This window comes from Leucopleurus acutus, assembly GCF_964270905.1.
Source record: "Leucopleurus acutus genome assembly, chromosome: 11".
NCBI classification, from domain to species: Eukaryota; Metazoa; Chordata; class Mammalia; order Artiodactyla; family Delphinidae; genus Leucopleurus; species Leucopleurus acutus.
Window position 1 is genome coordinate 29046849 of NC_139152.1, and position 499801 is coordinate 29546649.

Below are 499801 nucleotides of genomic sequence, written 5' to 3' on the forward strand. Positions count from 1 at the left end.
ATTGAGTTATTTGTAGTGAGGTGGCTGGACATAGAGTCTGTCACACAGAGTGAAATAGTCAGAAAGAGAAAAATAAATACCATATGCTAACACATATATATGGAATCTAAAAGGAAAAAGAAAGGTTCTGAAGAACCTAGGGGCAGGACAGGAATAAAGACACAGATGTAAAGAATGGACTTGAGGGCATGGGGAGGAGGAATGGTAAGCTGGGATGAAGTGATAGAGTGACATGGACTTTTATATACTACCAAGTGTAAAATAGATAGCTAGTGGAAAGCAACTGCATAGCACAGGGATATCAGCTTGGTGCTTTGTGACCACCTACAGGGGTGGAATAGGGAGGGTGGGAGGGAGAGGCAAGAACGAGGAGATATGGGAATATATGTATGGCTCCTTCACTTTGTTATAAAGCAGAAACTAAGACACCATTGTAAAGCAATTATACTCCAATATAGATGTTAAAAAAAAAAGGATAGGTGTTACCTCTTCTCTAAATGTTTGAAAGAATTTGCCTATGAAGACATGTGGTGCTGTGATTTTGTTTGTCAGAAGATTCTTAATCACAGTTTCAATTTCACTACTTGTGATTAGTTTGTTCATATTTTCTATTTCTTCCTGATTCAGTATTGAAAGGTTGTGCTTTTCTAAGAATTTGTCCATTTCTTCCAGGTTGCCCATTTTATTGGTTTGTAGTTGCTTGTAGTATTCTCTTATGATCCTTTGTGTTTGTTCATTGTCAGCTGTAACTTCACCTTTTTAATTTCTAACTTTATTGATTTGAGTCCCGTTCCTTTTTTTTCTTGATGAGTCTGGCTAAATGTTTATCAATTTTGTTTCTCTTCTCAAAGGACCAGCTTTTAGTTTCATTTATCTTTGCTATTGTTTTCTTCATTTCTATTTCATTTATTTCTGCTCTGATCTTTATGATTTCTTTCCTTCTACTAAATTTGGTTTTTTTTCCTTCTTTCTCTTGTTGTTTTAGGTGTAAGGTTAGGTTGTTTATTTGAGATTTTTCTTCTTTCATGATGTAGGCTTGTATTACTATAAACTTCTCTCTTAGAACTTCTTTTGCTGCATCCCATAGGTGTGGGGTCTTGTTTTTGTTGTCATTTGTCTCAGTATTTTTTGGTTTCTTCTTTGATGTCTTCCATGATCCACTGGTTATTTAGTAGCCTATTTTTTTATCCTCCATGTGTTTGTGTTTTTATATTTTTTTCTATATTTGATTTCTAATCTCATAGAGTTGTGGTCAGAAAAAATGCTTGATATGATTTCAATTTTCTTAAATTTACTGAGGCTTGATTTGTGACCCAAGATGTGATCTACCCTGGAGAATGTTCTGTGTGCAATTGAGAAGAAAGTGTATTCTGCTGCTTTTGGATGGAATGTCTGATAAATATCAATTAAGTCTATGTGATCCAATGTGTCATTTAAGGCCTGTGTTTCCTTATTGATCTTCTCTCTGGATGATATGTCTGTTACTGTAAGTGGGGTGTTAAATTTCCTCACTATTATTGTGTTAGTGTCAATTTCTCCCTTTATGGCTGTTAATATTTGCCTTCTATATTAAAGTGCTTCTATGTTAGGTGCATATATATTTACAATTGTTCTATCTTCTTCTTAGATTGATCCCTTGATCATTATGTAGTGTCCTCTCTTGTCTCTTGTAATAGTGTTTATTTTAAAACTACTTTGTCTGATACGAGTATTGCTACTCCAGCTTTCTTTTGATTTCCTTTTGCATGGGATATCTTTTTGCATCTCCTCACTTTCAGTCTGTTTGCCTCCATAGATCTGAAGTGGGTCCCTTGTAATCAGCATATATTAGATCTTGTTTTTGTATCCATTCAGCCAGTCTGTGTCTTTTGGTTGGAGCATTTAATCCATTTACATTTAAGTTAATTATCAATATGTATGTTTCTATTACTATTTTCTTAATTATTTTGGGTTTTTTTTTTTTTAGGTCTTTTTATTCTCTTGTGTTTCCCTCCTAGAGAAGTTCCTTTAGCATTTATTGTAAAGCTGGTTTGGTGTTGCTGAATTCTCCTAGCTTTTGCTTGTCTGTAAAGCTTTTGATTTTTCCATCAAACCTGAATGAAATCCTTGCTGGGTAGAGTAATCTTTGTTGTAGGTTTTTCCCTTTCATCACTTCAAATATATCCTGCCACTTCCTTCTGACCTGCAGAGTTTCTGCTGAAAAATCAGCTGACAACCTTATGGGGATTCCTTTGTATGCTATTTGTTGTTTTTCTGTTGCTTCTTTTAATATTTTTCTTTGTATTAATTTTTGTTAGTTTGATTAATATGTGTCTTGGCATGTTTCTCCTTTGGTTTATTCTGCATGGGACTCTCTGTGCTTCCTGGACTTGGTTGACTATTTCCTTTCCCATGTTAGGGAAGTTTTTTACTATAATCTCCTCAAATATTTTCTCAGACCCTTTCTCTTTCTCTTCTTCTTCTGGGACCCTTATAATTCGAATATTTGTGTTTTTAATGTTGTCCCAGAGGTCTCTGAGATTGTCCTCATTTCTTTTTATTCGTGTTTCTTTATTTTGCTCCTTGGCAGTTATTTCCTCTGTTATTTCTTCCAGCTCACTTACCTGTTCTTCTGCCTCCATTATTCTGCTATTGATTCCTTCTAGTGTGTTTTTCATTTCAGTTATTGTGTTGTTCATCACTGATTGTTTGTTCTTTAGTTCTTCTATGTCCTTGTGAAACATTTTTTGTATCTTCTTGATCCATGCCTCCATTCTCTTCCCAAGATCTTGGATCATCTTTACTACCATTACTCTGCATTATTTTTCAGTAGATTGCCTATTTTCTCTTCCTTTATTTGGTCTTATGGGCTTTTACCTTGCTCCTTCATCTGTAACATATTTCTCTGTTGTCTCATTTTGTCTAACCCTCTGTGTTTATGGTCTCATTTCCACAGACTGCAAATCATAGTTCCTCTTGATTCTGTTGTTGTCTCCTGGTGTGTGAGGTTGGTCCAGGGGTTTGTGTAGGCTTCCTGTAGTGAGGGACTGGTATCTGCACCCTGGTCAGTGAAGCCGAGTCTTATCCCCCTCTGACGGGCAGGGCCCCTTCAGGTGGTGTGTTTTGGGGTCTGTGAGCTGTATGACTTTAGGCATCCTGTCTGCTGATGGGTGGAGCTCTGTTTCTGTCTTGCTGATGGTTTTGCATGAGGTGTCCAGCACTGGAGTCTGCAGGGAGTTGGGTGAATCCAGGTTTTGGTGTCAAGATGAATACATCTGGGAGAGCACCTGCCAACTGATATTCCCTGGGCCTGAAAATTATCTGGCAGTCCAGCATCCTGGATTGGTGCTCCCACCCTGGAAGCTCAGGCCTGACCCCTGCCTGGGGCACCAAAAACCCACAAGCCATGCTGCACAGCCAGGGAAAAAAAGAGAAAAATAAAAGGAAAAAAAACAAAGAGACAAACAAAACACAAGACAAATAGCAAAAACAAACAAACAGCAACAACCATCACCACAAAACACATGCACAAAAAATAAAGAAAACACAGAGACAAACCAAACCCAAGTCAAATGATAAAAGCAAAACCAAACAGAAACAAAGAAGCAGAAAGTAAAGAAAAAAGAGAGAGAGAAAGAGAGAGAGAGAAAACAAACAAAAGAACTCAAAAGTGAAAACAATTAATAGGGACTAAACTAACAAAAATGAAAAACACAACAAAAACAGAAAGCAAAAAGCAAATAAATATAAAACAAACACATAAAAGTGATAAAAAAGAACAAAACCAAGAAAAAACACAAAACAACAATGAAGTAAAGTAAAATTAGAAAAATTTAAAATACATTAAAAAATTAGAAATTAAAAAAATAAAAACAACAACACCAACAACTGAACAAAATAAAACAAACAGAAAAGAATAATACTAATAAGAATATTTTCCTGGTGTCTCTTTTGTCAGTGTCCTTGCCCTCGCAGTGAGCCACAGCCAACCCCCACTTCCCCAGGAGGCCCTCCAATACATCTCAGTAGGTCTTGGACTCTGACCTGACCCAACTCCTGCATGTAATTGACCCCAAAGTCCACTGCTGCTAGAGCTACACCTTCTCAGTTGTGGGAACACTCATCTATTCAGATTCTCCAGACTCAGGATTTACCAAGCTGATCATGGGGATTTAATCCGCAGCTTGTGCACCTGCATAGAGAGATTTCTGTTCCTCTTCCTTAGTTGCACAGCCCCTGGGGCTCAGCTTTGGTTTTCGCCCCACCTCTGCGTGTGTGCCACCCCCAGGCATCTGTTCCCCATCCAGGCGAGAGGAAAGTGAAACAAGCAGCTGATTGGGGCACATTTACTCAGTCTGCAGAGGGGTGTGGCAGCCACAACTGGGGATATGTGTGAAGTGCCTGCAGTGGTGGAGAGCAGCAGGCAGTTACAACAAACTGGGGTGCGCTCACTCTGGTGGGGCTCCCTTACAGTGCCCACATAGGCAGGGGATGACATGTGGGTGTGAGGTGGCCCTGACCCTTGTGCACCACCCAATGGTGCCTCATTTTCTAGGCAGACCATGCTTCCTCTAGGGGCATTTCCTGCCATGGAGCCCCTCACTCTTGTCCCCTCTGTTGTATCCGCACAGCCAACAGCAGTCCTCTCCCCAGATCCTCTCTCTTAATCCCATACTTTAGCACTTAGCCCCTACCAGCACTGGCAGATTCCCATCTTAGACAGGGCTGCTCAGGGCTGACTCCAAAGGAGGCTTTTGGATGGGTGGTGTTCAGGACCCCAGAGCCTACACGGGAGGAGGAGGCCTTGGCTTGAGGGGTGGGAAGGCTGCTCCTATGGGTGTCTTTCCCAGTGCCTGCAGAGGCCGATGCTTGTGGGTGGGGAAGGGGGTTGCAATGGTAGCCCCACCCTTGTGCACCACTCAACAATGACACCTTCCTTCTATGGTGTTCCAGGCTTTTTCCTCAAACTTTCCCACTTGTGGAGTTCCTTACTCCTGTCCTTTCATGCTGTCATTTCACAGCCAACAGCTGTCCCCTTCCTGGGTCCATGCTCCAAACCCCACTTTCCAGCATCCAGCTCCTCTCCACAACAGGAGACACATGACTCAGGCTGGGGTATGTAGGGTTGTGACACAGACCATGTGCACATTTCTTACTTTGTCCTGCTTTCCACAGACCATGCACTGCATTCTCCTTAAATCCCCCAAAGGTCCCTTTCTGTCCCAGCTGATTTCCCCACCATGAAGGGGTTTTTCTGAGTGTGGGAACCTCTCCTCACCTTCAGCTTCCTGCCATGTTTGCTGGTCCCTTTTTAGATTTCTCTTTTCTTTCTTTTATCTTACCCAGTTGTGCAGGGATTTTTCTTGCCTTTTTAGGTGCCCCAAAATCTTCCACTAATGTTCAGCAGGTGCTCTGTGAGTATCGTTCCATTTGTAAATGTATTCTTGATGTACTTATGAGGAGAGATGCATTCTTTGTCCTCCTATTCTGCCATCTTGACTCCTCTTCTATAGTCCTTGTCAAAGATGATTTAGTTATTCATGAATTTTCATTTTTTCAATCAAATTTTTAATGTGGTTATTAAGTTTTTCAAAACTCCATCTGGAAATTTCATTGCATTAATTTATAGATTTATTTGAGGAAAAGTGTTATATTTATAATATTAAGTCATCCCATCCAAGTGCATGGAATGTCACATATTATCCAGATCATCTTCTGTGTCCTTGATTAGAGTTTTAAATTTTTCTGCCTAAGGGACTTTTGTATTTTTAGTTATGTTAATGTCTATATAGTGGTTTCATTGCTATTATACTTACAAAATTAAATTTTATGAATTATATTTAATGCTTTAAAAGAGAGGATTATAAACTTTTAAAAACATGACATTTATCTTCAAGTATGCATTGTTGTTACAGAAAATGTTTATTTCCAAATAACAAAAATCAAAATGTCTATAGACATTATACTTTCTCTTTTTAACATTGTTTTTTTGAATTTCAAGAGATTTTCCGAATTTTGAATAAAAATTTGATCTAATAAACAAAAGGCAAATAATCTGGGAAATATTATTTTTAGATGAATTTGAAGTATTTTTTTCATTCCACAGCCTTTATTTTTCATTTTTACAATCTGCATTATTTTTTCTTTATGAGTATAGGTTAAACAATATATAAGAGTAAAAATAATGTAAATCCTTATAATACTTAAAACTACTCTGAGTGGTAATGTAAAGGAGCACCCAAGTCCTGAGTATGTTCCCTTCATCTCCTCTGACCTTGACTTCCAATTCATCATATATGCTCACTCAGTACAGACTTTCACACTGTTTCAATTTTAAAAGAGTACAAAATCATCAGTGACTTTGTTAGTTTTTATTACTAGAAATTAAACAGATGCTACTGACACCTTTAATTCATGAACCCATGAGAACACCTTTTCACACACCTGGGAATTTATGAGTCACCAGGTGGAAACTCCAGGCTTCCTGAAATTTACAAACCATCACCTGACTGTGGGGTCCCTGAGCCTGCCAAAGACAATCCTTTGGCCTGGGTTACACGTAGGAAATAGTTGTCCTTAATACTTGAGTTTTCCAAACTTGGTATTTTCAATTCAATTCACCAGATTCCCACAATAAGTATAATTTAGAATTTGAGTACTATGAAAAAAATATGCATTCACATTAAAAGGATATTGCAAAATGAAAGATTTATATTATTTGGCTTGTGAGATTATGAATTTTGTATTATTATTAATTATTTTAACAACAGTAATTTTTCAAAAGTCCAGAATGCAATGTAATTAATTCAATACCTATGCTATTTAATCAGTCTTGAATATTTATGTAAGACATGATGAAAGGCTTTTATCTGATAAGTAGAAGTGAACATACAGTCAAGTTTATAGTTCTAATCCTACTTTGCAAAATAAGTACTATTAAAATTTGCCAAAAAAGAACCAAAAATCTAGACACTTGTTGCTTGCCCATATTCTTCAAACAATTTTTCACAGTTATTAAACTTGTGGGTATGTTTTCTCTTCTTGGAAATGTCTGCAAGTCTCCAGGGAAACTTCACAACTAAAAAATATTATAAAGGAAAAGGGAAAACTCTCCCATTCCTTCTTCTTCCCTCCCTTCTTCTCCCCTCCCTCTACTCCCCCCTTATTCCACCCCATCTCACGCCTCCTCTTCCCAGCCTTCCCCAACCCACACTTTCATATAAAGGAAAAAAATTAATTGATCCTTGACTTTACTCCTTACTTTTTCTGGAAATCCTAAAATGAGATTAGGAAAAGTCTTTAAAATGATAGTCTCTGACAATACCAAATGCTGACAAGAATGTGGAGCAACAGAAGCTCTCATTCACTGCTGGTGGAAATGCAAAATGGTACAGCCACTTTGGAAGACAGTTTGGCAGTGTCTTACAAAACTAAGCATACTCTTACTCTACAATCCAGCAATCATGATCATTGGTATTTACCCAAAGGAGTTGAAAATGTACATCCACAGAAAAACCTGCATATGAATGTTTATAGCAGCTTTATTCTTAAGTGACAAAACTTGGAAACAACCAAGGTCACCTTCAATTAGTTATTAGATAAATAAACTGTAGTACATCCATACAATGGAATGCCATTCAATTCTGAAAATAAATGAGCTATCAAGCCACAAAAAGACCTGGAGAAAGCTTAAATGCATATAACTAAGTGAAAAAAAATGAAATGGCTACATACTTTATTATTCCAACTACATGACATTTTGGAAAAGACAAAACTATGGAGACAGTAAAAAGATCAATGGTTGCCAGAGATTTGAGAGAAGAGAGAGATGAATAAACAGAGACAGAATTTTTATGGCAGTGAAACTATTCTGTAGGATATACTCTCTAATGATGGATATATATCATCATACATTTGTCAAAATCCATAAAATGTATGAGAGTGAACCCTAATGTAAACTATGGACTTTGACTGATAATAATGTGTCAGTATAGGTTTCATTGAATGTAACAAATGCACCACTCTGGTTTGGTATGTTGATCCCCAGGCAGGTTCTGTTTAATGGGGGAGGAGGAGGAGAAGAGGAGGAAAGGGGGAATGTGAGAACTTTCTGTATTTTCTGCTAATTTTGTTGTGAACCTAAAACTGCTCTTTAAAAATGTCTATTAATTTAAAAAGGAAAAGCAATTAACCAACTTACAAAACTTTAAAGCCTAAAAAAGATATACAGAACATGGTGTGCTTGAACACATTGGCTAATACATCCTACTGACTATGGGGTCTGAGAGCAATGTAAAATATGTTTACACCAGTGATTGAGAGCAAATTAACAGGCAGTAAACGCCAATTTTTAATATAATTAAAATATTATATATACACAAACCAAAACCACAAAAAAGTATTTAATGTGTTAACAAGCTATAAATAAAAAACAAAAATAAACTGAGGAAGTGAAAGAGCAAATCATGTTAAATTCAATTTGTAAAATCAATATCTATCATAGAAAAGAGGTTACAGTGATTTTGCATTTTAATGCTAATTTCCATTGGGGAGTCCTTCTGATTCTATTGATTGGGGAAAATATCAAAAAGAAATAGAAATTTTTGATGGCAAGATATGGATCCTGTTTACCTCAACTCGGGACATTTAAAAAATAAAGGTGATGAGATTTTTTCTTATAAGAAAGAGCAAAATTCATTTTCTTTATAAAACTGTTGACAGCCTTTATTTTTCATGTAGTTGCACTTGATTCAGCCACACCAAACAATGCTGCTGAACTCAACTTTTCCAACCTTCTAAAAAAAGAAGAGTGCATGCTGATTTTTGCATGCTTGAATCCATACTTGTATTCTTCATTTATATCCCCTTGGAGTATAGAGGAAACTGTTCTATTTCTTTGGGAAAAGAAAAATCCATTATGTATTTTGTAAGCCATTGTCATCAAATAGAATTGTGAGGCAGCAAACTGTACTAAATGTATACGGGGACAAAAGAGAGACAAATAAAAAGATAAAATTAATTAAAGAAATTCTAAAGAAAAATGTGGAACATAAAAGCAATCAATGTGACTTAAACAAGCATTTTATTCAAGGCTTAAAAAAAAAAAAGAAAACCCCTTGACTGGCAAAGTTAGACAAAAATGTGTCCTCTGGCACTAAATGATAAAAGAAACAATTGTCATTTGCTTTGGGAATTTATAGAACTTTTAAGATTTTGATCCAATACAAGTCAGTTCTTTGAAATTAACAAGGGCTTACTGAGGCCACAGAAGAGTCTTACTACATTTAAAGGAGAGGCATAAACAACTTTATTCACTCTGCAAGTGATTTCTTGAGCATCTTATATGTATCAGGCCCTTGGGATTTATCAGTGAACACCTTCCCCCCATAAAATTCCCTGTCATTGTAGAGGTTATGTTCTACTTGGAGGAAGGCAGAAAATGAACCCTAAGCATAACAAATAATTATATGTTAGAAATTGAAAATGCTATAGGAAAAACAGAGTAGACATAGGATGACCGAGATACAGGTATTGGGATGAGGGAAAAGTGGGTTGAAACTTACATAAATGTGTCCAGTGCAGACCCCCTTGGGAATGGGACATTTGTAACTTTTTTCTTTAATTTATTTAATTTATGGCTGCATTGGGACTTTGTTGTTGTGCGCGGGTTTTCTCTAGTTGCTGCAAGCGGCATCTACTCTTCATTGCAGTGCGTGGGCTTCTCATTGTGGTGGCTTCTCTTGTTGTGGAGCATGGGCTCTAGGCACACAGGCTTCGGCAGTTGTGGTGCTCAGGCTCAGTAGCTGTGGCTCGCAGCCTTTAGAGAGTAAGCTCAGTCGTTGTGGTGCATGGGCTTAGCTACTCCATGGCATATGAGATATTCCTGGACCAGGGTTCAAACCCGTGTCCCCTGCATTGGCAGGCAGATTCTTAACCACTGCACCAGAAAAGGGGACATTTGAACACAGATCTGAATCAGGGAGGAAAGAAGTTCCTTGTAAACAGCCAGTGCAAGGATCCGAGGTTAGAGCATGCCTGATGTGTACTGAGAGGGTCCCAGTTCAGAAAGACTACAGTTTTGGGGAAGGCTAGACATACACCCTGAATATAAGAGATCAACCAGTAACTAAATACTAAACAAAAATGATCAAGTTTCAAAACCAATGAAATAGAGTAAATCTCAGAGGATTTCTGAAAGCACTGAGGAAGAGGTGAGAGTTTAAATGGATCTTGAAATATTTCTGATGTTTTTCTTCCCGTGGGAGTGAAGTTGATGATCATAAACACTTATAAAATTTACAAAGATGAGAGAACCCATCCCACTAAATGCTTAAAAACAAAAATGTTAAGTTATTTTCAAATCTTTTGCATTCTAAAATGATTCAGCCCTCTTCCATGCAACTTCCTTTATGATTGGACCAGCCATCTCTTCTGGAAAGTGAATCTAGTTTATTGCTCCTTTCTCACTCTTCCTCTATGTGTTTTAATCCACTGAATCTGGCTTAGCTCCCACAGTTTGACAAAAACTGTTTTTGTCTTGCTTGCATATCCAGTGTACACATTTCATTACTTTATTTATCTTGCTTACTTATTGTAAATATTAGCTACTATTAAACATAGCCACCTTGCAATTTTATTGTCCTTTGGTCTGTCTCTTGCTTCTCTCTTCCTACCATTTTGTTCTATCTTCCTCCATCAGTTCCATAAATACTGAGCTGTGTTCTCAGCTCTCAGTGTTCTCTAGTACTCACTGTCTCCAATATCTCTTCTCTTCTTTCTTAAAACCACGAAAATCAGGGTTTCACTCTACTATTTCACCTAACTTACTAGGTAACTAGTAGTTCCCAGTTTCCCCCATAAGCTGAGTTTGCTCCAGTTGTCACAACAATAATAATAGTGTCCTTTTCATTTTCACATTTTTATCCCTATTTAGGCAATACAACATATGGTCTCCTGATCTATGTCTCCCACTGGAAAATCCCGTGGTCATTTCTCAGTATTTCAGTCCTCATACTGTGTTTCAAACTCCCTAAAGCACCACAGCAAACTCGCAAGACCCCAAAGGATATTTTAAAGTTTCAAGGGAATGGACTTGAGGACACGGGGAGGGGGAAGGGTAAGCTAGGACAAAGTGAGAGAGTGACTTTGACATATATACACTACTAATGTTAAATAGATCGCTAGTGGGAAGAAGTTGCATAGCACAGGGAGATCAGCTCGGTACTTTGTGGCCACCTAGAGGGGTGGGATAGGGAGGGTGGGAAGGAGATTCAAAGCAAGAGGGAGAGGGTATGGGGATATATGTATACATATAGCTGATTCACTTTGTTATACAGCAGAAACTAACACAACATTGTAAAGCAATTATACTCCAATAAAGATGTTTAAAAAATTTTTTTAAATAAAATTTCAAGGGAAACACATCGTCAAATAAAGCAAAAAGTGCATATTTAAGTTAGTTCACAGTTTCAGTGTGAGACTGCACTTCTTTCCTTCCAATGATGTCATATCTTTGCAAAGCTGGGTTTTTGGTGTCTGTTGAGATAAAAAGTAAAGACTTTGCTAAAATCAGAGTGAACCAGTTCATGAGTGCGGTAGTTCCCAAAGACATTCCAAGATTTACAAGCTGTGCAATGCCCAACTGGTACACATATCTGATTAGAAAGTAATTGTGGTTATTTGATAATGAAATTAAATGCTAGCTTTTTCTTTCATTTTAATTTGTGTGTGTTGGGTTTTCAATCACTTCTAAGCTAAAAGAACATAAATATTTATTAAGCAGTTTGGGCAAGACCACTTAATAAACAAAACTGTTAGGTATTTCTTTTGGCCTAGGATATCCATAAAAGTGCACTGAGACACTAAGGATGGCATGAACCAAGAAAGTCTGGGAGCCTCTGTTTCAGTTCTTGTCATAACTGACCTACAGCAGTACTTGCATGGTTGATCACATCCTCTTCCATTTTTTTTTAACATCTTTATTGGAGTATAATTGCTTTTTTATTGAAGTATAGTTGACATACAATATTATGTTAGTTTCAGGTATACAACATAGTGGTTCGACATTTAAATACATTACAAAAATATCACCATGATAAGTCTAGTAACCATACATCCTTATGCAAATTTATTACAGTATTGTCGACCATATCCTTATACTGTATACTACATCCCTGTGACATTTTTTTTTTCTGGAAGTTTGTACCTCTTAATCCCCTTTGCCTATTTTGCCCAACAACCCCCATGTCCTGCCAACCACTAGTTTGTTTTCTGTATCTATGAGTCTGTTTCTATTTTGTTATGTTTATTTATTTTGTTTTTTAAATTCCACTTGTAAATAAGATCAGATGGCACTTGTTTTTCTCTGGTTTGATTTATTTCACTTAGTATAATGTCTGTATGTCTATCCATGTTGTCACAAATGGCAAGATTTTATTCTCTTTTATGGCTAAGTAATATCCCAGTGTATACATATAGTACATCATTTTTTTAATTGAAGTATATTTGATTCAGAATTGTGTTAGTTTCAGGTGTACAGCAAAGTCATTCAGTTATATATTTTTCATATTATATTTCATGATAGACTATTACAAGATATTGAATATCATCCCCTGTTCTATACAGTAAACTCTTGTTGTTTATATCTTGTTTATCCATTCACCTATTGATTGGCACCTAGGTGACTTCGATACCTTGGCTATTATAAATAATGCTAGAATGAACACAGAGGTGCATTTGAAAAGAATGTTTTCTTATTGATTTTCTGTCTAGATATAACCATTGATTTAAGCGGGATGTGAAGTCTCCTAAAATTTTTGTACCACTGTCAATTTATGTATTAAGTGCCTATATGTTGGGTGCATATATATTTACAAGTGTTATATCTTCTTATTAGATTGATCCCTTTATCATTATGTAATGTCTTACTTTGGGTCTTGTTACAGTCTTCGTTTTAAAATCTATTTTGTCTGATAAAAGTATTGCTACTTCAGCTTTCTTTTCATTTCCTTTGGCATGAAATATCTATTCTATCCCTTAATTTCAGTCTGTGTATGTATTTAGATCTGAATCAAGTCTTGTAGACAGCATATAGTTTGGTCTTGTTATTTTACTCATGCATTCACCCTAGGTATTTTCTTAGTTGAAGTATAGTTGATGTACAATATTATATGTTATAGGTATATAATATAGTGATTCACAATTTTTAAAGGTTATACTCCACTTATAGTTATTTTAAACTATTGGCTATATTCCCTGTATTGTACAATATATCCTTGTAGCTTATTTTATACTTAATAGTTTCTACCTTTTAATGCCCTACCCCATATTGCCCCTTCCCCCTTCCCTCTCTCCACTAGTAACCACTAGTTTGTTCTCTATATCTGTGTATCTACTTCTTTTTTGTTTTATTCACTAGTTTGTTTTATTTCTTAGATTACACATATATGTTATATCATACAGTATTTGTCTTTCTCTGTCTGGATTATTTCACTCAGTATAATACTTTCCAAGTCCAATTTGTTTTTGCAAATGGCAAAATTGTGTTCTTTTTTATGGCTGAGTAGTATTCCATTATATATATTCCATTGTATGTATGTATACATATAGCACATTTCTTTACCCATTCATCTGTTGAGGACACTTAGGTTGCTTCCATATCTTGGCATTTGTACATAGTGCTGCTATGAATATTGGGGTGCATGTATCTTTTCAAATGAGGTGTTTTTTGTTTTTGATTTTTTTTTCTGATATATACCAAGGGTAGAAATTCTGGGTAATATGTTCCTATTTTTGCTTTTGGAGAAACTTCCATACTATTTTCCACAGTGGCTACACCACTTTGCATTCCCACCAACAGTGTATGAGGATTCCCTTTTACCACATTCTCGCCAATATTTGTTATTTGTTTTCTTTCTGATGACAGATATTCTGACAGATGTAAGGTGATATCTCATTGTAGTTTTTTTTTTAATTAATTTATTTTTGCTGTGTTGGATCTTCGTTTCTGTGCGAGAGCTTTCTCTAGTTGTGGCAAGGGGGGGCCACTCTTCATTGTGGTGCATGGGCCTCTCACTATCGTGGCCTCTCTTGTTGCAGACCACAGTCTCCAGATGCACAGGCTCAGTAGTTGTGGCTCACGGGCCTAGTTGCTCCACGGCATGTGGGATCCTCCCAGACCAGGGCTCAAACCCATGTCCCCTGCATTAGCAGGCAGATTCTCAACCAATGCGCCACCAGGGAAGCCCTCATTGTAGTTTTGACTTGCATTTCCGTCATGATTAACAATGTTGGGCATCTATTCATGTGTACATTGGCCACTTGCATTTCCTCTTTGGAAAAATGTATCTTCAGTTTTTCTGCCCATTTTTAAATTGGGTTGTTTGTTTTTCTGATGATGAGTTGTATGTGTTGTTATATGTATGTTGGATATAAACTCCTTATCAGTCATATCATTTAAAAATATTTTCTCCCAGTCCATAGGTTGTCTTTTTGTTTTGTCTACGGTTACCTTTGCTGTGCAAAGGCTTTTATGTTTAATTTGGTTCCATTTGTTTATTTTTGTTTTTATTTCCTTTGTTTTAGGAGATGGATCCAAAAAATATTGCTGTGATTTATGTCAAAGAGTGTACTGCCTGTATTTTCCTCTAGGAATTTTATTGTATCTGGTCTTATATTCAGATCTTTAATCCATTTTGAATTTATTTTTGTATACTGTGTTAGAAAATGTTCTGATTTCATTCTTTTCCACGTACCTGTCCAGTTTTTCCAGCACCACTTATTGAAGAGACAGTCTTTTCTCCATTGTATATTCTTGCTTCCTTTGTCATAGATCAATTGATCGTAAGCACATGGGTTTATTTCTGGGCTCTATTCTGTTCCATTCATCTATTTGTCTGTTTTTGATACTGTATTTCATACTGTTTTGATTACTGTAGCTTTGTAGTGTAGTCTGAAGGCAGGGAACCTGATTCCTCTAGCTTCATTTTTCTTTTGCAAGATTGCTTTGGCTATCTGTGGTCTTTTGTGCTTCCATAAAAATTTTTAAATTTTTTGTTCTAGCTCTGTGAAAAATGCCATTGGTAATTTGGTAAGCATTGCATTGAATCTGTATATTGCCTTGGGTAGTATGGTCATTTTAACAATATTAATTCATCTAATGCTAGAACACGGTACATCTTTCCATTTGTTTGTGTTGTCTTCAATTTTTTTTTCATCAGTGTCTTATAGTTTTCTGAGTACAGGTCTTTTACCTCCCTAGGTAGATTTATTTGCAGGTATTTTTTCTTCTGGATGCAATTTTAAATGGAATTGTTTCTTTAATTTCTCTTTCTGGTCTTTCATTGTTAGTGTATAGAAATGCAACAGACTCAAAAGAATATTAATTTTGTATCCTGCAACTTTACTGGATTCATTGATAAGTTCTAGTAGTTTTCTGGTTCTGTCTTTAGGATTTTCTATGTATAGTATCACACCATCTGCAAACAGTGACAGTTTTACTTCTCTTCCAATTTTGATTTCATTCATTTCTTTTTCTTGTCTGATTGCTGTGGCTAAAATTTCCAAAGTTATTTTGAGTAAAAGTGGTGAGAGTGAGCATCCTTGTCTTTTTCTTGATCTTAGAGGAACTAGTTTCAGCTTTTCATCATTCATTATGATGTTAGCTTTGGTTTTGCCCTTTGTATGGTCTTTTTTATGTTGAGGTATGTTTCCTCTATTCATACTTTCTGAAGAGGTTTTTATTTGATCATAAATGGATGTTGAATTTTATCATAAGCTTTTTCTACATCTATTGATATGACTGTTAGATTTTTATTCTTCAATTTGTTAGTGTGATATATCACACAGACTGATTTGTGGATATTGAAAAATCCTCAAATCCCTGGAATAATTCCCACTTCATCATGGTGTAACATCATTTTTATGTATTGTTGGATTTGGTTTGCTAATATTTTGTTGAGAATTTTTGCATCTATATTCATCTGTGATATTGACCTGTAATTTTCTTTTTTAATGATATCTTTATCTGGCTTTGGTGTCAGGATGATGCTGACCTCATAGAATGAGGTTGGAAGTGTTCCTTCCATGCAATTTTTTGCAATAATTTAAGAAATATAGCTCTTATCTCCTCTCTAAATATTTGGTAGAATTTGCCTGTGAAGCCATCTGGTCCTGGACTTTTGTTTGTTGGGAGTTTTAAATTAGTGATTCAATTTTATTACTGATAATTGGTCTGTTAACATGAACAGTCCAATTACCAGTAATGAATCAGATTCCTGGTTCAGTCTCAGGAGGTTGTACATTTCTAAGAATTTCTCCATTTCCTCTAGGTTGTCCATTTTATTGACAGAGTTTTTCATAGTAGTCTCTTATGATCCTTTGTGTTTCTTTGTTGTCAGTTAACTTCTTTTTCATTTCTGATTTTATTGATTTGGACCCTCTCCCTTTTTCTTCTTGATTAGTCAGCTAAAGGTTTATCAATTTGATTTATCTTTTCAAAGAATCTTCTTTTAGTTCCACTGATCTTTTCTATTATTTTTTAGTCTCTATTTCATTTATTTCTGCTCTGATCTTTATAATTTCTTTCCTCATCATAACTTTGGTTTTGTGTGTTCTTCTTTTTCTAGTTGCTTTAGATGTAATGTTAGGTTGTTTATTTGAGATTATTCTTGTTTCCTGAGGTCAGTTTGTATCACTATAAACTTTCCTCTTAGAACTGCTTTTGCTATGTCTCGTAAGTTTTGGGTGTAATGTTTTCATTTTCATGTCTCTAGGTATTATTTGATTTCCTCTTTGATTTTTTCAGTGAACCATTTGTTGTTTAGTTGCATATTGCTTAACTAGTTTTTATGTTTTTGCATTTTTTTCTTGTAGTTGTTTTATTTATTTATGTTTTTGTCTTATAGCGCTATGGTCAGAAAAGATGTTTGATATGATTTCAATTTTCTTAAATTCACTGAGGCTTGCATTATGGCCTAGCATGTGATCTACCCTGGAGAATTTCCCATGTGCACATGAAAAAGAATATGTATTCTGCTGCTTTCCAAAGGAATGTTCTCTATATATATCAATTAACTCTATCTATTCTAATGTGCCATTTAAGGTGTTTCCTTATTGATATTTTATCTGGATGATCAGTCCAGTGATGTAAGTGGGGTGTTAAAGTCTCCTACTGTTATTGTGCTACTGTTGATTTCTCTTTTTATGTCTGTTAATATGTGCCTTATATATTTAGGTACTCATATATTGGGTGCATATATATTTACAATATTATATCTTCTTCTTGGATTGATCCCTTGATCATTATGTAGTGGCCTTCTTTGTCTCTTGTAACAGTCTTTATTTTAAAGTATATTTTTTCTGATATAAGTATTGCTACTCCAATTTTCTTTTGCCTTCCATTTGTGTGGAATACATGTTTCCATCCACTCACTTTCAGAGTGTGTCTCTAGATCTGAAGTGAGTCTTTTGTTGGCAGAATATATACGGATCTTGTTTTTGTATCCATTCCACCACTCTACGTCTTTTGACTAGCACATTTACTCCACTTACATTTAAAGTAATTATTGATATGTATGTTCTTATTGCCATTTTGTTAATTGTTTTGTGTTGTTTTTATAGGTCTTTTCCCCCCTTTCTTCTTTTGTCCCCTTCTCTTGTGATTTGATTACTGTCTTCAGTGTTATGTTTGGAGTCCTTTGTTTGTGTGTGTGTGTGTGTGTGCATGCATGTGTGTCTATTATGGATGTTTGGTTTGTGGTTTCCATGAGGTTTTTATATAGCTATCTATATATATACATGATTGTTTTAAGTTGCTGATATCTTCATTTCAAATGCATTTTAAAACCCTGCATTTGTACTCTTCTTCCCTCATGATTATTGTTTTTTATATCATATTTTACATTTCATTGTTTGGGGTATCCCATAACTGTTTATTGTGGATCTAGATAATTTTACTATTTTTGTCTTTTAAGCTGTCGATTAGCTTTGTGCATGGATGACTTCCTACCTTTACTGTATGTTTGTCTTTACCAATGAGCTTTTTCATTTTGTAATTTTCTTGTTTCTTTTTCACCTAGAGAAGTTCCTTTTACATTTGCTGTAGACTGGCTTGGTGGTGCTGAACTCTTTTAGTTTTTGTTTCTCTGTAAACTTTTGATCTCCCCATTAAATCTGAACAAGAGCCTTGCTGGATAAAGTATTCTTGGTTGTAGGTTTTCCCTTTTCATCACTTTAAATATATCATGCTAATCCCTCCTGCCTGCAGAGTTTCTGTTGAAAATCAGCTGATAGCCTTATGGGATTTCCCTTGTATTTTGTTTTTGGTTTGTTTTTTGCTTTTAATATTCTCTTTTTATCTCTAATTTTTTTTTCATTTTAAATACAATGTGCCTTGGTGTGTTCCTCTTTGAGTTCATCCTGTATGGGACTCTCTGCACTTCTTGGATTTGGGTGACACTTTCCTTTCCAAGTTTAGGGAATTATTCAGCTATTATGTCTTCAAGTATTTTCTCAGCTTTTTCTTTGCTCCTTCTGGGACCCCTATAAATGTGAATATTAGTGTTCTTGATGTTGTCTTAAACTGTCCCCATTTTTTTTCATTCTTTTTTCTGTTTAGCATCAGTGATTTCCACTACTCTGTCTTCCAGCTCTCTGATCTGTCCCTCTGTATCTTTTACTCTACTGTTGATTCCTTCTAGTGTATTTTTCATTGCAGTTTTTATTCTTCATCTCTGATTGGTTGTTCTTTATATTTTCTAACCCTGTTAAAAACCTTTAACTTCTCATTCTGTGCATTCATTTTTCTCCTAAATTCTTTGATCATCTTTATGATAATTATGCTGAAATCTTTCTCAGGTAGATTGCCTCTCTCCACTTCACTTAGTTCTTCTTCTGATGTCTTATCTTATTCCTTCTTCTTGGATATGTTCTGCTTCCTCTTCTTGCCTAAGTTGCTGTTTATATTTTTATATATCTGGTAGGTTAGTTATGTTTCCCAAACATGAAGAATTGGTCTTCTGAAGGACACATCTTAATTGTCGCAGCAGCACACTTCCCTCACATCACCCAAACTATATGCTCTAGGGGTTCCCCCTATAAATGCTGCATGGGTCCTTCTGTTGTGTTGGACTATGTTGGTGGTCTGGTAGCCTTTTTTGGTCCCTGGTCTGACCCTGCCTTGTGTGGAGGCTGACAGCTGCTGGTTGATGGGGCCCAATCATGAGGCAACTGACTCCAGTACTACAAGGAGCTTCAGGGCTAGTGCTGGCTCACTGGAGGGCTGGGTCAGAAGATTCCATGGAAATTGCCCATCCACTTATGGGAAAAGCCATATCTTGGGGCTAGTGCTGGACTATTAGCAGGCAGAGCCAGTTCTGGAGGGATCTCAGAGTTACAGTCTGATCACTGGTGGGAGATGGCTGGTTCCTGATACAGTTGGATATAGGGTTCAGGGTGTCCCAAAGCTTGTTTCAGCCTGAAAGTGGGCAGGGCTGGGGCTCAACTAGTCCCAAGGCAGGGTCTGGCCTGTTGTGGGCAGTCTGGGTCCATGGACTGCAGAATTGTGGTTCTCTTGCATCTGAATTCTGTCTCCTGGTGGGTAATGTGGGTAAGGTTGGTCCAGAGGCTAGAGAAGACTTCCTGGAAGGCAGGGCCAGTGCCTGTCCACTGGTAGGTAGAGCTGGTCCTGGCCTTCTGGTATGTAGTGTTGTGTCTAGGGGCATGTGCAGAGGTGACTGTGGTCTCAGGAAGTATTTAGGCAACCTTTCTTCTAGTGGGTGGTCCTATGCGCCCCCACCCCCCACATTTAGTTTCTTGGCTTGAGGCATCCCAGCACTGTGGCCTACAGGCTTTTATGTGGGGCCAGGCCTTAGCCCTTGAGCTAGAGGGAGGGTTCCACCATGGCACCCACCAGCACCAGTGTCTGTGCAGTAGAAGGAGTTCTCAAGAATGGTTGCTACCACAGTCTATGTCCCCAGACTGAGATTCAGCCACACACTGCCTATCCAAGAGACTCCCTAAGACTAGCAGGTAAGTCTGGCTCAGGCTTCTATTAAATTATTACTTTTGCCCTGGGTCCTGGAGAGTGTAAGATTATGTGTGTGCCCTTTAAGAATGAAGTCTATTTCTCTCAGTCCTATGGACTCCTGAAATTAATCCCCACTAACTTTCAAAGCCAAATGCTCTCAGGGCTCATTTTCCAATTGCAGGACACCCCCCCACACACCCTCAGCTGGGGAGCTTGAAGGGATGCTCAGAACTCTCACTCCTATGGGAGAATGTCTGCAATATAATTATTCTCCATTATGTGGGTCACTCACCCAGTGGTATGGGACTTGATTATATCACAAAACCACTCCTCCTACCCATCTTGTTTTGGTTCCTTCTTTATGTCTGAAGTTGTAGAAGATATTTCCTGATAGGTTCTGGTCTTTTTCATTGATGGTCATTCTGCAAATAGTTGTGGTTTTGGTGTGCTTGTAAGAGGAATTGAGCTCAGGGTCTTTTTACTCCACTATTTTGACTGATCTTCATCTTTCTCAGTCACAAAATCACAAAACCAAGTGAGGGTCAGGATCTGAGCCTGAGGAATTTAGCTCCAGAGCCCATGACAGAACTGTATATGGAGGTTTCCAGTAAACTTTCTGCAATGGTGTCCCAGCTAAATAAGTGTAATAGGAAAACTCTCCACCTTACAGTTCTGTATGTCAGATGCCCAACACAGGTTTAATTAGCCTAAAATCAAGATGTTGACAAGGCTTCATTTCTTTCTAGAGGCTGTAGGGAAGAATTTGTTTCCTTGCCTTTTACAGCTTCTGGAGACTGCTGGCATTCTTTTGCTCAAAGACCCTCTCTTCCATTTTCAAATCCAACATCAGGTTGAGTCCCTTTCACATCCTATCACCCTCCACCCTATATCTTTTGATTTGAGCATTTAGTCCATTTACATTTAAGGTAATTATTGATAGACATGTACTTAGTCTTTTTATTAATTGTTTTGGGGTTGTTTTTGTAGTTCTTCTCTGTTCCTTTCTTCATCTCTTTTTCTCTTACCTTGTGACCTGAACGCTATCTCCAGTGTGATATTTAGATTTCTTTCTCTTTAATTTTTGTGTATCTATTATGGGTTTTTGGTTTGTGGTTACCATGAAGTTCATATAGAACAACTTATGTATGTAGGCATTTATTTTAGGTTGATAATCTCTTAATTTAGAATGCATTTTAAAAGCCTTACATTTTTACTCACCCTCACACATTTTATGTGTTCACCATCATGTATGGTCAGGCCACTCAAGATGGCTGTTTTCTTACTTTCTGTACATCCCCTGCTCAACCAGTGCCTGTTTCACCTATATCCTACTCACACGACTGACCTTCCTACATACTTGCCCCCACTCCTTATCAAAGGGGCAGTGAGTGGTGTGCCACTCTGCTAGTTTCCCTGGTAACCAAGGAGCCAACTTGATGTCAATTCTCCTTGGGAGTATAGACTGCCACCATGTCCTGCCTCACTGTCCACAGCACATGGTGGGGAGTCACTCCGGGACTTTGCTTTAAATGTGTAAGTTCCCCTCCATTAAGTCATTGATTTCTCTGTTGCTGACTCTGAGCTCTTTCTTCATCTTAAAGTTGGGTTTGTACAGGCCTTGTAGGCCTGCAGGGTGCAGCCCAGCACATCATATTTTACATCTTTTTATTTCATGTATCTTTTAACTACTTATTTTAGATATATGATGATTTTACTACTTTTGCCTTTTAACCTTCCTACTAACTTTATAAGTGGTTGATCCATTACCTTTACTATATGTTTGCCTTTATCCAAAATATTTTCTTTTGTAATTTTCTTATTTCTAGTTTTGGTCTTTTCTTTTCCACTTAGAGAATTCCCTTCAACATTTCTTGTAAGGTTGGTTTAGTGACGATGAATTCTTTAGACTTTTGTTTGTCTGTGAAACACTTCATCTCTCCTTCAATTCTGAATTATAGTTAACCTTTTTGGGAAGAAGATTTCTGGTTGTAGTTTTTTTCCTTTCAGCACTTTATTTTATTTTATTTTTTGCGGTACATGGACCTCTCACTGTTGTGGCCTCTCCCGTTGCGGAGCACAGGCTCCAGACGCACAGGCCCAGCGGCCATGGCTCACAGGCCCAGCTGCTCCGTGGCATGTGGGATCTTCCCGGACCAGGGCACGAACCCATGTCCCCTGCATCGGCAGGCAGACTCTCAACCACTGCGTCACCAGGGAAGCCCTCCTTTCAGCACTTTAAATATACGATGCCACTCCCTTCAGACCTGCAAAATTTCTGCTGAAAAGTCAGCTAATAGTCTGATGAAAGTTTCCTTATACAGAACTACTTGCTTTTGTCTTGCTGCTTTTAAGATTCTCTCTTTATGTCTAATTTTCGACATTTTAACTATAATGTGTCTTGGTGTGGACCTGTTTCAATTCATCTTTCTGGGCACTCTCTGTGCTTCCTAGACCTGCAGGTTTGTTTCCTTCTCCAGGTTAGGGAAATTTTCAGCTATTGTTTCTTCAAATTATTTATCTGCCACTTTCTCTCTCTGTTCTCTTTCTGGGACCCCTATAATGTGAATGTTAGTATGCTTGATGTTCTCCCAGAAGTCCCTTAAGCTATCCTCATTTTTAAAAATTCCTTTTTCTTTTATTCTGTTCAGCTTGTGTGATTTATACTATGCTGTCTTCCAGTTTACTATGTATCATTTCTATGTATCATCTAATCTACTTTTGATTTCTTCTTTTGTATTTTTTATTTCAGTTATTATATTCTTCAGCTTTGCTTGGTTATTCTTAATATTTTTTAACTCTTTGTTAAGCTCTTTATTAAGTATTCATCCATTCTTCAATCAAGTTAGTTGAGCATCTTTTTGATTATTACCTTGAACTTTTTATTGGGTAGTTAATTATTTTCCTGAGGTTTTTGTCTTTCTCCTTCATTTGGAACATATTTCTCTGTGTTCTCATTTTGCTTAATTCTGTTTGTTTATGTTAAGTAGGGCCTTAATCATCTCCTGATCTTGGAGAAGTGGCCTTATATAAGAAATGTCCTATGGGGTCCAGCAGCATACTCCCTCCTGACCACCAGAGCTATATGCTCCTGTTGTCTCCCCTGTATGGGCTGCATGCACATTTCTTTTGACATGACTGACTACTGAAGGTGTGTTAGTAGGCAGAGCTGGCCCCCAGTAGGGCTGGCTGTGAGTCCCTGCCTTGTGCATTTGCTGGGTGCACTCTTTGGCATCACAGAGCCCCACTGTAGCTAGCTCTTTGTCCCAGTGGCATGCTATTGCTGCAGGCATGTTGGTGGGCAGGTTAGGTAGTCCTCCAGCATGGCTGGTTTCAAGGCCTGCTGGTGTCTGACTACTTCAAGGGTGTTAGTGGGTGGGGCATGCCTCTGACTTGGGTTCATACTACCTTACCAGTACTGTGTGCCCTTATCTCTCAGTAAAAGTCCTGTTAGTCCTCACATGATCAACCCATAATCTATGGAGCATCCTTGTTTTTCCCAAGATGGATTAAATGTTTATTTTTTGTACAAGGCACTTTGTACTTGCTCTATTAGAGACATTATTGAATTGTAATTGCTTGTTTGCATATCTTCCTCCCACTGACTTCTTCCAGCGACTTGAGTCCTGGACTCACGTGTTATCGATCTTTGTATTGCCAGTGCCTATTACAGAGCTAGGCCTCAATAAATGTTTATTCAATGACTGAATTAATGAATTGGGTCAGTGAAGTTCACTCTCAAATTTTTCTCCTCTGACAATTATTCTTCCAACAAATCAATAAGTTCTTTATTCTTCTGCCTTATTAAGAATGGAAAGTAAGTAGTGTTAAGTATAGTTTCCAGTGTTTTTACTTTTTTAAAAATGTAATAAGAATTACCTAAAAAATCAAAACTTTATATTTTCTCAAGACAGCTCAGTGAGTTTTCAAATGGTCACTCATACCAATTAAAAGACTAACCTATGATAATGTGAAACACAGTCATAAAATTTATAAATGTTGACATTCTCAGGTTAAAAATAAATTGAATATATTTCTGAAAATGCATTGGCTTAATATTTTTAAATCAATTTTTGAATGTCCTAAGCATATAATGTTCACCATGCATCACTGATTTTCAACTTAATATACTACATTAAAGAAGTTATAAAAATTTGAGCTTCAGAGTGTTTACACATTCAAGCATAAATTGAATGAATTATGGAACATTTACTTAAAGTTTAAAAGTTGTAAGAAGGATAAAAGTGGTTAACCTGTAACTAAGAATTCTAAAAAATTAGAAAGATTAAAGAAACATTTTAGGAGAGATTAAATAGACTACCAGACTAAGAGACCCCCAGACTAAACCAATAAAGTACAAATAGAAAAAGCAAAATGATTGCAAATGACAAAAACAAAGCACTGTATGTAGTACATATAAAATAAACACATCAAATTAAAATCAAGAAATAAACTAACCTAATAATATATGTAAACATATAGGAAATGTGCAGAACTAGTGTGTGAGTACTGCAATGAATTGTCACACATTCCCATCACCATATAGTACACTGTCACACATTCTCATCACCATAATCATACAATTTCAAATGTGTTTTTCATATTAGAAGAAAACTAATTCTTATATATTATTATTTTTATATATTAAGTCACAAGGACAGACTCTGACCAATACTTTTGTACTGGTCAGGGTAAACTTATAAAAACAAGACAAAACAAAACAACCACAACCAAATCTCTGTAGCTTAAGAAATAAAAGTTTATTTCTCTCTCACACACCACAGTTCAATGCAGGTCATACATACACTGGAGTGTTTGACATATAATAGGCAATGACTATGTGTTAAAAGATAAAATAAATAAATAGAAGGAAAGGAAAAAGAAGTAGAGGAAGGAAAGAAGGAAGGAAGGAAGGAAAAAATGTTCTGTTTGACCTTGCTTAAACTATTTAATCTGTCCTAGCCTCAGTTCTCCCATCTGTTACATGGGACAATAGTGACTTATATCACCTGGTGGTTACAATGATTAAAGTGTAATAATATAGATATTATTATGTATAACATAATATAACAATGTATAACATAATAACCTACTATTTTATGTAAGAATTGATTCCTATCGTCAGGATAAGCTTGAGGCACAACTCAAATTTTCCTTAGCTATCTACCTTCCTATTTTCTCTCTTACTCCCATTTTTCTCTCATTTTCCTCAGATGCTAATGGTACACATGCAGAGTTCCATTAAATCTACTTTCAGTTTGCTTCCAATCAGGAAGACATTTGCATCAGCTGATACTTCATTCCTCAAAAAGTGAAGAAAAATTCACCCAAATAGAATGGAGACAGCAATTGAACTTGCCCTTGATAGAAAAATATCAACAGCTAGAAAATGGGGGTAGGGTGGATTTCCAAATTGAATCATCAACTGCTGAGAGAATGGACAATTGTAGATGTTTTAGTCCATTAGATCTGTCATACCAAAACACCATAGACTGGTTAGCTTAAACAATAAACATCTATTTCTCACAGTTCTGGAGGCTGGGAAGCCCCTGATCAAGGGGCCAGCAGATTCAGTGTCCAGTGAGGGACTGCTTCGTATTCATAGATGGCCATCTTCTCACTCTGTCCTCATGTGGTGGAAGAGGCATGGAGCTCCCTAGGGTCTCTTTTATAAGGGCACTCATGAGAGCTACACCCATATGACAATCACTTCCCAAAGGCCCCACATACAAATACCATAAAACTGAGGGTTAGGATTTAATGTGTGAATTTTGAGGAGACACAAACATTCAGTCTATGGCAATGGAAAAAGAGAGTATGTATAGTGAGTGAGGGAAATTAGGTGAGAGAAAGATGGAGGTCAAATTACTATTAACAAAAATAATAAGAAATTCATGTGTTTGATAACATTAACATTATTCTATAAATGTATCTTACTGATATTGTCTTATTGATGTTGCTGATTATAAGAGATACCTGGCAATAGGTACTGCCAGAGTGCCAAATTAGAATGAGTACTGGATTAAGCACTGGAATGAGTTCTGAATTCTAGCTGTTACTAACTTACTTGTGTAATTTTCAGTACTCACTTAGTCTTCATTTCTCACATATGTAAGGTTGTCCTGGATAAGTTTTTGTTACTTTTTCAACTATGTAATTTTATGAAAGAGAAACTTCATTATGATCATAGGACAGAACTAGTCTTTAGGAAACTTGCATTGAACAAGGACTAATTCAGAATAACATGGAGTGAGCACCTTTAGCAACTTTATCTGACATTCCAAAACTGAGTTTATCTGACATAATAGGAAAAGGCCTGTCTTAGTCAGCTTGGTCTGGTCAGTTATAATATATTACTGTAGACTGGGTAGCTTAACAAATATTTATTTCTTACAATTCTGGAGCCTGGGAAGCCCAAGATAAAGGTGCTGGTAGATTCAGTGTCTGCTGAGAGCCATTTGCAGATGGTAACCTTCTTGCTGTATTCTCACGTGACACAGTAAGAGAGATAGATGGCTTATCTCTTTATTTTATCAAGTCACTAATCTCATTGTGAGATCCCCAACCTCATGATGGTGTCTACACCTAATTACCTCCCCAAAGCCCCACCTCCAAATGCCATCACAGTGGGGGGATTAGAGCTTCAACATATGAATTTTGGAGGATATAAACATTCAGCCTATATCAAGGCTCCTTTGAGGTACTCACACAGTCTCCACCTCACAGCTCCTTCAGAGTCTTCCTCAACCATTCTGGTGCAGTTCACATACATGACTGACTGACAAGTGGATATAAAATTTATTCAGTTGAATCTAACATGGGACACTGATAAGCAATTCTTTTTCCAGAGCTCCTGAACAGATTCACCAAGGTTTTGCCAGGCCTGAATCACAGTTCAGAACTTCATATTCTGCCTAATTATACTTTGTCTCCTTATCTTTCACAAGTGTTAATCCCTAATAAATATTTTACACCTCAGATTCTATCTTAGTGTCTAATTCCTCTAAGCCAATTTGCCATAGTTGAATGAGAGACAAGTATAATTAGAGAAAAGAGACCTACAACTCCTCCATGGCATAAGACAAAGTGATTTATACATTTTAGCTCCTCAGAAGAAATGCCATATCCCTATTTCTTTTTCTGGTCTGAAATATAATCTCCATACAGTTTTGTGGAACACAAAGCTTTTGCCAATTTAAAAGTCTCACTGAAGCCTGTTGATGTCATCCTCCAGAATTAGCCATATTCAAGAGTTTTTGATACCCTCTTAATTCAATATAAAGTAAGGCAATTTTATTATTCTGTTTGTAACTTCGATTTAGATTATGTTCAAGATCTACATTTGTCATTATAATATTGTTGCACTGTCTTCTGTTGGGTTTTAGTACCAAATCCACCCTGCTGTAACCACTCTGTCACTGTTCCATCCAGCTAATGAATATTCACCATCACCAAATATATAGCAGAGGTAGTACTGCCATCTGGTGGAAATACAAAAGACTATACTGAGACCGTCTCCCAAAGAATGAAATTTTTACAGGTGGGCTCATAATGCAGCTTGAGAAGTAAAACAATGAATCCAGAAAACGGTACTAATTTCTGGGTCTTGACATTCAGTGTGTTGTGTATTTCCCTAATTCTTCTGCTTCTTATCTTTATCACAAACTAATTCAGCCATCCTCAAATCTTTAAAACTCTGATCCACTAAGACAGAGACCTCATCATGCAATGTATTTAACAACAAACCTTCCAATCTCCTTTTCAGATAGGGGTAAAAGAGAGAAAAACAATCCAGAAACAGCAAAACACTAAAAAAATATGTTGTATGGAAAGATATTCTTACTTCAGTTCTTCATATGAATTCTGTTTTCTGGGCATATGCCAATAGACAAATATTTGAATTCTGTTGCCTTTTCTCCTCTCTACTAGATAATTCCATTAAAACAGAGAATAAGAATAAGTCATTTATGTGTCTGTTTTATGTGCCTGCTTTTGGCTGAGAGCACATATTTTCTTCATATGTGGGTGAAATAGCATAGAAGGTCATACAGATAATTAAATTTTTAAGAACTTATGTCCATTTCTTTTGTCTACTCTGCCTTCTTACTGTAGAGAGATAAGTATTAGGCAACCATGTCTTTAATTAAAGAGAGATAGTATACACAAATAGTCAAATCAGACTACAGAGTAAGGAGCCAGACAAACTTGGGTTTCAACCTTGACTCTGGTCCTTAATTTCTCTGAGTCTCAATTTCCCCATTTGAAAAATAGGAACAATTGTACTTTAAGGAGTTGTGGTGAGCATTAAATGAGATAGTATACATAGAGCTTAAGCACAGTGCCTGGCACATTTTAAATGCTGAGAAATTTGCTATTATTGTTTCTAGTCACTAAAAGAGAAAGCATATATATATATATATTTTTTTTTCGGTACGTGGGCCTCTCACTGTTGTGGCCTCTCCCGTTGCGGAGCACAGGCTCAGAACGCGCAGGCTCAGCAGCCATGGCTCATGGGCCCAGCCGCTCCACGGCCTGTGGGATCTTCCCAGACCGGGGCAAGAACCCGTGTCCCCTGCATCGGCAGGCAGACTCTCAACCACTGTGCCACGAGGGAAGCCCAAAAGCATATATTTTTTATGTGCTCCAAAGCACAGTAAAAATTTTTAAATTGATGTAGAGTTGACTTAAAATATTAGGTTAGTTGCAGGTGTACAACATAGTAATTCAATATTTTTATAGGTTATACTCCATACAAAGTTATTACAAAATATTGATTATATTCCCTGTGCCATATATTAAATCCTTGTAACTTATTTATTTTATACTTAGTAGTTTGCACCTCTTAACTGCCTTCACCTGTTTTACCCCTGTCCCCACCATCTCCCCTCTAGTAACAACTGGTTTGTTCTTTTTCTGTATCTGTGAGTCTGTTTCCATTTTGTTATACTTGTTCATTTGTTTTATTTTCTAGATTCCACAGATAATTGAAAACATATGGTATTTGTCTTATTCTGTTTGACTCATTACACCAAGCATAGTACCCTTCAGGTCCATCCATGTTGTCACAAATGGCAAAATTTCATTGTGTGTATGTGTGTGTGTGTGTGTGTGCATATATATTATACACTCATATACATATATTTGTATGCACATATATATGTATATGTATCTCACATCTTCTTTATCTGTTCTTCTGTTGGTAGACACTTAGATTGCTTCCATATCTTGGCAATTGTAAATAATGCTGCTATGAACATAGCAGTGCATAGACCTTTCAAATTTGTGTTTTTGTTTTCTTCAATTAAATACCCAGGAGTGGAATTGCTGAATCATATGATAGTTCTACATTTAATTTTTTTTGAGAAACTCCCATGCTGTTTTCCGTAGTGGCTGTACTAATTTACACTCTCACCAAAAGTGCATGAGAGTTCCCTTTTCTCCACATCTTTACCAACACTTGTTATTTCTTGCCTTTTTGATGGTAGCCATTCTGAGAGGTGTGAAGTGATATCTCATAGTGGTTCTGATTTGTAATTTGCCTGATGATTAGAGTTGTTGTGCATATTTTCATGTGCCTGTTGGTCATTTGTATGTCTTCTTTGGAAAAGTGAGTATTCAGGTCCTCTGCGCATTTTTAATCAGGTTGATTTGTTTTTGATATTAAGTTGTATGAGTTTTTATATATTTTGAATATTAACCACTTAACAGACATATTGTTTACAAATATCTTCTCTCATTCAGTAGGTTTCCTTTTAGTTTTGTTGATGGTTTTCTTCTCTGTGAAAATGTTTTAAGTTTGATTAGGTCTTATTTGTTTATTTTTGCTTTTGTTTCCCTTGCCTGAAGAGGTAGAGCCAAACAAATACTGCTAAGACCACTGACAAAGACCATATTTTCTGTTTTCTTCTAGAAGTTATATGGCTTCAGGTATTACCTTTAGGTCTTCAATTCATTTAGAATTTAATTTTGTACACAGTATGAGAAAAATGTTCTAATTTCATTCTTTTACATGTAGCTGACTAGTTTTCCCAGCACCACTTTTTGAAGAGGCTGTCTTGTATATTCTCTTGTATATTCTTCCCTCCTTTGTCATAGATTAACTGATTATACGTTCATGGGTTTACTTCTGGGCTCTCTATTTTGTTCCATTGATCTATGTGTCTGTTTTTATGGCAGTACAATACTGTTTTGTTTGCTGTAGTTTTGTAGTACAGTCTGAAGTCAGAGAGTGTGATACCTCTAGCTTTGTTCTTTTCTCTCAAGATTGTTTTGGCAATTTGGTGTCTTTTGTGGTTCCATATAAATTTTAGGATTATTTGTTCTAGTTCTGTGAGAAATGTCATGGGTATGTTTTAGGATTGCATTAAATCTGTAGATTGCTTTGGGGAGTATGGCCATTTTAACAATATTAATTCTTCCAATCATTGAATAGAGGATATCCTTTTATTTCTTTGTATTATCTTCAATTTCCTTCATCAATGTTTTATAGTTTTCAGAGTATATATCTTTCACTTCCTTGGTTAAATGTACTCCCAAGTATTTTATTTTTATTTGATTATAAATGAGATTGTTTTCTTTTTTCTTTTTTGTGATGTTTTAGTCTGGTTTTAAGATCAGGTTAATGCTGAGCTCCTAGAATGAGTTAGGAAGTATTCCTACCTCTTAAAGTTTTTGGAATAGTTTGAGGAGACTGGGTATTAACTCTTCCTTAAATATTTGGTAAATTCCCTGCTAAAGCCATTTGGTCCTGAACTTTTGTGTGTTGGGAGCATTTTAAATTACTGATTCAATTTCAACACTAATAATCAGTCTGTTCAGATTTTCTATTTCTTCCTGATTCAGTCTTGGAAGGTTATATCTTTCTAAGAATTTGTCCATTTCTTCCAGGTTGTCCATTTTATTGGCATAGAGTTGCTTGTAGTAGTCTCTTAGGATGCTTTGTATTTCTGTGGTATCTGTTGTAACTTCTCCTTTTTCATTTCTAATTTTATTAAGTCCTCTCCCTCTTTTTCTTGATGAGTCTGGCTAATGGTTTATCAATTTTGTTTATCTTCTCAAAGAACAAGCTTTTAGTCTTATTGATCTTTGCTATTGCTTTCTTTGTTTCCATTTCATTTATTTCTGCTCTGAGCTTTATATTTCTTTCCTTCTGCTAACTTTGGGTTTTGTTTGTTCTTCTTTCGCTAGTTCCTTTAGGTGTAAGTTTACGTTGTTTACTTGAGATTTTTCTTGTTTCTTGAGGTAGGGTTGCATAGCTATAAAATTCCCTCTTAGAACTGCTTTTGCTGCATCCCATAGGTTTTGGATCATCGTGTTTTCATTGTCATTTGTCTCTAGGTATTTTTTGATTTTTTCTCTGATTTCTTCAGTGATCTCTTGGTTATTTAGTAACGTATTGTTTAGTCTCCATGTGTTCGTGTTTTTTACGTTTTTTTCCCTGTAATTCATTTCTAATCTCATAGTGTTGTGGTCAGAAAAGATGCTTGATATGATTTCAATTTTCATAAATTTACTGAGGCTTGATTTGTGACCCAAGACGTGATCTTTCCTAGAGAATGTTTCATGTGCACTTGAGAAGCAAGTGTAATCTGCTGGTTTTGGATGAAATGTCCTATAAATTTCAATTAAATCTCTCTGGTCCATTTTGTCATTTAAAGCTTCTTTTCCTTATTTATTTTCATTTTGGATGGTCTGTCCATTGTTTTAAGTGAGGTGTTAAAGTCCCCCACTATTATTGTGTTACTGTCAATTTCCTCTTTTATAGCTGTTAGCACTTGCCTTATTTATTGAGGTGCTCCCATGTTGGGTGCATATATATTTATAATTGTTATATCTTCTTCTTGGATTGATCCCTTGATCATTATGTAGTGTCCTTCCTTGCCTCTTGTAACATTCTTTATTTTAAAGTCTATTTTACCTGATATGAGTATTGCTACTCCAGCTTCCTTTTGATTTCCATTTGCATGGAATATCTTTTTCCATCCCCTCACTTTCTGTCTGCATGTGTCCCTAGATCTGAAGTGGGTCTCTTGTAGACAGCATATAGATGGGTCTTGGTTTTGTATCCATTCAGCAAGCCTGCGTCTTTTGGTTGGAGCATTTAATCCATTCATATTTAAGGTAATTATCGATATGTATGTTCCTATGACTCTTTTCTTAATTGTTTTGGGTTTGTTTTTGTAGGTCCTTTTCTTCTCTTGTGTTTCCCACTTAGAGAAGCTCCTTTAGCATTTGTTGTAGAGCTGGTTTGGTGGTGCTGAATTCTCTTAGCTTTTGCTTGTCTGTAAAGGTTTTGATTTCTCCATCGAATTTGAATCAAATCCTTGCCATGTGGAGTAATCTTGGTTGTAGGTTTTTCCCTTTCATCACTTTAAGTATATCATGCCACTCCCTTCTGGCTTGTAGAGTTTCTGCTGAGAAATCAGCTGTTAACCTTATGGGAGTTCCCTTGTATATTATTTGTCATTTTTCCCTTGCTGCTTTCAGTAATTTTTCTTTGTCTTTAATTTTTGCCAATTTGATTACTATGTGTCGGCATGTTTCTCCTTGGGTTTATCCTACCTGGGACTCACTGTACTTCCTGGACTTGGGTGGCTATTTCCTTTCCCATGTTAGGGAACTTTCCAACTATAATCTCTTCAATATTTTCTCTGGTCTTTTCTCTCTCTCTTCTCCTTCTTGGACCCCTATAATGTGAATGTTGCTCTGTTTAACGTTGTCCCAGAAGTCTGTTAGGCTGTCCTCATTTCTTTTCTCTGTTTTTCTTTATTCTGTTCCACAGCCGTGAATTACACCATTCTGTCTTCCAGGTCACTTTTTTTTTTTTTTTTGCAGTACATGGGTCTCTTACTGTTGTGGCCTCTCCCGCTGTGAAGCACAGCCTCCAGATGCACAGGCTCAGCAGCCATGGCTCACGGGCTCAGCCGCTCCACAGCATGTGGGATCTTCCCTGACTGGGACACGAATCCATGTCCCCTGCATTGGCAGGCAGACTCTCAACCACTAAGCCATCAGGGAAGCCCCAGGTCACTTATCTGTTCTTCTGCCTCAGTTATTCTACTATTGATTCCTTCTAGTGTAGTTTTCATTCAGTTATTGTATTGTCCATCCCTGTTTGTTTGTTCTTTAATTCTTCTAGGCCTTTGTTAAACATTTCTTGCATTGTCTCAATCTTTGCCTCCATTCTTTTTCCAAGGTCCTGGATCATCCTCACTATCATTATTCTGAATTCTTTTTCTGGAAGGTTGCCTCTCTCCACTTCACTTAGTTGTTTCTCTGTGGTTTTACCTTGTTCCTTCATCTGGTACATAGCCCTCTGCCTTTTCATTTTGTCTATCTTTTTGTGAATGTGGTTTTTGTTCCACAGGCTCCAGGATTGTAGTTCTTCTTGCTTCTGCTGTCTTCCCTCTGGTGGATAAGGCTATCTAAGAGGCTTTTGCAAGTTTCCTGATGGGCTGGCCTCTTATAAGAGCTCTAATCTCTTTATAGTGGCTCTACCCTCTTGACCTAGTTACATCACAAAGGCCCACCTTCAAATACCATTGCACTGAGAATTATGGTTTCAACATATGTATTTGTGGGGGGCAGGAGGGAGAGGGAGGAAGATGCAGAAACACACAACCCATAATAGCATGTGTTATGAGCTCTATAATTTAAAATACTTCAGCACAGGCAATGTGATATTCTTTACATATTAGTTTAAGTGACACTCTAGGAGTAGTGTGTTGCCTAATAGTAGGAAGTGACACTCTAGGCCTGATCAGCTAGCATTTAATCAGAAATATCTATACTTCAGAAGTTGTGACTTTCTGCTATCATTTTGTCTGATCAATACCAATTAACATAGTGAATGCTAGGAACATTATGGTGACAATTTTAGGGCTGTTAATCAGATAACAAATGTTCATTATAGAATTCTCTGTGATAAAACCAAAATATGTGAAGTGGCTAAAATAATTTACGTTTAAATCAACCCTCAAATCACTGTAAGAATCTAGTGATCCCTTCACTTTTTGGAAAGGTTACCAATGACTGACTCCATAACAGAACTGGTCTCAGTCAATTATTTAAAAGGGTAGGGTTGCCTGATGTGATTATAAATCTAATTGACTTCTACCTTTATAATGTTGTCACATTTGCCTTGAATAAATATTTCTTCCCCCCAAAATATCAGAACACACAAAGAACACAAAGCTAGGAACTCAGTAAGTGTACAGAATGGATTATATCAGTTGTTTCATATCTACTTGTTAATAGATGTTAACCTATGTCTGTATGCATGCCAGCATTTGGTCTGAGATTTGCTTTCTCTATAACTTGATAGGGAGGTTGAAAAGTGAAGGGTGTAGTTAACACTAACCATCTCTAACTATTGGTATCTATCATTATTTATCATAAGTCCTAGTATCCTATTATCCTAAAGTGGATCTCGTAGTTGTATTTGATCAAATCACTTAGATCAAGTCATAGCAATAGACTGGAGAGGAATTATGTACATTTCTGGGATACAAAGAGTGTCTAATCCAAACTACCAGCTTCTTTCTTTTCATAGAAGGTCTGATTATCTGTCCTTGGGCTGTAACAAAAGTTATTCTCTATCTTCTATTGGGCTTTCCCAATAGCTTAAAAAAGCAGGGAGGAAAAAACCCCATGAACCTTTAAAGTCAGTGTAGGTTCAATTTGCCTTATGGCAATACAGTATGAGATAATATAGTAAGAGTATGTGAAAGGTTTTCATGAAAGAATCATCAATTTCCCCATCTATAATCTTTTGTTCAATGTTCTAAATCATTTGTCTTCTTTCTTGTTTGCTCAGAGCTTGTAAACTCTTTATGTTAACATTCCTCCATATTTTATATTCATTTTTAAAAAGGACAGGAAAGGATAAGGAAGGCAAAAAATAAATAAAATCTCTCAGTTGTCCAAACTGATCAATAAAGCGTTACTTAGATGTACAGAGCAAGGTGATTATGAGAAAATCCTGCATTTTCCAGTATTCTTCCTTCAAACATTTCACCCTTTAGAGTACTCCCCATTCCTACAGATCCCCTTTAGAGGGTTAGATAAAGAGTTTAATTATATTTCTGCCTACTCCCTTTAACTCTGTCCTTAAATGGATAAAATCTGACAAAGCAAAAAAAAAAATCAAAACAAGTTTGGAAAGGAATGGAGGTCTCCACAGCTACACTACAGTCCAAGTCAGTGAGAGAAGAAGGAGTGCTCTTTGTCTTGCTAACAGAGGACAAGAGGCAGTGCCGAACTCCTCTAGTCCCACCCTTCTTTCTGTCTTTCTTCTTCCTATTTTCAGTGGAGGTTGGGCAAGTTGAGGAGAAGAGTGTATCATAGTACAACTATTTTATTAATTCCTGTCACCCTCTTCCCCCTATCCAGAGATGATAACTTACTTATCTGCTGATGACTACCGCATTAAATGTTGCTCCAAACTAGCTGAAGATTTACAGCCAACATACCCAGTTAATCCTTGGATGTGTCATTCCTAACTTAGAATCTTTCAATAATTTATCAAGGATCTGCACAGGCTTAAGAAAACCACTTAATTCCTTAAGTTAATACTCAAAGCCCTTCATGATCTGACCCCTGACTACCACTCTAGTGGCCCCTACTTCCCCATGTCTTACCTCCTCCCCCACCATAAGATAGTGCCCTTTGGTCCAGCCATGCTGAACAACATACAGGTACTTAAAAACCACAGTGATGCACACTTCTTTGCCTTCATGCATGGGTTTGCCTCCTCTGGTTGGAATGCCTTCTTTTTTTTACAGCCCTTTGTTCTATATTTACAATAGCTATGTGACTCCAGGTAATGGAATTTTGATTCTCAGATCTTATACTTGAATCCATATTTGTGAATAATATGTTAATAACTACATATTGACTCTAATTTTTTTAATCTTTCTTTTACGATGTGATAAAAATGGGGGAAAGACAAAGAAGATGTATGAGCCATCAAACACAGATTGTTTTCTTTCTGCCATCTTACCCACAAACATGAGAACAAGTAAATGCCTTGTCACCATCCCAGACACCTGCTTAATGTCACACTATCACCATTCTAGGTTTCACTGATTATGTAATAAAATCTCGAACCCACCTCTCCAGCAGCCTCACTTTAATCACAGAATATGAGACCAAGGGTGACCTTAGAGACTATCTACTCTAACTCCTTAAATTTAATTAACTGTGATTTATCTTCCTTAATACTCTTTTAGAGGAAAAGAATACAAATATAATAAAGATTGTGGTACTCAAAAGTTAGGTAATTTCTAATGAGATAAAACATTTGTGGAAGTCAGATTTTCTTTGGCAAAGGCAAACAATTCACTATTTTCTGAATGATCCAATTTAATAGCAAAAGTTTTAGCCTTAGATGATAAGGTGTCTTAGAGTTCAGTGCTCTTTACTGATACCGTTTAACAGGCATTAGGCAGAGAAGCCAAGACCAAGGTCAAGTTAGAAAAACTTTCCTTGTTACCCCGGAGAGTTTTGTCATAAAGCTTTTTTAATGAATCGGTTTATAAATAAATATGGGCACTTATACACACAGGTACACGGAGGGCCTCATAATTACTGGATTGTTGCTGAGATCTTCCAAATATTCTAAGTTCTCAGACATTCTCTCTATTCCAGCATCAGGAACATGTTTTCAGGCTGAGTTTTTACTCTAACTGGTCTTCCTCTCAGGTCCATGCAGCAGTTTATTTCCAAATAGTTGTGTGAGGATGGGTTGACAGAGGAGGAAGGGAGATAAAGAAAACTATCAGATGAAGAGCTAAGACAGGGAAGGAATTTACCTCAAGGCTTTGCAGGTTATGGTCAAAGTAGCTGAAAATTACATATCAAACTTTCTTAGCCACATTCAGTTTCTCCCTTTTGAAATGAGGTTTCTCCATTTTATACCTTGAATTATGTAATGTGTTTGGTAAATATTTTTCATGGAAGGTGTAAAGAAAGGATTTTGTATGTGTGTGTTTGCACTCGCACACATGCATGCACTTATAGGTAAGCACATATGTAAGTCACTACTTCTGAGCATAAATTATAAACTATGTATATTAAGAGATTTCCAGGACTAGCCTCTGAGAAAGGAGATGCTGACCTATATAAGACCCTTACTTGTGCCTGACCTCATTTATCTTCATTCAGGGTGTTACAGGAGCTGTTTATTCATGGATGTGCAAAGAACAGTGAATGCTTTGAGAGATGAGCTTTCCTATGACTCCACTCATTTCCACCTTCCCACCTTGCCCCGCCCCCCCCACACCATCACATCCATAATATAAAAATGCATGTTTACATGTGTCAGGTTTTATTAGGGTTCTGGAACTGGTATCAGGTACATGAATATTAGAGACTGTGTCTACTTTTTTCACTATTTTATCCCAGATGCCTCCCATAATATCCACTGCCCAATGAGGATTTATTGAATAAATGAATGAGTATTGAATACATTGCTGTATCAGGATTCTAATCCTTTGTATTTTATTTCTCCTTTTTTTAAGCTGTGATATTCAAGGATTTATGTCTTTGAGAATTTATTGTTATTTTAAGCTGCATTGTTTTTATAAAAGTAATACACAGTCACTGTAAAAAAATTAAACAAAACAAAAAATAGAGAAGAAAGTTTTAAATAACTTAAAATCCCACAAACCAGGTCTATTGGTAAATATTTTTCCAGACATCCCCTATAGAAATACATTTAAAAAGTAACATATTTTAAATACACATATATATGTATGTCTGTACATTATATTAAGACATTATATGCTAGTGTACATTTTCCTAGATATACCTTTATGAAAATATGTAAATATATAAAATATGAATTGTAAAATATATATAATTGTGCCTAGACATCTATTTATGGAAATATATAAATATGTAAATATTTAAAATAGTATTTTATATTAACAGCTTTACATATTTCTTACATATCTTTTTCTTAACAGTATGTACTTGGTATATTTCCATGCCAATAAACATGATTTGTGCAGCATAATCTTTTTTAGAATACTTCTGTGTCTTAGTCCAGGCTTCTATAACACAATACCATAGACTGGTGGCTTTTAAACAACAGGAATTTGTTCCTCATGGCTCTGGAAGGTGGAAGTCTGAATCAGGGTTCCAGTATGCTCCAGTTCTGGTGAGAGCCCTCTTCCATGTTTCTGACTTCTCATTTTATCCTCACATGGCCAAAGTGAGAGAGCTCTCTGAGATATCTTTCACAAGGGCCTAATCACACCCTAAAGACCCCACCTCTGAATACCATAACATTGGGGATTAGGATTTAAATGTATGAATTTGCAGGGCTCACAAATATTCAGTCTGCTTTCACAGACTTATTTGCAAAACAGCTGAAGTGCCTGGAGTTGGTTTTAACCTCTCTGAGACTGTGTCTTCACTAGGAAACAGGGCAATAGTAGCATCTACTTTGATTTTTGTGAAAATCATAAATAGTTTCTAACACAATGCTTCACATATAATTTTCACTAAGAAATTGTTAGCCTGTAATATTTTCAAGGAATTAATGGCATCACATACTCTTCCTGATTGGTTCTCACATTGAAATATTAATTTTTACTGATTTGAAATTCCAGCTATCAGTATACACAGGGGAGACTTCAAATCTCATGCCTCATGCTATAGCTAGAAAATTATATTAAAAATATGGAATATGATAGAATTTTGAAATTAGGATTTTTGCTTGAAAATGAGAGACACCCAGTTTGAACTAGAAGATGGGAAGATGAGGAAATTCCTGGTTCATATGACTGGTAACTTCTCCATTTCTATCTTAACTTTCCTCTTTGTTGTCTTCATTCTCAGGAAGAGAAAAGATGGCTACCAACAATTGTAGGTTTATATTATCCTTACAGCTAACCATCCCAGTTAAAAGAGGATTCAGTGTAATGGTAGTTCCAGAAATACTCAAAAGGAGGTGCCTAGTTAGCTTAATTTAACTCATGTGTCAATCTCCTGGAAGGGTGTATATGAGTGCTTGTTGACCTAAACCTAACCTAAACCATGGGAATGACCTAAGAATGGAGGAGAGGTTTTTCCCCAAAGAGATACTGGGCTGACAAAAACCAACCCACTTCATTGGGTCTACCCAGTGCTAATATATTGATACTTTAAAACATAGAAATGTGGCTGAGGCATTATGAGACAACTTAATGTATGTGTGTATTATTTTTAATAAAATAAAAATGAAGGGGACCTGATAAAAATAGGTAAAAGTTATATGGTACTTGTCATGCATCAGACACTACTCTAAGAGTTTACTTATAGTAACACATTTAAGCCTTCAAACAACAAGAGGCAAGTTTCTATGCCTTGCCTCTTGCCTTGTGGGGAAAATTGAGACACAGAGATCAAGTGAAGTGACAAAGGTGGGATTTGAATCTAGACAATCTGGCTGCAGATACATGCCCTTAACGATTGTACTCTTTATTACTCCTTTCCTGAGGTAGATAGGAAATTCTCAGAGGAAATAAAGTTTAGCTATATCTGAATTAATAGTTGTGTTGGTATCTTCCATTTGCCACTCCAAGTACTAGTCTCCATATACTAACTCTCTCTGGGTTCTTCCCACTAATCCCTCCCTCTGCTCCTTCAGGCTTAGAATTAACTTCTTGCTGGTGCTAGCCTTAAGGTATTTTGCTATCCCTTTTCTCTTGTGGATGTCCCGTAGCCTTGTAGAGTCCTTTTATAAAATTCCTCAATATTGATCTTGATGCTGTCATCTCCTTCTTTTTATTTCCTGACTGATACAACAGATACAATTATGTTATTACTTATTTTAATTTGAAAGAAATATATCCATTATAAAGCTCAAACATAGCTTTTCTCTTTGAATGGGAAGATAAATCATTTTTATGTAAAATGGGAAGAAGTTAATTTTAAGAATTTAAAGTATAAGTTTCTTACAAGAGTTATTCTACTATATTTGGATGGGATCCTTGGGATTAATAAACATCTTTTTCAAAATACAGTTCTTCCTTTGGTGGGATTGCCATATGTACAAATTAAACTATATTAGTCATATCATACCTAGACCTCTAACATTTTATGGCAATATGAAGAAATTAAATAGGATCTTGCTTCTAAATTTTGTGTTTTGATAGACCATAAGAATGAACAGTTCTAAGAACAAAACTGGGAACTGACTTAAAGTGGTTGGTCATGCACTATTCTCAGGTTCTGTGGTACAGAGAGATATCTGTCCACCAAAGATTTGTTCTCCCCTTCCACAGAGTTATTGGTTATTAAGGGAGGTTATTGAAGGCATCTTCCTGGCCATAGACTATATTATTTTAGACCACTTATATCTGGGTAGGACCATATAACTTAATTTTGGCCAATGGTATACAGACAGAGGTAATGTTTGGGACTAAAACCTCTCACATGATTTTTTTCTACTTACTGGATGTTGACACTCAGGGAAACTTTCAAAGCCATATGCTCTCACATCCTGGATGCCTGAAAGACTGTGTGGGGCAGGAGCCTCTCCCACCTCCAGCTATCATTTTTACCTTATGTGAGTAAGAAATAAAATTCTACTGTGTCAACTTACACTTCTACATTAACGTGTTAAGTCAGTTAATGTTACCCTTAACTCATACAAGTTTTGTTTGTTTTTTTTTTAGAAAATAATGGTAGTGGCCTAAAAATGGGCTGCTGCTCCACAACCAGGTTGTAAGCAAAACAATTTTCAGACCAAATTCTGCCACATTTGTTAAACCAACATTCCTTAGCAAGCAAGAACAAAAACAATTCATATAACCTGTTTTGTAATCTCAGTTGAGTCTGAGATGTTTGTCCCTTTACATATTCCAACCACCACATTTCATGAAAGCTTTACTGAAGGCAGTCACAACAATGTTCCAGAGCAGGATTCTTTTTCCCTCAGGGTCAGCATCAGGTAACGAGAAATCCTCTACATCAGTTGCTAGACACAGGACCATGTGGAGTTCAACCTTGCAAAGGTCTATGTTACAGGGCTTGCTAGCTTATTACCCTCTGTTTCATGCATATGCATATCTAAAATATTTTAGCCAATCCTCATATCTTGAATACCCTTAACTTCACCAATTAGAGCCTATTTATAACATTTATCTTGTTAATTATCATCAATTTCACCAATAAAAACCCAATTCTGACATTAGTATGCCAATTAGCAAAGCTTCAAATGTCAATCAACCTGCTTGATCAGCACCTTAAAATGAGGCTTTTCTGATATCAGGTTAGCTGTCAATCTTGTACTGAGCCTTCACATTTTGAATGGGTTGTAGCTTAGCGCATTCCACACATTATGTTCTTACATAAATTAAAGAATTTCTAAGTAAATGCAGATACACTAACAGTAATGGAGTGTAAGATTCAATATATCAGCACACAATCTGAGCACAATGTTTCTGAGACTATACCACAATTGTGTAATTACTATTTTCCATATTAGACTGGAAGGAAAGCAAACATTGTGTCTATGGTGTTAATCATTGTTCTTCCCCAGGACCTAACATAACACCTGGCACATACGAGTCACTCAATAAATATTGGGTGAATTTTTAAATGAAATTTCTGTGAACTGAAATAGTGCAGGAATGTCTTCCTGTTAGGGAAGTTAGGGGAGTGTGCACATATCTTTCTCTAAAATGTGTCTTCCCTGTATTTTTCCTTCTTAAAGGGTATATGGTAAAAAGGATACCAGCTCATTATCTAACTGTGGTAAGTGTTTGATAAACAGTTAATGGAAGAATGAAATGTGCAAATGTACCTACTTCTATTTTCTGACAGCACTCTCCTTTAAACTTTACTGAAGTGAAGCTGTATATTTTACTCACAGCACACTCAAGTGTGCAAAGAAAATAATGAGGTGGTGTGGCATTGGCCTTTGGTCTTGAAATTCTCACTTCCTCTGGTCTGGGGTCTACACTGCTCCCCTCATTCTCTCAGCAATTCTCCATCCTTTCCACTGGAGTAAAAGGCACTCCTCAGTCCACTGCTTTCCATTTACAGGCCATCAGAGTGGGAGTAGGGCCTCAGGCTCTTATACTTTGTCTCTTTCTTTCTTAAACATTCACTCTCACTCCATTAAAGTTAGATGCAGTGCTGAGCCAAATGAACAAATTCTGCTGAAGGGCTGCAACCCTCCTCAGGCTATGCCTGAGAAAATGTACCATCTTTTCAAGTGTTCCTGATTTCTCAATGCCTGTTTGAAGTTTCTACCACATCAACGTCTTTCAAAGTGGGACCTGTGAGAGCAAAAAAATGCTGACATGGGATCTGCCCTATTGCCCTCTTAGCTGACTGCTGGAAAAGAAGTTTTTCTCTCTCATAATAATGTACCGAGTTCTCTCTGTCTGGTATTCCTTTCTCTTGTACTCATTTTTGGCACCATCAGAGAAATTTTTAAAAAGCTGAAGTGGACAAAACATTACCTTGAAGCCCTAACCCCTAGTACTTAAGAAAGTGACTGTAGGGCTTCCCTGGTGGCGCAGTGGTTGAGAGTCTGCCTGCCGATGTAGGGGACACAGGTTCGTGCCCCGGTCTGGGAAGATCCCACATGCCGCGGAGCAGCTGGGCCCGTGAGCCATGGCCGCTGAGCCTGCTCATCCAGAGCCTGTGCTTCGCAATGGGAGAGGCCAAAACAGTGAGAGGCCCGCGTACCGGAAAAAAAAAAAAAAAAGAATGTGACTGTATTTGGAGATGAAGCCTTTAAAGAGGTGACTAAGTTAAAATGAGGCTGTTTGGGTGGGCCCTAAACCAATCTGACTGATGTTCTTACAAGAAGAGGATATTTGGACATACAAAGAGACATTCTTTGTGGACACGCTCTCACAGAGAAGAAACCACGTGAGGATACAGTGAGAAGGTGGACGTCCACAAACAAAGGAGAATGGCTCCAGAAGAAACCAAACCTGCCAACACCTTGATGTTGAACTGTGGTCTTCAGAACTATGAGGACAAGGACAAGCACCTACATGTCCCACATCAGAACTACTCCTTTAACCTGGGGTAACATTAGACAGACCGGGAAGCTAAGTGAAGCCACATCAGTTAACTTGTAGTTGCCAACATGTACCAAGAGAATAAATGCTTGCTGTTGCAAAACACATGCACACATAGAGTAGAGCTGTGTGGAATATACTTTTTGCCTGAGTGCCAAAGGGCAAAGAGTTAAAATCAATATTGCACCACAGCCTAACTAGAGCTGAATCACCATCACGGAAGGAACTTCTGGAATACAGAAATAAATCTGAAATTTGATATAAATTTTTCATTGTCATTATTACCATTTGATTATTACACATTGTAGTGGTGGCCAAGGTTATGGATTTGACATTACAATACAGGAAAAATGATTTCTCAGCCCTGTCAGCTGCCTGACTGCACCCACGGTTACTGAAGGCACTTTAGAAAAACAAAATGGAAGTGCAGTTACAATTGCCTTGGGGAGGGGAGCGATTTGGCTGGCTCTGAGGTACAGAGTGCTGCTAATGGTAAGTTGCCACAGAATGATTAAGCTTTTCTTCCTCTCCATAATAACCAAAATAAATCCTCCATGGACTCAAAACAATAAAAAATTTTCTAAAAGCATTCTTGTGAAGCCTGTTGTTTTGAAGTTTGAGTTGAGTGAACAAAACGTGTTTTCATATGTGTTTTGTTATAACCCTTTTCCTCTAACACTTGCAAGTTTTACTTTTACAATAATGAATCTACATTTATATATCAATGGACTGTTAGAATTTCAAGAAATAAAGGTTTTCTTCCTGCCTTTGAAATTTTTATTATTTTTGGATCAAAGATGTATATCCTAGATGTTTTACAAATGAGTTTGAGGTCTTTCCAACTCTTAAAAATTTTAGATAGCTAGGTTGATAGTCTATTTATTTTAAACATCTTTATTGGAGTATAATTGCTTTACAATGTTGTGTTAGTTTCTGCTATATAACAAAGTGAATCAGCTATACATATACATGTATCCCCATATCCCCTCCCTCTTGTGTCTCCCTCCCACCCTCTCTATGCCACCCCTCTAAGTGGTCACAAAGCACCAAGCTGACCTCCTGTGCTATGCAGCTGCTTCCCACTCATTATTTTACATTTGGTAGAGCATAAATGTCAATGCCACTCTCTCACTTCATCCTGCTTACCCTTACCCTTCCCCGTGTCATCAAGTCTATTCTCTACATCTCTGTCTTTATTTCTGTCCTGCCCCTATGTTCTTCAGAACCATTATTTTTTTTAGATTCGATATATATATGTTAGCATATGGTATTTGTTTTTCTCTTTCTGACTTCACTCTGCATGAAAGACTCCAGGTCCACACACCCCTCTACAAATAACTCAATTTCATTTCTTTTTATGGCTGAGTAATATTCAATTGAATATATGTGCCACATCTTCTTTACCCATTCATCTGTCAATGAACACTTAGGTTGCTTCCATGTCCTGGCTATCGTAAACAGAGCTGCATTGAACATTGTGGTACATGACTCTTTTTGAATTATGGTTTTCTCAGGGTATGTGCCCAGTAGTGGGATTGCTAAGTCATATGGTAGTTCTCTTTTTAGAATTTTAAGGAACCTCCATACTGTTCTCCATAGTGGCTGTATCAATTTACATTCCCACCAACAGTGCAAGAGGGTTCCCTTTTCTCCACACCCTATCCAGCATTTATTGTTTGTAGATTTTTTTTTTTCTGTCTGTGTTGGGTCTTCATTTCTGTGCGTGGGCTTTCTCTAGTTGTGACGAGCAGGGGCCACTCTTCATTGCGGTGCATGGGCCTCTCACTGTCACGGCCTCTCACATTGCGGAGCACAAACTCCAGACGCACAGGCTCAGTAGTTGTGGCTCAGGGGTCTAGCTGCTCCGTGGCATGTGGGATCTTCCCAGACCAGGGCTCGAACCCGTGTCCCCTACATTGGCAGGCAGACCTCAACCACTGCACCACCAGGGAAGCCCTGTTTGTAGATTTTTGTATGATGGCCATTCTGACTGGTGTGAGGTGATACCTCATTGTAGTTTTGATTTGCATTTCCCTAATGATTAGTGACGTTGAGGATCGTTTCATGTGTTTGTTGGCCATCTGTATATCTTCTTTGGAGAAATGTCTGTTTAGGTCTTCTGCCCATTTCTGGATTGGGTTGTTTCTTTTTTGATATTGACCTCCAAGAGGTGTCTGTATATTTTGGAGATTAATCCTTTGACAGTTGCTTTGTTTGCAAATATTTTCTCCCATTCTGAGGGTTCTCTTTTCATCTTGTTTATGGTTTCCTTCGCTGTGCAAAAGCCTTTAAGTTTCACTAGGTCCCATTTGTTTATTTTTGTTTTTATATCCATTACTGTAGGAAGTGGGTCAAAAAATATCTTGCTGTGATTTATGTCCAAGAGTGTTCTTGCTATGTTTTCCTCTAAGAGTTTTATACTGTCTGGACTTACATTTAGGTCGTTAATCCAATTTGAGTTTCTTTTTGTGTATGGTGTTAGGAAGTGTCCTAATTTCATTCTTTTACATGTAGCTATCCAGTTTTCCCAGCACCACTTATTGAAGAGGCTGTCTTTTCTCCATTGTATATTCTTGCTTCCTTTATCAAAGATAAGGTGACCATATGTGCGTGAGTTTATCTTCGGGATTTCTATCCTGCTCCATTGATCTATATTTCTGTTTTTGTGCCAGTACCATACTGTCTTGATTACTGTAGCTTTGTAATATTGTCTGACGTGAGGGGGCCTGATTCCTCCAGCTCCATTTTTCTTTCTCAAGATTGCTTTGGCTATTTGGGTTCTTTTGTGTTTCCATACAAATTGTGACATTTTTTGTTCTAGTCCTGTGAAAAATGCCATTGGTAGTTTGACAGGGATTGCACTGAATCTGTAGATTGCTTTGGGTAGTATAATCATTTTCACAATGTTGATTCTTCCAATCCAAGAACATGGTACATCTCTCCATCTGTTGGTATCATCTTTAATTTCTTTCATCAGTGTCTTATTGTTTTCTTCAAAGAGGCCTTTTGTCACCTTAGGTAGGTTTATCCCTAGGTATTTTATTCTTTTTGTTGCAGTGGTAAAAGGGAGTGTTTCCTTAATTTCCCTTTCAGATATTTCCTCATTAGTGTATAGGAATGCAAGAGATTTCTGTGCATTAATTTTGTATCCTGCTACTTTGCCAAATTCATTGATTAGCTTTAGGAGTTTTCTGGTAGCATCTTTAGGATTCTCTATGTTTAGTATTATGTCATCTGCAAACAGTGACAGTTTTACTTCTTCTTTTCCAATTTGGATTCTTTTCTTTCTTTTCCTTCTCTGATTGCCATGGCTAAAACTTCCAAAACTATGTTGAATAACAGTGGTGAGAGTGGGCAACCTTGTCTTCCTCCTGATCTTAGTGGAAATTGTTGCAGTTTTTCACCATTAAGAACGATGTTGGCCATGAGTTTGTCATATATGGCCTTTATTATGTTGAGGTAAGTTCCTTCTGTGTCTATTTTCTGGAGGGTTTTTATCATAAGTGGGTGTTGAATTTTGTCAAAAGCTTTTTCTGCATCTATTGAGATGATCATATGGTTTTTATCCTTCAATTTATTAATATGGTGTATCACAATGATTGATTTGCATATATTGAAGAATACTTGCATTCAAGTGGGGATAAACCCCACTTGATCATGGTTTATGTTTATGATATCTAGTGTCATAGCATTGTGGTCAGAAAAGATACTTGATATGATTTCAATTTTCTTAAATTTACCAAGGCTTGATTTGTGACCCAAGATATGATCTATCCTGGAGAATGTTCCATGAGCACTTGAGAAGAAAGTGTATTCTGTTGTTTTTGGATGGAATGTCCTATAAATATCAATTAAGTCCATCTTATTTAATGTGTCATTTAAAGCTTGTGTTTCCTTATTTATTTTCATTTTGGTTGATCTGTCCATTGGTGAAAGTGGGGTGTTAAACTCCCCTACTACTATGTGTTACTGTTGATTTCCCCTTTTATGACTGTTAGCTTTTGCCTTATGTACTAAGGTGCTCCTATGTTGGGTGCATAAATATTTACAATTGTTATATCTTCTTCTTGGACTGATCCCTTGATCATTATGTAGAGTCCTTCTTTGTCTCTTGTAATAGTCTTTGTTTTAAAGTCTATTTTGTCTGATATGAGAATTGCTACTACAGCTTTTTTTGATTTCTATTTGCATGGAATATGTTTTTCCATCCCCTCACTTTCAGTCTGTATGTGTCCCTAGGTCTGAAGGGGGTCACTTGTAGACAGCATATATACGGGTCTTGTTTTTGTATCCATTCATCCAGTCTATGTCTTTGGGTGGAAGCATTTAATCCATTTACATTTGAGGTAATTATTGATATGTATGTTCCTATTATCATTTTCTTAATTGTTTTGGGTTTGTTATTGTAGGTCTTTTCCTTCTCTTGTGTTTCCTGCCTAGAGAAGTTCCTTTAGCATTTGTTGTAAAGCTGGTTTGGTGGTGCTGAGCTCTCTTAGCTTTTGCTTGTCTGTAAACATTTTAATTTTTCCATCGAATCTGAATGAGATTCTTGCTGGGTAGACTAATCTTGATTGTAGGTTTATCCCTTTCATCACTTTAAATATGTCCTGACACTCACTTCTGGCTTGCAGAGTTTCTGCTAAAAGATCAGCTGTTAACCTTATGGGCATTCCCTTGTATGTTATTTGTTGCTTTTCCCTTGCTGCTTTCAATATTTTTCCTTTGTACTTAATTTTTGATAGTTTGATTAATATGTGTCTTGATGTGTTTCCCCTTGGATTTATCCTGTACGGGACCCTCTGTGCTTCCTGGACTTGATTGACCATTTCCTTCCCCATATTCGGGAAGTTTTCAACTATAATCTCTTCAAATATTTTCTCAGACCCTCTCTCTTTCTCTTCTTATGGGACCCCTATAAGTTGAATGTTGGTGCATTTAATGTTGTCCCAGAGGTCTCTGAGACTGTTCTCAATTCTTTTCATTCTTTTTCCTTTATTCTTCTCCATGGTAGTTATTTCCACTATTTTATTTTGCAGGTCACTTATCTGTTCTTCTGCCTCAGTTATTCCACTATTGATTCCTTCTAGAGAATTTTAAATTTCATTTATTGTGTTGTTCATCATTGTTTGTTTGCTCTTCAGTTCTTCTAAGTCCTTGTTAAACGTTTCTTGTATTTTCTCCATTCTATTTCCAAGATTTTGTATCATCTTTACTCTCATTACTCTGAATTCTTTTTCAGGTAGACTGTCTATTTCCTCTTCATTTGTTTGGTCTGGTGGTTTTTTTGTTGTTGTTGTTTTGTTTTGTTTTTTTGTTTTTGCAGTACACGGGCCTCTCCCTGATGTGGCCTCCACCACTGCGAAGTACAGGCTCCGGACGCGCAGGCCCAGTGGCTATGGCTCACGGGCCCAGCCGCTCCACGGCATGTGGGATCCTCCCTGACCGGGGCACGAACCCGCGTCCCCTGCATTGGCAGGCGGACTCCCAACCACTGCGCCACCAGAGAAGCCCTGGTCTGGTGGTTTTTACCTTGCTCCTTCATCTGCTGTGTGTTTCTCTGTCTTCTCATTTTGCTTAACTTACTGTGTTTGGGGTCTCCTTTTCACAGCCTGCAGGTTCATAGTTCCCGTTGTTTTTGGTGTCTGCCCCAGTGGCTAAGGTTGGTTCAGTGGGTTGTGTACGCTTCCTGGTGGAGGGGACTAGTGCCTGTGTTCTGGTGGATGAGGCTGGATCTTTTCTTTCTGGTGGGCAGGACCACCTCCAGTGGTGTGTTTTGGGGTGTCTGTAGCCTTATTATGATTTTAGGCAGCCTCTCTGCTAATAGGTGCGGTTGTGTTCCTGTCTTGTTAGTTGTTTGGCATGTGGTGTCCAGCACTGAAGCTTGCTGGTCATTGAGTGGAGCTGGGTCTTAGTGTTGAGATGGAGATCTCTGGGGGAGCTCTCATCAATTGATATTATGTGGGGCTGGGAGGTCTCTGGTGGTCCAGTGTCTTGAATTCAGATCTCCCACCTCAGAGGCTCAGGCCTGACACCCAGCCAGAGCACCAAGATCCTGTTAGCTACATGGTTGCTAGTGTTGGAGGGTCTCCCACAGAGGTGGAGGGCAGCTGTGGCTCACCACAGGGGCAAGGACACTTGATAGTCTATTTTTCTTTGTGAATTATTCCAAGATATTTTTTCATAAAATCCATACATGAAAGTAACTAAAAATTAAATGAAGTTCTCAGCAGTTCATTGTTTAACATTAAGGACACTAATACACTTGATAATTTCAGATAGTTTCAGAATATGATATCATATAATCTATTATTTGGTTTTGTATTATTTAAATATTACATACATTTTTGATTCAAAAATAGTATCCTTTCCAAGTTATCCAGCCAAAACACTCTCAATGTTCATATTAAATTCCAATATTTTACTTTTTAAGTCTTTTAAAGTTCTTAATCATTTTTCTTCATAAAATTAACACACTTCAAAATCATCACAATTTACTTGCAGCATTTTAGTTTTCCAATAATGAATATACATTTATATTTCACTGGACTTTTAAAATTTTAACAAGAAGAACACTTAAGGAGATTTTTCACTGCAAGTTATATCTAGCTTGACAATTTACTACTTGAAATAAAAATAATATATTTAGATATTAATATTTATAATATTCAGATATTGAAAATAAATTCAAACGTTACTGTTGGTACCCCACCCAAATGCCATAAGCATTCATACTTCAAAAAGGGGCAACTGGAATTTTTCTAAACAGAAATCCTGTAACTCTTCCCATGAAGGCCTTCTCTAATCAGAGGAGCCCATTCAGCCAGTGCACAAGGCAGAGCAGACCAGAAGTACTGAGGTGTTAAGACACTCTCCTCACCCCCTAAAAGCCCTCTATCAAAAATTGATGGGATTTAGTGGATAGATACCTCAGCTACTCATCTCTCTGTTGGGATAACTCTGAGGTAAGATCTATTCTATCCACCAGAGTTCTGCTACAGAATTGAGACCTAATTGTCTAGTAATAACAAGTTCAATAATATGCCTGCATTGGCTTCCTTCTTTTCCTTGTATCACTTCCCACTCACCCACTAGTGCTCCCAAATAAACAACTCACACCCACATCCTTTCCTCAAGGTCAGCGTCTGGGGGAACCCAGCCTAAGACATATACAATCATGAAATCACACACACATTAGAAATGCCAGAAATGACATTAAAGTAGGATCTTTTATAAGCCATTAGCTTGAGGTTTACAAAGGTGGAAAATTTTAATCTGAAAAAATTTAAACCTGTATCAGTTGTCTAATGTTACAATAAGAAATCATCCCCAACTCAGTGACGTGAAACGATGATTCATTGTTTATCACAATTCTGTTCATTGGTTATGCAGTTTTTCCTCTCCTTTTACCTGGATGACTCATGCAGTTGCCTTCAGGAAGAGTCAGCTGGGCTTGAAGGTCCAAGTTGTCCTCACTCATGTATGCAAATCGAGGAACTGATGCTCGTTGTTGGCTGGAGTGACTTGATTTTCCTGCCTGTGGTCTCTCGTTGTCCAGTAGACTACATCCTTACATGGAAGTCCCAAGACAACATTCCAAGAGAACAAAGACAGAAGTGACAAGGCCACTGGAAAGCTAGATTCTGGAACTAGCAAACACCACTTCAACTACATTCTACTGGTAAAAGTAAGACACCAAGGTTAGCCTGGGTTGAGAGAGTAGGGTTATAGCCATTATCTCCTAATAAAAAGAGCTGGAAAATGTTATGCCTATGCTTCCAATCTACCATAAATCCAACAGTCTTTGTAGCAGAAACCAGCTAGATATTCACTAATCCTACTTTCACTTTCCGGACATGAAACAGAACTATATCTCCCAGCCTCCCTGTAGGTAGATGGAATCTAAGGGCTTAGATTCACGGCACTTCCAAGTGCAGCATATTACGCTGTAGTTTGTCATCCCCTGCCCCAGCAACAGCATGTGCTGAAGATGTCAACATCACGAAACAGAAGGAGCATGGACCCCTCGGGGATTTTTGAAGGGAAACTATTTGAGTTTCATTGAACTTTGATTTGAGTGAAAAATAAACCTGTAATCCATTAAGTCACTGAGATTTAAACACACTATAATATAAAATATACTGACTAATAAAGACTTTTTTTTTCTTTTTCAGTACGTGGGCCTCTCACTGTTGTGGCCTCTCCTGTTGTGGAGCACAGGCTCTGGACGCACAGGCTCAGCGGCCATGGTTCACGGACCCAGCTGCTCCGCGGCATGTGGGATCTTCCCGGACCGGGGCACGGACCCGTGTCCCCTGCATCGGCAGGCGGACTCTCAACCACTGCGCCACCAGGGAAGCCCAAATATCCTGACTAATAAACACTTTTGAGGACCAAAAGAATGAATCTCAAATAATGAAATGTAGGACATGACAGAAGTCTGGTGATAGAGATTTTTTTGTTGCTGTTTTTGTTGGAGATCAAGGAGAAAATTCCCCCTCATTTTATACTATGTTAGCAGTCTTCTCCCTACTTAGGATATCTATTAGTCCCTTGGGCTCCGTTAGTCCCAAGGAAAATACAGATGACCAGACTCCCTATTGTGGCAGAGATTCAATTGCACAATATATATTTCTGACAGTTCAATTTCACAATTAAACTACTGCTATTCATAAAGAAGAGATGGCTGGTAGGAGCACATGCAAACATCTGGGGAGGTAAGCTTATGACTAGCTTAGAAAAACACTACCTTTGATGATAATGTCCAAAATTTATTTTCATGCACTCTCACACTTTCCTTATCTCTCATCTCACCTCTTAGATATATTCCTCTCTATTAGAACAACATGCATACAGTTTCACTCTGAAAGACCTTGTCAACTCCTTTAGATGTTAGTTTTCCCTTTGGTTCGTAGCTGAAGTGACTTGGTCATATGATAAAGGATATCAAGTGGGTCACTAAGACATTTTTATCCACTTTCTAGAGCAAAAACTCCTCCAAATGTTTTAAAGATGCAAACCTGTGCCTTTTCATGTCTGGCAATGATGCTGATGACGAGAAAAATCTTCCCAGACCAGGATGATCTATCCAAGATCTATTTATTTTTCCATAATTCCTCTGTTTATATGTTCTCAGATGACTAATGAGGCCAATCTGGAGCTGGCAGATTTTGCCACAATTTAGACAGATGGTTTCAGTATATGTGTGTAAAGAAAGTTGGAAATGTGAAAATAAAGATATGTTTTGTACCATTCTGAGTTTTTCTAAGAGAACAAAGATAAAAAGACAGCGGCATGGAAAGGTTTCAGTGTTACTAAACCATACAATGTGATCCTCTTACCTTAGGAGCCTCTGGAATAACTACTGAGAATTACTACACTAACATATATATGGTTTCTTTAGTCTAAACACTTGGGAAAATCTAAACATATGCTCTAGTCATTGCTTTAGAAAGCTTGTATAAGCAATATTAAGTGAACTGTTGTTGATAAAAATGTGACCTCACTCCAAACCTGAGCCCTTCCTAGAACTGAAGCAAAACTAAATATTTCTGGGCAATTTGAAATATAAATAGGGCTGCCCATTTTTCAGGTCTTTGCATGGATGACACATTTCTAAACCTTCTACTTTAATCTAGTTATCCAAATTTTAGTGTAATCTCTCTTAGATGCGAAACCCTAGAAGCCTTCATAAGTTTCCAATTTATTGCATAGAGCCAGCAATATGAAGACACATTCATTTATTCATGCATTCATTCATTCTTTCATGTATTATCAACTAGTACTCACTGAATTGTTTTTTTTGTTTGTTTGTTTGTTTTTTTTGCGGTACGTGGGTCTCTCACTGTTGCGGCCTCTCCCATTGCAGAGCACAGGCTCCGGACGTGCAGCAGCATTTTTTGCTGCTGATGGCTGTAATGGTAATAACAACAAGGAAGAAGTAGAATGGAGGAGAGAAAGAAGAAACCAAGTATAATAAGCAGCCCTGAGACATTACTCAAAAATGTGTGACACATGAGTACCATTAATGGTAATTTGCTAAGCATTTAAGCTACTTGTGGTGGTGGAAGAGACAAGGGTTGTGTATGGATCTTGGATGCAGGCATAAGGAATAGAACATCTACATGTGCTTACAAGGCCCTGTGATGCAAGATAGAAATAAGACTTGGAAGAGTGGGGAACATGTTGTGGTCCATAGGGTGGCTCTCCATGCACTGTTACAGTGAAGCTCCAAGTGAGTTTCAGGTTCTAATTTCTGACTTGGATATCCAGGTCATTATGAAGATATGTTTTTCAAGGTAGGGGAATAGAAAAAGTACTATTTAATATTTTTGTTAGCTAGATTTATAAATTTTAAATGGCATACATTATAAGAACTTCTATTTCTACACTAGCCCCAATCCCACCAACAGATTGTGTGTGTTTGGGAGCCTCTTCATCAAAGAATCAAAAGCTTTTTCAGACCAGGCTCTGGTTTCTTTGGTAGTAATATTCCTCATAATCTTTGTAGGCATTTGACCTATTTGTTTCCAGTTAGTTCCTGTATAAGTAACCACAGCCAGAAGTTTCCCTCCCATCTCTCTTTCTCTCAATATAATTGTTTCTACCTTGAGATGATTTGAAACAGTGGGTTTAGGTGGGTAGTCAATACTGTTTATCTGATCTTTGGCACTGGGTTATCTGCCAGTTTCTGAATAACATGTAATGATAGGGAAGTGTTAAAGGCTTGAGGCCCACCCCTGTAAAACTGGTTTCATCAGCACAACCCCTAATAACTAGCCCAACTTCAACTCTCTCTTATAGAACTTTGCTAAATGTAGCAAAAAGAAGCCAGCACACATCAACAGTGTAATTTTTCCGACAAATTTAGCTAGATAAAGACTCTGTTGGCATATGGTCTGCCTTCCAAGGTACTGCAGATGAGAATTTTATCAAATGTTTTACTAAAGCATAACACAGATCACCAGCTTTCTAGCTTACCGTGTGTGCCCCACTCCTTAAGACCAAATGCTAAGCTAAATGTCAGGACAGTGGCCCAATTTTAAGTATCGATTTCTATATTCATTGTAGAAAACAAGCTCAATTACATGAGACCCAAAATACAGTGCTTGAGCAACAGTCAAGTTCATTTCTCTCTTACATAGCAGTCCAGTCCTTCAATCAGGCAGCTTTGACATTTTCGACATGCAACTTTCAACTCTACGTCTAAAAGTGACCATTCCACTTCTCATCACCTCCCAAGTGACAGAAAGAAGGAAATGGGTAAAGGCAGCATAGACACATTCATATTAATGATAAGCACAGAAATATATACTTTCTATGTTCATTAGATTGGACTGGACTTACATGGCCACACGGGGTTGCAAGGATAGTGGGAATATGTAGATGCTACTTGTGTAGCCATGTGTCTAGCTAAAACTGCGGTGTTCTATTACTAAAGAAGAAGACAGGGGCTTCCCTGGTGGCGCAGTGGTTGAGAGTCCGCCTGCCGATGCAGGGGACATGGGTTCATGCCCCAGTCCGGGGAGGATCCCGCATACTGCGGAGCGGCTGGGCCCGTGGGCCATGGCCGCTGAGCCTGTGCGTCTGGAGCCTGTGCTCCTCAACAGGAGAGGCCACAGCAGTGAGAGGCCCGCATACCGCAAAAAAAAAAAGAAGAAGAAGAAGACAGATGTATAGTGATGGAGAATCAGCAGTCTCTATTACCATTACTCATTAGGTCAGAATAGGAGCCAAGAAAGGAAAAAGGAGTAAAAAACTCACAGAGAGAAGCAATGCAAATGACTAGGTAGGAACATTCTCCTGAGCTGATTTTTAGTTTGACACCCTGAAGCTGTCAGCTCGTTAGGAAGAGTTCCCTCTACACCGAGGCCTCCCTTTCGTCTTCCAAGAGGACACTTTCCCAAATTACAGAAAAGCCCATCTGCCACTTGGAAGTTTCAATGATTAGACTCATTCTCCATTGTTCTGTTAGACACATGTACCACAAATAAAGAGGCTCTTCTGCATCTGTGCAGTAGTAGCTCAGAAGAGCTCAGAGAAGGGTGAAAAACTCACGTAATCTGGAATAGTTTTACAAAAGAAGTAAGACTTGAGGTGAATGCAAAGGAATAAAGAAGGACAGAAGGCTTCTGTGAGGATTGATCAGAGGAGCTATCCCTGCTTTGCAGGTCTGCACAACCTTAGAGAGAATGACTCAGAGGCAGGTAAATCAGGACTGGTTTCTACAATAAAGTTCCCAGGTTGAACTTCACCAGGTTACTTAATCTCTCTGTTCCTCAGTTTTTTCATCTATAAAATGTGGACAACATTTACCTCATAGGGTTGTTTTGAAGATTTCAATGAAAGGATGCATTTAAAGTGCTAAGATAATGTGCCTTACACATGGTGTATGTTTAATAAATGTTACCTAAAAACATGTATCTTGGTGTTTTTATTTAAAGCATAACAGATGGACAGAAAATATATTTTTATTCATAGTAATATTTTTCACTGCCTCTAACATTGTGCCTGGAATGACACAGAAGTCATTCAATAAATAAGTGAATGAATGAGTAAATGAAAACATTTTGAAACCCATTAAAGTAAGCAACGTACACAAGGTTTCCCTGGCTTCTCAAGTTTCTTAGTGGTTCTTAAATAGTGGCTCAAAAATGAAGAATTTATGTTAAATATGTGAGCCAATATACATAATTCTATCTGAACAAAGAAAGTCAAAACTGCTTATTAATTTACAATGAAGCCATAATATCAGTCTGGGGAAACCAAACATGCAGCAGCACTGAAATTTTCTAGAACACACACACAAAGAATCCTGAAGTTTCTTGAAAATGGAGCCATCTACAGGCCATATCAATTTACCATCAAACAAAACTCATTCTTTGAATTAGTCATCACAGAACAGGAAGGCTTTTTTCTTTAATGTCTTACTATTCTTATTTTTATTTTTTTGTTATTCTCATTCTTCTTCTTCCAAATATATAGCTCCAGTTCCAAAGCATATCCAGAACACAACCAGTTTTTTCTACCTCCACCACCAGCTTGTGCTAACATCAATTCTCCTTGGATCTGTGCAGTAATCTAACTTGTCTCCTGCTTCTGCCCTTGACCCACACAAGTCCATGCACAACAGAGTCACAGCATCCTTTCAAAGTAAATTAAGTTTCCATTACATTTAAAACTTAATGAATGTCTACCATAAGTTATACACAATTTCAGGTATTGGTGTTAAAGTGATAACAAAGACATTGTACCTGTTTTGTGAAGAAAACAGAAAAATTTATGGAAAAATCATTATATCCACTATAATAAAAGTAAGACCAGAATGAATGATGAAGAATTATACAACTAACTTCCTTAAAAATGACAGAGCATTTAAGCTGGTTCTTGAAGGACAAGCAGACTACTACCTTCCTAGTCAAATAATAAGAATGGTAGGAATAAGGCAATAGCTGTCATTTAGCTGGGATTGATTACTACCAGACACACTGCAAAGTGCTTAGATGCATTACCTCACTTAATCCTTACAGCTACCCAAATAAGTAGACATGTTATCTCATTCTGCAAAGGCAAAAGCTGAGAGTTACAAGGGTTAGGTAAATTTGCCTAGGTATACACAGTAGTGGATCTGAGAGCTGAATCCTGCCTGTTATGGAAACCTGCATTCTTAAGAACTAGGCAATACTCCCTCTACAAAAGGCAGAGACAGAGATCCTGGTGACAAAGCTACTGCAACAAAAAGGAGATTCTCAGTATCTATTCTGCAGCCCTTTCACTGACCAGAGTCCTAGAGCTTTAAGATGACTGTGATTATTTAAATGAATGTCAATGCCAATGACATTGTCCTGTCAATTGACAATGTCCTGCCAATCCCTGCCAAAATTATAAATTTTGACATTGCAACACACATACACACAGAGAGATACACCTGCTGCATGAGACTCTGAAAGCAAGAGGCTATAACCAGAACATTAGCCCCATATGGGCAAGCACTATATGTTATCATTATGTGTCCCCAGTGTACCAACTTGGCATTTAGAGAATGTTAAACAAGTGAACAGATGAACTGAGACTCTGACTGCATTTTAAATATCCAGTTACAAACTGAAAGGTAAGAAGTGCCATCGCAGGACAACAGATTGCACAGCAGATTGTACATGGTGCCCAACAGTTGATGGCTTTTATTTTCAAGGATTTGAATATTAAATAGGCAATTGAGCAAGGATTTGAAATTGGCTAAATCAAGTTATAGATTGGGTAAGTCTTGTTCATTTTAAGTCTAATTTTATAAACATGCCTCTCACCAACTTCAGTCAGGGACATGCATAATAAATACATGTTTTGCTGATAATCATTCAGATAGAGTTTTTCCACCGATAGAGCCAGTAGTAACCGTAACTGGGGGCACAGCATAGTGACATCAGTGGACACTGAGTTCCTAAATGTTATGGTAAAAAAAACAAAGACCTTGAAATGAGAAGAAATGGGACATCTCAGTGTTCACGAAAACAAGCCCACCAGTTTTAACTCATTCAGTTTCAAGTAACAGAAAGCTTTCTCAAACTGGCTGAAACAATGATTGCCTCTTGTAAGTGATATATTTAAGAGATGTGCCCAACTTTAAGAATCACTGGACCCAACGCCTCAAAAAATATCATTAAGATATTGCTTGTCTCTCCAGCCTTGCTTCAGCATTCCTCTGTATTTGGTTGCATTCTCAGATAGGTTCCCATTTGGAGCTAGCAAAATGGGTTTCAAGCAGCTTCAAACTTATATTCTATTAACTTAGCGAGCCTGGTGAGTAAAGAAACCTCTTTTCCAATAATTCTAGCTCATTAGTCTGTGGATTTCCTCTTATTGTCCCCGCTTGTGTCATTTGCCCATCCCTGAACCAATCTCTGTGGCCAAGATCATGCAGCCATTGCTCTGACTGGTCAGGATTGAGCCATGTACTTATGTCTGGAGTCCTAGGATAGGGTCAACTCTGCCCACATGATATACAGACTGAGAGTTAAAGAGGACTAATTCTCTAAATACAACTTATCTAAATAAAACACAGAACAAGGGATGCTGGGTTTAAAAAAATACACAATAGAAAAAAGGATATGAATGGCAGAAGCTGAAAATATGGAAAAGCATGTTGAATGTGACCTGACTAGGACTGAATCCTGACTGAATCGGGGCGGGGGTGGGTGGGTGGGAAGAGGTGGGAATGGAAGAGAAAAGGTTACCCTAAACCTGTTAGACCACAAACAGTCATTAAGCATTACATTAAGGAGTTTGACCAAGTTGTAATTTGATAGCAATGCTGTGAAAGGACATCATTCATCCTTTGGTTGTGGGTGACTGAATGAATGCATATATGTGCATGAAAAAAGAAATGGAAGAATACACAAATGTGGAACAACTTTTTTGTTTGTTTTTACTGTACTTTATTAAGTAGCTTCTTCTTGAACATAGACAATTACCATCTTGATACATTTTTTTTTCTAATCAGTAGCTTTTTCTTTTACATCTTTACTGGAGTGTAATTGCTTTACAATGGTGTGTTCGTTTCTGCTGTATAACAAAGTGACTCAGCTATATGTATACATATATCCCCAAATCCACTCCCTCTTGCATCTCCCTCCCACCCTCCCTATCCCACCCCTCTAGGTGATCACAAAGCACGGGGCTGATCTCCCTGTGCTATGCGGCTACTACCCACTAGCTATCTATTTTACATTTGATAGCATATATAAGTCCATGCCACTCTCTCACTTCATCCCAGCTTACCATTCCCCCTCCCTGTGTCCTCAAGTCCATTCTCTACATCTGCATCTTAATTCCTGTCCTGCCCCTAGGTTCTTCAGAACCATTTTTTTTTTTTTAGATTCCATATATATGTGTTAGGATACAGTATTTATTTTTCTCTTTCTGGCTTACTTCACTCTGTATGACAGTCTCTAGGTCGATCCACCTCATTACAAATAACTCAATTTCGTTTCTTTTAATGGGTGAGTAATATTCCATTGTATATATGTGCCACATCTTCTTTATCCATTAATCAGTCGATGGACACTTAGGTTGCTTCCATATCCTGGCTCTTGGAAACAGAGCTGCAATGAACATTGTGGTACATGACTCTTTTTGAATTATGGTTTTCTCAGGGTATGTGCCCAGTAGTGGGATTGCTAAGTCGTATGGTAATTCTCTTTTTAGACTTTTAAGGAACCTCCATACTGTTCTCCATAGTGACTGTATCAATTTACATCCCCATCAACAGTGCAAGAGGGTTCCCTTTTCGCCACACCCTCTCCAGCATTTACTGTTTGTAGATTTTTTGATGATGGCCATTCTGACTGATATGAGGTGATACCTCATTGTAGTTTTGATTTGCATTTCTCTAATGATTAGTGACGTTGAGCATCCTTTCCTGTGTTTGCTGGCCATCTGTATATCTTCTTTGAAGAAATGTCTATTTAGGTCTGCCCATTTTGGGATTGGGTTTTTTTTTTTTTTTTTTGATATTGAGTTGCATGAGCTGCTTGAAAATTTTGGAGATAAATCCTTTATCAGCTGCTTCATTTGTAAATATTTTCTCCCATTCTGAGGGCTCTCTTTTCGTCTCCTTTATGGTTTCCTTTGCTTTGCAAAAGCTTTGAAGTTTCATTAGGTCCCATTTGTTTATTTTTGTTTTTATTTCCCTTTCTCCAGGAGGTGGGTCAAAAAGGATCTTTCTGTGATTTATGTCCAAGAGTGTTCTTGCTATGTTTTCCTCTAAAAGTTTTATACTGTCTGGACTTACATTTAGGTCTTTAATCCATTTTGAGTTTATTTTTGTGTATGGTGCTAGGTAGTGTTCTAACTTCCCTCTTTTATACATAGCTATCCAGTTTTCCCAGCACCACTTATTGAAGTGGCTGTCTTTTCTCCACTCTATATTCTTGCCTCCTTTATCAAAAATAAAGTGACCATATGTGTGTGAGTTTATCTTTGGGCTTTCTATCCTGCTCCATTGATCTATATTTCTGTTTTTGTGCCAGTACCATACTGTCTTGATTACTGTAGCTTTGTAGTACTGTCTGATGTTAGGGAGCCTGATTCCTCCAGCTTCATTTTTCATTATCAAGATAGCTTTGGCTATTTGGGGTCTTTTGTGTTTCCATACAAATCTGAAATTTTTGCTCTAGTTCTGTGAAAAATGCCACTGGTAGTTTGATAGAGATTGCACTGAATCTGTAGATTGCTTTGGGTAGTATAGTCATTTTCACAATGTTGATTCTTCCAATCTGAGAGTATGGTATATCTCTCCATCTGTTTGTATCATCTTTAATTTCTTTCATCAGTGTCTTATAGTTTTCTGCATACAGGTCTTTTGTCTCCTTAGGTAGGTTTATTCCTACGTATTTTATTCTTTTTGTTGCAATGGTAATAGGAGAGTTTCCTTAATTTCTCTTTCATATTTTTCATCATTAGTGTACAGGAATGCAAGAGATTTCTGTGCATTAATTTTGTATCCTGCTACTTTGCCAAATTCATTGATTAGCTCTAGGAGATTTCTGGTAGCATGTTTAGGATTCTCTTTGTATAGTATCATGTCATCTGCAAACAGTGACAGTTTTACTTCTTCTTTCCCGATTTGGATTCCTTTTATTTCTTTTTCTTCTCTGATTGCTGTGGCTAAAACTTCCAAAACTATGTTGAATAATAGTGGTAAGACTGGACAACCTTGTCTTGTTCCTGATCTTAGAGGAAATGGTTTCAGTTTTTCACCATTGAGAACGATGTTGGCTGTGGGTTCATCATATATGTCCTGTATTATGTTGAGATACGTTCCCTCTATGCCAACTTTCTGGAGGGTTTTTATCAAAAATGGGTGTTGAATTTTGTCAAAAGCTTTTTCTGCATCTATTGAGATGATCATACGGTTTTTATTCTTCAATTTGTTAATATGGTGTATCACATGGATTAATTTGCTTATTGAAGAATCCTTGCTTTCCTAGGATAAACCCCATTTGATCATGGTGTATGATCCTTTTAATGTGCTGTTGGATTCTGTTTGCTAGTATTTTGTTGAGGATTTTTGCATCTATGTTCATCAGTGAAACTTGCCGGTAGATTTCTTTCTTTGTGACATCTTTGTCTGGTTTTGGTATCAGGGTGACGGTGGCCTCATAGAATGAGTTTGGGAGTATTCCTCACTCTGCTATTTTTTGGAAGAGTTTGAGAAGGGTAGGTGTTAGCTCTTCTCTAAATGTTTGACAGAATTCACCTGTAAAGCCATCTGGTCCTGGGCTTTTGTTTGTTGGAAGATTTTTAATCACAGTCTCAATTTCACTGCTTGTGATTAGTCTGTTTATATTTTCTATTTCTTCCTGGTTCAGTCTTGGAAAGTTGTGCTTTTCTAAAAATTTGTCCATTTCTTCCAGGTTTTCCATTTTATTGGCATACAGTTGCTTGCAGTAATCTCTCATGATCCTTTGTATTTCAGCAGTGTCAGTTGTTACTTCTTCTTGTTCATTTCTAATTCTATTGATACGAGTCTTCTCCCTTTTTTTCTTGATGAGTCTGGCTAATGGTTTATCAATTTTGTTTATCTTCTCAAAGAACGAACTTTTAGTTTTATTGATCTTTGCTATTGTTTCCTTCATTTCTTTTTCATTTATTTCTGATCTGATCTTTATGATTTCTTTCCTTCTGCTAACTTTGGGGTTTTTTTTTTCGTTCTTCTATCTCTAATTGCTTTAGGTGCAAGGTTAGGTTGTTTATTTGAGAAGTTTCTTGTTTCTTGAGGTAGGATTGTACTGCTATAAACTTCCCTCTTAGAACTGCTTTTGCTGCATCTGATAGGTTTTGGGTCATCGTGTTTTCATTGTCATTTGTTTCTGGGTATTTTTTTTTTAATTTCCTCTTTGATTTCTTCATTGATCTCTTGGTTATTTAATAGTGTGTTGTTTAGCTTCCAACTGTTTGTATTTTTTACAGTTTTTTTCCTGTAATTGGTATCTAGTATCATAGCATTGTGCTCGGAAAAGATACTTGATATGTCAATTTTCTTAAATTTACCAAGGCTTGATTTGTGACCCAAGATATGATCTATCCTGGAGATTGTTCCATAAGCACTTGAAAAGAAAATGTATTCTGGTTTTTTTGGATGGGATGTCCTGTAAATATCAATTAAGTCCATCTTGTTTCATGTGTCATTTAAAGCTTGTGTTTCCTTATTTACTTTCATTTAGGTTGATTTGTCCATTGGTGAAAGTGGGATGTAAAAGTCCCTTAATATTATTGTGTTACTGTGATTTCCCCTTTTATGGCTGTTAGCATTTGCCTTATGTATTGAAGTACTCCTATTTTGGGTGCATAAATATTTAAAATTGTTATATCTTCTTGGATTGATCCCTTGATCATTATGTAGTGTCCTTCTTTGTCTTGTAATAGTCTTTGTTTTAAAGTCTATTTTGTCTGATATGAGAATTGCTACTACAGCTTTCTTTTGATTTCCATTTGCATGGAATATCTTTTTCCATCCCCTCATTTTCATTCTGTATGTGTCCCTAGGTCTGAAATGTGTCTCCAGTATACAGCATATATATGGGTCTTGTTTCTGTATCCATTCAGCCAGTCTATGTCGTTTGGTTGGAGCATTTAATCCATTTACATTTAAGGTAATTATTGATATGTATGTTCCTATGACCATTTTCTTAATTGTTTTGGGTTTGTTATTGTAGGTCTTTTCCTTCTCTTGTGTTTCCTGCCTAGAGAAGTTCCTTTAGCATTTGTTGTAAAGCTGGTTTGGTGGTGCTGAGCTCTCTTAGCTTTTGCTTGTCTGTAAACGTTTTAATTTCTCTGTCAAATCTGAATGAGATCCTTGCTGGGTAGAGTAATCTTCATTGTAGGTTTTTCCCTTTCATCACTTTAAATATGTCCTGCCACTCCCTTCTGGCTTGCAGAGTTTCTTGCATTTTTTTTCTTTGTACTAAATTTTTGATAGTTTGATTAATATGTGCCTTAGCATGTTTCTCCTTGGATTTATCCTGTATGAGACTCTCTGTGCTTCCTGGACTTGATTGACTATTTCCTTTCCCATATTAGGGAAGTTTTCAACTATAATCTCTTCAAATATTTTCTGAGTCCCTTTCTTTTTCTCTTCTTCTGGGACCCATGTAATTCAAATGTTAGTGCATTTAATGTTGTCCCAGAGGTCTCTGAGACTGTCCTCAATTGTTTTCATTCTTTTTTCTTTTTTCTGCTCTGCAGTAGTTATTCCCACTATTTTATCTTCTAGATCATTTGTTCGTTCTTCTGCCTCAGTTATTCCACTATTGATTCCTTCTAGAGAATTTTAAATTTCATTTATTGTGTTGTTCATCATTGTTTGTTTGCTCTTCAGTTCTTCTAGGTCCTTGTTAAACGTTTCTTGTATTTTCTCCATCCTATTTCCAAGATTTTGTATCATCTTTACTCTCATTACTCTGAATTCTTTTTCAGGTACACTGCTTATTTCTTCTTCATTTGTTTGGTCTGGTGGGTTTTTACCTTGCTCCTTCATCTGCTGTGTGTTTCTCTGTCTTCACATTTTGCTTAATTTACTGTGTTTGGGGTCTCCTTTTCACAACCTGCAGGTTCGTAGTTCCTGTTGTTTTTGGTGTCTGCCCCCAGTGGCTTAGGTTGGTTTAGTGGGTTGTGTAGGCTTCCTGGTGGAGGGGACTAGTGCCTGTGTTCTGGTGGATGAGGCTGGATCTTGTCTTTCTGGTGGGCAGGACCACGTCTGGTAGTGTTTTGGGGTGTCTGTGACCTTATTATGATTTTAGGTACCCTCTCTGCTGATGCGTGGGGTTGTTTTTCTGTCACTAGTTGGAGCTGGGAGGTCTCTTGTGGACCAATGTCCTGAACTCAGCTCTCCCACCTCAGACACACAGGCCTGACACCCAGCCAGAGCGCCAAAACCCATCAGCCACACGGCTCAGAAGGGAGAAAAAAAGAAAGAAAAAAATAAGTGAAAAAGTAAGTTATTAAAATAAAAATTATTAAAAATTAAAAAGAAATAAAAAAGAAAGAGTGCAACCAAACCAAAAAACAAATCCACCAATGATAACAAGTGCTAAAAACTATACAAAAAAAAAATGGACAGACAGAACACTAGGACAAATGGTAGAAGCAAACCTATATAGACAAAATCACACAAAGAAGCATACACATACACACTCACAAAAAGAGAAAAAGGAAAAAAAAAGAGATATCTTTTGGGAAGCCTGAGGTCTTCTGCCAGCGTTCAGTAGGTGTCCTGTAGGAGTTGTTCCACATGTAGATGTATTTTTGATGTGTTTGTGGGGAGGAAGGTGATCTCCACATCTTACTCATCTGCCATCTTGAAGGTCTCCCTGTAGAACTACTTTTTAAGGTAGGCATTGTTGAATCCTGTTTAACAATTAAGAAAAATGAGGTACAGAGGCTGAATAGCTTAGTTAAATCAGCATAAGTCTGCAACTGAGAATTTTAGCTGAGGACTCAACCTCTTAGTTGAGTGCTTTGAAATGTGGTGCATTAAAATAGAGGCTTGTTCAACATAGTGGAGATAGAGTTACTAAGGCAAAAACACAAGTAGAGATGCAAGGGCCCAGGGAAATCAGAAAACTATTGTGCTTGCCTACAGTGTCCTTGAAGTGGAAGCTCATGGGAAAATCGGAGATGCCTCCACATCTGGCCACCAAAGAGTAAAATGGTACTTGCAGAGAAGTCTGAAAATCTACCATTTCTGGTCATCCAAGCCGCAAAATAGGAGCTGAAAGAGCTGTCTGAGATGCCATCATGAGTGCGAAGTTTCAATAATCTCCTGAGAATAACAGCCTTTCTTTCTCTGTACCTTCCAAGTATTGTTCAACTACCTATCATTGGAAAATCCTAACTCATAACTATCTTGTAAAGAAATCTTGTTCAAATATGCTTCTTGAAAGCAGAGAAAACCTTAGAAAAGAGTGACAGCAGTGCAAAGTTGACGACCAAAATCCAGCCCAACTACTTTTTTTAGGGCAAAGTCAGCCCTGGGACCATTGGAACTATATGTGTCCCTGTAATTATAGAATGACACTTGACCTTAATCACACTAGCATATTACATTTCTCCCTATTGAGTTGATGTTCCAAGCAAGGTATAAGAACCCTTCCAGAATTTCCCCTATTATCATGATACGTCTTCCTAAAAAGTTACCTATCCATGGATATATGGTTACCATTGAGTTCAGCATATGTTTAAAAGTTATTCTTGCTATATTTTATACAGTGAAGCTCTCTTTCACATTCATGCTTATATTCTGGAGCCTATGAAATACAAAAATAATTTATTAATGGTACTAGAATATTCAAATAATTGAAAATATAAGTTGTTATTCATAAATAAAAATAAAATAGAGGCCTATTTTAGTGAATAATTCCTTTTTTTAACATCTTTATTGGAGTATAATTGCTGTACAATGTTGTGTTAGTTTCTGCTGTATAACAAAGTGAATCCGCTATATGTATACATATATCCCCATATCCTCTCCCTCTTGTCTCTCTCCCACCCTCCCTTAAAGTGAATAATTCTTAATCCTAAAATTCAAAACTGTGACAGAGACTTTCATTACAAAAATATAGCTTAAATCTGAATTCTTAAATATCTTACTAGTCAAGGGTTCTTGGGCAAATAATTTCATCTCTCTTAGCCTCTACTTCCCCATTTGTAAAATAGTGACAATAACACACCCTTTATTGTGGAGATTAAATGAGATAACCTATGTGAAAGCACCTAGGTGACACATGTAAAATTAGTAATACTAATTAGTAATACTAATTAAATAAATGTGAGATTCTCTTTTAAAATAAAAGGGAAACTATGGTCCATGCTTTAAATAAAACAAATAAGAAGAACACACACACACGCACAAAACCAAAAAACAAAAACCTTATTTTGGCTTTCGCCCAATCACAATACTAAATCACCCCCATGCTATTACTTAAGTTAATATAATTATGTACAAGGAAAGGAAGAGGTATTTATTAAGCATATAATCCATGAGAACATGACCTCTGCTAATTCATTGGATCCTGAAAGCAATTTAGGTTTGGTTTTACACCATATACAACCTCTCAGACTTCAGAAGCTTTGAATCAGCACTGTACCACCTTGCCATAGATTGGGCACAAGTATAAAAATAAAAAGAAAAATCAAACCATAACTCTGGACTCTATCCAGGGTCTTGTCTTGAAGTTAAAGTCTTAGAAAATGTCTCTCTTTGGCAAAATAAAGGAGTAATCATATCCTTGCCCATGTGGGAACCTCTACAGTCTCTTCAAGGTTGTCCTGCCCTACTGTATCTCCCTGACCCCAAATCGTGACCCCTCTGGTCTTTGTGATGTTCTTCCCCTCTGGCTTCAAAAGTATATCCTCACTCCCTTCAGTTTAATCAAACATTTTCATCTCTTCCCTTTTATTCCAATCACCCATCAGCAGCAGTAGCTGTTTCACAAGTGTCTAATATCCAGCATACAAAACAGGACAACTAAACACTATCACAAAGGGAATACTGAAAATTGAACTTTAGTAAAATTAAGAACTTCTGTTCATCAAAAGATATCACTAAGACAGTGAAAAAGCTACAAAAATATATTTGCATTATATAAATCTGACAAAGAACTTAAATTCAGATTTTTTTGAAATCTACTTTATATTAATAGGAAAGGACAACCCAAGTTTTTAAAATAGGTAAAAAACTTTGATAGTTCATAAACGAGGAAATCTAAATTCCAATAAGCACATGAAAAGATGCTCAACATTACAAGGCATTAGAGAACTGCTGATTCAAATCACAGTCAAAAAGTTCTACATACCCATTAAAATGGCTAAAATTTAACAGTAACAATGGAATGGATCAGTGTTAGAGAGTATAGGGAACTGGAACTCTCCTATCTCACTGGTGGGAGTGAAAATTGTCACTACTTTAGAAACTATTCGATGCTATCTACTAAACCTGAAGAGACACACATATTCATTACCCAGAAATTCCTCTCCAGGGTATATTCCTAATAGAAAGGAATGTGTCCACATAAGAGAAAAGGGTATATTTAAGAATATTCAAAGCAGTCATTGTAATAGCCAAAAATGATAAAACAATGCAAAAGCTCATAAACATTGGAAAATAAAATCATGGTGGTAGATTCATATGATAGAATATCAAACAACAATAAAAAGGAATAAACTACTGCTATACACAATGGCATGGATGAACTTCACAAGCATAACAGTGATCAAAAATACATGTTCCATGATTCCTTTTTTATAAAGTTCAAAGAGGGGAAAAACTAATCTAGCGCAATAGAAGCCAACAGAGTGGTTACCTTTGGTGGAGGAAGGGGCTGACCAGGAGATGCATGGGGATATTCTGTGGTATGGGCAACATTCTCTGTTTTTATCGGGAGTATCACTTGAGTATTACACAAATACGTTCACTTTAGGTAAAAGCTAATCAAGTTGTAACTTAAGATTTGTTCAGTTTATGAAATGTACTTTACACCTCCATAAAAAATACACACAAAAAAATCCACATCCTTCTTCACACCTCTAATTAAGACTCATGGATTCCATATAACCAACTCTGTGACTTTAGAATAAACATAAGTATGATTGGAATTCACCCGTCCACACAGAACATTTTCATACTCCATACCCACAAGACCACCTTTTTCCAAAAAAACACTTATAAATATAAGCTGAACTGTCTGCAATTCAGCTTTCTCTGGTCAATGCTTTGTGGAAATCATCATGTAAAGAAATGGAAAGCAAGAGGTCAAGAGTTTCTAAAACAGTCATCATAATAGTGGCAAATATGAAGATTATTTACTCTACATTAAGCAATGTGCTAAGGCCTCTAGGTGTATTATTTCATTTAATCCTCACAACAAACATTTGAAATAAATACCATTAGTACTCCCATTACAGAGGCCAAGGAAAGTGAGATACAGAGATGTTAAGTATCTTATCTAGGTCCACACAGCTGACAAGCAGCTAATCAGGATTTAAACCCAAATATGTCAACTTACCCTGTCAACTCTGTGGACACTGGCCTACCCTGCCCTCCTCCTTGGGAAACAATGAGACAGAGGAGGTGGGAGATAAATTCTCTCCTCCCTCTCTGCCCAGGGAAGAACTTCACAGTTAGGAAACACAAAGAAAATAGTGTAGATATTTCAGCTTCAGAGCTCCATTCTGGCCAGAAGCACATAGTCTGGGACTGGGGGTGTCCTCCTTGTGGGAGGCATTTCTGCACAATGGAATGGAAAGAGAATACCCAGCCTTTGGAGTATGAGAGATCTCAGAGCTCTACCTCTTGTATGCTCTTGAACAAGTCTGTTTCTTTATCCACAAAATGAAGATGATCTATCTTTTTCATAAAGTTATTAAGTGAAAGAAAACATTGGTTATCTTAAACCACTGCAATTTGGGGAGTTTTGTTTGTTTGTCTGTTTACCACAATGGAGCAAAGCCTATGTTGTCTAGGACACTTTCCTTTCTGATGTCTCTACTAATCCTCATCACAGTCCTGGAATGTATTGCAGAGAGGTGATTAACTTAAAGACCATGCTGTTTTTAAGCTTAGGTCCTTTCCTATGCTTAGCCACTGTACAAACTGCCCTAAATTCCTTTTCTCCTTCTTTTTATGTGACCTAACCCGGGAAATTTGGAAGAACACTCAAGTATCTTTATTTCTCTCCTTTTAAATTTAGAACCAAAACTAAAATGTTAATTACTGCTTCCTTCAATCCAGATCTTATTTTGATCCTTTTCAGCAAATGAGAATCAAATAATTATAACTACCACTTCAGCATCACCTTCTTTAGGACAGATCTAAACCTCCGATCATTTTTGCCCCAAACTTTGTTGCTCTTTCCACTCCTTTTTTTTCACAGTGTGCTGACATCATCCACACAGGTCCCCAAAATTCATATCCTCAGTTATCTTTCATCCTCTTCTCCCCTTCAACCCATAATACATTGTTTCAAGATAGATTGAGTTTAGCCCCCTGCTTCAAACCTTTCCTACCACTGGTAGTTTGGGAGAGCTGGAACTTTTTACCTTATAATTGTATGTACCATCTTCCCAACTGGTCCCTCTGTTTCTACCTCTCCTTTCTCCTTGTTTAGGGATCTCTCATCTACATTTCCTGTAGAATAAACTCCAAACTCCTTAAATGACAGGTCAGGCCTGACACTCTCTTGACCTTCTTTTCCAAGTGCATCTAGCTCACTTCTCTTATCACAGTCTATACTTCTGCCAACCTGACATCAGCACCATTCCTTTCATGATCCTTTGTACAAGCTGCTCTTCTGTCCTCTTCCCAATCCTACTCCATCTGTCAATCTCTTACACATTCTTCAAAATACTGTTAAATGTAACTTCCTCTACAAAAGCTCATTTTTCCCACTCCCAGCAGCCCAGTTGGTTGATTTCTACTCTGAGTTCCCACAGCACTTGATACATTGAATTGTGATATCTATTTTTCAATTCCTGCCATTCCTCAGGAGTAAAAGTTGTGTTATCTTTATCTTTGTAACCCCAGTGCTTGGCACTTTACCTGGCATGCATAACTTTTATGAAGATTAGAAAAGGTATCTGAAGGAAAGTATGCATAGCATGAATTAAACAAATGTAAAAGTTGCAAAGGAGAATAAGAATCTGATTTGGAGAAATAGCACTGCATTAATAATCCATACACCTGAGCGTTACTCCATCTATGCCATTCACTAGCCATGTGGTTATAAAGGTGTAAGTTTACTCCTCAGTACTCTTAAACCCAAGGATCTCTGACATCACTTCCTATTCTAACATACTATAGGGCTTGAAAGATATCAACAAGCTAACCAATGACCTAAGTCTCTGTGTGCTGCAAGAGTTAATTCACATGCTAATGAAGTTCTAGGGTACAAGAATCCCTTTCCTAACTGAGGCCAGGAGGAAAGAGCCACAGCATTTCTAAGCAACAGCTTTAAAGACATAAGAAAAAGAAATATTGGCTCAGAAACAATATAAAAGGATACTCTCTGGATGTGGGACAAACCACATGAAGTAAGAGGAAATACTTTTTTTATGAGGAGATTCGAGCCAACCCCTCAAAACAAAACAAAATTCAGACAAAGTGAAAGTCCATTCCAATGCAAAGCAGTTTCATTTAGGGGAAGGCAAATGGTGCAAGGTTCTTGCCAAGTTGGACCCAGAAGCTCCACTCTCAAAATAGACAGGAATTTTAACTTTACATGTGTGGTTTTGCTATTGTCAATTACGATATTTGTAATTAGCCTTTGTTGTCCTTTCTGGCCTGTGTTAGAACATTTTGTGGTTTCAAGAACAGGGACATTCTGGTTCATATTTTGGAAAGGGGAAGGGATGGCATTGAAAGGACGCATAGAAGGAAGACTGATGAGGATCTTATCTGTGCTACCAGCATTACGGAGAGCAAGGAAGAGGGGAAGTCAAGTTTCATGGGAACCCAGGAAGAACCACCATGACGGCCTCACCAAGATCAGGATATACATAGATTTCACTTAGCAACATCTCTAGTAGTCAAGTAAATTGCTTTGTATTTTCAGCAGCCCAAGTTTGCTAAACCATGCTCTATTAACCACTGTTAGCATGGCTCAATTATATCCTTTGCCCCTTTTTCTGTGTGACTTTCAACTTCTGCAAACTCATTACATTATCTCCTCATGTATCTAGGTCAGATATTTTCCAGGGAGGATCTGAACACTCCAGTGGTAACATCTTGTCTGATTAGCAAAGCATTTACACAATGCCACTAAGTAGGCTGCTGGCCAGCCTGCAGATTGCTCACACTTGAGTCTCTACCATGATTCTATCAGCTTTGGCCAGAGTAAACTGGTCAAATGAATCAACATCAATGTTTACAAAAGAAATCCCTGGGAATGATATTTTGGGTGATGCAGGTACTCTCAAATTTGGTCTGTCCAGGACATAATAACAAGGCCCATTTAGACAGTAGGGGATAGCTTTCCTTGTTTTAAATTGGAAGAAGCTGCCAGTAACTCCAGAAACCTCTGAACATATCTTTAGTGTTCAGCAGTCACTTGAATGACCCAGTTACTCAGGCCAACAGAAGGCCACTTTTCAATGAGTTTTCTGCATCAATCAGCTGTATTGATTAAACTTCTGTTACCAGTTGGCTGAGCTGTGCTGTAGTAACAATGGACCCCAAAATCCTAGTGACTTACAGAGGGTGATTTCTCTCTCATGTGTGTCCATTATGGGCTGGCTCTGGCCCTGCTCCCTGCCATCTTCTCTCCAGAAACCAAGCTGACAAAGCAGCCTCTAATCTGGACTCCACATTCCAGTTTATCCAACACAGTCCTAGCTTATGTCTATGTCCCAGAGTAATTATTAATAGCTTATCTTTTCACTCTCAAGAGTTCATCTTCTCACTTTCAAAAATGCCTGGTTTGGACAATAAATTATATGTCACTTTTCCTATCTGGGTTATTGATGATTTCCTGGCAAAGAAAAAAACAGATGTTGCAAAAACACAAGCTGGCTCTTAAAAGTTTCTGTTCAGAAATGATGCATGTCACTTCTGGTCTCATATCCACTCCTGAGTTCAGTAAGGTGAGAAAGTATAATTGCCCCCAAGGAGGGGCAGCAAGTATTTTGAATAAAATACAATCTTCCACAGTGAACAATGGCAAACATAAAGAAAAAATAAAATGATATAAATGGTGTGCCTAAGGCATGTGTGTGGAAGAGATAAAAGGGTACAGTTAAAGTTACTACGATTGGGGGCTTCTATAATTTTATCAATTCCCTAGTCATGCTCAATGCCCTCATTTTTTGAGAGGAAAAGAACTGAAGCCCAGGGAGGAGAAGTAACTTGCTCAAGGTCCTGAAAGTCTGTGGACCAGTACATAACCTGCTAATGTGTCAGTTAAGGAGTGTGGTGAAAAGAAAGGAAGGTCTGGTGATAATATAAATCATATATGTCTAAATATAAAGCAATCCCAAGCCACTGAATTTGCATAGCATTAAGACAGATGTAAAATCAACATCGCACAAAACACAGCAAATGAGAGAGTGCCCAATGACATGAGAAACTTTGTAAGGACTGGAACATACTCCTTCCTCTTTTAGGAGGGATGATTTTGGAGAAACTTCTCCCCTTCTATTCAGACATTTATGGCATATGAGTCTCACTTCCTTCTTGTCACTAGGTGACAAGTCACTGACTACCTCCTTCTACTCCAGGGCCCAGCTGCCCAGAGATCAGTGGTTCCCAACCTCGGCTGTAACCCTCAACCCTGGTCCCCAACCCTCTTCCAAGATTCTGATTCAGTTATTGGGAGAAGAGGTGTTGAGGATTAGTACTATATAAAAGCTCCCAGGTTATTCTAATTTACATCCAAGACTGAGAATCGCTAACATAGGATTTTTTATAATATTCCATGGACCAGGATAATAGACATAATTTTTGGTCTAGCAAACCACTCTGAAAATAAGGAGATTTACATACTATTTGTTATGGACTGAATGTTTTTGGCCCTCCCAAAACTCATATATTGAAGCCCTAACTCCCAACATAATGGTATTTGCAGATGGGGCCTTCGGGTGGTTAATTAGGGTTGCATGAGGTCATGAGGTGGGACCTGCAAGGTGGAATTAGTACCTAATTAGATGAGGTCATGAGGGTGAGGCATCCACGATGGGATTACTACCCTTATAAGAGACACCAGAAAGCTTGCTTCTCTCCCTCTCCACACTCCCACAAATAAAGAGGTCATAAGAGCACAGAGAAGGACAATGACCATCTACAAACCAAGAGAAGAGGCCTCAGAATGAAACTACCTGTTTGCACCTTGATCTTGGACATCCCAGCCTCCAGAACTGTTAGAAATAAATATTTGTTATTTAAGCTACACAATCTATGGTACTTTGTTATGGCAGCCCAAACTGATTAATATACACCAGTTCTCTTCAAAACTTCTCAAGTCCTATTTCTCACTGCTAGTACTTCCCAAATACACACACACACACACACATATGCACAAACACAAGCACTTAGTATGTTTTACTTGTTTGCCTATAATGCATTTTTTAACATATAAGTAACATATAATTTATCACCCAAATCAGACATTTTTGAAAGTGAGGAGGTATACTATTTCATTGGTGTTTTTAGCTTGAAGATCCAGTGTCTCTCTAATGAGTATAATAAGGCTACAGGTTAGGAGACCTTTGGTCTAGAGTTGGTTCTGCTCCTTAACTGGCTTGGACACTGGCTGAGTCACTTCACCTCTCTGGATGTCACTTTCCCATCATAAAGGAGAGAAACAACACAGACACTTTTGTAAGGTCCTCTCTTCCAGGGCAGGAGTCACACAGCCAACCATAAGGTAGAAGTTCTGATCCACTTTATAAAATTTATTGAGCTTTCCAAAAATGCCAATACCCAGGGCTCTCCTCTTCTCCCCAAACTGATCATTGGTCCAAGGCAAATGAAACCATTCATTGTATTGGTGGTTTTTAAAAAAACTTCTAACGAGCAGCCAGGATTGAAACTATGAGCTATTTTACAAATTTTTACCACTGAGAATACAGACTCAGGTGAAGTCATTTGCTCAAGAGCACGTATCTTTCAAGTGGCAAAAGCAGAACACAAACTCAAGTTGTCTGGCTGCAAAATTCCACCCACTGCCTGTGGTACAAGAACTCCTGACACATTATCAAGTGCCTGATGCTATTTCCAGAGCTTTGGCTGCTCATATTTGAAAAGTTGCTTAGCTGACTGATCAGCCACATTCACCTATCAGCTGCTGCAGGTGTCAAGCACAAAAACTGGTTTCATTGTGAAGCTGGGATAGGGATATTTTTCCATCTGTGCCCAGTTGGATATACTGGTCTTCCATATCTGCGGTTCAAAGGAGAACAAGATGCACAGAGATTAACTGTGAATTATAATTAGGAATGTTTATAGATATAGAAACGCTCTGGCTTGCATTTCCACATAGAAACTTTCTGGTACACTATATGGACGTTTTGATTAATGTTACATTCTTGGCTCGTTCTTCAGTTACTGCAACACACAGATTTCCTTCTACATGTACTATTAACTGTCATCTGAGCTTCCCACTCAATACAGCTGATAATTACACATTCTGGAAGCTGAGTGTCAGGCTTCACTGATTCGGGTAGAAATGGAGACCGTACAAATCTGTTTTGTAGTATCTCGGTAGATATAAAGAAGTGATTAAGTCCAAGGACTACAATAAAATAATACTGGCTTAAACCCAGGAACATGAGGAGTGAGTAGAACAATTTTGAGCTTTGGAGCCAAAGAGACCAAAGTTCAAATCCCAGTTCTGCGACTTCCTAGTTAAAACGCCTTCAAAAAGTTACAGTCAGCTTCCCGTATCCGCGGTTGCAGAACCAGCAGATAAAGAGCGCCTTCTGTACTGTGTCATTGCATATAAGGGACTTGAGCATCCTCGGATTTTGGTACCTGTTAAGGGTCCTGAAACCAATCCCCCGCCAGCCAAGGGATGAGTGTACTTAGCCCTACTTTATCTTAAACTATATATTTACCCAAAAATGCGTTTTTAAAGGTGTGTGCTTCTTCCCCGCCACCGGCGACAGGATGGGGCAGGTGGGCGGCCAGGCCTGCTGTCAGCGCTCCACTGTCCCCGTCGCCACCACCGCTATGGCGGCCGCTGCCGCCGCGCGCAACCTCCGCGGGAGAAGGGGTCGCCTCGTGGGACAAAATACAGCAGCGCTCAGCCCTTCGCCCGCTGTAGCCCGGGAGGTGGAAGGGGAGGAGGAAGAACCCTGCTTCTTAAAGGAAATAAATAAATTTCTGTTCAACCTACCAGCTTAAGAAATGGAACTGACCAGTACTCTTTCTTTTTTTTTGGCGGGGGTGGGGGGGGTGGGGGGCAGTCAGTAGTCGTGGCTCGCGGGCTGTAGAGCGCAAGCCCAGTAGTTGTGGCGCACGGACTTAGTTGCTCCGCGGCATGTGGGATCTTCGTGGACCAGGGCTCGAACCCCTATCTCCTGCCTCCGCAGGCGGATTGTTAACCACTGCGCCACCATGGAAGCCTGTATATGAGGGTTTAAATCACTGATTTAGGAGATAGATTGAGTGATGAAGGAATGATCACACTTCAGTCTCTGATTCTGAATTCAGACTTTATGTATTAACTATTCTGTACTATGCGACTGCACTTGAACTACCTGTGTGTAAAGGACAGTTTATCATCCTCTATCAGAAGAGTCTGAAACATGAGATTTGAAAAGGTTTGACTCTACCTAAGACTAGAAGAAAGTCCACCTTCTTTTTTAAATTTTTTATTTAATTTTATTTATTTTTTTTATACAGCAGGTACTTATTAGTCATCAATTTTATACACATCAGTGTATACATCTGACCAGTACTCTTGCAGATCCTAGAACTTGACCCATTCTCATATTCCCTTCCTCCGTGGTGGTAACTCCAAGCCTCTCTTAATCATTCCCTTCCCTTCCTCACCCCTGTATGTATCCCTAAATACACTTATAGTCGGCTTACCTGCTCTGAACTGTAGAATAATGTTATGTGTGCCTTATTGCACTTGTTCCACACTGTGTCTAGAATTAGTTCACATTGATGTATGTGGCTGGAGATCACTTCTTTTCACTGCTATCTAGCATTCCACTGATTGAATATAAAACAACATATGTAACCATTCTACTGGTGATGTGGCCATTTGAGATCCTTGTTCTTATGAACAGTATTAAAAGAAGCACTTCTGTACAGCTTCTCCCAGTGTATCATTGTCAGTTGTTCTAGAGCAGGAGTCAGCAAATTACATCCCAAGGGCCAAATCCAGGCTGCCATCAGTTTTTGTAAATAAAGCTTTATTAGAAAATAGTCACGTTCATTCATTTACATATTGTCTATGGTTGCTTCCCACCACTGTATCACAGGATCCCATTCGCTCTCCTGAATGGTGCCTCCTTCACCCAGACCGCAACACAAAATCTCTGTATCCCTCCAAATAGTCTAGTTTTTTCCCTTTTTTGAAAAAAATCACCATCTTTATAGTCTCTTAAAGAACCACCCGGAATTATTAGCAATTGCTTTTAAAAAATAATTCCCTTTTCTTGAAAGCAAGAACATTAAATTTCAAACACTCTGAAAGGTAAAGGGAAATCCTTGTGTTCAACTTGGGGATAGTAATTTAGACATGACTGAGAGGAATGTTTATGCTGTTTAGAAATAAAACGGTTGTTCTTTTTACAGATTTCTACCTCCTGCTTCCTATACTTCATACTCATTCTCACTCAGAGGCAATCCTTTCTAGGAATAATTCTATTCCATCTCCCTGAAGCAACTTGGTCTAGAAACAATCAAAAGATGATTCTTTAGGAAACCAAATGTGTGGGCTAGTTGCCAAGAATCTCTCACATCATGTGAGCTTTTGGAAGGAAATTCATTGCCTTCCATCTTTACAAGTGACTCCAATCCCATGCCTCAGAGCTTCACTGGGCAGTCCCAGAGGTAGCTTCATCTTGAAGCCTGTTATTTGCTTCTGGTAGAAATATGTTGCTCCCTAATAAGTAGTAAATGTGGTTTTTGGAAAATCCTTGGAACTTAATGCCATAGAGACTAGACCTTGGGATATCTTATTTCCCTTGATAGCCAGCCTTCTCGGATGGGTTCAAAGCCTATTTTCTGCTTTGACATGTTTTAATTAAGCAAGTTACTTGACTACTCATTTTCATGGTTTTTCCAACAAGCATTTTAAAATAGGCAGCAACTAGGAGAAAGGCATGGTGCTGGTACAGATAAAGATGAATCTGAAATAGCCCTTCTCCGTATGGACAGCACCACTTACAATATTTGCAGAACTCGGTGCAAAATGAAAATGCAAGACCACTTGTTGGAAAATTCTTAAGATTTTCAAGATGGTGATAACATAACATTCAACTAAGTGTGAGGTCCTTCTAAACACGGGGTACTGTGCAACTCATGTCCATGGAAGCCAGCCCTCATAATCTAGTGGATGACATAGACAAAAGTTAGCTACCTGATAAAGCAACAAAGAACTTATGTTAAACATCTGAACAAGTAACAACTTATCGTATAGACATGTAATTCTAAACGATAATCAGGGTAAGCAACTGACAATAGGAAGTAGTTAAACTGGACTTTAAATGAGTGAAGACATTTTTATAGGGAGAGAGGGTGACCAAATGCATACTTGGCTGGGAAACTACACAAGAAAAAATTTGTGATGTGAGAATGTTGGCTTTGATAGAGGAGAGGCAGGAAAGCTACAGTGGTTAGAATGCAGAGTGCTGTAGGTGACGTGGTGGTGATGAACCCAGAAAGGTCATTTAAGGTCAATTACTGGGGTGTCCTGGGAGCCTGAATTCCTTAAATTTGGACTTTATCTTGATTTGGATATACTAAACATTCCAAGGTTTTTAGGTAGGAGAATTATATAATCAGTTCTAGGATTCCAGAGAGAAAAATAACTCCAGTTGTAATGTGGCAAAAGGATCAGAGAAGAAAGGGACCAGAGACAGGGAAAACTATCAGGAAATAGTTAATAACGTCCAAGGATAAGAAGTTGGGGCTCCAGGCTACAGATAGAAAGGAGACAGATGGAAGACACTGTAGTGGCCTTCCTTCTTTGAAAATGAAAAAGAATTGCCAAGAGTGCACGTATTTCTTTTGTTGTTGTTGTTGTTGTTGTACGCGGGCCTCTCACTGTTGTGGCCTCTCCCGTTGCGGAGCACAGGCTCCGGACGCGCAGGCTCAGCGGCCATGGCTCACGGGCCCAGGCGCTCCGTGGCATGTGGGATCCTCCCAGACCAGGGCATGAACCCGTGTCCCCTGCATCAGCAGGCGGACTCTCAACCACTGCGCCACCAGGGAAGCCCACGTATTTCTTTTTTTTTAATTTTTAAAAACCACTTTATTGAGAAGTACGATTGACATGTAAAGATCTGTATGTATTTAATTTACACAACATGATGAGTTTGGGGATAAATATATACCCGTGAAAGCATTAAGGCCATAAACACGTCCATCACTTCCTAAAGTTCCCTCCTGCCCCTCTTTAGTAGCGCGTGTGTGTGGGGGGCGGGGGTGTGTGTGTGTGTGCACCCGTGCGCTAAGAAAACTTAACATGATATTTACCCTCTTAGGAAATTGGGTGGATGGCTTATAAATATTCATGCAGCTCTCCTGGAGAACTCAATGCCAAGATTAGAAAGATTGTTCTTGTGCCTTGCCAAGCAATGAACAAACACAGACCCCCACTAACAAGATCCACAGGGGAGCTGTCAGCGAGGTACAATCATAGCTGCCATGGTGGAGAACAGAAGGACTTACCCTGAGCTGCCCATGTTTGTTTCAGTCAAACTGCTGGGCTGCTGAGGTGTAGATGGGTCTGAAACACCTAATCCTTGCCAAGAGCTGGGCAAACTGGGTGAACTCACCCAGAAAATCTTTTTACATAATTTCCATAAAAGACTAAGGAAAGCATCAGTTTTTAAATTGATAGATGGGTAGGAAGTAGGAAAAAAATTTTTAATGCCCTTGCAGGATCTGTTTAAATACCCAAAGCATCATTTGTCTAGGAGGAATTTTTTTTTAAATTGTAAAATTTTTGATACAAAAATATATGACAATTATTAAAACACTGGTTTCTGGCCATAATTCAAATCAATATAACTGCAGCATTGGAACAAAGTTGTATAGAAAGATTTTGGTTCAAATCATGATTCTGCAACTTACTATTAATCTGATCTGAGACAAGTAATTTAGCTTCTCTGAGATTTTGTTTCCTTGAAAATGAACATAATTTTATTTGTTTTGCAAACTTCCCAAAATCATTATATGGGGCAGGAGATGAACAAGTACACAGCAAGCCTTGAGGGGCTCCAAAGTGCTCTAAAAATCAAAGATCTTATTAGCAGTGCTACATACCTTAGTGGTCTGTAATTTTTGATCCTACAGAATTAATTTACTTCCTTATAGCAAATATACTCCCAGAAAAATGTGGATTAGAAACCACTTGAATTGTCATCCTTGTGTGTATGTGTTTTGTTGTTGTCAGTTTTTGCACAAACATATAACAAATATTAGCAGACATCATAACACAGAGTAAATAGGAAAACCTGCCAGAGCCTTCAGTATGTAACCAAGAAAATATATTCCATGTATGCTGTCTTCTGAGCATATGGGAAATGTTAAAATAAGTGAACCCAACAAATACTTGTAAATCACATTTGTTTTTCTTGCTTCCCTGCCCCCAACAACAAAACACTCATAAATCATCCATTTTATGTATAAGCACAGTGGTTACCTCCTACTAGGCTGCTACTGATGGTGCAAACTGGCCATGTTAAGTCCACCTGTTCTGGCATAAGGAATTCGGCTGGCTCTGGCTTGGATATTCCTTAGGTTCACTAGGTGTATATGTGTCCCTCTCCCACTAGAAAGAAAAGACATTCAGGGCAGGGACTGACTTCTTCCTTGTTGTATCTTCAGCATCTACTTCAGCGCCTGACATACAGTAGGTGCTCATTCAATGATGAAGGAATGAATGAGAATTTAAGAGTTCTCATAACAGGATGCACAGCCAGTTTTCTTCTCCATGTGATTATCCAATTTTCATGGGTAGATTTTTTCCTCTGATGTGGGTATTTTTCCAAAGACCACACACACTAAGGCATCCTTTTGCATTTTTTAATAACCCAATCTCACCTAATGTACAATTCTTGCAATGAGTATGAAATGAGTTTACACCTGTAGGGAGTTTAGCGTTTACATGATATGTACTCAATAAGCTAAATATTACATTATTTATCTACAAGAGGCAGAAGAGTGACTCTGAAGCCAGATCACCTAGAATCATATCCTAATTCTTCCATCATTGCTATGTGACCCACATGTAACTTAACTGCTCAATGCCTTATTACTTTAGCTCTGTAATAGGAAAACAATACAGCTCACTTTACAGCATTGCTGTGAGGTTCACATGAGATGCTATGTTTGAAGATAATGCAAGAAAATGGAACACATGTATGGTGGTGGGAACACAGTAAATAATAAATACTAGAAAATAAAAAAAACCGAAGAAACATTTGCTAATCACCTGCTGTATACCAGAAACTCAGCTAGCTGCTGTGGAAGAGAGACAAGACCCAATCCCAACCCTCATAGAATTTAGATTCTAGGCAGAAAAGATCTCAATCTGGGTAACAATGATAACAGGGATAGTTACACTTTCCCTCCATTGTTCCTTCAGAGCTCTGGACCAGCACACAATTGAGAGAAAAAGAATTTTTACAGCAGCCATGTAAATGGACTGTTAAGTGGCTTCTAACTCTTCAGCTCTTGGATGTAATTTGGATACAGATAATAATAGTAATAATAATAACCTTACCATGCTGAAAATTCTATATTTGATCTCATTTAATCCTTACAACAAAATTGCAAAACAAGGATAGTTACCCTCTATTTACAGATTGAAGTTCAGAAAAGATAAATAATTGCCCGAGGTCACATATCAAGTGTATCCCATAACTGCACTAACCATGCCTGGATACTTTCCCTGGCCTTTTGCTGGAACTTGGCTGCTAAGCCAATAAGCTCAGCAGGAGTATATTCTCTCATCATGAACACTTCCTGAATTAGGGACTGCCCTGTTGGCTGGCATGGTTGTTGCTGTGCTTTTGCTTTCCTTTGTGTTAGAAATCAGATGGCATGGGGCCAGCACAGCATCTTCCTCTTTGTTCTCACTTTCCCAGGAATTCCACCTCCTGGCATCCCAATCAGGCTGTGTCACAAGGGCTCAGACCTTAATCCAAGCAGCTTTCGCCCTCCTAGCTTTGCAAAATGGCACACCAAGGTCTCTGACTTATCAGCCTGTTCCCCCACCTTGTCTGCCAGCCCAAAGCTAGCAGAGCACTGGACACTGCAGGTCCTTCTCCAACCTCAGCTTTTCTTCCAACCTTCTCACAAGATCTTCAGCCTCTAGTTGGGCATCAGTGGCCACAGAACTGCCCACAGTGGAGGTCAGCCCACCGCCCAGCCAGGCATTTCCCTTCTTTGCCTTCCTGCAAAGAACTTCTTGAAGTTCCTCAAACAAGCACATCAAACCAGCCAACATTTTTGGGACATCCCAATACCTGCTCAGCGGTCCACAAACATCTGACATACTGGCCACCCCTCCCCACATAGAGGTTGATGGCCAACTCGGGATTTCCCCTGTGGGTGCATCTATCCCAAAACCCATTTCTTGTCTCCTGGCTGAAGGAATTCAATTGCTGGTTCACAACCTTGGGAGCTTCTTGGGTAAAGTCTGAAAGTGACCCCATATATGGAGGACAAAGGGAGACCAAAGAAAGAGACAGAGCCCTCCAGATTGGTAGGTGGCAGGTGTAATAACCAAGGGAACCTACACACAAGGCTCATCTTGGGTGGCTACAAGATGCGTAGATCTCAGCACCCGCCTTCCAAAATCTTAAAAGTTTATATATATATATGCAGAGAGAGGCCTTAACCAGTTTCAGTCACATATACCAGGCAGATAGTCCCGATACCTAAATTCTCTCAAGGCTCAGTCCTTGAAATGGCTCCAGTTATGGGAACTATGGGTGGAATGTATATTTCAAGGACAGAGAAGTGAGTGAGGAGCCTCCGATTGCCCGGGTCCAGCTCTCTGGTCAACCAGCAGTCACATCCTCTTGATAACTTCCTCCAACTTTAAGTGTAACCAAGTTACATATCAAATGCAATTGCTCTAACAAATAAACTCGAAGTTGTGTAATGTCACAAACACAAGAGAAGTTTCACTCTTGCTTACATAATAATACTGAGTAGGTGAACAGGAAGGCAGAGATACAGGTTGCCAGAAGCTCTGTCAACATGTATATTTTAATAAAATAGGGAGGAGAAAGAGGATTTAGACAGGTACATGGGAGATTTAGTGGGCCAGACCTGAAAGTGGTGCACGTCCCTTCTGCTAATTTTCCATAGTCTAGAATTTAGACACGTGGTCACTCTTAACTCCAGGGAGAAATGGGGAATGTAGACCCTGGCTGGGCAGCCACCTCCTGCGCATAATTCTGTCCTATGGAATGGAAGCGCAAATATTTGTGTCTCCAGTCTTCTCTAGACAAAAATTAAGTACCAAAGGCATGATTCCAATCCAGGTCTGTCTGTCTCCAGAGTCCATGCTTCTAAACACCGGTAATCACAAAGCCAGCCAAGAGCTCAGTATTGCCCCTATGCTGTCCATGTTTCAAATCACTTCATCCTCAAAACAACTCTATGAAGTGAGTCCTATTATTTGATAGACAAAACATGACCCAGAAGGATCAAACAGCTTGTTCTGTGTGACCTTGGGCAAGTCACTGAACTTCTCCACTGCTCAACATTCTTATCTTTAAATGGGCTTTATAATAACACCCTTTAGAGTGTGTGTCTGATCAGAACCTGCCCCTCCACCCCCAGTTCCTGATCCTGACAACTTCCCAGGACCCTTCCAACTCTGCGTGCAACCCTAAAGCCAAGTTCTGAGATCAGCCTCAAAGGATATCTTCTACCAGTTATCCCAGTAGCAGAATTGAGCTGTCCTCCAGGATGCCAGCCTTTGCTGGCAAGACAACATATGGGCTGTTATTTTGGCTTGTATGATGCTGTCTCTAGATTATCTCACTTTCTAGATAATCCTTGCTGTGGGTTATCCAGGAATTCCACAATAAAACACCCTACTGAGAGAAAAAGGTTTTTGGCTTTTGACCCAAAGATTTAATGTCCTTGCAGCTTTTGGAACACAACATTTCTCCCTAAAAGTTTACCATCAAATGGTGACATCTGTCAAGAATAAAAAGCTATAATTCTATTCATATACTACTTTGAAGTTGAAAACTAAAATTACATTTACTGGACATAGATTTAGAAACCTCTATTTTCAAAGTAACCACAGACCAATTTTTTACAGTGAAGCCTCATATCAGAGTAAATTTCACAGTGGTTGCTCCTTCTGAAAGGATTTCATGGCATGGTGCTTACAAGCCCAGGCATTGGAGCCAAGTTGCATATGCTTAAATTCCAGTTCTGTCATTCCTGCTAGCTGTGCAACAAGGGCAAAGGGATTTACTTTCTCTAAGCCAGTATTTCCCAATCTGTAGAATGGGGACAAATCCAGTGCCTGTTTTAGAGTGTTGCTGTGGAGATTAAAGGACTGAGGGTAACCGATGTGATCACTCAGCATAATGCTTGGTAAGCACTCCCTGGATTGTGTAAGGTAAGAAGACATTTTATTTTCCCATTTGTTTTCTTAGATTTAGGGCCTGCATAATGGATCAGACAGAAATTTCCTCTTTCTAATATCTTGAGCCCATCAATCACTACAGTATGATGATCAATCTGTGGGTAGAATCTGCCTCTCATCCTGTATCACGAGGGTGGCCCATGGCTCCAGAAAGTATATCCCCCCAAATAGGTTTATCCTGTTCACCCAGCATGTGATTAGTGTGATGCTAATTTGTACCTCCAGAACTAAAAGAGGGGAAAAGGCTTTATAGTACAGTTGTTAAAAGCTTAGTTTTGGAGCCAGATAGACAAATATTAAGAATCCCACATTCTGTGTGGCCTTGGGCAAGTCGCTGAACTTCTCCACTGCTCAGCATTCTTATATTTAAATGAACTTTATAACAATACCACTTTTATAGGATTACTGTGAGGATTAAATCTGATGTGACAGACACTGTGCTAAACATTTTATAAACGTAATAAGTCTTCAGTGAGTACAGAAATCCTTTAAGCCTTGTAACGGATTCTCATTTTTTCTTCAAATAAAGACATGGTCAATGTAAACGTAAAATGATGCAATCACTATGGAAAACAGTTTGGCAGTTCCTCAAAAAGTTAACTATAGGATTGCTATGTGATCCAGCAACTCTACTGCTAGGTAAATACTCCCTCCAAAATGAAAATATATGTCCACACAAAAACATGTACACAAATGTTTGTAGGAGCTTGAGTCATAATATCCAAAATGTGAAAACAACCCAAATGTCCATCAACTGATGAATGAACACTATCAAATACTATTCAGCAATAAAAAGAAATGAAGTACTAATACATTCTATAACATGGATGGACCTCAAAAACTATATGCTAAGTGAAAGAAACCAGACACAAATATCATACATATTGTATGATTCCATTTTCTTTTAACTGAAGAATAGTTGATTTACAATGTCATGTTAGTTTCAGGTGTACAGCACAGTGATTCAGTTATATATATAAAGGTTTTATATATATCCTTTTTCATATTTTTCCCTTATAGCTCATTACAAAATATTGAGTATAGTTCCCTGTGCTATACAGTAGGTCCTTGTTGGTTATCTATTTTATATGTGGCAGTATGTACATGTGTGATTCCATTTGTATGGAATATCCAGAATAGGCAAGTCTACAGAGATTGGAAGTATCTATAGATTAGTGGTTGCCAAGAACTAGTGGCAGGGAGATGAGGTGTAAACTGGTGCGAGGTTTCTTTTGGGGGTAATGAAAATATTCCAAAATTCTATTGTGAGGATGGCTGCGTAACTCTGTAAGCACACTAAAAACCATTGAATTATACACTTAAAACGGGTGAATTGTATGGTATGTAAATTACATCTCAATAAAGCTGTCTACGAAGAATATATAGGCACACTACAGAGATATTTCAAGTTTGGTTCCAGACCACCACAATAAAGTGAATATTACAATAAAGTAAGTCACATGAATTTTTTGGTTTCCCAGTGCATATAAAAGTTACGTTTCCACTATAGTAGTCTGTTAAGTGTGCAATAGCATTGTGTCTAAAAAAAGAATGTACGTACCTTAATTAAAAACAATTTTATTGCTAAAGAATGTTAACCATCATCTGACAACTCAGGGTTGCCACAAACACTTAATTTGTAAAAAACCGCAATATCTGTGAAACACAATAAAACTAGGTATGTGTGTATTGAATGGTAACTACATCTACTGTAGGTTCCTGGCTGGGATGTCGAATATATTGGTTTGTGTGTTATGAACATTCAAAATGTAGCTATTGAATGAAGAACAAAATAGAGAAGCCTAACTTTTCCTCTGAAATGTCCTGCCATTGCCAAAGAGTTTTCCTTCCCCTCCTAGCCAGAAATCAAGTTGAATCAAGTGCCAAAGCCAACCTAAAGAAGTTGAAAGTGGGTACATTTTTCTTGCAGTAGGTATTGATGTAGGAACTAGACCCTTGCTGGCTGGCTCTTTGGTCTAAATAAGCAATAATCTCTCACCTACAAATACACACACTCTCTTCCATACACAACCAAACAGCCTGAAGATCAGAACATTGTTTTAACAAGGTGACCAGACTAAAAGATTTTAATGACTTATTCAGTCACACCATTGTTTGAATGAATTTTTCCTCTGCGTTTATGGGTTGTTGAAGAAAAGAAAAATAACATAACTTATTCATTCATTTAGTTAATATTTTTAGATCACCTACTCAGTGCCAAGCACTAGTCCAAGTGTTGCATATACTCAGATTATTGATCTACTTGGACAACATCAAACAGAAGCATTTTATCTCCTCAAGATGACTCTCATGTGCTCCTGGAGATCAAATAGGAATGCAAATTTAATTAAATTAAGGTCTGGTAAGCTATCCAGAAAAAGTAAAAAGCATACTCTAGTTGCTTAAGATTTTTAAGCAAAGAATGATGACACTTGACTGTCCATTGAGAAACCATTTCATATTACTCTGGTCCTATGTCTTCTGTACACACTAAAGTATTTATCCAAAGAGAATGTTGAAAGGAATTTATTCTCCAATGAATAACCTGATTCTCCAAACACGAGTTTCGCTACAGTTTCCAACACAAGAAAGAGGGAGAAATGGCACAGAAGGTGATAGCATGACACACTGAGGCACCAAACTTGAGTCCTCCAGCCTCCTCTGTACTCAAAGCTTTACCTTGGCTGTTCCCCTCAGCTTTCAACTGGCTTCAATTACCTCTAGATTTAGCTTCAACAAACAACCAAGTATTGAAAACTCAATTTTCCATTCTTCAAAGTGCATTACCAGAAAAAGTGAAATGCAAGGCAACAAAGAGCATTTAATCATTAGGATCTTGCCCCTTGCTGTGGTGAAACCACACGGCTTGGCCCACTTCCACGGCTAGAGTTAATGAATGAGCAGGATTCTCAGGGAAAGCCTTTAACTACAGTCTGCTTAGCCCACAGAGCCTGCCCCTTTATTGCTCTTGGCATGTCTGCCTCTGTTTCTAATGGATCACCTTCCCGGGGGAATACGTACAGGGGGAAAGGTGCGGCCTTATGAATTCCTGTTTCCATTTCTTTTCTTCTCTTTAGAAACAGACTTAAGGAGATTTAATTATGCTGAAGCAGAAAAATCTTGAGTCTTAAGACTAAGACAGCAATCAACTGTGGTTCCTCTCTGTCATTTCTCAGCTGTGGGGAATTTGACGCTTGCAGCCATGCTCCTAGGCTACAGTATCCCAATATCCAAACTTCCTTCAGCTCGGACCTCATGGGCCTCACAGCATCAGCATCACAGATCCCTCTACCTATACTCTACCTTCTTGAAGAGGCAGTGTGTTATTGAGTCAGGGTCAAGGGCAATGCTGGCTACATCCTAGGGCTGGAACTTCATTAGATAAGCTAGGTTAAGAGCTTTTTGGCTTCTATTCTTGGTCTCCTCTCCTGATTGCTTCTCTCTGTTGGGCCAGCCTAAAGCTAGAGCAGGAAAACAGGCCTGAGGATGCTTTGTGACATTTATTGTATGTAGGCTACCCAATAATCATATCCTTCTTCTTATACAAATGTCACCTCAATAGGCTTTTAAGGAGTTCCATCTACCCTCTCTAGACACAGACTGGCAACTGGCAACGAATCACCCTGCCCACCTCTAACCGATGGGTGAGCACATGACATAAGCTGGGGCCACATACCCTCCCTCCCCCAAATTTTACTCTTCAGCAGGATGATTAGAAAAACTGAACACGGATTTTTTTCTTGAGGAAGAGGACTGTTTAGGGGAAGACACATTATCAGTTCCTGCTCTAAAGAGTCCATTTATCCACCTTCTACTGCCCCCAGCACACACAGACGCATGCTGTTGTCCTGTTCATCAGCCTCCCTTCTGTTCCATGAGTAATTCCACATCCTTCCAATAAATTCATTCTTTGCATCAGTTAACCAGAGTCAGTTTCTGATACTTGAAACCAAGCAGCTGCATAATAGGTTCATTTTTTTCTCAGTTAAATAAAGCCAACTCAAGGATGTAACTGGTCTCTAAAGATGGTCTATGCTTCCAATCTTCAAGGAAATCTTTGTAAATGTACATTATATTTGTGTGGCACTTCCCAGGCTTTAAAGTACTCTCTCTCTCTCTCTCTCTCTCTCTCTACACACACACACACACACACACACACACACACACACACACAGCATGTGCATATATATAAGTACGCATTCATATATACACGTGCGTGTGTGTGTGTATGTGTGTGTGTGTGTGGAGAAGAATAGAGAAAGAGAGAATCATTCTCAACTGAGACTAAAATAAAACAAACAGCTCTCCAACTCTGTGACATAAATAGCTATTGAACACAGAAAAAAAGTGAAATGAGGTGCTTAGAAAAAGAATGGCATTGTAAATGTCCTCAGATTTTCTGGCTCCAACCGAGAATGCTTTTAAGTAAACAACACACAAAAGCATAAAACCAAATGCTTTAACACTTACTAATGAAGTATTATAGACCCCTTATCTCATTGAATCCTCTTCATAGCCATCTGGGATACTATTAGGCTTATTTAACACTATGAAGTAAATGAGAATTTCAAGTAAATTGTCTTGTGTCTCAGCTAACAAATTAGAAAAACAAGATGATGCAACACCAGATCGTTTGGAATGCCAAGTCTATGTTCTTTACCCCACATCATATCCATCCTCTGCAATGGGGGAAGAAACATATCCTTAATGGACTTAAATCAGAAAACACTTTTAATAAACATTACTTGATAATAAACGGTTTAACTATGGGAGGGGGGGGTAAATTTCTGCCACTGAACATACATCAACGCAAATTCAAGGTAGATTAAAGAGTTCAATGTTTAAAAATGAAGCAATAACCAAGTAGAATAAAATATAGGCAAGATTTTTCTGATCTCAGGGTGGGGAAAGCCTTTCTAAGCTAAACAAAGGAAGCACCTTAAAAGACATTATTGATATATTTGACTGCATACCTATTAAAAACATCTGTAGCACAAAAAGTACTACGAATTGAATCCAAAAACAAACAGGAAAAATATTTCCAAAATACATTATGCAAGATAGTTTTAGTATATACATATTTCTTCTGAAATAAAAATATTAATCAACACTTCAATATAAAAATATACTCAACAGTCGTACAGTCAAATCACAGAAGTAATAGATAGGGGAAGAATACATCTAATTTAAAAATACAGGTTCTCTAATAATGAAAGAAATACAAATTAAATAAACTATGAGTTTCTATTTTCACATACCACATTGACAAAAGTTTTTTAGTTGTATCAATACTATTACAACACTGAATGCACTGAGTAATTCTGTAGCAAACACTTTAATAATATGTAACAAACACCTTAAAAAATGTCATTATAACTTGTCTCAGTGGGGAAGTGTTTTAAAAATACATTACATTTATATGATAAAACGCAAGGCAGTTATTAGGTGATAGGATGATTTTCATCTTCTTTGTTTACATGTATACATGTAAACATGTTTACATGTCTGTATTTTCCAAATTTTTACAGTGAGTATCTACAGGACAATGTGTGTGTATGTACATACATATAAACACATATATTGCTATACATACACACATGTATATATATATACATACACATAAATGATTTTTTAAATTTTGCACATTTAAGTTTGTATGTATTCGTGTGTGCGTTTATTGAGAATTTTAAACTCAATGGGGCATAAATAAGAAATCATTTCATTCTTATTTTGTCAAATCTCCCTTTTCCCTCCCATGTTGATACCCTAGGCAGAGTCCATAATTTCTGGATTCTTTCAGTGATTTGGAAACTCAGTCTTTTCATTTTAAAACAGAGTTTGTTCTCTGCTTTGGGGCTCTCTCCGGCTCCAACCCCAGGCAATGCCCCAGCTTAGAGGCCCTCAGATGGAGAGGGGGCCGTGGTCTGCACTTGCTCTTTCTAGGTTGAGGTGGGGAAGGACGTGGTGGCTCCTGGGATACCCCCTGCTCTCCTTCTTATGGACGCAGATTTTCCTCTCTGAGGGGCAAGGAGCCCAGGAGGCTCCACTGGTGGAACCCGCAGAGCCCTCTTCACATGACTCCCTGGTTTGCAAGATCTGCCTGTACACCCACTTCTGCACCCTTTCTCCTCTCCGCCACTCTGATGTTGCCAGAGCCTTTTGTTTCTGAGGCTTCTATCCGAGCAACTAAGCCATTCAGGATAGAGGTCTCCGGGGCTTACCCGTCATGGGGAGTGGAGAAAGAATTAGAATACAGAGGAGGCAACTAAATGCCTCTGGACACCTCAATTTATCTTCATTCCTGTCCCCATGAGCTCTCGCCTTCCAGCTCCCTGCCTCCCACTCTCCTCCAACTCATTCTCCACCTGCAGCCCAAGGACTCCTTCTAAAACCCACATCCAATTGCTTAAAAACCTTTCAGTGATTTCCCGCACCCTGAGGGTAAGCTCTAAAGCTACTCACAGGGCTGTGAAATGGCATCTGGTTTCTTCTTAGTGTCTACCTTCATTTGGTCCTCCACTTCCTCTCCCATCTTAGCTGCACTGAATGTTTACCCATCTCCAACTAGCCGCACTCTCCACATTAGGTCTCCACACACGTGTTCCCATTTTCCAACATACGCTCCGCCATGCCCAGTCCTATCACATCTGCCTCCCCCTTCACCTAATCAGTGTCTGCCCATTCTTCAGATTGCAGTCTAATCTATTACAATCCCTCAGGGAGGTCCCCCTCCTGAGACAGGGCAAGGGCCGCATGGACCCTTCCATCACCTGTCATATACTCATTATACTATTTTGCAATCACTGATTTAATTTCTGTGCTCTCTCATAGGCCATGGTTCCGCTGAGAGTTAGAATTGCATCTGCCATATTTACATGGGTTTATATCCTCAAGACCTAGCACTTAGTCACTTAACCCAGAATAATAAATACATAATGAGGATTTAACTATAAACGAATTCCTAAACTTGGATTGAAGGCTGCTTAAGGGTATCTGGCATGGTCCTCTGCAGGACACAAGCTGAATAATCAAAAAGAACTGAATAAAAGGTGTATTTTTTCCAAACTGTGGGCACAGCCTAAGGAAAGCAGCAAGGGTGGAACAGCATCCTAAGACATGTACCTAAGGAAGCACTTACCACCCCAAGGCACAAAGGGGAACAGAAGGGAGCCTGGGTCAGGATCTACTCAGAGATAGGGCTGCACAGAGAAGGATACCTGAGCAGAAGAAAAGCTGATATGAACCTGAAATTCAGCAGGGAGTCAGGGAATGAATACCTGAACTTCTCCCTCCTCTCCACCCCCATCTCCTGTTGGTGTCTTCCATTGCCTGAAAAAATCCAAAGCCACAGGACAAGGAAGTACAGTGATGTGGTCCATCTAAACCAGGTTTCCAGGGTGCAGAGCAGGGTGGAGAAGAAGGGAGGGTAGATTTGGAGTGGTACCAGCACCAGCAGAGGTTTTCCTAGCTCTACATTTCTTTGCATCCCCCTCAGTGCCTGGCACAGAAACAGTGGGCCATAAACACCCATGAAAATGGATCCACTAAATTGAATTGAATGAAACAGAATGGAATTGAATTGCTTTGAACTGAATGGAGTGAACCAGACTGCTAAGTAGTTTCCAAGTCAAGAGTTGTCTTATCTTTATGGTATAATCATGGATCTTGCACCCCTGAATTCCAATACGGTCTCTCTAAGCCTCCTGGTTTAGCAGAGTTTGGAATGCACAACATCCCGTGTTCCGAGCAATTCCAGTGAATCCTGCAATTCACTGTTACATGACACTGTATGTAACTTCATATGTTATCTTTAATTCCTGGGTCTCCCTCCCCACTAAGTTTATAATGCATGGTAAATTGGGCAAAGAAATATTGTTTGTCTTTAGGGTTTCAAACCCTAAGAGGTAGTAGACTTTTAGAGGTTTATACACATGCATTAAAAAATGAAAAAAAGGAAAGTGCCACTTTTACGTGGGATTTCCAACATTTTGCAGCAGCATCTGTACAAGACTCCAGGTGCTGGTATTGGCTTGTAGAGAGCAGCACCTTGTGAACACAAAGCTGGTAATTTACCTGGTGCAGCGTCTGGGAGCACAGAGCCATTTGAACAGCAGCTGATGCTGGGGCAGGTGGTGTGCCCAAGGCATGACTGGCATCCCTTTAGGAGAGCAGTTAGAGTCCTGGAGTTAGAAGGGTCACACAGGCTGAGTCAGGCTGACCCTAAAATAACCTGTCGAAAATCAGTCATTTTAGTGGAAACAATTACCAAACTCTTAAAGTAACAATCAGATGATTAGATAGTCCCCCGTTTACCCAATCATGTTATTGATATTTTACCATAGGCCCAGTCTTTAAAAAAGACAATTTAAACCCAGTAATTAAACTTGAACACAATGCGGGACTTCCCTGGTGGCACAGTGGTTAAGAATCTGCCAGCCAATGCAGGGGACACGGGTTCGATCCCTTGTCTGGGAAGATCCCACATGCCGTGGAGCAACTCAGCCCGCAAGCCACAACTACTGAACCTGCATGCCACAACTACTGAAGCCCACACTCCTAGAGCCCATGCTCCACAACAAGAGAAGCCACTGTAACAAGAAGCCCGCGCACCCCAACGAAGAGTAGCCCCCGCTCACCACAACTAGAGAAAGCCTGCGCACAGCAATGAAGACACAACGCAGCCATAAATTTAAAAATAAATAAATTAAAAATAAAAGAAAACTTGAACACAATGCAAGTCCAAAGTGTCTAGTTGGACTAGAGGGTCTTTTATGACTCTGGTAGTGGAACAGAACCCAACCTAGCTGCTATAGGAAAATTACTCTTTGTCAGATTTTTGGTATAATAATGAAAATCATAATAATTTCACCCACAGTTAAAACAGTCTGTGTAATTAAATCATGGTATAATGGGATTATACGACTATACACAGGCTGAAAAATCACTGATCTTGATGTCAAGATCTGACAGAACACAAAACAGAAACCCACAAAAACCTCATAAAAGTAGTGTTTATAGAGTCAACTATAAAATAGCACAGTGATGTGATCAGTTGTGTAATATGGAAACAAAAAAAAAAGTTACATCATTCATTAAAACCTACCTAGTCTGTTCATTCCAAAAAAGAAGTCATTTTAAATTAGGTTAAAATAGCATAAAGGGAGGTGGAGATTTGAAGATGATAAGGACACACTTTAAGCCAAAAGATTTTACGTCACTTTGCTGTGCAGCAGTGATCGGCACAACGTTGTAAATCAACTCTACCTCAATAAAAAAAGATTTTTTAAATAGCTATCCACTAATGAAAAATCTGAAAGACAAATTAAGGAAACACTCCCATTTACCACTGCAACAAAATGAATAAAATACCTAGGTATAAACCTACCTGGGGAGACAAAAGACCTGTATGCAGAAAACTATAAGACACTGATGAAAGAAATTAAAGATGATACCAACAGATGGAGAGATATACCATGTTCTTGGATTGGAAGAATCAATATTGTGAAAATGACTATACTATCCAAATCAACGTACAGATTCAATGCAATCCCTATCAAATTACCAGTGGCATTTTATATGGAACTAGAACAAAAAATCTTAAAATTTGTATGGAGACACAAAAGACCCCGAATAGCTAAAGCAGTCTTGAGGGAAAAAAAATGGAGCGGGAGGAATCAGACTCCCTGACTTCAAACTATACTACAAAGCTACAGTAATCAGACAATTTGGTACTGCCACAAAAACAGAAACACAGATCAATGGAACAAGATAGAAAGCCCACAGATAAGCCCACGCACCTATGGTCAGCTAATCTATGACAAAGGAGGCAAGGATATACAATGGAAAAAGGACAGTCTCTTTAATAAGTGGTGCTGGGAAAACTGGACAGCTACATGTAAAAGAATGAAATTAGGATACTTCCTAACACCATACACAAAAATAAACTCAAAATGGATTCCAGACGTGAATTTAAGACTGGACACTATAAAACTCTTAGAGGAAAACATAGGAAGAACACTCTTTGACATAAATCACAGCAAGATCTTTTTTGATCCACCTCCCAGAGTAATGGTAATAAAAACAAAAATAAACAAATGGGACCTAATGAAACTTAAAAGCTTTTGCACAGCAAAGGAAACCATAAACAAGACGAAAAGACAACCCTCAGAATGGGAGAAAATATTTGCAAATGAATCATCAGACAAAGGATTAATCTCCAAAATATATAAACAGCTCATGTAGCTCAATATTAAAGAAACAAACAACCCAATCCAAAAATGGGCAGAAGACCTAAGTAGACATTTCTCCAAAGAAGACATACAGATGGCCAAGAAGCACATGAACAGCTGCTCAACATCACTAACTATTAGGGAAATGCAAATCAAAACTACAATGAGGTATCACCTCACAGCAGTTAGAATGGGCATCATCAGAAAATCTACAAACAACAAATGCTGGAGAGGGTGCAGAGAAAAGGGAACCCTCTTGCACTTTGGTGGGAATGTAGATTGATACAGCCACTATGGAGAACAGTATGGAGATTCCTTAAAAAACTAAAAATAGAATTACCATATGATCCAGCAATCCTACTACTGGGCATATGCCAAGAGAAAACCATAATTCAAAAAGACACATGCACCCCAATGTTCATTGCAGCACTATTTACAATAGCCAGGTCATGGAAGCAACCCAAATGCCCATTGACAGATGAATGGATAAAGAAGATGTGGTACATATATACAATGGAATATTACTCAACCATAAAAAGGAACGTAATTGGGTCATTTGTTGAGAGGTGGATGGATCTAGAGACTGTCATACAGAGTGAAGTAAGTCAGAAAGAGAAAAACAAAATCGTATATTAACACATGTATGTGGAACTTAGAAAAATGGTACAGATGAACCGGTTTGCAGGGCAGAATTTGAGACACAGATGTAGAAAACAAACGTATGGACATCAAGGGAGGAAAGCCGCGGGGGTGTTGGGATGGTGGTGGGATGAATTGGGTGATTGGGATTGACATGTATACACAGATGTGTATAAAACTGATGACTAATAAGAACCTGCTATATAAAAAAAACAAATAAAAGAAAAAAAATAGCTATCGAAAATCACTGACCACCCTGAAACATTTTGAAACCGAGAGAACAAGGGCAAGATGGGAGAAGCAATTATTAAGGTGCTGAAAAGTCCAGAGACAGGGACTGGACCCCAGAGAACAAAGAACAAGATGGATGAACCCACTTCAGAGACAATTGTATCATGCATTGCTCACGTCAAGGATCTGAAAACCCAGGGGGCGTCTCTGATAGAGCCATCTTGGGAAGGTCAGTGTGACACCAAGCGTGTGACACCCTCCTGCTCTTCCCCATCTGCTCGTCCTGGACGCAACAACTGGAGAAGAAAGAAGAGAATCTGATAGGCAACAGAATCAAGGGTGGGGTGCCTCTACCCGTCATATGACCGTGGACCACAGAGCAAGTCTGAGCTTGATGGAGGGGAAAGGGAAACAACTCTGATTAGGATATAAGATTGAAGTCTTGACTTGGACCAGACTATATTTTTCAATACCTGAAATCAGACTGTTTCTTTCTGTTAAAGTGACTTGGCAGCTATGGGATTTTTTCCAAGCTGTTATCAAGGGACAGGGAAGAAAGACACATCAAAGAAGGCAGCAGTAGGCAGAAAAGAATGTTATTTCCTCTTTGTATTCAATTAATTCAATCAAGAAAACAGTTACTTGTGGAACTAAGTGTTTACAAACCCCAATCACGCTAATATTAATGCTCCCCACCGACACACAAAGTATTTTAAGAGGCATAGAGCCCACACAGAAAAGTTTGTCTGATTAGTCAGTCTGAGTCACTTACACATTCTCTAATTGAAGGAGACCAAGCCCCAGGATTGAGGGTCCTGATGGTCCTACCATAATTATGTAAAAGTGGGAAAGAACATTTCCCCTAAGGAAGGGATGCTGGAAAAGAGAAACAAACAAAAAACAAACAGTGGATGGACATTACAGTACCAAAGTGGAGCATATCACAGCAGCTGACCTACTTGTTTTGGTTTTGTCTCAGTTGTCAGTAATCATCTCCTTCTGTCTTTTTCATTAATCTACTTTTTAAACATCTCCCTTGAATATTAGGATTGATTAAAGGAATCAAAGAGCAGGACATCTGTGAGGCAGAGGGAGTGTGGGGTAGACTTCAGGTCAGCGGGTTCTTCCTGGAAGCTGTATGAACTTGGGACAAATGACCTCATAACTTTTAAGCCTTAACACTCCTTTAAAAACTTACAAAATTGACCTAACAAAGGAAAAAAAAAACAGTCAACGGTCACATGAGTGACTTCAGAAGCAACTTAATTAGGTATTGGTTTTCATTAGAGGAATAAATATATAATCTATATTATGGTGCATCCAGTGGGTTTTAAAGATAAGATCAAGAAACATGAAAGTCACCTTTTATGTTAAACAGTAAAGAGATTTATATAATAGACTGCCCCGGTAATAAATAAAGGTCTAAATAGAAGGGAAAGAAAGAGGATAGAAGAGAAATAGAAACGGAGAACAAAAATTTCAAGGAAAAGGCAGAGGCAGAGACAAACACAAACAAATTACAAAGAAAGAAAAACCAGGCAGGGTGAGCGAAACAAGCTGGGGGTGGGGGGGGGGTGGGGAGCGGGAAATACAAGCTAGTGTCTGTATGATAGGAGCGCCATCTTGTGGCGTAAAAGGATAGTGCAGCTGATGGCTTCTGACGCCTTCTTCCTCTCTCTCAACTGCACAGTAACTGCAAACAGTAACTTCACTTTCTTGGTACATTTGTAACGAACCAAGTGAAATTAAATAGCGGGGAAAGCCCAATGTATGGAATGAGGTTTCCCAATTCTTCCGAGGGGAAACAATGGCTCATAGAACATTCCAAACATTACAAAGATGAGATACACCTGAAAACATTCAGAACAAATCTAAAAATGATGACATTTGTAAGTAAAGCTTTCTTCATATTAAGTTTCCTGTGACTTCTGTTTCATTTACCTCAATTAATTCATTTATTCATTCAACAAAGAATATTTATTGAACATACATGATGTGCCCCAAATAGCACTCTGTGGGTGGGAGATACAGCAGCTCCTGACCAATGAAGCTTCTGTTTCAGTGGAAGATAAACAATCCAGAAATAAACAAGTAAGTATAAAGTGCCAATTGGGATTGGGTGCTACAATGCTAACCAAAGCAGGATGTGGCAGATAGGAAACATGGGGGTGAGAGAGGGCATTACTGTTTTATCTGGGATGGATAGAATGAAAATGAGCAGAGACATGAAGTGAGGGAGTGAGTCATGTGGCTTTAGGGGGAAAACAAACCCAAAGGGGACTAAGAGACAGAGGTGCTCAGGCTCTGGAGTCAGACACACTTGAGCTAGAACCCCAGCTTATCATTTACCAACTCTGTTACTTGATCTCTCCAAGCTTGCATTTCTTCAACTACAAAATGAGAATTAAAATGCTTTCTTTGTTATACTCTTGGAAGATCAAATGGGGATAAAATGTTGCAAAGGTTATATGCATATAAAGTGCTTTGCACAGTGCCAGGCACGTGGCTTGTATACAAAAGTGGGGGCGGGAGGGATAAATTAGGAGTTTGGGATTAACATGTACACACTACTATATATAAAATAGAAAACCAATGAGGACCTACTGTGTAACACAGGGAACTCTACTCAATATTTTGTAATAACCCATAAGGGAAAAGAATCTGAAAAAGTATGTGTGTGTGTATATATATATATTTTTATATATATATATATATATATATTTTTATATATATATATATATTTATTTATGAATCACTTTGTTGTATACCTGAAGTTGACACATTGTAAATCAACTATCTTTCAATTAAAAAAAACAATAAACATTAGCTATTACCTATGTCAGTTTTTTTTTTTTTTGCGGTGTGTGGGCCTCTCACTGTTGTGGCCTCTCCCATTGCGGAGCACAGGCTCCGGACGCGCAGGCTCAGCCGCCATGGCTCACGCGCCCAGCCGCTCCGCGGCATGTGGGATCTTCCCGGACCGGGGCATGACCCCGTGTCCCCTACATCGGCAGGCGGCCTCTCAACCACTGCGCCACCAGGGAAGCCCCCTATGTCAGTTTTGATCCATGTGACATTATAGACACAGATTTGAAAACACCTTGATTCTTACGTTTTTATGGGATTGTTCAATAATAATAGCTACTCTCTTCACCTTATGTTAAATCATCACAGTATGTCAAAAAGGGGTAATATTATTTCCATTTTACAGATGAGGAAACTGAGGCCCGAAGAAGTTAAGTAGCTCGCCCATGTTCATTCATGCAGTCTGTGTGAGCCAGAATTCAGACCCAGGCAGTCTGACTGCAGAATCTGTGTTCTTAGTCACAACAGGAAACTAGCCCTCAGTTAGTTGTGCACAGAAGGCAAGTGTTGGAAGCCAGAATCCGAACCCAGACTTCTCATTTCTTCCCCTCCATGTACCTCTCATTCAGAATTACTTGATTTAATCTCTGTGATTCAAATTTGATCATTACACCCAAACTGCACCAATATGATGCCAAAACAATTGATCAGTGAAAAATAAGATTTCAAATCACCTACCTAGTTGTTTTTCATATTAGGGGAAATAGCAACCCATTAGGGAGTTGTGAAACCAATTTGGTCAATGGTAATCAGCTTCTTTTAAAAAGATGAAATAGGGCTTCCCTGGTGGCGCAGTGGTTGAGAGTCCGCCTGCCGATTCAGGGGACACGGGTTCGTGCCCCGGTCCGGGAAGATCCCACATGCCACGGAGCGGCTGGGCCCGTGAGCCATGGCCGCTGAGCCTGCGCGTCCGGAGCCTGTACTCCACAACGGGAGAGGCCACAACAGTGAGAGGCCCGCGTACCGCAAAAATAAATAAATAATAAATTAAAAAATGAAATAGATAAAATGTAAAACACCATATAGGTACACATAGTAAGGATATTTTCAAGTACACCTTTGTTTCACGCGCGCACGTGCGCGCACACGTCTATTTAAGTCCTCAGCACTCTCTGTATTGTGATGTAAAATGCATTTCTTACAGTGCGCCTCAATCTAAATATCTCAAAAAACACTGATTTAGGTGATACTCTTTAATCTTCTCAAAAAGATTAGTTGCTCAATTATACTTTTTGATTTCCAATCTAGCCTGTTGAAAATCAGGTATGTACATCATAAGATGAATTACCAGAATGGAATTTTCATGCCTTGTTCAGATATGTTGCTGTCATGGACAAACCAAGTCTTTACCTATATGTTATCAGCAAATCTGGAACAAGAGTACAATTTTTACTCTTTAGTGTTTATTATTCTTCCCAAAGACTTGTTGGATTTTTTTTCTTTCATTGAGGAGACAAGTCATTTTATCCTCCAACACATACTGCCTCATTTTGCTAATCATAAAATTTATGTCACACATTGAAAAAGAATAAACAAATTACAAGCCTTAAAGAGACAGGTTGTATTTTCAACCAGTAGGTGAGCTTATAGACCATATATTCAGCCATCCTCAGGCATTTTTCAAAGTTGGAAATGTCAGGCATTTATATGGTTTATTTGTATATTTGTAAAGCACTAACAATAATTGGAACATTATGGTCTTATTATTTGCCAAAGAAATTTATTTAAGCAATTCAAGTGGTTGAAGGTTAAGGGTGTAGAAAAATGTCATGTGACACCACATAAAATTTTATTACTGTTTTTGCACTTACATAACTTAGAAACACCTACTTAAAATAAATAAATAAATAAATAAATAGCTTCCTCCCTTATGACAAAAGTTTAATCTTAGCTCACACTTTTAGAGACATGACATTGGGTAAATGATGTTTTGATAGCTTTAGAATTTTCTGTACAAAATATGATTTGGAGCGAAAAATATCAATACTCAAAACTAATCAGTAATCAATCAGTTCTCATAGTATGGACTTCGAGGCAAAAAACAAACAAAAAACAGAAAACCTTCAACATGTCTGATATTTTAGTCCTATGGTTGGCTTTCCTTGGTGTCCTTCAGTCAGTATCAGAGAAATTTTTGAAATTGAAGAACAGAAATGATCAGAGCTCCTTCTCTACTCACCTTCCATATCACCACCATCTCTAATGCTACCACTTCCACCATTACCAGACCTACAAAGTCTAGAGCCCTCTATGGGGAAAGCAATGAGTTCCTAAGTCTTGTCATCAGCCCACCAGCCTTCACGTAATAATCATTTGCTTCCCTATCTCTCTGCATCTCCACAATTCTATTCACCAACCACAGAACAACTGATTTCCAAGAAAAGACTTAACACTTCTATGGCCCTGATTTTCCTGATCATTTCTGGGTTTGAATACTTTGTCCTCCAATCCTCAGAAACAGGGTTAAAATTGTGCCACACCTCCGTGGTTGCAGCCTCTGTGACAGGTATCACTTATCGCTCTTTCCTGCTGAGCCCAGACACAGCTTCAGAATCCTCCTCAACCCTGCAACTGGGGCAACCACTAGCAGCTAAACAGAGTTGACATGAGATTGAATGCATTTGACCTTCGTGTTACACACCATCATAATGTCTAAAACCAATACTTTAACATTCAAACACTATATCTCAGACCGTCCCTGGCATTTGAGAGGGGAACAAAAACCAATGTCAGACAACATGTTTGATTTTAAGGTTTGGAGGAAAGGGTTGCAGAATTTTGCATAATAAGGAAACGAATAGCTTCCAGGGAACAAAAATGGCCATGATTAATATGACCAAATAATGGGAAATCTAGTTCATCCCCATGTCTAGCATTTTGCCCCATTGATCAACCCAAAATCAAACCTTTTGTCAAATAAAGAGCTGTTAGTTTTTAGATTTAAACAAAATTGACACTACAGCTATGACAATGACAATGTCCCCTTTCTCGAGGACATTTGCAGTAGAAGTCACATCTCAAAGGGGAACCAAAGGACTTCGCTTTAAAAGGATTTGACTTTAAAGAATTTCAGCCAGGAGAAAACTGGAAATCTTTGGTTATGGCAAGATAATATATGTAATATATTAATTTATGTCTTATACTAGTCTAAACTAAGGTACTTATCCCACTCTGGACTCAAACAGAAGCCAAGTTTTCACTTTTTCCCCCATGGAAAGTGGGCAAGATCCCCACAAAAGACATAGAGTATCATCTGAAGAAAATATCTGATCTACCCAGACATCAGCATTAAGCTGAGAGGAAGTAGTATTTGAGTTTCTTTTAGAAGGGATAGGTTTAATTGAAAGAACATATGTTGGAGGCTCACTTCGGCAGCACATGTACTGAAATTGGAACAGTACAGAGAAGATTAGCATGGCCCCTGAGCAAAGATGACACGCACATTCATGAAGTGTTCCATATTTTTAGAATCTGAAAAATAATAGATATATATATATACATATGTGAAACTGAATCACTTTGCTATACACCTTAAGCTAACACAACATTGTAAATGAACTAGACTTCAATAAAAGAAAAAAATTGGGTAAGTTGGGTGGGGGGAGCAATTGGATCCCCTTCCCCCAATTAATAACATTAAATGCAGGAAACTGACAGGCTTCTTTAGTAAAATAAACATAACTAAGTTAAATAACAGCTATGCAACATAACACACTGTGTTTGTAGTCAATGCATTTAATCGGAGTTTTTGGAGTCTTCATACTAAAGTGGAATAAAAATTATTTTGAGGATTAGAGATGGTATACACAAAGTCCTTAGCACATAGTAGGTGCCCATGTAGTGCAGTCAGGGCAGCTTCAGGGGCTGATGTCTTCATGGTCATGACATCCTTTGTTTACTGATATAGCAGGTGACATTATTTGTCCAAAGTAGAGAGAGGAAAAATATATTGGTGACATGTGGGACTGTTGAGGTTGTTTCCTCAGGAATTGGTGGGTATTGATCCTACTCTAGCACCTGCCATGAAGGAAACTTACTGTCTTCAGCTGATATGAGCCCCTAGGGGATATGTTAGCATCCCATTGACACAGGGTTATTCTTCCCAAAGATAATGGGTTCAAAATGCAGAGCTAGAAAATCAAAGCCCAATGTTGATCTACCTGGCACCAATCAGTAGGTACAAATGGTGTTTAGGGAGTTTGCAGCTTTCCTATCACCCTTAAAATGACATCATATAATCAGTAAGTCTTAAGTCTACCCATATTCCAGGGAACAGAAAATCACCCCAGGTCTTTACTTCATCCTGCATTACTACATATCACCATTAGATGACAGCAGTTGGCAAATAACTGCGTAGTCCAGGCTGGGACTGATTTTTTTTTTTTTTTAAGGCAGAGCCGGGTCCACACTTGGGAAATTAAAGCGTGGAAGGTGAGTCACATGAAACAGTCTTTCAATAGGCTTCAATTTTCATTTTTCTCCATTGTTCCCCATCTGATAGCCCATTTGGAAAAAAATGCCCCTGGGTATTCAGTATGTGAGGATTCCAAAGAACAATAGAACAATATCTCCTGAAGAACAGAATGCTGTCAAAGTGTTCTTCCATTGCTGTATCACAGGCCTTTGACTATTCAAGTGATACTGGAGGTATAAAGAAAGTACTGTAGCAAATATGGCCTTGCAGTAGATCATGCATCTGATTTAAGATTAGGTAAGTAGGGGCTTCCCTCGTGGCGCAGTGGTTGAAAGTCCGCCTGCCGATGCAGGGGACACGGGTTCGTGCCCCGGTCCGGGAAGATTCCACATGCCGCGGAGCGGCTGCGCCCGTGAGCCATGGCCGCTGAGCCTGCGCGTCCGGAGCCTGTTGCTCCACAACGTCTCGGAGAGGCCACAACAGTGAGAGGCCCGCGTACCGCAAAAAAAAAAAAAAAAAAAAGATTAGGTAAGTAATGATTTTAGGTAACTCAAGGATACATTGGGTGAAATGTTACCTAAGTAACATTTTGACATGTATAGACTTAACAAGACTTAAGTTTGCTCCCTTTGAGTGGAACCAAGGACGATGTTACAAGAGGAGAAGGGAGACATTTTCAAAAGTAAAGCTGGAACGAAATAAAATAAGGCCCGTTTGAAGAAGAAAAACAGCCAGTGTAAAAAGAGAAAAAGTGATTTATCCAAAAGATCAAAATCGGTAACTGCTGTTTCACTGATTTGGGCTGAGTTCTCTTAGCCAGCGTTCTGCTCTAATTGACCAATCACAATCGTCCCTCTGAGAGAGAAACTAGTATGCAAATAAAGCCTATGTAAAAGCAAGGACACAACCCCTGGCTCCTATTCTCTCTGAATGAAGAGATCCACAAGTTGTCTCCGGCCTTGGGAAAGCTCTCCAGGCATTGGATGTGCTAAACACTTGAATTCCATCAACTCACCTGATACTCCCGAGGACAGCATGTTAGAAGCAGGGGTTATGGGTTGGATCCCCGGTCCGCGGAGCTAAGATCCCACACGCCTCCCAGCCAAAAAACCGAAACATAAAACAGAAGCAATATTGCAACAAATTCAATAAAGACTGTAAAAAACAAGGAAAAAGAAATGCAGGGTCCAAGACCAAGACTCTTTCCTCCTCCAGGGCAAGACGTGGCAAAGTGAGAGGAGATAACACCAGCCACTGAGGGCTCTGAATTCAGCGCAGGCACCTGCCCCTCTCCTCCGATAGGTGGTTCTCCATCCGGTTCCGCTGACGGAAAGAATCAGAAGAGTGGGAGGTGGAGAAACGTGGATCCTACCCGCTGCCAAACTGAGACCACAGCCTGCAACTGTTCCCTACCACCACCCACGATGATTGGGCAGCTCACGTCTGTGTTTACAGTAGAGACAGCCATTTCTGTGCTACAACCTTGTCTGTTGTAGTAGTAAAACTGCTTGCTATTTGTTTTGTTTTGAGCATCACATGGCCACTTCCATCGTAAAGTTTCTCATAGGTCTTCGCTTAATGGTTTTGGCAGACATTGATGACTGGGATGGAGTCATCAGAATGGAGGGCTTTTTTTATTTCCAGCTTTATAGAGATTTAATTGACATATAACATTCTGTAAGTTTAAGGTGGATGCCTGTTGAATTGATACATTTGTATGTTGCAGAATGATTTCCACCAAGAATGGAGATTTTTTAATCCTATCATTCCTCCTGCATTTATTAGCTAGAATTATCCAATAGAGAATGTTCTCTCAACAATTGTTGAATTACCTGAAACAAAAGAGGCGGTGTAGATGCTTCTTTGTTACTGTCTATTTGTCTATTTTCAGAATAGTGAACTGGTGCCCACACAACCTCCAAACTAACTTGTTGATTTTACATACTTGATGTGTTTCAAAGTGTTGTAATCATTATTTGTTTTTATATTCTTCCCAAATTTGACCAGTGGGAAATCCTTCAAGTTGTCTCATATAATCTTGCTCTGGGGCATAATAATATGCCCCTAATTCATCTCAAACACTTTCTTCCCCAGAAGTAAAATTAGGCATTTTTCTAAGGAGCCCTGTTCCCTTTAAGATGGAAGTGGTACTTAGATTTTACATTCTGGGTACCCAGAGTGATCATTTAAACTGAGTTGGTCATGCTTCTAGGCCTTTTCAGTGGACAGGACTAGGAAATTTGTAGTTTTTAGAAAGAGAAAAATAAATCATAAATACTGATATTTCTAATTCAAATCAAAGATTACAGAATTTTTACTTCAATTCTTTTATTTTGTTTGTCTTTTTTTACTCTGAAAACCTTATCTCCTAAGTGTATTAACTTAATTTCTTAGTTGCTTTATCTTGCTGTCTATATAATGGTATTTAAAATAATAATGTGAATATTACCACTAACAACTAGCTGAAAGAATTCAATCTAAAAGATCTTTTTTAAAATTTATTTTATTGAAGTATAGTTGCTTTACAATGTTGTGTTAATTTCTACTGTACAGCAAAGTGATCAGTTATATATACATATACATTCTTCCATATTCTTTTCCATTATGGTTATCACAAGGTATTGAATATAGTTCCCTGTGCTATACAGTAGGACCTTGTTGTTTATCCATTCTCTATATAATAGTTTTCATCTACTAACCCCAAACTCCCAATCCATCCCTCCCTCACCTCCCCTCCCCCTTGACAACCACAAGTCTGTTCTCTATGTCTGTGAGTCTGTATCTGTTTCGTAGAAAAGTTCATTTATGTAAGAGATCTTTATGGTTTTTTTTGTCCTTAGGATATATCTCCCTAGGAATGTAAAATCGAAATATGTCTTTTAAAATCAGTTGAAATAATTCTTGAGATGGTTATGCCACAGAATTGATACAAAGTTAAGTTCACTTCTTTCCAGTTTATTTTAAAGTTTTAGGGCTTGCTGTGTTTTGTTTGCTTTTCTCTTTGATTTAACTTTGTTTTTAATTATGTAAAATATTTACATGATTCTGAAGTCAAAAAAACAAAATAAATTTCATAGAGAAGTCTATGTCCCCTCCATATCCTCTAATTCCTTTTTCCCTCCATCCCATTTTTTAATTAATTTTTGGTTTATCCAGCTACTGAAATTATAAATAAGTATGTATTTACTATGTCTCCTCCTTTCTTATCTAAACTATAGCATTGTGCAAACACTGTGATGCATTTTGTTTTTGTTACTTAACAATATGTCTCAGCCATCACTCTATATTACAACGTAGAGGTCTTCCTGATTCCTTTTCACAGCTACATAATATGGCATTGTGTGGATGCTCCAAAGTTTATTTAACTAGCCTCCCTTCGATAGACATTTGGGTTGTTTCTAGCTTTTTGCTAATTGGTTCTCTACATTTGTCTTATTTTGCCCTCCGAAGAGTCCAGTTGGTTTGGCTTAGTCTTATTTTATAGAAAAAGAAACTACTGCATAAGTAGTTAAGGACTTGACCAAAAGTCTCAGAGTTAAGTGGGGAGGAGGGAACCAAGGATTCTCCTGCTTCCATAATTTCTGTTCTTTGCACAAATCTATATAATTCATACTTCGGTGTAAATAGCTGGTAACACCTTTGTTTTAGAGTGAGAAGGAAGGGGAGGAAGTGAGAAGCACATGCTTTAGGGTAGATTGTGGAGGAAAATTTAGCCTTAAGTTCAAGGCTGGAATTTCAGGTCTCAGCCAGACTGTGGGAGGAGGAGTATTTGAGGGAACAGCTGGCCTCTCTGGCATTGTCCCCAGTCAAAGGAATGCCACACATTCACAAGCAGGTGGGTCTATTTTTGGCAGAAGGACCTTCTCAGTGCCTGCTAAAATCACATCATGTCCCCTTCTATCGCAGGGCACTTTGCTGTCCTGGTAAATCCCCTCAAGACTCCCTTTAAAGGATATAAAACAGTCCCTTCTCGACTCTTCCCTCATCTGTGACTACCCCCCTTTGTCTTCTTTTGTACTCTACAGACCAGGGGGAAAATGTTACATATACCAAACCATACACAGCAAGCCCAGTTCTGATAAGTAAACATCATTTTACAGTCTTCTTATGGGAGAAATTAAGCTGATATTTACAGGAAGACTTAAAGACTTGGAACAGAATCTTTCATTAATTTTCCCTTTTCCCATCACTCTATTTTTTTAAGGGACAGTGTCAATTCTGAAGGAACATAAGCCCATATCATAATGTTATTTTAAAATGAGCATCTCAAGGTAGTGCCTCATCTAAGAATATGTTTAGCCCAATCTCCTCCCACCTTCTCCTCTCTGAAATAATCATATTTAGAATAAAGCATGGAGACCACTGTAAGACAGGAGGATCAGCAGCTTTTCAACTTCAAGACACAAATCATATTCACTGCACAGTCCTTCCCAAGGCGAAACAGTGGCCACTACATCTTATAGAGATTTTCCAAAAGGGTTTAAACAAAGGAGCTTTCATCTCTGCCTGAGTAGTCGGAATACGCCATTCTCTCAGTAGTCTTGTTAATAAAGGTTGTATTGTGCCATTGCTACACTTCTGAAACCAAACAGCATAAGTAAATTAGGCACATTATCATTGTACTACAGATGAGGCAGCAGGGGGGATCTGATCTGACCACGTGAGGATCTGACCTCATCATGGATCTGACCAGCTTTCAAAGCTAGTCTGGCTCAGGACTCTCCCCAGCTCAGCTGGGTGGACCCACTCAAGTAAAGCCAGTACCCCATAACTCTGACCTTTGTCTTGTCAAGACCCCATAACTCTGACCTCTGTCTTGTCAACTTTGACATGTGAGTCAATGCCTGAAAGTTCACTCACTCAGCATACATGAAGTTACTTTCTGCCATGTGTCAGAGATGAGGAAGAAAGTTGTGAACAAGACACACACACTCCCTGTTATCTGAGAGAAATGGGGAGAAATAGGGATATAGAAAGACAAATCTATACAAGTTAAGTGTTACAGCAGGACCTTGGGTACATTTTTAAGCTCTTTGTGCCTGTTTGTAAAGGAGGATGACAAAAGTAGCTAAATCACAAGGTTGTTAGGAAGAGTAAAACACCTAGTATCAGGCACAGGGTAGGTGCTCCATAAATGTTAGAGTTAGTTATTAAGGGAATTTAAAGTTAATGTAAAGCTAGGTCTTCTCCCTATCCTTTCTGAAGTATATCTTTCTCCTCCAGAGTTTCATTTAATGAACCCAACAAGCCTGTAACATAGATGCTACCCACATTTGGAGAAGTTGAGGCCACAGAGATGAATGGGCTTCTCCAAGTCTTACACCTCACATAAAGTAGTGGTGGAACCCAGATCAACTCATATCAATTCAGCCCCCAAAATTCCTTACGCTTTTAATCCATACTTTATGCTACATTCCCTGTGAGAATCAAAACTATGAATAAATACCCAGAAGAGAGAGAGATTAATTCTATCAGGAGGCATCTAGAGAGGCTTCTTGAAGAAAGAAAGTGGAGCATGCACTGCCCTGCTAATCCACCCATGGCTCCTTACTGCTTTACAATAAAGTACAAACCCTTTACCAAAGCCAGAAATCCTCTATTCCTTTCCTTTTCCTTGAGTCCCCAACAAGTCCTATAAGTTATAGCCACGAATTTTATCCCAATACATCATTTTTATCTATCTATCTACTGCTACCACCTTAACCCAAAGTGCCACCATCTCATGTTCAGTTTGGTTTCCCTACTGATCTCCCTGCACCCCTTTCTGCCAACCTAAAATCCATTCTCTGCACAACAGCAAGGGTAAGCTTAAAATGCAAATCCAACTGTGGCACTCCCCCACTTTAAAGTCCTCCAGTAAATATCATTTGTATTTAGAATTAAATCTAAATTCCTTTCGTGACACTACGTATACATGATCTGGTGTCTGCTTATTTTTCCCACTTCATCTAGTCAATGTCTTCTCTCCACTCGTTATCCTGCAGCCATAAATGCCTCCTTTATTTTATCCAACAGAAAACATTTTTTATCTCATCTCATGGCTTTGCACTTGCTGTTTTCTCTGCCCAGGATGCCATGGTCTTTTCTTCCAGACTTGTTCCTCCTTATTGTTCAGATCTCACATATCACCTCCTTAAAGAGATCTTCCCAAGACACTTCATTTAAAATAGGACCCCATTCCTCCTGCCCCTCCCACCCGCCCCGTTTTTTTCTATTACTGCACACTGTTTAATTCCTTTAAGGTGCTAATACACTGTATAGTTTTTAATGACATATTTATTTGTTGACTGGATCCCCACTGAAATGTAAAACTCCAGGAAGATGGGGATTTTGCCTATATTGCTCCATATGGTATCCTGGGCTTATAGTAGACATTCACGACATAGTTATTAAAAGGATGCAAGGAAGGGAGGAAAGGAAGTTTCAACAGCATTTTTTCAGAAGCATAAGACTTGAGCAGGTAAATGTATAAGGAAAGTAGGGAGGCAATTCATAGCAGAAGGAACAGCTTGAACACAAATCTTGAGTCAGATGAGTTCAAGATTTGTTTAAAGAAAGACACGTGTACTAATGTGCCCAGAAAGTAGCTGTATAAGGAAACTAGCATCTTCAATCAGTTTACAAATGCTTGTCAAATGCCTGTGGTGTCACAGATACTGTGCTGGATGTTCCCGTTACATACTGCTGCATAGCAGATTATCCTAAAACTTAGTGGCTTAAAACAATCACAATCATTTATCTTCCTCACAAAGCTGCAATTTGAGCAGAGCTCAGCAGGGGCAGCTCATCTCTGATCCACGTGGCATTGGCTTGGTAGACTCAACTAGGGGCTGGAAGATTGACTTCCAGGATGGTTCACTCACATGGCTAGTTAGCACTGGCTATCGCCTGGGAGATTGGCTCCCACTGTGAGCTGGGGCCCATGCTTCCTCTCCCTGTGGACATTTCTACAGATTGTTTGAGTTTCCCCACAGCACAGTGGTTGGATTCCAACAGCAAGGGTCTAAAGGAGAGAAGCAAATGTGCATGGCATTTCTATGACCTACCTTTGGAAATAACGTATCATCCCTTCAGCTCTACTGGTTGAGACAGTCACAAAGTTCCATCCAGTTTCAAAGGGAGGAGACAGGGAATCCACCTCTGAATGGGGAAGTGACAAGGTTCTAGAAGAATACTTGAAATAGGAGATATTGTTGCAGCCATCTTTGTGAAATAGCAATACAATCTACTACTCAGGGATACAGCAGTGAGCTCGGAATTACAGTACCTGCCCTCAGGAAGCTCGGACTATAATGAGGAAGACAAACCCATATGGTTTTGTAAAGTGTAAGTTCAGTGATGGAGGAAAAATAAAGTGTTAAGCTGAGACCAAATGACCTGTTGCTACGCTCAAAATTTAACAGCTTAAAATAATAATTACTTGCTTTCTCACAGTTCCAGTGGGTTAGGAATTCAGGAGTGACCTAGGTTGTTCTGGTTCAGAATCTCTCATGAGGCTGCAGTCATCACATCAGACTGGACTGCAATCGTTTAAACTCTTCCGCTTCCAAGATAGTTGCTGGCAGGAGGCCTCAGTTTTTTACTACATGGACCCCTCCACAGTGCTGCTTGAGTGTTCTCACAAAATGATAGCTGGCTTTCCCTAGAGTGGGTCATCCAAGAGAGAGGGCAAGGAAGAAACTGCAACTCTTTTTATGACCTAGTCATGGAAGCCACACAGCATCACTTCTGTTATATTCTATTCATTGAGCCCATACTCAAAGCCAGAGAATTAAGCTCCACCTCTTAAAGGGAGAAGAATTTGTGAACATGTTGAAAGCCATCACAGACCTTATCTATTATGCAATGGAAAGAAATTTAGGAAGAAGTAATAATTGGGTCAGACATACTTTAGATAGATCAACCTGCTGGTGATACGCTGGATAGATTTGAGAAAGGTAAGACTGAAGGTCTGCAGACAAATTAGAAGAATCCTGAAATATCCCAAAAAGAGATCAAACAAGTCTAAGTAATTTGTAGCAATAGAGGATGAGATGGGTTTAAAAAATGCTAAGGAGGCAAAATTGTGTTATGAAAGAAATAAAAGCATTCAAAAATTAGATGTCATATTTTAGACTTGAGTGTCTGATTGGAGTAATGGTTACCAATCAAGATGGAAAATCCATGAGACAAAGCAGATTGAGGAGAAAGAGAAAATTCAGCATTAGATATTTTGAGTTCGAGCTTCCAGTTTTAGTGAATGAATAGTAGTAGGTTTTTGTTTTTGTTTTTTTTTTTCTTGCCACTGCAGTATTTATTTTTGTCTTATTTTGTTAACAGCCTCATTTTTACAAGGTGATCCTATCCTCACCCACTTTGCTTGGACAGGGCCGTACCCAGTGATGTGCTGGTAAATGATCTCTCCAAAATAAGTAAACAAATAAAGCCCTAGTTTGTAGTGTGAAGACTCCCACCTTTTCAAATTTAATTCTCCCAACAGTTTAACAACCAACTCAGAAAATTACTGGAATGTTATAATCAACTGGCCCTGGTACAATGGGACTATATCTCTGGTTTAGCGATGAATCACATGACCCAGATCTAAGCCAGTCAGCACACTGAATTTCTTCTTAACATGGTGACTGGTTCAGAGATGGACATTTTAGCCAATCAGAGCCAATGAGATGCAAAGAGATTCTTGTTATGCATCTGGGAAGATACTTTTATTTTTCCTTGATACTTGTAATTAAGAGATAATGCAACAGCACTATTATACCATGTGAAGCTGCAGAATGGAGCGAGCCCACCCTGTGCAAAACAGAACAGAGAGATGGAAAGAAAGTAAATCTAGATGACATTATTTAAGCCATAAATCTAGCTGTAGCTAAAACTAACTTTATTCATAGACTTTCCAATTAAGTGAGCCAATAAGTTCTATTTTCCTTTTTCTTCTTTCTTTCTTTTCTTTCTTGTGTAAGTAAATTTTGTTTTTCCTTTCCTTTACATTCAGAGTTTCTCAGCTGATATTATATGTGACATCCAGATCCTTGGTTATATAAATCTGAAGCTCAGCAGACAAGTTCAGGATTGACAGAATTTAGTGAAAATTTAATCGATGAGAAGAAAAAAATTCACCAAGGGAGAGAACCATCTTGCTAATCATAATTTTCTTAAAATTCTATAGAATGAGAGATATGGGAGCAACGTTAGAGATCATCCAGTCAAACTCCTTCACTTAACAATTATGAAAACTGTGTCTCTAAAAGGTTCAATACTTTGTCCAAGATTACTTGGCTCTTTAGTCTTTAGAGCCAAGACAAAAACCCTGATTTCCTGACTCCTATGTATCCCTTTTCCCAATCATGGCAAATTCTGAGTTATAGGATCTAATTTAGCTGAGCAAGTACATATCGTATTTATATTATGAATAAGTAAATGTATCATATACTACTTTTCAGTTTAATGGATAGCACTTTACTATTTCAGAGCACCTTGTATAATTTAACTTTCTTGCCAACACTGTAAAGTAGGTGGGACAAGTATTTTAGAGATAAGAAAATCTAGGCTTGGACTATTTGAATGACTTTTCAAAGGTCAAATAGCCAGTGAATAATAAAGTCAGCAATAGAATCCAGGACACTTGATTCCTTCCTCCAATGCTCTTTCTTCCGCCTCTCTTTCAACTTAATGATGTTTCATTGCAAATGCTTAAGGTGTAATTTAGATAGCACAACTTCCCTGGATTTGAGATGGCTTCTCATAATCGTCAGAAATATATATTCTAAGATGTTCGCTCTCTGCACTATTTCTGTAATTCTCCAGGCTGCGAAGACTCAATCTGCTTAGTAATCAAGGTGTCAGCACAGATGGTTTCACAAGAAATGTATTTGTTTCCAGGGCTACTGTAACAAATACCACAAACTTGTTGGCTTGCAAAAATGGAAATTTATTCTGTCACAATGCTGGAGGCCAGAAGTCCACAACCAGGGGTCATACTCCCTCCAAAGGCTCTAAGGAAGGATCCATTCCATGTCTCTTCCAGCTTCCAGTGATTGCTGGCATTCTCAGCTTGTGGCCACATATCACACAAATCTCTTCCTCCTTCTTCACATAGACTTCTTATTGTGCCTGCCCTCTGCATATCTCCTATAAGGATACTCGGCATTGGATGTAGGGCCCACCCAGATAATCCAGAATGATCTTCTCATCTCAGTATCTTTTACCTTAATTACATCTACAAAGACCCTTTTGCCAAATAAGATAACCTGCCCAGGTTCTGGGGATTAAGACATGGATATATCTTTTGGGGGGGTCACCATTGAGCACACTATGAGAGGCAAAGGAGAAGGATTATTTATTTATTTATGTGTTGACAGGAGAAGAGTTATTTACCCGAAGGTCAGAAGGCTTACAAGTGGAGTGAATCAAAGATCTGCTGCACCACCAGTGATGACAAAGCACTCTTTTCCAAAGGTGACCTTCAACTCATTTACAAATTTTGAAAAGATCTAAGTGGTCCATAACACATTCTCTGAAAAGATGCCTTGCCATCAGTTTTGTCAGCTAACTGTGGGTCATGGGCTAGAGGGTGAAAATGTATCCAACAAGTAGTGACTGGCTTACATGCTTAGGCATGTGCCCTGTTTATACGATAACCTCTGCCAGAGTTAGCTTCATGCCAAGAGGCAAACTTGAAAAGCCACTATTGAAATAAGAGCTCCTGTTTTTGTCTGACCAGAATATCAGATTCTTTGCATCATTCACTCTCTTGGAGAATCAACAACTAGACCATCTGTGCTTCTCCCATTGTCCTTTAAATAAAGATTAATATGTGTTTGTTTCCAACTCCAGGGCTATGTCTGTGATGTGTCATAATCTATAGACCTCACATATAAGGCACAGTCTTTCAGAGGCTAGTGGCAGCTCTACTGTATGCTTCTTCTTCCAAGGGAAAGACACCTTCTTGTTTACAGTCTCCGAAAGAGAAAAATAAAGAAAATACGTTTACTGAGCATGCTGGGCATGTTCCATTTGCCCCCAGATCCACTCTCCATCTCTCTCTACTCTGCTCCCCAGATCACTTCCTGTGACCTTAATGGACTCTCTTACCAAATGGCTTCAAGTTGGGTTTGGCCACTAGAGAATTCTGAAGGAATTGGAGGGAGAGAAAGCAAGAGGGAGGGAGGGAAGCTACTCTGTTCATTTCCCAGGCCCCCAGTTGTTGCCAAGGGCTGGCAATATCTCTCACGGAGGTCTCAGCACCTCTCTGGCAGCTCCCTCGGCACAGCTTTCTCCGTCTCCAAGTCCCAGGAAACACTGCTTTTACCCAGACTTTCAGGCCTGGAGCTGGTATCCCTAGAGTATTGCACTATCTTATTTTTTTATTGAAGTATAGTTGATTTATAATGTTGTGTTTGTTTCAGGTGTACAGCAAAGTGATTCAGTTACACATATACATATATATATATTCTTTTTCAAATTATTTTCCATTATAGGTTATTACAAGATATTGAACATAGTTCCCCGTGCTCTACAGTATGTCCTTGTTGTTTGTCTATTTTATATACAGTAGTGTGTACCTGTTCATCCCAAACTCCTAATTTAGCCCGCCCATCCCACCCCATCCCACCTCCTGCTTTTCCTCTTTGGTAACAATAAGTTTGTTTTCTGTCTGTGTGTCTGTTTCGGTTTTGTAAATAAGCTGATTTGTATCATTTTTTAGATTCCACATATAAGTGATATCATATGATATTTGTTTTTCTTAGTACAATAATCTCTAGGTCCATCCATGTTGCTGCAAATGGCATTATTACATTCTTTTAAAGGCTGGAAATAGTCCATTGCATGTATGTGTGTGTGTGTGTGTGTGTGTGTGTGTGTGTGTGTGTGTGTGTATATATATATATATATACACACACACACTACATCTTTACCCATTCATCTGTAGTATATATATATATATACTACATCTTTATCCATTCATCTGTTGATGGAAACCTGGGTTGCTTCCATGTCTTGGCTGTTGTAAATGGAGTATTGCATTATCTTTTGTGGTTTTCCTACACTTTACATATACATTTTTTAAATAGTCCTGCTACTACACTTTCCTCAAATTTTCCTACTCTGAATGGACCACTGTTTCCTAAAGGGACTCAGGCTGATGAAGCCCAATCCTTTCAAGGTTTTCTTCCAGATGTCCCTTTATTTCAGTGTTTACAACAGCCCTACAGGGTAGGTACTCTTAACCCCATGTTACGATGAGGAAATTGAAGCTTACTGAGGCAACATAACTTGTCCTAGGAGACAAGCTAGCAAGTGAGGAGTTAGGATTCAAACCCAGATTTGTCTAACTTCAAAGACCTTGGATTTTTAGCTATTTCTCCTCAACACTGAAGAAATGTCTTTTTTATTATTGAGTTATAATTGACATATGATATTAGTTCCAGGTGTACAATATAGTGATTTCATATTTTTACACATTGCAAAATGATCCCCATGGTAAATCTAGTTACCATCTGTCACCATATAGGGATATTACGATATTATTGAGTATATGCTCTATGCTGTACAATACGTCTCGTTACTTATTTATTTTATAGCTGGAAGAAATGTCTTAAAGGATGCCTGGAGAAACAAAGCATTTTAAGGCACAAAAATGGCTTAAATGCTTTATCAAAGTTAAACTTTATAAAGCCATTCTGAGGACCCATCTCTCCTTAGTATTGCATAAGGAAAAAAAAGAAAAAAGACAGCCCTACCCATCAGCCACAATAATTGGAATGTAATTGACATCTTTACTGTATTCTCCTAAAAAGAGGCCAGGAGTAAATTACATTTTCAATGCAGAGCCAGACTTCTTAAAAGCCTCTTTCTTTCCTTCATCATTTTTTCTATGTATTCCATATATGGCAGCTACTCACAAAATCTTTTCCAACCCACCCTAAGCTTTCAAGATTTCTCCCAACAGGCTCCCTGTCTCCATCTTTTCTGGATTCCTTTATCCTTTCTGGATATTTTTCCTCCTACCAGTAACTCTGCCTTTCCAATGAAAATCCCTGTTGTCTCTTCCAGGCTTTTCCAGATTTCCCTTTGGCACCATGTCCAATTAACACAGCTAAAGAGCTGGATTGATTTATCAATCAGAGCAGCACAAGCATCTTTTGGGGAGAGTGGGAGTTACGTTAAGATTTCAAATAATTTTTTCTCTATATAATATAGATGTACTCAGTTTTCGAGGAGAAAAGATGTTGGTAGCACATATGAAATCTATACTAAGGATGAAGGATAAACTATAAGTACTGGAGCATGGGAAGGGTAATGAGAGGGGTAAAGGGAATATTCAGTTCACATCTTATTCATTCCCTCAACTTCCCAGTGGGCTGCCAATGTAGTACAAATATTTGTTTCAGTTCAATCGTGTGAAACACCAGACATATTTTATTTGAGAAACAGCATTATGGCTACATATTTTATCCATCATAAATTGTGTTTGCACTTAAAATTATAATTATTAATAATGATATTTATTTCCCTATCAATCGATTTACCATTAGTTCTTCTGTGTCCCAATTTCTAACCAGGTAACTACACAGTCATCCCAGCAATACCCCCAAAGCAACTTCTACCTCCTGGAGAGTGATTGTAAAATCCGCTACCTTTCACATCTTTCCTTAAACACCTTAACTGATGGAAATTCAGGAAAAGATAGAATGGGTCTACAGTCAAGACAAGCTATTTGCAGTAGGTGCTTTTAAAAAAAAAATCATTTATGGGTTGAAAGTAGTTCATCTGGAAGTATTCTCTTCGGCTAGCCAAAAAAAAAAGTTGATTAGCTCTAGGACTTAAAAGACAGACAGACCCTCACAGGAACATTAGACAATAACCTAATTCATCCTGAACCCACAGTTCATAAGATGACAAGGATCTTCATTTTTCTGGCCTCAAGAAAGGCATCAACCAAACTGAAAAGGAGACAGTTTGTTCTTTTTCTAGAGCCCGGTAGGGTAGGGAGTAGAGGAGGTGAGAAAGCTATCATTTGCTGAGCCCTGCTGTGTGTTAGACACTGTTGCACAAGTTAATAACTTACCCTAGGGCACAAAATAAGAAAAGAAAGCAAATACAGAGGCCAAGAGTTAAGGAGTATTTGTATGTTCATTATCTGGTCTCTCCACCTCCACTGTTCTAGAAGTTGTAACATCTAGGGGAGCAAGCAGCTTTTCAGTCTGTTGCTGAATCCCCAGAGCGTCACATAGCACTTGACACATTAAAAGGAGCTCAATGAACATATGCTAAGTAAATGAGCAAATGAATGAGTTCTTTCTTACTTCATAGTCCAGGGTTATCCTACTCCACCTTACTTGTGGCTAGAAAAACAAAACTCAAACGGCACTTGCTCTGAGATTTTAAGATGTCTCCCCTGCGGTGTATTGATATCAGGATAGAGTTTCTTCCTTTACAAACTAAACCTCCCCGTCCAGATAAATTATCATGGAAAATGGCACAGTACTATCAAATTGTAAATGAAAACCACAATTCATGTTTGCAAACAAACACAATACCCTTAATGATCATGAGAACACCTAACTTCGACTCCCACAGTTAACTTGAGAGCAAATTGGAAAGTTCAGCAGAAAAATTACATTATAATGAAAATTCCCATGAACTAATGTTGCTTTAGGTTTGCTTTGGCTGTATTTGCAGCCAAAACCCAGTCAATCAACCAATTGTTCACCCTACACTATACCAAAAGAGTGGTTTGTCTGATTTTTTTTTTTTTTTTTTTGTCATTGAATTGATGAATTGCTTTGGCATCATGTAGCCAGCTTTTATCTTGGGAAATAATAATTTTCTACTGGGAGAGCTATTCAACTGTGTGGTAGTACTTTATCACCAGCTGTGCATAAGTGGTGCTGTTTGCAATTTGATAAACGGGCACAGAGGCTCAGAGGTCCCCAAACACAAGTCTAATATGTAAACATAACCAAATCATACTATTAACCAGGGGATCGAGTTGTGATTGCTCATCCTTCTCTGTCTTTTTCAACTTCTTGGTAAAACATCCTCATACCTCATTCTGCACAGGCGAAGGGAGGGATATTTTTCAGTCTTAGATGGCACTAGAATGAGAGTTAAGTATTTTCCACCTGTTCTAAACTGAATTTGTTATTGGAGAAAACCACATCAAAACAATTTCATAAGAAAATGGAACACTTCCAAAGGCTTTTAAGCTCATTTCAAAATACTGAGCAGTACCTAAGGAATGCAGAATAGCTTATTCTTTCAACTTTTCTCTACAAAGACTTTGGAATCATAGAATTTCAGGTTAAGAGGAACTAGAAATGCCAAATACACACACACAAATAATACACACACACACACACACACACACACACACACACACACACACACACACCCCTCCTTTCTAGACAACTAAGAACTAAAGTTAATTATTTAATTTAAGCCTTGCCAACAATTATGCCTTTTCTTCATTTTAAGAATTATGAAACTGAAGCAGAAAAATGAAGCAACTTACTATGTGTCCTATACTTGGTAAGTGCCAAAACTGGAACTCAATTCCATCCCTAAGTCCCAACTAATACTCTGCACCACTTTGTTTCTATGATACTGCTGCCAACCTACACTTGACTTCCTTTTTTGGCCATGAACTCAGTCTATCCAATCCTCAGACATCTCTGTTTGAGTATTCTGCTCTGTGTTAAAAGTTGCCTTTCTATAACTCCTACCTATTGAACCTAGATGTAGCCTAGGGCCATACTGAATAAGTGTAATCTCTCTTCCAAGTGACAGGGTTTTGAATATTTGAAGCTGACAATTGTGTCACATGGAGCTCTCTTTCTTGTGGGTTAATATTCCCAGATCCTTCAGCCATCCTTCATATAACATGGTTCACTCTCTTAATTGCTTTCTACTTTATACATGTTCCTCTTCAACTGTCATCTGGCCTCACCAAGAAGACCGGAAATCTCACCATCCTCAATCTATCAATGCAGCAAAAATCGAATTAAGATTTCTCCATTCTGCACCAATCCTATGTTTTGAAACTTCCACTTTATGGGCACCCAAACTTGCCTCAGAGTCTCGCAACCCTCACATAGAGTGTGAAATCTCTAACAATGCTCGTCTGAAAACACTAAGCAAAACCTCTATGAAATTAATCAGAGATCCCAATGGGACTCTGTATTATGCATCCTAATCCACTTGAATGTCCTTTCTCTCTCCTCAAAGCCTCATGGTCCAAGGATACCCTATCTCTAAGGAGTTCATAAATTCTTAAGTGTCTGCCACAAACCCAGTCACTCTTCTAGGAAAGTGGTCCCAGGTGGCCTTCCTTGCCAGAGTTGTCATTAATGTTAATAAGGTATAGTCACCTGTCACCCTTGCCATTGCTGACAAGACTGTCCCAAGGGGCTGTACAAGGTCTGGTTACCTTTGGAGCAACTATCATGAACTACAGGGAAAATGATGAGATTCTTATCAAATGGTGCCGCAAAAACCTCATTACATACTCTCCTTAGAAAATATGTCAGAAAGATAGTCTCCAAGCTCAAATGTGTGAGAAATATGTTTGTTTTAATTTCTTGACTTTATTTCTATTGCAATTTCCCAGATTACTAGAGGTTTAATCTTAAGAAATTGAGGAGTCCCTCTCCTTTGAAAGGGGTTACCTCTAATTTGAGGGGATTTTAAGGAGTGCTACTGCATCCTGCATGGTTGGGATGAGGGCATCTGATTTGGCTTATTTAACCTCACAGGCATCAACTGAGCTGTCTCCCTTTTTAGGTCCCCTTTCCTGTCTTCAATCATTGATTCAATCATGTTTGGAATAGATGGTCTCCATTCTTTATTTTTTAAATTTATTTTGGCTGTGCCGGGTCTTAGTTGCGGCACGTCGGATCTCCATTGCAGCATGCGGGATCTTTTAGTTGCGGATTGTAGACTCTTAGTTGTGGCATGCAGACTTCTTAGTTGCAGCATGCACGTGGGATCTAGTTCCCCAGCCAGGGATGGAACCCGGGCTCCCTGCATTGGGAGCACAGAGTCTTACCCACTGGACCAAACAGGGAAGTCCCTATGGTCTCCACTCTTGACTCTAGGCTTTCTCCTGGCTAACTTCCTAAACACTCAGGGTCATTCTTTGTACTTATGCAGACAGAACTACAGGAAACTCACTAGGGCTGTTTATGACTCTTTCCTCCTTTGCATTTTCCCAAATCTCTGGAATAGTCTGTTCATATGTATCCTTTCAGATTCCCTCTGAATGCTTAGACTTTTGAAATACAAATATCAAGGAAAAACTCTTTCTTTCGCCTTCTGATGTGCCATCATATTCCTGAGACAATGAGCTCAGAACCTCTTTCCTGTTACATAATAGCAGAACGAAATTCTAGGAATAAAAACGTTTAAAATGACATTCCAAAAAGCATTAGTCTTTTGCAAGTAGAAGATGAGGGCACACAAAAAGATGGAAAATCACTCAAACTCAGTAGCTGCCCCAAATGAGAATACAGGAAGTTTTCTGGTTACCATTACTATCCTTATTTCATAGGCAACCAAACTAAGATTATGAGAGGTTAAGAAACATGTGCACAGTCACCTACCTAGTAAATAGTAGAACCAGGATTTGAGCCCAAAAATCTGACCCCAGAGTAATGCTCTTAACTACTTCTGTGACAAGGAAAAGAGGCAGGAAGGAAAACCATAATGAAGGGCAATAGTGAACTAATGTTATGAAGAAACAGAAAATGTATAGTACCACAGAAGTGTGTAATGAGGGTCAAAGGAAGAATGCGGGGATCTGATCTAACCTGAAGCTTAAGAATAGATCTCTCTGAAGAAGTGACCTTTGGGCTGAGATCTGAAAGGTTGCCTAGGAGCTAACTGGTCACCAGGAAGAAAGATAGCACGTGCAAAGGCCCTGAGGCAGGATGAGCACAGCTTTGTGTAGACCTGAAAGGAGGCCAGGACGCCTGGAGCAGAGGGAGTGTCAGGGAGACTGGCTAGGGATGAGGTTAGAAAAGGAAACAGAAGTCACTTCTGGCTGGGCCTTTTAAACTATGTTAATGAATTTTACTAGAAATGGCCATCCCATCAGAAGAACCTCAAGTCCTGCGTTTATATTGTCTCTTCAAGCATTCATCATGAATGAACTAACAAGACTTCGAAGTCACAAGGTGTAAAATCTGATTGGTTCAACTTGGCTGATGTAGTCCCCACTTATCCAATCAGCAGGAGGGGCAGGATCACATGGTCTTCAGAGCCAATCATCATGAGGAAGAGTGGGCGTTCTAACACAAACAAATATATGTATCTGGGCACAGGTTGCTGCATTGACCAGCATCTCTGAAATTACAAGATCCCCAGACATACTCAGGTTTACCCTGGGCAGTGGGTTTTATTGTAAAGATAAAACGGGACATTAAGTAAAACCTGATGTTCATTCAGAAAACATTAGCTCTAGCAATGCACTGCACACAGCAGAAGCACTAACCATTCCATCACGTGATCAGCCTCTCAGCAGCAGGCCTCCAGTCTGAATGCGTTGCCATTAAGGTTTCTTGGCATTAAGTCTCAGGGTCTGCTTCTTCTCCTCCTGTTATTATGACATAACTCTCTCTATCTTCTGGTGCAGTTCCACAAAAGCGAGGGTCTGACTGAGCCGAGCAGTCACCTTCTAGTATTAGGCTTCCATGTTGAAGAGCATGCTTCCCACGGGTCATTTCTGGGCAAAAGCTAAAGAGACCTGCCATCACCCCAATGACATTTCCTCCCCGGAGAGCAGAAGGCGGCACAGTGGTGCTGTGGGTGGAGCATGAAAACTTACACAGTGTTGTTTTTAAGTTAATTAGAAAGGTTAACTTAAAAACATTTTTAAATAGAAAGCTTTCATGTAAAATTCCAGATTTCCAGCTGCCCTTGAAAATTTGGAATATCAGACAACACTAGCCACAGTCAACAGATACTGAGTAGTGAGTGACCCCTTTAGAGACCCATAAGCTCTCAGTTCAACATAGTCTCCAATATCCCTACTGTCAACCAGCTTCACTGATTTACTTACATGCCTGACCCTTGTAGGCATCTGAGTTGGCAAGCACTAAAGTATGTAATTACGTGCACTTTTCTCAAAAGGGAGTTCATGGTGAGGCAGGCACTTAAAGAGTCACTGACTACAGGACTGTCACAATATGAAGTTCAGAAACTCTACCCTAGTATAATTTCACTGCTACTGGCAACCCCTGAAACAATTTTGAGATAGTCTCTGAACACAGTTAACTGGGGTCCCTGCCAACTGCTGCCTATAAGGCAAGTGAACCTTCACTCTACTATGATAGCCTAACCAGACTCGACCTGATGATTTTGAGAAAGGTTAAGGATAGAGGAATGGCTCCTAGACGTTGGACCAATTCCATTCCACATCTTAGGTCATCCCGCTCTGCCCTAATAATACCTGTTACAAAACACAGTAATAGGATCTCCTTGCCAAGCTATGTGATCCTCCTGGCTATCAGATGGCCCAGAGGAATGGATATTCATGCTGGTAAAATTGGGCACTTAGCCCCTAAACTAGCACGTTCAGGCTAGCATGTAGCATGTCTCAGTCTTGAGATGCTATGGCTTGTGGTAAAAACGCATCTTACGGGCCAAACTGGTGTCCACCTACCGGCCAACCACGTGACCTTGGCCAAGCCCCCTTCATCTTTTTCAGGTTCAATTTCTTCATACACAAAATGTAGATAATAATACGGACCTCTGAATATTTTGAGGATTAAAGGCAGTGATGGGTGTCTTCCTTCTTTACCCAGGTAGGGTATAAAATAACTTCAAACCCAGCTATTTGAATTAAATTAAACCTCTCTAACCACCCGCAGCCCCCTCACCTTATCATCTTAAGAAGTTTCTTCTGGCCTCTTTCAGGTTACCACTCCTCCCAGGGCTTTCCCCAGTTCAAATATTTAGCCCTTGTTTTACAGAGAGAAAAGCTGCTCAGTCCCACAGGTGACTGCATACTTTCAATGAGGCTGCAGCTGCCACTGTTTCAGAGTAAAAGCCGCCTGCCCCCCTTGGCTAATTCACTACCAAAGCATCCCACTGTGCTGCCACATGCCCCTGACCACCAAACCCACAAGGCCAAGATGGGGCCCGGCTCAGTGCAGCTGCTGTGGTCAGCAGGCGCACAGCATGGGTGCAGAAAGAACCTCTGTGGATGATACAGGAGGGACCTGTCTCCCCTGGAGGCATATGTTGCTATGGAAGCTTCATTTGCCTATCCCATCTCTTGGGTCAGTTTTCATATTACTAACGTTTAGGCTACCTGGCTGATGTTTAGGTTATAACTGATGTCTTCTCTCCCCTATCCCTGCCTTAACCAAGAATTGGTTCAGTCAGCACTGATTCTCCTTTGCTTTACTCTAGCATAGAGACAATAAAACTAAGTATTCAATTTTCCTAGCTGCAATCTAGCTAGCAGTGGTGATGTGACACAGTTCTGACCAATGATATGTAAGTTTAGTGACACACACTCTCAGCCACTTTCCCAAAACAGACCTCCCATCCAGCATGGCTGAGTTGGAAAGCATTTCTGACACAGCATCACCCTGTGACAGAACCATTCTTTCTCACGACTTCCTTAGTCTCCCAGGTCCCTGGAGGTAGAGAAAGACCTTCCATGTCACACTCTCCAGCCCGTCTCCTACAACGGGATGAGTTTGTTTCATCCATGAGAAAACATCACAAACGGATAAAAGTCCTGGTCCAGCACCAGGCACAGAGTGGATGCTCCTCTTGACCTTTTGATACTATTTGAAAATTCAACTATGAGCGTATACTATTTTCCTGACTAAAAATTTACTATCATTAGTGTCTAACTGAGGCTTTTTCATTATGTTATTAGAAAGAAGCAACAGAGCACTTAGAGGGAAATATATAACTGTCCCAAGCATTTTGTGTCTGAAACAAATACTTCAGGATTTGGATAAGTAGGAGGAAATCTAGATTCTATTTCCAATGAACACAATGCTTGACTAAGCCATAGAATCAAGGATGTAAGCTGTCTGGACTTAGACTACTTCACTCCCATTTTGGACACAATGCCCAGTATGTTTTTGGCCTTCAACCTGGGCAAAAGGCAATGTCTGTGACCCATTTTGAGTCACAACAGCTTATTGGCTCATACTGAACAACATCTCTTCTATTCTTAAAAAGTGGATTAATGTGGAATTTGCTGTCTCTGCTATGATCCCTTAAAAGGGCTACGATTACGGAGCCAAGCAAGGCCATCCGAGGTGGAGGCTTATTCTTGCTGTGTGTGCACTTGACAGTTTTCTCTGAGTGGTTCCCCAGTCCCATGCCTCTAAGGCCACAAGTGTGCTATCCTGCGGGGCCCAGCCAAAGAACTCCGGGTTGTGCCTTTCATCAGTACATTCAAGGCCAACGCCACACGAAATTTATTTCAGCTGTCTCCCAGCTCAGTTCTCACTTCTACAGAGAGAAGAATCCGCTCATGGAGACATTTGGTTTCAGTGTATGAGATTGTGCTGAAAGAAGAGCCTCTTTAATGTAAAAATAGAGAGAAATTATTTAATTCATCATCAATCAGCAGCTTTTCTTTAAGAGTTTACTGAGTACCTGGAGCGGGGCAACATGTGAGTGCAGTGATAAATAACATGGGCCCCGGAATCAGAAAGACTTGGGTCTGAGTCCTGCTTCTGTCAGATATTTAAGGTTGAGCCACACGATATTTCCAGCATTCAGTCATTCTGAAATGTAACTCTAGGCAATGAGGAGGCACATTCTCTCTTAGCATAGCAAAACCAGATGATTTGTTTATATGAAATGGGTTCTGTGTTATGGTAATAGGAAGAAAACTAATCTCTCATGAAGGATAATAAAAGTTTTTTCCTGAATGAACCTTTCTGCCTGTCCGGTATCATTTAATATCCATTCTACGGTATTGTTGGGGACTAGGCTTTTTCTATCCTCTGGTTCCACCATCCTGATGACATGACTCTCATCCTCATGACGGCAGGAGATGTGTTGCACCTTCAGCCATCATGCCTGCTTCCCAATCAAGAAGAAGATAGGAGGACCACAGGTCTTCTACCTAATGGAAGCCCTTCCCATCAGACTAAATTTACATACCATTGGTCAGAACTGTGTCATATCTCCACCGCTAGCTGGATTGCAGCTCGGAAAATTGAATACTTAGCTTTCTTGTCTCTGTGTTAGAGCAAATCAAAGGAGAATCAGTGTTGAGTGAACCAATTCTTGATTAAAGCAAGGATGGGAGAGAGAAGACATCAGTTATTTAATGAGCTATTCATTTATGTTATGTTTATTTCCACAGTCAGATGAGGGACTAGGGTTCAGGGAAACTGCAACAATTACCCAAAACGTAAAGGTAGGAGTCCAGCCCAAGTCATTCCAACTCCAACATTTTCGCTCTTGAAAAGAACTTTCCTTGCTTTGGACAAGAATGTAGAGTTTCCCTTTAAGCACCTCAAGCCAGAGTAATGGTCTCCCCGGGTCCCCACTTCGGGCCGGTGGGGGTGGCCGAAGGCAGCCGAAGACGTGCGTACATGCGTACGTGCGTGCGTGCGTGAGAGCGTGCGAGGCCGCGGGGTGGGCCGCGCGCGCCGCGAGTGTTCCAGCCAGGACCCCGGATCGTTGTGCTCGCCTCACGCCGGCCCGAGTTCGCAGCAGCGCTGGGGGCCCCGGGCCTGTGACCACAAAGAGGGAGCCGAGGGCCGGGCGGGAGCACGGTGGCGGCAGCTGAGGCCCAGGCCAGGCCCCCTCCCCTCAGCCTCCCGCCTGCCCGTCTGCCACGCCCCCGCCGGCGGCACCGCGCCCCTCCCCCAATCGCCAGACTAGCGCGGTGCGGGGGCCGCGCGCGAAGACATGCGGGAGAAGCTGGAGCTGAGGCTGGAGTCACTCTTGGGGACCGAGCCCGCCGTCTACCCGTGGCCGCTGCCGGTCTACGTAAGTGCCGCCCGTCCCCTCCTCCCGGACCCCCTCCCCTCTTCCCCCACGGCGCGCGCTGAGCCCACCGAGAAACGGAGCGACTCGAGTCTCCAGACCCTCTTTGGATCCCCCCTTCCCGCCCCGCCGTGGTTCTCCGCGGCAGTTTCCAGCCCCCGCGCGCAGGGTGGGCAGAGGGGAGCCGGCGCCGGCCGGGGGCGCCGACTCGGCCGCGGGGACCCCGCGCTTCCGAGGGGCGCCCGAGCCGGTCTGCGGTTGGCTCTGCAGGGCTGGGGACCCCGGTCCCCCCGGGCCTGGACTGCCGGCGGGCTTGCCCTTCTGTACTTTAGGATCTGACATGTAGGGTTTCTTTTTCCTGGTAGTGTATTCTTAGCGCTGTCAACGTGCTTAGTTGTTTTTTTTTTTTTTTTTATTTTTCAGGGCACCCTTTCCTCCCTCACTCCAGTTTTTTTTTTTGTTTCTGTTTTGTTTTGTTTTAGTTAGGCATTTTGTCCCTCTGATCTTGAGTGGGTGGGCTGGCAGGACACTTGGAGAGGAGGCGTTCTGTCCCCTGATCTTGAGTGGCCTTTGGAAAATGACAGGCCAGTCGGAAATTTACACAGGCGTCCGGTGATTGTAGAAATGCAGGGTGTCCGGCTAGGTGGGCGCTCGGCCTCTCGTCCCCCGTGGCGGCGTGGTGCGCGTGTTCCTTGTCTCAGGGTTTACGCTTGGGCCCCGCAGCCCACCTTCCGGAGGGAAAGCGCAGCGGGCGTCTTGGGCCGGCGCCTTTGGGGCGCCCTTTCGTGCGCTCGGCTTGCGGGGGACCGTCCTCCAGGCGACCCGGCCCTCGCGCGGGCTCCGTGTGTGTCAGTTTGTGGAAAGTGTGTCGCGGCCGGGGTCGGGGTCGGGACGCTGGGACCGCCTGGGAGCCGATGTTGACTCCCGGGCCCCGGTTCCCCGCAGTTATCTGAGGTCCGAGGGTTTCCAGCCCGCCACCGCGCACTGGCGCTTTCTATTTTTTGCCCTTCCTGTGCCTGGAGGCGCGGCTGAGCCTGAGCTCAGGCTTTTCTGGTTGGGTAACTCCGGGTGGCCCTGGTGGGCGGCCTGAGCAGTGGGCAGGGCGGGGAGACATCCCAGGGGAGGGACACTGAAAGTGGGGAGAACCTTCAGAAGTCCAGCTGATCCACTTGCCTCGCCTCCCCGCCCCTCTTACTGCACTTGTCATGCACGGGTTGGCTGGCCGGCACATTTTTCAAAATGTAATCATTTGTTTATCCTTAGTAGCCGTGAAGCATAGTTCACTTGTAGTGCACAGTTGTAGGAGTTTTGACAGATGATCGCCGTCAGGAGGCAGAGCAATCCTGTCATGCCATTTGCTGCCCTTTGGCGCCAGCGCGCCTCTAGCTTCTTGGCCGCTAATCTCCTGTCTGTCCCTAAGGTTTTGGCTTTTCCAGAAAGCCAGATAAACGGAACAACAGCATGTAGCTTTTTGATTCTGGCTGCTTTAGCTCAGCAAAACCTATGCGAGATTCATCCCGCGTTTTTTGTTGTTGTTGTTGTTGTTTTAAACATTGATTTAGTTAGTTATTTACTTGGCTATGCCGGGTCTTAGTTGCGGCACATGGGATCTTCATTGGCGCGTGCAGTATGTTTTCGTTGCAGCGTGCGGGATCTAGTTCCCTGAGCAGGGATGGACCCCGGGCCCCCTGCATTGGGAGCGCCGAGTCTTAGCCACTGGACCACCAGGGAAGTCCGTCATCCCTGTTGTTGCGGGTATGAGAAGCCACTCCTTTTTCTGGCTGTGTTGTATTCCATGTTCCGTTTGTCCATTCACCTGCGGGTGGCAGGACTTGTGGGATGTTTCCAGTTTTGAAGGGATCAGGAATAAAGCTGCTGTAAACATCCCAGGGCAGGTTTCCATGTGAACTTGGGTTTTTACCTCACTTGAGAAAATACTCAGGAGTGGGACTGGGATCTGTGCGAAGCGTATGTTTAACAACCCTTCTGCATCTTAGAAATTGGTATTTTTGAGTATTGGAAAAGTTTAGAAATGCACTGTGACCCAGCACCCAGGGACTTGAAACGAAGTTGAAAGTTCATCTGGAGATGGTCACGTTGTCCCCGTCTCTGTCTTTTATTCGAGGCAGAGCAAGGCCACAGATTTGTAACCCTTGTAAGGAAGGCTTCGTTTGTCCAGGCCCTGGCAGGACCTGGCTTTCTAGTGGTGGGCGGTGCTGAAGTGGAGAGAGCGTCTTTCCCTTGCTGGCCGGACCTCGCTTGGCAGGGTGCGGGGTGTGCTGCCTGCCTGGCCGGGCGCTCTTTCTGCCGGTCAGCAGCCGTTCCTGGTGTGTCTGTCCTACTACCAGGCAGGCGGTCAGGGGCCCTAGTGAAGTGCTCAGTGAGCCGCAGCCTTCCCAAAGCTTTGCGGGTAATGTCTGCTACCCTCCCATTTCCCTGCTGAGGAATTTTGCTTTCTCATGGGAAGTGAGAGGGCATTCCTTTTAAGAGTTCATATTTTGTGATGACTCGATGCTGAATACGTTAAGAAAATGGGCTCCTTCCAGAAGCTTAACTTCTTAGAAGGTCAGATTACTCATGTGACGGCACATTTGAAATGAGTGAGCTTGTTTGTTCATTGATTCATTCATTCTGCAAGCACCTCCTGGATATTTAGAGAGAGTGTTCCAGGGGGCGCGGAGGACAGTAGACAGTATTCTTTTTTTTTTGATTTTTGAATTTAATTTATTTTTTTATACAGCACATTCTTATTAGTCATCAGTTTTATACACATCAGTGTATATATGTCAATCCGACTCGCCCAGTTCAGCACACCACCGTCCCCACCCCACCCCACCCCCGTGGCTTTCCCCACTTGGTGTCCATATGTTTATTCTCTACATCTGTGTCTCAACTTCTGCCCTGCAAACCGGTTCATCCGTACCATTTTTCTAAGTTCCACATACATGCGTTAACGTACGATATTTGTTTTTCTCTTTCTGACTTACTTCACTCTGTATGACAGTCTCTAGATGCATCCACGTCTCAACAAATGACTCAATTTCGTTCCTTTTATGGCCGAGTAATATTCCATTGTGTATATGTACCACCACTTCTTTTTCTATTCGTCTGTCGATGGGCATTTAGGTTGCTTCCATGACCTGGCTATTGTAAATAGTGCTGCAGTGAACATTGGGGTGCGTGTGTCTTTTTGAATTATGGTTTTCTCTGGGTATACGCCCAGTAGTGGGATTGCTGGATCATATGGTAATTCTATTTTTGGTTTTTTAAGGAACCTCCATACTGTTCTCCATAGTGGCTGTATCAATTTACATTCCCACCAGCAGTGCAAGAGGGTGCAAGAAGCTAACCTTTTAGCTTCTTTTTGTTCCTTGATTGTAGTTAAGCTCCACCTTGCCTCAGGGCCTTTGTATTTGTTTTTCCCATGTTTTGGAAATATTATTTCCAGAAAAATTGTCCATAAATGATTCCTTTCTATTCTTTGGCACTCATCTCTTAAAGATATTTTTTCCTTGATTGTCCTACCGGCCTAACTTAGTCCCAGTTTATCAGATTACCTTACTTCTTTCACAGAATAATCATAAAAACAAATATTATCTTTGGTGTCTCTTTGTATTTAGATGAACTTCTTCCCAAAGAACTCAAGCCCCACAGTGACAGAGGTTGTTACCTTTCTTATCCCTTATTCTGTGTCTTAGAACTGTGTCTGGCATGTAGTAATCACTCGAGGTCTGTTGACTGTGTAAAGAATATGTGAGTAGATGAACAGATTTGGAGTTATTTAAGGTCGCTCTTAATGATGGCTGGTGTTGGTGATTAGATTAAAATTGTAGGTTTTAGAGTTGGAAGTGATCTTGCTGAGTCTCAGAGCTACGGCAAAACTCTCCCTACTGTAGCATCCCTGACAGATGATCAAGTCTGAGCTTGAATGACTGTATATGAAAGACCCTAACCAGGGCAACCTCGTAGCTTTCTTCAAGCAGATCACAGCCTTCCATGGGAGTTTGCTCCCTATTAGTCAGCTGTAATTAGGAGAAAACGGTTTGATTTACCCAGAATCATCTTCTCTCAGTCTCCTCGTTCTAGTTCCTAGAGAATAGACAGGACAGAGTTTCCTCTAAATTACATCCTTCGGGTTTGCACTCCGGCTTGTAACAAAATAAGCACCACGCTGTGGCAAAATTCCCCTTGATTGTCTGCCACTTGTTGCTACATTCCTTGTTAGTGTTTAGAAATAATTTGTCTTAATGTTCCACATTATAATTGATGGAGTACAGAAGTAAAAGAGATCTCGGGGTTATGTCAGAAGCAATCAGACAGATATTTTAACTTACCCTTTTAATGTATTTAATGCTGACACTGTGAGGAATTGAGCAGTATAGTCACCGCGTTATTGCCATTGCTGAAAAAATGTCTTTATGGTGAAATTTATGGTCACTTTGAAAGCATTAGCTGATGGGGGAATTGTCAGCTACATCTTAGAGCACTGAGCATTTCTCAAAAAGTTGTGATACAAAACACCCCTGTCTTTTCTTGTATTTCTGTTACATTCACCTACTTCACGAAAAGCATTCGTCATATTCCTGAAATAATGATGGGCTTAGTTGAGATTCTTTTGGGTCCTAAGGGACCAACATGTGTGCATAATAGTGTCGAGTTACACAGAGCCTGGATGTTTGGCTCCAGACTGAAAGCCCCATGGAGTCGTTTTTTCACATCTGTTCACCAATGTGTATGAATGGGAGAAAACCAAAGTTCTGGTTTGTTTGATCAAGGGGAGCCACACTCCTTTAACTTCTGCTGTGACAAACAAGTAAAGAGGTGTAAAATATCTGAAAAGAGCCTCTGAAGGTTTGGTAGAACGCTTAAGTGGGATGTAGAGAATATAAAACAAAAAGGAAAGCAAGTGAGTACTGCTGGCAAACTTTTTCAAGGACAGCTAACAAATTAATAATAGTAGTAACAACAATAGTAAGATTGATTTTCAAAGACTTAAGAGTGGCGTGGATTCCTAACCACTCTACATGTATTAATTCCACGCCACAGCCCTGTAAAATGGGTGAGGTTATTAAGCCCTTGATTTTCAAAGAGGAAGTGGAACACAAAGAAGTACCACTCCTGAACTCCCACCACTAATAAGTGGTGGAGCTGGGGAAAAAAGATCCAGGCAAATTAATTTTAGAGTTAGTGCTCTTCACCCGTAGGTTATATCCCACAGGTAATATTTGCACATTTTTAAATCACTTTACAAATACTATTTTTACCCCTAAAGTACACAGGGAATACCCAGGGAAATTGGCATTTAATTATTTTTATATCTTTGCCAATAATCTGTTAACTAAAATGTTTCCTTTTTTTCTGATACTTTTACAAGTCATGAATTGAATGTTGCTCACTTTTAAGGCCAATCTGTGAGACATTATTTAACTTGTCTACTCTAAAGTTCCAGCATTAACTCAGGTGGGGCTTCACCAAGTACTGATCATGGGACCTTGGCCTCTCATTGCCTCAGTTTTCTCATTTGTAACATGGGTATAATAATAGGCTTATTTCATATGCCTATGAGGAGGAAAACTATATATATATGTGTGTGTGTCTATATATATGTATTTAAACAGTGTCTTAGAATAGTGTCTGGCACGTGATAAGCATTATAGAAGTATTGACTGCTGCTACTAGTACTGTTATTATGAGAACTAACTGTTGAGAATAATCCTTCATATAGTGGTTTATTCCACTGAAGATAAAGGAAACTCATAGAATATTAGAAATCAGATTAAACACAGAAAGCCAGTAAAATATACCAGGACAGAAGATGATGAGAGTGTGAAAGCATAGAGGAAAAAAAATGGTTTTTGTTTTTCTTTTTCTTTTTTAAAGAAGGAAAGAGCCTAGAAATAGGACAAAAACTATTCATTGGCTATACTGACATGGAGATCGCTGGTGACCTTCATAAGTAAAATTTCAGGACAATGGGCAGAGAGATTATGGTGAGAGAAGTCAGATGGATGTAAATTATAGAGTAAATGGGACGTGAGGAAATGGAAACAATATATGATGATAACAATTTTGAAAAGTTCAGACATGAATTGGCTAAAGAAGATATGCAGGGATTAGAGGAGGAGGGAGGCTTTCATGTTACACGTATAGTTTTTAACATTTTAAATTGGAGTTACTAGTCTAGAATGAGGTTGAATTTTGGCAAGAATCATTCATAAGGAGTAGATGGGTTGTAGAAAATGCAGTGCTGTGAAGTACTTGAGAAGATGAGAGAAAATGAAATGCTATCTGTAGTGCACGTGGCCTTTGAACTTGAACTCCTGTAGTGAAAGGGAATACAAAGATCAATGCAAATGCTAATGAATTAACGGATTTGGCAGTGGACTATTTACTGACTTCTGTGTTCCTAATGAGTTATGAAGCGCCTCACCAGCTCAGAGTGAAGGAAGTAGAGAGGATGGAGGAAAATTTGAGGAGGGTAGGGAAAGCTTCTAAGAAAATAGTCCTTAAGGAGAATTAGAAAGAACTTACTGTAAGTCAGAGCAATATTTCCAGTCTTGAAAATCCATTTGAAGTTGGTGATTATTAATTTATTGGAATACCAATTTGCCCTGCCACATGATTTTTCTCCAGCTACCTGGATATAAGTTACACAGAGGCAGAAAAGAATGAGAGATAACAATCGAGGGAAAATACAATTAGTATTTTTTTTACCTTTTTCCACTTCCCTGCTCCAACTCTGGGGAGCCTTCATGGACATGGCTGCCCTCCCAGCCTCCAGCAGCACTCTGTTATCAAAGAATTCAAAGAAATGGAACATAGGATTCCAACTTATTAATTTAGCAAAATCAAAAATTGTATATAATGTTTTCTGTTGGCAAAGATTTTTGCAATATAATTTGGTTCCATCTTTTGACAAGTAATTTGGCAATGTCTAGCAAGATAAAAATGTTAATAGCTTTTTACACATTAATTCTAATTCTGGAAGCTTATGCCGATAAATAATTTATAATCCAGAAAATTATTATATAAAGATGCTCATTGTCATGTCATTTGTAATAACAAAAAATTGGAAACACCTTTAATTGTTAACAATAGGAAAACAGTTTAGGAAATTATATCCACTTAGTAGAAAATGACACAGTTACTATATTATACTTACAAGATGATGGAGCAAAATAAAATAATGCTTAATAAAGAAAGAATGAAGAAAGCTGACCTAAAATTGTGTCTTCCTTATGACAGTAATTATGTAAACATATCAATATTTATTAAAACTTACAACCAAAATAAAGTTTTAAAAGCTCTGTACCAGTAATGGGGATTTTATGTTTGTTTCAAAATATTTTTTAACATAACTCTTATAATTTTGTTTTGTCTGCTCCTTTTCTTAAGAATTTCTGATTATTACCTCATTTTTCATTTCATAGTTTCAAATAAAGTCAGCAATTTTATCATCAGAGAAGATTAGACTTATTTGACAGTTCATAATTCCAAGTTATTTGGTATAAAAAGACCATATACACTTGTAGGCGCTTTCAAAATAAAATTTCGAGAATTTTTTTTTTTTGCTTAGTCTTTCCTAGTATGGAGATTAAGCAAACTACCTAAAATTGCTAGCCATTCTTTTTTCATTTTTCTCATTTTATTGATTTATCTTGCCCTTCACAGAAATGATAACAAATGAGTGTGCAGTTGCATCTGCCAATTTCTTAAATCCTCTATTATCCACATTATGAAATCATACTAGTATGAATGCTTCCAGTATTTTCAGAGCTCTTTAGTTAGTATACTTTAGCATTCTGTATGAAGTATCTTATGTAAGTGTAAAATTTAGACTCAACTTCTGGAAGCTTTTGATTTCTTAGTTCAAAAGTGAGAGATCCTTAGTTCAGCCATAAGGTTAACAATTACTTGTATAGTAAGAAGCTCCTCATTTATTGTTTTATGGGTACCTGGCAGTTTTCTTGCCATTTCTCAGAAGTTCTCTATTAAACACATCCTCCCTCCCTCCCTCCCTCCCTCCCTCCCTCCCTCCCTCCCTCCCTCTCTCCCTCTCTCCCTCTCTCCCTCCCTCCCTCCCTCTCTCTCTCTCTCTCTCTCTCTCTCTCTCTCTCTCTCTCTGTCTCTCTCTCTCACACACACACACACACACACACACACACACATTGTGATTAAAAGCACAGATTTTGGCATTATGAAATCTAAGGTTCAATTTCCAGTTCTGTAGTTTCTGGGCCACTTCACTTTAGGCAAGTAACCTAATGTCTCTGAACCTTGTTATTTTCATCTGTAAAATAGAAATTACAATTATATCAGACAATCCTCAAAACATCCGTAATGATTTTAGAGTTTCAGAGTCAGGTAAAAGCAGGCACTCAGTAAATGGCTAGTACTTTTATTACTTTATTATTATTTAGGTCTTGGTTTTCCTTGAGTCTGTGAGTCCCCATAATGAAATGTAATTTCCAATAGATTGAGTAACACCTGTTTTCACCAAAAATTTTAACTGAGTTCATTACTTTCTGTGCAACCCAGATTAGTTTTCTGCCTCTTTTTCTGTGCCGTATGTAGGTGTTCAATAGATTTATTTCATAAATGTATGAATGCATGAACGCATAGATGAATTTTTAAATGCTTCTTTTTGAGAAGGTAGAACAAATGTGACACAGTACAACAGATAAGAAAATAATCCATGGAAAAAATGGCAAAGTCATGTATGTGCCCAGGGCCAGCCTAAGAAGAATTGCCTTTTTTTTTTTTTAAAGGAAAAATGTGTTGAATAGCTTATTTTAATTATTTTGAAAAGTTAAGTACAGGGACTTCCCTGGTGGTCCAGTGGTTAAGACTTCGCCTTCCAGTGCAGGGGGTGTGGGTTCAATCCCTAGTCGGGGAGCTATGGTCCCACATGCCTCACAGCCAAAAAACCAAAACATAAAACAGAAGCAGTATTATAACAAATTCAATAAAGACTTTAAAATGTGGTCCATATCAAAAAAAGAAAAGTTAAGTACAAAAATTTGTTGATGATTTACATATTTAGGACCAATAAAATACTGTGAGATTAGCTGTACTAAAACAGAATGTTGAGCTACATTCACATTAAGTGACATTATATAGTCTAAATTTATGGAAAACTTTTGAGATGGTGAGTGACCTTTGAGCAGAAAAAGACAGAAGGAGAAATGGCCTTTTCTACATTCTATCGTGCCTCTAAGTAAAATGCATGGTAATCTAGCTACAAAGCTATATGTAATTTGGCTTTAGGCACCTACTGTGATTTACTTGGTGAAGATCAGATTTTGCCATGGAGAGGATTTGTAAAAGTATCGCACATTCCAGTACCGTTGGCAACCACAGCTACCAAAAACTCCAATTTAAATTGATGAACCTAATATCAGATGATAGTATCATTTCCTTGTGGGTGTTCTGGGAAAAGGTGGGTAGGAAATGTATAAAAGTGAATACTTTATTGAGTGAAATAACAATTCATCATTTTGAAAACATAAAATACATTAAAGTTGTTATAGCATCATACATTAATGTTTCACTGTATTTTAGACATGGCCTACAATCAATGTTTTCTGCCCTTTGAAACAGAACCATGCTTGTGGTATGCATTAATCATATAAAAGATTAAACACTGGAAAGCAATTCAGCATTTAAAGACAATTTGCTTTGATTTATTCAGTGGGTTCTCCTAAAAAGTTAATACCAAGAATTATTGCTTGTTAAATTGGAGTTACAAATTCTTTCAGAGTTACTTAGTATTTTCTTTAATATCAGTATCAAGGAAGGCAAAGCAAATTTACATATTTATTAGGAAATACAGGCACATAATCATAAAACAAGAAAACACAACGTTTTTATAGACTTTATTTTTTAGAAGTGTTTTAATTTTACAGAAAAATTGAGGAGATAGTATAAAGTGTTTCCATATACACTATACCCATTTCCCTCTATGATGATCAACTTATATTAGTATGTTACATTGTTACAATCAATGAACAAATATTGATACATTATTGTTTACTGTAGTCCATACATTAGTCCAGTTCCTTAGTTTTTACCTAATGTCCTTTTTCTATTCCAGGATTTCATCCCAAGCATCACATTACATTTAGTTGCCATGTTTCCTTAGGCTCCTCTTGGGTTTGATAGCTTCTCAGATTTTCCTTGCATGACCTTGGCAATTTTGAGTAGTTAGGTTTGTGTAGGATGCCCACTACTAGAATTTGTTTGATGCATTTTTCATGAATATTGGGATTATGTGTTTTGGGGAGGAAGACCACAAGAGTAGAAGGGTTATTTTGTCAGATCACATCAAGTGTACAAAGTATCAATGTGCATTATGAATGCTGAGGTCGACCTTGATCACCAGGCTGAGGTAGTGTTTTTCAGGTTTCTCCATTGTAAAATTACTGTTTTCCCTTCTCCATATTGTACTTTTTGGAAGGAAGTCAATATGCTCAGCCCACAACTAAGGAATAGAGAGTTATGCTTAAGATGGAGTACTACATAAACTATTTGGAATTCTTTTGCACTGGGGATTTATCTATTCTCCCGCATTTATTTATGTATCCAATTATTTATTTATATCAGAAGAACTCATGGATTTTTATTTTATACTTTGGGTTATAATCTAATTCTACGTTAGTTACTTTGTTCCTCAAATTGCTCTAGTCCTGACCCTTGTGAACTCTTTTCAGTTCAGTGGCTCATGTGCCACTCTGAGGTATCCCCATCCTATATATTTTTTTGGAACTTCCTTACTTTCTGACACTATAAGATGATCTTGTATATAAATCTTGTATATTTACTGCCCCAGTCCTAGAATCAGCTATTTCTTCAAGGATAACTAGGTCTTTTTAGTGGAGAACAGTATTAGACAGCAGGATCTGGGTGTGGGGTGTGCTAATTGCTGCCCGGATGTCATTGCTTCTAGGTCTTCTCAGCTGACAGAGCAAAGAGATAATATGTGTGTACATTACCCATGTATATGCACATATCTATAAGTATCTCTCTACATAACCATGTGTATTAAGGTAATATGAAGCAATATTAAGCTAAACATGAATGTATATTGATGTTTCCAACTTTAATCTGTTACCACATAGATCATCTTAGCCTCATCTCTTGCTTATCTTTAAATTTCAACTCCAGCCAAACACTTGACTTTTAGAAGTATGAAAATCAAATTGTAACTACTTTGGGAAGCCACATCATCTAGCAGAATAATTCTTAAAGGGCAAGGTGTATATCATCAAATTTTAATTTACAGTCAGCAGTACTTTGTAACATCCATAGGCCTCCAGACCATAGGCCTCCAGGCCTCCAGACCATCTTCCGAGAAGATGAAGTAGCCCGTTTCTCCCAGGTTCTTCCACTTAAAACTAAAGCCCTGAACATAACAACAAACAAACATAGGAAGACACTGAAAGGTGGAAATGAGAAGGCAGGCTTAACTAGGGACTTTGGGACTTGAGGAATAACATGGTGGTGAGTCCCCTGTGTTTCCTGTTGCTTCCCATACATCCTGGAGAGGGTATTACAGGAACCCCCAATCAATAACCACCAACAGAACAACAGACAAAAAAGCTTCAAAAAAGAAAACACAAAACCCCCGTTCCCCCTAGCCAAGGTATGAGGAAAGGGGTTGCCAAAGACAGAAAACCATTTGGACAATAATATGCACACTACTCGAGCCAAGTGCCAGTGGAATATTGCACCCATCCCCTATGTCCTGTGGTTTCAGTTGGGCCAAGCTAGGATTTGATCTTCCACACCACCCCACTCCTGCCCTCCAGAAGAGGCAGCGCTCTGATTCGCCACCAGGGCTGTTTCAGTGTGGTGCAGTGGTGAGCTGAGCCTCCACCCCTTTGCATTAGCAAAGAGACTTTCAAAGGTGGTGCCTGACAGGCTAGTTAACACTGGGCTGCCCTCACACAGTCGTGGGGTCCAGTGGTGGGACCTAGCCTCCGTCTCTCCCTGACATCGATAAGAATAGGATGTTACAGGTTGGAGGGAGTAGGCACCCCACTAACCCCCAACACATGGTGCCAGTGAGACCCAATGGGGTGCTGAATCCCCATAACCATCCTGAGGCAGTAAGACAGAACGAGATGGCACCAGCAGGGCTAGTTGGCAGTTCTCTTCCTCTTACCCTGGTGTCAGTGGGGCCAGCAGGTAGCTGACCCTCTACCCACACCCGGCATCAACAAGAAGGAATGAAGTGGGAGGAAGGACAGCAAACACTTCACTTCTCCCCTGCCCTGGTGTCAAGAAATCTACTGGGGAGATGAACTTGCACTCCTACTAAAAGGCAACACAATGATATTAATGTTCCCACTTTTGGGGGGAAGGTGTCAGAAGGGCGAAAAGGATAGCTGAACTTCTACTTGATCTGTCTGCAGTGAGACAATGTAAGTGCCCACTTTTGCTGGGGTATTGACAGTAGGGCCCAATGGAAATCTGTACATAACCCCCCAGTCCTCATACTACACCTCCAATGGGATGACTTCCTCCTAAAAAGTAATAATAAAATTAAATGGGATACAGAGTCATGTAATAACTCACAATGTTTAGAATACAATTGAAAAATACTCATGGCACCAAGAACCAGGAAATCACAGAATAAATGAGAAAAGACAATAAACCTACACCAGCACTGAGAGAAAACATCTATTGAAATTATCAGACAAGGATTTTAAATAAGCTGTCACATAAATGCTTCAATTAGCAATTATGTGTTCCTTGACAGAAATGGGAAACAGAAAATGTAAACAAAGAACTAGAAGTTATAAGAATAAAAACAAATGAGAACAGTAGAACTGAAAAATACAACAATCAAAAAACTTTGCTCAAGAGTAGAGTGGAGATTACAAAGCATAGAATCATGAACTTAGAAGAGATCAATACAGTGTACCAAATGTACAGAGAAAAATAGACTGAGGGGTAGAGATGGGAGAAAGAACAGGATCTCAAGAACCTGTAAACAGTAACAAAAGCACTAACATTCATATCATCAAAGTTCCAGAATAAAAAAAGAGAGCAAGTGGGACTGACAAAGTATTCAAAGAAATAATGACTAAAAAGTTCCCAATTTTTTAGAAGACATAAGCACAAATTCAAGAATCTGAGCAAACCCAAAGAGGAAAAACACAAAGGTATCCTTGTCAAGACGCGTCATAATTAAACTTCTGAAAAGTAGAGACAAAAAAAATCTTGAAAGTGGACAGGCAGAAACAATGCATCACTTATTGAGAAACCAATTCCAATGACAGCATATTTCTTGTCTAAAACTATGGAGTCAGAAGCATTGACATAACATTTTTCAAGTACTAAAAGAAAAGAACTCTCAGCCACAAATTCACACTTTTTATATCCACTTTCTTGTTTGACTTATATTAATGGACTACTAACTCATCTTTCTATATCCGGGCCTGCCATCACACTTCTCCAAAAATCTAGTCACAGTATTTCCAGAGTGATCTTTCTGAAAAAGAAACAAATTTTTCTTATAAAAATACCTGATTGTGTTATGAAACTTTTCTCTCTTCTAAGTTACCAGGTAAAATCCTTCAATGGATTCCCATCTTTCTTGGAGTAAAATCTCACATCCAAACTCTCTTTGTCCTTTTGGGCTGCTGTAAGTTTATACGGCAGGTTGGGTGGCTCATAAACACCAGGAATTTTTTTCTCACGGTTCCGGAGGCTGCAAGTCCAAGAATAGGGTGCCAGTATGGTCAGATGAGGGCCCTCTTCTGAATCACAGACTTCTCATTGTATCCTCACATGGCAGAAGAGCTTAGGGAGCTCTGTGGGGTCTCTTTTATAAGAGCACTAATACCATAATGATTTCCCAAAGGCCCCACCTACTAATACTATCAGCTACGGAAATTAAGATTTCAACGTATGAATTTGGAGGGGAACACAAAGACTAGACCATAGCACTTACTATACATACATGGACCATGCATGATCTGGCTTCTACCACCCTCTCCATTGTCTTCTTTTCTTACACTCCAGCGAGCATTTCTCTTTTTTTTTTTTTTTTTGCGGTACGCGGGCCTCTCACTGTTGTGGCCTCTCCCATTGCAGAGCGCAGGCTCAGTGTCCATGGCTCACGGGGCCTAGCCGCTCCGCGGCATGTGGGATCTTCCCGGACCAGGACACGAACCCATGTCCCCTGCATCGGCAGGCGGACTCTCAAACACTGTGCCACCAGGGAAGCCCCAGTGAGCATTTCTTATACTGATTATGAATGGAACTCCTTTCTGGACTGATCCTTAACCATTCATTTTCTGGCAACCATGAATTTATCTTCTCTTTTCCTCAAAACTTCACCCTTCCTTCATGTTACATATCCATTTCAATTGCCTTCTACAGGAAGCCCTACTGATATCGCCCATATACTACTGTCCACAGCATGAATTAAGGTCTTACCGTGTCTTCCTATAGCACTCTGTAATATCTTTTACGGTAACTATGGATCTTCTTATTTGAGTGTCACAGTACATTGAATTCTAGGTGGCACTATAATGATTTTAGTAACAGTAACACTGGTGCCTAGTTTAACCCATGACATACTTTAGGTGTTCAATAAATGTTTGTTGAATGAGTGAATGAATGAATGGTCAATTTGAAATCTTAATCATGTTACTTTTCCAAAATCTGTTAAAAGATACCACAGTTTTCCAGAAGATTAGGGAGTTAGGACCTTAAACTTGATTTAACAGAGGAAATTTTTACTCATACATCATGCTTAAATACCTCAAAGTAAAACCATAAACCCAGGAATTTAAGGTTATCCATTTGGACTTTCAAGCCAATAATTAATATCTCCTGTCCCGACTGTATTAGATGGTTTCGATGCTCCACTCATATCTCCCCAGCACTCATCATTCCAGTATATGCTGATAGAATCATGCTACCACCTGCAATTATCCACCTTAGGGCAGGCCAGAAGTGTACAGGAGTATCTGGGTGTAGCTTTCAACCAAGGACAGAGGGGACTGGAAGATAAGTACTTCAAGTTTCTCACCGATTCTTGGGATAACTCTGAGACATGTTCTGTAGAGTTTCACAGAACTCCCCTGAAGTACTGGCAGCAGTTCCCTGCAGGAGTAATTTATTCGGTAATGCACCTCTGTTGGCTTCCTTCCATGCCTCCATTCTCAATTCCCACTCCACTTCTGAGTTTTCTGGAAGCACCTCCCAGATGAGCAGTTTGCATTCAAATTATTGCCTCAAGTTCTGCTTCTAGGGGAATTCAATTGATAGCCTCCTAACAACCCAGTGCTCCTTACAGAGCCGTCACTGGTACAAGTACCAAGGCACGGCACATTACGTATCACTCCTCCTAAATCCTAATATTTTTAAACAGATAGGAAAGAGCATGACCTTGAAGAGAAAAAGAGTTTATATGAGGATGGCCAATGGATAAAGGGAAGGAGAGACAGTGCCATTTGTTTTCCATTAATGATAGTGTGAAATTTATGGGCAGATGGTCTTACAGGTGTGACTATAATTTGAGGAGCCTGCTCCCTTGGTTACAGAAGACTGCTATTGTTATTATTATGGAACCACAACCTCATGACTTTATTGTTTCACTTGATGTAACCTTCCCCTTTACCCTTAAATCTTTCTACATCACTGAATTGCAGCCAATAGATTTATTTTCTCCCTATGGCTCCATCACAAAAAAAGACACACATGTGCGCGCGCACACGCACACGCACACACACACACACACACAGAGTTTTGTGTATGCCAGTGCTAGAAAAGACAAGCTCATGGTTCATGTATGCAATGGATATTGTACATTACAGGTCTCTGTGAAATAGTCTTCTGCAGGTTCCTATGTTTATTTTATGAATAATTAACTTTAGTAAAGTTAATTTCCTGATGATCTTGTTGAAGACTGAAGAAAGGAAGTAAATTGTAAAGAAAAAGACCTCGAAACTTGCCCTTCTTGCCCTCTCTTTGTGTCTTGATGAACAAAGGATAACTGGGCCTTTTTTGAAGTCTTTGCTTGAGTTGAAGACACAAAATGCAACCTGTACTCTTATCATAATATGTTCAGTTTATGAGTACACAAACTTATAAACCGTGAATTTCCCTAAAGTTATTATACCATTTAGAAGATGTTTGCTTGGACGTTTACTTAAAACCAAACAATTGAGGTCTATATGTCCAAATAATTTCCTTCTCTCTTGCTGTCTCCATTTCAGTCTCCTGAGTTTCTGGGAAGGCCTGGTTTCCCCAAAGGAACGATTTCTGGTAGAAGTCTGAAGGTCTGACCCAAGAAAAACAAATCCAGTACAGCCAATGAATTGAGGACAAGAAGGTTTCCAATCAGGTAGGAACATTTAATCTCATACATTACGATCACCTTAAGTAAGGTGTGCTGATAGCTGGATATGATTTAACTGCTTGGAAAAAGATGCATATATATTATATAACCAACCCCACAAGGAAGCTGTTCTCAATTCCCTTAGAGGTTGTGGTGTTTATCAGAGAGTGCCTTGGGGGGAAATGAATACAATAACAGTATGATGCTTTTTTTTTTTATTTTTAGCTCATTGTTGCCAAGTACACTTGGTGATCTTGGTGCCTGTGGTTTAATCCCAGGAGGTTAGACATGTGGAACAGCACATTAACCCTCTTTAGTATTTTCTCCCAAGACAAATCATTTTTATAGGTTGTCTCCATGGTCTTCTAGTTGCTTATCAAAATTAAGCATCAAGTCTTCTAAGTGAGCAATAGCCCCAGTCAGTGTGAGGAAATCAGCTTGGTTCTTATTGGGGCACAGCTTCTTGGTCTTGGCACAAAGTGAGTTCACATAGGGAGTTAGAAGGAGGAGAATGGGGCATGCGAAAGGGGAGTTCTGTGTTCTCATTTACCTATGCATGTTGAAACTCCACTGACAGCTTTATTTTCATTAGCAATTTGTGATAAAAACTTAGGGTAAAGGGAATAATGAAGCTGACCCATTATATGGCAGGACAAAAGATAGTACTGACATCCAAATCAGGGCCTATCCATCTCGTTTGCAGTTATATACTGAGTGTTTAGCATGGCATTTGACCCCTCATCAGTATTCAATAAGAAGATGCGTGTTGAATGACTTAGGGATGAATTAATGAATGAAAAAAGTTAATATGGTAGAAAATGTGTTTTATCCTTGTATTTTCGTGTGTTGACTTCTGTATTTCAAGACCCAGCACTGTAACTGACACACAGAGTATAAGCAATAAAATTTGTTGAAAGAATGAATGAGTCCCCATAATTCTAAGAATAATTTTAAGACCAACACAGACCCCATATCTGCCAAGGTCTATGACAGAAGTATCCAGAGGTGAAAGCCTGGATCTCAGCTAGTGGTAGAGCTGACAGAATTTATCTAGTTTTAATAATTTACAGCTCATCCCATTACATTTAGGCATAGTACCTACATGAGCCATACAATTAAATGTTGACTGAATAACAATGCACAACCTAGAAGTTGAGAATTATGTTTTATGTGGAGGACATACTGAGGACTTAAGTCAGGAGACAGCCTCTCAGATAGCTCTGAGGGACTGTTCTGAAGAGGTAAGGGAGGGCACAGGGTATTTAGGGGTTCTTGCAAAAAAAAAAAAAAACAGGTAGTTGGAACATCAAAAGATTACTGTTAATTAAAGAAACTAGACATCTTAAGTTAATAAATTTAGCACTTTTGTATATATGGTGAGATGCAAGAATCTGGTCTCATGGAAATCAGTCCCTTGATTTGCACTTTAATTATCTAGGGCCAGTATCCTGTTTTCTCCATCCTGAATCCCCTCAGGGTGCGGCTTTGGGTGTGGCTTCAGTGGCTGACGGCTTGATGGCTATAACATCCTGTGTTACCGATAAGGCTGGCTACATTCTTTCTCCACATAAATGACTTGAATATGGATAGTAAATCTGTGGATTTGCAAAACGTAATTCTTGGAGCATTTTTATAAGGACAAAGTTAAGGGCAATTTCAGAATCACTAGCGGCTAAAATTGCTATTTATACTTTTCCACTGGTAGGTAGTAATCTGCTGTTGCTGTCTTCAGTATTCCCAAGGGATAACAAAAGCCATTTAATTCAAGAAAGAAATGTAAAATTTAGCACAATGCAGCTTCCACAAAACCAAATGTGGGACTCGAGGGACATTGTTCCAGCTAATGATTAAGAACTCTCCAGACAATAGGGGCTTCTTAGACAATGGGTGAATTTCCAGGATGTCCGGCCCCCTTCCGAGAAGGAGGGAGATAACAAAATGTAAAAAAGGTGTCTGTCAAAGACCAATCAGGCAGCTGGGGACAAGTTCCCTCTCTGGTCCGAGCCTAAGCCGGGACCAATCAGCAGGAGAACACAACCAAATCTATAATTTACATACGGGGAAGTGGGAACCTATAAAACTGACATATTCGCGCCCAAAAGGGTTCCTTCTTCGACCTCCTGCGTGAGGACCAAGGAACCCTGGTGCACCGGCCCTCAATAAACCTCTTGCGTTTTGCATCGACTTCCGACTCTTCTTGTTTCCTGGGCAAGTCGAAACTCCTAGGAGACCGCGAAGGTCTAACATTTGGGGGCTCGTCCGGGATTCCACTCGCCCCGGACCACAAGAACATCGGGAGTTGGAGGTACCAGGTAAGCTCGAGCTTGATTGTCTGTTTGTCCTTTGTTCTTTGTGGGCCATTATCGGAGGAAAGCCGTAAGAATCGGCTTATTATGGAATCTGTATCGGACCTCTGGCTAGGCAGACGTGCTAATAGCCGGCGTCCATGAGCCCTAGGGGACGCCCTGGTGGCTCATCTGGAAGGAGAGGCAAACTCTGTCTCCCCTTCACTCGGTTTCGGCAGTTCCCTTGGTGATAACTGCCATCTGAAGAGGTTTCGGTTTTGAAGCGAGCTCGCAGTGGCCCATGCGTATATGTGTTTCGTGGAGTTTTTAACTGTTTCTGTATTGTGGTCTATTCTTCTTCTCTGACGGACGACAATGGGACAAACTATGACGACTCCTCTTTCCCTTACCCTAAGCCATTGGACCGAAGTTCGGGCCAGAGCCCATAATTTTTCGCTAGAGGTAAAGAAAGGAAAGTGGCAGACTTTGTGTGCCTCTGAATGGCCAACATTTCAGATAGGATGGCCCCCCGAAGGATCCTTTTTATTAGACAAGATTAAGCTGCTGAAGTCTAAGATATTTAATATAGATCCCCACGGACATCCAGACCAAGTACCATATGTCTTGGTCTGGGAAGATTTAATTCTCTCCCCGCCTCTGTGGGTCCGGCCCTTTGTTTCCTCAACAGGTACGTCCGCGCACACATCAGCAGCGTCGGAGATATTAGCCTTAAAGAAAAACCCCAACACGGAGAAGCTACCCGACGCCCCGGATCCACCGAAGGCGATTTATCCTGACCCGCAGTCAGATTTGCTTCTTTTGGATTCCCCACCCCCTTATCCTCCGGCCCCAAATCCCCTACCACCTAGAGGACCCCCAGCTCCACTGCCCTTGGCACCAAGGGAACCATCCATGATGGAAGAAGAAAGGGGTCCCTCAGCGGGCACTAGGAGCCGGAGGGCTATCTCCCCGGACTCCACTGCCCTACCTCTTAGAGAATATGGCCCCCCCGACGGCCAAGGGAATAGACCTCTCCAATATTGGCCCTTTTCCTCTGCAGATCTTTATAATTGGAAAATGCATAACCCAACTTTTTCCGAAAATCCACAGGCCCTTACCGCTTTAATAGAATCTCTTGTTTTCTCCCACCAGCCCACATGGGATGATTGTCAGCAGCTGCTTCAGACTCTCCTAACGACTGAGGAGAGGCAACAGGTTCTTTTAGAAGCCAGAAAAAAAATGTATTAGGCGCCAATGGGCAACCTACCCAGCTGCCTAACGAGATTGATGCTGGTTTCCCACTCGTCAGGCCAAACTGGGATTTCAATGCCCCGGAAGGTAGGGAGCGCCTGAAAATGTATCGCCAGGCTCTGGTGGCGGGTCTCCATGGAGCGGCCAGACGGCCCACTAATTTGGCTAAGGTAAGGGAAGTCACTCAGGGGCCCCAGGAATCTCCAACTGTGTTCCTGGAACGTTTAATGGAAGCCTTTAGACGCTTTACCCCTTATGATCCAACTTCGGAGGAACATAGGGCTACTATAGCAATGGCTTTCATAGATCAAGCGGCCCCTGATATTAAGAAGAAATTACAGAGGCTAGATGGCTTGCAGGGATTTTCGCTTCAGGAGTTAGTAAAAGAGGCAGATAAAGTATATAACAAAAGAGAAACAGAGGAAGAGAAGGAAGAAAGAAAGCAGAAAGAGCAGGAAGCCCGTGAAATAAGACGGGATAAGAGACAGGAGAGGAATTTAAGTAAGATACTGGCCACTGTGGTTGGAGGAAGAAATATAGGGGATAGAAATAGGCAGGAAGGGCGAACGGCAGACAGAAGGCGGCCATTAGACAAGGACCAATGTGCCTACTGTAAACAAAAAGGACATTGGGCGAGAGAATGCCCTAAGAAAAAGAGTGGAGGAAGGCCAACCAAAAACAAAATCTTAACATTGGAAGAAGAAGACTAGAAAAGTCAGGGCTCGAACCCTCTCCCCGAGCCCCGGGTAACTCTTAAAGTGGAGGGGGAACCTGTTCAATTTTTGGTGGATACCGGAGCCCAGCACTCCGTCCTTCTCCACTCAAAAGGTCCTATCTCAGCTAAAAGGTCATGGGTACAAGGAGCCACTGGGAATAAACAATATTCATGGACCACACGAAGGACAGTAGATCTTGGGATTGGACGAGTAACCCATTCATTTTTTATTATTCCGGAATGCCCCTATCCTTTGCTGGGAAGAGATTTACTCTCCAAAGTAGGGGCTCAAATCCACTTTCAGCCAGAAGGTCCCACCATAACTGATAATAAAGGAAGGTTACTTCAAATATTGACTATGAAATTAGAAGATGAATATAAATTATACGAGCAGCCTTCATCCTCACGAGTTAATGTTACAGATTGGGTAACTCGGTTCCCTCAAGCCTGGGCAGAAACTGCCGGTATGGGGATGGCAAAAAAATCGGCCCCCGGTGCTAGTGGAACTCAAGGCAACTGCCACCCCAATAACCGTCCGTCAATACCCCATGAGTAGAGAAGCCAAAGACGGTATCCGTCCCCATATACAGAGGCTACTAGACTTGGGCATCTTAATAAGATGTCAGTCAGCATGGAACACCCCTCTCCTGCCGGTAAAAAAACCAGGAACAAATGATTATCGGCCGGTGCAGGATCTACGAGAGGTAAACAAACGGGTGGCAGACCTCCACCCCACAGTTCCAAACCCTTACAACCTCCTGAGCACTCTTCCACCTCAATATATGTGGTATACTGTTTTGGACCTTAAAGATGCTTTTTTCTGTTTAAGACTCTCTCCCCTGAGCCAACCCTACTTTGCCTTCGAATGGAAAGATCCAACATCGGGAATGTCTGGTCAGCTGACATGGACACGGCTACCTCAGGGATTTAAGAGCTCCCCGACCATCTTTGATGAAGCCCTCCATCAGGATTTGGCATCATATAGAGAATCAAATCCCCAGGTAACATTACTCCAATACGTTGATGATATTTTATTAGCTGCTGAGACCCAAGAAGATTGTATCAAGGGTACTGAAAAACTGTTAACGGAACTTGGAACCCTGGGATATAGAGCCTCAGCCAAGAAAGCACAAATATGCCAACAACAGGTCAGTTACCTGGGGTACCTGTTAAAAGGGGGACAAAGATGGCTCACGGAGAGCAGAAAGGATACGGTGGCCCAAATTCCGGCTCCCAAAAACGCCAGGCAGGTTAGAAAATTTTGGGGGATGGCCGGATTCTGTAGACTATGGATTCCAGGGTTTGCTGAGCTGGCGGCCCCATTGTACCCCCTAACCAAAAACAGCACTCCTTTCGTTTGGGGCGAAAAGGAACAACGGGCTTTTGACCAAATCAAACGAGCTTTACTTTCAGCTCCAGCCCTAGGACTGCCAGATGTAACCAAACCCTTTCATTTATATGTGGCTGAAAATAAGGACATTGCAAAAGGAGTATTGACTCAGAAATTGGGTCCCTGGAATCGCCCAGTTGCTTATTTGTCAAAAAATTGGACCCTGTGGCATCAGGATGACCCACCTGTTTAAAGATAATCGCTGCAGTGGCCGTTCTAGTCAAAGATGCTGACAAACTAACTTTAGGACAAAATCTAACGATAACAGCTCCTCATGCCCTGGAAAATGTAGTCCGTCAACCACTGGATAGGTGGCTAACTAATGCCAGGATGACCCATTACTAAACCCTGTTGCTAAACTCAGATCGCATCAAGTTTGCTCCAGCCACAGGACTCAATCCAGCCACCTTGCTACCTGATCCTGACTTGGAAGGCTCCACCATCATACATGATTGTCAGGAAGTACTGGCCGCAGCACACGGCAGTAGGCCAGATCTGATGGACCTGCCCCTCCCTGATGCTGATTTCACCTGGTTCACGGATGGGAGCAGTTTCCTGGAGGAAGGTAAGCGTCGAACTGGGGCAGCCGTGGTAGACGGAAAACAAGTCATATGGGCAGCGGCGCTACCACAAGGGACCTCAGCCCAACGAGCTGAATTAATTGCCCTGACGAGGGCATTAGAGATGGCAGAGAATAAAAAAGTAAACATCTACACAGACAGTAGATATGCGTTTGCTACCGCTCATATCCACGGTGCCATTTACCAACAGAGAGGGCTACTAACTTCAGGTGGCAAAGAAATTAAAAACAAAGACGAAATCATGGCTTTGTTGACTGCACTCATGCTTCCTACTAAAGTCAGTATCATCCACTGCCCTGGACATCAAAAAGGAAATACCCCAATAATTAGGGGAAATAATATGGCTGACCAAGTGGCCCGAGAAATAGCATCAGGAGAAGTCATTCTAGGACTGTCAGATAAAGTTCCTGAAAAACGAGGCCGTGACGAAGAAATCATCCCGGCCACAACAAAAGGAACTTTGTCCCCTCAGCAAGCAGAATCCATGTTACAACAGATGCACAGATGGACACATTTGGGGACTAAAAAGATGGTAGCCTTGTTACAAAAAGCCGGGTACGAAACCCCTGGAATGACAAAATTAGCTGAACAAATTGTGCAGGAATGCGTCCCATGTCAACAGGTAAATGCTCACAAAGGGAAACTTGAAACTGGAAAGAGACTCAGGGGGGACCGCCCAGGAACTTACTGGGAAATGGACTTTACCGAAGTGCGTCCTGGAAGGTACGGTAATAAATACCTTTTAGTTTTTGTAGACACTTTTTCAGGATGGATAGAGGCTTTCCCAACAAAGAAAGAAACAGCTGCTGTAGTAGCCAAGAAGATTTTAGAAGAAATTTTTCCTCGATTTGGAGCACCAAAGGTAATAGGGTCTGATAATGGTCCAGCCTTCGTCGCCCAGGTAAGTCAGGATGTGGCCAGATATTTGGGGACTGATTGGAAATTACATTGTGCCTATAGACCCCAAAGTTCAGGTCAGGTAGAAAGAATGAATAGGACTCTAAAAGAGACCCTAACTAAATTGTCCTTGGAGACTGGCGGTACCGATTGGACGGTGCTCCTTCCTTTGGCCCTATTCCAGGTTAGAAATACACCTTCCCGATACCATCTTACTCCTTTTGAAATATTATATGGTGCCCCGCCTCCCCTCCTCACTTTAGGAAAAGAAATAAAACCTGATTGTCAAAATAACACTGACTTATATGCTAGGCTACTGGGACTCCAATTGGTCCAGAAAGAAATATGGTCCCAACTCGCCGAGGCCTACCAACCGGGAACACCGGGAGAAACTCATCCTTTCCAAGTCGGAGACTCCGTATACGTCCGTCGGCATCGAACCCAGACGTTGGAACCTCGATGGAAAGGACCATACACCGTCCTCCTCACCACCCCAACGGCCATAAAAGTGGACGGCATCGCTGCCTGGATCCATGCTTCACATGTGAAGGCTGCACCAGCGACGGCATCATCAGGATGGCGGGCCCAAAGAACCGACAACCCGCTCAAACTCAAGCTTCTACGAACCTAAGACTTATAATTTTGGTTTTACTGCCTTTACTGACTGTAAGTGATTTTAGCCCTCACCTCCCCCAACGTTTAACTTGGCAGGTAATTTCTCAGACTGGAGATGTAACCTGGTCCATTAGTCATACTACACCCCCCTGCACCTGGTGGCCAGATCTTTTTCCTGATGTTTGTAAATTGGCTATAGGAGCACCTTATTGGGATACAGAAGATTCTTATGATATAAACACGGCCCCTTCCAAAGTTTCGGAAACTGATTGGTTTGGGCCGGGTTGCAAAAATGCAGGCAAAAGAATGATGCTTGGTATCCTCACTTTCTACGTATGCCCCGGGTTCCACCGCCCTTGATCTCTGAATTATAAATGTGGTGGAACTAAAAACTTTTATTGCAAAAGCTGGGGATGTAAAACTACCGGGGATACTAATTGGAAACCCACCTCAACTTGGGATTTTATTACTGTAACGGCTAATTCTCATAATGAGGATACCGGACACCGGAGTAAATGTTCAGGATGGTGTCATCCCCTTAAAATTTCCTTTAGTAATCCCGGAAAAAGAGATAAAAAATGGATAAATGGTCATTCTTGGGGTGTTAGATTTTACATGAGGGGATATGATTTAGGAATATTAATGACCCTTAAGCTAAAGATTGAGACTCCTGCTCCTATATCAATAGGCCCAAATCCCGTACTTGGCCCCCCTTTGCTTCCCCCGGCCCCTTCAACTACGTCAACAAAGAATGAGACTAATGAAACCTCTGGATCCAAAGAACCCACAGTTAAGCCTGGGACTCCTCAGGATAGGATGCTTTCTTTGGTGCAGGCAGCCTTTACGGTTCTCAATGCTACAAACCCAGAGGCTACAAAATCATGTTGGCTTTGCTATGCTGCCCCTCCCCCTTATTATGATGCTATAGGATATAGCTCCAACTATACTAATTCTACCTCCTCAGACCAATGTCGATGGAAGCAAGAAGGGAACAGTAAATTAACCCTGTCCTCGGTTTCTGGAAATGGTACTTGTATAGGAACACCTCCCCAGTCCCATAGACACCTTTGTCATGATTTTAGCCTCCCTTCAGGCTCAGGATATCTTGTACCTCCTCAAGATGGATGGTGGACATGTAACACGGGGCTCACCCCTTGTGTCTCTTTAGAGGTTCTTAATACTTCAGCTGACTTTTGTGTGTTAGTGCAATTAGTCCCTAGACTTATCTACCATTCAGACTCATCCTTTTTAGATGAATATGTAGGAAAAACAAAAAACAAAAGAGAACCTGTAACCCTCACATTGGCTGTCCTTCTAGGACTAGGAATATCTGCCGGGATAGGAACAGGAACCACAGCCCTCATACAACAACCCCAGTATTATGCAAGTTTAAGACAGGCTGTAGACATCGACCTTCGAGCATTAGAAAGTTCCATAACTCAACTAAAGGAATCACTCACCTCACTTTCAGAAATGGTGTTGCAGAATAGAAGAGGCCTAGATTTGCTGTTTCTTAAAGAAGGGGGATTATGCGCCGCTCTAAAAGAAGAATGTTGCTTTTATATTGATCATTCAGGAACCATTACCAAAACCATGGATAAACTAAGGGAACGCTTAGATAAAAGGCAAAGGGAGAGAGAAAACGAAAAAGGATGGTTTCAATCATGGTTTGATAAGTCCCCCTGGTTTACCACCTTAATCTCTACTCTGTTGGGACCTCTTATTGTTTTATTGTTGATTTTAACTTTTGGACCATGTGTTCTAAATCGCTTGATAGCATTTATTAGAGAACGTATCAGTACTGTACAAGTTCTAATGTTAAGACAACAGTACCAAAGTTTACGAACAGAAGGTTGAGATTCCATGATTGGAATCAATAGTCACAAGAAAAAGGGGGGAATGTGGGACTCGAGGGACATTGTTCCAGCTAATGATTAAGAACTCTCCAGACAATAGGGGCTTCTTAGACAATGGGTGAATTTCCAGGATGTCCGGCCCCCTTCCGAGAAGGAGGGAGATAACAAAATGTAAAAAAGGTGTCTGTCAAAGACCAATCAGGCAGCTGGGGACAAGTTCCCTCTCTGGTCCGAGCCTAAGCCGGGACCAATCAGCAGGAGAACACAACCAAATCTATAATTTACATACGGGGAAGTGGGAACCTATAAAACTGACATATTCGCGCCCAAAAGGGTTCCTTCTTCGACCTCCTGCGTGAGGACCAAGGAACCCTGGTGCACCGGCCCTCAATAAACCTCTTGCGTTTTGCATCGACTTCCGACTCTTCTTGTTTCCTGGGCAAGTCGAAACTCCTAGGAGACCGCGAAGGTCTAACACAAACACACACCCAACTCTCGCAGATATGAAGTAGTAATCTAAAATAGAATCCTGGAACTAATTGCAAAACAAGAGCAAATGTACTCATATTGGATAATTTTATTCTTTTATTAATGTTTGATTGATATATATATATATATATTATTAAAGTTCAGAGTTGCTATATGGAGAAATAGCTTTGTACCAATATTGTCTTTGTATGTGTTTATCAATAATGTATGAGATTGCCTCCTATGCTCCTTTTCCTTTATTCTCCTGCAGGCAGTAGATGTAGTTATCAGTTGTTTTTAAAATTTCTAGGCAGCCAAAGGACTAGTATCACTTAAATAAAGACGGCAAATTGTCCCAAAGTAGGAACAATTTTCCTTCATTATGGAACATAAAGTCCTCATGTGAAAGGGGAAGAATTCCATAGCTAAAAGCTTTAAACTACAGAAGATTTATGAGTAACTATGTATGTTGTTTCAAAGTGGACTCTCTATAATTAATGTCTAGGGGTTATCTTTGGCATATAATGGATTTTGATTTTTCAAATATTATTAGATAATATAAAAAGAATATATTTAATTGTATGTAAGTTATGAGAAATAATAAAAACTCCTGCAAACACACCACCAAAACTAAGAACTAGAATCAAAACTGCTGAGTCTTCTCTGTTCTCTACCCTGATCCCACCTTCCTGCTTTCACCAAAGAAATCACTCTGATCTTGGCTTTATGTTCAACATCCACATAATTTTTATCTGATTTTGCTTATTATTGAGATTTATAAAATTGATATCATACTTTAGTCTTCTGTGCTTGCTTTTTTTACTCAACATTATGCTTCTAAGATTCATCCACTTTGCTTTAACTAGTGTTCATTCATTTGCACTACTGTATAATATTTTATTGTATAAATACAAGAAAATGTGTTTATTATTCTATTAATGATATTTGGGTTGTTTTGGGCCTATTATGGACAGTACTTCCATGAACATTTATTTTAATGTGTCCTGGTACACATGTGCAAGATTTAACATAAGTAATAGTGTAGACATACTAAGAGTAGAATTGCTGGGTTGTAGGGAATTCAAATAGTCAGCTTTAAAAAATAATGTTTTCCAAAGTTATGGAATCAATTTTCAGTCCTTTTGCTCTATAGCTTCACCAGTTAGAATGGCCAGTCTAGTCTTTTGTTCCCTGTTATTAGTCTGCTCAGGTTGTCCTAGCAAAATACGTCAGATTCAGTGGCTTAAAAAACAAGAGATTTGGGGCTTCCCTGGTGGCGCAGTGGTTGAGAGTCCGCCTGCTGATGCAGGGGACGCGGGTTCGTGCCCCGGTCCGGGAGGATCCCACGTGCCGCGGGGCGGCTGGGCCCGTGGGCCATGGCCGCTGAGCCTGCGCGTCCGGAGCCTGTGCTCTGCAACGGGAGAGGCCACAGCAGTGAGAGCCTCGCGTACCGGAAAAAAAAAAAAAAAAACAAGAGATTTATCTTCTCACAGTTCTGGAGGCTGGAAGTCCGGGATCAAGATGTTGGCAGTTTGGGGTCCTCCTGAGGCCTCTTTCCTTGACTTGCAGGTGACCACTGCTTTCTTGCTATGTCCTCACATGGCCTTTTCTCTGTGTGTGTACTTCCCTCGTATCTCTTCCTCTTCTTACAAGGACACCAGTAATATCAGTTAGGGCCCCACCATTATGACCTCATTTAACCATATTTATGTTTTCAAAGTCCCTGTCTCCAAACAGCCACATTGGGAGATGGGGCATCAACCTACGAATTTTAGGGAACACAATTCAGTCCATAACAATTTTAATTTGTATTTCCCTAATTACCGATAGGTTGAGAATCCTTTCATTTGTTTAATAGTTGCCTATGTTTCCTATTCTGTGAAAGTTCAGAGAATATCTTTTGTCCATTTTTCTACTGTTTATCTTTTTCTTACTTATTTCTATTGTTCTTTAAATACAAGCAAATAATCCTTGGTCAGCTATATATGACACAAATAAGTTATTTCATGCCTTCTCACTTTTTTTATGTTGTCTTGTGATAAATAGCAGCTCTCAATTTTAATGAAATCAAATTTATCTTTTAGCTTAGTGTCTTTTTGTTCTACTTAAAATGTCCTTCCCTAGTTTAATGCTACCCAGATATAGTATATTTTCTACTGAAAGTTCTAGTGTATCTTTGTTTTATATTCGAGCCATTAATGCACTTACAATCGACTTGTCTGTATTACCCAATTTCTTTGTTTTCTTATGAATAATTAAGTTTTCCGGCACCATTTTGGAATGAATGGATTTTTTAGGTGTGTCTGAGCTGTTCTTGACCACTCAAATAAATTGCAGAATTGGCAACCCTGCAAAACCTCTATTAAGTATTTTTATTGTAATTGTATTGACTATATAAATTAAGTTGGGGAAAATTTACATCATTATGATGAGTCTTTTCTATCCATAAACAAGATGTATCTCTCCATTTATATAAGACTTCTTTAATATCTTTCAATAAGGTTTTATTTTCTCCATAAATGTCTTGCACATTTTTATTTAGATTTATTCCTAGGTATTTTTTTTTCCATTTTAAATAATTTTTAAGCTCTCCCTTTGTTCCTGGATTATAGAAATCCAATAGATTTTTGCATCTTGAGCTTATATCTAGCCATCTTGCTAATATTGTTTTTTAGTAAGAGAGAGGATTTGCTTAGCAAAGAGGAATAAATGTAAAATTAAATAAAAATGTTATGGGTCAGCTCTGGTCAATAGAACTTTCCACGATAATGGAAATGTTCTTAGTGCTGTCAAAAACTATAGGTACCTCGTGTAAGTGGAATCTGCAGTATTTGTCGTTCTGTGTCTGGCTTATTGCACTAAACATCGTGTTTTCAAGGTTCATCCATGTTGTAGCACGTAACGAAATGCCATTTCTTTTTTGGCTTAGAAAATCCCATTGTGTGTATATAGACCATAGTTTGTTATTCAACGGTTGATTGACACTTGGTTTTTTTCCACCTTGTAGGTATTGTGAATCATGCTGCTATGATCATTGGTGTACGAATATTTGTTCAAATCCCTGCTTTCAGTTCTGTTAGATGTGCAGTGTAGGTAGTAGCAGAGTTGTTGGATCATACGGTAGCTCTACGTTTAACCTTTGAGAAAGTGCCAAACTGTTTTCTACAGTGTCGTCTTGTTTTTAAACAATTATCACAAATTTTAAGCATATACAAAAGTATAAAAATACTGTGAGTGTTCCTTGTATACCCATGAACTCCTCCAGCTTTCTTATTTACCAACTGATGGCTGTCATGTTTTATCTATACCCCCACCTGTTTCACCCCATTCCATATTATCTTGAAGCAGCTCCGAGACAACATGTAATTACACCTGTACGTTTTTGGTACGTGCATTTAAAATATAGGACTTTTATTCCTTAATATCATTTTTTAATATTAAATACCCAGTGAGTGCTCAAATTTGCAGTTCTCTCCTAAACGTCATAAAAAATTGTTTATAAGAATTTTGAATTAGATCCAAATAAGGTCCACACTTTGCCATGGATTGTTAGGTCTCTGAAGTCTTGTTTAATCTATAGGTTCTCCCTCCATGTCTCTCTCACTTTTTTTTTTCCTCCTTGAATTTTGTTTTTAAAGAAACCAGGTAATTTGTCCCATCTAGATGTCGATGATTACATTCCATGTGTTGGCAACATATTCTTCAATCCTTTTATTTCCTGTAAATTGGTAGTTGATCAGAATGAAGCTTGCATGGTTTGTTTTGGCAAGACAGTTTCATAGGTGATGATGTGTTCTTCCATGGAGACATATATAATTGTCTCTTTCTGTGGTATTAGCAGTCGCTGATGATTCATACCTACATCCATTAATTCAGTTGAGGCTCCAAAGAATGGTGAATTCTGTTGTTCTTTTTTTCACTTATTAGCTGGGTATATTTGTACGAGGAGAAGATTCCCCTCATCAACTGTTTGGTTGCCCAGTTGTAGAGGCATGATTCTCTTCTTTTATTTAACAGTTTTCAAAATAATGAGTTGATTCACAGATATCCTCCAGTGGTGACCAGTTTTGTAAAATTTTATTTATTCCTATCACCGTGGACTCCGTTACAGTTATTATTCTAACTGAGGCCCTATCTTTGGCCAGTTGGAGCTTCTCAGTGACTCCTGAGTCCTTTTGACATGACATCAGTTGTTTCTAGACTTTTTCAGTGGTCAGAGCTAGGAACTATGTATGTTTGTTTTTCATATTTTTAAAATATGTCATAGGTTCCTACTGCTACTTTCCATTTAAATTCAGAACTAGAGAATTTTCACTTATCCTTTTCTGTCTTCTATTGATAGTCTACTTTCTCCCACCCCAAGAATACCAGTTCTCAACAATGCCTGAAATTGCCTCTATTTCCTAATTCGAATCCAAGTTCTTCTGACTCTATTCTACTCCTCTCCTTAAATCACAGCCGCTTTATGGCCCTTGAAATGTAAGATAGAACATAAATGTAGGTAGAACTGTTTATATCATTTTGAGTTACATGTGCATTCATTCACATAGATTTGCTTTTCCTTTTGCATGCCTGGTAACTGTCCGTTCTGCAGTTTTAATGAAAATCAAGTGATAATTACTGGTTAAAGCAGCTTTGGAAAAAATGGCTCTCATCAGAATAACTGACATACAAAGTTTAATGTACTCTCCTGGTTTATAGTCTGCCTTCTCTAATTAATTTTTTATTCTTTCCCTACAAAGGAAATAATACATATTTTCATGGTTTTGCCTTATAGGACTTACCAGAAACTATTCCTTATTTAAAAATTTGTACAATTGGGCATCAGGCCAGATGACGACACTAGTTTTAAATTCCAGTGTGCTGTTAATGGGTTTCTGAAAGAAAATAAAGATAACGGTGAGTTGCTTTTGTTTTTGTTTTTGTTTTTCCTTTACCTGAACTTTGGTATGCATTTTGAGTGGGGTTGGGGATTTTTAACATTTTTAATAGTTCTGACATTAGTGTCAAGTTGTGTTTGGTAACATTAAGGTGGAAATGTCAGATGGTGCTAATAGAGTACGGTGTTTTTCCTGTTTATGGTCACAAACAATTTAGTTTCATTTGGAAAGTAATTTTTGTGAGAAATATGAACTGAGCTAGCTTACTTATCTCTTTTTGAAAAATTTGAATGGAAAATACATAAAAACATAAAAATGTTCTTTTGTCCTATTTATTGGTTGAGAGGTGGAAGAAAAGGTTAAGACTCTCAGGTTCTTAGCATACATAAAAGAGAAAACAAAAAGCAAAGGTTCGGAGTGAGACAGATCCCTAGAAGCAAAACAAAACAGAGTGGACCAGAAGAGCGGCTTCCTCATCATATATGTGTTTAAGGTATTTTTGCTGCTTTTACACTTCGGGTGCAAGTGAGGAAGAACACTACCACCTCTTATTCTGATCTTCAGACAGGAAGAACTTAAAAGGCTGGTGTTTTCTTGTTTCCACTTTAAGATCTACTCTGTTGATAGTAGGTCTTAATAGCGTGTGAATTTTAAGGATCCACTTGCCTTTTTCTAGCATCTAACTATCAGAAGGAACATGGTGTTTGCCATGTTTTAAGACTGAGGAATCTTTTATCTTTGGAACACCACTGACGCCCATGTGAAAGTGTTCATTTTGTCCTCTTTCTAAATTTAGCCTGAGGAGTGTGCACTTTATTAAATAAACGTAACAGACAGTAAATATTCCGTGTATATATAAAATGATGCACGTATATACATAAAACAGGGAGTAGGGGAGAAGGAATAGATAGAGATGGAGGTGGGAAGATAGGGGATAGGAGGCGAGAGAGAGAGGGAGAGACGGGAATTTCAAGATAAATTTTCATTCTATAACCTGGTTGCTTAATGCAGGTACTAGCTCTTAAATATCTTAAGCCCTATCCACAGATCTTCTGTGTACTTTAGCTTTAAAACTTGAGAGGCTTGGCCTGTCCTGTGATAACCAGGGTGTCTAGAAAGGAGGCAAATTATCTGATTTGTTTAAACTGTAGTCACAGAAATGTTACCTCTTAAGATGTTAGGGCACAGCTGCCGGCCTACTCACTTCCTCCAGGCTCCTTTGTGTGTGTTCTGTCTGTTCCGCGTGGGCTAGAAGATCCTTACAAGTGCATGAGAACACGTTTGTAAACCTTGATTGTTCACATGTTATACCAAGTGTAGTCCATTGCATATGCTGACTCCTCTGTGGGTCTTCTGCATGCAGTGGGCTAACTTCACCATGCTGTCTGCCATTGCAGTCTCAGGACCTTAGTTATGATCCATTGGTGACTTTCCTCTGCTGTAAGGGCCTCCCACAGGTGCCAGGCTCACTGATAATGAGGAGGAGACTGTACTATGCACTCCCTAGAATTGGTAGAGACTCAGAAAATAAATTGTTTCAGTAAACACCGAGAGCCTTATAGGTTTGTTGTTAGGGCACGGGGATACAGAGGTGAGTAGAAGTCTTTGTTGAGTAGCAACTTACAGTTATCTAGGAAGAGAAACATGTAGTGAGTATAAGTGGGTTAATTATGATAAAAGAATCAAGTGCAGCAGGAATATAGAGGAGAAACTGAGGAAGGCCTGACTGAGGAGACAGCGTTTGAGCTGGGCTTGGGGGAAGAGGATTTTGCCGGAATGAGGAAAGGACAGCCCAGGTATTGGGGACAGGTACAGAAGGCACAGGGCTTGAACTTGTGCTCTGGAGGGGCAGCCTCTGGTGTGACTAGAGGGTAGTGTGAAAGGGCAAAGAAGTCATACATTGATTTTCAGCAAATATTTGTATAACACCTTCTAAGTTGAAGGCACTGTTCTAGGAAGTAGGAAGAGAACAAAGTTCTTGCCCTTACGTACTTTCCATTCTAGTGGGGGAGAGAGACGAATAAATAAGTCAATATATGGAGTGTCAAGCGGTGGTAAGTGCTTTGGAGAATAACAAAAGAAGATGAAGAGGTGAGGGAATGTGGTAGGTGATCAGGGAAGTCCCCTCTATTAAGATGTCGATTGAGCAGAGCCTTGAAGTGAGAAACAAGCCATTGGCTATCTGGGAGAGTGGAGATGGGGTGGGAGGGTGTGTTCTGGGAGAGTGGAGATGGGGTGGGAGGGTGTGTTCTGGGAGAGTGGAGATGGGGTGGGAGGGTGTGTTCTGAAGCAGAAGGAATAGTAGGTGCAAAGTCCCTGAGTCACGACTGTGCTTGGCATGTTTGAGGACTAGTAAGGAAGCCAGTGTGGCTGGACAGGGGAAAGTGAGTGAGGGCAGGGCAGTAGAGAATGAGATCAGGGGAGGCTGGCAGAGCAAAGGAGGGAGGTGGATGATGTAGGTCCTTGTAAGTCATAGTTTGAACATATAATTCAGTTGGAGAGACAGACTGATATTTGTTTATAAAGAGTTCTCAATGCTATGCTAACAACCTGGGCTGTATTCTGTGCTAAGTGAAGATGTTCAAGCAACAGAGCAATCCAGCCAAGTTTATATTTAGAAAGATAACAGCGTCACTATCCAAGACACATTGTAGACTATGTATATAGTATGTGTATAGTGTGCTGCTCTTCTATAAACTACAGGATACCTGTTACGTACAAATACTTACATACAAGATACAAGTGTGAATGTAAGCACTTGGGAAATATCTGGAAGAACCACACAAGGAACTGGGAGAGTCGGACAACTTTCCATGTCCCGTATGATTGGAATTCTGCAGGGTACACACACGAACTAATGGACGTGTGCTACCAGCCTCCGGCTGAGGGAAATTGCAGGCATCAGAATCCTCTTTACTAATCAAGCGCGTTAATCCGCCTGCGTGGTGACAGTCATTTCGACACGCGGTGGCGCATGCGCAGTAGAAGGAGATCCGCGAGCTGCGTGGGCTTGTGCCTAGGCGCCTGTGGTTCGTGGCCTTGTGCTGGCACCGGGGACGCCGGGTTGGCGACTTTGGCACTCCTGGCGTTGGGTGGGCGGTGGGTGGGCGTTGGGTGACATGAGCCAGTTCGTTGGCCACGAGGAAGGGCGGGTGGAAAGCACATCCCGGAAAGGTAATACGCCTTGGCCCCTGGGCGTTGCCGGTGGAGCGTGGAGCTCAGAGCCCCTGGGCCTGGGCTTCGTCTCTTGTGCTGTCGCCTGTCACAGTGGCCCCTGCGCGCTGGCCCGTCCGCGCTGTGCTAGGGGGTACTGGTCGTCTCGCGGCTCGGTTCACAGTAGCTGAAAGGGACAGTGTGTGATGTTCTGATTTCTCCCCATCGTTTTAAAAGGGAGGCTCTGGCCATTGCTCCTCGGGTAAAATGCAGGGGGACTGCTTTTTAAGATGGGACTGTCAGTGTTGGGGACCCTCCTTAATTACCAGGATGGAATCCCCTTCAGTTCCTCAAGCTGTGTTGTTTAGGCACAGAAAATGTGAGTAATAGTCACTGGAACTAAGTTTGAGTGAAAAAACGCACCGGTACCGCCGAATTTTCCATCGAAACAGTTGATCTGTGTTGTCTCTTGGAATTATAAAGGGCGTACTGTTGCTTCCTAACCGGTGTCCTTTGAGAGCTCTACCTCTGTACGTTCAAAGGATTAATTTTGAGGCTTTGCTCATACGTGTAGTAAACCCTTTAATTCCCTAAGACCTTCCTTTCCTCCATCTCATACCCCATTAAGCCCGCTTCAGTTTATCTCCTGAATTTCTTCTGAATCTGTCAACTCTTCCTCAACATCCTAGTACTGAACTTGCCTGTCTGTTGCAATGAGGTCCTAACCAGTGTCCATATATCTTGTTTCCTTCCAATCCATTCTTCACCCAAGAAACCTTAAAAGCAAGTTGGGACATTGCTCATAAACATGGCTCAAAAACATTGTTTTGAGAATAGAAAACAAACTGTTGGCCTTTAACACTCTGCGTGGTCTAGAATCCTGTCTGCTTCTCTGCTACGTGGACTCCAGCTTGGTGCCTCTCCAACTTTAATATAGGTATGCCTCTCTTGTGGATCTTGTTAAATGCAGGCTGTAATTCAGTAGTTCTGGGTGGGGCCTGGATTCTGTGCTTCTAACGAGCTCCTAGGTGACGGTGACCCTGAGAGCAAGGGTCCAGCTCCTGCCTTTCTCCCTTCTTTCTGGAAGAGCAGGACGTCTGCCCCCCCAGGAGGAGAAAACATCCGCAACGTGACTACTAGTAACCAGCTTCCCTCACAGGCAAGGGACCTTTACCACTGCTCCCTACCATTTTGTCTGAGGCGCAGCAAGCCAAAACACTGACATGCTGAGGTTTGCAGCAAAGAGGAGGTTTATTCACAAGGCAGCCAAGCGAGGAAGTGACGTGACAATAGGTCTCAAATCCGCCTCCCCAAAGGCAAGGGGCTTGGGGTATCTATGGGATAAAGAATGAAGAAGCAGGGCAGTATGAGGCATGGGGAGCATGAGGAAAGGTGATTGGAAAAAGGTGTGCTCATCATTGTTCTGAGCTGGTGTAACTAGGCTACGGGGCTCAGCACATTCTCAGGCTGTAGTTTTCGGCCCTCTGATGGCAGGAGGTCAAAAGGCACTGGCCCAGGTGGAAGATCGGTGGTCCTCTCCAGTCTTAACCAGCTCAGCCTAACTAGACACAGCTGATTCCAAGTTCCTGGACAATACCCGGGGCAAACATCTTATTGCTTATGCTACATGCTATTTGGAGGACGTGCAAGTGTTCAAGCTACCTTGAGGAGTGAAGACAGGATTTGACTAATCCTTACACATGGTTTCACCTCCAGATGAGCAGAAGAGGCCTGTAGGCTGAATCTGGCTCCTGGCACCTGGAATTGGAGGCTCTCCCACCCTCTGTGTTATCTTAGGTAGATAGACTATTGAACCTTCCTGTGCCTGTTTCTCCACCAGCAGCATGGGGACACTCAGAGTCCCTCTCTTGGGGGCTGTTATGGGGGTTCAGTGAGATATAGATGCATGCACAGGCGCACGGGAGACACCCAGTGTGTGTTAGCTTCATGCTTACTTTTATTAGGAGACCAGTATTGTTAGAAGATTTCTGGTTTGGACCACAAATTAGAAAGGTGGTCATTACTATAGTTTATGCAACAGCAATTCACATTACCATTTGCAAAAAAGCAGTTGGTTGTCCAGTGGGGATTATAAACATCCATTTACCATGAGCAACTGAACAGATACTTTACACAGTAACTACTTCAAGTACTATTTAAGATCAATTCTCTATGTTGTCTTAAGCAGTTGTTAACCCCCAATTTCATGAATAGTACCAAGTAAGTCACTTGAACGTCAGCTAGAGCAATCTATTTCACTTAGCAAGCCTAAAGCTATAGTTCAACAATTTTATTTACTGTTCTATGACAAAAATTACTCTCAACAGCTATGCCTTGGATAAGTAATCAGCTAAAGCTAGTTTGACTGACCAAATCTGATTTACTGAGTTGATAAGCCAGTTGATTTAGAAAGGTCTAATGTATATTTCTCATCCATTCAGCATTAAACTGTTTCCCATGCCTAAAATGTCTTTTTTCCCATTCGTACATATCCAAATTCCTACTTCTGTGCCGTAGGGCTTGGCTGAACTACAACTGCCTTTAGTGACACTTTTCTCACCTGCACAATTGGAGATAATTTTAGTCTCCTCAAGACTCCCACGGGGTTACCTCTGTTGTGACACTTGACGATTTGGTGGCATACTTTATTTTATTTTATTTTATTTTATTTTATTTTATTTTATTTTATTTTAAATAGCCTTCCATTACTCCGTGCACATCAAACAGTAAATGCTTTCTCCTAGTAAAGGTGCATAACAATTTTCTGAACTCTTCTGCTCTGGGCAAGATTCATAAATACACCAGGCAAACATAGTGAAAGAGGAGACAGTACTTGTGTTATATTCAGTTGGGTCTTGATACCTAAGTGTGACTCTTAACCAAGGATTATGCAGTAATTAAGGACACAGGTTAAAGTTGTTTAGAGTGTGTCCTAAAGTCTCACTGGCAGAATTTAAATCTCTACTCTGGAAATTGTAGACCTGAGACAAATTACTTCCCTAAACTTCATTTCCTACATCTGAGAAAGATAATAGTATCTACCTTGTAGTAGACTGAATAGTACCATTGCCCCCAAATGTCCACCTTCTAATCCCCAGAACCTGTGAATGTCACCTTAAATGGCAGAAGGGACTTTGCCAATGGGATGAAAGTAAGGGTTTTGAGATGGGGAGATTCTTCTGGACTACCTGGATGGACCCAGATGTAACCACTGGTGTTCTCGTAAGAGAGAGGCAGAGGGAGTTTTTACTCCAAAGAGAATGTGATGATGAAGTTGGGGTTGGATTAATGTGGCCAGAAGTCAAGGAATGCTGTCAAGGAAACAGATTCTCCCTTAGAGCCTCTAGAAGGTGGATGGACGGCCTTGTCAACTCCTGGTTCCAGCCCAGGGAAACTGGTTTTGGACCTCTGTCTTCCAGAACCGTAAGAGAATGAGTGTGTTTTGTTTTACGCAAGCTCATTGGTAGTAATTTGTTACAGCAGCCATAGGGAACTAATGCGTACCTCATAGGAACTATTTCTCCAATTAAAATGTGTGACTGGAAACACACTTGGTGGCATGTCTGACACACGGTAGGTATGCTACTGTGGGTAGTTCTTGGAAACTAAAGCCTTGGTTTTTGAGGAATCATCAAAACCAGTACAATGGTTGCCATGTTTCTCCTTGTTCATCCTGGTGACAAACCTGTAGAGAGAGCTCCATCCTTTCCCACAGGACACCCACCCCTAGTACTTACAGGGAAGAGGTTATGTCTCACTTCAGGCACCTTCCTCTTTTCCTTTCTACTTTTTTTTTTCATTAATCTTCATCCAACTGGCCTTTCTAAGTTAAAAAAAAAACAAAAACAAGACAAAACCATTTCTCAATGGATTCAGATACTACCCCAAGTTAATATTCCAACCATGTTCTTGTTCTTCTGGGTCTCATCACCAGAAATTTCTGAGCTGAAATCCTCTCTAGTTTCTAGGATCAGTCACTTTCTAATTTCTCCCTTCTCAAGTTCAGAGTCTTGTCAGTTTAGTCCCTTCCCTAACCACAACATCTATTACGGTGACACAGCAAAGTGATGAAAGTCTCGACGGTCTGGTTTTCATCCTGGGTTTCTGCCCGCTACTTACTGTGTGGCATTAGACAAGCTATTCAACCCCTCTGGGCCTCAGTTTCCCCCAAAAAAGGTGAATATTATGAACATTACCTACCTATAGGGTTGCCATTATGAGGATTAAGTGAGTTAATATTTGCTAAGCACTTAGAATATTACTTGTTATAGTCTAAGCACTACAGTTGTGCTTGTTAATAATAATAAATGCAATTCCAAGTGTATAACTTACTCAACTTTCTGTCATAACTTTGAAGTGTTGGTCTATCTGTTGGCCAGCGTTGCAGGTAAATGAGTCGAGGCATGGGCTGAGGCATTGCTACCAGTGAGTGGTGTGTTCCCAGAACTAGGAACAGCCGTGTGAAATAGGTAGTGGTTCTACTTGGAGACGGGGCAGACTGGAAAATGACAGCCCTGGGGAGGAGGTGTGGTGTCCATAGGTTTGGTGTCAGAGCTGCTGCCTGCTGAAGCACCGATGCCGGCCTAAGCGTAAATGGGGGGGGGGGGGGCTGGGGAAAACAGGGGCAGAATAGAAAGGGAAAACAGGGGAAGAACGGAGAAAGATAGCCTAGGGAGGAGGTGTGGTGTCCATAGCTTCGGGGTCAGAGGTGCTGCCTGCTGCAGCACCGATGACACCCGAAGCCGTGAATGGGGTGCTGGGGAAAAGGGGGGCAGAATGGAAAGGGACAACAGGGGCAGAACGGAAAACGAAAGCCTGGGAAGGAGGTGTGGTGTCCATAGCTTCAGGGTCAGAGGTGCTGCCTCCTGCAGCACCGATGACACCCGAAGCCGTAAATGGGGTGCTGGGGAAAAGAGGGGCAGAATGGAAAGGGATAACAGGGGCAGAATGGAAAACAATAGCCTGGGAAGGAGGTGTGGTGTCCATAGCTTCGGGGTCAGAGGTGCTGCCTGCTGCAGCACCGATGACACCCAAAGCCGTAAATGGGATGCTGGGGAAAAGAGGGGCAGAATGGAAAGGGAAAACAGGGGCAGAACGGAAAACGAAAGCCTGGGAAGGAGGTGTGGTGTCCATAGCTTCGGGGTCAGAGGTGCTGCCTGCTGCAGCACCGATGACACCCGAAGCCGTGAATGGGGTGCTGGGGAAAAGGGGGGCAGAATGGAAAGGGACAACAGGGGCAGAACGGAAAACGATAGCCTGGGAAAGAGGTGTGGTGTCCATAGCTTCGGGGTAAGAGGTACTGCCTGCTGCAGCACCGATGACACCCGAAGCCGTAAATGGGGTGCTGGGGAAAAGAGGGGCAGAATGGAAAGGGAAAACAGGGGCAGAACGGAAAACGATAGCCTGGGAAGGAGGTGTGGTGTCCATAGCTTTGGGGTGAGATGGGCTGCCTGCGTGATCTGAGAAAAGCGAGTGAAAGTGGGAGAGCTTCTCCCTAGCTGCTAACTCTTCTCAAGGTCTAGCACGCACTGAACACTGGCCGGCTCAGCCTGGGTGTTGACATTGCATTGTACGTGTCACAGAGCAAGGGCGGGCGGGTCAGGGGGTGGGCTGGGGGCCCCACACAAGCCCAGCCCCTGGAGAAACCTGGCCCGAGGGCAAAGAGCCCGACCCCTTCTGGACTTTCTAGCGGCTGGGACTTGTCGCTGTGGGTGGCAGGTGTTTGGCACCAGATGGGCCACCATGCGGAGACTGTTGGGGACTGTGGAAGCCGCCTCCTCCAGAGCTCACCCTGCCTGGGCACCGGCTCTGCAGACCCCTCAGCCCTGGGTATGTATCGGCCAGCCCTTCCCCGCAACGGGGCCCAGAGGCCAGAGCCTGCCCAGAGCTGAGTAGAGGAGGCACCCAGAGCTTGCCAGGCTGTGGCCCGCCTCCTCCGTGGACCTCCCCAGCTTGTCCGTGAGCCCTGGAGACAGGAGCGCCTTCTCCAGGGCTGCTGAGCTGCCAGCATCACCATGAGCCAGGCGGTGAAGGTTTCTGAGCAGGGGCTGCAGAGCCCTGATGCGACTGGATGCTGCACCCCACGATGTCCCTTCCTGGCAGGTAGGTTCTTTCTTCACTTGTTTTTCGAAATTTGGTAAAAGAACATTTAAACCTTCGACTGTTCTTCAGGGTATACAGATGGTAGTGGCTTAGCCGGGATTCGAAGCAAGCCTGTGTGATTCCAGAGCTCGTGCTCTGGACTCTGGTGCCTCCTTGTCATATATGCTTCATGTGTTACTTTTTCTTTTTTTTCTTGAAGTCCTTATGATACTTAGCCCTAAGTGCCATACCTGTAACGAACACATACACTGCCCTGTAGGAGGTGTTCTTTTGTTCAACGCGTGAATTGGTCATCCACCACACTGGGTTCTAATCTCAGAAGATAGGTCAGGGACCACCAGTTGTCAGCATAGCACCATCCCACATTTCTAATTGAGGCTTGCAGCCTAGATTTTTCCCTTTGGTCTAGTTTGAAGGATCCAGGTATGTAAAGCTTATATTCTAGATAAATCAGGGGCTATCCTGAAAGGAATTCATCAATGAATTATTCTGTATGGATTAGAAGCCAGTTTCTCTGGCCTTCCTGGAGTATATCCAGTAAGGCATCTCATTCATGTCTAGAAAGCAAATATATCATTTATTGCAACTTCAGCATGGAGCGATGTATTGGTTTAAAATAAAGTACGATCAACACAATTTGGTCATTGTGAGTATGCCGGCTGGGTCCACTCTTTACTACACATATGTAACTCTAGAGCTTCTTACGCCCCATAGAGGAGACATACTCTTGTTTGTCTAGGACAAGGGAAACATGTGTTGTTATTCAGGAGCTGGAAGCTACAGCATGACAGGAAAGAACTGAAAAATCCTGGTCTTGGTCTACACATCACTTTACCTTGTTCGAATCTTGTTTCTTTGGCTTGCTTCATCGGAGTGTTTTCTCTCTCCTGGGACTGACATTGTGTGTTATATATCAGGCATGTAACATGTAGAAGTTTCAGAACCCAGAATCATATAGATCAGTAAAAATTGATATATTTTTGTTTATTTAAAATCACACTGGGCATAATTCATATATTCCAAAAGTAGTTTGACCTTCTGCTCATGAGATTCTTTTTATGGTATGTCAAAGCAAATTTGGACTTCCATCCCCAGTAAACTTTGAGGTTGGAGGACACAAAAGCTTTTGCTCAGACCTAAATTCTGTCTGAAAAAAAAGGGTAACTATTATAAGCCCTTTCTAACCTCTCCAGGAGCAGAAATGATTTACAGCTATGGCATTGAACCCTAATTTCTTGATCTCATTTGAGAAGAGTTCAGTAAGAAACAGTGTCTTGATTTTTGTTTGTTGGTTCCCTGTTTTCTTGTCTTGCTTACCAACAATCCACTGTAATACATGAGTGAGTATGGCAGCAGGCTGAGTGTTCCCTGGAGCTCATTAAGTGAACGTTTTTTCCTAAAATGACTTTTGTCTCCTTGTTTTCAGCCCCTCTTCTTTCCTCTGTCCTTTACTATAACCAGGGCTCAGCAAAAGCTGACTGGCTTTGTGCAGACCCTACTTAGGGTAGTCTTTTCTTCATTATTTTATTCATGGCCCCTCCATTTCATTGTTTGCCTTCTCGAAATGTGTTGAAATCTTTCTGTGGTTGATGACTTCCACAATGTCTTGGCTTTTATTGGTTGATTAATTTTGGTATTTCTACAGTTTTATTTAAACATGGTTTCAGGAGGACCAGAAAGTAAATATATTTCCTAGTCTGCCATCTTGAGCTGAAAATCCCTGTGGATTTTAGCATCCAATGTTCCCATGGGTAAAAAAACCCAACCTTGGCATTAATAGATGTACACTCAAGATTTCAGCTTTTCTTGAGCAATCACTAAGGATTTAATATGCGGTCACTTCTAATGGGAAAATAATAACTATCTCATGGCGTTGATTTGAGGATTAACTTAGATAATGGACAAGAAAATGCTTTGTAAGGTTTTAAAATCTATAAAAAACGTTTTTTGTTATTATTTGATTTGTTGCTATTTCAACTTTAGCTGACAGTTGTTTGTGACCTTGCTTATGTGAGAAAATACCTTCTGGTTTATTGTTTTGAAAGCCAGATTATATTTTTCAATAGCTCAATGGAAATGGCATCATTTGTGAAGTTGAAGGGTGAAGGCATAAATGTTTCTTGACATTTGAATCAACTACTGGTCTTCTGGGGCTTGTCCTTATTCTCCTGCAGTCTCTAATCAACATGGCATCCAGAGAGATCCTGTTAAAACGTAAGTCAGATCATGTCACTCAAGTCTCTTCAATGGCTTCTTCACAGGAAAAGCAAAGTCCTCAAAGTGCCTCCACAGCCCTAGAAATCTGGGCCTCTGTTTCCTCTCTGACTGTTTCCTTCTCCTCTCCACTTTGCTCCCTCTGTTTTCCACACACTGACATCCTTTCTGCTCCTTGGATACTCCGAGCCCACTCTTGCCTCATTGCCTTTCCATCTGACTGTTCCCTCTGCTTGTACTATTCACTTCCCAGATATGCACCTTGCTCCCTCTCACAACCTTAGGTTCCCTCGTAAATTTTATCCTCCCCAGAAAGCCCTCAGTGATCACTTAGTTTCAGATCGCAGCCTCCTCCTACCAGCTAACAATCTCCATCCCCCTTCCCTGCTTGCTGTTTTTCTCCAGCACTTACCTGATATACTAGTTATTCTACCCATTTATTCAATTTTTATTTACATATTTACACTTATGATTTTATATTTGCTTCTTTACTTTTGTCTCTCCCCTCAGCTCGAGAGAGGCTGTATTCATCTGTGTTAATCACTGCTGTGTTTCCTGAACATGCCTAGAAAACATACTGAAGAAGGGTGCCTGAAATTTGGTAAGGGATCCATCAATTTTCTTGGCTGAATGAAGAAATGTGTTCATAAATTAATGAACAAATCTCTGGGGTTTCTGAATTAAGGACTAATGGGAAGAGGAAGGCAAATGGTTGGAACAGGGTACTGCAAGAAGTAGTATTTGGAGTACTCTGATAGCTATCCTAATAGATAACATTTTGTTCATTTAAATAGTTTTAACGAGAGAGCTGGGAACTAGGGACACACAGCATCGAGGTTTTATAATGCATTCTGTAGAGTTCTTTTCAAGTGTGTTCAAATATCATTGAAAATATATGCATGCATATAAACCTCTGTTACTTTATTTAGTGCTTTACAAGAGCCCCTCAAGGAAGGGGTAGTAGCAACTATCAGTATCCTTCCTTTATGATGAGCTTAATTTATTCAAAATTACATCATAATTTATTTGTAACTGTGAAACTAGACTTAGTTATTTAGTAGACCCTCCCTAGAAACCTATGACGTTAATAAAACCAACAAAAATGTGTTCAGTTTCCAGTGATACACACACTACAGACTCAATTATGTGTCATCCATTTTAATGAAGGGAAGAAGTGATTTAACAAACACAGAGCAAACAGAATATGAAGTTTTGTCCTCCATTAATATTAGTAATGGATAAAGTGGGCTCCAACGCCTTCAAGGTAGCTTGAGACCATCATCTCTGTGTCATGGGCAGGGGCATGCTCGGCCAGGATGTCTTTCTCTGTCACTGAGAAAAATTTCCATGATATATAATGATACTTACTGAAACAGATATGGGGCATTTGGGTAATTAGGAATCCGTTAGCATATTTTTCCGGAAGCCTTGACTACAAAACGAAGATAGTAGATTTGGACACTTTCGGCTATGCAGAAGTTGTTTGGGTATTCATCTTTATGCCGAATGAAGTAAGCTTATTTCATCTCTGCAGCTTCCCATATACCATTTTCCCACCTCTGTTTTGTGTCTGGAAAGACTTTTAGAAATTAAAACTCAAGTTAAAAAGTGAGTGACGGGCTTCCCTGGTGGCTCAGTGGTTGAGAGTCCGCCTGCCGATGCAGGGGACACGGGTTCGTGCCCCGGTCCAGGAAGATCCCACATGCCGCGGAGCGGTTAGGCCCGTGAGCCATGGCCGCTGAGCCTGCGCATCTGGAGCCTGTGCTCCGCAACGGGAGAGGCCACAGCAGTGAGAGGCCCGTGTACTGCAAAAAAAAGAAAAGAAAAGAAAGTGAGTGACAACTTAAATGATATATGGAATATTTTGCTGACTTACAAGAGCATGCAGAATTAAATATGACCCAGTTGAAATGTTAATTTTATTTTAATGTGTATATTGGGGTGGAGTCTTAAAGGTGCCAGAAAACAAGCATTCACCCATCCTGTTTGGAACTGCAGCACACAGGCACCTTCAGTTACCAGTTCTGTTCATTCCACAGAATCATCTTGGGAAAACATAACTGTTTTTTATGTACCTGGTATATATCTTAATTAGTTTGAAGAATTTCCCAAATACCTGTTAATATGTAGTTCTCCAATTCCAATCTTGCCACGTCCTGTACCAGTGACACAGCACATAGGAGTTTTATTTCTCTTTCTTTCTCTGGGTTGTTGAGAACCCAACGAAAGAACAATGGAATGGCATCAAAGAGATCAGGGTTCTTGACTCAGATTTGCCATAAAATAATAGTGTCCTCTTGGGAAAATTATAGTTATTCTAAGCCCCTTTCCTTTTCTTTACTTTGACAGAGCTGCACTAGATGACCCCAAGTAACACTGCACTCTTTGCAGTAGTAGCTTAGACGTTATTGGTTTTCTGAAACAAATGAAGACAGTGACACAGGAAACTGTGCAACATCTCTGTAACTATGTTTTCTTAGAGTTGCCTCCATTTTACAGATGATAAGATGGCTGAGCACAGAAGTAGGTGTTTTGACCAGAGGTTCCAGAGTAGATGGAACTGAACCACAAGTTTCCTTCATTCCTGAAGCTCACTTAGCCAAAACATAGGCTTCTGAATATTAAGCTGTAAAGCATATTATCAGTATGCTTTAAAAGAAGCGGTTCTTCTAGGATTTCTAATTAATAGCTGGCGGTTTTGAAATTCTTAGAAGATCATCTAATTTTGTGAGATTTGCAGCTCTATTTTCCTGTCAAGCAAGTTGTATTAGTGCCAGACAATCACCTGAGCTTCTGGATGCTTCTCTGAACCTCTTGAATTTTTCTTCTTGCTATCTGAAATTCATGCCAGATAAGCCTTTTTGTAGAGAGCATGTACAGACTTGTCTATTTTCATATAAGAAAGCGATGCAGTGAGCCAGGTCGGGGGTTAAGCCCTCATTCTCAGAGTGGTGTTGAGCTCCTGGTGAAATATTATCATCATTTCCTCAGAATAGAAAAGCAGTTACCTCAAGTTTTTAATGCCATTAACTATTTATACATTTATGTATAATACATATATTTATTGTACCTACGAGGTGTGCTCTCTTTGGGAAGTACAAAGCTATTTGAGACGTAAGTTGTTCGTTTTTTTGTTTTCCCACAAATACTGTGACCCTTTGAGCAGGAAAGTCTATGTTTTACTAACATCTAGAACAAGCAGCTAACACGGTGTCTAAGATGTAGTCAATAAATATGAAATAGGTAAATGAACACATTTTTAAGGAAGGGCCAGGACATGAACAAATAGAAAATTTTAATTTTCAGTCACAAAGCCACAACAGACATAAAAATGATACAGACAACAAGTGCTACGGTCATTCAAAGAAGGCATAGAATTGATACAACAAGGATCTCCTCTATGGCACAGGGAACTGTACTCAATATTTTGTAATAACTTATAAGGGAAAAGAATCTGAAAACGGAATCACTGTGCTGTACACCTGAAACAGACACAACATTGTAAATCAACTATATTTCAATTAAAAACCAAACAGACAGACAACAACAAAAAACCAAAGAGGTCATAGAAGTTCTTATGAGATTCCAGAAGAGAAGAGAAGCCAAATGAGGACGGGAGAGGAGGCTTTTGAATCAGTTCAGAGGAGAAGTCACAGAGGAACTAGTCTTTGATCTGAACTTGAGATTAAGATTAAGATGAATTAATCTGAATTAATTAAGATTGCAACACAGGGATATTACAGATGAAGGTAATCACATAAACTTACTATACTGAAACTTGCAGAGGTTATGAGTGTTGTTCAAGATCCCAAAACAAGTGCATTGTGGAATCAGAATTTTAAGTGAGGCCTAATGAACTAAAAACAAAGAAACACAGAAACAAGCCCTTCCTGTGACACCACGTTGCCTTTGAAGTCGGTTTTTTTTTTTGGTGGGTTGGCAGAAACTGGTTCCAGTGTTTCTTGCAGGAATGACTGACCATAGGACTGGGCGTCGTAGCTTCCTGCCAAGCGGCCGAAGGTCGCAGGCAGGTGGGTCACTGGGACACACGCGGAGGGGCTCCTGCCCGGCTCCCTGGCCGCTCAGTGCCCCTGCCCCAGAGCGGGGGTGGGGGCCCCAAAGCAGCCTTGTCTGAGTCCCCTGCCACTAGAGAGAGTATTGGCCCAACACTTGTAGAAAACGGGGACCTCGCTGGCAGTTCAGTGGAGGGACACAAATAAATCTTTGCCGACTTTCTGCTGAAGCTCACGAGGGTTCACTCCTAAGCCTCTTACAAGGTCAGCTGCTGAGGCTGCGAGAGATGAGTCAGGGCTCGCCCTCCACCACGGGGAGATCGCTGGTTAAAGCGCTCACGAGGGAGTGAACGGCGTGTCCGCACCGCCACGCATGGGCAGACCTCGTCGATGCCTTCTGTTCGGGGTATGAAGCCCTCTCCTGCCTCTTCCAGGCTCTCTAGAAAGCATGTGCAGAGCCTCCCACCCCACCCTTGGACTCCACGGGCCACAGCTGGAGGGACCAGCCAAGGAACCGTGGCAGGAAGAGGCCAGAGGTCAGCGGGCCTCGGCCGGAGCCCGTCAGTCGGTCCCCATTCACACAGCACCAGACGATCCTCTTGACCTGGGCAGTAGCCGCCAACCGACCGCTGAGGTGAGCCCGGTGTGTGCTTGGCTACCTGGCATGGCTGGGAACCCCAGGATCTCCTGGCAGAGGTGGGCATTCTCCTGGGCTGGGTCCGCGGGTGTCTGCGTGTGCAGGGCCTGAACCACCTTGGCCAGGACGATCTGGCACAGGTTGAAGAGGCCTGGGGGGCGGGAGGAAGGAGACGGGGGGCTGGCACCGTGTCCAGGCCGCGCTTTCCAGCCGGGCAGACCAGCAGCCCCCTTCCCTTCCCTCGGTCCGGCCGCATCTGGGTTGGCCTCCCGGGACTTGATGAGCTTGTCCAGCAGCTCCTGAGGGACGGTGCTGCCCGTGCCCCACCAAGTCTGGCAGCAGCGCCAGGGCCTCACAGGGCACGGCGCCCCCGGCCCCAGAGCCTTCCCTCTGGTTCTCATCACCGGCTGTCACCAGACTTGCATGCAACATTCTTTTCTTTTCTCTTGTCTTCTTTATGTCCCTCAGCCACGCAATGCGGTGAAGCCCTGACGCTCGCTGCCACGTCGATACACCCTGAGAACACGATGCTCAGCGAGAGAAGTCATACACAGAAGGACACACAGGGCGTGACCCCACTGAGGAGAAACGTCCAGAGCAGGTAGATCCACAGAGTCAGCGAGTGGGTTCCTGGTTGTCAGGGGCTGGCGAGGGGACGGAGTGATAGCTAAGGGCGTGAGGGACATTTTCGGGATGACGGAAATGGTCCAAAGCAGTAGTGACGTCTGTACAGCTCAGTAAACTGTCCCCACACACCCCGGTGCAGCCTGTGAGAGCATCACTCTCAGGATGAAGGGCTGACCACAGGAAGACTGAACGAGCAGTGGGTTCTGGGCCCAGACGCTCAGCTGGCGCCCCCCACGTGGGGAAGTCACTGGGACTTGCTGAGCCTCCACGGAGACTGGCAGCAGCCCCCGAGCTCACAGGGCACTGCGCCCCCGGCCCCAGAGCCTTCCCTCTGGTTCTCATCACCGTCTGTCAACAGACTTGCAGGCAACGTTCCTTTCTTTTCTTTTGTCTTTTTTCAAGGCAACTCTTGAGTACATGTATTTAACATGCAGGGAACCAGCCCTGACTCCTTGATCTGGGTCTTCCAGCCTCTAGAGCCTCGAGGACATCCATTTCCATTATTTACGCGCCTGGGGTTTGATGATGGAAGCTGACACCGAGGGCGTCACCATGTGCGGGGTGATGTCAGTGAAAGAATCCCATGGCGAGGGCCTGCCTGAGGACCACGCACGCCCGGGCCCTCCCCGCCCCCTGCCTGCAGCCCTGTGCCTGGGAGTGGAGCTGGTGCATCGCGTGCCCGACGTCGTGGAAGTTGGTCTCCCACTCATCATGCTGCAGCAGAGAGGGCAGGTTGGGCGTAGGCTTGGTGAAGTTGGCCACCATGGCCGTGATGGCGATCTGGCAGCTCCCATCGTGCTGTAGGCAGCCCGGCTGCAGGCCGAAGCAGACCTCGTGCCCGGACTTCCCCACCCTGCGGAGGGACGTGGATGGGGCCCCGCTTCCACAGAGGAGCCCCGGCCCACGGCCGACAGGTTCCGCCACGCATGCACCGAGGATAGAGGTCAGGTAGAACTTGCCGATGGATGACCTTGCCCGAGGCCGCGTCCCAGACCGTTTAGAGCCTCACGTCTTGGTGCCCTCCTCCAGGTCGAAGGTCAGCCCCAGCAGCTCCTGGGAGATGCCCAGCAACCCGCGTGTGAGCGCCTGCATGGGGAAAGACTCATTGAGCAGGTACTGGTTCACGTGGTAGCGCGTCTCCTCCCCCTGGTTCATGTAGTAGCGCAGGTCCCAGGCGTTGATGGGGCTGTCAAAGTGCAGGCCCCGCCTCTGGCACTCGGCCTTCTTTAGCTCCAGGATCACGGCCGCTCCTGCTCCCCGAGGGGCTTCAGCTTCTGGGCCAGCTCACCTGCGGGCGGAGGGGAGAGGCTCGGCTACGTCCCTGGGGCGGCCCCCCAGCCACCCCCGACCCCGCGCCCCTCGAGGCAGAATGAAGGGTCTGGGAAGGTGACCCCCAAGGGCTGACACAGTGGGGTCTCAGGCAGCACCACGTCCGGTCAAGCTCCGCCTGACCCCGTCCCCACTGGGACTCAGGGGGAGGTGGTGTTACCTAGGACAGTGGCCACCACCTGGCTGGTCTTGTCCATGTTCATCTCCAGCACGGAGTCGGCATGCGTGCGGAACCCCAGCAGGCGGGACTTCAGGGCCTGCAGCCTCACCAGCTCCCTGAGGATCACGCAGTTCTCCTGGAACCCAGAGACAGAAGGCGCTGGGGACCGAGGGCCACGCCCTCCCCGCGGGCCCCAGGCCAGGTCTCTGCAGGCGGGCAGGGATCCCAGGCCACTGGCGGGCACAGCCAATCCCCCTCCCTCCTCCTCCTGGCCCAGATTTCTAGACACTTTGGTGCTGTCCTAACACGTGGTCTTTATTAACACAGGTCCTTTTGGAACCAGAAACGGCATGAACGTGATGGGCTCTAAGGCCAAGGGCAGGAAGAAATGCGGCCAGTCTTTCCAGGAGCCACCAAGGGGCCTCCCCGGGCTCAACAAGACAAACACGGCTGCCGTGCAGACAGTAGCTCAACCCCACGGCGCCCGAACACCCAGCCCCTGGACGGTGAGACACCTGTTGCTGCAGGTGGCCCGTGGCTCACTGATGAGGCCCGGCCCCAGGCATACGCCACCTTCTCTGGGGCCACCTCTCCAGTCTACAATGGGGTTCTCCTGGGAGCCCCCAGTCACCACAGGACCAGCGTGGCCTGTCTGTAGCCCAAGAAGGTGGGGACACAAGACTGTCCCCCGTGCCCCCCGCATCACCCGCGAGGCCGAGCGAGCACCAGTGGTGTCTGCGGGGAAGATGAAGGGCTCACGCACAGCCCCCATCTACAGAAGCAGAGACTGCAGCCACATGCGCTGTGGAACAAACACAAGTGTCCATGCAGGACCCGATGTCTGAATGTCAAGGCCATGCCCGGGCCACAGTGAGAAGGTGCATCCCCCATGCAAGCCACAGAGAGGGGATGGGGGGGCCATCTGCGATTCTGAGCTCATCGGGTATCACCCCAGAGGGAGAGGGAGAGGGAGAGAGGTAGACAGAAGTACAGAGGGAGAGAAAGAGAGAGGGAGGGAGAGACGGCTCTCCCTTCCCTGGGGGTTCTCTAGTGCAGCCAAGGCTGAAAACCACTGCATTTTGGGAGATGGGTCCTCGTGGAAGAGTTAAATAGTAGCTCATGGCATTATCGACACATACTAAAAAGGCCCCAAATCTTGGGGAGTCAGGGAGGGGAGTGTCGGCTGCCTCGTAAACGAGGAGAGATTGGGCATCAGGGGAGGTGCCTGTGCAGCCTGCGCCCAGGGCCCCGCAGACTTCATCTCCCAGCGGTGGTCCTGGGCTGGGACTTCTCTCCCAGCGGGGAGGTCAGGCTGTCCAAGCATCAACGTTGACTTCAGGGCTGATCTAAAAGGCGCCTGGTGTTTGTTGAAGCAGAAAAAAGAGAAAGCAGTAGGGAGAGGATGGGAGTGGGAGGGGGAGGGAGCCCCCCTCCTCAGCACTTCTACCGCTCTCCCTCTCTCTCTCCCTTTCTCCCTCTCTCCCTCTACCTCACTGCCTCTCCCTCTCCCTCCATCTCTCCCCCTGCCTCTCTCCCTCCCTCTCTCCCTGTCTCTCTTTCCCTGTCCCTCTCTCTCTCTCCCTCTTTCCTTCCCCCTCTCCCTCTCCCCCTTTCCCTCTCCCTCTCCCCCTCTCCCCCTCTCCCTTCCTCTCTCCCTGTCCCTGTTTCCCTGTTCCGCACGCTCTGGCTCTACCTCTTTCCCTCTCCCTCTCCCTCCACCTCCTTCGCTCTCTGGAGAGGGAAGGAGGTGGAGGGAGAGGGAGAGAGAGATGGAGAGGGAGAGGGAGGGGGGAGAGGGAGAGGGAGGGGGGAGAGGGAGAGGGAGGGGGGAGAGGGAGAGAGTGATAGAGGGAGGGAGCGAAAGATGTCTCTACCTCCCTCCCTCTCTCCCTCTCCCTCCCTCCTTCTCCTCCCTCTCCCTCTCGCTCCAACTCTCCTTCTCCCTCCGTCTCCTCATCTCCCTCACTCCCTCCCAGAGAGGCAGAGATAAGGCAGAGGGAGAGAGGGAGAGGGAGAGATGGAGGGAGAGGGAGAGGGAGGGAGAGGAAGAGGGAGGGAGAGGGAGAGGGAGGGAGAGAGGGGGAGAGGGAGAGGGGGAGAGGGAGAGGGGGAGAGGGAGAGGGAGAGAGGGAGAGAGAAAGAGGTCTCTTCCTCTCTCCCTCTCTCCTCCTTCTCTCCCTCTCTCCCTCTCCCTCTCTCTCTCTCCCTGTCCCTGTTTCCCTTTTCCGGTCTCCCTCTCCCTCTCTCCCTCTCCCTTGTCTCTGCCTCTGCCTCCATCTCTCCCTCTCTGAGAGGGAGTGAGGGCGAGGGAGAGATGGAGGGAGAGGGAGTGACGGAGGAAGAGGGAGAGAGGAAGGGAAAGGGCGAGGGAAGGAGAGGGGGAGACGGAGGGTGAGAGAGGGAGAGTCGGAGGAGAGAGGGAGAGGGAGGGAAGAAGAGACCATTTTCCCTCTCCCGCTCTCCCTCTCTATCTCTCTCTCCCTCTGTCCCTCTCTTTTTTCCTCTCTCCCTCTCCCTCCATCTCTCCCTCTCCCTCTCTCCCTCTCCCTTATCTCTGCCTCTCCCTCCATCTCTCCCTATGTGGGAAGGAGTGAGGGAGATGGAGACATGGAGGGAGAGGAAGAGTTGGTGGAAGAGGGAGAGGGAGGAGAAGGAGAGAGGGAGGGAGAGAGGGAGAGACGTCTTCGCTCCCTCTATCCCTCTCTCCCTTTCCCCCCCTCTCTCCCTCTCCCCCCTCCCTCTCCTGCTCTCCCTCTCCCTCTTTCCCTCTCTCCCTCCACCTCCTTCCGTCTCTGGAGAGGGAAGGAGGTGGAGGGAGAGGGAGAGGGAAAGAGGGAGAGGGAGGGCGTGCAGAACAGGGGAACAGGGACAGGGAGAGAGGAAGGGAGAGAGGGACAGGGAAGAGGGACGGGGGGGAGGCGGGAAGAGGGAGGGGGAGGCGGGAGAGACGGGGGAGAGGGAGGAGGTAGAGGGAGGGGGAGGGGAGAGGGAGAGGGATGTGGGAGAGCGAGGGGGAGACGGAGGTGGAGAGGGAGTTGGGAGAGGGACGGGGAGAGGGATGGGGAGGGGGAGAGGAAGGGGGAGGGAGAGGGAAGAGAGAGAGAGAGAGGGACAGAGGGAGAGAGGGAGGGGGAGAGGGACGAGAGGAAGCAGGGAGAAAAGAGAGAACACACCATCTACATTTCTGTCAAATGACACCGGGGATCCTTACACAACCAGGAGAAAATAACACAGCGAGACTCTTTCTCAGCTGGAACTGGAACTGCAGATGGGGCCAAACACCAGGGTGGCCACACGTGTCCAGCTGCCGCCCCAGCCCCCTGAGTCTGGTCACCAGGGCTCTGAGTGTTTGCTCCAGGGACCTGGGGTTCACCCTGTCACCCTGGAGGTCGGGCCTAGACAGCAGGACCCTGGGCTGGACACATAGAGGGAAAAGCATCCCCACAGGACAGCTTGTGCGAGCCGATTCAGCTGCGAGATTCTAGAGGCCTGGGAAACCCAGGAGCCAAGAGGGTCTTGCATCGGGATTCCTGTCCGTTGGACTGTAACGTTTATGTAAGGAATCTTGGAAACAGTGGTAACAAGACTGAATTCGAACGAGCTTTAGGATATTATGGACCACTCCGAAGTGTGTGGGTTGCTAAAAACCCTCCCGGCTCCGCCCTTGTTGAAAATGAAGATCCCCGAGATGCAGCGGATGCTGTCTGAGAACTAGACGGGAGAACGCTCTGTGGCTGCTGAGTAAGAGTGGACCTGTCGAATGGGGAAAGGAGAAGTTGAAATCGTGGCCGCCTCCTTCTTGGGGTCGTCGCCCTCGAGATGATTATCAGAGGAGGAGTCCTCCCCCTCACCACAGATCTCCAAGACGGAGAAGCTTCTCCCGCAGCCGGAGCAGGTCCCTTTAGTAGATATAGGAGAAGAGAGAGATCACCGTCCCAGGAGAGAAATCGCAAGCCGTCCCGATCTTTCTCTAGGTCTCCTAGCCGATCCAGGTCAAATGAAAGGAAATAGCAGACCACTTTGCAAGAGGAGTGGTGCACAGGAAATAACTTCATTTGACAGGAGTATGTACAGAAAATGCAAGTTTCATTTGAGACTTCCGAAGCTTGATGCACTTTTTAAATGTTTTAGCTGGTCACATTTGTTTGTCTCTTGGGACAGTGACACATAAAGGTGTCATTCTCTATGGTTTGAAATGGGTCATATGAGGCATGTAATATGAAGAATTGTTTCTTTACAATGTTCTCTTAAGCAAAATTGAATTTGCTTTGAATTATTGGTCTTGCCTAGACTGATAATAAAACTCTAACCCCTGCCCACCCAAAGTGTGATGTTTATTATTATGGAAACAACACTGGCAAACATTGAAAAGACTTTCTGTAGCTGGGATATGGTATGCAGCTGTAGTTAAGCAAGCAGTCTTTAAAAGGTGCTGTGAACACAAGCCAGCAGGTAGAAATGAAAGCCGCACCCTTACCCTAGATTAGAGGTTTAAGAATTCCACTAGTCTTCACACTGGACAAGAGGTTGTCCAGTGAGTTTAGAATCTAAGAAGTTTCAAGGAAGTTAGTTTCCCTTTGAGTTAGGTCATAAGTCCCCTCTGTGATTGCTGTACATGAATACATAGCTCTTTGTAATGTTTTCTGGAAGTTGAGATTATCAAGATACCAATGTCCTGCCAGATGAAGAGTATATTGTAGAGCTGAACTTTGAGTTACTGTGCAATTTTTTTTTTCATGCTGTCATTTGTAATATGTTTTGTGAGACTCCTTGGGATTAAAGTTTTGGTTCCAAAAGGAACAAAGAAAAAAAAAAAGGATCCACCTGCCAATGCAGGGGACACGGGTTCGAGCCCTGGTCCGGGAAGATCCCATGTGCCGCAGATCAACTAAGCCCGTGGGCCACAACTATTGAGCCTGCGCTCTAGATCCTGGGAGCCACAACTACTGAGCCCCCATGCCACAACTACAGAAGCCCGCACAGCTAGAGCCCATGCTCCGAAAGAAGCCACTGTAATGAGAAGCACGTGCCCGCAACAAAGAGGAGCCCCTGCTCGCCACAACTAGAGAAAGCCCGTGTGCAGCAATGAAGACCCAACACAGCAAAAAAAAAGACGATACTGGCCAGGTGATCAAGGGTAAAATTGTTTGTCACAAGTCCCGTTGATGGTGTGTATCCTTGATGTGTGTATCCTTGATGGTGTGTATCCTTGATGATGTGAGCTGAGGAGAATGACATTTTTATCTGTGTCTGGATCTTCCGCCCCAAACCCCATAACTCCAGCCCAACCATAAGAAAAACATCAGAAAACCAACAGACAAACAAATTGAGGGACAAAATACCTGACCAGTCCTCCTCAAAACTTTCAAGGTATCAAAACCCAGGGACGTCTAAGAAATGTCAGCCCAGAGGAGACTGGGACAGAAAAAGGCTGTTAGGGGAAAGCTAGGGAAATTCTAATAAAGTGTGGACTTTAGTTAATAATAACGTATCCATCTCGGTTCCTTAGTTGGATAAGCATGTCGTACTAACGTACTAAAGTACTAACGTGTTGGAAATAGGGTTACTGGGTCGGGGGTCCACAGCACTCTGTACACTCTGTACAGATCTTTGCAACTTCTTTGTAACTCTAAGCTATTCTAAAATTAAGCAACTACTAAACAGAGATAAGAATGTTATTTCCCTGATTTGAACATGCCTGAGTTTGTTTTCATGGTCACATTTGTGCTATCTGGATGTGTCTTGGAATCAGTAGCAAAGGAGAGTTGCCAGCCCCTGGGAAGATGCGGCTGGTTTGCAGGTGGCTTGCTCTGGAGCTGAAGACCACGGTGGGAAGTCTGCAGCCTCGGGCTGCACTTAGAACCATGGGAGGGGATGGGCCAGCTCAGTTAGGGATGGAACCTATAAATAAAACTCTTTTTCTTTTCCATTATGGCTTACCACAGGGTATTGAATAGAGTTCCCTGTGCTAGACAGTAGGACCTTGTAGCTTATCCATCCTATATTTAATAGTTTGCATCTGCTAACCCCAAACTCCCAATCCAACCCTCCATCCCTCTTTCTCCCCCTTGGCAACCACAAGTCTGTTCTCTGTGTCTGTGAGTCTGTTTTTGTTCCGTAGACAAGTTCATTTGTGTCGTATTTTAGATTTCACATATAAGAGAGATCATATATGTGTCTTTCTCTTCTGACTTACTTCACTTAGTATGATAATCTCTAGGTCCATCCACGACGTTGCTGCAAATAGCATTATTTCATTCTTTTTATGGCTGAATATATTCCATTGTATATATGTACCACATCTTCTTTATCCATTCATCCATCAGTGGACATTTAGGTAGCTTCCACATCTTGCCTATTATAAATAGTGATGCAATGAACATTGGGGTGCATGTATCTTTTCTTTCTTTCTTTCTTTCCTTTTCTTTCTTTCTTTTATTTTTTTTGTCACACAGCATGTGGGATCTTAGTTCCCCGGCCAGAGATGGAACCCAGGCTCCCTGCACCGGAAGCACAGAGTCTTAACCACTAGACCACCAGGGAAATCCCAGGGGTGTATGTATGTTTTTGAATTAGAGTTTTCTCCAGATCTATACCCAGGAGTGGAATTGCGGGACCCTATGGCAGCTGTGTCTGTTCTCTGCACGTCTCACATCAACCACCTGCACTCCAATCCTTGCTCTCAACGTCATCTTCGGGGAACACAACCTGCGACAGGGACCTTGACAAGAAGAAATGGCTCAGGGAAAAGCTACCTGCACAGGGAGGAGATAGAGGCCATCGACCCTGGGGTGCGGCGGGGAGAGTGGGCACAGAGATTTGTCATTTCATCCCTGATACTCAGCCCTCCTGGCTGCCCCACTCTAGGTCACCTCGGGATACAGAGGTGACCCGGTTAGAGTCCCAGCCTGTGCAGGAATCTAGGGGCACCAGCGGGTCTGAATAATATTAGTGCAGGGTCTCCCCCATGGCACTGGGGTTATTTGGGGCAGGTCATTCTCTGCTGGGGGCCCCTCCTGGGCACTGTGTGGGGTTCAGCAGCATCCCTGTCCCCACCCATTTGATTCCAGGGGCCCCTCCCCCCCCCAGTTGTGACAACCACAGATTTTCCCCAGACATCACCGAAGAACTGGGTGAGGCGGAAGCAGGATGGCCCTGGGTGAGGACAGCTGTGTTGAAGCAACCAGCCTGGCTTAGGGCAAGGTCTGCCCCAATCCCGTCAGAGCCTGCGTTTAGAACTGCTCCTTCCCTCTCCCACCTCCCATGCCCTGCAGTGGTCTCCGAGACATCATCCCCATGTAACAAATCACACCTTCTCAGTTTACTGTCCCCAGCACCTAGAAGAGTGTCTGCTATGCAGTAGATGCTTCATAAATACTTGCTGAATAAAGGAGTTGAATAAAGGGATGAGTGGATGAATGAATGAAGGTTACCATGGAAGGAGGGGGGAGATTCCCTTTCTGGCTCTCGGGGGTTGGGATATCAAGTGAAAGATCCATCCTAAATAGGCTGACCAGCCTTCTGGGGTTCCCCGGAAATGAGGGTTTCCCCACAGTTCCAGCGCTCAAACCTGAGCAGTCTTGGGCAAACTGGGGGCGGGTGTTGGTCACCCTGTGTAAACACAGTAACAATTCCAACTGCAATAGCAATGGCCAAGGACCTCTACGGTCTTATTGACCAGGCCCAGTTCTTTAACTGGCGAGGAAGGGTGGGCCGGGATTGGAATTCCGGTGATCCAGGGTGGGCGGGTGAGGGCACACCCCGGGCTTGTATAGGGGAGTCCAGGAAGGTTCTGGAGGAAGTGACTGTGACACAGGAGGGAGGGAGGAGTCTAAGGAAGAACATCCCACACGACAACGTGTGCCAATGGCCCTGGGCCCAAGGTCACACCTGTTCAGGGCTTGCTTTCTTTTTTTCTAATTTACTTTTTCCCACATGGATATGCAATTGTCCTAATGCCATTTATTGAAAACTCCTTAATTTCCCCACTTTCTGTCATATCAAGTTCTCATCTGTTTCTGGACCTTTATTCTCTACCATAGAGCTATACATCCCATCCTTGCACCACTAGAGCTGTTTCATCACTATAACTTTATTTTTTATTCATTTATTTCTTTGGCAGTGCCGGGCGGCATGTGGGATCTTATTTCCCTGACAAGGGATCGAACCCACACTGCTTGCAGTGGAAGCTCAGGGTCTTAATCGCTGGACCTCCAGGGAAGTCCCCAGGGCTTGCTTTGACATCCATCGAATGGTGGCGGGTGGGCACGGGGAGCAGCTGTCTGTGAGCCATCCTGTGTAGAAATGCAGGGTGGAGGGCAGGACAGCTGGAGCGGGAGGGGAAGAGGCGGAGGAGGGAGGGAGGGATGGCGGGCGGGCGAGAGACAGACAGAGAGTTTCCGGAGACACTAGCTCTGGCCGTGTCCTAGGGCATGAAAGCTGAAAATAGCTCCTAGTGCCGGGAGCCTTGGAGCCGGAGCCTGGGAGCCAGGATGACTGGCTCTCCTCCCTGGTGTCTGTGTGTGTGTGGGGGGTGGGCTCTGGACTTCTCAGGCTGGGAATGGGGTGCACGGAGCAGGGACGGAGAAGGGATCCTTCTCTCTGGGACCTCGCGGGCCATCCTTAGCTCACAAAGCTGAGCCACTCCTGGCCCTACGAGTGGGGGGCTTATCCTCCCTGTCCCCTGGATCACACCCCCTCACACACAACTTCCCCGTGTGTGCTCCCAGCAACCAAGAGAATCTGTTTTTAAAAGATTTGGGGGAGGGGGGTAAACATACAAACAAGAGCAGAATGGATACTTTTTCAGAATGGGAATGGCTCTGTGTAACCCCATCCCCAGGGTAACCAGAGTCCTGACCTCTAACACCCTTGACGAGTCAGCCTTGGTCTGGGCTTGCAGACCCACGGAAGCTTCCTCATCCCCTCCTTCAGACCCCGTCTCTCCCTTGGCGTCTTTGTGAGAGGCACCCGAGGAAGTGGGACTGCTAGGCTGTACTGCTGCTAGAACTCCACCTGGGCTCCACCAGGCTCCAGCCCCCTGCCCTGTGCACCTCTGTGACCCTGAGGCACCTCAACTGGTAGGAGCGGCATCACCTTCCCTCCCGGGACTTGTGACACTTAAGGGAGACACAGAAAGGACAAGCGTTTGGCTCCCTGGCTGGCAAAGAGCAGGTGCTCAATTGTCATAAGTGTCCGTATCAGTGAGGGTTCTCCAGACAAACAGAATCCATAGGGTGTGTGTGTATATACACACACATGTACATATGTACACGCATACAAAAATATACAGCTGTGTATATATGCAGTACGCATACAGACATATACACATATAGTATATGCAATACACAAATACATATATACACACATATATATAATGCATAGTTTGTATATATACAGTATGTCTACACACATATACACATAATATTTACAATAGACACATACATATACACTATACATACACACATATGAAATGCATAGTTTGTATATATATAAAGTATGTTCACATACATATAACATATGCAATATACACACCTAGGTACGTCTATATTATACATATATACACACATACAAAGATATTTAGGTGTGTATATATACAGTATACATACATACACATATAATATATGCAATACATACATGTACATACATATAGACACACATATACACCTACATATAAAAGCATGTAGAATAAAAACATATATGTACTGCATCTATAAATTCATCGTATATATACATACACATATAGGATACATACACATACATATATACAATGTATACACACACATACACACCTATATGTAAATATGTGCATGTACATACACATATAAATACATAGGCAAGTGTGTATCATTTCCTCTAAGATCAGGAACAAGGCAAGGATGTCCACTCCTGCCACTTTTATGCAACATAGTTTTGGAAGTCCTAGCCACAGCAATCAGAAAAGAAAAAGCAAATAAATGGACCCAAATTATAAAAGAAGAAGTAAAACTATCACTGTTTGCAGATGACATTATACTATACATAGAAAATTGTAAAGATGCTACCAGAAAACTACTAGAGCTTATCAATGACTCAGTAAAGTTGCAGGATACCCAGAAGTCTGTTGCATTTCTACATACTAACAATGAAAGATTGAAAAGAGAAATTAAAGAAACAATCCCATTTACCATCATCTCAAAAAGAATAAAATACCTAGGAATAAACCTACCTAAGAAGACAAAAGACCTGTAGTCCAAAAACTATAAGACACTGATGAAAGAAATCAAAGGTGACACAAACGGATGGAAAGATATTCCATGTTCTTGGATTGGAAGAATATTATCAAAATGACTATATTACCCAAGGCAATCTGCAGATTCAATGTAATCCCTATCAAATTACCAATGGCACTTTTCACAGAGCTAGAACAAAAAAGTCTTAAAATCTGTATGGAGACACAAAAGATCCTGAATAACCCAAGCAATCTTGAGAAAGAGAAACAGAGATGGAGCAATCAGGCTCTCTGATTTCTAACTATACTACAAAGCCACAGTCATCAAAACAGTATGGTAGTGGCACAAAAACAGAAATATAGATCAATGGAACAGGATAGAAAGTCCAGAGATAAAGCCACACACCTATCGTCACCTAATCTATGACAAAGAAGGCAAGACTATACAATGGAGAAAAGACAGTCTCTTCAAAAAATGGTGCTGGGAAAACTGGACAGCTTCATGTAAATTAAAAAAAAAAACTCAACATGGATAAAAGACCTAAATGTAGGACCAGATACTATATAACTCTTAGGGGAAAACATAGGCAGAATGCTTTGCGACATAAATTTCAGTAATATTTTTCCTTATCTCCTAGAGTAATGGAAATAAAAACAAAAATAAACAAATGGGGCCTAATTAGACTCAAAAGCTTTTGCACATCAATGGAAACCATAAACAAAATGAACAGACAACCCATAGAATGGGAGAAAATGTTTGTAAACAATGTGACCAACAAGGGATTAATCTCCAGAATTTACAAGCAGCTCGTGTGGCTCAATATCAAAAAGCAAACAACCCAATCAAAAAATGGGCAGAAGACCTAAACTGACATTTCTGCAAAGAAGACATGCAGATGGCCAAGAGTCACATGAAATTTGCTCAACATTGCTAAGTATTAGAAAAAGGCAAAGCAAACTACAGTGAGATATCACCTCACACCAGTCAGAAAGGCCATCATCAAAAAATCTGCAAACAATAAATGCTGGAGAGGGTGTGAAGAAAAGGGAACTTTCTACACTGTTGGTGGGAATGTAAATTGGTACAGCCACTATGGAGAACAGTATGGAGGTTCCTTAAGAAACTAAAAATGGAGCTACCATATGATCCAGCAATCCCACACCTGGGCATATGTCTGGAGAAAAACATGGTTCGAAATTATACATGCACCCAATGTTCATGGCAGCACTGTCCACAATATCCAAGACATGGAAGCAACCTAAATGTCCACCAAAAGAGGAATGGATAAAGATGAAGTGGTACATATATACAATGGTATATTACCCAGCCATAAAAAATGAATGAAATAATGCCATTTGCAGCAATATAGATGGACCTGTAGATTATCATACTAAATGAAGTAAGTCAAAGTCAAATATAATATGATATCGCTAATATGTGGAATCTTAAAATAATGATACAAATGAACTTATTTACAAAACAAACAGACTGACAGACTTAGAGCATGAACTTTTGGTTACTGGGGAGGGCGGGGTGGGGGGAGGGATAGATAGGGAGTTTGAGATTGACACGTACACACTGCTGTATTTAAAATACATAACTAACAAGGACCTACTGTATAGCACAGGGAACTCTGCTCAATATTCCGTAATAACCTAAATGGGAAAGGAATTTGAATAAGTACTTATACATGTATATGTATAACTGAGTCACTTTGCTGTACACCTGAAACTAACACCACATTGTTAATCAATGATACTCCAATATAAATAAAAATTAAAAAAATAAAGATAATGAGATTCCTTTAAAAAAAATAAAACATACACATCTTGACATTAAAATACCGAAAAAAACCCCATGTTCCAGAAGGATATCAACAATATATTATTCATATAAAGTTTATAAATTAATAGAAGCCTACTATGTATTTTAATTAACATTATTTATATATGAGTTCATTAAGTTACTCTTTATTAATATTTATATACATTTATATATGTTTATAGTAATAACAATATATAAATGGTCTGGGTGAATTCCCAAGAAGATGAAAAACATGGAAATTTATAGAAATGAGGGGAATGGTAGAGGAGTAGTTATCTAAAATCTATGAGGTGAAAGGAACTGTAATTGCTAACTCTAATTTTTCTTCCTTTTCTTTTTATAGGCATATAAATGCCAATAATTTTTAAAATCTCATAGTTGGTATGTGCCTGAAAGTTACCAGCCATACCTTTTATTTATTTGAATATTATTTTATAAGATTGGAATTAACATTAAAATGGAAACAAAAAAATGTGTAGACATAGATTTTTATAGAGCGAGTTCCACGGAGGCCAATGCAAGGAGGGGAGACATTTTGAGAAAGAATTACTTTGAACTTGACTTGCAAGTTGATAACTGTTGGGGAAGGGAGTTTAATGCAACATAAACTAAGAAATATTATTTTATTTCCTTCTAGCCTTTGAAATGTTTCAACTGAATTTAGTAGTCTAAAACTTGGCACTGAAGAGCTAGTAAATAAAGGTATTCATTAAATTCAGCAAATAAGTGGAACCCCTTTTCCACTTGATGACAAGGTAGATAATCTTCATGCTTCCTGAATTCTCCCTTAGGATTGATATTACTGGAGGTGTGTGTATGTTGGTGTTATGGCCCCACTGGGTCATTACTTTTCTAGTTTCATTACTTCATTTGTTAGATCTTCTCTCAAAGGGTCAGTTTACTGGTTGAGTTTTGTCTCAATGCAATGCCAGCTTTAGTATGTCAGAGCTGTTACAATCCCTGAGATTGGTTTTAACCCCAACTCTGACTTTGTCTGTCTCTGTGCCATTTTTTTCTATCTGCAAAATGGGGACAACTACTGTAGAAGGTTAATGCATGCAAAGGTGTTAATACAAGTAATATCCTTATAAGAGTGAGTGGCATGCTCAATAAAAGTAAAAAGAAAACAATAATATTTGTGGGGGTTCTCTCAGTCATTCTGTATTTCTGTCTGCAACTTCTTTTTCTTTTTTTTTAACATCTTTATTGGAGTATAATTGCTTTACAATGGTATGTTAGTTTCAGCTTCACAACAAAATGAATCAGTTATATATATACATATATTCCCATATCTCTTCCCGCTTGCGTCTCCCTCCCTCCCACCCTCCCTATCCCACCCCTCCAGGCGGTCACAAAGCACCGAGCTGATCTCCCTGTGCTATGCGGCTGCTTCCCACTAGCTATCTACCTTACGTTTGGTAGTGTATATATGTCCATGCCTCTTTATCGCTTTGTCACCGTTTACCCTTCCCCCTCCCCATAGCCTCAAGTCCATTCTCTAGTAAGTCTGTGTCTTTATTCCTGTTTCACCCCTAGGTTTTTCATGACATTTTTTTTTTTTTAATTCCATATATATGTGTTAGCATACGGTATTTGTCTCTCTCTTTCTGACTTACTTCACTCTGTATGACAGACTCTAGGTCTATCCACCTCATTACAAATAGCTCAATTTCGTCTCTTTTTATGGCTGAGTAATATTCCATTGTATATATGTGCCACATCTTCTTTATCCATTCATCCGATGATGAACACTTAGGTTGTTTCCATCTCTGGGCTATTGTAAATAGAGCTGCAATGAACATTTTGGAACATGACTCTTTTTGAATTATGGTTTTCTCAGGGTATATGCCCAGTAGTGGGATTGCTGGGTCATATGGTAGTTCTATTTGTAGCTTTTTAAGGAACCTCCATACTGTTCTCCACAGTGGCTGTATCAATTTACATTCCCACCAACAGTGTAAGAGGGTTCCCTTTTCTCCACACCCTCTCCAGCATTTATTGTTTGTAGATTTTTTGATGATGGCCATTCTGACTGGTGTGAGATGATATCTCATTGTAGTTTTGATTTGCATTTCTCTCATGATTAGTGATGTTGAGCATTCTTTCATGTGTTTGTTGGCACTCTGTATATCTTCTTTGGAGAAATGTCTATTTAGGTCTTCTGCCCATTTTTGGATTGGGTTGTTTGTTTTTTTGTTATTAAGCTGCATGAGCTGCTTATAAATTTTGGAGATCAATCCTTTGTCAGTTGCTTCATTTGCAAATATTTTCTCCCATTCTGAGGGTTGTCTTTTGGTCTTCTTTATGGTTTCCTTTGCTGCGCAAAAGCTTTTAAGTTTCATTAGGTCCCATTTGTTTACTCTTGTTTTTATTTCCATTTCTCTAGGAGGTGGGTCAAAAAGGACCTTGCTGTGATTTATGTCATAGAGTGTTCTGCCTATGTTTTCCTCTAAGAGTTTGATAGTTTCTGGCCTTACATTTAGGTCTTTAATCCATTTTGAGCTTATTTTTGTGTACGGTGTTAGGGAGTGATCTAATTTCATACTTTTACATGTAGCTGTCCAGTTTTCCCAGCACCACTTATTGAATAGGCTGTCCTTTCTCCACTGTACATTTCTGCCTCCTTTGTCAAAGATAAGGTGACCATATGTGCGTGGGTTTATCTCTGGGCTTTCTATCCTGTTCCATTGATCTATCTTTCTGTTTTTGTGCCAGTACCATACCGTCTTGATAACTGTAGCTTTGTAGTATAGTCTGAAGTCTGGGAGCCTGATTCCTCCAGTTCCTTCTTTCGTTCTCAAGATTGCTTCGGCTATTCGGGGTCTTTTGTGTTTCCATACAAATTGCAAAATTTTTTGTTCTAGTTCTGTGAAAAATGCCAGTGGTAGTTTGATAGGGATTGCATTGAATCTGTAGATTGCTTTCGGTAGTAGAGTCATTTTCACAATGTTGATTCTTCCAATCCAAGAACATGGTATATCTCTCCATCTATTTGTATCATCTTTAATTTCTTTCATCAGTGTCTTATAATTTTCTGCATACAGATCTTTTGTCTCCTTAGGTAGGTTTATTCCTAGATATTTTATTCTTTTTGTTGCAATGGTAAATGGGAGTGTTTTCTTGATTTCACTTTCAGATTTTTCATCATTAGTATATAGGAATGCCAGAGATTTCTGTGCATTAATTTTGTATCCTGCCACTTTACCAAATTCATTGATTAGCTCTAGTAGTTTTCTGGTAGCATCTTTAGGGTTCTCTATGTATAGGATCATGTCATCTGCAAACAGTGACAGCTTTACTTCTTCTTTTCCGATTTGGATTCCTTTTATTTCCTTTTCTTCTCTGATTGCTGTGGCTAAAACTTCCAAAACTATGTTGAATAAGAGTGGTGAGAGTGGGCAACCTTGTCTTGTTCCTGATCTTAGTGGAAATGCTTTCAGTTTTTCACCATTGAGGATGATGTTTGCTGTGGGCTTGTCATATATGGCCTTTATTATGTTGAGGAAAGTTCCCTCTATGCCTACTTTCTGCAGGGTTTTTATCATAAATGGGTGTTGAATTTTGTCAGAAGCTTTCTCTGCATCTATTGAGATGATCATATGGTTTTTCTCCTTCCGTTTGTTAATATGGTTTATCACATTGATAGATTTGCGTATATTAAAGAATTCTTGCATTCCTGGAATAAACCCCACTTGATCATGGTGTATGATCTTTTTAATGTGCTGTTGGATTCTGTTTGCTAGTATTTTGTTGAGGATTTTTGCATCTATGTTCATCAGTGATATTGGCCTGTAGTTTTCTTTCTTTGTGACATCCTTGTCTGGTTTTGGTATCAAGGTGATGGTGGCCTCGTAGAAGGAGTTTGGGAGTGGTCCTCCCTCTGCTATATTTTGGAAGAGTTTGAGAAGGATAGGTGTTAGCTCTTCTCTAAATGTTTGATAGAATTCGCCTGTGAAGCCATCTGGTCCTGGGCTTTTCTTTGTTGGAAGATTTTTAATCACAGTTTCAATTTCAGTGCTTGTGATTGGTCTGTTCATATTTTCTATTTCTTCCTGATTCAGTCTTGGCAGGTTGTGCCTTTCTAAGAATTTGTCCATTTCTTCCAGATTGTCCATTTTATTGGCATAGAGTTGCTTGTAGTAATCTCTCATGATCTCTTTTATTTCTGCAGTGTCAGTTGTTACCTCTCCTTTTTCATTTCTAATTCTATCGATTTGAGTCTTCTCCCTTTTTTTCTTGATGAGTCTGGCTAGTGGTTTATCTATTTTGTTTATCTTCTCAAAGAACCAGCTTTTAGTTTTATTGATCTTTGCTATTGTTTCCTTCATTTCTTTTTCATTTATTTCTGATCTGATTTTTATGATTTCTTTCCTTCTGCTAGCTTTGGGGTTTTTTTGTTCTTCTTTCTCTAATTGCTTGAGGTGCAAGGTTAGGTTGTTTATTCGAGATGCTTCCTGCTTCTTAAGGTGGGCTTGTATTGCTATAAACTTCCCCCTTAGAACTGCTTTTGCTGCATCCCACAGGTTTTGGGTCGTTGTGTCTCCATTGTCATTTGTTTCAAGGTATTTTTTGATTTCCTCTTTGATTTCTTCAGTGATATCTTCATTATTAAGTAGTGTATTGTTTAGCCTCCATGTGTTTGTATTTTTTACAGATCTTTTCCTGTAATTGATATCTAGTCTCATGGCGTTGTGGTCAGAAAAGATACTTGATACAATTTCAATTTTCTTAAATTTACCAAGGCTTGATTTGTGACCCAAGATATGATCTATCCTGGAGAATGTTCCATGAGCACTTGAGAAAAATGTGTATTCTGTTGTTTTTGGATGGAATGTCCTATAAATATCAATTAACTCCATCTCGTTTAATGTATCATTTAAAGCTTGTGTTTCCTTATTTATTTTCATTTTGGATGATCTGTCCATTGGTGAAAGTGGGGTGTTAAAGTCCCCTACTATGAATGTGTTACTGTCGATTTCCCCTTTTATGGTTGTCAGTATTTGCCTTATGTATTGAGGTGCACCTATGTTGGGTGCATAAATATTTACAATTGTTATATCTTCCTCTTGGATTGATCCCTTGATCATTATGTAGTGTCCTTCTTTGTCTCTTCTAATAGTCTTTGTTTTAAAGTCTATTTTGTCTGATATGAGAATTGCTACTCCAGCTTTCTTTTGGTTTCCACTTGCATGAAATACCTTTTTCCATCCCCTTACTTTCAGTCTGTATGTGTCTCTAGGTCTGAAGTGGGTCTCTTGTAGACAGCAAATATATGGGTCTTGTTTTTGTATCCATTCAGCCAATCTGTGTCTTTTGGTGGGAGCATTTAGTCCATTTACATTTAAGGTAATTATCGATATGTGTGTTCCTATTCCCATTTTCTTCATTGTTTTGGGTTTGTTATTGTAGGTCCTTTCCTTCTTTTGTGTTTCTTGCCTAGAGAAGTTCCTTTAGCAGTTGTTGTAGAGGTGGTTTGGTGGTGCTGAACTCTCTCAGCTTTTGCTTGTCTGTAAAGGTTTTAATTTCTCCATCAAATCTGAATGAGATCCTTGCTGGGTAGAGTAATCTTGGTTGCAGGTTTTTCTCCTTCAACACTTTCAATATGTCCTGCCACTCCCTTCTGGCTTGCAGAGTTTCTGCTGAAAGATCAGCTGTTAACCTTATGGGGATTTCCTTGTGTGTTATTTGTTGTTTTTCCCTTGCTGCTTTTAATATGTTTTCTTTGTATTTAATTTTTGACAGTTTGATTAATATGTGTCTTGGCGTATTTCTCCTTGGATTTATCCTGTATGGGACTCTCTGTGCTTCCTGGACTTGATTAACTATTTCCTTTCCCATATTAGGGAAGTTTTCAACTATAATCTCTTCAAATATTTTCTCAGTCCCTTTCTTTTTCTCTTCTTCTTCTGGAACCCCTATAATTCGAATGTTGGTGCGTTTAATGTTGTCCCAGAGGTCTCTGAGACTGTCCTCAGTTCTTTTCATTCTTTTTTCTTTATTCTGCTCTGCAGTAGTTATTTCCACTATTTTATCTTCCAGGTCACTTATCCGTTCTTCTGCCTCAGTTATTCTGCTATTGATCCCATCTAGAGTACTTTTAATTTCATTTATTGTGTTGTTCATCGTTGCTTGTTTCATCTTTAGTTCTTCTAGGTCCTTGTTAACTGATTCTTGCAATTTGTCCATTCTATTGTCCATTCTATCTCCAAGATTTCGGATCAACCTTACTATCATTATTCTGAATTCTTTTTCAGGTAGACTGCCTATTTCCTCTTCATTTGTTAGGTCTGGTGGGTTTTTATCTTGCTCCTTCATCTGCTGTGTGTTTTTCTGTCTTTTCATTTTGCTTATCTTACTGTGTTTGGGGTCTCCTTTTTTTTTTTTTTTTTTTTGCAGGCTGAAGGTTCGTAGTTCCTGTTGTTTTTTGAGTCTGTCCCCAGTGGCTAAGGTTGGTTCAGTGGGTTGTGTAGGCTTCCTGGTGGAGGGTACTAGTGCCTGTGTTCTGGTGTATGAGGCTGGATCTTGTCTTTCTGGTGGGCAGGTCCACGTCTGGTGGTGTGTTTTGGGGTGTCTGTAGACTTATTATGATTTTGGGCAGCCTCTCTGCTAATGGGTGGGGTTGTGTTCCTGTCTTGCTAGTTGTTTGGCATAGGATGTCCAGCACTGTAGCTTGCTGGTCGTTGAGTGAAGCTGGGTGCTGGCGTTGAGATGGAGATCTCTTGGAGATTTTTGCTGTTTGATATTATGTGCAGCTGGGAGGCCTCTTGTGGACCAGTGTCCTGAAGTTGGCTCTCCCACCTCAGAGGCACAGCACTGAGTCCTGGCTGCAGCACCAAGAGCCTTTCATCCACAGGGCTCCTTAATTTGGGATGATTCGTTGTCTATTCAGGTATTCCACAGATGCAGGGTATATCAAGTTGATTGTGGAGCTTTAATCCGCTGCTTCTGAGGCTGCTGGAAGAGATTTCCCTTTCTCTTCTTTGTTCTCACAGCTCCCAGGGCCTCAGCTTTGGATTTGGCCCCGCCTGTGCGTGTAGGTCGCCGGAGGGCGTCTGTTCTTTGCTCAGACAGGACGGGGTTAAAGGAGCCGCTGATTCGGAGGCTCTGGCTCACCCAGGCCGGGGGGTAGGGAGGGTCACAGAGTGCAGGGCGGGCCTGCAGCGGCAGAGGCCGGCGTGATGCTGCAGCCTGAGGCGCGCCGTGCGCTCTCCCGGGGGAGCCGTCCCCGGATCCCGGGACCCCCGGCAGCGGCGGGCTGCACAGGCTCCCCGGAAGGGCGTGTGGCTAGTGACCTGCGCTCGCACACTGGCCTCCTGGCGGCGGCAGCAGCGGCCTTAGCGTCCCATGTCCGTCTCTGGGCTCCGCACTCTTAGCCGCGGCTCGCGCCCGTCTCCGGAGCTCTCCCAAGCAGCGTTCCCAATCCCCCCTCCTCGTGCACCAGGAAACAAAGAGGGACGTAAAAGTCTCTTGCCTCTTCGGCAGGTCCAGACCCCTCCCCAGACTCTCTCCCGGCCAGCCGCGGCGCACCAACGCCCTGCAGGCTGTGTTCACGCCGCCAACCTCAGTCCTCTCCCGGCGCTCCGACAAAAGCCGGAGCCTCAGCTCCCAGTCCCGCCCGCCCCGGCGGGCGAGCAGACAAGCCTCTCGGCTGGTGAGTGCCGGTCGGCCCGATCCTCTGTGCTGGAATCTCTCCGCTTTGCCCTCCGCACCCCTGTTGCTGTGCTCTCCTCCGCAGCTCCCAAGCTCCCCCACTCCGCCTCCCGAAGTCTCCACCCGCGAAGGGGCTCCTAGTGTGTGGACACTTTTCCTCCTTCACAGCTCTCTCCCGCTGGTGCAGGACCCGTCCCTATTCTTTTGTCTCTGTTTAGTTTTTTCTTTTGCCCTAACCAGGTACGTGGGGGGTTCCTTGCCTTTTGGGAGGTCTGAGGTCTTCTGCCAGCGTTCAGTAGGTGCTCCGTAGGAGTTGTTCCACGCGTAGATGTATTTCTGGTGTATCTGTGGAGAGGAAGGTGATCTCCGCGTCTTACTCTTCCGCCATCTTCCCGGAACTCTGCAACTTCTTTTTCTAATGACTGGAGCAAAGCCAGGTTTTCAATACAATATCCTCTTTAACTTTATCATATTACTATTATAAATAGAGAGCTTATCCTTTTTGGTTCAAATCCTTCAGTGTTTCTTAGAAATATTTATGACAATGATAAAACTCACAACATTTCACTGGGCAAGCTGCCTCTGACATATTGTGTTTTCTAGACTTAAACCTACTGCAAGTTTGAATCCTCTTTGGTATGAGCTGTGCTTTTCTTTCTCAAAGGGCAAGAATACATCACTGTATTATTTCTAAGAATGTCTTTTATATTAAATCTGACACCAGCCTTTCCTTTACTCATACTGAATGATGTCACTTCAGAAAGCATTTGAAGACTTGCATAAGAAACATTTCAGGGAGGAAGATACATAGCAAAATTGTGGAGGTAAGAATGGATTTAGGTATTTTCTGCTTTTTACAATATTGGAATAGCTTGTAACAGATTAATTCAACTGCTGGAAAAAAAAATAGGTAAGTTCGTTAAATTAAAAGAATATTATTTGTGGGCATCAGAGAGATACAAAGCTAGAGTAGATTTGATGGACTAAGTCCTAAAAGAAGGAAATGCATCATTGTGAGTCTGATACTCTGCACCACTTTTTCACTTAGGTAACTGCCAATTCATAAGCCAAATTATCAAAACACGGTAATATAGATCTATCTCACCACCATAGCCAATTAAATGTTGACCAAAGAAGCTAGAGAAAAAAGAACACATAAGGCATGAGTACACTTATATAAATTTAAAGGATTTTTTGTTGGTAGGAGTAATTATTTTAAAGAGAATGAGGTTTAGTTCACAGGAGGGTTCATATGAGAAGAATCTGGTATGCTAGTTATGACCAATTTCTCCATCTATTGATAGCTAGATGGGTGTCCTTCCTTGTGAAAATATACAATTTGTGAACTCTGTATGTCTGACTTTAGTAAATATGCCACTAATAGTTAAAATTTTCCATTTGTCAATGTTAGGAAACAAAATCTTGTGTCCTAACTAGTGCTTGGTTCAATGCAATGACAATATGCACATTCAGTCAGAGTAATTAATAGAAAAAGAGACTTACTTTTACTTAAAAGGAAATAAACTTTATCTTCTGATGGGAAAATTAGGAAATTAGCTTCATTAATTCTTCCTCTCCTTCACCTGTCTGCCTGCCTGCCTGCCTTATTTTTTCTTTTACTCTTTCAACAAATATTTCTCATCTATACTCTGCCAGATGCTGTACATAATATCTGGGCATTCTGTGAACATTGAACTATTTTTGGTGAGATGAGAATCTCAATTTACAAAATAAGATCATGGAGAAGAAATCTATCAGATAGAAAGTTCAGACAAAACATTTGTAGGAGAAGTGAGAGACTCTAGTGCTATATAAGTTAAGGGAAGAAAGGATTGAAAGAGGGAGCAATTATTTGAAGGAAGGGATGTAGATATTTTAATTGGAGAGACGGGGAAAAATGGAGAGGAGGGTGGAACTACTAAATGGGAGGTTAGGCAGTCGGCAGTCAGAACCCTAAATGGAAACAATGCTTTCAGCAAGTTAGATTTGAGCTAAAGAGGTATACGTGGTTCTGCGGTTTAGAGTTTGTGATTGCTTGTCTTTAGATCAAAGAGAATGGAACATGTACAGGCATACCTCGGAGGTATTGTGGTTTGGTTTCAGACCACTGCAATAAAGAAAATACCACAATAAAGTGAGTCCCAAATTTTAAAAAAATTCCCAGTTCATATAAAAGTTATTTTTACACTATAATCTGTTAAATTGCAGTAGCATTATGTCTAAAAAGACAATGTACATACCTTAATTGAAAAATACTTTATTGCTAAGAAATGCTAAACATAATCTGAGCCTTCAACAAGTTGTAATCTTTTTGCTAGTGGAGGGTCTTGCCTTGATGTTGTTGGCTACCAACTGACCAGGGTGGTGGTTGTTGAAGGTTGGGATGGCTGTGGCATTCCTTAAAATAAGACACCAATGAAGTTTCCCATATCAACTGACTCTTCCTTTCATGAACAATTTCTCAATAACATGCAATGCTGTTTGACAGCATTTTACCGACAGTAGACTTCTTTCAAAACTGGAGTCAATCCTCTCAAACCCTGCCACTGCTTTATCAACTAAATTTATCTAATATTCTAAATCCTTTGTTGTCATTTGAACAATCTTCAGAGCATCTTTACCAGGAGGAGATTCCACCTCAAGAAAACACTATCATTGCTCATCCATAAGAAGCAACTCCTTATCTGTTAAAGATTTATCCTGAGATTACAGCAATTCAGTCACATCTTCAGGCTCCACTTCTAATTCCAGTTCTCCTGCTACTTTCAAAGTCACCCATTAGGGTTGGGATCAACTTCTTTCAAACCCATGTTGATATTTTGACCTTTTCTCATAAATCACAAATGTTCTTAATGGCATCTAGAATGTGGTGAATTTTTTCCAGAAGGTTTTCAATTTATTTTGCCCAGGTCCATAAAAGGAATCACTATCTATGTCAGCTATAGCTTTATGAAGCGTATTTCTTAAATAAGACTTGAAAGTCAAAACTTCTCTTTAATCCATTGGCTACAGAATAGATGTTGTGTTAGCAGGCATGAAAACAACACAAATCTCATTGTATATCTCCATCAGAGCTCTTCGGTGACCAGATGCTTTGTCAATGAACAGTAGTATTTTGAAAAGAATCTTTTTCTGAGCAATAGGCTTCAAAGGTGGGCTTAAAATATTCAGCAAACCATGCTATAAACAGATGTGCTGTCATCCAAGCTTTGGTATTCTATTTATAAAGCACAGGCAGAGTAGATTGAGCATAATTCTTAAGGACCCTAGGATTTTCAGAATGGTAAATTATTGGCTTTAACTTCAAGTCACCAGCTGCCTTAGACCCTAGCTAGATAGTCAGCCTGTTCTTTGAAACCAGGCATTGACTTCTCTTCTTTAGCTATGAAAGCCCTAGATGGCATCTTCTTCCAGTATAAGGTTGTTTTGTCTACATTGAAAATCTGTTGTTTAGGGTAGCCACCTTCATTAAGGACCTCAGCTAGATCTTCTTGATAACTTGCTGCAGTTTCTAAATCAGCACTTTGCTGTTTCATCTTGCATGCACTTAACATTAATGGAGACAACTTATTTCCTTAAGCCTCATGAACCAGTCTCTGCTAGCTTCAGACTTTCCTTCTGCAGCTTCCTCACCTCTCTCAACCTTCATGGAATTGAAGAGATTTAGGGCCTTCCTCTGAAGAGATTTAGGGCCTTCCTCTGGATTAGTCTTTAGCTTAAGAGAATGTTGTGACTGGTTTGATTTTTTGATGCAGACCACTAAAACTTTTTCCATATCAACAATAAGGCTGCTTTGCTTTCTTGTGTTCACTGGAGTAGCATTGGTAGTTTCTTCCAAGAACTTTCCCTTTGCATTCACAAGTTGATTAACTGGCAGCGCAAGAGGCCTAGTTTTCAGTCTATCTGCTTTTAACGTGCCTTCCTCACCCAGCTGCATCATTTCTAGAGTTTGATTTAAAGTAAGAGACATGTGAAGGCGGAAGATGGCGGAAGAGTAAGACGCGGAGATCACCTTCCTCCCCACAGATACACCAGAAATACATATACACGTGGAACAACTCCTACAGAACACCTACTGAAGGCTGGCAGAAGACCTCAGACCTCCCAAAAGGCAAGAAACTCCCCACGTACATGGGTAGGGCAAAAGAAAAAACAGAGACAAAAGAATAGGGACGGCACCTGCACCAGTGGGAGGGAGCTGTGAAGGAGGAAAAGTTTCCACACACTAGGAAGCCCCTTCGCGGGCGGAGACTGCGGGAGGCGGAGGGGGGAGCTTCGAAGCTGCGGAGGACTGCACAGCAACGGGTGCGGAGGGCAAAGCAGGGAGATTCCCGCACAGAGGATCGGTGCCGACCGGCACTCACCAGCCCGAGAGGCTTGTCTGCTCACCCGCCGGGGCGGGCGGGGCTGCGAGCTGAGGCCGGAGCGCAGGGAGAGGACTGGGGTTGGCGGCTTGAACATAGCCTGAAGGGGTTAGTGCACCACAGCTAGCCGGGAGGGAGTCTGGGGAAAAGCCTGCACCTGCCGAAGAGGCAGGAGACTTTTCCTTCCCTCTTTGTTTCCTGGGGCGTGAGGAGAGGGGTTTAAGAACGCTGCTTAAAGGAACTCCAGAGACGGGCGCGAGCCGCGGCTGAAAGCGCGGAATCCAGAGACGGGCGCGAGCCGCGGCTGAAAGCGCGGAATCCAGAGACGGGCGCAAGCCGCGGCTAAAAGCGCGGACCCCAGAGGCGGGCGGGAGACGTTAAGGCTGCTGCTGCCGCCACCGAGGGGCCTGTGTGCGAGCACAGGTCACTCTCCACACCCCTCTTCCGCGGAGCCTGTGCAGCCCGCCACTGCCAGGTTCCCGGGATCCAGGGACAACTTCCCCGGGACAGCGCACAGCGCGCCTCAGGCTGGTGCAAAGTCACGCCGGCCTTTGCCACCGCAGGCCTGCCCCGCACTCTGTGCCCCTCCGTCCCCGCTGGCCTGAGTGCGCCAGAGCCCCCAATCAGCGGCTCTCTTAACCCCATCCTGTCTGAGCAAAAAACAAACGCCCTCCAGCGATCTACACGCAGTGGCAGGGCCAAATCCAAAGCTTAGCCCTGGGAGCTGTGAGAACAAAGAACAGAAAGGGAAATCTCTCCCAGCAGCCTCAGAAGCAACGGATTAAAGCTCCACAATCAACTTGATATACCCTGCATCTATGGAATACCTGAATAGACAACCAATCATCCCAAATTAAGGAAGTGGACTTTAGGAGCAAGATCTATGATTTTTTCCCCTTTCCTCTTTTTGTGAATGTGTATGTGTATGCTTCTGTGTGAGATCTTGTCTGTATAGTCTTGCTTCCACCATTTGTCCTAGGGTTCTATCCGTCCATGTTTTTTTTTAATTTTTTTTCTTAATAATTAATTTTAATAACAATATTATACTTTACCTTCATTCTTTCTTTCTTTCTTTCCGTCCTTCCTTCCCTCCTTTAGACAACGAATCATCCCAAATTGAGGAGGTGGTCTCTGACAGCAAGATTTAGGATTTTTCCCCATTTACCTCTTTTAGTGAGGGTGTATGTGTATGCTTCTGTGTAAGATTTTGTCTGTATAGCTTTGCTGCCAACATTTGTCCTAAGGTTCTTTCCGTCCCTTTTTTTTTTTTCCTAAATAAGAATTTTTTAATTCAATAACTTTATTATACTTTATTTTATTTTTACTGTATCTTCTTTCTTTCTGTCTTTTTTCCTTCTTTCCCTCCTTCCTTCCTTCCTCCCTCCCTCCCTCCCTCCTTTCTTTCCTTCTTGCCTTCTTTCCTTCTTTGCTTCTTTCTTTCTTTCTTCCTTCCTTCCTACCCTCCTTTCCTTCTTTCTTTCCTCATACTTCTACTAATTCCCTCTACTTTTTCTCCCTTTTATCCTGAGCCGTGTGGATGAAAAGCTTTTGCTGCTCCAGCCAGGAGGCAGGGCTCTGCCTCTGAGGTAGGAGAGCCAACTTCAGGACACTGATCAACAAGAGACCTCCCAGCTCCACATAATATCAAACGGCGAAAATCTCCCAGAGACCTCCATCTTAACACCAGCACCCAGCTTCACTCAACGACCAGCAAGCCACAGTGCTGGAAAACCTATGCCAAACAACTAGCAAAACAGGAACACAACCTCACCCATTAGCAGAGAGGCTGCCTAAAATCATAATAAGGCCACAGACACCCCCAAACACACCACCAGACGTGAACCTGCCCACTAGAGAGACAAGATCCAGCCTCATCCACCACAACACAGGCACTAGTTCCCTCCACCAGGAAGCCTACACAACCCACTGAACCAACCTTAGCCACTGGAGACAGACATCAAAAACAGGAGGAACTACGAACCTGCAGCCGGCAAAAAGGAGACCCCAAACACAGTAAGATAAGCAAAATGAGAAGACAGAAAAACACACAGCAGATAAAGGAGCAAGATAAAAATGCACCAGACCTAACAAATGAAGAGAAAATAGGCAGTCTACCTGAAAAAGAATTCAGAATAATGATAGTAAGGTTGATCCGAAATCTTGGAGATAGAATGGACAATAGATTGGACAAAATGCAAGAATCAGTTAACAAGGACCTAGAAGAACTAAAGATGAAACAAGCAACGATGAACAACACAATAAATGAAATTAAAAGTACTCTAGATGGGATCAATAGCAGAATAACTGAGGCAGAAGAACGGATAAGTGACCTGGAAGATAAAATAGTGGAAATAACTACTGCAGAGCAGAATAAAGAAAAAAGAATGAAAAGAACTGAGGATAGTCTCAGAGACCTCTGGGACAACATTAAACGCACCAACATTCGAATTATAGGGGTTCCAGAAGAAGAAGAGAAAAAGAAAGGGACTGAGAAAATATTTGAAGAGATTATAGTTGAAAGCTTCCCTAACATGGGAAAGGAAATAGTTAATCAAGTCCAGGAAGCACAGAGAATCCCATACAAGATAAATACAAGGAGAAATACGCCAAGACACATATTAATCAAACTGTCAAAAATTAAATACAAAGAAAGCATATTAAAAGCAGCGAGGGAAAAACAACAAATAACACATAAGGGAATCCCCATAAGGTTAACAGCTGATCTCTCAGCAGAAACCCTACAAGCCAGAAGGGAGTGGCAGGACATACTGAAAGTGATGAAGGAGAAAAACATGCAGCCAAGACTACTCTACCCAGCAAGGATCTCATTCAGATTTGATGGAGAAATTAAATCCTTTACAGACAAGCAAAAGCTGAGAGAGTTCAGCACCACCAAACCAGCTTTACAACAAATGCTAAAGGATCTTTTTTAGGCAAGAAACACAAGAGAAGGAAAAGACCTATAATAACGAACCCAAAACAATTTAGAAAATGGGAATAGGAACATACATATCGATAATTACCTTAAATGTAAATGGACTAAATGCTCCCACCAAAAGACACAGATTAGCTGAATGGATACAAAAACAAGACCCTTATATATGCTGTCTACAAGAGACCCACTTCAGACCTAGAGACACATACAGACTGAAAGTAAGGGGATGGAAAAAGATATTCCATGCAAATGGAAACCAAAAGAAAGCTGGAGTAGCAATTCTCATATCAGACAAAATAGACTTTAAAATAAGGACTATTAAAAGAGACAAAGAAGGACACTACATAATGATCAAGGGATCGATCCAAGAAGAAGATATAACAATTGTAAATATTTATGCACCCAACATAGGAGCACCTCAATACATAAGGCAAATACTAACAGCCATAAAAGGGGAAATCGACAGTAACACATTCATAGTAGGGGACTTTAACACCCCACTTTCACCAATGGACAGATCATCCAAAATGAAAATAAATAAGGAAACACAAGCTTTAAATGATACATTAAACGAGATGGAGTTAATTGATATTTATAGGACATTCCATCCAAAAACAACAGAATACACATTTTTCTCAAGTGCTCATGGAACATTCTCCAGGATAGATCATATCTTAGGTCACAAATCAAGTCTTGGTAAATTTAAGAAAATTGAAATTGTATCAAGTATCTTTTCTGACCACAAAGCCATGAGACTAGATATCAATTACAGGAAAAGATCTGTAAAAAATACAAACACATGGAGGCTAAACAATACACTACTTAATAATGAAGATATCACTGAAGAAATCAAAGAGGAAATCAAAAAATACCTAGAAACAAATGACAATGGAGACACAACGACCCAAAACCTGTGGGATGCAGCAAAAGCAGTTCTAAGGGGGAAGTTTATAGCAATACAAGCCCACCTTAAGAAGCAGGAAGCATCTCGAATAAACAACCTAACCTTGCACCTCAAGCAATTAGAGAAAGAAGAACAAAAAAACCCCAAAGCTAGCAGAAGGAAAGAAATCATAAAAATCAGATCAGAAATAAATGAAAAAGAAATGAAGGAAACAATAGCAAAGATCAATAAAACTAAAAGCTGGTTCTTTGAGAAGATAAACAAAATAGATAAACCACTAGCCAGACTCATCAAGAAAAAAAGGGAGAAGACTCAAATCGATAGAATTAGAAATGAAAAAGGAGAGGTAACAACTGACACTGCAGAGATAAAAGAGATCATGAGAGATTACTACAAGCAACTCTATGCCAATAAAATGGACAATCTGGAAGAAATGGACAAATTCTTAGAAATGCACAACCTGCCAAGACTGAATCAGGAAGAAATAGAAAATATGAACAGACCAATCACAAGCACTGAAATTGAAACTGTGATTAAAAACCTTCCAACAAAGAAAAGCCCAGGACCAGATGGCTTTACAGGCGAATTCTATCAAACATTTAGAGAAGAGCTAACACCTATCCTTCTCAAACTCTTCCAAAATATAGCAGAGGGAGGACCACTCCCAAACTCCTTCTACGAGGCCACCATCACCTTGATACCAAAACCAGACAAGGATGTCACAAAGAAAGAAAACTACAGGCCAATATCACTGATGAACATAGATGCAAAAATCCTCAACAAAATACTAGCAAACAGAATCCAACAGCACATTAAAAGGATCATACACCATGATCAAGTGGGGTTTATTCCAGGAATGCAAGGATTCTTCAATATACGCAAATCTATCAATGTGATAAACCATATTAACAAACTGAAGGAGAAAAACCATATGATCATCTCAATAGATGCAGAGAAAGCTTCTGACAAAATTCAACACCCATTTATGATAAAAACCCTGCAGAAAGTAGGCATAGAGGGAACATTCCTCAACATAATAAAGGCCATATATGACAAGCCCACAGCAAACATCATCCTCAATGGTGAAAAACTGAAAGCATTTCCACTAAGATCAGGAACAAGACAAGGTTGCCCACTCTCACCACTATTATTCAACATTGTTTTGGAAGTTTTAGCCACAGCAATCAGAGAAGAAAAGGAAATAAAAGGAATCCAAATCGGAAAAGAAGAAGTAAAGCTGTCACTGTTTGCAATGACATGATCCTATACATAGAGAACCCTAAAGATGCTACCAGAAAACTACTAGAGCTAATCAATGAATTTGGTAAAGTGGCAGGATACAAAATTAATGCACAGAAATCTCTGGCATTCCTATATACTAATGATGAAAAATCTGAAAGTGAAATCAAGAAAACACTCCCATTTACCATTGCAACAAAAAGAATAAAATATCTAGGAATAAACCTACCTAAGGAGACAAAAGACCTGTATGCAGAAAATTATAAGACACTGATGAAAGAAATTAAAGATGATACAAATAGATGGAGAGATATACCATGTTCTTGGATTGGAAGAATCAACATTGTGAAAATGACTCTACTACCGAAAGCAATCTGTAGATTCAATGCAATCCCTATCAAACTACCACTGGCATTTTTCACAGAACTAGAACAAAAAATTTTGCAATTTGTATGGAAACACACAAGACCCCGAATAGCCAAAGCAATCTTGAGAACGAAAGAAGGAACTGGAGGAATCAGGCTCCCAGACTTCAGACTATACTATAAAGCTACAGTTATCAAGACGGTATGGTACTGGCACAAAAACAGAAAGATAGATCAATGGAACAGGATAGAAAGCCCAGAGATAAACCCACGCACATATGGTCACCTTATCTTTGACAAAGGAGGCAGAAATGTACAGTGGAGAAAGGACAGCCTATTCAATAAGTGGTGCTGGGAAAACTGGACAGCTACATGTAAAAGTATGAAATTAGATCACTCCCTAACACCGTACACAAAAATAAGCTCAAAATGGATTAAAGACCTAAATGTAAGGCCAGAAACTATCAAACTCTTAGAGGAAAACATAGGCAGAACACTCTATGACATAAATCACAGCAAGGTCCTTTTTGACCCACCTCCTAGAGAAATGGAAATAAAAACAAGAGTAAACAAATGGGACCTAATGAAACTTAAAAGCTTTTGCGCAGCAAAGGAAACCATAAAGAAGACCAAAAGACAACCCTCAGAATGGGAGAAAATATTTGCAAATGAAGCAACTGACAAAGGATTGATCTCCAAAATTTATAAGCAGCTCATGCAGCTTAATAACAAAAAAACAAACAACCCAATCCAAAAATGGGCAGAAGACCTAAATAGACATTTCTCCAAAGAAGATATACAGAGTGCCAACAAACACATGAAAGAATGCTCAACATCACTAATCATGAGAGAAATGCAAATCAAAACTACAATGAGATATCATCTCACACCAGTCAGAATGGCCATCATCAAAAAATCTACAAACAATAAATGCTGGAGAGGGTGTGGAGAAAAGGGAACCCTCTTACACTGTTGGTGGGAATGTAAATTGATACAGCCACTGTGGAGAACAGTATGGAGGTTCCTTAAAAAGCTACAAATAGAACTACCATATGACCCAGCAATCCCACTACTGGGCATATACCCTGAGAAAACCATAATTCAAAAAGAGTCATGTTCCAAAATGTTCATTGCAGCTCTATTTACAATAGCCCAGAGATGGAAACAACCTAAGTGTCCATCATCGGATGAATGGATAAAGAAGATGTGGCACATATATACAATGGAATATTACTCAGCCATAAAAAGAGACAAAATTGAGCTATTTGTAATGAGGTGGATAGACCTAGAGTCTGTCATACAGAGTGAAGTAAGTCAGAAAGAGAGAGACAAATACCGTATGCTAACACATATATATGGAATTTAAAAAAAAAAAATGTCATGAAAAACCTAGGGGTGAAACAGGAATAAAGACACAGACTTACTAGAGAATGGACTTGAGGCTATGGGGAGGGGGAAGGGTAAACGGTGACAAAGCGATAAAGAGGCATGGACATATATACACTACCAAACGTAAGGTAGATAGCTAGTGGGAAGCAGCCGCATAGCACAGGGAGATCAGCTCGGTGCTTTGTGACCGCCTGGAGGGGTGGGATAGGGAGGGTGGGAGGGAAGGAGACGCAAGCGGGAAGATATATGGGAATATATGTATATATATAACTGATTCATTTTGTTGTGAAGCTGAAACTAACATACCATTGTAAAGCAATTATACTCCAATAAAGATGTTAAAAAAAAAAAAAAGTAAAGATAGCTCAAAGGACATATTGTGCCACTTAACACAGACTACCATTCACATCATAGGGCTCCCAGAAGGAGAAGAGAGAGGGAAAGGGGTAGAAATATTATTTGGAGAAATAATGACTGAAAACTACCCTAACCTGGGAAAGAAGACAAACATTCATATCCAGGAACCGGAAAGTTCCAAATAAGATAAACCCAAAGAGACACAAGCCAAGACATATTATAATTAAAGTGTCAAAAGATAAAGACAAGAGAGAATATTAAAAACAACAGGAGAAAAACTTCTTGTTATGTACAAGGAAACTCCCATAAGCCTATGAGCAGATTTTTTCAGCAGAACTTTGTATATCAGAGGAAGTGGCACAATATATTCAAAATGCTGAAAGAAAAACCTTCCAACCAAGAATATTCTACTCAGCAAACTTCTTATTCAGAATTGGAGAGCAAAGAGTTTTCCATAAAGGAAAAGCTAAAGGAGTTCATCACCACTAAACAAGACTTTAATAAGAAATGTTAAAGTGACTTCTTTAAGCTGGAAAAAAAGAGCACTAATTAGTAACAACAACAAGAAAAGTAAAAATCTCACTGGTAAAGGTAAATTTATAGTAAAGATAGTGGATTAACTATAAAGCTAGTAGGAAGGTTCAAAGACAAAAGTAAAATAAAAACTGTAACTAAATAGTTAAGGGATACACAAAACAAAAAGATATAAAAATGACATCAAAAACATAAAACACAGGGATAGGGAGTAAAAATGTAAAGTTTTAGAATGTGTTCATACTTAACTTGCTATCAATTTAAAATAGATTGTTAAATGAAAGCTGTTATGTGAACCTCAGGGTATCCACAAAGCAAAAACCTATAGTAGAAACAAAAAAGATAATGAGAAAGAAATCTAAGCACAACACTAAAAAAAAGGCATCAAACAAAAAGGAAGAGAGCAAGAGAAGAAAGAAACAAGAATTATGAAACAGCCAGAAAATAATTAACAAAATGGCAATAAGTACATAACTAACAAAAAACTACTTTAAATAAAAATGGAATAATTCTTGAATCAAAAGATACAGTGGCTAAATGAATTTTTAAAAGAGCCATCTGTAGCTGCCTACAAGGGACTTACTTCAGATATAAGGACACACAGACTTAAAGATGGAAAAAGATGTTTCATGCAAATTGAAACTAAAAGAAATCTGGGATAGCTGTATTTATATCAGAGACAAAATTCACTTTAAAACAAAGATTGTAATTAAAAACAAAGATTTGCATTACATAATAATAAAGGGGTCAATCCAACAAGAAATATAACATTTGTAAATTTTCATGCACCCAGTATTGATGTACATATATATAAAGCTAATATTAACAGACAAAGGGAGAAATTGACAGCAAATCTTTAAAACCCAACTTGGGTTTATCAATGGATAGGACACCCAGACTGAAAAGTCAACAAGGAAACACAGGCCTTAAATGACAAATTAGACTAGAGAGACTTAATAGATATATACAGAATATTCCATCTTAAAGCAGAATACACATTCTTTTCATGTACACATGGAACATTCTTTAGGATAGATCACATGTGAGACCACAAAAAAAGTCTCAGCAAATTTAAGATGACTGAAATCATATCAAGCATTTTTCCATCCATAAAGGTAATAAACTAGAAATCAATAACAAGAAAAAACTTGAAAAAAAAAATAAATATGTGGTTAAACATGCTACTGCAAAAGCAATGAGTCAAAGAAATCAAAGAGAAGTCAAGCTATAACTTGAGAGAAATAAAAATGAAAATACAGTATACCGAAATCTATGTGATGCAGCAAAAGCAATTCTAAGAGGGACAGGCATAGTGATACAGACTACCTCAAATGACCAGAAAAGTCTCAAAAAAACAATTGAACATTACAACCCAAGAAACTAGAAAAGGAAGAAAAAGTGAAGCCAGAGTTAGTAGAAGAAAGGAAATAATAAAGGTAAGAAGATAATGAAAAGAGAAAATAAATGAAATAGAGTCTTAAAGAGTAGAAAAAAATTTAAAAATTAAGAGCTGATTCTCTGAAAGATAAAATTGACAAGGCTTTAACTAGACTCATTAAAACAAACAAAAAAAGAGGATAAAATTAGAAATGAAAAAGGAAAAATTATAACTGATAACCAAAATATTCAAAGACTCATAGGAGACTAATATGAATAATTACACACCAACAGATTGGACAATGCAGAAGAAATAGATAAATTCCCAAAACATACAATCTTCCAAGACTGAATTCTGAAGAAACAGAAAATCTAAATAGACCAGTTACTAGTAAGGAGATTGAATCAGTAAGAAAAAGACCCCCATCAAACAAAGTTCAGGATTAAACGGTTTCACAGGTGAATTCTACCAAACATTCAAAGAAGAGTTAATACGTATCCCTCACAAACAATCCCCAAAAATTGTAGTGGGAATGCTCCCAAACTCATTTTATGGGTCCAGAATTACCATGATACCAAAACTTGACAAGGACACCACACACAAAAAAGATTATAGGAAAATACTGCTGATGAATATAGATGTAAAAATCCTCAATAAAAATATTAGCAACCAAAACAATACATTAAAAAGATCATACACCAAAATCAAGTGGGATTTATTCCAGGGTTACAAGGATGGTTCAACACCCACAAATCAAGATGATAGTCCACATTAACAAAATGAAAGGTAAAAATCATATGATCATCTCAATAGATGAAGAAAAAGGCTTTGACATTCATTTATGATAAAAAAAACTTCTAAACAAAGTGGGTATAGAAGAAACATAACTCAACAATAATAAAGGCTATATATGCCAAGTAAACAGCTAACATCATACTCAACAAAGAAACGCTGAAAGCTTTTCCTCTAAGATCAGAAACCAACAAAAATGTCCACTCTTGCCACTTTTATTCAACTTAGTATCAGAAGTCCTAAGACAGAGCAATTAGACAAGAAAAAGAAATAAAAGTCATCCAAATCAGAAAGAAGGGAGTAATACTGTCACTATCTGCAGACAATATAATTCTATATACAGCAAAATAATAAAGACTTCACCAAAATACTATTAGAATAAACAAATTCACTAATGCCACAGGGAACAAAATCAATATCCAAAAATCTGTTGTATTTTTATACACTAAAAACAAACTATCAAAGAGAAATGAAGAAAATGATCCCATTTACAACTGCATCAAAAAGAACAAAATACCTAGGAATAAATTTAACCAAGGAGATCATAGACTTGCATATTGAAAACAAGTCCTTAATGAAATAAATTGAAAAAGATACAAATAAATGGAAAGATATTCTGTGCTCTTGGATTGAAAGAATCAATATTGATAAAATATGTGTACTCCAAAGCAATCTACAGATTCAGTGCAGTTTCTATCAAAACTCAAATGGCATTTTTCAGAGAAACAGAACATATATTCCTAAAACTTGTAAGAAACCACAAAAGACCTCAAAGAGATAAAGAAATCTTGAGAAAGAGGCACAAAGATGAAGGCATCTTGCTCCCTGATTTCAAACTATATTACAAAGCTATAGTAATTAAAACAGTATGGTATTGGCATAAAAACAGACACATAGATAGATGGAACAGAATGGACAGCCCAGAAATAAACCCATGCATATGTGATCAATTAATTTATGACAAAGGAGCCAAGATTATACAATGTGCAAAGGACAATCTCTTCAATAAATGGTGTTGAGAAAATTGATAAACAACATGAAAAAGAATGAAACTTGACCACTACTTTACACTATACATGGAAATTAACTCAAAATGAATTAAAGATTTGAATGTAAGACCTGAAACCATAGAACTTGTAGAAGAAAACACAGATGGTAAGCTACTTGACATAAGCCTTGGTAAAGATTTTTCAATCTGACAACCAAAAGGAAAAACAAACAAATGGACTATATCATACTAAAAATCTTTTGCAAGGCAAAGGGAACCATGAACAAAATGAAAAGCCAACCTACTAAAAGGAAGAAAATATTTGCTAATCCTGTATCTGGTAAGGGGCTAATATCTACAATATATAAACAACTCATACAACTCAATAGAAAAAATCCCAAACAATTTGTTTAAAAACTGGGCAGATCTAAACAGACTTTTCAAAGATGACACACAGATGTGCCAATATATACAAGAAAAGATGCTCAAAATATTAATCTTCATGGAAACGCAAATCAAAACTATGAGATGTCACCTCACACTTGTTAGAATAGCTATTATCAAAATGACAAGAAATAAGTGTTGGCCAGGATGTGGAAAAAGGGAGCCCTCATACACTGTTGGTGGGAACATAAATTGGTACAGCCAATATGGAAAACAGTTCCTTGAAAAACTGAAAATAGAGTCAGCAATTCTACTTCTGGGTATCTATCCAGTGAAAATGAAAACATTAACTCAGAAAGATATACAAGCCCAGTATTCATTGCAGCATTATTTACAATAGCCAAGGTATGGAAACAACCTAGATGTCCATCAATGGATGAATGGTTAAAGAAGAAGTGGTATACATACATACACACACACACACACACACACACACACACACACACACGAGATACTACTCAGCTATTAAAAAGAATTAAATCTTGCCATCTGCAACAACACACATGGTCTTTGAGGGTATTATGCTAAATGACAGAGAAAGACCAATGCCAAGTGACCTCAGTTATATCTGGAATTTAAAACGAATGAATGAATAAACAACAACTAAAACAAGCTCATAGATACAGAGAACAGATTGGTGGTTGCCAGAGACAGTGGGTGGGAGATATGTGAAATGAGTGAAGGGGATCAAAGGTACAAACTTCCAGTTATAAAATAAATAAGTCATGGGGATGTACAGCATGGTGACTATAGTTAATAATACTGTATTGCATATTGGAAAGTTGCTAAGAGCATACACTAAGTCCCCTACATACGAACAAGTTCCATTCTGAGAGCACATTCATAAGTCCATTTTGTTCATAAGTCCACCAAGTTAGCCTAGGTACACAACTAACACAATCAGCTATACAGTACTGTACCGTAATAGGTTTATAATACTTTTCACACAAATAATACATAAAAAACAAACACAAAATATAAATACTTTTAATCTTACAGTACAGTACCTTGGAAAGTACAGTAGTACAGTACAACAGCTGGCATACAGGGGCTGGCATTGAGTGAACAGGCAAGAAGAGTTACTGACTGGAGGGAGGAGAGGACGTGGGAGATGGTAGAGCTGAAGGATCGTCAGCAATAGGAGACGGAGGGCAGGCTGCAATTTCACTCACGCCTGACGTTGATGGCACAGGTTCTGGTTCCTTGCTGGATTCAATTCTATCTACCCTCTTGAAAAAACAATCCAGTGATGTCTGAATACTAGGCTCTTTTTTTCCCATCATAGATGACACGGTAGCACTGTATTACATTCCAAACAGTGGCTTCAGCCTTCGTGTACCATTCTACATTTAGGTCCTGTGCCTCAAAAACTAACAGTGCCTCCACAAATAGAACTCACATGATTGGACATGTGAACACATGTCTGCATCTTTGAAGGTTCGCAACTTGAAGGTTCATATGTAGGGGACTTACTGTAAATCTTAAATGTCCTCATCTCAAGAAAAAGACTTTTGTAATTATGTATGGTGATGGATATAAACTAGACTTATTGTGATAATCCTTCACACAATATATCAAATATTGAATCATTATGTTGTACACCAGGAACATGTATATGTCAATTATATATATATTATTACATACATGTAATATTATTACATACATTATATTATTATAAATATATATATATTATTACATTCTACAACATTCATGGCTACTTCAACTTCCAACATACCAAATAATAACAGTCAACTAAAAATGTACCTCTGCATGCAATCCAGATTTATTTTTTAGAACCATTTTCCCTAATCAAATTTTAGGTCAATAAATAATAACACAATATAAAATATACCCCATTAGTTAAATGATTCCTTATTATTATTTACAAACTAACATTTGCTTAAGTTAAACTTTCAAATAATAATTCCACATTATATATAAATATTTGGATAAGTAATAAAAAATTTCCTGTCTATTCTCTCATATTTTATGGTACATAATTACATTTACTCTCTGCCACTCTCTTTCAGGATGCCCATTTATAACTTTAGTACATCTGACATAAAATGATGTCCACAGAAATTCCCTGGAAGGGCCATTCATGATGGGAGGGAAGTTTAGTTCCTTACTGCCAAAATGATGTCAAATCCTATAGATCAAATGAGAGCTATAAATAACCTGAAACTGTGATTTATATTTTGAAATAATATGAGAGGTGTTACATTGAATTTTCCTTTTTATTCACTGAACTTATAATTCTCCATGTGATCATATAGTGTTAACATAGGAAAGTCAAGTGTTTAGGAAAATAGCAATGTAGAGGAGGTGATAGCCTTTACCTCCGTTAGGCTTAGAATTCTTTAAAATATCTAATTAGTACTGATGTGTCTATTTTTTTTAAAGTCAACAAAATTAGTCCATATAATTAGTGTAACTCCAAAGAGCTAATGAAGATAACATAATTATTCTTCAATATATGCTATTCTTTTCTCCAATATATTATCTGCATTTGCTACTCCTATAAAAAAACTTTTTTTTTAAGCCTGCTCTTTTGTTAACAATGTAATTAATGAGCTTTTAGATTACATTTTCTAAACAAATGCTGAAAGCGCAACATCAATGCCAAATAATGTTACCTTTATATCTTTGTCATCTTGTTACAGACTGCAATGTTGATGCTATGTTTTAACATGGCTTGTGACTTATCACTTACCATAAATTAGGAAGTGTCAAGCAATAAAAATGAGTACACAGTGTTTTATTTTATAAATTATCAGCTTTGAGTAAAGAAAGCCTTTTAGCAATACATGCCTAGAAAATTTAAAATACCATGAACTATTACCTTATATTTACATTTTTAAGGCTAAGTTGACTAACAATATTTTCTATTTAATGTCATTTTATCAATTTACTGTATTTGAAAACAGAAAAGAAATACAAAACTAAAATTATGAGTGATTAATTTCAACTATAGAAAAATTTTATGATATTAGAGAAAGGCTATTTGAACTCTTTTTATTGGTTATATTTTTATAACAATATGATTTTCCAACCCATAAATTAATACTGACTAGTTATCACTTTATAGATTGTTATAGTCTCAATTTTTAAATCTATCTTTTTAACCAATTTAAATTCACTATAATTATGTAACACAAAGTTATGATTATATAAGTCATATACATATATGTGTGTGTGTACAAATTAAATATATTTTAAAATTAAAATGTGATAGTGAAAATAATGGCCTCCTGAAATGGCCTATATATTAAATCTTGTAATTGTGAATACTTTAGGCTACATTACAAAATAATTCAGGCTTCAAATGAAATTAAGGTTGATAATCAATTGACCTTGAAATAGGGAGATTTTTGCAGATTATTCAGATAAACATAATATAATTACAAGGTTGTTTAAAAGTGGAAGAGGGAAACAGAAGAATGACTATGGAAGAAAGGCAGAGAATGATGCAATATTTCTGGTTTCAAAAATGGAAGAAGGGGGTTCTAGGAGCTAGAAAAGACAGGGAAACAGATTTTTCCCCAGAAACTCTAGGAAGGAATGCAGCCCTGCAGACACCTTGTTTATAGCCCAGTGAGACTCATATCAGACTTATTACCTATGGAACAGTAAGATAATAAATTTGTGTTTTTTAAGACACTAAGTTTGTGAAAATTTATTAAGACAGCAGATAAACTAATACACCAAATAGGCTTATTTTTTAAAACACATTCTGGAAAAACAGATTAAATGTGCAGTCAAGACACCCTTTTTCTGCCAATTACCTTTATGGATGTAATACCATAAATAAGGGGACAGTGGCAGAAAATTGAGTGGGCTTTCTAAGGCACCAAGAATCAACATATCAAGGAACTCAAGGGTAAGTAAGCTGATACAGGACCAAAATTTTGGTAACATGATAGGTAATAGAATGCATGGTGGTTTAAGAAACCTTTTTCTAATCAAGTGTACAGGGTTTGTTGGGGGTGGGGAAAGGGAAAGCACTCAATCTGCCTAGCATGGATAAACCAAAACTTGCATTGGTAATGTAAATTCTTCACAAACGTTTAAGTTTTGAATAAACTGTCTTTTGCATCTGGATGAACCTGAGAAAAGAGAACATGCTGGAGGAATACAATACACTGGTTAATTTTTTCCCAGCCTATAAGAGCAGAAGCTTCTATTCCTCTTACTCCTGCTGCTTGGCTGTTGCTCCATAATGTCAACAAATTGAGTTCTACAGGTATTAAGAAACCATGTCATCCTGAGTAAGTAGAGAAAAATCTTATCTATTGTAACCTAATGGAGAAAGGCCAAAATGAAATAATTAAAGAGACAGAAAAATGAAATAAAGAATTATCAAGAAAATACAATTAGAGCAAAAACAAAAGCAAACACCCAGAACTAAAAAAAAAAAAAAAAAATGTATTTCCAAATTTCAAATAAAAACATAACTGAGGGCTTCACTGGTGGCGCAGTGGTTGAGAGTCCACCTGCCGATGCAGGGGACACAGGTTCGTGCCCCAGTCCAGGGAGATCCCACATGCCGCGGAATGGCTAGGCCCGTGAGCCATGGCCGCTGAGCCTGAGCGTCCGGAGCCTGTGCTCCGAAACGGAAGGGGCCACAACAGTGAGAGGCCCGCGTACTGCAAAAAAAAAAAAAAAAACCATAACTGAGAAAAAGGAATGGCTATTTCTGAAAAACAAATTTATTTTCAAGTATATAAACTGAAAAAAAAATTTAGAATTATGTCACAAAGAATGACAAATCATTTGTTAAAAATCAAAGAAACATGGGATGTGGCAAAATCAGTACTTAATTGAGAATTTAAAGCATTGAATACACATACTGGAGAAGAAGAAAGAAATGAAATTAATAATCTAAGCTTCTACCTAAGGCAACTGAAAAATGAAGAGCAATTAACTCCAAAGTAAGCAGAAGAATTAATAAAATTAGAGCAGAAATGAATAAAATTAAAAACAGGAAACCAGTTGAGAAAGATCAATGAAACCAAAAGCTGGTTCTCTGAAAAGATGAATAAAATCAATAAGCCTCCAGCCAAGTAACTAAGACAAAAAGGGAGAGGACACAACTTATTAATATCAGAAATGAAAGGGGACATCACTACAGATTCCATGGACATTAAAGGATAATAAATATTATGAACAATTCAGTGACAAAAAATTTAATAACCTTGATAAAGTGGATTAATTTCTTGAAAGACAATCTGACAAACTCACATAAAATTAGACAATATGAATAGGCCTATAACGTTAAAGAAATTGAGTCAATAATTAATAAACTTCCAAAACAGAAAGCACCAGGTCCAGATGGATTCACTGATGAATTCCACCAAACACTTAAGGAAGAAATTATACCAGTTCTCTTACCTCTTTAAAAAGATAGAAGCAGAAAAAATACTGACTCATTTGATGAGGTCAGCGTTACACTAATACCTAAACTAGACAAAGATATTACAATGAAATTAACATAGATGCAAAAAATCCTCAACAAAATTTTAGCAAATTAAATCCAACAATATGTAAAAAGAATTATACACTACAAACAAGTGGGGTTTATTCCAGGTATGCAAGACTGGTTTAATGTTTGAAAATGAGTTAATGTAATCCATCATATCAACACACTAAAGAAGAAAAATCACATGATCATATCAACAGATGGAGAAACAGAAGTTGACAAAATCCAACACTCATTCATAAAAACTCTTAGTAAACATCCTCAACTTGACAAATCATCTGCCAAAACTGACAGCTAAAATCCTACTTAGTGATGAAAAATTTCAAGCTTTCCCACTAATATCAGGAACAAGACAAGGATATCCCCTCTCATTACTGTCCTTCAACATCATACTGGAATAACTAGCTAATGCAGAAAGAAAAGAAAATGAAATAAAAGTTATACATATTGGGACGAAATGAAGTTGTCTTTGTTCACAAATGACTTGATTATCTATGTAGAAAATTTGAAAGAATCAACAAACAACTTCTGGAACTAATAAGCAATTATAGCAAGGTTGCAAGACACAAGGTTAATTTACAAAACTCAATGACCTACCTATATATGAGACGTAAACAAGTGGAGTTTGAAGTTAAAAACATGATACCAGTTGTATTAGCAGCCCTCTCAAATGAAATACTTATATAAAAATCTAACAATATAGATACAAGATCTATTTGAGGAAAACTGCACAACTACTGAAATAAATGAAAAGAACTAAATAAATGGAGAGATACTCTATGTTTATGAATACGATGACTCAATACTGCCAAGATGTCAGTTCTTCTGAAATTGACCTATAACTTCAATATATCTCAATCAAAATGCCATCAAGTTATTTTGTTAATATTCATAAATTGATACTAAAGTTTATATGGAAAAGCAAGAGACCCAGAATAGACTAAGAAAAACAACAAAGTTAGAAGGCCGATAGTACCCATCTTCAAGACTCCAAGACAAGTGTGGTGTTGGCAAAAGAATATACAAACAGATCAACTGAACAAAATAGAGAGCCCAGAAATAAACCCCTATTAATATAGTTAACTTATCTTTGACAAAGGAAAAAAAGGCAACACAATGGTTCAAAGATAATTTTTCAACAATGGTGCTGAAACAACATGACATCGACATCCAAAAAATGGATCTAGATACAGAACTTAAGACTGTCCCCAAAATTAACTCAAAATGGATCATGGACCTCAAAGTAAAATGCACAACTATAAAACTCCTAGAAGGTAACTTAGAAAATCTAGAGAACCTTGGGTATGGAGATGACTTTTTAGATATGACACCAGAAGTACAATCTATGAAAGAAAGGATAAACTAAACTTCATTATGATTAAAAGCTTCTGTTCTATAAAATACAATGTAAAGAAAATGTCAAGACAAGCCACAGACTGGGCAAAAATATGTGCAGCACGTCTTATGGACTCTTATTCCAAATATACAAAGAACTCTTAAAACCAACAATAGGAAAACAAACTACCGCATTTAAAAATGGGCCCAATACTTTAACAGGTACCTCACCAAAGAAGATATACAGATGGAAAATAAGCACATTGAAAGATACTCCACATCATACATCATTACAGAAATGCAAATTAAAACAATGAGATACCACTACACACCTATTAGATGGCCCAAATCCAGAACACTGACATCAAATGCTGGCAAGGATTTGGAGCAACAGGAATTCTCTCATTCACTGCTAGTGGAAATGCAAAATGGCACAGCCAATTTTGAAGATAGTTGGGTAGTTTCTACAAAAATAAATATTTGCAAACTGTCTTAGTCAGCTTGGATTCCTAATCATCATCTTCCTGGACTTCAACTATATGTTAGATTATTTGATATTGTCCCACAGCTCTTGGATGCTCTTTATTTTTTTGTCTTTTCCCTCTCGTTTGCTTTGTGTTTGTTTTTGTAATTTCTGTTGTCCTGTTTTCAAGTATACAGATTTTCTCTGAGGTATCCAAAGTAGTCCATGTTAGGAATTCACCTCTGAAATAGTGCTTTTAAAAAATTGTGTTTTCATTTTATTCTTTATCTACAATTTCCATTTGTCTTAAAATTCCTCATCTCTTTTTTCTCCTATCATTCCCACTTGGCACTTTAACATAGTTCAGAGTTATTTTAATTTTCTTGTCTGTTGCTTCCAAAATCTTTTTCTTCTATGGCTCTAGAGCTATTAATGGCTTTATGTCTTAATAAGTCAGTTTTGATGCTGTTTTCTTTTTCAGTGTTTCAATTTTTGAATAAATGCCAAAAATGTGTATAAAATTAGAGAGGCTGAGAAAAATATTATACTTGGTAATGTGCACACCCATCTCTCCTTTGATGGAACTTTTTCGTGAAGTGCAAGGTCAATATAGTCAATTAAGCTTCTTATTTGGGAGGAGATGGCATGAGCTACAATTGCTTTGAGATTACTGCTATTTAAAAATTCCACTTTATATTGCGTTTTGTGGAGTTTTAGAGATCCAGAGGATTTTTCTCTCTTTTCCTTTCCTACCCTCAGCTTTCAGCAGGTCTAACACACATGCACCAGAGAGTGATTCTCTTGCATTCTTCTACCTGAGCCAACAGTAGATAATGGTTTCTTCTTATTAACTGAAGGCTCATGGTGAGACAGGAGTAGTTTCTTGGTTTTCTTTCTCCGGTCTTAGGCAGGCTCATTATCTACCAAAGTGAAAAAGCTTATGTGCCTTATCTTTGAGGAGACTCAACACCCTCTGGAATTTATTTTACTTGTTTGCCTTGAAATATCAGTTCTCTACAGGTTCAAGGAAACATGATTCTGTAGATTAACTGACTTTTTCTCACTGTTAGAATGTGAACAATTTTTCTTCTGGGTTCTTTCACCTTCAAAAGGATGAGATTCTCATTGTTCTCATAAGTCTGCTTAATAACTAGTAAGTTCAAAGCATACATCACTAAATCATGGCTGAATGTTGGCAAATTTAAATAATTTTGTGGCAAAATAGTAAATGTATACTGATTTCCATTTTATAGTGATATTTACTCTGCCTTGCTGAACTCTAAAACTGAGATTATGAAGAAGGTATTAGCCAGGCTACAAAGAGTAGATTACCAGTTCCTCTTGGTTTGTTGCATTTCCTGAAAAAGCTTTTTACATAAAAGGTAAAACTGAAGCAATCAAATAGTCTATATTAACTTTTCAGATCATCTTGCTTATGTACTGGCCGTAGTGTTCTTGAAATGTCAGTTATTGGAAATCAAAACTTCTTTTTTCAATATTTAGAGAAATAATGTGTGTTGCCCCTGGGATTCTTTATCATTCAGTGTGTTTGTTTTTTTTTTTTTTTGTGGTACGCGGGCCTCTCACTGCTGTGGCCTCTCCCGTTGCGGAGCACAGGCTCCGGATGCGCAGGCTCAGCGGCCATGGCTCACGGGTCCAGCCGCTCCACGGCCTGTGGGATCTTCCCGTACTGGGGCACGAACCCGTATCCCCTGCATTGGCAGGCGGACTCTCAACCACTGCACCACCAGGGAAGCCCTCATTCAGTGTTTTTAAAGGAGTAGTGCATGGTTGTAGTGTAAGCCTTGGCAGGTTGTTTTTGGGGGTTTTGGGGGGTAATGCAAGTGCCTGACTTATGCTTTGATTGCTAAGGCATCCAATTCAAAGAGGCATCCACTTCAAGGATGGCTATCTCAAATAAACCCATGACTAGATAAAGGTTAGGATGCAATACCTTAAAGGCTGTATAGTAGGAAAAGACATATTTATAAAGCATTTAAAGAGTATACGAGAAGGGAGATGAATTCAAATGGGTCACAGATTAAATGTAAAGATTGACAATCCATTCTAGCTTGCAGAAGGTGTGCTGGAGGATGTGATACCTGAGCTATGTCTTGAAAGATAAGTAATATTTCATAAAGTATAAGGTGGGGTCAGCTTGGAAAAAACAGGAGTTTGTAAAGGGCTTTGCATGTTCTGGTAGTAAAATTTAAACAGTAGACCTGCCAATTTATATGGATTCAAAGAATTTGAACACCTTTAAACAGAATTACAGAATGCATAAATCCATATTCACTTAAGTGTTTCTTTAAGTAAATATTTTCTCTCCAGTGATGCTGTAACAGAAATACCCTAATATAAACTTTCCTGTACACTATGGTCCAATAGCTCTGACACTCAAACTAGTGGATTAAGCATCCATTATTCTTTTTGAAGTGGTTTTTGCTTGTTTGTTTTTTTCGGTATGTGGGCCTCTCACTGTTGTGGCCTCTCCTGTTGCGGAGCACAGGCTCTGGAGCGCAGGCTCAACGGCCATGGCTCACGGGCCTAGCTGCTCCGCGGCATGTGGTATCTTCCCGGACCGGGCACAAACCCGTGTCCCCTGCATCAGCAGGCGGATTCTCAACCACTGCGCCACCAGGGAAGCCCTGAAGTGTGTTTTTATACGGTGATTTCTAAGACAGTCTTTTAGTAAAATTAGGTATTTTTTACTGACTTGACCTACTCATTCACTGAATTGAAATGAATGGCCAACCTGGGAAACTGGAACAAAACAAGTTCATGTTGCTTTCATTTTGTTTACATGATTCATTAGCAGAGAAAGGTACAAAGTGGAAAATAAAAGACAGGGAAGCGAAGAAATAATAGCAGTTGTGGGATATACAATCACTGCCTAAATCTTCCAACAGAGGAATTTGAATTGACATTGAAAAATTAGCTTCTGGAAAGCTTTTACTTACTGGTTTCCTATACTATATTACCTACCTAACTTTAAGAATGGTCAACACCTAGGAAAAGTAGGAAAAAACAATCAGGTGAATCAAGTCAATTTGACAAATACCTGGCTTTACTTTCTTCCTCACCAGGGCTGGGAATACACATGTTGCAAACAAAAGATAAATCACTAGGTGTGTGGTCTCCTAAAATTTAGTCCTATCCAATCCGTGAATACCCTAAAAGAGAGAAAGAAAAGCTCTGAAGTTGTTGAAGAAATGAAATGGAGCAGGACCGTATGGGGCCCTCCTGGGTACAAATCCTTTCCAGGTCCCCCATTTTCTTGTCTGTAGAGAAAAGGCTTCACCCTCCTTGACCTTCCTTGAGTTCCAAAGGGAATATTCAAATAGTTGCTTATCAGGGAAGGGAAGGAATGCAGAAACAAAGTAGCAGCAGTAAAGAAACAATAGTTCAGTCATGGGGCAGGGTCCTGGTTCCTCTTCAAGGAATATACATAACAATATTTTTAAGTTCTTCTGTGGGAACAAAGGTCCCAGCCCAGGTGGAGGATGATAACTTCTGACTGAGCACAAGATTCCTGGAGCACTGCCCTCTTACCTCACCACAAACCAATCAAAAGAAAGTCTGCAAACAGTGGAAGATAAGGAAGACTCTGATCCCCTCCGCAAATGATTCTCCCTGTAAAAACATTCATGGTTCAGCAGAATCTTTGGAGTTGATTTTTGTTTTTTAGTTTGTTTGTTTTTAACCTTTTATTTTATGTTGGAGTACAGCCTATTAATAAAGTTGTGATAGTTTCAGGTGCACAGCAAAGCGACTCAGCCATACATATACATGTATCCATTCTCCTCCAAACTCGGCTCCCATCCAGGCTGCCACATAACATCGAGCAGAATTCCCTGTGCTATACAGTGGGTCCTTGTTGGCTATCCACTTTAAATACAGCAGTCGATCCCAAACTCCCTAACTATCCTTTCCCCCACTCCATCCCCCCAGTAACCATAAGTTTGTTCTCTAAGTCTGTGAGTCTGTTTCTGTTTGTAAATAAATTCCTTAGTATCATTTCTTTTTAGATTCCACATATAAGGGATATCATACAATATTTCTCTTTCTCTGACTTACTTCAGTCAGTATAACAGTCTCTAGGTCCATCCATGTAGCTGCAAATGGCATTTCATTCTTTTTAATGGCTGAGTAATAGTCCATTATATGTATGTACCACATCTTCATCTTCTTTATCCATTCCTCTGTTGATGGACATTTAGGTTGCTTCCATGTCTTGGCTATTTGTAAAAAGTGCTGCAATGAACACTGGGGTGCATATATCCTTTCAGACCATGTTTTTCTCCAGGTATATGCCCAGGAGTGGGATTGCAGTGTCATATGGTAGCTCTATTTTTAGTTTCTTAAGGAACCCCCATACTGTTCTCCATAGTGGCTGTACCAATTTACATTCCCACCAACAGTGTAGGAGGGTTCCCTTCTGTCTACACACTCTCCAGCATTTATTGTTTGTGAATTTTTTGATGATAGCCATTTTGACTGGTTAAGGTGATACCTCATTGTAGTTTTGATTTGCACGTCTCTAATAATTAGTGACGTTGAACATCTTTTCATGTGTCTCTTGGCCATCTGTATGTCTTCTTTGGAGAAATGTCTATTTAGGTGTTCTGCCCAGTTGTTGATTGGGTTGTTTGTTTTGATGATATTAAGCCTCTTACCAATGGCATTTTTCATAGAACTAGAACAAAAATATCTTAAAATTTGTATGGAGACACAAAAGACTCCAAAGAGCTAAAGCAATCTTAAGAAAAATGGAGCTGGAGGAATCAGGCTCCCTGACTTCAGAGTATACTACAAAGCTATAGTCATAAAAACAGTATGGTGCTGGCACAAAAATAGAAATATAGATCAATGGAACAGGATAGAAAGCCCAGAAATAAACCCATGCACCTATGGTCAATTAATCTACAATAAAGGAGACAAGACTACACAGTGGTAGAAAGGCAGTCTCTTCAACAAATTATTTTGGGAAAACTGGACAGCTACATCTAAAAAAATGAAATTAGATCATTCTTTAACACCATACACAAAAATAAGCTCAAAATGGTTTAAAGACCTAAATGTGAGATTGGACACTATAAAACTCCTAGAGGAAAACATAGGCAGAACACTCTCTGACATGAATCGCAACAATATCTTTTTTGATCCATTTCCCAGAATAATAGAAATAAAAGCAAAAATAAACAAATGGGACCTAATTAAACTCAAAAGCTTTTGCATGGCCAAAAGGAGACCATGAACAAAATGAAAAGACAACCCACAGATTGGGAGAAAATATTTGCAAATGATCTGACAAGGGATTAGTCTCCAAAATTTACAAACAGCTCATGGAGTTGATTTTTGGACATGAGTCTGTCTTCTCTCCAGGTTGCCAGCCTCCTGAATAAAGCAAACTTTTGTTTCCAACCAACACTTGTCTTTCCGAGTATTGGCTTTCAAGCAGTGAGCAGCTGAACCTGAGTTCGGTAACAGAAACACAGACAGGGAACTCCGATTACTTTCAGCTTGACCTGCCATTAGTCTTGCCCTTCAAAATCCTTCAAAATTTCTAGAAAGGTAATGTTGGGGAGAAAGAAATTTTCTTTTACCCTTCTGGATTCTTCTGGCAGGTCTAAGACTTAAATTGATGTGACAGAGTTTAACAGGAGAAAGTCAAACAAAAGCTTAATAACATACATACTTTGGAGAGACCCAGAAAAATTCCAGAGTAACTCACCAAAATGACTGAAATACTCACCTTAAATACCATCTTGAGCTAAAGACAAAAGATGTTGGGGGTAGTGGTTTGGGAAGGAAGGGAATTCACAGGGAGATGGAAAAGCAAATATTTCATAAGCAAGTGTTCCGTAAATAAGCGTTTGGTGGGCCATACAAAGACAATGGGACATAGGAATTTTAAATAAATTTTGATAGACTCTTCCCTGTCTAAACACCTAGCTCATCCTATACTTATGTACGGTGTTAGCTCCCTTCCTGGAACAAGTCCTCTATCTACATTCTTTAGGCAGATAGGGGAAAGGTCAAAGTCTCTTCCTGAGTCTGTTTGGCCTTGGTTTCAGCTCAAAATAATTCACATGCCAAACAGACATTTTGGGGTGCCAAATTTTCTCCGCTATAGTAATTACCTAGGTTATTCTGAAAATAACAAATTGATCTAGTAAAAGTTTTCAAACAAAAGAGATAACTATTCTCTGAAATTTAACCAGTAGGTTAATGAATATTTTAGGGTTGAGTCTTCCCTTGATTTTCAAGTGTCAGTGATACCTTTCACAAGCAATTTTCTCAAGAAGTTGGCATAATTGGAGCTAAAATTAAGTGTATATATATAAATAATTGGCAGATGTTAGACTTAAACTATATGCAAAAGGCAGTGTTTCTTCTTACAGTGATTTAAAAACAAACATTAATTAATTGGGATTACATATGAACCAGTAAAAAACTTTAAAAATATTAGTTAAAATGACAAAATAAAAAGAAGTTCCACCTGAAGACATACATGTGCATATATAATTATTTTAGATGATTCAAATATCATTAGCTTCTTGGAGTTATATCTATAAATTATGTTAAATCTGTTCTTATATTACTATATAAATATTACATTAACATGTGAATTGTATTGCAATACTATTTGCTGATTCTGAGACGCCGATGTATTAATTTATTAAAATGAAATTTGCAAACATTGTAATAAAACAACAGGTTATTGAGCTGGCTAGCTGTAATTAAACTTCAGGTGGTGTAACAAAAATTAAATTTTTTAACAGGTAGTCTCCCAATGCCCCTGAAAAATAGGTAATTGATGAAAATAACCATAATTCAATATAATTAGCACAAGAAATTCTCATACCCATATTAAAATATAACTGTTTAAAATACAACATAAAATGTTATCCATTTCAAACTTCACAACTTTTAACTTTAGTTAAAAACTGGAAACATTTTAGTGCAGGATAATAGTTTTCTGACTTCTCTTGCAGACAGGGATTGTTGCCTGCCATTCCAGTAAAGAAAGAATGTTGCCTATCTTCTACAAAGATCAAGCCATCAGCCACTACAGCTGCTCCCTTCCACCCATGGTATGCCCTGAAAGGAATTCAGGATGGAGACAAACAGGAAGTGTTCTGGACTTTGGATACTGGCCCTAGATAGTTAAGTTTCATATCTAAGGAATAGTTCCAATGAGTCCAGAATCTTGCATCTTCCTCTACATAGAAAAGCACTAAAATTATTAACTTGAGATGTCTGTTCTTTGTGATTAGCAGTAATCTTTTGATCTTCAACTACATGTTTTTCCCCCCAGCAAAAAACTCCTGGCTCCTCCCTTAACGCTAAGGAACTGCTCCAAAGAGATACCTGAGAGGCCGTCTCCCAGGCTATAGTATTCAGTAAGACATCCAAATAAAACTTAATATGCAACTTTTAGGTTGTGTTTTTTCTTCAGTTGACACTCTTCTTCTTGCTTTTTGACTACTACATTTGTACTTATGAGTTTAAAACACACTTTTGTCCTGAGTGAAAAATTCTAGGTTGTTAGACATGTTTTATCAAATCTTAGATACCATCATTTTAAAATACACAATTATTTTATGTAGGGCTAAGATTATTGAAAAAAGGGACAAAAATGACAATTATCTATAACATGGTGTTTTCTTATGACTTATTTACAAAAGAACTCATTTATATTTAGACATAGATTTCTATAATATAATCAACTCATATATTTTTTCACTTATAGAATCCAACTCTTCCAAATAATTTTTCTCCTAAAGTTTTTAACGTCTGTTTTCCATTCCATATCCTCCTCTGTGCTGTCAGTACTGTTAGTGGTATGGCATTAAAAAAAATGTTTTCTAATAGCTGAGATTTTTTCTCCCCAATACATTTATATCTGTCCCCCAATTTTTGAGATCCTGATTTTTACCTCCTCTAAATGTGACAATGAAATGTTTGCAGGACAGTAGGCAAGACTCATGTTTTCTCTTCAGATAATCCTTAAATTATTGTTGATTGAAATTTCAAATGGCTGAGGGTGTCTAGTCACACTAAATAAGTGTAAAAATAGTAAGATTTCCCCCATATGCAGGCTGTGACACTGGTGTCATTGTGACTATCACCTGCCAATGACAATTTTAATATGCCATTGAACTTAAGATGTGTCCTACCTACAGATACATAAAGATATGGGAAAATGTGCATCTTACAATTGAGGAAATATGTAATTAATATTGCAGAAGGATACAATATTTAATAATATTTTATTATGAATTAGTGAATAGCTCTTTCCATTTGCCTTGTCCTTAAGATCCCTCATTATGTTTATAAAATTAATATATTTATGACATTTTCAATTTATACTATGTATATATATTTTCATATTTGTGTATGTACACAGGTATGTATGTAAAATAATTCTTTATTCTCCATAGGAAATAATGTGTATTTGCCCCATGTTTTCCAGTTTCATTATGAGGATTTGGGTAAGAGTATAGAAATATATCTTTAGGTGTACAAATTTATTTCTTGCAACCTTTTTTCAATTTTTATCACCATCAGTAAACTGTTATTTTAGTTCCAGTCTACGTCTCTGCTCTCATGAAACAATTTGTTTCAAAAGGCTATAGCTCTGTTCAACAGGAAATTCCAACATGGTATAGCACTTAAGAACATGACATTGAAAAACCAATAAGTGCACCATTAAGGAAATGTGATTACCTAGATCTGTGTTTAGTGTTACCAGAAGGTAGATGGTAAGGTGTTATTCACATTCAGTGGTGAATTTATTCTATTATGAAGGACAACTGAAAACAGACACCAACGATAATGACATTTTTCAAGTCCTATCACTTCACTTTCAACCTGGTATTCCACCCATGAACCATATATTTTTGGTTTTTCTGTTTTTTTAATGCTTACCTGCCTAGGTTTATGATTGACCCCTCTTCTATTTCTTCTGAAAACTATTTCCCTCATTTCTTTATTTTTTTTATTTCTATTCTATCTTCCAGTAAATACACATATTCTTTACTAGAACTGTATTCCACCATTTCTTTCTTCTATCTATGGATTCTATCTAATAAATAAAACAGTGTCTCCAAGAGTCCAAATAGTACAACACTTTATGTGAATGACAGCCAACTCTACTTTCAGTTTTCTGACCTCTACTTTCATAGGTCAAACTGATTGCAGACATATGCATATGGATAGTGTTGTTTTTTTGTTTTTGTTATTTTTTATGAATAATTTACTTGTGTTTTATATCATCAAGTCTGAATAATATTGCAAATAATATTTCAACTAAGTTCCTGAAAATAGTAGACATTTTTCAGTGACTAAAGTGACCACACTCATAGCTACATAAAAGATCACTCAAGATGAACTGACTTAGGAAACTGGAAGATTAGACAATGTAGTCTTTCCATAATTGTGGTAATGTGGCTACACACAAAGCCATATTGCCTAATGCTATCACCAAGACCTCGGATCATATCACTGATGGGGAGTTATAAAATCAAGTATAATATTCATGAAATTAAGGATTGACCTCCAAAGGGAGGATTTTAATGCTGCAAAATAGCTTTGACATGTAATTCTCCTTTCCCATAATCTGGCCAATGATACCTACATTCATTGGCAAAATTAAAAATATTTTGTTACTCAATTCCTAATTACAAAATATTTTATAATGAGTAAATGGGTTACAATTATAGATATTCTGCCTTCTGTTAAAAAAGCATTTTATACACAGAAAAAATTTTTACTCCTGTCATCTCATGATGAAGACATTTCCACCGCCTGCACCACTGTCCCTACCGTGCTCAATTCAGACTCAGCAATTGGAGAATCTACCCTGAAGAAGGTTTTGTCGGCTAGGGAGATGGAAGATACATTGGTGTGGGCCTGTGTGTATGTGTGTGGTGGCCATGGCTGTGGCAAAGGAAGACACAACTGGAAAGCGCCCCCTCTGTGCAGCCTGCAACTCATTTTATAGGCAATGAGTTTGGCAAGGGGATGCAAACCAAGTAGCAAATTGTTGGCATTTAGTTTTAAAATCAAATATGAGTAATTCTGGTGGAAAAGAATCCATTGTTGAAAAGTACCATTTCTGTTAAAGCACAACATGTAGACATATGTAATCATATATGTACACACATATTTACTTTTTCTGTTCTGATACGACATTCATTCTACCAAGGGGGTCAGAGCTTTTAGGTAAGATGCTTTACTGCTATCACCAGTGGTTTCTCAAACCTCACACCTCTGCTTCCATATCAACCCTGTGCAAAATGTCATCAGTATTATCTGGGGGTGTTTAAGAACTTATTCTCTTTATTCATAGATTTGCTAGAACACCTTTTCATTCTCAATACAATATTATATTTATAAAGTTCTTAGAAAGTCACACGAGGTCAGATTTAATGGTTTGCTCGATTATACAGGAGAGAACTAGGTGAGGACATTTGGACACGATTGGCTTCTAAGTTTAATTTTCTCTCTTAAAATTCCATGAAATCTGTGCTCATTACTCAACACTTTCATTGCTCAAAAGAAGACGTCACTTGAAGGGGAAACCTGTTATACAAAGATGTCCTAACATTTCCACATAATTCATCTCTGTACCCGAAGCGATATATCACTTTTCTTGATTAATGCCCACAGAACAAAATAACCTGGGATGGTTTCTTGTAGTTTGCATTAATATTATCTGGCCTACATACCTAGAGGTTACTGGTCTATTGAGTAGTAGTTAATAGCTAGCTGTAGAATGCTTATTTAATTTTTCAATTTAAATGCCTAGATAATGCTGGGGGCAGTGCAGATATATAAACAACTTGTTCTTGGTCTTAAGAGGTGTGATTATTGCTTAGGATGAGCAATTATTCAAGATATCCTCAGGGGATGTGAGATGTGACAGATGACACACTGACACTATTTAGAAGGAGCCTGCCAGATGGTCAGAACCTGCAGTTGTGGAATGAGGACAGTATGAAGGGACCTGGGGCAAAAAAACAGTTTCTGTAGCAGTCTGGTAGCAGCAACATTTGGAAGCCTGAGAGACCCGGTCCAAGGGTGTGGGAGAAAAACTTCACAAAGTACATGAGTTAAATAAGAACTGAAAGTAGACTCATTTCACAGTTCAGTCTTTTCCTGATTAAATCATCTTCTATGGCCTGAGAGGTTGGCTGTTTCTACTTCATCTTGATATAACATACAAGTTACAGTAAAATTTAAAATTTTACTTTAAAAAGTGAATTTTTTTTCCCCCTCGGGCTACAGAGAAAAGAGTTGGTTATTGCTCTGGCCACAGTTTCAGCACGTTCTTTAAGTCACCCTGTTATCAAAATATTTTGCTCTCTTCACAGTCTCCATATGCTGTTTACAGCTTGTAGTGCTGAGGATCATTAATTCTTTGTCCAACCGGTATATCATTGGTGGATGAGTACACAAGGAAGTATGAACTACAAATGAATGTTTGGAGGACAGGAAGGCAAGAGTCTCTGTCAGCCTCATTTTTAGTGTTATATTAGAGAAGCACAATACAATGGTGGGAAAATAGTTATTAAAGGGAAACATCAAAATTTACCCATCCCAGCAAGAATATGCCCTTCAGATGAAACATAATATTTCTGACATGTTTTAAATGTAAGGAATGATAATTTGCTAGATTATAGGAGAGAGAAGCTGTCACTGTAATTACACATCACTATTCTTTAGATTTTTTTTTTTTTTGAGGTACGCGGGCCTCTCACTGTTGTGGCCTCTCCCGTTGTGGAGCACAGGCTCCGGATGCACAGGCTCAGCGGCCATGGCTCACGGGCCCAGCTGCTTCGCGGCATGTGGGATCTTCCCGGACCGGGGCACGAACCCGTGTCCCCTGCATCGGCAGGCGGACTCTCAACCACTGCACCACCAGGGAAGCCCATATTCTTTAGATTTTTAATTAAATATTTTAATATAAGTCAAATACAATAAAATGCTCTCATGCCAATGCCATGATTACTACAGTTTTATAGTAAGTCTTGAAAGTGAAAAGGTAAGTGTCTGACCACCTTTAAATTATTTTTCAAAATACATCTGGCTATTCTAGGTAAATGGCATTTCCAATAAATTGTAAAGTTTGTCAAGTTTACAAAATTTCTTGCTGAGATTATGACTGGGATTGAAACGAAGCTATAAAGTCTTCCAAGCTATGTATGTAGTTCAATAATCTGTTTATTTAAATTTTAATTTTTCAAGGTTACTGGTCTATTGAGTAGTAAGTAGTTAATAGCTGGCTGTAATTTATAGTTTAGTTATTTTGTCAAATTCATTCCTAAGTATTTTGATTTTGATACTACTGTAAATGATGTCATTAATTTTATATTGAAATATTTTGTCCATGGTGTCTAAAACTGCAATTTAAAAATATCTATTGCTCTTTTATTTTGAATCTTGCCATGATCACTTTAGTTTATTGTATATATTTAGATTTCTTTCAGTTTGATTTTGGTTTTTTTTTTTTTACAAAGATTATCATATGGTTTGAAGACAGTTTTAGAGTGGGGCATCTTTGCCCTGTTGCAAAACTCAGAATGAAATTGTTCAGCCCTTCAACATTAAATATATACTAGTTCTAGGTTTTTCATAAATGACTTATCAAATTGAAAGGTAGTGCTCCACTCAAGACAGTGGAGTCGTAGGACATGGAACTCACCTCCTCCCACACATACATCAAAAATACACCTACAAATGGAACAATTCTCACAGAACACCTACTGAACACCAGCAGAAGACCTCAAACACCTGAAAGGACAAGAAAGAGCTCTACATAACCAGGTAGGATGACAGGGAAAAAAAGAGGAAGCAGGACGGGACCTGCACACTTGGGAGGGAGCTGAAAAAGAGGGAAGGTTACCTCATTCTGGGAAGCCCCCTCACTGGCAGGGAGATCAGCCAGGACAGAAAAGGAGCTTCAGAGGCTCCTTTTGCTCCTTCTGCAGAATGCAGCCCCCTATCTATGGGAGGCAGAAAAGAGAGAGACCTACATGGATGCACGTGTCACTGCCCTGTGCACCCCAGCTACCTCCTAGGAGGGTTCCTGTTCCAACCACCACCTCAGCGGGCCCTGGGAGCAGGCATCAGTGGGTTGCCCACTCACAGAGGTGGGGTTGAAACCACAGCTGAGCCCCAGGGGCTGTGTGACTCAGGAAGCAGGGCTGAAATCTCTCAACATGGCTGCATGCACCATGGATTTACACCTCTGCCTCTGGCTTTGTAAATTCATCACCTGTGGGACAACCAAATAGACAATGGGTGCTCCTGCAGCTGGGACAGATCTGGCCTTAGCAGCTGTGGGCTTTGTGGGTGCAGCACACGGGGGGCTGGCCTGGGCCTGGGTCTGAGTTGCCTCCATAGCTCCCAGAGTGTGTCCAGGTTCGTAACTACTGCAGTCCATGGACCTGACTTCAGCGCACTGCACTGGTGGCCTTGTGGAAACAGTGCCTGAGAGACATGAGGCATTGTGTGATCCAATCCTGCCTACCTCACACTGCAGCTCACAAACACAGCTCAGAAACAGATCTGGGGTTTCTACTCCAACACCTCGGGAGCAGATCCTGCCCCTGACAAGGCAGTGACAACCACAGAGCTAAGGGGAGGACCTGCTCAACCTCCAGTGCAGGACCTGGTCACCACAACACCAGTCACACCTCCTATCAAGGGGATAATGGCCAGCATATACTGAGGAAAGAGGTGGCAGGCATCTATACTAAAAACGGCCCTCACACCAAATATATTAAACCCATGCAGGTGACACAGGGATGTTCCCACATAAAAATAGTCTCCCAAGATCACAGTAGATAACTGTTTCTCCTCAACCCATAGAGCAAGAGAAAAAAAGTAAAATGAAGAATCAGAGGAACAATTCTCAATTAAAACATCAAGAGAATTCTCTTGAAAAAATAAACAATGAAACAGACCTCTTCAGTCTAATAGACAGATTTCAAAAAGGAGATAATAAAAATACTGAAGGAATTTAGAAAGGCTATTAACAGAAATGCAAATTACTGTAAAAAGGAACTATAAACTATAAGGACGAGTCAAGAAAAGTTAGAAAATTTATTTCCAGAGATGAAAGCTGAACTAAAGGCAATGAATGCAGAATGAATAATGCAGAAGAAGGAATAAGTGATCTGGAAGATAGAATAATGGAAACCACCCAATCAGAACAGCAGACAGAAAGCAATATACATGAAAGCAATATAAGAGACTTTTGGGTTAATATAAAGCAGGACAATCTACTGATAATAGGGATCCCAGAAGGAGAAGAAAGAGAAAAAGGGATTGAAAATGTATTTGAAGAAATTATGGCTGAAAACTCCCCAAACCTAAAGAAGGAAACAGCTCTCCAAGTACAGGAAACACAGACGGTCCCATACAAGGGAAACCCAAACAGACCTACCCAAGACATATTATAATAAAAATGGCAAAATTTAAAGAGGATTCTAAGGCAGCAAGAGAAAAAGAGTTAATTACAAGAGAACCATAAAGCTATCAGCTGATTTCTCTACAGAAATGTTGCAGGCCAGAAAGGAGTGGCAAGATATATTCAAAGTACTGAAAGGGAAAAATCTGCAACCTAGGATGTTCTACCCAGCAAGATTATCATTTAGAATAGAAGGAGAGATAAAGAATTTTTCAGACAAGCAAAAAGTAAAAGAATACAGCAATATTAAACCTATCCTAAAGGAAATATTGAAAGGTCTTCTCTAAATAGAAAAGAAATAGGAATCTATAAGAAAGAGAAAATCACAATGGAAAAGTAAGTAACTTAAATAAGTCAGTACACAGATTAAAAAATACCAAAAAATTCTGTGAAAGCAATGATAACCACAATGAATAGCAAAAGGATATACAAGAAGATGTAAAAGAAGACATCAAAATTATAAAATGTGGGGGAGAAGAGTAACAAAATATAGATTTTTTTTCTAGAATATGTTTGAGTCTATATGACTACCGGTCTAAGGCACGTAGATGTAGGAAGGGAATACTATACTTGAAAAATAGGATAAGCACAAATCAAAAACATACAATAGATTTACAGAAACCAAAAAGAAGAGAACATAATTATAATACAAATTGAAGCACAAAAGGAAAAACAAGAAGGGACAAAGAAGAAATATAAAATCAATGGAAAAACAAGATTAAAGGGGAAATAAATATATATCTATCAATAATTACCTTAAATGCCAATAGAATCAATGCTCCAATCAAAAGACACAGAGTGGCAGAGTGGATAAAAAAACAAGAGCCTACAATATACTCCCTACAAGAGACCCACTTTAGGGCAAAGGACACACATAGACTGAAAGTGAGGGAATGGAGAAAGATATTTCATGCAAACAGAAATGAAAAGAAAGTGGGAGTCATAATACTCATATCAAACAAAACAGGCTTTAAAACAAAGGCTATAAAGAAAGATAAAGGACACTATAATGCCCAAAGCATCAATACAAGGAGAGGATATTACACTCATCAACATATATACACCCAATATAGGAGCACCAAAATACATAAAACAAATACTAACAGACATAAAGGGAGAAACTGACAGGAATACAATAATAGTAGGATACTTTAACACCTCACTCACATCAATGGACAGATCTTTGAGACAGAAAATCAGTAAGGCAACAGAGAACCTAAATGATACAATAGAACAGTAATGTAATTGAAATTTCAGGACATTACATCCAAAAAAAGAATATACATTCTTTCCAAGTGCACATGGAACATTGTCTAGGATTGACCACATACTAGGGCACAGAAACAAGCCTCAACACATTTAAGAGTATAGAAATCATCTCAACCATCTTTTCTGACCAAAATGGCATGAAACTAGAAGTCAACCACAGAAAAAGAAATGAGAAAAAAAACAATTATATGGAAATTAAACCACTAAACAACATGCTACTAAAAAAACACAGTGGGTCAACAATGAAATCAAAGAAAAAAGTAAAAATAAAGCACCTTGAGGCAAATGACAATGAAAACACAATCATGCAAAATCTGTAGGATGCAGCAAAAGCACTGTATAGAGGGAAGTTCATAGCAATACAGACCTTCTTTAAGAAACAAGAAAAATCTCAAACAATCTAACCTACCACTAAAAAGAAGTAGAAAAAGTAGAACAAACAAAACCTAAAGTCAACAGAAGGAAGGAGATAATAAGAGAGGAAAAAATAAAATAGAGATTAAAAAAATAGAAAAAAATCAATGAAAGAAAGAGCTGGTTCTTTGAAAGGGTAAACAAAATTGACAAACCTCTGGCCAGTCTCACCAAGAAGAGAGAAGTCCCAAATAAACAAAATAAGAAATGAAAGAGGAGAAATCACAACTGATATCACAGAAATACCAAAAGCCATAAGAGAACACTATGAACAATTGTATGCCAACATATTTGACAACCTAGAAGAAATGGACAACTTTTGAGAAATATAGAGCCCACCAAAACAGAATCAAGAAGAAATAGATAATTTGAACAGACAGATCACTAGAAGTGAAATAGAATCTGTGATTTAAAAAAAAAATCCCTACAAATAAAAGTCCAGGGCCAGATGGAGTCATAGGTAAATTCTACAAAACATACAAAGAAGAACTTATGCTGATCCTTCTGAAACTCTTCCAAAATATTAAAGAGGAAGGAACACTCCCAAAGACATTCTTTGAAGCCATCATCACCCTGATACCAAAACCAAAGACACTACCAAAAAACAAAATTACAGGCCAATAACTTTGATGAATATAGATGCAAATATTTTCAACTGAATATTAGCAAACCAAATCCAACAACACATACAAATGATCATATACTACAACCAAGCTGGATTTATCCCAGGGTCACAAGGATGGTTCAACATATGCAAATCAAACAATGTGATACACCACATCATGAAAAGATAAAAACCATATGATCATCTCAATAGATGCAGAAAAATCATTTGATAAAATTCAACATCAGTTCATGATAAAAACCCTTATGAAAGTAGATATAGAGGGAACATATCTCAATGTAATAAAAGCTATTTATGATAAACCCACAGCCAATATAATACTCAATGCTGAAAAGCTGAAAGCCTTCTTGCTAACATCTGGAACAAGACAAGGATGCCCACTCTCACCACTTCTCTTCAACATAGTATTGGAAGTCCTAAGCACAGCAATCAGACAAGAAAAAGAAATAAACTGTATTCAAATTGGCAGGGAAGAAGTAAACTTGTCATTATATGCAGATGACCTGATGCTCTATATAGAAAACCCCAAAAACTCAACACAAACTACTAGAATTGATAAATGAATTCAGCAAGGTAGCAGGATACAAGATTAACATACAGAAATAAGTTGCATTACTTTACATGAACAATGAAATATCAGAAAGGGAACATAAAATCACATAAAAAAAGATTATTTAGGAGTAAATCTCACCAAGGAGGTAAAAGACTTATATGCTGAGAACTACAAAACATTAATAAAGGAAATTGAAGATGCCACAAAGAAATGGAAAGATATCCCATGCTCTTGAATTGGAAGAATTAATATTGTTAAAATGGCCATACTACCCAAAGAAATCTACAAATTTAATGCAATACCTATCAAAATACTCATGACATTTTTCACAGAACTAGAGTAATCTTAATATCTATATGGAACCATAAAAGACCCAGAATTGTCAAAGCAATCCTGAGGAAAAAGAAAGCAGAAGGCATAACCCTCCCAGACTTCAGACAATACTACAAAACTATAGTAATCAAAACAGCATGGTCCTGGCACAAAAACAAATGCATCAATGCAATAGAATAGAGTCCAGAGATAAACCCATACACCTATGGACAAATAATCTTCAACAAAGAAAGCAAGAATATACAAAGGAGAAAAGACAGTCTCTTCAGCAAGTGGTGTGGAGAATGTCAGACAGCTGCATGTACATCAATGAAGCTGGAACACACCCTCACACCATACACAAAGATAAACTCAACATGGCTTAAAGACTTAAATATAAGACACGACACCATAAATCTCCTAGAAGACATCACAGGCAAAACATTCTCTGAGATAAATCATACCAATGTTTTCTTAGGTCAGTCTTCCAAGGCAATAGAAATAAAATCATACATAAAGAAAGGGGACCTAATCAAACTTACAAGCTTTTGCACAGTGAAGAAAACCATAAACAAAATGAAAATACAACCTATGGACTGGGAGAAAATATTTGCAAATGATGTGACCAACAAGGGTTTAATTTCCAAAATGTTCAAACAGCTCCTACAATTCAGTAACAAAAAAACCCAAACAGCCCAGTCAAAAAATGGGCAGAAGACCTAAATAGACATTTCTCCAAAGAAGGCATACAGATGGCTTATAGGCACATGAAAAGATGTTCATCATTGCTAATTATTAGAGAAATGTAAATCAAAACTACAATGAGGCACCACTTCACACCAATCAGAATGGCCATTACTAAAAAGTCTACAAATAATAAATGCTGGAGAGGGTGTGGAGAAAAGGTAAACCTCCTAGAGTGTTGGTAGGAATGTAAATTGGTGCATCCTCTATGGAGAACGGTATGGAGGTTCCTCAAAAAATTAAAAATAGAGTTGCCACATGATCCAGAAATTCCACTCCTGGGCATATACCCAGACAAAAGTATAGTTTGAAAAGATACATGCACCCCTATGTTCATTGCAGCACTATTTACGATAGCCAAGACATGGAAACAAGCTAAATATCCATCAACAGATGAATGGATAAAGATGATGTGTTATATACTTACAAAGGAATATTACTCAGCTATTATAAAGAATGAAATAATGCCATTTGCAGCAACATGGATGGACCTAGAGTTTATCATACTAAGCAAAGTCAGTCAGAAAAAGAAAGACAAATACCATATCATATCCCTTATATGTGGAATCTAAAATATGACACAAATGAACATATCTACGAAACAAAAACAGACTCATAGATATAGACAACAGATTTGTGGTTGCCAAGGTGGGGGTAGGGGAGGGAAGAATTGGGAGTTTGGAATTAGCAGATGCAAATTATTATATATAGGATGGAGAAACAACAAGGTCCTATTGTATAGCACAGGAAACTATATTCAATATCCTGTGATAAAACATAATGGAAAAGAATATAAAAAAGAATATACATATGTATAACTGAGTCACTTTGCTATACAGCAGAAATTAAACACAACATTGTAAGTCAACTATACTTCAATAAAATTTTTTTAAAAAGTAGTTGTTCTATTCATAGTTGACTGATTTTTAAAACTCATGAATATGTTTTCAGAAACTCATGAATATGTTTTTAGTATTGCAAATGCTTTCTTTGCACCTATTGAGATGGCTTTGTGAGTTACTTTTCCTTTATTCTGTTACTGTGGTGAATCATGCTGCTTCTCAAATACTGAAGAAATATTGCATTCCTGAGTATACATTTAACTGAACAATGATACATTGTCATATATGATGCTGTTTTGTGGAGGATCTTTGTATTTGTCTTCAAATGCGATATTGGTCTGTAATTTTCTTGCAACATCTATGTCAGACTTGGGTGTCAGAGATATGCTGTCCTCAAAAATGAGTTAAGTATTCTCTCATTTAGAATTAAATCTGTAAAGTCATTTTAATATACTCTTTGTAGGAAGGTTTATGGATAAAAATTAAATGTCTAATAGGTATAAGTTTAATCAGAAATTCTAGTTTTTTGAATCAGTCTTGGGACATTGTTTTTCTAAAGTTTTTGAAATTATTTCTCAAATTTTATAAATTCATCCATTAAATATGTTATCTATTTTATTGATTTAATGTTGTTCAGAAATCCCCATTATTCTCCTTTTAATGTCTGAACATCTGTCTAATGATGTTCTCTCATTTATTCCTGCTATTGATAACTTGTGTGTGTTATCACTTGTTTACCTAGTAGTCTTGTAAAGAATTTACCAACTTTATTTCCCTCTCCAAATAACAACCATTTGCCTCTGTTTTCACTTAAAAAAATTCTTCCTTCTGTTCTCTTTATGACTGCTTTCATCATTATTATTTCTTTCCTTGCATTTACTATGGGGTAAATTGCTCTTTTAAAAACTTTCTTAAGTAGAAACATCTATCATTGCTTTTAAACATTTTCTTTTTCCAATATGGGGATTTTGTAGTAAAAATTTTCATCTAAGCAATGCTTAATCTGGTCTCACAAATTGAGATAGGCTGTATTTTCATTATTCAACTTGAAATGTTTTAAAATTTCTCTGGTGTTTTATTTTTTGATTCACTGTTCGTATATGTGTGTTGATTAATTGAAAAATTCAATGATATACTAATATATTATCATTATTGATATGCAATTTAACTAGATAGTAATCAGAGCACGGACTGTTATATTTCAATCATTTAAAGTTTAATGGAGTTACTGATTTGTTATTTGATTATTGTTTGGCCCAGCAGCTAGTCTACCTTGGTGAATATCAGTCTGTAGAAACAAAAAATATACTCTTTAACAGTTGCTTATACTGTTCCATGAATGTCAATTTGGCCAGTTTGGTTGACAGTTCTGCTCACATTGTCTATATTGTTACTGATGCTCATTTATCAGTTTTATCAGTTACTGTAAGAAGTACTTTTAAAACTTTAAACCATCGTCTTGATCTGTTTTACCTCTTAATTCTGCCAATTTTGCTTTCAAAAATGTTGAAACACTTTTGTCACATAGATATTTAGGGATTTTCATGTTAAAATTGAGAAAAGATGCATACATTGTTCTATAAAATGTTGCTTTATAATGTGTGTAAAACACTTCAGATTTGTTGAATCTATTTGGCCTATGTCAGATTTCTAAACTAATAAAATGTAGAGATGTACATATTTTGAAAATTCTATAGTAAAAACATGTTCATATTCAACTTTTTTCTTGCTTAATTAAGATTTTCTTGATAGTAGTAAACTGTTACAATATTTTAATCAAGAAAAATGGTCTAGCCTTTATGGGTACTCTAAATTGATAGCAACAATCCTGCCTTGGAAAGTAATTTGCTGGGAGTAATCAGTTCCAACTCTTACCACTTTCTATGTGTATGACCTCATTTATTTGTACTTAGATCCCTGGTCTATAAATTTGGCTTGTTGAGGTAATTGAATGAGTTCGTCCATGTAAATATATATCTTTTTAAATGGCAGCTACACATTAAGATCCCAAGTGTTGCCTAATGGAATGATCAGTAGCTTTATAAATGTAATGATTAATATTGCATAAGTTTAATTCAAGTCATACAGATAAAGTTAGATAGAGGCAAGTATTTTTTAAAGATGGTATTAAGAAAAAACTTTCTATACCGAATATGAAAATATAGCTGATACATATTTTAAGAAAGTGGATATTCTTTGATAATATGAAGGCTAATATTTTCCATGACAAACAGTGGTATTCAATTAGATCTACATGCTATCAATAGAAAACACATCTAGTAATACTACCCACTTAAAGCAGCAGCAGGTGGAAGCTTTGAAAATACACCTTTATATTTTAGCAACAAGTTTCTCTTCTGGACACTATGGATATGTAAGTATTTATAGGCTCTTAATTATTGATAATAGGTTTACAAATAGTATCTATATAATTTTATCTCCCTATTTACCCACCAATGTCAGTACCTATCTATATCCACCTACATATATAAAGACAGAGATCAATATATCCATACATAAATGTATATATAGAGAGATCAAGGCATAGAGATTATCTATGTAGATGTATAGAGAGATACCTGTATATCTGTATCTCTGGAGAGAGATAGCTATCTATCAATTTGGGGTGGTAGAGATAGAGAGAAAATGTATTATCAGTTACTGAACTTTATTTTCTCAATATCTTGATTAGATGGGGAAAATAAAATTATTGTATCTACTCTGTAGAATAAACACTATTCATCTGGTTGCGGTGACCCAACTTACAATCCAAAGGTCATGACAAATATAGTCTCTCTTGAACTTTGTGGAAAATCTCATCCTTGTAAGAGCAAGGAAAAGAAAATATAGCCTTTACTATATTCTTTGAAAGCATTATTTAATTCTGTTACTGGCCAATCTTTATTTCCAGGAATAATTATAAATAAGTCAAAATAAATAAAATTAGCTATCTTAAAGTTTTGAGAGTCATTTCCCTCTTTACCCAATTTTTTTGTGATCATGCTAATAACCAAGAATAGAAAAAAGGAAAATGTAAACTAGAAAAAAGTTGAATTTGGAAGAGATTACAAAAACCTTTAAATCAAAAGAAGAAAATTCTTGTTACCTTTATTTAAGCATGCCCCAATAAAGAAACTATGGAAAGAGCTTTAAGAAAGCAATTTTGACACCTTAACTGTGTAGAAGATCATGTAGACTGAATTCAAGCTTCATGTAAGTAATATGACCATAATAAGGAAAATATGTCCTATTGCAATTTGGTCTATAAATATTCTGCCCATGTCATTGTAAGATTATTGACAAAATTCTTCTGGGAAACATATGGTTTACTGAGTTATAACAATGTTAATACCACCTGTGTCCCTAATTAGAACGTTTCAATTTAGTCAATCCTTGAAGATCAAAGTCATGCTCATTACTTGTTACCAGGGCTAAGTTAATCACATAATAATGAGTAATATCAAGATGTCAAAATCACTAGAACTTCTGAGGCTAACTGCATATAAAAAGGATCAAATAAATATACTTATCATGGTCCGCTAAAGCACAATTAAGTACATATTTCTATTTTTCCCCATAGGATATTGCCAGTTCCAGGCCCAATGCCTAGAACCCTCTGGGCACATAGCAGGCATTTAAAACTTAATGTATAAATAAATGACTGAATGTAGTATGAGGTTCCACCTATACAAGAAGCAATAAAGTCAGAGGATCAGTGAAGTGGACAGATGAAATTACAGAATATACTGATGAGATGATTCATATTTCAAAAACAAGAAGTGATTTTTTTTTTACCCCTGCTCCTAGGTTTTCTGTAATTTGGTGGGAAAAAGCAAATCCAGTGAATCTAGTATACAGACTGAAAGCAATGAGTGACCCCCATGGAGCTGAGTAAAGCCTAGATCTATTTCAGTTTAGTTATACTAGTATTTTCCAACCCTGCACATATGAGAATCACCTAGAGAGAAGTAGAAATGAAAACCCCAATACCAGTGCTTCATCTCTAAACAATTTGGTTATTTATTTTGGGGTGTGTCACATGCATGAGTATTTTTAGAAGCACCTCATCTCAGATCATTTGGAAGTATAGCTTGGGTGAGAAATAAAATTTAGCCAGTTGAAGGAAATAAGAATTTCTAACCAGATGTGGGGAATAGTGTGAAGAAAAAAATAAAAACATGAAACTTTACAATATAAGTATTGCAGCATCATGGTTGTGGAGGAAAGTGGAGAGTTCCCAGAGATGAAGCTGAGAAAGAAGGGCACAGAGGAATTTGTTTTAAATATTTAGAGGCCAGGCTTTTACTGTAGACACCAGAAAGGAATATAAGGATTTCCGTTAAAAGAATGGCAGAGTTATTAGGCTGCACTTTCTCGTAGATGTTGTGGCTGCATTTGGTAAGTTAGTACCTTACTTGGGAGTTTTATAATACTATAAATAAGAGACAATATTACCTGAATTCAGAATAAGGATAAAGACAGTGAGCAATGAATAAAACTACATATGTATGTGTACATATTTTTATTAAGTTAAATTGGTAAATTCAACTTAATTTATCTGGAGAGACTAGTTTCTAATTTGAATGAGTGAGCATATAATATTATAATTAACTGAGTATTCCTACTAATATTAATGGTAATTTACTGATGTCAAGTTTCAGAGGCTATAAATGTTCGAGCTTCAGTCTTTATAAATCTGAAATGCAGGTTGTTAACCATTACCTTATTTACTTTTAAAAATTATCTCCTTTTGTCAGAGAAAGAGGGGATAATATATTGATAGAAGGACGTGGAAATGCCAAGTGTATTAGTTTTCTATTGCTGTATAGCAAATTAACTTAAACAGTGGCTTAAACAAATCTATTACCTCACAGCTAACCCATGAACAACAGGGGTTTGAACGGAGCTGGTCCACTTATATGCTGATGTTTTTCAATAGTAAATACTGCAGTACTACACAATCCCTGGTTGATTAAATCTGCTAATACAGAACTGTAGCTAGGGAGGAATCACATATATGGAGGGTCCACACTAAGTTAAACATGGATTTAATTTAGAGTGGACCCTCTTTGTACCTCACTAACTCCTGCATTGTTCAAGTGCATTGTTAAGTGGTTTAGAAGTCTAGGCCCAAGTGGCTGGATTGGGTCTTATATGTCCCCAAATTAAGGTGTACCCAGCTGAGCTCTTACCTGAAGGATCTGAGGAAGAATCAGATTACAAACTCATTCCTCCTGCTGATTTAATTCTGTTTCTTGTGACTGTAGTTCTTAGGTACCTGTCTCATTGCTATTGGGTGAGAGTTTCTCTATGCTCAGATGCTGCCTGTACTCCTTTTCATGTGTCATCCCCATATTCAAAGGCAGCAATATGTACCAAGTCCATCTTGTGTTTCAAATCTCTTTAAGTTCTGCGGTTGCTACTGCATCTGACTTCCTTTTCTGCTACAAGACAGAGAAAAGTCTCTGCTTTTATGGACTCATGTTATTAGACCAGACCAAACCAGTTAATCTGTATTTTAAGATTGACTTTGGAATTTAATTATACCTGTAAAATCCCTTCACAGCAGTACCTAGATTAGTGTTTAGCTGAATAACCAAGGGATAGGAATCTTGGAAGTGGTGGGGGCCATTTATTAAATTATGCCTATAAGATACAATTATACACACAAGTATACACAGAGTTAAGATTCATCAGCTTTTAGTCAGTGATATAAATTTTTGGAGTAAATAAATTTGTACAAGATGACTATTCAGATGGTCAAAAGAGATAGAATTGTGCCAGCCCAAGGAACACTAATTGCAGGTATAGCAACAGAGTTAACAAAGAGTCTAAATAAAGATAGTTGATCAAGGAAGGCATGTTTATTTTCATCCTGGAAGCTAAGGTGGAGAGCATTTTTTAAAGGTTAGATCAATTTCCTATGTCAAATGCTGAAAAAACATTAAATAAGAATTCACAAGCAAATGCTGGATTTGGTCATTAATTATTCCAGTGATAGCTGAGTAACAGACATAATGAAATTCAGAAGCTGAACATTAGGAGGTCAAGAATATAGATTTGATAGGATTTGAAGTGGACTAATTTTTGAGAACCTTAAATAAGATGGGGAAGTCTTAAAGCAGTATTTAGATTCAATCCTGAATCTAATTCCAAGTGAGGGCCCGATAATATACCTGACATGTCTCCCTTTTGAAATAAAAGGTTTCTTAAGAAGTCAAAAGAATCTGCCCATCTACCCACTCACCTATCCACTCATCCACTCCCTATCTACCCTTTAGCCATGCATGCATCAAGCTCTAAGAAATAGAGAACGATTCTTTTATTTCATTAAATATTTTAAAAATACAGTGACTGGTACTGAATTATGAGAATTCTTCATAATTTATAATGGTAAATGATGGATCTAATCTAAATAAGATTTTAAACAATTTTTTATGCAGATAGACTTTGTAAAATTAAAATGATACTTTCTAGAAGCACTAGGTGGGGAGCTGAAGGCGGCTATTTCTCACCAATGGTGTAAAGGGTACAGGAGAAAAGTTATCTTTCATACTGTGCTTCCATGTCACTCTTTTATAAAAATGTTTACGTGCATTATTTCTATAAGTTGGAAAATAATCCACAAAGGGTAAAGTTGGGGAGAAAAGCATTAAATTACATACATTCCATTGAGTTGACTTAATTTTGTTTGAAAGAGTATTTTACTATTTTCTTACATTATAATTAACAATATAATCATTATCTCTGTGGTAAATTTGAGTTATCTTGTTCTTGTCAGATCATGGTTGCAACTGTCCTTTTATGTTATTACTGGGCATGAAGCACCATGAGACACTCTGGTAAAATCTTTGAATTTTCATATAATTCTCCCTTTCTAGTGCAAATTAGTAGCAGCAAATATATTTTTTCATGATAATAAGAGTGTATTTTCTCATAAGGATAACAGCTCATCTACTGGTATGAGTACTTAAAATATGACCAGAAAGTAGGGGGTAACTAGAAGGTTAGAAGTAACTATTTCCTACTAGAAACATCTACTCTTGGGAATCAGAATCTCTAGTCCACCAGCACAGTAACAAGGATGGAAGTACAAATTTCCCATGTTACTCAATGGTGTGATGGTGGGATGAGCTACTCCTACTGTAGCCTTTAGTTCCTAAACTTTTTTTTTTTTTAAAGGTACTGTGGTCACAGGACCATGTGATGGCCAACAGTTAAAAGTTTATTCCTCATCTTGAGAACAGCAGTCAAAACTTTCAGGGTGTCTTCATAATACCTTGGTGTGTCTTAGGGTAATTCCAGTGTTCTATTAATCTGTCAGCTTCTAGGCAATAAAGTATACAGTAGGACCAGAGTATCCCATGGACATATGTCATTGTCATATCTCATGTACCCTTAGTTTGAGGTAATATTATGCAGGATGTCATGATGTTAGTTGGATGCTTTCTGAGTCCTAAGTTGGAAGTACTAAGGCTCTCTCTGATGCTATCAGGTCCAATATGCTGCAGTAGTGATATAGACAGTCTATATGCTTGTTTTCTTCAATAGCCCATCTGACTCTAGTTAATGCTCTTTGGAACAACTTACTGATATCCCCTGGACCTTTTTCATGCCTATCCCAAATGTACCATTTCCATTTTATAATGGATTGGTGCTATTTTTAATCAATCTCATGACTTGGGTCTGATTATACAGTTCATAATGGAACCTCTGGTCGTATAATAATTTTCAGTCATATTATCAAGCCTTTAGTTTTTACTTGGGCCTTGTGGCAGGCTTAAAGCTGCTTTACAGGTAGTAATTATCAATTGCAGATGGCAGGATCTCACTCCAGAACCCTAGGTAGCTTTATGAAGGCTATGAGAGACTCTACACTACATTTTTATCTGTCTTAGATACTTCCAGCACCACGGACTATAGTGACTTAAGTAATCAAACGGTGAGGGTCATGTATACTGAGGCATTAATGTGCTGCATACCCCTTTTGTTCTGGTTCCATTGAAAACTGAGAGGTAACCAAATCACTTGCTGAATGGGTCCAATCTATATTCCAAAATTTACTATGAGCTCTCTCCAAAACTTAGTAGGCTTAAGTGTTGTTCTTTGTTTGTAGAAGGTACAAAGCACAATATCTTTACCTTGGATGTTTCAGCATGCCCCAAATAAACCCTCTCCCCCAAATTACCCAAAATGATAGCCCTCTGAATCTTTGTAAGATTTATTTCCCCTCTTCTCATGTACAGGTATTGTATGAGGACATCCAGACAATTTGTCACTTCTTGCTTACCAGGTCCAATTCATATCATATCATCAATAGAGTGGATTAATGTGTTCATCTGTGGGATGTCTACAATGTAGGTCCATTTGTACTATAGAGTAAATATGTCCATGGGGGCACTATCATAAACCTAAACTACTGATGTCAGATGAATGCAAAATACTCCTGCTTCTCCTTCTCAATAGAGATTGGAAGGAATGTATTTGCAAATCAATAGCAACATGCCATGTGCTAGAAGTTGCACTGAATATTTCTAGTTAATCACACTACCTGCAGCAGAAAGCAAATCTTGTGACTAAGGTTTGATTACTCTTATGGTAGCCAGACAACTCCATGATCCATCTAAGAGCATTCCTTACATCTCTTAAGTGCTTACATTATTTATGAAGCTAGTTGATACTTTTCCACCAATATCATAAATCACACTGTTTATAAAGTCTTAGAAAGTGGAGTACTTCAGTAAGCCAGGGGTTTTCAATACCTCATTTTACTATCAATAATGCAGTGTTTACTTTCATCTGGCCAGCAAGTGATATGATTTCCCCCAACCCTATCCTCAGAGTTTGCTTCCTAATACCTCTTCTGTTTCCAACTCACTTGATTTGGGTTCTCCTGCAAGCAGACCCGAGACAACAAGGATCTGAGCATTGTTTCTTTAGAAAGTGATACAATAAAATATTGGTAGGGTAGCAGGAAATAACAATGGGAAGGGAAAAAAATGGAGAAATAAAGTATGCATTATCGAACCAGTTACCACTGTGTGCACTGAAAGGTCAGTTTCTCTGTGGTAGTCTAGGGACAATCAAATATATGCCTCAGTTCTCCCAACTAAGGAACAAGAATTATGTGGTATTTATCCACCAAATTACTAATGTCATTGGATGAGGGTCTCTTCTGGGGGACTTATGCTCTATCACTCTGGTTTGCCTTGAATTTGGACCAGTGTACTTCTCAGCCCAGGAAAAAAAAAAAACACCCTTAGAAAAGGATTACAGGTATTTTTCAATAGGCTGCCTTCCTCCTGTAAAGCATGGACCTGATACCGACAGTTTGTACTACTACCAGAGAATCTAGAAATTTGTACCAGGATAGCACACAGACTGATCAGGTTTAGGGTGTGCTAGCAATAAAATAATTGACTAATTCGTATCATGAAAGGAAATGAAGGCCAGAAAGAATTAGAAAATCAGGGTAAGAAGAGATCATGTGACTAGATGCTATGATGTGAATAAAGGGACAGGAGTAATGGGAGGAATACTACAAAGAGAAGGTTATTATCACCCTCCAAATCACACAGAAAAATAGATACTTTGGGGTTTCGAGTATATGTGACATCAGTATTATATAGCTTTACAAATAACATTAGAGAATTGATAGAAATACAGGCTTTGCCTCCACAGCCCCAGTTACTTTTAATGTAACAATGTCAGCTATGAAACTTTATAAGACTGCTGGGGAAGCAGTATCCATCAGAGAGCACCAGGTTTATGCTTAGCAATCAGAGGCAGCTTTGTCAGGCAGAATTAATGAAGAGCAGATTTTGGAGAAAGAACATTTTTATGTGATTACTTGTCTAGATTTATTTTTTTACATATTTTTTATTGCTTTATTTAGTCAACATTCCAGAAAGCACGATTAAATCCCGGAGGGAAGTGGTCAGATACTGGATTAATAGCTGGTAACTCTGTCAGAGAATATGTGAAATCACCTAAGAGAGGGCTGAATGAATCAAAAGACACATGGTTATTCTTTTAATCTAAATCCCTAGGCAAGAGGCAATGTTATAATTCCTCCTACAGCTGTTCCATCAAATATCTGTTCTATTCCTACATATTTCCAGTGAAAGGGAACAAATGACCTACCCATCACTGTAAGCATTTGATGTGTAGGTCCATAACAAAAACGATATAAAAATAGACTGTATGAAATTGAAGAAATTGAATGTTAGGGTGACTTTAAAAAGTTCACAGACAAGCCATTGCATATGATATGGATGTAGCATAGTAAATAGCATTTACTTTTACAGATTTAGTGAAGGCACTGCATGTCATTAGGAAGGAAAATAGAAATAGAACCATAGACCCAGAAAAGCATACATGGGCTACAAGAATAGCTATTTGTTCAGTGCTATTGAGGAAGAGAGCTCCTAATAGGGAATCAACTATATAAGCAGCCTGGGGTCAGAATGCAAATGGTTTTGAAAATCTAAGTGGTTTAGAATTCACTCTGTAAGAAATGAGGAGTCACTGGTGGCTTTGAAATAGAGGGGTGGCATGGTTAGAAGTAAGAGTGATGTTTAGGCTTAAGAGAAAAGAGAGAGAAGATGCAATGAGAGCATGTAATCACAAAATTATTTAGCGGTAGAATAAAGAGAGGAGGGCAGTCTGAATGAGACAAGGCAGAATCTTTTGGAATAATTGTTTTGAACTTGTTATTTTCATTATGATTTTTTAAATTATGAAATAAAGTCCACAAGGGACATTATGAATGTTATCCTATCATAGTCTGCATACCATCTCTGACCTATGAAGATGGAATGATGGATGGTGGGGGGTTGGTACAGTGTAACTGAAAATTTCTTTCCCTGAAATCCATCACTGTATTCTACCTCTGAAACATCCCAACCGTGATCATCATCCCTGCACTGTTAGTTGTAATATTAAAAGGCATATTTTTAAATATTCATAAAGGGAATATATTAAATATATTTTATTTCCCATGAATATGTTCTTCAGTCCAAAACCTATTTCAATGCAGTTACCTCAAAAAGAGGGATAAGAAGACAATAACAAAAAGAGTAAGTGACTATCTGGAGTTAAACTACTAAAGGCAAAAATTTTTTGATTTAGAAAATGCTGTGTATAAGACTCTTTAATAAATGCTTTTCAAGGGTGACATCAGCATCAAGACAATGTGAGATGTTCCCTTTGTCTTTTCCGTTCCATCTACAAATGGTAAAACAGGCATAACTCAAATGTGTCTTTGTCCAACATGCATGGGCAGCAGAGAATTCCATATATCTGTACACCTAAAATGTGGGTGGACTAGAAGTTAGGAGGCAAAACCAGGGAAACAACAGATGCAGTGCCTGTAATCTTGGACCCCCATTTGCAGCAGCTGAACCTACAGCTCCAGAGAACCAGGAAGCATCAGGGGAGGGAGCATACACAACACTGGTCTCCTGGCTGCAGGGGTATTTGTGGTCACAGGGAACCAGATGGCAGTGGGATCTGCAGTCTCATCCCTTGAGGCACCTGCAAATCCAACCTCCCCAACTGCAGTGGTGGTGCCCACAAACCTGACAACCTTGGTCAAAGCAGAGACACCCCTACCCTGGCTTTCCCTCCACATTCTCCCTTTTCTTGCAGTGGTGGAGCCTGTTACCCAGGAGACCCCAGATGGAGTGAAGGTGTCCACCATCCCGGTGCCCCAGGTGGCAACACCAGTAACACTAGCAGCAGCAAGACAATATGATTTCAGAGGTATAAGCAGTGACAAGGGTTCCAGAAAACACCTCTGACAAAGACGGTAGGTGGTGGAAAGTACCCATTCTGAAATATGGCCAGAGGCAACTCAGGTAAGACAAACTTAATTTGTGCTATACCGCTGCCTACTGAAAAACAAAAGAAAGACCTCTAATTACTAGCATGATAAATTCTTAGAATTAAAAAAAAAAAGGGCTTCCCTGGTGGCACAGTGGTTGAGAGTCCGCCTGCTGATGCAGGGGACACGGGTTCGTGCTGTGGTCCAGGAAGATCCCACATGCTGTGGAGCGGCTAGGCCCATGAGCCATGGTCACTGAGCCTGCGTGTCCGGAGCCTGTGCTCCGCAACGGGAGAGGCCACAACAGTGAGAGACCCGTGTACCGCACCAAAAAAAAAAAAAAAAAAAGGTTTACCCTAAGAAGAAATGTGATTGCTACTTCATATGTGCCAGCAGAGTAACAACTCATCAAGCATGAAGAGCCACAATAACATGGTATTACAAAAGGAAAATGACAATTCTCCAGAAACCAAACAAAGTCATGGAATATGATGATCTAACTAACCAAGAATTCAAAATAGCTGTCATATGGAAACTCAAAGAGCTACAAGAAAACTCAGAAAGGCAGTTCAATGAGTTCAGGAATAAAATTAATGAACAGAAGAAATACTTTACTAAAGATATTGAAACTCTAAAAGTAACCAAATAAATTCTGGAGCTGGAGAACTCAATGAGATGGAAGAATGCATTAAAAAGCACTGGAAATAAAGCAGACCATATAGAAGAGAAAATTCGTGAGCTCTATGAAAACTATTCCACTCTGTTAGGAAGAGCAATATTAGAATAATGGATAGCCAGAAGGAAAAGAGAGGGAGAAAGTAACAGTATATTTAAAGAAATAGTTTGATAGTTTGATATTTTGATAATTTGATAAAACTATAAAGGAAGAGGAAAAACATGGGAATTGTTATGGCAAATGAAGATAAAATAGTTATTTTCTGCTGATACCATCTTGTCTAGGAGAGGTTTTATACAAATCTCATGGTAACCACAAAACATAAATCTAGAGAAGAGACATGAAACATAAGAGGAAACAGAAAAATCAGTTGAAAAAAACTGAGAAAAATCATAGAAAACCATCAAACTAAATGGCAGACAAACACAAGGAAAAATGGACAATGAAGATATAGAGCACCAGAAGATAAAATGAAGTACTACGACCTCATCTATCAATAATCACCTGAAATGTAAAGGGAGTGAATTAGCCAATCAAAAGACACAGAGTGACTGAATGGATTAAAAAAAGACCCAATTATATGTTGCTTCCAGGAGACTCACACCAGCTCTAAAGAAAAACATAGGCTCACATTTAATGGATGAAAGATAGCACTCCAAGCAAATGGCAGTCAAAATAAAGTGAGTGTAGCCATACTCATTAGACAAAATAGACTTCAAGCCAAACAAGGTAACAAGAGACAAAGATGAACATTATATAATAAGAAAGGAGACAATTCATCAAGAAGATATAACAGTTAATATATATGTGCCAAACATAAAAGCACTAAAATATATAAAGCAATTATTAACAGAAATAAAGGGAGAAATTGACAGTGACACACTAATTGTAGGGGACTTTTTGCAACCCACTTACATCAATGGATGGATCATCCAAATGGAAGGTCCACAGAAAACAGTGGCCTTAAATGAAAGATTAGATCAGATAGTTTTAAGAGATTTATACAGAAAATTTCATCCAAATGCAATAGAATACACATTCTTCTCAAGTGCACATGGAACATTATCAAGGATAGATCATATGCTGGAACACAAAACAAAGAAGACAAATTATATAAAGCATGTTTTCAGATCATAATGAAATGAAACTAAAAATCATCTACAGGAAGAAAACTGGAAAAGTCACAAATAGGTGGAGACTGAACAACTATTGGGTTAAGAAAAAAATCAAAGGAGAAATAAAAAAATGCCTGACGACAAATGAAAATATGACATCAAAATCTATAGGATGCATCAACAGCAGTACTAAGATGGAAGTTTATTGTAATACAGACCAACCTCAAGAAATAAGAAAAATCTCAAACAATCTTACCTTACACCTAAAGGAACTAGAAAGAGAAGAACAAATGAAGCCCAAAGTCAGTAGAAGGAAGGAAACAATAAAGATCAGAGTGCAATTGAACACACACACACACACACACACAAGCACATGCACACACACACATTGCAGGCCAATATCTTGTATGACATAGGTATAAACATCCTCAATAAAGTATAGGAAAACAGAATTCAGCAATACATTAAAGGGATCATACACCATGATCAAATGGGATTTATCCCAGGGATGCAAGGATAGTTCAACATCTGCAAAGTCAATCATCATGATACACCACATTAACAAAATTAAGGATAAAAACAATATCACTTCAACCGATGCAGAAAAAGCATTTGACCAGATTCAAATGCCCATTTATGATACTCAATAAAATGGGTATAAAAGGAACTTAACATAATAAAGGTCATATATGAAAAACACACAGCCAACATCACACTTAGTGCAAAACTGAAAGCTATCCATCCAAGATCAGGAACGAGACAAGAATGCCCACTCTTGCCACTTTCATTAAACATAGTATTGGAAGTCCTAACTAGAGCAATTAGGCAAGAAAAATAAAGGGCATTTCAGTCAGAAAGTTGAACTGTCACTATTTGCAAGTGACATGATTTTATATATAGAAGACTTTAAAGACTCAACCAAAAATACTATCAGAAATAATAAACAAATACAGTAAAGTTTCAGGGTAAAGAAACCAATATACTAATACCTGTTTCATTTCTATACACTAATAAACCAGCAGAAGGAAGTTAACAATCCCATTTACAATTGCAACAAAAAGAATACCTTGGAGTAAATATAACCAAGGAGTTAAAAGACCCGTACACAGAAAACTATAAGACATTGCTGAAAGAAACTGAAGATGACACAAAGAAATGTAAAGATATATCGTGCTCATGGATTAGAAGAATATTGTTAAAATGTTCATATTACCTAAAGCAATATATAGATTCAATGCAATCCCTATCAAATTTCAAAGACAACTTTCACAGAACCAGAACAAAAAAACTTAAAATTTATATGGAACCACAAGAGAACCCAAATAGTCAAAGCAATCCTGAGGGGAAAAAGCCAGAGGTATAACACCCCCTGATTTCAAATTATATTACAGAGTTATACTAATCAAAAGAGCATGGTATTGGCAGACACATAGATCAGTGAAACAGAATTGAGGGCCCAGAAATAAACCTAGATATATATATGAACAACTTATAACAAAGGAGCAAAATATACACAAGGAGAAACGATAGTCTCTTTAATAAATGATTGGGAAAGCTGGACAGCCATGTTCAAAAGAATGGAACTTGACCACTATCCCATACTACACAAAAAATTTAACTCAAAGTGAATTAAAGACTTGAATGTAAGACCTGTAACCATAAAGCTCCTAGAAGAAAACATAGGCAGTACACTATGACATTGATCTAGCAATATCATTCTGGGTATGTCTTCTCTGGCAAGGAAAACAAAAGCAAAAATAAATAAATGGGACTACAAACTGAAAAGCTTGTGCACAGCAAAGAAAACCATCAACAAAATGAATCGACAACCTAATTAAAAGATATTTGGGAAAAGATATTTGCAAATCATATCTGAAAGGGACTTGATAGCCTAAATATATAAATAACACATACCAAAAACATTTTTTTAATGGGTAGAGAAACAGAATAGATATTTTTCCAAAGAAGACATACAGGTGGCCAACCCTACAGATGCTGGACGTCACAAATTTTTAGGGAAACTCAAATCAAAACCACAATGAAATATCCCCTTACCCCCTTTAGAATGACTATTATCAAAAAGGCCAGAAATAACAGTGTTGGAGAAGATGTGGAGAAAAATTAATCCTCATACACTGCTGGTGGGAATGTAAATTGGTGCAGCCACTATAAAAAACACTGTGGAGTTTCCTCACAAAATTAAGAATAGAGCCACCATATTACCCAGCTCTTTCACTTCTGGATATTTATCCAAATAATACAAGAACACAAATTCAAAAAAAATATGCACTCTTACGTTCATTGCAGCACTATTTACAATAGCCAAGATGTGAAAACAACCTAAGTGGGTGACAGATGAATGGATAAAATAGATGTGGTATATGTACACAATGTAACACTACTCAGCCATAAGAAAGATGAAATCTTGCCATTTGTGACAACGTGGATAGGCCTCAGGCTAAATGAAGTAAGTCAGATGAAGAAAGATAAATACCACATGATTTCACTCATAGGTGAAATTTGTTCTTAAAAAAAAGATGAACAAACCAAAACAAAAACAGATACTGAGAACAAAGTAGTGGTTACCAGAGGAAAAGGTGGTAGGGGGAAGGTGAAATGGGTAAAGGGGGTCAACTGTATGGGAAGGGATGGAGACTAAATCGTTGGTGGTGAGCACATTGTAATTTATACAGAGGTCAAAATATAATATCGTACACATGAAACTTATATAATGTTATAAACCAAAAAAATCTGAAAACAAAAATAAACTAATGCTTTTGACCATGTTAGATTGTGGTCATTGTGATTTTGCGTGTTTAGGCACATGGTTATTTAAGTCAATTAGTCAACTCATGGACTATGCCATGAGTATGCAGTAAGCTATTTTATCTGAGAATGATTTTTCATGTATTTATCATAACAGTAATTGCACATGCTATTTCAATATCTTAATGATTCTAATTTATGTATCCTGTAATATACTATATTACATATATATACTATATAATATATTATATAGTATACTATTATACCACTATATATACTATACTAATTGCTTTGATTTGTGATTTGATACTATGATAATCCTGTGTTTTGAAAATTGGGTCTGTTGGCATAGTATAATGTAAAAAATTTTTTTATTCATGTTTTTCCCCAGACACTAAAGAGTTTATGACCAAGACCAAAAACAAACTGCAAATGAAATATAATACATATTTTCAATAAATATAACTTGTACTTTGTAATATAACCATAGAAGTTATACCAATTCAGCAGCCTATGTGTCTAATAAAGTAACTGTTTAGCATTATCACTGTCTTTTGAAACATTGTATGTATGCCAGTAAACATTGTCAACTCTTTCATCAATGCAAAAGGTTATATAACTGTAGCTTTAAACAGAATTTATGCAAGGAAACTATGAAAATCCTCTGATCCGACTCCTGGTTGATTTGTCCTCGGTACAAGATGCAGTCCCAATATCCCGGTTTTATTCCCACATTTTCTTTTAGTTCCTCTCCCTCTCTTCCCATCCATAATCTCTCTCAAGATAAAGATATTGCAAACATGGAAGAGTGAACACTAGTTATTAAATTTTTATCTACTAAGCAGGATAAGGTTATACAGAAGGGTATATTTTTAGGTGAGGTGATAAAGGGAAGATCTCTCTGAAGAGGTGAGGTTAAGAGACATGTAACTAAGGAGGAATACTATGGGAGTGTCCTAGAGTAGACTATTTTCAGCAGTCTGAAGAACAAATGCAAAGACTGTAATGACAGGGCATGCCTTGTCTGTTTATGGAGCTGCAAGATGGCTGGTTAGTCTGGAAAAAAGTAACCCAGTGGGAGAGTTAAAGGATGAGAAGCTAGATTATGTAGGGTGCAGTAGTCAATAGGAAGGACTTTTTATTCCCAGTGTCCTGGAAGTTTGGGAGGCAGGACTAAGGAGGAGAATAACATGATCTAATTGACATTTGAAAAGATGCATTCTGGTTGTGTGAAAAACTGATTGATTGTAAAGAACTGAAGTGGGAGCATGGAGCTCAATTAAAAGGTTATTGCTCAAGCCTGCATGAGATGCTTTGGGTGGCTATGTTGGTAGGATATGACATGTGGAGAAAGAATTAGATTTAAGATTTATTGTAAAATTTAATGAAACAAGATTTGCTAATAGGCTATGCTAAGACATGAGAAAAAGATGACAATAACTCCAAGTTTTGAGGTGTGAGCAGCTTGAAAAATGACAGTGCCATTTACTGAGTTAGGAAACACTGGGAAAGTACATACAGGTTAAGTTCATGATGTCTCTTCAACATCCAAGACAATTAGATATATGATTCTGGAGTGCAGGGAGGAGACTTCCACAATAGATGTTTGAGGGATAGCAACATATCTGGGGTAGACTGAGGAGATATTGCAACAAGGGCCTTAAATGGAGAAAGGAGAGAAGAGAAAGGAGGTGAGGACTGAATTCTGGGAGATGCTGAACTTAATAGGTGTGGGGGGGGGTGTCTTAAAGATGAGAAGGGCTTATCAGGGAAGGATGAGAATAAAATCTCAGTGAGATATGAGAAAAATCAAGAGCATTTTGTATCCCAGTGTTTCAATATTCATTTCACCCTTACAGCCACTCTGGATGAGAGAATAGATAGCTATTTTATTTTTACCTATTGGGTAAACACTTGAGATTCAGAAAGGTTAGACATATCCATTATTATAAAGTTATTAAGCAGTAAAAACATGCCAAGAACAACATGTCTTCTGAGGCCTAGACCAAAAACCTCAACTGAAAAGAAAAATGTCTTAAAATAAAATTTAAAATCTTATGAGTAGTTTTTTTTTAAACAGAGAAAATTATTTTATCAGCAGACCTCAGTAAAAGCTTAAATTTATAGCCTTTGAAGAAAGTACTTAAATTTTATTGATGACAGGTGCCTTTCCCAGAAGGGAAAAGGAAGCCTATAGCTCATCTTTTTATTCCAGGGCCAATGTGTCTGAAACATTCCAGTATAAAAAGTGGCTTTCCTATAGTATAAACTAGCATAATTAATAGAGTAGACAAAAGCAGGATTACTTCTTTCATAGAGGAAATTCCACAGGGGCCTAGAAGACAGAATAGTAATGTTAAATATTTCTTTTTTTTTTTTTTTTTTGGTGTTTCAATGAATTTTAATGGATTTTTATGCTAGCCTATAAATGGAACAATAGAAAGGAAAATATGATTTATACAAACCCCAGAAAAAATATTTATGTAATACTAATTATGCTATGTCAGGTTGTAAATAAATTTTAAATAAAGACAACAAAGAATTTATCTCCTTTAAAGGAAAATAATTCTTTTTTTTTTCTTTCATTCTGTGAGCTGTTTTTGTTTTTTTTTTTTAACATCTTTATTGGGGTATAATTGCTTTACAATGGTGTGTTAGTTTCTGCTTTATAACAAAGTGAATCAGTTATACATATACATATGTTCCCCTATCTCTTCCCTCTTGCGTCTCCCTCCCTCCCACCCTCCCTATCCCACTGCTCCAGGCTGTCACAAAGCACCGAGCCAATATCCCTGTGCCATGCGGCTGCTTCCCACTAGCTATCTACCTTACTACGTTTGTTAGTGTGTATATGTCCATGACTCTCTCTCGCCCTGTCACAGCTCACCCTTCCCCCTCCCCATAACCTCAAGTCCGTTCTCTAGGAGGTCTGCGTCTTTATTCCTGCCTTACCCCTAGGTTCTTCATGACATTTTTTTTTTCTTAAATTCCATATATATGTGTTAGCATACGGTATTTGTCTTTTTCTTTCTGACTTACTTCACTCTGTATGACAGACTCTAGGTCTATCCACCTCATTACAAATAGCTCAATTTCGTTTCCTATTATTAAATATTTCTTAAAGTATGTGTAGGTCAATAGATTTCCCAACATATATATCCAGATTTGATAAAGATCAAAAGGAGAATTTAACTACCAAACAAAATCAACTAAAAAAGGAGTAAAATTAAGTAACATTTTTTTCTTGGCATCATTAGTCTCTTCTATAATATCAAAATATGAAAAATAGAGTTCTCTTTTATTATGGTTTTGAATTATATTTAAAATTTAATCAGATACTTAATTCAATATGAAAAATGGGAAAATTAGAAATATAATAATTCACTACCACTTATCTCATCTGCAAATCTGTTAGTGTTGTTTCATATTTTGTATTATTATGCCTATAATGTTTATATTTTTAAAATATAACTTTGATTTTTCTATAATTAAATGAATATGGTATTTACACCACTGTTTCAAAGTTTATGCATTCCTGACTTTATCTTAGATTGTCTGCATTTTGCTAAGGAGAACAAAAAATGCTGCTGTACTTAGTTTCTGCAGTTTTAGAATTTCTAAACGTTGTGTCAGTATTTGAGCAAAAATGATTTGTTTTTCGTAGGCAACACATTTATTCTTTCAACAGCTGTAAAACTGGGTTCGTTTTCTCTGTGCTTTGAATGGTATATATGAGAAGCCCAAATCTAGTGTTTTGAGGTTTTTTTTTCTCCAGCTGGGATGTCTCTACAATTTTTCTTTAAAGGTCAAAAAATTAGCTCTATATGTCAGAGTTTTTAGACCTCAATTAATTTTTTTTGTTATAGAAAGTGCTATTTCCCACTGTAAATGAAAATGTTTCCTCATTAGAGGCAAATACTTCTAGCAGCTTAGGGTTTAATCCTTCCTGATTCCTAATATATTATTTCTACAATTTGTCAGTACCCCAACTCCTTACATTGTATTGGTATTTTCTGTCTTTGCTAGCTATCTTATTTAAATTGTTATTTTATTCTGAATTCTTTGTAATTTTTATTAAGATGTCCTGGGTACCACTTCTGGAAATGTGTTGCAAGGACATAGTTAAGAGTGAATTAGGTTACAGCATACCCTTCTAAAATTAGATATTAAAAAGTCAGTAGGGTCATCATTGGACAAAGTGTACACCAGTGGTCAATCAATAAATATCATGTTAAGTTTCAAAGTTAGTGAGCAAAGAAAAAAACAGGGTTTTCGTTCCTGGTTATTGTTGCACTATTTCCAAGAATAACTAATTTACATATCTAAACATGCACATGGAAAACGATTGTGAATTTCTACAATATTCCCAATTTTGGAAAGGAAAGTAAATAATTATAATTCTCTTTTGCTGTCTTACAACAGTATGAGTTTAAGTTATGTATGTGTGTTAGCATGTGTGTATGAACACTTATCTATGCATACTCAGTGAAAATGGGATATGGACAGTGGAACCTTGGGGAAAAAACTAAATTAAATTACTTCCAGAACCATCGGCTCCAGATCCCTAAATTGAGTAAGCAGAGCAAGTTCATAACACAGGTGAAATTCTCACAGATACAGCTTCTACTAAAGTGTAAAAAAACTAGAATATATAATCATAGTTTTTTATTACCTTTTCTCTATAAATTAATTGGTTCCTTTAGGATCATTTTGTGTGTGTATGTTTGTATTGTCTTCATTCTTCCTTTGTTCTGGTAACCCTAAATATTTCTACATCAGATTAGTCAATTATAATCGATAGCATCTTTTTTTTTGTTTGTTTACTATAATTGAACTCTACCCTGGATGAATGGGAAGGAGTATAAGCTTGAAGGCTTCCTCATAACGTTCAGACAGGCTGCCCACACATCAGATTCCAGATGAAGAAAAATCCTATAACCCTCGCTCACAGAGCCTCAAGCTCCTAATGTTTAGGTTGATCATGTTCATGAGAAGGTATTTTTACAGATTCAACCATTATTGCTAGTATAGGTACCAGACACTATTGCTTTATGTAAAAGAGTTATGGAATTGATGAGACTGAACCTTACAACATATCTACAGGAAGTTCATTTATTCTCTCAATGCTATGGTGAATGAAACTGTTTTAATTTTCTTTTCAGGTTGTTTATTGCTAGCATGTAGAAACAATTTTGTATTGATTTTCACCATGAAACATTCCTCAAATTGTTTCAGTTCTTAGTTTTGTTGTGAATTCCTTTGGATTTCCTATATCAAGAATCACGCAGTTTGACAATAAAGACAGGATTACTTATTTTCTCAAGCAGGTAACATTAATTTCTTTCTTAATTTCTCTCTTTTTGATTTCCTTCCTTATTTCATTTGATCAAATTTCTAGGACACTGTAGAGTAGAAGTAGTGAAAAGTCTTCAAGAAAACGCTTTCAAGTTTTTACCATTAAGTTTCATGTAAACTGTATGTTTATGGTAGGTTTTTTTCTTTATTGGGTTTAGGGAGTTGATTTCTAGTCTTCATTTGGTGAGAATGTTTATCATTAATGGATGTGGATTTTGTCAATTTCTTTTGTTGCATCTATTGAAATGATTGTGTGGTTTTTATGTTTATCCTATTAATGTAAAGAATTGCATTAATTTTCAGATGTTAATTTGCATTCCTGGACTAAACTGTTTGATCATGCTGTTTAACCTTTTATATATTGCTGAATTATTTGTTCTTACTTTGAGAATACTTGTGTCCATGCTCATGAGATACTGATCAATAATTTGTGTAATATCTTTGTCTATTTTTTGGTATCAGATTAATACTGGCTTTGAGGAATGAATTGGAAAACATTTTCCTCCTCTATTTCCTAAAGAATATGTGAAGGATTCTGTTTGTGTTTTTGGTAGAACTCAACAGAAAGACCATCTGCTTTCAGCCTTTTGTAAAAAAAAACAAAAAATAAACAAAAACAAAAAATTGATTCTTTTTACTTTTAATAGGTCTATTTAAGTTCTTTCATCAGTTTTGTAATTTGCATTGTTCTATATTTCTTTCATCTAATTTCTTTCATCTAATTTTTGGCAAAATGTTATTGACAAAAATCCTCCAATTTATGTAACATTAGTACTGATACCCCCCACCCCTCAATTCCTGATTTTGGCATTTGTTTCATTTGCCTTATTTACTTGGTAAGCAGAGAATTTGTTGAATCTCTCACTACTTCATTATATAAATCAGCTTAACTATGTAACATTTTAAAAGTTTTATGATAGTGATATAAGATTCAGTGAAGGAATGTAGGGCAGATGACTATCTCAATGCTGGTAGTACATAGAGTAGGGGTAAATCTTAACCAGATGGATATATAGTATGAGGAGAAGTAAAGACCAGAGGTCTCTAAAGTAGATTGAGAAAATACATATAACCTTGGGTAACGTATTTATTTAAAACTAAGCAATTTTTCCCCAAAGTTCATTCCCACTGCTCGTGGGGGAAAATAGACTTAAAGTTAATTCGCTATCATCCAACTAAAATAACACAGTATATTTATAAATAAATACCACTTTAATCAATTTAAAATCTAATCTGTCTCTATAAAAAGTCTGTTCATCTCTTTCCTATGGTGTTCAGGCCATTTCTTATGCCAAGGATACAAGGATAAAATTACATATGCTCATTGCACTGGTCCTGGGTTCCTCTTGTATATATTGCCTCTTTATGCTATCTTTTAATTGAAAAATCTTTTGAGATATTAACTTTAAACATCAGCCCCTGTATCCAATACACCGATTTCTGAAGTATCCAGAGTTGGTGCACCTCATGAAAAGGTATCTTAGTCATTAAAAAAGAAACCACTAGGATCTGAACTTTATCTGAACTTAGATCCCATTAGTACTACTAATAAGTTGAGTCTCTATTCTGGCCCTTGGCTTAGGCTTTCACTTGCCATTTATACTAGTAGAGTATGTTACTCTTTCTCACATTTGTGCAACCAGGTTAGCTGACCTCCAATCCAGATACCTGCTACAACATACACTGGGTTTATGCAAGTTTTCTGAATTCTTTCTAAACCATATAACAAAGAGTGAGTTTCATCACTTCTATTCAACATAGTATTAAGAAGTGTTAGGCAGTGCACCTAGGCAAGTAAAAGCCATCCAAATTGGAAAGGAAGAAGTAAAACTCACTATTTGCAGATGATATTATATATAGAAAACTCTAAAGACTCCATCAAAAGACTCATAACTAATAAAATAATTCAGTAAAGACAGGTGGTAGCCAAAATGGTGGAGAAAGACCCTGAACTCATCTCCTCCCACAGACACATCAAAATTACAACTACTTACAAAGCAATTATCTATGATAATAACCTGAAGACTAACAGAAAAGACCTTCCACAATCATACATGAAGGAGGAACCACAGTGATATGGGTAAGGGGCAGAGACACAATATAGTCAGGTCCTACAACCCCAGGTTAAGCAACCCACAGAGAGGAGGAATATCACAATTGTAGAGGTCCTCCTCAAAGAGTGAGGTGTCTGAGTTCCACATCAGGCTCGCCCTGTTCTGGGAAGATGTGCTCTCAGAAAGTCTGGCTTTGAAAACCAGTAGAGCTTATGTTTGGGAGAGCAGGCAGGCAACAGGAAACAGAGAGACTGCTTTTAAAGGATATGCACAAAATCTCATACACTCTGTGTCCTGGCAGAGATGGAGTAGTTTAAAATGAGCCTAGGTTAGATTCATTTCATCTTGGAGGGCCTCCTGGAGAGGCAGGAGGCAACTGGGAATCCCTCTGGGAACAGAGATACTAGTGGCAGCCATTTTGAGAAACTCATTCTGCTGCTATAACAGTGGTTCTGGTAAGTGCCATTCTGGAATCCTCCCTCTACTTTCTTAGCTCTGGAGGCTCATTCATCACTAGTGTTGGTATCAGCCCTAAAACTCCTGAGCCATGCAGACAGCCACACAAGAACCTGACATCAGCAGGCTGGCACCAGCCTTGAGCCACCTGGGCTGTGTAGTCAGCTAAACAGGGATCTGGCTCTGCCCTTCAGTGGGCCAGCAGCCACCCCGGGACTCCCTGTAATGTACAGCCAGCCATGTGAGAAGCTTACCCTGCACTCCCAGAGGGCTCTCTGCCACCACACAAGGCACAGACTTACAGCCATCTGGGCTTGGAACCAGTTCTGCCTACCAATTTACCCACAGTAGTCAGTCCACCACAACTGAGGGGTGCACAAGCCCACATACGGGGCATCCCTAGAGCAAACGGCTCTGGTGACCAGAGGGGAGTGTGCTGCTGGGCCCTTTGGACATCTCCTACATAAGGCCAATTCTCCAAGATTGGGAAATATAACCAATCTACTTAACATATACAAATAAATACAGAGAATTAGGCAAAATGAGCAAACAATGTTCCAAATTAAGGAAAAGATAAAACCTCAGGTAACGAATTAAGTGGAGGAAAGCAATCTATCTGATAAAGAGTTCAAGGTAATCATCACAAAGATGCTCACTGAACTCAGGAGAAGAATGGGTGAAAACAGTGAGAATTTTTAACAGAGTTAGAAAATATAAAGAACTGCCAAACAGAGCTGAAGAACTGAAATAAAAAATACACTAAGAGGAAACAGTGGTAGATTAGATGATACAGAGAAACTGGTTAGTGATCTGGAAGACACAACCTGTTCATTCAGCTTGTTCACTCAAGCAGAACAGAAAAGAATTTTAAAAAATGAAGATAGTTTAAGAGACATCTGGGACAACATCAAGCCTAATAGCATTTGTATTATAGGAGGAAAGAGAAGAGAGAGAGAAAGGGGCAGAGAACTTATCTGAAGAAATAATAGCTGAAAAATTCCCAAACCTGAAGAAAAAGATATCCAAGTCCAAGAAGCAGAGAGTCCCAAACAACATGAATCCAAATTAGGCCACACCAAGACACATTGTAATTAAAATGCCAAAAATTAGAATCTTAAAAGAGTAAAATAATGAGTTAAATATAAGGGAACTCCCATAAGGCTACTAGCTGACTTTTCAGCAGAAACTTTGCAGGTCAGAAAGGGGTGGCACAATATATTCAAAGTGATGAAAGGGAAAATCCTACAACCAAGAATATTCTACCCACCAAGGTTATTATTCAGATTTGAAGTAGAGATAAACAGTTTTATGGATAAGCAAAAACTAAAAGAGTTTAGCACTACTAAAATGGTCTTACAAAAAATGATAAAAGGATTTCTCTAAGTGGAAAAAATTTACATCTAGAAATATGAAAGTTATAAAAAGCAATCTCACTGGTAAAGATAAACATGCAGTAAAGGTGGAAGACCAACTAATTATAAAACTAATAGGAAGGTTAAAGGACAAAAGTATTACAATTATCTATATTTCCACTGAGTACATAAGGAATGTACATACACAAAAAGATGTAAAATACGACATCAAAAAACAGACTTGGGGGGAGTAAAACTGTAAGGTGGTTAGAATGTGTTCAAACTTGAAATCATTAACTTAAAATAATCATATCTATTTTTTTGTACCCATACCTCATGGTAACCACCATCCAAAGCCTATAATAGATACGTACACACAACAAGAGAAAGGAATCCAAATGTAACACTAAAGGTAGCCATTAAATCACAAGAACAAAAGAAGAAACAAAATAACCTACAAAAACCCCTCAGAAAATAATGAACAAAATGGCAATAAGTATATACTCTCAATAAATAAACATAAATGGATTAAGTCTAATCAAAAGATAGTGACTGAATAAAAAAGACCCATATATATGCTGCCTTAAGAGAATCACTTCAGATCTAAAGACGCACAGACTGAAAGAGAGTGGATAAAAAGAAGTATTGCATGCCAAAGGAAATGAAAACTGGGTAGCAAAACGTCTATAAAAATATTCTTTAAAACAAAGGCTCATAAAGGACAAAGGATATTACATAATGATAAAGGATCAATACAACAAGGAGATATGACAATTATAAATATGTAATGCACCCACATAGGAACATCTACATACATAAAGCAAATATGAACATAAAGGGAGAAATTGACAATACAGTGATAGTAAGGGGCTTTAACATCTTACTTACATCAATGGACAGATCATGCAGACAAAAAGGAAATCAGTGAGGAAACATTGGCCTTAAATGAGGTAGTAGGTCAGATATAAATATACAATTAATAGGCAAAATTAATACGTATATTTCACCAAAGACAGGAGAATACACATTATGTTCAAGTGCACATGGAACATTATTCAGGATAGATCATATGTTAGGCTACAAGATATGTCTCAATAAATTTAAGAAGATTGAAATGTCAAGCATATCCTCTAACCACAACAGTATTAGACTACATATTAACTACATGGATAAAAACTGCAAAAAACACAAACATATGGTATCTAAACAACATGCTACTAAAGAACCAATGGGTCACTGAAGAAACAAAAGTTAATAAATACCTGGAGACAAATGAAGAAAAAACCACAACAATCCAAAACCTATGGGACACAGCAAAAGCAGTTCTAAGAGGGAAGTTTATAGTGATACAAGCATACCTCAGGAAACAAAAATCTGAAACTATTTTACCTCTAAAGAAACTAGAAAAAGGACAAATAAAACCCAATGTTAGAAGAAGGAAAGAAATAAAGATCAGAGTGGAAATTAGAGACTTAATAAAATAGAGAAAAAATTAAAACTAAGAACTGTTGGGCTTCCCTGGTGGCACAGTGGTTGAGAGTCCGCCTGCCGATGCAGGGGACACGGGTTCGTGCCCCGGTCAGGAAGATCCCACATGCTGTGGAGCGGCTGGGCCCGTGAGCCATGGCTGCTGAGCCTGCGCGTCCGGAACCTGTGCTCCGCAATGGGAGAGGCCACAACAGTGAGAGGCCCGCGTACCACAGAAAAAAACAAGACAAAACAAAACAAAAAACTAAGAACTGTTACTTTGGAAAAACTAATAAAGCTTTATCAAAACCCATTAAGAAAAAAGAGGTTTAACTAAAATCAGAAATGTTACAACACTACAGAAAAACAAATGATAAGAGATTACTAGGAACAATTATATGCTAATTAAATGAACAACCTAGAAGAAATAGATACATTCCTAGAAACATAAAATCTCCCAAAAGTGAATCAGGAAGAAATAGTAAATATAAACAAATTTACCAGTAATGAAATTGAACCAGTTAAAACAAACAAACAAAAAAACTCCCAAACCAAAGTCCAGGACCAGATGACTTCACAGGTGAATTCTACAAAACATTTAAAGAAAAGTTAATACCTGTCTCTCTCAAACTATTCCAAAATAATCTAAGAAGGAATCCTTCCAAATTCATTCTACTAGGACAGCATAATGCTCATCCCAAAACCAGATACCACCCACCCACACAAATTATACGCCAATATCCCTGATGAACAGAGATGCAAAAATCTTCAACAAAATATTAGTAAACTGAATTCAACAATACATTAAAAGGATCATCCACACCGTGTTCAAGTAGAATTTATCCCAGAGAGACAAGGAAGGTTCAATATGTGCAAATCAACCTGATATACCACATTCACAAACTGAATAAAATTTATATGATCATCTCAATAGATGCAGAAAAAGTTTGAAAAAATACTTCATTTATGGTAAGAACTCTCAACAAGGTGGGTGTAGAGGAAACACACCTCAGCATAACAAAAGCCACATATGTCATTCTCACAGCTCACATCACATTCGACAGTGAGAACCTGAAAGCATTTTCTCTAAGGTCAGGAACAAGACAAGGATGGCCATTCTTGCCACTTTTATTCAACATAGTATTGGAAGTCTTAGCCAGAGCAACTCGGCAAGGAAAAGACATAAAATGCATCCTAGGAAAAAGAAATAAAAATTGGAAAAGGGAAGTAAAACTGTAATCTGTGAACAACATGATTTTATATATATAGAAAACCCTAAAGTCTCCATCCCAAAACTGCTAGAACTCAAATTCAGTAAAGTTGCAGAGTACAAAGTTAATAATGCAAAAATCTGTTGCATTTTATATACTAACAACAAACTATCAGAGAAATTGAGAAAACAATCCCATTTACAATTGCATCAAGAAGAATAAAATACCTAGGAATAAATCTAACCAAAGAGGTAAAATACTTGTACTTGGAAAACTGATACTGGTGAAAGAAATTAGAGATGACACAAACAAATGTAAAGATATACTGTACTCATGGATTAAAAGAATATGGGTAAGATGACCATACTCCTCAAGGCAATCTACAAATTCAGTGCAATCCCTATCAAAATACCAAAGGCATTTCTCACAGAACTAGAATTCTAAGATTTATATACAAACACAGGAGACCCCAAAAAGGCAAAGCAATCTTAAGAACAAATCTGCTCCCCAATTTCAAACTATATTAAAAATCTCCAGTAATCAAAACAGTAGGGTAGTGACAAAAAAGGAACAGAATAGAGGGTTTAGAAATAAGCCCATACTTTTATGGTCAATTAATTTACAACAAAGGAGGCAGGATTATACAATGGGGAAAAGATGGACATTTCAATTAATGGTGCTGGGAAAATGAACAGCTACATGCAAAATAATCAAGCTAGACTAGTTTCTCACAGCGTTTACAAAAATAAACTCAAAATAGATTAAAAAGATAAATGTAAGACCTGAAACCATAAAACTCCTGTAGAAAACCTAGGCAGTATGCTCTTTGACACTGATCTTAGCAATAATTTTTTTTGGATTTGTCTCCTCTGCCAAGGGACAAAAGCAAAAATAAAGACATGGGCCATGTCAAACTAGGAAGCTTTTGTACAGTAAAGGAAACTGAACAAAATTAAAAGCCCCCCTACTGAATAGGAGAAGATATTTGTGAACAATATATTCTATAAGGGGTTAATACTCGAAATATACAAAGAACTTATACAAATAAAAGGATTAAAAAAAACGGCAGGAGACCTGAATAGACAGTTTTCTAAAGATGACAAACAGATGTCCAACAGCAACATGAAAAACATGCTCAACATCACTAATCATCAAGGAAATGTAAATCAAAACCACAATGAGAGGGCTTCCCTGGTGGCACAGTGGTTGAGAGTCTGCCTGCCGATGCAGGGGACACTGGTTCGTGCCCCGGTCCGGGAAGATCCCACATGCCGCAGAGAAGCTGGGCCCGTGAGCAATGGCCGCTGAGCCTGCACGTCCAACAAGTGTTGGCAAGGAGGTATAGAAAAAGGAACCATCACATACTGTTTGTGGTATTGTAAATTGGTGCAGCCACTATAAAAAACAGTAAGGTGTTTCCTCAAAAAAACTAAAAATAGACCTAACATATAATCTAGCAATTTCACTTATGGGTATTTACCCCAAGAAAACAAAAACATTAATTCAAAAAGATGTGCACATGCAAATGTTTATTGTGGCTTTATTTACAACAGTCAAGTTATGGAAGCAACCTGTGTTCATCTACAGATGAATGGATATATATACGCAATGGAATACATTCAGTCATAAAAAAAGAATGAAATCTTGCCATTTGTGACAACATGGATGGACCGCAAAGGTATTATGCTATGTAAAATAAGTCAGAAAGACAAATACCAAATGATCTCAGTTATATGTAGAATATAAAACAAAAACAAAACAACCAAGCTCATAGATACTGAGAACAGCTTGGTGATTGGAAAGGGATGGGGGTAGAAGAAATGGATGAAGGGGGTCAAAAGGTACAAACTTCCAGTCATAAAATGTCATGGGAATATAATGTACAATATGGTGACTACAGTTAATAATACCATAGTGCATATTTGAAAGTTGCTAAGAAAGTTGATCTTAACGTTCTCATCACAAGAAAAAAAGTGTAACTATGTAAGGTGATGTTAACTGGACTTAGTGATCATATCAAAGTGTATACAAATATTGAATCATTATGTTGTACACATAAAATGTAATGTTATTTCATTTATAACTCAATTTGAAATTTAAAAAATTAAAATATAAAAAAAATAGGGTGAGTTTGGGGAGGGTAGAAGGTTCTTATTTCTGATTGCTTATCTTCCTAAACATACTAGGTCACTTTCTAAACATGACATACAGCTAGTTCAAGTGATTTACTTCTACACATGCTTTGCCATCATTTTTAGTTTTTATTATCAACATAACATACATATATTGGTTCATCATTTCCCTGAAGAGTTTTAAAGGTCTAGTAGGGGAAGCATTCACTCTTTTGAAATTTTACCTTAGTTTACATCATGTACTATGATCCCTCGATATCCAGGAGGGATTTGTTCTAGGACCCCCCCCCAACCAGATATCAAAATCCACAGATGCTCTAGTCCCTTGTATAAAATGGTTTCTCTAGGTTATTTATAATACCTAATACAATGTAAATGCTAGGTAAATGGTCCAGTGTGCAGCAAATTCAAATTTTGCTTTTTGGAACTTTCTAGAATTTTAAAAAATATTTTCAGTCAGTGGTTGCTTGAATTCATGGATGCAGAGCCCACAGATATGAAGGGTTGACTGTATCTGTATTTGACCACTTCCTTCTCCCTGGGACTTATCCTTAGTAGGTGGGCATTAGTTTCCTCAAGGGATATAAGATTTACCTTCTCCTCAGTTCTCAATTTCATTCCCTACTTTTAAAAAAAAAGGTTAATTTTCTTCCTTTTATTTGAGGTGCAACTGGCATAATTTTCCCTGGAACACTAAGATAAAAGTTCTAAATGAGGGCAAAGCTCTCAGAGAAATAAAAACAAAATATTCCCAGAGAAAAACATCAGTTTAGAGGTATTTCAAAATATTCTTATTTAAAAAAACCTAACCATTGTATGAAATAAAAATCACCATTTTTTGAGAGCTTATTCTTAGCCACACTCTAATAGAGGGATTTACATAAACTTTAATTTCCATTCTCAGGTAAAACATTAACTCTTAAACATTCTTAGTAAATTTGTAGCTATGCTATTATGGGATATACAATCAAAGTTTATGCACCTATTCACTATTAAAGATGAAAGCTACCGTGGTACACAACACACACGCACCCACCCCAAGGGCAAGAACCATTTTCCAGAAGTTAATGGTCAGATGTTTTGGGGGTTTTTTTTTTGCAGTACGAGGGCCTCTCACTGCTGTGGCCTCTCCCGTTGCGGAGCACAGGCTTGCGACGCGCAGGCTCAGCGGCCGTGGCCCGCGGCCCAGCCCCTCCGCGGCATGTGGGATCTTCCCGGACCGGGGCACGAACCCGTGTCCCCTGCATCGGCAGGCGGACTCTCAACCACTGCGCCACCAGGGAAGCCCTGGTCAGATGTTTTAACAATAAAGTAGAATTCAAAAGGGAGATTATATTATTTCACAAAGTGTTCTGAATATTTGGCAAAGGGTAATACATTTTTTCCCTTAAGTCATTGCTTTTCTACTGTACTTTTGCAAGTAACTTCATCTTCATATATAATCTAGAGCTGATTGGAGCTGTTATGACCTTCTCTCATGTACTTTGAATCTACTGAGATTTGAGTTATAAACAAAAAGATTGAATTGTATTTAATACATGGGAATTTATATGTAACCTAAATCCTAAAGATCAGTGCTCACTGACTGAGAAAATCATAGGGCATGGTTGCTTTAGTAAGAGTGACTTCCAGGGAGGGCTGGAGAAAAAAAGAGGTCCAATGAATTAGGCATTGAAGGTGTTCAGAGAATCAGCAAGTCTGATGGTGGTTTGAAGGGAAGCAGGGAGATCGGGAAGTAACTAAAGAGTCATTTCTTTTCCTTTGAGGTAAATGAACGGTTTCCTTATGACATATTTGTATAGTGAAGAAATGGAACCATATATACAATGAAGATCAAATAAAGAAATGTGAAAAGTAAACTGGTAGAAAATATCCTGTGTGTTTCTATGGCAATTTTCACAAATGTAGTCAAAAGATTGTATTTTAATGTTGGTTTCCCCTACTAGAATATAGACTGCATTATATCTATCTTGTAAACTTTTATATACTTGTTGTCTAACATGGTAGTGGCAATAAATACTTGAAGAAATTTATGTAAGCTTTGTAAAGAAATATAAACAAAGGGCTAAGGACCATAAAATAAATGGATATTAATACACTTCTTTCACTAAAAGTCAAGACCAGGATGGGGAGAGTTCAGATAATTAGGGATTGTGATTGGTCTTCTTATATGTTAGGCATTTCAAAGCTGATGCACTGTTTTCACTGTAACTTAGAATACATAAACCTGTTGAGGAAGGTTGAGAAGTTGCAAAGGTAATGTAATTTAATTTTTAAAGCAGATATAAGCAATGTAAGGCCAAGTCCAACAAGAATACATGCCTTTGAAATCAGATTAACTAATACTGTGCCAATATTAAGGGATTAGAGCATTGTTCTCTGCTTTTATAATTCACATTCATTTACTAAATCTGTTACACTGAATAATAACAATCTACTCATGTAACTGTCTTCCAGAATGGATTGGATTTCCCTGCAAAGCAGAGACCATTTTCTAGTCTTCTTTATAGACTAGTCTTCTTTATAGATCAAAAACCATAGTAATAAACACTCTTAGGAAATGCTCACATAATAAACATTTTATGTTACTAAACCAATTTGATAAGTACTAGGTAGTATTCAAATTACCTTAAATTTTTTTTTTTTTTTGAGAAATGCAAAGACTGTATTCAGAGCTTGCTATAGCCAGGGAGTCAGCCATGATCACTTGTGTTTTGGCAGAGACTCAAGGGCAGGTAGAGGAGTGGGAAAAGGGGGAAGGTGTCAGGTATGCCATGATTATTAGAGGCTCGTTGACAAATATTTAAGGTAAGATACGAGTATGCCATTTTCAGTTTTCTAATTAGTTATTCCCTTCAGCTTGAAGAGTGGAATGCATTAAGTTCTTTAGGTAGTTAATATTTCCTAGTGACATCGTTGAGGCATAGGCAAGAATCTTAATATTAAATTTGTGAGGTATGCTGACTTCCCCCCACCCCCCAAGTAAAAAAATCACAGGTTATCCTTGTAGAAACTTAGATTCAAGTGTGACTTTGCAGTTGGCTTTTATCACAAACAAATGGAGAAAATTAAGTAAAAACATTTATAGAAGTGCATGTTCGAATCAGGTGGTAATAATTACAACTAGCACTTACTGAGTCTTTAAAGTCACTGTGCTAATCCCATACAGTCTTACTGCATATACCTCTCTTAAGACCCTGTGAATTGGGTCCAGGTATGCTCCCTGTGTCTCCTCATTCCCCTGGGAGCAGCATCTACCCAAGACATTGTCTTAGCGTCCATAGATAACAGAAGCACAAGAGAATAAGTAAACACACTAGAATATTTAAAAGCTCTGGTTTCATCACAGGTGCTGATCCTTCTTTTGCTCTATCTTGCTATGTGATTAAACCCAGATAGTGGGCTATACACTATGCATGGAGGTATACATTGTCCAAAGAGGTATTATTGCTGTGGGGAAGGAGAGTGACTATTTACTGAGTAATAATCCATTACACACTGGAATGCATGAAAGTATATAGTGATGGATAATACTGGACTAGAATATGGAATAGCTTTAAATGTTTTTCTGAAGGAAGGTCAAAGTGATTCCATAATTAAGTTATTTTCAATTACAGTGTGGGTATCAGGTAGGGTTCCTACAGGAAACAGATGGCATGGGGAAATTTTGTAATTTAGAAAAGTTTAATAAAGGAAAAACTTACAAGATAAAGCCAGGGTGTAGAAAACCCACAGAAATAGTGCAGTAGTTTGGAGCTGGCAAAAGCAGGGCTCTGTTAACACCCCTGGTTCTCAAGAGACAAGTAGGGGAGCCATGACTGGAACACAGTCACGAACTGTATCAAAACAACTGACTGACAGAAGCTGTGCTCTTGGATCCAGGCAGTAATCAGCCTGTGGTAACCCCATAGGTAGTAAGTCAAGTAGATAAATAACCAGACTTACCATTCTTGATCCCTCCTATAGGCATCTGCTGCTTCCAATTGGTCAAACCTAGAAAAACTGCCATAAGATAACAGAGCCAGTCTCACTGATGAATTCCATATAGGATGGGGAATTGTTTTTAGGGGCACTAAATATATCCTGTACAGTATGGCAAATAATTTATATTTCAATATAACTTTCAGGTGATGTATAGTTATCTCTATAATACTGCCTCCCTCATGTACTTCTAGTATACTACTATTATACTTTATATATACTACTTTATATATACTACTTCTTATTGAAGGAAAGACAGAGTTGCAACTAGTAAACTCATAATTACATTAGGGCAGCTTTAGAGGCTGTTTTGTCACAGCCAGTAATGAGCTGATATAGTATTAAGAATGGTCAAGATTAAAAAATTTTGTACTACTGATCTACCTGCCTGAAATTTTGGGTGTTTTTCAAAATAAGTATATACATGTATATAATATATATGTGTGTTATACTTGTGAACATTAAAACATCATGAGTTTAAGGATCTCTGACATAACAAAACATAGATCACCTGGCTGTGAATCTTATGACATTTAACTACATATTTGACCTTAAGAAAGACATTCAGATTCTCCATGTCATTTTCTTCATTTGTGAGGATCTATATAAAATGGTAAGAATTAAACAATACAGGGAAAATCTTTAGAGTGATGCTTTTACACAATAAACATTCAATAAAATTTGCTGTTATTATTGAGAATAAGTAAGACCACAACATTTGATGAAATTTCTAACATAATTTTTAGAATAAAAATGAGGGAAAGACATGACAAAGGCATTATAAATATTATTAGATGTTTAAGAGTTCAGTATGTTAAGCAAAAATTTAAGTGTGGAGGTAATGAAAATGAGGCTTATGTATTTACTTTAAATATTACATGATTTCATTAGGCTTTCACTGATATTACAGTAATTTTCCCTCAATATCCTTTGTATTTTTTATCGTTTCATGGATTTCACTAGGTAATGCTCAATTTATGGTAACATGCCTTAATTATAGAAAATGGTATGCTTATAACTTGGATTGTGTCTGCAATGCTATTTTATGCTTTGAAAGTCCAGGAAAAAATATGAGTAACTTCCTGAGGCCTTAACAGTGGTACAATTTTGCAAGCTTCTTGTTTTGCTTATTTCCTAGTTTTCAATACATCTCTATATGTCTATCTCCATCTTTTTACCTCCACAGTGGAACTAGCCCCCAAGAAATAAAACCACCCATTTCAAGAGATTATCTCATATTGTTTCCAAGTTAGGGACCACCAACTCAAGTTCATTTTCTGAGCTGAGAGATATGGACCACCCCTTGGGTTTGACCCATGGAATGATCAACTTCAGAGGATTTTTTTTTATCTTCTACATATGCTCCAAAATAAGTCCACAAATATATGTCCCACAATTATAACAGCGATTAAACTAGAATTATGCACAGACATATGACATAAGTTATTACTCATACCTTCTGCTTCTATATATGGAAAAACTGCCAGTTTCTAAATTATCTACCAAGCAATGCAGAAGACCATTTATAGGAAGAGGTGACAGTATTTCGGCTTTAGTGTTTAACATATTTTAAGTACTTAATATTATACATGTGGTGGATGGAAATGATTATTCAGAAGTTACACTATTCAGTCCCAAAGACCGTCATTCTTTAGAAAATCTCCTAATTTCCTATTGCATGAAATAGACATTTTTCAAATTTCCCAGCTAGCTTTAGCAATATTTGACATGAACAAGTTCATGATGTGTTTTGCATAAATAAACTTCTCCCAAAGTTGATCCATTTTCTTACCATTTAAAAATAGAATATTCCGTTTTCATTTGTTTTTTTTTAAAGGACTATAGATTTTCTTTTCTTCAAAATTCCCTAATAATAATCTCATGGGATATGATTACATACAAATTACATATCTTCTACACATAACTTCTGAATTGGAATTTCTAAGGGGCAAAACCTGACCTTTTTAAAAATAATTTAGTTGATTTTTTTTACAATTATACAAATATATGAAATACAATTTATGTTTGTTTTGCTTATATTTGTTCATCTTGAAAAGTTTGGCTAAGTTTATTGTAGAAGGATATTTTTATATTACTTTAATAAAACCCAACATTTTATGTTTCTCATAAATTGTTTTTATACAGTTTTTTGTCATCTAAGTTATAATGGGTAAACACTTTACTCACTTGCCCTTACCTTACAGTTATTACTCCTTTCATAAAATTCCACTTATATACATTATAAGGCATCAAAAATAGCTTTCGGTTTTACAATGGAATTTATACTCTTCTATTATAAAACTTCTTCAGTTTGACCTATTAATCATATTTCAAGAATCAAAAATATTTTAGAAATATTTGTCTTCCTTTTCGGTTATTAGTGAGTTACACATCCATGTGTTTTGAGCTGAACTGTGTTCCCCCCAAATATGTTGAAGTTCTAACTTTAGTAACTCAGAATGTGAGGGTATTTGGAAAGAGGATCTTTATGTGGGGACTAAATTTAAAATGTTGTCTCTAGGGTGGGCTTTCACTTAAGAGGGACATAACAGTTCTGCTTAGCTTGCCTAAACTTCAGACAGGTTTCTTCCTGACACTAGGCCCCTGACCTCTCTCTTTTTAGACATTAAAAAAGCTTGCAATTATAAGTTCTTTCTCTGCCTCATTAAGATGTAAATCCTCTCTCAGCCACTTGCCAGGCTTTTTAACCTTGATATAACCTTGCTTTATAACCAAGAATGTCTTTCTCGAAGACCTGGGAGCCATCCCCTTGAAATGTCATCATTAAGAAAGACAGAGGCCCTATCTCCTAGTCTCTCTTGGGAGGGTAGGAACCTGACTTCAATAAGCCTCAATTAGCAAACACAGGTAGCCAGTCTACTCCACTAACATCCCCTTCAGTACTTTTCCACTAGCTCACCCTAGAGCTTAAAAATTCTCTTGTCATTTGTCTCAGCTGAGTTGAGTTCAATCTCTTTATTATAATAGTCTAGACATCTCTTGCAATATCCTTGAATAAAATTTTCTTTGGCTGTTCATCTTGTCTGGTGCAGTTTTAATTTAACAGCTCTAATCCAATTTAATTAGAATCTTTAAAAAGGGGGAAAGTTGGGCACGGAGGCAGACATGCTCACCAAGAGAATGTCACATGAAGATGAAGGTAGAGATCTGAATGATTCAGAAGCCAAGGAATGTGAAGAATTTCCAGCATACTACTCATACCAAGTTATGAGAGAGGAATGGAATAGATTTCCCCTCACAGCCTTCAGAAGGAACCAACCCTGTTTATAGCTTGATCTTGGACTTCTAGCCTCCAGAACTGTGAAAGAAAACATTTCTTTTGCTTAAGCCACACAGTTGGTAGTATATTGTTTCGGCAGCCCTAGGAAACTAATACATCATATCATGCAGTGACAAGATTACCGATTTGTAGCCGAGAAAGCTAGTCTTGGAGACCAACTCTGCTGCTTCCTAGGTTAGGGGGCTGGGGTAAATCAATAAAGTTTCTAAGTTTCCACATCTTCACAGGCAACTGAATGACCTAACATTTTGAGAGGGGTTGGCTCATATTAGGGATAAATAAAATAAAATAAAAAACGTTATTTCTCAATCAAAAGAATTTCTAAAGTTAAGATAGCAATAGCAAAAAGTTTCTTAAAAACAAACAAAAACATGCAACCAGAACTAAGCACTCAGCAGCAGTTTATCTTACGAGGAGAGAAAAATCTGGAATTTCAAACCCTTCACTTCTGAATTTACTACTTATTAGCATTTTCCATGGAAACCATATTGTGTTAAGTTTTACCCAAAGTACAGAACCTTAAAAGTGCCTATATATTTTCACTCCAAAATCGCTTATTTCACTGATATGTAACACCATCCCAACCTCAGTATAGATGTAGATGTCTTCTGTCATCTTCACAACCACCTCACAGAGGATGGAATCTCCAAATTCCCTAAGTAGAAACACTTTTTTTCTCTTTCCCTTTTTTTTAAAGGGAGCATACGCAGAGTGGCTTAGAAAACTTACATTTCCATTATAAACCTCAGCTTTTTTATCATCAGCATGTGCCTTTTTAATACTACTTTATATTAATGTTGGTGCTTAGTAAAGTAATATGAAAGATAGTATAATACTTCTTGGGACAGTATAATTTATAAAAGGAGAGGTTTTATAACAACAAGGCAACAATTTTATAACACCATTGTGCTTTTCTAGCCCTCACAAAGAGCTGAGGGAAAATAAACAAGGATCCATTTAATGTCTGGGTGAGTGCCAGTTTGACCAGGTTCCATGCAAATGAAAACAAAATAAAATTAAACTTAGACAAGAAAAAATAATGGTCTGTTGGAATAATCAGGTGTGGAACAATGTTTAAGGACAGAAACAAATGGTGAACTGCTTTGTTGTACTTTTCCTACTTTTTTACCCCAGGGAATACTCTTTTAAAGGTGAGTTAACGTCAGCTTAAGAATTTGGATAACGTTCTGATTAGTAGATCATATCAATATCTGCATTCATAGATTGGGTGAACCTATTGCTTTCAATAAAAATACTAAAAATTATCTATTGGACTAAAGATATAGGGAAGTTGTTGGACAGTGGGTGTATTTTTTATGTACTAATTTCAATCTCCTTTGTCCTAGGTTAATTAACAACAGCCTCTTAAAATAATTATCAGTCTTTTAATACATAGATCAAATTTAAGTTTGTCAAAATGGCTTGGATGTAGTAACCAAGCAGGTGATGGTGATTAAAGCAATTTCAGCTGCAGGAGGAAAAGATTCCTTTTCCTCCTCTGTCAGTGGACTACCAGCAAAGATGATATAATCTCTCTGATCCATTACTATTGCATGGGCTGGCTTCAACTATTTTGACCTTTATTTATTTACACATACTATTTGACACATGAAGTGTTCCAAGCTCTTTATTAGACATTACAGTAAGAACATGACTAGAACATGAGTAGATCACGACTATGTGACTTGTAGAGGAGGGGTGGCTGTGGCTTAGGGTCAATAGGGAGCAGAAATAAAGTGATGACTGCCAACAAATTAATATCAAAAGCAGGATTTTGTAAGGGAAGCTTCACAAGAGCATGAAGATGTCTGGATGGGAAATAGAATGGTAACAGAGAGAGCAACTATAATGTTATTGCAATAGTCCAGGTGAGAAATGATGAGAATAAGATTGTGGCAAAGGTAAAGGAAAGAATAAAGCCAGATTCAAGAGACTTGTACACCAGATGGACATGGAAGAAGAAAGTTTTTAGTAAAGGATAACCTCAAGGTTTTAAATTCAATGGCTGTATAAATAACAAAGACATTATTAACAAGGATTGGTGCCAAAACAGGTTGGAAGGGAATGCAATTTGCTCAGTATCAGAGATAATTAGTTTCAGAAACCAGTTGGATATCCAAGATCAGTAAGAAATTGCTTTTCAGATTTAAAATTAAAAAAAAAAAAGCCTGGAGGTAAAAGATAACAGGAGTAGAACTTATAAAGTGGGTAGATTTTGAAGGGAACAAATGAAATATATCATTTTTTTAAAGTTAAAAGAAAAACTCAAATTACATTAGGCACTTGACAAGATTTATCAGGAAACATAAATTTAGTCATCTCTCCATCTTTGAGAACTGTTTGGCAGAGCTGCAAGTACACTCACACATTTCTTTCTAGTACTCTATAATTGAGTTGATTTTTTTTCCCCATAAACACCCCCTCACTGAATACAGAGAAAAAGAAGCAAAGAAATAAAAGCATAAAGCAAAAATTTGGTTTAATCTCACTGTTCTAGTTTTCTAGGGCTGCTGTAACAAATTACCACATATTTAGTGGATTAAAAGAACACAAACTTTCTTACCTTTCTATAGCTTGGACTTTTCCTGGGCTAAATCCAAGGTACTAGCGGGGCTGTGTTCCTTTCTGGAGATTCTAGGGGAGAGACCTTTTAGGGTTGGTGGAGTTCTCACCTCACATCACTCTGATCTTTCTTCTGCTGCCCATGTCCACTTTTAAAACACTTGTAATTACATTAGGCACATCTGGCTCATTCAAGCCATTCTCCCTAATTCCAGCTACAAATTAAATTCCTCCTTACCATGTAATGTAACATTTCCACCTGTACTGGGAATTGGGACATGGATATCTTTGGGGGAGGCTATTAGTTTGCTTTTGACACTGATAAATCTAGCTCAATGAAATTATTTTGTCTTTCTGATTAGATAAATATCATCTCTAACAATGTTCCAATATAAGTGGGATTGCGGCTCTGTGGCTTATGTAAATTTACATTTTGTGGGTGGAGGGCAGGACGCCTGAGATCCCAGCTGTACCCGCTAAATTCTCTCTGCTTTCTGATGCAAATCTGTGCTTTGTCTTCCCTTGATTGGAGAGCTTTCTGGTATAATTAATCCCATCTGTTTTAAACTGTGCGGTGCTATCACCAAAACCGCTTTAATCTAGCTCACTGTGTTAGATTAAAGACTTCATTGCTAGTGACAGTTTTGTCCTGATATTTTAGCCTTTGCCTTTCAATGGTGCACTGGTACTTTGTCCACAAACAGGAATTAAAGAAAATGCTAGATCCACTAAATAATGTACAGATCACATGGATGTAATAGTGCTGTTTCAAGGTCAACTGGCTATTCTTTCCCTTTGCCAAACCTAACATCTCTCTGCACCGAATCTATCCTCCTGGACACTCTGTGTTTCAGGCTCTTGATTGTGTAGCTTCAGGTTTCTCCATTTGTTTGAGGCCTCTCATAGAACTCCAAACCCCACCTTATGGTTTCATTGTGAGGAAGCAGAAATGTGAGTAATGGGCTCTCATACTTTACTCTCTTTCTCCTTCAATTTCTCACTTTTCTCCTTGCTATATCCTCCATCTTAAGGTGGCAAACATATTAAAGAGTTATTGGAAACATTATGTAAGGGGTATTGAAAAATTCTGCCTTATGTACAAAACTCTGTAATCTCAGTTTCTCCATGGTATAATTTTTACTGGGGGTCAATGTACATTTTTTAAATAAGGATTGCAGATGATAAAATATTTATTTAATACACTAAAATATTCACCCTATTGCATATGAATGTCAAGTAAATAGCTCTCTCTACCATTTCAAAGCAATTCAACCTTTACTCTCTCATCACTATTCTACTAATATTTTTAAAAATTTCAAGACATTCATACTTTCCTGAAGAAGCAAATGATTTCCTGAATTCATTAATACACCATAGCATATTACTTATTATCATTCAGTAACTACTTCCTGCAAGTATACTTATAAAATCCTAATTCAGAGAAATGGAAATGATATGCCTCTTCCTTCTTCAAAAGGGATTGAAAATTTTACTGCAAGGGGCATAATATAAAAACATTGTTAAAAAAAGGTTATATGTACTGGTATAATATTTATTACTCTTAAATTTGAGAGGAAATGACTTGCTTTATAATAAGCATAACATTTTCCATTAGTAAACATTACACTTTCCACCACCATGATGAGTTTCTACTGCTTAAAAGAATGCTGATTGATAAATATTTCCCTTTTATCATAATATCTTAGAAAAATAAGGGTAGGTCTTGAGATGGAGGTACCACTCTAAAACAAAACCGTGTAAAAATATTTTCACCTTCCATAGCAAAAGAGTGTTCACTGTTTTAAACTAAATCTTTAATTTTTACTATCTATTTATATCTCAATTTTTAGAAGGATGAACTTTTTGTTTATGAAATTACATCATAACAGGAGACATAGTCTATAATTACTTAATATTTTTGGTTTATTTTGTTTAAATGTGAAACTGTGATCATTTAAATATTTATTTTCCAGCCTTTTTTCTTTTTATATCTACTGGTTTGAGTAATTTTAATACCTGTGTCTTTTTCATTATTTTAAAATGATATATTGACTTAGGAGTGCTTGGGTTATGTTTGAGACAAATAGACAAACTTTGGCAAGATAAATAAAGATAAAGAGAATATACAAATGAACTGTAATAGGAATAAAGATGTAAATAAAAGTACAAAAGTAGTATATTAAAACTTAAATATTAGGTGCCAAAATTGAATATTTGTATGCTAGTAGTTTTGAAAACTTATTAAGTGGATAAATTCCCTGAATAATTTAATTTGACGAAGATGTAAAGAAATAGAAAATTTAAATGGAAATTTAACAGATTCAGAGAATCTGAATCAGTAATAAATTCTGAATTTTCCACACAATAGTCAAATAGCTTTAGAATAGATTCTTTTTTTTTTTTTTTTTTGCGGTACGCGGGCCTCTCACTGTTGTGGCCTCTCCCGTTGCGGAGCACAGGCTCCAGACGCGCAGGCTCAGCGGCCATGGCTCACGGGCCCAGCCGCTCCGCGGCATGTGGGATCTTCCCAGACCGGGCCACGAACCCGTGTCCCCTGCATCAGCAGGTGGACTCTCAACCACTGCGCCACCAGGGAAGCCCCTAGAATAGATTTTTTCCCCTAAACATTCATCTAGAGATAAGTCGTGTCTCACACATATACTTGCAGAGAGTTGAAGAAACAAAAAAAATGTTAAGCTCCTAAAAATGAAAAGTAGTAAAAGCAAAAATATAAAGACAATAAAATAATATATGTTAAAAGATAATACATAATGAACCATTTGTTTGTTTCCCAGAAATTCTAGATTAATTTTTTTTTAATTTATTTTTGTTTATTTATTTATTTTTGCCTGTGTTGAGTCTTCGTTGCTGCGCACGGGCGTTCTCTAGTTACAGTGAGCAGGGGCTACTCTCCGTTGCAGTGCCCGGGCTTCTAACTGGGTGGCCTCTTGTTTCAGAGCATGGGCTCTAGGCATATGGGCTTCAGTAGTTGTGGCCAGTGGGCTTCAGCAGTTGTGGCTCCCGGGCTCCAGAGCACAGACTCAGCAGTTGTGGTGCACGGGCTTAGCTGCTCTGTGGCATGTAGGATCTTCCCTGAGCAGGGCCCAAACCGGTATCCCCTGCATTGGCAGGTGGGTTCTCAACCTCTGCGCCACCAGGGTAGCCCCTAGATTAAGTTACCAACAGAAAACTGATCAATATGTTTTTAAACATTAACAAATTAAAGAAAGGAAGCTATATGGCTGTGACAATACCTGCAGAAAAAGGGGCAATACAATTATATATCATCTTATGATTAGAAAGTCTTAGTAAATTAGGAAAGTAAACTTTTAGCTTAATATTGAGACTGTGCAAAAAAATTTAATGACATATACCAGAAGTAATATATAAAGTACATTTTATCAAATATAACAAAATGATCTTTACTGGAAAAATAAAACCTTAGAGAAGACCTATAAAATTGATAGAAATATTATTTTTATAGACTGGCTAAAGGTTGCAAATTTCTGGGGAAAAAACAAATGGTTCATTATATATTATCTTTTAATATATATTCTTGCATTGTCTTTGTATATATATATATATTTTTTTTTTTTTTGCGGTAAGCGGGCCTCTCACTGCCGCGGCCTCTCCCGTTGCGGAGCACAGGCTCTGGACGCGCAGGCCCAGCAGCTGTGGCCCATGGGCCCAGCCGCTCTGCAGCACGTGGGATCCTCCCGGACCGGGACACGAACCCGCGTCCCCCGCATCGACAGGCGGACACCCAACCACTGCGCCACCAGGGAAGCCCTGTCTTTGTATTTTTGCTTTACTACTTTTCATTTTTAGGAGCTTAACATTTTTTGTGTGTTTCTTCAATTATACTTTCCAAACTGATCTATGTATTTATATAATTGAAATCTCAACCCAAATAGAAATATAGTCATTTATATGTGGTAATCAAATTTATCACAGAGCTTATACATTCTTGGGGGGTAAGGTGGACTAATAAATAAATGGGTATACAAAAATAATTATCATTATGTAAAAAGGAGATGAATGCTTATCTTACAACACAAACAACAGTTGATTCCAGATATGTCATTGGCTTAAATGCATAAGTGAAATTTATATATAGTTTTTGAAGATGATATAAGAGAATAACTTTATGGCTTTGGGTAGGGAATAATTTCTTAATATTCACAAGTTATAAAAAAGAAGAACATTATAAATTTAAGAACTTCTGTTGGTCTAGAGAAAAGAAATGATAAGCCAAAGTGGAAAATACTTTCCACAAATATAACTCACAAAGAATTAGTGTTCTAAGAGAATATTTATGATATATAAGTGAGTGAGTAAATTGTGTGTGTGTGTGTGTGTAAGAGAAAGACCACTAACAAAATTTTAAAATGGTAAAAATATATGAACAAAGATTTCACAGATAAAACATGAATAATAAAGGGACATTAGAGAGCAGAGAAATGTGAATCAAAACCACAGTGACCAATTTGGAAAACATTCCAAAGTTGGACAAAACCAATTATTGCCAAAGATATGAGAAAGGGGCACATTTATTAACTACCTAGCAACTGCTCGTCTTACAGCAAATTGCTGCAGCCACTTTGGAAAATAATTTGACGTTATTTAATACAGTTGACAAGTGCATGTTTTATGACCCAGCAATCCCATTACTCGGTATACATCCTAGAGACAATCCTACACGTATGCTTCTGCAGACATGAAACCAGAATTTTCCTTGCAGCCCTGTTCATAAGAGTAAAACACTGAAAACTACCCAGATGTCCATCAACCATGGAATAGACTGCAGCTGCATGAATCAAATTGGGTGAATCTCAAAAGCATAACATTAACTGAGAATAGCAAGCTGCAAAAGAATATATACTAATTTCATTTATATAAATTGACAAATGCACTAGAAATGAATGAACGAACGAACTAAATGTATATACATATGTATTATATATCTTACATGGATAGTAAAACTCTAAAGAAAAAGAGAGATTTAATAACACATAACTTGGAATAAGTGGTTATTACTCCCGAGGGAATGAAGTTGACAGGGAACAAACAGGGGCTTTTAAGGTATTACCCTGACTTCTGAATATATTGTTTGGTTTATCATGATGATTTAATTGTACATCTAAGTTATATGCAGCAGTTGTATGTATATTTAATGACTTAAAAACATTTTTTAAATGCAATGCTAATAATACATTATGTGCACAAACACTAGAGACGCAGCCCATTCAAAGGGCAGAGAGTTTGGAATCAGAGGAAATCAAGGTTGAATAGTTATTGCACCACTTACTATGTTTGTGACCTGGACATTTTTTAAAAGGGAGGCAATAATATCCATTCCATAGGGCTGCCATGAGAACTAAATGAAATAATGAATGCAAACTGCAGGCAGAATGCCTGGCACATAGATGCTCAAATTGAGAATCAGCAAGAAGGAAATTAACTCTCCTTTACTGACAGCAGTTACAACAGAAAAGATGTGTTCGCTGCAGCAACTACATTGTAGGAGGAAGTGTCAAATTGTGAGTGAAAAATGCAACGGAGTAACAGCTTCCAATAAATAACACTATAAGAAAACAGAGTTTCGTCCTGCTCAGGCATGCATATACATAGGCAGAGGGGAGGTGTGATAGAAATGGCTCTCTTCTCACTGAGACTCTTTCACCCTCAGATGATCTGTCATTGTATGCAGAACACAGTGGCAGATTTATCCCCACATTTCAGGTTGCTCAGTAATGGTTCAGGTGAAAGCATTCAGGAGTGACATAAAGTGGGAACTCATAAATGACAGAGTCTATTACTGGGTGACAAGCTCCAGCCTAGTGACTTTGTATAGACTCTGCAGAAATGCTTTCATTGTCATGAGATTTAGGAGGAAAGGAAAATTCAATGATAACACTGGTCAGCACATTTAATGGCCTGATACTATTAGAAAAACAAAACCCTCCTATGGACAGAAGGCTAAACAGTTTAAAGTAATTGCTGTAATACAGAGCAATTACATTTACTGATGCAACTTGTAATTGTGGTGAAACCTAGGTGTGCTTTATATTTTCCTTAATATTTCAAGGAATATTGCTGTTTCCATATTCTGAATAAAGATATTAGATTTTCACTCTGCTTTTATTTTGTATTATAATCAGAATGATGATTAATGGTGTCCTTCTCTACAATTAAATGATCGGTCAAAAGAAAAATATGTATCAATAGCTTATACGTGTAACTAGTATTCCCTGCAAAAATTGCTTTGAGGGAAGTAGTGGGAATAAGCTGGCACTTGGGCTCGTGTAATTGTGCCTCATGCAATCTACCCTTCAGTGGTCAGTCATAATGGGACCTGGTTACTTCATAAGTTACTGTATTTAAATTTTGAATCATTTAAAAAATTTTAATGTTGGGGAAGTAATAATGCTGATGTCTATCCAATTATTAGTTTTACAGGGAACATTAGAATCTTTAAAAATTACCTATACATACTTTAATTCTGTTCCTGTTAATATTTCATAGGATTCCTCTTTGATGTTAACCTAAAATGTACAGATGACATCCTTCGTCTCATGTTTTCTGTGATATGCAAGCAAACAGCTGCATTATCACTTCAACTAATTGAAAAATTAATTTTAAATATTATTTCTTATTTTTGCAATAAATATATCATTATTTTACTTTTTTTCTGTCAAAGTGTTAATCAGTTTAGGTAAAAGCAGGAGTCAAAACCATAGGTCCAACACCTGTAAATTACTAGCAATTTGCCTTGATAACCTAGAAATAATGATCATCATTTATACAGGCATTTTTACACACATTAAATCATACTTAAATACCAATGAAAGCATCAGGTAAAATTAGTTACCAATCTTAATAAACTAGTAATAGAGAAGAATTTCCATAACCTGATAAAGTATATTTACGAACTCCAGCAAAAAAATTACAATAAAATTGAAAAAAGTTTTTAAAGTTTTCTCTCTGAACAAAGGAAGAAGGCAAGGAAGCCTGTTGTTATCTCTAGTAGACTTATTTTTTAGAACTCTTGGAATAAGGCAAACATTAGAAGAAAACATAAAGCTATTATTATTGAGAAATATAATATTGATGAATAATTCAGTAAGTTGCTGATATACCATTATATTTATAAAATAAACGTATCAAGTTTTCTGAATATAAGACAAATGTGCAACAATTGATTGAATATCTATATACCAGATATAAGCCATATGGAAAGAAAATGGTATCATCAACAGCGAAATCAAAAAGCATGAAATATATCCATATTAAATGTACAAGTCCTTTGCATTAAAGACTTTAAAAATTATTTATATACATTTTAAAAGAACTAAATAAATGCAGGATGATATCCTATTCCTGCCGTCAATGATTCAGTATTGTTAAATGTTAATCTGCTCAGATCATTCTAAACATGAAACACAATCACAAACAAAATTACAATCAGGTTTTTTTGTGGATATTGTAAAATACATATTAAAATATGAAGTATAAGTAATGCAAAAGCAATTTAGTTAAAAAGAATTAAAGAGTTGGTGATTATTCTAATGACGATCACATTTATTGGAAAATAAATTAGGAAGCTATGTTTTGGATTAAGGATAAGCAAAAAAATCAATGGTACAGATTTGGGAGTCCAGAAACACACTCATGCATATATGGACACTTGATATATGACAATAGGGAAAGGATGGTCTGTTCAATAAATAGTGTTTTGTCAATTTGTTAAACATACACACACACACATATATAATAATGTACTAGTTAATATAATACTATATATATTAGAGTAAATATTCACGTCACAAGCTGAGAAACAATATTTGCACAACATATAACTGACAAAAACTCATTTCTAGAAAAATATATAAAGTCCCACAAATCAATAAGAAAATACAGAGAATCTCATAAACAATTGACAGGATGGTTGATGAGGCACTTAAATAAAAATGACATCCGAATGGCCAATTACTGTATGAAAATGTTCCCATCAATCACAAGGGCAATACAAGACATAGTTACCATGAGGAAAAATAAATGAACAAGATAACACTACACACCCACCAGGTCGCTACAACTAATAGGATTGACAATAAAATATATCACTGACGGAGCTACAATGTGGCAGGTAAAAATGGAAAACTGGTACTATCTATTGTTGACACCCATGCACCAACAATTTTATCCAATTATATGTACCAAATAGAAATGCAGAATATCAATATGTTCATCAAGAGACAAAACAAAAATACACATGGGAGCTTTATCTGTACTTGTTCTAAACTGGAAGCAAATCAAATATCTATCAACAATGTAATGAATAAATCAATTGTAATATATTCCTATAACATGAAATTATAAATCAAAGTAAATTAATGACCTATTGCTATAAGCAACATCCCTGATGAATCTCATCAACCCATAAGTGGGCTAAAGGAGACCCTCATATACTTGCACGCACACACATACATACACAACAACCCCCACCATGCACAATGCATACACACACACACAACCAGACAAGACTATCTAAGCTATTAGAAATAAAGGTAATGGTTATTTGGAAGGAGAGGCGGGAGAACATTTTTGAAGTACTGTTCTATGACCTGTGTAGGTGTTACTTAAGTGTTCTCACTATGTGCAAATTAATTGAACTATATACTTATAATTTTTGTATATACATTATATTTCGATTAACACATTTTAAGATAGTGCTATATGGAAGACGTATACATTGTACATGGGTACATTTTTTTCTAATTTAGAATGATATTACACATCCCCTAGAGACAAAGATAAAGCTAGCCAAGAATCTCTGCACACATAAAAGGAAAGGCTTGGTGCAGATGTATCTAGGAATATCTATTGTTTATCTAATGGAGTTGGCATAAAATCATTTTCACACTGAAAAATCGTTACTAGATTCTTTAAAATTCAATTTGAGCAGGAAATTTTCAAAGAAAACTTTGAAATACAAAATTGTCATTTTTAAAAGAATTTAATCATATAATATTTCAAACATGCATAAAAGTACATAAAATATAGAGCACCATTTATCTAGATTTATCAGGTATAAATACTTCACAATAGTTGCTGCAAGTGTCATTTTTGTTTAGAAATAAATGTGGAAGGTGTAACAGGCTCATACGACAAGTCCTTCCTTTCTTTATATAACCAGTGAAAAACTATTGTTCTAATTTTGATATTTATCTTTTCTTTGTTAACTCAACATTCATTTTTACTTTTGTTCATTTTCATTTAAGTAACTCTCATTGTTTTTAGTGTATGACTGCATCAAAATGTAATAGTGCATTCCCTTACTGATGGACAGTAAACTTATTTTTAGTGCTACATATCACATATATACAACTTTAAAAGTCACCTAGTACCTAACCAATTAAAATGATAGGTAACATAAATGCTGTGAAATTAAGGCAAACAATTTGTTCTTTTTAAAAATATCAAAGACAATGAATGATTGATATGAAATTATCACCTGATTTCTATTTATCTGAAATCAGAATGCTGTGATAAGCAATTTATTCATATATGTTTTTAATCATCGTAGAGTCTATGTCCATCTACCTTATGGTAATGGATTTTTAAGATATAAACTATCAAGGAATAAACATATCTACCTTTCTGTTTTATTTCTTGCTTATTTCACATATATCTGAGAGAATATTGGATCTATTTACTCTTTATCATCATTCGCAATCTTATACTATAAGATAACTTCCCAGTAAAATGAAATGTTTTTATTTCTCACAGAAAGTAGCAGGGCTTTGAAAGTGACTAATGTCAACCTCAAAAAGTAACATAGCCAGTTACTTTACCAGCAAAATGGGTGTAATCTGGAAAGCAGGGAATTGCAGCTCTGGGGCAGGCAAGATATAGTGAATCATTGGCAAGTGTGAAGAGACAAAAGGAAGGTCAATTTCTACTAGGTTTTAGGAGGAAATTGGGGAAGGTTGTTTTGAATAAAATTTCACTGGAGAAGAACAGGAGTTCGAGGTTGTAGCAGTTTCTTACTGGTGGTTAGCGCATTGTTGCTGGGGCAGGGAGGGATCTTCCTTTTCTGCTTCTTTTTTTAATAGATCTTTATTAGAATATAATTGATTCACAATAGTGTGTTAGCTTCTGTTGGACAACAAAGTGAATCAGCCATATGCATACATATATCCCCATATCTCCTCCCTCTTGAGCCTCCATCCCACCCTCCCTATCCCACCCCTCTATGTCGCAAAGCACAATCTCCCTGTGTTATGCAGCTGCTTCCGAGCTGATCTCCCTGTGCTATGCAGCTGCTTCCCACTAGATATTTTACATTTGGTAGTGTATATATATCAATGCTACTCTCACTTTGCCCCAGCTTCCCCAATCACCCTGTGTCCTCAAGTCCATTCTTTATGTCTACATCTTTATTCCTGCCCTGCCACTAGATTCATCAGTACCATTTTTTTTTTAGATTCCATATATATGCGTTAGCATACGGTGTTTGTTTTTCTCTTTCTGACTTACTTCACTCTGTATGACAGACTCCAGGTCCATCCACCTCACTATAAATAACTCAATTTCGTTTCTTTTTATGGCTGAGTAACATTCTTCATATATATGTGCCACATCTTCTTTATCCATTCATCTGTTGGTGGACATTTAGGTTGCTTCCATGTCCTGGCTATTGTAAATAGAGCTGCAATGAACATTGTGGTACATGTCTCTTTTTGAATTATGGTTTTCTCAGGGTATATGCCCAGTAGTGGGATTGCTGGTCATATGGTAGTTCTATTTTTAGTTTTTTAAGGAACCTCCATACTGTTCTCCATAGTGGCTGTATCAATTTCCATTCCCACCAACAATGCAGGAGTGTACCCTTTTCACCACACCCTTTCCAGCATTTATCGTTTCTAGAGTTTTTGATAATAGCCATTCTGACTGGTGTGAAGTAATACCTCATTGTAGTTTTGACTTGCATTTCTGTAATAATTAGTGATTTTTAGCATCTTTTCATGTGTCTCTTGGCCATTTGTATGTCTTCTTTTGTGAAATATCTATTTAGGTCTTCCGCTTGCAGGATACAAAATTAATGCACAGAAATCTCTGGCATTCCTATACACTAACAACAAAAAATCAGAAAGAGAAATTAAGGAAACAATCCCATTTACCATCGCAACAAAAAGAATAAAATACCTAGGAATAAACCTACCTAAGGAGGCAAAAGACTTGTACTCAAACTATAAAACATTGATGAAAGAAATCAAAGATGACATAAACAGATGGAGAAATATACCATGTTCTTGGATTGGAAGAATCAATATTATGAAAATGACTATATTACCCAAAGCAAGCTACAGATTCAATGCAATCCCTATCAAACTACCAATGGCATTCTTCACAGAATTAGAACAAAAAATTTTACAATTCGTATGGAAACACAAAAGACACTGAATAGTCAAAGTAATCTTGAGAAAGAAAAGCAGGCCAGAGGAATAAGGATTCCCAACTTCAAACTATACTACAAAGCTACAGTAATCAAGACAGTATGGTACTGGCACAAAAACAGAAATATAGATCAATGGTACAGGATAGAAAGCCCAGAGATAAACCCATGCATATATGGTCACATAATTTATGACAAAGGAGGCAAGAACATACAGTGGAGAAAAGACAGCCTCTTCAATAAGTGGTGCTGGGGAAACTGGACAGCTACATGTAAAAGAATGAAATGAGAACACTCCCTAACACCATACACAAAAATAAACTCCAAATGGATTAAAGACCGAAATGTAAGACCAGACACTATAAAACTCTTAGAGGAAAACACAGGAAAAACACTCTTTGACATAAACTACAGAAAGATCTTTTTTGACCCACCTCCTAGAGTAATGAAAATAAAAACAAAAATAAACAAATGGGACCTAATGAAACTTAAAAGCTTTTGCACAGCAAAGGAAACCATAAACAAGATGAAAAGACAACCTTCAGGGTGGGAGAAAATATTTGCAAATGAAACAATGGACAAAGGATTAATCTCCAATATATACAAACAGCTCATGGAGCTCAATATCATAAAAACAATCAATCCAGTTAAAAAATGGCCAGAAGACCTAAATAGACATTCCTTCCTTTTCTTAAAAGCAGGAGATGAAATTCCCATGTAAAAAATGTCCTCCCTCATACCAGAAGAAAAACAACGTTCTTAACATCATGGATAAAAAGTTGAAACCCAGAGAATGTTACACAAAGAATTCTATACAAAAAGACCCTTTAAAAATCGCTTCTCTTCCTTCTTCCTTCTGATTATTCAGGCTGGTATGTGCATGAGAGCTCTCCCTTCTAAACTTCCTGATAATGTTTTAAATGAAGTTGTCTTTTATTTATTTTCACACCTTATAAAATTTAGTATAGTATAGTATAGAGTAGATTAAAATATTAGAATAAAGGAATGTAAAATAAATAATTATTTTCCCTGTTTTTTTCACAATGTCTATTTTAGACTGTTCCTAGTCTAGTCTTGCTTTTATTCAAGACAGAGTCAGCTTTAGATAATTCCACCGACATACCACATATTTGTTTTCTTCTTGAACGTAAGCTCTCCCATGTTTCTGCTTTTTTGGGGTATTCACTTTTCTTCTGTAATGCCGTCGTGCATGTGATATTAAAAATTAATAAACTTATGTATCTTTTCTCCTGTTAGTCTGCCTCTTATCAGTTTATTTCATAGAGACAGCTGTTGAACCTAGGAGGGTAGAAAGAAAGTCTTTCTTCCCCTACATCAGCTAGGGCTGCCATAACAAAATACCGCAGAATGGTAGCTTAAACAACAGGAATTTATTTTCTCAGAGTTCAGAAAGCTGAAAGACCACAGTCAAGGTGCTGGCAGCATTGGTGTCTCTCCTTGGCGAGTAGACAGCCACCTCCTTGCTGTGTCCTCACATAGCTTTTTCTTTGTGTGCCTGTACCCCTGGAGTCTCTTTCTCTTCTAATAAGGACATAGTCCTATTAGATTAGGGCCCCACCCTTATGATCTCTTTTAACCTTAATTACCTCTTTAAAGACACTATTCCAAATAGTCTCACATTCTATGGTACTGGGGATTAGGGTTTCAACATATGAATTTTGGGGGGGGGGACATAATTCAGATCATAACAATACATTATAAAGAAATGGACAAAGAAGGATAGTAATGAACTTGGAAAGTTAGGGAGTGATAATCCATATAAAATGGGAAAGATGTATAGGAATATAAGAATGATATTATTTTACACAGTTTGGTTATAATGTTTTCTGTTTTGCCAAGGTGTGCATGTGCGTGTATACATGTCCATGTCCTTTGCTTTTTGTGTGTGTGTGTGTGTTATGCGGGCCTCTCACTGTTGTGGCCTCTCCCGTTGCGGAGCACAGGCTCTGGACGCACAGGCTCAGCGGCCATGGCTCACGGGCCCAGCTGCTCCGCGGCATGTGGGATCTTCCTGGATCGGGGCACGAACCCATGTCCCCTGCCTCGGCAGGCAGACTCTCAACCACTGTGCCACCAGGGAAGCCCCCTTTGCATTATTTTTAAAATCAGAAACAAGAGCTGAATTTTTATCGAATGACTTTTCATTCAGGTAATATGAGGTTTTATTCTAGATTGCCTATTTTCTTAGTAGTTATACATATAAATTTAACTATTCGCTGAATTTCATTTAATATTTCACTCAACATGTCATCATCTGTATATACAGGTGTTTTCATTTTTATAATTTTTGGTTTTATTTTTATGATAAATACTACTCCACAAAATAAATCATTTTCCATCTGCTATTATCAAAAATAGTTTACACAAAATGGCAATTGCTTCCTTTACCTATTACTGCATCACAAATCACCACAGCCTGAAGTGACTTAGAACAACAATTTACTATTTCTCATAATGCTGTGGGTTGTCAGTATGGATAGGTCTTCTGTGGGTCATGCCTGATGTTGCTCATATGGCCATAGTCGTACGATGACTTCATTAGGATTGGAGTGTCTCAGATGGCCTGATTCACAGGTCTGGCAGTTGAGACTGATTGTTGGCTGTGGTACCTCTGTTCATCTCCATCTTCCAGGAGGCTCTTCAGTTCATCTCCAGATGAATTCTGTTTTCTGCCAGGCACTTAGTGACAAATACAATTCTTTGCCTTCTCTCAAAAAACTTACAGTCCAGTTTGGGATAATTATATGTATTTAGATAAATTGTTTTATATGTTATGATAGAAGAATGCATGGTAATATTTTAGCAAAGATAGGAATTTATTTAACTGTTTCACAAAGAAGACACATTTAAAGTGAATTATGAATAATGAGTAGGTTTCCAACAAAGAAACAATGGGCATAAAATTAGTTTTTTTACTTCTTTCCTCTTAAATTTTAGCTTTTCTTGTCATTCTATCATTGGCCTACTTATTTCTACTTCTGAATTCCTTATAATAGGAGCAATTATTGGAATTCAAAACTATAAACCACTGCTAAATGCTAATTATATGTATATACAGACATATAAACAGGTGAACTTATAGACAGAGAGATTTTTTTCCAGCCAGGACCTGCCTATTAAATATAGGTACAATGATATCTATACCAGATCAAACTCCGGAATGTAATAACCTCCACTAGATTTCTGTAAACTTTAGAGGACTTACACAGTGAATAACCTTACTTGCACTAACTTATTCTTTTCTGTTACTTTCTTACTGTCTGATATGTGTTTTTTGTTTTTTTTTAAATTATCGATGTCTGGGGGTCAACCCATCTTGAGCCTTTTATTTAAAAGAATCATTGTTCAATTAATTTCCATAAGTTTGTATTTAGCTTAATATTATATCAAATTATTAATACCTAATCATGGTTTTGAATACTAAACAAAGTATTTCAGGTAGTAAGTAAACTTTAAAAGTTGCCAGATGCACAGTCAATATGATTAAATTAAGTATATTTCTGAATAGTAGCATCAAACAATTTAAAAGTAAAATTTTAAATACCATTAATAACATCAAAAATATAAAATCAGCAGAATACATTTCAGAAGATTTCTAAAACCTACAATAAAGAGTACAAAACATTGCTGTAAAAACATTAAAGAAGTTCTAAATAATTGAACAGATACCAAATTTGTGAAAACATTGTAAAAGTATCAATTTTCCTCATATTCTTATATAGTCACTAAAATCTCAATGAAAATGTCTAAGATTTTTTTAACTTTTGTAGAAAGTGAGAAGGTGATTCTAAGATTTAGTTTGAAATGCAAAGAACCTACTGTAGTCAATATATTCTTGAGGAAGAATAAAATTGGAGGACATACATCCCAGATTTGACAAATTACTGAAAAAGCTAGTTATTAGCATCATAGTGTACTGGCATAAGAATAGACAAACAATATCAATAGTACTAAAATAGATCCATATATTTGGGCACTTGACTTATATCGAAGATTAAAGAGGTGAAATTATGTTGAAGCAATAAATTAATGAAAGATAACTGAATCAAGTAATTTTATCTCTATAATGGTAAAAAATAAATAAAACTTGACAACTATCTTATACCATTCTATGAAATGGACAAAACTTAGTTCATAGGCATAACTGTGAAAAGAAATCTAAAGTCTCTATAAGAAAACGCAGAGGGATATCTATATGACCCTGCAATAGGTAAAGATCTCTAATATAGGAATCAAAAACACTGAAGAACTAGTCATAAAACAAAAAATTAAAAATTGGCTTTATAATAAAGTTTTTTCCTTTGTCAATAAACCTCATGAAGAAAGTGAAAACACCAAAGAAATAGTAGAAGAAAATATATATTTGTTATATGTAGGTGCTGTAGGACTCATATTCAGAATATAGAAAAGACTTCTCCAAATCAATAAGGAAAAAAATAAAAATAATGGGAAATGTCCCTTGAAAAGAATTTTCATATAAATTATATTTAAATAGCTAATAAGCATAATAAATATAGTCAACATCACTATTCATCAGGAAAACACAAATTAAAAATACAAAGAAATACTGTTACATAAATACAAATTAAAAGTACAAATAAATACAGCTACTAGGACAACTATAATTAACTAAGAAAGAAATTACCAAATGTGTGGAATAGGTGGAAAAATTGAATACATGGCTGGTAGGGATGTAAAATTGTAAAACTGCTTCAGGATAGCTGGCCGTTTCCATTATTTCCACTCCTAAATGTATACACAAGAGAAGTGAGTCCACACAAAGACAAAAATATTTATAACATATTTATTCATAATAATAAGCATCTGGGAAAAACCCATATGCTTAACAACAGAGAATGGGTAAATTGTGGTAAATCTTATGAAGGAATATTACAGAGAAGTACAAAAGAATACACTTCGAATATATACAACATGAATAAACCTAACAGACATAATACTGAGTGAAATCAACTCAAGACAAAAGTAGTAACTGCTATATGATTCCATTTATGGCAAGTTCTAGGATAGTCAAATCTAATTGATGAGGAGAGAATTCAGAATAGTAGTTAAATCTAGGGGCTAGTTTAGACTGAGAAAGGGCAAGGAAGTGCCTTCATGGGTGCTGAGACAGTTCTGTATCTTGTTCTGGGTGGTGATTACATGGGAGAATACACATGTAAACATCATCATGCTGTATTTGTAGATTTAGTTCACTTCATTCATTTTACCATATGTATTTTGCCCCTTGATTTTCATAAGACAAGTAAATACTTACATATGTGGAAAATGTATCTCAGGCAACTACTGTTATAAACAAACTCATTTTTTCCCCTAAGAAATGTAATTTTCAAAAAGAAGAAACAGTCTGATTTCTTCATTATCAAAACAATAAATCCTTATTCTTGCCCCTAACAATTGATATAAAATTGGTTCATCTTGTTGCTAATAATCAATTTGGAGATAATATTATATAATAGAAATGGTATCGTGTATAGTCTCCTAGAGAATTTGCTATATGAATGCTGGCAGAAGGGTGGACTTAAGTATGTTAAAAATACGAAGAAAATAAGAGTATTTCCACAACGATATTTGAACACTAAAGAGTAGCAAGATGATCTAGAACTTTAAGTAATTATGCCAATTCAAAATTATGTTCAAAGAGAAATACACAGTTAAGCAAGTCAGGTTCATTATCAGAAAACGGCCTGTCTGTTCAGACACAGCATGTAGTTTCACACATTTTTGTTTCACCTTTTAAAAATTTCAGTCATTAATAGAGTCTTCTCAAAAAGCTTTAATCCATTGTGAGATTCTTTTCCTGATAAAAAGAGTATTATAATTACAAACTTTGATGTGGAAATTAAAAAAGCACATGGCAGACATAGTTCCAAAGTGTGTCTTCTAATTAGTCATTAGGGATGTTTTGGCTAATACTTCCTCACTAATGGTCTGTCTTTCTACAAAGTTTCAGACTTTATGGAAGGAACTCTTCCCCATAATGAGAACCTGCCAGCACATTAGTAGTATTTACCCTATCCTTTTAGAAATTCATAATTAACACATATATTGTCCTCTACATTTAATTGTTTCATTCTTTATGTAATATTAAAGAAACCCAAAGGATAATTATTTTACTTATAATTTTTTAAAATGGGGAAACTGAGGGTCACAGAGGTCAAAAGTTCAGGATTACAGTTAATAGGAAGTGGCAGTAAGGCTTGAAATCATTTAGATTATGTTTCCAGAAGCTAAGTTTTATGGGAATGAGAAGATATTGTTGCTAAATTTTCTCAAATCATTATGGAATGTTAAAAGACAGTCTTATATATCAATTTTCCACCATAAGCCCGTGAATCAGTTCTCACCATGCTGAAAAGAATTGATTTAGGGTCAAAAGTCACAGATTGGATGTGACCTATATTTTTCATTTGAGTTCTTTAGTTACTGTCTCATTTATTGTGATCATCTACCATGAAAGATATTAAATTTGTTCTTGAAGTACTAACGATAACCCCTGAAAGGTGCTGTTATAATTTAAGCAATGTTTTAATATTCATAGAAGGAATAAGTGATATGTAGCAAGAGAAGAAAGGCACCTTCACTGTGAAGGATCTTACTTATTGTCTCAAACTACATTATTTAAGAGACAAGACTATAAATCACACAGAGGGAGGCTAATGAAATTTACCAATCCACATTTTTTTTGGAGCACTTGACTTAACTATATTGAGGTTAATTCTGAAATAAAAAGAATTTACTACCTAGTATACCGATTAATAAAAAAAATCACAGTCTAATGATGACAATTAAATACTGAATGTAAAAAGAAGAAATACAATGTTATTTTGAGTAAGGTGGTAGAGATGTTAAGAAAAAATCAAATGGAAAGAATTAATGATTTTTTACTGTTCCATAACAGTGAAATTGTGCTAAGTACTTAAATACCAACATTAACAAAGTTTTCTTTCACCAAATTAAAGATTTTCAAAGATATTGATAGTGACAAAATACTAAAATAATAATAGTAATAATAATGATCTTAATATTATTTCAATGTCAAATAAAACACAATATTATTCATTTAAAATCATGCTCAACTACTAATGTATTTTCTATTCTCCATGTTTCTATATCTTATTACCTGAACACGAAATAAACATTTAATATTTAATGCAAGACAAAAATTGGTATTTTGGACTTAAGGAACAAAAGCTAAGACATGGAAATTTAAAACCACGTATACTATTAGAACTTAGTATTAAGACATTAATTTATTTGACTTTATTTATATGATTTTTTAATTTCCAAAAAGCCAAAAATTAAATTAAGAAAATATTTTAATTGAATGTAATCATAAATATATATGAATATATTGAATTATTTATAACTTGAAAGTTAGGAACATCATAAATTACTTAAATATATATTCATGTCTGTCTGAATGAGCTTTTGCAAAAAATTATACTTCATGGATTTAGCTGTATTATTTTCTTAAAGGGGTTTATTTTTAAAAACGTATTTTCACAGTGTTTGAATTTTCTCTCCAATTGTTTTACATCTATCTCATTTATCTTGAAGAATATTGGGAACAAGTCAAAACTGGAAATGCTTTATACTTTTTCATTACACATTTATATTTACCTTATACATTATTCACTAATTCTACGCAATAAAGTCTATTAAAGTGACATGAACAGGGTACAAACATCTGTCAACTTACTTGGGTGATAGATATCATTCCTGCACTACTGCTGGGAGCTTTTATATCCCAGCCCTTCTAAATCAATCTCTCTCTCAACTCTCTCTCTCTTTCATTCTCTTTTGCACATATAACACATAAAATTCTTAATCTTCCCTTCCATTCACACATAAACTAAATTTGATCAACAAACCTAGTTATACCTTTTGTATATTAAAAAAAACTTAATAAGATCATTTTATTGGCATGTGCTTTCATAAGCTTAACCTTAATTTTCATGAAGCAAATTTTAAAATGTAAAACAAATTTTAAAAACTCAAAAATGGGAAAATATAAGAACTTTCTATAAAGGGATCTGCTTATTTTGTTAATAACTGGATCTTTGTAATAGCTGTTTAATCTTCTGCTAAGCACTTATTATGATTTGTATTTACTTACCTTTAATATTGTTTTTCCTATTTTCTCTCAGAATTGTGAGCTCAGTGAGAGCAGGAATTTTTTTTTTTTTTTGCTTTTTAATCACCATAATTCCATTATCTAGAACAGTGATTGACAAATAGTAGGCACTTTGGAAATCATTGACCAGATAACAGGAGATAGCTAATAATTATTTGTTGGATAATAAATAAGTAAACACACAAATAAACCTAAAATTAGAACTGGAATTCCTACTAAAATATAATCTATAGAAACTAAGGAACTCTCTTTTGAAAATTGTCTTGAGTAACATTGAAAATTTAGAATTTGAAAGACCTATCTTTTTTTTCTGTCATTACAAATCTGAATTGATATTCTGAAATAAATATGGATCTATCATTTACATATTCTTAAACTTGCTGAAGTTTTTAAAGAGCTTTCTGTGTTTTGCTCTAATTTGAAATGAATCATACTACTGGAAATAACCAATAATCTTTATTAAAATAAAATTATTTAAATTAAATTTCTATTGTTTCATTACTTATGTTTGTAAATAATAATTGTGAATAAAATCACATGCAAATTTATTATGTCAATAAAAATTCCATTCTTCTTAGACAAAGAATAGAAAAGTATCTAGATTGAAAATTCACTGAATTGAGACTTATAACAAGGATTAATGTTTTACTTCTGCATTCCCAATGTTTTATGCTCCTTCTAATACTAAATTAGAGTGACTGGAGTATTAAACTACCAACTGGGACACCTTAATTCCAGCTATAAATTCCCACAATTTATTCACAAATCTGTAACAGAAATAAACAAAAAAAGTTCTCCTCCCTAAAAATAAAAAATGGAAAGATACTATAGTAGCTATGAATATATGTATTCTTAAGTTACATTTTATTTTATCAATACTATAGTATATATCATTTGACATTAATATGCTATATTTATAATGACATTGTTTTACAACATTCTTAAAATATAGGGTTTCATTTTTTCATTTCCTTATTCTTAATCATCAATAAGGTATTAAATTAGATGCTGGAGTAAAATGTCAAAAAATCCTAAACACTTTAGAAGGAGATAATTTTGTTATAGTTGCAAAACTAGTCTCTTTAATGCATCATATTAGGTTCTGACATTTCAATCTATTACAAGAATCCTTTGTTGACTGGATTTATCTCTTTAAATCCAATTTATCTCCACCTAAGTGCTACTTTTCTTGACACATAACATGATTTACCTGGATATTAGAGATAAAGTCTAATAATATTTCATCACTTGCTTAAATATTTGCTATATGATATTAAATTTTCCTTTATTACTTTGGAAAAAAAACATTATATATAAATTTTATACTGAGTAAGGAAAAGATACATAGTAAGTACCTAATATATTTTCCTTTCCCTTCATATTTTAAAAATTTAATTACCCTCCTCACTAAGTTTCTCAAAAATCACATGGTTCAATTTAGTACTATCAAGTTTTCACTTTTCAAAATACAGAACATTATTTAAGTAATCACCAAAAGAAGGAAGAAGTAAAAATAGAAACTATTAAAAGTATTTGTCTCTAAGAAATTGGGCTACTTTCAGGGAATGGTGAAGTAGGGGATCATTGCTTTCATTATAAATTGATTTTGGCCTTATAACTTAAAATACCTGGTACAAATTCTATTTACAATAACAATTATAAAAATACTAATTCTCAAATATCTGGAATTCAAAAGCATTTTTAAATTTTGTATTATGTGGCTCATGGAAACAGACTATGAAAAACATGTGCAAAAAATAAAATGAACAGAATTATTTTAGAAAGGCATAAATGCTAAGAAAGCAACAAAATAGCACATATTCCTGAGAGTGATAAAGGATCAGGAGTTCGATGGTCAAGAAAAACTGAACAACAATTCTCTATTTTCTCCTTCCCCTGGCCTTTGGTAACCACAATTCTACTCTCTACTTCTATGAGCTTGACTATTTAGGTACCTCATATAAGTAGAATCATGCAGTATTTGTCCTTCTGTGACCAGCTTACCTCACTTACCATAATGTCCTCCAGGTTCATTCATGCTGTCACATATGGCAGAATTTCCTTCTTTTTTTAAGCCTGAATAGTTTGATTCATGCAAGATGAATAAGTTCTAGAGATCTGTTGTACAACAAGTTGCCTATAGTTCGCAATACTCTCTTGTGCACTTAAAAATTTAAGTGGGTTGATCTCACGTTAAGTGTCTTTACCACACTTAAAAAAAAAAAAAAGGGCTTCCCTGGTGGCGCAGTGGTTGAGAGTCCGCCTGCCGATGCAGAGGACACGGGTCCGTGCCCCAGTCCGGGAAGATCCCACATGCCGCGGAGCGGCTGGGTCCGTGAGCCATGGCTGCTGAGCCTGCGCGTCTGGAGCCTGTGCTCCGCAACGGGAGAGGCCACAACAGTGAGAGGCCTGCGTACCACAAAAAAAAAAGAAAAGAAAAGAAAAAGGAAAGACGTGTTGGAAAGGTGAAAAGGAGCAAATACATAAATGAGGGAGTCAGCCTTCAGAAGATCTGGTGGCAGAATATTCCATAAGAAGGAAAGGGAAAATATATCTTTAAAGTGGAATAATAAAAAGACAAGTGAGGGCTTCCCTGGTGGCGCAGTGGTTGAGAGTCCGCCTGCCGATGCAGGGGACACGGGTTTGTGCCCTGGTCTGGGAAGATCCCACATGCCGCGGAGTGGCTGGGCCCGTGCGCCATGGCCGCTGAGCCTGCGCGTCCGGAGACTGTGCTCCGCAATGGGAGAAGCCACAGCAGTGTGAGGACCACGTACCACAATGCGAGTCCCGCGTACCGCAAAAAAAAAAAAAAAAAAAAAAAAAGACAAGTGATTATGGGAAAAGGGGAAATGAAAGGGAGAACAGGGAAGTAAACCAGGTCGGACTGGGCCTTGGAAGACGTGTTTAAAATTTAATCTCTTCGAGAATTCTAATAGGGTTCTAATTCCAATGGGAGTTCACTGTAGTGTTTGAAAATGAGAATGATGTTACCTAATACATATATTAAAACTACAAAAATATTCTCAAAAAAAAATGAAGAAAAATTCTAGAGGAAAAAAAGTTGTACATGGACATGTGATTGATTACTTCATGGGTCTTTATAGATTTCACCAGCCAGAAATTTTCAAGGATTCTCTATAAATGGGGTTCAATTAATTATGTCTTTTCTGTCTTGGATGGTGTCCTTGGTTGATCATCTTATTCCTGGATGGTGACATTGAATTCCTAAATAAAATCTGTCACTCTATTAAGGGCATTTAGTTATTGTCAAAATAATTGTGAATAATTCCTCACATCTAACCCAAGCTCCAATAAAGTTTCTAGATAAAACAAAAAATATCTGAGTTCAGAGCTGCTTTCCAGACCATTAAAAAAAACCCATGAATCATTAATATAATTTTTTTCTAAGATTCCCTCAGAGGTAAATGACACATAGTCAATTGTTCCAAATGACATAAACCTAACTAATAAAATAGAAGAAAGAATTTGAGAAACGACTTGAGTTGAGAGTCAGGGGCTAAATAGCAGAATAACACTTTGGAAGCCAACTCTAGAGCTGTAGATGCAAATGATGGAGAATAATCTCAAGGCTGAACTAAGAGATTTGAAAATCCACTCCCAAGATAGAAGGGTACATTCCGTCTGTCATGTTTTGTGCTTCCTGTTCATAGTAAATTGTGAAGAGAGAGAGAGAAGAGGGGAGAGAGGAAGAAAGAAAGAAAGAAAGAAAGGAAGGGGAAGGGTAAGAATGGGAAGGGATGGGAAGGAGGAAGGAGGGAAGGAAGGAAGGAAGGGAAGGCGGAAGTTAAAAAAAGAAAATTAAAGAGAAAATGGGCACAAGTATTTTTCTTCAAGAATTAGTCTTCCTGATTAAAGGAAAATTTTAAAGTATTTATTTAAGATTTATCCTAAGATAAGAACAGTGCAATTACCTGGAAGTATAAGGTTTTGCACTAAATATTTGAATTTTTTACTTTTCTGTAAGTTCTTGAAAGGTTTCACCTCACTTCTATTCATATACTAATACTAACGCCAATTCATGCTAATTAAAAAGAACAACAGTAAATAGAGTAAGAGTGAGTTTCACCAGAACTTTAACTAAGATTAGGATGTAAGCTCATAAGTTAAAATGTAGATATTTGTCTATGATATCACTATCTGAAGTTTTACTGCTGAATATGTGTGCTTTAAACTGACTATAACTCTACTAAAAAAAAATAATTGGAGGCTTGGGTTTGTGAAATCTCCCACAAAGAGAATACTCTGATGCTTTCATAAATTTTCATTATCTGCTCCTTCACGCTGCTCTGTTCTACCTGGCTGTCTCCAACCATGATACGATTTTTGAGGCCCAGTTTAAAATGCATCTCCCATGTAGTAATCATTTCGTTCCATTGCTTTCATAGTAGACAACTATAAATTAATATACCCTCTTTCCTTAAATATATTTATACCATTTTACCTCATACTGTAATCATCTTTGGCATGTTTTTCTAAACCCCACCTTCCTTCCTAGTGCACACTGATCTGAACCAGGTCAAATAACAAGATTCTTTGTGGTAGATGATACCACTGATATAGTTGGATGAAAGCTGTAGGTTTCCTCCCTCCCCTAAACATTACCAGGTGGATGCTAAAATTAAAGCAAGTACCAGAAAAAAATCCACCACCACACACACCTATATTTATGAGTAAAAAGATACAAAAACTCGTACAATCTTTTCTTAAAGATCCAGTAAATTCCTAGCTTTCTAGCCTTTATCCACCTTCATACAACTTATGTAGGGTTTGTTTCTGACAGAAGTAAAATTATTTGAGTGTAAGATGAAATTAATTTCAAGTGGAACAATCCTCTGAATCTAAGCCCTAGGACAATAACACCACTCAAAAGTGTGTATTATATTAGGTTTTTCTGTAAATTCAAAGTCAGAGATGTTATAATATTTCTAAGAAATCAATATATCTTGAACGTCATTTATTAAAACAAATAGAAAAAGTATTTCTTGTAAAATTTTATTCTGATTAATAAATCTCTAATATTCATCTAGGAAATCTAGAATTTCTAGAGCATAGATACAACTGACACTTTTCCTCTCTTCCTCTCTGCCCCTCACCCCACACTCACATCCAGCTTTCATTCTTGAATAGGACACTTAAAAGTAATACATTTTGCATGTTGATTAAAATTCACTAAGAGATTTATCTATAATTTTAATTGCATTTCTGCTAGAATACTTGAAAATAAATTTTAGATAGCATATTTCACAAACATCATATTTAAAATTTCTTCAAGTCAGTATTGTACAAATTTATGATTGTAAAATCCTACAATTTTAGGATTGTATTAGTTTACAAAATATTTGTTTTCTCTTCACTATGAGAGGACTTACATTCCTATCTCATTAACTCCAGGCTTGACTATTGTACTTACACTGAATTTGACCAATAAAATATGAACTGAAGAGGGATGAGGCACTTCCAAGGAAAATCTTTAAGAACCTTTGATGGTTCCATCATTTTATCTTTTCCATTTCCTATGAAAACAGAAATATATTTAACTGGGACTGGTCATCTAGCTCAGTTCCTTTAATAAAAATGAGAAGCACATCCACAGACAAACCATCATGAACATGTCACAATAATAGGAAATGCATCATTTTTATTTCCTTTTTTGTATGTGTCCCTGAAACTTTGTGGTTTATAACTTAAGCATAACTTAGCTAAGGCTGACCAATATGAGTACACAATTTTTTGTTTATTTGTTTGTTTTGCATATATATTGCTCCAAAAAAGAGCAATGTTATTTTATAAATTTTAGGTGCTTAATAATTATTTTTCCTATGACTGAATTTTGCTGTCATGTATTAAGTATAAACTTGCCATAGAATACTTAAATATATTGTTTTTCTCTATTTTGGTATTTGGGTTAAAACACAGTTACTCTCATCTCTCAAACCTTATTATATCCCTAAGGAGCATGTGGATGCATAGATAGATAGAGCAGCTCTATTTTGAAAATTGAATCAAAATCTCTGAAAGAGGGACCAGATATTTGCATATTCATCAACCTTACTCAGATAAGTATAATGCACACCAAAGTTGTAGAACTGTTGTTAAATGCGATGATACCTAAATCTTTTAACCATTCATAAACATAAAAATACAATATGTCAGAAATAATTTTAGTTACTTGCCATGAAAAGCAAAGAAAATTAAAATGTATATGCAATGTATAGGTGTTTTTTATTCAGGACTATTTATCAAATATATATAATTTCATGTAATTTTATAAATAAATTTCAAAATTTATGCATTCTATATATAAAATTTTAGAATCTATAAGTAAATTCTGGTATTCTCCACATTAATGCATTTATCACTTGAATCTTTCAGAATTGTTTGTCAGAGTTTCTCTTCCATATCCTGGTTTTTCACTTGGAGTCATCTTCATTTCTTTCAACTAACAATTACAGATTATTTAAGAACAAGATTTGTCTTCTCATTAGGGAGAAAAAATAAAGATTTATTAATTACAAATTCCTCCTAATAAAAATGTGGGGAAATTTACATTTTACAAGGAGATATCAATGTTTTTCCTTCTCTTTTTTAACTGTCCACTACTACTGTCCAAATAAGAATGACATATTAATTAAGCAAAATCAAGATGTTACCTATGAATCTCACATTTTGATAAAGATTGCTGTTCTTTTGATTACATTCCTCCTCAGCTTACCATTAACTTATCATTCACCTTCTCTCTTAACCAGATATGACATATTATGGAGATACTACTATAAAGAAATGATACAATTTAGAAGAAAATGCTGGATAGGTTTTAGGATAGGTTCTGCTGCTAACAAGAACAAAAATGTTATATACGTTTGAAAAATTGTCAAAATAGCAAAAATTGTCAGGTCAAGATTTGAGTAAAATAAGAAAGCCACAGAGGTAACATACAAAAAGATAACATACAAAATATGCAGTAGAGTTTTAAAATTATATTGAGACATATCACAAAACACTTTAGACCAAGGTTCCTCAACCTTGGCACTATTAACATTTTGGATCAAATAAGGTTTGGTTGATGGGAAGGTTGTCCTCTATATTGCAGGATAGTTCACAGCATCCTAGTTTCTACCTACTAAATGTCAATAGAAAAAATTCTGTTGTGACCAAAAAAAGATTTAAAAAATGTCCCATTGAGGGCAAATTAGCCCTCATTTAAGAACCAATGCTCTAGGTCAGTAAATAAAATTGAGGTTAAAAAAATGTTTTTTAATTTCTGGAAATACATAACCTACAAAAATTGACACAAGAAGAAAATGAAAACTTAAACAATCCTTTACTCATAGTAACAAATTAAATAGTACTGAAGCCACTATCCTCATCCACAAAAATTCTCCCCCCCAAAATAATATTTCTAGATGGACCACTGCATAGAGGATTTCTACTGTGCCAACACAGCTAGACTGATGCTGTCTTTTTACAGAATTCTCTTTCCTACATAATTACAGGTTAGCATGACCAAATGAAGCACTTTGCAAGAAATTTGGAAGGGAGAACTATGTAGCAGGCACATTAATTTTACATTAGGAAGGTTTTTTGTTTGTTTCTGTTTCTTTGCTTTTATGGCTTCCAAATGGGCTGTGAAATTTGGAGCAAAAAAAATGATGAGTTCACAACACTAATTTTCCTGCCCAAATCTCTTATAAGGGAGCTGACTACCATAAAATAAAACCTCATCTTCTATAGACATAGTGCTCATATTTATAGAAATCATACCTGTGTCAAAGAGTGTTTTTCCTATGTTTTCCTCTATGAGTTTTATAGTGTCTGGTCTTACATTTAGGTCTTTAATCCATTTGGAGTGTATTTTTGTGTATGGTGTTAGGTAGTGTTCTCATTTTATTCTTTTACATGTAGCTGTCCAGTTTTCCCAGCACCACTTATTGAAGAGGCTGTCTTTTCTCCACTGTATGTTCTTGCCTCCTTTGTCATAAATTAGGCAACCATATGTGTGTGGGTCTATCTCTGGTCTTTCTATCTGTTCCATTGATCTATATTTCTGTTTTTGTGCCAGTACCATATTGTCTTGATTACTGTAGCTTTGTAGTATAGTTTGAAGTTGGGGAGCCTGATTCCTCCAGCTCCACTTTTCTTTGCAGTATTATTTTGGCTATTCAGGGTCTTTTGTATTTCCATATGAATGTGGTACTGATGAACATAGTGGCAGGGCAGGAATAAAGATATAGATATAGGGAATGGAGTTGAAGACACGGGGTGGAGAGGCAAGCTGGGGTGAAGTAAGAGTAGCATTGACATATATACACTACCAAATGGTAAATATTCAGCTAGTGGGAAGCAGCAGCATAGCACAGGGAGATCAGCTCGGTACTTTGTGACGACCTAGAGGGGTGGGATAGAGAGGGTGGAGGGAGGCTCAAGAGGGAGGAGATATGGGGATATATGTATGTATATGGCTGATTCACTTTGTTGTACAACAGAAACTAACACAGTATTGTGAAGCAATTATACTCCAATAAAGATCTATAAAAAAATCATACCTAAATTATAAGATTACAGAATTGAATTCTCAAGCATGCAAGGCTTTTTATGATAAATTTAGGGTATTGATTGGGAAGGATTGGGGTCCTAAATATTAGGATAGAGGCATATGGAAAAATTCCAAATAAGATTGGAAAGTTGAACTTTTAAACTCTGCTAAACTGCCTTTCTTTTAGAATTATCTCTTCAACCTCTTGTTTTAAAGACGTTAGTTTCCTCTTGTTTGAAGAAACTATAATTTCCTCCCCACTGAGACAGTTCTCTTGCAAGAAGAGACTGCTAATGCTCTCCATATCCTATGTCCAACAATTCTTAATGCTCCTACATCTATAACCAGAGTCAAGTTCCAACAGGGCCCAGAAGGTAATGTACAAAGTGTGACATGGAAAGTATTACACATACCAAAAATTTTTCACATATGATTTTAACATTCTACATTTACCAAAACCTAGGTAAACAAGTGAGAATTAATCCTAAGGTTTTTAGATTAAGGTAGAAGAAATACAAATTTGGCTCAGGCTGAGGAGAGCAATATGGTCTCACTTAGCCAAGATTCTGGATTCAATATGTTAAATCAAGAAGATAGGAGTACCTTTAACATTTTCCTTTGCAAATGACTAAAATCTGGGACCAAAAAGTGCTTACATTTAATTAAATTAAATGCTAGAAATTCCCTGTCATATTACTGAGGGATACAACCAAAGTCTTAGTGAGATCGGAACGGTAGAATGTATTTATGATGTCCTATTTGTTTATTTGTCTCCTAATGCACCCCTCAGGTGGATCAGAATACACTCTCTTCATTAAGTCTGGAAGAAATATATTCATGGGGAGTCCACAGTGTCCTTAATGAGCTCCTTTGTGATTACATATGTTTTTCTTTTTAAATATTTATTTATTTATTTAGCTACATCGGGTCTTGGTTGGGGCAGGTGGGACCTTCGCTGCGCCCTGAGGGATCTTTCATTGTGGTGCATGAGCTCTTCATTACGAAGAGCAGGGTTCTCTCTAGTTGTGGTGCACAGGCTCCAGAGCACACAGGCTCAGTAGATGCGATGTGCAGGCTTCTCTCTAGTTGTGGTTCATGGGCTCCACAGTGCACAGGCTCTGTAGTTTGCAGCACGTGGGCTATCTAGTTGTGGTGCACGGGCTCCGGAGTGCGCGGGCTCAGTAGTTGCGACACACTGGCTCAGTTGCCCTGTGGCATGTGGGATCTTAGTTCTCCAACCAGGGATGGAACTCACGTCCCCTGCATTCTTAACCACTGGACCACCAGGGAAGTCCCTGTGATTACTTTCTATTGTTCAGAAATATAAGCAGAAACTACTGTCATGGATCTGGGCTCCCAGAAATCAATGGGGATAATGGAATTCCAGGGTGGCAGATGGCAAATAGAGGCACTTAATCTCCAGAGATAAAATAGTAATGGTAACTCCACTGCAGAGCAGAGCTGAAGCAGGAATCAGAATGTCTATGCTGCAAAGATTTTGGTGTTGAATAGTTCATCGTTATGTACCTAGAACTAAAATAAATGAGTAGTCTGTTAAATTTGTAAAAGTAAAAATTCCCAAATGTGTTAACCGTGATCTGTTTTAGAACACAATACAGTCACAGACATCCCTCAACCAGTTTACAGTAACCAGAGTCATTTTAATGAAAAGAAGACTGAGTCCTCTTGAGGAAAGACCTAGCTATATAGCCCAAAATGGATATTGTTAATATTTCTCCTAGCTTTTCCCTAAAGACCTGCAAATATTTACCATGGTTACTATGAACTGGTGAAGGTGAAATCATCAGACTTTTCAAGGACATTTGACATTGACTCTGACCTCCCACTGATGCCTGGAGATAAAAATAGAACTGTAATGTACTAGTCAGAAGAGAGGCTTATGAAGGTCACATAATCAATGGAGTGTGTCCATTTCATAGTAGACCCAATGGACACCTAAACCCACACCGTGACTATCTTCTGAGTTCCAAAATACATCATCAGATAGCACATGCTCATCAGCGGACTTGGTTCTTTAACCCGTGGAAAGGGCTTTGTTATGGTAGGGAAAGCCTAGTGAAAACCCCTAGATCTTCCTTTACACATAAAATATTAAACCGGAAACAACACCACATCCCAAGAGGGATTTCAGAGATTAATGTCACTATCAAGCCCCTAAAAGTGCTGGAGTTTATTCCTACCACAGCTAATTCAACTTACCTATTTTGCTTGTGCAGAGGACAGATGTAAATAACCATTATGAAATGAGATTATTGAAAATATAATCATGCAGTGATTCCAATTGCATCTGCTAATCTAGATGTAGTTTCATTGCTGGAGCAAATCATTACATCTCCTGTCAACTGATAGGCAATGATACATGTGGACAATGCTTTTCTTCTCTAAACTTTTGAGCAAAGAGGTAGTTTGCTTTCAGCAGGTAGAGCCAGAAACACAATTGTACTATTCTAGCTCAGGGGTATATCAACTGTTAAGCTTTCTGTCATAGTCTAGTCTGTAATGACCTGAAACACCTCTCAATTCAAAAGGATGTCATGTTTATACATTACATTTATGATGCGGTGATTTTGCACCTGATGAACAGGAAGTATCAGCAACTCTAGAGACTTTGACATGCATGTTAGAATTTGGGAATGCATCCCACAAAATTCAGGGACTTGCCACCTTGGTGACATTTCTAGGGGCTCCATCTCATAGGAATGTTGAAATATCCCTTCCAAGATGAGAGATAAATTGCTGCATCTTGTCCCTCTACTATTGAGAAAAGTTTTAACAGTCTATGGGTCTCTTTAGATTTGGGGTGCCACATATATCTCACTTTGCTGTATTATTCTTACTCAGTTATTTAGTATCCTGAAAAGCTGCCAGTTTTGAGTGAGACTAAGTTTCTGCAAAATGTCCATCTGCCAAGAAAGCTGTTCTGCTTGGACCATATGACTCAACGGATCCAATTTTGTTTTAAGTGTTTATGGCAGAAAACAAATGTATTGAACCTTTTGCAGGCTGGTATAAATGATTCACAGAATGGAGTTTTGGAGAAAGCTATAACAGTTCCTACATATAACTTTCCTTCTGAGACATCACTTCTTTTTGATACCTTGCCTTAGCAGAGATGAAGTGCTTTATTTAACACAGGGCAGCCAGTTATCATAAAGCCTGAGACGCCCATCATGACCTGGGTTTATCTCAAGGAAATCAATTGCTGCTAAGAAAGTACATGGATACAAAACTTCAAATTTACAAAGTTCTATACAGGATGGAGGCTGACTTTTGCAAATAATACTTTAATTTTTTTTTTGGTTAAAGGAAAATAATTTTTATATTCAAATGCATATAAGTCTTAAGCAACTTACAGAATTTACTGTTGGAGTACAAATGATTTTGGGAGCAAGACAAGCACCTCAAAGAGGAGAAGCAAAGATTAAAGAATTGGGGGCTTCCCTGGTGGTGCAGTGGTTGAGAGTCCACCTGCCAATGCAGGGGACGCGGGTTCGTGCCCTGCTCCGGGAAGATCCCACATTTCGCGGAGCGCCTGGGCCCGTGAGCCATGGCCGCTGAGCCTGCGCGTCCGGAGCCTGTGCTCCGCAACGGGAGAGGCTACAACAGTGAGAGGCCCACGTACAGAAAAAAAAAAAAAAAAAGAATTGGGAGCCGCTGTAATCAAGGAAGGCTCTGCGTCCCAGATACCCTGCTCCTGAGCTGTGTTCTTTCCCAACAAAGTCTGCTGCCTGACAGCACCAGACTGTGCTGTGCTGTGCATAAAAAAAAAAAAAATTGGTTTATTTGTTTTGTTTAAGTAAATCAATAAACGACAAATGGTCTTGAATAAGGAGGGAAGGGGGCAGGGCACAACCTTTAAAAGAATGTTATAGCCATAGGACATGACAAAAACTGTTTAGAACCAACCTGGTCCAAGATGGCAGAAGATTTGACTCCCAGTGGACCTTGGGCTTCATTATATGCTCATTGTAATACATTAGCATGCTAAATGACACACCCACCAGCACCATGACAGTTACGAGGCTAACTATAAAAGACCAAAAAGTGGACGGTGGCCCAATTCCTGGAAATCCCCATCCCTTCCCCCAAATAGTTGGAATAATCCTCCCACTCATTAGTCTATGAAATTACTCACCCCTATAAAAACTGACAACCCTGTACCCTGGGGCCTCTTACCTTCAGAGATGGCCCACACTCTGTCTGTGGAGTATGTATCTCCCTGAATAAACCTTCTTTCACTTTACTATAGCTCTCTCTTGAACTCTTTCCTGTGCGAAGCCAAGAATCCACACTTGGCAGCCGTCCCAGGGACTCGCCTGAGACCTGGGACGTGATCATCTTCTCGCACTCCACTTTATCTCCTGCAAGTCTGAATTGAAATAATATTAAATTAGCTTTCTTCTAAAGGGATTTTTACATTTTCTTTAGTTTATGATAAGCCTAGAATGTGTGGTAACTTGGAATAAGAAAAAAAAAAGATTTGAACGCAAAAGGCTGTGATGTGTGGGACTCGAGGGACATTGTTCCAGCTAATGATTAAGAACTCTCCAGACAATAGGGGCTTCTTAGACAATGGGTGAATTTCCAGGATGTCCGGCCCCCTTCCGAGAAGGAGGGAGATAAACAAAATGTAAAAAAGGTATCTGTCAAAGACCAATCAGGAAGCTGGGGACAAGTTCCCTTTCTGGTCCGAGCCTAAGCCGGGACCAATCAGCAGGAAAACACAACCAAATCTATAATTTACATACGGGGAAGTGGGAACCTATAAAACTGACATATTCGCGCCCAGAAGGGTTCCTTCTTCGACCTCCTGCGTGAGGACCAAGGAACCCCGGTGCACCAGCCTTCAATAAACCTCTTGCGTTTTGCATCGGCTTCCGACTCTTGTTGTTTCCTGGGCGAGTCGAAACTCCTAGGGGACCGCGAAGGTCTAACAGATGAACTACAAGGGGATGATTGGGTTCTACGGATAAACTGAGGAAGATAAGGATGCCAAAGATTCCACAGTTAAGTCATTCGCTGTTTTGTGTTTGGTTATGAGTTCTCTCCTGTGTGGTCAGGTCACTGGAAGTTGCTGTTCTCTTGCTCTCTGTACATCCCCAGCTAGACCAGTGCCTGGGGTCTAGCTACACCCTACTCACATGACTGACCTTCCTACATACTGTCCCCAGGCCCCAGCTAGAGATTGTTCTTATCAAAGAGGAGGTGAGGGGCATGCCCGCTGCTAGTTTCCCTGGTAACCAATGAGCTAACCTGACTTCAATTCCCCCTATAACTGGCAATCTCCTCTTCCCCCCAGGAGCAAAGACTGGCACCGTGTGCTGCCCACCATCTGCTGCACATGGTGGGGTGTTGCTTCAGAAGTATAAGATCCCGCTATCCATTAAACCATTGATGTCTCTGTCACTGACTCCGGGCTCTTTCTTTGTCTTGAAGCTGGGCAACTACAGGCCTTGAAGGCCAGTGGGGTGCAACCCAACACCTCCTTAATGCCCATATTTTGTTTACTGCGTACAATCAAAGTTGTTATTGACAATTTGGAGAGTAATGCAAAGGACACATTAGTGGTAGGATGTCAGCAGTTGCAAAAAATAAGCCTCAATTTTGGTGATTTCAGATTGAGCTGGAATAGAACTCCCTTGGAAAAATTTAAAGTATATTTATAATAATAAAACCAACAACAATAGTGGTAGTTGTAATAATATAAACAATGATAATGACTGCCAACATTAATGCACACTATCTGCCTCAGGTATTGTTGAAGTGCTTTACCTGGATTATCACTTAATTATCACTATAATATATGAGGGAAAACTGTTGTTCCCTCTGTTTTCAGTGAAGAATTTGAGTCACCAAAAATTTAAGAAACTTGCCAAAGATCAAACTTCTTACAAATGAAAGTTGCAGAGAGTCAGAGTTGGTAGACTTAGCTAATCACCCCTACACTAGTATACTCTCCATTTACAGAAATGAGGGGAGAGGGAATTTAGCCTTTGATTTATATTAATTGATAGAGTAATTCTAGAACACTGAGCTTCTTTGGGTTATGAATGCTATATTTGTGTTTATTTTGTATGTATTTCCTACCTTTTAAGATTATTTTTCATTTTATTTATGTGCGACACAATTGTGTCATGAAATAAATATCACTAGAAATACATTTCTCATACTGTCAACTGGTTGCCAAGTCACGTACTTATAACTGTTTAAAACTGAGCAAGTACTATTATGTAAACAGATGTTTCATCCTCCATAAGACTGGTGATTTATGAAATACATTTTGTAATAAGTTAAGAAGACTGTAGAAATATCACTTCCCCATAAATGAAACAAAAGAATCAATTTATTACACAGAAAATGGGTAATGTGGAAATTGGATTCTGTGACAACTCATTGAACAATCATGAGCAACCACAATAAAATGTAATTTCCTTTACCTTAAATTCTTTAAAGTTAGCAGTTAAAGCTGGATTCTCATATATGCCATTCCATATCTTCCAAGAAAATGATTTTGTGTGTCAAATATCTGTAGCAAGGATAATTCATGAGCTGAGATTTTAAGGGTGAAGAAACCAATGAAAAGTTGCACTGGTGTTCCTTTGCTTCAGACTTATAACTGCACAATGTTAATTTTTTTTCAGTTTTGTGTGAGCTCATGTAGTGACAGGAAAGCATAATATAATCAAGACAGCAGGGAGCTTCTCTCTACAACTCGAATGAATTTACATTTGTCCATTATGTAAATGATTCTTCACCATTTGCCTCTTTGAAGTAGCGTCAGAGTGAATTTCCATGTGCACTTATGAAAGTGTTTTCAAAGTCTTTCTACAATGATACAAAAATACTCATTTTTTCATTAATATTAAGATAAGTTACTGGTGTATTTCTATCAGAAATAAGAAATTGGTCAAATGCGTTCTTATTTTCTTTATTTATCTTGTATATGATTTATCCTGCAAAGCTAAGTCTTTTAATAGATTTATTTCATAACCTGAATTAGCCATGATTATAGTTTTAATAGTTGGAGGTCATTAAATACTTTTTATAATGTTTTTATAATAATTAGTAAATCCTCTAAAGTTTTCACTTAAAAGGGTGTGAAAACTATGTGTTAAATAAGAACAAAAATAAAATAAAAATATTATCACATCTATGACAGATATCTTTAATCAATAAATTCTAGAAATTTATCAAATAGAAAGTTTCCAGCCTCTGCAAGTTTTGAATTATATCCCTCTGGTTTTATTCTCTTGTAAGATAAATATAGTTGAATGAATTTTGATGTAAATATGAAAAATACTTTCATCCCCAGAAGTTAAAGTGCATTTTAAAATGAATGCTTTTCAACATATTTCATTTAATAGTCAACTTTACTTTTGACTCAGTGAATGCCATATATTTTTTATTCCTGAAATTTAGTTCACTTTATAGCAGTTGCACAAGTAGTCACTCACTCAGTCAGTGCAATTAATAACATACGGCAGGCAAGTAGTAAAAGTGTTTAAACCATTTATTTTCTTTAGTGCAGACTTGGGGAGGTTTGCTATGGCACAGATTTTTCACTAGTAAGCAAGTTTCTGTTCAGTAGTGTATATGACATTTTTTTCTGAGTTTATTGTCCAAAGAATAGTCTAAGCTCACAGCTCCATCCTCCTCAATGAATACTTCTCCCAAATTGCTCATCTACTTTTATGCTTTAACTATCACGTTTGTGGCCACAAACCTCATATTAACAACCAGTGCTCTAATTTTTTGTTTCTCTAATTATCTATTCAAAGCTACCTTCAAGGTATCTCCACTTTTATTTTCTCCCAACCACACAAATTTAATAGTCATAAACAAAAAGCTGTCTTTCTATTGCTCTTGTGCCTCTTCTTACCCTAGACTTTTCTTTTGCATCTGTAGATCATGCCCAGTCTGCCCTCTGCCCAGACTTGAAGGCTTCAGTTTCTACTTCAGTGTCCACTCACATCCAGTACCTTCCATTGCTCTACTCTGGGCTTGTGTTCCTGCTTTAATTTGTTTCACAAAATGCCTTTATTTTGTAGTACCTCTGTCATCAAACTAAATCCCTTAGGCATCTAAGACTTTTCTGTAACTAGCAGAATGAGTTCTTTTCAGAGTCATACTTATTTCTTATAACCATGCAAACCAACACCTTTAGTTAAGTCATCTTTATCAATACTACTTCTCCCCTTGTATCTCCTTCTACACACACACACACACACACACACACACACACACACACACACTTTATTCATATCGGCAACTGTTCCTTTCCTCATTTTATGCCTCACATGGGCAACCGTTTCTAATATGCTCAACTAATTCAAACCATATATTTTACTCTAAAGGTTGCCTAAGAATTTTCTTGCAAATTCTGAATTGCTTATGCTTAAATATTTCAATTCTTGATACTCTCTTTTTACTACCTCATCCACTGTGTGATGCATGGTGACCTGGAATTTAAGGAAAAATTCTAGAAGGATTTTCTAGAGGGTGGATGTTTTCTTTCATTTAAATTTTAATTAAATACATTGACATTATTTTAACACAATAGCACTTGTTTAAAAATGTTTCCTTATTTATAAATCAGTTAGATATAATAGTAAAGGTCATAAAAACCAATTGTAATAAAACTATAAATTTCAGGATTTCTATGGGAACCTAATGCAAAATGTAATTCAGAAGAGGATATATGAAAGCAGATTCTGTAGAAATTCTCTGAGTTCAAATATGTCATCGTAGATTTTCACTCTGCTTCCAAATGACACAAGCGTGATATAAAGTAAACCTCTGTAAGTTTTTCATCATTTAAATTTGTGAATTTATTATCCATTCCAGCTTTTTAGTGTTTTTTAAAGATGTGGGTGGGATGCAGGCATTACTTCTTGCACCATTTTGGCTTCATACCACTAGATTTAAGCATTTAACAGTTGGAAGCCTCTTACGTGTTCATTTGTAGAAAATGAACTAGGGAGGATGGTTTCACAGTGACTCTCCTGCCTTCTCTCTGCTCCAAGTGGAACATCTGCTGGAGGTATGTGCATTCTTTCTGCAAAGACATGATGTCCTTGTACCCATTTTCAATTTCGTAATGATTGTCAGTGAGAACTGGTGAAGCGTGAAGTAGAGAGTGCAAGTTTGGTTGTCAGGAACAACAATGATCTGTGCTAGATAGGAAGGTTAGACAGGAAGATAGAGGTTAGATAGGAAGAAAGGAGTTGATGTATTAAAAACTATGCTGGATTGAGGTCCTCTGGAAACCAAATTGGAGACATTTATTTGCATGAGATGTATCAGACGGTGCTCTTAGTCACAATTGCCATAAAGGAAAGGAAACAATGAGAGTTTGAACCTTGATGTAGTTAAAATAGAGGTTTCATTCACTCCTATGAGAAGCTCTAGAGTTTGTATGGCCAAATAGACTACAAGATCAAAATGAAAAATTGCAATAATGACATAGTCAGAAAATTAAAAAGAGGAAAGAAAGAAAGAATGAATGAAAGGGAGAAAGATTGAGAAGAGACTAGTGAATAGCTGTAAAACTAATCAAATTGAAAAGGAAAAATGTTTTAAATGAATAAAAAATCATAAATATCATGAAAAATAAATTAAAAATCATAAACTGTATATATTGGCAGAGCATAACAGGAAATATCTCATAAAACTTTGTGCACTGCACTAAATTTGGGTATCTTCACATAGTAGAAATCTATTTTAGTATTAACATAAAATTTCATGTTGTAAAGCCTCCTAAATAACCATTAACAAGATACAAGGACACATTTTTAACATAATTAACTTGTAATTTTTAATGCCTGGATTTAGGAATAGTAAAATAAATACTGCGTTTTGATAAGCCCAGTGGAACACCAGGATATTTGAGAAGATAAAAAATTATTAATTTTAGTCATGAATTAAATTAATCAATACATAAAATATCTACTATGACATTAATAACACTCAAATACAACTGATTTTTTTCAGGCAGTATAGACCTTTCTTCTTTCTTATTTTCCCTATTTTGCAACTTTTTGCTCTTTTTCATTTTTTAAATTTATTCTCTTGTTTTTTCCATCTCCCTCTTTCTAATGTTTATTATTGAAGCTAGATTTATGGATGTCAAAGGAACATATTAAACCCCACAAAATTTAGTAGTAATGACTCCTCTGAAAATATGAAGTAAAGGCCAAATGCTGTTGAGTGGCATGTAGATGGAAACTCAAGAAAAAATAATATTTATTATAAAATTAAGTTTATCATCAAATTTGTAAACATGTAAATGGTGTTAGAGACTAGATTTTTCTGTCAGTTTCTCTATATCAGTAGAAAAGGCAACAAGTGCAGAAAAATAAACAAGCAACAACGATGACCTTCCACATGCTATCTGCACTCTCAATATTTTTGTACTTATTTGACATAGCAAACTCTTAATGAAATGCATGCTGGGGTAAGGAATGGCGCTGGGGCAGATCGTTGTAACACTCTGCTGGTAAATAACATTGCTCCCCTCCTAATTCTAAGAATCATTCAGTTTCTCTAAGGAAATACATATATTTTGTTGTTGTTGTTATTGTTTGTGGGAGGAGGATGAGATGTCAATTTTGAAGCAATGGAAAAGAAGGAAAGATGTAAAGATAAAAACTGGAAAGACTAATTCCAGAACTGATTTTCAAAATTGCCTGAGAGAAATAATCTATATTGTCAGAAATCAGGATAGTGATTTCCTTTGGGAGTTGCTACTAGAAGCAAAGATGAAGGAGGCTTCTAGACTAAAATGTTTAACAAAATTAGTGTACCCCCTAAAACAGTAGCTCTTTTTTTTTTTTTCAGTACACGGACCTCTCACTGCTGGGGCCTCTCCCGTTGCAGAGCACAGGCTTCGGACGCGCAGGCTCAGCGGCCATGGCTCACGGGCCCAGCCGCTCCGTGACATGTGGGATCTTCCCGGACTGGGGCACAAACCCGCGTCCCCTGCATCAGCAGGCGGACTCTCAACCACTGCACCACCAGAGAAGCCCAGTAGCTCATTTTTAATGCTTCAAGAATACTTAAAAATAATTTTTTTAATGATTAATGTAAACTATGGAAATAGCACACAAAATAAGTACACAACTAATCATGGTAATTCATACCTGTTTTTTTGTTGTTGTTGTTTTTGTTTTTTTTTGGCTGTGCCATGCGGCTGGCAGGATTTTAGTTCCCTGACCAGGGATTGAACCCAGGCCCCCTGCAGTGGAAGCCCAGAGTCCTAACCACTGGACCACCAGGGAATTCCCTCATGTCTGTATACTCTAATCATGTGATAGAGAAGATTCTAAGATATTCCCCTAAGATCCCTGCACTGTAGTGTAAATGACTTATATAATCTCCTTCTCTTGAGTGTGGGTGTAGTCTGGAATATAATGGGATATCACTTCTGTGATTAGTTTACTAATAAGCTAACTGTGTATTATGCAGAAGGGAGATTATTCTTGTGTGGCTGACCTAATTACGTAAGCTTTTAAAAGAAGGTGAAACATCAGAGATGGAAGAACACAAATGAAGATGAGAATTCCATCAATAGTCTATCATAGAAATCAATTAATGAAATTTATTTTGAGTTCATAGATTTTTATTTTATTGCATTTTCTCTTTAAAATTTTAATCTAATTATTATTGTTAATTATTATAGGTACAATTATCTTATTTTATTAATTTCAACTCTCACCTTTCTAATTTTCTCTCTTCTACTTTTTTTGGGTTTAATTTGATTTTCTTTTTCCAGCATCTTAAGGGAATAATTTAAGTCATTGTATTCATAATTCTTTTTTTTCCTAATATAAATACTTAAAGACACATATCTCAAGACTGTTTTAGCTATATTGAACAAATTTTGATCTACTGTGTTTCCATATTTACTCATTAAAATATTTTCTATTTTCCTGAGTATTTTTTTGTCCCAAGTGTTATTTGTAAGTGAATTGTTTAGTTTCTGTACACTTGAATATTTTAATATGCCCCTTTTTGTGAATTACTAATTTAATTATGCTGTATAAATGGACTCATACAATATGTCATATCTGTGGATGTCTTTTTATATCTGGAATAAAATTTACAAGGTTTTTCTATACTGTAGCATGTATCATTACTTAATTCTTACAATGAATAATATTTCATTGTATGGATATAACACATTTTATTTGCTCATTTATCAGTTGATGGACATTTAGATTATTTCTACTTTTTGTCTATTAATAAACCATGCTGCTGTGAAAAAGTGAAGAGAAGTTATGGTAGACATATGTTTTTATTATTCATAGGTATATACATATGAAAATACCGAGGAGGGGAATTTCTGGATTATATGGTAACTCTATTTTTAACATTTTGAGAAACAGCTGAACTATTTCCCATGGAGTCTATATCATTTTACATTCCTACCACCAATTTCTCAACATCCTGGCCAGCTAGTTTTATGATCTGTCCTTTTGACTTTAGTCATCCTAGTAGGCATTAAATAGTGAATGTACTGTGAATATCCTACTATATCAGTATCAGAGATGATCATGTGCTGTGTGTCATTTAATCTATTAATAGAGTATATTATATCGACAGTTTTTACGTATAAAACTGCCAATGCATTCTCTGGATGAAGCCCATTTAGCCGTATATACTTATTTTTATATATTGTTGGATTCATTTTTTCCGAGTATTTTTTGAACATTCTTTGTCTATATTCATTAAGAATATTGGTCTATAGATTGCTCTTATAATGTCCTTATACTAGATGGAAAATAGCCACCTGTCTTATTTCTATAACAAGGAAACATTTTTTCACACTAATTCATGAACTCATTCTGTTCTATCATGATACATGCAGAAATAATGCAAATTTATATTAACATAGGAAAATTAATCATCATTATCATGAGGTGTTTCTTTTCAATGAAAGAGAAGCATGTAATTTCCATGTGCAGATGCACATTTAATGGGATCAGCTGTATGGTGATGGACAGAAACTACATTTTTGGTGGTGAACATGTTGAAAAGTATGCAGAAGTAGATAATATCATGTTGTACACATGGAACTTACATAATGTCATAAACTGACATTACCTCAATAAAAAACAAATCTAAAAAAAGCACACTTAAGAAGAAAATTACTGTCTTGCTTTATGGTGCTTTTAAAAATGATTTTCCTCCTTCAGTGTTGTTACTTCAAATCTAATAAATTTAAGATGTATATGTAGGGTAGTGTTTATATCTCATATGTGGTTGGCCCATAAATATTATTTAAAATATGCACAGTTTTACATTAGGGTATTATTTCCTGACCTCTCAAATAAAGTTTATAAATAACTGATTCTGACATTCTGTACATTGTAATATAAATGAGCATGGGGTACAATATCAACCTCTTACCATGACTGATCACTAACACTCAAGAATGTTTTATGTTGGAGTGGAAAAGACTTGACTATCATTGAATGGAAAACAGAAACATGATTATACTTAGAAAATAAAGGCAGTAAATGGTTCATTTGCTCTCTTTCCATTTGCAGAATTGTAATAAAAATGCCAACTAGATTGATATTTAGGCAAAAGTACATTGCAATGAAGTTCAGATTATAAGAGGAGCTGCATTAATATACAACATTCTTGTTTGAGCCTGCTTTTCTATTTCAATTTCAAGAGTACTTGGGTATTTTAATTTCAGTTATAGATACCCATTTAGCAACTCTCTTTTCTATAAAATAAATGTTAACACTTCTAAGTTATTCCATTTTACCATGTTTTCTTAGATTTTAATCTTAATATTAAAAAAAATCACAACATTTGAAAGAAGTTACAGTCCTGTATATCACACAGAGTACTGAATGCCTTCTAGCCACATTATTAGGCTGCTGTAGCAGCAGCTGCATAGGATTTAGCACAACATATGGTGTTGATTCTTTCTCTTTTTTAATGAAAATCTGATTTATAAATCTCTTGCAACAAACTGGTGGTGAAATGTTTAGCAAAGCTATAACACATATTACTTGATATTTAAAAATGCCACCTTTTTTTCTCGTGAGCAAAATGATGACAGACGTATGAAGGTATGCTAAAAGAGGAGTGGAAAAAAAAAAAAAGAAAAAAAAAAGAGGAGTGGAAATAAAATGGAAGGGAAGAATGAGAAAAAATGTAGAATTACAAGATAATAACTAATACTCCCTAAAATGAGTCTCATAAAATAATGTTATTTTTATTGGTTAAATAATTATTTGAGCGTAATTTTAGAGTTTTTAAAAAAATTTTAAAGTATTAAGGTTGTAGTATGGTGTTTTGTGTGTTTTATTGAGGGAGGGTAGAGAGGTAGTACAGCAGCTAAAGAAAAACTACACTGTTTCAGGATGTGTTAGAATGCTATGTAAGACATTTCAAATAAATGTTCTTAATATGAACAATATCAATTTTTAAAATATAGAAAAATTGTATTAGCAATTAAAATAAAACGAAAAGTGTCATACAGGCTCTAGCTATACATATTCCAAGAAACAAACCTTGATGAAGATTGCCTTTCTTATTCATCAGTTCCTATTTTTCTATGCCCATGGCATTTATTCTTTCTAGAAATTAACTAGTGACTTGATATCATCTCATGTAAGAACTGATTCTGACTAAAATATTTTCCTTATATTCTTGAAGATTCCCTGTTATGGTACCTGTAATCTTTCCACTTAGATGAGGAACTACTTAAAACATCTTCCAATGAAAATATATTTATCAAGAGGAGATTTAAGAAGGGAGAAAACCATCCTTTACCTCTAAAGTGATACAATGCAGGTGTTTTAAGGAAAAATAGATTTTCCTTATACATACATATATGCAGAGAAGCTTGATTCTCAATCTAAGTTTTAATCCTCATTACAACTCAAAACTAATATTTTGTTTATTAAGATGCTGTCATAAGCTGTACTAGCAGCCCTTCTCGAAAACAACACTTACATCATCACCAGTGGTGGTATCTTATTTTTTAATGTCACTGGTAGATTACAGACTGGGAATTAGATGTGTTTTTTTATAACCATTTACTTAGTGCCAAGTATTCATATGTTCATGCAGTCTGAGCTTGAGAATGTTGGGAATGACAGTTTCTATTTTCAGGCTAATCTTTTCTCTCTGTTGACCAAGTAACCTTTCCAGTCTTCACTTCCTCTTTATTCAGAATAAGTCCCCATCCCCCATTCCTGACAAAAGAGAGCCTCGATATTCTGGAATAATCTTCCTCACCCTAATTTAGATGTGTCAAACCATGTCTGAATACTAGAGTGAGCGTGATTCAGCCACAAGCTGGTTAACTCCACTAAGACTAGTGAAGTCAATATTAGACCCCTAAGAAATAAAGCACTTAGGGCTAGCAAAGAAGAGATTTTTAAAAAAGAAAAATACTAATATCTATTGCTGACTAGTGAATTTTTATTCATTTTATTTATAATAAACAACTTAGATCTTATTATGCCAATTGATCTTATTAAGCCAATTAATAACGCTGGTACAATATTTATAGGTGTTTCTAACAGAATTCATTTTATGTATAAATGGCCAGTCACTATTCTTGTTCTCATTATTACTACCGTTATGCCCATCCTCACTGGACACAAATAATTTACAGTAATCTGTGATCTCTCTAGAAAAGGAAATGGCATTAAGGGAAATGGCATTAAGGAAATGGCATTAAGGGAAATCACAGATCGGCAGAGAGGAAATTAATTAAATATTAAATTAAATCTTGACAGCAAGCTTTCAGAGGCAGCAAAAAATCTCCATTGATGATACAAAGCAAATACACTTAACATCTTTCCTCATCTGTAGTATCTCAATAGATACTCTACAGATCTAATACAGACCTAGATAACAGATCTAATGATCTGTCACATGAAACACCTGCTCCAAAGTTTCTTTTCTCCCAACTCCTAAAAACATGAGTTCTACAACCCAAGCTAGGAGGTAGATTTTTGCCCCTTTTTTCTTCTCTCACATTGCTTAAGAGGCTTTCTACTTCAGTTGTCTGTAACTCCAGAGTAGTTTAAGTTATTCAACTTTTTCTGAATTTCATTTTAGTGCATCTCAAGAGGCTGACATTGATCAGACTCAGAGAATCTATCTTTTAATTCAAAGACTGGGTAAAAATCTGTAAATGCCTGTGCGTGAATGCATAGTTAGGGTCAATATTACTTTTTCAGTACCCATACCTTTACACTGCACCTGACGTGTTGCACTGATAAACACTATCAGGTATTCTAGTTTGCAAAAACTGTAAGGACCACTTCAAGTGCATCTCTGGGAAACTAGCTATTGGAACTGTCCTCAAATTTATCCTGCTGAGGCTAAAGTTTTCTTATCTATAAAATACTCTTCAGGGACTTACTTGGGGGTCCAGTGGTGAAGACTCCATGCTTCTACTTCAGGGAGCACAGGTTCAATCCCTGGTCAGGGAGAAAAGATCATGTATGCCATGCCATGCAGCCAAAAGAAAAAATAATAATAAAATACTATTCATTACTTAATTAAAAAAATAATGGGGGAAGCAGTAAAAGCCCTCAATTCCAGAGGGTGAGAAAGCTTGGGGATAGAGAGCTGTGAAGTTCTTTTAATTAGTCCAGCACAGAAAGACTGATTTACCTAGAAATACCATTTGCTTAGTTTTCATGAAGTGCTTACTTCTGTGTCTGTGACCCTTTCTTCCAACCCCAGGCCCTCTTTGCCCCCCTTTGACAGCTGAGTCCTCTTCACTTGGTTCTGGATTCCAAGGCCAGGCCAGTCTAGATGGGATCTCTCTCACCTGAATATGAAAGTGATGATGATTCATATTGGACCTAACTCAGTATACATGAAGACACCGCTGGTAGAATCTATGCTTGGCCATAGTGTGGCACTTCCGGTAGAACAATACTCAGTAGCCATCCAGATTGCACTGGCCATTGTGCAGGATTTTTGTTCCAGAAAGTTGGAAAACTTACAGCAACAGTAGGCTGCTGGCCATCTTCTTCAGATTTACCAGTCAAAGTAACTATGTGCAAATCAACTGGGACAGAGTTGAAAAAAGATATAAAGAAAGCAGGAAGACCTGATTCAGAAATGAGCAAATAAAGCAGCACCTGAAATCAGCAATATAATTGAAGCAGCGACAGAATTTATCAGACAGGACATTGTGATGTTCAGTGGATTTGTGAGAGGCTATTTGCTAGGCCTTGCCTCTTAAGGACATGAGTGTTCTGTCACAGTGGATTCAACCTGAGAGGAGAAGGGGTGGTAACATGATGATGTCTCTACAGTTCCAGACACCAGATTCTCCAGGGTGTGAAGAAAAAAGTAGTTGGGCAAAATGGAACTCACAACTTACTGTTTGTCTTCTGACAAATCCTGCAGCGCAGCCAAAAAATAAATAAAGCGAATCCACTTTAAAAAATATATATGTTTGCAATAAACTAAAAGGATTGTAATGTCCTTTTGTGGAAGGTCTTAGAAATAATAGAATTATTGAATATATTAAATAGATTCTACTGATATAAAATAATAATAATGGGGGGGAAAATCACTGCTGTTCTAGTCTCTGTGACATAATTAATGCAGCTTGTATCTCCCAAATCTTACCATTCTGTTTCTCTTGCAGGACCAGAATATGGTGCTGCCTTTTGCATTCTCTGCTTCCCAGCACAGAAAACACTGGCAAAGAACAGGCAAGGAAGCTGGACATTTAAGCCACTCTAAACTACAGATTATTCTTGAAGGAGAATCTTTTAAGGAACTGAGTTTTTGGTTTTACATGTATAGTAATGAATATATACAACTGAATTTTACAGTTATTTTTAAACAGTTGTATAAATGCTTTCTTAACTGAGAGATGACTGATTTTACTTTTCCTGTTTTCACTTGTATTCATTATGACGTTTTTAAAATTATAAGCCTTGAATCAATATACTTATGTGAGTGTTGATAAGAGTAATAATTTCTAAGCTTGTTTGTCTCATGCCATAATATATACACATATTTCAAGATATTGAATTTATAGAAAATATATAGAAAAATCTATGGAAGTGAATATTTAGAGAAAAAATCACTACTGATCACACCTCGTAAAATTATAAGATATGACAATTTCCCCTAACTATTGTCAATACAAATGCTATTAATGCATTTGTATATGCAATGAAACTTTTGAAAATTCATGTAGGAAAATTATATCAGACAGCTCACAGATTAGATTGTACAAATATTGAGTACATTAATGATTATTCATTAAAAACAATCCTAGGTAAAAACAGTAATAAGATGTCGGTATTAAGCCAATCCTTTGAAGTAAAAAGTAATGGCATATAGGGTGTTAATAGATATTAGAGACATAAATTAAAGTGATTGGGCTAACTAAGGCTATAATGCCACACTAGCAATTCAGATTATTATGAGTGTTTTGTAGTGTCAGCCTGGGAATGCTCAAGGAAGTATATTCCAAACTTCCTTAATGATAAATGTCACCAGACGAGATAGCTAAACGTAATGATTATCAGACCTCTGCCCCAAGAGATTCTCATTCAGTAGATTGTATTGTGACATTGTTATCTATAGTGTACCTGTAGTCCTCCTGGGGACTCTTCAGGCGAGCTTGAAAATCACCAAGACTAAGAGGTCTGTGACCTTGGCACACTCTGAGCCTTTTAATCTTCCTCATTTGTACTTAAAGTTTGTGAAATAGGTTATAATTGTCAGATTATATAAACTATTTGTTTTATTTTACAGCATTTGCTCACCTGGTCTTATTTGTGACTAACAACTCTGTGAACTACTTGATATATATTTCATATATTCTTTACTTGGATTTAAGGATGCACATGCGTTCTCAAACTTAATGTGCATGAGGATCACTTGGACAAATCATTAAAATGCAAATGCATGCTCTGCCACCTAGATTTTGATTCATTTTGTCTCTGATGGGACCTAGGAATTCACATTTGAAATAAGCACTCCTGCTGATTCTGATGAAAGTGCTGTACAGATTATATATTCAGAAATCCCACTGTAGAGGACTGATGAATTAAAATCACAGTAACTGTTGGAAATCCACCTAAATCTAAACAAACCCTGTGGAAATACCTCTGTGTTTGGAGCTTCCTACCAGCTGCCAACGTATTACCTGAATTTTACTATAAATGGTGCACTTGAATGTCATAAGACATTATCTTTACTCATTGGAATTATTTTGAGATTCATTCTATTTAAAAGACACTACAAGGAGGGCTTCCCTGGTGGCGCAGTGGTTGAGAGTCCGCTTGCCAATGCAGGGGACACGAGCTCGTGCCCCGGTCCGGGAAGATCCCACATGCCGCGGGACGGCTAGGCCCGTGAGCCATGGCCGCTGAACCTGCGCGTCCGGAGCCTATGACCCGCAACGGGAGAGGCCACAACAGTGAGAGGCCTGCCTACCACAAAAAAAAAAAAAAAAAAAAGACACTACAAGGACAGAACTTCTAGGTGATTTAATTAAGACAAAACTCCTATTATTTGCTATTTAGGTAAACTATTTTATTTTTAATGTCCAAGCAAAATAATTGTTTGCAATTATACTCTTTACCAATGTATCAAAAACTCCACAAAGAAACTGGTATTATATTTTCCTACAGGAAATCTTGCAATTTTGCAGTTCACATTTTTAGTTAGGTAAAACACAACTTTCATTACTATGCACCGTGAGACTTTAAATGTTTCTGATCCTTTCTGCAATAAAATGTTATGTACATGCTTTAAGACAGTTGAATTACTATGCTTCTCACTAATGATGGAGTAAAATTTTACGTGAATGTGTTATAATATTTCTGAATCTCATTAAATATTACATTCACAGAATTTTATTTTAGAACAATAGCTATCATCTCTTAATTGTTATGATCCTGAAACACACCAAATGCATTTCACTTGGTCAAATTTGCATTGTAACTTATTTTAAATGTTTAATCTTAGACATCTGAGTTATTAGAAGGGTTGATTCAAAAATCGAATGTGTCTGGCTTGCAGAAGAATGAAACTGTCAATCCTATAATGATTAAAATAATGGATTAACAAATGTGCTAGCCATATAAACAGTGGCTTTTTATATTGGTGTATCAGTGTTTTAAATTAGGTAAAATTTGTCAATGTGATCAGCTTTGTCTTTTTTACTTTCAGATGATATAGTCCAATTTAATGAGGAATAATAACACTGGCTTTCTCACAGAGTTATTACCACAATGCAATCAGCAAAGTATGTTAACAATTTGGATAAACAGTCCTTGTGTGTGTGTGTGTGTGTGTGTGTGTGTGTATGAAAGTGCACATATGCCTGTGTGCACACAGAGTACATGTTTAATTATAATATTGATATTTTAAAATACAGTTATATTTATCTGTGTGAACACATTTTATTTCTATTTTGAACAGAGTGTTATTAATTCAACCATGCTATTGACCATCTATTTCTGATTTCCTAAATAATTATTTTAAACAGAAGTCATGTTCCTTTATCCAGGTTGGTTTTCCTCATCGAAATTGTGTGTAGAAGAATAATATCTTGATGAGAAAAAGAAGAAAGACTGCAGAGTCTAACCCTAATTTTAGAGGGATAGCTTTTTATCTTCATCCCTGACATCAAAAGAGGAGGTATCATAATATTTTAAAGCTTGAGCTTTTTATTTGACCGAGATTAGAAAATAAGGAACTCTGGATTTTGTACTTGTTTACCTGAAAACATCAAATTTAATACAACTCAAAAGATATATTATATTCTAGTTTACTTTTCATATGTCATTGTTATAGTCAAATGTTCTCTTTTTTCCAAGAAGATAAAGTTTTCCTGTGTGAATATATTTTTTTAACTTTTCATTTTATATTGGAGTATAGTTGTTTTGTTTTGTTTTGTTTTGTTGCCACACTGTGCAGCTTGTGGGATTTTAGTTCCCTGACAAGGGATCGAACCCAGGCCCTAGTCAGTGAAAGTGCAGAGCCCTAACCACTGGACCATGAGGGAATTCCCTGGAGTGTAGTTGATTAACAATGTTGTGTTAGTTTCAGGTGTACAGCAAAGTGGTTCAGTTATACATATACATGTATCTATTCTTTTTCAAATTCTTTTCCCTTTTAGGTTGTTACATAATATTGAGCAGATTTTCCTGTGCTATACAGTAGGTCCTTGTTGGTTATCCATTTTAAATACAGCAGTGTGTACATGTCAATCCCACACTCCCTAACCATTCCTTCCCCCCACCCTTCCCCCCTGGTCACCATAAGTTTGCTCTCTAAGTCTGTGAGTCTGTTTCTATTTTGTAAATAAGTTCATTTGTCTCGTTTGTTTTTAGATTTCACATATAAGACATATAATACAATATTTCTCTTTCTCTGTCTGACTTACTTCACTCAGTATGACAATCTCTAGGTCCATCCATGTTGTTGCAAATGGCATGATTTCATTCTTTTTAATGGCTGAGTAATATTCCATTGTATATACGTACAACATCTTCTTTATCCATTCCTCTGTCGATGGACATTTAGGTTGTTTCCATGTCTTGGCTATTGCAACAGTGCTGCAATGAACATTAGGGTGCATATATCCTTTCAGACCATGTTCTTCTCTGGATATATGCCCAGGAGTGAGATTGCAGGATCATATGGTAGCTCTATTTTTAGTTTTTTAAGGAAACTTCATACTGTTTTCCATAGTGGCTGTACCAATTCACATTCCCACCAAAAGTGTAGGAGGGTTCCCTTCTCTCCACACCCTCTCCAGCATTTATTGTTTGTGGATTTTAAAATTTGTATGGAGACACAAAAGACCCTGAATAACCAAAGCAATCTAGAGAAAGAAAAACGGTGCTGGAGGAATCAGGCTCCCTGACTTCAGATTATACTACAAATCTATAGTCATCAAAACAGTATGGTACTGGCACAAAAATAGACATATAGGACAATGGAATAGGATAGAAAGCCCAGAAATAAACCCACACACCTATGGTCAATTAATCTACGACAAAGGAGGCAAGACTATACAATGGGGGAAAGACAGTGTCTTCAATAAATGGTGCTAGGAAAACTGGACAGCTACATGTAAAAAAATGAAATTAGAACATTCTTTAATGCCATACACAAAAATAAGGTCAAAATAGATTAAAGACCTAAATGTGAGACCATAAACTATAAAACTCTTAAAGGAAAACATAGGCAGAACACTCTCTGACATAAATTGCAGCAATATCTTTTTCGATCCATCTCCCAGAGTAATGGAAATAAAAACAAAAATAAAGAAATGGGACCTAATTAAATTCAAAAGTTTTTGCACAGCAAAGGAAACCATAAACAAAATGAAAAGACAACCCACAGAATGGGAGAAAATATTTGCAAATGATGTGACCAACAAGGGATTAGTCTGCAAAATTTACAAAGAGCTCATGTGGTTTAATATCATCAAAACAAACAACCCAAACAAGAAATGTGCAGAAGACCTAAATAGATATTTCTCCAAAGAAGATATACAGATGGCCAAGAGGCACATGAAAAGATATTCAACATTGCTAATTAGTAGAGAAATGCAGATCAAAACTATCGATACAATGAGATATTACCTCACACCAGTCAAAATAGCTATCATCAAAAAAATCCACAAACAATAAATACTGGTAAATATTATTTTTATTTTGTATTATAAGTAATTGTTTTTAATAGCTAAGAATTATTAGCTAAATGTATTATTAATACATTTATAACAATGTCTTAAAAACAGAGAAAATCACAATTTGTGAGAATTCAAAGCCAAAATAGATCTATTTATTTCTAAAACATAAAATTGAAAAATGATTATTATTACACGTATTCAAGTGCGGCATGAGCAGTGTTTAAAAAGATTTATAGACTTGTATTTCATCTAATATAGGAAATCATTCTAGATACTTATTTGTCCAGGGGATTAGTTAAACAAATGTCCCTAACCTATTTAAATTTGTCATCTCAATTGAAGACAGGTCTCAAGAAGTGAATTGCTGGACTCTGAAACACATGGACACACTTTGTGACCATCCTATTATTAGAAGCTAAAAGGTAATTACAAATCACAGAGGTGGCAGTGGCTCAAAGGGGTCAGGTTAGAAAGACGAGGAGAAAAATTATGGTCTAATTTTTTTAAAAAAGGATGTGTGCTTAAACCCAATTGAGTTATTTAATGAGTAGATTTAGAGAAAGGATGGTACCCTGTCACACCAATTTAGCATACTGAATAGCTCAAGGGGAAAACGTTGCTAGGAAGCTTTAATTAATTTCCTTCATCTAATCCTCTGTTAACACTAAACAAGCCACTGTCACATGCATCATATGAATTCCAAGGACAAAGTAAAAGCCATTTAAAAGTAGTCATATCCCAATAAGGTTATTAAGAGACCATTTCTAAGTTCCTCATTGAAGTTAATGCATTTAACACTAATACTGTTCAAAATCCATATTACAGTCCAGCAATTTCATAAAATATTGATTGCTTTGGTGTGTCCTTATATACTAATGTATTATATTTTTAAGTAACTTAGTGAGGCAAAAGTCCAGGTTATTTAGTTTCAGTTTGTTGTGAGAGATTGCAGCTCCTGTAACAGCTTTAAATTGCAATAGCTCAAGCCTTTGGGTATATCAGTTTCTGTCTCTAAAATTGAGTGCCAGCATCACAGCCTCTGTATTTTGCCTAGAGCTTTTCTCTCTCAGGGTTATACAAAACAATAGGAGATTAATGGGGTAACATAGTAAAAAGTTTTATGAATGATAAATATTATCCCTATTTTTCTGTAGGAGAAATGGAGTCATATGTAGGTTAAGTAACCATTAAAAGTGTTATAGAAAAGGATCCATTTATGCTGCATTTAACTGCATTCCAAGCACTTATTCTTTGCTAATCTCCTTAACTGTCACTTTGAGTGCCAAAGGTGAGGTACGTATCCTGTATAAACATATGCAAATTTTGAATCATTTAAGCTGTTTTTTCAAACATTGATCAATATATCAAGTTTGATGATCAAAAACCAGAATTTTCCTTACTCTTTGCCAAAAAGCCCCTTTTAGTGAGATTTTCTTTAATGTAATGAGGCGGGGCTGGGGGGAGGCATAGGTTTGCATATAAATGTATTTCCCATCAGTAAACTTACTTCCCCAAACATCTAGTACTATCTAGTACTGAAAAGCTGGTGTAGAAAGAATGTCAAAGTCCATGCTGGAGAATAAAATCCTTCCCCACTGAAAACTGTAGAGCAGGTCTGAAGGGAATGACATCTCTCACTATCTTAAGGAAATTCTTTTTCTTTTATTTTTTCCTGTCAAAATGCATCTTAATTCAGTATGAAGACTATGTATAGTGGCTTGTTGCTTAAGGTCCTACAATGTTTTTTGCATAACGGTAATAAAGTGTTTTATGATACATTTTTCCATTAAGACTTTGGAAGAATATATTGTTGGCATAATGGGTAGAATGAGAGAGTATCTTACAGTGTATGGCAAGACGAGGTGGGAAAGTTAAAGTAAAAGAAATAAAAATATCATTGTATATTATTTTACATGAAATAAAATTTAATTAATAACAATAATTTGTAAAGTGATGAGCATAGCCAAACATAAACGTGAGTGAAATGAAACTAATATCAGAGATTAAAGAGAACTCTTCATAGATTCACTCTTCTGTAGAAATTGAAGACAGATAAAGGGAAAAGGGCATGGAGAGAATCAAGTTTTTAATTTTCATACAAAACATTAAAAATCCATTGATATCAGATAATTCTTTGTATTTAGACCTCCAATGTGTGTGGTGGGAGCTATTTCAATGTCCCTAAATTCTTTCTCAATTAATTTCAGATTTCCTCTACATATATTGAAGAGAAATGTCATGAATTTTTTAAAGAAATTAGTTCAAATGGAAAATAAGAAGAAATGGAGAAGAAAGAGAAGACAGAGGAGGTGAAGGATGAAGAGAAGAAGAACAAGGGAAAGCACATCATTAACATCTATGAAAACATATGGTCAAGAAAAAAATACACTCCCCCTACAAAGAACTGGGGATATCAGTGTTCGGCCCTTTTTCTGCCAGTTTACTTTGTAATTGTTTTGTCCAATTTACCTTAGGCTAGCCATGTATTTCCTCCCTACTTTACATACGCATGGAAATTGCACATTTTCTAGGATTGGGCTGAAACAAGTTGTGTCTTGAACACGTGGCAAATTTCCTACTCTCTTCTAAGCAAAGTCAAAATATGCCAAGAAAATATACCACATGGAGGTACAACACAACACAGGGTAAGGTGCATTTGGAAGCAAGCAAAGACTTTCCTAACAGATGAAAAACTTTCTAGAGCCCAGGCCTCCTGAAAAAGAAAGTTCAACATGAATATAAAGAGAGGAAGAGGCTGCTATGGAATGAGCTTAAAAGAGTAGGAAGGGATCATATCAAGAAAAAAAAAAACCTGAAATTATTCTTAGTTTGCAGTTTTATTAAGTAGAAAAGAGAAACTGTGGAAATACCTTACATGTGATAACAGTAGGATGAGTTCGTGTTTCTGTAAACTGTTTCCTTTGCAGTCTGAATACTGGATTGGAAAGCAAGAAAAAAAAAGGAATTCAGATCAACAAGTTAAGGGTCATTTCAACAGTTAACAGAAAGATAGTGGCAGCTGGAAAGAGGTGACAGTAGAAATGGAGAAAATAAATAATGTAGGAGGGAGAATAAAGAATTTTTGGTGCTTTGTGACAGGTGGGCAAAGGTGTCTTGCATGATAACTGTATTAATGGAATGTCAATCCATTTACTAAGAAAGAGATTCAGGAATAGGAGAGATTTTGATGGAATAATATCACAAGTTAAGTTTGGGACAAGTAAAATTTGAGTGGAGCTGTCCAATTGTCTGCAAGATATTACCAAGTAGAAAAAATAAGATTTCTGGGCTATAAAGAAAGTATGTGAGTACAATGGGCTTATAGACAAGCAGAGGTACTGGATAAATTGGGTTTAAAAGCTTGACCATTTACAAACAATTTTCCTAATCAAAGGATTATACCTCAGTTTCTTCACCTGCAAAAGTGGGATTGCAGTGGCACCTCTTGACATTGATCTTAGAGGATTATTGTGGAAATTCAATGAGATATTATATGCAAGACACTTGTCATACGTCTAGAGTTTTATACATATTCACGAATGTTAGCTATTATTGCCGTCACTATCATCACCATTTAAACATCTGGGGATGTATGACTTTCTTAAGAAGAAGAGATGTCTCGAGATTAAATGAGCAACCTCAGCATTGGAATACAGTTAGGGGAGGAGAATCCAGAACACAAAACTGAGTAATATGGGCAGCATTGGAAGTACATGTATAACTATGAAAATGTTATGCAATAGATATGAAAAATTTTCAGAGTCCAAAGAAAATGAGGGTTGAAAAATGTCCACTTTATTTAACAATAAGGACATATTGAATACACTTGCAAAGCAAATTAAAAAAATATATAAATGTATCATTGGCATGGCTTAGGCATGAAATTTTTGGAGAGTAGCTATGCATAAGTAGCCACCAGTAGTAGATAGCTAATATTAGCAAAATTTTTTGTGCATAGCAGATGGCACAGTTTTGGGAATTGAAGAGAACAAAAGGAGAAGAAAAAGAGAGAAGCTGACAAATTTATCAATTAATTAATTGGAGAAATAATCTTGCCATTTTTTGGAAGAGAGCAAGCTTAGGGTTATAAGAGAGGCATATGGTCACATAATCCTTTAGATATGAAAATATTGGCAATGGCTTTCTTCAGTGGAGTAGGGATGAGTAATATGATCTCTATGAACTGGTAGGACTAAGAAAAATTTCTGTTTAAAGTTGGAACAACTTATTTGGTCAATGATCCATACTGTTCCATACATGGAAATGTTGTAAAATATCAGTCAGATATCAATCATATAGATCCAACATCATTCCTTAAAGAGAGACATTTTACAATGACTCAATCTTGGAATATTTATTCCTTCATATTTCAGAAATTCCTCCATATTTCTCCTTCAAAAAGAATCCCCCTCATCAGCAGTTGTTCATGTTTGTCTCCTCAAATTAACCAAAATCCTGCTTATTAGCAAACCTCACATGAATTATCATACTATTTCTCTCCTTTTCTTCATTAACAAACATCTTGAGAAAACTTCCTACTTTAAATTTCTTCTACTCTTTCTTTTTCACCTTTGTTAATTTTTCTCCATTTGCCTCTTAAATGTGAACATTCCAGTAGATTTTTTTGTCTAGCTTATAGTCTCTCCTCATTCTACATATTCTCATGCAGCAATTTGATCTTCAGCCATGTTTTCAGTCTGGATGATATGCAGACATGTTCAGCTCAGACTCAAATCCAACTGCTAACATTTTTAGTTCCAAACCAGGAGGTAGGAGGCTGACAGTGAAAATAAGTGGAAAGTCAGACAAGTAAACTGCCCCTGAAACCAAGGCTTCCCTGAAGGCCTATGATGGTAGATTTATCCCAGATCCCAAGGTTGAATAGCCTTAGAGGGAATAGGAGACAATATTTTGTACTGACACAAGATGGTCAACTGGAATCGATATTTTGGATGAAACTGGGACTTTGAAAGTGTTATACCTTTATGGAAAAATCAGCAGGAAATAAAAAGTACACGTGTTTACATGACAGAAATCTTCCAAAATGGCCTGAATGCTAGATGGAGAATGCAAAGCAAGCTCTCGTGAAAAATCATATACGGTAATTCTGCTCTTTTGTAGGATTTGGGTTTTAAATTTACGTTACTCATAGAGTCAAGGAAATACAAACTCAAAAAGTTAAAGATATGACTAATTGGTATCACTCCAGAAACTTAATAGAAACAAAAGAAAATATTTTCCAGATTAGCCATTCTGATTGGTATAAAGTGTTATTTTGCCTTTTCCCCAACATCTAGGGAAGTTAAGCACCTTTTCATATATGTATTGGTTATTTGGATATCTTTGTTTGTAAAAGCCCTGTTCAAGTGTTTTGTTCATTTTTTCTATGATTTATTCATAGAAATTTATTTGAATAAATTCAAATTTATTCAATTTCTTAGTAAATATTTATGTGTATCTTACAAATATATGAATTGCAAATATAGTTTCCCATGCTGAAGCTTGCCTTTTTAGACTCTTAAAGGTGTCTCTTGATAAGTAGAACATCTTTATTTTATGTAGGTAAACTTGTATTTTTTTTTCCTCTATGCTTAGTGGTTTCTGAATTTAAGAAATCTTTCACACTCAACAGAATAGGTAAAATGAAAAGAAAAACAGTATCAAGTGTTGGCAATTTTATGGAACAACTGAACATCTAGTGTTCATTGACCCAACTATTTTGGAAAACTGTCAGTATTGTACTAAAACTGAACAATATTATTCCATATTACCCAACAATTCCACTGTTAGTTAAGTCACCTATTTATAGAAATTGCTATACATATTTACCTAAAACTTTGAACAAAACTATTGGTATCAACACTACATATAATGTAGCCAAAAAATGGAAACAACCCTAATGTCCATCAGTAATAGAATGAATACACAGATTTTGCTACAGTCACACAATGGAATGATAAGGAATAAACTGGGTACACACACATAGTAGTTCAATAAATTATTATTATTTTGTCTTGAGTATGCTAAGACTCTTTCTTTATTCAAAAGGTCTAATAATTTCACTTTGGATATAGCTTGGCATTGATTATGACTACATTTACTAGGCAGCTTTAGATATTTCTTTATTTCAATAAATAGTTACAGGAGTACACAGGTTTGAGAATATTTTTGTTGTTGTTGTTGATTTATTTTTTAACCACTATGGGAAATACTTAAGTATTTTTATACATACAGAGAAAAGAGCAACTGATAAGAGAATTAAAAATGTAGAAGAGAGAAAGTCCTAAATATAGGGCAATATTTCAGTACTGAAACAGATGGAAGAAGATAGAATCCAATGCAGAGACAGTTGATATAACCTTGCAAAAGAAATGAGCACCCAGCCTTTGGAACTGAGGAAAAGGAAGCATGTAGTTGAGTTTCTGAATAAAAAATACTATGTGGTTCACAAAGAAAATACCTATCTTATGTCTTCTGACCCTAATAATTCTAGTGAAGTACAAGGCAAGGTCAAGAGCTGAGAAAGAGGATAGAAGTGACATAGAGGTTACTCTATATTAATGACATCTTTCAATAGCTAATTCATGGGAAGCTTTAAGGTATGAGCAATTTGAACAGAAGGGTAGTTCAAATGATTGGTGAGGGTTTAATAGAGAGCTGTGATCAAAAAACAAGTATCAAAAAAAAAAAAAAAAAACAAGTATCGAATCAGAATGAATGGGTTTGAAACCCACTTCTACCACTTCCGTATTTTGTGACTTTGAGTGTCAGCTTATTCATCTGTAAAATGAGAGTAAAAAAAATGATATTCCTATAGGATTACTATGAAGATACAAAGAAATAATAAGAGGTAAAATGATAGACACACTATCTTAATTAGTTACTTGCATTTTTTTTTTTTTTTTTTTTTTGGTTAGTCAGTGGGTCTATAGTGACAGGATAAGAAAGTAGAGAGATTAATAGAGTAAGAAAATGGCAATGGGTCAAGCCTCATGATATATTCACTTTTTTTTTTTAGATCAAAAGTCAGTGAAGTAAGGAGTGAAGGAGATAAAAGGGTAAATGGTCTTAGTAAAACAAAAAAGAAGTAGATTAGCAGTCATCATTTAAGATATGGCAAAATTATGCTTGATGGCAATGTAAAAAAAATTGCTAGAAAATGGAAAATTGTTTGTAAAGATTCTTAGTGGATTCAGGATGCCTTCACCTACATACCTACTCACTTTTTAACCAACCTCTATGTGTGCTTTGCACCTAACACTCAAATGACTTCGCTTTGCTAAGATCTGATATCTAATTTTATTTGATCTAGCAACAACATTCAATAGAGTTGAACTCTTTTTCCTTTTTAAAATACTCACATTTCTTGACTGGCCTCCAAGTTTGTACATTTTTTTCACAGTCCTCCTACATCCTTGTCTGCTCCATCACTATCTTCTATGAAAATACGGCCGCCTTTCCAATAATCCCAAATACTGAATTTGGGGGTCTTCAATGTATAGGTGGTATAGTTTACTTAGTTCTTGGAAAAAAGTGTGAAATGAGAACAGGAGAGCCCAAATCTATATCCAGAGCAAATTTAATATTCAGAATTGCTTAGAATGGAAGATTCTATCTTTCTCTACTATAATGTTGGCTGCTTGAATCAGTAAGAATAGCCATCCATCTCCAAGGCTTCCTCTTTCCCATGGTAGGGAGAATAATCATGATTTACTCTTTCTGTAGTCTCCAACCCAGCCCTTACTAAAGTGTTCTAAATAATCCATATGTATTTTCCCTAGAACTCCTTAGCCCTAAGCTTCTTGCATTATTCTTTTCAGGCCATTGACCTCATGGCAGAGTTCTCTACCACAGCACAGAATTTAGAGTATTTCCACACATCAGACATACATATTGGATATCTAAGTGTATTGCTTGTATCTTTGCCTATTAGGAGTATTTCCCATCACCAAAACCCTGGTCATCCCAGGGAGAGAGGGGGCACTGCAATGAGATAGTAGTTAATTTTCCATAGTGGCGCTAGACCATGCCGAACTTTCAACCAGGCCTTTGTCTTTTCCACCTCTATCTATACAACTTCTGGTTGTAGAGAATCCCTTAAAACTCTGCCTAGCATCCTTACCTACCTCAGATATATTTATTACCATCAGATCTGCTGGATTGTATACCTAAGTGGTAGGCTGCAATATCATGTAGCACCCTCTCTATGCTTCACTCAAATCAAGTTATCTTCTAAAATACCACATAAAAACACCAGAACAGTAACCACAAGCCCTTTAAAATTCAAGTGGTCCACTAAAAACCACACCTCATTTTTTATAGGCTGGAAGTTCAAAGTATAACAAGTATCATAAATTAGGAGAATTTCCTCTAATGTCACAGAGCACTAGACTCACAAAAACGTCACAAATAACTGCAGATGGATGAATCTTTGAAATTTTATCTCTCACCCTCTGGTTTGCCTGTGTCTTAGTAGATAAGACTACATGCTATATACTGCTTCCCTGGTCTAATGAGTATATCACTAATATAGTGAATCAGCATGTTGTTTTCTGGAACATCAAAATGGTCTAGGTCCTAGTGAACTACAGAGCAAGAGACTTAAAAGGGTCTGGTGAAAGTTAAAGGTTTGAAAACTGAGTGGAAGAAGTAGGAAAATTCTTATCAACAGTCTTATGCCTCAAGAGATGAAATTCTCATCACTCCATCAGACAAATGAGTGAGAATAAAAATGTTGTCCAAAGGTGACTGAAATCTAGAATGAATGGTAAAGGAAGTATAAGATAAATATCAACTTTGATTCTAGGATCACCTGTAACATCAAGGAATATATTGAAGGATATTGACATTGACCTCTACTCCGAGGGATTGTAGTTGCTCCTTCTTTCTTGAAATAGAATTCAGGGCTTCTTTTAATAATAACAGATTTGTATATCATAAGAGTGTATGCTATTTAATTGGCATGAAGGGTAAACTGTTACAGACCGAGTCAATACACCACTCATAGTTACTTGGGTCTCATTCATTTCCCTCACTTCCAGAGTGAAGGCAATGATTTTAAAATCCTGGCTCCAGTGACTGCCTCTCATCTCTGAACACCGTAAGTTGTGCCAGGGTGCCAAAGGACCAGGGATGGATATTAGACATGACCACCTGTGTGCCCTCCAAGGCATGAGCTACAGCAGCTCTAGCATCCAGTCCACCTGAGCTGGACTCATGTCCAACTGAAAATTCCTGCCTTCCTAGTGGCCCGGTTTAGGTGAATTAATGCCTCACAAAGATTTTTGATTACAAGAGACAGGAGGTGGAAAGCAACTAACAGAAATGTCTTTCCTTTCTTCCTTCAAGGAACTGCTCTGTGTGGTGCTGTGTAATCTCATGGAGATGTTCCATAACTGAGCAATCGTACTTGTTTTTTTGAAACTATGTTCAGTTTGATAAAACATGACATTTTATTTCCTATGCCTCTTTTTCTACACTTTTGCTTTCAGTTGATTACCACTCCTCCAACAATAATTGAATATGTAAGATTTTCCTCATGTTCTGATTTCTAGGAAACCAAGGCTAAGACATGATGCTTATCAGACAGGTAGGTAAGATAAAATTGAGGGCAAAGTAGAAACTATTTAAGCATTTTATAATCCTATGATTATCTGAGGCACAGAATTTGTGCAAGTTACACTTGCATTCCAAGCCCCACAATATTATTGAGACTATAGGCCATACCTAAAACAGCAGAACTATGAGTCTTTACTACAGGAAAGACTTTTACAATTATGTTTTCCAAAAACAGTTTTTCTAGTGTGAACAGATGCAACAAATTAATTTTTCTTCTTGTAAATCTATAAAAATATTGCAAATAACCTGTCAGTTATGACCTTTAGAATGATATTGACCTTTTAATCTCATAATGGTGAAAAAGTGATAAAGTATAGCTGCACATAAATTGTATTTCAACCCTACCCACCCGTGAGAATTGATAAAACAATAAGCAGAAAAATACAGAGTTGTTCAGTACAATCACATACCAGGAGTAATGGACACTGAGAGTGTTTAATGGACAATTAATTATTTTTCACATCCAGAAAAGAAACATGTGTGTGAGAATCTTGCTGCTCTCGTCTGTATATAAACTAGGTTTTTACACAATGTTCGGCAACATGCAGACCTAAGTTCAAGAGGCCTGTACTACTGTTAGAATGAATGTGAAGAAGACAGTGTTATAATGAAAAATATATGAAACAGTGAAAAGTTCATGCCTACTTAAAGGCAACCTTATATTACATTGAAGTTTATGTACCAGTACTAATGAAAAGGGGCAATAAAAGAGGTTCTTTTATGCTAAATTAAAGAATAGATGTATATCAGAGACTCTTTCTTGTTAAAGCTTTAGCAGAGGATCACCAAAATGATCTCTCTTTCAAGAGAATACCTGCATTACACATAGTCAGCAACTGGATACCTGTATATCTATGCTAAAACTCCAGACATGTTTCCCTCAAGTTCTCTGACAAGGATAGAGGCTCAAAGCCACCTGTTTGAGCTACTAAACCTCCTTTATGTCGCACCAGGTTTAAGGCTCTTGATCAAGTAGCCAGTTACTTCTGGAAGGTAAAGGAATTGTGCAACGATGTAAAGGGTGCTTATACCTTTCTGCTCCCAGCCTCTTAAACTTCAGAATTTTTTTTTTTTTTGCCACACCGCGTAGCATATGGGATCTTCCGCAACCAGGAATCAAACTTGTGCCCCCTGTAGTAGAAGTGTGGAGTCTCAACCACTAGACAACCAGGGAAGTCCCCAATGTCAGAATTAAAGCCTTCTTCCAACCCACAGTCCTGTCTCTAGCATAGTTGACTCAATTCATAGATATTTTAACCAGTGAGTCAGGGAATTTTTAAGAAATAGCCTTATAGACTTTGGGGTAAAAGACCTGGAATCAATGAGATATGTGGTGTTAAGTCTTTTCTGGATGGAAAGGTAGATAGGGGCAACTCAGTTTGAACTCTTGGCCATGTTAGAGTGTGATACGGAAATAGATGAGCCAGACAACATTCAGGGGTTACCAACTAGTAAGGAGCCCTGTAATATAAATAAAATAATCTAATGTGATATCAGTGAACTGATATCATTTACTCTTATAAAAATGACAAACTGTAACTTAGGCCCACTCTAACCTAAACAGAGCACATCATTAAAGACAATTAATGTTCTTTGCTAACTCCTATTTCTTCTGTTGGCCTTTCACATTTCCCAGTCTCAATCTGCATAGTCATGCAGAGCCTGATTCCTACACCAGCCACTAACAGAAAACAGGAGCCAATGGGCACAGTCATTTTTAATTCCCAAACATGTTTAACAAGAATGAATGGTATATTTAATTATTTACATTTAAACCATTACTATATTTTTTGAGAAAAATGTATCAAATAAAATGCAAAGAAAAATTAAGAGAATATGGAAACTGCAGTCAAGTTTAAAACATTTTCCTACTGAGGTAAGTCCAATTACAATTACAAAAGAAAAGAAAAATGGCAAAAGCAAAGTTTCAAACTTACCAGTAGAATAAAATTTGGAACCTTGCCTATGTACGTTACTTCTAACTTTAATGAGTATGGGTGTTTTCTGACTCATGCGTTCCATGTATTAATAATGGATAAATGCAAAATTATAAGCAGTACCAAATAAGCAAAAATGCTAGGATACACTTAAATCTCTTAAGTATTTATAAAGGAATTGTTATAGTAATTTCATTAATTGAAAGTCAATTTATCCATACTCCCACCAAATGAATTTTCAACACTATCAAAAGACTATGAGTTTGAATTAGGATTTTTAAACTATTGTGCTATGACAAAGTTAACTCATAGTATGTAATCCAGGAAGCTCATTGTTTCTATGAAATATTTCTTGCCTACAGCTCCCACATTATAATGAGAACTACAATTGCAATATTCCTCTTACTTATCCCTTTTCATCTATACATGCTTATTTTTTCCCTACGAAAGTGATGACTTCTTCTGCTGACCTAATCTTTTAGTTTGTTTAATTTGATATGAATGTATCTTTCCTTATTAGATTGCTCTAAAAGACGATATTTTATGTTACATTTCCAAATTGTGTGTGTGTGTGTGTGTGTGTGTGTGTGTGTGTGTGTGTGTCTGTGTATGTCCTCAATTATCCACATAATTTCTAAGGCCAGCAAACAAACCCTTGAGTCATCATCTGATCCAAATTCTAGAAACACCTCATTGTCATTTGATGGATCATAATATTTTATACCAATGACTATAGGTTGTTTTGTTGTATATGTTTTATTTGTTATATACATCATGTGAAGTATGATAATGATTATAAGAAGGCATGATAATTTTTTTATTAAATGGACTTTTCCAAATGTCATCATTAATAAATCAATCTATAAATTTAACACAATCTAAATTAATACTGCAGAAAAATATTTATTATTTTTGTAGCAATTGACAAGTGATTTTAAATATTTTATGAAAATGCAGAGGACCCGGAAAAGCCCAAATGACTTTCAAAGAGAAAAAAAAAGTTGGAACACATGTACTACCTGATTCTGAGATTTACTCTAAACATACTTTATCACATTGGTATGGTATTGGTGTAAGTATAGAAATATAGATTAATGTAACAGAATTTCAAGAAATAGATACACTCATACATGGTTAATTAATTTTCAACAAAAATGCCAGTGGAGAAAGGGATGCTTTTAGAACAAATCCTTTTGGAACAAGTAGATATCCGTATGAAACAATAGGTAAATAACCTCAACTTTTACCTTAATCAAACAGAAAATTAGTTCAGAATGGATCATAGACCTAAACAGTAAACACTAGGAATAACAAGTAACTTTCTAAACTGGATAAGCTACTGCTAATATTTTATGTAATGGTGAAATTATAAAATTTACTCTTATGTTTGGGCACAAGAAGGTTTTTCCACTCTCACTAATTCTATTCAAAAATAAACTAGAAATACTAGTTGGTGGAATTAGGCAAGGGAAAGAAATAAAGACTGTGTAGATTGGATAGAAAGAAATACAACTCTCTTCATTCACAGCTGACCTGTTTGTGTACATTGACTATCTTAAGGAATCTATTTAAAAAGCTACTAGAGCTTGCAAATTTGTTTAGCAAGGAAACAGAGTACAATATTAATATACAAAAGTCAATTGTTTTTCTATATACTAGCAAGGAAAAATGGGAAATTGAACATTTTAAAAATACCATTTAGAGTAGCATCAACAAACATGAATACTTTGTGATACATTTGATAAAATATATGTAAGTGCTAAGGACTAGAAATTATAAAACATTGCTGAGATACACTAGAGAAAACTAAAATAAATGGAGAAACAATATTATGAAGTTATCTCCAAGTTGCTCTATAGACTTAATGTAGTCTTTTTACAAAGAAATAATCAAACTGATTCTAAAATGTATATATAAATACAAAAGATCTAAGTTAGCTAAAACCATTTTGGAAGAGAACATACCCTACATAATTTCAAGATTTATTATAAAGCTACTATAATTAAAATAGTGTAGTATTAGCATAAGGATAAACAAACAGAATAGGGAGTCTAGATATAAACTCATACATATATGGTCAAAAAGGCTGAGATTGTTCAGGGAGCAAAAGATGATGCTCTAGCACATGTGATGATGGAAGATAGGAAAATGCAAAACACACATAAAATAGGAACTACTTTGAAGCTGGTAAGATATTAACATACATTTTCGGGAGTGAGCTTTCCAGATCTTTATGTAGGTGTCAATGCGGCAGGCTGGAGGGATTCGTAGGAGGAGAAGCACATGAAGGACATGGAGTAACAGAAGAGTTAGAATAAGCTGCCTTTCAAAAAGGAACAATACTCTGTGTCAGACCAAAGGCACTAAAGGCATGGTTTGATTATTTCACAACTTTGTGTAGGATTGATACTCTGTAAAGGTTAAAATCTTTAGGAAGAAATCAGATAAGCAGCGTTGCAAATACCACACCAATCTACAATTTACTGACTACAAGCTCTGTGTTTGTGGAAGCGTGTGTGTGTGTGTGTGTGTGTGTGTGTGTGTGTGTGTGTGTGTGTGTGTGTGTGTGATTGAGAGAGAGAGGCTATCTCTGATATTCCCTTCTAGCTACTTAGAAGACATCTTAGAAACTTTGGGTCATCTCTTAGGAGTATATATACCGTGGCATTGGCAGCTAGAGGGTAATGTGAAAAAGAGGTCTGAAAGATGAAGCTTTCTCCTGAGAGCTAACATTTTCAGAACAAATTGGGCAGCTGAGAAATATTCACTCTCCAGACCTCAGAAGATAGTTAAAATCAGTGATCTCAGGGTGGTCAAAGAAAACAAATACCAAAGGCTGACTCAGAACCCAAACATTTGTTGTGACTCTCTTCCAAGAACTCTTGGGTGATATTTTTATTTAAATCAATGTTTACAGATTTTGTCAAGTTTTCTGAATTTGTCTGCCAAGTACACTCATGTACTTTTTCAATAAATAATTGGAAAATTATTTATTTTCAATGTAAATGAACAAAAATAGTCCAAGATAAAAATAGAAAGAATAAAGCATGATTTGAATCAAATCCATATATTCTTTAGTACCTGGCATGTATAGTATATATAGTTCAGATTGTTTATTCTTATTCATATATTTTGTTTTATTTTATTTCACTGAATTCTTGCAACAACCACTCTGCTCTTTATCAATAATTATTTTCCATTTAATAGGAGAAGGAATGATGAATTTCTAAATATAATCTTATTTATCTGCATGTTCCCTACTCTTCAAAGAAAGGAGTTTGTCATTTTTCCACTCATGTTATGTATTCAGGTTTAAGAACACAACAGAGAGGGTACTGAGAATAAATATTTAAGAATATTTATAAGATTTCTAGTAAGTATGATACTCTTGGAAAAATAAATTTTTATACCAAATGGCATAGCTTGAATTCATAAGTGGAAGAACAATGAGAATTTGAAGTGTTGTTATATTTGTTCAAGGACATTGCTCTTAAAAATTTGAGAAACAGTATTTAGTGTAATTGTTAAGAGCACAGATTTGAGGTCAGACTATTTGGGTAAAATAAATACATCTGCCTTTTATTGGCTGTGTTTACTTGAGCAAGCTATTTAATGTCTCTGGGTCTTTGTTCCTCATCTGTAAAATGGAGATAATATATTCATATCTGTTGTCAAGAATAAATAAATACACGAGAAACACTTCGAATGCAGCCTTATCTACATTAAAGTACTGTGTGTTAGTGATTACATTTAGTCTATTTTCCTATCCAGTGATAAAAATTTTCATTTCACATTTAATTTCCTAGGGGCATTTTATAACAACTAGAAACCACAATAAAAACAAAAAAGTTCTCAACACAATTATTTTCACTTCTGCAACATGCTTTCCGTATGTATGTGTTTCCCCCTTGATTGATCTACATTCTATAGTTGTTTAACCTACTTTACCGAAATTTCTCCCTGATGATATTGTCCTCTCAAATTTCATTTCAGACATTCCCTCCTTCATCCTAAAGCCCAACTAAATCCCCTGATATAAATGATCATCTCTCCATCTTAAGTCCCATAATAATTATCACCTCGGTTGTAGCAAAGATTGCATTCTGCCTTGACTTTTTTTTCATCCTCATCCAGATCTTAAATAACTTATCTATGAGCTTTGAATTGAATCATTCTCCATCACATGTATAACTTGAGCTTTTTCTTTGTTATTTCATAGGTAATTTTTAAGTTATAAAACTAATGACTTTAGAATATTCAATGTAACTCAATACTTTATATGTATATGTAATACCTTATGTAATGTATAGTTAGAATTAAGATTCAATTATTTTCCAAATAGTTTTATTTGTGGGTATCTATATAAACATTTGCCTTTGCTCTGATTTCTAATTTTAACTTTAAGAAAAGGTAGTACTTTTCCTCTGTATTTACTAGTGGTTTTACAATATTTTAAAATGTATTTTTCTCACATAGTGCTCATCCATAATATTACAAACATTGTGTATTGCATTAATACGACTAAGTTGCTGTAACTTAGTTTGTTAACAAGAATATATTTCAAGAAGTATACTGTCCAATTAGTTTTCTATTTGAATAATTTACAAACCTTCTGAAAATGGATAATAGTGAATAATAAAAATGTCATACAAATTAGTAAGACCTCTCTAATTATATAACTATATGATATATTCTAAATCTTTGGGCCTTAAACACAAGATAAATCTAAAAAACCTTATAATTTAGATAAAATACGTAATAACAAAAACAATAGCAAAGACAAACATTCCTATAGTTCCTACTATTTAATCACACAATTTAAGAACTTTACTAATGCATCTATTTGACGGCAAACAAAAGCTTAACACTGACTATTTCTAGTGCTATTACATGTGATTATTTCTCCTTATACTTTTTTGTTTTGTGCAATAATTTTGTTAACAAATATGTTACTTTGGGGCTGAAAATTTTTGCCTTTTATGCCTTTTTTCTTTATTTTATTTTTAAGAAGTTACTTTCTGTTTTTCCAAATAATTGTACCAGAGTGGGTTTTTCATACATTCTGATATTCAGTGGAGGAGATTCTCATACACAAATGTTTTTTAATGATTTTATCTTAACAAATCTTATAGGATTTTTTAAAATTTGAAATATAGTTATTTATTTCTAAGTTAATCTCAAGAGAAAGTCAAAATAACTGCAACTATAAGATGTAAGAAATAGGTATACATGAAATGAAAGAGAAAAAGAAATTCTTAAAATCAGCAACTATCAAAAAATCTTATATATTTACTTATACCATTTTCAACATACATATAATCATATGCCTCATTTTATGGAAAAAGTTGGCAATATTATATATAGTAAAAATGTAAAAGCAGCAGCGAGTTCAATGTGAGTCTTCTTTATTTATAGAAAAATTTCAATGAAATGATTTCAATCTCATGATCTATCCCTTTAAAGAGGTTCTCTGGTACCACCTTATCCCCACCCCCATCTGTATATGTGTGTGTATTTGAAAAAGTTTTAGATTTTTATTTGGAAAAATTAAAATGGTGTGATATGTCTCTCTAATATGGGTCTCACTTTTCAGACTTTTTTATACTTCAGTCTGAATGCAAGAATTAAGGTCACTGGTGTTATACTTTAAGGGTTTGGGGGCTTATTTTTGGATAACTGTGAGACTGGGCCCATTTTCACATTAGCAGTGTCTTGAAAATTATTCCACTGGGTAACAGACATATTAAAAAACCACAATCAATAAAATTAATATTTTAGATACGATCATAATAAAATCTTATTAATAAGTGATTAGGTGTGGGGGGAAATATTTTATGTGCATTTTGTTAATAAACAAAATATAACATGCATTCACTTTTAAGTGAATAGCCGATAGCTCAAAGTACTGCCAGTATTGCAGTTTTGAAAGAAGAATTTCCCTTCACCAAATAAATGTTAGTCCTGATATATTTCCTGAAACAATCTAACTTTTTATTCTCCAAGTTAGGTTTTAAGCCTATGAACTTCAGCATATTTTTGAATGTTTCTTTCTTTTTTTTAAAAATTTTATTTATTTAATTTATTTATTTTTGGCTGCATTGGGTCTTCGTTACTGTGCGCAGACTTTCTCCAGTTGTGAGGAGCGGGGTCTACTCTTCCTTGTGGTGCGAGGGCTTCTCATTGTGGTGGCTTCTCTTGTTGCGCAGCACGGGCTCTAGGCACGCGAGCTTCAGTAGTTGTGGCTCGCGGTCTCTAGAGCGCAGGCTCAGTAGTTGTGGCCACGGGCTTAGTTCCTCCACGGCATGTGGGATCTTCCCGGACCAGGGCATGAACCCGTGTCCCCTGCATTGGCAGGAAGATTCTTAACCACTGCGCCACCAGGGAAGCCCAAATGTTTCTAATAATGGTGTACCGTGAACTAATTCAACACCAATCATTTTCACATACTGGATTTTGTTGTTTCAAGCAATGAAAGCCACTTAAGCACAAGGACATCCTTTATTGAGAAATAGGATACCACTTAGAAATGCATCACAATAGTTGCAGAATATATATTATCTAATATTCACTGGGCTCACTGTGAAACAGACTTGAGCTAGCAATAAAACAACGTATTTTATTAATTTTCATTTACTTAAGGGTCATTTAGTCCAAACTAAATATAAATTATCATTAGTTCATTCAACAATATTTATGGAGCACTGATTTAGGGGCAGGTCCTTCTCCAAGCTATGGAATTTCTGTAAGTTTCCAAAAGACATGAGTCCTCAACTCATGGAGCTTAGTCCTATAAATCTTAATTATATTAAAAAGTCTTTTGTAGGGCTTCCCTGGTGGTGCAGTGGTTGAGAGTCCGCCTGCCGATGCAGGGGACACGGGTTCGTGCCCCGGTCCGGGAAGATCCCACATGTTGCGGAGCGGCTGGGCCCGTGAGCCACGGCCGCTGAGCGTGCGCGTCCGGAGCCTGTGCTCCGCAACGGGAGAGGCCACAACAGTGAGAGGCCCGCGTACCGCAAAAAAAAAAAAAAAAAAAAAGTCTTTTGTAAAGAACTTTTGTTGTTGTTTCTAAAACAGACTCAATTCAAAGAATTAAAGATAAATTATATACTCATATAAAATTTCAGGTTGATTTAAGTTAAGGAAAAAAACGAGAGAGAAAGTATATCTTTCAAATTTCAAAAACAAAATTATCCACTTCTCATTAAAGCATTTACCTTGTGTAAAATAAGGATGCTTCAGCTTTTTCTCTCACTTCCATAGGAAGGGATATTTCTTCTTTTAAGAGAGAATTTCCTGGCATTTTCCTTTTTTTACTAAAAAGAAACTATTCTTATATGTTTTACCGGATTTTCACAGCATCAGGACCCGGGGTAATCAAAGTCATTCACCAGAATGACCGTGCATTGTAACAAGGCCTTCTACTGCTGCCATCTGTCAAGAATGGAATCATTTTTTTAATGTAGAGAAGCCAGGAAGAAATAAAATGAAATGTCTGCCCTTTAACATTTCAGAACTGAGAAACTGATTCACTCTGCCCTATTCCAGTTAACTGTAATAGATGTATTTTTGTACTTGTTCAAACCACAGAGCTTCTGATGGGCATTCTTTTAAAATACTCCTATAGATAGAATATATTCTTCCTCTCTGTTTATTTTCTTTGGAATGGCAGCTGCCTCAACTTAATGAGATTGAGACCATTTCTCTGAGGAACAGGTGCTAGTTCAGTGAGATTAATGAACAGTATGAAAGCTTAGTTTGATATTTGAAAAACTTATTTGTTTACTTATTTATGACCACTACTCATGGAATTCTGCTCCATAACCAGTGAATTCTAGTTCCTCAGGCCTGATTCAGGGTAACGTGTAGACTTTAAAATATGACCGATACTATCCTGATGATATTTTGACATCCTTGACTCTCTAGTAGAATCAGTAGATTTTTAGCAACATTTATTATTTGTTCAGAGATTTAGAGTTCATTCATTTGCATTACCTGTCTTATCACAGTGCCTGAGTGAAGAATGATGGTGATGGTTTCTATAAATACACACTCTCAGTTGAAGGAAACATTTTTTCTAATCCTTTCCTATGGTCATTAAAAATATTTTGAAAGTAAATATTAAATATTTTCAATACCAGTTAAAATTAAAGTATTATATCTCTGTGTATCTATTAATATTGTAATTGCATCGTAGTAAGCTGAAAAATGTCTTCCCCCAAAATATTCACAACCTAATCCCTGGAACCTGTGAATGTTACCTTATATTGCAAAAAAAACCAGGGGTATTTGCAGATGTGATTAAATTGAGATCTTAAGATAGAAAATTATGTTGGATTATCCTAAATGCCATCACATGTATCCCTATAAAAGGGACTCAGATTTTACACAGGTGGGGGAGAAGGCAACGTGAAGATGGAGCAGAGAGATACTTAAAGACACTGGAATGATGGGGCCACATTTGACGGGATGCCTGCAGCCACCAGAAACTGGAAAAGTCAAGGAAAAAATTCTCCTATAGAGCCTCTGGGGGGGCCATGGCCCTGCCGCCACTATGACTCAGATTAAGTAATACTGACAGAGCAGTGAGAGAATAAATGGGACACATTTTGTTTGTTCTAAGCCAAGTATCTGCTGAATTGTTACAGAAACTTTTTATGACTTGGAAAAATTATTCTTATGTTATCTTCTTGATTGAGGGCTTAGCTAATTTATTTCTTGGTTTTTAGTTAATTCTTGAAACATCAATGTCTTTCTGAGAACTATTTTTATCATATTATATATTCATCAGCCCATAATCCATATGGTTGCCATTTAAGCAAATTTAGTGAGATTTTTCTTAGTGCCCATATTCTATGTCTGTAAAACATTATAGATGTTTGAATAGATTGAATGTTATTCATATCGTAGACACATATATTATAGGTTAATATATAGAGGGGTATGGATAGATACTTTTTAATATCAAGTAAAACCAAGTTTTATTATGATATAATTCCTTCTTTGTTTTCTCCTCTTAGTTTTTTGCTTGCTTTGCTATATTTGAACAAAACTGTTTTCTATTGACTTATTACTTACACATGTCATACAGTTTGTAATGATTTCCTGTGACTTTAAAATATACATTGTTATATCTTTAATTAATAGACCTTTAGTTAACCAGTTTCTACCTATAGGTGATATGTTGTTTCACCTGTCATATAAGGTCTTTAAAACTGGCCTTAAAATGCCCTAAGGCCAACATTGTCACAGTTTTTTTAGCTAAAGACTTTTGTCTTGTGGTGGAAATAAAGGGGAAGCATCAGGATGCATATACTTGTCCCACCCACATGGCTGTGTTCCCCTCTCCAGTCTGCATCACTAATAAGAATTTCTAGTTGATCTTTCAGACCTTTACTGTGAGAGACCAATGGATTTAATAAAGAAAGAGTCCTCCAGGGCATGCAGACTCCCCCAGTTTCTTCAGTGCAGGGTTGTTTCACATGGCATTCCCAGCCTGCAATTAACCTTCCTCAAATGTCTGTCCTTCTAACTAAATTCTTCTTACCAGCTTCCTGCTGTGTCTACCAATTTTGTTTACTTTTGTGTTGTTTTAAGAACTTGTTTTATCTGTATGTAACAGTACTATTTTAACAGTGAAGAGCTAAATTGGACTCCAGGTTAGATCTGTTTCTTTGAATTTAACCTTTGCTTTTCGTTGCTTTTCTTATTATATCATACATAATGGCCTGCCTCAAGGAACACTGCCCCTCTGCCTGAATGTTAAACTAAACTGCCTTTGTTCAGCTCACAGGGAGCCGATCTGACCCTGCCCGCTTGTGAATGGCTGCAGTTAAGAAGAAATTAACACATCTCCTCCTATTTTGCAAGATAAATGGCCTGTTTTACTTTACTTCTTCACCTTCTCTCCCTCTCTGTTCTGTAAAAGAAACTGGCATCCAGACCCCGATAAGATGGTTTTTTGGGAACATCTCGGTCTGCCGGCTTTCTGAATGAAATCGCTCTTCCTTGCCTCACCACTTCCTGTCCCGATTTATTGGCCTGCCGTGCGGCGGCGAGCAGAGCGAGCTTGGACTCGGTAACACTACTGCATTATTTGGAACATTAGTTACCTCTTAGATGTCATTTTCTAAGAAAGACAGCGTCACATCTGACTCTAACAAATTGTAAATTCTTAAGTATGTCTTAACTGCTAGAATTTTCTATTTCTTATTCCACTTTTTAGAGTATTTCCCTCATTCACATGTGTGTTATATTGTGCAAGTTTTACACACTTGTGATGTTTCTCTGTTCTTGTTTATCATAATTTTTACTGATATAAAGCAAACCCCTTGATTTTTAAAGCATTTTTACCGTAAATTCTATTTTGACTGAGATTTACATTGAAAATCTTGTTTTAATCTTGCTTAAAATTTCCAGGTCTATAAATGGAGATACTTTTAAATGTCTTAAATTTTGGTTTTGATTTGTCTACTATAAATAATATAGTGATAGAATTTTAAGTAGTCAGTCTAGGAAAATTTGTCTTTTAATGCAAGCTTTATATCAATTCACAACTATTGTGATCCATAATATACTTCATCTTATATCTGGTTTTCAATGAAATTCTTTTGCTTTTTCCCTTGTTTCTGCAGTTTCTTGTATTCCAATTTAAAAACTTTTCTAGAAATAGTTTGTATTTTATATTTATGGTTCTTATTTTTCTCTAATACTTAAAAATGTCTATCCTCTCTTTATAAATGGTACATGTGAAACCGAGCAGGGCCCTTTTGAGGCTCCCGGGCACGGAGGTCTCTTTTTTGTCCCCTATTTCTTGTCAGCGAGACTCCAGCCTCCTTGACCTTCCCTGAGTTCCAAAGGGCAGATTCAAACAGTTGCTAATCAAGGGAGGAGGAGCCAAAAAACCACTTGAGGCAAGATTAAAGGGAGCAGAGAAGCTCATCTAGATTAGGAGACCTGCCACTGAGACCCTGCACACACCCTAATCTTGTCAGCAACCCCACCCTTGGGAAGCATTGTTATAAAACTCCTTATCAGATCCTCCTGGGTGGGGACACACAGTTTTTTGAGGCAGAAGCCCCCTGTGTCCCCCTTTGCCTGGCAAAGTTATAAAGCTATCCTCTTCTATCTCATCCAAAGCTCTGTCTCCGAGGTTCGATTCAGCACTGGTGTACAGAGAAGCTGAGCTTTCGACATCACAGGTAACTGAAATGACCGGATCTAAATGTAAAACAACTTTAACTGCAGCATAAACATCTATGTATATATCCCTGGTAAAACAAACAAATAACAAAAATATCACTATGCATAACTTCTCCTATAACATAGCAATACATTTTGCATGGAATTTCTTGATCTTTCTCCCCTCCCTACCTCTAAACCCAAGGGTTGGTCCTGCCATCTAAAATATCTCTTCTTGTTTATAAGTTTTTATATATACAAACAAAAACAGCAAACAGCATGAACGTTCTTAAATGGTAAAAATGCTGAATAAATGATAGTACATATAAATACAGAAATATTACCGTTTTTATATGTGACTTGTATGTCTGTCCTCACATGATATCTTGATTGATGTTTAAGTGGGAAATGCGGGTTTCAGAGTACTGTGCATAGTTTGCTTCCATTCTTTATAGAAGTAAACAGCAAACACATCTACATATGTGTTTGTGTGTATGTATGTTTTTGTATGGGTGCGTGGTATTGAAGCCGAATCTAGCCTCTGTACCCTGACACCGAATTGAATCTCAGAGACAGAGTTTTGGGTGAAGTAGAAAAGAATAGCTTTATTACTTTGCCAGGCAAAGGGGGACACAGCGGTATAATGTCCTCAAAACTGTGTGTCCAAAAAGGGAGGGGGGGTTGTGAAGAGTCTTATAGTCAAGGGGGTAGGGTTGCTGATAAGGATCGGGCTGTGCATTCCTTCAATCCAAATATCATCTGGCATCAGGTGGTGATGGGCAAACTGTTACCTCCTCTGGAATGAAGAGTGTTTCATCAAGTAGTTAACATCTTCCATTTGGTGAGGGTTTTAGTTCTGCAGAAGAGCTCAAAGATATTGTTATGAATATCCTTTGCAGGGGGGTGGGGGTGGGGGTGGGGTGGGACCAGGACCCTGCCCTCAAGGCTGTACTATTGTTTCTAGACTGCTCCTCCCTTGTCTCTGCATCCCCCCCCTCTCCTGATTAGCAACGGTTTGAACCTGGCCTTTGGAACTCAGAGAAGGGGATACAGAAAGGCTTTTGTGCCCAGGAGCCCCATAGGGTCCTGCTGGGTTTCAGTATCTTTTTAAATTCATGACGAAAGATGTAATAAGTTATACATAAAAAAAAAAAACTCATTGCTTGATGGAGCTAGAAAATGTTTTATTTCTGTGATTGCATTGAACTTGTATTATTTTGCAATACAAATATTTAGTACTTAAATTGCATTACATTCCAAAGTAGTGTTGTCAAAAAGTATTTATGTTTTAGTCAGTTTTCTCCAGAAAAACAGAGCCTGCAGCAGATATAAAGATATGCAGAGAGAATTTTTTTATGAAGGTGACGTGATTATGGAGGCTGAGAAGTTCTGTGATCTGCAGTTGGCTTGCTGGAGGTCCAGAACACTGGTGACGTAGTTCCTCTTCAAACCCAAAGGCTAAGTGGAGGGGAGCCAATGGCGTAGGTCCCAGTCTGAGTCTGAAGGTCTGAGAACCGAAATCATTGATATCTAAGGGCAGAAGAGGGACCTCCTGGCTCCAACAGAGAGTAAATTCACCCTTCCTCTGCCTTCTTGTTCTATTCAGGCCCTCAGTGGATTGCGTGATGCCCCCCTCCATTGGTGGGGTCCATCTTCTTGACTCAGTCTACTGATTCAGATGCTAATCTCTTCCAGAAACACCCTCACAGACATACCCAGAAATAATGTTTCACAAGGTATCTGGGCATCCCTCAGCCCAGTCAAGCAAGTTGACACATAAAATTATCTATCACAATTTAGCATAAGCTGTGTTTTGCTATTTACATATATGTACATACATATATATTTTTTTATATATAAATTTATTATCAGTTTTACTGACCTTTTCTATGTGATTAATTTTCTTTTTCTGAAAAAAATATGTATGTACTTTATTTTTTAATTTTTATATTTCTTCAATATATTTGTTTTTTTATACTTGCATAATTAGTTACAGAGTTGTTTTTGCAATATCTTTTTTTTGACCACACTTGCACACGTCGCTATATTGTTTTGGAGAATGGGGTCATCTCTCAATACATGTTTTATTACCTCATCAGATAATAAAGAAAATGTGACTTTTAAAGTGTAAATATTCCTTTTCTCTAGGAGTTTGTAGCAATTTATTATTATTTTGTTTGTTCATTAATTTTGTCTGAATGTTTCAGATGAAAGCATCATCAATCTTAACAGGGTTTTGGGGGATTGTTTTTAATTCAGTGATATGTTGTACTATTTATTTATCTAAATACCTTTTTCTCTTATATTCTCTCTATCCCTTAGTAGGATATATGTTACTGAGGTTGCATATGCATTTATTTTAAATTCCTAAGCTCCCTTAAAGAAAAGTTTCATATTCATATTTTGCAGGAATGCTATCGTCTCAAACATTACTAAGCATATTTATTATTTGTGTTTATTTTTCCATTAATTTCTTTCCTTAATAGATAGTTCTTTCATTAGCTCCAGCCAGTGTTCCTCTTCTATGTTCCCCTCAGATATTTGGTCATTATGGATTTTTCTGTGTAAATTTATAACAGTAGTTAGCATTGATCAATAGTAGTTGTTTAAGTGGCTTCTTTTTATTCACTCAGCACAACACTAAATATTTTTCTTTTCCAAACAGCAGATGCACTTTTACTTTATGTGATTTCTAGCTGTGATTGTAATTATGAACTTGAGTCTGGTCTGGTTTTTCTGTTGAACAGGAAGAAATAGCCTTTTCTATGGTGATGACCAGAAGTTTTCCTCAGCACACCTCTCAGCTTCTCCTTCCAGCTTCAACACTCTGGGAACCTGCCATACTTGATCTCTTTGGAGAGGTATTCTGGGACAAATCCTCTAGATACAGAAAATGTTAAGAGGTAACTGGCACAGAATTAACAGCTTTCATACCTGGCTACAAGACAGTCTTCTCTAGTTTCCCATATATTTCTTGACCTGATGCATTTAAGGACGTTTGAAATCACATTATTTTGAAGTGTCTTAATTTTGCTTATATTGGGTTGTGGAAGTTTCAGATTAGGTTTATCCTCTCAAGGCAATCTAATCTTATTGGCTCTGTATCCTTCAGAAATAACTGAATAATTGATTTACTAGGGACTTCTCTTGGTTTTTTAGGACCTCCAAGTCTTTAACTGTTTATTTACTATATTTTGTGATTTCTATAATCTCAATGGGATTTTTGAAGGAAGAAGAGATTAAAACATGCCCTTAGTCAGCCATTTTGAAACCCCAAGTCTCTCTTTTTTTTAAGGTAATATTATCACAGTGAGGGAACAGAAAAAACAGTTAATACCAATCAGAGTTTAATACAGAGTACGGTTCTATGAGTTATACATGGACATATAAACAGCAGTTGAAATCTAATCCCTATTAGAAGGAAATGCACATTCTTAAATGTGATTATTTTAACTTCATTATGATTAATTTTAATAAAATTACATACAGTTTTCTGGAATCCAGTTTATCATTAATTAAAATGAAAGGTATGATTAATACATCCACATTAAAAGTGTTTTTAAAAATTAAGCAAGAAAAAAATACACTAATAAAGTAAATGTGAATTTTATTACTAAATAAGGAAAGTTAATTGGTTTGAAATAATTAGAAATAGACATATCCTAGATTTAAATTGGGTGTAGAATAGAAATCCCACAGAGACTGTAGCTTTAATTCAAAAGGTAATACAGTGAATTTTACAAATCATAACTTGAGTGTGGGTGGAAAATCACTTCAGTTTCTTTTTTTGTGTTTGTTCTTTTTTTGCGGTACACGGGCCTCTCACTGTTGTGGCCTCTCCCGTTGCGGAGCACAGGCTCTGGACGCGCAGGCTCGGTGGCCATGGCTCACGGACCCGGCCGCTCCGCGGCATGTGGAATCTTCCTGGACCGGGGCACGAACCTGTGTCCCCTGCATTGGCAGGCGGACTCTCAACCACTGCGCCACCAGGGAAGCCCTCGGTTTCTTTTTAAAGTGTGCATTCCTGGTCCTCATTTCCAAATATCCTAAAAAGATTCACAAGAAACTAAATTCCTAACAAGAATCCCCAGGTAATTCTAATGAGAGACACTGTTCCAAGAGAGTATGTACTCATTTTACCACTCAATAAAAGAGCTCAACAGAGATAGTTAATCAGATTTGATAATGCTGCAGCAATGCTAACTATGAGAGTAATAGTAATAATTACAATTACAAGAGCAAACAAATTAATAACTTTATAGTTGTCAGTCTGCTATGAACTTTCTTTTAATGGTTTCTACCAATCCTTATAAAAATCTGAGTTCCTACAAATTAAGTTTATACTTCTGGTAAAGAATTTAGTCTAAGAAAAGAGAAGCTATTTGTCTATGTCCTGTAAGTAGCAAGCATCAGCACTCTCACAGCAGAGACTTCTCCTATAATCCTCCCTGCTAGGCACTTCTATTTAAAATCATAATTTTAATAGTGCAAGTTGAAAACAACATATATTTATATAATTACTATGTACCATGTTAATGTATCACATGACTAATAGAAAGACACCTTTCTGATGTTGATTCTTCCCATACAAGAGCAAGGTATTTACTTCCATTAGTCATATCTTTTTTGAAGACTCTCCATAATGCTTCACTATTTTATCTATTGAATTTCTAAAATGTATTGAATGAGTTATTTCTAAATATGTAAATTTTTGTTCTATTGCAACAGAGTTTTTTTTTCTACGATGTTTCTTATCAATTTTTATTAGGAGAAGTAATTTTGGTATATGATTAGATCACCAATTTAACACATTGCTTATTTTAATTTTTTGTTACATTACTAAAATTTTCTAGGTAATGTATCTGTAAATTGTTAAAATTTTATAACACTTATGCCTCTCATATAATCATATGATAATTGAAAAAATGCATATTAATCAAGAACTGTGTCAAGCACTGCATTGAGTGTTGGAGTGAAAAAAACAAAAAGCAAAACCTTGCCTCATTAACTTACAATTTACTGGTAATCTCAGGCATTTGCCAAATAATCATACAGAAATATAATTCCAAATTAGATAGGTTCCATTAAGAAAATACAGAAAGTTTTTTTTCAATAAATTTATTATTTTATTTATTTAGTTTTGGCTGCATTGGGTATTCGTTGCTGCACACAGGCTTTCGCTAGTTGCATGCAGGCTTTCTGTAGTTGTGGTGAGCGGGGACTACTCTTTGTTGCGGTGCAAGGGCTTCTCATTGCAGCGGCTTCTCTTGTTGTGGAGCACTGGCTCTAGGAACGCGGGCTTCAGTAGTTGTGGCTTGCGGGCTCTGGAACGCAGGCTCAGTAGTTGTGGTCCACAGGTTTATTTGCTCCGCATGTGGGATCTTCCCGAACCAGGGCTCAAACCCGTGTCCCCTGTATTGGCAGGCAGACTCTTAACCACTGCGCCACCAGGGAAGCCCAAGAAAATACAGAAAGCTTTTAATGTATGCCACGGGGCATGTGATTAGCAGTTCAGATTTTAGAGAAATGCTGCAGTTAACTAGAAGTGTTACGGAATATTATTTTACATGGGTGGCACTATTTGAAAGCTCCAGGCATGAGGGAAAACAGGGCACAATGGAGAGCCTAGGGCCTGGTGACTGAGGCAGAGACCACAAAGGGGAATGAGATAGGAGAGTGTATTATCTACTGCTGTGTAAGAAATTACCTAATTTTAATGGTTTCTAACAATAAAAATGTATTTTCTAACAGTTTTTGGGAGTCAGGGATCAGAGTGTGACTTAGTTAAGTGCCTTTGTCTAACATCAATACTGAAATTATAGTCTGTAGGCCACCTGGGGCTCTGGTCACACCTATAGACTCCAAGTGAGGAGGGATAAATCCAGTTACAAGTCCATTCATGTGGTTGTTGGCAAGTCTCTGTCCCTCGACACATGAGCCTCCTACAGGGCTGCTCGACAAGGTGGCCTAACATGGTGATCAAATCCAAGAAAGCATGAGAGAAAGCAGCCAAGATGGAAGCCAGTCTTTTTACAGCCTAATCTTGGAAATGACAAGTCACCCCTTCTGCTATTCTATGTTACAAAGGGCTCCATAAGTCCAGCCTCCACCACCCACAGCCCCTCCTTCCGCGACCCACACCACCACACACACACATGCACACTCCATCCTTCCAATCTTCTCCATCTCACTGTCTATTGTTTCTGTTCCCAGGGTGACCATAAGCTGTGGCTGAACCATAAAAATCTTCACGTACGCACAAGCTGACAGTGCTTTGCAAAACGCCCATACTGTGCCCCTCTTACTCCCTGTCTGACGACTTCTTTGTTTGAGCCGTTACAGGACCTCTTTTGGCACGTTCCTTTGCACAACCTGAAAGTATGTGGGAGTTAATCTCCCAAGGGATAAACTTTGAACAGTAGGATTCAGTAATTTGTTGGTAAATTCAGTCCTATTTATCCCTTGCAATAGAAGGACCCCAAATGAAGCTAGTATGGATTTTTGAGAGTGATCATGGTATTCTGTAATTTGTCTTACTTAGTGGTAGGCAGTTCAATAATCTATACTTGTGTCATCTCTCCCTTCCTCCTTGCCACTTTGTCTTTCACTTCTCCCTAGAAATGAACATAACTCCTCTGCCTCAGGCTCAGCTTTCTGGAAAGACTAAGCTACCAGTTTGTACTTAGAATGCTAATCTTCAGGGTGGAATTTCGGAACTGAATTTTACCCTCAACTGAAAGCAATAAGAACACCATGTAACAGCACAATCACTAAAGATTTTATGTGTCATTTGGATGAGGTATAGGTGGAAGGTGAAGAGTTCAGATTTATAATGGCTAAGGTACTTGAGCAGTATGACAGCAAAAAATAATTATAAGAACTGTGAAGTGGGTTGGCTTTTTATAAACTGCTAACCATAAGAATGTACTGTAAACCGTTGTTATTTTTAACCCAAATTTTAGTATAAAAATATGTGACCTTCAAAAATTAGAAGTTTACATTCCTATATCCCTTACCTAGAGTTTCCAGGTTTCATTATTTGCTATATATCTTTTATCTCTCACCCTCGGTCTACCTAAACATACACTCACAACAATACACATTTTGATTACATATTTATCAACTATTTAAAACTAAGTTTCTGATACTTCACACAAATATTTTAGCTTGTATTTCATTTTTTTTAAAAGATATTTTATCTAATTGTAATTATCACATCCAGAAAATTTAAGCCTGATACACAAAATGTTCTTTACTATTTATGTCATGTGTTCAATATAACAATTTTCCCCAAATATGCCACTGAATATTTTTCTAGTTGTTTTTATTTCTTAGTTCTGATCCAAGATCTAATAAAAGATCACATATTGAATTTTCTGGTCATCTAGAACAACCCATATTCCTTTTATTTTTATAACGACGTTTTCACAGTTGTGACTGAGAATTTTCTTCACTTACTTCCAAATACCAGGAATGAACTTGACTAAGGGCTCCAAATCCACCACTCTGAAATCCAACTCTGTGATAACACTGAGGTCACAGGCTATCTACGGGACTCCTCTTAGAGCCGATGTTGCCAGTAACAATGTCCCTTTATTTTCCATTCTTGATATTGAAATTTTTCATTCTTATAGGAAGCTCTTCTCCCTTTTTTCTTGGTCACTGTAACTAGAAGTTTGTCAATTTTATTGAACTTTTCAAAGAATATGCTTTTATTTGCATTGATTTTTTAAATTTTTCTATTTTCAATTTCATTAATTTCTTCTCCATTCTTTATTACTTCTTTCTACTTGCTTTGGGTTTAGTTTGCTCTATTTTTCTTTAAAAATTTCTTAAGATGGGGCTTCCCTGGTGGCGCAGTGGTTGAGAGTCTGCCTGCCGATGCAGGGGACACGGGTTCGTGCCCTGGTCCGGGAAGATCCCACATGCTGCGGAGCGGCTGGTCCCGTGACCCATGGCCACTGAGCCTGCGCGTCCAGAGCCTGTGCTCCGCAACGGGAGAGGCCACAACAGTGAGAGGGCCGCGTACCACACACAAAAAAAAATTTCTTAAGATGAAGAATTAAATTATTGATCTGAGTCATTTCTTCTTTCCTAATATAAGTATTCAATACTATAAATGACCCTGAAAGCACTGCTATAACTGTATCCCTCATATTTTGATGTGTTGTATTTTTATCTGTATTTCATACAGACTATTTTTTCATTGGTTTTAGACTTCCCCTTTAACCCTGGGTTATTTAGAAAGGGGATGTTTAATATCTAAAGATTTGAGAATTTTTTAGATTTATTCCTGTTTGACTTATAGCTAAATTCTATTATGCTATTAAAATGTAGTTATGATTTCTACTCTTTTAAATTGTTTGAGATATTTTTATTGGTTTATTATATGGTCTATCTTGTTGAATATTCATATGTCTTTGAAAATAATGTGTATTCTACTGTTGGGTGAATTGTTCTATAAATATCAATTAGGACTATTTGGTTGATAGTGTTCAAATCTTCTATACTCTTACTGTCTTTCTGCCTATTTGTTCTATCAATTACTGGGAAAGGATTTTTGATGTCTCAATTATAATTTTAGAACTGCCAACTTGTTTTACTAACTTCCATTTTTGTCTCATTTACTTTGATGCTCTGTTATCAGTAACATATATATATATTTGTATTTATGGTCATTATGTCTTATTGGAGAATTGACCCTTAATGATGATATACTGTCCCATTTTATTCTGGATAGTATTCCTTGTTCCGAAGCTGGCTTTTTCTGATATTAACATAGCTATTCAAGGTTTTGGGGGATATTTTCATGGCATATCTTTCTCCATCTTTTTACTTTTAACTTATCTTTATCAGTATATATTAACTGCATTTCTAATAGACACAGTAGAATTGGATCTTGCTGTCTGATCCAATCTGACAATTGCATTCTTAAGAAAGTTATATTTAAGCCATTCATAAGTAACGTGATTATGGATGTCGTTGGATAAAAACTTTACTAAATTGCTAGCTGTTTTATATTTATTTAATTTATTATATACTCTTGCTCTGCCTTCTTTTGCATTAAATAAACATTATATAGTATATCATTTTACCTCCACTATTGACTTATTACTTATACATCTCTTATAAAGTTTGTAGTAATTTTCTGCTAATTTAAAATATACATTGTTATATTTTTAATGAATATACCTTTAATTAATCAGGTTCTACCCTCAAATGATTGTTTCACCTATCATATAAGCTCGTTAAAATTGGCCTTAATATACCCTAAGGCCAGTAGTGTCACTGTTCTTTCTGATTAAAGCTTTTGTCTTGTGGTGGAAATAAAGAGGAAGCATCAGGATGCATATACTTGTCCCACCCACATGACTGTGTTCCCCTCTCCAGTCTGTATCACCATAGGCACTTCTTAGTTGATTTTTCAGACCCTTTGCTGTGAGAGGCCAATGGGGTTCATGAAGAAAGAGTCCTTCAGGGCATGCAGACTCCTCCAGTTTCTTCAGTGCAGTGTTGTTTCACATGGCATTGCCAGCCTGCAATCATCCTTCTTCAAGTATCTGCTCTTCTAGCATCCTACCAATTTTGTTTTGTTGTGTGTTGTTTTAAGAACGTGTTTTTTTCTGTATATAGCAGTACTATTGTATTATTTGGAACATTAGTCTTCTCTTAGATGTCACTTTCTAAGAAAGACAACTTCACATCTGACTCTGACAAACTGTAAATTCTTAAGTATGTATTACTTGCTTGAATTGTCATATAATAGTAAATGTTACACTGAAAATATTTTATGATGAAAGACCTTTGGAATAAAATACCCTTGGAATATTGTAAACAAAGTTTTAACATATTAAACAGGGAACTTTTTAAACAGAAGTACTTAGTAAGTTTCTCACAACTTGACATAACCTTAAATACATACCTTACTTAGAATGATTGCTTCTATCATAGAACAGTCCTATGCTGAGATCTATACCATTATTGAAATAGCTGAAAATCAATGTGTTATTGGGAGATATATAGCCAGGTGTATATTCACATTGTCAGTATGCTTTATAATAAATGCTCAAGGACTTAAAATTATTATAGCTAAGTGATTTGCCCTTGAAATTCAGGGATTACTGTTATGTATTTTGATTCTTGCATTTTATATAATACTAAGTTCATTTGGTTCAGAGCCCTAAATGTTTCCAAATGACTACAATTTTTTCAATGCCAGCAGTTTGGAAAATAATTGCTTTGAATCTCATTTTTTTTTTATTACCCATCATCTACACTATGCCACCCAGTCAAGAGAACAGTGAAGTAAAAAAACATTGTTGATTTTTTTGTTACATTACAAAGTCTTCCCATTAACGTATATTGATATGGAGTTTTTTTAAGTGCAAGGACTAAGATCACTGAAAGTACAAAATAACATGCCTTAACTTTTGTTGTTTCTGGTAGATAGGCTCTGCTATAGAAACGCTGATTTGAAGGATAGTCACAAAAATTCACAAAACCAGATATGTAAATTTTACATGGATTAGAATATATTAGCTCAAATTTAACTTAATCCTAATTTTAGAAAAGCTACAGAACTTAACAGATAGTCAAGTTAAAAGCTTATTTATTATAATTTGTGATAAGACAAAAGATCATATATTCATACCATTCCACACTTCACAATATATAGGGCATGGAATTTCTAACACTCTTGATATCTTTGGCTTAATCCCATAAAGTTAACATTAAAAACTTCAATATTTTTTGAGAAAGATTAACAATTTAAACAAATATTACATATGGTTTAGGATTTACTAAATGAAAATTGAAATTCCATTCTGAAATTTAGTGATTATTGATTTCTTCAATCCACATAAAATTAATTTCAGGACACCAAGGCACAGTTCAGTCAAATGAGCACAAAATTCCTTAATTTCTCTGTTCAATGTTAGACAAGAAATATTCAAATATAAACCATGCTATCTTCTGTCTGATGATAGTGTGTCAGATACAATGGTGTTCATCAACCCAATCTATTCAGCCCCACTGTTTTCCTAGTCTTCTTTCATCTAAGGAAAGCAATGTAGCATGGTTCCAACAATTAGATGGAAACAAGTCACTGAGTTGAGCTTTTGGGAATGTTTTGAAGAATGGTGAGGCTCCATAGGCAGGCAGTTATGCTTTTGCCCTTAGGCACTTTATGTTTTTTCCACCCTTTCTTCTTATTTATGCCTGGAATAATGGCAGGTTGTTAGAAGGTTATCAACCATACTATGAATGGGAGAATGGAATCCACATGCTAAAAATGGCGAAGCAGGAAGATAGAATGTACCTGGGCCTTCAATGGCATTGGTCAGAAGCTGCATGTTTAAGAAAAACTTATAACAGCAACAAAACAACTAAGAGAGAAGAGGAGGTTGAGAGAGAATGAGAGAGAGAGACTTAGAATGAAGAATGTTCTTTTATGTTTTTCTCCCTTGTTTGTACTCTTTCTTTGAAAAAGAAAACCATCATAGGATAAAGTGCTAAAAAAATGCTCAATATTTACTTAGTTAACTTATTCAATATGCTTTCCAGAAGAAAAAAAAAATCATTACATGAAGTGGTTGACAGAATTGTAAAAATATCTCCCCAAGATTTTTTGTTTCCTAGCTGTTCAGTAAAGCACTGATACGGGTACTGCTGAGAAGAGTCTTTCACATGGAATTAAGGTTACTAATCAATTGCTTTATATTAGGAAGTTTATCCTGGATTACCTGAGTGGACCTAATGTAATCACATGAGCCCTTAAAAGCTAAAGAGGAAGACAGAATCATCAGTCCAAGAGATGAAGCTTAAGGGACTTGACCCACTCTTGTTGGTTTGAAGATGGAGGAATGGGGCCAGGAGCCAAGGAAGGCTAGCAGCCTCTAGAAGCTGAGAAAGATCCCTGATGTCTAGCCAACTGGTAATACCAGCAAGAAAACAGGGACCTTAGCCCTACAACCACAAGGAAGTGAATCCTACCAATCACTCACACAAACCAGGATGTGGATTCTGCCTTAAAGCATCAAGGAAGGAACACAGCCATGTAGACACGTTGATTTTAGCCTTCTGAGACCCAAGGAAGCTAGACTTCAGACTGTGAAGGCACTGTGAGATAATGCCTGTGTTAAGTCTCTGAATTTGTGGCAATTTGTTATGGCAACATTATGAAACTAATAATCATAGTAATACAAGAGAACCTGTTTAGGACATTTGCAAAAAATGTCCTGACATATTAACCTTTCAAAAATTACTTTCATCAAATTATAAGGCACAGATCAGAGATCAAAACCCTGAAAAATTACTACTAAGAACTCAGTGTTTGAGTGAGGCAGGGAAGTAAGGATCATGAGATGCAATCAGGGTAGATAGTGTGTGGCTCTGTGGATGGGCCTTTGTGATTGAGTTTCCAATTGGAAGTTTGAAAAATAAATGCCAAAAAACTACACTACTTCAGAGTTTTCACTAGTGTCAGTTTCTAAAAAATCTTACATGAATTACTATAATTTCAACAAAACATTGATTTTACTAACATTTTATATTGTTGTAACTCTAAGGTTTGAACAATAATGTTTACTGTGAAATACAGGAAATTTATAATTATGTGTTTTTAAATTTTTTGCATGTAAAAAGTAGGTTGATTGAGACTATGCAATCCCATCTATTCACTCTTTGTGATTATACTGAAGTGCCATTCTCTTCAAAAGAGAAGAAAATATAGAGAGCTCAACTGAAATGAAAGGATTATAGTAGTATGAATTACTCATTCATATTAGTGATATATTCAATCAATCCAAAATATTAATTGAATAACCATTATATCCAATGATTTTTATACATAAATTTACCTATATTGCCACAACACAATGCATATTTTGAATGCATTTAAATTATTTTACACACATATACAAAATAAGACTGCTGATGATTAAATTTCACCTCGAAGTATCTTATTAGGTGATTAAATAGTAGGTGGCACAGAGTACAGTGAATAGTACCAACTATTATTTCATCACTCACTTATAATAAGAAAACATTGAATAAAGAGTCAGTGTTGTATTTATCTGAGTTTCCCAAGCAAACAACAAAATACCTAATATGTAGGAACATAAAAATGCTGTTGGAGTGAACTGTATGTTAATAGTTACACGATTTAAGCAAGAACATGACCAAGGATAAATGTATAACTGAATAGTTATGTTCTGTCATTTTGATAAAAAATTTCAAAATAACACTGAAAAGTCAAGTTTTGTTCTCAATTATTTGCTATCTTTCATTCTCTAAACAAATATTACATGAGTACTTGCCATGTAGCAAGTATCCAAGACATTTAGGGAATGGAAACGAACAAAGAGAGTCTCTGGCTTTAAGAATTTCCTGGACGTGTTAGAATGTTTGCCACATGCAATACCTGAAGATGTTTATTAGAGCTTTATTCGGCATGCAGCAAAGGGCAGAGGAGGAAGTGTTTAACTCAAGGTAAGTTGTTTATCTGCTGGGGGAAAATCAGTGAAATCAGCTGAGAAAAACTGTCATGTGATATTATGGTTTAGTTATTCTGAAATGGGAAATAAAAGAATATTTTATACAGAAATATTAAATTATTTTATGGTGTGCAAATTAAATTTTTTGCATTGAGGTTTTTTAAAATGGCAATGTTAATCATGAACTTAAGAAAAAATATAGGTGAAAAAAGAGAAATGAGTTATATTTTTCAGGATTGGGCTGAGGGGAATATACTCCAGGCAGTGGCAACGGAAGATGCAACTTGCAGGGCTGTGAAAACTCATGGAACTTTTGAATGATGACAGGGAGTTCAGAGCCAGAGCAGAGAGGTTTTGTAGGCAGACAGGGATGAGTCTGAGAAGCAAGCAGGAGTAAGATCAAAAAAGTTCTCAAATATATTGCCAACAAGTATTTGACTTCAAGCTAGGCTCTGGGAACTCAATGACAGATGTGAATTGCAGAGGAATGACCATATTTCCATTTCAGAACAATCACACTGGCAACAATGTGGAGAGTCAGAAGGGAGGCCAGAATGTGAGCACTCAAATGAAGAAAAAATGAGCATGAGCCCAATGCCAGCAGAAACAGGGTGGAGGAGAGGGCTTCAAGAAAGGTTTAGGACGTAGAGTCTGTAAGACTTTCTGATTGATTTGAAATGAAGGGGAGGAACTGCCAAAGGAAGATTCAAGGACCACCCCAATTTACTGGTTAGCAAAACTTAACTTATCACACATACTTGTGATAACTATAAACTGAGATTTAAAAAAATCTTATTTATACTTGAATTTCAGAGTTAACCTAAACATTTCCTAATAAAACTTGCCTATAATTATGATTCCTTCTATTTTTTTCCTAATACTCAAAAGCAGTGATTTTACATTTCATGTAATCATGGTATAAGTGGCATGAGAAATACTAATTGCAGAATATTTACTTCAATAAGCCTTTTTCTCATGTGTTTGAATATTTCAAAACATAGTTCGTGACATTAAAGAAAAAATAAAAAAGATATAGTTAATTCTAAAAGGCACCATGAAATGCAAAAGTGCAACCTATACTTAAAAAAACATTAAAACATTGAGTATTTGTCCACATACATTGCCCACTGATTTGCAGCAGCAGTAATTCATGTAAAAGCTATCATGTAATATACATGAGATTGCTTTTCTACAATCTTGCAGAAAGGATACTTGGAAGTATCCTTTTGTACCAAAACTGGAATCATTTTTCTGATGATAGGGTAAAGTAAGGTGAAGCTTTGCATTTCATGAGTAGTCAGTAAATGTAGGTGGGTGAAATCATTTATTCCTTTCAAACAGATCACAAAATGTGTTATTCTTGATGATTTCCAACAATATTATAAGTCCTTGAAGTAGCACATGTATTTGCAGAAAAAAAAATATACACATAAGCAAAGCAGGGTGAAAGAAACAAATATTTACCCATGATCCCAATAGCGATTATATATATATTTGAAAGAGAGAGAGAGAGGATGCTAGTTAACTGTCTAGGTAATCAGACTCCCTAAGCAAAGTCTACCATTACAGGGATTCTAGGAATCTAGGGGTGGGCAGGAATATAGTGATTCTAGTACGTCATAGTGCTTAGTCGCTGGGGAAGCAGTCTGGCAAGAACACATTGGCCAATCTTGGGGCAGCTGGAGGCTGTCAACCAGCTATCCTTCCTGCAGAAGTCTTCCTTGAATAGAGATGTAAGCAAGACACCTCCCATCCATCCCTTGCTTCATACAGATTCTCTTCTCTGTGCATGAGGTTTGGAAAACAGCTCCTTCATCATTTTTATTTTTAAACTTTGTATATGCATTTTTCTTTTGAACCAGAATCATTTTTTTATTTAATTTTTTAAAAAATTTTTGGCCGTGTCCAGTCTTTGTTGCTGTGTGCAGGCTTTCTCTAGATGCGGCGAGTGGGGGCTGCTCTTCATTGTGATGAGCGGGCTTCTCATTGCAGTGGCTTCTCTTGTTGTGGAGCACAGATTCTAGGCACGCGGGCCTCAGTGGTTGAGGCATGAGGGCTCAGTAGCTGTCACTCACGGGCTCTAGAGTGCAGGCTCAGTAGTTGTGGCACACAGGCTTAGTTGCTCCGCGGCATGTGGGATCTTTCCGGACCAGGGCTCAAACCCGTGTACCCTGCATTGGCTGGCGGATTCTTAACCACTGTGCCACCAGGGAAGTCCCTCCTCCGTAGTTCTTGTCCGTGTTTCTGAGGAGAAACTTATGAGAGGTTAGTGGGAAGAGGTACAGACACCATTGCTGCAGGTAGGTTCAGGGTACCATTAATACTCATCCTCTCCCTCCTCAAACACCTATACTAATTTCCTCCTACCCTTAATTATTACCACAGGATTTGGTAGCTTACCTGGCTTTATGACCCAGGATTAGCTATATAATTTTCTGTGTTCATTGCAAAATGAAATGTAGGATTCCTTGTTCAAATATTACTAAGAATTTCAAAACAGTGACAGCAGAGCAATAGACCAAGCATGAGGTTCTTTTAAGTATGGGGCTCTTCATTTGACCTGTGGGACTGCCCAGGTCAAATGCCCATGAATCTGGCCCTTTTGTGGCCCAAACTTAAATTTCTAAAGGGATTGAGACCGTGGTAATCACCCCTCTGTCTTGCTGGGGTTGCTGCATCCATCCACTCACAGGTACAACTGGGTAAGTTCCAAATTTCATAATGAGAATGCATAATCATTACTGAACTGAGCATGAGGAATTGGATTAATATCATGATTTTAGGTGTGGAAATGGTAAATAGGAGCTTAGAATTCACTAAATTATAAAACTAAAGAATGTTTCAATGTTTATGCCAGTTGAATGGTATTCTTTTAACAATGTTACTTTATTTTCATATGTGATGGGAACCTCCTAATTCCCGAAAAAACCTGTGACTTCTGAAAAAATAAACAATATCTTGAAGTTTTGTGACTTCACACCTACTTTATAAACTAATTGAGCTGAAGATTGGTGTTTAAAATTCTTGTGTTCTCGAGTGGACAGCTTGTGAAAAAAATTGAGGAAAAAATAATACTTACTGGAAAATAAGAAATTTATTTGGTAAAGTATAAAAATATTCTATTGGAGAAGTGAATATGGCCTGTGCATTGCTTATTAATAATAATAAATATTTACAAAGCACCTTCTAGGCACTAGGAAAAGTTCTAATTGCTTTACATTTTTTTTATTATATGATAAATGCCCCCATTTTATGGATAAGGAAACAGAATAAGTAAATATAGGTAAAAATTTAAGAGTTACAGTCTTAATCAGTTTTTAAAATTAATTACAAATTAATAAAATTCATGTTCTGGTATAAATTAAATTGTGTTTTGAATTATTTACTTTTAAAAATTTTGTTTTAATTTTACTCAAAGAGAAAAAATATACTCCTGAGTTTGATTAGAGAGAAAAGTGGTCACATTTCAGGAACTAGGTAATATATGATCTTTATATACAATGCCAGCACCCAGGAAGAGACTGACTATCATAAGCTGTTTTTTCTCAAAATAACAGCTTTATGGAAATATAGTTTACTTACCATACATTTTACCACTTTAAAGTGTGCAATGTTTAGCATTAGTGGTTAAGTGTTCATTGTTTGGTGTATTCACAGAGTTCTGCAAGCATCACCACTATCTCATTTTGGAATATTTGCATCACCCCAGGAAGAAATCCTTTAGCAATATCTCCCCTGTCCTTCCTCTTCTTAACTCCTATTAAACTCATAAGTTTTTCAAAATTGAAAAAAGTCACATTGAATCCTAACCTGAGGCCCCATTTTTTTTTGTTTGTTTTTAAGCTGTGAGAGACTTATTTGCTTGAAGTTTATGATAATTTTGTGTTTAAGAGATTTACAATGCCAAATTACTGAGTGTTTGATAGTAATGTTAATTTAAATGTGTTACACTAGATACAACAAAATTCAGATTTTTCCTTATGTAGTATGTTTAAGATGGGTCGCTTGTATATTTTAACCCCTTAACATGACTGCATTGAATTTCTATGGTAACAGCATTTCTGCAAAAACATAAAAACATTCAGAGGCTGTGCCCTCTCTCCTTTTCCTGTTGCCTTTCAAATCAGGAGAACATGTCTCTCCAGAAGTCACTGGAATGCCCTACATACATTTATTATTATTGCTATTTCCATCCCCCAAATTAATATCAAAACTACCATGATAGATTTGTAAAGAAACCATTTAGGACTACTCATGAGAAAGAAAATTATCTTGGATAATGACAGAAAAGAAAAAAAAATACAGTTAGAAGATAGGAAGTCAAATTCAAACTGTTTGGCCTAATCCTGAATGTATCATTTTCATTATATAGTCAACTTCTGCTGTGCCCACTTGACTTTATGGCTTAATGATATGATTATGCCCAGTTGATGATGAGTAGCTCTGGTCATAGGATCGCTCGAAATCCTAGTCATGTTTAAATAGAACATAGTGGTATGTGAGAAGCTCTTACTCAAACTAAGAGTAATTTACTGTCACAGCAACCAAGACTTTGTCCCTCAACTTCAATTAGGCTATGATGTTTTATCATAATATTTCATTCCTCTCAGATTTCCTATCTTTGGTTATAGGACCAGATGGTTTCACTGGTGAATTCTACCAAATATTATAAGAAGTCATACCATTCCCTCTCAAACTTCTCCAAAACATAGATGAGGAAAGAACACTTTGAAATTCATCTTACAAGGCCATCATTACCTGATACAAAAGCCAGACAAGGATATACAAAAAAATTAAATTACAGGTCAATATATGTGATGAACATAAATGCAAAATTACCCAATAAAATATTAGTAAATCAAATTCAACAGTACATTAAAAGGATCATACACCATGATCAAGTGGGCTTTGCTTCTGGGATGCAAGGATGGGTCAACACTTGCAAATTAATCAATGTGATTCACCACATTACAAAATAAAGGATAAAATCCTGTGATTATCTTAATAGATGCAGAAGAAGCATTTGACAAATTCAACATCTTTTCCTAATAAAAAACTCTTAACAAAGTGGATATAGAAGAAATTTATCTCAACATAATAAAGGCCCTATAACAAGCCCACAGCTAACATCATAATCAGTGATGAAAAGCTGAAAGCTATTGCTCTAAGATCAGGAACATAACAAGAATGCCTGTTCTCACTATTATTTAACACAGTACTGGCAGTCCTAGTCAGAGCAATTAGTCAAGAAAAAGAAATAAAAAGCATTCAAATCAGAAAATAATAATTTAAATTGTCTCTGCTTGCAGATGATATGATATAATATTTATAATAGACTTCACCAAAAGACTGTTATAACTAATAAACAGTTTCAGTAAAGTTGCAAGATACAAAATCAATATACAAAGGTCAGTTGTGTTTCTATACACTAATAATACCTATCAGAAAGAGAAATTAAGAAAATGATCTCATTTACAATTGCATTAAAAAGAATAAAATACTTGGTAATAAGTTTGACCAAGGAGGTGAAGGATTTGTACACTCAAGAATTGTTCCAGATTGAATGTTGAGCATTTTTTCATGTACCTGTTGGCCACTTGAGTGTCTTCTTAGGAAAATGTCTACTTAGTTCTTCTACCCATTTTTTAGATGGATTATTTTGTATTGAGTTGTATGAGTTCCTTATATATTTTGGACATTAACCCTTTACTCTGTATATGGTTTGCAAAAATTTTCTCCCATTCTGTAGGTAGCCTTTTCATTTTGTTGATTGTTTCTTTAGCTGTGAAGAAGTTTTTTAGTTTGATATAGTCCCACTTGTTGATTTCTGCTTTTGTTGCTTGTGTTTTTGGTGTCAAATCCAAAAAATCATTGCCAAGATCAATGTTAAGGAGCTTTCCCTACATGTTTTCTTCCAGACGTTTTATAGTATCAGGTCATATGTTGAAGTGTTTAATCCATTTTGAGTTAATTTTTATGAGGAGTATAAGATAGAGGTACAATTTCATTTTTCTCCATGTGGTTATCCAGTTTTCCAGACACCATTTGTCAAAGAGAGTATTCTTTTCCCAGCAAAATAAGGTATCAAAGAGGTATCAGCACTTCTGTCATTATTGCAACTTTACTCAGAATAACCAAGATATGAAAAAACTGAAGTGTCCATCAATGGATGAATAAATAAGATGTAAAATATATATGTATGTGTATATATATATATTTATATTATAATTAATATTATATATATATATATATAATTCAGCCATGAAAAAAAATGAAATTCTGCCATTTACAACAACATGGATTTATTATGCTAAATGAGCTAAGTCAGACAGAGGAAGATTAAATGCTGTATGATATTACTTATTTGTGGATTCTAACAAAGATAAACTTGTAAAAACAGAGAGTAGAATAGTGATTACCAGGGGCTGAAGGTTGGGGGATTGGGGAGATGTTATTTAAGGATACAAACTTAAAACTAGTAGATAAATAACCCTGAAGTTCTAATGTATAGCATATAGTAATTATAGTCACCAATACTGTATTATGAACTTCAAATTTACCAAGAGACTAGATCTTCATTGTTCTCATCACAAAGAAAGAAGTGATAATTATATGACACATTAAAGGTATTAGGTAACACTATGGTGATAATCATATTGCAATATATAAATGCATCAAATCAACACATTGTACACCTTAAAATTACACAGTGTTATATGTCAATAGTATCTCAATTTAAAAAAGAAAAAAAGTAATTGGTTGAATAATTTAGTTATCAGAATTGATGTATGTGTAACTTTACCACCTCAACGTGAAGCCCTGATTTCTGTCTAGTCTAAGCTTCAGAATTCAGTTTTACAGTTGTAAATTAGAAATGAGGATTTTGAAAAGTCCTACACATAAATCCATGTAGATACATATAGCACGTGCACACACACACACACATCATACTTTGTATATCTATTTTGAATAAAAAATGGAATAAGCAGGTGAGTAGTTTCAAAGTTGAAGATTTATTCATTTTTGGAAATTTTTAGGTAATTTTAGTCAGTTTGATATAAATATCAATATACTATATGTTGGCTGCCATTGGTCTAAAAATCTACCAGATCTTCCAGCTCCATGCTACTAATAATATCTACTACTGTTGTGAGCTGAATTGTGTCCCCCCAAAAGATATATTGAAGTCCTGAACCCAGGCACCTGTGAATGTGACCTTATTTGGAAATGGGGTCTCTGTGATTTAACCAACTTAAGGTAAAGTCATATTGGATTGAGGTGGGCCCTAAGTCCAATGACTAGTGTCCTTATAAGGAGAAAGAGACACAGAGAGGTAGACACGCAGGGTAAAGGGCCATATGATGGTGGAGACAGAGGTTGGAGGGATGAAACTTCGAGTCAAGGCACGCCAAGTATTTGCCAATGATCATCAGAAGTTAGGGAGAGCCAATGAAGGATTCTTCCCAAGAGTCTCCAGAGGGAGCCTGGCACTGCTGACACATCAATTCCAGACTTCTAGCCACCAGAACTGTGAGAAAATAAATTTCTGTTGCTTTAAGTCATATACTTGTAGTATTTTGCTATAGCAGCACTAGGATATTAATATACATACTATATACAGTAGTAGATGGTAGATTGGCCAGTGATATTCCAACTGGGTAAACATTTCTTTGACATGTTCTTACACAGATGGGCATTCACCACACCTTAATGACTTGCAATTTATAATTTTGCTTCTGTGACAGACCCATGATATGAACTTTGGAACAACAACAACAAACAAAAAGTACTGGGTGAAAGAACAGTATTGTTTCTCCTGAGAGACAATTAGAAACTGGTTTCAGACAGGCTGGAAGTAGAGAATGCAAATTTTCTGTTAAAAATCAGTGGAATAAAAGCATTTTATTTCAATCTCATCTTTTCGACCCCTGGCAAATGCCTAAAAGAACAAAAGAATAGTAGAGCTTTTCTGCCTCCGCTGCGGCGATGGCGCCAGTGAAAAAGCTTGTGGTGAAGGGGGGCAAAAAAAAGACGCAGGTCCTGAAGTTTACTCTTGACTGTACCCATCCTGTAGAAGATGGAATCATGGATGCAGCCAATTTTGAGCAGTTTCTTCAGGAAAGAATCAAAGTGAATGGAAAAGCTGGGAATCTCGGAGGAGGTGTTGTAACAATCGAAAGAAGCAAAAGCAAGATCACTGTAACTTCCGAGGTGCCTTTTTCCAAAAGGTATTTGAAATATCTCACCAAAAAATATTTGAAGAAGAATAATCTCCGTGATTGGTTACGCGTAGTTGCTAACAGCAAAGAAAGTTATGAATTACGTTACTTCCAGATTAATCAAGATGAAGAAGAGGAGGAAGATGAGGATTGAAACTCAGTTATCTGGAGTATTTTGTATGAATTCTTAAATAAAATTTAGGAAACAAAATTGTGGCTTTCCTTGTATCTCTGCAGTGTGGATTGAACAGAAAATTGGAAATCATAGTAAAAGGGCTTCACTTGGGCTGCCACTCACTTACTTGTAATTAAACTTTTTTTCTGCTTGAAAATTTCAATTTTTTTGGTAGAAATACCAAAATGTGTAAGTCTCCTTCAAGGGAACTGACTACTGTTTGTCATTGAACCGGTGGATGAGGGCGTGGAGATGTGAGTTCAGTTAGTTACTATTTTACACAAAAAGGGGTGGGTCAGTTTCATCTGGTACTTTTCTCAAAGATTGAGGAATACAAATGTGGGAACTCCTGATTCACTGAAAGCAGATCCAGTGACTTGTTTCTGAGGTTCTTTTTTTGGGAAAGTGGCAGTGTTGATAAAATGCAGGCTTCTGGGGCATTTGTCTTCATTTTCTGATTACAAATTACTCTTGATGGACACAGTTATTACTATGTATGTTAATCCTTTTTCTTCCTGTAGAAATAAAATGTCCTTTTGCTTCGCATATTCTACTACACCTTTGGAAAGGGTCTGGAGAGCGACTGTAAAAGTCACAGGTGTTCAATTAAGGAAAGGTCTACAAAATACGAATTTGTAAATAAGCATTGTTTCTACAAGTCCTTTCACCAAACTGTCACTATGAACCCCACCAGGGGAAGCTGGAGATGAGGAATAGTGGAGCTTCCAAAGGTGGGTGTCGGTGAGGTTGCCTGGGGTCAGGCTCAGAATCCCAGAGTTCTGGAGTCTTACCCTGGGGGCAGGTGTGGAAGAGAGGGTCCTGGGAGACAGCTCAGGCTGAAGAGAAGTCTTGAGATGCCCAGGGAGTAGTCCCTTTCACACCATTTAGGCCACGGCTGGGCTTAAAAGTCATTCTACAAACACGTTAAGCAGGGCCAAACTGAAAGGGCTTCCCACGATATTGGGGGTTCTGCTGTACGTGTACAGGCTAGAGATCTGTGAAAGGTCATTAATGAGATCATAAAGATGTATTTGTTGCTGACAATATCAAGAGTGACTTTGAGAAGAGATCCTGATGCCTTATGGTGCCCTCTAAAATTTAAATTTTACAGGAATGTCTGCATTGATTTAAGGTTACATTGTGTCAAATTCATGTCTTTCAAGAGCTTGCCTAGGGTGCCTTTCCACACCTGAAATTCTTGTGATCTTGCTAGTTGCATAGCTGGAAATTAAATGTTTTGAGTCATACCTTGGCTCCAATTTAACATTTGGTGCTCCTTGGGTTGAATTTAACATGTTGAGGCTTTGTAATTTCATTTGTGGTAAAGGCTCTAGCATTTTCTATTTCTATGCAAATTTCTTGAAGCAGAATTGTTTGCATGTTTCTCTGCCCTAGAGAAGGCATTGTTTCTTTCAAATTTAACTGAGGCATCAGTTGCTCTTTGGTGCTGTCCATTACCATGATTATTAACTTTGTTAGCAAGTTTGTGACTTGGGTTTGCAAATTTTACTTGTTTGTTGCATTGATGTTCCCTTGTAGTAATTCTTAGTTTGGTTGTAAAAAAATTAGCCCTGGGCTGAAATTAGCATATAAGTGTTTTTTTTTTAACTATTTCCAGAATCTAAAACTTGTAATAAAATTGAAACTTTTTGGTTTTTCTATGCCTTTTGAACTCTTGTATTTTGACTTTTGATCACATTTTATATTAAAGTGGCTAACGCATGGCTACTATTATTGTACAAGGCTTTTTTTTTTTTTAAAGCATTGGCATGTTTATCTGTTTAGCAACAATAAATTGGTTGTTTGTCCTCACTGATGAATTGCTGTACCAACAATGACCTTGGACTTCATTAAAAAAAAAAGAATAGGAGAAAATTCAAGATTTAATATAATAGAAAAAAAAACCTTCAATATACAAATAGAATTATACTAGCCAAAAAATGTGAAATATTAACCTAAACAAGAGTGCGTGATATTTATTTTCACAAACTTCCTCAGTCTCCAAGATATTTGTACATTTCCAAAAAAATATTAAGTATCTTATTCTGCACAACCTCTACAAAATGACAATTAAGACATCAAGAGTTATAGGAAGGCTCTGGGTACTGTGGAATATATCCTGTTGGGACCCAGATATTTGCGACAGAAAAGCACATACCTGGCAAATAACAAACAAATAAATAATAAAAATAAATAAAACCATCTGTACACTTTCTTTCCTAGCCTGAAAGTTACTTCACTGAGAGCTGAATAGAGGAGAGAAGGAAAAGCATTGCCATAGACTAAATGTTAGTGCCCCCATTCATATGTTAAAACTTAATTTACAGTGGGATGTCATTTGGAGGTGGGGCCTTTGGTTGGTGATCAGGTCATAAGGGCAGATCCCTCATGAATGAATGACACCAAACCTGCTGGCACCTGATCTTGAATTTCCCAGCCTCCAGAAGGGTGAGAAATAAGTTTCTGTTGTTTATAAGTCACCCAGTCTACGGTAATTTGTTATAGCTGCCTGAATGGGCTAAGACAGGAATAAAGGAGGCAATCCATGATTTTATAAGTTGAGGGGTGCTCTGGATACTCTAGCTTTCAATATGATGGGCTCTCAATATTACACTTTCCTTTCTGCACTTTCTTCTGTACTTTTGAGGGATAAACATGCAAGCCACATATTTCAGACAACCTAGCTTTCTGAATTTCTCTTGGTTTCTGCCAATTGGAGGCACTAGATGGAATTTAGAAGGAAGAAAGAAGAAACAGAATATTACTTTGTTATTTCAGTTTCTTTCAGCACCTAGGGGCTGTGACAGTAGTAGGACCATAATGACAAAAGAAGGCATCTTGCTCATGGTCTTCTTGGCATGGAACCTCCATTCTAGGAGAAGAGCATGCAAGGGTGGAGGCAAAGAAAGACAGACCAGCTCTACAATATACAAAAATTTATTGAATTAAATGCTCGCGAAATGGGTGAATTTTATAATATTTAACCTATATTTTATAAAGCCATTTTTTTAAAGGTGATTTTAGGCAGCAGTGAATGTCAGCAACTTTGAGAGTAATTTAGCAGCAATGGTAGAGTGGGCTCCTGGTTTTTGCTTAATAGCAAAATACATTTCTAACAGTAGCAGACACAGACAGAGAGCTTACCCCTCATACTATCAGCAGCTCTGGGGCGAAAATGGTCACATGAGCTGTAATCTAAGGCAGTGACAGTTTCTTGATCTATGAAGAACAACCCTCCTCTTCCCTTAACGCCTTTAGCCATTCCATCACTCTAGTCACCCGTGATCAGCTATAAATTTCCCCATCCTTAAATACTGAATGGTTTTCACATCTGCCAAATGTACACTGAATACCAAAGAAGATTTTTCTGTCACCCAAGCAATTTGTTGAGGAAGAGTTTGGAGTCAACACCTCTGAATCCACGCCCCAGATAGTCCCAGTTACGATAGTTGTCAACATCTCTGGCAAGCAGCAAAAATAATTCAAAGATGGATCATACTTAGAAAGGAAATGATATGTGCTCTATGCGCAAAACATTTTTCTTTAAATCAGTAAATGGTCATTTCTGATAAAAAGGTGGTTACAGTAAAACAAAGGAATGAAAGAAATGCTTCTCATTATTCTCACAGAATTTATAGATAATATCATCTTTATAAGTAATAAGTGAAATTTGAACAATGAGAAAAAAGTATTCCAAAGAGACTTTATAGGATGTCCAAAGAATATAGAATTGAGTTGCAAAATGTCACAATATGACAAAAAATGAAAAGCCAGTGTAGAGAATAATGCCCGTTATAGGTAGAAAAAGTTAGATGTTTATAAGTAGTTATGAGGGTGACTCAGAGAGAAAGAAAGAGAGGGAGGGAGGGAGGCGGAGCAGGGAGAGAGAAAGGGGAATGTAAACATGATCACAGAAGGAACGCTAGACATTAAAAAGGTATATCTAACATGCATTATTGATATTTTTAAGAAGAACTAAGCAAATGAAAATATAGAAAGAGTCTAAAGTATAATTTTTTCAACATTTTTTCTGAAATAAAAACAAGTTGAATGTGTAGACTGAAGGGGCTCATAGATTTCCAAGAAATAATGAAACCTAACATTCATACCTACCATTCCAAATCAAAGCATATTCTGGTAAGGATGTTAAAATTCAGGTACAAAGAAAGAATCCTAGGAGTAGGAGGGGAAAAAATCATGCCCCCTACTAGTGTGAAATATCAAGATGGATTCGACATCTTCACAGCAATATTCATGCAAGGAGACAGTTTGATCAGTATCTGAAATATACTGAGAGGAAGAATATGTGATGCAAGAATTTTATAATCAGCCAAGTAATCCTTTGATTTTACAGAAAACTTTTGAGTAAAAAGGAAAAGGGTGCACGAAGTTATGCCATTTATGAATAACAAGGTCTGAAACTCCTAGGGGACAAGTTTAGGCAGTGATAAAGAAAGAAAAGGGAGAAAATGGAGCTGAAATCAACTGATTAGGTGATGAGGACTAAAGAATATTTTTTATCCTTGACAGAGTAGACACCCATGCCAACCCACCCCCACTCCTGCCCGAATATGTTAAGATTAATTTTTATTTAATGAAAGTGACAGAAGCGTGAGATGGTCACATGATCAGAGCAAAGGTAGCGGGAATATTCAGCCAGCCTCCTTTGGGTTGCAGAGTCTGTTAATTTTGACTCTGTTCCCACGTGAGGACTCTTGTCAATACGCAAAGCTCATTTTTTCTAAGCTCAAAGCTTTTTCGGAATCAAGTCACCTAACACCATTCGGAAAGAACTTTAAACAGCATCTATGTCCTTCCTGTGAAATATTTATGAGCAACTTGGATTCTGACTTTCCTGTCAAACCCACCAAAGCCTAGTCTACATTCTCTTTTAAGGACATGATGGATGTTGGAAGTGGAAATCCTGTTTATCCCCAGCCCACATCTATCTTTCTATTTTTTTCTATTTCTATAGATGATAGATAGAGAATAGAGATACAGTTAATTTCTCACCGAGCTTATTAAAAAATCTATGTTCTTACAAGCTGTTACTTATATTATTTCATTTGATTTCCCCAATACTGTTAATAGTTGGCATCATAATTTCCATTTTACAGCATAGAAATTTCAATTCCATTAGGTTAAATCAATTTGTTCTAAATTACACAGAAATTCAGTTTTGTGTCTGGTATTAGAAGAATCTCTTTGTACTTCCCCACCACCCCTTACTGTAGTTGTAAAATTCACCTATTGGCAATCACATATAATAAATGATCATATGATTCCAGAGAATAAATTACAAGTGTTAAACTTAAAAATAATGGCTTGTTAGTTCCCTAACCCCACATCTTTAATGACAGAAATCACAGATCTTGTTCATGAGGATCACAGTTTTTGAAGTAAAATACTGGATTTTTATTTCTATTGCTATGACAGTACTATTATAGTAATACCAAAACAAGAAAAAGACAATACACAAAAAGAAAACTACACACCAATTTCCATCATAAAATAAATGTAGAAATCCTTAGCAAAATATTAATAAATAGAATTAGCAATATATAAAAATAATTATACACCATTACCAATTGATATTCATTCTCAGCATGTAAAGCCAGTTCAATATTCAAGAATTATCAATTCAATTGACCCAATCCTAAAGAAAAAAAAATTGCATGGTCATATAATTCAATGCAGAAAAAGGGTTTGACAAATTTCACAACCATTCATGTTGTAAAAACAACAAACGAACAAAAAGCTCTCAGAAAAATAGGAATAGAGAATAACTTCTTCCACCTGATAAACAGCATCTATGGAAATCAAAAACAAAAAGAAAACCAAAACCCGAAATCCCAAAGTTAACATTATACTTAATGATGAAAGACTGAATTATTTCCCTCCTCAAGATCAGGAACAAGGCAAGGATATTCACTCTCACTGCACTCATTTAACATAGTATGAGATGTTCTAGCAAGTTCAGTAAGGCAAGAAAAATAATTAAAAGACAGATATGTAGGTAAGAAAGAAATAAACTTGTCTCTATTCGCAGATGATATGATTGTATACAAACTGAAGTCTAGGAATACACATATACTCAAAAAAATACCCTTTTAGAATTAATAAGTTAAGCAAGGATACAGGATATAAAACAAACATAAAATATTAATTGTAAACCTATTTGCTAGGAATTAACTATGGGCAGTGAGATTTTTATAATCACTCAAAAATGAAATATAGAAATATATCCAAATAATCAAATATTCACAAGACTTGTCATCAAAAGACTATAAAATGCTCATGAAAAAAATCAAAGAGGTTCTAAATAAATGGAAGACATTCAGTGTTTATAGATTGGAAGCTTCAGCTTGGTAACCGTTAGTTTTGCAAGGGCCATCATAACAAAATATCAAAGGCTTGGTAGCATAAATGAAATAAATATATTTTCTCACAATCCTGGAGGCTTATTAAAGTCCATGATCAAGATGTCAGCAGGGTTTTATTTTGCCTAAGGCTTCTCTTCTTTGCTCCTAAATGGCCATCTCTTCTCTGTACCTTCATAGTCTTCCTCTATGTGTGTCTGTCCTAATTGCAAATCAGGTTAGATTAGAGCCCATCTTAATTACCTCATTTTAATTTAAATACCTCTTTAAAGACCATATCCCAAATATAGTCACATTATCATATTGTTAAGTCTGGGGTGTTAAGACTTCTACACATAAATTTTGGGGAGAGTCAATTTAGCTCATAACAGTAAGGATTTCAATTATGCCAAAATTGATATATAATTTTAAAACTATTCTCATCAAGACATCAGCAAGAATTTTTGTATAGACCAGATTATTTAAAAATATATATGGAAAAGAACAAAGGAACTAGAAGAACAAAAAGAATTTGGAAAATGAAGAATATAGTAGAAGAAGCCAGTCTACCCAATTTTAAGCCTTATTTTTTTTCTTTATCTTTTTTTATTACTGCTTTATTTATTTATTTTGGAGTATAGTCACTTTACAATATTTTGTTAGTTTCTACTGTACAGCAAAGTGAATCAGCTATACGTATATATATATCCTCTCTTTTTTGGATTTCCTTCCCATTTAGGTCACCACAGAGCACTGAGTAGAGTTCCCTGTGCTATACAGTAGGTTCTCATTAGTTATCCATTTTATACATAGTATCAATAGTGTATATATGTCAATTCCAATCTCCCAATTCATCCTTATACTATCTTTAGTAATCAAGACTGTGTGGTGTGAGTGGAGGAATAGACACATAGGCCAATAGAAGAGAACAGAAAATTCAGAAATAAACTCACAAATATGCCCAAATGATTTTTGACAAAAGTGAAAGGAACAATTCAATGGAGAAAAGATAGCCTTTTAAACCAATGGTACTAGAGCAATGTGATAGGTTAAAAAAAACTGGGCCTTGACTTGTCACACATCTTACATAAAAATTAATATTGTGGTTGTGATATTGTACTATAATCTAAGATGTCGCCATTGAGAGAAACTGGGAAATGAGTACATGAGACCCCTCTGCATTATTTCTTATTACTGCTATTGAACCTACAATTACTTCAAAATGAAACTTTTTAAAACATTTAAATAAAACATTTAAATCCTAAATAAGATCAATAGTCTGAATGTTGATTCATAGTAAAGCCTTTGTCAGTTTGGTGCTTGTGCTATCAACAGCAAGGCAGACTGCTATGATCAGGTGAAAAAAAGAGATTACTGTCTGTAGCCTCTCATCCTATAATACCCCACTTGAGTACAGACCTAAACAGAAGACAGTCCTATTTACCAATCAGCTGGGGGAACACATACTGTCTATATATATGTATATATTTCATTTTTAGGAGATTAAAGAAATTCCTAAGCTTAAAATCAACACTATAGTGCTTAGGACTCAGAAATGTTATCTGCTAACTTCATAGTTTATGAAGATCTTTCATTATGAGCTTAAGGGAAGAAAAGAAACTAATATGTAAATTAAGCAAAAGAAAGTTATAATAAAAGAAAAACAAAGAGAAAACCCAACAGAGAAGGTAATAAAATTCCAGTGGAGATCATTACAGGTACTTTTAAGAAGTAAAGGTAGTAGAACATAATGATAAGCATGATTTAGAACTGAAAAATGTTGAGAATAAAAGCAGTACATGCAATTTTTAAATGGCCAATATAACCTCCAAAAATGACAGAAACTGAGGATGGAAATTATTTTCCAAATATAATTTTAAATGATTTTTTACCAACTGAGGAAATTCTTTCAGCCTAACATTCTCCCTCAAGGGGCATTTGGATTTGAACTCCTAAAGATGGGAAGATAATTGGTATTTTATTGCTCAATATGTTTGCAACCATAATGATGAAAATATTGTTTATTTACTTTCAATTTTGAGTCGATCTTCAGGCCATGGAAAGAAGATGCTATGTTTAAGGATGGAATGAAAATCCAAGAGCTATGATAAAAATGTAACTTACACAAAGCAGATTATGAAGAAAATTGGGTAGAGAAACAAGGGTATTAAAATTGTCATATAAAGTATGAAAACTGAATTAAAGGACTATAGAAAAATGATTGAGTTTAATTACATTGTTTATACTAAAGATAATTGACAGAAAAACCAAAACAATAACATAATTGACTAAAACAGTTGGAGAAGAGGACCTGAGTGAGTTAAATATTTATATTTGATATTGGGGGAATAATAAATGTTATCTGATATTAATAAATTCAGAAAATATATATTGTTTGAGAAGGGAAATAACCAAAATATAAGCAATTGTGAAGAACTTGTCTGAAGAGTAGACTTAGAAGTGAAGAAGTGATCTGACTCTGTTGATATTTAATATAAAACATTCTTTAACATGTGATTTTTTTAATGAGCATATATTACTTGATAAAACCAAATACTTTAAAACTACAACCCTACTTACTTATAGGTGATAGTGATTTATATGATAGGAAGGTGCTTATTGTTGAATTGATATGAAAAATTTAGAATAGAAGCAATTACCAAACTAGAATCATGCATGTAAACATTTTTTCTAGCATTTTTTATGTGTTAAAATGTGTTATTTTTCTTTGCTTTATACTGTTGAATTTGAAATATCACCCACCCAAGGCTCTTTGTTTCTCTCTAGTTACTTGGCTAGCGGCTGCTTCTATTTGCAAGGACATATCATGTGAATTACAAGGAAGTAAAATAATTGGCCTTCAACTAGACTAAATTTTCACCAAGTGGATTATTGTGCCCTGATAATGCCCACAGTCTAAATGACAACACTCAAAACTCAAATGTGTTCTTAATTTAATTAATTATAATTTCCAAGTTAGGAAAATTGTGTTTTGTATAAAATATTATTTCATTAAATTAGCCACAATAAAAAATAAGAATCACCTTTCATTGGGAATATACAAGAGTAAGTTTCAAATAATTTTATCATGGAAAGTATTATAATAATCATTTCTAATATTTACAGTTAAGAATCTTGAAATCCTTCTGGCTTTACTTTCAAGAAAAGTCATCAGCAACATTTAAAAATGTATGCTTATGAAATAAATCATCCAATTACTCTATTTCTATGTTTAAATTCCCCAGTTCTTCTGGCAATAGAATATAAGTCACTGAAGCTTTGTTTCCAGTGGAAAGTGGCTGGTACCTCCAATCCTACCCCAGAAACCCACATTTATATAATCTGCAATAATTATCCAGGTATTTTTAGATCACTTCCATGGCTTTAATATTTACTTGTCATGTTACTTATTTTCACAGCTAGGCATCACATCACCCATCTTTACAAATAAATTTATTACAAATTAAAGGATATAATCCTTCTTCTCTGACTACTTTTCTACAATTTCTTTTTCCCAGCAACAAATATAATTAAAAATAATAATTGATCATTTGTTTTAACTTGTCAGTAGAACTTACCATTTCCTGGTAAGGACATCTTTGTTAAAATTGGATGATTTTTAAATGTGTCAAAATGATCAAGATAATAAAGGTCTTGAAATATTTGCCTTTTTGAATTTAGAAATGTAAGCTATGACAGAATACAATTTCTTTCTGTAAAACACATACAAACATGAATAGCACATTTCAAATAGTTAACTGTTATTTCACAAGGATCATAAAAATTAAATAATTAGATGAGGAACTCTGTTCCATTATTCAACAGGACAATTAGTTCTATCAACATTTACAAGTTTTAAATATAGATTTATAATGCAAATATATTTATAATGTATTTTTATTTTTTATAGTGTATTTTTAAAATCTTCAATTAAACTCAGTAATCAAAAGAATTTAACATTAATGATAATAAAGCATTTATTATAATGTTTCTTTTATTCTTCAGTTATACTATTTCAATACTTTAAATACATGTTCAATTTTATTACCATATTTATGAATTAAAAATCTTAGTTTTGCTTAATGTCCTCCACTAGCAAGAAAACAAAAATTGAATGATACATTTCCATTTACTTATAACTTGAATTCTTTATAAATAATTTTATTTATCAAATATAAATAACTATGATTATAAATATAAGGTTTCAAAAAATGAGAAAAACAAAGATACAGTTCATGAGTTTGTGCTAATGACAGTTAATTATGCTTAAAATTTATTGTCAATTTGAACAAAAAACTATCACAAAAACAAAGTAGGACATTATATAATGATAAAAGGTCAAATCACTAGGAAGATATAACAATTACAAATATATATTCATGCAACATCAGAGCACCTAAATATATAAAACAAACACTGACAGAATTGACTAGAAAAATAGACAGAAGTGCAATAATAGTAGATGATTTCAACGTCTCACTTTTCAGAATGGAGAGACAGTTACCTTATAGGGAACAATTTTTATGAGTTTTTCTTCTCTCCTTCCCTTATTTATTTTTGCAAATATAAAAAAAAAAGCACAAACTGTGAAATAATAAAGAAAAGAAACAGAGATGAAAGAGAGAGAAAGGGGTGGAAGGAAGGATGGAAAGAAGGAAGGAAGGAAAGGAGGGTTTCTTACACAAAAGGTGACATACTATACACAGTTTTCTGCAACTTCCTTTTATCACTTAACAATTTATACTCCAAAATATACAATATATAATCCATTTAATCCATTTTGTAGAGGTCTTCCCAACTGCTTTGCACAAGTACATAGTAATACACTGTGTAGATATATTGCAGTTTATATAACTGTTGGATTTTGGTGTTAGAATTTTGGATTTTGGGGGTGATTTCAATTTTGTTACTAGTACCAATAATGTTACATTGAAGAACATTTGATACATGTCATTTCAAACTAATGTCAGTGTACTTTTGGATCTTTGGAACAGATTCCTGGAAGAAGGATTGATAGATCAAAGGCCAAATACAGCTATGATTTTGTTAGATATTGATAAAATCTTCTCCGTGGATGTTGTCCCATTTTACATTTTGAAAAACAAAATATTAGACTGCTTTTTCCTCCTTAGCCTCACCAACAGAGCGTTATCAAACTTTTCATATATTTCAAATCTTACAGGTGACTAATGGTTTTGGTTTTAATTAGCATTTTTCTCATTAAAAAGATTATAATATGAAATATATTTTCTAACAAACATTGTTCCATTGAAAATATGAAATCTACATTTGGATCTGAGTAGCCCAGGGACGTATCCTGGGTTAATGACATAAGTGGCTATTTAGTTGTAATTAATTAGGTTAATCTGAAACCATCCATTTTACTCAGGACTGCAGTTTAAAGAGATAGGAGAAAGAAAGGCAGAACAGAAGAAAGAGAAGGAAAGATGGAAGGAAGGAAGAGAGAGAGGGAGGAAAGGAGGGAGGGAGGGAGGTAGGGAGGGGTGAATTAAGCTAGGTCTGAATTAAGACCAAAAAAATATGAATAAATGAGAAAGAACTGCTTAAATCAATGTAATTACCCTTGTTTGCTTGAAATCTGTGTTATAGTTTGAAGTCTGTGCCATACTTACCTTGTTAAAAAAACACTAAATTTACCTATTTTGCTCATATTCATGTTTCTCATAAACTCTGACCAGAAATTACAAATTTTAAAGTTTTACCGCATTTCAGCAGTAAACTACGTGCATAACCTCAGAAATGGATTGATGTCTCTTGTTAATACATATTTTGTTCATCATATGTTGGGTAGGAGCTACATATTAGTATATATGCTCAAATTTTTATTGCATTTAACACACCAGAAGGGACATTATACAACTAATAAGAAGTGAAGTCCATGTTAAGTTATTTGATCAAATATGTTTCATGAAAACTGCCTAAGAACATCAAAACAATTAGTCAAACCCAAAATTCAATCTGAGTTAGCATTCATATTCAAAGATTTGAATTCAAAAGTAAGTTCAGAGACCAAATATTATATTTTGATTTGTTCTGAAGTGGCCATCTGCCCATATGAAAAAGCTACTGCAACAGTTTGGCAGGCAGTTTAAAGAACCAAAATAACTACTCTGTGCAGGTCAGGTTCACAGGCATCTGGGTGTTGACTTGGAAAGCACAAAAAGTAATAATCACAGCATGTGGTACTTTACCGAGTAGCCAGCCAAAAGTGTCTGTCTAAATAGGCAAAAATTTTAGCTGTCATAAGAATCCTTTGAGGAAACTTTATAAATACCTATAAATAAATATCAAATTTCAAATATCAGTGGCCAACATTTTAAAAAACACCATAAAGATCTAATAAAATGTTATAGAAAGTTATAATAATCCTGAGGTACCCATAATTTATATCCTGGCACATTTAAAAATGTTCCTTTTGTTTAAAAATGGGCTTCAAAGATATCAATAGTTTTATTTGTATATTTTATAAATATTTGTGTGCTAGTCAATAGTCTGATTTTTAATTGTTTAAAGCAAATCCAATGCCACAAAGAGCTACTTTAGTCATGCCTTGCAGGAGTTCAAGGGAAATATCCTCTATCTTCACCCCTCTGCCCCTCCCCTACCTTCAGGTCTTCTCCTCACAGGTCTCTGCCTGGGAACTGTGGACCTTTGCTGCTCCTTTTCTTGGAAGAGTGGCTGTTGAAAGGAGTTAAATATGGCTCTTGGGTAAGTAAGTCTGGGTTGGAGGGCCATGAAGAAGGGTCAGCAAGAGGACAATCTCCCTTGGTGTCCGGAACTTGTAGAATAGCCTGCAATAGAGTGGACCACCAGCTGAGCTCCTTGAAGTGAGAGCTACAGGCTGGCAGGGAGAAGGGTGACCCCAGTGTCAACCAAGAAAAGTTAGATATGGCTGCACTTCAGAGAGCTCACCAACCAGGTGATGGTCACCAATAACAGCAGGAGGATGTTACCAGTGCTGAAACTGAGTATGTCTGGCCTGGACCCGAACACCATGTGTTGTTTTGTCTTGGATTTTGTGATGGAGAGCAACCACTTCTGGAAGTGTGTGAACAGAGAGTGGGTGCCTGGGGGGTCAGTCCAATTCATATGTGCATATTGAACTCCTTACATAAATAAAAACTCTAAATTCATATAGTATGAGTTGAGGGTCTACAGGGGATGACTACCAGCCATGGCATTCTCAAGACTCGATGCATATCTGTCAAGGCTTACCAGAAAGAGATTACAGCTCTTAAAACTAAATAAAACTGATTTGCAAGAGCTTGCTGTGATGCAAAAAGAAGCAGGGATCACAAAGATAAGATGGAAGAACCCAGAGACAAACAGCAACCTGGGTATTACTAATGGAAGTAGCTTATCCCTGGACTCAGTTCCTTCTACCTGCCGTCAACCCCCATCCTCAGTTTGGAGGTCCTGTCTCACTTTTCTCCACCCATGGCTGTGAAAAATGCTCTATGCTGAGGAACCACAGTTCACACATCCCTGTCCCTGTCCTCAAAGCTGTGCCTAGGACTCCTCCCCACTTGGACAAGCTCATACTTAGCCCATACACTCATTGGAAAAATTCTCCAACCTATTCTGACAATTCATTTGCAAGTTGTCCATGATCTGATCCCATGAACTTAGCCCAGCCTCAGCATGTGTGTACATACTATCATGTTACTCCTGAGCACAACAGGACTGCATCAGTACCCCAACCTGTGGTCAGCTAGCAGAGCACCTTCACACCAGGTTCTCAGACAGCATAGCTACCTAATGGGCTGGGAGTCCAGACCTTCCCAGTGAACACTATCTTACCCAAATAATCTCAGGTCCCTTCTCCTCAGGATTCTCACTCTATAAGAACCATATCGTGGCCACAGATATTCCTGACAGCCAATATCACACCTTGGCCTCATAACCTCATGGATATCCCTGTCACCACCTTCCATGTAAACCAAAGCCTTTTCTTAAAATATACACTATTTTTTTTTATGTCTACCAGTTTTACTCAGGATTTGATCTAGGTACAAAATGACAGTCTCATAGGTCAAGAAAGAAAAAAAAATCTTATTAACTTCACTTTAAAATATGAAAAGGAATATATGTCCTGTTGTTCATCAAAAAAATAACCCCACCCATCATCTGCAACACAAGTGTAGTCCTATGTTGTGTTTATATGCTACAGATGAATTTAAGTATGGAAACAAAACTCAGTTGGACTGTTAAATCACCATTACTTGATCATAATAAAATTTTGTTTGCTAAGATCCAGAAACTTATTTTTTTGTGTCTCTTACAGAATATAGATTTGACACACTAGAATTAATAAACTCAACTCGTCTTATTTAGTGAAATAAAAAGCATACTTTCAATTGCATTCCTTGTTTCTTCAGAGTAGTTTTCAGGTCCCTTTTGTGACAGCTATCATACTTATAGTTAAGATGTTAGGGACAAAATAATAAATTCATAGTTGAGGACAACAGACTTTAACTGCAATGGAAATTTCACTGTTTTGCCCAATAGAATGTGTTTATTTTTAGCATATGTAATTGCCTCTTGTATTGTTAAACATACAAGGGCAATATTTTTCTTCTGAAAAAAATAGCCAAAGACAATGAGCAAAACATTTTCTGCAAAATAAAGGCAATATGCAAAAAAAAAAAAAAAAAAGAAACAACAACAGCAAAAAACTAAATACAGTTCTAAAAAGATCTAGTGAGAGGATTCAGTACTAGAAATTAGTGACAAACATAATCCACTAAAATTTTCAAAATTTACGTAGCTCAAATTCTCGTCTTTTGCTAACTTACTGTGCATCTAGAAATATTTATTTTGGAAAATATTGAGCAAACTTCTTTTGCCCAGAATGAAAAACTTTAAAGTTTAAGATGGATTACACAAAAGAACACATGCTTTCCTTTTCAAAGGAGAGTAATTTTTTTTTTTTTTTTTGGCGGTACGCAGGCCTCTTACTGTTGCAGCTTCTCCCATTGTGGAGCACAGGCTCTGGACACGCAGGCTCAGCGGCCATGGCTCACGGGCCTAGCCACTCCACGGCATGTGGGATCTTCCCGGACCATGGCACGAACCCGTGTTCCCTGCATCGGCAGGCGGACTCTCAACCACTGTGCCACCAGGGAAGCCCTAAAGGAAAGTGATCTTAAGAGCTTATAATTACTTAGTAAAGGTTTTCTGAATATCAAATGCTTTTTAAATGCCCCTTTTTTGGTAATCTCTAAATTAATTGGAAGCATGTAAAATTGTTCTAAACTAATGATAAAAAATCAACTTCATATTTTTTAACTGGCTCTTTAAGTTTTATATTAACAAATTGTAGTTCATGATATACCTTAAAATATTGTGATAAAGTATCCAGATTAAGTTCATCCAAAGAAGAGATAATGCATTTCTACATTTGTTTGTGATAATTGGAGCAAAGACTGTATTAAACTAAATAATGATACTTTGACAGTGTAAAGATACAAATGTACATGAAAGTAATATTTTTCCAACGGTGAGAAGATGTATTTTATACTAGACCTGACTTAAGTCTTTTGCACAGGATATTTCTTTGTCTGGAAATGGCTTTCCCCCATAATCGCCTGGCTTACTCCTTCAATTTCATTCCTCACAGAGGCCGCACCTGACCACTCCACATCAACTGCCCCAATGTACTATGAAAACTCTTGGTCTGTTAGATTTTTTTCATAACACGAATTTTTATCTACTATGTTTTTTCTTTTATTTTCCAAATATTTTATTGATTGCCCCCCTTGCCCCTGTCAGAATTCAAGTTCCTCAAGTGTAAGAACTCAAGTTTTTCTTGCTAGTTGATCAGTCCCCAAGACCTAGAATCATTTTTGGAAAATAGGAGCCCAGTACATATGTGTCAAAAAAACACTCAATGACCTAGGAGGAATTTCAGGAAAACTTTTGTTGTCATAATCACATAAAAATACATAATGTCTATAAAACAGCAATAACTAATTAGATGGGAAGAACAGGCTGGAATGAGAAAGGAATAATGAGGCAAAAATGGGTTTAGGTGAGATTAAAAAATACTGCTAAGAAAGTAAAAAACAAAGTCTAAAAATTACAGCCACACTAGAGGCCCTAAGACAACAAGAAACATTAATAGGATTATAAATGTCACAGCAATAATCTTTTTTTTGGTTAAATTCCTGAATCAAAAGCAAAAGTATAAAGTCTGAGTTTTAAAGATGCAATAACTACATGTACACAGAGAGAAACAAATTACCCACATGTTTGATAAAAATGTTAAAAAAAATAATTATATACACAAACTATTTAAAAAGTGATGAAGAATGAAAGAAATGTCAATTGATATTTACAAATATACCAGTCTAAATTAGGGATATGATTAGTCTGAAACCATTGAGTGTTAGAAAAAAATGATAAGAAGGTAAAAAAGAAGTTAATAAGAAATCAATGATAGTATGAAAAAGGAAAAAATTTCAACATAACAAGAAGATAATAGAAAAAGGAAATTGAGGTCATTTAACTACTAAACTGTAGACTGTTCTTTCTATGTAACTATGTTCTCACTCTATCCACTTTCTCCTATTTTTCCAACATACTTTGGACATTTTAAAATAAATTGCAACACACTTGAAAACAGATAAATTATAAGGGTTTACATCACATTTTCTTACCACAATGTTATAAAACTAGTAATTATAACAAAATGTGATAAAATATTTTGAAGTTAAAACACACATTTCTGAAAGTTTGTGTAAATATGAAAGTAAAAGCTGAGTTTTTAGATTTCTTATAAATATCAAAGTAAATTATGTACCTCAAAACTCAAGCACAGGGGAGGAGTCAAGATGGCAGTGTGGGAACACACAGAGTTTGCTTCTCCCCACAACTAGGGTGCCTGTCAGCCACTGGTAGGGGACTCTGACCCCCAAGGAGACAGGAGGAACCTCAGAGTGAATGAGTAGGATGTAGGCAGATCAATGGGGGAGAAATGGAGCCCAGACAGCATTGGCGCCCCTTGGGCTGGGGAGCTTGCTGAGTTCCCAAGCCAATTCCCCCTCCCCTCAAAGCCCCATCCAGGCCACATGGGTCCTGGGGACATAGGAGGGAGGCTGGGGAGATCAGGAGTGGCAGATAGGAGGGGCCATCCAGGAGGATCAGGAGAGGAGCAGAGGGTGATTACCCTACTCACTTGGGCACAGGGAGCCTGCTGAGCTCCCAGGCTGGTCCCCTGCCCTCCAAGGCCCCCTTTTCCCCCTACCGTATTGGTCCTGGGGACATAGGAGAGAGGCCTGGGAGATCAGAGAGGCAGGCAGGAGGGACCCTCCCAGACCCCAGACCAGAGGAGCAGGAGAGGAGAGGAGGGCATTTGCTCTGCCCCTGCTGGGCTCCCAGGTGTGGTCCCCTACCCTCTGAGACCAGGGGTGGGTGGCATGCCTGGGTTCCTACTGTTCCTTGAGTATAAGTCCCATCCCCCACAACCCTCAGGACATTTTCCAGCCTTGTGGGTCCTGAGCATTGGCCCCATACACCAGCCAAACTTCACCCTTGCTTAGGCCTTGCTCTCCACAGCCAAGTCCTTCCCTCCCTCACCTTTTTTTTTTCCTTTTCCCTCCTCCTCTTTTTTACTATAGGGTACTGATGTACACTCCAGTTGTGATTCATATATATTTTTATTTTTACATTCTTTCTAATAAATCTGTTAGTTTCCTAGTCTAATTTTATTTTTACTTTGTTACTCTTCTTTTTTTTGCTGCCCCACCTGGCTTGTGGGATCTTGATTCTTGACCTCGGGGTCGGGCGGAAGCTCTTGCAATGGGAGCTCCGAGTCTGAACCACTGGACTAACAGAGAACCTCAGACTCCAGGGAATATTCTTCAGAGTGAGGTCTCCCAGAGGTCCTCATCTCAGCACAAAGACCATCTCTACTCAATAGCCTACAAACTCTAGTGTTGGAAGCCTCGGGCCAAACAACCAGTAAAACAGGAACACAACCTACTCATTAAAAAAAAAAAAATGAGATGGCAAAAAAATATGTCACAGTTGAAGGAGTAAGGTAAAAACCTACAAGACCAAGTAAATGAAAAGGAAATAGGCAATCTACCTGAAAAAGAATTCAGAGTAATGATAGCAAAGATGATTCAGAATCTCAGAAATAGAATGGAAGCACGGATTGAGAAAATACAAGAAGTGTTTAACAAAGACCTAGAAGAACTAAAGAACAAACAGAGATGAACAACACAATAACTGAAATGAAAAATACACTAGAAGGAATCAGTAAAAGAATAGCGGAAGCAGAAGAACGAATAAGTGAGCTGGAAGGCAAAATGGTGGAAATAACTGCTGAGGAGAAAAATAAAGAAAAAAAGAATGAAAAGTATTGAAGACAATCTCAGAGACCACTGGGACAATACTAAATGCACCAACATTCAAATTATAGGCGTCCCAGAACAAGAAGAGAAAAACAAGTGGTCTGAGAAAATATTTGAAGAGATTATAGTGGAAAACTTCCTTAACATGGTAAAGAGTCACCCAAATCCGGGAAGCACAGAGAGTCCCAATACAGGATAAAACCTAGGAAAAATACACCAGTACACATATTCATCAAATTAACAAAAATTAAATGCAAAGAAAAATATTAAAAACAGCAAGAGAAAAACAAAAAATTAATATACAAAGAAATTCCCATAAGGTTATCAGCTGATTTTTCAGTGGAAACCCTGCAAGCTAGAAGGGAGTGGCAGGATATACTTAAAGTGATGAAAGAAAAAAACCTACAACCAAGATTACTGTACCCAGCAAGGATTTAATTCAGGTTTGATGGAGAAGTCAAAAACTTTTCAGACAAACCAAAGCTAAGAGAATTCAGCACCATGAAAACAGTTTACAACAAATGCTAAAGAAACTTCCCTAAGCAGGAAACACAAAGAGAAGAAAAAGACCCACAAAAACAAACCGAAAACAATTAAGAAAATGGTAATAGGAACATACATATCGATAATAACCTTGAAAGTAAATAAACTAAATGCCACAACCAAAGGACACAGACTGGCTGAATGGATACAAAAAAAGACCCATATATCTGCTGTCTACAAGAGACCTGATTCAGTCCTAGGGACACATACAGACTGAAAGTGAAGGGATGGAAATAGATATTCCATGCAAATAGAAATCAAAAGAAAGCTGGAGTAGTGATACTTGTATCAGATAAAATAGACTTTAAAATAAAGACTGTTCCAAGAGATAAGGAGGGACATTACATAATAATCAAAGGATCAGTCCAAAAAGAAGATATAACAATTATAAATGTTTATGCACCCAACATAGGAGCACTTCAATACATAAGGCAAATGCTAACAACCATGAAAGGAAAAATTGACAGTAACAAAAGAATAGTAGGGGACTTTAACACCTCACTTACACCAATGGACAGATTATCCAGACAGAAAATTAATAAGGAAACACAAACTTTAAATGACATAATAGACCACATAGATCTAATTGATATTTATAGAACATTCCACCCAAGAGTGATGGAATACACTTTATTCTCAAGTACTCATGGAACATTCTCCAGGATAGCTCACATCTTGGGTCACAAATCAAGCCTCGGCAAATTTAAGAAAATTGAAACCTATTAAGCATTTTTTTTGACCACAACACTATGAGATTGGAAATCAATTACAGGAAAAAACTGTAAAAAACACAAAAAAACATGGAAGTTAAACAGTGCACTCCTAAATAACCAAGAGATCACTGAAGAAATCAAAGAAGAAATAAAAAATACATAGAAACAATGAAAACACAATGACCCAAAACCTATGCATCACAGCAAAAGCAGTTCTAAGAGGGAAGTTTACAGCAATTCAATCTCACCTCAAGAAACAAGAAAAATCTCACATAAACAATCTAATGTTACTTTTAAGACAACTAAAGAAAGAAGAGCAAAGAAAACCCAAAGTCAGAGGAAGGAAAGAAATCATAAAGATCAGAGCAGAAATAAATGAAATAGAAATGAAGAAAACAATAGCAAAGATCAATAAAACTAAAAGCTGGTTCTTTGAGAAGATAAACAAAATTGATAAACCCTTAGACAGAATCATCAAGAAAAAGAGAGAGAGGACACAAATCAATAAAATTAGAAATGAAAAAGGAGAAATCACAACAGACACTGCAGAAATACGAAGGATTATAAGAGACTACTACAAACAACCATATGCCAATAAAATGGACAACCATGAAGAAATGGACAAATTCTTTGAAAGGTACAATTTTCCAAGACTGAACCAAGAAGAATTAGAAAATATGAACAGACCTATCACAAGTAATGAAATTGAAACCATAATTAAAAATCTTCCAACAAAAAAATGTCCAGGACAAGATGGTTTCTCAGGCGAATTCTATCAAACATTTAGAGAAGGGCACATTTAGAGAAGAGCAAACACCAATCTTTCTCAAACTCTTCTAAAAAATTGCCGAGGAAGAAACACTCCCAAATTCATTATACAAAGCCACCAGCACCCTGATACCAAAACCAGAAAAAGGTATCACAAAAAATGAAAACTACAGGCCAATATCACTGATGAACAGAGATGTAAAAATCCTGAACAAAACACTAGCAAACAGAATCCAACAGCACATTAAAAGGATCACACACCATGATCAAGTGGAATTTATCCCAGGGATGCAGGGATTCTTCAATACATGCAAATCAATCAATGTGATACACCACATTAACAATTTAAGGAATAAAAACAATATGATCATCTCAGTAGATGCAGAAAAAACTTCTGACAAAATTCAACACCAATTTATTATAAAAACCCTCCAGAAAGTGGGTATAGAGGGAACCTACCTCAACATAATAAAGTCCATATATGACAAACCCACAGCAAGCATCATACTCAATGGTGAAAAACTGAAAGCATTTCCGCTAGGATCAAGAACAAGAGAAGGATGTCCACTCTCGCCACTCTTATTCAACATAGTTTTGGAAGTCCTAGCCATGGCAATCAGAGAAAAAAAAGAAATAAAAGGAATACAAATTGGAAAAATAAGGATTAAAACCATCACTATTTGCTGATGACATGATGCTATACATAGAAAATCCTAAAGATACCACCAGGAAACTACTAGAACTAATCAATGAGTTTGATAAAGTTGCAGGATACAAAATTAATGCACAGAAATCTCTGGCATTCCTACACACCACCAACAAAAAATCAGAAAGAGAAATTAAGGAAACACTCCCATTTACCATTGCAGCAAAAAGAATAAAATACCTAGGAATAAACCTGCCGAAGGAGGCAAAAGACTTGTACTCAGAAAACTATAAAACACTGATGAAAGAAACCAAAGATGACAAAAAACAGATGGAGAAATATACCATGTTCTTGGATTGGAAGAATCAATATTGTGAAAATGACTATATAGCCTAAAGCAATCTACAGATTCAGTGTAATCCCTATCAAACTACCAATGGCATTCTTCACAGAATTGGAACAAAAAATCTTACAATTCATATGGAAACACAAAAGACCCTGAATAGCCAAAGCAATCTTGAGAAAAAAAAAATGGAGTTGGAGGAATTAGCCTCCCCAACTTCAAACTATACCACAAAGCTACAGTAATCAAGACAGCAAGGTACTGGAACAAAAACAAATATAGATCAATGGTACAGGACAGAATGACCAGAGATAAATCCATGCACATATGGACACCTGTTTTATGACAAAGGAGGCAAGAACATACAATGGAGAAAAGACAGCCTCTTCAATACGTGGTGCTGGGAAAACTGGAGAACTACATGTAAAAGAATGAAATTAGAACACTACCTAACACCATACACAAAAATAAACTCCAAATGGATTAATGACTTAAATGTAAGACCAGACACTATAAAATGTTTGGAGGAAAACATAGGAAAAACACTCTGACATAAACCACAGGAAGAACTTTTTTGACCCACCTCCTAGAGTAACAGAAATAAAAACAAAAATAAACAAATGGGACTTAATTAAACTTAAAAGCTTTTGCACAACAAAGGAAACCATAAACAAGACAAAAAGACAACCCTCCGAATGGGAGAAAATATTTGCAAATAAAACAACAGACAAAGGATTAATCTCCAAAATATACAAATAGCTCATGCAGCTCAATATCAAACAAACAAACAATTCAGTTAAAAAGTGGGCAGAAGACCTAAATAGACATTTCACCAAGGAAGACATACAGTTGGCCAAAAGGCACATGAAAAGATGCTCAACATCACTAATTATTAGAGAAATGCAAATCAAAACTACAATGAGGTATCACCTCACGCCAGTCAGAATGGCCATTATCAAAAAATCTAGAAACAATAAATGCTGGAAAGGGTGTGGTGAAAAGGGAGCCCTCCTGCACTGTTGGTGGGAATGTAAATTGATCCAACCACTATGGAAAACAGTATGGAGGGTCCTTAAAGAACTAAAAAAAGAACTACCATATGACCTAGCAATCCCACTACTGGGCATATACTCTGAGAGAACCATAATTCAAAAAGAGACATGCACCCCAATGTTCATTGCAGCACTATTTACAATAACCAGGACATGGAACCAACCTAAGTGTCCATCGACAGAGGAATGGATAAAGAAGATGTGGCACATATATACAATGGAATATTACTCAGCCATAAAAAGGAACTAAATTGAGTTATTTGTAGTGAGGTGGGTGGACCTAGAGTCTGTCATACAGAGTGAAGTATGTCACCATATGTTAATGTATATATACGGAATCTAAAAAAAAAGTGGTACTGATGAACCTAGTTGCAGGGCAGGAATAAAGAGGTAGACATAGAAAATGGACTTGATGACATGGGGTGGGAGGGGGAAGCTGGGGCAAAGTGAGAGTAGCATTGACGTATATACACTCCCGAATGTAAAATAGTTGGCTGGTGGGAAGAAGCAGCATAGCACAGGGAGATCAGCTCGGTGCTTTGAGGTGACCTAGAAGGGTGGGATAGGGAGGATGGGAGGGAGGCTTAAGAGGGAGGGGATATGGGGACATGTGTATGCATACGGCTGATTTGCTTTGTTGTGCAACAGAAACTAACATGGTATTGTGAAGCAATTATACTCCAATAAAGATGTACTAAAAAAAAAATGGTATCAATAGAAAAAAAAAAACCTCAAGCATAAGGACAGTTTGAAAAACTGCAGTATTTACAAAAGCTGAAGATACACAGTTCCAAAGATAATCAGCTCCACTCCTATATATATACCTAAACCCAACAGGAGTGCATTCATAAGTTCACTGAAAAGCATGCACTAGAATATTCATTATAGCATTATTTGTAAGCCCAAACTGGGTGCTACCCACATAAATATCCACTCATAGGAGAAGCCGTAAAAATTGTGGAATACTCACACAATGGGAATTGATCGTCTATAATGTGCATAATGCATAATTTATCAATACTAAGTACAAAAAAAGACAGGACGAATCTCTGGTTTTAGAAGTCATGAGAGCAGTTAAGTGGAACAATTTTTACTGAGATGAGAATGTGTTAGGTTATTGGTATTCTGTTTTTGATCTGAGTCTGACTAAGCAGGTATCTTCTGACATGTGAAATCAATCCATTGAGCTGAACTCTTTTGATGTGGTTACTAGTCTTTACCGATACTATGTTCAATAAACACTTAAAAGTACATAGAAATTAAAAATATCATTCCCATTATATTTTTATTTATTAATTCATTAAAATAAGTAGAAACACATTTTAATCATGACATGCTTTGCAAAACAAAAGAAAAAAAAGACCCCTAACTTTCAAAGACTTTTATGATCACTCAAGAAAGCAAAATTACAGAGACAAAGAAGCATCAGGAAATCAGTAAGGAAAAATAAATGACAAATTTAAAAAAATGATTTAAACATCAGGAAGTGTTATTTATACTGGTTCTGTGGGCTCCATGACTATGAATTCTTCTGTGAAGTGGATGAAGACTCCATCCAGGGCAAATTTAATCTCAGTCAACTCAATGAGCAGGTGCCTCACTGTAGACAAGCTCTAGACATGATCTTGGACCTGGAGCCTGATGAAGAGCTGGAAGACAACCCCAACCAGAGAACCCTGATTAAGCAGTCAGCCAAGATGCTGTATGGGTTCACCCAGACCACCTATATCCTCACAAACCATGGCACCACCCAGATGTTGGAAAAGTACCAGCAGGGAGAGTTCGGCTACTGCCCCACGTGCACTGTGAGAACAAGCCAATGCTTTCCAATAGCCTTTCTGACACCCCAGGTGAGGCCCTGGTGAAGCTCTACTGCTCCAAGTGCATGGACAATTCCACACCTAAGACACCATCGAGGCAGCACCACACAGAAGGCCCCTACTTGGGTACCAGTTTCCCTCACATTGCTCTTCATGGTGCATGCTGAATGCCGGCCCAAGCAGCCCACTAACCAGTTTATGTCCAAAGTGTACAGTTGCAAGATCCATCCACTGTCCTACCAGGTGCAGTTCCAAGCTGCCAGCAACTTTGAGTCTGTCAAGACCGTTCACTTATTCCCAACCCCACCTGTCACTCTGTCTTTGACAGTTCCAGTCCTCCCCTGCCACCTTTAAGGAAATCTCTATGGTTTATATTTTAAATTAGAAGAGTCATTATTGTGGTGTGAATATGAAATAAAGTAGAAAAAAGGCAAAAATTAGCATTTACTCAAAATTTATATAAAATCTTGCCAGATCTCTTCAGGAAAAATATTTTAGAGCTTGATGACTCCTAATATGAATGTTGTAAAATCATAAGGTATTTTTAAAATAATTCTATGGTAATTTATTTAACTACTAAATAAAATTCATTATTTATATTAAGATACATTAGCATCATTGATTAATGTATGAGAAGAATACTGAATAGTACCATAATAATGAAGAAATTTTTAAAAAGATCTACAAGAACTACCATGTTGAAAGGTACAAAAATCACAGGTCTTTAGAAAGGAAATTTTCATATACCTAAAATCAACTAACTCTCATATTATTTAAATAGTTCTGGGCTATAAGTTGAAATGGACTTTGCTGTGTCAAACCACAGACTGACTCGCATTATTTTAAAAAAAGCAAATCTCAAATATCACTAGTAAATAGCAATTAAATCTTGAGAGAATATATTTTTATACTTGATAAAATCAATTCAATGTTTAATAAAATTCAAAGAAAGCATAAGTACCAACAGACGTATCTAAACATGACAAGAATGTGTATCTCAATCCACCTATATTTCAAAATGTTCTGGAAATTAATTTAATAGATTTATGATTATAAATGTGAAAAGAAGCTAAAATTTAGGTATATGATCTAGCAACTACTATAATGTACTATAAAACCTTTTATTTTTCCCTTGGAATAGAGAGTCAAGTCAAAAATAATGAATAATCCAATGAAATCAGAGTGTATACAAAATTTATGAACATCAGTGGGGAGAGATTGGATGACACATTAAATTGAGAATTGGCTAATTATGTCAAGTTGGGTTGATATAAAACATCTCTTAGTGGGAGAACTGAAATTCCAATCCCATCTCAGTGGAAAAAATCAAGATGCCTATTTGGAGAGTGTTCTTAGCCATCAAAATCTAGTTAGGCTAATTCAATGACTAATGATAACACCATACTTCTATGTGAGTGACAACAAATATAGACATTGTAATATTCATATTCTTCTCAGTATATTATTTTGTTAAGCACTGCATGTTGTTCTAGTTTTTTTTTTTTTTCATATTGTAAGTGTTAGTTTTTGTTAACTTGATCTTTCTACACTTATCTATCCTTGAGGTGCTTGGATTTATCCTGTAGATACTGTGTTGGAATCATGTTAGCCACCTCAGGGTCAGATATTATGAAACATTTTTGTAATCCACAATGGAGACTTTGTAACAAGCTACAGCAGTGGGGAGAAGCAATTTATTTAAGTATAAGGTATAAATGGGGCAGCAAAATAATAACATTAAAATTCAAACAAGACTCTTTCAAATAGGCATATTTGTTGAAAATATTTAATCTAAGAGGCAAGTAGACAGATGAGTAAGGACAAGGAGCAGAAAACTATGGTGTCTTGGAAAACCATATCCATGTGAGAACTGAATACTGTCAGCACCAAGTTCTTTCATGTAGTCTTGAATTCAACTGTAATTGAAGCACAGATCATAAATGAGAAAGGTTTTTCAATCTGACACCCTTAGAGGAAAAAAGCGACAAATGTAATTTTCAGATTGCAAAGCATTAGTTTATCATTGCACTTTGTTGTGAAGATATAGAGCAAAGTTGGAGAATATTTATATACCACATCCTAATGACACATGGAATAAGAAAGTTGAGCTCATCATTTTGAAACTTAATATCTCTTTTGTATACTAAAAAAAGCAAAAAGCAAAACTGTGATAATCGATATTTTTCACTTATATCGAGGGATAGTTATATTAAGCATGGTGTTTGTAATAAGAAGCTGCGGTTGCTCAAATGGATATTGCAACATATTTTTCTTGTCTACTCAAATTTATAATCTATGTTAGACAGAATATTTAGCTTACCAACTTACTCTAATTATCCATACGTATACCCCAGTTACCATGTTTTAATTAATGTGAACATTATATAAATTATATAAATCATCTTGAATTATGAAAAACTTTTAAAACTATCTTTCTAGCATATTGTTAAGATAAAATTAAAATTTTATTTACAGTCAATTCACTTAAAAACATTTTATCTGAAGCTTTTGGGTGGAAAGAAAAAGCGTTTACCATTACCTGTACCCACAGAAGGATTGACTGAGTCTCTTAGTATCAAATAACATATACATAAAGTATGAGATAACTTGTTTCTTAATCATATGCATTAGGAAGTATATACTGCCTTGCTAAATAAGGGTTTGAAAACTCTTATTCTAATGCTTTCTAGTTTCATAATCTTGAGAAAAGATACCTAATCTGTATTAAACTCAATTTATTAATCTGTGACGTTGACAAACATTGAGTGACTCCTCATAGATTAATTGAAGAGATTAAATAACATAAGCCACATAAAGTATACTACTATACATAGAAAATGATCAAAGTGTATTGACTATTATTGATATTAATTTAATGTAAGTAAGTGTATTTGGTAATTCCACCCAAACAATCTCTCTATAGTGCTCCTGGCTTCTGGGATATTATGGAGCTATTTTCACTAAAGATGGGAGACGATTCCACTTCAAATACAGCATATTTCTTTCAAACATATCTTCGATCCTGTTTCTATTTAGCATCCTTTGAAGTATAAATTAATTTCCAAAGGGAGCCAACCCTCTTTTGCTGAATGTTGTAAACAGATTTTTTTTCTTATTTATTTATTTATTTTTTGTAAACAGATTTTAATCTCAGTACCTGACAGGACAACACAGCTCTTCTCTTCAGCACACCATGTATTTGTCACTCTACTCAGTGTATCCAGTTTTCTGTGCACTGTAGATCAGTAGCTGTATCTCCATCTCCAGGCATATTTATTTCTGCACTTTTTGTATCACCAAATAATCCTAAGTATGCATTGATTGTTTCCTGAATTTTATATTTCAAAGGCAGTAGTTATTGATTGGACAGCTCCAGAAACCTAGATTTGTGCCCTTGTCTCCAGTCCCCATTCAGGGACAGCTAGAGCAGTGGCCCATATGCCATTCTTCTCAAAAGCCTAATTGCTTCAGGTGACTATCCCTACTATTTTCTGAAACCTCTGAGACTGAATTCAGAGAGTTGAATTCCGTTCTTTTTTGACATGTTCTAACTACATTCATGGAAGGAAACTTGTACACATTTTCAATTTTTAAAATTACCTAAAATAGTAAGACTTTAACTCCCCCTGGATGCCATGCCTCACAATCATGGTTGTTTCTTTGGGACATCAGTCTGGGCAGGAATCTCCTCCTTCTTTGTCAGGAGGTGAAGTCATATCTTTGTGCTTGCATTTGTTCAGTTTCTCCACACTAAGTTTGGAAAGGCTGTTTTGATTATTTTACAATCCTGACATTCAATTGTGATCATGACTAACTTATTGCAACCAAAACTATTAAGAATCCAGGAATAAATCATCATCTTTCTGTTCTCAGAAGGACAAAGCATGCCACACTTGAAAGGAAAATTGTTTTTAGTAGACCTATTCAATTTTTCTGAAAGGATGCAATTCAAATGTAGACTACAAACACACATTGTACATATTTTACTGCATTGTGTAAGGAAACAAAAACACAGGTAAATAAAAGTAAAATTTCCTTCAGAGTTTTGCAATTCACTAAAATAGCACTATAAAGTTTCTTTGTAAAAGAAGATAATAGGTCTGTTTTTGGTTTCAAAACAGTTCTAGTAGGGTAAAAGTATCTTGAACTGTCAACAAATGTGGCATCCATCTTATCTATTAATGGTCTTGGGAAGACCGTTTTCAGAATGCAAAAGTTTAAAACTGAAATTCACTTCATGGGGTTAGAGCTTTTAATGGATTGTCACTGATAAGGAAATGATGGAGAGCACAATGTTTCTGCAATCTCATTAGCTGGATGTGTTGTGTGAAGCTGAATTTCCCAATCTCCAGAATACGAACATATACTACCAGTGAGGAGAGAAGAAAAGCAATTCAAAGTTCTATACTTAACTTTTATTCTTTTGAATACAGCATTAAAATAACAATTTCCACGGCATTGTATTTTCCTTAGTTCTTTAGTGGGCAATAAAAATAAATTTCATATTATTTTAGCATAATATCATCCTTCCAAAGGAAATCTATTTTGAAATGACATCTCATGTGGTCAGAGAACTTCCCTTAGTTCATATAAAGTTGGCAACTACACTGTTTTCTTCATTAGAAAGAGACAAGATAATATATTCAATCATCAGTGTCACGGGGCATGCTTCACGAGTATTTGCTTAAAACTTTTAATGCTGTGCAAATATGACATTTAAGAAATATTTATTTAGAGTAAGCCAAATAAATTTGTTGACTCATTCATGATGCCCATGGAATATGATTTTCTATTGATCATTTATATTAAAATGTCAATGTGTAAAACTAGATCTCAAAATGCAGGAATATTTGTATATGAATGCAAACTATGTCAATCATGTAGAATTGGTTGACAGGTACACAGATGTTTGGCATACTGTAGCTTAACTGACAAAATTTCCCTATAAAAATAATGGTTTTCTCTTGTTAATGTAGCCTTTTCTTTCCAATTTAATGGAGAAAGTCTATGAATTAAGGCATTCAATTTTTTTAAATATTTATAATCTCAACTTAAATACATTTAGATAGAAATATATAATGAAAGCAAAACAAAGACACACAATTTTAGTCCCAGTTCTGCCACTTTCTTATTTATTTATCCCAGGCAAATCACTCAGTCTCTCTGAGTTCCCATGTATTGATACTTTTGTGTCTAGTAACTAGATAATTGTCAAAGACACTTATAATTTTATGATAACTTTATAAAGACCAGAAACGGGGTAGAGTGATCTCAAAAATACATTAAATATGTGCAGCAGTGAATAAGAATTCTGTTTTCCTCTATGAAGATGGTTGCTACAAATGTGCAATGTTTCAGGTGGGAGAAAAATGTGTCTTCTGACATCTGCAGCAGTATTTCCATGTAAACCAGGAAAAAAGAATGACTTCAAAGGACATAATGATAACTAAGATGTATGGAACACTTTCTATCACTGATAGCTTTAAAGATTTCCTTACAAAATCCTCATAGTAAGCCTCTGAAGTTGATCCCAAAATGACCATTATTTTCTAGATGAGGAACCTGGGACTCAAGAAATTTGGGTAAGACACACAAGGTGAAGTAGCGAGCAACATCAGAACTGGATTCAGAATATGAGAGTCTGGCTATAGAGGTGATATAATTTAACCATGCTTACAGCAACAATTTTGAAAAAACGTGAGAATTCGTTCAGAGATCTGGAAGAGATATGGAAAGAGACCATCTATTTTAGGCAAAAAATGTATTGAAAGCAATATCCTTTTGTTTCAAAAAATACCTGTATTGCTGTAATTTAAAAATAATCTTTTAAATACTCTTCGCCTTTATCAACTGAGAACAATTATTTGATTATTGGGAAATATATAAACAATCATATTAGCCAAATGATTAGAGTTGCTTGGTCTTCAACCAATGGCTTTTGGAAGGAAATACATTTTTCTCTTGATGCTCCTCAAGGAAAAATTGACATAAGAAATAATTGTCACTTAAATATTTTCTAAATGCTTTTAAGGACTTTGATTAAAATTGGGGAGGACTTTGATTAAAATTGGGGAGGGGACAAGGTCAAGTACATAATGCTTTTTCATTTAACAAGGAGGAACTTCCTGACTTATTTGATTCATCTCACAAGGACTTTTTCTGGTTAACATCAACACTCAAAAATTTAGAGAGCTCACATTAAAATATGAATTTCTTTCTTTTCCACAAACACTGGAATATCTGCCAAACCTGGTTCTGAATTCCAATGTGGCAATGGTCCATGGTTGCTGGGTAGCAGCTGCCACCTTTAGGCAGGCCATGCACTTTGCAATGCTTCCAACCACCCGGGGCCTGCTTCACTCAATTACATTTCCAATCTGGCATTAAAAAAAAGAATATTCAGTGCTTTACAGTCTCCTCCTTAATGCCACCATTTAATACTTTTTTTTTCCTTCCCAATACTCATTAGGGTCTTGTGAAATGCCCTGAGTCCAAAGCAGTGAATAATTTTTGTTACCAGTGGAAAGAAGGATGGATTAATTTGATTAATTTCCTCTGAATGCTTTGAAGCAAGGCATCAAAGAATCACTGTTTACCTCTTGAAATGCTCAGATTTGATTCTACAGTAAAGAAAATGTGATTCAACTTTCATCCAAAGGACAATTGGAGAGCTTTGGAACTTTGTGCTTAAACAAAGACATATCATAGTCCATTTTATTCTTTTCTTAAAAGGTATGCATTTAGCATTAATATTGTTTACCCCCTGGCATGTATCAGTAAAAATAGTTTCCCTTTAATATGATTTTTAAGTGTAGATTTATAATTAAAATACATTTGCACTGTAAAAGAAGCTTTCGTCCAAGGAAAATAAAATTTGAAACTATTTTAACATACTCAAATTTGTGCTTTCAGAAAACTTCCCGAATTATTGCATTACAATTAGTTGCTATGAAATCATCTAGTCCTTGCTGTTCTGAAAAGAACCTTGCATAGTAGCCCTACAATTATATGTGCATTATCTGAGTGAATTGAGAATAAAAATAATAAATTATATTAAGTTTATGAATTATAATTTGTATCATTTAGGGCATAATTTTGATTTTTCAGAATATAATTAGTACTTTGATTCTTTATATAGCTAAAAACTGAAAATGAGATAGAGTTGTGCCACCTTTACAATCTTTAGTATCTCTCTGTCTTTGTCGCTGTCTCTCTTGCTCTCACAAGTACAGAAAACACACAAACAGACACACACACACACACACACACACACACACACACAACTGCAGTATCTTTTCTACTCAAAGTCTGAAAAATTATACTTACATGATGTTTTGAAACAACAAAAAAGAAAACTTAATGCTAAGGCATACTCTCAGAGATAGTCTGTGGTATACTCACACATACTGATGGTTAAAATGGAAAATATTTTTAAATGATACACAAGACAGCAATTTTCTATGAGCTTTGATAATGCATGACTTTTGCCTCTCAGTTCAACTTTATAGACACTATATTGAAGAATCTTAAAAACAGTTCAGATCACCTTTGTGCATAGAACTGTTCATCATAGTTCTACAAAATGAAAACATGGAAACAGAATTTCAAAACTAGGAATTAGTAATTTTTTATTTCGCAAAGTATATTATTCTAATGCTATTAAAGTAATATATAAGCAATGTGTAAAAAAACAAAGTCCATCAAAAGTATTTCCTTTAATGTTAAATGACCAAAAAGTGCCAGACATTTCAAAATCCAGTTGTGTTTGCGTGTTGGTATGTATGAAAACTGACAAGTAGAATATAATATTTATATTAAAAATCAAGTAGGTGAACATAGCCAAGACTACCTTATTAAATAGAAAAAAATGGACTTACATTATTGAATATAAACACATATCGTGTTACCATCCTCTAAAATGCAATTTTTGTACAATCTATACAATGTACATGTAGGATATATATACTCTGTAAAAGTTGCTTTTAAATGCTTTTGAGAGCTGTGGTTTTCCCTATTTTATCCTATTCTGATTCCACATTTTTCCAATATTGACCTCATATTGCATTTGTAATCAGAAATAAATGTTTAAATAATAAAGTTGGAGTGAGCCTTAGTGCATCCTGCAGGCAGTTTCCCAGCAAGTACTGTGGACCTCAGTTAAGCAACATCCCAATGGGTGTTCTAGCCACTTCCCTGCGAGTTCAGGACCCACTCCACCTACCCCAAATGTAGCTCCCCATGAGTTTCCTCTACATATAGGAGGCAGTTCTCTGCTTGCTGGCATCCTCCTGTGGAACTTCAGTGAACTTCTCCACTATCTGCTGGGCTACAGCCATGCGCCACCAGGGGGTTCTGAGCCTCAGTTTGGGGTGGGGAGTGGTGTTTTGGGGGTGGGAGTGAGGGAGGAACTTTTGCACTGATATCACCCCTAAGAGTAGTGGCTGCTTTCTCTATTAGGTATTACTGCATTCTTTACTCCATTCACCTGTTACTAGGTATGAATTCTTTTGATAAACTGCACCCATTCCACGTACCACATGGTTTATCTCCTGACTGAACCATGACTGAAAAATCAGCATTATTTACAGAAGAAGACAGATTGAAAGAATCCAACTGGTAAAATGTAAGGGTAATATTTAGGTCAAATGTGAGACACAGGCTAACATGAAAAAACTGTAAATGAAACCTTCCTCATTTGAGAAGAGAGTGAAAAAAATGTGACTTTGGATCTAATGACTAAGCTTCTAAAGAGGAAGAAAAAAATTATCTTACTGAACTAATTATACAAATCATTGCAACAGTTAGGCATAAAGGTAGTTTTTTCTTTTTTTTTTGGAGTATAGTTGATTTATAATATTGTGTCAGTTTAGTTTCAGGTATACAGCAAAGTGATTCAGTTATACATATACACATATCTACTATTTTTCATATTCTTTTCCCATATAGCTTATTAGAGAATATTGAGTAGAATTCCCTGTGCAATACAGTAGGTCCTTGTTGATTATCCATTTTATATATAGTGGTGTGTATATGTTAATCCCTACCTTAAAGGCAGTTTTTGAATCTACTTATTTTTAATGTTTGTCTTTTTTAACATCTTTACTAGAGTATAATTGTTTACAGTGTTGTGTTAGTTTCTGCTGTATAACAAAGTGAATCAGCTATATACATACATATATCCCCTCTTGCGTCTCCCTCCCAACCTCCTTATTCCACTTCTCTAGGTGGTCGCAAAGCACCAAGCTGATCTGCCTGTGCCATGCAGCTGCTTCACACTAGCTATCTATTTTACATTTGGTAGTGTATATATGTCAGTGCTACTCTCTCACTTCGTCCCAGTTTACCCTTCCCCCACACCATGTCCTCAAGACCATACTCTACGTCTGTGTCTTGATTCCTGGTCTGCCCCTAGGTTCATCAGAACCTTTTTTTTTTTTAGATTCCATATATATGTGTTAGCATATGGTCCTTGTTTTTCTCTTTCTGACTTACTTTGCTCTGTATGACAGACTCTAGGTCCATCCACCTCACTACAAATAACTCGATTTTGTTTCTTTTTATGGCTGAGTAATATTCCATTGTAAATATGTGCCACATCTTTTTTATCCATTCACCTGTCTATGGACACTTAGGTTGCTTCCACGTCCTGGCTATTGTAAATAGTGCTGCAATGAACATTGTGGTACATGACTCTTTTTGAATTATGGTTTTCTCAGGGTATATGCCCAGTAGTGGGATTGCTGGGTCATATGATAGTTCTATTTTTAGCTTTTTAAGGAACCTCTACAGTGTTCTCCATAGTGGCTGTATCAATTCACATTCCCACCAACAGTGCAAGAGGGTTCCCTTTTCTCCACACCCTCTCCAGCATTTATTTGTTTGTAGATATTTTGACAATGGCCATTCTGATACCTCACTGGGGTGAGGTGTGGGGTGATACCTCACTGTAGTTTTGACTTGCATTTCTCTGATGATTAGTGATGTTGAGCATCCTTTCATGTGTTTGTTGGCAATCTGTATAACTTCTTTGGAGAAATGTTTGTTTAGGTCTTCTGCCCATTTTTAGATTCAGTTGTTTGTTTTTTTGATATTCAGCTACATGAGTTGCTTGTATATTTTGGAGATTAATCCTTTGTCAGTTGCTTCATTGGCATATATTTTCTCCCATTCTGAGGGTTGTCTTTTCATCTTGTTTATGGTTTCCTTTGCTGTTCAAAAGCTTTGAAGTTTCATTAGGTCCCGTTTGTTTTGTTTTTATTTCCATTTCTCTAGGAGGTGGGTCAAAAAGGATCTTGCTGTGATTTATGTCATAGAGTGTTCTTCCTATGTTTTCCTTTAAGAGTTTTATAGTGCCTGGCCTTACATTTATGTCTTTAATCCATTTAGAGTTTATTTTTGTGTATGGTGTTTGGGAGTGTTCTAATTTCATTCTTTTACATGTAGCTGTCCAGTTTTCCCAGCACCACTTATTGAAGAGGCTCTCTTTTCTCCATTGCATATTCTTGCCTCCTTTATCAAAGGTAAGGTGATCATAGGTGCGTGGGTTTGTCTCAGGGCTTTCTATCTTGTTCCACTGATCTATATTTCTGGTTTTGTGCCAGTACCATACTGTCTTGATTACTGCAGCTTTGTAGTATAGTCTGAAGTCAGGAAGCCTGATTCCTCCAGCTCCATTTATCTTTCTCAAGATTGCTTTTGCTATTCGGGGTCTTTTGTGTTTCCATACAAATTGTGAATTTTTTGTTCTAGTTCTGTGAAGAATGCCATTGGTAGTTTCATAGGGATTGCATTGAATCTGTAGATTGCTTTGGATAGTATAGTCATTTTCACAATGTTGATTCTTCCAATCCAAGAACATGGTATATCTCTCCATCTGTTTGTATCATCTTTCTTTCATCAGTGTCTTATAGTTTTCTGCATACAGGTCCTTTGTCTCCTTAGGTAGCTTTATTCCTAGGTATTTTATTCTTTTTGTTGCAGTGGTAAATGGGAGTGTTTCCTTAATTTATCTCTCCATTTTTCATCATTAGTGTATAGGAATGCAAGAGATTTCTGTTCATTTATTTTGTATCCTACTACTCTACCAAATTCATTGATTAGCTCTAGTAGTTTTCTGGTAGCATCTTTAGGATTCTCTATGCATGGTATCATGTCATCTGCAAATAGTGACAGCTTTACTTCTTCTTTTCCAATTTGGATTCCTTTTATTTCTTTTTTTTTCTCTGATTGCTGTGGCTAAAACTTCCAAAACTATGTTGAATAATAGTGGTGAGAGTGGGCAACCTTGTCTTGTTCCTGATCTTAGTGGAAATGGTTTCAGTTTTTCACCATTGAGAATGATGTTGGCTGTGGGTTTTTCATATTTGGCCTTTATTATTTTGAGGTAGGTTCCCTCTATGCCCACTTTATGGAGATTTTTTATCATAAATAGGTGTTGGATTTTGTCAAAACCTTTGCATCTACTGAGATGATCATATGGTTTTTATTACTCAATTTAGTAACATGGTTTATCACATTGATTGATTTGCGTATATTGAAGAATCCTTGAATTCCTGGGATAAATCCCACGGGATCATGGTGTATGATACTTTTAATGTGCCGTTGGATTCTGTTTGCTAGTATTTTGTTGAAGATTTTTGCATCTATGTTCATCAGTGATATTGGCCTGTAGTTTTCTTTTTTTGTAACATCTTTGTCTGGTTTTGAATCAGGGTGATGGTGGCCTCATAGAATCAGTTTGGGAGTGTTATTCCCTCTGCTGTATTTTGGAAGAGTTTGAGAAGGATAGGTGTTAACTCTTCTCTAATTGTTTGGTAGAATTCATCTCTGCAGCCATCTGGTACTGAGATTTTGTTTGTTGGAAGATTTTAAATCACAGTTTCAATTTCAGTGCTTGTGATTTGTCTGTTTATATTTTCTATTTCTTCCTGGTTCAGTCTCAGAATGTTGTGCTTTTTTTAAGAATTTGTCCACTTCTTCCAGGTTGTCCATTTTATTGGTATATCGTTGCTTGTAGTAATTTCTCATGATCCTTTGTATTTCTGCAGTGTCATTTGTTACTTCTTTTTCATTTCTAATTCTATTGATTTGGGTCCTCTTCCTTTTTCCTTGATGAGTCTGGCTAATGGTTTATCATTTGTTTATCTTCTCAAACAACAAGCTTTTAGTTTTATTGATCTTTGCTATTGTTTCCTTCATTTCTTTTTCATTTATTTCTGATCTGATCTGTATGATTTCTTTCTGCTAACTTTGGGACTTTTTGTGTGTGTGTGTTCTTCTTTCTCTAATTGCTTTATGTGTAAGGTTAGGTTGTTTACTTGAGATTTTTCTTGTTTCCTGAGGTAGGACTCTATTGCTATAAACTTTCCACTTAGAACTGCTTTTGCTGCATCCCATAGGTTTTGGGTCATTGTGTTTTCATTGTCATTTGTTTTTAGGTAGTTTTTGATTTCCTCTTTGATATCTTCAGTGATCCCTTGGTTATTTAGTAGCGCATTGTTTAGCCTCCATGTGCTTGTATTTTTTACAGTTTTTCTACTGTAATTGATATATTGTCTTATAGGGTTGTGGTAGGAAAAAATACTTGATATGATTTCAATTCTCTTAAATTTAGCAACATTTGAGTTGTCACTCATGATATGATCTATCCTGGAGAATGTTCCATGAACACTTGAGAAGAAAGTGTGTTCTGTTGTTTTGGGGTGGAATGTCCAATAAATATCAACTAAGTCTATCTTGTCTAATGTGTCCTTTAAAGCTTGTGTTTCCTTATTTATTTTCATTTTGGATGACCTGTTCATTGGTGAAAGTGGGCTGTTAAAGTCCCCAACTATTTTTGTGTTACTGTCAATTTCCTGTTTTATGGCTGTTAGCATGTGCCTTATGTATTGGATTGATCCCTTGATCATTATGTAGTGTCCTTCTTTGTCTCTTGTAATAGTCTTTATTTTAAAGTCTATTTTGTGTGATATGAGAATTGCTACTCCAGCTTTCTTTTGAATTCCATTTGCATGGAATATCTTTTTCCATCCCCTCACTTTCAGTCTGTATGTTTCCCTAGGTCTGAGGTGGGTCTCTTGTAGATAGCATATGTACAGGCCTTGTTTTTGTAACCCTTCAGCCAGTATAGGTCTTTAGGTTGGAGCATGTAATCCATTTATTTGTTATTGTCAATATGTATGTTCCTATTACCCTTTTCTTAATTGTTTTGTTTTTGTTTTTGTGGGTCTTTACTTTTTCTAGTGTTTCCTGCCTAGAGAAGTTCCTTTAGCATTTGTTGTAAAGCTGGTTTGGTGTTGCTGAATTCTATTAACTTTTGCTTATCTGTAAAGATTTTTATTTCTCCATAGAATCTGAATGAGATCCTTGCTGCATAGAGTAATCTTGGTTGTAGGTTTTTCCCTTTCATCACTTTAAATATGTCCTGCCACTTCCTTCTGGTTTGCAGAGTTTCTGCTGAAAAATTTGTTATTTCTGTTGAAAAATTTCTTTGTTTCTGCTGAAAATTTGTTGCTTTTCCCTTGCTGCTTTTAATATTTTTTCTTTGTATTTAAGTTTTGATAGTTTGATTAATATATGTCTTGGTGTGTTTCTCTTTGGGTTTATCCTGTATGGTACTCTCTGCTTCCTCGATTTAATTGACTATTTCCTTTCCCATGTTAGGGAAGTTTCGACTATAATTTCTTCAAAGTTTTTCTCAGACCCTTTCCTTTTCTCTCTTCTTCTGGGACCCATATAATTCGGTCTGTTTAATGTTGTCCCAGAGGTCTCTGAGACTGTCCTCAATTCTTTTCATTCTTTTTTCTTTATCCTGCTCTGTGGCAGTTATTTCCACCATTTTATCTTCCAGCTCACTTTTCCATCTTCTGCCTCGGTTATTCTGTTATTGATTCCTTCTAGAGTATTTGTAATTTCAGTAACTGTGTTGATTATCAGTGTTTGTTTGCTCTTTAGTTCTTCTAGGTCCTCATTATATGTTTCTTGTATTTTCTCCCTTCTGTTTCCTGGATTTTGGATCACCTTTACTATCATTACTCTGAATTCTTTTCAGGTAGGTTGCCTATTTCATCTTCATTTATTTGGTCTTGTAGGTTTTTACCTTGCTCCTTCAACAACATATTTTTTTGTTGTTTCTTTTTTTGGGGGGGGGTGCTTTTGTATTCCTGTCTTACAGGTTGTTTGTCATGAGTCATCCAGCACTGGAGTTTGTAGGCACTTGGATAGAGCTGGGTCTTGGTGCTGAGATGAGGACTTCTGGGAGGCCTCACTCCGATTGATATTCCCTGGGCACAGTAAAAAAAAAAAAAAAAAAAAAAGGAAGAAAGAAAATAAGGAGCAGTACAATATCAAAGAATAAAAAACAGAATAAAATTAGAAAGATAAAAACCTATTAGGATAAATAAAACTATAATTGAAACAACTGCAACAAGGTAAAATAAATACACAACAGAAAAAAGAAAAAAAAAATTGGGGGGGGGGAACAAGCCAAAAGGAAAAATCACTAACAAAATATAAAGAATAAAATAAAATTAGAAAAATAAAAGATTATGAAAAATAAAAATATAAAAGAATCAACAACAATGAATCAACAAGGTAAAACATAACCCCAATCTGACAGAGCAAAAAGGAATAGAAGAAAATAAAAGAAAAACAGCCTTGGCTATGTGGGTGGAGTTTTGGGGGGGAACTTAGGCTGGGGCGGTGTTTAGGGTGGGGGGGTGACTTTTGAGTGTGGGGCGGGACCTACATGGGGCGATGTCCAAGTGTGGGACGGGGCCTAGGTGCGTGGGTGGGGGGTGACTTTCAAGTGCGGAGTGGGGCCTCTGCTTAGGACCTGAGCAGAAGGGGAGAGGCAGCACGTGGAAAGGAGGGCCTCTGGACTGTGGGCTTCTGGAGTTTGGAGGTAGGACCCTGAGTGAGGGTGTGTGGGTGGGGTTTAGGCCAAGCTCATTGGAGGGGGTCTCTGAGTGTAGAGGTATGGCCCTGGGTGGGGGTGTAGGGGCGAGGCTTGGGCTCTGTGCTGCAGGAGGGAGGCTCCAAATGCAGAGGATTAGGCCTGGGAGCCCAACAGGCTTCCTGGTGCTTAAGTGTACAGGGAAAGCACCAGCCGTGTTCCCTTCCCTTCCTTCGTGCCCCTCCCCCATGGTCTCCCCCCATCGCTGCTGGACCCCTATCTGTGAGTGGGTCTCGCTGGGTGTAGGAACTCCTCCCCTCCACCAGCCGCCCCTCAGGGGTGCCAGTCCCAGAGGTCTGGCCTTTACTTTTGATCGCCCTTCTCTCCCTCCCACTCCCTCAGGACATGCGTGGCTGGAGGGGCCCAGGTGGTCGGCAGGGGAAACCTGGCCATGCTCCCTTTTGATCTTCCCTCCCAGTGGTCCTCCAATTTCCTCCTTCTGGCATGGGATCCCTTCCCCTCCCCCAGCCACCCCTCAGGGGGGCCAGTCCTGACTCGCCTCCACTTCTCCTCCTCCCTCACTCCCCCCATGCCCCACATCCTACCCAGTCACTGCGGGTTCCTCCCATCCCCTTAGGTGTCCGTGGCCCCCACCATTGCCTGGTAGGTACCCTAGTTGTGAGGAGATGCAAATTTTGTGTCCTCCTAGTACACCATCTTGACTCCACCCTTCTCTCATATCTACTTGATCAATCTGTCCTGCATGAAAAAAAATCACAACTCCATAAAAATCAAACTAACAGAAGAAGAAATTTATTAATATTGAATTAGAGTAAAATGGTTGAAACACCAGCTCCAGTTCCAGGGGTCAGGGATCACCAAGGCACGTGATGCTCTGGTGTTGAGGTCACGTGTGCATTTACTTGACAACCAACAGCTTTCAAGATCTTTCTGAACATCCCTTCTGCACCGTTCATCCGTAAGTCTACCAACCAATTCCACTGCCCTACGTGGGGCAAAAACTGTCTCTTCACATATTACTTTTTTTTTTTTTTTTTGCGGTACGCGGGCCTCTCACCGTTGCGGCCTCTCCCGTTGTGGAGCACAGGCTCTGGACGTGCAGGCTCAGCGGCCATGGCTCACGGGCCCAGCCACTCTGCGGCATGTGGGATCCTCCCAGACCGGGGCACGAACCCATGTCCCCTGCACTGACAGGCGGACTCTCAACCACTGTGCCACCAGGGAAGCCCACACATTACATTTTAAGGCACAAATTATTCATTATAAACTGGAAGCCACTTTAAGAAATCTATCAAAAGATAGATTTTATGGTTGAAAATATGTCTGTGAATTTATATTAGGTCTCCAAAGTAATCAAAAAGAAAGAGGATGTCAAGTGAGTTCTCAAAGAAACAATTTTTCTTGTCATTCAAATTTTCAAAATTCATGTGTGTGTTCTTCTGAGCCAGTAAAATAAGTAAAATGAATTCTCCTGTTCCATTTATGAAATCTCTTCCTCAAATTTTGACATAATGAATTAATTTAATTCATCCTCAAGGCAATTTCAAGGTTTTCACTGTAAATTCCTTAAAGCAGAACTCAAATTTCATGGATTTCTATAAAACAAGGACTTTTTTTGGATCAAAATACTCCTAGAGCTATATACTAGTACAAAGCATTACACATTATTTGTTTATATACACTTTCTATACAGTGTCACTAAAGAACTTTGAAATCGTGGTTTCCATATTTCCCATTTTAATTTTTCCACACAGTCTGTTTGTTTTTTTCCTGAGTGTGAATTTTACATAAATTTTATTGAAAAATTATTTTAAAAGGAATTTAGAAAGAATTCATTCATGCACCTCCCACTCCCAACTGTACAAAGAAAAATTTCTTTCTCTTGATTTGATTCTAAGAAATGGAATGATAATCTTAAACTTTTCCTTTCAAATCCAGTCCTTGTGCAAATTCAAGCTCAATATATTTACAACATGAAGCAAGATATGAACTAACTTCACATTTTCAAAACAGATAATCTTTTCTGCATGTTTTTTTTCTCTGTAAGGATTTAGAGTTAGTACCCATGATCATTAAAAAAATATATATATATATTTGTGTATATATATATATACAAATTTTGTATATATATACAAAAATATATATATTTGTATGTGTGTGTACATATATATATATGAAACTCAGCATTCTTATTCAAAAAAGTGTTCATACAAAAACCTGCCACTCAACTAGATGACAGTTTTATAAGTCGCTTCTTTTTTTTTTTTGACAACCTATTTATCCTACTATTTAAAATCCTTGAAGGAAGGCTTGCCATAAATGATAGTGTATTTCAAAGGTCATGTAATTTGTAATTTGTCATTCTTCATTTTGCAGGAAATGGTTCATGATGTAAACAACACATGAGCAATATATTAACATGTTTTGCTGTCTTTTAGTATGAATAGATTTTTCTCTTAATTTTGATGACAGTCAAGGCAAACTATACATTGTTCTGGTCAACTATGGGTTGTAAAGAAGAAGATATGTATTAAATTGTATATGTCGTTATGCTTTGGTATCTCTAATTGCTGTGCCTTGTTTGTTTGGTAGAGGTAGATTCTAAACTTCTAGAAAGAAACATACTTTTGATTATTCATTTATTCATTCATTCATTCTTTTAAATATTCATCAATTCTGTCAAAGTGCTTATATTAAATGCCTAATAAATTCAAGAAAGAAATGATTTAGGTAACAGATGATGAAAACTGTGGAATAGTTTCTACTTTTGTGAAACTCATGGAAAAGCAAGAGAAGCAAACAAGCAATCATGTGAATGTGAGTTTTTTTTGTATGTGTGCTGTCAGGATGGCCTGCTTGCCAGACACTCCTCTATTACCCTGTTTGTGGTGCTGACAGAGGAGGATTCCCATGCCCATTATATATTTCTCACCTTAGTGCCTCATATGAAGTAGAGAGGACAGATCCTTATTTGCGGGCTATGGTCAGACATGTGACTCAAGCTTAACCAAATGCACATTCACCCTTTCTATGTGGCTTTTCAAAGTGGGACATTTGGCTCAAGAATTGGGAGAGTTTTGTTTTGTTGTGTCATTACTATCATGACAGCAGTAATTGCCCTGGTAGCTCTAGCATGGCACCTGTGATCTTGGCAGAGGGACTGCTGGTGACATCTTAAATAGTATAAAGCTGTTGCATGTCCTTACCCTTAATTTCTGCTTTCCAGCATCCATGGACATGTGCCTTGTTATAATTTCACTATTGCTGTCTCTCATTGATTCTATGAGGCTTTAATTTATATCTACTCCTAATGTATCTCCCTCTCCCACCTGCCAAAACACAAACACACACACACAGCTAGGGTCACAAAGAACAGCTCAAATGTCCTTCACAGCTTAAAATAAAACTTATTGAACAATAGTTTATGTCCCCAAAGAGTGAAATTAAGATAAAAAGAACAGAATTTCTGTCCATGTGGGTACAGCGTAACAGTCAAATGCACTTTGATTTCATATTTTTTTTGACCTATTTTGTCTTTCATTAAAACACGTAAAACAGAGTAGGGCTTGGTGAGTAGTAATCATATGTCAGTATGAGCTATTTTATTATACAAAGGGGTGGAGCATAGAGGTTAAGAGTCCAGGTTATGGTTCTACACTGACTTTATTCATAAACTAGCTCTTCCATTTACACATCTGTGTGACCTTGGGCAAGTTACTTGGAAAGGTTACTTAAAATCTCTGTGCCTGAGTTTCTTCATAGGTGAAATAAGGCTCATAATAGTATCATTCAAGACTGAGATTGATAATCCCAGCAATATTTATAGGAAAGTCTTGTCATATATTAAGCTCTCATGGAGTGTTATCTGTTTCTAGCTTCATCTAATTTCATGTCCATTTTCCCAATAAATCCACTGAAATTTAATAATTGTTTATATATATATATATATATATATATATATATACTCTCTCTTCTTAATAATGAAAGGATTTGTAGCTTTTCATGTTCTCTTTGAGTAAAGGTTTAGTATATTTTATATACTTTGTTATGTTTGGTTCTGTAAGTACTTAATTTCTAAATAGGCATTGTAATTTTGCTTTCAGAGTAATTAGAGCTATTTAAATGAGTTCTATATTATAATTTCCTACTTGTTATTGTATTATTAAGCTTATTAATTTCTCAAGTTATTGCACTGAGGCCAGAAACTGTGGTTTTTTTCTATTTTTAATAACTGATTAAAGTTTATTGCTTTGAGAACATAAATTTTGAACGTTTTTCAGATATTTGGGAGCTCTTTGCATGTCTATTTAGTCTAATTTTAAATTTCAGTATAAACCTATTAATTCAGACTTGTACTTATACTCTTCAAAATCGATATCATTTTTAAAGTTTTCTATGGACTTGCTTAAAATCATTTTGAGAGAGGAGTCAAAGATTTCCACTTACATTATAAGACCAATATTAATCATCTTCTCATTATTTTAAAAGTGTTTGCTATTCATATTATATATTCTTTGTGGATCATGAATTTGTCCATTTTAATATTGATATTGCCCATCCTCCTTTTTTTTGGTTATTGTTCGTATTTATTTGTTTGCTTTTATCAAGTAAAGAAGGGTCTCTTCACTATTTGCCAGTCAAAATCTCTTCAGAACAGACAAGCTGTACTGGAAAGGAATAAAACCCAGGGTCATAGGCTTATTCCAAGTTTCAGAGAATAGTCATGTTCTCTCCAAGTATTCTTTTCTTTAATTGAAGTATATTTGATTTACAATATTGTGTTAGTTTCAGGTGTACAGCAAAGTGATTCGGTTATACATTTGTATGAATAAATTAATATATATTCTTTTTTCTCAGTTCTTTTCCATTATAGGTTATTATATGATACTGAATATATTTCCCTATGCTAGACAGTAAATCCTTGTTGTTTATCTATTTTATATATGGTCTCTCCAAGTATTCATTTAAGCACATGCCTGGCAGCCATGCCCAGTCAGTCTCTCCTTGACCCAGATAGGAGTTTTCCAGATTGACATCACCAACAGGTTTGACTTTATTTATGGCTATGCATACTTAGTGAAAAATGAAAATGCAGTGCTGCTTATTCAAAAATTCTTCAGAATTTCAAGATGGCAACAATGGAGCATTAAACCAAGTGTGTAGTCCTTCTGTCTGGGTCTGAGTGGATGCACTAGGTGCATGCCCATAAATCTGGCTCTTCTTGTACCTTCTTTTTCAATGGTAATGTTTCCATCTCCTACTTCAGCCACTTTGGGAGAAACATGGGGGAAAAAACGGGAATTAATTTTTTTCTTGCAATCACTGATTTTCAATTTTAACATAGAATGGAACAAAATCCATGGAGCTAAAGACACAGTTGAAGTTCAACAGTCATAATAAACCACTAAGGTATTATATACTTCCGATTTTATAGTGTATACAGGATTATTTTTTGTAATGCATCTCCAGATTAAGGAATTTAAATAATTTAATAGTCAAAATTATGTTTGGGATTTAAAGAATATATTTAAGAATGCATAAAATTTGCCTTTTATCCTTATCTGTAATTTTATTCTGTTTTTACTCTCAATATTAACTTACAAGGTTTTTTCTTAGTTATATAATTTTTTACATTTTAGTAATGTGATATTCCTTATTGTTATTCATTTGAGTTTTATTCCAAAAACTCTGTTGTATCGATGACAATGATGGTGATTGATGATGGGGGAATAAAATGTACTTTATCCATGAATTATTTGTCTTAAGATTATCTATATGTAAACATCAATGACTCTAAGAGTTAGTTATGAAGTTCATAAATTAATCATTTACCGTTTACTCATTATGTTATTTTTGTTGATATAATTCTATTGATAAATGAATCTGTTGCAATTTCAAAGCTAGAAAAAATGTATTGCCACTTCTTCTCAATGTAAGTGTATTACTTAATTTTTAAATCCAAATGCATCATAATTCAAAGTTAATTGCAGAGACTTTTTGTTAAATTATCCCAACTTATCTTGCTCTTTGTATTTATAAGCTCTTTAATATTGCATGTATTCAAGATATCAAAGTAGCCTTAAAAACTTATTACAAATGATAGCTTTTTTACTTAGATTAATCTGCTACTATGATACAAAGGGTGTTTTATTAAATATTCATTTTCTTCTATCAGCACTGATACTAGTAATTTAAGTTTGGCTATAGAGTAATCAATTAAAGTAAAGCATGCTGTGTGAACACTAAACCTAACACATTAATTTAGTCTATTTTGACTACTCGTGCTGTCTTGCAAATCATTCCTATGGTTACAACACATTTATCAAAGTTTCTAATAGAAAAACATTCCATGATGGCAAGACCTATACTAAATAAATATAAGATTTATGGATAATAAAAATATTTAGATTTAATTTCGTAAATTAAGTGACATTTTCCTAATATCACAGAACACATACAATAAAAATGAGCTAAATACACTAAAATTTTGTTTAAATTATTGTGGAAAAATGACTGTGTAAGGTTAATCATAGAAGGTGTACAAATGATTATACAAGAAGAGCATAAAATTTAATTAACTCTGTGATAAATTAAGGATAGTGAACAGGCAAGTGACATCTTAGAGCTGGCATATAAGTGAAATTGTGTCCAAGTGTCACCTTGGTTGGAGCATTTTCATATTCCTAGTAAGCAGGTGTCATTATTTCAACAGAATAAAAGGACAAGAAACTTTACAATGTTGTCTTAACTTTGGAATCACTATTGCAAATCCTTAAAATGATAGCATAAATGTGACTCTGATAAATGTACTTGTAGGGAATTTAACTTTACCCTAAAGAGGTCTGGCCTTGGCCTTTGCCTTTGCTCTCAGGGAGATATATCCTTTGGAAGGTCATGCCTGACAGGAGCATCTTTGTATAGGGGTCTGACCACACCAGATTAAGGTAGGGGTTGACCAGGATAGAAAGACCAACAATGTGATACAGAGTAGGGCTTTGGGTCATACAATATCACTTGAAATGGAGACTGAGATCAACCAGGGGGCAAGTGGAACCCCAGTAGTGACTGAATACTGAAGCTGAATACTGGGGTGAGCTTCCCTGGTTCATAGTGCTGAAACCTTAGGGTACTGTCGCACAAGGATACCAGGAAAGCAACACCTCCTGATTCCACAGTCAATCAAGTCCAGGAAGCACAGAGAGTCCAATAGGATACTATCAGAGAAACACACCAAGACACATATTAATCAAACTATCAAAAATTAAATACAAAGAAAATATATTAAAAGCAGGAAGGGAAAAGCAACAAATAAATACAAGGGAATCCCCAAAAGGTTAACAGCTGATCTTTCAGCAGAAACTCTGCAAGCCAGATGGGAGTGGTATGACATTTAAAGTGATGAAAGGGAAAAACATACAACGAAGATTACTCTACCCAGCAAGGATCTCATTCAGATTTGATAGAGAAATTAAAACCTTTACAGACAACCAAAAGCTAAGAGAATTCAGCAACAACAAACCAGCTTTACAAAAAATGCGAAAGGAACTTCTCTAGGCAAGAAACACAAGAGAAGGAAAATACCTACAATAACAAACCCCAAACAATTAAGAAACTGGTAATAGGAACATACATATTGATAACTACCTTAAATGTAAATGGTTTAGATGCTCCAACCAAAAGACTTAGACTGGCTGAATGTATACAAAAACAGGACCCATATATATGCTGTCTACAAGAGACCCACTTCAGACTGAGGGACACATACAGACTGAAAGTGAGGGGATGGAAAAAGATATTCCATGCAAATGGAAATCAAAAGAAAGCTGGAGTAGCAATTCTCATATCACACAAAATAGACTTTAAAATAAAGACTATTACAAGAGAGAAAGAAGGACACTACAAATGAGCAAGGGATGAATCTAACAGGAAGATATAAAAATTGTAAATATTTATGCACCCAACATAGGAGCACCTCAATACATAAGGCAAATGCAAACAGCCATAAAAGGGAAAATCGACAGTAACACAATAATAGTAGGGCACTTTAACACCCCACTTTTACAAATGGACAGATGATCCAAAATGAAAATAAATAATGAAGGAAACACAAGCCTTAAATGATACATTAAACAAGGTGGACTTAATTGATATTTATAGGACATTCCATCCAGAAACCACAGAATACACTTTCTTCTCAAATGCTCATGGAACATTCTCCAGGATAGGTTATATCTTGGGTCACAAATCAAGCATTTGTAAATTTAAGAAAATTGAAATCATATCAAGTATCTTTTCTAACCACAATGCTATGAGACTAGATATCAATTACAGGAAAAAAATCTATAAAAAATACAAACACATGGAGGCTAAACAATACACTACTAAATAACCAATAGATCACTGAAGAAATCAAAGAGGAAATCAAAAAATACCTAGAAACAGATGACAATGAAAACACGATGACCCAAAACCTATGGGATGTAGCAAAAGCAGCTCTAAGAGGGAAGTATATAGCGATACAATCCTACCACAAGAAAGAAGAAACATCTCAAATAAGAAACCTAACCTTACACCTAAAGAAATTAGAGAAAGAACCAAAAAAACCCCAAAGTTAGCAGAAGGAAAGAAATCATAAAGATCAAATCAGAAATAAATGAAAAAAAAATGAAGGAAACAATAGCAAAGATCAATAAAACGAAAACCTTGTTCTTTGTGAAGATAAACAAAATTGATAAACAATAGCCAGACTCATGAAGAAAAAAAGGGAAAAGATTCAAAATATAGAATTAGAAATGAAAAAGAAGAAGTAACAACTGACACTGCAGAAATATAAAGGATCACGAGAGATTACTAGAAGCTACTCTATGCCAATAAAATGGACAACCTGGAAGAAATGGACAAATTCTTAGAAAAGCACAACCTTCCGAGACTGAACCAGGAAGAAATAGAAAATATAAACAGACCAATCACAAATACTGAAATTGAAACTGTGATTAAAAATCTTCCAACAGGGGCTTCCCTGGTGGCGCAGTGGTTAAGAGTCCGCCTGCCAAGGCAGGAGACACGGGTTCGTGCCCCGGTCCGGGAAGATCCCACATGCCGCGGAGTGCCTGGGCCTGTGAGCCATGGCCGCTGAGCCTGTGCGTCCGAAGCCTGTGCTCCGCAACGGGAGAGACCACAACAGTGAGAGGCCCACGTACCGCCAAAAAAAAAAAAAAAAAAAAAATCTTCCAACAAACAAAAGCCCAAGACCAGATGGCTTCAGAGGCGAATTCTATCAAACATTTAGAGAAGAATTAACACCTGTCTTTCTCAAACTCTTCCAAAATATGGCAGAAGGAGGAACACTCCTAAACTCATTCTATGAGGCCACCATCACCCTGATACCAAAACCAAAGATTTCACAAAAAAAGAAAACTACAGGCCAATACCACTAAGAAATTTAGATGCAAAAATCCTCAAAATACTAGCAATCAGAATCCAACAGCATATTAAGGATCATAAAGCATGATCGAGTGGGGTGCAAGGATTCTTCAATATACGCAAATCAATCAATGTGATAAATCATATTAACAAAATGAAGGAGAAAAACCGTAGGATCATCTCAATAGATGCAGAAAAGCCTTTGACAAAATTCAACACCCATTTATGAAAAAAACCCTGCAGAAAGTAGGCATAGAGGGAACTTACCTCAACATAATAAAGGCCATATATGAAAAACCCACAGCCAACATCGTTCTCAATGGTGAAAAACTGAAATCATTTCACTAAGATCAGGAAAAAGACAAGGTTGCCCACTCTCACCACTATTATTCAACATAGTTTTGGAAGTTTTAACCAGAGCAATCTAAGAAGAAAAAGAACTAAAAGGAATCCAAATTGGAAAAGAAGCAGTAAAACTGTCACTGTTTGCAGATGACATGATACTATACACAGAGAATCCTAAAGATGCTACCAGAAAACTACTAGAGCTAATCAATGAATTTGGTAAAGTAGCAGGATACAAAATTAATGCTCAGAAATCTCTTGCATTCCTATACACTAATGATATAAAATCTGAAAGTGAAATGAAGGAAACACTCCCATTTACCATTGCAACAAAAAGAATAAAATACCTAGGAAAAAACCTACCTAAGGAAACAAAAGAGTTGTATGCAGAAAACTATAAGACACTGATGCAAGAAATTAAAGATGATACAAACTGTTGGAGAGATAAACCATGTTCTTAGATTGGAAGAATCAACATTGCGAAAATGACTCTACTACCCAAAGCAATCTACAGATTCAATGCAATCCCTATCAAACTACCAATGGTATTTTTCACAGAACTAGAACAAAAAATTTCACAATTTATATGGAAACACAAAAGACCCCAAATAGCCAAAGCAACCTTGAGAAAGAAAAATGGAGCTGGAGGAATCAGGCTCCCTTCTTCAGACTACATTCAAAGTTACAGTAGTCAAGACAGTATGGTACTGGCACAAAAACAGAAATCAAGATCAATGGAACAGGATAGAAAGCCCAGAGGTGACCCACGCACATATGGTCACCTTATTTCTGATAAAGGAGGCAAGGATATACAATGGAGAAAAGACAGCCTCTTCAATAAGTAGTGCTGGGAAAACTGGACAGCTACATGTAAAAGAATGAAATTAGAAAACTACCTTAAACCATACACAAAAATTAACTCAAAATGGATTAAAGACCTAAATGTAAGGCCAGACACTATAAAACCCTTAGAGGTAAACATAGGGAGAACAGGCTATGACATAAATCACGGCAAGATCCTTTTAGACCCACCTCCTAGAGTAATGGAAATAAAAAGAAAAATAAACAAATGGGACCTAATGAAACTTAAAATATTTTGCACAGCAAAAGAAACCATAAAGAAGATGAAAAGACAACCCTGAGAATGGGAGAAAATATGTGCAATTGAAGCAACTGACAAAGGAGTAATCTCCAAAATTTACAAGCAGCTCATGCAGCTCAATACCAATTAAACAAACAACCCAACCCCAAAATGGGCAGAAGACCTAAAGAGACATTTCTCCAAAGAAAATATACAGATTTCCAATAAACATATGAAAGGATGCTCAACATCACTAATCATTAGAGAAATGCAAATCAAAACTACAATGAGGTATCACTTCACACTGGTCAGAATGGCCATCATCAAAAAATCTACAAACAATAAATGCTGGAGAGGGTGTGGAGAAAAGGCAACCCTCTTGCACTGTTGGTGGGAATGTAAATTGATACAGCCACTATTGGGAACAATACGGAGCTTCCTTAAAAAAGCAAAAATGGAACTACCATACGACCCAGCAATCCCACTACTGGGCATATACCCTGAGAAAACCATAATTCAGAAAGAGTCATGTACCACAATGTTCACTGCATCTCTATTTACAATAGCCAGGACACGGAAGCAACCTAAGTGTACATTGACAGATGAATGGATAAAGAAGATGTGGCACATATATACAATGGAATATTACTCAGCCATAAAAAGAAACAAAATTGAGTTATTTGTAGTGAGGTGGATGGACCTAGAGACTGTCATACAGAGTGAAGTAAGTCAGAAAGAGAAAAACAAATACCATATGCTAACACATTTATATGGAATCTAAAAAAATATATGGTTCTGAAGAACTTAGGGGCAGGACAGGAATAAAGACGCAAATGTAGATAATGGACTTGAGAACATGGGGAGGGGGAAAGGGTAAGCTGGGATGAAGTGAGAGCGGCATGGACATATATACACCACCAAATATAAAATAGATAGCTAGTGGGGAAAGCAGCTGCATAGCACAGGGACATCAGCTCGGTGCTTTGTGTCCACCTAGAGGGCTGGGATAGGGAGGGTGGGAAGGAGACTCAAGGAGGAGGAGATATGGGGATAAATGTATATGTACAGCTGATTCACTTTGTTATAAAGGAGAAACTAACACACCTTTGTAAGCAATTATACTCCAATAAAGATGTTAAAAAGAAAAAAACAAACAAACAAACAAAAGAAACATCCTCACAGATACACCCAGAGTAATGTTTGACCAAATATCTGGCCACCCTGTGGCCCAGTCAAGTTGAGGCATAAAATAAACCATCACACCTTCCATAAAACTCATTTCTTTGAAAAACAATTAGCAGAACAGGAATGTTTTTGAAACCCATATACACTGGCAGAAATATATAATAATAATTTATTCTAGTGACAAGACCAGTGATATTCTCAGGATGGAAGCTATTCAAAATAGTTAACTTGTTACCAGGTAGATAGTAAATTTCAAGAAATTATGTAATTTTGGAGCTTGGTTTTGGTCTCTTTTTCTTACAGGTTGGACATTTGGCAGTAGCAGTAGCTAGATTAGCCTCAGTTAGTGAGAATCCATGCTGTTGGCCTCTCTCTCTGCCATCATGACCACTCCATCCTCTAAACAGTGTCTCATGAAGGCCTTCATAGTACTAACTATTTGAAGAGATTAACATGCTATCCTGAAAGCAATGGATTCATGTGCTGCGCTCTGCAATGTTTAGATAGTCCGAGATCCCTTTGGACTACATTATAGCAGAGGAAAAGGAATTACAGCTCAACAGCAAAATTTGCAAGTGTTTATTACACATTTGAAGTGAGCAAAAACTCTCCCTGATCCTCTTTTCTTACTGAAATAGAAAAGAATGCACATGCCAAAACAATGTCCATATACCAGAACCTGAGGCTCTATCTGTTCTAACAAAGTTACCACATCCATCATGGCAACTTCAATCAGGGCAACTACTGGGCTGAGCTTGCAGTGGTCTACAGTCACCTTCCAGGATCCATCTGGTTTTTGCAAGATCATTGCTAGGTAAGTTAACTGGGGATGTGATAAGGACCACCATCCTTGCTTCTGTTAGAAACTCATAGCTGATATAAATCTCCTAAACTCTATATAATACAATTTTTATTTATATATTTTTACTTACTTTCTCATGACAGGAACAGTTTCAGAGGCTTCCATGTGGCTTTCCCTATTTTGGTAGTTATCTACAACCAAGGACCCAATCTGGAAGTTGTACTAACTTCCAAGTATGTTAATACCAATTAAACATTCAGGGTCCAGGGAAATGACCATCAGGTGGTCTATGTAAGTGATTTATTACCTGTCTCCCATATGCCCCCATACATATAGGAAGGCCACAATAATGTTTCAAAGTATTCGTAGTTCAATATCACAGAAACCCTATAACCTATACCAACAGTGCTAAAAATATGAGTAATCCCCATCTCCCAATTTATAGTCAAGTGAGTAAATGGCCATAATTTTCTTGAGGAAAAATGCAGCAAATCATTGCTTTGTATACATGCTATGGTATTGCAATTGTTCCACTTGGAACCACTGTTTAGTGGGCTCTGATTCTGAACAATGGTCCCCAGTCTGAAACCTATGCAAGGAATCATGACATATTTATTAGGGTGGCTATCCTCAGACGCCCAATCATCAAACCTTGATTTCTTCTGCTGGTTCAAGCTGAGTAGTGACTTCGTCAGACACCAATCTATTTTGCCCCTAGGGAGGTCATATTCTATTAACCATCCTTGTAAGTCCCTGTGTATCTGGTTCCCAGGGCTATTACTCCAACTTTGCTAGTGATCACAACATATGTGGTTAAGTGCCACCTGGTTATTGACAGTTAACTGCTGCCACCTAGACTCTACTATTTTAAAGTCCATTCATGGACATTGTTTTCAGCTAGATAAATTCTGTAACAGTATTTTCTATCTCCAGCCCTAAAATGAAAAGTAGAGACACTACTGAATTTATTTATTTTTTTCCTGTACACGGGCCTCTCACTGTTGTGGCCTCTTCCGTTGTGGAGCACAGGCTCTGGACGCACAGGCCCAGTGGCCATGGCTCACGGGCCCAGCTGCTCCGCGGCATGTGGGATCCTCCCAGACCGGGGCACGAACCCGCGTCCCGTGCATCGGCAGGCGGACTCTCAACCACTGTGCCACCAGGGAAGCCCCTGAACTTTTTAATGATGCTGCTTCCTGTCTCACCAGGCCATTCATATGGCCTTGATAAATTTTGTGTCCTTGGGCCTTCCCAAGGAACATAACCATCATGCTTATCTTCTGACTGTACATATTACATCCATTCTAGCATGTCTACTTCTCTGAACTTTTTAATTTCTTTATCCATCATCTGACATTGCAGTTCATGCATTTCAGTTTTGCTCAGCTTGGCCACTGTGTGTACCATGCCATGTACTGGGAGCCACCTTATTAGTTTGTACAATCTCCTGAGGTTCTTTCCAGGACACTAAATCCTTTATCTCCAAAGAATATTCTCAGGTAAATAAATTCTTCCCTTTCCAATTCTATGTTCCAGTCCCTTTGATAAAGAATCTTCTAACACAGTGCCACTCATACATCCCAGATGGCTACTGATACATGTCAGATAAGATTTGCAGCATCTTTAAATTACAGTACTTTGTTTATGAAGCCAAGTGCATCCTCAGTTGCTTGATATTGTGACTTAAAACCTAGGTATAAGCCAAGTGGCCAGGAGGGAAAGTGAGGGCAGATCTTGAGTGGTATATCTGCTGCCTTTCAGGATTATTGAGATGACTGCTCTTAGCAAAAAGGAATGGAACACTTCTGCAGGCTTAGAAGGTTCAGAAGAGTCAGAGGAATCAAAATCTTCAGGAGCAATCATCCGCATGTCTAGATTCTGTGTGTTAAAGCTTCAGATTTTCCCAATGGGGGCAATGCCCTTGGTATAACAAATCTGCCAAGTTTAACCTCCTTTGAAGTTAGTCGCACAGACTAATAAATCTCAGGCCTCATGTTTGGCTTTCTCTGCACTCCTGCTGCAAAACGAGGGCTTGTTTGCCTCTACCAAGGAGTCCCTTTGGCTTTCACATCTCATTTTTAATTCACTCTTATTTTCTTTATCATTCTATTATCATTCTGTAGAGAAATTATAGCCCATAAGAGTGTGACAGAGAGGGGACTGGAATTATAGAAATTGAGGAAGGTATTAATGGTCTAATGGTCTCCTTGCTCCTGGATGAATTCATGTCCATGTTCATAAGAGTGCACTCTCACTTGTGAATCCCATCATATCACTTCCTTTCCCAAATCTCTTCAGGATAAACCATATATATATATAACAAGACTGTATTATCTATTCCCCACCGAAATAGTAAACTCATTTCCTGTTGCTCCCTTTTGTGGCATTTTAAATTCTCAAAAAATATGTAAATATAGAGAAGATCAATATTTATCAACATATGTCCAATCGTGTTTTGGCTCTGCCCAAAACACGATTACTTTAAGGTTACTTTAGGATTACTTCAGAGTTACTTTAACCCCTGAATAGTATAGATGAAAATCCTAAGCATAACATTTCATCGGGGAAAAAAGAGCATAAAGACTAAAAAAATACAAAATAAGACAAAAGCTTTTCCAGCTATCCACCCACAAATTTAACAATAAACCCTTAATATTAAAAAATCTAGTCAGTGTATATATCAGCATGATGTATCATAATTTATTTCCAAAGTTGTTTTATTGAAATCAGAATCCCAACAGGGCTCAGAATATTGATAGCTTGGTTGATTATTCTCTTGTCTTTAAATCTATAGGTTGTCCCTCTCTCTTTTTTCCATGACGTTTATTCTTCCTTGTGGGTGGTCATTTGCCTTGTAGAGTTAACAAAATTTTGCATTTTTCTGTGTGTATTCCTGTTTTATTTTTAACATATTTCTCCGATTTTCATGTTTTTCTTTTTTAACAAATTAGTGATTGGGAACTACAGTTTTGATTCAGATTTGATTGGTAAGAGTTCTTCATAGTTGATGTGCTACACTTCTTATTTCTTCACATTAGGGAGCACATAATAGCTGGTTGTCTCAAGTTTTATGTTCTTAAAATTAATCACTAGGTTCATTCACTTAAAATCCCCCTCGATGTGTTATGATTCTTAAACACTAATACATTTAGATGTACTGTTTTCTCTATGGTTTTGAGTGCCCACAGCATACTTTACTTATATAGCATTATAAGAATTATTTTAGAGAAATAAAGCAATTAACAAGGATTAATGTGCAAGAATGCTTTTCTAGAACGTTTGGGGATAGAAACACATTTAATATCAAGTAATAAAGGCACAAATAAATTATGTGGTACTTGCATAAGATGGAATGTTTTGTAGGTATTAACATGCTTTCAAAAAATATTTAATAACATGGAAAATGTTCTTCATGTAATGCTACATCAAAAAGTGCTGAAGACACAGATTGTTCCTTAAGAAAATACAAAAGCTTATCAAATGTAATTTCAAGAGCAAAGAAATAATATGTAATTTTAACTTCCTAGTGTTTCTGAGTGTCTGTAAATATACTAAATTTTAATTTAGGATAATGGATAATAAGAACCAATATTACTAAATATCAACAAACTGATTTGTAATTATATATGGCTGAATAAAGTTGTTTCTTTTGCCCTTTTCTCAGTAATTTGGTGCCAACAACAAAAGTAAAAGTTAATGAAAAATATTTTAAGTGCATCTTCAGTAAGAATAAAAAATACTTTTTAGCTCTCAAAAGAAGATTTTGTTAGCATAAGGAAATATGACCAAACTGAGGAAGAACTGTGAGATCATAAGATTAACAATACAGACCTCAATAACACAAAACAAAGTTCTAAAATTAGGTGACTATCCTTGTGTTTCCTGAATTAAAGTTTGGGAAAAGGAGCAGGTTTCTTCAGGAGAATTAATGAGTGCTAAGAAAACACATCGAAACCAAATTGTATGGATAAGGTTTTCTCGTATAGAATTGCTGGCATAACAACCAAGTGAGGACAACTCGAAATCCCCATAAGAATGACAAATAAATTCTGAAGGATCCAGAATATGTGCTATGAAGGTATTTTGAAAAAGTTATAAATATATAAACAGACATGAAAAAGTCTCTAAATCTTACCATCAAATAGAAAGCAAAATCCAAAACAATTCAGAATATTAGTCCAATGTTTATATTTCCATCAATTTGAATAGTTTACATTTAACAAATTTCATGAATTAAACGTATAGACAAAACATTCATATTATTTTTATTTTAAATTTTGTTTTGTTGAACACTGGTTAGTTTGAGCATTTCATTGTATCTATCACATTTTTTACATTTGCTTTCCTGAATTTCTTCTTCCTGGCATTTATTCAATATAATACTTACCTTCATTTTTTAATGAAATCTCTTGCCCCTATATTGATTATTTTGCATTGCAGAAGTTATTTCTCTATTTTGAGATTTGTTTAAACTTTTTGAAGCTTTTGGTGTTTAACCAATCATTATGTCTGCTTTTATTGTGTAACTCAGAGTTTCAGTTATCTCCTGTATTATTTCAGTAATTTTATGCTCTATGTATTTAAGTCCTTATTCCATCTGAATTTTATTTTGATTTGTATTTTAAAATCTATATAAGGAGACCAACCATCTGCTAACTAAAATGTACATATGTATTTTGCATTATCATATCATGATATTTGTGCCCTACAGAAATCTCTGAATAAAGTATATTACTGTAGTTGAGGTGAGGGGCGGGGGGACAGTGTGTCCTTAAAGAGAATAACTTACCATCAAGAGAAGAGTAGGTCCTTCGAGAGAAAACAGAAACCTAACAGAAAATGTTAACTTGCTGGACAAGAGAAAACACATTTCAAGTTTCTCCTTAACCACTATTCTACAGAATGCCAAGCACTTGAGTGTATTCACTTTTGACAGTAGGGGATAGAGTGTATTAAATAATTTTGATACTCACTAGCTGATCCCATGAAGATGGATGGGCTGCTGCTTCGGTTGCTTTGGAAAACCATAAATATCTATTTAAAACTCAGTTTGTGAACATCTGTGGTTAAGTTAATCAAATATTTTATCAACGTTTCTTCATGCATTCTCAGTTCCATGAGGTGAAAACGTGCTTCATTTTTCCCCCCTCAGTCCACCATTCACCAGAGGAAAGTTCTCCTTCGTTTGCAGCATTATGTTTTTATCAGATCAAATGGTGGGCAATTATCAGCTTCATCTTGACTTGTGTCTTCAGAAATGTTGAAAGGAATCTGAAACTAGTAACTGATAAATAACTATGTCACTTTCTGGATTAAAAAAAAATCTTGTAATTTGTAAAAGTGACTGTTTCATGAAGTTACAATTTTCTGTAGATTGGGTTTTATTTTCCACCTTCTTTCACTTAACTGTTTTCTCATCACACCTAGTTTCTATTATTTTCTTCTGAATTCTGAGAAAAATTGAGTATGTTATGTATGCCGAGTATGTATTTCATTGCATTGATTTTCTAAGGAATATAACTTGCTGCTTACTGCTATCACAATGATTTTAAATTTGATAATTCTGTTTTTAATCAGGAATAATAATTTCTTTATAATCACTAGAATAATAAAGAGGCAATGATAGCTTTGAATCAGGTCGAAAATGGAGTGGTGGCTAGACTCTGGGTTTCTGGGGTTCTAGGTATGTCCCAACCACATCTGGGGCTTCCCATGTCTAGAGGTGCCTCAAGCAAGGAGGGCTTAGCTCACACTTGGAAGGCCCCTATTTACTTTGTCATGTTCCCCAGGGTGGGAGTCAGCTTGCTGAACGCCTTCCTGTTTGCACCAGAGAAAACATAAGAACCCAAGTTTTTGTCTATCCCCATCTCTGCGTCAGGTCCAAGCCCTTTTCCTAGAGATATGGTAACCATTCTTTATTCCATAACCCTCATTTGAAGCCACTTCTGACCTGCAATGAAGATGAATAAAGAAAACCTGGACCATTGTTCTACATCATGGACCACAGCTCAGATTTGGACTATTCTTGCACATGGACCAGTAAAACGTATAGGACCTTAAGCTCATGTTCTTTATTTGTATCAAATGATGACCAGTAGACTGATTTTGCATCACTTTTCTTGTAGCAGGAGATGAATTAAATAAATAACTTAGGTGAAAAAAGAAAAGGAGAGAAAAAAAGGTAAAGTTAAGAGGAAGACCATGTATCACTCCCTCTTTTCTTGTTGCCCTAGATTCCATCCTTCCAAGCAAGGAATCATAACATTTTTATACACACACACACACACACACACACACATAACATATACATGCACATATATATACACACGTTATTTATGTTTTGTGCAAATAAACATTCTGCACACTATATAAAAGACAAAAATCGATCAGTTACAATTAAAGTTCCCACTACTCAGCACTGTGCAAAGAGAAAATTGGAAATATCAGTTCGAGATTAGTTCTCACTTTGATGCAATGGTCTCAGCAGAGGTGGATCTAGAGGAAGTGTAAGGTGGCAGGTCTTCTATGATGAATGGCTTATTAGAGGAGAGTATGAATTGGTAATAAAAAACATGGGAGTTCAGTTCACAATACTGATATAATTTGTGAGGTGAAAATAGCTAAGAATTTTTCAAAAATAATGATAGACACCAAACCATAGATCAAGGACTCAGAGCAGTCCAAGTGGGATAAATAATAAAAAAACTTTCACCTGGCATGTTGTGTTCTAACTACAGAAAATCAAAGAAAAAATCTTGAAACACACACACAGAAAAACAACACCTTACCTATGAAGAAAGAAGTATAAGATTTATAGCAGACTTCTTGTCAACAACAATGCAAGCAAAAAGAGAGTGGAGAGAAATATTCAAAATGTTGAAATAAAGGAATCACCAAGCTAGAATTCTGTATTAAGGAAAATTGTTCCTCAAAAATGAAGGAGAAATAAAGACTTTCTCAAATGAACAAAAATGAGGAATTTTTCACCAGTAGATCTGCCTTTCAAAAAATGTTTAAAGAAGTTTAATTTTTTTAAAGTTTAGAGAAAGAAAATGATGCAGGTTAGAAACTGTGATCTATGTAAAGAAATGAAGAGCATTAGAGAGGGAACACATAAAGGTAAAATAAACCCTTTTATTTTTCTTTTTCTTACTTGATTTAATATAAGTGTTCAAACTAACAACAGCAACAATATATTGGATGAGTATAGCTTACTGATAAGTGAAATGAGTGACATCAATCTTAGAAGGGATGAATATGAAATATTTTAAGGTACCTACACACTCATAAAATAATATAGACCTATTTAGAAGTGGACTTGTAAATACATGTTGTAAATACATGTTGCCATCCTTAAGGCAACCACTAAAATCATTTTTTAAAAAGAAGTAAAACTGATTTGTTAAGAAATGAGAGAAAACAGAATCATATAAAATGCCTAATTAAACCAGATAAGGCAGAAAAGGGTAGAATATTAAAAAACAAGAAATAAGAAGTGCAATGAATAGAGAACAGTACAGAAAGGGGAGAGATTAATCCAACTATACACATAATCACTTTAAATGTGAATGGATTAAATGCAACTATAAAAATTAAAAACAGAAAATGACAGAGGGGATAAAAAAAACAACTGACTATATGTTGTCTGCAAGAAACCCACTTTAAGAAGAAAGACATAGATTATAAGTAAAGTGATGAAGAAAATATACCACACTAACACTAATGAAGGGAAAGCTGGAGTAGCTATATTAATGTCAGGCAAAGCAGACTTCAAACAAGGAAAATTATCAGGGATAGAGAGAGGCATTACATAACGATAAGGGGGTCAATTTTCTAAGAAGACTTAATCCTTAATGTGTATGTGCGTAACAGCAAAGTACCAAAATAAGTGAGGCAAAAACAGATAGAATGGCAAGATGAAATAAACAGCTCTATTATTATAGCTGGAGACCTCAACAGACCTCTATCAGTAATTGACAGATTCTGCTTACAGAAAATCAGTGAGCATACAGTTGAACTGAACCACCATCATTATCAACTGTATCTCATTGACATTTATAAAGTACTTATCCAACAGCAGAAGATTACAGTCATCCCTTGGTATCTGAGGGGGATTGGTCCCAGGAGCCCCTGCATATACCAAAATCTGCTGATGCTCAAGTCCCTCATATAAAATGTAGTAGTAAAATGAATGGATATTTCAATCCAAGTTGATTGAATCCACAGATGCGAAACCCAAGAATTTGAAGGGCTAATTAAAATCACAATAAATACATTAAACGTAAGATTTAATTTAGCTAAATAGACAATTATTATTATTTATTTATGACATACCCAATTTAACAGGACATAGAAAGTCTGAAGTATAAGTGACAGAAAGAATCTAAGGGGAGAATACTGATCAAAAAGAAATGGATTTAGTTATAATAATATCAGAAAAAGAAGTCAAAAATACTATAAGGGATTAAAAGATATTTACTATGATTAAATGTATGAATCATTAAGACCTAGTAACTCCAGCTTCTCAAGCTTCTATAAATATAGCAACTCAGTCTTCACAAGGGAAAATTGAAAATCCACAAACTGGGAAATGTTCTCACACTTCTTTCACTTAATGCTATGTCAAAAAATATTTATAGATATAGATAGGCAGATGACAGATAGATGAATGAATGGATGTGTGTGTGTGTGCACATGCACATGCATATGTGTATCTTATAAGAGTCTTGAATCAGCAACTGAATTATTGAATCTGACACTGACCTGGGGTAACATTCAGACACTTCAAAAACATCTAGATAAGTGGTCTGAGGTATCAATACCATCTATTAAACAGAAATGATACCCTCTCAAGTTGTTAGCATGAGAGATATGGAGGTCAGGTGATAAGCTGAGTTCTGACCCAAGCCCAACTCACAGTGTGCTCACTGGTTCATAATGAAATTTGTGGATATTTATCCCGTTCCTGATATATAAGTGGAAAAAACACAGTTAGTGACAGAACACCCCTTGTCTTGCTTTTCAAATTTGTGTAGGAAAGCCAAATGAAACTGAACTGAACTTGTCTCCCATTCCAACAAGCTTGAAATCAACAGCAATACTGCATTTCTGGAATTACTGAAGAGATGTGTATTATTGTCAAAGATATGAAAAATGTAGTAGTTGTGATTCCTAGATATCCCCATTTAATTTGCTTACATGGCTTTAGCACAACAGTGATGGATCATGGCACATAAACATGGACTCCTGTATATTTAACAGGTGGTAGCCTGATTTTGAATTGAAACTGCTATGTCTACATATGATACCCTGACTAAAAAAGCTTATCATAGACATTACCATTGGAGATTTAGGTGTGCATCTATTGGTTTGGAAAATAATAAATAAGTAAATTTTCAATCTCCATTAAGTGTGTGTCTATGTGTGTGTGTTTATATGGTAAGGACCAAGGACGATAGTTCCACCTTCACGGTTTTATATAAGTATTATATCAACTCTCTTGCTTTCTACATAATACTGTATATAGGGCATTTATGATCTCAATAATCCATAGAAGATACCAGTAATTTGCTATACTGATTACATCAGAGTGCTCATTTAACCCCTTTGGGCCCCCACGGGAGTGGAGGAAGACTGGACAGAGAGGGAGAAGGGGCCATTGAAGGTACAGTATTTACTATGGGATTTAACTCCTCAAAGGCCTCCCAGTAGCTTCAGATCTGCTCAAGAATCCTTCATGTCCTGCTGGTTTGCAGCGAGTGGCTCACAGCTTCAAGGCCTCCTCTGCCAGATGGAGAACTATTTCAAACATCCTGCCTCTATTTTGTACTGTAGCAATGCAGACAGGAGACCTGACCCCATTTTCAGGTTCTAAAGAGAAATTCTAAGTACCTGAAAGACTGAGGAACATGGTGGCTTTTATTTAAGATGTGGAGATAGAGAGCACATACCTGGACTTGGGCCTGCAGCAGCACCAAATTGCACCAAGAGTTCCCTTTATTTTCTCTCGCATCTCTGTTTCTCCTTTTCTCTCTGCTGGATTAGCCACGGGGACTCCAAGTTCTTCATTGTGTGGTCCTGGTACCAAGATTCTCCTGGGAATTATAAAGCTATTCACCTTCTACATCGAGCACTTCTTATTTTTTCCCCAGCAACATAAGTCATCCTTAAGAGGGATCAGGGTGCTAGCTCTTAAATATATTTTAGTCATCCCTTTGTACATTAAATTCTCTTTCTTGGAGACTGCTCCTGACATGGTGTTCACCGTGCTCTCAGCTGGCCTCCTGAAGTTCTGCCCTGCCTTCCCTACCAGGTACAGTTCAGGAGCTGCCTACCTCAGGGTGATAGGTTATCTTCTAGTTGCTTTATTCCTTTACGTTTTACATTTAGAGAGTATAATTGGAATACATAAACTTCTCTGTGACCACAGCTTTATTTGCAACCCACAGGTTTTGTTATGGCATATTTTCATTATCATTCAATTAATAAAATTCTAATTCCCATTGCGACTTTATCTTTGACCTACATAATGATCAGAAGTATGTTTTTAATATCCAACTATTTGGTAAAATATTGGTTATACAGGTTTAAATTTCTTGCTTATTCAGAGCCTTGTTTTATAACCAGAATATAGTCAATTTTATAAATGTGCCATGTGCACCTAAAAATTTCTGCATAATATATATATTCCATCATTGTCGGTGCAGTGTTTTATGTAAATTTAGGCCAAAGTTTTTAATGATGGTATTCAGATCTTCTATAATCTGCTGATTTGTTGTTGTGGTTCTATGTTACTGATCTAGGTAATTTAGATTTTTCTATTTCTACTTAGATTTTTGGAATTTCCCTTCATATATTGCATTGAAGTTTAGACTTATAATATATTCCTTGTAAAGTAACAGTGGGTTTTATTATCCTGCCTTATCGCCAGTGATACTTTCTGCTTTCAAATCTATGTTAACATTAAAAAATCTTCTTCAATTTTACTTATTGTTGTTATGACATAATTTTTGAATCCTTTCATTTTCAATCTGACTCTTGTCTCTTGTAGGTGGCATAGAATTAGGTTTTTGGTTTGTTTCAATAATCCTTGTCCTTTAATTTCAGTATTTACAGTTAATGTATTTTCTTATAAACCGTTTACTCCTTGTTTACTATTTGTCCCACCTTGTTATGTTCCTTTTGCTCTTCTTTCTTCCTTTGAGATTTCTTCAAATTCCATTTTCCCTTGTATTAGCTTGTTATTTTTACATAAGTAGCAGTTACACATGTACCATGACTTATTAGCTCTTTTACTTCTTCTCAAGCAATGCTGAGATCTTAAATTTCTTTTACTACTTTTTCCTCTTCCTTTTGTTGTAATGCATTCTAATGTTTGATATATTTTATTATTACTCCTTTTTGCTGTTAGATTTTATTTAGGTTTATCCACTTATTTATCCTTTCTGTTATACATAATTCTTTATAAAGTCCTTATTTTCATCTGTGATAATCTTCCTTCTGCCTGCAGGTCTCCCTTTAGAATTTAATTCAGTCAGTTCTGATGAGAACATATTTTCTAAATTTTGTTTGTCTGCAAATTTCCTTATTTCATCTTTCCTTCCAAACAACATTTTCTCTGCCTCTAGAATTCCCAATGCGCAGTTCTTTTCTTTAGCACTTAAAAATGTTATTCCATTATTTTCTAGTATCCAGTCAGTTTTGCTGAGAAGTAAACTGTAATCTCAATCCTATTGTTCCTTTGAAAGTAATCTCTCTCTTTTTCCTCGGGCTGCTTTGAAGATGTCATGTTTTTCTTTGCTGTTCATGAATTGTACTGTGGTGATCTTAGGTGTGGTTTTCTTTGTATTTGTTCTTGTTGCTTTTTTTTAGTGCTTATTGAATTTAAGGCTCCATATATTCTTTTTAGTTTTAGAGAACTCTCAGCTGTTAATATTGTTTTCATCCCAATCTCTCTCTCCTTTTTTCTTTGGACTCCAGTTTACACATATGATAAAAATGTTTATTGTGGCCCATATGTCTCAAATGCGTTTTTGTGTACTTTTTATTCTTTTCGTTTCCCATGCTTTAGTCTTAATATTGTCACTACTCTATCTTCCAGTTCACTTACCTCTCTTTACCTGTGTCCAATCCACTACCGGGTTTTAAATTTCGTATAATTTTTAATTCTATCAGTTCAACTTCAATCAGTTTATAGTTTCTAGTTGTCAAGTTAAATTCTTCACCTTGTCATCTATTTTCTTGAACTTGATAATATTTACCAAAATATGTATGAACTTGAACGTTTAGGTCATCTACGATTCTGATTCTTTTTTGTTTTTTATTCTAATTCTCCTTTTCTTGGTAGTCTTGGTGGTTCTTCAGTGAATACCAGACTTGGGATATGACAAGTTGTAGAGAATCTGAATGACATTACAGTTGTCCTTTGAACAACCTGGGTTTGAACTGCACAGATCCACTTATGCATGGATTTTTTTTCAATAAGTAATACAGTACTACACGATCTGTGGTTGGTTGAATCCTCAGATTCAGAACCACAGATAAGAAGGGCCGACCATAAAGTTATATGGGGATTTTTGACTGCACAGGGAGTCAGCGTCTCTAACCCCTACATTGTTCCAGGGTCAACTGTATTTTCTTGAGGAAAGAATTTCCTATTCTTAGGTAGGGAGCAGAGGGGAAGATCACCTCAGTCACTGGACCAACTTCATACTCATTTTCCTTCTTTATGAGGTTCAATATAGATGTTGCATCAACCTTCCTAACACATAGACACACAGACACACACAGACACACACACACAGACACACACAGACACACACACACACACACACACACACACACACACACACACACGTAGAGACTTCCAATGTCCTAATTCATATCATTAGTTTTCCATTGGGCCACAAATCTTTCATAGGTTCTGAACCCCAATTTTGTCTCTTCAGCATTATGAGCCAACTAAGTCTTTGCTTTGACTTCAGTTAGCTTTTGTTTGACTTCTTAGCATCTTGTCTTGTCTACCTATTATACATGGAAAATACTGCAAGGGAACACTGTTGCTGAATCCAGCTCCGTTCTCTGAATCTTTACTCTCTCTGTGATTTTGGTCCTTAAAATTCTAGCTGCCTTGTTATTTCTCAATTCCAACTCTGGTTTCCTTAGTCCTATGACATTGTCCTAAGACCTACTGGCTTTTCTACCTCTTAGGAGCCACATTTGGTTTCTCAGACTTTTGCTCTTCATCAGTAGTTTCTAAATGACTGGGCTAGAAACGCATGTGCAGAATATTGTTCTCACTTCAGTGAGTTTCTTTCTCTGTTTTACTTTTCTAGGTCATGGCTACCTCAGTAGCTTTGTAACACTCACAGTCAAATGTTTCGTATGATTTATCTGGCCTTTCTAGTTCTGGGGTAAACATTTTCATACCTTCCAATCCAATTTAAGTAATGTATTGTTTTTACAGTGCATTAGTGGAAATTAAATGGTAAATTCAGTCAGTCATTTCATACATCAAAAAGGAAAATCAGTCAACACAACTGTCTGACTGAAATGAATGAAGAAAACAATTCAAGGTAAACAACTGTCCCAGTAGACTTGTATAAATACAGTAGTGGTGTCATGTGCAGAATTAATCTTTCCTCACCCTTAACTGCAGAACACTCTGCCAGCCAATTCAGTCACTCAAATGATACTGAATTATAATATTCCAGTTTCATTTACTCTCAGTTACTGGTGACTGCCCTTCCTTCTCCTTCATCTGTCCATCAGTGGAGAATGTCAGAGCAGGAGAATAGTAATATTGGCATATTGTAATGCACTGTCTTGAATTCTACAGCTTCAAAATTCTTAGGCTAACTCAATGATCTTAAAGAGTCTGGTGCAGAAAGGATATGTGAATTAAATCCCAGACCACTGGCTGACCCTTCCAGCACTAACATCCCTTATTCCTGGTTCTAATATATCACAGAATACTCAAGAGGAAAGTTTTGAGTGGTCAGCAGAAATATGGCTCCAAAGCAGGCACATGGAAAAGAAATGTTGTCATCTGTGAACCACTTTAAAGTTGACTTGTCTTTTACTCATAAACCAGATTCAGTGTGAATTCTGTTCTGCTAAATGTTAGAGAATCTGTTGGAGGAGCGTGGGCAATTCTTTTGAATTTTTTACTATCTAACTTTTTGGTTTTTTAACATCTTTATTGGAGTATAATTGCTTTACAGTGCTGTGTTAGTTTCTGCTTATAACAAAGTGAATCAGCTATACATATACATATATCCCCATATCTCTTCCCTCTTGCGTCTCCCTCCCTCCCACCCTCCCTATCCCACCCCTCTAGGTGGTCACAGAGCACGGAGCTGATCTCCCTGTGCTATGTGGCTGCTTCCCACTAGTATCTATTTTACATTTGGTAGTGTATATATGTACAAGCCACTCTGTCACTTCATCCCAGCTTACCCTTCCCCCTCCCTGTGTCCTCAAGTCCATTCTCTATGTCTGCGTCTTTATTCCTGTCCTGCCCCTAGGTTCTTCAGAACAATTTTTTTTTTTTAGATTCCATATATCTGCGTTAGCGTACGGTATTTGTTTTTCTCTTTCTGACTTATTTCACTCTGTATGACAGTCTCTAGGCCCATCCACCTCACTGCAAATAACTCAATTTCATTTCTTTTTATGGCTGAGTAATATTCCATTGTATATATGTGCCACATCTTCTTCATCATTCATCTGTCGATGGACACTTAGGTTGCTTCCATGTCCTGGCGATTATAAATAGTGCTGCAGTGAACATGGTGGTACATGTCTCTTTTCGAATTATGGGATTTTTAGGGTATATGCCCAGTAGTGGGATTGCTGGGTCGTATGGTAGTTTTTTAGGGAACCTCCATACTGTACTCCATAGTGACTGTATCAATGTACATTCCCACCAACAGTGCAAGAGGGTTCCCTTTTCTCCACACCCTCTGCAGCATTTATTGTTTGTAGATTTTTTAATGATGGCCATTCTGACTGGTCACACAAAAAACTTTGGCATGGTGTTCATCATCTAGCTAATCCTAACATGCAGACATTTATGAAAGTAAAGTCAGGTCTTTGCCAGAGTGGGTTGCGTATTTGGGCAACTGGGTCAAATCAAGAAGGGCAAATGTAGGCTGCCAGAGTAAATAAGGAGAGGAAAAACAAAAAGAGTGAGACATATCATTCATCAGTGATTTCCCCCCCAATATTCTTAGCCTCCACCTATCTCCATCTTACTGGTAACACAGGAAATAGACTGAAGAATCAGGTAAAAGGTCTCTACAGAAACTGAGGTAATATAGAAAATAAAAAAATAAAACATAAAATTGTAAATTTTCTTCCTAGGGATAATTGAGATGATACTTCAATAATAACATAAGATCAGGTGAAGTCTAAAGAAATTTTAGAAAACCCGGATAAAGTAAGAAAACATCTCTTCGCCAGCATCCAAATGTTAGAGAGACACCGAGACATGTGGGCCAAGTTCTGGAGAGAAGGGAAACACAGACGCAAGCTGAAAAGCCAAGGAGTTCAAAAGACTCTAACCACAGAAGCCAAACGGCAAGAGCTCAAGCTAAAGGCAACAACTAATGGAATGACAAGCTACACGTATCCTTAGTCTCACAGGGCTGGGGGAATCATTACATTTAAAGCCTAACAAATACAAGGGTAGTTGGGAATAGGGAGAATCTAAACGTTCACATGGTAATCCCAAAGGGCAACACCCATAGAGGAAGGACAAGACAGAAATAGAGCAACCTTCACACAGAGTGACGGCTTTGAATGAGCTCAAACTGAGAATGGACTAAGATTTCCAGTCCCTATAGTAACTGTCTGCCATGGGCAAAAGGAAATCTTTTCAAGAGAACGATAACAACATCCTGAATGTGGAGGTATCTTTATAGTTTCCTAAAATAAGTTAAGCCCAATTTTAATTAAAAAAAATTGGACATACCAGGAAAAAGACTAAATGATCAAAAGATAAAAAGAAAAAAGAAAGAAAGAAGGAAAAATAAATAGACACAGGAGGACAAGAGTGAGTAGGCCTTGGTTAAAAAACAAAACAACTATGATTAAACAAAGAAAATAGACACACGGCAAATAAGCATATGAAAAGATGCTACACATTCCATGTCATCAGGGAATTTTAAATTAGAACAATAATGAGATACCACTACACACCTATTCAAATGTCTAAAATCCAAATACTGAAATACCAAAGTTGTTGACGATGCAGAACAACTGGAACTCTCATTTGTTGCTAGGAGGATACTTGGCAATTTCTTACAAAACTAAACATACTTTTACCATACACTGATCTAATAATCATGCTCTTTGGTATTTTCCCATAGGAACTGAAAAGTTACATCCACATAAAAACCTGCACGTGGATGTTTATAACAGCTTCTTTCATAATTGCCAAAACTTGAAATCAACCAAGATGGTTTTCAATAGGTGAATGGATAAACGAACTATGGTATATCGGTACAAAGGAATAGCGTTCAGCAATAAAGAGAAAAGGCTATGTAGCCATGAAAAGACATGGAAGAAGCTTAAATGCATATTGCTAAGTGAAAAAAAGCCAATCTGCAAAGGCTACATGCATATTATATGATTGCAGCTATATGAAATTTAGGAAAAGGCAAAAGTGTGGAGACAATCAAAAGATCAGTGGTTGCCAGAGGTTGTGGGGAGGGAGAAAAGGATGGGTGAAGCCCGGAATTTTAAAGGCAGAGAAACTCCTGTGTATGGTTCTGTAATGGTGGATACAGGCTATTGCACATTTGTCAAAAATCATATAATGTACAAAACAAAGAGTGAAGTCTAAAGTAAACCATGGACATTAGTTAGTAATAATGTGTCAATATTGGTTCATTAACTATAACAAATGTATTACGCTAATGTAAGATATTAATAATACGGGAAACTGGGTAGAGAGGTAAGGAGGTATGAGAACTCTGTCCTTTCTGCTTAATTTTTCTGTAAACCAGAAACGGCTCCGAAATAGTCTGTTAATTTAAAAAACAAATCTAGACCTGCATACAAAACTTGCACGTAAATCCAACCACAGCAGCATTATTCATAAGAGCCCCAAAGTGGAAATACCCCAAATGGCCATTTACTGTGAATGGATAGATGAAACATAGTAATATCTACACCATGGAATATTATTCAGCCATAAAAAGAAATCAAGTACTGATGCATGCTACAACATGGATGAACCTTGAAAACATGCTAAGTAATTGTATGATTCCATTTGTATGCAATGTCCAGTCTAGGCAAATTTGTAGAGACAAAGTATATTAGTGGCTGCCTAGGGTTTGGAGAAATGGGGGAGTGAGTGACCTATAATAGATTCTGTTTCTTTTGGGGGGTGGATGAAAGTTCTAAAATTCATTGTGGTGGTAGATGCATAACACATTAAATTGTACACTTTAAATAATATGGAAAGTAAATTATATCTCAATGAAACTATTATTTAAAATTATGATCAATGTATTAAAAAAAGGACAACATGTACAATTTAAGCAAAAACTGTCTGTGAAATGCAACCAAAAGAAACTTCTAGAATTAAAAATGCTGAAATTAAGCACTCAGAAGATCGGTTGAACAGTACTTTAGTCAAACAAAAGAAAGGATTACAAATGTCAATTTAAAAATAACTACACTAAAATGTGGAGGGAAAATGACGGAAAACAGAGAAATAAGTACTTAAGACATATAGAGTATATATAAAACACTGTGTCTAGCCAGCCCCAAGTCACACAGCCTAGGGAGGAGACACACAGCCTACCTGAATCACAAGGACTTCTCCAAAGGAAAAATGAGGTTCTGATGCCAGAAGTGGATGGAATGAATTGCAAAGAAAAAGAACAATGGTAAAGTATAATCTAGATATACATCGGTAAATACATAGGTTCCCTGGGGTTGTGATCTGGTACAAACACTAAAAAAAAAAAAAAAAAAGATAAGACTCATAGTAGAGGCTGCTAGATTCTGCTGAGGAAAATGTCCAGGGAGGGAAGAGTTGATTTATTTCATTATTTTTTTAGAGTCCACATATAAGTGACATCATGCACTATTTGTCTTTGTCTTATTTCACTTAGCATAGTGTCCTCCAGTTTTATCCATGTTGACTTAAATGATAGGATTTTCTTCTTTTTTAAGGTTGAATAATATTCCATTGTGTATATATATACCATATTTCCTTTATCCATTAATCTACTATGGACACTTAGGTTGTTTCCATACCTTGGCTCTTGTGAATAATGCTACAATGAACATGGGAGTACAGATATCTCTTCTAATAATGATGATGTTTCCTTTGGATATATACTCAGAAGTGGGAGTGAGGAAGAACTTATGACACAAATCAACCATGTGTAAAAGATGTTGTAGGAATGAAAAAGTCTGAACACCTAGGAAGAGTGTGGATTATTTGGAAAGGTCATTGTTCAAGGTCATACATAGTTTAAAATTATGACATTTCAGTGAGCCTGTGTGCATGAAGGCTTGCTTATATTTTGGGATTTGAATATAGTGCAAAGAAGTGTTGCTAAATTTTCGATCAACATCAAAAACAGGGTGGAAATGTTTTTTCTTTTATTATGAAACTGCAGGAAAGGCAAGCCTAGAATTCTAGGCCCACTAGAATCTTCCCTGATGATAGTGCTAATTTAGGAGAAGAAGAAGGATCCAAGGCCATAGAACAATTTTGAAAGCAAAATAAGACTGTTGAGTCTTCACCCAGTGTATGAGATTAAGTTTTAATGGCATATGATGAAGTGGCCATGACACAGCCGGCAGAGCTCGTTGAGTTGTTGAAAATGGCTCTTGAAGCTACAGGAAATGAACAGTAGACACAGAAAAAGAACAAGGTAAATCCCAAAGAGTGGAAGGACAAAATTAATCAAGAGAAAAGTCAAAAATAGAGAAGAAAAGCAGTAAACTTGACAAATAAAACCAAAAGCTTGTTCTTTAGAAAGACCAATAAAATAAGCAATATTTGGCAAATGTGATAGTGATGGGACTAGCTATAAAACAGAGTTTTTTTTTTTTAAATTACAAAAGAATACCATGGTAGCTTTATACCAACACATTTGAAAATCTGGACAAAATGGCTGATTATTGATTAGTTATGTGCAGCTATTATTTACTCCTGTTTTGAGTAGAGAATACAAGTAGCTTTATGAAAATAGAAAATATAATCAAAGATATACACCTTAGAAAGACATCAGTTATTTTCCAATGTATTAAAAAATTAGAAGAGTCCTAATACAAAAATCAGATATGGAAAATTTACCCAAAAGTAACTAGAAACACATTTCTTTTAAGATCTTAAGTTCTACCTCATATTAGCAAATACATTCCAGCAACGTATTTTTAAAAAGTGATTATGATCGGGCTTCCCTGGTGGCGTAGTGGTTAGGAGTCTGCCTCCCGATGCAGGGGACGCGGGTTCGTGCCCCGGTCTGGGAGGATCCCACCTGCCGCGGAGCGGCTGGGCCCGTGGGCCATGGCCGCTGAGCCTGCACGTTCGGAGCCTGTGCTCCGCGTACCGCAAAAAAAAAAAAAAAAAAAAAAAAAAAAGTCATTATGATCAAGAGGGATTTATCACCATAAAGCAGATTTTTTCCCTAATTGGGATTCGGGCAGATGAGCTATGGGACTTTTCAAATCTCCAAAAATAGTGACAAGAATAGTGACAGAAAAATAGGAGGCTGCAAGCAAAAACATTCAGGAAATGAGGAGAAATGAATGAGATTTAATAGATGATTATGACAGCCAGGATAGTACAATTTGTTGGCACATACTTCATACAAGCTGAGGCTTTGGTTTTTTTCTTGTTGTTTTGTTTTTGTTTTTTTTAATTAGGAGAAATGTCTTAGAAGCAGCACTGTGGGGGGGAAGAGAATGACAATCTAGTCTCTAAGCTCTACAACAGAGAGTTGTCCTTCTCTGAGGAGACAGTAAGGAAAGCTGTGTCATCAGGGGAAGTCAGTTTTTTTTTTTTTTTTCTTTTTTTGCGGTACGCGGGCCTCTCACTGTTGTGGCCTCTCCCGTTGCGGAGCACAGGCTCCGGATGCGCAGGCTCAGCGGCCATGGCTCACGGGCCCAGCCGCTCCGTGGCATGCGGGATCTTCCCGGACCAGGGCACGAACCCGTGTCCCCTGCATCGGCAGGCGGACTCTCAATCACTGCACCACCAGGGAAGGCTGGAAATCAGTTTTTTATTCAAGTCAGAAGATAAAGGAAACATTAAAGGAAAATACTGAAGATTGGGAATTTTGGTAATGACAGACTATATATTCTAAAGGATACACAGAAACTATTTGGGGAGTGAGGGATTGGAAAGAGACGGGAGATTAGATCAGATCAAGAGATGTAAGAGGTTATGGGGATAAAAATTAGTATTTAATTATCTTGAATGCTTGGACTTTTGGTAGTTACAGAGTAAAATGGGAATAAAAGCATGATGAGATTAATCCTGCTGGTCTTCTGGGGGAAGGTAAGTGGTGAAAACAGAGATATGGAGACACGCTGACTGCACTGGTGGGGAGTACTGGTTATACACCATACTGGTGGGCTTTCAAAATGCTAAATGGAGGTGGGGTTCTGGCTAGGGAAGGGGAAGTCTATATTGACTTGGGACAACAGAATTTGGGGGGGTGGCGATTTATTAAATCCAAGAGAGTAAAACATATCAAAAACAGTGGAGGTTGGGAATCAGACAATGTGAAGAAGTTGGGGAGAGAGGAGGAATTGATTGGGGGTGGGCTGTCCCTGAGTCATTACCTGGTGGTGAGCACTCCTTAAAAGACAGAGCTGGGGAGTAGAGGTTTACCTAATGCAGCGCTGGAATTAATTAGTTGAGGTAAAATATGTTTAGGAACATAGGAGTCTATCACTCACAAGTGTGGAAAAAAATTTCATCTCCCAGTAGAGACACTGCATTTTACACTTGCCATAAGGAAGATGAGTGTTGATGGGGGTCTGTATGATCCTGGGCTGATGATCCATAACACATATAGTCATAAAGATAAATGGGTTCTAAGTGGATCTGGTGATAAGATTCTATTCACACTTCTGGTACTTCTTATTAAAATGACTACGAACTCACATCAGGGATATATGTTCTTTGCAATTAAAGATGAAAACCAGGCCCCTTAATGAGCCCGTATAGGGTAATACATTGTCTAGTATTAGCATCATGCTATTGCCACTTTTCAGGAAGCACTGTTCGCTAGAGTCTTTTCGTAATTTTACAGATAATCATGAAGTGTAATGTAATCATGGGAAAGCATTTACAGGAAAACTTCATTTATTTGGCATGACTGGGAAATAAATGTTCCTACCTTATTATTTTAGATAACTCAAACATCCCCCTGGAGAATCCAAAATTTAAAGAAAAAAATCTGTTTTCAATGAACTTCTTTTACAATTTGTTGTTTCTTTAAATACGGTAAAAGAACATAATTTAATCCTTTCTTGACTACTTAGACTAAGCAGGCTAGCGTCATATCTGAAAGTTAGGTAGCCAAGGCCAAGATATTTAACTTCTCTCAACTTTCCTTTTCTCTTCTATAAAGTCAATACCAATTTTATAGGGTCATTATGAGAATTTAATGAGATAATGCAAAGAGAGCTTAGCTCCATTTCTGTCACACACAACACAATCAAGGGTACCTATGATTATCAGTAGCCTCATCAGATCAGCACCTTAATTAGTAACATCAAAATCTGCCTCCACTCCAATCAAATGATGGCATCAGATCATATGACCCTCGACAAAATGACCCTAGACTACTGAGGTTTTGAATTCCAGTTCCGTGTTTTTCAGTATCTTCACTCTTTGCTGCAGTGTGTGTGCCTATACACAACTGCATTAATTTTTCTCTTCAACCACTGGATTTTCTGTTTCTAATATATTCTGGTATAACAAACTTGATACCTGAATTTACTAGGACTGTGTAGACTAAGTATAAAATTAATTTTGAATGAGAGCCAGAGGGCCTCTGTCATAAGCAAAGTCATGGATATTAGTGTATGAAATTGGTGACATCCACGTTGGTTATTGAGAAACATTTCTTGAATTCATCTCAACTTTTCAAATATTTGTCAGGCATCTGTTATATAAAGTCTAGATCACTGTCATAGCCTTTTATTTCATGATCAAATGCATTAGAGCACTTAATATGTTCAAGATGTGCTGCTGTACTAGGTATTAGGAATGCAAAAGTGATGAGCTAGGCCCTACTTTTAATTAGGGAGGCTGACCAGAATCTTCTCCATTGTAATATCTTAAGATTGGTATGGAGGATCAGGCTTAAGTTATTTTACCTAGACCTGAGTTTTCTAGGGGAAATGACATTTAACTTGGTTAAGTAAGAGTCAGACAAATAAGTGAAGAGAAAGGCAGGGACATTGGAAGTGTAAACATCCAGAGGTAATAAAGAACTTGGAAAAGTTGATGACTTGAATAAAGCTCACTGTAGGCGAAACATAAAATGGAACCGGAGGATAATACTGAGTTGTAACGCTGAGTACGTACATTAAGCAGGGACACAGATATGCAGACTGTGTAAACCATGGTAAAGATTTTGGGCTGTTTTCCAAGGATTATGAAGGGCTGTTTAAAGGTTTAATCTGTGAAGTGATATACTCAGGCTTATGCTGAGTATATCATGTTTCAAAGGTCATTTTATGTTAACCACAGATAATAGATGGAGAGTACAAGTCAAGGGATGGGGGACGGTGAGCATGCTGCCCAGTGGTCCGGGGTGGGGAGACTGCAGTGACCCACACTAGAGCGTGGGCCGTACAAATGGTAGGGATTTTCACGAGGGAAAAACGGTAGAACTTGAAGACCAATAGAATAAAGGGAATGAAAGAGAGGTAGGTGTCAAGGCTGACTTTGTGTTGCCCAACATCACAGATGGTGGTACAATTTACTGAACAAAGGAATACTGACAAGGGACCACACTTGAAAAAGAAGGTCGAGAACTGAGACTCAAAACTTGGCAAATTTGAGGTACCTTTGAAGTATATACTTATCCCCTGGGAAGGGACCAAAAGGTGCCCATTACTGTGTGTATTCCAACCTCTTATGCTGTTCCATCAGTCAAAAGTCCTGATAGTATGTCCCAGCAAGGCCACTTCTAAATTTTTACCAAGAGGAAATGAAAGTATATCATCCACACAAAGACTTGTAGACAAATATTCCTAACAGATTTAGTTATAAAAGACAAGACTGGAAACAACCCAAATGCCCATCAGGGAGTGCAAAGTTAAATTGTGGTATATCCTTGTAGTGGAACACTATTCAGCCATAAATAAGTAAGTGAATAAATGGAGTAAGCTATTGATACGTTCAATGACATGAATGAATCTCTAAATCATTATGCTGAGTAAAATAACCCAGACCAAGAAAAAAAAAAGCATAATGCCATTTTTATAAAATTCTAGAAAATGTAAACTAATATATAGTGAGTAAAGCATAGAGAGAAGAAAGAATTGCAAAGCTGCACAAGAGAACACTGGGAATTATAACATATTTGGTATTTTGATTGGGATGATGGGTTTGTGGGTCTACGCATATATTAAAACTCACAGTATTTAGTATACTTTAAATATGAACAATGTATTGTGTGTAAATTGTACCTCAATAAAGTTATTAAAAAGTCAACCCCCTGATCACCTGCTTCCAACCAGGTGAGCTCTCATTCCCTGTTCTATGTCCCATCATAACAACCTGTTTGATAATTAGCAGCATACCCGTTTGCTCCTTCTCTCCCTGTGGATTTCCAGCTGGGCGCCAAAAGAGATTAAGCCCCTTTTGTTCCATGTGTCTCTTACAAACCTAACACAGTGAATGAAAGGATGAAGCATTGGTAGTCTCACTCATGCTGGTAAATATCTGAGAATGAACACCTTTTCCTATCAAATCAGGTCCTACGAGGACAGGGCAATAGGGGATGGATCAATGGTGGATACTAGGAAAGGTGTCTGCTTACGGTGCTCTCATATGCAAGTGAGGGACAGGAGGGTAAACAGGAGAGAGAGTGAGATAGTTAGGAAACAATGCTTTAACTTGAGACACATGTAGACACCAGTAAAGAAAAATCTACGGGGAGCTGGAACACAATATAAAAACTATCCCATTTAATTTATGCTACCTATGAGACACCAAAGAACAATGCTTACATTTTAGGAATGGTGTTGGAAGTGCAAATCGAGAGAGAGATTTTGTGCATATGTTAGATGCAGCCGTCAGGGAACACCCATTCTGGAATGAAGCGATGTCACGTCACTTTGGGGTTTCACTGTCATTCAGCTTCACTCTGAGCTCACTGCCCTCAGGAAGCTAGCAGGTTAGACGCTTTAACTGAGAAGGGAAAGCTTTGAGTCCTGGGAGATATTCCTGTAGCTGAGAGTTTAATTTTAACTAAATGGAAACGGCTCATGAAATAAAAGCAAGATTGAGCCTTTATGGAACATTTTTGGCGGCAGTCCCAAGATGAAAAACCAGGGTCCAAAGGTAAACTTAAAAAGATGCCTGTAGGGTCACTTAAAGCATCTGAAATGACCTACCATGGAAAATAAAATCCTAATGGGCAAATCCTTGTGCTTTATCTATACATACAAATGGAAAGTTAGATAGTTATCTAGCTGTTTTTAGATATTCAGTTTTATGCAAACGATGTTATTCTTAACGGCATTTTTGTAAGGCCCTCATTGCATACCATTTTAATTAAATTTTTATTTATTTAGCCACTGTGTTCACTGCCACGGAGCTGTAAATTATAATTTAAGATATAATTATTTCCTGATTTCAAGGATTAGCCTCTCCCTGCGCTACTTAAATAATATGATAGAAATTCTGTGATTCAACACTCAACTGAAAGATAAGAACAGTGTTTCAAGGGGGTTGGAAGAAGAGAGATCTATGTAAGCAATATGGAACAAGTAACTTTGCAAAGAAGAGATGGGCTTTGAGGCTACTCTTGAAGGATTCTTGAACTGGGGAAGTGATATAAGATAGAGAAGGGCATCCACATAGGAGAACAGGAGGAGTACAAGAGAGATACCACAGAAAGCTCTCAGGTTTCCCTCCTTGTTAAAAAAAAAAATCTTATGGTGTCTGAGTTTGTTCAAAGTCTAAGAAAAATATTAGCATAGGCAGGGCTTCTCTATAATGGTGTAATGATCAAACCTGAAATAGAAACCACCTCAGGACAGAGGGAGGGTAAAAAGGCGTCAATTTCTCATTGTCTCCCATCAACACCCACTGTACTACACATAGTTCATAGATCAAAATCTTTTTTGACTGTGGACCTCAGATTGGACTGCCTGCGAATATGGTGTTCCACAGCACAGGCTAGTTTTATCTGTTTCTGGATTTTAATGCTTATTTTAAACTTCTGTAGTGAGAGATACTCTAGCAGGGTACTAAATATCAAAATGGAATTCATCTTTACTAATGGCTTTAAAATTAATCTGGGTTAGGGATTATAAAATTATAGATATTAGTATTTCCCTACTGTGTGATGAAAGCAACCCATGCTATACCATGCATTTAAGAAATGTCACCACACAAATCCCAAGATGGTCTTCCTCCACAATTCCAATGGCCAAATCCTTCAGGAACAGAATGCCATCCTCTTCTTAAATAATAATGTTAGATATAGTACTATTTTTAGAGTTGCTTGAGGGTTTGTTTTCTTGGTTTTATTTTTTTTGCGGTACAACACGGGCCTCTCACTGTCGTGGCCTCTCCCATTGCGGAACACAGGCTCCGGACGCACAGGCTCAGCGGCCATGGCTCACGGGCCCAGCCGCTCCACGGCATGTGGGATCTTCCCGGACCGGAGCACGAACCCGTGTCCCCTGCATCGGCAGGCGGACTCTCAACCACTGCGCCACCAGGGAAACCCTGTTTTTTTTTTTTTTTTTGATGTTAACTATAACAGGCCAAGTAGGAGGCATAACCAATATGAGAGGCAGATCAACTTGCCTAGGGCCACAGATACCGCAAATAAAAGAAAATAATTTTAACACGTATTTAATATTTTACAGGTTCTAGGCAATATTCTATGAACTTTCACATACGTTAAAATCACCATAACAACTGTGTGAAGAGAATATTATTAGCCCAATTTTATGGATGAGGAGACCGGGGCTCAGTAAGATTAAAAGCAACAGAACACAGATATAAACTCAGGTCATCTGACCCCAATCCCAATATTCTGTGTAATCATCATGATTAAAGTAACATGTATTAGGTACTTGCTCTATGCCATCTTCTCTGCTAAGTGTTTTATATAAATCATCTCATTCCAGCATAATGTCCCTAGAAAGGAATATCACTGGCTAACATTCACAGATTCAGAAACAGGTTGATCAAGGTCACACAGCTGATAAGTAACCCAGCTAGAACTTGAAATCTGAGTTTAGAACTAACACTCTTTATTAATATATTTTGCTGCCTCTTAAAGGATAGTGCAACCCTAAAAGTGAATTCAGTTACAGGTATTAGGACCTTATTCAGGCAATATCTATGTGATAAAGTGAGGGAGAAAATCCATTCTCTTGGGGAATCAGACAGCAAGCACACATTGAAATCTCATTAGAAATTAGTTACAGGAAATAATACGTTTAAATGTTTCAGTATATCATCCTCCTCCACAAAAAGGACACTTCCATTTTCGCTTAATAGCCTATCCTTAATTAGCAATGACAAGAGCCTCAATTATGGATTGCTTTCTATATGTGCCTAAACATGCTTAGCAATTTATATAAAATATCTCATTTAATCCTCACAACCAGACTATTAAGTCTATGATTTCTTCCTGTGAATCAAGGGAACAGTATACAAAGCTCAAAGAACTCGAACAGGTACTAACCTACCTAGTTAAGGGAAGCAGAGCAATTCTGGCCCACAAACACCTTGGAAGCTAATCATCTCTGCCTTTCACATGGAAGCCACAGTTGTGAGATTATTCAGCAGTCACCTGGTGAGATGTAATGCATTTCATCTGATATGACTGTGGGAAATGTGCTATAAAAATAAACCCAGTGTGCCTTGCTTGTTGTGCCGAAGAAACCTCCCTGGACAGTGTGAGTGGATAAAATATTGAAGAAATATTGCTGCCCATGATTAGAGTTAGAGGGATGGAAAAAAATGAAGCATATATTTGAGAAGGGGATAAACAGCCACAGACTTCCTTACTTTTGTCCAGAGAATGTGAGCAATTCAGCAAAGAGCTCCTAGCCTTCGTCTGTGTAAAACTATTGCTAGACGTTAACTTGCCAGGGCTGCAGGACCCAGCACCTCCTGCATGTATACCCTGTCAATGGAATGTGAGCAAAGGTAATGAATGTCACTTCTGGGATGGAGTGATTAAGAGCAGAGCCTCTACACCCTTTTCTCCTCTGTCTTCCAACTACATTCCAAAGGCTTTGAGGCCCTAGGAAATAGAGTCAGGACACAGAAGAAGCCTGGGCTCCTAATTCATTTCATGGAGAAAAGATCTCAGCAAATAAAAAATATCATGTTGGATTATGTCCTTAAAAGCACAAACTCTATTAGATAGATTCCCATCTTGGGCAGGTGAATACTCAAATACATGATAAGGCTAAATAAAATATTTTTCTCCTGATATTCTGTTCATAAGACTATAATGATACTTGTCCAACTGTACAATAATTATGTGTTAACCTCTATGACTCCCCTCAAGACTGGGAGACCCTCCAAGGTAATGATAATGACTTTTTCACCTTTCCAGCTCAGCACCTAGATCAATACCAGGTATAGTATCCACAGTAACAAATATTTTGTGAATATATGAATGATGTGTAAATAGATGAATACAAGTATGAATAAATGAGTGAAGAGACTGGAGTATACAGAGAATAAAACAATTATTTTCATAACAAGACCACACAAATTACTTTCCATTTGACTTTAGAATGCATTTTGGAACTTACATTTAAATGTGGGTGTGTCCAAATCAATTCAAAATCACTCAAATAATAGAATTAAGTCAAACCATGAGAGGTTATAAAAAAGAAAAGAAAAAAGCTTGTCTCTTTTGTTCTTCATCCTCAATTTCTCTCCCTAAACCTTTCTGGCTTAGGCAAAGCACCAACCTAACTTGAATTGTCCTTTTTCATTCAAAGTGTGTTACCTTCCTGCTGAGTGTCTTAAGTAAAAGATAAAGAATAAATATGTTCTCAGCTCCTGTGAGGCTGCAGGTTTAGTCTAGGTAAAGAAAGGGTAAAATAGAGAAGTTTGCCATTTTTTATATGACTTTCAAAGTTCTTCAAGGCTGTTTTAAGTCACATACCTGAATCAGAGGGTACCAAGCAGTCTGCTTAGGTATACAGTTCTGAATCTAATGTTTGTAAGTGGGACATGAGATAATGATCCCCTCAACCCTTGGGGCTGCCTGGTACAGCCTGGGTTACCCAGAACCCTGCAACTATTCACATTCAGCCACAAATAGCCTCTCTAGGGTCTCCCAGGAAGGTTACCCGAGAGAGAGAGAGTGTCAGACAAAAGGTCAAAAGTGGTCTCGGATGGCAGACACAGTGAGAAACGCCACACCCATGGGTCCATCAAAGTTCTCTTGCCATTCAACCAGCGGGCATCAACTTGTGCAACAGCCAGCGGCGAGTATGCCAATGCTCATGGTGAACAAGAGATTGCTAGGATTGCTACAAGAACTAATGATCCAGAGCAAAGATACAGCAGGTCAGGGGCGGGAGTCCCAGGAGACCTTGTCAGCGTGAGTTTAGGTGGTTACCCACCCATCTCTGTCTTCATGTAAAGACGATATGACCGCCTAGTGGATGTGAAGGCTCTACCACAGTCTGTGCCTTCTACCATCATTATTGGGACATACCTTACAAAAGCAACCACCAACTTGGAACGAAATCAGTCTCATACACATCATCAGATGATACTGCAATGAGTTTTTGTGTGCCAAAGAAAGAAGAAACTAGATTCTTTGAAAAACGCTGGCTTGAAAATTTTTGATCATAAAAATGATTAAAATTTTCTTGTCTAATGTGACGATCAAAAATAGAGAGATGTTATTAAAACACTGATTAGAATTACAGTCACAACTTCAAGAGTAAGACCTGGTAAACAAAACAAAAAAACCAAAAAACACTTATGTTTGTGGAAGCAACTACAAGTTTCTCAGTAAAAATCCTGAAAAGCATTACTTGAAAATTATGTAAATTAAGTATTTGATATCTTTCCCAATACTTTATACTTTATTATGGCTTGTTATTTTAAATTTTTATTTATATTAGTTGTTTTACTTTATCATTGTTTAATATAAAGGCTATACAATTTTTATCAAGCTCCATTTAGATCCCCTCTAGTTTATTCTAGTATAGCATACAAGTATCATTTAATAAGTGTGCCATGAAGTGAAAACAGTAAGCAGTAGTACCTACCTATATAAGCAGCATATTAATATTCACAACTAGACAATGTGTTCTAGAGTCGAAGGGGGCAGAACCCAGAAGATACCCTTAGCCTACTGATTAGGTAAATATTCAATTTAAGATGATATATTCCCTAGACCACACAAAAAATAGATACCAGTGTAATAATAAGATTTGAGGTCTGTAATTTTATCTAGCAATGTAGCCCTTAAGGCAGAAATCGCTGGTGTTTCATGAATTAATTGCCTATCCTGGAGCTTTTCAACATAGAATACAAATTAATCCCACACACCTTACTATTATAAAATTTACTTACATTTTTCATGACACATGCAGAATCTAAAGATTTATAAATATGGAGTAGATAATGCTTTCCATTTAAATTTGGCATCAAGCTATCGCTCTGAGCCCAAAATAACAATGCAGACAACGCTGGTTTAAAAAAAATCCCACATTTACTTAATTTTGGCTGTTTGTTCCTTTGCCTAAGTGTTTGGTTTTTTCTTTTTTTTTAATCTTACTCTCTAAAGCCAAGCCGAAGTTCTTTCTTCGAAGAATCAGATTTTTTGACTGATGGTGAAGCAGATGGATCACAAAATTAGGAGGTAGGACAACTGGATATTTCTGATTACAACTCTTTTACAGATTTGTTTGCTTGAGTATGGTTTTTTGCTTCTTATTTGAGCTAGTTTCCTCATCACTAGAATGAAGGTTTTCATTAAATATTTCTGAGTGTTCTTTTGAGCATCATGTGAATTTGTGATCCTGTCTAACTTGTTGCAGAAAAAATTTAAATGTATATAATCTTAGAAGTATTTATACTAGTTATAAATTCAAACAAAGTAGGGATTTTAAATGCTGAATTATCCTGATTTTATGCCATGCTGCCACTAATAAACAAACAGCAAGTTCCCTGATAGTGATTCTCTATTATGGGATATTGATATATTTTGTGATTTGGAGGTTGAATTGACCTCCCCCTGTTTACAAGACACAACTTTCTGATTTGCCACCTGCTATGTCTCCTATTCATCTTTTTGTAAGACTTTTTAAACATCAAGCAAAACCCTCATGGTACAGAATTTCCCACAAGTGGCCCACATTTGAACAGTAGGATTCAACTGAGACTTGAAGATGGGCCACACGCAGCACACCCTGCTGACATGTTCCTCTACCCACGTCCCTCCTTTTCTCACTGCCTGGTAATTGAAGTGTATTTTTGTCAGTGGTGTCAAAGCCTGTCTCCTAGGCTGTCTTATTATTTTTAAATCCCCGACAAGTCCACCACAGTGATCCAGCTCCTTGCACTTTATAGGTGCTCAAGATCTATTGGCCAAGCCAACACGTACGTCTCTCTCAGTTTCTCTAGACTTGCAGGTCCTTAACTGCAGACCCTAGGGTGACTGGGAGACACAGCAGCTGGCCTGGAAGAAACTGTGCATAAACCACAGATTTTTACTTATGCAGCTTTGTGCATTAATTCTGGATAAGCACATGATAGAATGTCATATGTGTGAATTTTATTTTTCAGGTGTAGTGATGGTGGGAAAGAGGCTGGTAATAGCTATTGTAGACCACACTGCATTACAAAAAATCTGATAAATCCAAGCAATTGAATTCAAAATGGTCAATTAAGGGGAAAAATGCAGTCATTTAACTTGATAATTCTACATGATACATTAAGTCTCTCACAGACTCCACCACAATGAAAGCGAAAAGAGTTGAACGAAGGTAGAGGAAGATTTTCTTTAAGGTCCACTACTTGATTTCTTTTAGCTCCTAAATATGTGGGAAGCAGTAAAGCATGGTGCTCAGGCCATTGTACTCACCTGATCTTGGAGTTGGGCAGTGTAATTTGTGCACTGGCTGAACAGATGGATAACTGATCATAGGCAAATTCTTAACTTTTCTCTTCCTCAGTGTCTTCATCTGTAAAATGGGGATATTATTGGTACTTACTTCTTAAGAGCTTTGTGAGGATTAACTACACTAATCCATGGACAAGAGACACGTTGTCTACATAACAGGTGCCCAATAAGTTACAGTGATTGTGTTGTGTTGTTGATAATGCCCATGACAACAATGATGGCATGTGTCTATTTTTATCATTATAGTGTGATTACACGTCATATATGTTGTATCTCCTTGTTCTGAGATTAACATAGCCTCTTTTAGAAACCACCAAAAGGCTCAACAGTATTGGTGAGAAACATCTGTGAGCAACAAACATTCAGACACAAACATTCAATTAAGACGACCGCTTCCAGAAGCTGTCTCTGAAGCATGTCTGATCTAGAAGGGATGCCCCCATGCACTTCCTGCTGGGAGAGAATCTTTTATTGTTGCCAGTCAGGATCATTCCCTGTTGGTTTAAATTAACCTGAAAGATCCTCAGCAGTTTAGGTACGTTTAGCTCAACATCGCAGATTGTTTATACCTGTGATGCAGGCACGTCAAAAAAACAACTACTGAGCCACTGGCTTAGGGTTTCCAGCTGAAGCTACAGCGGTTCTTTTCTGTAAGCACAGGAAATCAGCCAAGCTCAGTTTGCTTAAGACATTCAGGTAAACCGTTTGCTTTGTCAGAGCACTCTCTCCCAGAACGACCAAGATATTCTGAATCATTTACTTCTTTCCCATTTGCCATTCTTTTCATGAGGTGGATTCCCCAATCGTAAACACAAAGAAAGTGTTTAATCAGAAGCAGCCAGAAGTGATTGGTGATAACTGGGATTTAAAGGCTCAATCTCAAATCTAGTTTCAGTTGTGTTTCACCAGAGATTTTTCAGATTCTTGCTATGAGAGTCTGGCAGAAGACAATAAAAATCATGATTTCCTCACTTTTTTCTGACGTTTTGCTATGGCACTAAATAATATGTTCAGTATTCCCCTGGATATATATAAAGCACTTTACGTGGTGTGTTCATCATTTGCCTCTGACTAAAATGTCCAAATGACTGAGAATTAATGAAAATCATTATGGATAGGAGCAAAGGATGTGTACCAAGATGTTCACTAAAGCATTGTCTACAATTGTGAAAATGAAAACATATATTATAAACTGTATAACAATAGGCATGAAGTATTTACTACTACATGGACTACTATGAAACCATTAAAATAATGATGTAGAAACAAAAAAATGTGAAAAATGGGTTTTAAAATAAAACAATAACACACTAATATTAGATTATTTAGTTATTATTCTGGGTCCAACCAGAAGAAAAACAAACAGTAATTTGAGCATGGAAAGTGTAATGAAAAATCTATTAATTATGAAAGAGGATTAGAGTAAGGAAGGAATGGCCAGCGACAAGTAAAGAGAACGCCAAAACACACAGTTAGCAGAAATAAGGAGAGCCGCTAACCCTCCAGTTGAAAAGAAGACCTCCTCCTCCCTGCCCACAGGACTGAGGTCCAGACCCGGTTGAAAAGAGCATGACTGTGGCTCACTGGATGGTAAAGAAGCTGCTGTGGTGTCTCATGGTGGAACTTTCTGGAAATATGCCCTCTGTAAGTTGCTGGAAATCCACATTCTAGGGTTCCAGTAAAACTATGCACGGGGAGATTTCTCACCTGAGGCGCTACTCCAAAACTGCTTGATAGAAGATGCTGACGGAAGCTGTCGTCCACTGCTCTCTCTGCGCACTGCTGAAGCCGACTACCGAGAAGTTGTGAGCCCCGGGAGCAGGGCTGACGACGCCTTCGGAGCTGCAGGAGTGAGCGGGTGCTGAAGACGCCACCAAGAGCCTTCCCAGCAAGCACCGGGGCATCACGAAGCAACACCTTCCACAGGTGCCATCAATTAGGAAAGCCTAACATCACACGAGCTGGCCAAGGAAAAACTATTTAAAGGACCCATAGCACTTTTCACAGAGCAAGTAACAAAAGAGTGAATTTCGAGCTGAGAGGCGGTAACCAATGTTACCTCAAGAAAAAAATTAAATTAAAACGGAGTTGTTTTTTTTTTTTTTGTGGTACACGGGCCTCTCACTGTTGTGGCCTCTCCCGTTGCGGAGCACAGGCTCCGGACGCGCAGGCTCAGCGGCCATGGCTCGCGGGCCCAGCCGCTCCGCGGCATGTGGGATCTTCCCGGACCGGGGCACGAATCCGCGTCCCCTGCATCGGCAGGCAGACTCTCAACCACTGCGCCACCAGGGAAGCCCTAAAAAGGAGTTTTTATCACATAATTGGTGAAATGCAAATTCAAGCAATAAGATGCCATTTTTGACTAAAAAACAAACTGACACAAAGAGTATAATATTAAAACGTTAACAATGGCTCTCTTTGGGTGGGAAATTACCAGTGAATTTCTCATTTTTCTTGGAGCATTGCCATATTCCTACAATATAAATGTACATAGACTTCCAATGCACAAAAATAAAATACAATTATCAACTCAGCTACCCAATAAACTTACCAGTCACTCAATAACTTTTACTCTATTTAATTACAGCATAAAATGTAAGAACAAATGCAATATGGATGCTGCATATTAAAGGGACTCGATCAGTCTTGCTCATTTTGTGGAATCAAGGAAAGGACCATTCAAGCGTTTCCATGAGTTTCTCTTCCATTCTACCTAAAACTCCCTCTTGCTGGAGGAATTCTGTCCATCAAATTCTAGTTATCCAAATCAACACATCTAATGTATCTTACAGGGGTATTAGTGCTTTGTGTGTGTGTGGGGGGGAGGGGTGGTGGGTACAGGTGAAATAAGTTTAGGAAATGATCAATGTACCAAAGGGGAACAGGTTTACATATTATTGTTTCTATCTGTACATACCACACAGGTTTGTACAGAACTGCAATAGTGTTTGGATCTAGCTAGAGCCTGGATATGATTCTGCTTTACCAACCCAACAAGGAACTTCTGTGCACATGACTGAATCAAGGTGAATGAACATGTTTGGGGGAAGTTTTAAAGGCCTACACAAAGCACTACAGCTCTGTCAAGTGATGTAATATAATTATAAAAGTTCTTTAAAAAAAATTTACTGTTGCCTTTCAGTCTACCTTCCTGTATTTTACTACACTCTACCTTATTTTAAATGTGATTTAAGGAAATGTTTTGCTCCATACTTTCTTAGTCTATCCCTCCCTTTCTTCCTCTCTGCCTTATAAAAGAATAAATATATAATCGAGCCAAAAAAAAACCCCTCCAGCTTATTTGTACAAAAAAGCTTCAACTAGCAACCTAAGTGTCCATCGACGGATGAATGGATAAAGATGTGGCACATATATGCAAAGGAATATTACTCAGCCATAAAAAGAAATGAAATTGCGTTATTTGTAGTGAGGTGGATGGACCTAGAGTCTGTCATACAGAGTGAAGTAAGTCAGAAAGAGAAAAACAAATACTGTATGCTAACACATATATATGGAATCTAAAAAAAAAAAAAAGGCTCTGAAGAACCTAGGGGCAGGACAGGAATAAAGACGCAGATGTAGAGAATGGACTTGAGGACACGGGGAGGGGGAAGGGTAAGCTGGGACGCAGTGAGAGAGTGGCATGGACATATATACACTACCAAATGTAAAATAGCTAGCTAGTGGGAAGCAGCTGCATAGCACAGGGAGATCAGCTCAGTGCTTTGTGACCACTTACAGGGGTGGGATAGGGAGGGTGGGATAGGGAGGGTGGGTGGGAGGAAGACGCAAGAGGGAGGAGATATGGGGATATATGTATGTATATAGCTGATTCACTCTGTTATAAAGCAGAAACTAACACACCATTGTAAAGCAATTATACTCCAATAAAGATGTTAAAAAAATAAAAATAAGCTTTAAAAAAAGCTGTCAACTACAAAGGGACATGTTACCGCCTGCTACCATCAATATAATACCTAACAATTTATCATTGACGCTGTAAGAAAGTTAGTGGTGTACCTAAAACCATCTTTTATTTTAAATATCCCTTGTTGTGCTAGTAATGATTTTCCTTTATTATCCCCAAGTCATATATTTAAACCTAAAGAGACAAACCCAATTTCACTTCTCTAAATTATTCTACTGTACCCACATGTACCCTAACTGTAGGAGATGCTTGAGCCATTTTCTACTTAAAATTCTGAAAGACTTGTGCTCACATAATCCCCACTGACACTTTTGCAAATGACCAAAAATTTCATCAAGGTCACTGGATCAGAACAATTAGTGGGTACATCAAGTAAAAAGCAATATAAAGGGTTAACACTAAGAATACCTTGAGGGAAAAGCCTAATTGTGTGCCTCTGTAGGTAAGACATCCATATTTCTTTTAAAATGCTTTTAGGGCAATACTACAGATGCATGTTAATATATCCTGCTTGATTTAAAAAAAAACTTTAATGGTGGAACATATCAAATTCAAATCGCACAAGTTGCAGCGCTTGATTTTTCTTAAAAGGTCCATTTTTACTCCTTACTCTTCAATCTTGACATCACTTTTAGAATGCGTCCCCAACACCTGCCCCCTGATCCAGGCAGGCAGTGATATTTCCTTACGTCTATGTTTCTTTTATCACATTGCCTCATAATCATTTACTTAATCAACTTTCTGCTTCACTACAATATGAGTTCTGTGAAGCCAGGATCCATGTTTTATTAAGTTTGAATCTCCAAAGTTTAGTGGATTTGCTGTTTCAACAAATATTTATTAAATGTCTACTCTTTCCCAGATGTGTGTGCCGGGTATAAATAAGGTGGCTTGTCAAAAAGAGAGATGCGGTTCTTGGGCTCATGGAATTTAGAGTTCAGTGAGGGAAACAGTAAATTCACAAGAAAACATTCTAACAAATAATTACAAATTCATACAAGTTCTATAGTATAAAAGAGAAAGACGTTGCGACACATATTAACCTGGGGGAATTTCTCGGGATAAACAGGACAAGGTCACCCTTGGAGGCCACTTGGAAGCCACTTGGAAGTATGTGAGGCTCAACATAAGGGAATAGAGTGTGTGAAGTTTCTGAGTCCAGGAGAACTCAGCAGGAATAAATGGAGGAGTGAAGAAATAAATGATTTGGAAATGAACACTGTGGCAACATGATGGAAAGTTGAAACATTACGTGTGTCTCTAAGAAGCTTATAAACAGCAAGGAAATTGAGCCCAAGAATCCCCATCCTTTCCGTCCTGCAAGTCACTCAACCTATTTCTATTCTTTTTTCTTTTAACCAAGGCAGATATTGCTAATCAATCATGGCATTCTTCCCCCCTAAGGCTGGACAGAGCTTAAATTTGTTTCTTAATTCAGTGCTTCTGCCAACCATTACCACTCATTCAAAATGGGCGCTCAAGATGATACCCTTTTGCCCTTCCTGATGTAAGCGGTTAATACCATTTTTACCTAATTAATAAACATTTGATATTGGCTTGAGGGGGACAAGAGGTAGCAAACTGAGCTAATATATATAAAGCAGTGAAGGTTGTAAATGGATAAGCAGCCTGGCTCATTACAGGTGCTGAACTGATAGGAGTGATTATAATGATGCTGGGAAAATATGGGGCGTCCAGTAATTGATGGGAGCTAGCATTTGAGGCTACTCCTGAGGGTGAGAGAAATTACCAAGTGGGAAGCACTGAGTCACTGAAGTCACTCTTTCATAACGTCATAGTTTTTAGCTAACATAACGTCGTATGTTAGCTTGGGACAGCCAAGCTAATATTTTCTCAAAAATACAGAGAAAAGAATATCTTTACACTCAAGCAAAAAAAAAAAAAAAAAAAGATCATCATCAGAAAGGATATATGCAGTTGGAAACTAGCATCTTGACCTAGTCCTAGTACATTTAGAAATGAAACCTCATCAGCTTTACTGACTTCACCACTTAGCCCGTGTACCAGAATTTCAGCAAGCCAGAGTTAGCCAGTCTAAAACATTCAGTTTTCCCCCACCTGCACTGAGTGAACCATGCATCTTAGGTATAAAATGATAGCATTTATAATTTAGTAAGAGCTAAACCCAGAAGTACTCTAACATATTATTAAGGTTGAAAATTTCTTAGAAACCAAAGAAATACAGAGGTTTAGTTCTTATGATGATATTAATTGGAAATACGTTGCATCTACTACATGTTGAGAATCCCCTTGGATATGAATTGATGCACTGAGACCTAGCCATAGGATATAGCTACCGAATCCACTGCCTACTTGTAAGTTCTTCTGAATAAGATTTTATTATATATTGTTTCACTTTAGAACTGCCTATGTTGGGCAGAGTAGTTTTCCTGAGTTATAGTAACAGTTACCACTTTAAGTGTCTGTTTTATGTCAGTGCCGTGCTAGGCCTTTTATATATATTATTTATAATGCATACAATAACCCAGTAAAGACTGACCTGATTTCTACCTCACAGACAAGGCAACTGCAGTTCAGAGAATTTAAGGAACTTGTTCAATTTACGTAACTATATCCATGATAGGGATGGGATCTGGATGCAGTTCTGTCTCACTCCAGAGCTCATGTCATTTTCACTACCCTTTGTTTGCACGTTAGCTCTATCTCATTCCACAGCCACACACAGATTAGGGAAAATTAGAGGACCACCCCAGACACCACATTTGTAAGGGCCTGCCTTTAGGAAGGGGGAAAGCGGGCTAGCTTGTGGGGGAGAGAGTTGTTCCCATCTGATGCTAGGGCTTGTATAGCCTCCATCAGCCCCGGAATCTCTCTGACAGCACCTGAGCAATGTATGTGATCAGCACTTTCCACCTTCCTTATGGTTACATATGCTGATTAATTTTTCCTGGTATAGATGCTCATTTTTAACAAGTCACTCGTTGTAAACAGGGCCAGGTATAGGGCCCATTTCCTGCTCCACCCACTTTATTGAAGCCAAATACTCCATCTATATCCTTCCCGAGTTGTATCTCACAGTTATAGACAATAGGCACTGTGAGTCTTAAGCATGAATAGATTGACATAAAAGCATTCTCTCTTCACTAAAAGGAAAAAAAAAAAAGTACACTTACTGGGTGATAATATGGCAGGAAGTCTGCTATATATCTTTATAAACAGGGTACCGAGGTATAATTATTCCACTTTAGCTCACAGATGCTTTCACTCGTTTCCTGATTTTCGTTTTGTTTTGTGCGGCTCACGACAGACCAATCCATTTTTGCAGAGATCGGGCCCTGCAGCTCAGGGCCGACTCATAGATACTCTGAATCAAGTACAGAGATGAGCAGCTGGGAAGATGGGGGAGGCGGTCAGGGAGGCAGGGAGACCTGAACAGATGAGTAACGGGGACCAGGAAGGAGGACAGAGGCTCCATACATGATTAAACATGAATATGGGCCCTCTTGCCAACCAGATGCATCATCTTTATGCAACTGGAATGACCCCTTTTCCCACACCTCCCTACGCTACACAGAATGCTTTGACTGATTTTTACTGACAGCTCAGCATGTGCTATAACAGCAGTAGCACACCGAGTAGAACAGGTTGACAGTGTGGCAGATACCGCCATCCCTTTCCAATGTTTGTAGGCTTTCTGAGCAGGCCGTGGGCGTCCTGTGCACCTCACTCCTCTTCTAGCAGAGGCCAAGCGATGCAGACATTAACTATGCACCTAAATGAGACTCCTAATGAGACAGAGCAGGACCCTATGATCCTTTCCCCTAACCATGTCCTCTGCCTGCTTTTTGTCTGTGGAAAAACTTTAGCCCAAAGTTAAGTTTAATCAGAGAAGTGAGAAAATGCAGAAGCAAAAAATAAAAGCAGTCAAACAGGACAAAACAATAATAATTTATCAGTAAGCAAAGTTAAGGACCTTTAGTTCCTCCTCAATGGCTATAGATAATATTCTGAGCCATATCCTGTGAGCTGTGTGAAACCCCACTAGGTGAAGAAGTTAAGTACATGATGACCAGACTGTAGGCATGACATAAGCTGCCACAATTCACAATTCTGAGAACTGGCCTCAAAGAAATGAGAACGAACCGACCCTGGAACTGAAGACTAACTATACTTAAAACAATCAAGATGACACTGGTCAGACCACCGATGACCAATTTCAAGATGACGGTCAGAGCTGACTGTGCTGTTTCTGCGTGTAGCCCCCTTCCCTCCGTCTATAAAAGCTCTTGCCCCCTCATTGGGTGGGTGCGGGGAGTTGGCCTTCGGACAGGCGTCCTCCCTCCCACACTCCCTGGTCGCTGGCACCCAAAACAAAGTAAACTTTCCTTTCCACCAACCTTGCCTCTTTACTTGCTTTTGAGCGGCGAGCAGCTAGACCCCACCTCCGGTTACACTAACAGGAAAGGCAGAGAGAAAAAATCATTTAAAAACATGATGTAGAGAACACAGATGTAGAGAACAAATGTATGGACACCAAGGGGGGAAAGTGGCGAGGGGAGGGTGGTGGTGGGATGAATTGGGAGATTGGGATTGACATATATACACTAATATGTATAAAATGGATAACTAATGAGAACCTGCTGCATAAAATAATAAATAAAATTAAATTAAAAAAAAACATAAGTGGCATTTTATGCACCAGTTCAAATAAGGGGGAACCTAATCATTGTGAATGATAAACCAGTTTGTGAAAAACCCACTGCTTATTAGAACAGCACGCTCCATGTAAAAAGAAATTTCCTAATGGTAAATATAGCAGAAGGCTACAATTACAACCTTTCAATGATTGCAATCCACAGAAAAGCCATTTAGTGATAAATTGGAGAGCAAGAGGAGATTATCACCTGTTTAAGCTTCCACTGATTCTATCAAGTTGTTTGCCTGGCAGTATCTAGGCTATGATGGAAAAGCTGAGAAAAACTCATTTTTCCCCTATCTAAATATTATTAATTGCAAGCATTCATTTTGAAAGATTTGTGGCTCTTTGGGAGAAAAGGATCTGCTTGACAACTACTAATTATACTTAATAATAAATAATACTTATCATTTACATAATTATTTTCATATTTAAATCCTTTCACAGATTTTGTTTCCTCATATGGAATATCAGTGCAACTTGACTGCATATAATGTTATGATATTTCTGTGAAACCAGCCCCAAGTAGTAAGCTTTCATAAGAAAATTGGGGCCTTAATCTTATCTATATTAACAAGTGTTAACAAATCATTAGAATTTCCTTTTTCAGCACCTGAAGAGGTGGGCAGTATTGAACAACTATCTGAGGAACACTGAACTGACTTTTTGGCAAAACACCCAGTTAACGCCAAAACTGTGCAAAAATATTTAGAAGAGGCAGAGACATGAGGCAACAAGATCAATGAGAGACGTATTAAATTAAAAGAAATGCCTATCTCTCTCTCTATCTGCCTACCTATCTATCAACAGGGTGAAAACAAAAGAGCAAAACAAATGAAATCAATATACTTAATATAGTTGTGAATGTAAAGGTCTGAATATAGATTTTTTAAAAATTGTCTGCACGAGTTGGATATTTGACCTAGTGAGTACATGTGTAGAAATTTATTCTAAGGATTTCACAGAAATCTAGGTACCATGGCATTAACTGGAATACTATTTGTAAAAAAGAAGAACTTGGAAATAATTTGTTTCCAACAATAGGGTATTGTTTAAATAAGTGATATCATATGTTGAAATATTAAATAATTTTTAAATTTTCTAAATGAGGAATATTAGATCATGTGGGAAATTGTCATGATAACATTAGGTGAAAAGGTACTAGAAATAAAAATTATATAAACAGTATATCTTATCCTAATTAAATAATGTATGTATAAAATATATGTAAATATATGTTTATATAAATACATATGCATATATAAGTGGGAAAATGCAAAAATGGAAAAGATAATATTTATCTCAGAGTTCTGCAAGTGTATTTATATTTTTCCTTTACATTTTTCTGTATTTTATAATTTTTCTACCATAAAATATTAATTTAATTACTATGTATTTTTGAACAACTCTTTTTTAAAATTGTTTTTATATATAGAGTGGTCACGTGTTTGCTTAACAAAGTGCAAGTGAAAAATAAAGGCTGTTTTTGTGGTTCTCATGATGTGTAAAAGACTAAAACAAGTTCTGAGACCTCGAAGTCTACTTTGGCCACACAATTCCACATCTAGTCTGGGAGCTCATCATAAGACTATCAAGCAACTGGGTGAAAAAGATATTTGCTGCAACACTATTTATAATAGGAGAAACAAGGAACCAACATTAAGGTCTACCGAAAGGGGATTTATGAAATGAATGGTGGTATACAACCACTGCCTAGAGCTACAGCTATTAAAATGATCATGTTCCGGGAACACAAATTCACCCAGGAGGGGCTGTCCTTGCAGGCTGTTTGCATCAAACAGGAAACGCTGACGATGAAGCTCTCGTTGGAGAACACCTCCCAGGGCATCAGATGTACCTGCGCTTCAACTTCCCCCACATCCAGGTAAGGCTGCACACCAAGTATCACCAGACTGTCCACTTTTCAGGAGAAGCTGCAACATGCCTAGGCTTTTCAGATGTTGTGCAGGCCCGGGGGTGGGACTGGGGGGTGGGAAATAAAATGTCTACGGGCTGAATTTAACTAGCCAGCCAAGAGTTTGCAAACTTTGATGCAGAATTAAATTTATAACTATGTAATAATGTCCAATGCTTACATTAAATTTTAAAACGGGTTTAAAACATTATGTTTTTATTTATGTTAAACTATGTGTATATATTAGTATGTTTGTGTGATGTTCACACAAATGAACATACACACAATATAGGGAGATAAAAAGCAGAGATGAATGGATCTGAAAGTACTTTTCTTTGGGTAATGGGTTATTTTGAATGACTTCAGGGGTTTTTTTCCATACTACTCTATATCTATATTCTATTATATAAAATATTGTATATTTATACTATTCTGTATTTTTATTTTGGAAACAAACACATGCAGATTTTATGATATAAGAATTAGACAATTATACTTAATAGAAATATAGATTTCCTTTTTTGCATATGTTGTCTCATTCTGTCTCGAAAGGACCATGTCAGAAGCACTAGATCCAGTTCTGAGCATTGCCTTTTTGGGAGTATTTTAGAAAACAAAAGCAAGTACAAACATCAATAAACAAGATGGGGAAGGGCCTAGACATACTTTCACAGGATTTTTAGGAAAAAACATTAGATGTTTTCCTGAAGAAAAGTAGACTTCAGTTGTGTGATAATGGACTACAAAGATGTGAAGTGCAAACATGGGTATTTGAAACTCAAATATTTTTCTCTGTAGTTCCATCAGGTCAAGCTAAGACCAATGGGTGACATGCTTCAGGAAGGCAACTATAAGGAAGTACTTTGTAGAAATTATAGCTGTTCGTATGCTGGATGACTTAACTCACCAAGTAGAGCATTCAAGATACGAGGAGTGCTCAAACAGAGGCCAGATTACCAGTACTTTTATAGCATGAATTCTTACATTGGATGAGGTGATAAAACAGATGACGTCAACTTCTAAAATCGAGATCATATTTCCCTTTGAGTCCTAACACTATGATAATATAATCTCAGTTATGGTATAAAGCAGGTAACTGATTTGAGAAGGGTACTGAGTTTGAGGACATATTGACTGATTCATTCCACAGATACTTTACTAAGGGACTATGCTAAGGGCCTGGGATCCCATGAAACAAAATGCCAGCAGAAGTGAATCTCTTTAATGAAGCAAAGTATGTGGAAGACAAATCATTAAATGCTTACTTACAGTAAAGCATGCAATGTATCCTGAAATAGGATATATAAATGACTATATGTCCAGGGCTTGCCCCAAGAGCAAGTCTTCTCTAAATGGATTCTTTTCTTTTCTCTTTCTTTACCTTGTCTTCCCCACTTATACCTCTACTCTCTGCTTCAGTGAAAGATATTTCTCCTTTCCACTTCTAGCTGAAAAAATAACAAGTCTCAGGTGTCAATTTACTATGTAACTGTGGGTCCCTCTCTGTATTACAAAACAAGACTCAGGGGACAGTGAGTCCTGATATCATGACCTCCAAAAGGGTCACAAGGGATCTCTGAAAATTTCAATCGTTTTAGAGTCTTTTCTACATCTTTTCCAATGATTCAGGTATGGAGGTTTCTATATCTGGGGCCTAGAATTCCTTCTACTGAGTGGCGAGTCGATGTGGTTTTAGTGCTTATATCCTATAAGTTCTTTTAATTAGTGTCTTATAGCCTCCCAAAGTGTTTATATATATATATGACTGGCCACCATTTAAAATGAAAAAAATAATTTACATTGCTACTTATCCTCATTGAGTCGCCCATTTAAGAAGCAGAACTGCACTGTCAGGGCATCCACTTTTGTAATACCTTAGCCATAGTATTTTAACATATATAGTAGTTCTCAATATTTACAGTGTATTGGAAGCACCATATTAGTCAGGGTACTCCAGAGAAACAGAACCAATAGGAGATATATAATAAATATAATGTAATATATGTAATTGCTTTAACATATTAAATATAAGCTGGAAACTAGGAAATCCAGGGGTATAGTTTTCAGAACTGACGTAAGCCACAGTCAGAGGGCAGGGGATCAGATCAAACACTCAGGCAGAGAGAGCAAATTCTCCTTTCCTCTGACTTTTTATTCTTTTGGGGCCCTCAAGAGATTGGATGAGGCTCACCTACACTGGAGAGGGAAATCTGCTTTACTCCATCTACCAATTCAAATGCTAATCTCATCTGGGAACACCCTCACAGACCCACCCAGAAATAATGTTTAGCAAAATATCTGTGTATCTCAGGATATAGTTGAGAGTTGACACTTAAAATTAACCATTACATTCTGCAAACCTTAAAATATACCAATGCCTCAGTCCAACCCCCAGAAATTCATATTTAATTGGTATAAATTACAGGCTGGGCTTTAAGATTATTAAAAGCTCCCCAGGAGATTTCAATGGATCACCAAAAGTTAAGAACCATTAACATCATAGAACATTTCTTGATGAGAAATCAAAATGCTTCTCACTTTTAGCGCTGATGCCCTGGGAGAGATATTATCTACCTCTGTAAGGTGCCTTCAGAGTATCCCACTGTACCCCATGTAGTCAGTATTTTCAAACAGGCCACTGCAAACATGTGCCTCCAAGTCTGGTCAAAGTCAATCCAAATATTTTTCCCCAATATGGTAGTAGATGGGTAGAATTTCTTTTATGATCACCACGTTGTATGGTAGGCATAATTATTCCCATGTAGAGGGTGAACTGAGATTCAGAGAAAAATAGGGGTGCATATTGCCACAAAGTTAGCAAATGTAAAAAATTAGGAAAAGGTCAAGTTTTCTGATCCGAGTTAAATAAGTAGTAGGTATCATTATTTTATTTATTCCACAGATACTACTGTCAGGGGTGAGTAGAAAAAAAGCAAATGAATAAAAATGTAGTCAGCCTATGAACGGGAAGATTAGCTAGCATCCTTCACACAAAAGACCTGATATGTATTCGGCCACTATAGAGAGGTTTAGTCAGCTGTATTTACAGTCCCATAAATGGAAAGAAGCATCATGACAAAAGGAAATTCTATGAATCCAGGAAAAAACATATCAAATTAAATAAATAATTCACGGGCAGAGCAAAGATTACAGAGTTGGCTCTGATAACAAAGTATCTAAAATAAGTGGTGATGTGTTTCTCCAACCACACAGGCTGCCAGTCCAGGTGCAAAGGAAAATAAATAAAACTATTATAGATCTAGTAAGAGTTAAACAGACAATAAAAACCAACAATGGAGATGAATTTTAAGTTGGTGATTCTTTGAACAATCTTCAAAAGATTTCATTTGCTCTGTTAACACAATGTCAAGTCCATTTTAGAAATAAAAGAACATTTTTCTGCTTGCTAGAGTTTAGACATAAATCCTCAAACTGTATTAAATCAAGATGCTTCTAGAATCATAGCGCTAAAGATCATCAAGGATTATTAAAGAACTATAGTCACTCCCTCATTTTACAGGTGAGAAAACCAAGGTGGTAAATGATTGTGTGATGGGCTTAAAGTCCACATGATTCCCATCAGTGGCCAAAACAAGATTAGAATGCAGGTCTCCCATTTCCTCTTCACTTAATTATTCATCATTCTTTAGTCATTTTGAGCACAACTAGTGCACTGCTGTTTGAAACCTGACCTTTCTAATGGCAGTCAAAATGCCATACTTTAATAGTGCTTCCATTGTCTTTGACCAGAATATTAAATAACTGGCAATCATGTTCTGAGCTTCTTTCCAGATGAATTATATGTTAAGCTCTATTTCAATATTGATTTGTAATATACTTTAAAGCATGTTGATCTTCCTCTGGTCTCTTCTTACAGTTCTGAGCTACATGAATGCTAGAGTTCCTAAAATTTGTGATTTTCTGAATGGCCATCTCTATTATGTCCACCAACCCAACAATAGTCACTGCTTGTTGCTAGACAGAAAAAAAAAAGTTAATAAATTTACAAGTGAAGTCCTGTGTTCGTTTTTTTTTTAATGAAAAACAGAAACCTATTCGATTTAGAATCTAAACCCTAGAAGCATACACAGGGCTTAAAGAAATGTATGATTCTTCTATGGAATATTGGAGAATTCTTGTTTAATCAATGGAAGCACATCATTAGTTTACTCAGGTCCCTAAAAAGGTGGAGGACCTCACTTAAAAGAAACAAGTGACTATCTTAGTTAATGTAAATAGAAATGCATTTCCAGCTTATTTATGGTTGTTCATTTCTATACCATACAGTGGTCTGTTTCTCAGGACATCAGTATAAAAGGCAAATTGATAGGTGAGAAGGATAAGTGGTATAATAAAAAAGTTAAAAGCATGGGCTACATGACATGGACAAGTTACTCAGCCTTTCTAATCTTCCATATGCACATCTATAAAACAGGGAATAAAACATATTACAAAGAGATATGCTTCTCCTCCCACCATGCTTCGGCCTTCACATGTTTGGGAGGCATAGGAGATCCAGTGCCTTTCCCCTCCATCCTATTCTTGGAAGAGGAATTGTTAATGTTATTGGTCAGTAACCAGAACATCTATGGAGCAATGGGTAGAATTATTACATTTGAAAGTGACAAACGTGTCACATGGTTCTGTCCCAGTAGCTCAGCTTATGATTCACAGAATAAGGCATGTTAGCTTAAGCTTGTCCCATGACCTAGTCATCTGTGATTTGGGGGCAAGAGAAAGAGAGAAGGAAAGCCTCAATTAGAATTCCAAAATGAAGTAACAGCGGCTAGCTCACTAGTAATAAATAATACTTTGGTCTTTTCTGATTATCGTTTCTTGTGTATGGATCCCTTGGCAGGAAACTTAACCACCCACTTCAGAGGTCTGTTATGAAGTCCGATATGGTATAAAAAGTGCACAGTGCAGTGCCTCATATGCAATAAGCTGTCAAAGAATATTATCTAGATGACCTTGGATTTGCACTTAAATGTTTGTTATTAAGTCAGTTTGCATGGGACTAGTATCCAGAGCCTCAGGATAAAGTAGATTCATGTGAGTTAATAAATGAAAAGCTCTCTGAAATTCTAGATGGCAGGTCATGCTAACTCAGGTAAGTGGAAGCTGGTGGCTGGGCATTCCCTCAGGACACGTGTTTTGATGGAATGAGGACTCAGGGTGTAGAAACCAGCTTGGCAGTGGATGGTAAACCATTGCCCAGCACATGCTGCCTCCTGTTAAGCAGAAGGCTCTCATGCAAATTGCTTTCTGAATCATTAGCTGTCGGCAACCCTCATCTCTCCTCCTGCAGCTGTTCTTTCTGATTCTGCCTGCAAACTTTTCATATTGGGCAGGCTCCCAAGCCAAACAAGTTGCCCCTCTGCAGGCTTTGCTCCTGGGGGCGAGAAGTGAACCTCACAGATAAGTCAAAGTAAGGATGCACCATGGACTAATACACACTGAAGGAACAGACTCCTGCAAGCTAAGGTGATGAATGCCTTTGAAAGTAATTTTCATGCGGCTTCCTATGAGAATGTCAGCCAGGCTCCAGAAGTTATATGCTGCAATTTAAAAATTATCTGCCTCTGTAGACTTCTAAAGCTTCTATCAGCTAAGAAGTACCTTTTTTAAAAAAGAAAATATTTTTATACAATTTTAAAGACTACTTTCCATTTATTACAAAATATTGGCTATATTCCCCCTGTTGTATAATACATCCTGGAGCCTACTTTACACCAAATAGTTTGTACCTCCCACTTCCCAATTCCAACTCTTAAATTGCCTTTCCCCCCTCCCCCACTGGCAATTACTAGTTTGTTCTCTATATCTGTGAGTCTGCTTCTTTTATGTTATATTCACCAGTTTGTTTTATTTCTTAGATTCCACATATAAGCGATATCATACAGTATTTATCTTTCTCTGTCTGACTTGTTTCTCTTAGAATAATGCCCTCCAAGTCCATCCATGTTGCTGCAAATGGCAAAATTAATTTCATTCTTTTTTATGGCTGAGTAGTATTTATATATATATGTATGCAAATATATAAATTTAAATTTTATATATATATATATATATATATAATCTTCTTTATCCATTGATCTGTTGATGGACACTCAGGTTGTTTCCACGTCTTGGCAATCGTAAATAACGCCTCTATGATGCTGCGAACATTGGGGTGCATGTATCTTTTTGAATTATAGTTTTGTCTGGATATATGCCCAGGAGTGGGATTGCTGGATCATATGGTAATTCTATTTTTAGCTTTTGAGGGACCTCCGTACTGTTTTCCACAGTGGCTGTACCAATTTACTACATTCCCACCAGAGGAATGTGTGGGAAATCTCTGTACCTTGTGCTCAATTTTACTGTGAACCTAAAACTTAATTAATTCCCAGCAGCATTAGCAAATAAGACCATGCATTTTTTTTTAAATCTTTTTTTAAGGCATAGTAAATATTTGCTGAATAAAATGAGAAACTCTATCTCGATTGGGTGGGTTAAATCAGCAGAAACTAAGCTTCACCTGTGATTTTAGCAGCTGAACTGGTTGAGAAATTCAAAGCAGAACAGGCACAAGTCCTCTCTGAACAAGGTAAGGTACCAGAAAAGGAAGGATGGATGTTGTAGGCAAATCATAACACTCTATCATGGCTAAATATAATATCAGGAATTAAATAACTTGAAATCATATAAAAATTTCCTTTACTCGTATGCCCCTTCCCACATAAAGTGGAAGGTGAGCACAAATGTAAATCAAGCAGGCCGAGGCTCCCACTATCTTATATATGAAATCAAAATTTTTAAGTGTTTTCTTCAGAATCCCTTTTGCCTGGGTGTAGAAGAAAAAGTAGCTGATCCGTGCACCCAAAGGTAAAATGAAAAATAGTAAAAGAAAGTTTTTCTACATTTTTTAATTTAAAATCTGAAATACATTTCTAAATTAACACTCTTCTTATTTATACCCATGTACCTTAAAAAACAAAATTAAAATTAAATTGTATTAGAGCAGAGGAGCAAAAATTTCCAGCCAATCCAAAGGTTAAGTGGTGCCTGATACACTGTTTGAATAAAGTTACGAATCCATATCCAGACTCAGCTAGAAAATTAAAGCGTGCTGTGATCACTCGGTACGAAGAGGGGTCATGGCAATTGATTTTATTTATACACACTTTCATACATAATAATTTATCAAATTTGTCCTATGCCACTTTCCATGCTTATTTAATCCTCATTTAATCTCTACCAAATGAATACTGTGAAACATGTTTAATCATTATTCCCATTTCCAAGATGTGGAAACTGAGGCAGGAAGTATGGTACATCACAATTCAGAAATTTTGTCACTCCAAATATCTCCAGGTCTAGCTCTTTAACCTGTATAATAGTCTTTTTCTCTTTTCCTTGCCGTGTGAACCTTTCATCTTCTCCCACTGTCAAATTCAAGTGTTAACTCTAACCTCTCTTGACCTCCGCTATCCACTGAAGGATGCCTTCTGGCTTCCTAGAAAAGCTTCACCATTCTTAGCAGAGTACTTGAGATCTAGCAGGTGCTTTGTTAAGTGAATGAGTTAATAAACATATAAGAGAGCATTCAAATTGCCATTTAAGGGATGGAGAAACAGGCTCTGAAAGATTAAGTAACTTCCTTCATGTAAGGGGTCAAGCTGGAATTCAGATTCTGAAGCCCAAGTGATCATCCTCAGAATAATCTAAGTTATCTTCATTGGGATAGAATATGCTCAGTCTATATCCCTCACCAGACTCTAAGGAACAAGAAGGCAGTGCTAGGTACCTAATGCACTTCATTTTGGGTAAATTTTTCATTTATGCAAAAATACTTGTGTAAAGATAGACTAAAGCCTTAAGCTTTCCCTGCTGGATTCCCTGCTCAACTGTGAGTACTCCTGTGATGAAAACTCGCCTAACGCACTGAATGACCTTGACCAAGCAGCTTTCCTTTACAGCCTCCATTTTCTTTTCTGTAAAATACTGTTGACAGGACATGTTCCACCTGCCTCATAGAAATGCGTTTATAAAGCACTTTGGAAAGCATGAAGCTTTCTTTCTTTTTTTTTTTTTTTTCGGTACGTGGGCCTCTCACTGTTGTGGCCTCTCCTGTTGCGGAGCACAGGCTCTGGATGCGCAGGCTCAGCAGCCATGGCTCACGGGCCCAGCTGCTCCACGGCATGTGGGATCTTCCCGGACCAGGGCACGACCCTGTGTCCCCTGCATTGGCAGGCGGACTCTCAACCACTGCACCACCAGGGAAGCCCAAGCATGAAGCTTTCTTCAAAAGCAAGCATTTTAAATGTCATTATTATAGGACTCCTTAAAAGGAGCCTTTTTATGGTGAAAAGAAACCTTAGCTTATCAATTGTGCAACTCAACCACAGAAAATTTAAGGCAGAACATGCATGACACAATAATAATTCCAAATAAATCCTTCTAATAGTTAAGTAAAGAGAAGTCAAAATTCTTCTCTGAACTATTTTGATTTCATACAAAGGGCATCCCTTTAGAAGTTATGGAAGTTCAGATACAGAGCCTCAAACTCTAGACTGCAATGCGACATTTGTTTCTGAACTTCTGCTGCCAGTCTTGCTAACAGTTCACTTGCAACGTAATATATTACTGCATTTCATTTCTAGGCAAGAACATTATTTACTCACAGGAGAAATACTTTCCTGAGGAAAGACTGTCTTTGGAAACTTTCAAGGACATCTGAGAAATGCTTCAGCCCAAGCCACAAAATTATGAGCATGCTTTTGTGCCTCTCTGTTCCCAGGGCACCATTTTTAAAAATCTTTCATTTAAGTTTATTGCAAGCATCCATCTTCCCTTTCCAGAAAAAACAGCAATTAACACAACTTCATTGATTTCCAGTTTTCCTAGGTGTCATTTCATAATGCATATATTGTAAGCAGTTCACATCATCATTTTCATCGCTTTCAACATTTTCCATGTTGTCTCCCTACCTGAACTGTGACTTTTTGTATGGAAAGTTTTATTTATCACTTGCATCTTACTTTGAATAAATCTGAAATCAACATTCAGTATCATTTAATTATTTTTATTTTCTTCAGCATGTTTCTAACTTAGCAAACTATGGGTAAAAATGCCATGTAACAACAATATGTAATATTTACATAGAGCCCATGTAGTGAACATAGTCCTAAACTCTTACCAAATCCTCACCAGACCCTATAAAGTAGGTACTATTAACCTTGTTATTTGATAGATGAGAAAACTGATGCATAAACTGGTTAAGTAACCTGTCTGAGGTCAGATAGCTAGTGATTACTTTCCCCATCACCGCCATTGTTTAGTTAATGCGTCCTTCCCATCTCAGTTCAAATGGCACTGACACAACAAAGCCTTTCTTTGACCTCCTGAAAATACTGGGTCTCGTTGCTTTTACAGCATCATATGTTTATTATTCATTTCACATATTTGTGTGATTAATTATATTTGAACGTATTTTTCCTAAGGGTAACTCTAGTCCAGCTGTGCTTTCCAAATTATGAAATCCGGGACTACGTGGGCTATGTCTGTTTTGCTTATTACTGTAGTTTCAGTATTTGGTGCATGGTAAGTATTCAGGAAATGTGCTGGATGGATGAATACAGGACTGTGTAAGAACAAATAAATAAATGACTGGATCAATAAATTTGGTTGATCATAACATAATCATGTTATGCCATATTAAAATTTTTCTCTGGGTCTATACACAAACTCTTCTCAGACAGGGTTCCTGTTTGCTGTCTACACCACCAGCTGGAAGAGAAAAAAGCCAATCAAGGTCTGACTGTCATTATGTGTACAGGCTGAAGCTGATGCATTAGGTTGAGAGACAGGGTGATTTAGGAATAATTTTACTTCTGGCTGAACTATATATAGAACCAAGTCTTACGTAATAAAAAAAAATCTACTTTTAATATGTTTGTGTGAAGAATGAAATAGGAGCATCAAGCCCATTAATTGTGATATTTAATTATATCGTCCCATTTCCACATTCATTTCCATGAATTTGGATGCCTTTAGGTCAAGCTAACCCAAGCATTTACACCACCATGATAAATAGTGAAATATCAATGGATACACAGAAAGAAACTTTCCCAAATTTAGCAGAGAACACATTAGCATGAACTTGTAAATTTAACATTCAAGTTCATTGGCGCGCAGAGAACCAAGTGACTTTTGTTAAAGTAGGAAACTTTATGACTATGTGAGGAGATGAACATTGAGAAAGTGCTCCCTATTTTAAAACCAGGACATTAGAAATATTTTAATGAATTTATTTTTTGCATATCTGCCATCTAGGTAACAGTAAAACTCAACATTTATACATCAGATTTTTAAAACATTGTGCATATATACTGTATACTGCTACAGAATATAGGTTGCCCCAAAATCTCCAAGATACAATATGGGATCAAACAAACAAACAGAATGACAAGAAAAACCAACTGTAATATTTTGACACCTCTTAATTATTAAATAATTATGTTTAGAGAAATAGAAGTTTAAAAATTGTGCTATGAAGAGTATTTAAAATATGAATGAACCTTCAAGATGGCAGAGGAGTAAGACGTGGAGATCACCTTCCTCTCCACAAATACATCAGAAATACATCTACATGTGGAACAACTACAGAACACCTACTGAACACTGGCAGAAGACCTCAGACTTCCCAAAAGGCAAGAAACTCCCCACGTACTTGGGTAGGGCAAAAGAAAAAAGAAAACACAGAGACAAAAGAATAGGGATGGGACCTGCACCTTTGGGAGGGAGCTGTGAAGGAGGAAAAGTTTCCAAACACTATGAAGCCCCTTCACTGGTAGAGACAGGGAGCAGTGGGTGGGGGGAAGCTTTGGAGACATGGAGGAGAGCACAGCAACAGGGGTGCGAAAGGCAAATCGGAGAGCATCCCGCACAGATCGGTGCTGACCAGCACTCACCAGCCTCAGAGGCTTCTCTGCTCACCTGCCAGGGCAGGTGGGGGCTGGGAGCTGAGGCTCGGGCTTCAGAGGTGAGATCCCAGGTAGAGGACTGGGGTTGGCTGTGTGAACACAGCCTGAAGGAGGCTAGTGTGCCACAGCTAGCTGGGAGGGAGTCCAGGAAAATGTCTGGATCTGCCTAAGAGGCAAGACACCACTGTTTCAGGGTGCACAAGGAGAGGGGATTAATAAAGCACTGCTGAAACGAGCTCCAGAGATGGGCGCGAGCCGCGGCTATCAGCGCGGACCCCAGAAACAGGCATAAGATGCTAAGGCTGCTGCTGCAGCCACCAAGAATCCTGTCTGAAAGGACAAGCCACTGTCCACACTTCCCCTCCCGGGAGCTTTTGCAGCCCGCCATTGCCAGGGTCCCGAATTCCAGGGACAACTTCCGTGGGAGAACGCACGGCGCGCCTCAGGCTGGTGCAACATCACGCTGGCCTCTGCTGCGGCAGGCTCGCCCCGCACTCCGTACCTCACCCTCCCCCCGGCCTGAGTGAGCCAGAGCCCCCGAAGCAGTTGCTCCTTTAACCCTGTACTGTCTGGGTGAAGAAAAGACGCCCTCAGGTGACCTACACGCAGAGGCGGGGCCAAATCCAAAGCTGAGCCCCAGGAGCTGTGCGAACAAAGAAGAAAAAGGGAAATCTATCCCAGCAGTGGAATACCTGAATGGACAATGAATCATCCCAAAATTGAGGCGGTGGACTTTCTGTGATTTTGTCTGTATAGCTTTGCTTATACCATTTGTCCTATGGTTCTGTCTGTACGTCTTTTGTTTTTCTGCTTTTTAGTATAGTTTATAGGGCTTGTTATCATTGGTGGATTTCTTTTTTGGTTTGGTTGCTCTCTTCTTTCTTTCTTTCTTTTTTAAAATTACTTTTTAATTTTTTTAAATTTTTAATATTTTTTTATTTTTTATTTTAATAACTTTATTTTACTTATTTTTTACTTTCTTTCTTTCTTTTTTTCTCCCTTTTGTTCTGAGCCATGTGGCTGACAGGGTCTTGGTGCTCTGAAGGGTGTCAGGCCTGTGCCTCTGAGGCAGGAGAGCCAAGTTCAGGACGTTGGTCCACGAGAGACCCCCCCGGCACCACGTAATATCAAAAGGCGAAAGCTCTCCCAGAGATCTCCATCTAAACGCTAACACCCAGCTCCACTCAACGACCAGCAAGCTACAGTGCTGGAAACCCTATGCCAAACAACTAGCAAGAGAGGAACATAACCCCACCCATTAGCACACAGGCTGCCTAAAATCATAATAAGGTCACAGACACCCCAAAACACACCACAGGATGCGGTCCTGCCCACCTGAAAGACAAGATGCAGCCTCATCCACCAGAACACAGGCACCACTCCCATCCACCAGGAAGCCTACACAACCCACTGAACCTACCTTAGCCATTGGAGGCAGACACCAAAAACAGCAGAAAATACGAACCTGCAGCCTGCAAAAAGGAGACCCCAAACACAGTAAGTTAAGCAAAATGAGAATACAGAGAAATACACAGCAGATGAAGGAACAAGGAAAAAACCCACCAGACCAAACAAATGAGGAGGAAATAGGCAGTCCACCTGAAAAAGAACTCAGAGTAATCATAGTAAACATGAGCCAAAAACTTGGAAATAGAATGGAGAAAATACAATAAACGTTTAACAAGGACCTAGAAGAACTAAGGAGCAAACAAACAATGATGAAGAACACGATAAATGAAATTAAAAATTCTCTGTAAGGAATCAATAGCAGAATAACTGAGGCAGAAGAACAGAAAAGTGACCTGGAAGATAAAATAGTAGAAATAACTACTGCAGAGCAGAGTAAAGAAAAAAAGAATAAAAAGAATTGAGGACAGTCTCAGAGACCTCTGGGACATTAAACACACCAACATTCGAATTATAGGGGTCGCAGAAGAAGAAGAGAAAAAGAAAGGGACTGAGAAAATATTTGAGGAGAATACAGTTGGAAACTTCCCTTATATGGGAAAGGAAATAGGCAATCAAGTCCAGGAAGCGCAGACAGTGCCATACAGGAAATATCCAAGGAGAAACATGCCAAGACACATATTAATCAAACTATCAAAACTTAAATACAAAGAAAAAATATTAAAAGCAGCAAGGGAAAACAACAAATAACATACAAGGGAATCCCCATAAGGTTAACAACTGACCTTTCAGCAGAAACTCTGCAAGCCAGAAGGAGTGGCAAGACATATTCAAAGTGATGAAAGGGAAAAACCTACAACCAAGATAATTCTACCCAGCAAGGATCTCATTCAGATTTGACGGAGAAATTAAAACCTTTACAGACAAGCCAAGGCTAATAGAATTCAGCACCACAAAACCAGCTTTACTACAAATGCTAAAGGAAATTCTCTACATAGGAAACACAAGAGAAGGAAAAAACCTCCAATAACAAACCCAAAAGAATTAAGAAAATGGGAATAGGAACATACATATCAATAACTACCTTAATGTAAATGAATTAAATGCTCCAACCAAAGGACACAGACTGGCTGAATGGACACAAAAACAAGACCCCTATATATGCTGTCTACAAAGGAACCACTTCAGACACATACTAGGGACACATACAGACTGAAAGTGAGGGGATGGAAAAAGATATTCCATGCAAATGGATATCAAAAGAAAGCTGGAATAGCAATTCTCATATCAGACAAAATAGACTTTAAAATAAAGACTATACAAGAGACAAAGAAGGACACTACATAATGATCAAGGGATCGATCCAAGAAGAAGATATAACAATTGTAAATATTTACGCACCTAAAATAGGAGCACCTCAATACATAAGGCAAATGCTAACAGCCATAGAAGGGGAAATCAACAGTAACACAATCATAGGAGGGGACTGTAACACTCCACTTTCACCAAAGGACAGATCATCCAAAATGAAAATAAATAAGGAAACACAAGCTTTAAATGACACATTAAAGAAGATGGACTTAATTGATATTTATAGAACATTCCATCCATAAAGAACAGAATACGCTTTCTTCTCAAGTGCTCATGGAACATTCTCCAGGATAGATCATATATTGACTTGTCACAAGTCAAGCCCTGGTAAATGTAAGAAAATTAAAATCGTATCAAGTACCTATTCTGACCATAATGCTACAAGACTAGATATCAATTACAGGAAAAAAACTGTAAAAAATACAAAAACATGGAGGCTAAACAATATGTTACTAAATTACCAAGAGATCACTGAAGAAATCAAAAAATACCTAGAAACGAATGACAATGAAAACACGATGACGCAAAACCTACGGGATGCTGCAAAAGCAGTTGTAAGAGGGCAGTTTATAGCAATACAAGCCTACCTCAAGAAGGAAGAAACAACTCAAATGAACAATCTAACCTTACACTTAAAGCAAATAGGGAAAGAAGAACAAAAAAAAAACCCCAAAGTTAGCAGAAGGAAAGAAATCATAAAAATCAGATCAGAAATAAATGAAAAACAAATGAAGGAAACGAGAGCAAAAATCAATAAAACTAAAAGCTGGTTCTTTGAGAAGATAAACAAAATTGATAAACCATTAGCCAGACTCATTAAGAAAAAAAGGAAGAAGACTCAAATCAATAGAATTAGAAATGAAAAAGGAGAAGTAACAACAGACACTGCAGAAATACAATGGATCATGAGAGATCACTACAAGCAACTCTATGCCAATAAAATGGACAATCTGGAAGAAACACACAAATTCTTAGAAATGCACAACCTTCTGAGACTGAACCAGGAAGAAATAGAAAATATAAAGACACCAATCAGAAGCACTGAAATAGAGACTGTGATTAAAAATCTTCCAACAAACAAAAGCCCAGGACCAGATGGTTTCACAGGCGAGTTCTAGCAAACATTTAGAGAAGAGCTAACACCTATCCTTCTCAAACTCTTCCAAAATATAGCAGAGGGAGAAACATTCCCAAACTCATTCTACGAGGCCACCATCACCCTGATACCAAAACCAGACAAAGATGTCACAAAGAAAGAAAACTACAGGCCAATATCACTGATGAACATAGATGCAAAAATCCTCAACAAAATACTAGCAAACAGAATCCAACAGCACATTAAAAGGATCCTACACCATGATCAAGTGGGGTTTATCCCAGGAATGAAAGCATTATTCAATATATGCAAATTAATCAATGTGATAAACCATATTAACAAATAGAAGGAGAAAAACCATATGATCATCTCAATAGATGCAGGAAAAGCTTTCCACAAAATTCAACACCCATTTACGATAAAAACCCTCCAGAAAGTAGGCATAGAGGGAACTTGCCTCAACATAATAAAGGCCATGTATGACAAACCCACAGCCAACATCGTCCTCAATGGTGAAAAACTGAAACCATTTCCTCTAAGATGAGGAACAAGACAAGGTTGTTCACTCTCACCACTATTATTCAACATAGTTTTGGAAGTTCTAGCCACAGAAATCAGAGAAGAAAAAGAAATAAAAGGAATCCGAATTGGAAAGGAAGAAGTAAAGCTGTCACTGTTTGCAGATGACATGATACTATACATAGAGAATCCTAAAGATGCTACCAGAACACTACTAGAGCTAATAAATGAATTTGGTTATATAACAGGATACAAAATAAATGAACAGAAATCTCCTGCATTCCTATACACTAATAATGAAAAATCTGAAACACAAATTAAGGAAACACTCCCATTTACCACTGCAACAAAAAGAATAAAATACCTAGGAATAAACCTACCTAAGGAGACAAAAGACCTTTATGCAGAAAACGGTAAGACACTGAGGAAAGAAATTAAACATGATACAAACAGATGGAGAGATATACCATGTTCTTGGATTGGAAGAATCAACATTGTGAAAATGACAATACTACCCACAGCAATCTACAGATTCAATGCAATACCTATCCAACTACCAACAGCATTTTTCACAGAATTAGAACAAAAAATTTCACAATTTGTATGGAAACACAAAAGACCCTGAATACCAAAAGCAATCTTGAGAAAGAAAAACAGAGCTAGAGGAATTATGCTCTCAGGCTCAGACTATATTACAAAGGTACAGCAACCAAGACAGTATGGTACTGGCACAAAGACAGAAATATACATCAATGGAACAGGATAGAAAGCCCAGAGAGAAATCCACGCACATATAGTCACCTTATTTTTCATAAAGGAGGCAAGAATATACAATGGAGAAAAGACAGCCTCTTCAATAATGGTGCTGGGAAAACTGGACAGCTACATTTAAAAGAATGAAATTAGAACACTCCCTAACACCATACACAAAAATAAACTCAAAATGGATTAAAGACCTAAATGTAAGACCAGACGCTATAAAACTCTTAGAGGAAAACATAGGCAGAATACTCTATGACTTTATAAATCACAGCAAGATCCTTTTTGACCCACCTCCTAGAGAAATGGAAATAAAAACAAAAATAAACAAATGGGACCTAATGAAACTTCAAACGTTTGAACAGCAAAGGAAACCATAAACAAGATGAAAAGACAATCCTGAGAATGGGAGAAAATATTTGCAAATGAAGAAACTGACAAAGGATTAATCTCAAAATATACAAGCAGCTCATGCAGCTCAACATCAAAAAAACAAACAAGCCAATCCCAAAATGGGCAGAAGCCCTAAACAGACATTTCTCCAAAGAAAATATACAGATTGACAACAAACCCATGAAAGGATTTTCAACATCACTAATCATTAGAGAAATGCAAATCAAAAGTGCAATGAGGTATCACCTCACACCGGTTAGAATGGCCATCATCAAAAAAATCTACAAACAATAAATGCTGGAGAGGGTGTGGAGAAAAGGGAACACTCTTGTACTGTTGGTGGGAATGTAAATTGATACAGTCACTATGGAGAACCGTATGTCGGGTCCTTAAAAAACTAAAAATAGAACTACCATATGACCCAGCAATCCCACTGCTGGGCATATACCCTGAGAAAATCATCATTCAAAAAGAGACATGTACCAGAATGTTCTTTGAAGCTCTATTTACAATAGCCAGGACATGGAAGCATCCTAAGTGTCCAGCGACAGATGAATGGATAATGAAGATGTGGCACATATATACAATGGAATATTACTCAGCTGTAAAGAGAAACGAAATTGAGTTATTCATAGTGAGGTGGATTGACCTAGAGTCTGTCATACAAAGTGAAGTAAGTCAGAAAGAGAAAAACAAATCCCATATGCTAACACATATATATGGAATCTAAAAAAAAAAGAAAGAAAGAAAGAAAAAATGGTTCTGAAGAACCTAGGGGCAGGACAGGAATAAATACGCAGACATAGAGAATGGACTTGAGGACATAGGAAGGGGGAAGGGTAAGCTGGGACAAAGAGAGTGTGGCATGGACATATATACACTACTAAATGTAAAATAGACAGCTAGTGGGAAGTAGCCACATAGCACAGAGAGATCAGCTCAGTGCTTTGTGACCACCTAGAGGGGTGGGACAGGGAGGGTGGGAGGGAGATGCAAGAGGGAGGAGATGTGGGGATATATGTATATGTATAGCTGATTCACTTTGTTATAAAGCAGAAACTAACACACCATTGTAAAGCAATTATACTCCAATAAAGATATTTTAAAATAATAATAATAAATAAATAAATAAAATGTGAATGACTGTTTTACATGGGATTCATCACAAAATCATAAAAGTGCAATTCTCCATTGTATTTGTTTACAAATATATTCATGATGCTGACTAAGGTCCTCATATGACTGTGGCTTTGGTCTTGAAACATGCAGAAATTTTTTCTTGAATTTCTATCAAACACAACTACCCAGCTGCCATTAACAAGTGATGTGCAAAGTCAGAGAGGGTCAACGCTTGTAGGTTTTGGGAAAATTTTCTCCATTCTGTGAAGTGTCGAAGTCATTTATTGAACACCCACTAAGTGTAAAACAGGGCAGGACACTAAAATACTGAAAAAATGGACAACATATACTTTAAGTCTTCAAAGAGGTGATATTGACATTAAAATATGTGAGAAAATAACCAACAAAATGAAGAGTGCTATACTATCATTTTAGATAACAAATATGTGAGTTAAAATACATTTCTATGTGATCAAATATAAGCTGTTATTATTAAGGATTGACAACTATATTTGTATTGAGGAGAACTGTATTGAAGCAGCCTATGAACTTATTAATGGTTTACTGATTGATTGACTTATAGATCTTGGAAAGCAAAAATTTTCTTAAGGTCAAGTTGTAAAGGTAGGAAAGTAAAGACCATGTAGGATTTAAGATTGTGAAGAAGTTGAAAGACTTCCTAGGCAGATGAAATAGGGATATATTGGAATATAAGGAAAAGAACTTGCACTCCAGATAAGTGAATGCAGTTGGGTGAATGGATTATTTGCTGTATGAAAGAAGTGGGGAGAACTACTGGAAGTGGATTTTGGTGGATTAGAGTATGAGTATCTTGAATGCCAAGCTAGGGGATTGAGATTCCACCTGGCAGGCTGTTTTTGAAGGATGGCATGCCCAGGAAGCCAGGGCTGAGTAGTTCATTGCTAGTCATAGTCAGGGACTCAATCATTCAGCCTGGTTGTCTAATTTTTCTACTGCAGGAAATTCATATGAAGAAAGGTTGGGTGGAAGACTGTGATGGGCTGAAGACCACTTATCCTTACCCTTACTACTAAAATCACTAAAATACTAAACCTTCAATGGAACAGCCTTCTGGCTTGACTAGGAACACTACTTCACAAATAAAGGATGAAACCAAAAGGTTTATCAAACTCAGACCTAGAAGTGGGGAGAATGGTGGGAAGGCTGTAAATAGTCAATCATTTAATACTGAATGGAGAATGAAGGACTCTAGAACTAACCTTTGGAGAAAAGAAAGAACAGAAAAGATAAGATTTGGAACACTCATTATTATTCCTGTTTTCATATAACAGGGTTTCTTGTCATCCAACTATTCGTTATCTACATCCTAATTTTAAGGTGTCTATAGATTCCAGCCCTTCTAAGTCAGCAAACTGCTCATCCTGTTTCAGAAAATTACTCACTGATGGATTCATAATATAAACATAATACCGTATAATAGAAATAAAATTCAATTCAACTTTAAAGTGAAATTCTGAATTTTAAAGATATAATATCATGAAGCCATTGTAAATAATACCAGAGATCTGCTGGGTTAAACATACAAAGCCACTGATAAATGAGGATGTGTAGTTAACAATTTAAAAAAGAGATACAATAGAAGTAAAAGAAAAAACAATTGAGTATCAAATAATTAAGAGAAGGCCTTGGAAAACTGTTGAATTTTTACCAGAATTAGCCTGTTTGAGCTGCTAACATTGAACATGCAGTGAAGGACAGTTTACTGTCCCATAAACCAGTTTTGCTGAAATAATCACTCGAAACAGAATGTAATTCTTTTTTTTAATTGTAGCACTTGTGCTTAATTAAAATTTAACCTAAATTTTACTGGCTATAAGAGAAAATATACTGGATTCGTTTATATAATAACATATTTTGACATAAATTTCAAATGAAAATTATTTTCAAATGTATTTTCAATTACTCTTCAGTCACTATTTACAGATGATTTTAAGTATATCGATTTTTTTTTTCATGTACAAATCATCCTTGAAAAATAAGGATTCTTTTACTTGAGTAGGACTTATCTTAATCCAGAGATCAGATCTAGGTCCAATAGACAAAATTTTAAAACTTAAAATTTTCTAATAGTAAAAGGCACTTAAAAAGTTAAAACCTCCTAACAGACCAGCATTCCGACTATAGAATCAGCTGATTTATGGGTAGTGAGCATTTTTTTATCAAAATACTCATCCACAGCTGAGTGAGCCTATAGCATGGATACATGGTAGATTTCTGTACCAGAAATTGGATGAGCTTGTGTGTGGATCTCCTTCCAAATGCTAAGATTTCAAGGGCTTAACTGAGACCAGAACAGCATTTTCCAAAGTTGCTAGAAACAAAGAGTCCTTTAAAATGTTCCACTGACAAAGGGTTGTAGAGCCAAATAAAGTTTAAAAACACTTCAGACCAAACTCTACTTTACAGTGAAATTCACAGAGCACATTATAGCTCATTCCACATCTCAAAAGTCCTCCAGTCACAAAACATGTTTAAATTTACTGAACCCAGGATTTCTCAAGTTTATTTTACTACAAAATCCTTTTTCTTACTTTTTTTTCTTTTTTGTTGACTTCACATTCACTAATGTCCCATGGGAGCATAGGTGATATTCAAAATATTTAACAAACTTCAAGTGAACGCACTAAACAATCAGAAGGCTGCCTGACTAATTAGACTGACCATAAAACTAGTGTTCTTTGGATCACTATTTAGAGGAAAAATCTGGTTTAAAACTGAGATCTTAATTGATAATCTAATGCCATCAATCTGCAAAGTTGCCTTAATTAGTAGGGTTTTTTTTTCTTTTTTTGGGTTACAGTTGCTGGACTTAAAATGTAGCTGATATAATGTAAATCATTTCAAAAAGGTCAAATGTATGATGTCACATGCTCTCTAGCATCAAATCCATTTCACTAAGTCTAAAATAATCTCTTTCAAGAGACGCAATATTTTTTTAACCCTGGAAGGTTCGGTTCTAACCTTAAAATAACTTAAAGACACTTTTTAAAACTAAAATTGAAAAAAATAAATAATAAGTAGAAAAAGGCAAGAGCTAAAGTAAGAGACATTTTCACTGGCCATGAAAAAAATTCTCTTCTTAAATCTGATTTTTAAAAATTAATAAAAAAGACTGGCAATTAATTTATTTTCCCTGGTGACTACTGCCTGTTTGGGGTAATACAAACATTTACCTAGATAACTGTGATTTAGAAGTAATAAGAATTATATTTTTGGTCTCTGTCCCAGTTTCTGCCACAGTTTCTAAAACCCTTGGGATTTCCTAAGTGATGAGATGATAATGGTGTCTTTTGTTACGTTAACAAGGTGATCTTTGGAAAGCACCTAAGGATGGGAGCGGGCAGCCCCGTGGAGCCAACCTTGTGATTAGAGGTTGGAACTTTCAGTCCCACCCCCTTGACCTCAGGGCAGGGAAGAGCCACTCAAGATTGAGCTCAATCGCCCATGGTCAATGAGTCATTCAGTCACGCCTGTGTACTGAAGCCTCCATAAACCCCCAACGACAGGGTTCAGGGAGCTTCCCAGTTGGTGAGCACATGGAGATTTGGGGAGAGTGGGCTTCCATGCTTTCTCCCCATACCTCGTCCTATACATGGTTTCTATCTGGCTGTTGCTGAGTTTTATCATTTTATAATACACCGGTTAATCTAGTTAATAGAATATTTCTGTGAGTTCTATGAGTCACTTGAGCAAATTAATTAAAGCTAAGAAGGGGGTCCTTGGAACCTCTGATCTGTGGTACAAGGGTCAGAAGCACAGGTGACAACATATACTTGGTGACTGGCACCTGAAGTGTGTGTGTGCATTCCTGCTGGACTGAGCCCTTAACATGTGAGATCTGATGCTATCTACAGGTAGATAGTGCCAGAATTGAGTTGAATTATAGGACACCCAGCCGTTTGAGCACTGCTACGCTCTCTCATTGGAAATGGGGTGCTCAGGACCACTTAATGCTTTCCAGGCTCTGGCTTCTGTGAATTCATGACAACAGTAACCTCTGAAACATACACGTGTACCTTTGCCACAAAAAACTTCTGACAGACACAAAAGAAATTAATAAAAGTTGCTAAGAAAGGGGGTAAGGGACCTAACGTTGGTTGGATGAGGGGGAAAAATATTCCAGAAGGAATTACTACTACTATTTATCTTTTGATAGTATGTGATTTTTAAATATGTGATCTCATTAGATTTTCCAAATACAAATAAACAAGATAATTATCATTTCTTTAAAAAAAGGCTGAAGAAAATGTAGTTTTATATACTTCAGAAAAAAGAAAATTGAGGGAGGATTTGATTATAGTGTTCAGTAGGCCAAGAAATGTGAATAAAGAAAGAATTACTATAAAGGGGCCAGAAAAATGATTTAGGAGACAAGACTTTAGGAGACACTTTCTGATAAGCATAGCAGTAACTCTTCCCATTGCCTTTGTTTTTGGCCACGAATGGTTAAAGGCTCCTGTGAGAGGGCTACAAGGGGACTAGTGTCCACATCAAGTGGATAGCTTAGATCCTGATACCAACTACTGGAAATTATCCAGGGCCCAGGAAAGAAGTACTGGTAAGCTGCAGTTGCCAGCACGGTGCTTGGTAGATGTAAATATTTGTGGGTCTGCTAAATTAACAGTAAGACTATAATTCATAATATCTTGCACACAAACTAGATTGGTAAGTTTTCAGTGGATGACTTTATTACCATTCAGAACTCAGTCAGATGGAACAGTACTCCTCAATGATTGAGAAATCAATCTTCCTCAAACTTCATGTATCACCATCTGCAAACATTGCTCTCTCTCACAGATTACCTGCCTTCAGCTATGGATGAGACAGTGAGATGCATTTCATTCTCCTCTTCCTGGACACACAGAACAATGACCTTTTCTAACCTCCCTTGGAGCCAGGCAGAGGTCAAGTTTTTGCATTCTTGTTGAAAGGGTATGGGTCTACCACTTTCAGGCCTGGCCAGGAGATACTGTGCATGATTGCCCATGTTCCCTTCTGCTGTAGTTTAGGTAGTCATGCATTTAAGACAACACCTCAAGGTGGAGGGGGCATGGGTTCCTGATTCGCTACTTGAAAGCAATCTGCTAAGAATGAACCACCTAATTCACACTGGTCTCTGACAAGAGAAATAAACATTTATTAAGTTAAGACACTTGGCTTTCAGGAGTGTTTGTTAGACTACCTAGCATCAATTACCTTGAGTAATTCATTGCTAAACTGGTACACTGGTAATAACCACGGACTAGTGATGAGTCTACTTAATTCCAATCCTCTCCATTTCTCATTGTTGATTTACTCTATACTCACCAGAAATTATTTTTCATAGGACTTCTTGATGACCATGTCAGTCTAGAATTACCCATAGTACCTCTATGTCTATCTCTTCCTCCAATTCAACTTCCCAGTAGGGGACCTGGCATTACCCCTCTGTGTAGATACAACCATGGAGGATCAGGTCCTAATGAGATCGTATCTAGAAGGGCCCTGTTCTGCAAGGTTTATGGTTTATTTTGCTATACCTTGGTTTCATATGTTGGTTTAAAATAAAAAGTGACATGATTTTTGAAGGCTGAAGCTGAGTGGCTGAACCAAATTTCTATAATCAAGTTAACATATATTTTCCCCCTGAGTCTGTACTAGGTCATTTCTTAAAAATTATTTTTTCTATCCTATGAATCTATATGTTTACATAAGCATTAGCTATTATTCCCAACATCTATGTTACGGATGGAAAATAGGATGCTTCTCGTGTCCCAACTCAAATCAAACAGTAAAGCATTGTTTACATTATACAAGGTTTACATTGCACAGGACTGTTTATATTCTATAAGCATCCTGAGGTCATGTCTAGACCCAATGGGAAAAAATGTCATAATAGATTAGTAAGGACTGTAATGAAGATGGAAGGGGAAAGTGGTGGCATATGTGCTAGGTATTTATTTCCCCAACTGAGGTCATTTCCTTGTCACGTACAGTAAAAAATCACAATGTTACTGTAGTTGCTCATGTGCTGCAATCCACTGCCCACCCATCCACCCATCTAACATTTCTGAGGACTTAATCTGTGCCAAGGACTCTACTCTCTGCCTGAAAGGCAAGTGAAAAATACAACCCAGGTCTTTCCTGAAGGAGCACATAAAGGAAGACTGATCTCTGAATAGTAAGTGACACAAGATAATGGCTGAATGGGTGGTTTCTTTTATCGTGCACTTGCAGGATAGAAAGCTGAGAGAAAAATAGCTCCAAAGAGTTGGACAGTTATGTTATCATTGATTTTCGAGTGACCACCAATTAAAGGGCATGTTTAGCAGCTAGAAATGAGGACCTCATTAGATGACTACAAGAGCCAGACACTTTCAAAACGTTCCCCTAAACTCTCAGTTCCATTTTCATTTCATGAAGAGACAGCTTGGGAAGTCGGAGGTCACGCTCTTGTATGTCCACAACAGGGATGATTTAAAGCACCGGTAAGCTCCTGCTGAGCTGCCACCTAAGGTCATATGACTGTGAATCATGGCCAGATATAATGACTTGGGCAACATTCTTTCCTGCAAATATGTACAAGATGGATGATGAATAGTATTGAAGTATAATATATGATGCCGATCATGAATTTAAATTCCCTCAGAAATGGAGGAGAAACAATTAGCAAAGGGCATTCTTGACTTCGTTGAGCAGCAATGCCCCTCTGACTCCTGAGACACTCATTTTCAGCAGTCAGGCCACAAGATGTGTCTTCAATTTCTGCAAAATCTAGTTCTAGCTAGATTTTGGGAACTAATGGGAACATGATCTTAATGGATGTTTCATGTTTCTCATGCAGTGTGGCTGTGGAAGTTTAGGGGATGGAGTCAATAAAAAAGACAGGTCCTTTTTTACAGCATTCTTTATATCTGTTCAATCTTGTCACTACCATAGTGTCCTACTAAAAGGACGTTTCAGGGATTGTGTGAGGCCTGGTACAGTGTGTTTTTATAGTGAGAGTGGGTCAGCGGATGGAGAATCACATGAGAGAAAACAAGAGGATGAGGTGCTTATTCCTGGCTCCGGCTTCACCTCAGAGAATGACCTTGGCAGAAGCACTTAACCTCACTTTGAATCTTTGAACCTCAGTTTTCTCATCTGTGAAATGAGGAAAGAACATCTGCCCCTTTGCTCCCTCTCAGGATTGTTGGAGGATTAAACAGATCAGGGCTATAACCTGAACTACGGTGAACCCGTAGTTTTCCTACGGTGAAACCGTGGGAAAAAAATTAGACATCACTTAACTATATAATATTCTTTTTAATCATTACTAATTTCCAAAGGTGAAGAAAACCTTGTTAAAAAAAAATACGTAAGCTGATTGTTTTTCTGGAAACAAAATAAAGGCTCAACTAGCAACCCTGCATTAAAAAAGAGAACCTGAAATTTACATTCCAAATCTACTTCGAGACAGAAAGACCCCCAAATTCCTTCCAGTTTCCTAAGATTTTTCCACTATAATTTTTTTTCATTATTGTCTTCTTCATAAAATGTTAGTTATATTTTGGGGTTTTGCTATTGCATAGTTTAGCATATATAAGGAAATCGTCTTTCCAATTCACAAATAAAAAAGGGAGTACAGGAGAGAAGAAGGAAGAGAGGGAAGGAGGAAGGAATAAACAGAGAACAAACCCACGTGGCTAAAAGAAACTGACCTGAGAAGACAAAACAATTCATAATTTAAAATACTATATAATACAAATGAAGTTAAAGATGTGTTTGCCCAGAAGAGGACTGACTTGAAGTAAACTGATATGATTTTCTGGATAACACCCTGTATTTCCCTGCTATAGTGAAACAGCCAGTCATAGAAGAGCTCTATCCACAGGGAAATTATGAAAGAAATAATCTTCATTTCTCCATGATTCTTTAAAACCAAATTGGACTTTATTCCTTCTTATTTCTCTCTCAAACTCCACTCCTCGACATAGAAAATAGCATTCTGGAATGACTTAGAATTAGAGATCAGTCAATATTCCATGATTTTAAGGTTCTTCATTAGGAACAATGTGAATTCGGGCCCAATAATCCTAATCCTAGCTTTTTCTTTAGTTCTATAGTTCTATTAGGCCATGTTGTTAGAGCACTGTTTACACTTATTGCCAACAGTCTCTGGATTGGAGGTCAAACTGTTACTTACCTTCTTCAGCATACCCTTCAATGATTAAATGCCCCCAAGGACTTTTAAGAATCATTTTCATCTTGTAAATATTTTTTAATTGACATCTTAACTTTATAGTTGCTTCCCCTGTGAGGGAAAGAGACTAGGGCGATGGAGGGTTTTTGCTTCTTACTTTGTATTTTTTCAAGGACTTATTACTTTTTAAATTAAAATCAAGGAACCAGCACAAGAATGCTAGTAAGGTATAAGTGAGATGTAATGCTTGGTGTGCATAAGGGTTCAATAGTCCACTGTGAGAGTGCAGCCTTTTGAACAACCTCAGCGATAAGTGGGAACCACTTGTCCAAGACTATTTTACTTAAGATGCAATACTCATTTCTATCCCCTTCAATACATTTTAAGTACTCCAAGCTAGAATAATGGGGCTAGAGGTGCAAGAAGAATATTATACCAAACAGGGGCAATATAAAAAAACATTACAATCAAATTTTCCTTATTAAAAATATAAGTCAAAAACCTAAATACAATATTATTCCACAGAGTTTTAAGGTATATTAAAAACATTGTGATAGGATGTTTCAAAAATTATGGTACAATCCCCTTCTGGCACCCTCATTCCTGAGTCACCACTTCAGCAGGACTGGGCTTTGGCATACTCAACCCACATGATGAGACAATAGCAAAAGAGCTTGATGGCTCAGTTGCCGAGGACTAGCCCACTAGGTTCTGAAGACAAGTAGACCAGGTGCTCCCACTGTCCATGCCAACCACCAAACCTGTGAGCGAGGCTGTCTCAGACAAGCTCTCACTCAGCTGATCCATCAGTTGGCTAAAACTGCATGAAGGAGCCCAGATAAAACCAAAAGTAAAACACTACCCAGATGAATCCAGTCCCAAATTGCCAAGTAATTGCTATTTTAAGCCACTAAGTTTTTTGTTGTTGTTGTTTTGTTTTTTATATCTTTATTGGAGTATAATTTCTTTACAATGGTGTGTTAGTTTCTGCTTTATAACAAAGTGAATCAGTTATACATATACATATGTTCCCACATCTCTTCCCTCTTGTGTCTCCCTCCCTCCCACCCTCCCTATCCCACCCCTCTAGGTGGTCACAAAGCACCAAGCTGATCTCCCTAAGCCACTAAGTTTTGAGGTGGTTTGTAATACAGCAAAAGCTAATCTATACTATAATACGATTTTGTCAAGTGGGTTTATCCTTGAGAATGCAAGGTTGGTTCAGTATCCGCCAGTCAAATCATGTGATTCACTGTATTACTTAAATAAAAGGAGAAAATCATATCATCATTCTTTTTAGATAGAAGAGATAAAAAGCATCCCATGAGGTTAAAATCTATTGGGTAGGGTAAATTTTATAAAACTAGATCCAAATAATAACTATCTTTCCTTGATAAAGGCTATATACCAAAAATACACGGCACATGTATACACTAACAAAAATTATTATACTACTAATTTTTTTTTAAAATTAGCATTTCCTTTAAGGAGAGAATTGAGATAAAGATTTCTAACATTACTGGTCTATTGGAACTGACCTTTTTGGAGCTGTGTATTGAGAGAAATAGAAAGAGAGAGAAGGTTTAGAAGAATATAGATAAAAATGTCATATTTATAGATTGTTTTGATTATGTATTTCATTGGAAACACAGGAAAATCAATAAGCTATTAAATCTAAGAAAAGAGCTCAACATAGGGGCTGGAAAAAAATCAATACACCAAAATCAATTGTGTTCCTCCATAGCATCAATATCTAGATACAATACAAGATGAATTTACCATAGTAACAAAACCTATAGAGAGTATAGGGTTTCACCTAATAAATTATGCAATCTTCATAATGAAAACTTTATTAGAGGACACATGAGTAAAAGAAATTTATATCACAGGTATGGATGAGATGACTTACTATAATAATATAAATGTCCTTATATTAATCTATAAAATTAAATGCAACTGTAATAAAAGGCCAAGCTCTTTTTTTTTTTTTTGAGGGACAGCATAAAAAAGTGATTCTAAAATGTATCTGGGGGACTTCCCTGGTGGCGCAGTGGTTGAGAATCCGCCTGCCAATGGAGGGAACACGGGTTCAATCCCTGGTCCAGGAAGATCCCACATGCCACGGAGCAACTAAGCTGGTGCGCCACAACTGCTGAGCCTGCACTCTAGAGCCCACGAGCCACAACTACTGAAGCCCACGAGCCTGGAGCCTGTGCTCCACAACAAAGGAAGCCACTGCAATGAGAAGCCTGTGCACCAAAACAAAGAGTAGCCTCCTGCCCCACCCCTCGCTGCAACTAGACAACCCTCACACGCAGCAATGAAGACCCAATGCAGCCAAAAAAAAAAAAAAAGAAAAAAAAAAAAAGAGCACATTGCTCTATCTCCTATAAAAAAAATTAAAATAAAATAAAGTAAAATAAAATGTACCTGGAAGAATAAAGTTCTCCATACAGCTAAGGTAGTTTTGAAAAATAAGCTCAAAATGAAGAACGTGCCCTATACATTAAGATATATTGGGAAGTCATGATAGATAAGAACTGTGTGATGCCCTTGGAAGAAACAGCAAACAAGAAAACAAATCAAACAGGTGGCCTAGAAATAGAGCTGTATACAGATAGAAAGTTGGCACATGAAAGAGATGGAATCATAGTCCAATGGAGGAAGTTGAATTACAGCTTTTGGGGAAACAGTCTCATTTTCAAAAGAGATATGAGACTGGATCTTAACCTAGTTATATCACTTATGTTGTACCCAGTCCTATATAGCTCACCTAATCTTCACAAAAAAATCCACAAGGCATAAACTATTATCCTCATTTTACAAGTGGAAAAACTGAGGTATGAGAGAAAAAATGACTAGCCTAAGAAGTACATGGTGGAGCTGGAACTTAAACCCCACAGAAATCATTCTATTAACCATTATGTTATATAATTCCACCTAATGTACAAAACTAAAATACAATAGTTTTAATATTTAAATGTGAAAAATAAAATCTAGAGAGAATAAAAGAAATTGCAAGGTAATATATTTGTGATTTCAGGGTAAGAGATGAAATAGATCTTTGAAAAATAAAGAAGCATACATTGTATGAAGCAAAAGTGATGAATTTAACTATATTAAAATTATAAATTTATTAATATAAAAAATCTGATTTAAAAAAATGGGCAGAAGAGCTGAATAGACATTTTTCCAAAGAAAACATACAGATGGCCAACAGGCACATGAAAAGATGCTCAACATCACTAGCCATCAGGGAAATGCAAATCAAAACAACAATGAGAGATCACCTCACACATGTCAGAATGGCTATCATAAAAAAGAACAAAACTAACAAGCCTTGGCGAGGATGTGGAGAAAAGGGAACCCTGGTACACTGTTGGTGGGAATGTTAACTGATGTAGCCACTAGAGGGGTGGGATAGGGAGGGTGCAAGGGAGACACAAGAGGAAGAAGATATGGGGACATATGTATATGTATAGCTGACTCACTTTGTTATAAAGCAGAAACTAACACACCATTGTAAAGCAACTATACTCCAATAAAGATGTTAATAAAAATAAAAACAGGGGCTTCCATGGTGGCGCAGTGGTTGAGAGTCCGCCTGCCGATACAGGGCACACGGGTTCGTGCCCCGCTCCGGGAGAATCCCACATACCGCGGAGCGGCTGGGCCCGTGAGCCATGGCCGCTGGGCCTGCGCGCCCGGAGCCTGTGCTCCGCAGCGGAGGGGCCACAACAGTGAGAGGCCCGCGTACCACAAAAAAAAAAAAACAAAAAAAAACAAAAACAGAACAACCATATAATCCAGTAATTCCACTCCTGGGTACATATCTGAAGAATACAGAAACACTGATTTGAAAAGATGCATGTACCCACATCCAGTGTTTATAACAGCATTGTTTACAATAGCCAAGATATGGAAGCAACCTAAGTGTCCATCAACAGATGAATGAACAAAGAATACGTGCCATATATACACAATGGAACACTGCTCAGCCATAAAAAATGATTAAATTGTGCCACTTGCAACAACATAGATGGACCTGGAGGGTTTTATGCTTAGTGAAATAAGTCAGACAAAGACAAATACTGTAATGATATCACTTATAAGTAGAATCTAAAAAATAAGACAAATGAATGAATACAACAAAACAGAAACAGATTCACAGATATAGAAAACAATCTAGTGGTTACCAGTGGGGAGAGGGAAGCAAGAGGGGCAAGATACAGACTGGGAATTAGGAAGTGCAGACAACTATGTATAAAATAAACGAGATACAAGGATATATTGTAGGGCATGGGGAATATAGCCAATATTTTATAATAACTTTCAATGGAGCATAATCTATAAAAATATTGAATCACCATGTTGTACACCTGAAATTAACATAATATTGTAAATCAATTATACTTTAATAAAAAATTAGAATTTTATGTACAATAAAGGATACCAAAGTCAGACTGAAAAACAGTTGATGGGTAGAGGACATATACATTATCTAAAACCCAATAAAGGACTCAACATCTGAATGCAAAAACTTCTACATCTCTAAAGACACAGAATACTCAATAGAAAAATGAGCGAAGGTCATGATAGGCAATTCATAGAATGGAAAACATGAATAGCAAGAAAGTATATGAAGACCTAACTTTCCTAGAATCAGAGCAATGCAGAATTAAAACACCTTACTTCCTATGAATCCACACATGCCAAATTTCCAGAAGTTAAAATGCAAATTATGCCGTGGAGCAACTACGCCTGCGCACCACAACTACTGAGCCTGCGCTCTAGAGCCTGGGAGCCACAACTACTGAGCCCGCGTGCCTAGAGCCTGTGCTCCGCAACAAGAGAAGCCACTGCAATGAGAAGCCTGCGCACCGCAACGAAGAGTAGACCCCTCTCGCTGCAACTAGAGAGAGCCTGAGTGTAGCAACGAAGACCCAATGCAGCCAAAAATAAATTAATTAATTAATTTTTAAAAATGCAGATTAACAGCGTGTGGTGACAAAGGATATGGCAAGAGAGAAATTCCAAGTATTGCTGGTGAGGGGAAAATGGTACAGCTATTCTGGGGAGGAATCTGTGAAATAAGGCATATATATGACTTCTACCTCAGCCATTCCACGGCTGCACCGTTACTCTGCACTGTTACTCAAGGGGACATGTGGAAAGAGTGTATTAATGCTTTATGGTGGACATAAAGTGTTGAAAATAGCCTAAGTATGTATCACCAGGGTAATGGATAAGCAAAACATGGTATTAACATATGGTGGAATATTAGAGAGTGGCCAGAAGCAATCATTTCCATGGAGCAACACAGACAAATATTAAAACAATAATTTTGTGTAGAAAAAATAAAAGAATAGGATGTGATTTTTAGTCGATACTACTTTTGCAAAAATTAGAAAATACAAAACAATTCGGTGTTTCAAATATATACACATGTTTAAAATAACTATGAAAGGTGAGTTGGGAAATTACATATTAAATGGCCCAAATGGTGCTATATAGGGGAAAATAAAGGAAATAAATCTGGCAGAGGAACGTCGGGGCCAAAACCAATCTTAAAAGTATTAGAAAATAGAGTGACCGTACACACTGATGATAGAGTAACGTGAACTGAGGCATATGGTCCCTTTTGAGTAAATGCCTTAAATACAAACTAAAAAAATAATGTCATAAGATTTACAAGCACTATAAAAATATTTAGCATTATTACAGTAGATAGCAGAAATATATAACCTTTCAACTTAAATAAAAACAAGACTGATGAAATATCATCTTTGTTCCCATGTCATCCATGCTAAGGAAGAAATAATAAATCAGCTTTTAAGATAGAATTTTTTACAATGAGATAAAAAAACAAACAAAAAGAAACCCTAACTGTTTATCCCATGAAGGGAGAAAAAAACAATTTGAAAAGTCAGAGTAGAACTCTCTGAGGATAATATTTAACATCAATTTTTTTAAAAACAGAATTTTAAAAGAAGCTGGTTTTGAATTGTTTATAGAGTTTCTAATTAGCATGCTGAGGAAATACAGGGTCCATCTTAATCCAGAAGCAAATAAAAAGCTGGTGCGCTGGTGTGTATGTGTGTGTGTGTGTGTGTGCACATTTGCTGTGTGTTTTCAATAAACTCAAGAGTACATAAGGGTGTATGTTATTACATTGTAACAATTCTTGAGCAAGTCTAACTGAAGGTCAGTAGCAAACAAGTAGATGCCGCTTGGGTGGCCCCCCAAACTCTCAGGTAATGCGCAGATCTGGCTTGGCAATCACGTTCTGCTTTTAGATATAATGCATTTTTATGTTCTTGTTAGCATTGAAAGACTAACTTGAATGTTTTGCAACTGATGAAATGGACAACAGAGCAGTAACCTAGAGTTTACAAGTATTTGGGGCAGTAAAACTTTAGTTCTAGGTTTAACTTGGATTTTAGTCCTAATTTAACTTGGACTTTCTACAACGCATTTTTTTCCTATAAACTGGAGGTATACACCACCATAATCCTAAAAAACCTGTGACTTTGGGCTTCAGGGGTCTAAGCCTTCTCTCTAAGTGACTGAAAGGTACAACTGGATATTAGACCTGTCCAAAAATTGTCCTTTTCTGTCCTCATATACAAGGGTTCAGCTTGATTTTTGGATAGCTGTCATTTAAAAAAAAAAAAATGTGCAAAGAGCTAATGCCTTTTGCTACAAGACAAAACAATCTCTCCTGGACATGCAGTAATAGGAGGCAATGCCATGTGTTGGAAGCATGCACATATTTTATGATAGATATTAATCTGGAGGTTAACAGCTAGGTGCTCTGGTTGAAGTAGTTTATTTCAAACATACATATAATGTTAACCCACTTTGTAACAAAGCCTTCAACATTTCGTATGCAAATTCGTTTTTCTTTCTAGTTTAAGCCCAAGGAAATCCCTATAAGTCTTGTCTCCAAAGAGAAAATATAAAGAATTCATAAGATTAAAGAGTTCTTATCAATTGTATAAAAAACTAGAAATGTACTAACTAGACAAAAATGTAGACGTCTAAGAGAACGTCCAACAAATAGAAAAGTAGAGGACTGCACTGAGATTGCAATCCTGAGAAAAATACATTATTTCTAAATGAAAAAGTAAAAGGAGATAGTATAAGTTAAAGCCAGAAGAAAAATTTTAAACCTACAAAAATACGAGTCAATACAAAGTTAAAAACCCATTAATTTTACTATATACCCAAAAGATTCACAAAAGATCTCATGAATATCACAAATTAAAATAAAACAAAAGCCAGAAATATTGTTTTCCCCAAACTGTACTACCACCTGCTTATTGCTTCAGTGGTAAGAAGAAAAATTATCTTCAAATAGTTAAATTGTATACCTACTTATATTTTAACTCTTAGGTGGATCTTGTTATATAATATATATGATCTCTAAAGAAAACTTGTTGATTGTTTATTTTGGCATCTGTTAGGAAATTCCTATTTAATTAGATAAATCTCCTTAGATAACTCTTAAATAAAAATAGATGCAAATATAGTATATTTCATATCATTCATTTTAGACCTCTAAGAGTTGGAAAAGCTCAACCTGGAGAAGAAACTAGTTTTACTGAGGGAAGAAACTACTTTCCAGTTTAGAAGAGGAGGGATTATCCCATTTCTGTAGAGGAAGCAATCAGGAAGATACAAAAAGAATGATCCTTGCCCAGCGCTAAGGCCAGAACTACTGTGAATATTGTACCAGATGTTGTAAAAACAGCCACTGTGCTGGCACTCACAGGCCCGGGTCATGGTGTGTTCAACAATAAAACTTTGTTCCAAAGGATGGAACTCCTTTGGGCCAAAAAGCTTTCACCT

General features: G+C 37.6%; 2 protein-coding genes, 3 long non-coding RNA genes and 1 pseudogene across 6 annotated transcripts; 4 read left to right on the forward strand and 2 right to left on the reverse strand.

Annotated features, from left to right (window-relative positions):
* The first annotated feature begins 124419 nt into the window (after positions 1-124419).
* Positions 124420-157481, forward strand: LOC309968336. Its single transcript, XR_014326569.1, has 3 exons — positions 124420-124718; positions 140948-141075; positions 155905-157481. It is a non-coding gene; the product is annotated as an uncharacterized lncRNA (long non-coding RNA).
* A 4320-nt stretch (positions 157482-161801) lies between these two features.
* LOC309969294 lies at positions 161802-474323 on the reverse strand. The gene is made up of 2 exons (XR_014326622.1): positions 474202-474323; positions 161802-161859 (listed from the first exon to the last, which is right to left on the reverse strand). It is a non-coding gene; the product is annotated as an uncharacterized lncRNA (long non-coding RNA).
* LOC309968205 lies at positions 167956-173426 on the forward strand. The gene is made up of 4 exons (XR_014326566.1): positions 167956-168077; positions 171924-172123; positions 172595-172727; positions 173156-173426. It is a non-coding gene; the product is annotated as an uncharacterized lncRNA (long non-coding RNA).
* LOC309968337 (large ribosomal subunit protein eL22-like) lies at positions 371462-371917 on the forward strand. Its single transcript, XM_082849539.1, has one exon. The coding sequence runs from the start codon at positions 371474-371476 to the stop codon at positions 371858-371860; it is 387 nt and encodes a 128-aa protein (XP_082705665.1). The 5' UTR covers positions 371462-371473; the 3' UTR covers positions 371861-371917.
* Positions 385184-396856, forward strand: LOC309968265 (casein kinase II subunit beta-like; annotated as a pseudogene). Its single transcript has 2 exons — positions 385184-385335; positions 396166-396856. The product of its transcript is annotated as a casein kinase II subunit beta-like (transcript).
* On the reverse strand, positions 415980-463175 carry LOC309968266 (uncharacterized protein; the record flags this gene model as incomplete). Its single annotated transcript, XM_082849492.1, has 4 exons — positions 415980-416685; positions 455557-455656; positions 457303-457512; positions 463101-463175. The coding sequence occupies 4 exons, from the start codon at positions 463173-463175 to the stop codon at positions 416522-416524; spliced, it is 549 nt and encodes a 182-aa protein (XP_082705618.1). The 3' UTR covers positions 415980-416521.
* Positions 474324-499801: the final 25478 nt, after the last annotated feature.

What these genes read in the sequence shown, in the direction of transcription:
- LOC309968337 (XM_082849539.1), top strand. Translation starts at nt 371,474, where the DNA reads ATGGCGCCAGTGAAAAAGCTTGTGGTGAAGGGGGGCAAAAAAAAGACG.